The sequence below is a fragment of the Watersipora subatra genome, chromosome 1 (genome assembly GCF_963576615.1).
Source record: "Watersipora subatra chromosome 1, tzWatSuba1.1, whole genome shotgun sequence".
Taxonomy (NCBI): Eukaryota; Metazoa; Bryozoa; class Gymnolaemata; order Cheilostomatida; family Watersiporidae; genus Watersipora; species Watersipora subatra.
The window spans coordinates 34,660,206-35,207,190 of record NC_088708.1 but is presented as its reverse complement, the minus strand read 5'-3'; the positions used below and the strand labels follow the sequence as shown (position 1 = coordinate 35,207,190).

At 37.1% G+C, this 546,985-nt stretch overlaps 18 protein-coding genes, 2 long non-coding RNA genes and 2 pseudogenes across 31 annotated transcripts in view; 14 read left to right on the top strand and 8 right to left on the bottom strand.

The window, feature by feature from the left end:
• Nucleotides 1-14,652, bottom strand: part of LOC137392745 (lactase-like protein) — a 20,968-nt gene extending 6,316 nt beyond the window's left edge. The window contains exons 1-5 of the mRNA XM_068079071.1: nucleotides 14,483-14,652; nucleotides 13,827-13,957; nucleotides 11,130-11,387; nucleotides 10,006-10,192; nucleotides 4,056-4,295 (exon numbers count right to left, since the gene is read on the bottom strand). Of these exons, the coding sequence (XP_067935172.1) occupies nucleotides 4,056-4,295; nucleotides 10,006-10,192; nucleotides 11,130-11,387; nucleotides 13,827-13,957; nucleotides 14,483-14,636 (970 nt within the window). The 5' untranslated portion in view covers nucleotides 14,637-14,652. The remainder of the gene's footprint in view (nucleotides 1-4,055; nucleotides 4,296-10,005; nucleotides 10,193-11,129; nucleotides 11,388-13,826; nucleotides 13,958-14,482) is intronic.
• A 28,785-nt stretch (nucleotides 14,653-43,437) lies between these two features.
• On the top strand, nucleotides 43,438-51,045 carry LOC137385431 (uncharacterized). Its single transcript, XR_010977771.1, has 3 exons — nucleotides 43,438-43,534; nucleotides 49,175-49,231; nucleotides 50,989-51,045. It is a non-coding gene; the product is annotated as an uncharacterized lncRNA (long non-coding RNA).
• A 5,163-nt stretch (nucleotides 51,046-56,208) lies between these two features.
• LOC137385430 (uncharacterized) lies at nucleotides 56,209-66,821 on the top strand. The gene is made up of 4 exons (XR_010977770.1): nucleotides 56,209-56,302; nucleotides 57,661-57,774; nucleotides 63,104-63,241; nucleotides 66,708-66,821. It is a non-coding gene; the product is annotated as an uncharacterized lncRNA (long non-coding RNA).
• A 1,780-nt stretch (nucleotides 66,822-68,601) lies between these two features.
• LOC137386952 (MRG/MORF4L-binding protein-like) lies at nucleotides 68,602-69,081 on the bottom strand. Its single transcript, XM_068073199.1, has one exon. It carries the CDS (start codon nucleotides 69,079-69,081, stop codon nucleotides 68,602-68,604), a length of 480 nt encoding a protein of 159 aa, XP_067929300.1.
• Nucleotides 69,082-83,972: 14,891 nt separating this feature from the next.
• LOC137386944 (uncharacterized) lies at nucleotides 83,973-85,338 on the top strand (annotated as a pseudogene).
• A 23,607-nt stretch (nucleotides 85,339-108,945) lies between these two features.
• LOC137404628 (uncharacterized) lies at nucleotides 108,946-130,311 on the top strand. Its single transcript, XM_068090857.1, has 6 exons — nucleotides 108,946-109,116; nucleotides 110,833-110,888; nucleotides 120,114-120,243; nucleotides 121,507-121,740; nucleotides 128,457-128,639; nucleotides 129,689-130,311. Exons 1-6 carry the CDS (start codon nucleotides 109,059-109,061, stop codon nucleotides 130,066-130,068), a joined length of 1,041 nt encoding a protein of 346 aa, XP_067946958.1. The 5' UTR covers nucleotides 108,946-109,058; the 3' UTR covers nucleotides 130,069-130,311.
• A 5,235-nt stretch (nucleotides 130,312-135,546) lies between these two features.
• Nucleotides 135,547-145,678, top strand: LOC137391166 (uncharacterized). Its single transcript, XM_068077544.1, has 6 exons — nucleotides 135,547-135,610; nucleotides 136,620-136,827; nucleotides 143,409-143,533; nucleotides 143,841-143,935; nucleotides 144,732-144,939; nucleotides 145,354-145,678. The coding sequence occupies exons 2-6, from the start codon at nucleotides 136,738-136,740 to the stop codon at nucleotides 145,661-145,663; spliced, it is 828 nt and encodes a 275-aa protein (XP_067933645.1). The 5' UTR covers nucleotides 135,547-135,610; nucleotides 136,620-136,737; the 3' UTR covers nucleotides 145,664-145,678.
• Nucleotides 145,679-145,762: 84 nt separating this feature from the next.
• On the bottom strand, nucleotides 145,763-163,528 carry LOC137391158 (cilia- and flagella-associated protein 57-like). The gene is made up of 19 exons (XM_068077532.1): nucleotides 163,437-163,528; nucleotides 162,440-162,927; nucleotides 161,865-162,118; nucleotides 161,580-161,733; nucleotides 161,112-161,279; nucleotides 160,667-160,812; nucleotides 160,144-160,309; nucleotides 159,367-159,693; nucleotides 158,374-158,542; nucleotides 157,990-158,156; nucleotides 156,738-156,987; nucleotides 156,283-156,439; nucleotides 155,381-155,588; nucleotides 154,819-154,971; nucleotides 150,336-150,485; nucleotides 149,817-150,065; nucleotides 147,658-147,801; nucleotides 146,842-147,036; nucleotides 145,763-146,046 (listed from the first exon to the last, which is right to left on the bottom strand). The coding sequence occupies exons 2-19, from the start codon at nucleotides 162,908-162,910 to the stop codon at nucleotides 145,930-145,932; spliced, it is 3,645 nt and encodes a 1,214-aa protein (XP_067933633.1). The 5' UTR covers nucleotides 162,911-162,927; nucleotides 163,437-163,528; the 3' UTR covers nucleotides 145,763-145,929.
• Nucleotides 163,529-163,627: 99 nt separating this feature from the next.
• On the top strand, nucleotides 163,628-181,755 carry LOC137405913 (protein jagunal homolog 1-A-like). 3 transcript variants are annotated; one of them, XM_068092380.1, is made up of 4 exons: nucleotides 163,628-163,756; nucleotides 177,001-177,089; nucleotides 180,172-180,422; nucleotides 180,959-181,755. In XM_068092380.1, exons 2-4 carry the CDS (start codon nucleotides 177,001-177,003, stop codon nucleotides 181,192-181,194), a joined length of 576 nt encoding a protein of 191 aa, XP_067948481.1. In that variant the 5' UTR covers nucleotides 163,628-163,756; the 3' UTR covers nucleotides 181,195-181,755. The 3 variants fall into 3 exon arrangements, with proteins under 3 accessions (XP_067948481.1, XP_067948489.1, XP_067948498.1); XM_068092388.1 differs by lacking the exon at nucleotides 163,628-163,756 and adding an exon at nucleotides 174,173-174,275; XM_068092397.1 differs by lacking the exons at nucleotides 163,628-163,756; nucleotides 177,001-177,089 and adding an exon at nucleotides 179,529-179,841.
• A 15,995-nt stretch (nucleotides 181,756-197,750) lies between these two features.
• On the top strand, nucleotides 197,751-199,942 carry LOC137386929 (piggyBac transposable element-derived protein 3-like; annotated as a pseudogene).
• Nucleotides 199,943-200,771: 829 nt separating this feature from the next.
• On the top strand, nucleotides 200,772-212,257 carry LOC137396010 (sorting nexin-4-like). The gene is made up of 3 exons (XM_068082273.1): nucleotides 200,772-201,625; nucleotides 201,930-202,125; nucleotides 211,649-212,257. The coding sequence occupies exons 1-3, from the start codon at nucleotides 200,780-200,782 to the stop codon at nucleotides 211,933-211,935; spliced, it is 1,329 nt and encodes a 442-aa protein (XP_067938374.1). The 5' UTR covers nucleotides 200,772-200,779; the 3' UTR covers nucleotides 211,936-212,257.
• Nucleotides 212,258-214,085: 1,828 nt separating this feature from the next.
• Nucleotides 214,086-228,226, bottom strand: LOC137385671 (coiled-coil domain-containing protein 28B-like). 3 transcript variants are annotated; one of them, XM_068072188.1, is made up of 5 exons: nucleotides 228,113-228,226; nucleotides 227,503-227,632; nucleotides 227,025-227,234; nucleotides 216,086-216,300; nucleotides 214,086-214,855 (listed from the first exon to the last, which is right to left on the bottom strand). In XM_068072188.1, exons 3-5 carry the CDS (start codon nucleotides 227,211-227,213, stop codon nucleotides 214,735-214,737), a joined length of 525 nt encoding a protein of 174 aa, XP_067928289.1. In that variant the 5' UTR covers nucleotides 227,214-227,234; nucleotides 227,503-227,632; nucleotides 228,113-228,226; the 3' UTR covers nucleotides 214,086-214,734. The 3 variants fall into 3 exon arrangements, with proteins under 3 accessions (XP_067928289.1, XP_067928288.1, XP_067928287.1); XM_068072187.1 differs by lacking the exon at nucleotides 228,113-228,226 and adding an exon at nucleotides 228,005-228,090; XM_068072186.1 differs by lacking the exon at nucleotides 228,113-228,226 and adding an exon at nucleotides 227,826-227,994.
• Nucleotides 228,227-228,307: 81 nt separating this feature from the next.
• LOC137385670 (proteasome subunit beta type-5-like) lies at nucleotides 228,308-241,025 on the top strand. Its single transcript, XM_068072185.1, has 6 exons — nucleotides 228,308-228,462; nucleotides 234,127-234,268; nucleotides 234,626-234,737; nucleotides 234,894-235,023; nucleotides 237,425-237,629; nucleotides 240,841-241,025. Exons 1-6 carry the CDS (start codon nucleotides 228,352-228,354, stop codon nucleotides 240,936-240,938), a joined length of 798 nt encoding a protein of 265 aa, XP_067928286.1. The 5' UTR covers nucleotides 228,308-228,351; the 3' UTR covers nucleotides 240,939-241,025.
• On the bottom strand, nucleotides 240,952-276,528 carry LOC137385669 (ras-associating and dilute domain-containing protein-like). Of its 2 annotated transcripts, XM_068072184.1 has the most exons (12): nucleotides 276,365-276,528; nucleotides 275,839-276,174; nucleotides 275,194-275,386; nucleotides 261,547-261,752; nucleotides 254,523-255,929; nucleotides 253,867-253,910; nucleotides 252,767-252,965; nucleotides 248,687-248,900; nucleotides 247,546-247,715; nucleotides 242,791-242,938; nucleotides 241,710-241,853; nucleotides 240,952-241,411 (listed from the first exon to the last, which is right to left on the bottom strand). In XM_068072184.1, the coding sequence occupies exons 2-12, from the start codon at nucleotides 275,947-275,949 to the stop codon at nucleotides 241,101-241,103; spliced, it is 3,147 nt and encodes a 1,048-aa protein (XP_067928285.1). In that variant the 5' UTR covers nucleotides 275,950-276,174; nucleotides 276,365-276,528; the 3' UTR covers nucleotides 240,952-241,100. The 2 variants fall into 2 exon arrangements, with proteins under 2 accessions (XP_067928285.1, XP_067928284.1); XM_068072183.1 differs by lacking the exon at nucleotides 253,867-253,910 and having other exon boundaries at nucleotides 252,767-253,026; nucleotides 254,519-255,929.
• Nucleotides 276,529-282,383: 5,855 nt separating this feature from the next.
• Nucleotides 282,384-308,488, bottom strand: LOC137410586 (E3 SUMO-protein ligase NSE2-like). The gene is made up of 5 exons (XM_068096030.1): nucleotides 308,474-308,488; nucleotides 291,851-292,078; nucleotides 290,786-290,924; nucleotides 288,713-288,893; nucleotides 282,384-282,753 (listed from the first exon to the last, which is right to left on the bottom strand). Exons 2-5 carry the CDS (start codon nucleotides 292,073-292,075, stop codon nucleotides 282,630-282,632), a joined length of 669 nt encoding a protein of 222 aa, XP_067952131.1. The 5' UTR covers nucleotides 292,076-292,078; nucleotides 308,474-308,488; the 3' UTR covers nucleotides 282,384-282,629.
• A 111-nt stretch (nucleotides 308,489-308,599) lies between these two features.
• On the top strand, nucleotides 308,600-362,737 carry LOC137397533 (rab3 GTPase-activating protein catalytic subunit-like). 2 transcript variants are annotated; one of them, XM_068083835.1, is made up of 21 exons: nucleotides 308,600-308,690; nucleotides 315,202-315,275; nucleotides 315,460-315,515; nucleotides 315,682-315,757; nucleotides 320,243-320,414; nucleotides 322,412-322,604; nucleotides 328,678-328,843; nucleotides 334,141-334,246; nucleotides 337,659-337,815; nucleotides 338,799-338,872; nucleotides 338,978-339,070; nucleotides 339,866-340,026; nucleotides 340,442-340,528; nucleotides 341,206-341,378; nucleotides 343,704-344,075; nucleotides 344,614-344,695; nucleotides 345,024-345,132; nucleotides 345,433-345,554; nucleotides 358,786-358,882; nucleotides 359,870-360,180; nucleotides 362,391-362,737. In XM_068083835.1, the coding sequence occupies exons 2-21, from the start codon at nucleotides 315,261-315,263 to the stop codon at nucleotides 362,625-362,627; spliced, it is 2,859 nt and encodes a 952-aa protein (XP_067939936.1). In that variant the 5' UTR covers nucleotides 308,600-308,690; nucleotides 315,202-315,260; the 3' UTR covers nucleotides 362,628-362,737. The 2 variants fall into 2 exon arrangements, with proteins under 2 accessions (XP_067939936.1, XP_067939929.1); XM_068083828.1 differs by having other exon boundaries at nucleotides 358,786-358,897.
• A 5,253-nt stretch (nucleotides 362,738-367,990) lies between these two features.
• LOC137385852 (polypyrimidine tract-binding protein 2-like) lies at nucleotides 367,991-389,695 on the bottom strand. Of its 5 annotated transcripts, none has more exons than XM_068072426.1 (17): nucleotides 388,860-389,695; nucleotides 388,428-388,449; nucleotides 386,382-386,492; nucleotides 385,959-386,123; nucleotides 384,192-384,326; nucleotides 382,530-382,667; nucleotides 382,189-382,240; nucleotides 381,694-381,752; nucleotides 380,466-380,673; nucleotides 379,213-379,368; nucleotides 378,467-378,499; nucleotides 377,211-377,464; nucleotides 375,333-375,366; nucleotides 374,825-374,917; nucleotides 374,522-374,741; nucleotides 372,366-372,504; nucleotides 367,991-370,719 (listed from the first exon to the last, which is right to left on the bottom strand). In XM_068072426.1, the coding sequence occupies exons 1-17, from the start codon at nucleotides 389,066-389,068 to the stop codon at nucleotides 370,528-370,530; spliced, it is 2,220 nt and encodes a 739-aa protein (XP_067928527.1). In that variant the 5' UTR covers nucleotides 389,069-389,695; the 3' UTR covers nucleotides 367,991-370,527. The 5 variants fall into 5 exon arrangements, with proteins under 5 accessions (XP_067928527.1, XP_067928529.1, XP_067928530.1 ...); XM_068072428.1 differs by having other exon boundaries at nucleotides 367,991-369,468; XM_068072429.1 differs by having other exon boundaries at nucleotides 389,156-389,695.
• A 6,295-nt stretch (nucleotides 389,696-395,990) lies between these two features.
• LOC137386922 (uro-adherence factor A-like) lies at nucleotides 395,991-397,626 on the top strand. Its single transcript, XM_068073152.1, has 2 exons — nucleotides 395,991-396,254; nucleotides 396,664-397,626. The coding sequence occupies exons 1-2, from the start codon at nucleotides 395,991-395,993 to the stop codon at nucleotides 397,624-397,626; spliced, it is 1,227 nt and encodes a 408-aa protein (XP_067929253.1).
• Nucleotides 397,627-401,325: 3,699 nt separating this feature from the next.
• LOC137401972 (GPI ethanolamine phosphate transferase 2-like) lies at nucleotides 401,326-437,656 on the bottom strand. Its single transcript, XM_068088445.1, has 13 exons — nucleotides 437,594-437,656; nucleotides 432,838-433,179; nucleotides 432,347-432,556; nucleotides 430,426-430,614; nucleotides 429,075-429,207; nucleotides 428,033-428,239; nucleotides 426,940-427,136; nucleotides 425,100-425,327; nucleotides 421,581-421,861; nucleotides 420,503-420,679; nucleotides 416,580-416,850; nucleotides 415,399-415,565; nucleotides 401,326-401,851 (listed from the first exon to the last, which is right to left on the bottom strand). Exons 2-13 carry the CDS (start codon nucleotides 433,126-433,128, stop codon nucleotides 401,656-401,658), a joined length of 2,547 nt encoding a protein of 848 aa, XP_067944546.1. The 5' UTR covers nucleotides 433,129-433,179; nucleotides 437,594-437,656; the 3' UTR covers nucleotides 401,326-401,655.
• Nucleotides 437,657-438,115: 459 nt separating this feature from the next.
• LOC137404145 (protein KRI1 homolog) lies at nucleotides 438,116-476,779 on the top strand. Its single transcript, XM_068090303.1, has 18 exons — nucleotides 438,116-438,240; nucleotides 442,467-442,595; nucleotides 443,110-443,186; nucleotides 443,759-443,864; nucleotides 445,917-446,016; nucleotides 448,134-448,217; nucleotides 448,863-448,953; nucleotides 449,354-449,431; nucleotides 450,259-450,365; nucleotides 456,004-456,130; nucleotides 459,375-459,641; nucleotides 461,249-461,339; nucleotides 461,782-461,864; nucleotides 463,229-463,367; nucleotides 463,906-464,036; nucleotides 466,024-466,088; nucleotides 467,858-467,950; nucleotides 476,329-476,779. Exons 2-18 carry the CDS (start codon nucleotides 442,478-442,480, stop codon nucleotides 476,690-476,692), a joined length of 2,121 nt encoding a protein of 706 aa, XP_067946404.1. The 5' UTR covers nucleotides 438,116-438,240; nucleotides 442,467-442,477; the 3' UTR covers nucleotides 476,693-476,779.
• Nucleotides 476,780-482,380: 5,601 nt separating this feature from the next.
• LOC137397517 (RNA 3'-terminal phosphate cyclase-like protein) lies at nucleotides 482,381-504,834 on the top strand. 2 transcript variants are annotated; one of them, XM_068083818.1, is made up of 9 exons: nucleotides 482,381-482,746; nucleotides 484,353-484,424; nucleotides 489,572-489,747; nucleotides 492,259-492,333; nucleotides 492,649-492,750; nucleotides 496,803-496,951; nucleotides 498,983-499,151; nucleotides 499,594-499,697; nucleotides 504,405-504,834. In XM_068083818.1, exons 1-9 carry the CDS (start codon nucleotides 482,608-482,610, stop codon nucleotides 504,475-504,477), a joined length of 1,059 nt encoding a protein of 352 aa, XP_067939919.1. In that variant the 5' UTR covers nucleotides 482,381-482,607; the 3' UTR covers nucleotides 504,478-504,834. The 2 variants fall into 2 exon arrangements, with proteins under 2 accessions (XP_067939919.1, XP_067939912.1); XM_068083811.1 differs by having other exon boundaries at nucleotides 504,400-504,834.
• A 10,899-nt stretch (nucleotides 504,835-515,733) lies between these two features.
• On the top strand, nucleotides 515,734-531,214 carry LOC137409157 (mitochondrial fission 1 protein-like). Its single transcript, XM_068095543.1, has 5 exons — nucleotides 515,734-515,835; nucleotides 527,551-527,683; nucleotides 528,346-528,425; nucleotides 530,678-530,783; nucleotides 530,884-531,214. The coding sequence occupies exons 1-5, from the start codon at nucleotides 515,788-515,790 to the stop codon at nucleotides 530,976-530,978; spliced, it is 462 nt and encodes a 153-aa protein (XP_067951644.1). The 5' UTR covers nucleotides 515,734-515,787; the 3' UTR covers nucleotides 530,979-531,214.
• Nucleotides 531,215-546,985: the final 15,771 nt, after the last annotated feature.

The window sequence follows — 546,985 nt, the reverse complement described above, 5'->3', positions numbered from 1 at the left end:
ATACCAATATTAAATATATAAATACTGTAATACTAAGGTGAAAGTATAAGGAGACATACCGATATTAAATATATAAATACTGTAATACTAAAGTTGAAGTATAAGGAGACATACCGATATTAAATATATAAATACTGTAATACTAAGGATAAAGTATAAAGAGACATACCGATATTAAATATATAAATATTGTAATACTAAGGATAAAGTATAAGGAGACATACCGATATTAAATATATAAATATTGTAATACTAAGAATAAAGTATAAGGAGACATACCAATATTAAATATATAAATACTGTAATACTAAAGTTGAAGTATAAGGAGACATACTAATATTAAATATATAAATACTGTAATACTAAGGATAAAGTATAAGGAGACATACCGATATTAAATATATAAATATTGTAATACTAAGGATAAAGTATAAGGAGACATACCAATATTAAATATATAAATATTGTAATACTAAGGATAAAGTATAAGGAGACATACCGATATTAAATATATAAATACTGTAATACTAAGGATAAAGTATAAGGAGACATACCGATATTAAATATATAAATACTGTAATACTAAGGATAAAGTATAAGGAGACATACCGATATTAAATATATAAATACTGTAACACTAAGGATAAAGTATAAGGAGACATACCGATATTAAATATATAAATATTGTAATACTAAGGATAAAGTATAAGGAGACATACCGATATTAAATATATAAATACTGTAACACTAAGGATAAAGTATAAGGAGACATACCGATATTAAATATATAAATACTGTAATACTAAGGATAAAGTATAAGGAGACATACCGATATTAAATATATAAATATTGTAATACTAAGGATAAAGTATAAGGAGACATACCGATATTAAATATATAAATACTGTAATACTAAGGATAAAGTATAAGGAGACATACCGATATTAAATATATAAATACTGTAATACTAAGGATAAAGTATAAGGAGACATACCGATATTAAATATATAAATACTGTAATACTAAGGATAAAGTATAAGGAGACATACCGATATTAAATATATAAATACTGTAATACTAAGGATAAAGTATAAGGAGACATACCGATATTAAATATATAAATACTGTAATACTAAGGATAAAGTATAAGGAGACATACCAATATTAAATATATAAATACTGTAATACTAAGGATAAAGTATAAGGAGACATACCAATATTAAATATATAAATACTGTAATACTAAGGATAAAGTATAAGGAGACATACCGATATTAAATATATAAATACTGTAATACTAAGGATAAAGTATAAGGAGACATACCGATATTAAATATATAAATACTGTAATACTAAAGCTGAAGTATAAGGAGACATACCAATATTAAATATATAAATACTGTAATACTAAGGATAAAGTATAAGGAGACATACCGATATTAAATATATAAATACTGTAATACTAAAGTTGAAGTATAAGGAGACATACCAATATTAAATATATAAATACTGTAATACTAAGGATAAAGTATAAGGAGACATACCGATATTAAATATATAAATACTGTAATACTAAGGTGAAAGTATAAGGAGACATACTAATATTAAATATATAAATACTGTAACACTAAGGATAAAGTATAAGGAGACATACCGATATTTAATATATAAATACTGTAATACTAAAGTTGAAGTATAAGGAGACATACCAATATTAAATATATAAATACTGTAATACTAAGGATAAAGTATAAGGAGGCATACCGATATTAAATATATAAATACTGTAATACTAAGGATAAAGTATAAGGAGACATACCGATATTAAATATATAAATACTGTAATACTAAAGATAAAGTATAAGGAGACATACCGATATTAAATATATAAATATTGTAATACTAAGGATAAAGTATAAGGAGACATACCGATATTAGATATATAAATACTGTAACACTAAGGATAAAGTATAAGGAGACATACCGATATTAAATATATAAATACTGTAATACTAAGGATAAAGTATAAGGAGACATACCGATATTAAATATATAAATATTGTAATACTAAGGATAAAGTATAAGGAGACATACCGATATTAAATATATAAATACTGTAATACTAAGGATAAAGTATAAGGAGACATACCGATATTAAATATATAAATACTGTAATACTAAGGATAAAGTATAAGGAGACATACCGATATTAAATATATAAATACTGTAATACTAAGGATAAAGTATAAGGAGACATACCGATATTAAATATATAAATACTGTAATACTAAGGATAAAGTATAAGGAGACATACCGATATTAAATATATAAATACTGTAATACTAAGGATAAAGTATAAGGAGACATACCAATATTAAATATATAAATACTGTAATACTAAGGATAAAGTATAAGGAGACATACCAATATTAAATATATAAATACTGTAATACTAAGGATAAAGTATAAGGAGACATACCGATATTAAATATATAAATACTGTAATACTAAGGATAAAGTATAAGGAGACATACCGATATTAAATATATAAATACTGTAATACTAAAGCTGAAGTATAAGGAGACATACCAATATTAAATATATAAATACTGTAATACTAAGGATAAAGTATAAGGAGACATACCGATATTAAATATATAAATACTGTAATACTAAAGTTGAAGTATAAGGAGACATACCAATATTAAATATATAAATACTGTAATACTAAGGATAAAGTATAAGGAGACATACCGATATTAAATATATAAATACTGTAATACTAAGGTGAAAGTATAAGGAGACATACTAATATTAAATATATAAATACTGTAACACTAAGGATAAAGTATAAGGAGACATACCGATATTTAATATATAAATACTGTAATACTAAAGTTGAAGTATAAGGAGACATACCAATATTAAATATATAAATACTGTAATACTAAGGATAAAGTATAAGGAGGCATACCGATATTAAATATATAAATACTGTAATACTAAGGATAAAGTATAAGGAGACATACCGATATTAAATATATAAATACTGTAACACTAAGGTGAAAGTATAAGTATACTTGCTAGAATGTCTCCTCTTGTATAGTCATTTTTTTTTCATTCTCCTACCTTTCCTTCACTCCTACCTTTCCTTCACTCCTACCTTTCCTTCACTCCTACCTTTCCTTCACTCCTACCTTTCCTTCACTCCTACCTTTCCTTCACTCCTACCTTTCCTTCACTCCTACCTTTCCTTCACTCCTACCTTTCCTTCACTCCTACCTTTCCTTCACTCCTACCTTTCCTTCACTCCTACCTTTCCTTCACTCCTACCTTTCCTTCACTCCTACCTTTCCTTCACTCCTACCTTTCCTTCACTCCTACCTTTCCTTCACTCCTACCTTTCCTTCACTCCTACCTTTCCTTCACTCCTACCTTTCCTTCACTCCTACCTTTCCTTCACTCCTACCTTTCCTTCACTCCTACCTTTCCTTCACTCCTACCTTTCCTTCACTCCTACCTTTCCTTCACTCCTACCTTTCCTTCACTCCTACCTTTCCTTCACTCCTACCTTTCCTTCACTCCTACCTTTCCTTCACTCCTACCTTTCCTTCACTCCTACCTTTCCTTCACTCCTACCTTTCCTTCACTCCTACCTTTCCTTCACTCCTACCTTTCCTTCACTCCTACCTTTCCTTCACTCCTACCTTTCCTTCACTCCTACCTTTCCTTCACTCCTACCTTTCCTTCACTCCTACCTTTCCTTCACTCCTACCTTTCCTTCACTCCTACCTTTCCTTCACTCCTACCTTTCCTTCACTCCTACCTTTCCTTCACTCCTACCTTTCCTTCACTCCTACCTTTCCTTCACTCCTACCAGTGTTATAGTAACTCTTACTCAGCAGTAATTTACCTAAAAACTATTTCCTAGACTTGTAAATTGTCATGATTGATGCAAGTTCGTTATCGACACCGGAGTACGCACACATATCTCTGGAAAAAGCTTTCAGAAAAAACAAAGAAGCTTTCGTTAAATGATGTGATACAAATCCAACCTTTTATCTCGTCTTTTTCAGTTTGTGTGAATGTCGGCAGACGAGATTGCGTCAGATTTTCACTAATACTTTTATCATGAACATATTGTTTCATGATGGGTGGGTAATCGCCATCTTTGAATATGGGATTTGCAAACCAGCCAACTTTGAAATACAAAGCTCTCAAAGCTGCGTCAACATCTTTCTGAGAGGTGCTTTTAGGCTCCTTCCAGTCACAATCTAGTGTTATGGAAATTTTCCCTACAATCAACAGAGTTCTTAAGTTGAAATAGTGTTTTTGTTTCTTAACTAGTCAGTCGTGTTTTATAACTTATATTATAAAATCATGATATTACAATTATAATTTTCTTATAATTCTGTAAAATATTTGCTTACAACTAAAACGTGAACAGCTAGTCAATAGATGCGTAAATAGAAAATATCGTATTATCAGTTATACTCTAATATCAGTTATACTCTTGTCTTAACAATTGCCTCAAGAAAAAGACAACTCCTGAACAACTAGAACATGTAAATGTTTTTAGACACCAGATTCTTTTTCGCTGATGAAGAAATACGAAAAGTTAAAGACATTTCCATTAGTTACCAGTAGACATTAAATTTTATTAAAACTCAATTTATTTCGTATGACACATACTCTTATGTAATCCGCTGCATTTGTATGTATATGCTTGTCACTTTCTAATTATCTATTTGTTTAAGAAATACTACAAAAGGTGATACTGAGTGCACACTATTGAGTGCACTCAGAGTAATACTGAGTGCAGACTATTGAGTGCACTCAGTGTAATACTGAGTGCACACTATTGAGTGCACACAGAGTAATATTGAGTGCACACTATTGAGTGCACTCAGTGTAATATTGAGTGCGCACTATTGAGTGCACTCAGTGTAATACTGAGTGCACACTATTGAGTGCACACAGAGTAATATTGAGTGCACACTATTGAGTGCACTCAGTGTAATACTGAGTGCACACTATTGAGTGCACACAGAGTAATATTGAGTGCACACTATTGAGTGCACTCAGTGTAATACTGAGTGCGCACTATTGAGTGCACTCAGTGTAATACTGAGTGCACACTATTGAGTGCACACAGAGTAATATTGAGTGCACACTATTGAGTGCACACAGAGTAATATTGAGTGCACACTATTGAGTGCACTCAGTGTAATACTGAGTGCACACTATTGAGTGCACACAGAGTAATATTGAGTGCACACTATTGAGTGCACTCAGTGTAATACTGAGTGCACACTATTGAGTGCACACAGAGTAATATTGAGTGCACACTATTGAGTGCACACAGAGTAATATTGAGTGCAGACTATTGAGTGCACTCAGTGTAATACTGAGTGCACACTATTGAGTGCACACAGAGTAATATTGAGTGCACACTATTGAGTGCACTCAGTGTAATACTGAGTGCACACTATTGAGTGCACACAGAGTAATATTGAGTGCACACTATTGAGTGCACTCAGTGTAATACTGAGTGCGCACTATTGAGTGCACTCAGTGTAATACTGAGTGCACACTATTGAGTGCACACAGAGTAATATTGAGTGCACACTATTGAGTGCACACAGAGTAATATTGAGTGCACACTATTGAGTGCACTCAGTGTAATACTGAGTGCAGACTATTGAGTGCACTCAGTGTAATACTGAGTGCACACTATTGAGTGCACACAGAGTAATATTGAGTGCACACTATTGAGTGCACTCAGTGTAATATTGAGTGCGCACTATTGAGTGCACTCAGTGTAATACTGAGTGCACACTATTGAGTGCACACAGAGTAATATTGAGTGCACACTATTGAGTGCACTCAGTGTAATACTGAGTGCACACTATTGAGTGCACACAGAGTAATATTGAGTGCACACTATTGAGTGCACTCAGTGTAATACTGAGTGCGCACTATTGAGTGCACTCAGTGTAATACTGAGTGCACACTATTGAGTGCACACAGAGTAATATTGAGTGCACACTATTGAGTGCACACAGAGTAATATTGAGTGCACACTATTGAGTGCACTCAGTGTAATACTGAGTGCACACTATTGAGTGCACACAGTGTAATACTGAGTGCACACTATTGAGTGCACACAGAGTAATATTGAGTGCACACTATTGAGTGCACACAGAGTAATATTGAGTGCGCACTATTGAGTGCACACAGAGTAATATTGAGTGCACACTATTGAGTGCACTCAGTGTAATACTGAGTGCACACTATTGAGTGCACTCAGTGTAATACTGAGTGCACACTATTGAGTGCACACAGAGTAATATTGAGTGCACACTATTGAGTGCACTCAGTGTAATACTGAGTGCACACTATTGAGTGCACACAGTGTAATACTGAGTGCGCACTATTGAGTGCACTCAGTGTAATACTGAGTGCACACTATTGAGTGCACACAGAGTAATATTGAGTGCGCACTATTGAGTGCACTCAGTGTAATACTGAGTGCGCACTATTGAGTGCACTCAGTGTAATATTGAGTGCGCACTATTGAGTGCACACAGAGTAATATTGAGTGCACACTATTGAGTGCACTCAGTGTAATACTGAGTGCACACTATTGAGCGCACACAGAGTAATATTGAGTGCGCACTATTGAGTGCACTCAGTGTAATACTGAGTGCACACTATTGAGTGCACACAGAGTAATATTGAGTGCACACTATTGAGTGCACTCAGTGTAATACTGAGTGCACACTATTGAGTGCACACAGAGTAATATTGAGTGCACACTATTGAGTGCACTCAGTGTAATATTGAGTGCGCACTATTGAGTGCACTCAGTGTAATACTGAGTGCACACTATTGAGTGCACACAGAGTAATATTGAGTGCACACTATTGAGTGCACTCAGTGTAATACTGAGTGCACACTATTGAGTGCACACAGAGTAATATTGAGTGCACACTATTGAGTGCACTCAGTGTAATATTGAGTGCGCACTATTGAGTGCACTCAGTGTAATACTGAGTGCACACTATTGAGTGCACACAGAGTAATATTGAGTGCACACTATTGAGTGCACTCAGTGTAATATTGAGTGCGCACTATTGAGTGCACTCAGTGTAATACTGAGTGCACACTATTGAGTGCACACAGAGTAATATTGAGTGCACACTATTGAGTGCACTCAGTGTAATACTGAGTGCACACTATTGAGTGCACACAGAGTAATATTGAGTGCACACTATTGAGTGCACTCAGTGTAATACTGAGTGCGCACTATTGAGTGCACTCAGTGTAATACTGAGTGCACACTATTGAGTGCACACAGAGTAATATTGAGTGCACACTATTGAGTGCACACAGAGTAATATTGAGTGCACACTATTGAGTGCACTCAGTGTAATACTGAGTGCACACTATTGAGTGCACACAGAGTAATATTGAGTGCACACTATTGAGTGCACTCAGTGTAATACTGAGTGCACACTATTGAGCGCACACAGAGTAATATTGAGTGCGCACTATTGAGTGCACTCAGTGTAATACTGAGTGCACACTATTGAGTGCACACAGAGTAATATTGAGTGCGCACTATTGAGTGCACACAGAGTAATATTGAGTGCACACTATTGAGTGCACTCAGTGTAGTACTGAGTGCACACTATTGAGCGCACACAGAGTAATATTGAGTGCGCACTATTGAGTGCACTCAGTGTAATACTGAGTGCACACTATTGAGTGCACACAGAGTAATACTGAGTGCGCACTATTGAGTGCACTCAGTGTAATACTGAGTGCACACTATTGAGTGCACACAGAGTAATATTGAGTGCACACTATTGAGTGCACTCAGTGTAATATTGAGTGCGCACTATTGAGTGCACTCAGTGTAATACTGAGTGCACACTATTGAGTGCACACAGAGTAATATTGAGTGCACACTATTGAGTGCACTCAGTGTAATACTGAGTGCACACTATTGAGTGCACACAGAGTAATATTGAGTGCACACTATTGAGTGCACTCAGTGTAATACTGAGTGCGCACTATTGAGTGCACTCAGTGTAATACTGAGTGCACACTATTGAGTGCACACAGAGTAATATTGAGTGCGCACTATTGAGTGCACTCAGTGTAATACTGAGTGCGCACTATTGAGTGCACTCAGTGTAATACTGAGTGCACACTATTGAGTGCACACAGAGTAATATTGAGTGCGCACTATTGAGTGCACTCAGTGTAATACTGAGTGCACACTATTGAGTGCACACAGAGTAATATTGAGTGCACACTATTGAGTGCACTCAGTGTAATACTGAGTGCGCACTATTGAGTGCACTCAGTGTAATACTGAGTGCGCACTATTGAGTGCACTCAGTGTAATACTGAGTGCACACTATTGAGTGCACTCAGTGTAATACTGAGTGCACACTATTGAGTGCACTCAGTGTAATACTGAGTGCGCACTATTGAGTGCACTCAGTGTAATACTGAGTGCACACTATTGAGTGCACACAGAGTAATATTGAGTGCGCACTATTGAGTGCACTCAGTGTAATACTGAGTGCACACTATTGAGTGCACACAGAGTAATATTGAGTGCACACTATTGAGTGCACTCAGTGTAATACTGAGTGCACACTATTGAGTGCACACAGAGTAATATTGAGTGCACACTATTGAGTGCACTCAGTGTAATACTGAGTGCGCACTATTGAGTGCACTCAGTGTAATGCTGAGTGCACACTATTGAGTGCACACAGAGTAATATTGAGTGCGCACTATTGAGTGCACTCAGTGTAATACTGAGTGCACACTATTGAGTGCACACAGAGTAATATTGAGTGCACACTATTGAGTGCACTCAGTGTAATACTGAGTGCACACTATTGAGTGCACACAGAGTAATATTGAGTGCACACTATTGAGTGCACTCAGTGTAATACTGAGTGCACACTATTGAGCGCACACAGAGTAATATTGAGTGCGCACTATTGAGTGCACTCAGTGTAATACTGAGTGCACACTATTGAGTGCACACAGAGTAATATTGAGTGCACACTATTGAGTGCACTCAGTGTAATACTGAGTGCACACTATTGAGCGCACACAGAGTAATATTGAGTGCACACTATTGAGTGCACTCAGAGTAATACTGAGTGCACACTATTGAGTGCACACAGAGTAATACTGAGTGCACACTATTGAGTGCACACAGAGTAATACTGAGTGCACACTATTGAGTGCACACAGAGTAATACTGAGTGCACGCTACTGAGTGCACACAGAGTAATACTGAGTGCACACTATTGAGTGCACACAGAGTCCATTAATAGCAAGTAATCTTTTAGATACTGCCAATATAAAAATAAACACGTTGTAGACTTTTACTGGAATCAGTTGCTCAATTGTACCAATCTACAAGTTTCATGAACTCACCAATTAACGAGTTTCATGAACTCATCAACCTAAGAGTTTTATTACCTTCTTAAACTATGAGTTTAAGAACTCACGAACTAGTGAAATAAAACTGTGTACATGTATATACATACAGATTGAAGATAGTGAAGTTGTGACTCTGACAAGCTCTTCTACTCTATATGGTTTGTTGATTAAACCTTATTGACCCATTTTAACCGTTGTTTTGGTTAGAATGCAGAGAAAATACTTGGCTGAGATCAAAAAGCTGAAATACTTGGTCAATATAAATATTATATTTACTAATTTTACCATCTATTTTCAGATTTTACATGTGCAGTTTTTGTATTGTTTAAACACATTTGCAAGCTAAATGTGCGAATTGAAAGTTATAATATTGCATAACATTTTTGTGCACACAGCTAACAGCTTAAGCTGACTTGATTTTAATATTTCTAAGATTTTTGATCTCATGCAATATTTGTGTTGGTGACTGTATCAGAGACACATACATGCGTATACATGCTATATATCGTATGTGCAATATGAAATTACCTCCGTATGTTGCTTTGTAATTAGTATTATAGACATGATACGCCTTCGCGTGTGACTTGATGATGTTGTGAGCACACTGATATGGATCAATGGCAGGCTTATCATATTTACCAGGCGCATGAACTCCTATGCCATAGCCCAGCCAACAGGTTACATATGGCTCATTAAAGGTAATCCATAAAGGTACCTATCGTAAAAGACAACTTTATAGAGAACACTGAGAAAGGAAAATGTTCAACAATCACAGCAACTGTTGTTATAAAAACACAAAGTTCAAGATACAAAAGGACAGATTTGGTCCTTTTTAGTATCTTAGTAAAGTTACCAACTAAACCATTCACAGTAATCTACTCTAGTGCAAAGGCACATAATTGAGAAGTTAACCAGCGTTTTAGTGTATCGTAACAAGCAGTTTGTGGTTTGCTCATGAGTTTGTCTAAAATATATTTTAACATTAGGTGCAATTTTAAGACAAGTGCATATCAAACATATTCACTGTCAAAGAGCAGTTAAATATGTTGAGAAAGCTTTTTGTATCGAGTGATATTTAAGTGTAATTTCGTGTTGCAATGATGAGAAGCACGCAAGAAAATTTATTAGAAGTTTAGGAAGAAAGTTTAGCAAGTAAGAAGTCAATTAATTATCCAGGAAAAAAGTTGAGATAGACAAGACGCCTATTATTTATCTAAAAAAGATGTTGAAATTGACAGGAAGTCTACTACTTATTCAGGAAAGAAAATGAGATAGCCAAGACGTTTGTCTATTATTCAGGACAATATTTGAAATAGACAGGAAGTCGATTAACCATCCAGGAAGAATGATTAGGCAGAAAGGAAGTTCATAAATCATCTAGGAAAAAAGTTGAGGTAGACAGGAAGTATATTAATCATCCAGGAAGGAAGTTGAGGTGGACAGGAAGTATATTAATCATCAAGGAAGGAAGTTGAGGTAGACAGGAAGTATATTAATCATCCAGGAAAGAAGTTGAGGTAACACGAAGTATATTAATCATCCAGGAAAGAAGTTGAGATAGACAGGAAGTCTAATAATTATTCAAGAAAGAAGTTGGAATAGCTAGGAAATCAATTAATTATCCAAAAGAAAAGCGTAGCTAGACAGCTCACATCTGCTCCGAGTTCCTGAAAAACTTTATTTGCATAGTCCTTGAAATGGTTGACGATTGTGCTGTTGAGCCAGCCACCATGATCTTGCAATGCCTGCGGAAGGTCCCAGTGATACAATGTAACCATGGCCTTTATATTAGCCTTTTTCAGCTCGACCAGTACATCTTTGTAGTATTGCATGCCTCGTTGATTGTATGATGCGGCTGTGCCATCTGGGAATATTCTAGACCAGGACAAGGAGAATCGATAATGGGAGACCTATAAATATAGATAGTTGTAAATAAAAATTGGCTATGCACAGTCTGGGGCAACAATAGTCATCTATGCTAATAATAGTGTGGTAGACGATTGTCGAGGCCAGGCGCGAGAACTAGAAAAAAAATGTTGAAGCAATTGATAGCAGGATCAAGCTAAGCCCCAACCTGGCCAACAACACGGGACAGGTAGAAATTGCTTGTTCGAGTAGCATACGGAAACTGCAGATGTTGAGAGCACATTTATCAGCACCTTGCCATCTTCGTGTGTGACTGTCATTGGCAACACATTTCACGCGACCAAGTGATGTCACACCAAAAGGCACATAGAGGTGGTGCGTGCGAGGTGCTGTATGCCTCGTTGACAAAGACAACTGGGTGACGTTCTTAAAGACAAGAGGATGGCTTGTCGACCTTTCGATGAAATCGGGTACCCATACTCAGACTGTGGCTCGCCAACCCTATGAGTGGGCAATCAAGTCAGTCAGGGTTAACAGCCACAAACCTAAGGAAGCTTGCTAGACAAAGCGACTGATAGATTCACCAGAGGTAAACCGTCTCAGCAATCCCAAATCACAATCCCAACTGAGTGAGTCTGGATCTTTTGAACAACAAGATCGGCCCGTACACAGCCCTACTGTCAAGTTGTCTAGACGAAAACTAGAAGAGACTCCAACAGGACCCGAGTCACGCTCGGAATGCCAGCCTAGGATTTTAGAAAGTTTACCAGCTGACTAGCCCCTGTACCACCACTAGGAGGAGCGAGCCCTGCAACTATGGGGAGGGGGCTTTCCAATCTAAATAGGTGAGGGAAGAGGACCCTGCTATTGTAAAATCAGAGATCCACCACCTGGAGTATGGGGCTTGACAGCACTAGCTCTGGTCTCAGCTGATCTCTCTTCTCGATGTTAAATGGGTAGACCCCAGGGCCTCCACGGGGGAAGGGTTTGGTGGCCGATCGCTGGGACCAGAACCAAAAGATTGGAAATAAGAGAGAAAAAACTCTGAAGTGACCAGCGCTAGGACTGAGTCGAACCCCTACTCGGCCGATGACACGGCTTTTGGTAGAACTTGCGGTTGGTCGAGGTCGGCTACCGCATCGACCCTGCGATCGAAGGGCCAAGCCTAACCAGACAAGAAGCGCATATAAAGAGCATAGTTGAGCAAAGGAAGGCAGAGCTCTTGCAAGTCTCACACTATGCAGTTACTTACATGTTTATTGCATATATAACTGTACCCATATATATATATATATATATATATATATATATATATATATATATATATATATATATATATATATATATATATATATATATATATATATATATATATATATATATATATATATATATATATATATATATATATATATATATATATATATATATATATATATATATATATATATATATATATATATATATATATATATATATATATATATATATATATATATATATATATATATATATGCTTTATATAAATGCTGGGATGTAAGAACAGCTGTAATCCCAGCAGTCATTGGGGCACTGGGCGCAATAAAACTGGCGCATAAAATGTGGCTTGCCCAAATACCAACAGCAATCAACTCAGGTGAGTTGCAGAAAAGTGCGCTACTGGGAACAGCTAAGATCTTGAGGCGAGTGCTCAAACTCCCACGTCTCTGGTAGGGACCCGAGTTAAAGCAGAAAATACCACCCATACGGGTTAACGGGGGTGAGGAAACAATTTTTTTCATTTGTGAATTATATACTCTCATTGCCTTGTACTCAAGTGGTTTGATTCTTGGGGAGCACATAAAAGAACTTGGTCAATTCCATTACAATATTCTCGGTTTACATGTCTGAGTATAGGTCAATTAACTGGGTTTATGATAGGAACAAAGCAGAAAGTATAACTTCAAAGTGTGACACCTTCATGCATGCTGCTATATCTTCATGAGAGCCAACTGTTTGTCATATAACATGAAATAATTTCCTGACCACGATTGATATGAGTTGAAGGCTTTGCTATTTCAAGAGATATTCAGAGTCTATTGTAATAATGGGCGTAATAGTCCCTAGTAATAGTCCCTAGTAATAGTCCCTAGTAATAGTCCCTAGTAATAGTCCCTAGTATAATAAAAGGTTAGTTGAAAAAGACAAATGAAGAGTGAAATGTACTTGTGTCCTAATTCGTAACGACACCAGTCTCAACACCCATTATACGCGTTGACAGCTTATAGAAGTTCTCTGATTTTAGCTGATAAAAACTAATAATATCTATATCATCTCTTCGTCTATGGGCTGACGTGTTAGTGCTAAGGATTAGAGTGAGGCTCCATCATTTCATTAGTAACTGCCAACAAATATATGTAAAGTTTTGAGATAGTTGCAGGTAGACCGAGCTTTTCCTTATCACTAATACACCTTTATAATGGATTTTAAAATAATCTACCCACCCCCATGTCTTTCATAAGAGCGATGTCTTCCTTGTACTTGTAGTAGCTGTTACAGGCAACATCACCTGTAGCATTGTTCAGCACATGGCCTCCTTCATGGGTAAACCTATCCCATATGTTTTCTCCTTTGCCTGTGTATTCAACAACTTCACTGAGCATGCAAAGCTACCGGACAGGCAACGATATTTCTCAGCAAAGCATGTAAATGGAACAACAGTATCGACTCCTCTAGCTTTTCACTATCTTACAACTACAGAATTATTCTTAGTTTCCTTCAATTAATTTCTAGTGTAAATTTTAGCTAAAGCTGCAACCTGAACAGATAACTTATAAATATCCAGTATACCCATACATATACCCATACAGTATATCCATACAGAATACCTATACAGTATACCCATACGGAATACCCATACAGTATACCCATACATTATACCCATACAGAATACCCATACAGTATACCCATACAGTATACCCATACAGTATACCCATACAGTATACCCATACAGTATACCCTTATACATGCTGCATGGAGACAACAGAGACAACAGTGAGGTGGAAAGACTCATACATCCTTTTTAATTAATACAATTTTCATTCTGGTGTGATAGTATAGTATTTATTGAACGCATCTGAAATGAATTAAAGCTGCCTACCAGATACATTCCAGGCTCCTTCTATTTGATAGGCAGCTGTCGCTGTTCCCCACAGAAATCCATCAGGAAATCTCTTGTATAAAAAGGGATCGTCCTCAAAATTTGACTGCGCAAGTGAACATAAGATAGCTATGGTCAACAAAAAAAGTTTCATTTTTGAAAGCCTTAATCAAGCGTGTTTTCATGCAGACTCAACTATTCCTGATTTTAACAGCCTCCTTACAGCGCCATAAAAGGCAAAATGAAGCATTTAGTTACGCCTATCTGTGACTGGATGACGGGCTGATATAGCGCACCACACCCGCGTTATCTCCCTGTAAAATTGACAAGCTCTAACAAATGCATTTACTGCATCACGTCAATTAGATAAGGAAGATATGGAAGGCGCTCCATGATTAAATAGATGTGCAGCTATAATGCTATAACTATCATGTTATCTTGAGGTGCCAGCGGTAATGCTATGTTATGCCAACACCACTTTCATACATATGCTTAAAATAACTTCCTTGCTATCCAATATAAAAAACAAGGTGCTGCTGGTTGTTTGAAAAAATTCTACTAACTGCTGGCGATTTTAAAGATTGACACTTAAGGAATCACTTTTGTTCGCTATTGTATGCAATCATTAATTCAACAGTTGGCAAACGCGTCAGCATAACTGAAATTTCAGAAAGTAAAAATATAATATACTTTGACTATCAAAACACAAGGGTTACAGCATACAAATGATGTAAACAATGCGAACACAGCCTCGCAAACTATTACAAACATTTCTTTTCTTCCAAATAAAAGTTTATATAGAGGCTCATAGGTAAAATATAAGGCAGTTACTTAATAATAACCTCTCCAAACTGATGGCTAGGGGTCATTAGTAATTGGCTAGAAGAGTGGGAAAATGTCAAAGTGTAATGACAGGCTATGCGAGAGGTGGGCCGCCATTGTCAGTCTATTCAAACAAGATAGTGGCTGATTTTGTTATTTTCAAATATCGCGAAAATTGCTATTTTATAGTAACGATGAGTCGATGATGGGCACGATGTGTTCTCAGTGATTTTAGCTGAGAACACAGCTGAAAGTAGCGCACCACACCCGCGTTATCTCCCTGTAAAATTGACAAGCTCTAACAAATGCATTTACTGCATCACGTCAATTAGATAAGGAAGATATGGAAGGCGTTCCATGATTAAATAGATGTGCAGCTATAATGCTATAACTATCATGTTATCTTGAGGTGCCAGCGGTAATGCTATGTTATGCCAACACCACTTTCATACATATGCTTAAAATAACTTCCTTGCTATCCAATATAAAAAACAAGGTGCTGCTGGTTGTTTGAAAAAATTCTACTAACTGCTGGCGATTTTAAAGATTGACACTTAAGGAATCACTTTTGTTCGCTATTGTATGCAATCATTAATTCAACAGTTGGCAAACGTGTCAGCATAACTGAAATTTCAGAAAGTAAAAATATAATATACTTTGACTATCAAAACACAAGGGTTACAGCATACAAATGATGTAAACAATGCGAACACAGCCTCGCAAACTATTACAAACATTTCTTTTCTTCCAAATAAAAGTTTATATAGAGGCTCATAGGTAAAATATAAGGCAGTTACTTAATAATAACCTCTCCAAACTGATGGCTAGGGGTCATTAGTAATTGGCTAGAAGAGTGGGAAAATGTCAAAGTGTAATGACAGGCTATGCGAGAGGTGGGCCGCCATTGTCAGTCTATTCAAACAAGATAGTGGCTGATTTTGTTATTTTCAAATATCGCGAAAATTGCTATTTTATAGTAACGATGAGTCGATGATGGGCACGATGTGTTCTCAGTGATTTTAGCTGTTATCACTACTTCAAGGCATGGTCATTAGCTGCGCTAGCATAATCACAAAAACTGTTTACATAGCTGTCGACTTTGTCCTAGACGTAATGCTTCCAACTAGGTGATGGTAAAATGAGAAAGGTCTAACTACCAGATAGTCGTTGACTGCAAACGCTTGCACATCGGCTGCAAAGAAATAAACAAGTTGTAACACTCATTCACTCATTGGCTCAAGCTTAATTGAATAGTAGCTGTTTGCCATACCTACACTGCCAGTCTTTAGTCTACAACCACCTGTAACTGTACTGTAAACATTGTGGCCTGTTCCGTGGTGCAGCACCGGGTTATTGTTCAATTCTGCAGTAGACTGGTCGATAATCCAACATGCCTGTAATGGATAGAGGCGTGTTACCTCAGCAATAAACAATCTCACCACAGTGCGACCAGGTTGATGTGTTGTCTACAAAGCTTGGGCAATATACTTGGGCAAAGCTTGGGCCCACAGCGGAAGCAGGTTGAAAAGTAAACGTAAATCAGTTTGTGCTGTGCTATTATTTTCTTCGGTTTCATTATTGCTACTGTAGGTACTTACATTTTCATTATTGCTACCGTAGTTACTTACATTTTCTTACATTGTTCAGTATAAATAGGGCTGGTCAGCCATAAACATGACTACACCTATATCATACACTTTCATATACACCTATATCATACACTCTCATATACACCTATATCATACACTCTCATATACACCTACATCATACACTCTCATATACACCTATATCATACACTCTCATAGACGCCTGTATCATACACTCTCATATACGCCTATATCATACACTCTCATATACGCCTATATCATACACTCTCATATACACCCATATCATACACTCTCATATACACCTATATCATACACTCTCGTGATTGCGCATGCTAAAACATTAATTGTTGCAGTGCGGCTTCAGGTTACGATGCCCTGTTATCAGTTGTTTTGGCTTTACGGTATGAAACATGATGTTTTTCTATCATCACCATACGATGATGAAATTTTCCCCGACATACGATACCAACAAAAATTTCTCTCAAATTTAAAATTTAGCGGTCGATGTACTGATTATGATGAGATTGGGGAAATGCCAATATGCTATTTGCCGAAATCTTTCCCACAACGCCTGAAAGAGATACGATGCTCGCTTGCTCTACATCTCAGTTCAACATTATTCATATTAAGTTATAATGAAAACGAAACCGAAAACAGATAAAATAAAATTTTAGCCTATGACAAAGTTAAAGTTTAGTAAAATACATAATAAAACTTAGCTTTAAAGATGTGATAGCACAAAATTTTAATTGATTTTAAAAGAAACTATCACTGTTTTACTATCATTTTAGTTGTTAGTTGTTTTAGACAATGTCACCGTCAAGTGATGTATATGGTGAGACAGCCCGTCTCTATCTTTCGTATTCACATCGGCTATTGGGATAAAAGTCTAGTTCTATGCGGCTCTATTAGCGTATATTTTATTTTGTATTTGCTCATGACTTATGAGTGCTAGAATAAAATTATTTAATTCAGCTCAGGTCAGGTGCTAGCCTGCTACTGGTAACCATGTAACCCAGTACTACCTGTGCCATGGGTCGGGTCGCCGGCGACTAAACCGGCAACCCCTCCCTTTTTTTGAAAGGAGGGTTTGGAGGAAACTAAAAACAACATCCATCCAACATTTCGGGCATGTACTATCCCGACAGCAAAAACACCAGTTGGAAAGGGCGAAAGAATCTCTTGTAGATCAACGGCCGCGTACTGCAACTTGTCATACTCCCAATTGTCTAGGTTTTCTTGCCATTGGATCAGAGTATGACTAGCCAAGTTAGTGGATCTCTGCAGTGCATCAGAAGAACCACTTAAATCCACGCACAGCTTTCTGCTTGCACCAAACCAACCAACTAAGCCCTGCGGCGATTGGAAGGTGGCAACGGGGACAGGGTAGTGAAACCTGGGAGTCCTCAGCTCCCAACCAGCACGCAGGCGGTGGAAGTTTATCAGTCGCTCGTCTCTTGAATGGAACAGGAGAGATGTTCGGTAGTTGCTTTCACGACTGAGCAGCCCTTTTTAGGGACCGCCTTGCTCACCTCAATCCGAGGAAGGGACTAGAAAAGGTGTCCTATACATGGTCTGTTCCTTTTCTCACCTGGCTGGATTACCGCGTCCAGATGGTTCACCTTATTTGCGGTAGAAAACAATAGATTACACTAGCAACATGGAATGTACGCACGCTCATGTGCGCACGCTCATGTCAGGTCGATCACTGCGCTCATCAGCGCAGTGATCGACCTGACCGTCGCACAGCTTTTGTGGCACGTGAGCTCAGAAGACATGATATCGATATTGCTGCACTACAGGAGACAAGACTTGCTGATGAGGGCCAGATGACAGAAGTGGGAGGTGGTTATACATTCTATTGGATAGGGAGAGTTGCTAAAGATCATGTACGCACGCTCATGTACGCACGCTCATGTCAGGTCGATCACTGCGCTCATCAGCGCAGTGATCGACCTGACCGTCGCACAGCTTTTGTGGCACGTGAGCTCAGAAGACATGATATCGATATTGCTGCACTACAGGAGACAAGACTTGCTGATGAGGGCCAGATGACAGAAGTGGGAGGTGGTTATACATTCTATTGGATAGGGAGAGTTGCTAAAGATCATAGGCTGTATGGGGTAGGTTTCGCTGTTAAAAATGAGCTTGTTAAGCACATGGACCATCTTCCTGTCGGCATTTCAGATCAACTGATGACCTTACAACTAAACATCAGTAAGAACAGGAAAGCAACACTGATCAGTGCCTATGCTCCGACCCTGATGGCCGAGCAAGAGGAAAAAGAGCTATTCTATTCAGCTCTTGATGATACTGTATCGCATATTCCTAGGGCCGACAAGGTCGTGCTTCTTGGAGACTTTAATGCAAGAGTTGGTACGGACAGCACGACATGGAAGGACGTCATCGGCAAAGAGGGAATTGGCAGTATGAATGACAATGGTCTCATGCTTCTCACCAAATGTACAGAACTTAACCTTGTGATTACAAACACCCTGTTCAGACAGAAGAATAGAAGGAAAACAACCTGGAGGCACCCTCGCTCCGGTCACTGGCACCTGATAGACTATATAATCACCAAACAGCGGGACTTAGCAGATGTAAGAGTAACCAAAGCAATCAACTCAACAGATAGCTGCTGGACGGATCACAGATTGGTGAAAACTCTGCTGAGTTTCACTCTACAGCCCAAACAGAGAAGAGCTAAACGGACAGCAAGGCCAAAGTACAACGTGAATCTATTCAATAAACCGGATGTGAAAAAAGACTTTCAAACAAAAATCAATGAGAGACTATCAGCTGAAATCTATGACCAAAATGTCAACTCGACTTGGACAAATCTAAAGAGCTGTATCACTGAGATATGCGAGGAGGTATTAGGCAAAGCGAAAAGGCTCCACCAAGACTGGTTTGATGAGAATGACCTAGAAATAGAACAACTTATAAATAAAAAAACGATCTAAATTTGCAGCCTGGCAAAACGATCTTAGAAACAAGGAGAAACAGAAAGCATACCACAGCATACGAACAGATGTGCAGCGACGAGTTCGAAGGATGCAGAATGAATGGTGGACACAAAAGGCAGAGGAGCTTCAGAGCTTGGCGGATCAGAATAAGACAAGGGATTTCTTTGCAGAGACACGAAAACTGTACGGTCCTCTGTCACATGGCTCTGTACCTGTTCGAGACAAGAGTGGTGTGCTCCATAAAGACAAAGATGCCATCAGAGATTGCTGGAAAGAACACTTTTCAAATCTTTTAAACCAAACATCCACTGTAGCTGATCCAGTCCTGCAGAAAGTCCCACAGCTGCCAACCCATCTGCAGCTAGGAGAAGAGCCAACACTAGTCGAGACGAAATCCGCCATTCGAGCAATGAAAAGTGGGAAGGCTGCTGGCGCTGATGGAATACCTGCAGAAGTTTTCAAGCATGGTGGAACTAAACTTACCAAGAAACTGCACTGCCTTTTTACACTTGTGTGGACAACTGAGAAAATACCTGATGAATTACGTGATGCACTGATTGTTACCATATTCAAAAAAGGAGATAGGACGATGTGTGGGAACTACAGGGGGATATCCCTCTTGTCAATAAGGGGGAAGATTCTAGCTAGAATTCTGTTCTATAGACTCTCCAGTGTTGCGGAAAAAATTCTTCCAGAGACGCAGTGTGGTTTTAGGCCTGGCAGGGGTACAGTAGATATGATATTTGCTGCTAGACAGATCCAGGAAAAATTCCGAGAACAGAACAAGGACCTTTACATGACCTTCATAGACCTTACCAAGGCTTTCGACACTGTTGACAGACAATCTCTATACAAAGTACTTGAGAAAATCGGCTGCCCTCCCAAATTTGTGGCTATTGTGCAGCTTCTGCATGATGAGATGAACGCATCAGTTTTGGTGGATGGCCAACAAACGGATCCTTTTGGAGTAAAAACTGGGGTGAAACAAGGCTGCGTGATTGCGCCAACGCTGTTTTCTATCTACTTGTGTGCTGTACTGCACCTTGTGAAACAAGAACTCTCTGAAGGTATCACATTCAACTATCGAATAGGCGATCTGTTCAACCTGCAGAGACTTCGGGCTAAAACTCTAACTTCGAAACAAAGTGTTCTTGAGCTCCAATATGCTGATGACAATGCTCTTGTGGCTCATACAGAAGAACATCTTCAAGAAGTCATGACAGCTTTTGAAAATGCTTACAGGGCTCTTGGACTCAAGCTGAATGCAAAGACAACTCAAGTATTGTACCAGCCGAAACCTGGAAAAAACATAGTCACTCCATGCATTGTTGCCGGAGGCGAACCACTTTGCCCTGTAGATGACTTTGTATACCTGAGTAGTAATCTCTCCTTCAAGGCCGACCTAAGGAAGGAGATAGAGAGAAGACTGCAAGGAGCTAGCATAGCATACAGCAAACTGAGACAAAGAGTGTTTGAAAATCCAGTCTTGCAAGTCGACACCAAGCTAAAAGTGTACAAGGCAGTAATTGTCCCCACACTACTGTATGCCTCAGAAACGTGGGCTACTTACAGCACTGACGTCAAGGTTCTGGAGAACTATCACATGAGGAAAATGAGAGAACTACTAATGATCAAATGGTCTGACAAACGCACTAACAATAGTGTGTATCAACAAGCTAAGATGTCCAGCCTCGAAAGTATGATCGTTAAGAACAGACTTCGTTGGGCTGGACACTTGGTTAGAATGCCAGACTGCAGACTACCAAAACAGATTCTGTATGCCGAACTAGAAAATGGGAAGAGGTCACAGGGGGGACAAAGAAAGCGCTATAAAGACTGTCTCAAAGATAGCTTGAAGAGTTGTCACATCAGATGTGAAACCTGGGAATGGAATGCCACGAGAAGAACTGGATAGAGAACTCTAACTCATAAAGGGGTGAAGATACTTGAAAATGAAAAAATGCTTCACAGAGAAGAGCTCAGGGCAGCACGAAAAGTGTGGCTTAGCTCATCTGATACTTTGATGAATGATGACTACCAATGTCCACATTGCAATCGTCAATGCAGAGCAATGATCGGACTACGGAGCCATCTTAAAACACACCAAACACATCAATAAAGCAAGCAGACATCTTACTCTAAAGAGAGGGATTGCATAGAGAGAGAGAGAGATTTAATTCAGCTACAGATACATTATTATAAATGTCTCAAATGCCTCAAATATGGATAATTAAAATTTTGTTATATTACTTTCCTCTAAATGCTGTGTAAACATCTGAGTACCGATTACGATTCTGCCAGTCTACGGTAATTAGGTCGTCGAGTTAACTTATTTCATTGCGGTCTTTGTATTAGCGAAGCTCTCAGTTGCTACCCACACCGAAAACTAGTTACTAAATACAATAATCAAGCCTCATCTTTAAAAAGAATATATTCGAATATATGGCGAAACCATCTGCATCCCTAAAAAGGTCATGTATAGTCAACATCATCTAGTCATTAATAGTATCAATTTGTAGAAAAAAACTTACTAGTCACATTTGATTAGTTGATTCAAGTACAAAACAAATAGTTTTTTGAGTTGACCAAAATAGTGAACACAAAACAATGTCAATTTGTTTAAAATCAATTGGCCCACCGATTCTGACAGAGTCAATAAAGCCATTATTGTACCTAGTTGGCAGTTTGTGGTGTGAAATCACCTGTTTTCACTTAGAAGTTTGGAGCATACATTTTTTAGTAGCTCTTAAGATTTGGTCTGTTAGAATTGAGTCAAGCTACGCAAAAGTCCTGTCAATACAGCTCTGATTACGTTTTATAAATCCATCTATCAGACTAGATTTTGGCACAGGTGGCAACTGGGATATGATGTATTCAATATGTTCTGAAAATCATGTTCTGCATTATCTTCAACATTATTATTTTATTATATCATTTTTACAAGCCAAAAACATTTCATCTCAGCAAAAAATTTTCATTAAAAACATCCATCAAAGTCATGACCAATCAAATAGTTTCAGCTCATATAATAGGACAAATTACTCTACTGCAATAAACTCAAACTCTGTATGCATCATATCTGGATATTTCTCTTCATCTTTGGTCCTAGGATATGTAGCTCTCACTATGTTGTATAAGCAGGTTGTTAGAGATCACCACTCTGCTCTTGTAAGTCCTTATGGGTATGTCCAAAACATCAATGATCTGTAGGTGCATGACCAGTCTGAAAAACAGAATGCCACATATCATGATGGTTTGTGCAGCACACATCAGACATTCATGTCTCTCTTTCCTGTGTATGGCAGTTCCTACACTGACACAATTGCTCCACTGATAGCGCCACATAAACATCATGTAATCAGTGAAATAAATGTAATAAATAAATGTCATTCATAGATATGTCGTTCTAATGTGAAAGTTGAAAGCTTTCAATTTGGGAGTTGGATAGATTGTGAGTGTAATTTTCAAAATGATCAAGTGTTTAACAAAAGCATAAGCCTGCCAAGCCAAAATTTTGAAGCTTTGTTTCTGGGAGTTTAAGATCAGCATTGATCAATCCATTTCTTCCCTCTCTACAAGTGAGAAGCGAACATAATTCTCATCATAAATCTAATTTACTAGCTAAAACTGCCTAAGAAAATTTGAAGCAAATATTATAGCTAGGTGAAACAATAAAAAAGTTATAAAACGATGAATGGTGATAGCAAAACGTTAATTTTATTCTTTTGTAAATGTATTCATGAGTAGTAAAATTATTACCTCTAGTTTAGTATATATATATATATATAATAGACTCACGGTTAAAGATAGATTTACCTCCATTCTCCTGTCTTTCTCTTCAGCATGATGCTCCAATCATAAGCTGTCTGCCCAAATCTTTAATCACCTGATGCTCAAAAAACTCTGAGTCACCTCCGATGGAACTGGAGGCTTCATTAAAATTATGTTTTTCATCAATAAAACGAGTCGACGAAGCATGTGTGATTTAGTAATTCAGTAAATTTCATGACGACGACAATCTTTGAGATCACAAACAATGTGTCTTACTAGCGACAACATTTATTACGACCTATATAAAACATTTATGCTGATGATATGCTAAAGAAATAGTTTATTTATTGCTCAGATTCTTTCATATACGCTCACTATACACGTCACGAATAAAGCACCTGCTTGAATCTGAGCGTTTCAAAAATGATCACATTCAAACGCCTTTATCCCTGGACAGGATTAGTCTACAAAAACGAAAATAACATCAAATTGTAGCTTATGTTTTAGCCTTATATTGGTTTTAATTTTATTTGAACGACTTCAATGGTGCAATTACATCTATAATTATGTGTTTAGTAAGCTAAATGTATTCAAGTTAAATTCAATGTTTATTTTGCAAGTCCGCTTTAAAAGTAAGCACTTCCTACGGTACATGCTGCACAAAGTACATTGTAATATTACATTTTCTTGCGGAACCACTGAATGAACTAAAGTTAATTGAGCTAACTATAGTTACTAAGGATAGCATATTATTTTGTTACTAATTTTTTATATGTACAGCACGCATATAAACTTTGATGATTTTTACCAGAGGGTTTGTGCATTAGATATTTAGTATGAGTTTCTTTACCGCTCTACACGACATTTTCACCGTACGATGCTAACACTAAAATCATATTGTTGTAAACCAAATATTTTTTTATTGTAATCAGAGCAAAACAAGCTTTATTTAGCCAGCACCACTAAATATTTTACATTTACAGTGTTTTATTTTTTTGTTTAAATTATTTTAACAAAATATTCTCTTCCTGATATGAAATTTAAAAGTCACAGCTGTTTAAAAATGTTTGAAATCCTTTACAGTTGTTTAATTTTTCTCTTAATTCATTTGAACTGCTCAAAAACACTTTTCTCATGATATGAAGTTTAAAAGTTGGAATAGTAAATGTCGTAATGTTAAATAAAAATAAATTTTCGGTCCAAAGACACTTTTACTACCCAGGCAACGCTGAGCATTCAGTAGTATAAATATATACATAATGTATAAATACTTATATACAGTATTTATATAATAGTATATATTATCTGTTTGTATATTTCTCAAAGTTTTTCTGTCAGTCAATTCGTGTATTTGTCATTGTGTATGCCCAGCTATAGCTATTAAATCCTGAACTTTCAAATTCCGCATCATGATGGTTTTGAACTTCAATCTACACGCTCTACCACTGAGCTACGCAAGGCGTATTGATCAAAGGCACTATCATATACAGTATACTGTATGCACACGCTAAATGACGTATTATTTCAAACTATCAATTCTATGAAACACGATGCTTTTTCATGTTTTCTTGAACTTCTTTTTTCGTCTTTTCGGAAGTTTGGATTGCTATATCCGCGGTCAAGGTCAATTCTTTTCACGTGGATTATTGTAGGAAGCTCTATAGGAAGAGCTTCAACATTCTCTCACCATTCGGTCAAACAACGACAATGCAATTTCTCATTTTTACATTTGTACTGGTATCGAAAGGTACCAGTCGTAGAGTTATCTCCCCCTAGAGTGATAACAGTGCTTTCAACAACACGAGCGTTTCCGGTGCCAACAAGGAGCGTTTAGGCCACGCCTCTTTTTTGTGCTAGTCAACCATAGTGATAGACTAGATCAATAACATCAGCCATGAGAATGGTTAAACAATGATCATGAATTTTCACAGTCAAGATAGTAATTACTGCTCATATTAAAGAAATGATGACTATAGTTTATTACTCTAATATATGCTTATTACTTAAAGCAATTCAATACCTACATGACTTGCAAAGGCACTGAATAGATAGTGTTAAGTAAGTGAGTTAAAGCAATCAGTTACTCATAGATAAGATATATAGTCATACTGGGGTTGTATTACATTGGTGTGATGGGAAGCTAATCGACTGTCATCAACTATGAGCTGTACTACCCGGCGTTGCCCGAGTAGTAAAAAAGTACAAGCAAACAATGAAAATATTTTTGTTTTACTAACGTTTATTTTTTGTTTTTGCATGTAATATAAGGTATGGTTCGTTTAAGTCACTTGTTCATGATTATATATTTGTATCATTTGATAGATTACTCGTTATATTACTTACAAATATGCAGATTTATAACATGTTATTTAATAGCATACTTGCGGCTACCTTAACACGACTTAAAATGGATCGATGCTCATAACTACACTTCTATTGCACATAAAAAGCTAGTTTTGGCTGCAAACTGTAGCAAACATCCATGAGTGCAATGATCTTTGATGCAATATTATTAAATATAGATATAAAATAAAAAAATGTTTTCAAATTTAGAATAAAATGAAAATAGAAATTTCCAACAAATTGCAAAGACTGTATTACATCGCAGGCTACACAGGCTATAATATCATCGCAGGTCAATTGCAAGTAATAGCTATCAACTTGTAGAGATATTTCTCGGTTTCTCGATGCATATTTGTTAAGAGATCTTTGACAAGTTGGAGATAAGTTAGCAGATGTTTTGCATCCACAAGGTTTAATATAGCTCCACCGGAAAAAGAGCAAAACATGGGCAACATTCGCGCCCTCTATAATAGGGCTAAATTTATCTTCCGAAAACTCTGACGAGCCATTTGAAAAATACCCTGCCAGCCTCTATTTGAATGCCACCTTCATTTCACAGTCACTATACGGGAAGTGTTGAAAAATAAAGCGCCATGGCATTCAAATAGAGGTTTTACGGTATATATGTATAATATATATACAATATATACATGATACATATATAGGGTATATATATACGGTATATATACTATATATATATGTTCATGCATACATATTTATGTATATATATATATATATATATATGTTCATGCATACATATTTATGTATATACATGTATACATGTATATATATATATTTATGTGTATATATATATATATATATATATATATATATATATATATATATATATATACTCAAAATATGTAGGATGGGAGGCCCCCTAATAAGAGGCCTTCGTATATATATAAATTATCTAAAATGTGTATAGCAAATTGATAATAGGAGGCGGAACATTTTTGCCTCTTATCGAGGATATATTTTTAAATTCGTTAGAGGTAGTTTTGAACTTGGAGTTGTCTCCTCAAGGATATGTGTCCAAAATTAATGAATTCATAGGTAAAATTTTTACACACTTAAGAGTTAAGTCTCCTTACCCCAAATTTTGCAATAAAATGCACAACTGATGGCTGCCAGCTGAGCTTTTATAGGCAGGTTTTTATCAGGCATGAAATCAAAGTGTTATGTGATGTGGATAATAAACAAACCAATTATGAATTGAATTAGCAAGAAGTTATTTTTTGAATATAAACCTTTAAAACTGATGGTTTGATTTCGATGATTGTGGTCTATCTTTTGAACTTATGTGTAAATTGGCTACTTTTCCTCAATATAAAAAACTCATAGCATTTTATTTATTGTACAACAAATATAGTTTGCAAATGTGGATGTTGGCTGACTGGTTATTGTCATGGCAAGAAGGGACTGAATGGTTGGTACTAAAACAGCTGTTTTACCTAACATTTTTATCCAAAAAGTTGTAAATGCATTAAAACCAATTAAAATAGTTTGTATTTTATTACTTCACAACAGTGCTAAAAATAAATAGCAAACAGCAACACATTTATGCAAACATAGTATGATCATGCAGAACTACGCTAAAAAATCATCTCTAGATATTAATGTTAAGAAATCAACAACATATTGATACTTAATTACAAAAACGATATAATACCAAATAAATTTAAAAGATATATTCTACAAAAGTAGAGACATTATTATTCAAACACATACAAAGTATTCACAATGTGTTTTTATTATTTGTTATGATTCATCAGTGTCAGTTTATAAAACAAAATATTATTATGTTTTATTTCGTATTGTAAAATGACGCTATTAAACTATACAGTTATATATCCATGTACATATACATATGTACATGTATATAGTTTTAGTGCGCATGTAACAATCGTAGGATATGGAATGTTCAAAAATAGATAGAATGTTAATTTTGACTTCTCCCCTGGTATTCTAAATCACTGCAAGATAATTTAGATAAAAATAGCAAATTTGATGCTTCTATGGAAGAAATCGTATTTACAGGGGAGATAAATCCTAAAATGTCATTTTCGCCAGATCTCTCATAGAAGTGGAAATGACAGCTACGGCACTTTTTCAGCTTTGAATTATCCATACAATAATTAGTCTAAATCACTGCAGAAATTTCCACTGAAAAACGGTGCCAATGGAAACGCAAGATAAACTGTCTTGGCCCACGGCCTATACGGCATCAAAGTGTTAATTGACTTCATAACAAGTGTTTGGAAAACCATGAACAGGCCATTAGGCAAGCCACTAATTAAAAAGCTTACACTGTTCTGGCTACATTATTACAAACATACTGTAAGAATCGCTTGCAGCTAGTTTTCTGATGAAGGCAGCAAAAATTCAGTTATTTTATCTTAGTTCATTGGCTATCATTACAACAATGCATCAATAGTTACAAAGAACATTTTTTTGCTTCTACTAGCACTTTATATTTGTATATTTGTATTGAATAAAGCGTTGCTGTTTGTCAATAAAATGCTACCTCACCAAGCGGAGAGTGGTTAAGCGAATTACTTCATCTAATGAAGAACAGGTTCAGGCTTTCCTTTTTTACCGGTTTTAATAGGCAAACATCAAACAGAGCAGACAGTAGTCAATAATTTCTATAGTACGCAACAATTTTGTCTGTGCCTCTGAAGCTAGGGGCAGAGATTAAAAAAACTATTTTTATTGGTTTGGCTACTGGTGGCATACAGCTTAAGAGTCGACTACCCTAACACATGCAATAATGAGCTGTCTTCTTTAAGGGTAGAATAATTGTGGATGTAATTATTCTCTGCACTTTATCAACACGCATGACCATCCCTCAAAGTACAGCGGACTGCCATGGGTATTAGTAATAACAATACAATGATAATTGTAAAGTATGAAAGCCGCAGTCTGAAAAAATACATATTACATACATATACATATTTTAAATAAACTGATAACTAACAATGAATAAGACATGTAAGATAGATTTTAGAAAAAAAAAACTAGAAGGTGCTATGCTAGATAATGAACACCAAGACTAATGAATGAACTATAACAAATGAAAACAAGCAATCAGACAGTAGGGGACACATAAGTGGATGACAAAAAGAGGCCTTAAGAAAGAGGCAGGGTGTCTAATAACAGCAGCGCAAGACTAAGCACTGCAAACCAATTCCAGAAATGGTAACTAAGTGCAGGTTGTGTAAGACAAAGGGTGAAACAGCCATATTGTAAACAAGTGCTCAAAGATTGCACAAACTGAATACAATCTCTGACTTGATCAAGTGGCCTCAGCAGATTACTGGAGTATCTGTAAGAAGCATAACATACCACACACAGCATAATAGTATAATCATAGGGTAGAGCCAGTGTCTGAGAATGACAAAGTGAAAGGTTTAGTACTGATCAAAAAAGAAACGACAGATTGTCAGATTAGTTGTATAACCATCATATGTGATGCCAGAGTAAAAAGAAGAAGGAAATATATAAAGGAGATGTACAAAGTGCAAGATTTGAGCATCGAAGGCTGTAGAATTTTCAACCGAAAGTAATATAATGTATGTAGTGGTTGGAGTGATTAATACATTATTCAGCCAGCTTGTGTCATATCTCATTGAGGTCAGTGCTCAACAGTCTTTCAAACAACTCAGAAAACAGTGCTGCTAGGAGCTGGTCAGATTTTAAGGAAGACTATTCTGTAAAATGACTCGTTAAAGTCAAAATCATCAGGCTAAGGCCTTGGCTCACCTCCTACCAGCCACCCGGTTGTGAAGACAGTTTTTAGAATGACACTAATAATATAAATAATAGCAGTGTCTGTCCATATGTCTAAAGCTAGATATAGAGGTTAGGAAAAACATTGCATGGGAAATTGAACTCAAATCTTTGGCTGAGCAGCTGTGCACACTAACAACTAACACTAAAAACGGCTCAGCTTAACCACCTTGCAGCTATGTTGGGCAGTGGGCCAAGGCAGTTTATTCTTGCATCTCCGTTGGCACCCCCTTTCAGTGGCAATTTCTGCAGTGATTCAGACTAATTTTGGTATGGATAATTCAAACTGAACAGTTGCCACAGCTGTCATTCCCAATTCTGAAAAAAATTTGATAAAATTTTGTTTAGGATTTATCACCCCTGTAAATAAGATTCTTTCCATAGAACCATCAGATTTGCAACTTTTTATAATATTTATTTTGCTGCAATTTAGGATGTCATTGGTGAAGTCAAAATTCATCTTCTATCTACTTTCCAACTTTCTATATCTTACGATTGTTACAACCACATGTAAACTATATACATCTATATACGTATATGTAAATGTAAATGTGTGTATAGTTGTATGGTTTATTAGCTTTATTTTACACAAAAAATTCAAAGCCTCTTTAATTATGTTTTATAACCTGAAACTGATGAATCATGGAATATAATAATTGGTGATTATTATTAGCATTATTATTAGTGGTATTATTAACAACTAATATCAGCAGTCTTACAAAACGAGCTGGGATATTTCAAAATATCGCATATCCTAACTATTTGTTCAATATGTTTAGTTCTTAATCATTTTCCTCACTATCGGCATCTTCTGCTACTCCTGCTACAGTTTTGTTTCAGTGCATGCATGTGTAAAGCTCTGTGTAAGGCAGCTCTGCCATGATACTGGCACATCAGTTCTCTCGGTACCTGGATTTTGACACTCCCATAGAACAGCTTGTAGAATTTCAGGTGGGGTGATAATTCTGGTATGACACTTTACTGCATACTCATCATTTTCCTTACCCAGTATCCACCAATGTAAAGAAGGAAATTGTGCTTTGGCAAGTTGTGTTGTTGACCCTTTCCATATACATGTATGTATAGCTGCTACATAATTGACACAATGCACATGGTTTTCAGCGATTGAAGGGAGGGACGGACTGGTTTAGACCTAGACACAAACAGCCGGACTGTTAGTCAGTTGAAGTCTGTACCATTTTCCTGGGTGCTATCTCCTTGGCCATAGAGTCTGCGTGTGTAGGTTTCACAGAGAGAATAAAGTCGCTTTGAAACTTAAATGATTCCCAGAGTCCTTTCATTACCTGCTGAAGGTCGACTTCTGAAATACTCACTCACCTCACAGTTTTTTCTCATAACAAGCTCAAATTTGCTGTTATTTGTCTCTGATGGCATATGTTCTGTGAATCTAGTAGCGATTGCAGACAACTTGAAGCGTACACTATTTGAAACAGACCATTCAGGCTCTTTAAAAGTGTTTTCCAGCTTTCTAGACAGTGACTAGTCAATGTTTATTAAGTTAATTTTTTGAGAGTCATGTATGTGAGCTACACAAATCATGTCAAAGCTCAAACAGTGAATGCGCTTATCTTGTATCTTATTATTTTCTATTATTCATCTGTGTCAGGTAATAAAACATAACTAATCTGTGTCAGGTTATAAAACATAATTATAGTGTTTTGAATAGTTTTTGTAAAATAAAGCTATTAAACCATACAATTATTTACATACATGTATGTACATATTCATTTATACATGTATATAGTTTACATGTGGGTGTAACAATAGTACGATATGGAATGTTCGAAAATAGATAGAAGATAAATTTCGACTTCACCAATGACATCCGAAATTACAGCAAAATAATTATGATAAAAAGTTGCAAATCTGACGCTTCTATGGAAATAATTTAATTTACAGGGGAGATAAATCCTAATATATTTTTTTTATCAAATTTATCATAGAAGTGGGAATGGCAGCTGTGGCAACTCTTCAGTTTTGAGCTCTCCATACCAAAATTAGTCTAAATCACTGCAGAAAATGCCACCAAAATGGGGTGCCAAAGGAACATCATTTCTAGAACTGTTTTGCCTGCTCGGCCCATAGCCTATGTGTAATAATTTTACAAATTCAGCTTGCCAGACTGACAGGGTACCAGTTTTTCTGTAATAAGAATTCTGGGCCGCCTTCTGCTCTAAGCCATGGTTGGAGGTTTGGAAAAAAACGTTGCGTAATAGGTAAGGTTTCATACTGGGTAAATATTGAAAAGTTGCAACGAAAAAATTATTTTTTACAAATAAATTGCTGCTTTGATAATTTCCCGAGATAAAGTTTTTAGAATTCAGCCCGTTCATGAAACATCACTGCCAGAGACAGCTAGAGGAAAAGCACAAGGATAGCGACAGCTGAGAAAATTAGGTTTTCACACTGATCAAGAACAGTCCCAGCAATCTTGTACTATGGGTAGAAAATCAGCAAGGAGATGCAAACAAACATTTGTAAAAAATATTTTAAAGAACTGATCAGTTTACACTCTCATACATTTACAAGTAGAACTGCTTGGAGTTCGTATTTGATGGAGAACAGGCTAATGAAAAGGCTGTACTAATGAACTACCAATACAATCATCCAGGCACCTTGCTTGTAGCTGTGCATATATGCAGGATAAGACAACTTGTGCTTAGAGGCCACTGATGATGGATAGTCAAAGCTGCCATGATTTTTCGCAAGCTTTTTAAAAACGTGTGGTTCTCCTTGCTGTCTGTTACACTTTAATATAACGCTTGCTGTGCTTCTGGAAATGTCAGCAATTATTATACGGTTTAAACAGTAATTAAGATGCTTGTGACATTTTAGTCTCAATTTTAATACATAGTTCATTTGCTTCGATGTCTTAACGGCCTCTTTTCCTGTCAAATTCAAAAATAGTTGGTCAAAAAGTATTGAAGTTTTTCCATCATTTGAAATTTTGTTGGTTGTTTTTGGTGTTCTGACAGACAGGATGTTTTAAGATTAAAATTAGCAAAACTCAATTCCAGTTACAATGCTCACACAAAAAAAGTGCTCAGACCTCTCCAAAAATTACATCCATAGTCATGCTAGTTGTTTATAAAAATAGACATACTGTCACGTTATCAATGGATACTCATGTGTTCATACAGTATTTAAAGCAAACCAGTGGGACTAATTCTAATCAAACTATCTTTATAATATTTGAAACTGGCTATAGCGGTGTATCTAAGGATAGGCTTACATTCTAATTTGCATCTAAACACTCATAAGGAAACACAAATAATATGTACGTCAATAAATATGCATAATACCGCAACTTGGCTGCAATAGCCGATGACATCACTGGATGAAGAACAGGAAGTGCAACGATTGACATCTTTTTGGAGTAAACATTTTCTTCTGAACTTTATCAATGCAATCAAAAATTCTCAATTTTAATTTTGAAACATCCCTGCAGCCAAATCAAATAAAACAACATGCAGAAAGTCAAAAGAAGGAAAATACAACGATTATATAACGATTTTTAAAACTTTATGCAATGGACAATTTCAAAATATTGGTTTTAAAAGGTTTATAGGAAGTATTTGCCAAATAATGACATCAATATTAGTTGTACGTCCTACTCAATAAATAGTGAGTAAGAGTTGCAACATTTTCGATGATATCAACATTTTAATCTTTTTATGAAAACGCTTTGATAAATATAATTAGCTCGTGTAATACATTGAACTTTGAAACAGAGAGCTACATTGCAAATCTCACAAAAAGTGATGGTTTTAGACGTGTGTGAATTTTTTAGTTAACTATATCATAACTATTGTGTCACACATGCAAGAGTACACCACATTTCATCCAACATATATAACAAGAATTTTAATGTAATTTTTAATTTAAGAGCTTTTAATCAAAAGCTGTAAAGGTTGACTTGCACAAAATAAATTCACATTACAGGTGTATAGTATCAAAAGATTGACCATGTCTTACTCTGCTGTGTTGTTGGTGCAAAATATGTGTAAATGTAATTGCAATTTTTAAAAGCTCTAAATCGAACAGTTAATCGCCGCCGGTTGGAATCAATTTATTTTACTGACGTAGGCTAGTCCAGCATTTTTGGTTATTGTTTTGACAACTGATGTTCTCACGTGAAATTGAAGGCCAATACAAGGCTCAATAGAAAAGTTCTCGTAGCATTAGTTTATGACAAACACTTCGGGTTTTATCGAGAAACCCATATCAAATATAGATGCTCGCTACTTTACAGCTTTGTTTCGGCTTGGTCTAATCATCTAGTCGTTATCTGATCATGAAACTTGGGGAACTTGAACCATTTTTCGCCTGAGTTTGAGGGCATAGCATATTTAGCTGACTTTAGACTCTTACAAATTCAAGAATATACCAGTCAGAGGTATAGATTTTTTTGTGTTTACACACAATTTGTATATTTACACAAGCAAACGAATGAAAAATTTCAGAAGAATAATGTGGGAGATAACTCCGACCGAAAATGACCAAAAATGCTTTTTTAGCGACTATTCTAAAACAATTATTGCTCCTAACATATAATTTGCCTTTGTTTCTGTTATTATTTCTGAATTTCCCCAAGGCTCAGCTATCTAACACTAGTCTCGTCTTCTCTGTAGATGCATCGGGTCAGCGTATAGAAGCCATAAGCCTGCAAGATTAACGTCTTAGTCGAAATACTGCAATAGTAAAGGTCCAGGTCAACTTGTGGTTTCAACAAAGTCACACATTTTTCTCATGTTTACACCAATTCACATATGCAGATTTTATTAAAACCATCTAAAGTTTGTGTTTCATACTGTAAACCGCTTAAAATTGAGTTTCAAATGGCCTCCAAACACCTTTTTAAATCGCCTTAATTAAATGAGATGATCCCGCTTGTCAAGCTTTAACTTGGCTGATTATTATCCTTTCATTATCAAATTTTCTGTTTTCTTTTGGTTTGTGATTGTGATAGTAATGAAGCTTGAATTATTTTATTAACATATATTCCTAAATGTTATCAATTGTTGTAGCTTCAAATGCATATGTTTTGCCTGAGTTGGTCGTAGGTGGTGGCACCACTGCTAATAAAAAACCGCTCTTGTGGGACCCAGCAGATGTCTTCTCGCTTTGATCATGTGAAATTGTTTGTTGAGCCTTTGCACATGAATCTCACATTAACATCATTGTTCTCTTGATCATAGCCAATTGCCATCCCCGTATACTACCGACCATCATATATACAGGCCAGATATTGTCCAGGTTGAAGTGTTAAGGTATTGCTGGTAACATGTGAGTCATCAGTCTTCTCAACTTTATATCTTTGTAGCATACATTTTTTTCAACAAGTGGTGAAAGTTTTCAAACTTCAATGGCTTTCCTACTGAGTGGCTTGAACCAGTGCTGTTCCCGACAACCAATGACTCGTTGTGTTGATTTGAGCCTTGGCTCCAAAATCGCTGCCTAATCTGCGGCTTCATCAGTGGGTACATAAAACACCTCCACCCCAGCAATGTTTTCCCTAGCATACTTGTACAGTTGCTCAGTACTGAGCAGTCTTTCTTTTCCTGACTTAAAGGTTGACCTGCAACAAAATTCACATTACAGTTATTTGGTATCAGAAGATTCACCATGTCTTACTCTGTTGTGGTGTAGGTGCCAAATGTGTGAAAATGTAATTACAAGCTCTTAAAAGCTCAAAAACGAAAAGCTGCCGTAGGTTCGAATCTCTCTATTTCTTGGACGTAGACATGATATTTGGTTATTGTCTTGTCACGTGATGTTCTCATGTGAATTAAAATGCCAATAAAAAGCTCAATGTAAAACTTATCGTAGAACTGGTTTATGACAAACACTTCGGGTTTTACCGAAGACACCATATCAAATATAGATGCTTGCTACTTTACCGTTTTCTTTTGGTTTGGTCTAATCGGCAAGTCGTAATCTGATTATGTGACCCAATACATCGCAAACAATTTCTGCAGCGCTTTTCGGTTACAATCCAAATCGTAAAATCCGGATAACGCATTTTAGATTGTATACATACATTCCAGAGAACGCTCATCAGATTCATTAAAAAAACCTACCTCAAGTGACTCATGTGAATTATTTCAGTGATGGATCTGGCGCCCAATACAAGAATTACAAGAACTTTGCCAACTTATGTTACCATGAGCTTGATTTCAATCTTACAGCATCTTGGAGCTTCTTTGCCATCTCACATGAAAAAGGTCCGTGAGATGGGATTCGCGAGGTGGTCAAGAGACTGGCCACCCGTTAATCCAAGCAGTTAGTTAAGTCAGGAAAAGAAAGACTGCTCAGTGCTAAACCACTGTGCAAGTATGCTAGAGAAAACATTGCTGGGGTGGAGGTGTTTTATGTACTCACTGAAGAAGCCGCAGAACAAGCAGCGAATTAAAAACCAAGGTTCAAGGCAGCACAACGAGTCATTGGTTTTCAGAACTTGCACTGTTTCAAGCCGCTCAGTAGAACAGCCATTGAAGTTTGCAAACTTTCACCACTGGTTGATGAAAAATGTATGCTACAAGAATACAAAGTTGGGAAGACTGATGACTCACATGTTACCAGCAATACCTTAACACCTCAACCTGGACAATATCTGGCCTGTATATATGATGGTCGATGGTATATGAGGATGGCAATTGGCTATGATCGAGAGAACGTTTGTGTTAATGTGAGATTCATGTGCAAAGGCTCAACAAACAATTTCACATGGCCACAGCAAGATGACATCTGCTGGGTACCACAAGAGCATGTTCTATTAGCTGTGGCGCCGCCATCTACCACCAACTCAGGCAAAGCATATGCATTTGAAGCTACAACAACTGATAACATTGAGGAATGTAAGTTAAGAAAATATTTTAGGCTCGTTACTATCACAATCACAAATCAAAATTACACGGCATATTTGAACTTGATAGGATAATATTCTAATAATCAGCCAAGTTAAAGCTTGACAAGGGGGGATAACCTCATTTGATTGAGGCAAGTTTTAAAGGAGTTTGGAGGGCGTTAGTAACTCAATTTTCAGCATTTTACAGGCTGAAACACAAACTTGTGATAGTTTTAATGAAATCTGCATATGCTAATTGGTGTAAAACATGAGAAAAATGTGCGACTGTTGAAACCGCAGGTTGACCTTGACCTCTCCTTTTGCAGTAATTTGACAAAGACCTTATTCTTGTATGGCTTCCAGACGCTGACCTGATACATCTACAGAGAAGATGAGACTAGTTTTGGATAGCTGAGGCATGGAGAAATTTAGAAATAATAACAGAAACAAAGGCAAATTATATGATAGGAGGGATAATTGTTTTTGAATAGTCGCTAAAATAACATTTTCGTTCCTTTTTGGTTTAAGTTATCTCTCCCATTATTTATCCAAAAAATTTCAAACCTATTTGTTTGTGTAAATATAGAAACTTTGTGTAGACACAAAAATCTAGATATTTAACTTGTATATTCTTCAGATCATATGAGTCTAAATTCAGCTACATGTAGATGTGCTATGCCCTCAAACTCGGGCTACAAATGGTCAATGTTGAAATCTTCTTAGCACCTGAACCAATGACCCTAGAATATCAAAATTTGGGATATAAGCGCTTTTCAATATGGGCAACAACATATTAATAAAATCATCAAATCTGAGACTATGAGGTTTTTTGAGTTAAACTTGGTAAATTATATGCCAAATATATTTTTGCAAAACTACAATTTTTAAAATAAAGCCAAAACATGTGTGCTTAACTGAAATGGTTGATTTTTACAGTCTCATTTTTATTTAATGAGTTTCCAACATACTTTTAATTTGTCCATGAATGACATTTGAACGAAGATAGCAACAGGGATTCACACAAACATCTATTAACAAGGGGACAAAAAGATTCTGAAAAATATTAAGAAAACTTGGAAATGTTTATAATACAATAAATTCTTTATACTTCAAAGTTTAGTATGTCATAACTCAAATTATTTTAGAGTGTTTTTATCATGACCATGTCTAATAGTTGTTGAGATGAATTGTTGAAAAAATGCAACCAGATGCGAAAATTCAATTATTATCACAATTTTCTTATTACACACGCTGTCTGTTGGCATGTAGCAGCCACAAGTAAAAAGGCTTGACCTCAATATTAATTAACATCTATGTAGCCAGGTGCCCTTTTTGAAAACCCGCAAGGTTGGCCTTGGTGTCATGAAAGCAACCAGCATGAAGTTTTGGCCTTCAGTTACTACAGTTCTTAGATGGGTTATTTAAGAGACAGGAGTGGTTTTGAAGTATTTGACGGTGCGATTTATAAGATTTTGAAGCGATGTTGAGGCCTTCACCGTTGGTTTGCACCTTCTTTAAAAACTCCATGTATCAGGAGGGGAGGAGTCTACAAATGCTATAATATAGTTATTTTGATTATACTTCAACATTAGTCGTATTGGATGATGTAGCAATGGAAATGTGAGTGAAGCCAAGATTAATTAGTATAATCAGCTTGCATTCAGCTCTGTATTTGGCCAGATCATCAAGCCAGTCCATAAAACAATGTTACCTAATCAACCTCAGAGCTAACCTTTAGAGCTAATTGTGGTGTACCAATTCATTGCCTATAGTTGCTGGGACAGGCACAAATTTCTGTCTGTTACTCCCTTTATTCTTAGCCCTGCCTAATTTAGGTGCAGGTGACCAATGGACTGAGAAATATGGGTCGGAGTGGTCAAGTTTCAGCTGATTGCCGGGTTTATCCTGTGGGCCTATAAATACACCTATTTATGAAGCAAGACTAACACTAATCGTCACAGTATTTCTAGATGTGACAGAGATGTTATTTACGGCTGCTGCAGTCAAAGCAAGGCCAATGTTATTACAGCTGCTTATCTAGTATTTTGCAATATTATCACATACTCGTTATATACGCATTATGTGGCTCTCAGCCTGAAGGGCCAGGTTTGTAAGGCAGAGCTAGTTAAAGAGTGGTAGAACACACATGTGAATAATAAAGCCTGCTCTGTAACACTTACTAGAACCAACATGTACATTCAAACATAAAACATTAAAAATACCTATTTTTGTTACGGTATATGCATGCATGCTATATGCTGACCTTAGAGCAAATCAGATGATGCAGTTTACAGAAAGCTGTTTGAAAAAATAGAACTGTCTGGGCCCTAGCTTGTATATTATTTAGCCGTTTGGCCTTGCTGCTAGAATTTTTAAGATAACACAATGGCAGTTTGAACAAGCTAGAATAAATAAATGCAGGGTTAAATCTAGATATATATATACATATATATATACACGAATCTCAATGTTTGTCTGTCTGTCATTCATTCACCAAATTATAGCGATAAAGCCTTAGCAATGAGAAAATCGCCTTGCAGTATATTGGACTCATGACATTCAGACCGCAAGTCTACTAACAAGAGTGACTAACCACAAGGCTAAGCCATTCTTATCACTCCCATCACTCTTACCATATACAGTAAACGCTCCTATAACGTAGGCCTATACCTCTTAGAACTAAAGTCTAGACGACATACATTTCTGTAAAGTTTTTGCTTCCGACTACCAAAAAAATTCCATATTACATGCTAAGTCGAGTGAGTTCTCAACTTTGATTTAAACGTTAGTTTATATTGATTGCTTTACATGTAAGAGAGAAGACTATGTGAATATAGCATTATACATATTATGTATATATTTTTCGTAGCAATCTAGTTGGTTGTGACAGATTGCCAGATGTACCGACAAAACAGAGAATAGGGTAATTGTGCAATGTTCATAAATATAAAGGCGATTGATTGGCGCAGGTGTTACAGCGTAAGTCCACCAATGTGAATGTAACGAGTGGGAGTATCATCACTAGTTCTATTTTTTCCTAACCTTGACCTCTGAATACAGATAGGTGATGAGCAGGCAGAACAGCTTTTGTAAAATATTTTGTTGTTTTGTTTCCTTGTAGACATAAAATATTTGTTATTAGTTTTCCTTTGCAGATTATACATTGCTGTTTAGAAAAATTAGTAAATCGTTGTAAATGAATGTCAAAGATGTACGCTCCCCAAGTTATTGTGGAAGTACTGAAAAATGGTAAAAAACAAATGAGGTTGATCAAAAACAGAGAAAAGTTGTCAATGCACCCTAATATTACTGCAGTTACAGTACACCCCACATATTTAAAAAAAATTACGTCAAGTTTTTCCTCTTTGTATGCCCGAAAGGTCAGTTTGGAAAGGTCTTTGAATGGGTTGTGCAATTCACATGTATTTTACTGTTCTTATATTGTACAATCAATATATTGTAAACTTCACTGGAAAATATTATTTATGCTGCAGGAGCTCGTAATGTAGGCCTACTGTATATTCTTTCAACGATTGGAAAAGCCAAAGTTGCACTTCCTATAGGTAGCTAATTGATATTACCTTTGGTGTTTTGTTTTTTTTAAATCTAATTTTTACCATTATACATTTTTAGTTGGTAGTTTTCAATGGATTTCAATTTTCAATTTTCAATTTCAATTTCAAAGGTCCTGGTACACTCATGTTTCTGGTTTTCCTAAGATTCGATCACTAAATATACATATGACTAACAATATACAGTGTCGTATTCGCTTTCACTGCCGTATGCTCAGTAATGTGAAATATATGGTCGACTGCGCATTTTCGCGAACTTCCCAGTAATTGCGTAGTAGCCTGATTTTATTATCCGTTGACAACATAACCAGTGATATTTAGGACTTTTATGGTATTGACAATGTTGTCCAAAATTTGTTGTATAAAATTAGCATTGAATCACAAGATAATTTTAAATTTTTGTTTGGAAATTTCCAACCGAAAAAACCAACATTATTGTGTAAGTTTTATGTAAGAACCTTCCGAGATACATGTGAATTGGATTACCTATCATAAGCAGAGTAGGATTAAGTCTGTCATTAAATATGTCATTAATATTAGTTTTAGCACTGGCTCACATTCAATCATCTGTTAAAGTATTCATGATGTTTGTCGTCATTAGTTAGTCTTGCCTAAGGTATGTTATGGTATGCTATTATAAAGCAATTATGCTGTGGTTTTTGTGTCTGTTTTTGTCGTTGATGAGTTATGCTAGTAGCATTGTTTTGCTGGTGTCAGTGAGCTACGTATGCTTTAACAGTAAAGGAGAGTATCACAACAGAGCTGAAGATGAGAGGCATTTAGTGAATTTTAGTAGACCAAGATACATAACTTACATTAGACAACAGATAATTACTTATGTTGATGATATTATAGCTAATTCAGATTTACTTTTTTTTTCATTAAACCGACAAAAAATAGCAGCACTGACTCTGATGGTAGTGAAAGTAATATTTTTGTAAGAGTAAGAAATATTGAGGAGGATTGTTTTAGCTTTGTAGTGATTGTACTTTACATCGCTTTATCAATGCACAAAAAAGGTATAAAAACAAACTGAAATATTGTTTCCAAGTCTATTTATAAAAGCCTTTTATGAAATTTTTTTATATGAAATATTCCAGATTTATAGGCTCATAAAATTATTGTTATGAAAATGAAATACAGATCAACAACAAACCTAGGGCTCAGCAAACGTTCAGAGTATGACATAGCAGAACGATAGAACCTCAGCACATTTGCTATTACGCAATCTAGACAGAAACAGGTAGCCACTCCCAAATTGATTCATTATACCAACTACCTAACTGTATATGTAGAAGTGAAAGCATTAGCTCTGGCTACTATGCTTTTGAAATGCACAAAATGCCATTTATTTGCGTTGCAATTAAATAGCTTGGCTATCTATCACAAACAACTCAAGAAAACATGTTTTTCAACTCTTAATGAAATTTTTGCCATAAAATTTGGCCAATATCTTATAATTGAGTTATATAACATATATTATAGATGTTATATAACCCAATAATTAGATATTGGCCACATTTTCTGGTACAATAATAATAATACATTAGTTACTTATTTGGCTTCAGCTGTTAGCCAAACCTAAAAAAACAGCAACCTATATGGGCTAGGGGCGCTTATCGGATCCAATCATTAGTATTTACAAGTTTGGATTAAACCAAACAATGTTCTTTTGTTTTTTAGGTGTGAGCTATCATCACAAACTTGGAGAATGATTAAGCTAAGCTCCTTTTTAACTTCCCAACCTTTCATAAGTTTCATTATCTTTTTAGACAGCCGTTGCCTGTTCAATTAGAACTCCTGGCATTCAAACTGTGGTTCATTGTTCAATTCTCAAATAAGCTCCTATGGATGGCCAGATCTACATCAACCCCTGAAATGTTCTGTTAGCCAATGTTCTCCGCTAATAACTGTTACTTGTTATTGCTATAATAGTTCAAACAGATTGTGTTGGCACAAGATTGTCCTATCATACGGTAGTTTTCAATTATTATCATGTATGTTTTAATAGGAGTTGCATAATTTCCAATTAGGGATTTTAAATGTTTTTCAATTTGATGAATCCAAACATCTATGTTTAGAATGATTGTGATTAGAAATAATCACTCCAGAGCAACGAGCTATGGGGATCAGTGAATGTCCAATTTGGCGCAGCAGACCCTCAATGCAAGAGTAATTACGTAATACCTATGGAGTGTCTCCAGCTGGACAAAGGATGAGAGAAATTAACAGCAAATGACGCAGCAAAAGTGTAGCAGTGCCCGGCTTTGATAGAGACACACTAATTAAGGCAATGCCATTTCACTGTCAATCTGAACTTTGACGTTCTTACTTACTCCAATGCTTTTAGTAAAAGGCTTTCAATAAATTTTAAAGATGTTGTATTTACTCAGATATCATATATATTAAACTGAAAAAGAAAAGATTTAACAAAAGTTTTTACTGCTGCCCAATGTAGCAGTGTTTTTAAACTACTGTCATTGACAATCAGTTAGCCATGATGGATTAAGCATGCCGATAGCTTGTGAACTGTATACTGTTTTAAAGCATTGCAGAAAGCCCTGCAGTCTTAAAATAAATTTCATAGACATACCAGATAGGTGAGCCTTCCAGAAAGCATTTAAAAAGCATTAAAAGACACCTATATGCTTCAAATATATTTTTTTCTAAAGCATTTTATGCACTATGCATATATTGTTTTTTAAATTTGTGCTCAAATTCATCCCCGCTTTCATCATTGCCTTTTGAACTAATGATTTGGCAAGTCTCTTGCAGTTGTTGTTTTAAAAATATAATGATATATTGTATATATATATATTATTGTGCACGTGGTAGCGTATAAATTAAAACCATCAAAAATTTACAAATCCTGTAGTGAAGTTTATCTTATCTTGAAATTATCAGTGTGGCACTCCTTTGTCTGCGCATGCTAAGGTGAGGCCGGGTTCAGACCTGGGGACAGCTGCGTAATCTCGACTCATTATGTATCCAACAGCTGGAAAGCAAACAAATTGTGTAGCTGCGTATGGGCATAAAATTAATTTAATTGCGCAAATGACGACATTTCTTTCTGTAGGACATAATAGTCGCGCACTCTGAGCTTGTAGTCCATGAGCGATCGCTTGCATAACAGGTACTCTGTCACGCGTGTCTTAGATGCCATATTGGTTTGAACCAGGCCTAAGTAAGGCTGTAAATCTACCTCATTCCATCTCGTTACAGTCAGGCTTTTAGCTTTAGTTTCTGATTTAGACAAACAAGGATAGGCTAAAACTCTATTTAAGAAATAGGACAGATAATGGAGGTAGCAGGTATGTGTGCTTATGCTTTAGCTCTGGCTTACCATGTACCTTGGGGATTACATTGAACTAAAGAATTTGTCGTTGTCACTCATCCAAAGTAACAAAAAATTAGGACTTTTATTAGAAGCCTGAATGATTGTAGCCTAACATTTATTTCATGTTCATGTTTTAAACGCAGTCATTCTGACTTTATATATGTGTTAGTCGTATAACAACTGAAAAGCAGAAAATCAAAGAAGAGAAAGGCTGTTATGAATGCTTAGATATAAAGTTATAGGGAGCAAAAAATATGCAGGTACAAAAACTCACCTGACCGCGCAGGCCAAGACAACATATGTAGTTTTAAAAGCTGAAGATAACTGTAGAAATGTCAAGTGATTTGCAAGAATTGAGAGTCGCTATCCTTGGTAATGTTTCCGTAGATATGGATTACAGAAAAATGTTGTCTTGCTAACTGGTTGCTAGATGCATGCTTTACATTAAAGCTTCGAGGTCGCGAATGATAAGTTTTTCAACTTTTTAAAGATTTCAAGGGATTCAAAAATGTACAGCAACTGTTTCAATAATATGGTTTACAGAAGGATGTTGAAGAACTGAATAGTGAAATGGTATATACAGTCAAACATGGATAACTCGAACTTCAAGGCACCGAGCAAAAGTGTTCGAATTATCAGAGCATTCAAGTTATCAGAGCACTGTCACAAGTCCATATATTTACTTATTTATTAGTAGATACATGTACATATACAAACTATAATATAAATCAAAAGCACAAATGGTTTGTTTCAAATTAAATGCTTCTAATGTAAAGTTTAAAACGTTTTCATGAAAAAGTATAGAGATTTTTCTATCACTTGAGATTGGTTTGTTGTTTGAGGTGATGTTATTGCCAGGACGTTTTTCAGATTGACATTGGCAAAACTTGATCATTGTTGAAATGCTCAAAAGAAAAGACAATTTATTCTTTTGGGGTTTTACCCACGATCAATTTTGCCGTTTTTTCTTGAAGGTTATGCAGATTACCTTACTTTACCTGGGATTCGTTAAGAGCAACACTCCGAAGCAGTTCAATTAGAAGTTTTACGAGGTTTTACGGTACATTCTATATCACTCACGCTTTTTTAATAGATACTTATTGAATGTACATACGTATTCTGTGTTTAGGTCAAACGATGAATAGTTTTTTGTAGCTCAGACAACGTATACGTTTAATTACAACATTTTTTAAGACGTTTTAAACATTCAACATTCCGACGTTGATTCAACACGGAATCAACGTCGGAAAACTATTCATCACGGGCTAGCCGAGTCACGCACTCAAGGATTTTCGCCACGCACATACAAAACAACATGCGATTTTTGTTTTGTATGTGCGTGGCGAAAATTCTTGCGCGCGTGACCCGGCTAGCCCGTGCTACTCATTGTATCGCAGTATAAATCAAATTTCACCAAACTTTTAGAAAAGTCGTTGACAAAAATATTTTGCCGATGGTGGTAATAACGACGCTTATGAATTACGAAAAGATGAAGTTTACCTCTATGGCTTTGAATAGGCCGTTTCGGTAGCTGTTGGGCAAAAAAACAGTTCGAATTAACAGTGTTGAGTTCGAGTTATCTATAGCAATTTATCATTACGTGGGAACGGACCAAAGAAACTGTTCGAATTAACCATGTTTTCGAGCTATCCATGGCCGAGTTATCCATGTTTGACTGTAATTTATATTGTAATATTCATACAAAAATTATTTCCGTACCATATGCTTATCAAAGCTTCCATTGCAAGGCAAAAGTTAGCAGTAGTTCATTTTTCAGTATAGAAATTTAGGACGAAAAATGGATGTAAAATGAGCAACATTGTATAATGCTAGAACTACATGTAGCATCAGCTTTGCTAACAAGGCTTTGTGAAGGATATTAGATACGCATGACATGAGAAAAATCTTTTACCATGGATGTTTATATTATTGAATGATATTATTAATATTCCCAGTTGCAGATATTACTTAAGAGAAAATGACTATTTTGCCATAAGCTTAGCTTTTGAACATTTTTTTGATTGGCTAATCAACCATGATACAGATACATGCAAAATAATTAAGCTCTCTGTATACACATTAATATGCTAGTTAGCAACAAATTTGTGTGTAGCATTAGCAAAATCAATGACTAAAATTTGCTTTATAGTTTTCCAGTGTGCTGCAGGACCCTTTTTGTCTCTTGTGAGCTTTAGCTTTCAGAGCCAGACATTACCCAGTTCAAGAACTGAAGGTCATAATCTAGTAGCTAGCATTATTTAAAGATGTAGTTGCGTCAAAAATGAAATTAGGACCCATAAAAGGCTAAAACATCAGCTACAATTTGATGCCATTTTTGTCTTTGTAGACCAACCCTGTCCAGAGATATATGCGTTTGAATGAGGCCCTCTGTTAAAAAGCTCACGTTCCAGCGGGTGCCAATTTCGTGACGTAACAAGCTTGTTATCTGAAACGAAACCACGAGCGATAAAAATGAGGTCGATTCGTTAGCCAATCATGCGTGCGAAATTTTTATATAGGCCGTAATACAGGTTATCACTCGTAAAACGCGTTGTCTGTGGTCTCGAAGATTCTCATCGTTGTTTCTGATTCAACGCGTTTCAACAATTACTAAGTTATACATAGTTTTAAAATGGCTTCAAGTTCGAGCGACCGCTACTCAGAGTTTTCTGAGCAACTTTAAGTAAAATATTAGAGTAGACAGCCTATGGCCAAAGCTGACAGGCGTCAGCAGCGTTTTGCTGCAGAAGAAGACAGAATGGAGGTAAATTAACTTAGAGTCTTCTATACTTTAGTAAATGTAATATTTTTTATAGTCATAAATACATGTACTAATTAATAAAATGATAATTCTTTGCTATCTCCAATCATCGTTTCATAGCTTATCTGCCGTTTTACCTAGCTATAATATTTTTTTCGAATTTTCTTTGGTAAATTAGAGTCATGATTACAAATTATTTTTCACTCGTAGGAAGTGGGTAAAATCGATTGATCATTGCAAATCTTTAATTTCCAGAACCAAAGCTTCGAATCGTTGGCTTGGCGTACTTGCGCCTTTATTAAATGTTTATTCGTTTTTAAAATTACACTCGCAATCTATTCAACTCCCAATTTGGAAGCTGTCAATAGATACGCTTTAGAATGACATATCTATGAATGACATATTTATTGCATCTACTTTGTTTACATTTACTTGTTTTACTGATTACAGAATGTTTATGTCGTCCCACCAGCCGAAGAAGCTTTGTCAGTGTGGAAACTGCCATAAAGGAGAAAGCGAGAATTGAATGCGTGCTGGATGATGTTTTGTTGAGTTTGTTGCAGTAGATGAATTTGTCTTATTGTATCAGCTAATACTATGTGAGTGGCCACGACTTGATGAATATCTTTAATAAAAGCTTTATGCCGAGATGAAAATATTTTTGCTTGTAAAAATTATATAATAAAATAATATTGTTAAAGATAATGCAAAACATGATTTGCAGAATATTGTAGTGAATCGGATATGGTATATGGGTGTCCGCAGAACTGAAGAATGTGAGTTCAAATCCAGTTTGCAGCAGACTTCTCATCCTTAAAACTCTATCCCTGTCTATATTCTTTTCAAAGAGGTGGCTTGCTTATTTCATTAATTTAGTATTCGGTAAGAATACTACTAGCAATGATATACAGCAATGTATATCATTGCTACTAGCAAGAAACTAGTACGCAGGCAATATGTAATAGGCGACATAATGTGGGCGGGGCTTATGGGAGGCTGTATAGCGTAGCTGCAAAACTGCTGATACAAAGACCGCGTCCTACATAAAGTGACTTGACAGAATTACCGTAGACCGGTAGAATTGGTAGTCGGTACCCAAATGTTTAAACAACATTTGGAGAAAGTGAGTAGAACAAATTTTCAATTTTCGTTATTTGAGGCCTTTGAAACATTCATAATAATGCATCTGTAGCAGGATTTAAAATTTTATTCTAGCTAACATGAGCAAATACAAAATAAGATATATGCCAATAGAGCCGCGTAAGACTAGACTTTTATCGCAAATAGCCGATGTGAATACGAGGGATAGAGACAGGTTGCCAAACGCGTGACATCATTTTTGGCGAGGCTGGGCACGTTTTTGTGGCCTGAGCGTTTTTACGGCGATCAGATTTTTTCGGTTTTAATCTTCAAATATCTTGGCAATGCGATCGCGTAACACAACAAACAACATATCAACTGATAGAGAAAAAAAAATGCTTTCTTTTAAGATCAACTTAAATTTTGACGCAACTACATCTTTAACCATCCATTTGTATATAGCTGAGGGTATGGCATTATGTAATAGCATGGCTGGGGGTTGTTTAGTTCAGGCTAATCCCATCGGCCACTGTCAACACCTCGCTGGCACTTGTTACACGCATTAATCATGCTTCTTTGTCTAATGGTGCGTGTACACTGGCCGATTTTGTCATCCATTTTGTCAAGCACAGACCAATTTGATGAGTCGGTGTCGGCATCGGTAGGTGTGAGCAGAGAGATCGGTGTTGGTGCTGATTTGAAAGTCGGTGTCCGGTGAATCCCAGCAGCTCATCAGCCAAATCATAAGCCTCTGATTAAATGAGCCTAAGCTTTAATGGCAGTTCTAAGTTCTAGGGCTAGGTTTAATGAGAGGCTAAGAGACTGTCATTAAACTTTCCCTAGTGCTCTTTCTGATAGTGAGCTTTTATTTAAATTAATTAAAAGTGAATAGCCAGTTGTATGACTACTACTAGTACTACTACTAGTTCAACTACATGTACTACTTTAAATGAATTTGCCGGCCCTTACTTGGCACGATCTAAATTATTTCATACAGAAATAAATTGAGTGTGATTTTATTCAAGGTTTTATTAGCGAAGAAAATTTACTAGCCGAGGAGCGTACAGCCATTCGCTCTGCCTACTAAGTGAGCGTTGCGCCCTTATATACAATAAAATTGCCCGTTCCGGCTAACGGAACCGAGTAGGAACACCAGGTAACAATGTTTAAATGGCCAATAATTAGGCCCACTAGTGCGTTGATATGACAACATAAACGACGACAATTGATAGCCTAACGAGTAACAAGGCTATAATAAAAAGGAAAACACATATAATAAAATATTTATAGACATAAAATATATACAAACATATAATTACATATAATACAGACTGTCAGAGCTCCCGCAGCTGATCCTGCCATCAACAAAATCAAATCGTCATCGGAAGATTCCATTCGGCATTCAGTAGTTGCTTCTAGCGATAGTAGTAGGAGCAGTAGTACTAGTGTAGTACTAGTATATAATTTTCCACATCAAATACGTTGATTTTTATGTGTACTCGTCTTTGCGTGGTTGGGTGAAGGTCAGAACGGCGAAGCGCTGTGATTGGCTGTTGGTACCGAAAAAAATGGTTCGATCGTTGCAATGTAAAGGGGAGTCGGTGTCGGCACCCATACGTGAAATGTCTGAGGTACCGGTCTGAGTCAGAGTATTGGCACCTAATCGGAGTCGGTCCTGGCCAGTGTAAACACACCATAACTTGTGATGTACTGTCTAACTGGTCTTAGTCAACATGAATGCATGCTCACCATCAATTGTCTTTTTTTCTGTAGATTCTGCAATCGTGTTTCGTAATGATGCTATGATGCCTGACTTGCTTTTGGTTGCAGGTATGTACTGACAAGATAAAACAGTGAGACTCTTTTTTCAATTTTATTTTCAGGGTTTAATTATATGGTCTATAATTTTGATAACAACTGTGACTTAGTCTTTAGCTGAACGCCCTCTTTTCTTGTTATTTTGTTACTGTTACTCATGCCAACAAGAAATTTAAAAATCATATTGTTCTAACTAATTATAATAGGAAAGGGTGGAGTACTATTTAAGATAGCGTTTTTCTGTAGACCCACATTACAAAAATCATAATTAGCAATCAATATAGCTCTGGTCATGACATTAAAATTAACATTTTTGTGGTTTAGTGTCATGCTTAGCCTCTGAACATTGATTTCAATGTTTTCCAATGTTTCTAACTTGAAAGTTTTGAACTCTTGAGATTACATCATACTGACCCTCTTATAAAGCTTAACCCTGTCTATAACAAATATGATTTCATCTAGTTCTTAATAGCCTAGCCGAATAACCTTACCCACACTGTGTAATACTGTCCTGATTGTATTGTGGCTGATTTTTGTTAGTACAAATTAGGGTTTGGTACTAGCAGTGAAACTCACTGAAAATTCATGGGGTTATCTTCTCTCAAATCTTGTAATTAGAAAGTTTGAGTATTTTTATCTTGTTGGCTAGAATTTAGACTGCTGCGTGTGAGATTTGGTGCTTGAATTATTTGAACAGAATGGATTAATGTTGGGTTTACTGGGACTGAAAGATGTGTGATATTCAACAACCAGGCTTGCTACGAACTAATGCAACTATGAAAATAATTATAATTGCATTTCAATATCATGATGACTAAGCTGGTGTCTTGTAATAATTTAGGTTGTACACATAAAACACCATAGATATAGCATGTTTCAGTCAGTTCTACTAGTACAATTAAATATGACATGGAGTCGTGTAGTGTTTTTATAATTTTAGTCTCCATTCTTCTTATTTGAGATTCTGACGCTTGTCGCCAATGTTTTTTTTGTAGTTCTACCTGCAAAATGATAAAAAGTTATTTTCACCTGTAAAATTACAATTTAAGTATATATATTGAACAATACTTAAACTGTTCTATGTACTCGAAGAAGAGATAGAGATAAGGTTTGAGTGATCAAAAAAGATATATGTGCATGCAGGGACAAGAACACTCCAGATAACCTAATCGCAAACCAAGAAAACCTCTGTAGTCATAAAAGCCGAAGAAACTGTAGAAATGTCAAGCGATTGGCAGTAGTCGAGAGTTGCTATAATTCATAATGCTTTGGTAGATATGAATTACTAAATAATTTTTCAGCAAGCTTAGCTTTTGAACCATGATACAGATACATGCAAAATAATTAAGCTCTCTGTATACACATTAATATGCTAGTTAGCAACAAATTTGTGTGCAGCATTAGCAAAATCAATGACTAAATTTGTTTGATAGTTCTCCAATGTGCTGTGGGACACCTTTTGTATCTTGCAAGCTTTAGCTTTCAGAGCCAGACATTACCCAGTTCAAGAACTGAAGGTCATAATCTAGTAGCTAGCATTATTTAAACATCCATTTGTGTATAGCTGAGTGTATGGCATTATGTAATAGCGTGGCTGGTGATTGTTTAGTTCAGAGAAATGGCTAATCCCATCAGCCACTGTCAACACCTCGCTGGCACTTGTTTACATGCGTTACTCGTGTGTCTTTGTCTAACTTGTGATGTACTGACTAACTTATCTTGGTCAACATGAATGCATGCTCACCATCAATTTTCTTTTTTTTCTGTAGATTCTGCAATCGTGTTTCGTAATGATGCTATGATGCCTGACTTGCTTTTGGTTGCAGGTATGTACTGACAAGATAAAACAGTGTGACTCCTTTTTAAATTTTATTTTCAGGGTTTAATTATATGGTCTATAATTTTGATAACAACTGTGTCTTAGTCTTTAGCTGAACGCCCTCTTTTCTTGTTATTTTGTTACTGTTACTCATGCCAACAAGAAATTTAAAAATCATATTGTTTTAACTAATTATAATAGGATAGGGTGGAGTACTATTTAAGATAGATTTTTCTGTAGACCCACATAACAAAAATCATAATTAGCAATCAATATAGTTCTGGTCATGACATTAAAACAAAAATTTTTGTGGTTTAGTGTCATGCTTAGCCTCTGAATATTGATTTCAATGTTTTCAAATGTTTCCAACTTGAAAGTTTTGAACTCTTGAGATTACACCATACTGACCCTCTTATAAAGCTAAACCCTGTATATAACAATTATGATTTCATCTAGTTTTTAATAGCCTAGCCGACTAACCTTACCCACACTGTGTATTACTGTTCTCATGGTATTTTGGTTGACTTTTGTTAGTAAAAAGTAGTATTATACTCACTGGAAATTCGGGAATTATCTTCTCTCAAATCTTGATATTTAAAAGTTTGAGTATTTTTATCTTGTTGGCTAGAATTTTGACTGCTGAGTTTGAGATTTGGCACAAGAACTCTTTGAGCAGAATGTATAAGTGCTGAGTTTACTCCACTTGAAAGATGTGCAATATTCAGCAACTATGCTTGCTATGGACTAATGCAACTCGGGAAATAATTATAGTTGCATTTAAATATCACGCTGACTATGCTGGTGTCATGTATTAAGTTAGGTTTTACACAAAAAAACACCGGAGATGTAGCATGTTTCAGTCAGTTCAACTTGTTCAATTAAAATGACATAAAATGGTGTAGTGTTTTTATAATTTTAGTCTCAAATCTTCTGATTTGAGATTATCACGCTTGTTGTCAATGTTTTTGTAGTTGTACCTGCAAAACAAAAGAAAATTATTTTTCATTTGTTTTTACAATTTAGGTATAAGGAACAATACTAACCAAAACAGTAAATAATGCAGTATCTCATCAATGTTAGCCCTCTGAACCCTCACAGCTGGTATTACGGAATTGCGTAGGCTGTGGCAGAAACCTTAATGGCGGAATACAGGCTTCCATATGGTTCTGTTTACAAAATATGTTTTTAAGCAACAGCAAAAACTAATAAAATTAATTTTTTCGCAGGATGTTAGATTCTGAATTTCACTTCCATTTGTAACATTTTTCACTTATCTTTATCTACTTCTTTCATTATAATAACACATTTTATTAGAATGATATCGCGAAACAATCAATATGACTCATTCGTTGGTAGGTCATAAATGACTGTGATACAAATGTGGAATTTTATGATAATAAATATAAATTTCCAGTATATTTTGAGTCATGAAAGGATGATGAGTGTGCTATGGATGAATATTATCTGTAAATGTTTAATGAGTGTTTAAAATCGTGCGAACTTTTATAGTTTTAGCCCGAATAATGGTGACATACTGTTTTTTTCTGTTTGATGACATCTGCTGTAGGTTGTCCGACGTTTTGTACTGCTGTTTCACCAAATATCATTGCATTGTTAGCACGTTTAGCTATATTTGGTAAAAAATTAATAACTTCGGATTGCTGGACATATTGTCTAGGTTTACTGACACGCATTGATTAGATCGAGCAAGGATCAACGGGTTAAAACTCGGTTTCGTATCATGGATTTTTACAAGTTTGTATTTATATTTAACAACTATGATATTATCTTACATGTATTTACATAGCATTGTCTAATTTATTTGAAAATTAGAGCTTTAACTAGCAAATGTGGTTGCTGTCTAATGACACAGGCTTGGGTAATATTTCATACCAAGGGTTAGCACAAAGCCATTTGCATAGCTATTCATCCATAACATCTCATGTATTGCTTTTCATTTGACCAGCACTTTATGTATTTCTATATCAAATTCATTGACATACAAACTGGTGGTGACTCACGGTTCTTTCATCTATATAGGCCTGGGCGGTCATCAAGGTCCTCTTCCTTGCATTGTCTTCCGGAAGATTTTGGCGATGAGTAGATCATAAATGTCAGTTGAAGGCTTCTTCCCTGTCATTAGACACGTACCCAACCTAATTTTGAACAGCTGGTAAGTCATCATTGACTACTTGACTTGATGGGCTTTGTACTTAATGACCTCCCATATACTCTCAACACATTAGTCATAACTTATAATAAACTTTCATGGGTAGCAAAATCGTAAATGATACAGAATTTGAAGCGAACACGAGTCAATACACAAACCGGCTATAGGAAATCAATTGATTCTTCAGAAGATTGCGTCAGTCTACCCCAAACCTTCAAAATAAATATATTGATATATATATATAACAATAACCAATAAATAGATTTAAGAATTCAAGCAATTTATGTTTACACAAATTCTGTACCATTCACTATCTCACTACCCACTTTCGCCTTGAAATTCTAGAAAATTAGAGATGCGAGCTTGCAAGGTGGTTTTTGATGTATCACTAAATGCCCAAAGATGCGAAAGGCCAGTTACGGAAACTACATCACTCGGTTTTCCCGTCAGGTCTGCTTCAGATTTGTTTTAAAAAGGTTGGCTAAAAATGAGAGTATAAGCAAATCGAGAAGTTTCCAGCCAGGAAGAGATGATTTAAAAATTAAAATGAAGAAAAAATAGAATTAGCTCTAATATAAGATCAGAACGTTTTTTTCAAGAATGTTTTATTAAGCTGAATTCAGTTATATTAAATTTATACTTTAAGTTTGTTTATGCGATGCCACAAAAGTGTAGCGTACCAAGCGTGTTGCATCAGGTCTCTCTCTCTCACAATCATTAGTGCTATGATTCTCTGAAAGGTAAGAACTCCATACGGTATGCTACTGTATGGACTGCTGCATACTGCCACTACTCAAAATTATGTTGTACATAATACTGCTACATTTTAATGCAGACCATAACCTTTACATAGGTATTTGTAGCCTTGGGGGCATGGGTATAGAGCATGAATAGATAAAATCATGTATTTTTTCATTGTAATATCTCTTATTGGTAGTTTTTTAGAGGATGGCAACACAATAATTTATCTTTAGTTAATTTATATAAAAAACATTTTTGAGATAGGACTTTAAGAAAATTAACTTGCGAGCTTTTGTCCCAGAATGCATTTTGCTCTCATATCAGACATGACTGTACAGTACGCGCTGCTAAAATGAGATGATCAGTTCTAGGAACGTTTACATGATAAGGATTTTTCATTATAAAAATGTTAACATACATGTAAATTGTCTAAACCATTTCAGGACCTTTCCAAACTCGCTCATGTGAGAATCCGACTTAAATTCTTTTGAATGTATTGGCGGTGCCTTAACTGTATTATTGGTTTTCATCGACAACTTTTCATGATCAACCTCATTGGTTTAATAGACCATGATTGTGGTAATTTAACAATAATTTGATGAAGAGCGCATAGTTTGACGTGACAGCGACTTACAACAATTGACTAAGAAAAAATAGTTTCACTATAAAAAAGCGATAGTACCTTTTCGTCATCTATTCGTTCTTAAGAGCTCAAGATTGCAACTCCAACTCGTGACATTCAGATGCACCGACCAATAGCCTTAAAGTATTTATCAACAATTGCACTGCTATATGTACCTATTCTCTGTTCCGTTGTCACTTCAGACAAATTATCACAAGAGTCAGAATGTCATGGAAATTGTATGTATTATATGTATAATGCTTTATGTACAGTGTTGGGAAAAAAATCTTTGTCTGCCTGTTTAAGTAAGTGTAGCACTGCAATAAATTCATCATAATTTGAAATATTTTGCACCGCATACATAAAACCCTGTATCAAAACAATCCTAATGAGCTGAAAAATAGAAATAACTAGATTTTAAAATTGCCAAATATCTTCTATTGTATCAACCGCTGCCTACTAATTCACACTGCATACCAGAAAATATGTCATCGCAAATTTCGTTATTATCTCTTCTTTAATTATTTTCTAAATTGAAAATAACAGTCTTGTACTGTTATGGGCCCAGAAAAAAGCCATTGGGGTTGTTTTGCATTTTAATATTTTATCTGGTAGCCTTTGCAGACTATAACCATTCTGCAGCCTTAGGCATGCTGTGAACAAGCCTCACGAGCGCTTGAGTGTTCATAATCTGAAACCAGCAATCATGTTGGACAGCTGGTTTTTTCAAACGCCTTGATCGTGGTAGATCTTTGGTGGTTTGATGCTGCATTCATTTCTTTACCACTTAATTTTCTTTAGATTGGAATACTCTAAGCTTCTTCACTATTTTTCTATTGCTCAGATTGCCCATCGTATGCAGGCGAATGATGAGGTCGTTGACACATTTCTTATCCATGGTTGATGTTGACGCTGGTATGAATTCTGGGATCTCTAGCTGTTCCTCTTTTAACAAGCAAAACTGTAAACCTTTGCTGCACATGCTGTCCAACAGGATCTTTATTGTTGTGATAATATTCCACTTGAAAATTAATAATGTCATATTGCGTTTGAAAATGAGTTAATAAGCACTGATTCACATTGATTGGCCTATAAATGATTATTGATCCCTGATTAACCGTAATTTTATTACTGATGATGTCAACAAGATCTAATGTTAATTTACTTTTAAATGATGCATGGTTTGTCAGGGTTTAATCCCTCTACACGACTACTACAACAAATTTACCTAAAATGGGCAGTGAGGTTTGAGGTGGACAAATACTTTTTGACACCGCTGTATGTCGCTTTCTTTTCTCGCAGGTGTGGCGAGACAGACTAACACTCAAATCAAACTTTAGAACTCGCCCGATGATACACTTTAAGTTATATGGAGTTTTTTACGCGGTACGAACCAAAAACTTCACAAAATTGCCCGACTTTTTCTAGAATTTATGCTATAGGAGATATACGTTATAGGAGCATATACTTTACTCTAAAAGACCATGTGAGTTTGTGAGGTACAAATATCATGTTTAAAGTGTGCAATAGCTCCCATGAAGGATACTTTTGCTCCCTCATCATTAATTGAACTTGAAAGTTTATTGTGTATTATCTAATTTTTATCACTTTTAGCCTTCCTTGTCCTCTAGCGCAAAGCCGACCTATTGCTCCTAGATGTGACTCTGGCACTTATGGAATAAAAGTGCAAGCTGAGTTATCAGTAAAGATTTTGACAGAACTGTTCATGAAGTGAGTGCGAGAGTGCTTTAATTTCAATGCTGTAGTTTATCCCATTTTCTTTCCACTTAACATGGAATGTTTGATTAGTACGATATTTTAGGCAGTTTGAGGCCGTTTGTTTTTGGGACAATGTTTAATTATGGCTGCTGATGTACTGGCGGTTAAGACATTTGAAAAGCTGATAATGGTGTTTTTATAAAACTCCGACAACAAATTCAGAGTAATTTTTTGCTTTGTAGCATATTTGACTCAATAGAACAAGTGTTATCGCTGAAGCATTCTCTTAAGGTGAAAACAAATTAGGCGATAATTAGAGCGATATTGCGTTAGAGCTAATCTGCGTTAAAATTCACTCAGCGTGTTCATGCAGAGCGATAAAGCTAGAATTTCTCTACACAACTTTATTGCTAACGAGATGCATTTCGATTGGTTAGTTCTTACCAGAATGTAATTTTACGGCGGGTAATAATTTCTTACCGATGTTCAACAACGTTCATCAGCTCCAATTTTCTATTTTGTTACGAAACATCTTCAGAACGAACACTCAATTGTTCATGAATTTAATAATAGCACTCCCAGTTCTGTCTATCATAACAAAATTAAAAAAAAAAACGAGTTGAAAACCAACATCCGGAGTCAATCGTTGCGCCGGTTGACCATCTTGAGAATGGTAAATATTTAATATATTAAATATGAAAAACCACTACAAAATAAAATATGTATAAAAAATTGTAAAAACAATACAGCTAAAAATACAAGAATGGTTTTTCTTTTGTTTTCTTGTAGTGTAGGCAGTGTACACTCTTTGAAAGGGAGATAGGTTTAATAACAAATGTGGAGGTTGTTTATGTTGTAGCCTAGACGACGACATTTTGACTGGCCTAAATTTATCAACAACTCCGAAAAAACTAATGATACGGATTTTTATTGGCAGTTTGTGAGCGTGCCCATTATATCATTTTGCTAGTAAATCGCTCGAGTGTGTTTATGCACGCACCAGCGATATCTTCGCCCTCATGACGCTTGCAATAAAATCGCCTAGTGTGTTTGGACCTTAAAAGCTCCTTGCTATATTTTCACAAAAGGTGAATATACCTAAACCTATACATATACTAATAAGGTAACTTACTTCCTCAAATAGAGTTGGCGTTCATTAAAAAGATGGCGCTCGATTTTCAAAGCAATCTCCTGATGTGGTCCCAAATAGCGGTGCCAATCAAATCAAGGTGCATTCAAATATAGGTTTAACGGTAGCTCACTTTCAACATTTTTTCCAATACCAAATTGAAGGTGGTCATAGACTCTGTGCATAAAGTCCTCATCAACTTATTTTTTTATACAATGTTAAAATCTTTGTTCTTTTGTAGAAGTTGTTTAATCTAGAGAACGAAGATGAGCTCACCACGCAGAACTATTGTTCTTTAATCATGTTCTCACAGAACTAATCATATTGGCCTACAAGTGTTTTGAAAAACTGAAGGGTAAGTTGATGAGTCCTCTACTTTTTGTAGTCCTAATCTTCTGATAATTAAATTGGGCTTTGATGACTAAAGTGAGCTCTGGAGACTGCAGTCATTACATTGGGTAGTTGGCTACACTAAAATACTATAGCACTGACAATCCGCAAAAACAGTAAAACAATAGTTATGAAGCAAAATAACCATGTATGGAGTGGCATGTACAATTGATATTTAAATTGTACAAATACAATATCAAAGTATTAAAATATTAACCATTTTTAAAGATTGAATGTATTTCTTAATGAGTGTAGCCTGGGTTTTCTGAATGGAAAAAGTATAAAACACAATCAGATTTTGGTCTAGTCCATTAACTGAGTGCGTACAACAGGCTGCGCAGTGCAGCTCAGCACAATGTACGCTTATAACCAAGAGCAATGCGCTAAAAAAATATTTGTACAAAACATTTCTTATTAGTGAGTAGGCAATTAGTTAGCCGGTCATATGTGTACCTAATAGGAAAAAACCAATCGCCATCCTGCATCTAACTAATAGAAAACATGTTAACAGCCAACAGCGACCAAAGTTTTTTGAGAATCATTATTTTTGTTTTTACAGTTTATTATTGCAATAAACAGCTGTGTTAGACCTTTACAGCTACCAAGGTTTTAGAAATGGGCAATAAATAAACCTTTGGAAAATGGACTACTGATTGCTACCTATTGTATCAGCAAAAGAGGATGAGAACCTGACCAAGCTCATACTGCAACACACTTTTTAGATTTTTTGTCGGTAACATTAGGCGTAAAACCTTCTGCTGATTAATGTGTATGTTAAAAAACTCTGATAGGCGGTGTGGTTCATAAATAGGGTCATCTTAATCTGAGGGCACACTTCATTGGTGAAAATTAGGTCTTTATTAAGAGCCATCACATGTAGGACAAATTAATGTACCAAAGTCTGTTCTATTCTAATAAAAAGTGTATTACGTTATTCAATAGAAAAATGATATGGTAATGATGCTACTACTACCAGGCACAATAGCCTTTTAGCTTTTACTTTGAAACAATTTTTATTTACCCTTTATGGCCACAATGTTTGCGCTTTAATTCTGGAATTGTCTGTTTGTGTAATAATGTTCTATCTACCAATCTTTCATACAAATAAAAGTGTCCTCAAGAACCCTGGCCATCATTTTTAGCTGTTTTTTTATGAAATCTAGAGGCATTTGAAACGTTCTCTCTTCCAACAGCGTCCATAATTTTTTAACCTTGTCTTAGCATTTTACAACATATTGAAGGGTAAAAGTAACAATTTGTTCAAAACTTCATGAACTTGTAGTATGGCTCTTACTCTGTTTTTTTTACACTAAGCCTGCTTATAAAAATGCTGATGAAATGCAGTTGCATTTAAGTTCTGCATAAATTGTCTAAATTGTTTTTTATCACGGCTTCATTAACAAATAAAAGACTTGGTAAATTTTGATCTTGCAGCCATTTTTCCTAATTGTGCACACAGTATGATGCTCAATTACAACAAGGCATGAAGTAAATGTAATACGAAGCAGTTTTTGCACTGATTTCTTATGTCTTATTTTTATGTTGAAGCTGTTTCAGTGTGAACTCTTAAACTACCAATAGTACAGCTCGTTTGGCAATGTGTTTCTGTATGGCCAAGTGCTGCATGATGCGGCTTTAGCAAGCTTTTGTACAAATTGTTTCCGATTACTGATTAATTAGTAAATTATCTTATTACATCTATACCTGATTGAAAAAAGCTATTATTTGCATATGTTGAGCAAATAAGAATGCGTTTACAACCTGAGCATAGTTTTGCTTTGCAAAAACTTGTTTTATGAAATCTTCTTACTGATGACCAGTAATTTCAGAAGCAATACAGCCATAAATGGTTACTAACTTCAGATCTATAGACTGAGCAACTTTATTGAGCAATAGTACTAATGAGAGTAATTATGTTCATCAGATTAGTTAACATGTAAACTAATAATATTCATAAATCATCCGACTAGAGTTTTGTGCTTACCTCACAGTAATTTCAAAATGGACGAAAAGTGGTCCCTCTCACTCGACAACTCGTTTGTAATATTTTTGGGGGCATGAACTAACATAAAAACTTATGCTGACAAACTTGCTATAAAAATATTGTTAATAAACAATTGAAGTGTAAAGTTATAACCATTTATACACTCTTTTAGAAATTAAGTTTCACGAAACACTTATGTCGCGGTAGAGAGATCCATTTGGTAGTAAAGGAGTTGAAGTTATCAGCAGGTAGATCATATGGGTTGCGGTCACAGAAAACATGGTTAAGTCGCAAATCACGAAGTTGAGTTATTCGACTTTGAAGTTGCACCAACTGAACTTATAATATTGGTAACAAATTTTGTAACCTGTAGGTCTGGACCAATCAAATAATGATCTTTCTGAATCTGAAGTCAGTTTAGCCAATAAAAGTATTTTACCATCGAAAAAAAACTTAAAACCGTTGCTATGCTAAACAAGAAGTACTGAAAAATGGTGTCCGCTAAAAATAATTGTTTCTTTTTTGCCGATTTTAAAGGTAACTTTGACATTTTGGATGCTTGTAATGAGTACTTTGGTATTCTAACTGATGTCAAAAGCAGTGAAAGTAAAGGGAGTTGTGGTGATATTTTCCTAACGATTCTTACAAGATTACTACAATATTTAATAATAAGAATAATTATTCAATTTTTATAAAATTATAATCAGATTTAGTTATGAGAATAATTATTCGAGTTTGCAAGGTCGAAGTATATAGTGACCGATGGTGTGCAATATGTTACTGTTGTTAATTTTCTAAAGATTTGGTTGATGATTTGGGTGTGCCCAATATCGCGATACAATCAAGCTGTTTTTAATATCTGCAAAAATAAGTAATACACTTGCTTATAAATATACAGCTATTTCTTTGACAACCAGCTAAAATCTGTTTAGATTTTTAAATTCAGCATAGTTTTTTGGATCCAAGTACAGAAATCTAGATAAATATCACAATATCTTGATATTGGTTGCTATGTCGTTTTGAAATGTAAACAAAACTTTACATTGGTTTCCGTTTCTCAAACTTTAATACCAGTTTTCTTGGAACTATGTTTTTGCACTAATGGTAGACGTGCTTCAGTTTTTTGACCATATAATCTGCTGCAATTAGGCTAGAATCAAAATTGTGTTTGCTAAATCTAGTAATCCCGACTTACCATGAATTCTGTGATCATGACACATATTAATAGTTAATGCACTGTTTGGAACTTATAGTGCTATTGTAGAACTACAATAAAAAATATGTCATCACTAACAGAAATTAACTACCAGTTTTGATTTTGTATAGGTGTCTTGTTTTCTATTACAGATTTTAATGTGTTTGCAGGACAAAATGAAGCAACTGCAAGAGGTTTATTATAGAATTTATTTCAAATTATGTTCTTATGATAGAACTTTCCGTAACAAACTTTCATTTGGCTAATACTTGTATCCATTTTTGACTAAAATAAGTCGAACCAATTTGTTTCACTCCTACTACCTGCCCTAAATTGGTGCAAATGGTCATCAGAAATGTGCTTTCTTTGCGCTGCTAAAATGGCCCATTAAATGTACTTTAATTTGATGAAAACTCAAATATTGGTTAATTATTGGCCTTTCCAAAATACCGTAAAATACTCATCTGATTTGCATGTACGACTTAGCTGCCCAAGTTGTCAATGCATGGTACTGGAGCTTATCATTTTGCTTGTTGAAGGTTGACTTGCAACAAAATTTCATTACGGTTATTTGGTATCAAAAGATTCACCATGGCTTACTCTGCTGTGTTGTGTGTGCAAAATATGGAGAACTGTGATTACAAGCTCTTAAAAGCTAAAAAAGAAACAGTTAATCTCCGCGATCCCGAAACCGCCGTAGATTGGAATCAATTCATTTCTCTGACATAGTAAAATGATTTGGTTATTGTTTTGACATGTGATCTTCTCACATGAATTGTAAGTTCCGTAAAAGGCTCAATATAAAACTTCTTGTAGCACTAATTTATGACATAAACTTTGGGTTTCGCCAAAGAGCTCTTACCAAATATAGATGCTCGCTAGTTCACAATTTTGTTTTGGGTTGATCTAATCGTCTAGTCGCAATCTGATCATGTGACCCATGCTTCCTGCCAAACAGCGCGCATAATTTCCGCAGCATTTTTTGACTATCACAGGTGACCAACAGGCTTGTCATGCTTATCAGATGATGATATGCATTCCTTCGAGCTAAGGTTAAAAATTAAACCATTTTTTACGGTAGGTTTTGAGATATCAGTGCTCAAAGTGACATCAATACAGTGATGAGGAAACAGATGCTTGAGGACAATAGACATCGTTTCATTGAATGCGTGAAGTGTAATTGTGAAAATATTTGAATGAATGAGGTTGCATGAAAGTGTAAACAGAAGCCATCTTGTTGAGCTACGTTCCATTTGACCCATGTTTGGAACGGGATTCTAATCTTCGGCAATTTCGTGATGGCGGCGATTAACTTTTCGCTTTTGAGCTTTTAAGAGCATGTTATCACATTTCTACATATATTGCACATGCAACACAACAGAGTAAGACATGGTGAATCTTTTGATACCAAATAACCGTAGCGTGAATTTTGTTGCAAGTCAACCTTTAAGCATTAGTAATCTTTTAGAAAAATGACAAGATTTTCTTTTGGAAACATACCTTTCAAGCAACAACGGTATGCGAGTGCCACTGTACGTAATTTTGATTAATATTCTTAAACTTCATAATCATTCTTAGTATTGACTAAGTATTATTGCATGTTTATAGTTGTCATGTTCTTGCATTCTGGTTGCCTGTCCACTGATGATAGCACTTGTACAGACTATATGTAAGCATAGTGTCTGGGATAGGAACTGAAACTCACAGTTAAAACCTATGGTGACCAGCTCTAAACTTTACTTTGCAATAATATCTAAAAGCCAAGTCCAGATCAGGGTCAGACTACTGACTATCAATTTTACGAATGAGTAATTGCTTTTGAAATACCACTTCAATATTTGAAGTCATTTTTTTAATAGAATATGAATAAGTTTTTACATTGCTTAACTCGCGTTCTTCTATTGCCTACAAATCACAATGGTGACAAATATCAAAGCTGGGATTGAGAGTCATAAGCTATAATATCAGATGCACTTCTGCTTGCTCAGTTTTTTCCTTTTTTTGCAGCAAGCAATGAGCTTTCAAATTGATTAGCTATGAAAAGAGTTTAATTCAAATCGGAAAATCATTCATTCAAAAAATGTGATATTTCTATTTTGTTATTACTATTTGCAGGGTGTTGCTATAACATGTTCTGCACCCACTCTGGTGCTAGACAAGTTATCTAAAGAATTGGCGATTCAAGGTTACAAAAGCTTACATATTTGGGGAGGTTTCTGGTCAGAGGAGAGCGGACAAAGGAACTTAGTGAAGGTAAATTAGAGTGTCAAAACACCAAAATATTGAGTGACATAGAATGAACCTTGGTGAAAAACAATATTTTTTTAGATGTATTTTACAAATATTGAGATGAAAAATTTTGTGCTAGTCCGAAAATTTCAATAATATGTATTTGGACGATGTATCTAATAGTATGCAACAAGCTATAGCTTTTTTTAACTCTGAATGACACTTGTATTGCTTAACTTGCATTTTTGTACCATTTACAATCTCTGTTTGTGAGAAATGTACCTTTTGTTCCAAATCCTGTTCGGCCTGTCATAGCTGTTTTTTGCAGTCACCATTCAATTTTCGGGATTAACGGGGACCAGGGTCTTTTGTGGACAGTGAAAACCCACAAAATAAAAAGTAATGTTTTTTAAGTATATTCATTAATAAGCCAAACTTTAAGGCCAAAACACTTGCATTGTTTCATAAGCATAATGTATTTGTTTCCTATGTGAAAAGTAAACTTAAGTTCCTTTCATTGACTTTTAGGTCATATTCTAACTTAAATCCAAGTATTTTAACTCAAATTATGAATTTTTTGTAGTATGGGCATAGGTCAGATTTTTATCTGGTTGGAATAGCTGTACAGCAAATTTTGCTATAATGTACATGTATACCTATTATAACGCAAATTCCTCTCAATGTAAATAATTTATGTAAAGCTTTTGTTTGACCAACATAAGTAATGCCATATAGGGTAAAGTGTCAAGTTGGTGAAAGTTCCTAAAATTATTAACAAAATTTTCATAGTTGTCCTTAAAAATATCGCTTACATTCTTGCCAAACTTGAGCAATGATGAGATGCATAGGGTTCGCTATTATAGATACCAATACATTGTTAAACTAGTTTGTCATTAGAGATTGTCATTTTTGTCAAAAATATGTAAAATGATTCGCCTCGCAAGAAATCAGAAATATTTGAAGGGGATCTATCAGTGAAAGCTTTGGAGTGTTAATACAGACGGTTTCCTACTTACGAACATTCGAGTTACACACAACGGTACATACGAACAGGTCTGCGCGTATATTCATCGATAATACCGACGGTATTACCGACTTATTAGCGGCAGAAAGAGGCGCTACATAGAAGCATCACCTAGCATCCACCTTCCTCTGCCCAGTTCGTTGCAGGGCATTAGTGTGTGAACGTATCTCCAGTGCGTAAAGAACTTTTTTATTTTTCCTGTATGTATTGTAAAGGAGTTTGCCGACCTTTACTTGGCACGATCTAGACTAATAAATAAAAAGAAGAGAGTGTGTGTAGTTTCATTCAGCTTTTTTATTAGCGAAGGAAATTTCACTATTCGAGGAGCGTACATCTATCTGCTCTGCTCAAATAAATGAGAGCGCTCCGTTATATTCAGTAATATCAACTGTTCCGTCCTAACGGCAAACGGTGAGAACACCGGCTAACAAGGTGAATAAATAGGATCGCTAGCGAGTTGGTATGACAACAATAAAAGTGACGATAAATGATAGTGTTATAACATGATATCAGATATAACAATAGCATAACGAGTGAAACAACGGTATAATAAAAGGACGACACATAAAAAAGGACAACAAAGATAAGTTCTAGCATAACGATTAAAACAACGATATAATAAAAAAGGACAACACATACGATCAATAAGAAATGCTGTGTCATGGCCCGGCGTCCACCACAGTATTCTCTCCATTTTATTAAAAAGTTTTTTTAGTACAAACCAATTTACAGGTTACTTATACAAGCCTTAAACATACTAATATAAACCTTCGATATACTTATATACATGTAGGCCTTAAGCATAAGGTATAATACAAAATATAGCACTGAAGCAACTTACGACCAAATTCACTGTACAAACAATTGTTCGGAACGTAACTCGTTCGTAGGTTGGAGACCGTCTGTATACCAAGCTGAATGTCATGATATCTAGTCTCATCAAAATCTATCTTGCTCCCAAGCTCTTCCCGACGATGGATAAATGATAAGTCATACAGACACTGATTTTACTTTGTTAGCTAGCCGCAACAAGTATCAGCCTGTCTTTTGTGGCTTTTATTCACCTCACCTTCTGTTTGATCTCCAAATTCATGTTTACTACCTTCAAAACTGAATGTTTTTTAATTGTCAAATCAGTTGATATGAGCATCAGAGTTAAATTTTTTGCTGACCTAGAATTTATTTTGGTCATCTCAAATAGTCTACGAAGATGAACTGTTATAAACGAGTGCATTTGCACAGACATGCTAATGGCAAAGAGTAGCTTTATCATATAAGCAGAGACTAAATGGTGTAAACAAAAGCTGAAAATCTGTTTTAATAGAAACTTCTAAACTATTTAAAGAATTTCAATAATGTCTATATAATTAATGATTAATGTATAATCCTAAATATTTAGGATTTGTTTGGAGTGCACGAGAGGACAACTCTGCTTTGCAGAGTAACCTGGCAGTAACCCTATGCTTAATTTGTACATGTATGCATTGCAGTGAAAGGCATATTCATACACACCAACCTTACAGTGTTAAAGGCTAACTGAAAAGGGACTTTTATACAATTCATCGTCAATCTGTACATGGAAAAAAATTGACCGTGTAGACAGTTAGGAATTTTACTCAGCTCAAGATTTTGAATCAACTTGGCTTGTACCAACAAATACCCTGGCAGTGTAGAGTGCTGTAAAAGATTATCAGTTGCAATAATTATGCATTCAAATATTGCAAATTATTACAAGGTTAATTAGCATAGTTTTTGTAGTGTCAGTCTAGCAAGGTAAATGTTGCAAGTTCAAACCCAGCGGGATGCAATATTTTTCCATTATCCAACGGTGGCTTTATATGGACAGACACGGTTCTCATCACAGTACAGGCTGAATGTGTAAAGTTTTGTAGATTTTGGTGCATTTTGCTTAAAAATAAGAGGAATGGTAACGCTGTAATTATTAGTTTGTAAAATAAAGCTTTTCTTAACCCAACTATTCATTACATTTTATATTTAAAAGATACCATTCTTACCTAATAGTTTGACAAAAAAGCTTTAGCTTAAAAGAAAGCATTAATGATAATGTTTGTTGTTTTTTACTTTTATTGAGTTAACTTGTGTTAACAACATCGAAACAAGAATTTTTTAAGGCTTACTAGGTTTTTTTTTTTAGGCATAACATCAACATAGTGAGAACTGCAATCTCTTTAGGGCAAACATAATTATGCAGAGTTTCAGTAGGAAAGCATCTTCTGTGTGACCTACATTTAGTACAGCCACCAATATAGCTAGCTGCAAAAGCCTACTCTTCAAGTTTCTGGCCAATCTCCTAAGCGTTATAAAACAACATGATGGAGCACACTTTTTAGTCACTATTGTTTTAAAGCTGGTTTGATATCTTGGGAAAGTCTGTAAAATGAGTAGTGTTCAACATTCTCCTAATTTTTAACTATACTAACAGGTTAATAACTGGTTTCTTTGCAGGTAGAGCAGCATATTTACCAGTGGAGGCAAAGTGGTCTAGATTACCTAACCTTCAAACAACAAGTTGATGTTCAATTTCCAAAAAGGCATCAAGTGACTGGAATGACATCCAACCTTAAAGTTCTTTCGGTAGCTGGGCGTGTCTTCAATCAACAAAGTTCTCTTGCGAATCGCCTCTAAGATCTCTAGCTAAAATCATATTTTAAACGTTGTGCAGAGCCATTAGTTACAGCTACCACAACTTCACACATTATACTCGAGGTGCCAGGAGATGGTCGCACAATTTGCAAGACAATTATAGAGCTCAGTGTTTTGAAGCTCTACAGCTTTATTTGACAGAAATAAAATAGTCCAATTTTGTTGATAAATGTTTTATGGTATTCTTGTGAATGCTTTGATTTTTAATCTTTTGGTAATGTAACAGCTGTTTGGCCTGCTTTTGATAGGTTGCTCCATTTGCACTAAAGACTTTTAGATTTATACAAACTCATTGTGTTTTAAGAATATTTTATTTGTCACCGTTGCACTCACTTGAGCAATTTGTTTGACGTACTTATATTTAGCTTTCCTTTTCTGTAAACTCAACTCCTTGACGGGGTTGCTTAAAGAGTCAATTTTTTTCCTTTTGAGTAAGTTTGGGCTTTTTTAAAGAAATATGCTGACCAATGTTGATAAATGCGAGTTAGATATACATGCATGCAATCTGCACAGTGTGTTCAATGTTACTGCATGGTTTCATCGAAAGCTCTTATCTGAAACCTTTTATAATCCAAAGGGCCCCACATATGCTATATTTCCCAGTTTTGCCTCAGTAGCAATGAATTGACTAAATCAAATTTTATAAGTAATAAATGTGGCCACAGGTATGCAAATCTCCCATGTTTGACATTTATGTTTTAAAAATTGGGTGTCTCTGACTCTACCAGGCATATTTGGCAGCATGAATATATGCACTGTTTTAATTAATATACGTTTTAAAAGTTTTATATTTGACAACTAGGATGGTTTCAATACCAATTACTTGATGTCAATACCATCCTAGCGTTTATTGCAACTTATTACAACTTTTTTTAAATGGACAAAGTGCTTGTTTTTGCCATGCATGCCCACTAACAAGGTATTAAGTGAAAGCATAAGTTTTCAATTTTATGAATAATACGTATGATAAACTTTAGATCAAAGCACACACAGATGTGCCTGAAAATCGGTTTTCTTAGGTTCTGTTGGCAAAATCCCTGAAATGGGGTTTCAGGGATTAGTTTGCCTTTTTAACCAATTGATAGAAAATTAAATGATGCAATAAAGGTTCATTACAAGTAAAAAGAACCAAACTAAATATCATAGTTAGCTAAATTTATATAAAAAGAAGAAGTAGAGCTTGGAACTAGGACTATCTAATTCAAGATATAAAAACATAATAGGAGGCCCTGAATTTAATGAGAAGATAACTTCTCTTGCAAAAGAGAAGACAACTCAGAATTTTGTATAAAAATTTTCAAATTTTACGCTAATGGGAGGTCCTCCATTTCAAACTACAGAGCCTCCTAACCTGCAAAATTTTCCAAAATGTTGAACTCTCCGGCAAAATTTATGCAAAATGCAAAATAGATACGTATGCGATCAGCATGACGAGTAGAGTTGTTTAAGCATGTTTCTAGCGAAGCCTCCTATCAGAAGCCTCCTATTATCCGAAAGCCCTATATCGTGGATATATTTTTCAAAGTGGCCTCCTATTCAATCTAATTTGACTATATATATATATATATATCTCCATATATACATCATTTATCTAAATGATTAAAATAAGACTGTAAAGCAACACATAGCTTGAAATCATATATTTATTATCTCATTAGATATAATAGGTAGTGTCTTATAGGTAATGGTCCAAAAATCAGAAGCGACGCCGTTTATTGGAAGAAGAATCTTGTTGCAAGGCCGCTCGAGTTCTCTTTGGAACACGTCTTGGAGTTGTCTTCTCATTAGCGAAGCTTCGATCTGTTGTTTTGTTTTTTGCTGACCCGATTGAGACATCATGCGCCACATCTAAAACATTAGCGTCATTAATTGGTGCTGTTCGTTGGTCCGCTTCTGACTCAGCGTCAGACATCGTTTCTGGGTAGTCATTCTCCGGCAAACAGAAATCTGTCACCTCATTCGGAAATGGCGTAGTCTCAAACTCATCCAAGGCGGAAATGTTATAGAGTTGCTGAATATATTCCCAAACTTGACTTATAGTAATGGCACGATTGAGTGTATCTTTGAGCTCTTCGACAATGCCTATGATAGCAAAATGCTTGTGCATGCCGACAGGTTTACTGTTTCTCATTGCTTGTAATAGTTTGATTTCATCGCGAACTGTCCATTTGGCCATCTTAGAAATCCTCAACACATCAGGAAATTCTGCAAAAAAAGGTTCAAGTGTCAACAAAGGATTTGACTAATCAATGCATGAAATTAGTTGGCCATATTATTTCTTACTATTCAATATAAGATACTAGGACTCTGAACCTAAATCCGCCAGCAAGAGCTTGAATTAAAATTCACGCTTCTTTGTCATGTTTTTAAGATTTGTCTGCTAAGGAAAAAATTTGTAAAAATAAAAACCTTTTCTGAACAAAATAATGTGGTTCCTCATAGTCACATTTATCTATAGGTTAACATGATTTGACATAATGTGAATAGCCTTGCTCGTTGCTTAACTTTCCTTGATAATTCCATTGCATGCTGGTGCCCTGCAGAAGTCCATACCGTCACCCTACCCCATAAAGGCTATTTACTTGCAAAACAATAATTTTAGCTTCTATGTCAGAAATTTGAATATAGGGTGTGTACAAATGACTGTCAATAGTAGCCTTCTCATTGGAGTTAGAAGCAACAACAATTGTTGACACGAACTTAGTGTTGTAAAGGTACGAGTTTCGACAAAACCGTTTAATTGATGGAGTATCTAGTGACACCAATCCTCCCAATTTTTTTATTTAGTTATGTGAGCACTACGGTTACTTCTTAAACAAAGTTGTCAATAAATGAACGAAGCTAACGTGGTTTAAAATAAAATAGTTATGTGTAGTAGTTTTTGTTAAACGATACCATAGGTATATAACATTGATTGATTTTTCATGTACACCTGCCATTTTTAGGAAAGATAAGGGGGCTGTAACCAAACACAATAACTTATTTCAACAACCATCTCAAAATTTTTGTGTTATTACTAGCTCTCTTGCAGTTCTGTAAAATAATCTTTGTATAACCATTGTTCAAGTCTGGTATAACAATGGTTATTGCAAGTGTTCATCCCACGACCAAACACGAGCGGAGCGATTGTTTGGGAGATTTAAGATAAATGCATGTGCACACAACTCATGAAAATTATTCATCAACACGGTCGCAAACCCTTGTACCGAAATCTCATCAACAAATTTAAACATTTCTCAATGAAGTCGTTTAAGTATAGCAATGATACAAAACACATATAAACCTATTTAAATATGTTACCAAGTCTTTATTATTTGTAGACAATATCCTAAACCTTACCTATCTGATCGGACTATACACAAATAGACAGATTAATTTGGCCTAAATTCGAAATAAAAAACTTGACAAGCTTCTTTAATCAAAATTAAGACCGGCCAACGATATGCCAATAAAGCCGTGTGACAGATAGTAGAACTATTAAGCAGGGCGCATTTCACGAGAAAAATGTGCTCATTTCACCAGTCTATAGCATTGTCTAATTGCCGAAGGTTTATAACATTTTCCGTTTTAAATATCTTGCAAAAATATTTAATTATAAGAATAATTATTTGATTTTAGAAAATTATTATGAGATTTAATTATAACAATAATTATTCGAATTTATTTATCCGAAGGTTTCTGTAATAAACGTAGACCGTCTGAGGCGTAGACCGATTTACGGGTACGAAATTGTGGTACACAGTTTATCAGCCTATGTTTTTTCCGAATTACCGAAGGTTTCATTAAACTATTTAAAACGTTAGCCAAAATTCTTTACATATTATGTACAAGCTAGGGCCAAACTGCAACGTCCCTTAATGATAAGAACATTTTTTTATTTTGCTCCAGTTTGCAGAAAACTTCAAAACATGTGAACACTTATACTTGCTGTCTGCTAGATCGCCATCAAAACCTACCTTCAACACAACCAACTTTCAAACCATGTATATTACACAGCAGCTTGCCATTTTTATTTCTAATATTGCATTTCAGAGATATAATAAACATACTTCCTTAATGCTGTTGTTAAATTACATACATTACAGTAGGTTAGGCCTACAGCTTTAATTAAGATTCATTTTATTGTTGTAAAACATAGGGTTGAGATAGTAGTAGATTATGTCTGATTTTTCACAACCATTTGTTTTGCATAATTGACTTTCTGAATTTAATTTCAAAACAATTTGACAACCACCATGGACATACAACTTCCCAGAACACCCCGTCGTGGCCGACGCAGTGGCCGTCCACGTGTCTCTCAATTATTACAGCAGGAGGATAAATAGAAGGTCCTCACAGCAACCATCAACATCAAATGCTAATGTTCAACAACACGCTACTCAAATTAATAACAACAACTCATCTGATTCAGAGAATTCTTTAGTAGATGTTGTAGGCGATGTAAATGACATGGACTTGGCAGCCCCTTTGTTTCCAGATGATGGTCATGGTTTTATGGACATAATTGACCATGAAAATATTGCACAAAACGTTTTGCTTCTCCCAATGCTGCCCCCCCCCCCCTCATCACATTTCTCATTTGCAATCTTTAGATTGTCCTGATTTTCAAGAACTGCGTAACAACTTTCTAGGCAGACTTGACAACAGCATATCACAGCTCACATGTACTGGATGTAATGACAATCATTTCATTACATACAATGCTCAAATACAACTACATGTATGTCATACGTGCCAAAAAGTTACCCTGTCAAATTCCTAGATTACTAGAATTTCCTTTTTGAAGTCGTGCTCTCTCAAATTTATTTTATATCATCTCGAACAACTCTCATTTACACTATACTCAGTCAATTCCTGCTGACAACTACTTTTTCAACAACCAGCACTACCCTTTCTTTTTTCCATTATCCCTTATTCCATTATCAGGTCATGGGCTGTATGACAGGGGAATTTCTAGTATAATATATGGGGCAAATTCTCTAAAATGAAGTGCTTTGTGCAAGACGTAAGCTGGGCAATGCCCGGGATTTCTTTAATGTTCAATGAGATAGCACGTAGGTGGGTGTTTAACAGGCTGGTTATCAAGAACCAGATGGAGTTTCCACTCATAAACACACACGCACAAACACACTCGTTAACACAAACCCGCGCACAAACACACTCGTATGCAAATATCCCTGTACGCACAAATACACACACAGATGCACAAACGCACACAGTTCCACAAACACATACAGACGCACAAGCACACGCACAATCATATGCACACATGCACAAACAGACGCGTGCGTACCTACAGATGCATACATGCACAAACACATAAAAACATGCACGCACGCGTCTGAACAAACACACGGAAGCACGCACACACCAGCGCAAACACACACAAGCACAAACACACATGCAAATAAGGGTGCGCCACATGGTGTGGCACATTATTTGAATAACTGACTTTTGCAAAGATAATTATTATTGAATTGCTTCTATTTGAATAACCATTCAGCAAATAATCATTTACTTATCAGATGAAATATTCTTGAGTAATTTCTTAAAACAGTTGAAATAATGTGAAAAGCAATTGCCCGGTTTGTTTTAAAGGTTGCAGCAAAATTCACAGTACAGTTATTTGGTATCAAACGATTAACAATGTCTTACTCTGTTGTGTTGTAAGTGCCAAATATGTGGAAATGTGATTACAAGCTCTTAAAAGCTCAAAAACGAAAAGCGGCCGTAGACTGGAATCTCTTTATTTCGATGACGTAACCCCGAAATTTGGTTATCGTCTTGTCACGTATGTTCTCACGTGAATTGAAAGGCCAATACAAAGCTCAATATAAAACTTATCGCAGTACTAGTTTATGACAAACACTTCGGGTTTTACCGAAGACCTCGTATCAAATATACGTAGATGCTCGCTACTTTACAGTTTTGTTTCGGCATTATTCAATCGTCAAGTCGTTCTCTGATCATGTGACCCAATACTTCGCAAATAATTTTTGCAGCACTTTTCGATTATCACAGGTGACCAAAAGGCTCGTCATGATTATCAGACAATGATATGTACTCCTTTGAGCTAAGGTTAAAAAGTTTAACAATTTTTTACGGTAAGTTATAAGATATCAGTGCTAAAAGTGACAGCATTACAATGACGATAAAACAGACGCGTAAGAACAATAGACATAGTTTTATTGAATGCGTGAAGTATATTTGTGAAAATATTTTGACGAATAAGGTTGCAAGAAAGTGTAAACAGAAACCATCTCTCACAACTACATCACATTTGAGCCGTTTTGGAAAGGGAATCCAATCAACGGCGGTCTCGTGTGGCTGCAATTTTCTGTTCGTTTTTGAGCTTTTAAGAGCTTGTAATCACCTTTCCACATATTTTGCACCTACAACACAACATAGTAAGACATGGTGAATCTTTTCATATCAAATAACGGTAATGTGAATTTTGTTGCAAGTCAACCTTTAGAGGAATCAACCTATAGCAGCAAACAACTTTTGCTATGACATAATGAATAATTCAGAGTTGTGTTAGCATCATCATACAGTTTTCAGATATGAAGTAGGCCTAGTAATCATGAGCGTGATAGGTTAGTGGGAGAGGAAATTGATAAAAACTGATGGGGCAGCATTTGACTGGCTGTTATTTTGGATTTTTTGTGCATGTACCTCCTTATACCATCTGCTCAAAAACTGAACAACTTTATAGCATTCTTCCTAATTTTTTAATAAACAACTGCCAGTGCTTCTGTCACTTAATAAAATTGCTCAACTGTCATCGAGTATATAGCTTGGTCACAAGCATAGACTCAATTTAATGACTTTATGATATATGATAAATTTACAGTTTGTTCTTTATGAGCTAATTCCCAAACAGCTACATAAGCTGTATTTGTGTTTATAGCACTACGGTTATGTAGACTATTCCTAGGTGTCCATTTGTGTTTACAATTTCGGTGATGTTGAGTATAAAAAACAGTCGTTTGTAACAGCCCACAAGCAAAAAAGAGCAGTTTTCCAGAACAACTAATCCTTCAGGGTTGAGAATAACTATTAATGAGGACGAAAAATAACAATTGAGTGGAATCAATAACCGTGGCATAAAAACATGTAGAGAGAATAATGCTGATGCACAAAAACGCAGCTTTATACAAACACTATGACGTTTCTAACCCTTCGCTGTTAGAGTGCAACGGTCGAAGATTCACCATCAATTACTAACAAAAACAATCATATCATTCAAACACTGAAGTAATTATCTTTATGGCGTCTTAAAGAAAGTTGAATAGTTTTATTGAAAGAAAGATTTATGTATTTTTTAATTGGTCAATTTACTTAATAAATGTTGTTATATGCAGATATTGGGATGGATATTACCTCAAATTAGTTTATAGACAGCCAAGGCAGCCTGGCTGGGGCCAGCTCGGTACAACTCAGGACAGCCAATGCAAACTGACCCAGTTCGGCCTGGGTCATATATAAGGAGAAAGGCCCTCTTAGTAAAGATTCGTATAGAAGACACGAGAAAGAAGAGGAGCAAAGCCCATTTGCACTTGCTTGTGAGCTGTTGAATGTATTATTCAATCAATGATCATAAGCGTAGCAAATACATGTATTAAACTCAAAGCAAACCAAGTTATTCTTGAATGTGAAGCTGATTAAGGTGACAGCACAAACCCTTTACAATATCACCAAAACAAGATACCAACAGGGTGTGAAGCCAAGCCACAAGTCCACTCAAATAACAACCCTCCACAACATGAAGAATAGAAACTGAGCAATAAAACACCTGCACACAGGCTAACAGAGGCACCTATAAAAAAACATCTTCAATGACAGCCTGTTTTCATGTCTGTGGAACTTTTTTCCCTCTGCCTGATGAGGCTGTTCTTACTGCCATTGGAGCCTCTTTCTCCATCATCAGCTGAGCCTATTCGCCTTCACTATCGCAACTGCTCAGCCTCTATATCTATGGACTGTCACGACTCTTGTTGGACTGTCAGAACTCAACCAGTCATACGAAACTGAGCAGAAGAACATGGATGATTGTTCGAGTACGGGTATAACATTCATAGGCTATTTTTAAACCTTTTGTCACTAGGTATTATTGTTTTAGAAATTTGTTGGTTGTGTATTTTAATTGTTGAGTTTATAGAATAAAGAAGTATCTGATAACTAATAAATATCAGTATTGCTTATAAAAGCTGAACACCTTCACTAGTGCCTGAACCATTAGTAATTAAATTATTTCACATAACCTATGCAAAAGTGTGCAAACTGAACATAGTCAAAATAGAACAAGATGACGAAGCACATTTAACCCAGATGTATATGTGGATCCTGATTAACTATGTATAACATAATTTCTCCCTCAACACGCATGATAATGTCATTGGTTATCAATTTGTTTGCAAGTAGGTGCACACATGTTAATGATTATCAAATGCATTGTTTTATACAAAATTTCATTAGGACCATTATTAGTACATGCACTGCATGGTTTTTGAAAATAAAAGCTAGATCATAACCAAAAACAATTCAATAAATAATTTTGCAATAAAACAGGGATTTATTCGGGTTGTCAATAAACTAAATGGCTATGTACGATACAGTGACAGAGACTCAGAAACAAAAGACAATCTAATGAACTTCTTCATTTGTTGATGGAAGAGATTTAGAAGATCAAAATATAAGACACAACAGTGTTACAACGAAGCAAACTGGAATCGCATACGTAAAAAAAACAACAGTCGCGGTTTGTCATTTTGTCTTATAGAACACCCTCGCACCCGTTTCATTTTCGATAATATTGTTGTATAGAAGTGTTGGCAAAAGCAAATAGCATAATACAATAAACATAACACCTAATACATTAGACGATCAGCAATAAAGACAGTCATCTACAACCTGCTTAGAAACCAAGCAACCAATTGATGCAAACCAAGCAACTAGTAGAGCAGGAAGATAAACTTATCTTTCAGCCTTTTCCTTTGGAGAGTGGGCTATTCATACAAAGATGTTTCATAGCTAGAAATTTATGCTGAATTCAATTATAATGTTTTTACACCTATGTGTTTGCACGTTTTTGAGCTGAAGAGCACTTTTGAAATGGGAGGGGGCAACTCCAATTTCGCTTGGAAAACCTTACATATTAGTCAAAGAAAACTATTTTATAATCTTGAAAACTAATTAATGTTTTATTTGAGATTTGGTGAGTCAACTCGCAGCATTTTTTTAATCCCTGCCAAGGATGCAGCAAGACTGCTTGTTTCACTGTCTTGATCAGTCTGTGAATGAAACCCTAGTCAGAGAGACTAAACTTCAATATGCGACAGCCAAACACTATTCAAGCAGATGGTTGATATTGGAAGAAAAGAGCATTCCATGTGAAATTGCTCAAAAAGTGCTAAGCATTGAGAACTTTAATAAGAGTTCAGACTTGTTATGTCATTATGCCTGTTATAAAAAGTATTGTAACAGAGTTGCTATGCAAAGAACTGAGAAAACACATGAGAGGAGACAGAAAGAATGTGATACATCAGAAGAGGTGAGACTAGATATTTATAACTTTACAAATTCATGATGATTACTCCATGATGATGGTACTTGGGTGTGAGAAAAAGAAAACATTTTCATTCTTGTCTGCACTTTTTGGGGGCAGCAAAACTAACTCTTTGCAGTTTACATGATGTGTTATAGCCTACAATTTGGACAGAAATGTATAAATAAATTACATGTATGATCCTTCCTTAGTTTTTTGCATATGACCACACAAACTACGCTAGATATGACATGCTGTACTATGCTGAGATGACTAATCTGAAAGTATCGCATAGCAAGGTGTATGAGGCTCTAATGAAGAAGGGGTATTTTACTTATCAATCACGACATCACTGTCCATTCAGCTCTATCGCTTGTGATCAATCTATTGAGCAAGCAGTTAGAATAGACTCACAGTCTCACGATGGAATCATAGGGTTTACCAGGAAGTCATCGGCCTCTCAGCGATGGACTTTATCTCACTCGAAACAAACAGCTGTACATACAGACATGAAGATGCTAGTGCTTGGTGATTCGGATACAGCAACTTATGAGATGCGTGAAAAGGCATGGAAGGCTGATGAGGAAATGAGGGAAGTCATGAAAGACTCATAACAGCAAGAACTCGTTTGCGTTTCAAACCACAAAGCCTCCATTGAAGTGAAGCAGGATCTTGAAATAGCAAATGTGATATGAGAGAAACAGCTTTCAGAATTTGTACAGAAGAGGTTAAGCACCCAAGAAATGGATTGCAATGCATTTATCAAGTCAAACAAGCTCAAAACCTTCACCACATTACCATCAGCTAAGAAGAAATCAAAAGAAAAAGTCCTAGAATGTTCGCACAGACTGTTTGAGAACTTGCTAGTGATCAGCCAACAGCGTAACTTGGATTTGAGAAGTGTTATCATTTTCTTTTTTCAACATCAGCTGGTCCCTGGCTAACTCTGATGGCTCTATATTGAAGACTGCTGAATTGACTCTGATGGCTGCTGTTGAGAAAGATGCTGATGGTCAACCATCAACCTATGTTAACCAGGATCAGCCACCAGTTTTTGACGCTGTTGTGGTTGTTGCTATGGCTGAAATTCAGACCCTGAAAGCTCCTCCAACTTTTGGAATGGTTGCAAGTCAGCTTTTGCAACGGATAGTTAATATTGGAAGCGTGTATCAAACATGCCGTGTGGATTTTGTTTGTGACACATACCCTGATATCAGCATTTATTGAGGTGAGAGAAGTCGTAGAAGTGTGAAAGGAAGGCAGAAGGTTGCTGTGTTTAGTCCAAACTAATCAGTGCCAAAATGGTCTGAATTTTTAGCAGATGGCTCAAACAAGACTGCCCTAGTGAAATCTTTGGAAGCATACGTGGAGCAAGTCAACTGTGAAACAAAAACTAGATCTTGTAACACCTTTTTCTCAAGAATGCCACATGATCAGCTATGACCTTGATGGATCAATTGCTGTAAGCTAAATGGATAGTTTGACATCAGACCACGAGGAGGCAGATACGTGCATGTTATCACATATCGCAAAGATAATGGAAGACAAATCCAGCTCAAAAGTTCTAGTCAAGTGCCAGGACACAGATGTTTTCCTAAGCTGTCTATCTCTAGTGGATGAGTTGCCATCACAGAAACTCATTTACTGCTGTGGTAAGGAGCAGTTGAGATATGTAACCATAGGCTGTCTGTCTACTGACCTCACACCCGAACGATGGAAAGCACAGCTCGGGTTCCATGCTCTAGGTGGATTCGACAGTGTAAGCGCATTCTATTCCAAAGGGAAGATAACTTTCTTCAAGCTGCTAAAGAACATTCCTGAATTCTCTAACATACTGAAATCATTAGGAACAGATTTTGAAGTTGATGGTGCAATAAGAGAATATATTGAGACATTCATATGCAGATTATATGGTGAAGAGACAAATTCCATCAATGAAGCACTGTATAAGATCTTCTGCTGACCGTCTCGCACATCGCAATCAAATCTACCACCCACACTAGATGAGTTAAATCTCCATATATCTAGGGCTGCCTATCAGGCCGCAATACGGAGAAGAGCCAAGCAAATCATCATCAATGCTCCATCCCTCAGCAACATGGATGCTTTATGGAAGGTGGAGAGCTTAAAGCTAGATGGATGACACAACAACCAGCACTTCCTGATGTGCTCATAACATGTTTTGTCGATGCAGAACTGGGTGCCAGTCTAGTCGCTGTCAGTGCAACAATACAGATCTCAAATGTATGGACACGTGCAGATGCAGCTGCTGTAGCAATAGAAATACAGAAGATGGAAATGAAAGTTGTGTTTTAGAAGACTCAGATGACTGTGAATTAGAAGGTTAGGATTTGAGTGGAATTGTAACCAGAGGTGTGCTTCATGTTTGATTAGAATACGTATGTGTTATACCGTATGAAGACTGACTAATTGCAATTTCACTTGCATAATAAAGTATACGGTTCAACATAATGAGCATTAATGATGAATATATGTATACTAAAATATTATATACGCATGGTCTGTCTTTAAAAATACTTTTCATTCTGTTTTGCAGATCTGTAATGATATAGGAGTTGCGGAATAACAAGGACAAACTTTAAAGCTGCCACAATATCAACCAACCAAACTGAGATCACATAATATTATATAATACAATTATAATACTATTCAAATATTTGAATAATAAATATTTTAGTGTTATCAGAATTGATTCCAACTTAGGTTATTGCTAATTATTTAGTATTTATATGCCATTTTCATTATCACATTGCTGGTAGAAGCACATAAAACACTACAGCCATTTATTTAATTAAAATAATATATTAATTATATTGCTCAAAAACGAACAATCTGAGAGGTGTAGAAACCAGATATTTGAAATCAGTTCAAAATTCTGATCTAGATGCCACTCTTATTACATAGCCCACTTTCAAAAGGAATAAATCACTTTTTTGAGAGCTTTTTGATGCCCTCCTTCTCTACTAAACCAATTGACGTCTCTTTCTTCGCGGGCTACTTCCGGTGGAAATAGCCCATGCTACTTCCTGTGGAAGCAGCCCATGAAGATAGAGAAACATTCTCATGTCTCATGAAAGAGACATCGATTGACATGCCAGAAAACCATTATAAGATATCATACCTGTACAAGACACAACCAAGACAATTGGAGTTAGTAATCCTTTCCAATCATTACTTTTATGACGGACTTAGGAGAAGTTCACTTAATTGCTAACCCTCTGTAACATAAAGAACAAAACCTGAGCGCCTAAACACCTTTCCACAGGCCAACAGAGACATCTACAAAAGAGAACAGCTCCAACGGCTCAGCATCTATCTATTTATCTCTCTCCTTCTCAAGGACCTGGCGAGGCATGTTTCTCTGTCTCTGGAGCCTCCCTCTCTCGTCCCTTTGCCTTTGAAGCCTCTATATTTCGGATATTATATTTTATTTTTGGAGCCTCCTCCATTATCAGCTGATTCTCTTCTACTTCGCTATCTCAACTACCGAGCCTCTAAATATAAGGACTGCCACGACTCTCGTTTGACTGTCAAAACTCAATCATAAAGACCGAGCAAGCAAACATCGACAACCGTTCGAGTAAGGAAGTAACTTTTATTGGCTATTTTAACATTTTGTCATTAATATTGTTTCGAATTCTGGTAGTTGTGTATTTTAATTGTTGGACTTATAGAATAAAGAAGTACCTTTTACTGGTAAATATCAGGATTGCTTACAATAGCTCAACACTTTCATTTGTACCTAAATCAGTAATAACCAAATTAGTCCCCATCTGGCAGAGCAAAAGTACACAAACTGAACGTAGTCAAAATAGAATGACAAAGCAAATTCAACACTGGTGTTGTGCGTGTGTTCAGATTAGTTATGCATAACATAGTTTCTCCATGTCCATCCATGAAAATATCATAGCTGTTGACGATTAATCAGAAAATGTGTATACATGTGAGTAATGATGGTCAATGTTGCCAAATTTTTTAAAACGTACTAGTTTGAAAATGGTTTATTGGTAAATTCTATCAGTCCGTAAGCTAGTCGTTTTACAAACTACGATAACCTCCCTCACCAAAGATTGAGGGAAAGTGCGTTAGTCATGCATATATCGGTTTATAGCCAATTAAATAAATCTTATCACGTGTACTACGAGCGTTGCGATAGGCGACGGTGAGAAGAAAGAGAGGTGGATATGTACACGTATTACAAAAACATCACACCATTTTATTCACTTCTGTAAATGCTTTCAATTGAAAATACAGTTCATATAACCTAAAAACCAAGGGTTTTACCAGTCAAGGCACTCACCTTTTCTAACGGAACACAACTTTAAAATTTATCGATACTAGCGGCAGAAACGACTGTTCAGTGTAGACCTTTATATATCGAGATTCGATATATAACGGCTGCACGACAAGATTATGCAATGAACTTTTGACCTCATCGTTGGATTGGCCACAAATATGTGTTTGCCTGAATGTAAACAAGGCGCTGGGCTTCCTCTTCAGGTCATAGACTTGTCGTATTTCCCTGTGGTGGGTGTTGCTGTCCGTTACTGCTCCAAGCCAAGGGGTATGAATCAACTAAAAGTTCTTCGGTTAAACTATTCGTATCCTGTAGAAAAAGCATATAAACGTGTCAAGTCAAATCAATTAATCATAAATGGGCATTAAGCGACATTTTGATTAAGTAACATGAGTAGATAACTCTTAGTCTGGGTTTTTTGTGATTTTTAAATTTGGTTGGGGCAATGTTGTTATTAAGGTTGAGGGTAGGGATTAGGTGGGAGCAAGAACTTTCAATAAACATTGAAAGTTCTTGGTGGGGGTGTGTCGTGTGAAAAAAATTGGTTAGCTATAAAGGGTCCGCAAAAAAAGGAGTGTTCTTTAACATTGGTGTTGATCGCACCTTTAGTGCTTTTGTGGTGTGTATTGCGTAGGTGGACATTTGAAAGAAAAAACGGGTTGGTATTGCAATTTCTTCATTTATTATTTTGTTTTTTGGTTTTTTTTCGGCCGTCCTCCGACGCTCTGCAAGGATGGCCAATGACCACTCAGACATGAGGTCAGAAATCCTCTCATTTTTTTTAAGTTTAAACACCTAAGCTTTTCTGTTCACAGACTCGAGGGAGTCTATGTGCTTGGATAAAATTGGAGACCAGACAGTTGATGAATATTCAAGAACTGGGCGGCAGATGGTTTTAAAAAAAGGGTTTTTGTTTTGGGTGAGCAACTTCTGAGGGCCCTCATGATTATGTATAGTGTTGATAAGGATTTGGTTATAGTCTTTTCTATGTGAAGGTTAAAGTTGATTTTATTGTCTATAATCACTCCGAGATATTTAAAGTGATTGACATAAGTTAGTTGTTGGCCTTTCATAAGATAGTTGTGAAAAAAGGTCCTCTCATGAGACCTAAAAAAAGTTCTCTCACATTTTGTGATGTTAAATTCCATTTGCCATTTATCAGCCCAGTCTATGAGCAAATCAAGATCTTCTCGAAAATTTGCACAGTCTCTGGCTGACTCAATCTGGGAATATAGGAGAGCATCATCAGCAAAAAGTCTGAGTCTAGAGGTCTTAATAGCCGCTGTCATATCATTTATGAAAATCAAAAAGAGGAGGGAGCTTAAAACAGATCCCTGGGGTATACCATAGAAAACTGGACATGGTTTGGAGTATGTTTAATTTATAAAAAGGGTCTGTGTGCGTTCCTTCAACCAATCCTCGCCCCAGGAGATCTAGATTAGTTTGGGTAAGTTTGAATAAAAGTTTGCTGTGGGACACTTTGTCAAAGGCCTGAGAAAAATTAAGGATAACTGCATCAGTTTGGATTCCATTATTAAATGATTCAATGTGTTTATATGAGCTGTGAGGATTAGCTGACTTTCACAGCTTTTCAAGCGAAAAACCATGTTGGCAGTCATGGAAAAAATCAATGGAGTCTAAAAAGTTGTGGATGGAGTGTGCGACTATGTGTTCTGTGGTTTTTGACAGTACGCATGTCTGAGAGATTTGACGATAGTTAGTTGGCAGGAGCTACCTTTATTTTTAAAAATGGGTATGACAGTAGCCATTTTCCAATCCTTAGAGACAGTATGGTTGGATGAAGAGTATTGCATTATCTTGGTAAAAGTGGTGTGATATAGGAGGCTAGGTGTTTCAGCAACGAGGTGCTCAGTTCATCTGGGCCAGCAGCCTTAGAAGGGTTAAGTTGTTTTAAGAGTTTTAAGACACCATCGTTGGAAACAGTTATTGCCTTGGTCTTTTGTTTGGTGGCGTTTGCTACAGTTTCGTTTGTTGGGGAATGGGATAAGCACTATTATCAACTGTGAAAATGGAGGAAAAGTGTCAGCAAAAGTGTTGGCTATATTATCAGATGGTTTGCCAGTGTTGTCGTGCAAGGTTTTGACTGTGTTACTGGATCCTCTTTTTGAAGATATGAATTTAAAAAGAAGTTTATTGTTGTCTTCTGTCAGCTCATGACAGATATGGATATTTAGAGAGTTGTTATAGTGTCTAATTAGTTTTTTACATTTTTTAATTTGAAGCTGGAGCATCTGCTTATTTTCGACGGTCGGGTACTTTTGAAATGTTTTAAACAATCTATTCCTTCTATGAATCTCTTTAAAGCTGGTGTGTTTAATCCAAAATTTTTGTTTACATTTTTTAAGGGGAAAATTAGGGATAGAGGCATTAGCTGCTGCCATAATTCCAGTTTTAAAGGATTGCAAAATGCCATTAATGTTGGATTTGATTGATATGAGATTAGTTATTTGTCTGTCAAGAGCTTGGGATTGGATTGTTAGTTCAGGGTAGGGTTTGAGGGTTCGTGTGAGGGTTTTACAAGCTACTACCATATTTATTACAGAGTAGGTGCAACAACAACAACAAAAAACAGCATTACATTGTACTTGATGCAGTGTATTTTCACCTCTTCTAGCAGCTTTCTTGTCATACAATTCTCTTGACACTAACTGTATACGATTATTAAAAGCTATCAATTTTAAGGATCATTTTAATGCATGAATTGTTACAAGTTAACAATTCGAAGGCTTCTGATACAGTTACAATGAAGCAATATATGTAAATATATTATGGTAGTTCTCATTATTGTACTGATATATGTGACAGTGGCTGTGATTTTCGGACTTCGCAGTAGATCTCTTTATGTTCAGTATAGAGCCGTGAAGTTGAATCTTCGGTCGTATGCTGTGCTCATGGATATTTGATTATGTTTTCCCATTGGTCAATTGCGACCTGCTCTTTCACCTCGTGACCTCTGTTTTATCATCAGTCCACCGCATCGATCGGAAAATTCCGTTTTTTCTGTAGTCAAGCGATCCATATCTGGTTCAAAATAGCGGATCGTGTAGGAAGGTATGAAAACGCAGATGATCTAGAAGAGTACTTTTACACCGAACAAGACGCAGTGATTTTTTTAAATTTTTATTTTATTTAAATTTTTTTTTTTAAAACACTGCGCAAGTGTGGAATATTCGGTGTGTGTATGCCAGCTATTCCAGTACAAGTAAACTTTCTTATTGATGAGGCAGTGATAACGGCAAAGGAGCTAACCCTGTTATATCATACTTCCACTATTTTCTTGAGATTTATGGCTTAGGAGAAAGGAAACTAGTGATCTATGCAGATAATTGCAGGTTTGTCTTTCTTATGGGTCTGTCCCTCTAACATTCAGTGTATGTAATCCTTGAAAAGTTTGATAATGAAGTTATATGCATGTCTGATTTGCAGTGCGCAGAACAAAAATAATGCTATGATGAAGTATCTTTTGTGGAGGGTGGAAACTGGTAGGAATGCTCATGTCGAAATTAATTTCTTAGTGGCTGGACACACAAAGTTTTGTTGCGATCTCTGTTTTGGCTGGCTGAAGAAGCAAATCAGAAGAACTCAGGTGTCTTCACTACGAGAAATTCAAAATATAAGTAATGCAGGTGACATAGTCCAATGACATATCACTGGCGCAGCTGTACTGCATCACAGTTATGCTACAATTTAGATGTTTTTAATTTTATAAGCGTCCCTAATCACTCGTTCACCCACTTCACAGGCGGTTTTGAGATCTTCCACTTCTAATAGAGCTCAGCTTGTTGGAGCCCAAGATGGATCTGTCATTGTTCCAGTTCTCGACTGGTCCAGCTTTCTTGAAGGCAAAGATATTAAACAGCTACTCAAGCAACACCAGTTCACCATGTCTGCTACTAATCCAGGTATTAGTGGTCTTCATTTTGATGTTGTGTTCATTGCTGTGTGAATACATCAGATAATAACTAAATTATTGGTGTATCTGGTCTTCTTGAAGGTATCATCACAACAAAGTTGCGCCAATCTTCGGTGGAGACAACATCTCATCAGATCTGGTCCGCTATACCAGAAGGCATACCAGAGACGATCGAACCACCAGGTTTGGACTATGACAGACGTGTGTACTTGGCCAAAGACATTAGGGAGTTTTGTACAGAAGAGACGAGAGACCTTGTCTGCCCACTGGTTCCAGGTAGGTATTGTTTCAACCTTGCTTATTGGACGTCTCTCGTGTGAGTTTACTCCTGCTCCATGTTTGCTAAATGGGTCGCTTTGCCTTCTTTCGTATTGAAGCTATGGTGGCTTGATTTTGTCTTGTGATCAGAGCATTTGAAAAACTGATGGATTTGTCTATTGCAGACGATGAGCCAATCCCATCTACTTCCAAACATTGTAAGAAATCGAAGTCTGCAGTGGATGTTACTAAGAAGTCTACGATGAAGAAAAGTATAGTCAAACAAGCCAGCAAGAAGAGGAAGGAAGCAAGAGAGAATGATGAGAGTGATGAGTACACTCCCCAGCCTACCAGGCGCCCTCGGGCTAAGAAATGACCATCTAAGTTATCTCCCCTGAAAACTGTTTTTTGGAGTTATCTCCTTACTAATAAGCATTAGTTCTCTAAGGATTGAAATAAATACTTCTATTCCTCTATTGTAACATACCTGGACATGTGTAAGTATGTTCCAAACCCATTGAATTCGTGCATGTTATATTTGACAGAAAGACATAGCAATCATAGGCGAATGCTTATCGTAACAGGCCGCAACCTGTTTTTAAATTTAACTACAACCATTTAATCATTTTTATCAATATTGGCTGATTTCGTCTTATTGAGATAGCAATGATGGTCATTCATATCAATTTTGGGGTGTTTGCTATTGTGCAATTAACACAGGCTATAGATAGAGAACAGAGTTTGATGTAGCCGCACTAAAGGTCAAGGTCAATACTAAGGTCACGACCTTAGAAAATCCATCGATCAGGTTCGCAGCGTCAAGTTTAGTCTGTGCTCAAAATTTCATTCCGAATGATGCGGTTGATGATGCCGTTGCTAAGGACCACACCGTTGCTAAGGACCACACCGTTGCTAAGGACCACACCGTTGCTAGGGACCACACAAAAAAGTTAGCGCTTTGCTGACTCTCCAGATTTAAACTCTTTTATTTTCAGAACAATGGATTATGTATTCCGCTGACATTCGCTGTCAGAAAACACAGCTGACAACGGTAGGATGGCCGAATTTAAAAAAATTAAATTGATTCTGAATCCTCACAGAATTCTGCATCTGATTATATATCATACTCAGAAACTCCCTATTCACCTCAAAGTCTGAAAATGACAGCCCCTGTCACATATAGGGACTTTGAGATATATGACGTTAAATTTTGCCAATATAGCATTTTGCAGTGTAAATTTGCAACAATGTCGAGCAATCGAATCAGCTATGCAGAGACACAACTTTCGGCGAACTGGAAGTGCAGGTGGTTTCACCACGTACACTAACACAGTATCATTTGTTGATGTAGATGGTAATGTTGTTAGTAGTTGTTATAGGATGTTGTTAGTGCGAGTGTGTCTGTTTTATTTCACTATGAGTAACAAAAAGAGCATCTATAGTCATACCTCGACAAACGAGCTTAATGTATTCCGAGACTGGGCTCGTATGTCAATTTACTTGCATCTCAAAGCACTATTTCCTATATAAAATGACTAAATACAAATTTAAGATATGGTTGCATCAAATTTGAGTTGATCTTAAAAAAAAGTATGTTTTTGTCTATCAGTTGATATGTTGTTTGTTGTGTTAGGCAATCGCATTGTCAAGATATTTGAAGATTAAAATCGAAAAAAATTGATTGCGGCAAAAACACTCAGGCCAAAAAACATGCCCAGACTTGCTCAAAATGATGTATTCTAACGCGTGATACAACCTGTCTCTATTTCTCATATTCACATCAGCTATTGCAATAAAAGTCTATTTCTACGCCGCTGTATTGGCATATATTTTATCTTGTATTTGCTCATGTTGGCTAGAATAAAATTTTAAATCCCGCTACAGATACATTATTATCAATGTCTCAAACAAAGAAAACTAAAAACTTGTTATATTAGCTTCCTCTAAATTAAATACTGTGTAAACATCTTAGCTCCGACTACCAATTTTACCAGCCTACGGTAATTATGTCTAGCAAACCCGTGATATACAGCCCCCCCTTGCATAGTTTTAAGCAAATTACTGCACAAACCTCATTTTTGCAAAAGAACTTCTCAATTGAGCTTAATTACTGCTGTGACTAAAACACTCTTTCCTGATTTGTGGAGACCACCAGTAGTCCTGTGTTGCTTAAAGTTGCACTAAAAGTAGTCCTGTGTTCCTTAAAGTTGCACTAAAAGTAATCCTGTGTTCCTTAAAGTTGCACTAAAAGTAATCTTATGTTCCTTAAAGTTGCACTAAAAGTAATCCTGTGTTCCTTAAAGTTGCACTAAAAGTAGTCCTGTGTTCCTTAAAGTTGCACTTGGTGTAATCCTGTGTTCCTTAAAGTTGCACTAAAAGTAATCCTGTGTTCCTTAAAGTTGCACTAAAAGTAGTCCTGTGTTCCTTAAAGTTGCACTAAAAGTAATCCTGTGTTCCTTGAAGTTGCACTAAAAGTAATCTTATGTTCCTTAAAGTTGCACTAAAAGTAATCCTGTGTTCCTTAAAGTTATTCTAACAGCAACACACCTTAAAACAACTAAATGGCGAGTGATCAACAGTGAAAATCGTTGTACTGCATCGCTCAACTATCACTTAGTACTTCTGAGAAATATGTATCTTCCACCACAGATATTTAGGAGTGAATGTCTCAAAATTTATTTATTTACTTTGCCTTAAAAAGTCAACACCAAAGTAAAGGAAAAGCCTAAATACATACAGTCGATATTTTGCGCAAAGAATTGTTATGCTAAATAGACCGGTCAAATAACACACCACAACAATAACACTCCGCAACAATAACACAACACAACAATAACACACCGCAACAATAACACGCCGCAACAATAACATTCCGCAACAATAACACACCACAACAATAACAAAACGCAACAATAATACACCACAACAATAACGCACTACAACAATAATGCACCACAACAATAACACACCACAACAATACCACACCACAACAATAACACAACAATAACACACCGCAACAATAACACACCTAAACAATAACACACTGCAACTATAACATATTTTCTGGTGCTTTTTCATAAATAGCACCAAATCATGTAGCCCTTCCTCATTTTCTTCCTCTTTTCAGGTTCTGCTTGCATTGGCCTGAGCTTGTAGAATGACTATCACTTAGCCCTTCTGTGTCTCATGTAACCATATGCTAATTGCTGCTAATTGTTTTATTATCATTAAAGAATATGTGTATTAGAAAGGGGATAAATGTTTTTGCACTTTTTTGGTTACAACTGTTATAGCTGAAAATCATGTTTTTGAAATAGCTCTATTAGCAATGTTGCCACACAAGTAAATGTCAAGAGATTAGTTGATAGGTAGGAAACTTAGCAATTACAATACATACCTGCAGCATATATTATCTCTCACTACAGAAACAAGTATGCATTAACAACCATTGCTTACGTGCTACAATATTCTATTCTTATCATTTGATTGTGGAGTTGGGATTATCTACTCAATCCATAGCAACACTATTAGTAGGAACACAACTCCTATTCAGTCCATCCATTTATATAGAAGTAGCTTAATAGTTATATTCATTCTATGTCTAGCAACTAAGCAACATCAGTTAATTGAATACTTATAGTTGATCGATCAACATGTATATTGTATCATAATATGTTACGTCTAGACTGCTATTCTAACCTCAACCCAGACTCTTAGAGGGTTGATTGGAGGTGTATGTACAGTAGCGTATTTACATGTATATGATACATCGTTACATGAACTATAGCATTGGATTAGCCTTGTTGTAGAACCGTAACCTGACCATCACTAGGCTACCTCCCACCTATCGGCATCGACACTCACATAGACAGTGAATAACACTATAGCACCAGCTAACCAGAGTCCTCTGCACCTAACGACAAACACAGCTGAAATGAAGACTATCCATATATAAGGAGATTTGGACTCGTACTAATACTGAAGGTAGATAGCTCATTTACAACACAACAAAAACATTTCTTGCTTTTTCTTTTTGGACAAGTGCTTTTACAGCTTGTACTCAACTTTCCCAATTTAATTAGCTTTCACATTAGGTATCACATTTTATATCCTTCAATTTAGCATAGCTTTTACATCACATTAGGTATCACATTTTATATCCTTCAATTTAGCATAGCTTTTACATCACATTAGGTATCACATTTTATATCCTTCAATTTAATTAGCTTTTACATCGGTATCACATTTTATATACTTCAATTTAGCATAGCTTTTACATCGGTATCACATTTTATATCCTTCAATTTAGCATAGCTTTTACATCGGTATCACATTTTATATCCTTCAATTTAGCATAGCTTTTACATCGGTATCACATTTTATATCCTTCAATTTAGCATAGCTTTTACATCGGTATCACATTTTATATCCTTCAATTTAGCATAGCTTTTACATCGGTATCACATTTTATATCCTTCAATTTAGCATAGCTTTTACATCGGTATCACATTTTATATCCTTCAATTTAGCATAGCTTTTACATCGGTATCACATTTTATATCCTTCAATTTAGCATAGCTTTTACATCGGTATCACATTTTATATCCTTCAATTTAGCATAGCTTTTACATCGGTATCACATTTTATATCCTTCAATTTAGCATAGCTTTTACATCGGTATCACATTTTATATCCTTCAATTTAGCATAGCTTTTACATCGGTATCACATTTTATATCCTTCAATTTAGCATAGCTTTTACATCGGTATCACATTTTATATCCTTCAATTTAGCATAGCTTTTACATCGGTATCACATTTTATATCCTTCAATTTAGCATAGCTTTTACATCGGTATCACATTTTATATCCTTCAATTTAGCATAGCTTTTACATCGGTATCACATTTTATATCCTTCAATTTAGCATAGCTTTTACATCACATTAGGTATCACATTTTATATCCTTCAATTTAGCATAGCTTTTACATCGGTATCACATTTTATATCCTTCAATTTAGCATAGCTTTTACATCGTTATCACATTTTATATCCTTCAATTTAGCATAGCTTTTACATCGGTATCACATTTTATATCCTTCAATTTAGCATAGCTTTTACATCGGTATCACATTTTATATCCTTCAATTTAGCAAGTGGTAAAAACTCTCTGTTTTCAAATACTGTATATGGCATCCTTAGCACCACAAAGCACTTCACCACGCACTTCACCTTGCGTTGAAGATGAACTTTTCATATCAAAACCAACAGAGATCAAAACTTTGTTATCATTATCACCAATAGCCTGTAGCTACGCAAGTCGTTTCAAATGACCACTAAATTTATCATTTCTGTTATAGTCCTTACCTAATTTCAGAAAAACCATCATAACATTTTGTTTAATTAATCAACACAAGCATAAAAAAGTTGCTCAAGTAAAATGTCATCGTTGGTTTAACCATGGCATTTTTTCATGGCTGCTACCTGCCTCAGGATGTGACATCTGCTGCTTTTGACCTCAGGATGTGACATCTGCTGCTACTGACCTTAGGACATGACATCTGCTGTTACCTACCTCAGGATGTGACATCTGCTGCTACCTACCTCATGACATGACATCTGCTGCTACCTACCTCATGACATGACATCTGCTGCTACCTACCTCAGGACATGACATTTGCTGCTACCTACCTCAGGACATAACATCTGCTGATACCTACCTTAGGATGTGACATCTGCTGCTACCTACCTCAGGATGTGACATCTGCTGCTACCTACCTTTGGACATGACATCTGCTGCTACCTACCTTAAGACATGACATCTGCTGCTACCTACCTCAGGATGTGACATCTGCTGCTACCTACCTTAGGACATGACATCTGCTGCTATCTACCTTAAGACGGGACATCTGCTGCTACCTACCTCAGGATATGACATCTGCTGCTACCTACCTCAGGACATGACATCTGCTGCTACCTACCTCAGGACATGACATCTGCTGCTACCTACCTCAGGCCATGGCATCTGCTGCTAGCTACCTCAGGATGTGACATCTGCTGCTACCTACCTCAGGACATGACATCTGCTGCTACCTACCTCAGGACATGACATCTGCTGCTACCTACCTTAAGACGTGACATCTGCTACTACCTACCTCAGGATGTGACATCTGCTGCTACCTACCTCAGGATGTGACATCTGCTGCTACCTACCTCAGGACATAATATCTGCTGCTACCTACCTCAGGATGTGACATCTGCTGCTACCTACCTCAGGACATGACATCTGCTGCTACTGACCTCAGGATGTGACAGCGATTTGTCATTTAAAGAAATCTTCAGCTTCAATTGTTGCTAACAGGAATAGGCAACCGTTTTTAGGTCGCATTATAATATCTGCAAAATTATTGATACAATTACAACCATAAATTTATATTGTAAGCTGCTAGTTATAGTTGAAAAGAGCCCTATAGTAAACTGACAAAACTTAGTAGTCAGTATGCTTCAGCATGCAGTCTCAAAAGTCTCATGTTGTGATGCATTTTAGGATTTCACCATCCAAGTGTGTTTACTGTCTGTTCCATCGCAGAATGCATGCATTGGAGTACTTCAACAAAGGGTATTGTTGTGCAAATATTGCCAACAGCCCGGTCAAACTTTAGAGTTTAGCTCATTAAATCCTGTAATCATAATGTAATCATAATGTAATCATAATGTAATCATAATGTAACCATATTGTATAGAGGTGGAACGAGACACGAGACGGCTCGAGTATCGACCTGTCTCGTCTCGTATCGGTCTCGTCTCGACTTAACTATTGCCAAACTCGAGACAGGAAATAGAACTAAAGCGCCTGCGCACGGTTGTTAAAACATGGCTTCTTGCGGTAGCAGCAACTCCATATATTGTAATGGATTGCGGGCAACTGCCTTTAAAGTTATACCCGGTCCGTAACTACCTGTTGCTACTGATTATGTTGGCCACTGAGTCTAATCATGTAGTCCAGACAACGGCCCTGTTATTTTTTAGTTCGGTTCTGTGTCCTTAAAACAGATACCGGGTCGTATCTAATTACTCTTCGGATAATCCAATTTAATAAGTCTTTTGCGGGTAAAATGTCTGTATTTTATCGTATCGTGTCTAAACGCCAGCTGCCCTTCATAAAATTCGGGCCTCTTTTACGTATATACTAACAATCGCGGGTAAAACTTGCCCGGACACGGAGAAACGAACGAAAGGCCGTGTCGACCACAGTCCGTGTTCGGTTAACAATGACGTTTTGTTAGTTCAATATAAGAATATACATGTGCATGTATACAGTAATTAATATAATTTCATGAGTACAATTTAAATATAATTCACATACTACAGCTAATACACAAACAAAACTTAACATTAATGAAACGATAAGAATGAAAGTGTTATTGTGTGTTTTTTTAGTTGCGGTATTTCTTTGTAGAGCGACGGCTATCGGTTTCATTACATTAAAAAGTAAGAACTATTCAATAGATGGTAAAAATATACATGTACAAAGCAATATGTTTATAATAATTATGATCAATCAAGCTCAAAATTCTTAGAATATATAACTTCGGTATTTTAGAGCTGTTTGTGTCACTTTTGTTTACAAAAACTACATGCATATCACTATTAAAATGTTGTATTTAAATCGTTTACACCAGGTGAAAATTCAATTTAAAAAGAGTTTGATTAATTTTATATATACCAAGTAGCTAGTACTTGTGTAGTGAAATCATCACCAAATGCTCATTATTTTACTGTCTCGTGTCTCGAGTCTCGAATTTTTACAAGACAGTGTCTCGAGTCTCGTCTCGAGCTTAAAAAACCTGTCTCGTTCCACCTCTAATATTGTAAACATAATGTAATCATAATGTAATCATAATGACCATATTGCTGATAATGCCATTGAGGGTGCCTTAAAGGGGTGGTCACACGAGAGCCGAAACAAACTAAACGACGCAAAACTACGTTGGTGTCTGTTGTAAACTGTTCGGCCGAAGACATTTCTGGCTGAAACGAACCATTTCGGTCCTGCTCGAAATTTCGTGGCCGAACCCTTGTTCTTATTGGTTGGTTAAAATTCCAGCATGCATGCGTCACATTTTTCCTTACATGTGTGAGCAAAGTTAAAAAAGAAATGGGACGATCTTTTTATTTCGTTAATTAAACAACATGAAGCAATTTACGACAAGGCTCACCCGGACTACATCAAAAAATATGGCGTCATTTACAATATTTGGTTCTTCATTTCAAATGAAATGAGAGCACAAAACTATATAAAATTTGTTGGTAAATAAGTAAAATAATTAAAAGACGTCATCCATTGCTATTTTAATGATATATTGTAAAAGGATTTTGCCGGGTTTACTCAGGCACAATGTAGCTTGTGACTGTGTTGCATAAATGTAAGATGTTGCACTTGAGTGTTGCATAAATGTAAGATGTTGCACTTGAGTGTTGCATAAATGTAAGATGTTGCACTTGAGTGTTGCATAAATGTAAGATGTTGCACTTGAGTGTTGCATAAATGTAAGATAATGGGTGTGGTTTTCTTTTGTGTAGAATAGAAGTAGATATGTAGAAGTAATGTGTCATACTCATCTTGATGAAGAATCGTTGACTGATTTATTCATGTAAAACCACAGTACTATGATAAAGACAGTTTTGGTTTGTTATGTACTCAGCATAGAAAAACATTCATGTTAACAAAAAATATAATTTTGTTGATGGAAAGGGTTGGCAAAATTTTTGTATCGAGTGATTTTGTTTTCAGCAGCTGAACGATCTTCTGATAAATCTGCTGCGTAATTATAATTAATAATTGTTCCTCAAAGTTTTTTGTTTACAATAGAAATATTTAGCTCAAATACATAAAAACTACCAATGAAACAGTGTCCTGTCTTCATGCGTATGGTATCTAGGAAACAAAGTGAATTCGGATGCCGTGTGACATGTGGCTTAGCCGAACCGAACCAACTTCCGAACCAAACCAAAGTCGGTTCGACCATCGTTTGACCACGGCTTTACTCTCCTTCATGAGGTTTTGCCAGGAGCTAGCAGCCCTAAAAGTAATTCATCAGCAATCACTGGCTCAGTAGGTAGGATTGCATGTTGTCTCATTAATCTGCTATTTTATTAGCCATCATGTCGCTGATCAAATTGAGTTGGTCTGATATATATACTCTAGGAGAGGTGATACACATATCTGGCGGGGAAGTAGGTCCGGGCTGTGACAATTGGAATAATCACATATTCAAAATAGATACACAATAGATACTCTATTGATGTCGTTGTTCAGATCCTAGAAAGAATCAGGCATCATTGGTCTTGCTGCCCATATCAGTTACTCTGTTTTGCTGGTGGCAATGACAGATATAGGTGTAGGAGATACGGCGTCAATGAGGCGTCAATGAGGCGTCAATGGGCTAGCTGTCCATTCAGATAAGAATTCTTTATTAGACCTCAACTGACGAAACTTATAAATAGTGACTGAGCTGTAGCCATACTATGGATGGTCCTGAAAACCTAGTTTAATAGGTTAAATATATTCAGTGGCTTTCTATAGATCATAGATAGTGTCAAGAACTAAACACACTAAAAAGTGTTATCTTAAAACACTGGTACAGAACTGGTTCTATTAGGTACTCATAGATCACGAGCAAAGAACTGATTATATTACGTACTCTCAGACTACTAGTAAAGAAGTGATGGTATTAAGTAATTTTAGATCACTTGTAAGGAAGTGTTTAAACAGCATATACATTTATCATAAACAGTATGTCAATTTCTTATAAACAGTACATAAATTTATTCTAAAAAGTATATACAGTAGCTCTACCCTAATCTGTATATACATATGTTCTAAACAGCATATACTTCCATCATAACAGTAAGTACATCTATCTGCTTATTTATTGTACGTTATACTTGATATAACTATTTGGCTAAAAAAGTATGCAATAAAATAAAAGGGTTCTGTTTATTTTGCGGTTAATCCATCTCATATATCCCAAATTTATTTTTTTGATCAACTTTTATTTCTTCATTATTTTTATTCATATTAATAATTTTTTACTAGTACTTTTAATTATTTTTTTCCTCAAACTTGGTATAACATTGGAGTCAATGAGTGCAAAAGTCAATGAGTGCAAAGGTCAATGAGTGCAAAGGCCAATGAGTGCAAAGGTCAATGAGTGCAAAGGCCAATGAGTGCAAAGTGGCCCAGAACACTTTTAATGTATACTACTTTGAACAGTCAACACATATATCATATACATTATACTTATACATATATCCTGAACAGTATACAGACGCTACCCTTCTTACGAACATTCGTGTTATGAACAACGGTAAATACGAACAGTGTCGTACGTATGTCAAAAATGTTTGTAGATAGATGCTGTAAATTAGGTTTTGTATTGCATGCTTTTTTCCGAGTAGTGCGGCTTACCTTAGTTCCGGCGTCTTCTTCCTAAGCCTTCAAGTACATTTTCTAAACGTAAGCCAAACTTCATTTTATTTATTTTATTTTATTACATGTCTTTATAGAGCATATTGTTTTATTATTATTTATTTAGTGTTCCTTAAATCCTGTACAAACCAATATAAATTACTTATACAAGCCTTATACATTCTTATATAAACGTTAAACATATGTTTAGTACAAAATTATGAACTGAGACCACTTTTGAACGAATTAGCTTGATGAGCTGCTGTTCGAAAGGTATCTCGTTTGTAGGTTGGGGAGTGTCTGCATACACCTAACCTAACCAGTATATACCTCTCTCCTAGACAGTATATACATCTATTTTAAACAGTATATACATCTATTCCAAACAGTATATACATCTATTCCAAACAGTATATACATCTATTCCAAACAGTATATACATATATTCCAAGCATTCTAAACAGTATATATTTCTATTCTAAACAGTATATGCTTCTATTCTAAACAGTATATAGTTCTATTCTAAACAGTATATACTTATATTCTAAAGTGTGGGGTGTGCAACAGGCGGCCCGCAGGCCACAATCCGGCCCACAGGCTAAGATAATGTGGCCCCTGCATTGCGGTGCTGGTGTTTTAGAGTACCAACAGTAGTAAACAAACTCATTCACCTAGCGCCTACGGAATAGCCATGAGATCATCATCGCATTAACGACAATATAATAGCTTAATTAGTGATGCTTGTTTATATAACCTATGCTTGTAGATTGCACTGATGCTGCCAATGAAACAAATTGACCATTTTAATCCTTTTTGTGTATTTTTAGCTAAGCTAGAAAGATTGATAGCTCTTGCATTGCCATTTTGCAATAAATTGTATTTTTGTTTATGTTTTAGCCAACAGTATATAAACTCTGCTGATTTGTACTAAGCCATTTTATACCAAGCTACTCTGCTAGTTGGCAGCATGTAGTTTTTTAATATTTACGCTTTATCAACAGTCCTAGCTTGACATACAAGTGATCAAGTCTTTTTACTGCCTTACTTGGGTAGAAGGCCAAAGAGGTATGCGATTTATATTATTAGCAATCATTCATGTAATTGTTGTAGCATTTGCATATTATAGAACTTATCCCACGACCAAACGAGCGGAGCAAAGTGTGGGAGTTTTTATGATAAATGCATGTGCACACAACTTACGAAAATTATTCATCAACAATGAGACGAACCCTCGTCAAGAAATTTCATCAACAAATTTAAGCATCGTTATGTAAAGTCGTTAAAGTATAATAACGATACAAAACACATTTAAACCTATTTAAAAATGTTACCAAGTCTTTGTAAACCGTCGGTATTATCTTAAAACTTACCCATCTGATTGGATTATACACAAATAGACAGATTAATTTCAACGATAATTGCCACAAAACACTTGAAAAGCTTGGTTTAATAAATGTTAAGACCAAAAATTGAAACGCCGAGGGACAGATAATAGAACGATGAAGTCTTGCGCATTTCACGAAAAAATAACGTGCACTTTTCGCCAGTCTATAGCATTGTCGAATTGCCAAAGGTTTTGGCAATTAACATAGGAGTACAGAAATCATTTCATTTTTGCCGATTTCAATTTTTTCATTTTCATTTGCCGACACATTTGAATACTTTCCCATTCTAACTGATGTCCAACGCAGTATAAGTAAAGCAAATGACAATGATATTTTTTAACGTTTCTTATGAGATTATTACAATAATTAATTATAAGTTTGGATGACTACAGGACAATGACTACGTAGTACAGATTTTCTAAAATCTATAAAAATATCACAACTTCGTGATATTGTTAGCTATGCCGTTTTGAAATGTAAACAAAATTGTGCATTGGTTTTTTATTATTACTATAGAAATAATATTGGTTATTCTAATAATATCAGTGCATTTTACTTCTAATATTGGCCAATATTGCATTTCTTTTTTTGCAGGAAGAGAGATATAAACATATAATCTTTTCCTTTCATTATTGCTATTTGTTGTATATAATAACACCCAGTACATTACAGCTACCATTGCAGTTATCCTATTTGACTGCTAATATTGCATTTCTCAACCATCAGTACCCTTTCTTTTTTCTAGTATCACTTTGGTCGTGGGCTGTATGACAGTGGAATTTCTAGTCCCACGACCAAACAAGAGTGAAACGATTGATTGGGAGAATTATGATAAATGCACATGTGCACACAACTCCCGAAAGATTATCCATTAACGGCCGTCACCAAACCCTTGCAACGAAATCCTATTGACAGATTTAACTATTTTTCAGTAAAGTCGTTTAAGTATAATAATTGTAGGGTATCGTGAGAACGGCATTGACCCTAACGGAAGATCACGAAGTGCTGGCGAAGCTAGTCGACAGCTGACGGAGATATCGGAAAGGCCTTCTTGTCTAGGACGGTGAGCTTGCTGGACGTGCTTGAGAAGCTGATACAATACTTCAACTATTTAAGGTATAGCTTAATGTTAAGCATATACTACATGGTGTCAGAAGTTAACTACTAGAAGCCTAGTTAGCGAATTTGTAGGAATTCGTGGTATATTTAAGATTCAAGTCATCAGAAAGTTTGTAAGAACTTCTGTCGTTAACATTAGCACATTGTATTGAGCTGCCATTGTTTCCGTTGGGGTTTTAATAGCGAATTTGTAGGAATTCGATTATAAAGAGTTTGTAGGAACTCTGGTAATTATAAATCATATCGATTGGAGTTGTACAAGAAATTGAAATGGCTGAAAGTAGAGAAGATCGTTTTGTGCAAAGATTAAATTTTAAAGGAGAAAATTTAGCACTCAATTGGAAAGTCTTTAAAGCTCAATTTGATATATTGAAAATTGCTAAGAAGTATTCAGATATGGACGCTGATCAACAGATTGCCAATTTGCTACTCTTGATGGGATCTGATAGTGTGCCGATATACAATCAATTCACATTTCATGCCACAGAAGAAGGAAGAACCAAGACATTAGACAATGTAATAGCCATGTTTGATCGACATTTTGAACCGGTAAAAAATGTTATTTTTGAACGAGTGCGGTTTAACAGTATCAAGCAAGGAACTCAGTCTATCCATCAATTTATTACACAAATACAATCACAGGCAGACAATTGTGACTATGGAACAATTCGTGATGAAATGGTGAGGGATAGGATAGTTGTAGGAGTTGCTGACGATAAACTTAGAGAATATCTAATAGACGTAGAGGACCTAGACCTGAATAAATGCATAACTAAAGCGAAACAGTATGTAAGTCACCATGCTCAGGTATCAAAAATGACAAGTCAGGAGATGGGTACGGAAAATTTAGATACAGTCAAACAGTCCCAAAGCTTGGATATAGTTAGACAATATAGGACAGGATATCAAGCAAGGTCAGTTGATGATTATCGGCAAGATAGATTTGGTAGTCAGAAAAGACATGGACCCATTAATAGCAAAGAAAGACCTAAGTGTGACTTTTGCAACAAACCAGCCCATCCAAAAGATAGATGTCCGGCCCGAAACTCTATTTGTCACATGTGCAAAGGTCGTGGACATTGGGCACGGGCTAAGGTCTGTAAAGTAGGCTACAGAAATAGAGCTGAGGAAGTTGAGTGTGATGAACTAGAAGGTCTGTTTTTGGGCAACTCCGAATGACTAAATGGAGTGTCCGAATCACTCACCGAAACGTCAAAAGCTTGGTTAGTAGATATTAAAGTAAATACTCGAATAATTAAATTCAAAATAGATACGGGAGCAGCAGTAACAGCCATTCCATCGGAACTCAGAAAATATGTTAGAAATACAAAATGTTCGAATAAAAAATTGAGAGGAGCAGGAAACCACGAGTTGGTTGTGACTGGTCAGGCAGTTGTAAAGTTGTCTAAAGGAGGTAGACAAGTTGAGGAAACAGTGTACTTTGTAGATAATCTAGTTTCACCATTGTTGGGAAAGCCAGCAATAGCAAAGTTAGGGTTGATACAGTTTGTAGGAACTGTAGAAGAAGCTAAAGGAAATGATTGGAAAAAGAAGTATTCTAAAATGTTTGTAGGGTTACGATCATTAGACACTAAAGTGAAAATATCAATAAATAAAAAAATTGATCCGTTTGTCCAGAGTGTCCCTCGGAGGGTTGCAGCAGCGCGAAGAAAACCACTGGAAGAAGAACTGCAAAGGATGGAGCGACTCAAAGTAATTGAGAAAATTGAAGAGCCAACAGAATGGTGTGCCCCTTGCATCGCAGTGCCAAAGAAAAATGGGAAGCTTCGCGTCTGTATAGATTTCACTAACCTGAACAGAGCAGTTAGAAGAGAATACCACCCACTTCCGACTTCAGAAGAGACACTGGCGGAGTTAGGAAACTCCAAAGTGTTCAGTAAATTAGATGCCAATTGTGGTTATTGGCAGTTAGAATTACACCCCGAGTCACAGAAGATGACAACATTCATTACACCGTTTGGTAGATTTTTTTGTAAAAGATTGCCGTTTGGAATAAGTTCTGCCCCAGAAATATTCCAAAGAGAAATGCAGAAAGTGTTACTCGGTCTTGAAGGGGTTATTTGTCAAATGGATGACATCTTGATTCACGGCACCTCTAAAGAAGAACATGATACGAGACTGAGGAAAGTTCTCGATAGGTTGAAAAAAGCAGGTATTACCCTTAATTCAGATAAATGTGAGTTTGAAGTGAATAAAACTAAATTTATAGGCCACATAATTGACGAAAATGGAATCAGAGCTGATCCGGAGAAAACCAAAGCAGTAACAAACTTTCCAAAACCATCCAACAGAACAGAATTGAAACGTTTTTTTGGAATGGTCAATTACTTGGGAAAATTTACTCCGCTATTAGCGGATAGGACTCATCATTTACGCCAGCTGTTAGGCAAAGACTGTGATTGGGCATGGGGAGAATTACATGATGAACAATTCAAAAATGTCAAAGAAATTTTAACAAATACCCCAGTATTGGTTCCATATGCTCTGTCTGCCGACACGATGATCAGCGCGGACTCGTCGTCCTATGGATTAGGCGCAGCCGTACTACAAAAGGTCAATGAAGAGTGGAGACCGGTAGCTTATGCTTCGAGGGCCCTCACATCAGCAGAAAAACACTATGCACAAATAGAAAAGGAAGCCCTGGCTATAGCCTGGGCATGCGACAAGTTCAACTATTACGTGGCTGGAAGAGACTTTACAATAGAGACTGATCACAAGCCACTGCTAGCGGTACTAGGTAACAAAGAGCTGGCCAAGCTACCAGTTCGAGTGCAACGTTTCCGACTACGAATGATGGCATATAGGTACTCGATCATTTATACACCGGGCAAAAAGTTGGTCCTGGCTGATGCTTTGTCAAGGGCACCAGTGGAAGAGATAGAAAATGACGTAGACGAGTTGAAGGACTCGAAGATGGTATTGGAAATAATAGCAGCTATGCCAATTGCCACGAACAGATTAAACAGAATCAAAGCAACACTACTAGAAGATGACTTAGGAGTGTTGTTAAGTAAATACATTGCAGATGGATGGCCGGACTGGAAGAGATTACCGGAGGAAGCTAAACCGTGTTATACATTTAGAGATTTTCTGACATACGTTGATGGGATCATTCTGTACAACAATCGCGTATTTATTCCATTGCTGGAAAGGCAGAGAGTATTAGAAGACATACATAAGGGACATCAAGGAGAAACAAATAGCATCCGAAGAGCAACAGAGATAGTCTGGTGGCCGGGTATGACAGCAGAAATTAGAACAATGGTCAAGAACTGTGACAAATGTGAACAGTTTCGGTTGAAACCAAGGGAACCATTGCTAACTACTCCGATACCAGAGAGACCCTGGTGGAGATTGGCAATGGATATATTTGAAAAGAATGAAAAAGAATATTTGTTGGTGATAGATTACTTTAGCAGATTTGTTACGGTGCACGAGTTGAAGGACTCGTCCAGCTCATCGGTAATCGTAAGGACTCTGGAAGAATTATTTTGTACCATAGGAATTCCGAACACTATGGTCAGTGACAATGGCCCACAGTTTGTTTCGGAAGAAATGAAAAGTTTTTTCAGAAAATGGGACATTGAACACATTACCAGTGCGCCACGTTATCCTCGAAGTAATGGTGAAGCCGAAAGGGCAGTAAGAACAGTAAAAGGCCTGATGAACAAGAATACCAACTTACAAGCAGCGTTGTGTATGTATAGGGACACACCACTGTCAAATGGTTATTCACCAGCCCAATTATTGTTCAATAGATCAATGAATTCGATGGGCATTATGCCCGAGGGCAGAATTGACTTAAAAAAGCTGAAGAATAAAGAGTCCCAAATTCGAGCTAAAAGAGACTTGTGGTATAACAAACGACATGCGACAAAACCAAGATCGGATTTAACGATAAATCAGCCAGTGGTCATAAATAATCCAGGAGGTCAGAGTGTTCCAGCTCGAGTAGTTGCTACTAGAGGTAGGGAAGTAGTAGCTAGAACTTCCAGTGATACACTTTTTAGGAGGAATCGGGCTCACGTAGTAGGAAGAGGTGAAGCGAATACAGAGTCGGAAGAAGTGCAGGCTTCTCCAGAACTGCTAAAAGAAAGAGAGAAAACAGCATCAGGATTTTCCGAAGAGTCAAGGATATCACATGAAGGCCATACAGAAAGGGGACAGGGAGATGATAGAGAGATTACTCAGGAAACACATACTAGTGACAATAGGCAGGAGAGGGAGTTGTCGGCAGGAAACAGTCCGGTAAATAGATGCATATCAAGACATCAGAGCCCAATTCTTCTGAGACATCAAGCTCTGCAAGAAAGGGAGGAACCACAAGAACAGACATAGTTTCCGCCTCAAGGAAAAAGATCTAGTAAACAGCAGAGTGACCCCAAACCAGTATACGTCACAAAATCAGGAAGGCAATCGAAACCTCCAAAGATGTTTGATTTATAATTATCTGATTTCCTTATTATTGTAAATGTGTTGTTATTTAACTGTTATAATTTGTTACAGTCATGAAAACTTTTGTTCTGGGAAACTCTATTGTGAGAGAGTTGGAGGACTCCTCATTTGAAACTATATCAATACCTGGTCTGACGTGGAGCGAGGCGTTACAATATATAACATCAGACTTTGGAAGGTTCCGCGGTTCTATTATCTATGTTCATGTAGGGCCTGTAAGGTTTAGTAGGATTAATTATTTGGGTAATGTAAGACAGTGTAGTTTAGATAGACCCAATAATTGTAGTTTGGATGAGATATATGAACCTTATAGGATACGGATGTTCAGAAATGACATTACTATAGTTATTTGTACAATCTATCCCATGGACTTTGCCATTTATAACAATCAGCTAGCTATAAGGGCTAGGAGTAGAGAGAGGAGTGTAAGAAATGACAATGAACGGTATACTAGGATGGTGAGAGGGATGGTCGTCGTCGAGAACAGACTGATCATTGATTTTAATATGGCTAGAAATATGGCAACCCCCTATATGCATAGAAGAATTTTCACTAGAAGGAACCACACGTATAGATTCAGACCACAACTGTTGAGGGATGGTGTTCACCCAACGAGAGATATAACTAGAGATTGGGCCAGAGAAATAAGGAGGGTGAACACAATTAATATGGAAAGATTAAGGAGGAGGTTCATCTAAATAGAGTTGTACATATGTATATATAAAATAAATAAAATAAAGGATAAAAAACAAAGTTACTGCTGGTTGTTGGTATTTATGTTTGTAGAGAGGGTGTGAGGGCACCCCGGAAGGAAGCTTGAAGGGGAGGTGTAGGGTATCGTGAGAACGGCATTGACCCTAACGGAAGATCACGAAGTGCTGGCGAAGCTAGTCGACAGCTGACGGAGATATCGGAAAGGCCTTCTTGTCTAGGACGGTGAGCTTGCTGGACGTGCTTGAGAAGCTGATACAATACTTCAACTATTTAAGATATAGCTTAATGTTAAGCATATACTACAATAATGGTACAAAACGCATATACACCTATTTGAATATGTTACCAAGCTTTTGAAAAGTTACTGCAAATTCCTAAAACTAACCTAGCTGATCGGATTATACATAAATAGACAGATTTAGTAGGACAAAAATCGTCACAAAACGCTTGAAAACCTTCGTTTAATAAAAGTTAAGACCGAAAATTGAAACGCCGAGCGACAGAGAATAGAACGATAAAGTCTTGCCACAAATCGCCACAAAACGCTTGAACAGCTTGGTTTATTAATAGTTTCGACCGACCTACGAAACGCCAATAAAGTCGTGCGACAGATAGTAGAACTGTTTACTGTATACTGTTTGAGGCGTAGACCGATTTACAGGTACGAAAATGTGGTACACAGTTTATCAGCCTACGTTTTTGCCAATTACCGAAGGTTTTTCAAATTATCTAGAACATCAGCCAGATTTCTTTATATCTTATCTACAAGGTAGGGCGTTACTACAACGCCCTTTATGACAAGAATATTGCTTTATTTCACTCCAGTTTGCATAAAACTTCCAGACGCGTAAATGCCAACGCTTGCTCTCTGTTACATATCGCTGTCAAAACCATTCTACATTCATCACAACACAACCAACTTTCAAACTGTATATTACACATCAGTTTGCTGTTTAACTTTTAATATTGCATTTCAGAGATATAATAAACATATTTCTTTATTGTTGGCATTGTTGTTGTGAGTTAAATTACGTACAGTAGGTTAGGTCTACAGCTTGAATTAATATTTATTTTATTATTGTAAAACATAAGTTTGAGATAGTTAAATATTTATTTTATTAATATTTATTTCTGTTACATATCGTCGTCAAAAATGTTCTGCATTCAACACAACCAACTTTCAAACTGTATGTTACAATATATTTTACTTGTAATGTTGCATTTCAGAGCTATAATAAACATATTTCATTATTGCTGTTATTAGTTAAATTACGTACAGTAGTTTAGGTCTACAGCTTGAATTAATATTTATTTGAACCAACAACCAACTTTCAAATTGTATATTACACGGCAGCTTGCCATTTCACTTTTAATATTGCATTTCAATATAATAAGAGATTTAATAAACATATTTCATTATTGCTGTTGTTAGTTAAATTACGTACAGTAGGTTAGGTCTACAGCTTGAATTAATATTTATTTTATTATTGCAAAACATAAGTTTGAGATAGTTAAATATTTATTTTATTAATATTTATTTCTGTTACATATCGCTGTCAAAACCGTTCTACATTCAACACAACCAACTTTCAAACTGTATATTACAATATATTTTACTTTTAATATTGCATTTCAGAGATATAATAAACATATTTCATTATTGCTGTTGTTAGTTTAATTACTTACAGTAGTTTAGGTCTACAGCTTGAATTAACATTTATTTTAACCAGCAACCAACTTTCAAATTGTATATTACACGGCAGCTTGCCATTTACTTTTAATATTGCATTTCAATATAATAAGAGATATAATAAACATATCTAATTATTGCTGTTGTTATTTAAATTACGTACAGTAGTTTAGGTCTACAGCTTCAGTTAATATTTATTTTATTATTGTAAAACATAAGTTTGAGACAGTTAATTATTTATTTTATTAATATTTATTTCTGTTACATTTCTGTTGCGTGTTTTTAGAGTCGTGCTCTCTCAAATTTATTTTATATCATCTCAAGTCTCATTTACATTATATTATACTCTGTTAATTCCTGCTGAGAACTACTTTTTCAACAACCAACAGTACCCTTTCTTTTTTCCATTATTACTTTGGTCGTGGGCTGTATGACAGTGGAATTTCTAGTGAATATATGTTGAAAAGGTATACTGAATATATGTTGAAAAGGTATAGGGAATATACTGTATGTTGTAAAGGTATACTGAATATATGCTGAAAAGATGCATTGATTATATGCTGAAGAGATGCATTGAATATATGCTGAAAAGATATACTGAATATATGCTGAAAAGATATACTGAATATATACTGAAAAGGAATACTGAATATATGCTGAAAAGATATACTGAATATATGCTGAAAAGATATACTGAATATATGCTGAAAAGATATACTGAATATATGCTGAAAAGGAATACTGAATATATGCTGAAAAGGTATACTGAATATATGCTGAAAAGGAATACTGAATATATGCTGAAAAGGTATACTGAATATATGCTGAAAAGATATTTTGAATATATACTGAAAAGATATGCTGAAAAGGTATACTGAATATATGCTGAAAAGGTATACTGAATATATGCTGAAAAGATATTTTGAATATATACTGAAAAGATATGCTGAAAAGGTATACTGAACATATGCTGAAAAGGTATACTGAATATATGCTGAAAGGATTTACTGAATATATGCTGAAAAGATATACTGAATATATGCTGAAAAGATATACTGAATATATGCTGAAAAGATATACTGAATATATGCTGAAAAGGAATACTGAATATATGCTGAAAAGGTATACTGAATATATGCTGAAAGGATTTACTGAATATATGCTGAAAAGGTATACTGAATATATGCTGAAAAGATATACTGAATATATGCTGAAAAGATATACTGAATATATGCTGAAAAGATACTGAATATATGCTGAAAAGGAATACTGAATATATGCTGAAAAGGTATACTGAATATATGCTGAAAAGGTATCCTGAATATAAAGATATTTTGAATATATGCTGAAAAGATATGCTGAAAAGGTATACTGAATATATGCTGAAAAGGTATACTGAATATATGCTGAAAGGATATACTGAATATATGCTGAAAAGGTATACTGGATATATGCTGAAAAGATATACTGAATATATGCTGAAAAGATATACTGAAAAGGTATACTGAATATATACTGAAAAGATATACTGAATATATGCTGAAAAGGTATACTGAATATATGCTGAAAAGGCATACTGAAAATATGCTGAAAAGGTATACTGGATATATGCTGAAAAGATATACTGAATATATGCTGAAGAGATGCATTGAATATATGCTGAAGAGATATATAGAATATATGCTGAAAAGGTATACTGAATATATGCTGAAAAGATATACTGAATATATGCTGAAGAGATGCATTGAATATATGCTGAAAAGATGCATTGATTATATGCTGAGAGATATATTGAATATATGCTGAAAAGATATATTGACTATATGCTGAAAAGGCATACTGAATATATGCTGAAAAGATATACTGAATATATGCTGAAGAGATGCGTTGAATATATGCTGTAGAGATATATTGAATATATGCTGAAGAGATATATTGAATATATGCTGAAAAGATATTCTGATTGTACACTTGTATGTTTAAAAGATATACTGAATATACGCTGGCAGTGTTGAATATCTTTTGAACATTCATAATTAATGCGAAATTACTGAACCATTTGAACCCTCTCACGTCTGCTTACTAACTTGAGGGCTAATGTTAAACTTCTAATTGAATGCCATAGTTCTCTATTTTTAACCTTTCCCTATAGCAGCATATATTTGGAGGTGGCAGTCAACGAAAGGGTGTCGGTGTATTTTGTGACTACCTCGTCAGATTTTTGGAAAGATAACTTTAACCTTTTTGTGACTGAAGCGGTGCTAACATAGCTTATATTCTACACTTTCTTTCATGCGATTTAACATTAATGCCATTGGTCTCAGCATTTTATGCTAAACCTTTTCTCATATACTGGGTTATGGGCCTCTGGGTTATGATGTCCCTGTTATATGATTTTTTCGCCTCACGATGTGGAACACATCGTTTCTTCTCCGCCATGCGACTTTTTTTCGCCATACAACATCAACAAAATTTCATCTGGAAATTTATATTTAGCAGTCGGTGTGCTGAATACGTCAGAATAACGAAGATGCTAATGTGCTGTTTGCTATTTCTCTCCGTTCAGCATTATTTGTTATAAGTTGTAGTAAAAATGAAACCAGAAACAGATAGGTAATAAAATTTTAGACGATGACAAAGTAAAAGTTTATTAGTTTAGTAAAATACGTACTAAAACATGACTTTAAGTTTATGCTAAGTAAGCTGAATTCATTTAAATCAAAAAAATTTTAAATCTCTAAAGCTTTGGAGCTAGAAAACAAATACAATATTTTTAATTTTTAAAGATCTTTTAACCCTTTAATGTTAGAATTAGAATAGTGCTATAAAAATAGCTACTATTATGATGTACGGTAGTCCTCAAGAGAATTCTCATCGTTCATCAAAACGCTTTAAAATCTTCAGATAAGATTGTAAACCACGTTATGAACGAATCTAAAAACAATGGATAGGTATTTAAACCTTAGTGACTTTGAATCAGTGTGTAGCTCTGATGATTGTGACGATTGATCTTCTTAAATAGGCTGTCACTAAAATCATGCCAACCACTACAGCAACAACAAAAGAATTAATAGTTATTGATGTAACTGAGTCATTATTAGTACCATTTTGTGGAAACGTTTCTACTAATCATTTTCTATTATGGGTTTGTAAAGATCAAAGAATGTCAAAGTTGCAGAAAAATAAAGTTGGCATTCAGTAAATTATGGAGATGTTGTATTGTTCAACCTTTCATCTAGAGTGGCGTTCTATTAAAGGTGGCGTTCAAATAAAGGTGGTGTTCAAATAGAGGTTTTACTGTATTTGTACTAAGCCATGTGTCACCTGGGAGTTACAAGAGCGCATGGTAATTAACTTACTCTGTTTTCCGCTATTTCAGCTTTCAATATAAATTGATTGTTTTTATTTTTGTGCTGGCTACTATTTCTTAAATACTATTTTTCCATGTGATATTGTCATCTGCATTTCTGCAAGCTGTTAAAAGGCAGTTACATACATGTATTTGTCAACAGATACTCACTGCATGCATTAGGTATGAAACTGCCATCCAATGCGAAAGAAGCTGTATTTAGCTTTGCTGGTGACCCAACTGTTTAAAAATTGAAACCAGTGCAATGCCCTTGGTCTCCAGGTCATGATCTGCCTAAGTTCTCTCAGCCACCAAGAGTGGCGATTCAAGACAATTTGTGATGCTGTATAGTAGCTGCTTATCACTGCTGCTTAATGCGATCTATAAAAAATGCTTTAATGTTTTCAAACGGTTTTATTTTCTTTGTATTTGCTATTTCTTTTAATGACTGTTCTCCCTAACTTACAAAGATGTTGCTCTAGAAGTGCAAGGTTGTCCTTCAGATGTGGTATGTTGTCTCTCGGATGCGGTATGTCGTTTTGTGTGGTAACAGCCGTTTGCCTAAAAGCTTAAATTTTGCATTAATTATAATCTAAAAATAAACTATTTATGTCTTTGTTCATGGAAATACGAAGTTTATGAATAACTCAAAGCTAGTCTTAAATTTAGTGCGACTTTCACCAATGGTGAGAGGTCTTGAGGTAACTGAGAAACAGCCAATCATGCGTGACACTTGCCTAGTAACTATATTCCTGTTCTGTAAGAATAGCTAGTTCCTCCTTCCTTCTCATGTTTAAGCTAGTACTAAGGTGTATCGGATTTGATAAAGTTGCGCTCACACAACGTGGTTTGAGGGCTGATAATTAGGGGAGAATCATACACGCCAAAAGCATAATGAAACGCGTGTTTCTATCAATTCTTCTCACCGCTCCATTCTTATTATTATTTTCTGGTAAGTATTAGTAGAGATTTTAAGTTCAGCGAGTATTGGTATTGACAGCGGATAGAAGATGTCACAAAGAAGTGGGAAGGTGTATGCTGACTGAAAATACAAATAACTACTTTTGGTCTGTTGGTAGCGTTATTATTAACTAGAGCGATAAATTATAAGAAGTGCTACATTGAAAGGAGCATGAATACTGAAGCTGTGAGTGGCCATTCATAATCAGCTAGGTTCACTTGTCTACGTATGGTATGTGGCAGGGTAATGGTAGAATAGGAGATTGTTGAGTGAATGTGATAATGCTTGCGTTAACAGCCTATATTATGGGCTGATATAAAATACAGTGTCCGGTAGCCTATGGTAGATTTTGGTTGGTTTGAGGTTTTTTATTTTACAAAAGCCAGTCTATCTAACTCAGTCAACTGAAATAATGCCAAGAACTAATAATGCCAACAACCAGAATTATAGGAGCAGTAGTTCTGTCCCAGACATCCTTCTGTCTTTTGTTCTCAAATACCAAAACTAAAAACAAGAACTAACTTAGCAACTTTACCAAATAAACCAAAGACTTAGTTCCAAAGTTCGTCAGTTTTTAGGCTTTCTGCGAGTATTGAAGTCTTCTCCGCTTTAGGTAATTGTGGTGGTGCTAGTTTTGCGTTTCATTGATAAGCCTATTTGTGCACAATTCGTGAAAATTCCTGCAAAAATATTGTATGACCACTATGTGAATATGTGCAAATATTGTATGACCACTATGTGAATATGTGCTAGTACTGTATGACCACTATGTGAATATGTGCTAATATTGTATGACCACTGTATGAATATGTGCTAATATCGTATGGCCACTATGTGAATATGTGCTAATATTGTATGACCACTATGTGAATATGTGCTAATATTGTATGACCACTATGTGAATATGTGCAAATATTGTATGACCACTACGTGAATATGTGCTAGTATTGTATGACCACTATGTGAATATGTGCTAATATTGTATGACTCAGTGGAATAATTTGGTGTTGATTTGATCGAGAGCATGTTTAATCTTGTTCAAGTATGGATCCTGGTATTGCCCGCTAACAAATCTCTTTTTCTCGAAAGTTGTAGGCTTTTCTGTGTCTTCATTGGGTCTTTTCACTTTTCAAAAAAATATTTCATAGCCGTATGCTTCATACCCAATTTTCTAGCTTGTGTATATAAGTTAGACGCTAAAGTCATCAAGATGTACCCGAGAGAATCCGCTCATTTTTTTAAATAAAAAGATCATTAAAACTCAGATAATAATTGAAACCAAAATAGTTACTGTGTTCTTTTGTGGCCGGCTTCCAATTAGTCTTGGGCCAGTGCTGGTCCAAGACTAATTGGTCCACCAACCGGTAATAGTTCGCAGGGTGCTGGAGTTCGCTGGACTAGATGGCTCAGTGATACTTTCACTTATGCCACACAAGCTTACCTAGAATAACATTACCCCTGTAGAATTACCCTAAGGCTATTCCCTTTACCCCTGTAGAATTACCCTAAGGCTATTCCCTTTACCCCTGTAGAATTGCCCTAAGGCTATTCCCTTTACCCCTGTAGAATTGCCCGAAGGCTATTCCCTTTACCCCTGTAGAATTGCCCTAAGGCTATTCCCTTTACCCCTGTAGAATTGCCCTAAGGCTATTCACTTTACCTCTGTACAATTGACTTTAGGCTATTCATTTGGTAATTTCCTTTTAGCTGCTGACAATGGAGTGGAAGGAATATCTGATATATGCGTGGAATGCCTTAAAACGGTAAGAGCTACCAACTTGTTTTGCTGTCAATAGCCCGAGTTCCATTAGCTAGCATATAGTTAGAGCTACTAACAGACTCACTGCCAGTAGCCTGTGTTCCATTAGCTAGCTCTTAGAGCTACCAACATAGTCACTGCAAGTAGCCCGTGTTCCATTAGCTAGCATATAATTAGAGCTACCAACATACTCACTGCCAGTAGCCTGTGTTTCATTAGCTAGCACATAGAGCTACCAACATACCCACTGCAAGTAGCCCGTGTTGCGTTAGCTAGCATATAGTTAGAGCTACCAACATACTCACTGCAAGTAGCCCGTGTTCCATTAGCTAGCATATAATTAGAGCTACCAACATACTCACTGCCAGTAGCCCGTGTTCCGTTAGCTAGCATATAGTTAGAGCTACCAACATACTCACTGCCAGTAGCCTGTGTTTCATTAGCTAGCACATAGAGCTACCAACATACCCACTGCAAGTAGCCCGTGTTCCGTTAGCTAGCATATAGTTAGAGCTACCAACATACTCACTGCCAGTAGCTTGTGTTCCATTAGCTAGCAAGTAGTCAACATTGCTAAACCAAATGCAAGAACTCTTTCTAAAACTGTAAATAGTTGCTCATATAGCTAAAACCAAGGCACTGTCAAAACTTGATGATTGATGTATAAGTTGTGAATAACATTTCCTCATACTGTGTTTGCGTATATGGAGTATGTCCAAGTTTGACCTATTAATCAACCACTTAGTTTTTCCATGAACGGTTCAGTTGCTCATGACCATGGTACACATGGCACTCATGGCTCTAGGGAAAAATTGTAATTTGACAGCCAGTGACGATTATCATAATTAATGACTCAGCTAAAAGCGGCTAAACATAACATTGATTTCTCTACATGAACTCATAGAGCATATCTTAACACTATTTATTCACGATGTTCTAGATGTTAGCTTCTGTTAGATTCCTCGATTGTTACCAGCTCAATATACCTGATCTCAAACTAATTGTCAGGACTTGATGAGCAATCCTGTTGGCTATCGTATGTCATACTATGTTTCGGTCAATAAGGCTCGACAGTCTTTTCTAAATATTAGAAAAACAACTTGACAGGAAGCAGTTCTAAAAGAGGTATTTTGAAAAATTATAGTTTATGCTCTCAATGTCTATAAAAGCATGAGGGTTGCAGAAGGTCTGAGAGGGTTGCAGAAGGTCTGAGAGGGTTGCAGAAGGTCTGAGAGTGTTGCAGAAGGTCTGAGAGGGTTGCAGAAGGTCTGAGAGTGTTGCACAGGTTATATAGGCTTTGATTAAGAACAGCCATCTAATTTAGTTTGAACTAAAACTTAAAGGTTGACTTGCAACAAAATTCACATTACAGTTATTTGGTATCAAAATATCCACCATGTCTTACTCTGTTGTGTTGTAGGTGCCAAATATGTGGAAACGTGATTAAAAGCTCTTAAAAGCTCAAAAACGAAAAGCCGCCGTAGATTGGAATCTGTTATTTCTCTGACATATTCATTACAGTTTGGTTATTGTTTTGTCACGTGACGTTCTCACGTGAATTGAAAAAGCAATGAAAAGCTCAATATAAAACTTATCGTAGCACTAGTTTATGACAAACACTTGGGGTTTTACCGAAGACCCCGTATCAAATATAGATGCTCGCTACTTTACAGTTTTGTTTCGGCATTATCTAATCGTCAAGTCGTAATCTGATCATGTGACCTAATACTTGGCAAATAATTTTTGCAGCACTTTTCGATTATCACAGGTGATCAACAGGCTCGTCATGATTATCAGACAATGATATGAACTCCTTCGAGCTAAGGTTAAAAAATTAAATGGATTTTTACGGTAAGTTATAAGATATCACTGCTAAAAGTGACAGCATTACAATGACGATAAAACAGATGCTTAAAAACAATAAACATGGTTTTATTGAATGCATGAATTATATTTGTGAAAATATTTCGACGAATACGGTTGCATGAAAGTGTAAACAGAAACCATCCTGTAACAACTACGTCCCATTTGAGCCAATTTGGAAAGCGAATCCAAACTACGGCGGTCTCGTGTGGCTGCGATTAACTTTTCGTTTTTTAGCTTTTAAGAGCTTGTAATCACATTCCCATATATTTTGCACCTACAACACAACAGAGTAAGACATGGTGAATCTTATGATACCAAATAACTGTAATATGAATTTTGTTGCAAGTCCACCTGTTGTAGTGACAACATAATACGAGGGAGACCGGTACTTAAGTTCTGTAGCAGTATGTTTGTTATGTTCCTGTATGAATAATAACAGAAGATGTGGTTTATTCACTCTCATAGTATGTGTTGCATTAACATGTAAAGACAACAAGGAAATTATAACAGTAATAAATGTTACCTGTATGAATAATAGCACAAGATGTGGTTTATTCACTCTCATAGTATGTATTGCACTGTTGCCTTCCAGACCTAGTTTATATAAGCCTGAGCTATGGCTATGTAATAAATAGCTAAACAAAAGCATTACGTGTATTAGAATATTTAGCTATATTAGAATAGATAGCACAAAGTTAGCTTGACTTAAGCTTTGTGATGGCAATCTAACGATGTTCTGCGCCTGTGGGCTGCTATAGGAATATTGGTCAGAGTATCCACTTTCTGAGCATCATTGTCAGTTTGTATAGTGTGATAATAGTGTGGGGGGAAGATCGTCCGGGCCAGAGTAGAGTGCCGGACTGACACCAAGGAGGTGACTGATGTCACAACCGGGTTGAGCCCGACTCGGCAGGCGAGATGGCCACCAGTAATACTTCCAGTCAGTCGAAGGTTGGCTGCCGAGTCGACCATGCTATCGAGGGGCGGAGCCAAACAAGGAGCAAAAAGTATAAAAAAGCCACAGAAGCTATGAAAACCATAGCACATGGAAGTCTCATTCTATGCAGTAACTTGTATGCACACTACTCCTGACTGTATTATACATTTGATAAATGTATATATTAATTGCCTTGTTCTCAAGTGGTTTTGTATTCTTCAGAGCTAGTAGAAGAACCCAGTCAGTTTCTTTACAATTGTAACAGCAGTGCAATCGTGGATCCCGACTCTACAGGAAGCAGCGGACCTCTAGATGCTCCAGCTGAAGCCATCCTAGCGATAGTAATAGGAGAGATCTGGAAAAGATCAGTGTTCCAAGGCGAAACCACCTCTTGATCACAAAGTGCTTTCGCTGCCCAAAGCGCCACTAAAACCGCTCAGAGGCGAGCTGCTCCAAAGGGCAGCTCTCAAACCCTCTGGCTTGCCTCCGAGGGTTTGAGAGATACTTTCATAAGAACTGGCAACAGGATGGTCGCCAGACGCGCTCGGAGCATGGACTGAAGTACAGACTGTCTGGCTGAGTTACTGCAAAAGACGGTGATGATGCCTCAGCTCACCAGTCTATGTCACTTCAGCCCTTCAGCTCGGGAGACCTGAAGTGCTTCATTGATCGATTCCAAGAAATGGTGGAGACAAATGGCTAGACAGAAGCCACCAGCCTGCTCCACCTGTGAGAAGTTCTTGGAGAGGAGGCAAAGAACTATGGTCAAGCCGACCAAGTAGAAGCCGTGTTTGACACGCCACGAGCTTGGTTCGGCTTCTCCCTCAAGCAGACTCAGTGTGAACTAAGAACCTAAATTAGAGTTCCAGTGGCTTACGGAGATTTTTTGACACCTTACAGCACCGTGAATCACTCAGGTCTACAATGCCACTTGTTGGCGGTACTGACACCCACGTTTACTTACGCAGTGTAAGCTAGTACAGAGTTTCTTTAGGTCAAAGGTTCGTGGACTAAGTAAAAACTGAGAGGACTGCACAGAGAACTCGTACAGCAGCTGATGAACCAGGTTCGGTAGCTACAACAAAAAAAGGCTGGCCTAGGGAGGCGGCAAAAAAGAAACTTCTGCAATACTGGGGGTGTAGAGGCTAGGGATACGTCTGCAAGACCTTCTTAAGCTCACGAACCATCCCTCTCTAGCTCAAGTATCTCTAGCTCTCTAGCTCTGGCAACCCATCAAAAGGACTTGTTTGTGGAAACTAGACAAACTGCATGATGACGGGGCAAGCTGAGTGGCTAACGAGACTGCTGAAGCGCTATCAGAGCATGTTTAGCAATAGTGATGGAGACTTGGGGAGAACCTCTAAGGTAGAGCACTTAATTCCACCAAAGGAAAGGACCCAGTTCATTCGGCAGCCGCTGTATTGACTCGGACCAGAGAAGCAAGCCATAGCAGAGTGACAAATCAAAGACCGGCTCAGCAAAGACCTCATTTAACCAGCTGGAGGTGCTTAGAGCTCTTCGGTGGTGTTGGTCCACAAGAAGGACAGAAAACGGTAATTTTGTGTCGATTCAGTTGTGCAGTCATTGAAGAGGACACCTACCTATTCCCCCCTCTTAACAACAGCTTTGATGCTTTCTCCGGCTGCAGATTCTTTAATACGCTGGACCTGGTCAATGGCTACTGGCAGGTGCCAATAGACCCCAATACGCAAGAAACATCAACGTTTGCTACCTGCTCAGGCCTATGGAAGCCTGAGGTCCTGCCATTCACACATCTCCGCACTGGCCACCTTTCCAATGTCGATGTAGCGCACACTACACAGCTTGCACTGGAATATGCTGCTACTTTAAATTTACTCTGCTGCTGCTGACTTTGACATGCACCTATGTAAACTGATTAGGAGAAGTGTTTCAGCAACTAAAGGGGGCTAGACTGAAGCTGAAACTATCCAAGTGTGAGCTACTCCAGTCACAGGTGCGTTACTTGGGCCATGTACTTAGTGCTGAAGGGGTGGCTACTAACACTGAAAAAACCAGGGTAGTCCAAGAATGGCTGACCCCAAGAGGCCTCAGGGAGTTGCAAGGTTTTCTAGGGATGGTAGGATACTACCGTCAGTACGTTGCGAGCTTTGCTACCACAGCATAGCCTCTACACTGGCTGACAGGGAAAGGAAAAAAGTGGACGGGGGCAAGAAAAAGCAAGCGGCCGTTAAGGAGCTGAAGAAGCATCTGTACTTGGCACCTGTGCTGGGCTATCTCAATCTGAGTCAGTCATACATTCTGGACACAAAATCCAGCAGCTGCGAAGTGAGTGCCGTGCTGTCACAGGTACAGGAAGGAACATAGATGTTCATCGCAAGACCAGCAAGATTCTGGCACCGATAAAAGTAAGTTACTGTGTCACTCGGAGAAAGCTGCTAGACGTGGTTGACGCCATGAAGCACTTCCGGCCTTACCTGTACAGATGACAGTTTCTTCTTTGCACTAACCAGACCTCTATTCAATGGCTGTGTAGGAAAAAACCCTCAAGTCAGGTAGCTAGTTAGCTAAAGAATTTAGCTTCTCGAAGTTGGCTAAAGATTTTAGTCAAATTTTAGTATACCCTTGAGCACTAGGCTGTACTACGTCCAAAAATGCCAATGAACTCAGCAGACAGACCTGTGGTAACTACTGGCAATGCGAGTTCATCGAGCCGAGAAATGCCAGACTGACTCGAAATGAGCTTGCCATGAAAAGCCAGGCTATGTCGGGTAGACTTGAGGGAAACCTAACAGCCATGTCAGAGGTTGCTCGAACCATGGGTGAGATAGTCAGTTGAATGGGCCAACCCGCTGCCATCACGGCAGCTAGAGGATTTGAGCCAAGACCAATCGAGGCCACCCTGAGACTGCAATGCAGCTCGGGTGAAGACTCGGGTTGACGCTGACAAGGAGCTGGCCCGGATGCAGGCAACTGGCTGGAGACTGGTGCCCGCTATATACCAAACCATCGCTTGAGTGGAGGAACTGACCAAAGATCAACTTGAGCTGGAAGACCAGGAACTCCAACAGTTACGTAGGATTTGGCCATTTCTTTGACTGCAGCAGAATGGGGTATTGGAGGCTTGCACATCCTCTACAGCCAACTTTATTTGTGTACAGTTTGCCCACCGGCCATCAGGAAGACTTTTATTTAGCAAACCTACACTCTTTTTCACACTGGGGTAAAAAAGATGATTAGACATCTTCAATGATCTGGCACTAGCCAGGGATGACAGCAATGGGAAAAAGAATGATCAAGAGCTGGTGGTTTGTCAAGCAGCCAAACAAGGAAGGACCAAAATGACCGGCTGTAAATAAAAGCTGTACGCAGGACGCCCCTGGCGGAAGGTGGCCTTGGACCTGGTGGAACTCGTGCTAACAACGCCTAGAGGGAACAAATGATTCTTGGTAGTGACTGACCACTTCACCAGATAGCAGGACGCTTTGGTCCTCCCAGAAGCCACGACTATAATAGTGGCTAGTGCACTAGGTGTGCAGATCGTCTCTTATATGGGCCATCTGACCAGAAGGCACAGTTTAAGAGTCAGCTAACGACCAAGAGGTGTCAGCTCTAGTGTGTAGAGAAAACGCACAACACTCCTTACCAGCCTCAAGCTAACGGTATAGTGGAGCGTAACAACTGACGGCTGGGCTATTCTCTTTGAGCACTGCTGCTGAACCAAGGTCAGAAAAAGTGGGATACATTGCCACCTCAACTGATGAGAACGTATCAAGGTGCACCCTACTAAGCAACAGGAGATACATTCGACCTATTGATGCTTGGCTGAGATTTGCGCCCGTCACCATCCCCACCGCTCATCCCTTTCATCCACCACCTAAGGAAGCTCAGCCAATGCATGAGTATGCGGGGGAGACACTCAAGAGACTAGAAGAGTTACACACAGGTATCAGAAAGAAACAGTTGGCCATCGAGCAAGAGGATAAAGAGTAATCCTATTCTACACTCGAGGAGACTGGGTTTGGCTGCTAAATAAAAGAAGATTAAGAGGAGACAACCCTAAGCTCCAGAGAAAGTTTTTGGGGCCATACCAGGTCATTTAAGCCTGGCCCAATCATACTTGCTAAATTGAATGTCAAGGGCTGTTTTCATTGCAAAGTGAGAGCCAGCTCAAACCATTCCATGTTTGCCCAGAGGAGCTGGGACAAGCACCAGCTGCTATCGAGGCCTGCAAAAGTCCTAATATAAAGAGGGCTTGGGCAAGAAAACCAGAAGCCTGAGTCAAACTGGAAGCCAAGCTGAAGTTGGCCAAGACAAGAGCCAAAACTACAGGTAACCTAGAGTTCAGCAAAAAACTCAAAGCTTGACTGAAAGAACTCCGAAAGCAATTAGAAGAGCAACAGGCCGATACCTTGGAGTAACCAGCCAAGACTTAGACTCCAGTGCCACCGGCACTTGGTGCTATTTGGCATAACTCTTGACCAGTTTAGACTACTCGGCAGCTGGACCGGTATAGGAAGTGAACATGGCAACCAATTTCAGATGATCCTCGTGTAGGGATAGAGAGGCCGAGAAAAAGCACCAATCTCAGAAGATTAGTAGGCTAAGGCCATTTGCACTCACACAACATGAAGAGTAAGTGCTCTCTCGAAGACACACAGATACCTCACTTACCGAACACAGCGCTACATTCTACCAAACTGTTCGACATGGCTCAGCCAGGTAAAACTATAAATTCTATTGCAGAAATGTTGAACCTTTTAGAGCCATTAGAGGGAGGAGAAGAGGAGTGCTTGGCGGGCCTTTCAGAATCAGACAAGGAGACCGGGTCCGTGTGTAAGAGCGTAGGCATGTCAAGCTCGAGCCAGGCAAAGGGACCCTCCAGCATGGAAGAAGAGGAGCTTTTTGGTCAGGCTGCCTTCATGAACAACTTTGTTTCAAGCAGAGAGGCTCATGTTGAGTCACACCTGGTTGGCGCTCTGTCTTCTAACGATCAGCCGATGCCTGGAGCACTGCGCACGACAGCACTAGCTTTGGTCACATTTGATTTCTTTTCCCAAAGCTGAGTAGACAGCCTCCAAATCTTTTACTGGTGGAGGCTTTGTGGACGATTGTTGGGCCAGAGCTAGGTACTAAGCCAAAACCGAGGAGGCGACCGATGTCACGATTGGGCCATTTCCCAACTTGGCAGGTGACACAGCCACCAGTAATACTGCCGGTTGATCGAAAGTCGGATGCCGAGTCGACCATGCTACCGAAGAGCGGAGCCAAACAAGGAGCGAAGGATATAAAAGGAACCACAGAAGCAACAACAACCAGACTACGTGGAAGTCTCATTTTATGCAGTTATTTGTATGCACACTATTCTCGACTGTATTATTGATTTGAAAAATATATGCATTTATTGTCTCGCACTTGAGTGGTTTGTGTCTTTGTTGAGCAAGTAGATTAACTCGGTCGGTTCCTCTACAATATATCGTTTACTTAGTGATGATAGATCATTGATTTAGTAATGATAGATAATTTATTTAGTGATGATAGATAATTTATTGAGTGCTGGTAGTTCATTTATTTAATGATGATAAATCATTTATTTACTGCTGATAGATTATTTATTTAGTGCTGATAGATCGGTTATTTAGTGATGATAAACCACTTATTTAGCAACGACAGATCGTTTATCTAGTGCTGATAGATCGTTTTTTTAGTGATGATAAACCATTTATTTAGTGATGATATATTGTTTATTTAGGACTAATAGATCGTTTATTTAGTGATGATAAACCGTTTATTTAGCGACGACAGATCGTTTATCTAGAGCTGATAGATCGTTTATTTAGTGATGAAAAACCATTTATTTAGTGATGATATACTGTTTATTTAGGACTAATAGATCGTTTATTTAGTGATGATAAACCATTTATTTAGCGATGACAGATTGTTTATCTAGTGATGATAGATCGTTTATTTAGTGATGATAAACCATTTATTTAGTGATGTTATATTGTTTATTTAGGACTAATAAATCGTTTATTTAGTGATGATAAACCATTTATTTAGCAATGACAGGTCGTTTATCTAGTATTTAGCAATGACAGATCGTTCATCTAGTGCTGATAGATCGTTTATTTAGTGATGATAAACCATTTATTTAGTGATGATATATTGTTTATTTAGGACTAATAGATCGTTTATTTAGCGATGATAAACCATTTATTTAGCGATGAGAGATCGTTTATTTAGTGATGAGAGATCATTTACTCTTCTGAGTTTAGTACTCATTCATTGCATAAGAACACAACATTCTTGTGTAAAAGCTTTCAATTTACTACATTGATTTTATTGACTCAGTATATCCACATAATTATCATTAGCTCATGGATTATCTTATAGGTTTAGTATTTGCGCAGTACTAATCTGCTTTCTCACTTTTCCTCCTTTTGATAGGTCCAACTGTTTAAGAACATAACATGCATCAAGCACAGTACAGCGACAAATGTACTGCTATGTGGAGCTTATAGAATTACTAAAGGTTTTTATGTAGACTGCTGGTCGGCAATGCAAACTCAGCCAACAGGTGGGTATGCACTCACATCGCACCATTTTAATATGGCTCTTACATATGTTTCTTTGTGGCAGACTCAATGTATAGTTTGCACACGTAAATGTGGATAAACATGCAGGTAGTATATTTTAGGTATATTATAACAAGTACATGTAATAGTAGCTGTGTAAATTTGGAGTTGCCTAGCCCTGTTTGATCTGGTGCAGCTAGGTATGTATGTGTTGTATCAAAGTGATAAGATTGAGAGACATAGCCTTGTTTGACCTGGTGCGGGTAGTGATGTTGGTGTTGTCTTAAATTAATAACATTGAGAGACATAGCGCTGTTTTACCTGTTGTAGGTAGTGATATTTATAACCTGAGGCTGAACTATAGATTAGAATATTGTAAATAGTCTACCATGAACTTTAACCTCTCTACTTAAAACCAGCAGCTTTTTTAGTATAAAGTATATAATTATTTGTAATAAAGATACAAAGTGGAATCACTGGTTTGCTCATACAATTAACTGCATAGGGTGAGGCTTTTCCTTGCATTTCTGCTCTTGGTCATTGAGCCGCTTTACATATCAGCTAGGCCCACCTCTTTTTCTGGGGCCAGTCAATCCTCTCAGTGCCGGCCCAATAGATGGCTGGTTGTCAAATCCCCGTCCGCTGGCCAGCCGGTCAGGCTCTCGGCCAAGCCAGTCCCATCGCCGTTTAGCCTGGTAGGGCTAATCCTCCTTATTATAATCCTCCGGTTTATCCTCCTGGCCTGCTGGTGCTGTGGCTGTCTGCTTGGCCATGTCATTGCCAGGCTGGGAGATCAGCCGCCATTCTCTACAATATATTATCGTACAACAACTTTACAGTTTGTCAAATCACATGTGGCATAAGGTTGCATATAGTGTATATTATTGTGAAGGAAACAGCGGGCTCTTGATAAAAGATAAATATGTACACTTGTCAATATTTAACAATAGGTGGCATGTGCTTGCAGGTACTTTAATAGTCATCAAGTACTTTAATAATAACTTGTGTCTTGTCAACAATATAAGCTCATAGGGTTGTGCTCCCATTTTAGTGTCATCCTATTGGCTATCAGTTTCACGCTCTTTTATAAACTGCAAATCATGTCAGGCTATGTACTATTAATGCCAATATGATATCTAGGATTCAATGATATATAAAAAGATGAAGACAAATATGAATTTCTATGTATGAATAGCTACATATACTTGTAGCTACATGTATATGTAGCTACATGTATATGTAGTTTGGACATCATGTTTTTGTAGCATGGAACACTTGGGTAAAGTGCTATGAGTCAGATGAATGTGGAGCAGAGTGCGTGAAGGCCTACCACAACCGATTTGCCAGCAACTGCCAGAGTGTCCTACCAGATAAAAATGCTCAGTTGCAATGTCGGGATTATGGGCAAATTCACTACGGTGGTCCCAATAGCTGTGGCAACCCAGACCTCACTGCTGTAGATTTCATCACTAACATGACGCTGCTCTGCGGCTGTGAAAGTACGCGAGCTTTTCGTACTAGGTACTAGGTATCGTACTAGGTACTAGTTACTACATGTAGGTACTAGGTACTACATGTAGGTACTACATGTAGATACTAGGTACTACATGTAGGTACTAGGTACTACATGTTGGTACTAGGTACTAAATGTAGGTACTAGGTACTAAGTACTACATGTAGGTACTAAGTACTACATGTAGATATTAGGAGATATTAGGTACTAGGTACTACAGGTATGTATTAGGTAGTACATGTAGGTACTAGGTACTAAATGTAGGTACTAGGTACTAAGTACTACATCTAGGTATTAGGTACTAGGTACTACATGTAGGTACTAAGTACTACATGTAGATACTAGGTACTAGATGTAGGTACTAGGTACTACATGTAGGTACTAGGTACTACATGTAAGTACTAGGTACTATATGTAGGTACTTTGAAACACTAGTCTGCTGATGAGACAGGTCTTTTAGTTTATATTATTAGTCTAGTTACAGTAAAACCTCTAATTGAACGCCACCTACATTTGACTGTCATCTTGACAATCTTTGATCTCTGCAAACCCATAATATGAATTTATCAGTAGAAAAATGTTCACAAAATCGTTTTAATAATGAATTATTTACATCAATAATAATTAATTATCTTGTTGTCCAACTCCAAAGCTTTTCGTTTTATTTCGTTAAAACTTTGAAAGCAGCACCATAGAAGCATACTGTGAAACTGCTAATTGAACACTATGGCACTCTTCAACCCTTCTTCTATAGTGGCGGTCAATTGCAAGTGACATTCAACTAGAGGCTGGCATTGTGTTTTTCAAATGGCTGGTCAGAATTTTGAGAAGATAAATTTAGTCCTTTTATGTGAATGTCCTCAAAGTGAATGTCATCAATATTTCACCCTCTTTCTCTGGTGTACCGATATTAAACCTTTTGGGTGCAATAAATCTGCTAACTTACCTCCATCTTGTCAAAGATCTCCTAATAACTATGCATTGAGAAACCAAAAAATATCTTTACCAGTTGATGTCTATTGCTTGCAAATGACCTGCGATGATATTATAGCCTTAGTCCTTCTTTGCAATTTTTTGGCATTTTCAATTTTTATTTCATTGTAAAGTTGAAGACATATTTTTATTTTATATCTATATTTAGCAATCTTGCATAAAAGCTCATTGCACTCACTAATATGTTTGCTACAGTTTGCAGCCAAAACGAGCTTTTTATGTGCAATGGAAGAGGAGTTACGAGCGTCGATCAATTGTATGATCAAATTACCGCAATGATGCTGTCAAATAATATGCTATAAATCTGCAAATTTATAAGTTATGTTATGATAATCTTTCAAATACTACAAATATATATGTGAGTTAGTAGTCACGTGGTGCCCGACGGTAGCTCGGAAGGGTTCGTGGGCATGCACCACCGGACGAGCGGAATCGGCCATGTTGTCATTTGTGAATCAGAGCTCCGTTCGCGCAGCTCGTGACTCTTGCACTCTTCGTAAGTTGTGTTACGTCTTGAGGATCATAAAAGTCTGTCTGAGTATTGGTGACTCATGAGTAAACTTACTGGTGTAGTCTGGCACTACGGTGTTTTCTGGGAAAACGTACAGGTGGGGTAGGAGTGACATAAGGGGAGGTTGGAGTGTCACGGCTGGCAGTCTGGTACTGCGTAATCTTTTCTTAGCAGCTTACAAGCTATTTCAGCAATCAGGGGGAGGCTGGAGGTCACATGTAAGCAGTAAGAGTGTACTACGGGACAGTCCTTGGCTGTCCGCGGCGACTGGCGCGCCTACGACGAGCAGTCGTATGCCGGTCGTTCGAGCAATTCTGAATGGTTGCGGTTTTCAGTGTCTGGTTGACACTGGAAGCGAGCGGACTCTGGTAAGTCCGCAGGTGCTGACAGGCGCAACCCGACTTAGGCTGAGCCACTCGCTGTTGACAGCGGATGGTAGGGCGTCTCACGTAAAGAGTCAGTGTCGGGTGGTCGTCGGTGTACAGGGACACTGTTTCAGCGTTACGGCACTTGTTATGGACAAGTTGTGCAATCTTGGGGTTGACTGCTTGCTGGCTGGTGACGTCATTGACTACATGGGAGGCGTCACTGTCCATAGAGGAAGTGATGCGAAGTATTCGGTCAGGTGAGAGAAACCCTATCAGAATGGATGCTGTGGAGTACCTGCAGGGCAGGATACTGGGGCTGGCTGCGCATGCGGGGTAGCGAGGGCGGCGCCGTTCTCGGGGTTGGGTAGTGATCTGGTGTCACTGCGAGTTGACGACCCTGATTTTGTTGCCACTTTTGCCCAAGGCCAGTGGACCGTTAGCTGGCGGTGGTCCGGGGAATCTCCGAAAGGATGGCAGACCCTGGTCGCGAAGTACAAGTGTACTCGGGCACCTAATTTGCATGAGCGGTACTGTGCTGAGATTGAGAGCTGGATCTCTAAAGGTTGGTTGAAAAGATGGAGTCGGCCGGTTGTGGGTATTATTCCTCTTTTGGCGGTGTTTCATCTAACGAAGGACAAAGTGCGACCAGTCATGGACTACCGTGAACTGAACGCGTTTGTCGAGAGTCACAAGGGAGGTAACGCAGTCGCTGTGTGCAGCGAGAAAATCTGGAAGTGGAGACAGTTGCGTGGCGAACTTAGGGTAGTCGACCTCAAGTCCGCGTACCTACAGATCCATGTTTCGGAGGACCTGTGGAAATACCAGATCGTGAAGTATAAGGGGGACCCTTATGCGCTGACACGTTTAGGCTTCGGGCTTTCGTGTGCGCCTAGGATCATGACCAAAATCCTAGGCAAGGTTCTTTTGCTCGACGAGTGGGTCCGACGAGGGACTGACCACCATAACGACGATACACTAGTGCAGGAATCTGTGCTTGGCATAGAGGAGCTGAGGAAGCACCTTGCTAAGTATGGACTGGCAACGAAAGAGCCGGAGGACCTTGATGGAGGTCGGTTGTTGGACATTTCTCTGAAGGGAAATACTCGTGGACATTTGCAAATGTCGAGAGAAACTGCACTCTTTGAAATACATTTTAAGCCAGCTGGGCTGACTAAGAAAGAGCTCTTCTCATTTTGTGGCCGACTTGTCGGTCATTACCCAGTGGGTGGTTGCGGCCCTATTGCAGTTTCTTGCAGCGGCTGGGGTGCAATGGAGCCTGAGATGCCCCCGTTGAAAAGAAGGTCAGCTCACTGGCTAGTGACCTTTTCATGAGGGTATGTCTGGAGGACCCTGTTAGGGGTCCGTGGCACGTAAGACCGAATGGTTTGGTCGTTGTGTGGATGGATGCCAGCTCTCTGGGCCTCGGTGTGGCAGTTGAGGTTGATGGCAGCATTGTTGAGAATGCGTCGTGGCTGAAGAAGGAGTCAGACCATTCACACATCAATGTTGCCAAGCTGGAAGCTGTGAGACGAGGTGTTAACCTGGCTATCGCGTGGGGGTTTAAGACTTTCACTTTAGCGGTTGACTCTCACAGTTGTCAATTGGATGTCAAATACAATTGACGGGCACCATCGTGTCCGCATGAAAGATGCCGCAGAGATGCTGGTGAAGCGTTGGCCGGGGGTGATCCATGACACGATCTCCGAGTACGGCTTATCGGTCACTATGCGTCTTGTACCTACTGTGGAGAACAAGGCGGATAGAATGACGAGGGTGCCCAAGAAGTGGCTTGAGCATCGAGGGATGAGTGGAGGTGAGGCCGAGAGCATGGCTGCTGCCATCTTCACCCGCGAGAGCCTCGGGAATGCTGTGTGGGCGGCTCATTTGCCTCACCATCTGGGTGTCGAAAGAACATTGTACCTTGCTCAGCAAGTACGCAGTGACTTGACACGGGAGCAGGTTAAACGCGAGCTGGCTGGCTGTGAGGCCTGTCAGCGCATTGACCCGGTTCCGAGAGGTGAGAACCTCATGGAAACAGGCAGCTTGGCTGTCGAGGGGAATTGGTGCCGGGTGGCCATAGACGTGACTCACTATGGCAGCCAGTTGTTCCTGTCCATGGTTGATTGCGGGCCGTCACGTTTCGCTATCTGGCGCCGCTTGCCAAGTGAAACGGCAGCGCACATCGTGGCTCAGTTACGCACTGTCGTAATTGAGCGAGGGCCGTGTGACAAATTGTTAATGGACAATTCCATGGCATTTAGGTCAGCAACTGTTGCGCAGTTTGCTGACAAGTGGGGGATTTTTCTGAGTTTTCGTGCCGCTTACGCCCTGAGTGGCAACGGAATTGTTGAGAAGAATCACCGGACAATCAAGAGGATTGCCGAGAGGGGAAGAATTAGCCCCGAGGAGGCGACGTTTTGGTATAACGTCACGCCTCGCAAGGGTACAGATGGGGGTTCGGTACTCTCAAATAGTCTGTATCGATATTCATGGCAAGTGCCTTTTGACGTCAATCTACGCGGGTTAGACGAGGTCAGTCAAGGCAAATTTGCTGTCGGTGATGAGGTGTGGGTAAAACCTTTGACTCCGTCGTGCACTAGGCAGTGGGCACCGGGGGTGATAACCAGAGTCGTATCAAAGCACAACGTGTGCGTGGATGGCATGCCGAGGCATGTGAGAGATGTCCGCAATCGGCGGTTTGGCACTGACCGTAGTAGGGAAAACGGCATCCGTGAACTGGTCAAAGACGACCGGCCTAATCTAGATAGATTACGTGGTTCTGTTGCTCCCCACCGCCTCAGCTGCATCCCTGTGAGGTAGCTGAGGTTTCGAAGAGGGATGCGGAGGATGGTCCTCAGACTGCCGAGGATGAAGTTCAAAACATGGATGGTGAGCCTCAGACTGGCAGGGTTTCGTCCGGGAATTTAGATCCTGGTGAGTCTGAGCTTCAACCGTTGATGCTCAGGCGGTCGCAGCGGGAGCGACGGCTTCCGCGGTATTTGGATGACTATGAGAGATAGCTGGTAGCTTCTTAAAAGCTGGGGGAAATGTGAGTTAGTAGTCATGTGGTGCCCGACGGTAGCTCGGAAGGGTTAGTGGGCATGCGCCACCGGACGAGCGGAATCGGCCACGTTGTCATTTGTGAATCAGAGCTCCGTTCGCGCAGCTCGTGACTCTTGGGCTCTTCATGAGTTGTGTTACGTCTTGAGGATCATAAAAGTCTGAGTATTGGTGACTCATGAGTAAACTTACTGGTGTAGTCTGGCACTACGGTGTTTTCTGGGAAAACGTACAGGTGGGGTAGGAGTGACATAAGGGGAGGTTGGAGTGTCACGGCTGGCAGTCTGGTACTGCGTAATCTTTGCTTAGCAGCTTACAATATATTCATGAACAAGTGACATAAACGAATCATACTTATAAGTGTTACATGCCGAGACAAAAATATTTGCATTGTTTGCTCGACCAGTTGCATTCTGATTGTTGCTTTCGATGGACTGAACATCTTCTGGCTGTTCAATACCTTCCGCAATGTCTTCTGACCTCAATGTTTTTTCTGCACTGCTGAACTAGTTGATATCTGCGTTTAAACAATTTTTTGGCTGAGCAAAACATTTACGTGTTGCATTTAGCATAAAAGTTTACTCGCTAAGCGTAACCTTTGGCTTAAAACTAGTCGTTCATCTACCATCGTAAATGTAAACCGTTTTTTATATAAATGTACTCCAAAGCATCCAGGCTGAGTTAAACAAGGAACTACTATTAACCTGAGACAGTTATTAACTATTTCTATGGTGCTGCTTTCAAAGTTTTACCGAAAAAAAGCTAAAAGCTTTGAAGTTGGACAATGAAAGAATTGATTGTTATTGATGTAAACAATTAATTATTAATACGATTTTGTGGGCTTTTTTCCATTGATTACTTGATATAATGAGTTCACAAACATCAAAAATTGTCGAAGTGGCAGTCAAATAGAGGTGGCATTCAATTAGAGTTTTATGGTAACTGTCTCGGGCTAATAGTGTTATGAGTTTTTTAATGAGTGCAATGACTGCAACGAGCTTTTATGCAATATTGGTAAATAAAAGACATAAAATAAAAATATGTTTTTAAATTTAGAATGAAATAAAAATTGAAAACTCTAGCAAATTGCAAAGCAGGACACAGGCTATAATACCATCACAATAGATATCAATTGGTAAAGATATTTGTCGGTTTTTCAATGTATATTTTTTAAGAGATATTTGACAAGTTGGAGTTATGGCAGCAGATTTATTGCATCCAAAAAGTTTAACATCGCTCCACCGAAAAAAGAGGGCAAATTATAGGTGACATTTGCTTCACCTGTAAAAGGGCTAAATTTATCTTCCCAAAATTCTGACAAGCCATTTCAAAAATACACTACTAGCCTCTATCTGAACGCAACCTCCAATTGACCGCCACTATAGAGAAAGGGTTGAAAAATAGAGCATCATTGGCATTCAATTAGAGGTTGTACGTAAGTTTATAATTTATAATCTGTATTTGCACAGGTTTATTCTGTCAATGAAATGAATAGTTAGTTATCTGCTTATAACATTGGCTATTTTAGTTGGCATTTGCTATAGCATATGCTATAACAAATGATATATGAAACGGTAAGGTTTTTAAAAAACTTTTTTAGCAAGAGCCGATAGATTGCTGAGCAAGTTAGTTCCATCCTTGCACGAGAAGAAAGAAGCGACCTACATGCATAAGCTTCAAGTCCAATAAACTCAAGCTACCAATTTATGCTATTGGTAGCTTGAGTTTATTAGATTAACAATTTGTAGTCACTGAGTTGTTATATTACAGCTGTGACCGGCAACAGATCTGAGTGCCTTAAACAGCTAACCAAGCCAGACTCCACCGAAAAGCAAAATGATTTTCTTAAGGCTCTGATTATAGTGGCGGCTATCTCTTTTGTCATCATTGTGATTATCATCATCATTGCTGTCTGCTGCTACCAGAATAAACAAACACCGCATCATCTTCGTGGTGAGTCCTGAGCAATCGCTTTGAGCAAGTGCCAGCGAGTATGCTGAGTGACATGTTTGAACAAGTGTCCAAATCTTGGGGTGATCTGCGAGCGCAAGTATGGCGAGTGTGCTATTACTGAGTTTCCATGCTTCGAATGGATTTGGAGTTGATTCCACTCCGAATCATAAAAACGGTAAAGTCCAAACACACTCGAGGCCATTTTATTTGGCTTAGTGTTGTGCACAAAAGGCATTTGCGTACAACATCTTGTCTTAGAAATATCTTGTCTTACACTTATCTTGAGCTTTCTTATATTAGAATCGTAAGGAGGCTTGTACAAAGTCATATTTTATTTCTACCTCTAATTCTAATTACCTCTTTTCTACCGCTACACATTGAGCTGAACTGTTTCTGTCTGTTAGTGCATGACTGTAGCTGCCGTGATTGTAGCTGCTGTGATTGTAGCTCCTGTGGTTGTAGCCACTGTGATTGTAGCTACTGTGATTGTAGTCACTGTGAATGTAGCAACTGTGATTGCAACCACTGTGATATAGCTACTGTGATAAATAGCTATATATAGTTACTGCGCTTGTTGGTAAAGTGATAAAGTCCTTCATTCATTTGTGTTTATTACACGTTAATAGTAGAACAGGTGAGGTAGGTTTTCTAATCCATTATGTGGCTGACTGCTACCGCAGTGCGTGAAAATTATTGTGATATTAGGTTTGGTACATGGTGAGTAGATGCTCGTGCAGAGGTTGAGTGCTAAGTCTAGAAAGTCAATAGATTCTCTGTTGGCTTTAATAGCTGTTTTTGAATGGCGTATTTTGTGGGCCTATAGCAGTTGAACTAAAGCCCTAAACCATCATCCTATCAAAGCCCAATCAGAAATAATGATTGTAGGCATGTACCTACTAATTTGCATGCCTGCTCTATCGAATGTGCGCTAAGGCTACATTTACAATGTGGTTTTACGCAATGCTTAACATCCATTCTAAAATCAGCTTTTATATTTTATACTAGATACCGTTGCCTCGCTATTTTCTGACGATAAGCAGTTGTTGTAGACAAAGATCGAGTGGTTTCACAAAGGTTTCGTAACATGCCAGAAGCTAGTGCAGTATCACCAACCGTGACTTCTGAGGCAGTTCAAAAGAGGTTAATGCAAGATAGCTCCTCAACTCCTCAACATGAAATACTTATAGTTGAGACGAGTTCACCAGCCCTTGGACCGAGAACAGGAAATAAGGCGGCGAGTGTTCCGGCAGATGATATAAGTCTGTCAATGACAAAGAATGTACCGGTAGCGTCTGAAGCACCACCCGCTTATGAACAAGACTACATCAATGCCTCCTATGGGCAAGCACGGGAAGGGCGCTCTAGCTGTTCTAGTAACAGCAGCACTCTGGAGAACAAAATTCGAGCGCCAATTCCAGTGCCCAGATAATTTATGCTTTTTAGCCTTCTAGCCTTTTTCTTTAGTAACCTTTGACACACGCTTCTTTAATATGCCAATCATCAAGAACGGTTTGTTTTGGTTTGACAGGTGATTAGATGGCAATATTTTGTGAGTAAATGCGTACCCACCTAACTTTCTATGACATTCTCTTTTTCTTTAACTGTATTCAGCTATTTTTATTGTTAACAAAATGAGGCGGTGTGCAACAAACAATACACCGTATCATTACAATACACCGTATCATTACAATACATCGTATCATTACAATACACCGTATCATTACAATACACCGTATCATTACAATACATCGTATCATTACAATACACCGTATCATTACAATACACCGTATCATTACAATACATCGTATCATTACAATACACCGTATTATTACAATACACCGTATCATTACAATACACCGTATCATTACAATACACCGTATCATTACAATACATCGTATCATTACAATACACCGTATCAGTACAATACACCGTATCATTACAATACACCGTATCATTACAATACACCGTATCATTACAATACACCGTATCATTACAATACACCGTATCATTACAATACATCGTATCATTACAATACACCGTATCATTACAATATATCGTATCATTACAATACGCCGTATCATTACAATACTCCGTATCATTACAATACACCGTATCATTACAATACACCGTATCATTACAATACACCGTATCATTACAATACACCGTATCATTACAATACATCGTATCATTACAATACACCGTATCATTACAATACATCGTATCATTACAATACACCGTATCATTACAATACATCGTATCATTACAATACACCGTATCATTACAATACATCGAATCATTACAATACACCGAATCATTACAATACACCGTATCATTACAATACATCGTATCATTACAATACACCGTATCATTACAATACACCGTATCATTACAATACACCGTATCATTACAATACATCATATCATTACAATACACCGTATCATTACAATACACCGTATCATTACAATACACCGTATCCAAGAATCGCTACCAAGTTTTATTGACTATAATTGGTTGAATGACTTAAAATGTCATCTACGTGATGTTTCTGCTAACTACAGCATCTTCATGATATCTTTATAAAATCACATCGTTATGTCGAGAAGTCTTATTGACTGCCTGCACAATCCATCACCAGCACATGCAAACACTCCAAGGGAAGTACTGTAATAAAGTTTTGTACCAAGTACCAGCCTATGGGTGTGAATGGATATATGAAAAAATGATTGCTTTCTTAATTTAACACTCCTTTCGAGCAAGTCTGTAGTGATTACAGACTTGCTCGAAAGTCTGTAGTCACTGTAGTCTGCAAGTCTGTAGTGACTACAGACTTGCTCAATAGTCAAGTATGACATGACTTCCAGCAGTACCCATAGACTCTCAATAAATATAATAGTCAAATATGACATGGCTTCCAGTAGTACCCATAAACTCTCCCTAAATATAATAGTCAAGTGTGACATGACTTCCAGCAGTACCCATAGACTCTCCCTAAATATAATAGTCAAGTATGACTTGACTTCCAGCAGTACCCATTGACTCTCACTAAATAGAATAGTCAAGTATGACATGACTTCCAGTAGTACCCATAGGCTCTCACTAAATAGAATAGTCAAGAATGACATGACTTCCAACAGTACCCATAGACTCTCACTAAATAGAATAGTCAAGTATGATATGACTTCCAGTAGTACCCATTGACTCAAAAATAAATACAATAGTCAAGTATGACATGACTTCCAGCAGTACCCATAGACTCTCACTAAATAGAATAGTCAAGCATGACATGACTTCCAACAGTACCCATAGACTCTCAATAAATAGAATAGTCAAGTATGACATAACTTCCAGCAGTACCCATAGACTCTCACTAAATAGAATAGTCAAGCATGACATGACTTCCAACAGTACCCATAGACTCTCAATGAATAGAATAGTCAAGTATGACATGACTTTCAGCAGTACCCATTGACTCTTAATAAACAGAATAATCAAATGTTTGTGGCAATGATACTTAAATGACTTTGTGACAATCTAGATAAAATGTTTTTCACCAGGCCTCACAGCATCTATCAATAGCTCAATAGTAGTATTTTATTACTTTAGGAGCTACCTGCTCTTTATAGCTAAGTTCGGGAATTTTATGCCATTTATAATCACGTGATATTCACATTGAATTCTTACAAGCTTTCAGTAATTATCGAATGTTACAATCACATGTACATGTAGTATCTTATGTTACAATCACATGTAGTATCTTATGTTGCGGTCACATGTAGTATCTTATGTTACAATCACATGTAGTATCTTATGTTACAATCACATGTAGTATCTTATGTTGCGGTTACGTGTAGTATCTTATGTTACAATCACATGTAGTATCTTATGTTACAATCACATGTAGTATCTTATGTTGCGGTCACATGTAGTATCTTATGTTACAAGCACCTGTAGTATCTTATGTTACCATGTCCTGTTATATCTTATGTTACAGTCATAGATATAGTAAACCCTATATTACTATATCTATGGTTTACTATATCTATGGTTTACTATATCTATGGTTTACTATATCTATGGTTTACTATATCTATGGTTTACTATATCTATGGTTTACTATATCTATGGTTTACTATATCTATGGATTACTATATCTATGGTTTACTATATCTATGGTTTACTATATCTATGGTTTACTATATCTATGGTTTACTATATCTATGGTTTACTATATCTATGGTTTACTATATCTATGGTTTACTATATCTATGGTTTACTATATCTATGGTTTACTATATCTATGGTTTACTATATCTATGGTTACAGTCACATGTAGTACCCATTTTAAAGCTATTCTATGCCACACTTTTATTATTTAAGGTTGAAATTGCTAAGTTTTTTGGTAATAATAGCTCTTTGCTCAGGCTTATCTATTTGCTAATTCAACGACTATGAATACAAGTTCACTAGGTATGAAGTTTTTAAAAGTGAACTAACTATAGACTTGAACACTGTAATAAGTCTTTAGACAAGTGCAAAGTATTTTAAACTGGCTTAGCTTAACTCTATTTTACACTGCTAGTTGTCAGCGTTACATATGCAGCTTGAAGTGGCCTTCATGGAAATTTCAACATTACATATGCAGCTTGAAGTGACCTTCATACAGTTTTCAACAATTCATATGCAGCTTGAAGTGACTTTCATACAGTTTTCAGCATTTCATATGCAGCGTAAAGTGACCTTCATACAGTTTTCAACATTTCATATGCAGCTTAAAGTGACCTTCATACAGTTTTCAACATTTCATATGCAGCTTGAAGTGACCTTCATACAGTTTTCAACATTTCATATGCAGCTTGAAGTGACCTTCATACAGTTTTCAACATTTCATATGAAGCTTAAAGTGACCTTCATACAGTTTTCAGCATTTCATATGCAGCTTGAAGTGACCTTCATACAGTTTTCAGCATTTCATATGCAGCTTAAAGTGACCTTCATACAGTTTTCAACGTTACATATGCAGCTTAAAGTGACCTTCATACAGTTTTCAACATTTCATATGCAGCTTAAAGTGACCTTCATATAAGAAGACAACTCAGGAAACAAGACTGAAGTTCTGGCTCCGACTCGTATCAGTTTATGAGATGAGAAGGAGTCAGGGTAGTGATGGTATAACCATTGTCAATCCATACATGAATGGTAAATTGGGAAACACAATTCTGTATGTTAACTTAAGATAACTTAAGGAGGGTTAAATCTTCATTCAGCTAGATACTGAGAAACTGCCGATGCAGAACTGCCGAAACTTTACGTTCTGCCGATGAGCCGTGCTAACCTAGAATGATGAGCCGAGCTGACCTAGAATTATGAACCGTGCTGACCTAGAATTATGAACCGTGCTGACCTAGAATGATGAGCTGTGCTAACCTTGAATGATGAGCCGTGCTGACCTAGAATTATGAACCGTGCTGACCTAGAATTATGAACCGTGCTGACCTAGAATGATAAGCCATGTTGACCTAGAATTATGAACCGTGCTGACCTAGAATGATGAGCTGTGCTAACCTTGAATGATGAGCCGTGCTGACCTAGAATTATGAACCGCGCTGACCTAGAATGATGAACCGTGCTGACCTAGAATGATAAGCCATGTTGACCTAGAATTATGAACCATGCTGACCTAGAATGATAAGCCATGTTGACCTAGAATTATGAGCTGTGCTGACCTAGAATGATGAGCTGTGCTGACCTAGAATGATGAACCGTGCTGACCTAGAATGATGAGCTGTGCTGACCTAGAATGATGAGCTGTGCTGACCTAGAATGATGAACCGTGCTGACCTAGAATTATGAGCTGTGCTGACCTAGAATGATGAGCTGTGCTGACCTAGAATTATGAACCGTGCTGACCTAGAATTATGAGCTGTGCTGACCTAGAATTATGAACCGTGCTGACCTAGAATTATGAGCTGTGCTGACCTAGAATGATGAGCTGTGCTGACCTAGAATGATGAGCTGTGTTGACCTAGAATTATGAACCGTGCTGACCTAGAATTATGAGCTGTGCTGACCTAGAATGATGAGCCATGAAATAAGTAGCTTTAAAGCAAAAAGATGAAATTTTTGCAAATTTTCAATACATGTTACTCTAATATTAAAAAAGAAGCCAAACAACATTATAACGATTACATCGAGTTAATGATAAGAGGTTGACCTGCTGGTCAAGGTCATATAATCAACTTGATATCTCCAAGTGTTAGTCACTCTATAAATCACGTATTGTTTATCAATAATCCATATATTGGTCTGTACATGTTAGTCACTCTATAAATCACATACTGTTTATCAGTAATCTATATATTGGTCTATAAGTGCTGGTCCCTCTATAAATCACATACTGTTTATCAGTAATCTATATATTGGTCTATAAGTGCTGGTCCCTCTATAAATCACATACTGTTTATCAATAATCCATATATTGGTCTATAAGTGCTGTTCCCTCTATAAATCACATACTGTTTATCAATAATCCATATATTGGTCTATAAGTGTTGGTCACTCTATAAATCACATACTGTTTATCAACAGGATATATATTGGTCTCTAAGTAACTTGTACTACATAACAGTAGCTCCTTGATTCAGTAAAAATGCATTTCAGCTTCATTAAATCGTTTGTGAAATTTGAAATACGTTCTATTAGAATCTTAACCTTTGTTTATTGAAAGTTTGTATCTATCATTTAGTGTTCTATTGTACATTCTATGTCACATGTAAAGAACCTGTAAGAATAACATGCTCATACAAAGTTGCCCTTTAGATATTGAATGAGCTATTCAGGACTGCTGTTTGTCTCTAACTTGAATACTGCTCATTGACTGGTGTATGCCAGCTCTCTTTTGACGTTCTATCGGCAAGAGAGTTGGACAAGTGATTGATGGATTTTTGATGTACAGTATTTTTTCATAGGAGCCGGTAAGACAATTCAGTTTAAAACTATCTTTTACAAGATTATTTGGTTCGTTGAGAAGGTCGAAGGTGTAAGAGGAAATGGAACTCGATATAAATAGACTGGTGATTCCTTAACAGAAACTAAATGGCTTCTTCAAGACGAATTATTTGAGGCCTTCACTAATCCGAAGCAGCGAGTTTACTACATCATCTGCATCACAGGCTGTTAACGCGGCTAAAACATAACATATAAAACATATAACATATCGACCTAAAATTTTCTCATCATCAATCTGCAGTTTCACCTTTTCTTTTTCTCTTCGGGTGCAAATAATAATAATAATAATAATGCATTTTAACATTGACAATTAAAACTTTAAAATAATGTGTTTTACATAATATTTATTTGTATGGATCCACAAGTGTTTAAAGGCTTTCAAACCTTGAATAGACTGTGCTCCAATAGTTGCATGTTGATGCAAGACTTGGTGATTTTAAAAGGATTGTTTTATTATGTTTTCACTGATTACATAGCATTTATAAGTTGCCAACACAAATCCTATAATATATAATATATATATTATATAATGTAACAAGTCCTGTCAGTCAGGCAATAGATAAGTTTCTAGACGCACTAACATGGTATCCAGAGCTTGATGTTATCTTTTTATTGAAATGCTGAAGGCTGTCAACATGAGCAGAAGACAAGGCTCAACATCACTAAATACATTTCATGTTTGTGCTTTTCATACTCTAGATAGCAAGCTACACGCATCAGCACACCGAAGGTTATTTTATGATGTAAGTTCTTTCTCAACCAGTTGCCTTCAAGTCAGGCAGCTTTGTCAGCAAGGCAGCTAGTATACATAGTAGTGCAAAAGGTTCACAACAAGTCTGAGCTTGAGGCTTGTCCCTTCTCAACCTTCGGCTCTACTCGTCACGTTCAAAGATATGAATAATATTATTCTTGTTTGTTTATATCACGAGAGGTAATTCTTTGAGAATAGCCCGCTTGTTCTTCTGTTATTTCTAGCAAGAGCTTGCTAATGCAACCAACTGGAGTACTGATTAGTTCGCTTGTTTAATTCCAATTGAGCACAAACAGACAAATATAATAGCTGCAATTGATATAACTAAGGAACAGCACCAACATGTCAAACACTGCTGACCGAATCGGCATCATGGAGAGGAGGCGGGCACTCGAAATGGCTAAGAACATGCTCAGTAGCAAAGTGGGCAAGGTAATATAACTGTGCAAGTTAACAAAAGCCTGGTAAGTCGTAGGCCAAAGTTGCATTTCCTGATAAGGTTGTGTTTTCTGATAAGTCGCAGGCTATGATATTCAGTGCTAGAAAGAGAGCGCTATAGTGAGGTATGGAGTATTATTAGATCATAGGCTATGATATTCAGTGCTGGAAAGAGAGCGCTATGGTGAGGTATGGAGTATTATTAAATCATAGGCTATGATATTCAGTGCTAGAATGAGAGCGCTATAGTGAGGTATGGAGTATTATGAGATCACAGGCTATGATATTCAGTGCTAGAAAGAGAGCGCTATAGTGAGGTATGGAGTATTATGAGATCACGGGCTATGATATTCGGTGCGAAGGAAGAGAGCGCTATAGTGAGGTATGGAGTATTATGAGATCACAGGCTATGATATTCAGTGCTAGAAAGAGAGCGCTATAGTGAGGTATGGAGTATTATGAGATCACGGGCTATGATACTCGGTGCGTAGAAAGAGAGCGCTATAGTGAGGTATGGAGTATTATGAGATCAAATCTGGTTGATTCAGGTCAAGTTTTTGCTGTCTAATACGAGCTATGTGGGTCTACTTAACAATCTGTGCTTGTTACATTCTGTTGTTAAGGTAGTCGGTCTTTTAGCATTCCCACGTCTTTCCTTCTTGGTTTGTTGCATCAGCCTTGATGGATGATATGGTGTCAGTAACTTAGTCATTTAGCCTTACCCCTGACCCCTGACCCCTGACATGGATTGCGTTTATTTAGAGAAGTTCAGTTTAGCTCCCAAAAAATCTCAAATTACATGTACAGTACATTTATTATTCTACTTACATTGTATTTCTAAAGCCAAAATGTCTGACCATCTTCTGAAACAAAAATCTTTGTTTTACAAATCTTGCAATTTCTATCAATTAATAGTAAAGCTGTACTGGTGATGTCATATCTATAGTAAAGTCATACTAGTGATGTCATATTTATAGTAAAGTCGTACTAGTGATGTCATATTTATAGTAAAGTCATACTAGTGGTGTCATAGTTATAGTAAAGTCATACTAGCGATGTCATCTTTATAGTAAAGTCGTACTAGTGATGTTATATTTATAGTAAAGTCATACTAGTGATGTCATAGTTAAAGTAAAGTTATACTAGTGATGTCATATATGTATATAGTAAAGTCATACTAGTGGTGTCATAGTTATTGTTATGTTTCTGCACAGAAGCAATTAAATAGAGTATTAAATTAGAGAAATGGTTTATTGCACACTCCAGAGACAACTGATTTAATAACAGAAAACCCAAGTATTTATATGTTTGGTCATAGAAAAGCTTTGTAAAAAGCTACAAGCATTATTAATAGCTGTAATGAGACAGTACTATATAATATTAGCTTGTATAAAGCTTTAGCTAAAAAGCATAATGTTTGTTGGCAAAGTACCAGTAATACTTGGCACTTGCATGACACCTCCTCACTAAGCTAAAGGTTCTTTCTGGTTCTCTTAGACCTTCGGGGTTTGTCTCTGCTATACTCATCTCCATCAGGTAGACGAGGGTTGCGTGGTCTTCTTCTAGACGGAGGTTGCTCTGTTACAGTTGTAGGGGCTGGTAGTTGCAGTTTTGTCTCCTCTGTTATATCAGGTTTATCTCCAGGGTCTTGATCTTCTTCTGTTGAGTATCTTGGTCTGAGTTGTTCAACATGTCTTCTCCAAGTAGGTCCCTTTGGTACCACTTTGACATTGAGACTACGAGTTCCATATCTTTTAGTAACAATGGCTGGAACCCATCTAGGTTGTCTGTTGCATCTAGGTCCATGATACAAGGCATAGCATGGTGCTCCAAGATTGTAGCTGTGTATCTTGCTAACTGTCTTTTCTGCCGATCGGTTGACTTCTCTGGATTGATGAAACTGTGCTATGTGTGCGGGTGATGGCAATAGGGTGTCAATCTTGCATCTCATCTGTCTTCCATTCAGCAGCTGACTGGGAGAGTATCCTGTAGGAAGTGGTGTCCTTCTATAGTGCATCAGGAACTGTTGTAGTGCAGATTTAGGTGAGAGTGACGATTTCTTCATGGCTTGTTTGAAGGATTGTACTAGTCTTTCAGCTGCGCCATTTGTAGCTGGATGGTAGGGTGCTCCAGTGAGGTGAACAATGCTTCTCTCTTGACACCACTGCTGAAACTCTCCTGAGGTGAAGCTGGTAGCATTGTCAGTGACTATGGTGTGAGGGTATCCAAAGTGTGCGAATATCTCCTCTAAGATGTCTGTGGTAGCTCTGGTAGAAGTAGATGACGTCCTGTGTATGCATGGATACTTTGAGTAGGCATCTATCATCACTAGCCATTGGCTGCCCATGAAGTTCACTGCATGATCTAGGTGAAGACGACTCCATGGCTTCTCAGGTAGCATCCAGGGATGTATAGGATACTTCTGTGGAAGCTTCTGGTGTTCAGCACAGGCAGTGCACTGTCGGCTTGTCTCCTCTATATCAGAGTCAATGCGAGGCCAATAGACAGCAGTTCGAGCTAGCTTCTTCATTCTTTCCATTCCAAAGTGTCCAAGGTGAAGGATCTTTAATACTTCCTGTTGTAACTTGACAGGAATGACTACTCTGTTGCCATATAGAAGACAACCTTCAGTGATAGAAAGTGAATCTGAGATCTTGTGGAAGAGTGACGGCTGAGTCTTTCTATCCTTCTGCTGTGTAGCGCATTACTGTGGCTAGTGTTGGGTCTTTCTTTGTCTCCTTTGCTAGAACATTGTAGTCTGTAGAGTTGAGCTGTTGCCCAATAGTGTGAATAGTGCATACTGTATCAACATCATCCTCATCTTCTCTTGCATCAAACTCTTTATCAGGTCCAACTGGCAGTCTTGAGAGGACATCTGCATTTTGATGATGCTGGGTAGATCTGTATTCTATGGTGTAGTCATACTGATTTAGTACCAGTGACCATCTTGCTAGTCTGTTGGCTGCTAGAGCTGGAACTCCTTTGGTAGGTCCTAGAAGTGTGAGAAGAGGTCTGTGGTCAGTTACCAAGATAAACCGTCGACCATACAGGTACTGGTGATACTTCTTTAGAGCAAATATGATTGAGAGAGCTTCTTTTTGTATTTGTCCATATTTCCTCTGTGTGCTGGTCAGTGTTTTTGAAACATTGGCTATTGGTCTCTCACTTCCATCGGGATAACGATGAAATAGTACAGCTCCCAGTCCAGTTTCTGAAGCATCACATGAGATTCCAATGTCAAGATCTGGGTTGAAGTGTGCTAAGACACTATCAGTTGATAGCATATCTTTCAGTTTGTTGAAGCTCTTTTCTTGTTCAGTGCCCCACTTCCAGGTCTCTCCTTTGCGTGTCAGTTTGTGCAATGGTCCTGTGAGTTGTGACAGATTGGGTATGAACTTGCTGTAGAATTGTGTAGCTCCTAAGAAAGATCTTAGCTGAGTTAAGTCTGTTGGGACTGGCATCTGTTGTACTGCATCTGCCTTCTTTCCTTTAGTGATTCCCTTTGAAGTGAGTTTGTGTCCCAGATACTCTACTGTAGGTTGAGCAAAACAGCACTTGTCTTTTCTACATCTGAGCCCTCTTTCTTCTAATCTTTGAAGAAGTCGACGTAAGTTTTGTAGATGGCTCTCTGCATTGGCTCCACTCACTAGTATATCATCTAGGTATACTGCTACTCCTGGGAGGTCTTGTGTCAGTTGCTCCATGATTTCTTGAAAATACCCTGGTGCTGAGCTTATGCCAAAGGGCAACCTCTTCTGTAGTAGTACTCCTCGGTGTGTTGATAGTGCTAGTCGTCGTTGACTTTCTGGTGCCAACAATATTTGATTGTAGGCATCTGCTAAATCAATCTTTGTGTAGCAATAGCCTCCACCTAGTTTTCTGATTAGATCTTCTGGTAGTGGGATAGGTTTCCTATGTGTTTCTAGCTGATTATTGATAGTCTTGGAGTAGTCTCCACATACTCTGATCTTCCCTGCAGCTTGACCTGTTGTAGATTTGCGTACAGGTACAACTGGTGTTCCATACTGGTTGAATTGAGTTGGTTCCCATATGCCTTTAGCTACACCTGCTTCGTATGCTTGGTTGAGCTCTTCTGTCAAGGCAATAGGAACTGGTCTGGGTTGGCAGAAGACTGGCTTTGTTGAAGGTTTGAAGTTTATCTCTAGTTCCAAAGTTCTTGAGACATCCTAGCTCGTCTTTGAATATTTCTGGAAATTCTTTGCACATCTCCTTACACTTGATTTGTAACCTCCCATCTGGCTGGTTCTCTGTGATTGTTGATACAAGGTTCTGTTGTAGCTTGTCATCAATAGAGATGCCTAGTTGCTGTATAGCAGTTCTTCCTAGTAGGTTGAGATCTTGTACAGCACTAATCACAAATGGTAGTCTGACTTCTTTCTGTGCATCCAATTGGGCAGTTAGCTCACATCTGCCAAGCGTCTCTATGAGATGTCCTGAGGCTGATTTGTAGTTAACTGTAGTAGGTTTTAGGTTTGGCTTTCCTAGCTTCTCCCATATTGATTTACAGATGAAGTTGTCACATGCTCCAGTGTCCAGTTCAAGTGTGAAGTTGTCTCCCTCCAGTTTGATGTTTTCAGCAAGTTTCACCATCTTGGTTGATGTGCATTCTATCATCTTTACTGGTTTTTCTGCTGCAGATGATTTCTTTTTCTTGCATGCTCTTTCTATGTGACCTTGTTTAGAACAAAAGTTGCAGGTGGCTGCTTTGAATCTGCAGTCATCCGCTGTATGGTTAGTTCGGTCACATCTGTAGCATAGCTTTCCTTCCTTCTGCTTGTCAGGTGTAGAGTTGTTTTTCTGGATTGGTTTGTATCTTGATTTCTGTTGAGCAACCTTGTTGACTTTAGACGAGTTTCCATAAACTGTCTCTTTGGCAACTTTAGCTGCTTCTTCTGTTTCCTGTGCTACCTGTATAGCTTTGTTGAAGTTGAGTTCATTGTCCTTGACCTTGAAGAGAGATTTGAGAACTGCTTCATTGTTTACAGAGCAGATAAATCTTGTTCTGAGAGCCTCATCTAATGGATCTGTAATGTCTATGAAGGCACATGTAGTTGCATCTTGACGAATTCTGGCAGCTAACTCTTGAATAGTTTCTCCAGGTTTCCTCTGCATGTCACTCCAATACTTGTAACGCTCTCTAACAATGAAGCGCTTAGGGTCATACTGGTCTTTGAGAAATTCCAGTATTTCATCCATGTTGAGGTCGTTGATCTGCTTGGGTGTTGAAAGCTGAGCTGCCATATTACTAAGCTGCTTGTAGAGTGTAGGCTGTTGGTTGGTGAGAAAAGTGCCAGCAATCTTGTCTTGATGAATAGAATTTGCTGCAATGAATGTGTTGAATCTGTCTATGTAATCTGTTAGTAGCTCTGCTGTTGGGTCAAAACCTGGGAAGGCTAGAACAGCGGTTGCAGCTGTTTCTTGTTTCCGTTGTAGGTTTTGTAGTAGTAGCTCCATCAGTTTCTTATTCTCCTCCATTCTTTCATCTTGCTGACGTCTGTATTCCTCTTGTTGCTGCTTGAACTCCTCATGTTGCTGTTGTCTATGCTTTTCTTGCTGCTTTCTCTGCTCCTCTTGCTGCTGTCTCTGCTCCTCCTGCTGCTTCTGCATTAGCTTGATCAGGTCTGCTACTTCTGCCATTGTAGTGGTGCAATTTTGAACAGTTACTCTTGTAATAAACTAGAACTCTTTGTATCGATTTTATCAATGATAAAATCTGAACAAAACTCTTTGTAACTGTTCAAAAGAGAAATCCTTGTCGCCAATTAGCTTCTGTTATGTTTCTGCACAGAAGCAATTAAATAGAGTATTAAATTAGAGAAATGGTTTATTGCACACTCCAGAGACAACTGATTTGATAACAGAAAACCCAAGTATTTATATGTTTGGTCATAGAAAAGCTTTGTAAAAAGCTACAAGCATTATTAATAGCTATAATGAGACAGTACTATATAATATTAGCTTGTATAAAGCTTTAGCTAAAAAGCATAATGTTTGTTGGCAAAGTACCAGTAATACTTGGCACTTGCATGACAGTTATAGTAAAGTCATACTAGTGATGTCATATTTATAGTAAAGTCATACTAGTGGTGTCATAGTTATAGTAAAGTCACACTAGTGATGTCATATTTATAGTAAAGTCATACTAGTGATGTCATATTTATAGTAAAGTCATACTAGCGATGTCATCTTTATAGTAAAGTCGTACTAGTGATGTTATAGTTATAGTAAAGTCATACTAGCGATGTCATCTTTATAGTAAAGTCATACTAGCGATGTCATCTTTATAGTAAAGTCATACTAGCGATGTCATCTTTATAGTAAAGTCGTACTAGTGATGTCATATTTATTGTAAAGTCATACTAGTGATGTCATATTTATAGTAAAGTCATACTAGCGATGTCATCTTTATAGTAAAGTTGTACTAGTGATGTCATCTTTATGTTCCTTACTTAAACTAGCTGACTGTTTTGTTGCACTGAATCATAGTTAAGCCTAAGAGTAGATCAAAAAGCATTTTTATGTTGTCATACGTAATAATATCTATTGATACACAGGTTGTATTAGATGAAAACAAGTTTCCAGATCGCACGTTAGAGTTACAAGTAAAAAGAATTGATGTGGAATCTAAAAAGAATGCATCTCTAGTCGACAATGACAAGAAGATGTTCAAAAGAGCGAGGTAAACTTGCAAGACCACCTATGCACCAAAACAATTCACATGAGTGAAAATTATGAATTTGATAGTTGCAGCTTGAATGTAAAGGTTTGACCTGAAGGTTGTTCAAAAGACTTATATTCTTAAAGCAAGTCTTTCCAACAGAACTAAGCTGATAACCTTTTGGTCTGGTCAGTTGAGGTGCTTTGCTCTAAAACAAACTTTTTACCAACTAAATGTCCTGAACTGAGCTGTAGCCTGAACTTGTCGCGGCAGTCGACGTGAACTATTTCATCTTTTTTAGGCAAAATCTAGCTTAGTGTCTTTTTAGGTTGATCAACAATCTAGAACCAACAATTTTGATAGAAAGGCCTGCTGAGTCAGCAAAGGAGGAACCTGAAGAAGCTAAGCCAGCATACATGTTAGGTGAGTGCCGATAATGATAAAGCTTGGCTATAAAGAAGAATGTACTCCTATATTCTGTGAGACTATAGCATGCATGAGAGCACTGTACTTGAGAGCACACTAACATACCTGTTCTATCTAAGAGCTCTGGTCAGTGCCCACTAGATTATTAAGCTCCCAATAACAAGAAATGCAAGCTAGCTAGTTTACTGATGCGCCAAATTACAATAGCTCAAGCAACCTTTTCTAATCTAATTTTTCAGATAAATATTGTGATGCTGCAATATAATTGTAATAGAACTGATGATTTGTAATAGAACTGATGATTTGTAATAGAACTGATGATTGTAATAGAACATTGAAAAGGATGTTTAAAACAATTCGGTTAGCAGTTTAAATTAACGATATACTGTATAATAAGACTACTTTTAAGGTTTATTTAGCCTTGTTTGTAAGCTTAGCTTAGCCTGCCTTAACAAACTGTTGTTGTTGTGGAATTGTCCCCTGGCGAGTGGAGCGAACAAAATGAGCAAGTTGTTTTGCTCGCTCCACTCACCGAGGGACAACTCCGCAAAAACAACAGTTTGTCAAGACAGGCTTACATTAACTTTTGTTGCTTGGAGAGTTGAAATGGAAAGAAGAAGTACTATCCTGTACATGCCTAACACACTGCAATATATTCTGCACTTAACAAGAATAGCTGAAGCTATGTGCTTGGATGAGCTTGTTATGGCCATATAAGAGGAAAAAGGAGGGAATAGAGAGAGTGTGTTATGACTATATTAAAATGTTAAAACCAGAAGCAATATATTTTCAGCTACAAAGAAACCAAAACGAATAGCAATTGGAAAAATGCCTCCAACTATTGACGCCTTCACAGTTATCAAAAGGAAAACAAAAAACCTTTGGGAGACAGAATATACAGAAGAAGACATGACGAGAAAGTTCCGAAGCATTATAATGAAGTCTCCACCGTTAACAAGGAAGGAGAATGAGAAGCTAGTAAAAGGACACGCTGTCTACCGGTAAGCCCCCCAATTATTGCTGTTTAGGCATATGTTTTTTCTTATGTCCACTCTACCACCCACTGACCTGTCTGCCACCCACTGACATGTCTGCCACCCACTGACAGGTCTGCTACCCACTGACAGGCCTGCCACTCACTGACAGGTCTGTCACCCACTGACAGTTCTACTATCTACTGACAGGTCTTTCACTCACTGACAGGTCTTTCACCCACTGATAGGTCTGCCACCCACTGACAGGTCTGCCATCCACTGACAGGTCTGCCACCCACTGACAGGTCTGCCACCCACTGACAGCTCTACTTCCCACTGACAGGTCTACCACCCACTGACAGGTCTGCTACCCACTGACAGGTCTGCTACCCATTGACAGGTTTGCCATCACTAATGATTTTCATCTATTGCACGCCAAAGGCCAGCTAGCAGAAATGATGAAGAAGAGCAACTGAGAAAAGAGGGAAAAAGGCGGGACAAGATTCAGATGCTGCAAGAAATGCAAAGATCTTCCTCTCCAGATGCTCAGCTTGCTTTTATAACACAACTAGAGGACAGCAAGAGCCGAAGGTCAGAAAGCATTGCCGACAGCGCGCACAAAGACATCATAAATGAGGTTGCTACTGAAGCACGGGAATTAGAATTACATTTTAACCCATTTCACATAGAAAGGTTCGAAAAGATACGCACAAAACAGAAAAAAAAGTTTTATAGCCAGATGAAAGTGTAGATAACAGATGTTTGAAATGTGTACATCTTCTCATCTCTGATTTTAAAATCTGACTAACAACATTCGTATATTTATATATTATTGTAATAGATATATTATAAATAAACAAGTATATTTGTTTATAGAACACCTTCATTTATTGTCTAACATGAAAACAGCTTATGAAATCATATTATAATGCTATGAATTGTGCACGAATCATATCTGCTGCGCCAACAGCTTCTCTTCGACTGCCAATGTTTAGCAAATGAGTAAGTAATATATTGTTAGACTGCTTGCATCGGAGGTAACCTTTGACCTGAAGATGGCCGTTGAGCTGACATTTCTAAGTCAGATATCTGTGCTCGCAGCTTTTTGATCTCCATCCGCTGGATATCGATTATCTGCAGAAACACCACAACTCTCAAACAGCAATTTTAATTATCACTTGGTTTCAGCGAAACATCAAATAGTGAAAAAAAATCAGAACGCATTTGCTTAAGGTACATCTCCTGAAAGCTTAAATTAAATAAATATGGGAGCCAAAAATTGCAGATAAGTTAATACGAAACTTACATAATTAAAAAAACAAGACTAGATTAATTACACTGCGCACCATAGAGCCTGAGGCACAGCCTGAGGTACGACCTGAGGTACAGCCTGAGGTGCAGCCTGAGGTACAGCCTGAGGTACAGCCTGAGGTACAGCCTGAGGTACAGCCTGAGGTATGGCCTGAGGTACAGCCTGAGGTACGGCCTGAAGTACGGCCTGAGGTACGGACTAAGGTACGGACTGAGGTATGGCCTGAGATACGGCCTGAGGTACAGCCTGAGGTACGGCCTGAGGTATACCCAATTTCACACCCAATCAATTGTTGAACTTGGCTACCTTAGGGTAGGTATTATTTTTTTAAACAATCGAACAAGGCTGAAAGGATTTTCAATGACCAACTAAGGCCAGAGGGGCAAACTCCATTTGTAGTAACTTTTAGCTCTCTAAACCCATAGACTTGTGTTCCTGGTTATACTTTAGGGTTATATGTTTGGGTTCTGTACATTGCCAGCATATAGATCTTTTTATGTTGACACGATATGCTCTGAGGCTGAACAAAGCGAATAGACAGCGTGACGGTGAGCTTGATCGAGAAACTAGCCTACCTAACACTAAGCATTGTCAATGGAAATTTACAAAATACCAACCTTGCCCTTTTCCACCATGTCCTCTTCCATCATAGCATTCTTGTTCTGGGATGTAACAGCCTGCAGTAGCTGAGAGACGTCTTTGTTGTTCTTTCTGTGGAGCCCAAGAGCTGCCTCTAAATCATGGTTCTTCACTCTGACTATCTTCAACTCCTTTCTCAGGTCATTAATTTCCTTTATTAGTGACACATTTTCCTGCAATTAGGTCATAGCCTTACATTCAAACCCCTTTTATAACTCCAGCAGTCGTGAGCGTCAACTTTTATGACACTGAGGCTAACACTCACAGGCTAGAGCACTAAGCTGACTAGCGTGTACACCCAAGCATGTACACACATGCATGTACACACAAGCATGAACACAAGCGTGTACATGCTAGCATTTGCTCTCCTTTAGAAATTCTCCTCAAGTGTTATGTTTTTGTCAAGAAACTCCAAGTATATATATACTTGAAAGGACATAATTTGTGTATAGACATTTGTTGCCATTGAGAACTGCTTGCGTAATTTATATTAATGAAACTAAACATGCCCTAATCATAGACACATATGAAAAATAACATGTTACTCATGCAAAGGAATGTATATTTGCTAAGGATTCATATAGGTAAAAGGAGACAAATATATATATACATGTATGTATAAAAAATTTGCACTATTTACTATGACATTTAAAATATTGTCAAGTACTCAAGAGTACTTGAGTACTCAAGAGTACTTGAGTACTTGAGTAAATAAGCTATCGTGACTTCGCCATAAAAAACAAAAAAAATTTAAAATATCTAACCAAGCACGTGTTGACTTCTGATTGACTAACCTGCATAATCCTAACATTATCGGCACGATGAATTTCAGAATCCTTGGCCAGCTTTTTCCTGAGGGAAGCGACGGATCTCTCTAGGTGTTCTCTCTGTCTGCTGTATTCGTTTTGTATCTCGGCATCTCCAGTTGCCGTCTCCGTCTGAAACACAAGTAACCTCAATCATGTAGCGCATGTATAAGCATGCAATAAAGACTGTGTAATGCATGAATAAGCATGCAATAAAGACTGTGTAGTGCATGAATAAGCATGCAATAAAGACTGTGTAGTGCATGAATAAACATGCAATAAAGACTGTGTAGTGCATGAATAAGCATGCAATAAAGACTGTGTAGTGCATGAATAAGCATGCAATAAAGACTGTGTAATGCATGAATAAGCATGCAATAAAGACTGTGTAGTGCATGTATAAGCATGCAATAAAGAATGTGTAGTGAATGAATAAGCATGCAATAAAGACTGTGGTGCATGAATAAGCATGCAATAAAGACTGTGTAGTGCATGAATAAACATGCAATAAAGACTGTGTAGTGCAAGAATAAGCATGCAATAAAGACTGTGTAGTGCATGAATAAGCATGCAATAAAAACTGTGTATTGCATGAATAAGCATGCAATAAAGACTGTGTAGTGCATGAATAAACATGCAATAAAGACTGTGTAGTGCAAGAATAAGCATGCAATAAGACTGTGTAATGCATGAATAAGCATGCAATAAAGACTGTGTAACGCATGAATAAGCACGCAATAAAAACTGTGTAGTGCATGAATAAGCATGCAATAAAGACTGTGTAGTGCGTGAATAAGCATACACTAAAGACTGTATAGTGCATGAATAAGCATGCAATAAAGACTGTGTAGTACATGAATAAACATGCAATAAAGACTGTGTAGTGCATGAATAAACATGCAATAAAGACTGTGTAGTGCATGTATAAGCATGCAATAACAACTGTGTAGTGCATGAATAAGCATGCAATAAAGACTGTGTAGTGCATGAATAAACATGCAATAAAGACTGTGTAGTGCATGAATAAACATGCAATAAAGACTGTGTAGTGCATGTATAAGCATGCAATAAAGACTGTGTAATGCATGAATAAGCATGCAATAAAAACTGTGTAGTGCATGAATAAGCATGCAATAAAGACTGTGTAGTGCATGAATAAGCATGCACTAAAGACTGTATAGTGCATGAATAAGCATGCAATAAAGACTGTGTAGTACATGAATAAACATGCAATAAAGACTGTGTAGTGCATGAATAAACATGCAATAAAGACTGTGTAGTGCATGTATAAGCATGCAATAACAACTGTGTAGTGCATGAATAAGCATGCAATAAAGACTGTGTAGTGCATGAATAAACATGCAATAAAGACTGTGTAGTGCATGAATAAACATGCAATAAAGACTGTGTAGTGCATGTATAAGCATGCAATAAAGACTGTGTAATGCATGAATAAGCATGCAATAAAAACTGTGTAGTGCATGAATAAGCATGCAATAAAGACTGTGTAGTGCATGAATAAGCATGCACTAAAGACTGTATAGTGCATGAATAAGCATGCAATAAAGACTGTGTAGTGCATGAACAAACATGCAATAAAGACTGTGTAGTGCAAGTAATAAGTGAGCCAGAGATTACCATCATAGATATAAAATATGGACAAATAAAATGTTTTGCAACATTACACAGACTAAAATGCAAACTAGCAATGATTAATAAAACATTTAATAAAACAATAAATTTCCTGTCAGTAAATTAGCTAAAGGTTTTCTCAAATTTACTTTTAAAAATATTTTTTTAAATGCTAAAACTATTGTAGATACAGTACATAAATGCTGTTTGCAGAGAGCCTGTTGAGTAAAGAATTACAGGTACATCGCAACAAAACATTGGAGAAACCTTAGCAAACCTGTACACAAATAATATATTAAGGAATATTGTAGTTGATTTATGGTTAAACTCAAAATATTTTTCTCCGCAAAGTGTGACTTGAAATGCTTCATTATTTCCGCCATTGCATTTACGTTAATTCAAACCATCAGCAAATATAGTCCACTGCGCGCTAGTAGCAAAAGATGACTAATAGCTCTAACCATACTCCAATCTTGACCAATTAGCAGAACGAATGCATCTGCAAGACAACTTACGATATCCTCCTGCACGTATTTAGTGTAGAGAGCCTTGATGCTGTCCTTGAGTGTCTTCGGTTCTTGAATGAATGCCACACAGTTGTGCAAATCCGTTTTGAATCGCTTAACTACGGCCTCGACATCTCGAACCTTTTGCCTCTCCATGTGCATCTCCTTGTCAGTAGCCTTGAGTTTCTGCCGCAGCTCAGTGATGTTGAGCTCAAGCTGGGTGTTCTGCTTGTGGAACCTCTCCAGCTCACTCTCCATCTACATCACCGATGGACTAGTGGATGCGGTGAATCGGTAGTGAGACACACAATTAGCGCCAATGACTGATAGATTTAAGTGTGTGCAAAATTGACTGCTAACTGGCAGACTGACTGGCAACTCTTGAAGGGAGGAAAGTAATTTAGACAAGACAAGACTCTAGATTCAATCGTTGTGTGAGTGACAAATAATAATGGTAATAGGTAAGAACATGATGGCTCTAATATTAATAACAAAACATCTAACGGTGTGATTTGTCTATTTTCAGACCTCTTGTATTTGCTCCTTCATAGCCTTGATATCAGCTTCTCGTGGTTCAATCTGCTTTTTGAGTTCTTTGATTTTGTAGTCAAGTACAAATTTGAATTTCTCCAGCTCTTGGTTTTTCTTTTTCAGGTCATAGATTCTTTTCTCTTTGTCCTGGTGAGAATAAAGCGTACTAAACTTTCTACATTCATAAGGTAGAAGAGAATAGCATGATTGAAGCGGAGCCGAATTACGATATTAAATTAAGAAAATTATTATTTAGTATAAGAAAAATAACAAATTTAGTTAGTTAATTAATATTAACGAATGAGTTTGAGAACAGTACACGGCTAAAACCATTGACATCATATCCCTATGCATGTATACACGGCTAAACCCATTGACATCATATCCCTATGCATGTATACACGGCTAAAACCATTGACATCATATCCCTATGCATGTATACACGGCTAAAACCATTGACATCATATCCCTATGCATGTATACACAGCTAAACCCATTGACATCATATCCCTATGCATGTATATACACGGCTAAAACCCTTGACATCATATCCCTATGCATGTATACACAGCTAAAACCATTGACATCATATCATGTCATCATATCGTGGCTTGTCATCATATCATGTCATGTCATATCATGGCTTGTCATCATATCATGTCTTGTCATCATATCATGGCTTGTCAAAAAATTCCTTTCAACCTAACTTTTAGCAAAGATAGACATTGCGATAGCCAGACAATGCGATAGCTAGACATTGCGATAGCTAGACAATGTAATAGTTAGACAATGCGATAGCTCGACATCGCGATAGTTAGACAACGCGATAGCTAAACAATGAGATTGCTAGACAATGCGATAGCTAGACATTGTGAAAGCTAAAAATTGTGATAGCTAGACATTGTGATAGCTAACCATTGTGATAGCTAGACATTGCGATAGTAGACAATGTGATAGTTAAACAATGCGATAGCTAGACATTGCGATAGCTAGACACTGCAATAGCTAGACATTGCGATAGCTAGACATGGTGATAGCTAGACATTGCGACAGCTAAACAATGCGATAGATAGACAATGCGATAGCTAGACAATGCGATAGCTAGACATTGCAACAGCTAAACAATGCGATAGCTAAACAATGCGATAGCTAGATAATGCGATAGTTAGACAATGTGATAGCTATAGAATGCGATAGCTAGACAATGCGATAGTTAGACAATGTGATAGCTAGACAATGCGATAGCTAGACATTGCGATAGCTAGACAATGTGATTGCTAGACATTGTGATAACTAGACATTGTGATAGCTAGACAATGCGATAGTTAGACAATGTGATAGCTAGACAATGCGATAGCTAGACAATGTGATAGCTAGACAATGCAATAGCTAGACATTGCGATAGCTAGACAATGTGATTGCTAGACATTGTGATAACTAGACATTGCGATAGCTAGACATTGTGATAGCTAGACATTGTGATAGCTAGACATTGCGATAGCTAGACATTGCGATGGCTAGACATTGTGATAGCTAGACATTGTAGTAGCTAGACATTGCGATAGCTAGACATTGCGATAGCTAGACATTGCTGTAGCTCGGCTGAAAACATTGATGCTGTGCATAGCTACTCAAAGTGTAATAACTAACAACTATTCATAACTCAACCACAAAAACCACTCACAGCTACTAGTAGTGTGATAACTCACAGCTACTCATAACTCAACCACAACAACCACTCACAGCTACTAGTAGTGAGATAACTCACAGCTACTCATAACTCAACCACAACAACCACTCACAGCTACTAGTAGTGTGATAACTCACAGCTACTCATAACTCAACCACAACAACCACTCACAGCTACTAGTAGTGTGATAACTCACAGCTACTCATAACTCAACCACAACAACTACTCACAGCTACTAGTAGTGTGATAACTCACAGCTACTCATAACTCAACCACAACAACCACTCACAGCTACTAGTAGTGTGATAACTCACAGCTACTCATAACTCAACCACGACAACCACTCACAGCTACTACTATTGTGAATAGTTACATCAATATATCTCTCAGTGTTTGTTTGTCCAGTTATAGCAATAAAGTTTTACTAACGAAAAATCCACTTCGCGGAGGATTTGATCTCAGAACCTCTAGTTCTGGAGGTATCACACTTCCCCATTAGACTAAAACACTCAACTAACCATGACGAACAATAATGGTGAAGATATTAATTACATCGTTTAAAATACACATAACGAACATAACGATGTTGCATCACATGTAACAATTACCATCTGGCCTCACTTGGTGAATGCTGGGCGTTGCATGGGTAATAAAAGCAGCTTATAAACAGTTGAAGGTAATGTAGTGTAACGGTAATGCAGTAGGTAAAGTATTATTTATAAACTGTTTTATTATATGCGCAATGCAGGGCATTTAGTTAGTAACATACTAAAACTAGCTATAGTTGTCAGACTATATAAGTAAGGTTTTTATTTTAAAATTCTTGTGTAAACTTTGGTGAATATTTTAAAGTTTTTCAAACTTTCTCATAATATAACATCTCATCTATCTAAACATTTAGAAAATTTAAAATCGGTTTATTGGTCTGTGATATACTGCCGATTTTGTCGATATATCGCCGATGTCAAAGACAATATGATAGCCAATAAAACACTTGTAAACACAATAGCATAGCATGACATGACACCCTATGTTTACTGACTTGCAGAAATATACTAAACTGTTTTAGTGTTTTGAATACTTCATCTCTCTTAGCTTGTCTCTTTTCATCAGTCATATTGTAATAATACATACGATACCTCTGACTGTTGTTTTTGGCTTTTTTATAAACTTTTACCTTGTTTCAATTTAGACGACATTTTTCTTAAAAGCCTATTAGAAATGGCATATGTTAGTTGTAACAGTACCGTATTATACCAGGTAGTCTGCATAGCTATTATACCAGGTAGCCTGCATAGCTATTATAGTGCTTTATTTTTAAACTGATTTAAATAAAACATTACTGTTTAGTTGATGTATAGAAACTATTAAATTAAAAGAGTTTTAATTTAAATAAAATTGCATCAATATACAATAAATCTATCTATATTTATTGAACAATATTTCAATATTATTTCTTTACTAATTCTACTAAGTGCGAAAACTAGTGACTTTTCATGTGACTGATTAAATTATTGATAACTAACATTGGAAACACTAATAAATATTTTATAGAATATGAACAATAAGTATGTACTTACAGCAGTGGTAATCTGAGCCTAATATGTGATATTTTAATGTAGTGTTGTACTAGCTATATGAAATACTTGTCAGATATTATATTAAACAAAAACTATTCAATTTCATAAGAAAATGAAAAAATTATAATGTAGAAACAGTATAATATTTATATTCGTATTATTAAAAAAAAAGTAATTAGTTTTTTAATGCTTGCTTTGCTATATCGTTATTTACTAAGAAAATAACAAATCGCAAGAATATCTCAAAAGCGCATTGACTTACTTATATCTTAATTAACTTACAATATATCGACAAAATCGGTAATATATCATACGTACCGATATGAATATCCGGACCAACGGAACGATTTTAAAATTTTTTAAACGTTTAGATAGATGAGATGTTGATTAGATAGATAGATGAGTAAAGCACATAGTAAATAGTATATTATAGAAAAACTTAATTTTAAATCTAAATTTACTACTAGTATTTGTGTTTGTTTACATTGCAAATCACTAACGGAATTGTAGCCATGCATACACTAAAGTGTAACAATTGTGACGATCCTCCCTGCTCATACTGTACATATCCTTATCAATATTACTTCGATATATTAAAAAAGGTGTAAAACCAGTCCATCTTATTGAAATTAAGTGAGAGTAATACACTATGATCTTTTAATGATAATTTTAAATTAGTGCTGCCGGCGTGATAATCATAGTTGACTAAGCGTGTCAAGTTTATGATCTAAGTATGTTTGTAACACCGGTTTTTCAAGACTAGCGCAAGAACAATTTTTAGAAATGAGCCTATCACTATCAGTGTTGTTAATAACAGTAAAACTGGTGCTTAGAGATTAAATTGCTTGTTAATTATATTTAAACGGTAACAAAAGCTGTTTCACTTTATTTTGAAAAAATTTTGAAATTTTTTTAAAAATACAGATAACAACAATGATGAAACTGAATGATATTCACAGACGCATTATCATCGTGACCTCAACGACCAACAAAACATGCATTTTAATTTCATTTTATGTTAATATTCATTATATTGTGGAATTTATGATAGAATAAAATGTGGGGATTATGAGAATAAAAAACTTTTGTGTATATCTTTAGTCAAATTTTAATGGATGTTCCGGAATCTAGCGATTCTCATGATAAAAAATTATACCCATGTGTTCCTTTTGCATGAGATATTTTTAGAACAACCAAAATTGCTTTTCACCTGAATAGTTTCATCCCTTTCCTGAATCTCTTTCTTGAGCCCTAGTATATCCTTCTGAAGATTAGCAATAACTCCATTCAGCTTGGCAACTTCTGTTTGAGACTTCTTGATTTCTTCTTTGTGCCCTTCAATTTCCTTTTCTAGAGACGTGAACTGAAACCATCAAATAACTAAAGCCTAACAATCTCCACTGATGCTATTAAAAAATGACGGCTGTATGAAATGGCTTAAGAAGTGCTCTTCCGAACAATAATTCGAGAGACCACAAGCGTTTTCAAACTTCATCATCTACATGTAGATTCTAGATGGTCTAGATGACTCGCGGATATGGTAATACTGCAGTGAGATGAGCAAGCCTGTTTTTCTCATTCTTCCACCCAGCCTATAACACACTGTTTATGTTATAACCTGTCACCCACAGAATTAAACATTCTCGTAACTACACATTTTATTAGAAAAGCAAAATTGTTTGATGTTTGATGGCAAAACAAGCGTACAGACAGACAGACAGACATAAAAACTTGGGTAATTCAGACATTAATGTGATGCCCAGTTTCAGTACCTTTTTGGTTAGAATCCCGGTCTCTCCTTTGAGACGACTGTTAGCCTCTTTCTCATCCCGCAGACGTCTTTCATACTTGTTTTTGATATCAAGGATTTCTCTATCTGCATCCTCCTCAATCTGTCGTCTCGTCTCTTCATATTCTTTCTGGTTCTGTCGGCTCTCATCCATGGCTTGCTCATACTGCTGATTCTTTTCTTCCAACTTGCTGCAAGTACGAATCTTAAACCATAGTCATATCTAGATAGTATTCATAGTTAAACCATAGTCATATATACATAGTAGTCATAGTTAAACCCAAGTCATGTCTATGCAGTAGTCATAGTTAAACCCAAGTCATGTCTATGCAGTAGTCATAGTTAAACCATAGCCATATCTGCATAGTAGTCATAGTTAAACCAGTCATATCTACATAGCAGTCATAGTTAAACCATAGTCATGTCTATGCAGTAGTCATAGTTAAACCATAGTCATATCTAGACAGTAGTCATATTAAACCATAGTCGTGTCTATGCAGAAGTCATAGTTAAACCATAGTCATATCTACATAGTAGTCATAGTTAAACCCAAGTCATGTCTATGCAGTAGTCATAGTTAAACCCAAGTTATGTCTATGCAGTAGTCATAGTTAAACCATAGCCATATCTACATAGTAGTCATAGTTAAATCACAGTCATATCTACATCGTAGTCATAGTTAAACCATAGCCATATCTACATAGTAGTCATGGTTAAACCATGGTCATATCTACATAGTACTCATAGTTAAACCCAAGTCATGTCTATGCAGTAGTCATCGTTAAACCCAAGTTATGTCTATGCAGTAGTCATAGTTAAACCATAGCCATATCTACATAGTAGTCATAGTTAAACCGTAGTCATATCTACATAATAACAAAGTACCTGTTGTAGTGCTCTTCAAGCTCTTGCTGAGCCTTGTTGCTCTTATCTTCCAGCTCTGCCAGTTGTTTCTCATAGTCTTCTTGCATCCTCATGCTACGCGTCTGCAGCTCTTGGTACTTCTCATACTCCAACATCAGCTTCTGGTTGTTGGCTGACTCTGCAACATACAAAAGCCATTTAGTCTGAATAACTGAGATGAAAAACCTATATATTGATTAGAAAGATGAAAAAACTAGATAAGCTATACCAACATAGCGTACTGGACCGCGTGCAAGATCTTTAAGAGTGAATACACTCTAAAAGACTAGCTATTCAACAAATGTAGAGAATAAGCACTAAAGAAAACAAGCTTCTAGCAAGTGCAGACACTAAAACCATTAAAAGTTTTTTTTATTTGAAGTTTTAATCGCTGCTTTAGATTTGCAAATTGTGATGAAAAGAACATGGTAACCTACCGAGCTCTCGTACTTCATTGCTCTGCTTCTCCATAAGCTCTTGCGTTTTTTCTTCATGTTTTGCCTCTTCCTTGTCTTTGTCTGTCTTGAGCACTTGGTTTTTAGTTTTGAGTGACTCCATTTCTTGGATGAACTTTTCCGTCAGCTCCTTAATCTTGTCATTGTAGTTCATATCTTTGAGTCTGAGCTGGTAATCATTTTCCATTCTCAACTCCTCGACTCTCTGCACCAACTCGCGCATTGTTGAGTTCTAAAGATAATAGAAGTAAGACCATGATGAAGTGTTGTATGTTATGATAAACTGTTTTGCAGAATCATCTAAAATGAGCTAATATCAGACATGAGTTAATTTTAGACATGAACTCATATCAGACATGAACTAATATCAGACATGAACTAATATCAAAAGTGAACTCATATCAGACATGAACTAATATCAGACATGAACTAATATCAGACATGAACTAATATCAGACATGAACCCATATCAGACATGAGCTCATATCAGACATGAACTAATATCAAACATGAACTAATATCAGACATGAACTCATATCAGTCATGAGCTCATATCAGACATGAACTAATATCAGACATGAGCTCATATCAGACATGAACTAATATTAAACGTGAACTAATATCAGACATGAACTAATATCAGACATGAACTAATATTAAACGTGAACTAATATCAGACATGAACTCATATCAGTCATGAGCTCATATCAGACATGAACTAATATCAGACATGAACTCATATCAGACATGAACTAATATCAGACATGAGCTCATATCAGACATGAACTAATATCAGACATGAGCTCATATCAGACATGAACTAATATCAGACATGAACTAATATCAAACGTGAGCTAATATCAGACATGAACTCATATCAGTCATGAGCTCATATCAAACATGAACTAATATCAGAAATGAACTAATATCAAACGTGAACTCATATCAAACATGAACTAATATCAGACATGAACTAATATCAAACATGAACTAATATCAAACACAAGCTAATATCAGACACAAGCTAATATCGCATGAGCTGATGGAAGGTGGTAGATGAGTTTATTGTAAAAAAAATTTCCAAACTTTTTATAATATTTCTAGACAATGCCTTGCCTGAATACGCCTTTAAATATCATATGGCATATTATTGGGATGAGATGAAAAAGCAAAGATGCTTATCATATAAAGACTATATGAAAAGAGGAATCATCACTTTAATATCTCATTTTACCTTCTCTTCCAAGTCACTTTTGGTAATGAGAATCTCTTCTGCCCAGCCAACATCTTTCTCTCTCTTAAGAGTCCGCCCTTCTCTATCCTGTATCTTCCATATCATGATAGTTGAGTCCTCCGACACGGTAATCAGGTATAAATCATCAAATGTGATCTTCATTTTAACTAAAGAAAACCTTTAGCAATGTAGTTTTAGTATTTTGCACAAACAAATTGCAAATACAGATAGCAGATACAAAACATGTGTTTCAAATGCTAAGCTTTTAAAATATTTTCCCTAATGTCAAGGTATGATTTTGATGCCATATCTGATGTTCATCAAACTTGCTTACTGTTTAGCTTAGTAGTGTCTCCTTGAATAAAAAGCATTATAGATGTTCACCTATAGGTTTGGAGTGTCCATGGTATTCCTGCCACTCTCCTGGGTTTGTAAGGGGAAATTTAAGAGATCTGAGAGTGCCAGCTGAAGTGCCAGAAAAAAGCATTCTACCAGAATGCGACAGAGCGACAGCTGTGAATGTAACGTCTTCGGATGACACATCTCTCAAGATCTGCACATGAAACACTTAACTGTCATTTTAACAAAGAATATAAGAAAAGTTGAAAAGTCCACAGACTTATATTGAGAGTGCAGTGATAATTCGTAGTTGTTAAAACAGGATGCTAAAGCTCATGTAAACCACTTGTGACAAACAGAAACAAAAAAATAATCATATGCTTTTAGAGTTTGCAACTGACCAAAATAGTAAAAGAAAATGAAAAAAATGTGAATTCGTCATTGTAATTTTAAATAACTGAGTAATATTACCTTATAGTAGTACCTTATATATCATTATATTGCTTTACATCGTGTTATCTCGTATTACATTGTGTTACCTCATATTACATTGTGTTGCCTTGTATTGCATTGTGTTACCTCATATTAAATTGTGTTACCTTGTATTACGGTCGATCAAACTTACTATGACCACTAAATGTTTCTTCAGTACTCTATGTTACACACTAGGTATGTGATTACAGAAAGCAAAATGGCAGATAGATTTGGTATGTCAAGTATAAAAACATAGCATGTAGAATGAATGATGTCCAATTAGTCTTAGCATTGGACTATAGTTTTTTGCTAAACTGCCATTCCTTTGTGCGATTAGACAGCACATTACATACAATATTTGCAGTCTATGTGTAAAGGAACCCTAGCTATAAAACAAAAAACTATCAACTGTTAGGACTACATCTATCACAAAATATATGTGATTCAAAATTTCACTGATGCAACAACAGCGAACTATGTTTACCATTATTCAGTTAAAACGCATAATAATAATCACACTATAATGGATTTTGCATGGCTAAATTGATCGCAAAGTACACGTACCTGGGAATCATTGATCTCTTTGATCGTTTTATCTGATCCGACGGCATATATGTTCTTGCCATCGGGTGTAATGGTTACGCCGCTATAGCTGCATGACTTGAGCACACTCTCCCCTATCCTCTTACCAGAGTAGGCATCCCATTCATACACTGCGCCGTCCATCCCACAAGATATGATCTTGCTGTCATCGGCGCTCCACACAACTGACCTTACCTTGCCGTTGTGTCCCTTCAGGCTAGAGACATTCTCAAAGGTTGTGGAAGAATGAATGGAAATGATGGTGCTGTTAACAGCGGCAAAGAAGTGACCGCCATGGCTGAAGGCACACTGAAATAGGCATCAAATAATGGATTAGATGAACGTGTAAAGCAAGTTGTTATGTTTACTTATTCCAATAATAAAGAGATATGGAACGACTTGGTTGCGCGGTCTGTAACAAAGACCGTTAGAGTATATTTCTATATTAGCCAAATCAATGCCATCTTACAAGTGACAACAAGACATTAAAATAGGGATAGTGAAATAGATGAAATTTAATCAATATCGACAATCCATCACTGGTCTTGGTTCGTTAGACTAGAGTTTAGCCGAACTTTTTATATTTACCTGCCTAATCAAGCCTAAGGACAGTTTCCATATTCACTATAGAGCATTATCAACTTTGTTGTCTAAATCTGGAGTACTCACCTCTTTCTTGTGTAAACCTGGAATGCTTGCTTCTTAGTTGTATAAGCCAAGAATATTCACCTGTTTGTTGTATTAACCTAGAATACTCACCTCTTTGCATCCTCGAATGGGAAACTCCTTGAAAGTTCTGATATCATCAATAAGAAGATTCATTAGCCTGAGCTTGTCGCTGAACCCAACACAGATGTACAGGCCAGATGGATGAAGAGCAATGCTAAATGCCTCCTCAGCAAACTCTTTATATAATTCCAAGTTGCTAACAATGTCAAAAACATAGTTTGATTATCTTAGGTTTGTCTCCCTTGACTACAGACATTTTCAATGATTTGATTATATTAGTCTTTTTACCATAAAACAAATTTAAAATACCAAAAAATTTAAAAGAAAATCTGCATACAGGATTAGTCTTATACTACTTCAATAAAAAGAGGCATCTCAGGATTTCATCAGAAAACAATCGCCATACACCAGCACAAAAACATAACTCACAAAAAGATTTATTTTTGTAGATTGTACGCTGCAACTGAAATCTTATCGAGGTGTAAAAAACTATTTTCATTGTGTCTGATCAACATTCCAGCAGCGCAGTAAATCATAGTAATTATCTACTTGCCAGGTTTCGTAATTCCAGATCCTGACTGAGCGATCATTGGAGCATGTCGCCACAAGAGGCTTTCGTAGGCAAACATCCAGACCAGTAACTTGTCCAGAATGAAATGATTGAGCTAGCAACTCAAAATATGTCTGTTCTCCTTGTTGCTACAACATACACATATCTATAAATGCTTGCCACCCGTATCAACGGAAATAATAAGTTGAAGATATTGTACTATGAGCCTAATGATGCATGTATTAAACGCATGCTTATGAGAACACGCTACGCAAACAAGACTACTGCATCATCTACAAGCGTGCAAAGGTCTGAGACTAGGGACGTCACAAGATCCAAACCTTGAAGCCTTAGTGATGACCTTAAATTAGTTGTGCATTAAGTTCAGAACACAGTTTTGACAGTTTTTAAAAAGAAAAAAAATGAGGTGCAGCTAAAAGATAAAAACCTTTCCTAGCTCTGCAGTTGACATTGTGATCTGGTAAAGTTGACAGGCATCGGTTATCACTACCAATGTTTCCTCAGATGGGCTGACCGCCATAGCACTGACAATCTGTTGCTCAGCCTTGCTTGGGTCAGCACTGTTGCTATCTTGGGCAATCTTGATCTCCCTCGCCTAGACATATAAACATTTAAAATACAAAATTTCTCTAAACAAAAAACGTATATTATTTTATTCATATATCTTAAAAGCGCAACATCCAAATGAAATAAAATAAAAAAATTTCTAGAAGAGTCTTGCTAGAAAGATTTCATACGAGCTACAAGAAAAAACAATCTGTCAATATTTTTTACTGACCAATTGCTATTTTAGTTTTACTCAACCAGCACTTGCTTAGTTTTACTCAACAAGTACTTGTTTAGTTTTACTCAACAAGTACTTGTTTAGTTTTACCGAACAAAATTACAAACTCACCTTTTTGAAGTATTCCTTATCATCGGTTTTCTCAAACCAGGCAACAGTGCCAGGACCGCAGGAGCAGGCAAAGCCCTTGGAGAAGGCAACGATGGACGTTATCTGAGGCGGACCAAGATTGGACGAATCATTCAAACCACTCACAGTCATTTTCCTATAAATATCGCTAGCTAGTAACTTATGAATTTATATGAAATAATAACTAAGTAATAACTTTGAGAACTCGGTTACCTTGTGGGATAGTCAATTGTGGTTATAAACATGAGTAAGTAGATATATACTAACGTTTCAGACTCTTTCACTTGCATGGTCAGGTTGAACTCGTTTTTTAATTCTCCTGACTCAAAAAGAAGAAGTTTGCCATTGTCTGTACCAACAACGACACGCTCATCTGAAACCCACGCCTGGCACAGGTAGTTCTGCAGCTCCAACTTTTGAACAGCAAATTGCTTTAAGTTTCCTTCGCTGTATCTGAAGAGCTTGAACACCCCATTACCAACAACACATATTTGTGTGTTGTCTTGGGGATTAAAAGTTACCTGTGATAAGTAGAAGCTCAAACTATACACATAAGGTAGAAAAGTTTATTGAAGAAAGCCAGTGTATGCCGATACATATACGGGTGATTTCTAATGTCCCATGGCGCGAGTGGCACAACCGACAAACCATTAATTTCCTCGCCCAACAAATTGCTGACTTGGAAGTGAACTTCTTGAACAGTAATTAAAACTGTTCGTGCAAGCTATAACGCTTTAAAGCGCAAGAAAGCTAAAAACTGACCAAACACTGCATGAAAACCAAGAGAATATTTTACACATTCACAATAACTAACTTTGAAAGTTTAATTGTATAACTGTTACCTGATAGACTGAGGGCATTCCTTGCGGGTTGCTCGTGCGAATGGTCGCCATTATTTTTGCTTTTTCCCATGTCCAGTAAAGCAGAGTCCAGTCAGGTTTACCTCCTTGTGCTATCAGGTACTTAGAGTCAGGAGAAAAGGCCAAACTCACATATTCTTTAGACTCAACTTCAGAAGAGCTCAAAACCTTTTTTCGCCTTAGAGAATGCAAATCGTAGATGGTGATACTGGCACGCTCTCCTTTTTCAGCAATAGCCACATATCGACGATTTGGACTAACAGCAATGGCAGTCATAGAATTATCTTTTTCACTAACTGGTATAAATTTCTGCAATTTCTGATCAATGTTGTACAAAACACAGTTGGCTCCCGAGGTATATACAATGGTCTGCTCATCTTGGTAGCAAATGTTTCCAGCAACATCACTTCTCACACCTAAGATGTGACGAGCTTGAGCAATAGCAATTGACATCCTTGATGTCTTTCACACTACAATACAATACATATATATTGTTTTTAAATTCATCCGAAACGCTTCACTCAAAAGTTTAAAATCATTTGAAGCATTCTATTTTGTAAAATGGGATGGTTTGCTTATATTTGAAATTAACACTAACAGCAACTTTTTCAAATATGTATTAGTTTGGTTCACTAGAATAGACATTCACATACATAGGAGCACTGCATGGCATCGTCACCATTTGAACGATTGCACATCGAACAAAGAAAACTTTTATTAAAGCTAGCAATAAAACTGTCGCGTAGCAACAATACTTACGTTTTTAAAACTGAGTTTTTGATAATTAAACGACTAAATGGCGGTTCTATACAAGCTATACGTGAATGTATCACTTGTTAGAATCTTACCTCAGATCTTACCTCAGATAATTTAGAACACTCTAAAAAACTAAAAGTGTACATTTAATACTTTAGTTGATGTAAAAGAAATTTAAACTATTTAATAAAGCATTACATCTACCCCTGTTTAAAATGCTTACGTTAGATCAATGGTAGCTTTCACTGTGAGTGAGTTAGACAACCAGTTTTGTTGAAGCGTTGCCCAATAGGATAATTCGGCGGGACTGACTCCTCGCTTTCACTCGAACAACACGGTTGCTATGGTAGACAACTCACTGCGCATGCTTTCGTTCCATTATTTCCGCTACCGCTAAGTTTTCATTGAGGGACGGTTTGCGATTGTGGGGCGATTGACCTGACTAATGAATATAGCATTTTTCTTCCTTGGTAGCTTGCGTGTCTTAGCGAAAACGTCGCTTAAATTTGTAGTGATAATGTGTGAAAGATAGACACGTATAAAGTTAGTGTTTCCTATTCCGTTTTTACCATTAACATTTTCCTTGTTTCCACACTCGCATGCTTATATATGTAGTAAGTGCGAATGTATGGTAGTATGTGTATCAGTCACGGTTAAACTTTTAAATCGGTCTTATATCATAAAAGTGACACTAGCAAAAACGCTTATAAGGCTTTAAAATGATTCGATAGAATTAGCGTCACAAAATTAACTACGCAATTCCCAATGATGTTGCATCACAGGCCGTGTAAGCATCGATTCGATTCACCGCAAAACACCACAATTCAATTATCAACTCATTAGCTATTCTAACCTTAATGATCGATTCAATTCTCCCAAATACAACAAATTAATGCTCAATCAACTTTTACCTAAAATTAACTTGCAGTAATATATAAAAATAACGATAAACCTTAATCATTAACTTCTCTACACACATCTTCTTCATAGAACGTACTAGAGCCGATTGCGGCAAGCGGCACGCCTCATATGTTGAGCAGTTGTTAACACTAGATAATATTGTAATTTATTGCCATATTAGCAATTAATTGTTTATTGTTGATGTGATGTACAGCTTTTAAATTCACGAACAGTCTTTGGTAAAAAGCTGTTGTGATAAACAGACGTTCTTGCATATATAGTAGGAGGATCGCCTCTTCCAGCAGCTCGTGCGACAGTCGTACTAACTCGGTCCTGCATTAATTCATCATAGGTGGTAATTAATGAGTTGTGATTCTGGTCAGAGGAGAGGAGTCGCATTAGCAGATTTTGTCTACTGACCTTCCGTCTTTCACATAGTGTTTGCATATTTAAAGTATCTCAAGCTTTGGTGATGCTATCTCTTCCTTTCAGTTTACATATAAAACATAGTGCGTTGTTTTGCACCATTTCAAGTTCATGTTGTAGTAGCTTAGTAGAAGGGTCCCACACAGTAGAGGCATACTCAATATGTGGCCTGCAAAGACTAGTATATGCTAAGAGTTTGGCCTTTTCAGGAGCTTGATATAGCACACGCTTAATCATGTCTAACTGCTGTCTCGCCCTTCTGGCTTTGGAGTCTATATGTTTGTCAAACTTCAGGTTAGATTGTAGGATAACACCTAGGTATTTGGTTTCTTCAACTATTTCTAATTGTTCAGTGTCTAGGAAGTATTCAGCTGAGGGAGAGTTATTTTTGTCATTAAAAACCATGACAGAGCACTTAGATACATTAAATAGCATTTTCCATTTGTTAGCCCATGATTCCAGGGCATTAATGTTTACCTGAAATCGTTGTTTATCAGCATGGCAGTTTACGGGTTGGTATATCAAGGTGTCATCTGCAAATAAACTAATATTACAGTCAACTTGCTGGGGCAAGTCATTAATATAAACTAAAAACAGTGTGGGACCTAGCACTGATCACTGTGGAACTCCAGATGTCACAGCTAGTTCATCGGATTTATGTCCATCAACCACCACCCTTTGTTTTCTGGCCATTAGGAAGTCATGCATCCACATAAGAATTTTATCATCTATGTCAGATATACTGGATAACTTGTTCATCAAGAGTTGGTGAGGTACTTTGTCGAAGGCCTTTGCAAAGTCTAATACTACGGCATGAGTGGTGTCTCCCTGGTCGGTGCTGCGTGCAATATCATGATAAGTACTACACAGCTGAGTTTCACAAGAAAGGCCTTGCCTAAAACCATGTTGTCTACTGTGCAGTACTTTATCAAGTTTATCATTGAGGTGATGTAGAATAATGTGCTCCATGAGCTTACAAGGGATGCTTTTCAGTGAAATTGGCCAGTAGTTGTTTATTTGGCTGTATGCCCCACGCTTGTGGAGTGGTGCTACATGAGCTAATTTCCATTTGGTTGGTAACTTGGATGTTTTATATGATTCGTTATATATATATATATATATATATGTGAGACATTTGGCAGTCATTATTGAATCAATTGTAAGGTCTTCCTTTCTCAGTCCATCTGGACCTGGTGATTTTCCATTTTTTAAGCTATATAATAATTTCAATACGCCCTCATAAGTAATGGAGATGTTATCGCTATCACATTGTGTATGTTGATTAATCGGGGTAAGTTAATCTTCAGTACAAAATTGTTTATGAAAGAAACTATTGAGCAGGTTTGCACATGTAACTGGCTCTTCAGTAATGGTGTCATCATTGTCAATAAGCTTCATAGCTGGTTTGGTGGAGCTTTGCATCCATTTCAAGTGACGATAAAAAGGCTTACTATTTCCCGATTCCAGAGGTTTACATATTTTATTGTACAAGTAACTTCGTTTAATTTCTCGAAGTTTATGTTTACCAAGTCTCCGTTCTTCTTTGTAACGCTTGAGATAGAATAGGTTTGATGTTTTCTTAAACAGATTGTAGGTTTTTCTATGTTTGTTGACTAGTTTCCTAGCTTCTTTATTGAACCATAAAGGCTCTTCCTCATTTGTCTTGTGTATTATTTTGACTGGGACTGTTTTATTGACCGCATTTATTAGTTGTTCAGTAAACAGCTCCTACATTTCTTCGACATTGTGCATTACACTTAGTTTAGCTTGTGTAAGAAACAGAAGTTCCTGAAAAAGGTCAATGTCTACTTTTTGATAGAGCTTTTTTCGGTTGCATATGCACGCGCTTGTTCGATTGGCTAAGTTGTATGTCAGCAGTGATAATGTAGTGATCACTAATACCTGGAGTAATTATTTCCGCATTTATTTCTGATGGATTTGTAGTGCAGATAAGGTCTAGAGTGTTTCCTAGGACATGAGTAGAGTCATTGATAATTTGTAACAAGTTATTTTCATCTAGGAAAGACTGAAACTGCTGATGTAGTAGCTTATATTGAGTATTTGGTTTAATAATACCTTGTTTCCAGTCAAACCCTGGAAAGTTCATGTCACCAACAATCAAAATATGGTCCTGTATATTTGTTAAATACATAATTAATTGAATCTATGAATTAGTTAATCGGTCTGCCTTGATGAGGTCTATAATAGCACCCAATAGATATACAGTCTTTTATTCTTACAAAGATAACTTCAGTTTCAGGAAGTTCAATCAGCTTGGGTTGTAGTTGTTCATTTATAGCGATGAGAACACCGCCACCATTAATATTTCGATCTTTCCTATAGAAAATGAGATCTCCTCTATCGATAAGTGGTCTATTGTTAACTGTGCTGTCAATATGTGTTTCCGTTAAGCAAATTATATTATAGCCTAAAGTTAGTGATGCAATATCATGCGTTTTACCTTTGGCAGATCTGCAATTAGCTGAGAAAAGTTTTACACTACAGTGTGATTGTTGTCCACAGGTTTCAGTACTACTCATTCCCCCGTTGTTTTATTCTTTTGTTGGATATTCATACTACGAATGCGGTAACTACCTTCTTTGTTATCCTCTCTAAGTCGTTTGACTTGTTGTCTTAGTTTGTATTCTCGGTCTCGGTGTTCCTTGGTGTTGTCCACTTTGCAAAAGAATCCTTGACCTTTGAGTTGATCATTAACCCTCTTGATAAACTCCCACTTTGAATTTTCATCATTAAATTTGACTTTTATTGAGCGTGATTTGTTTTCAATTTTAGCCCCAAGTCTGAGGGCTTGTGTTGGATTTGTGGATTGAGTGAAGCAGTCCTTTTTTAAGAACTCTGTAACTTGATTTAAAGCAATTTGTTGTTATCTTTTGGCAAACCATATAGAATGGCATTCAGTTTACGAGATTCAGCATCTGATATGTCCAGTGTTTTTTGCAGAATGGTCTGGGTATTAGTGTTAACATTCAGCGTTTTTTTAATGTTATCAGAGTTGACTTTAAGAACTTCAGCATATGATTTTTCTTGCCCTTCTGACTTGGTTGCCTGATGTTCTATTTTCTCATTAAGGGATTGGATTGATAAGGTGATTTGGTCCAGTTTAGCTTCGGTTGATAATTTAGATCCTTGTTGGTTGGAATTTTGTATCACCAGTGATGGTAGGCAACCGACACAAAACCATTTCACACCTTTGTTCACAGTATCACTTTTGGTGATAAGATTGGCTTCAGATTTATTTAGGTTTTGACACCGGCTGTGGTACCACATCTTGCAGCAGTCACAGCTTATCCAGATGAATTGGCTGACATTGCTTTCTTTTTTATTGCAAGACTTACAACATTCTTCATCTTTTTTTGGAGGCATACCTGAATAGTAGGCCTATTATGGTAGCTAAGTGTTTTGGATAGTAAATTTCGGTAAGTTTGGGTAATAACTGCTCTATTTTTATACTAAATTTCGTTCAGGAAATTTGAGACACAAAATTAAGCCGCCATTCTCGCCGGAACCGGAAATCTCACCTCATGAGCTCAGTATCATTGTTATAGGTGGATGTGGATGAAATATGTTATGCATAACTAATCCGAATCCACTTGCAACATCAGTGTTAAATTTGCTTTGCCGCTGTTTTAACTGTGTTAAGTTTGTACAGTTTTGCTTGGCTTGTGGGAACTTATTTGATTATTAATGGTTCCGGTACTGATGAAGGTGTTAAGCTATTGTAAGCAATACCGATATTTACCGGTAAAAGGTTCTTCCTTATTCTATAAGTCTAGCAATTAAAATACACAACAAAATTCTAAAACAATAATATTTATGACAAAAGGTTAAAATAGTTAATGAAAGTTACATCATTACTCAAACGGTCATCCATGCTCAGCCCTGTATGACTGTGAGTCTCGTCAGTTAATGCGAGTCATGACAGTCCATAGGTGGAGAGTTTCGGCAGTTGAGATAGTGACGTAAAAGAGGTTCAGCTAATGAAGGAGAATGAGGTTTTATAGGCGGGGTAGGAAGAGGCTCCGCAGCAGGCGGAGGGGAAAGCGCTTAAGCAGGCCCTCGGGAAAGAAAGAGAGCCGTTGAAACTGTTCTCTTTTATAGATGTCTGGCATGTCGGACGGCTAGCCTGTAGGAGAAGGTTGAGTGTTAAGGTTCAATGCTCTATGTCAGGTGTGCAAAGATATCTTGTTTGCATAAGTCTTCAGCTGGTGCACGTGATCTAGACAGGTAGGTTGAAGCTCGTGACTTACTCCTGGTATCTAGGTCCTGTCTGACAGAAGGGCAGATCAGTAAGAAAGACCGGGATATGTTTTTTTCTTACGTTTTGACAAAATCTCGTAAGTTCTCACCCAACGGATCAGGGGTTCTAATTGGCAACTTTCGTCTGTTTTTGAATGCAGAATAGCGGACACATCCTGCTTTGTTAGCCGTTTCCAGCTTGCAGGAACCTTCAGTTTGTTAGCCATTGCCATCTCATAGGCCATTTCCCTGCATGGAGTCACTGTCACACTGAGAAACCTGTTCGCTAATGATACCAGGTGAAAAGCTAAGTCGTCCTCCTATCTTAGATGCACAGGCAGAATAGCCAGCTACCACGCTCCTGCCCCCACAGGCATCTCATATCTCAGTGTACCTTATCAAAGCCAAATAATTGCTCATCAGAATCACTTAATGTAAAATACAGAATAATTCACATAACAAATGAATACTCACCCAATCTGTAGATTAAGAAAAAACCTACTTGTCTAAAATATGGAATAAAAAGTCCTCTCTCATGTAATTGCATATCAAAAAGGATATGTGTAGGCCTATTTTGTAGAATGGAAAGGTTTGCAGCCCTAAAATATATGACATTTGAGGATAATGATTATAACAGTAGCTTGTAAATAGACTAAGGCCTACCGTTCAAAGTTCTGATTACATGTACAGTGCACCCTCGAGATACGATGTTAATTCGTTCCAGGGTTGGCATCGTATGGTGAAAAAATCGTATATCGGGGTATAGAGACCATTGTAATTATACAATGCAAACACCCCTGGTCAAAATCGTCAATTTTTTTTATAAAAATGTGTACATATTGACAAATAGCAACAAAATAGTATGTTAACTTTAGTAATTATAGTTACCTACAGTAACTGTATTGTATTTAGTGTATTTTAATGGTTTTGATCTGCAATAAAACGCAAAATTACAATGTGTGTACCAAATGTAGTACGTACAGTAAGGAGTTCTTGCCTTCAAAAAGTACGCATAACATAAACTTTGAATTCACTTCAAGTAAGTTTATCTTGCTAAGCCTAAACTTAAAACTAAGTTTTAGTATGTATTTTGAACTATTTTACCGAATTTCAACTTTTTATCACGAGATTTTATCCTTCAGCAGTTCCTATCTTCACTTTCACTATAAACTTAAGCCTATCTGGTTGAAACCTTTTTCAACCTAAATCAATAATGCCGAGCGATGCAGTTATAGAAAGCGGCCTCTCGCACACTTGACCATTTAATGGCTACCGAAAAGAAAAATAAAATTACATTTTCTATACTGGACATACATACCTTTGGAGTAACGGGGCTTTAGCTGGTACATGTAGCGGGTAAAGCAGAGAGGAAGCAAAATGTATCATGCTAATTATGGTGCTGTACACTTGAAAATAAATTTAAAACGTAATGAATTGGAATTTTTTAGCAGGCTAAAAGAAGTTGTCCATTCCTGTCCAATTTTTCTACTTTTTCTACGAAAACATTGATGGTGCAATGCAGAAAATTGCTAGCTAGCGCTTGTAAAAGGATCCAGAGAATGTGGTACAGTAGTTTGTCTTGTATGAAATGTGCACAAGCATCAATGTAACCATACATACAAAGTTTGTACGTATTTATACCCTATGGGGGGACAGGGCTTTAGCAAGTTTCAGAAAGTAATGTGGATGTGTCAACTATCTTGAGTAGCTAGTTATATGAGTTGCATACATACATACGATGAATTGTATTCACGTAGAAGATAACAAGCCCATAGGCAAAGACATGGTTAAACAAGAAAATATAACATAAAATCAAAAGGAAACAAATAAAATGAATAAAATATGAAAAACATGCCACACAAGAGATAAATAATATATATTATACATGCATTGTTTTAATGTACCAGTCCACATCTGTAAATTAAACACTTGAAATATTTCTGCAAATGTGGGATTTTCAGTATCTTCTACATCCTCGTCTTTACTAAATGGTTGCTCCTTTTGAATGCTGATCGCGTGCATGACTTAGCTCATTCAAATCTTCAGTCGGAAGCTCTTTTTTGTGCTTGCTTGAATGGAGTTCTTGTTTTAATAATAATTGCAAATGCTGATTGGTTGCGATCATATTCCTTGACAATGTTAATAATACGGGCCCCTTCTTCTTACTTACGACATCCAACTTTGTTGATATAGAAATCATTTTTCCTTCGTTTTGTAACGTTTGTATCGGTCTCAGATTCCATAGATAACGAATTAAATGTAGATAGTTGTAGTTATATACGTGTGCTGACTTGAAAGTTTATAGTAAAAGCTATAATAACGCTACAAAGAATATTTGCTCTAGATTGTATATTTTACACGAAATTTTCCACGCGGACATGAGAGAAGTCGATCATCGTGTCTCTTCTAAACATTCTAAGAATGTTTTCGGCAAACTATATTTCGGTGTCTTTTTTATTTCGCCATGGGTTATGAGCACACCGACGGCCAAATTTTAACTCGGGCTAAACTTTTCTCAAATTCATATGGTGAAATAAAATTGGTATAGCGAGGTGAAGATATCGCAATTTTTGACTTCGTAAGGTGAAAAAATCGTATATCAGGGTAATCGTATCTCAAGGGTGCACTGTAGTTTAATGGAACAACTTGAATGAGGGAAAATTTCCTTCAAATTGACATGTTTTACTTTCCCAAAAAGCCAAAGTATTTACCTTGTCAAAGTCATTCTTTCGATCTCATATGCTTTGACTGCCACGCTGATTTTCACATCATTTTCCTTGACTGCGTCATACGTCGCTTCCAATGATTCAGTTAGGCCCTCATTCGGTCTTTCTTTGCTTATTGCGAACAATTTCTGCAAAGAAATTTTGAAATAATAACCAAGTACATAATTAGTGATAGAATTTGAGACTTATTTTGTAGCTAAGCAAGCTTTATTGTCACCACACAGATAGAGAAGAGAGAGTCAAAGTGAATGAGTATCACTATAACATGTGATGAATCACTAACATATGATTGCCATAAAAAAGTACAAGCGACGCTAGCAAACAGTAGAGCTGGCACGGGTAGCTCGTCCGGTCTTGCCCCACCGGGTCAGAAGTGCCTGGGTCGGGCCAGCCTACCCTCGGGTCTTCTTATACAAAGACACAGATAGGTTTATGGCTAAACGAGACCAATTGTATATCGTTTTTTAAGTACGATTGAAATAGAGTCGCGCTTAGTCCTAGTGCGAAAGGACCAGGGCGAAATAAAACAAGGTGAGTCAAGACTACTATATTTTTACGTCTCCGACAATAGTTTTTGGACTATAGGTTTCACAACGTTTTTCGACAAGAAATAATCAACATGTCAGTGATCTGGAAGCTCAGGAAGAGGCCAGCCACGAAAGAGAAATACCAAGTTATCTGTACAATATGCGAAAGAAAGTTAAGCTACAAAGAAGGGTCCATCTCAATACTATTGGGGCATTTACAATGAAGGCATCCTGAGGAACTTGAAAGCGCGTCTAAGAACCTTCAATTTAGCAAAGAACAAAAGAATGACGGAGAAGAAGGTAAACAACTGACTTTAGCTGATTTTATGAGTGAAAAGTCATATAGTATATGGTCTATATATATAGGTAATATATAGGTCTGGTATATAGAAAATAATATATGGTCAGAACCATATGTCCAGGCTTGCCTTGTACTAAAAGCCAAGAAAACTTTCACAATAGGAGTACATAATTAATTTCAGATACTCCTATTATGATGGTAGTACATTCAATTATCGCTTTCTGTGAACGATGGAGTTGTGCTTTCTCATCTATAAACCAAGCCACAAAATATAATGATTGGTGTGATAATGGGTTCTTTCATTTTAGGTTATTGATGTCACAAAATTAGGCTGTAATAGAACTATCTCTTAACCTTAAATGAATAAAAAATCGTGTGTGCTGACCTGGCCCGACTCGATATTGGCTCTCATTGCTGACCCTGAGTCTGGCCCAACCCTGCATTCCTTGCTCTCGTTCCAGCTCTAGCAAACAGTTGTGTAAAAAAATAGGTCGAAAACTGAATATCAGTAATTCAGGGAGAAGGCTGCTCCTAAATGCGAGACCACCATCTGTGAACTATGAAATTACCAACAACAATTTATCTATTTCAGAGAATATAGCCTCCTGGGTTATTAAAACAGAAAAACTTTGCCCAATTCATGGGTTTTATTTTGGTACCCCTATCTGGTGGTTATATTGCTTTGTTACAATCATCTCTTGCATGCAGATATACATGGCTAGTAGAGTAATTAACTTTATAACCATATCAGTCTATCATAGGCTGCCTGATGGTAACATTATAATTGTTCATGAAAAACAAAACACCTTATGTCAGGTTGATCAATGCTCAACCTGCCCTAAAATGCAAATGATCAATCTGCCCCAATGTGCCAATTGTAGAATTTTCATAAATTATAAAATCTGCATTGAAACTAGGTATGCACTATTTTGGCATGTTACAACACGTATCTTGCTAAAAGAAATGGTAGCATATGAATGTTCAACAATGAATATTGTGCCCAGCATTTGATGCCCAGTCAGCATCAAATATGAGATCAAAAGGTGAAAAAATGCTTTAACTTTTTTACCTCATGTCTTTATCTGCTGAGTTTACCTTGACCTTTTCATTTAAGGTTTTCCAGCTTATTGAGAGGATAACTAATGAGATAAACATAATAACTGCTGCAAAAATCCAATGATCAACCTACCCCAGTCTCCCCTATATGTATACTCATTTGATTCGTTTCTATTGTTTCTTTGGCAGTTTTCTGGTGATGGTGGTTAATAGGTTCAATTGCTTAGACATCCCTATGGTACGTTCTCCATCTGGTGTTGACGCAATTTTTATGATTAATTTCTCCAATTTTGAAGTTTTTAATGGTCAGAAATATTTTATGTCCAGTGTTGAAAAATTTCGCTAACAGAAATACGTTTAAGTCGATGTTTACAATTTTTTTTAACTAAAAAAACTAAAAAAATTGGAAACTGCTGTTTTATGTAGTGACTTCTGAGTAAAGGAAAACTAACTCATTGGTTTTTATTGCGCAAAATAATAACCCAACATCTCGAATTTATTGTGGTAAAGTTTTTGGTGCGTCTTTTAACTCTGTGATTCTTGATCAATGTTTTTGTATAGATACTAAGGCAAGCCATTCATAAAGACAAAACAATAGATATAAGCATGACAATATAAGCATAAAAATAAACATACCTTTCTGGATGACTAGCATGTACATGCATAACAAAATTGCCGTACCACAATAAAAACAGCATAAGCTTATGGTTATTGCGCAGGCAAACCATAGAGCTATAATATATTATCTCGTAGTACATATTATCGACCAATAAAATATACACAGTAATAACAACGTTTTGTAGAAATGTGTGCAGCTGGAAACATTGGACTGCGCTTACATCTTCCCTTTGGCGCATATCAAATAACAGGTTGGATTACTTGGATTATATATAATTGGGCCAGTATATGAATAAATACTGTCGTTGTTTGTGCAACAAGTGATTGCATATAATGAGATTTTTCCGTGCTCTCCCAACCTCTGCATGCTGGGCTCCTCATATATCGTCATCGGTAGGATTGGTAGCAGGTCGGTTCATGTAGGGCCGTCTCGGTGGCAGGTCGATCCATTCAGTACCAACTATGCAGCAGGTCAGTCCATTTAGTTGCTGTCTTGGCAGCAATTCAGTCGACTCAGTAGTTGACCCGGCTGTGCTTCCAGCTAGGTAGAGGGCCAGCCTGTTCTCCTCTGGCCTCAGTCTGGCGTGTCTGTCCAAATCCCCAACAGCTCAAAGGTGCCAAGCCGTTCTATTAGTCTTGGTATTGCCAACCAGTCGTAATGTTTTTTCTGGGTCTGCTGTCTTGTGTCGTCACATTATATTAAATGATACCAACATTACAGGATCAGCCAGATTTACAAGTTGCTGAAGCATTGTAGCAATCAGCATACACTAAATCCAGCTAGGTGTATACAACATACAACATAATCAAAATGAGTACTTACAACATTTTATTTATTATAAATGTAGCGTATAACATCACTTCATTATAGACAGTGTTGTGTTGTATAGCAGCAGGAAAATATAGCAAAATTATTCATGAACTCAGATATTGTATTTTAAAGAAAAATATTGACAAAATGGCTGTAAAAAGAATAACATGGAATGAAAGTATTGTTTTTGTTTCTTATGAGTTAGCTAATTAGTAAGGTTTTAGGATGAGGATTACTGAAAAATTGGTTTCACAATTTTACTGCTAACGTATTTTGAGTTTTAGCCAGTTTTATACAATTTGTTGCTAGACTTGGTATAATTTTGCATGTTGTCTTGATATTTCAACATCAGGGAGGAACGTCTGCTCATCGCAGTGATCCCGAAATAGAAATTACACAATAAATTATGCAAGAACCGCGAGTAAAACACAACTAGCCAATGACACTCAACATTGTTTCAAGGACAAGTATAAAAAAAGGGCAAAATCAGGTAGAGAGAAAAGAAGGGAAGCCAGCGACATAGAGACAGCCAAAGGAATTCATCTTAGGCAGTGGCCAGTCAGGAAGCCATAAAGCCCTGAAAAGAGAGATATATATACAACCAGAGAGAGGCACAGCCAAAGAAAGAAGAGCCAAGCCAGAGGGAAGGCTATTTGAAGCCTAAGATAGCCAAGGGAGCCTGCAGCAAACAGCTTGCAGATGATCAGCTCATCTAGAAAAAAATACGCAGCAAACACAATTCCTTCAAAGAGGTTGTAAGCCAGGAAGCCATAAATCTTTAATAAAAACAGAGTTTATTCATCCCCATTTTAATAGACAGAGCTATCACTACACGCCCAGTAGACACACTCACTGAACCCTAGAATGGACATAGCAAATAGAGTTCAGTATATAAGCATACTAGCCGAATGTCCGGCGTTGCACGGGTATTAAAAACAGCTTATAAAGAGTGGCAGGTAATATAGTTGCCATTGGCTAATTTGAGTAAGCTAGTATCCGTATTGCTAAAATTACAAATAAGAGCCATGAGAGCAAGTTTTAGTGACGTTGCGCTACACACAGCTTCACTAAAGCTTGCTCGCATGTCGCTAGAGTGGCTATGCGTAATTCAAGCCAAATAATGACTCATATCGCCCAATGAATCCATTGCATGTCGTGTAGTTTATTGGGTTAACTTGTCGCCTTGCGAATGGGAGATCAAGTCTTCTGCGATACAGATTATTCATCACTAGATTTTAATGACTTTAGCTGGAAAGATAAATGACAAACTAAGATTTATGTATATATATATATTGTTGTTTTTGCTTGGGCCATTAAATATTGCTGGAATAATTGTTATTTTGACCTTTTGAAGATAAATAAAGCTTACAGGTACTTGAAAAAAACACCACGTGGTAATGTTGATTGTAGGATAATTACTTCCAGACAGTTCAAAGCCTTGTAATCCCCACACTGCTAGATATGAACATTGGTATTTGGACTCCCTATTGGCAACAGAACGATACAGTATAACTGTTATAACACATTTTCAAAATTTTTTTATAGAAGTGCCCATTTTCGTTAATCGATTGATTTCTTAAATTTTGCTTCATAGCAAACAGTCTGATTTTTGTGGCGCATAAGTGCCACTTTGTCTGTGATCAAAATTTGTCTTTGGAAAAATTGAACTCAAGCTCCAGAGGCTAATCATTACACATTACAGAACAATTTAGTATTTTTACTCAAAAGAAACAAAAACGTTGCATGTTTACATTATTATTACTGTAACAACAGAAATTTAACCAAAAAAAATTTATCATCTATTATTACATTATTATAATTATTATTACAAAGCGACGAAAAAGAACATTTCTCCCTTGACAGTCTTCGCACTTTTTGCGAGTCTTTTGGATACAATGAATGGTCACATATTTTAGCCACCAGAACATTTTGCATCCTTTCCCCATGGTTGTTTGTTATTCTTATTGCCTAAAATAAAAAAGAACAATATTGTTCTACTTCTATTCTATTGATAGGTAAAGCAACAATGAAACTGAAGTAATTTTATTTAGTTTTCTCCTAAAATATTCAGTCCAAGAAACGTAAGACACAGCCAACTACTAATAAGAATTTCTGGGATAGATGTGCATTTTTGGGTAATGATTTCACTGGTGATATAATTTAAGATGGCTTCTCGAGGAGGAAAGAGAGCTGCTGGCACAGATGGGACTGATTATATGCATAGAGAGACAATTGCTAATCACTATGCTACCAGGTAATCAATATATGTATCTTGTAAATTTGACAAGTCAAAGCATGAAATTGATTACGCAGCTTTTTGTCTTCAGTATAGATATGTCTTTCGTATGCATGAAGTGTTCCATAGAACCTTTTTGTTTCTAACATTTCAACTTACCAGATGCGTCTGTGGTAAGTTTGTGAGGTGAGCATTATGGTGGTTTATAGTGTTATTATTAGGTTTTTACTGCGCAGAATAATTGCACATAGATATTAAGCCTGGCTTTGTGTACATTAAATACTGGATACCTTGTGGCTCTCATGCAGCAGTAGGTCAGATATGTGAAAGGGCTAGTACATAACTAGTCGAGCAGCCGATCAGAGAAGCCTTACATCTGCGCAAAGGCAAAGTTCTCACTCATCAAGGGTTGCACCAGCTTCGCAGCATCACTAGTAATTGTTTTATAGAGAAAAATACTTGTGTATTTTAAAATGAAGAGAATGTATTTTCAAGTTATGTCTATAGTTTCGTTATACGGTTACAGCTATTCTTTTCTATTAGATAAGTTTTAAGAAATGGATAAATCCATGCACATTGTTAAAAAAAGGCAAATGTTGACTGAGGATGCTGTATTCGATAATGCGGCGTATGGCCCTAAACATTAAACAAGAACTGTGATATATCTACTGTTTTTATTTGTATCTGGTTTAAGTAAGGGACGATTTGACAATGGTAGCCTATTTCCCAGCTTCACATTTTAAGAGTCGTCTGTTTCAAAAAACTTTTGCATCAATTCAGTGTCAAGGTACAGCCACACGTAATGATTTTTTCATTGATTCTGACCGAAATCACGAAAGGAACGAAAAACACAAAATTATTCGGCTGAAATTCACAGAATTGTCTGAGCTGTGCGCACCGAAATCTTTGACGAAACACTTTTAATTGACTAAACAAATTATTATCGAGCACACTTCTAGAAGCTTTTAGAATTTATATAGTCCAAGGCATGTATTACGACACACAATAAAAGTACAATCGCAACGCGACATAGCATATATGATGCAACTACCTAGATTGCGCTATTGTTGATTCTTTATCGTTCAGACACTATGGCTACAAATCATTTCTTTTTTAATAATAGCAATTTTTTTAGCAGCAAGTTTCGTTGTAGAAAGGGTTGCCATCTCTAGCGCAATCAAATCAGTTGTATCGTACTTACTATGGCAAATTGCGTTAGTATTTTCTTGCGTGTCACGTTATGTGCCTCGGACTATATAAATTACAAAAGCTGCTAGAATCGCCCTCGCTAATCATTTGTTTAGCCAATTAAACGTGTTTTGTCGATGATTTCGGTAAGCATGCACAGCTATGACAATTCTATGAATTTTGGTCAAATAATTCTGTTTTTCGTTCATTTCGTGATTTCGGTGAGAATCAATGAAAATATCATTACGTGAAGCCGTACCTTAAGACATATGAGCGAGGTATTATGAATGACTAAACAAGGTTTTATAGACATGTGTGACATTACCTATTGCATGGTCAGACTAGCGGTAAGAAATGGTTTGCTGTATTTAAAGTTTTGGAACGACCTTCAGACTGTCGAAGAAATAATGTGGTGGTATTCCCACGTACCTTCATGGACGGTTTGCTGTTTTAGTTTAAACCGTTAGTTTGAGGTATATAAATTCCTCCAATGTTAGAAGAGATAATTCTAATTTGGCAAAATGTTTCCTAGGTTGGTAAATATCAAATGAACCTTAACTCTCAACGCAAAAAGATCTTGCAAAAAAGAAGCTTCTAACATCCTCGAATCTGTTTAAGGGAGTTCTAGAAGATTGTGTGATAGCTGATAGATGATAACTGAATGGTTGTGTGACACAACAACCTCCTAGCCAAGTACTCCATGTATAACTCACATCTGCTGTTGTCTAGTTTTGGTTTGTCAGCTTTTATATAATTGAATATGCTGACCTAGCATAATCTAGGCCCTAGTTTTGGAGCCTCCGTTTTACCTTGTTGTCAACTGTACATACAGTTAAGCTTAGTTACTCGGGTTGGGTTAGTACATACAGTTTAGTTTCCTAAGCGAGTAATTCGTCTATCTTCCTATACGCGATTCACGATATTCCCGTTTGTTGGTTGTCACATTTGCCATTTCTATCCATATTTTCTATATATAATTTATTCAATTAACATACATGTATAATCTAGTCCTCAAGGAATTACACTGCTACCAAATACCATTCAAGTAAAATCAGAATTTCTGGCATGCCATTGCTGTCTGCTTTTTAATAACAACATACCTGGCACATGTAGTTGCAGACATGACAAGATAAGCTGCTCGATCGGTGACCTAGGTCTGCTGAGGTCATCGATAGAGCTCAGGGTATCCTATGAAACATGTACATGTATATATCATGTATCATGAGTGAGCTTATTGGCAGCGTCAGCGGGCTTCTCTTGTACTCATTCTGACATTTAATTCTATGCTAATTAATAGCTAATCGAGCGAGTAGCTTCTCTTAGGGTAGTTAGCCATTATTTGTTAGAGAAATGCTCTCTACAGCACTCATCTGCCATCACATCACCTTAGACAGCAGCAGATCGCAACGCAGTTTTGTAGTTTTATGACAGATTCTCAGATGAATAGCGCATAACATGTAACCTGGCACTTGTATATTGATCAGCGCGTGGAAGCACTAGACATAGCTGCCCGAGTCAGCACTGCTGATGGCATCAGTATGACTAGCAGTATTGACCATTGTCTTAAGGCTTTTGAAATCATGTAAGTTCATATTGTGTTGTGTCTTCTCTAACTTAGTGTTGCAAGCGTAGCTTTACTAGCATGTGGCAAAAGCTGCTGCAATATTGTTAATATGAAAAGATTAGAATATTTTTTTAGAGTTGAGATTAAGGTGCTATATGATGGTAAGCTTGTAGATATTTCAGAAACATTTATTTGTTTATCTGTGCATGCGTTGTCATCCATGATTTTTCTTCCTTGTTTGGTTTCTAAACCCTGTCAGCTTATGCTTTTCGATAGTAAAAAGCCTCATGCTTGGAATCTCTAGGAGTACTGCCTGCCACACACAAATTTTTGATTTCCCTGTTGTAGCTCACTAAATAAAGGACGGTTGAAAGTAACGGTGATCTTTCACTGGCTGCTGTTTTTGATGATGCTGCTACGTCTAACCCCTGACCTTTGCGCAATGGTTAAAACGGAAGTACCTGTCATTATTGAATCGCTTTCTTTGCCGCCACCAAGCCTCTGGGAGCTCTCTTGGCTGCCCTCTATCATGGCTAGCATGTTTGCTCAACTCTCTCTCAAGAGAAATACGTCTTCGCTTCTCTGGCAAGCGCTATTAGGTAAATACTATGAGCGGTTTTAATACATCTATGGAGTTGTCCACTCTTTCAGTGTTACTGTACCATAAAAGTGAGAAATTTACTATAGAGACATCCAGATAAAATACAGGAAAAGTTGTCATCTTGGAAACAATTTTTATTGGTTCAGTGTTGATTTTTTATGCCAAACAATCTATAAAAAAACAACTACTTCATAGCAATAATGTAGTGATATAATTGACCTTTGACCTGATGGAATCCCTGATATGCATATACACTACATGTATGTACAACGTGAGAAAACTGTCTCTAATGCTGGCTGCAACACTTTGATTTAGACAGTTGCTTAACATCGGTCTGCTAGGACATTGTTGGGTTGGCTGAGCTTAAAACATCTCTATAACTGACACAGACCTATCATTGTTGATCTTAGTAGAAATATTTGACAGACCGCGTAAATTATTGTTTAAAAATACAGTTACACAATTAGTCCTGATGTTAGCCTAGAATGTGCGGTAACACAAATTTTGTCTTTAATGATCAAGAACTTGTTTTAGGCAATTTGGTGTTGTCTATTGGACCAGTCCTTTATGGGTTATCCGAGCAATACCCAATTGTGAGAGAGCATTTGAGGGATGGAAAAGACAGTGAGATCTCATTGTCATTTCTTTTTAGAATAGCTACCTGCTGCTGGTTGACTGTTTCTCTGCAGGTGCATGTTCTCCAAATGTATTTTATACAACAACTTCTTTCTGCTTGGTCCATTGCCAAACGAAAAATAAAATCTAGTTAGCTTTTTACTTTAAATTGTTTTGCAAATATGGTTGTACATCTAGACAGTCTCTTCATTATTGACTATAGATATTTTGCTATTATATTCAAATATAAATGATTATTATTTTGTCAAGCTCTTTAGCGCATGACCTTTGATATAACTTTTATGGTAGTTTTACTATCATGAGTGGATTATCCTATCATGCTAATCATTAACGTGGCACTCGTTTGCTGTATATGTATATTGTTGCAATACACTGAATTTAGGTCATTTTATGTTATCAGTGATATAAAAAATCCATTATAATTATTTTTCTGTGGCACAAAATGGTCTGAGGATCATGCTGATTGTCTCATCATTTCAGCAATACCTTGTCGCTATATACCTTGTCGCTATATACCTTGTCGCTATATACCTTGTCGCTATATACCTTGTCGCTATATACCTTGTCGCTATATACCTTGTCGTTATATACCTTGTCGCTATATACCTTGAAAGTGTTGCGCCTCTCAGGCTTCATGTATTTCTGCAACAATGTCGTGGCTCTAAAAGTATGGCAAATAAAATTTATTTATCGAAGAGTCTCATTGAACTTGTCAACAACCTCTATAAAGGTAATTCATTGCATACCAAATGTACTCAGTCTAAGACATGGCATGTACATCTACAAAATATCATATTGGTTGACCGTAGTTTCAAGTTTGTATGTCATACAGATTTGTCGATTATTAGTTATACCAAATGTGCTACATTCTATTCCTTTGTTGATTAGTTGATCAATAGTGACATGTGACAATAGTGACACGTGATCAATAGTGACATGTGATCAATAGTGACATGTGACAATAGTGACACGTGATCAATAGTGACATGTGCTTGATACCTTCGTTAAGAAACTCACGGCATAATTATTAAAACGAAAAGATGATAACTGCATTTGTCACAGGCTTCAACAGCTGCAGCTTGGATGCGTGAAAATGCACTGATTGGAATATTGATCTTTTTGCCATCGCATGATGTAGGATGTCATAGTCGATAACTCTTATTTTCTGTTGGCTGTGAAATCGATTCAACCCTGCTAAATTTGCTTACATAGTCGCCTTACTCAAGACCAGCAGCTTGTTTGATGCAAGAAAAGTGGTTTCATAAACATCTACTGTTTTGTACTTAGGATATTATTAATTGATCATAAATTAGGTTGAACATTGTTACATCAAAATTATCAATACTTCTATTTGTCTATATACTCTATATAGAAAGCCTTTGTCTAGACGGTTAGCGTAACATATGCAACTTTGGTTATCATTTATTTTATCAATTAAGACAAAGTAAATACCTCTATTTGCAGAGGAAAAACCTGGAACAATTGTAGAAAGTGGTTTAGGATTGAATTTTCATATGAAGATATCCGCAAAACAAGATATCGAAAACAACCTGAATGATTTAGGCAATTTGCTCAATCATCAAACCATCTACTATATTAAGAAGATTCAACTGGAAGAAGTCCATTAATCGGCAGATTACGATATCACCGAAACATATTCGGCAGATACAAGTAAAAACAAATTACAACAATACATTACTCAGCAGATGACTGAACCACCAGAGACATTAGAAATGATTACACGTATGCAGCTCTGCCAGACACGATCCAGATACCAGGAGCTAGTCACGAGCTCCACTACCCATGTTTACATCATGTACACCAGCTGGAGACTCACGCAAACAACATATCTTCCCACACTTGACGTACAAAGCGTATGACAAAGCATTGAACCTTAACACTCGACCTACTCTCTGCAGGTGATCCTTCCCACATGCTAGACATCTATAAAAGAGAACAATTATAATAGTTCATCCTCTTTTGACTTTGTAGACATACAAGACTGAACTTGAGCATGGCAGCTGTTTCGATGCAAGGATATATCTGGCACTATATAGTTACATTATTTCTACTATTACTCTGTAATTTTGCCACATATGTATTAGGTGTTGTTTTTAAGGATAAAATATATTTTATTGGTAACTCGAACACGGGTGTGTTGACATAGCTGGGCTTAGCACTAAAGATCTGCATCAAGTCAACTCCTACCTACCTTATTATGGCATACGCCATCCCGGCATTTAATCATAAATCATAGTCATAGTAAGCGGAAACAAACAACTACGTGTGAGCACTTGTGTTGGTGTGGGAAACCAAGCACTGAAAAGAATTATTTGCTTAACCCGCCCCCACATCAAGACACAAGGTGACAGTATGGAAAAGAAGCATAAACAGTAACGCGATTGATTTGCATTATACATCCTAAAAGCCAATTGTGTTTTCGCACTGATTTTTACAGACCAGCTCGAAGAATTAGCACGAATTCGTTGAGTTCATCGTAAAATACCGTAATTTCACAGGTTGTTCATGACAATATATTGCAAATAAACTATAACAACATTACCAAATGAATGAACAAATGGAGAATAAAAGCAAACTGTCCCAAAATGGACTTAGTAAATGTCAAATCTGATATACAAAATCTATAAATATAAATCTCAAAGTCTGTGTGTAGTTCAGTATGTCCAGCTATAGCTATTAAAATATTTGAATGAAGAATCCGTATCACAGAAGACGTAATCTCGTTCGCCAGGCAAATGCCTTACCAATTTAGCTACGCGAGATTGATAGATTCTTTGGGTGATATACGTCACTATGCGGGTGTAAATATGCTACTGCTCTCTGTTACGGTGCAACATCATTTTATGTATTAGTAAGAGCAGCAGATAACTAGCTGACTTGAATTAGCCATTAGCGATGCGCCAGGTCAATGACAAATGGCAGGCAAATACATTATAAGCTGGTTTTTAATACCCGTGCAACGCCTGGCATCCTGCTAGTATTACCATAAATGGGGGACAAATTAATATAACAAAAGAAGCTTCAGTGCTTGGAGTGATCATCGATAACAAGTTATGATTTGCTAACCAGAAGAACAAAGGTAAAACTACACTGGCATGAAAATTGAATATGTTGTCGCCTATGTTCAATGATGGGCTCAGCGCAGAAGCGGCCAGGAAGATAATAACAACTGGCCCTACTGCCCGTAGCACTTTTTCTAAACTACCAGTGGAACACAGCCATCGATCTCACCATATGCAAAGTACATTATGTCAAGAATTGCTTCATGCTAGTTGAACTATCAAATATTCTACCAACTGGAGTCACAGTACAGAGATGGTCTGTTTTGAAACAGCTTCTACACTCAGAGGAAATGTCTGTTATTAAATCGAACTACAAGAGTAAAGTACAAAAAATTATTTCTTTCGGATTTAAAACAACTTTTTGACAGGAGAGCATCATTGAACTCTGCAACAATTAAAGATCTTAAAAACTCAAAACTCTTCAGTTGAATCAATTGAAAAGAAGGGTAAATCAGTTCTTCAAAATCGCAAATGGTACAGACAGATTATTATACATACTACCAAGTGAGTTTATATAGAAACAAAAGTTTCCACATTTTGGAGATCCAAGACTTCTTGACAGAGTTGTCTCATTACTAGCTGTACAATGCAGTCTGGGACTCCACACATATAGGTTGGGCCTTACCTATTCGTTAACAGGCTGCTGGCTACAAGAGGATGAATCGGTGCTACATTTTATGTTCAAACGCTCAACATACACAGCCCCTAGACAGAATATTGAGCTTGACTATAACACACTGTCAACGGAACTTATCTTCAAATTCATAAAGGAATCAAATTGCTTATAGCTTAAAGCACATTAATTACATAAGCACTGTTTCAGCTTATTCAGGTTCTTCAATATCTTCGCTTTCAAATGAGCCATTGTTTGACATGGTGAGACAGACATTGGTTGGTGTTTATAAGATCTCCCCAGAGCGCTACCGCAAAAATGTTCAATGGTATAGGCTCGGAAATTGTGACCTCACAATTTTCATATTCGGTGTTGTGTGCTCTTACCGCTTATTTTATCGCTTACCACTTATATTTATCAACTACGATAATGGCGCTAGTGGCATGCGAAAATAGGACAACTCCAGAGAACCAATGAAGATGAAAGAGTAATCAGTGTCATTAGCTCTCGGTGAAATTTATAAACAATCTATTTCGGCATAGATGACGACCAATGAGATGTCAGAAAAATTATTTAGACAGGTAATTGATTCGAAGAGTAGCTGCCAAGTAAGACTAATATTAAAATTATCATGTTTTTTTGGTTTCTCAAAAGTTTCTCAATAGGATTTACTCCAATGATTGACTACACATCCAGAGTCAATTGCCAGCCCCAACCAAGAATTCTTGCTCCAACATTGGCCTACATACCACCAAATGTTATAGTCTCCGTGAACATGTTTTCACAATATCTCCCATCAAAATTCCCGAGAATCTTGTATCAAAACATGATTGTTTGGGTTTAACGATAGGCAGCCTAAACGTCATGTATGCCGAAATAGGTTGTTTATAAATTTCACCATTATCTATATATATATGTTTTTCAAAGTATGTCCGTGTGTCATGTCTGTCTGCATTCTGGCTATAGCTATTATTAGAATAGCCTAGCTGAGCAACATTGCTGATGCAATGTCATTGCCTACCAGCATTTGAAGCTTACTAACTAGGTTAGTGGAATTTTCCATTGGCAATGTGCCAGGCCATTTTGTGCAGGCAATTCTCCAGCCTGCCAATTGCTGGAGAAATGCCTGCCAGCAAGTGGTAAGCAAATCTCATCACTTCTTATTGTTTATAAGCTGATTTTTAATACCCGGGCAACGCCGGGAGGCACAGCTAGTTTTTATAATAAATAACTCAGATTCCAAGCACCATACTATATTTTCCCGATGATATTATGCACTAGCTCTCTCTTTTAATCGTGGTGTAGAGGGGCAAGACTGAGGCTAATTAATTTTAAGCATTGCGTGATCTCGCAAGAGTGCAATTTACATATATAGTCTTAGGGCCACGCCACTGCAGGTCACAATTTAATCGTTGGGGTTGACTCACTGCACTCCAGGATTGTTCAAAATAAAGAAGCCTACTGTAAATAACTTAATATGCCTATAAGATAGTATCATACACGAAGTGATTAATTTAACTGTCCAATACACCTGTTTTCTATTTTCCATATACTGTAATTTATTCGAATATAATATCAATATTGTAATTTTTATATTTTTTCTTTTTGATATTTAATTACTACTTAATCAAGTTATTAATTATTTCTGCATGAGACAAACAATGCCATCATATAAAACGATGTGATAATAATTACTATAAATGTTTAAAATGAACGAAAGGATGAAAAAAGTTAACTCTAACAATCACCCAAAGTCTATTAACCCAGAACATGCGTTTGTATTGGTTGGGCGTTAGCATGATTCCCCTGCATTGTTGATTATCTATAATGCTAGTTTATTATTAGCGTTCTCTGGGTTTAAGAGCACCGATTGTCACAAAAAAGCGCAGCTTCAATGGCAGCGAAAGGAATTGACTATTTAAGGCTAAATGATAAGTATGACATCATATCGTGGGAACCACAACCAAGTGTTTTTTTATTGCAGGACATACTCTTGACACCCTGTTTTTCCTAGTTCTATTATTCTTTGTGCATTAAATATAGACTCATTCGAAAGCCAAGACTGATGTACTGAAATATATGATAAAAGTACTTTTGTAATTGATGTGCTTTACAATATTGTGCTTTACAAATGTGCTGTGAATACATCCATATACTCTTACATTGGAGCTAGACCCCCTTCTCTAGAATACAGTCACTGATCAGATTACACATAAGGGGTGAAGAGGTTATACTGATATGGGAGGGCCAAGAGTCCAGAAGAGCCATCTCAGATGACAGCATTCAAAAGACCAGTTTTCCTACAAACATTTAGCCAGATTTAGGTTACAGGTTGATTATCTTAGTCAATATGTCAATGTGGACATATTGACTACCTGTATCAGTTCTCTACTACTAAATTTGAAATACAAAATTTTCTGGCCATTATCTGCCAAATACTCCTCTCATAAACTGTAATATCTGGATGGATCAGATCTTGGATGATTAAAATCAGTCTTTATTATGTGCAATGAGATAAAAAACGACAAGTTTGTTCGCTTAGCCTCAGAACCTCAACTAAGTACAGTACGTGTACTAAGTATATGTTTGCCCACAAATACTAAACACATTACATATGCGAGGAACAATCAATCATTTTATTTTATTACACTCATCACATACTCTGTATACCAACACAGTTAGTATACCAACACATGCCAACCTGTCACCACTCATCACGTACTCTGTACATGTTAGTATACCAACACATGCCAACCTGTCACATAGTGCGTCCAAATAGATGCACTTTTCATATTACTGGAATAAATATTGATTCATTTTCATCAACGGAAAATAAACTACACGAGGTAGAATGTTCGGTAACCTAGAGTGTATCTTAGCTTTTTTATTTTTTCTAGATTCAAATAGAACCTTTAGACCCCGCGGCCGGGTAAAAGAAGGCCATCAATTCGATGGCGCTGCATAAAAAGCGCTTAATCATAACCACGCAAGTTACGTGAAGTTCGAGGTGAAAAGCTTTGGTGATAGAGTGTTTGGTTTGTGGATAGTGCCAGGGTTGCCCGGCCTGTTGCCTGTCTGGTTTCATGAATGTGAATAAAATCTTGTATGTGTTCAAACCTGTTGATAAATGAACTGCTGTTGTAGCTGATTTTGTTCTAAATGAGTTAACTACCTTCAGTATTAGTATGAGTCCAAATCTCCTTATATATAGATAGTCTTCACATCAGCTGTGTTTGTCGTTGGGTGCAGAGGACTCTGGTTAGCTGGTGCTATAATGTTATTCACTGTCTATTTGAGTGTCGATGCCAATAGGTGAGAGGTAGTCTAGTGATGGTTAGGTTACGGTTCTACAACAAGGCTAATCCAACCTATAGTTGATGTAATGATGTCTTATACATATACGCTACTGTACGTACACCTCCAACCAACCCTCTAGAGTCTGGGTTGGGGTTAGAATAGCAGTCTAGACGTAAGATATTACGATACAATATACATGTTGATCGATCAACTATTAGTATACTGTTGTATACTAATAGTATACAAATACCTGATGTTGCTTCCTTAGTTGCTAGACATAGAATGAATATAACTATTAAGTTACTTCTATACAAATGGATGGACTGAATAGGAGTTGTATTCCCACTATAGTGTTGTCATGGATTGAGTAGATAATTCCCAACTCCACAATCAAATGATAAGAATATTGTACACGTATGCAGCACGTAAGCAATGGTTGTTGATGCATACTTGTTTCCGTTGGTGGGAGATAGTATATGCTGTAGGAATGTATTGTAACTGCTAAGTTTCCTACCTATCAACCCCCTATCAACTAATCTCTTGACATTTACGTGTGTGGGAACATCACTAATATACAGTTATTTAAAAAACATGATTTTCAGCTATAACCAATAATATACAGCACCCAGGGGGTCTGTATATCATTGCTATAACACTGTGACCACCCTTGAATAAAAACCGTAACATTAAAGATATGCGAGCATTTTTTCGTCTATGTGCTAAGAGTTCGATATTGAGAATGCTTTGTGCTTCCAAATCTGATACACTCAGTGTACCTTTAATCCCTGAAATAAAACGAATTGCCTTCCTCTGCAAATTTTCCAAGTGTTATCTGTCTCATCAAATATGGGCCCCATACCTCACTGGCATACTCCATTATTGACCTACCCAATGTGAGGTTGCGATCCTGTTCACTTCTCTAGGGGCGCCATACAAAACAATGATATATATGAATCTATACCTATATATATATATATACCCTATATTATATATATATCATGTATATATATAAGATATATATATATATAATTGTTTCCTCACCCCGGGTAACCCGTATGGGTGGTAATTTCTGCTCTAACTCATGTCTCCTACCAGAGACCTGGGAGTTTGAACACTCGCCTCAAGATCTTAGCTGTTCCCAATAAAGCACTTTTCTGCAACTCACCTGAGTTGATTGCTGTTGGTATTTGGGCAAGCCACATTTTATGCGCTGGTTTTATTGCGCCCAGTGCCCCAATGACTACTGGAATTACAGTTGTTCTTACATCCCAGCATTTTTCAATCTCTTCTCCAAGAGGGAGATATTTCTCTACCTTTTCTTTTTCTTTGCTGGCTATATTGTAGTCATTGGATACTGCTATATCTATTATAGTAGCCCTCTTGTTCTCCTTGTCCACCGCCACTATATCTGGTTGGTTTGCTAGGACATGCGTGTCAGTCCGGATGTAGAAGTCCCAGAGGATCTTAGCGCGGCCATTTTTATTGACCTTACCAAGAGCTTCCCACCAGTGTTGTGGTTTATTAAGGCCATACTCGTCACATAGATTTCTATACACAACACCTGCAACATGGTTATGCCGCTCAGTGTATGCGTTTCCTGCTAGCTGCTTGCATCCACTGATGATGGGTTGGATGGTCTCAGGTGCATCTTTTCACAGTCTGCATCTAGGATCATCTCTAGTGTGATAGATTTTTGTTTGAAGTTGCCTTGTTGGGAGCACTTGGTCCTGGGCTGCCATGATTAGCGACTCTGTATTGGCCGTTAGGTTTCCTTTGTTCAGCCACATATATGTCTGGTGAAGATCGCCAACCTTAGATATTTGTCGGGGGTAAGCACCATAAAGAGGTTTTGTGTGCCAGTCAATTTCTTCATCATCGGGGCGAAGGTCTACTGTAAGAGTAGCCGATTGAAATTCAGCTAGCAACTTATCTGAAGTGGACATAGAGGCTGCATAGGCTTTGATGCTTTGCTCTTTCTTTTTCACTGTCTGCTGTACACTTTTGAGTCCCCTACCGCCGTCTTTCTTATCGAGATACAATCTAGTAGTATCAGATCAGTGCTCCACGCATGGTCAGCAGTTTACGAGTTGCTATATCTGTTTCTTTGATGTCTTCCTCAGTCCACTTTATTATGCCTGCTGGATATCTTATTACTGGCAGTGCGTAGATATTTATTGCCATGACTTGGTTCTTGGCATTGAGCTGGCTCCGTAGGACCTGCCGAAGGCGTTTCTTGTATTCGGTAATGGCTTTGTGACGTACCTCGGCTTCATGGTTGATGTTGCTTTGCATAATCCCTAAGTACTTGTACCCTTCTTCTATATCTTTGATGATACCATTTGGCATTCTTAGGCCATCTGTGAGCATAGAATGGTCATTCTTAAGAATTAGCCTTCCACATTTCTCAATACCGAAGGTCATTCTGATGTCCTTGCTGTATGTCTGAGTGAGGTGTATTAGCGAATCAATGTCCCTTTCTTTGTTAGCGTACAGCTTGATGTCATCCATTTAGAAGAGGTGGTTTATCTTGGTGCCACTCTTAAAATGGTACTCATATTGAGTCTCCTCCAGCATATTGCTTAGAAGGTTTAGGCATATGCAGAAGAGCAGCGGTGATAAGGAGTCACCTTGATAGATGCCTTGCTTAATTTTTACACTCGATAGCTTTTCGTCATTAGCCTTCAGTTCCAGTTTCGGAAAATGGCGACCGCCTCGCTACAGGAGCACGCCTGTCAAGTAGAACGCCTAATTAAGGTGGCCTATGGGGACTTGCCGGTACCTTACCAGGCCGATATGGCACAAGAATTATTTTGCAACTCGCTTAATGACACCAATCTGCAGCGGCATCTGCTGTCTTTGTTCACGGAGACTTTAACAGACGCTGTGCAAGCCGGCACGAAGTTTTTGCAGATCCGGCCGGAAAGGAGGAATCAGCCAGAGGTGCGAAGCATCAAGGAGCCCGCTGGAGACCAGGCCGTGGTGGTCCAGGATGCCACTCTAGACCAACTAACTCAATTGGCCCAACTTCTCACCTGGCAAGTACCAAAGATTACGGAGAAACACACACCCCGTGAAGATGTTCCCATAAAGCGACCCCTGCAATGTTGGGGGTGTGGGAAGATAGGGCACGCCGGAAGGGGGTACCCTCGAGGTAGACCCACTGTTCCGAGAAACGGGATGGGATCGCAGCAGTAGGGCCAACTACTGCCTGCTCCAAGGCCCTGAAGTCTCCACCACCCGGCAAATACCAGCGGGTGAGACCCAACCACTCCGGTCAGGCCTCGGCCCTAGAAGCCGACAGAAAGAGGGTCCGACTCCAGGACAGCGAAGACAGGACAGGCAGGGTCGTGCGGTGCCACCCTCATGGCCAGACCAACCCGGACTTGTCCCTCTTCAGAACTACTACGAGTCTTTGGGAAGATTGGACCCAACCCCTGTCCACAAAGAAGAAGAGACGGACCGTGGTGCCCCCGGACACCGGGGAGGTCGAAAACTGAGGAACTCAGGGAGACATGAGAAGCAGCTAGCCGAACCTGTTGGTATCCCTGCAACCCGGTGAAAAGACACAAGAACGAGTTCCCACCTGAAGGACCTCAGACACCCCCTTTGCCCGGTGAGAAGCCTGCCTTAAAGGCGGCAGGGCTCACCCCCAGCAAAGCACCGGAACTCTCCTTGCGGATATCCCAGGGCTCGGGCCCAGGAGTATCCGGACCTGTTGCAAGTACCTGTAATGGCGCCGAGCTGATCAGAGCCCGGGCACTGAGCCAGCCTCACTCAACGAGCTACTTCCTTCCAGGGAAGGTGGATGGGAAGCCCGCCCAGTTTCTGATTGACACAGAGTGCACCTTGAATCTCCTGAGCAAAAAGGTGCTCGATAAGCTCTCTTCGACCACGAGAGGCTTGTTGGAAGAGAGTGACAGCCACGGCCTCATGGCCGATGAGACCCGGCTGACATTTTAGGGGGTTGTACGCCTGCCAGTACGACTCTGGGACGTAAATACCGAGGAGGTTTTTGTGGTGAGTCAGATCAGCGAGGACGCTATCTTAGGGATGCCCTTCCTGGTGGCTCACCAGTGCACAATGAACTTCGAGCAGCCCCTCGTGACCGTGCGGTATCGTTCTTTGACTTGCACAGACTGACAGGGCCGATTGCGCCTGAGTAAAGTTCAAATATTGCGCGACGTGGTAGTACTCGCCAGGACGGAGATGACAGTACTTTGCCGATTTACCACGGAGAACCACTGCCCACTCGGATTAATAGAGTTGCCCCGGTGGACCGCCCCTGGCCGCCAGCCTAAACCAGCCTGAGCCGAAGGGAGGCGTGACAGCTAGGTGTCTCAACCTCATGAACCAACCCTATCGCTTGCGGGCAGGGTCGGTCGTTGGCAGCTACACGGGAGTAGAGGACCATCAGGTGGATGACGAACCACCTTCTCCCGGATCCGGACCTGTCTTGGGAGGCCTGGGAGCAATGCCAGGTGTAAAGGTGCCAGCCCACCTGAAGGATCTCTCGCGTCTTCCAGGAAGAACTGCCAAGGACCAGACCAGCTGGCACAGCTCAGGCAGCTACTGGTGCATTATCAGCACACCTTTAGCAGAGGAGACGAGGATGTAGGTCCTACCTCTGAGGTGGAGCACTCCATTCCACTGAAGGAAGCCCCATCTGACTCGCCCCATCTGACAGCCACCCCACTGGCTGGAGCCGGAAAAAGAGGCAGAGGCCGAACGGCTGGTACAGGAGCTGCTGGACAGGGGGTTAATCGAGCCAGCCGGGGGAGCTTGAAGCTCCCCGGTAGTATTAGTTAAAAATAAAAGGGAAATGAAGGTTCTGTGTTGACTACCGGCGACTTAACGCCGTGATCACACAGGATGCCTACCCTCTCCCCCAGATTGATGATAGCCTCGATGCCCTCTCCGGCAGCCGTTATTTTAGCACACTTGACCTGGTGAGCGGGTATTAGCAGGTACCCCTGGACACAAACGCGCAGGAAAAGTCCGCTTTCACAATCTGATCTGGGCTCTGTAAATGGAAGGTGCTGCCATTTGGTCTGCCCTCGGCACCGGCCACGTTCCAGCGGCTTATGGAGCGGGTCCTGCACGAGCTGCACTGGAAAACACTTTTGCTATACCTGGATGACATCATCGTTGTCGCACCGGACTTTGATACCCACTTGCAACGGCTGTAGGAGGTATTGCAGCGCTTGAAGGGAGCTGGACTAAAGCTCAAGCCTTCTAAGTGCGAGCTCCTACAGCCACGAGTTCGGTACTTGGGACATGTAGTCAGCGAGGAAGGGGTAGCCACCGACCCAGAAAAAACCCTGGAAGTCTGGCAATGGCCAAATTCCAGGGGTCTCCGCGAGCTACAAGGCTTCCTGGGTACCGTGGGGTACTACCGGCAGTACGTGCCCAACTTCGCTGACACAGCTCGTCCGTTGAACCGATTCACCAGCAAGGGAGAGGCCTGGTCTTGGGGCCAAAAGGAGCAAGAGGCCTTCGACAAGCTGAAGGAGGCGCTTTCCTCAGCTCCCGGGCTGGGTTAGCCAGACTCAACGCAGCCGTATATACTAGACACAAACGATAGTAATTGCGCAGTCGATGCAGTGTTGTCTCAGGTACAAGGAGGAGTTGAGCGAGTCATCGCATATTTTAGCAATACACTGAATTCGGCGGAGCGAAATTACTGTGTGACTCGAAGAGAACTGCTCGCCGTGGTGAGGGCCGTAAAGCACTTCCAGCCTTACCTCTATGGGCGCCATTTCCTCTTACGTACAGATCACGCATCCCTCCAATGGCTGTGTCGACGCAAAGAGCCGTCCAACCAGGTGGCCAGATGGTTGGAGATCTTTGCCAAATTCCAGTTTATCCTGAAACACAGGGCCGGCCTCCGACACGGAAACGCAGATGGGCTCAGCTGACAGACCTGCGAAGATTGTCGACAGTGCGAGCTGATTGAGTTACGGAATGGAAGACCGACCCACAGGGAGTTGGCCTTAGAGAACCAACTAGGAAAGACCCGAGTCTTGGCCTGAGAGTTGCCGGGACCGCGCGCGAGACGGCCGGTCATTCGAGCTCGCTTCTGCCCCTAGAGACATCGAGGTCCAGCTCGAGGCCGGCCGAGGCCACGCCGGGACTCTGTGGGACTGCTCGGATAAGCATCAGAGAAACCGCCACAGAAGAGTTGGCACGCATGCAGGCTGCCGGACATGGACCAGTTGCCTCCATGTACCTCTTTATGCAGCAGGCGATGGAATTAACTCCCAAGCAATTGAAATTGGGTGGATTCGAACTGCGACAGCTATACCGCATTCCCCCATTACTCTGGCTGCAGAACAAGGTACTGGAGGCACGTACTGCTCCACACGGCCAGCCAAGGTGGTGCTCGGTCTGCCCACACCGGTCCAAGAAACAGCCGTTTGGCAGACTCACGCCCTGGCCCACTCTGGGGTGGGAAGAACGGTCAGCCGGCTTCGACTGACCTGGTATTGGCCAGGTATGACGACCATGGTGAGAAAAATGGTCAGGTGCTGTGAGGTCTGCCAGGCGGCTAAGCACAGTGGCAACAAGGGAGCAGGTAGCCGGCAGAGGTTATATGCAGGTCGCCCCTGGCAAAGGATGGCAGTGGACCTGGTTGGACCAATGCCGGGACACCGAGAGGGAACCAGTGGATCCTGGTGCTAACAGACCATTTCACTCGGTGGCAGGATGCACTGGCCTTCCCGGATACCACGGCGCCTGTAGTTGCCAATGCGCTGGACGAGCGAGTATTTTGCTACATGAGCTTGCCGGAGCAAATACATACGTACCAAGGGGCACAGTTCAAGAGCCAACTGATGGAAGAACTGTGCCTTCTATGGCAGGTGAAAAAAACGCGCACCACACTGTACCACCCCGGGGTAAGCACCACTACAGGGGTACGCCACACTCTGTTACGAGCGAAACAGCAAACCTGTTGATGTTCGGCCGAGAGTTACGCCTCCCTGACCAGTTGGAAATCAGCCCGCCTCCGCTGGAAGAGCGGCCTTCCTACCAGTACGTACAGGAAACACAGAAGAGGTTAGAAGCGGCTCACGAGATACTGAGGGAAGCCCAACAGGCGGTGAGAGAGGAGGACCAGAAAGAGCCACCCCTATACGCGCCAGGAGAGTGAGTGTGGCTGCGAAACAAGCGCCGGCAAAGGGGAGAAAACCCAAAATTACAGGCCAAATACGTGGGCCCTTTTAAAATCATAAAGGCTTAGGCAAACCATACCTATTTGATGGGGGACAGGGCCAGTTCTCTATCCAAAAGGAGGGTCGGCTCAAGCCTTACTATGCCTGCGAGGAAAAGCTAGGCCAAGCACCAGCTACACTAAAGCCGCGACGTGGCCCAAACATGAAAGGGGCCCGCGCAAAAATGCAGGAGAAGGACTGCCAGCTCGAGCTCAAGCTGGCAAGAAGGCAAGCAGAAGAAATCGCACAGCCAAGGACCATAAGCAGTAAAAAGGAAAGCCAGTCAGAGTTGGCTCGGAAGCAGGCAGAGCAACTACTCCAATCCAATCACGGGATAGTAGCTGATGGTAACTCAGAACAAAGGGAGCTGACCACAGAAGAGTCGATTAGTGAGAGGTTAGCAGATCTGCCAACCAACTCAGCTCAGACTGAGAGCCCTTCCTCAGCTCACCATGGAGAGGAGTCTAGGGAGCCCATACAACATAACCCCCGGCCAGCACGAGCTACTGGGCCACCGGACAGGTATGGCGAGTGGGCGTGGCTGCAACGATTAGTAGTCAATCCGAGCCTGCCTTCAGACAGCAGACAGGTGTGTAGAGGAGCCAGGAGGGGAGTAAAACAGGGGTCACTTACGCTTACACCCTGCAGCTACACAGACAGTCTCCAGGATCTCTGCACGGCTACTACTACGAACAATCTTATCGACATGGCTAGAACAGGTGAGCTCGCTAGTTTGCTATCTAACCGAACCTTACCTGTCCGAACCCATGGAAAGCGACAAGGAAGCGAGGCTAGTGGACTTGCTAGCCCCAGAGGAGGATGAGTTTGCACTCTCGAGCCAAACTGCTTCTGACAAGCCGGTAGGTGCCACCAGCGACCGAGTGACGGAGTACTCTGGCCAGGCTGCCTCCTCGAACTCTGCTCAAGTTGAGTCACACCTGGTTGACACTCTGTCAGTCATCGGCCAACCGCGATCCGCGAGGATAGTTGGTTTCAAATCTATCTCCAACGGCCGGGATGACACCGGTAACTCGGCCACGACCGACTCGACAGCGTCTACCAAGAAAGTACTCGAGATACACGAGAGGCTGGATTGGGTGACAGAGATTGAGGCGGCCGAGACAGCTCGGGTCTCCCACATTTTAGAGACCAAGTCTAATCAGTCGTCGGCATCTCCCAAGCCCTGCAGGAAGCCAATCGTAAAGACCGAACGTTTCGTGGACGAGACCATTTGGGAGAAGACACGGGCCGCCATTTCGGCACCCAGGACCTGTAACCTCTGCCAGGTCGAGAAAAGCACGCGGAGGATCCGGCAGCATGTCATGCAACACTTCGCTGTCTTTGTGCGCTCCTGCCGACGTCAGATCGTTTCACACGACCAGCTGATGTCACACAGGAGGACCTCCGGAGGCGGTGAATGCGGAAGCACCATCTACCTGGTGGACAGACCCGGCTGGCAGTTTTTCTTGCACCTCCGCGGATGGCCGGCAGACCTGCCCGTGTGGGGTTGTTGGCCCACACACACCCCACCCGAGAGGCCGGCGAGAGCCTCGACCATTCGGGCAGAAAACAACCACCCCCGGAAGGAGCCACGGCGAGAGAAGCCAGGACGAAAGCAGCCCGCACCGAGGGAAGAGAAGGATGGACCCCCAGACAGACAGCCTTTCCCCCCTATAAGGAAAAGGAGAACGCTCCACCGGTGCCAACCATACCCACCAGAGCGGACCGACTTCGGAACTTGTTGGGAGAGCGGTTCGAGGAGGAGGAGCTCCGGCGACTGTGAGAGGGCCACTGTGACCGGTTACAAAAGGATGGTCGCCGTTGGCATCGGATGGCCATCCGGGCTCGAGGACTCGTTAGGGGTGCCCGACATCGAGGCCAAGATGCCCTGTTCCTGGAGGACACGATCCCCCAGTGGGAAGAAAAGGCTCGCCAGCACCGGCTCTGGGCCCAAATACTCTCTCACTCCGGCATCGGTCGGATAGCCCCCATAGCCAGTCCTGGGGGAGAGTGTGAGGGAAATGCATCGCGAGCAGAGCCGGTGCCAGCGTGACGGCCAAGTGACAGGCCGGGCCAGGCCTCCCCCTTTTGCCCGGCGGCTAGGCCAGCGATAAGGCAGGAGTAACGCGGGTCACGTAGCCACCAATAATACGGCGGGAAGCAAAACCGCAAGTGGGCGGAGCCAACAAGAATGAAGCAGATAAAAGAACAGACGCGATGGAGAGGCAGGCAGAGCAGCGCAGCTACCTGCATACGAGAGACACTTTATCCTTATACTGTGTAATATTTATGTATGCATGACGTTGTTATATTCCTTTGAGTCCTTATGTCCCCCTCAGAGGACAGTCATAAACTATACAGTATCATCAACAAAAATGAATTATAGAAACTAAGAACCAAATTTCCTATTTAAGGGACAAATTGTGAGTTGTTATCTCACAATTTTATATTTGCTACCTCCTTCAGCAAAGAACTACAACAAAAACAAAATGGCTGCTTCCTGTTCTGATCCATGTGCTTCAACTTCTTCAGGTAAATTCTTCAATTAATTAAGTTTTTCTATTGTTTAAAAAGTTTTGATTAGTTATTGTTGTTGTGAACATATTCCTCTATCACAAGCTCAAAAAGCTTTTCAAAAACGTTTTTGCTACTGTTTTTATTGAAAATAATTTTTCAATGTCCCTCACAAGGGACATTGGGTTTTGATGCCTATGAACTAGATCAACTATAAATTTAAAGTTATGGTGAATGTTTCTTTCTAATAGCTTTTTCATCTTATTTAATGGTTTTTATTTTATGCTAGCTAAAAAGTCTTTCACATTCCCACTAAATATTTTGCTGAATAGCTATAATTGAAAATACTGAAATAAAATAAATTTCGATTATCTTTACTATTAGGATTAATGTTAAACCTGAAGCATTTTTGTTTTTATTCATTTTAGGACTACCAAGGAAAAGACCATCAGGAAATTTAACTGACATTGATGCCATTAATGTATTAGAACGACTTGACAACTCTGACCTAGACTTATGTTCAGATGACAGTGATGCAGATGTAGATTATGACCCTAGCAGTGCATCCCTATTGAATCATTCCGAGGAATCAGATGATGATGTTGAGCCACCACCATCAAAAAGGAGCAAAAAACTTCAAAAAAAAACATGCTCATTCTGCAAAAGTGATAGCTTTGTCAGCAAGTTCAAAGTATTACATCAAACTGCTGAGATGGATGATTGTGAAAACCCAGTAGAAGCCATTGGCAAGTATTTTTCTAATAAAACATTTGAGTCAATGGCGGATTTAACCAATCGCTATCATACTCAGCATTCAGGTAAATCTCTGAAGGTGACGCCTGCTGAAATCAAAACATTTTTTGGGATCAGCCTGGTAATCGGATGCACCGGCATGAAGAGCCTCAGGATGTATTGGAAGAAGAAAACCAAAGTGCCTATTGTTGCAAATGCGATGACTAAAAATAGTTTTTTTAAGATACAGAACAACTTGAAAGTTGTAGATAATGTGCTCATAAGTGAAGAAGCTAAAAAAGAGGACACGTTGTGGAAAGTTACACCATTAGTGGAGCATATCAGAAAGATCTGCACTGAATTATCACGAGAAAGTTTCTTAAGCATTGACGAGCAGATGATTTCGTTCACAGGCAGGTGTCCCGCACGGCAGTATGTTCCAAGGAAACCAAACCCCACAGGTTTAAAAACTTTGTTTTGGCGGGTTCAAGTGGACTAGTTTATGATTTTGAAATTTATAAGGGAGAAGGAACATTTGCTAAATTCAAGTTAAAGGATGGATCAGGAGGGCAAGGAGTAGGAGCGGTGCTTCATTTAACAAACGATTTAGGGCCGGGCAAGCATGTGTTCCGTGACAGGTTTTTTACAACAATTTCACTGATTGAGCATTTAGCTAAGCGAAGTATCTCTCTTACTGGAACGATAAGTGCTAAATATGTGCCAGTGCAGTTCTCTTCTGAGGTCATGAAATCAAAAGGAAGGGGTACATGCAATTTGGAGCAATTTGTTTCAGTGAGTAGAGGGAATGAACCAATTAGCATCGTAAAATGGTTCGACACAAAAAGCATTTTAATGGCGTCTTCTTTGCATGGATTGCATCCTGTTGAAGATTGTAAAAGATGGTGTAAGCAAAAAAAGCAATTCATTACTGTACCCAGACCAGCGGTTTTTCAAAAATACAACATATCGATGGGTGGTGTTGATCTTTGTGACCGAGCCATTTCTTACCACAGAGTAACAGCAAGATCAAAACGATGGCCCATTCGCGTGATAAATCATCTTCTAGACTTAGCAGTTAACAACTGCTGGCTTACTCAGAGACAATCCAACTCGTCAAACAAACTCATGCAGTTATTTGACTATCGTTTCATTATGGGAGAACAAATAATAGCATCAGCAGCAAAGGAAGCTGATAGCGATTACACGACAGATGACGAGCTACAAACTACCAGAAAATAGTTCCGCTTCCAATGGCGTACAATCGGGAAAAGGGAGCAAAACATTTGCCAGAAGCAGTGAAACTGAATAATAGTGCTCGTTGTAAACGAGAAGGTTGCTTGAACAAAACTAGCATACGCTGCACAAAATGCAATGTTTTTTGTGTATCAATGCAAGCAGAAATTGCTTCATGTTATTTGATAAAAGTACCTGCTAGCTTTGCTTACAATTCTAAATGGTTGATTGCTGCTTTAGGCCTTTATGCTTAGTTTTAATGTTGCATCTATAACAAGTGTTTTAGACCACTTTTATAGTCACCGAGTTCCAGTGTCCTCTACAGGGGACAGTCAGTAGTGCTGCCGATAATATACATTTAGAAAGAAAACTTGGTTTTATGTGTTATTCTGTCCAATTTTGTCATAGAAACATAATTGCAAGTTTAAAATATACACTCAAAATCTGTTGGGTCTCAAAGGGATATTAATACAACTATACTTATTATGTAAATATACATTGTATGCTCAGATAACAACTCGGTCTTCGTGATTACTCGGCTTGTGGGAAACAGTGAAAGTGGCATAGTAAAATCCACCACAATATATATATATATAATATATATATTTTTTTTTCAATGATATTCATACTCCCATGGGGGCTGTATATCATTGACCATATCAAGCCTCATGGATGTCCTGGCAGTTATTGAGTCTGTGTGCAGGTCGGGGTCCCCTTTAATTTGCCATCAAATTAAAATTACACGTATGCCATGTATGCTAATTAAAACCGATAATCTATCGTTTTATAGTTGTCATCCCTTATCTTCAATTACTAGCTGTGTACGCGTTCTGCACATAATTATACGCAAAAATGTGTCTCGAACATGACGAGTCATTTAATCGACTTATTTTGGGGCGGGTCGAGCTAGACCGCACTGTATTGGTGCGTCTTATCCATAGATATATATACCTATATATAGATATATATATATAGGTATATATATCTATGGTCTTATCACTCGCTGAGTATGAAGTCACGTTACCTTACATTTGGCAATATGGCGAACGAAAAAAATGAGTCGCTCGATGTAAATTCTCTTGTCACAAATTTTAACGAATCCCTTGGACTTTCTACATGGCTAGAAGTAGCAGTTAAAGAACCTACAAGACGTAATACTACTACCATTGGCATTCAAGATTCATATGTAGTGTATCTGATCGAATCTACTATTACGGACCGATCCAAAATATTCTCTGGATGGTTAGAGAAACGGAACGACGAGACATTTGAAGGTAGTTCTCAAATCGATCATGAATCGTTTCCGTCTACAATCAGTGTTTGGAGGCGTTACAGTGAATTTGACATATTAAAAGACTATTTGATGGTTACATTTCCTTATCTAGTCATTCCTCCTCTTCCGGAAAAGCGACTCACAGGGGCTTGGCAGGCTGCATCCACTACATCTTCCGACAATGCGGATCCAGAGTTTCTTGAGCGCCGAAGAATTTACTTGGAACAGTTTTTAAAGCGAATATTCACACTTTCCGATGTCTCACAAGACCAAGTTTTGCTGTCATTCCTGTATACTGAAGAATGGAAGGAGGTAGTCGCTTCCTCCAAGTATCACTCCCTAAGAGACTCTCGTTTGAAGTCTCTCAGTGCTAGTTACCGGATAAAAAAGCCTAATGACAAGTTTGAACTTATCAAAAAATATGCCCAAGATCTACAGCAGTACGTTGGAGGCATTTTGAAGTGTCGTGCAAAGGCAACTGAGCATCTTTATGGAATCCATAAAATACATTCCAATTACGGCAGAGAATTTAGCGAGTGGAGTTCTATTGAGCGAAAAGATATGGCAGAAGGTCTTCAAAAGATGGGTCATTATCTTGATAACTTTGCGCAGGTAATTGCAGTACCAGGGGCATAATTCCGTTAGAAAACACAACTGCTTCTAGGTATCTATGCAAAGTAACAAAGCGTTGTTGCTACATTCGCAATTACCTCTAGATTGTCTTTGACGTAATTAAGGACACTTCGCGTATGACAAAAGGAAGCAATATGTTTTTAATTAAGGACGCAGTTTTTTTTATTTCAGTCATACACTGTAGAAATATGTGCATTTATTGATTGTATAGACAACAATTATTTTAATTGCCAATAGTTGCATGAGAATATAGCCCTTTAACATATAATTTGGGGCGCTTTAGGATATAGACATGTGTATAGAAGGAGAAGAGGATTTCGCCGACCAATTGAAGGAATACTATGGCTATTGCGAAAGTCTTCGTCATCTCTGCAAAAAACAGGAGTTAATGCAGCTGGACTTGGAGCAACTCGGAGATGCTCTGGCTAGTAAAAGGATAGATCGTGAAAATCTATCTCAAGGAAAGACTGGCATATTTGGTTAGTTTATGGTGAACTGAATTGCTGTTCGTTTTATTGGCTGATCACTAGGCTTAATCAGGTCCAATCTTTGCTTGGTATGTTAGCAATAGCGACTTGACAGTAAATACTGTGTAAAATGCTAAATATAAATAACCAAAATGACTTGAGAAACTAAATTGAGCAAATCATTAAAAATTAATCTTTATTGTCACGTTGTTTTTATATGAAGGATAGACTTGTTGAGGAGCAGCCTTAATGATACAGGAGATGGACAGTGATGTGTAGGTAGAAGAGGCAATAGCTATAGGAGCAGCCTTAATGATACAGGAGATGGACAGTGATGTGTAGGTAGAAGAGGCAATAGCTATAGGAGCAGCCTTAATGATACAGGAGATGGACAGTGATGTGTAGGTAGAAGAGGCAATAGCTATAGGAGCAGCCTTAATGATACAGGAGATGGACAGTGATGTGTAGGTAGAAGAGGCAATAGCTATAGGAGCAGCCTTAATGATACAGGAGATGGACAGTGATGTGTAGGTAGAAGAGGCAATAGCTATAGGAGCAGCCTTAATGATACAGGAGATGGACAGTGATGTGTAGGTAGAAGAGGCAATAGCTATAGGAGCAGCCTTAATGATACAGGAGATGGACAGTGATGTGTAGGTAGAAGAGGCAATAGCTATAGGAAGCTAGTTTAATTTAAACTACACCAACTTTAAATTAACAAACCCATTTACCGTAAAATCTCTAATTGAACTCCATGGCGCTCTATTTCTCAACTCTTCCTCTATAGTGGGGTTAAAATAGAGGCTGGTGTTGTATTTTTGAAATGACTAGTCAGAACTTGAAGAAGATAAATTTACCGCGTTTACGGGCAAAACCAATGCCACCTATAATTGGCCCTCTTTTCGGTGGAGTGATATTAAACCTTTTATATGCAATAAATCTGCTAACTTACCTCTAACTTGTCAGAGATCTCTTAATAAGTATGCATTGAAAAACCAAGAAATATCTCTACCAGTTTATATCGATTGCTTGCAATTAATCTGTGATGATATTATAGCCTGTGTCCTGCTTTGCAATTTGTTGAAACTTTCAATGTTATTTCGTTCTAAATTTGAAGACACGTTTTTATTTTATATCTATATTTACCAATGTTGCATAAAAGCTCATTACACTCATTGATATGTTTGCTACAATCTGCAACCAAAACAAGCTTTTTATGTGCAATAGAAGAGGAGTTACAAGCGTCGATCAATTGCAAGATTGGATTACCGCAATGATACTATCAAATAATATACTATAAATCTGCAAATTTATAAGTTATACAATGATAATTTATTAAATGCTACAAATATATACTCATGAACAAGTGGCATAAACCAACCATACGTATAAGACATGCAGAAACAAAAATTAATGTTTTTAAAACAAGTATTTGCATTTTTTGCTCGGCCAGTTGCGTTCTGGTTGTTACTTTCGATGGAACGAACATCTTCTGGTTGTCCAATACCTTCTACAATGTCTTCTGACCGTAACCCTTCTTCTGCACTGCATAACTAGTCGATATTAGCGTCCAAACATATTTTTGGCAGAGCAAAACCTTTAAGCATTGCATTTGTGCTAAATGCAGAGCTTAAAAGTTGTGCATTTAGCACAAATGCAACGCTTAAAGGTTTTGTTCGCTATATCCAACCTTTAGCCTAAAACTAGTCGTTCATCATAAATGTAAACCATTTTTACATACTTCAAAGTATCAAGACTGCGTTAAACAAGGAACTATTAGGCTGAGACCATTATTAATTCTATGGCGTTGCTTTCAAAGTTTTAACACACAAAAAAACCCGCGGAGTAGGACAATAAGAGAATTAATTGCTATTGATGTAAAGGATTAATTATAAATACGATTTTGTGGACATTTTTGTACTGACCAGCTGAACTAGTCAACTAGTAAAAAATTTTTTGGCAGAGCAAAACTTTCAAGCGCTGCACTTAGCACAAATGCAACTCGTAAAAGTTTGCTAAACGTACCCTCTGGCCCAAAACTTGCAAACCGTTTTTTATATGCATGTTTTTGGAAGTATTAAGACCGCGTTAAACAATGAACTACTATTAGCCTGAGACAGTTAGTAATTATTTCTATGGTGTTGCTTTAAAAGTTCATCTACCATCGTAAATTTAAACCGTTTTTTTGTATAGGCACATGTACTTCGAAGTATCAAGACCGTGGTAAACAAGAACCTACTATTAGCCTGAGACCGTTATTGACTATTTCTAAGGTGTTGCTTTTAAAGTTTTAACGAAAAACAGCGAAAAGCTTTGGAAAATGACAACGAGAGAATCGATTGTCATTAATGCGAACGGTTCATTATTAATACGATTCTGTGGACCCTTTTCTACTGATCCCTTGATATTATGGGCTCGTAAAGACCAAAGATGGTCAAAGTAGCAGTCAAATGGAGGTGGCGTTCAATTAAAGCTCTATTTTTCAACCCTTCTCCCAGTGTGGCAATCAACTGGAGATGGCGTTCAGGTAGAGGTGGCGTTCAGCTAGAGGTGGCGTTCAGCTGGAGGTGGCGTTCGGGTCGAGGTGGCGTTCGGGTAGAGGTGGCATTCGGGTAGAGGTGGCGTTTGGGTAGAGGTGGCATTTGGGTAGAGGTGGCATTCAGGTAGAGGTGGCATTCAGGTAGAGGTTTTACGGTAGGCCCTATATATTTTTAAGCCATTGTATACATTATAACTTCAATGATCACTGTCAACCTTATCACTTTCATTTGTTTCGTAATATTATCTTTTTTGTAGCAGTGTCACTTTTTCCTTGCACAAACTAATAAATGGCTAGTTAGACTATTTTAGAATTTAATTAACATATTTTGCTCATTTTTTCCTATCTTTTTTTGTTTTACTTTTCAGATAAGTATTGCTTTCTTTTTATTAACCGCCGCTACCATTCATGCTAGTTTTCTTAGCCATTTTCCATTTAAAACTATGAAATTAAGGTAAGTATGATGCGCTGTGTAATATTGTTCGCTGGAAGCCATTGTATACGTCGATGTACAAAACTACAATCTTTCAAAAAACTTGGCATATCATGTTGGAAATTATTTTGTATGTTGAGACAAATTTTTCCTTTATTCCTAGCTCCCTCGTCGAACAGCTTGTATGTTGAGATGCTTTTTTATATTTCGCTTACACCTTGCCTAGTTATATAGATACTGTTTCACATTAAACATGCTTTTTGCGGCATTTAACAGCAAAGTATTACAGAAATCTCTGCGAAGCAATTTGGGATAGCTCGGGATTTGCTATAGCTTATTAGTTCCATATGATGTTGGCTATAGGTTATAGATGTTGGCTATAGGCTATAAATGTTGGCTATGGGCTGTATCATTTACCTTACGCAATATCAAGTGACACACAAAGGTGGAAACACACTAAAGGTGTAAACACACTAGGCGATTTTATCGCGAGCGTCATGAGGAGGGCGGAGATATCGCTAGCGTGTGCATAAACACACTTGAGCGATTCACTAGCAAGCGATATAATGGGCACGCCCACAAACTGCCAATAAAATTCCGTATCATTAGTTTCTTCGGAGTTGTTAATAAATTTAGGTCAGTCAATATGGCGCCATCTAGGCGACAACGTAAACAACTTACGCATTTGTTATTAAACCTATCTCACTTTCACGGATTGTACACTGCCTACACTACAAGGAGACATAAGAAAAACGATTATTGCATTTTTAACTGTAATATTCTTTACTATTTTTATACATATTTTATTTTGTAGTGGTTGTTTATATTTAGGCCTAATGTATTAAATATTTACCGTTTTCAAGATGGTCAACCTGCGCAACGATTGACTCCAAATGTTGGTTTTCAACTTGGATTTTTTGCAATTTTTGTTTGTAATGGTGCACATGACTGGGATTATTAAATTTATTAACAATTCAGTGCTCGTTCTGAAGATGTTTCAATATTAACAAAATAGCAAATTGTCGCTGATGTACGTTGGTGAACATCGATAAGAAATAATTACCCGCCATAAAATTGCATTCTGGTACAATCCAACCAATCGAAATGCATCTCGCTAGCGATAAAGTTGTGCAGAGAAAGTCTAACGTTATCGCTCTGGATGAGCACGCTGGGTGAATTCTAGCGCAGATTAGCGCCACGCAGCGCGATATCGCTCTAAATATCGCCTAGTGTGTTTATACCTTTAGCGATATGTAGCGCGATATCGTTCCTGTGATGCCTAGACTTGCTCAATCAGAGCTTTGTCCCATGCTAGGTGCATTTCGATTAGTTGTTTTTGCCTAGAATGCACTGCTCTGGCTGCAAATTTTCTTGTGTCGATGTTTACCAACTTACCACAACAACATTTTGCTACAATTAAAACATCAATATGAACACTGAACTGTTCATAGATTTAATAAGAGCACACCCTGTTATGTATAACACAACACCCAATACAAAGATATCCAGTTGAAGACCAACATTGCAGCCACCTCGCATTGATCTAGAAAGGTTAGGGGTAGTGTTTCTTATGTCCCAAAATAGTTTTTTCTTATGACTCCTTGTCGTGTGCAATTCGCGAAAGTGAGATTGGTCGAACAAAAGCAGTTGCTAACGTCGTTGTCTAGAGGACATCATAATTACCTATATACAGTCAAACATGGATAACTCGAACTTCAAGGGACCGAGCAAAAGTGTTCGAATTATCAGAGCGTTCAAGTTATCAGAGCACTGTCACAAGTCCGTATATTTACTTATTTATTAGTAGATACATGTACATATACAAACTATAATATAAATCAAAAGCACGAATGGCTTGTTTCAAATTAAATGCTTCTAATGTAAAGTTTAAAACGTTTTCATGAAAAAGTATAGAGATTTTTCTATCACTTGAGATTGGTTTGTTGTTTGAGGTGATGTTATTGCCAGGACGTTTTTCAGATTGACATTGGCAAAACTTGATCGTTGTTGAAATGCTCAAAAGAAAAGACATTTTTTTTGGGGTTTTACCCACGATCAATTTTGCCATTTTTTCTTGAAGTTTATGCAGATTACCTTACTTTACCTGGGATTCGTTAAGAGCAACACTCCGAGGCAGTTCAATTAGAAGTTTTACGAGGTTTTACGGTACATTCTATATCACTCACGCTTTTTTAATAGATACTTATTGAATGTACACACGTATTCTGTGTTTAGGTCAAACGATGAATAGTTTTTTGTAGCTCAGACAACGTATACGTTTAATTACAACATTTTTTAAGACGTTTTAAACATTCGACATTCCGACGTTGATTCAACACGGAATCAACGTCGGAAAACTATTCATCACGGGCTAGCCGGGTCACGCACTCAAGGATTTTCGCCACGCACATACAAAACAACATGCGATTTTTGTTTTGTATGTGGGGGGTCCTCCCATGTTTTGTGACGATTCTGACGACCCGACGACAGGGATATTTAAAAAGTGACAGACGAGACGACCATTTACCAATGTAGGTGACGAGGATTGCGTAAATAGGATTACTAAAGGTACGGCTGCACGTAACGAATTTTTCGTTGGTTCGGAGTTCTGGCCGAAATCACGAAAAACGCAGAATTAATCGGTAAAAAATTCACAGAATTATTTGAGCTGTGCATGCCCACTGAAATCGTCGACGAAACGCTCTTAACAGATTAAACAAATTATTAGCGAGCACGATTCTAGCAGCTTTAGCAATTAGTATAGTCCAAGACATGTACCGTGACACACAATAAAAATACGGAAGCATTTCAACATAGAACACATGATGTAACTGTCTAAGTCGCGCTATTATTAGTTAGCAAACACGACTTTAGCAAATTTTAAGATATACGTAGTCCGAAAACATAATGCGACACACAAGAAAATTATTACAGAAAGTTATCATAGTAAATACGATGCAACTGACTTGTTTGCGCTAGAAATGTCGACATTCTCTACCACAAAACTTTTGCTGCTAAAAAGGAAATATAATTAAAAAATAAACAAATTGTAGCTATAGCGTCCAAACAATAAATACATTCAATAACGCAATTTAAGCAATTGCATCGTGTGTACTATGTTGATTTGCACTTATACTTTTACTATTGTGTGTCATTATACGTCTCTTTGACTATACTAATTGCAAAAGCTGCTGAGATCGTGCTCGTTAGCACGATTCTAGCAGCGCAGAATAATTCTGTGTGTTTCAATCATTTCGTGATTTTGGTTAGAACCAACGGAAATTTTGTTACGTGTTGCCGTACCGTTACTAACTTATTATTTGTTCATAAATCACCACGGTCAACCGAAACTTCACTAGTTTTGGTTTGAAGCATCTGGCCCAGCATTTATAGACTGCCAAATGATTAAAGCAATGAAATGCCATGACATTGACAGCAAATCCGTTTCCAAGTCTGTGACTGACAGTGATTATTAAAGGCAATCTCGGTCTATTTTCCGTACAAGAAATATAGCTCTAAAAACCTAAGACGGCTGTCACTCTTCGCGGAGTAATCAGCAACGCTCCCAAACATCACTAATATGTTTGTGAGGGTCGCTGGTTGAGCCATGCTTTTGGTTAGCAGAAGTTCAAACCTAGCGAGTTTCAGATTTTTAACGCAACCCAGTGCCACCAGTATAGATATTTGTATTAAAATAACGAATGTGAAGAAAGAGGTTGTTTTGGTTACCAATTTGAAAAAGGTGACAGTGATTTTAAAAGTGACGACAGTGATTTTAAAAGTGACGACAGTGATTTTAAAAGTGACTATTCTGACGACAGCTTTGTGTGGTGGGACCCCCTATGTGCGTGGCGAAAATCCTTGCGCGCGTGACCCGGCTAGCCCGTGCTATTCATCGTATCGCAGTATAAATCAAATTTCACCAAACTTTTAGAAAAGTCGTTGACAAAAATATTTTGCCGATGGTGGTAATAACGACGCTTATGAATTACGAAAAGATGAAGTTTACCTCTATGGCTTTGAATAAAGTGATTTTCTAAAGCGATAACAACCGTTTCGGTAGCCGTTGGGCAAAAAAACAGTTCGAATTAACAGTGTTGAGTTCGAGTTATCTATAGCAATTTATCATTACGTGGGAACGGACCAAAGGAAATGTTCGAATTAACCATGTGTTCGAGCTATCCGTGGACGAGTTATCTATGTTTGACTATATATTTACTAAATATAGAATATATATTTTAAATGAAAAATATATTAATTATATCGCCAGCAAGTACGGCAATATCTCTGCACTCATGATGCCCTCTAGACAACTCAGTTAAATCGCCTCTGTATTTTCCCCTCAAGTATTTAGGTTTTTATTAGAAATAGACTTGTTGATGACTGCTTTTACAGCATAATAGAGCTCTGCATGTTTTGTGTTATCTCTTCATATAGTTCGGCAAATGAACTTTATTCAAGTATTTTGGATCAGCCTGAAACAAAATTGTAACTTCAACATAGAGAATTTCACCCGGTTGGAGTTCTCCATTGTATTTTGCTACTGTCTGAGCTACTATGCATACCGTAAAACCTTTAATTGAACGCCACATCTATTTGAACGCCACCTCCAATTGAACGCCACCTCCATTTGACCACTACTTTGACATTATTTGATCTTTACGAGCTCATAATATCAACTGATGAGTAGAATTGTCCACAAAATCGTATTAATAATAATGAATCGTACATATCAATAACAATTCTCTCGTCATCCAACTCCAAAGCTTTTCATTTTTGCGTAAAACTTTGCGAGCAACATCATAGAAATAAACATACGGGTCTCAGGCTAGCAGTAGCTCTCTGTCTAACGTGGACTTCTACTTCGAAGTAGCTTACATATATAAGAAACGATTTTAATTTACAATAGTAGGTAAACCTTGAAAGCAACGTGATAGAAATAATTGCTGTCTCAGACTAATAGTGGTTCCTTGTTTAAGGCGGTTCTAATACTTCGAGGTACATGCATATAGAAACTGGTTTGCAAGTTTTGGACCAAAGGTTACGTTTATTGCGAGCAAAACTTGCCCGTTGCTTTAGTGATAAATGCAGTGTGTGAACGTTTTGCTTTGCCAAAAGATTGTTTGAACACTAATATCAACTAGTTCAGCAGTGCAGAAGAAGAGTTGAGGCCAGAAGCTATTGTGGAATGTATTAGACAACTAGAGGATGTTCGTTCCATCGAAAACAATGATCAGAACGCGGTGATCCGAGCAAAAGATGAAAATATTTTGTTTTAAAAACGTTAATTTTTGTTTATGCATGTAATATAAGTATGGTTAGTTTATGTCATTTCTTGTATGAATATATATTTGTATCATTTGATAGATTATTGTTGTATACTTTATAAATATGCAGATTCATAGCATGTTATTCAATAGCATCCTTGCGGCTATCTTAATACGGCTTACAACGGATCGATGCTCATAACTCCACTTATATTGCACATAAAAAGCTAGTTTTGGCTGCAAACTGTAGCAAACATTGCAGTGAGTGCAATGAACTTTCATTGAACATTGTTAAATATAAAATAAAAATATGTCTTCAAATTTAGAGTAAAATAAAAATTAAAAATGCCAACAAATTGCATAGAAGGTCACAGGCTATAATATCATCGCAAGTCAATTGCAAGCAATAGATACCAACTGGTCAAGATATTTCTCGGTTTCTTGATGCACATTTATTTACAGATGTTTGACAAGTTAAAGGTAAGTTAGCAGATTTATTGCATTCAAAATGTTTAATATTGGTCCACTGGAAAAAGAGGGCAGAATAAAGGCAACATTCGCTTCGCCCGTAGTAGGGCTAAATTAATCTTTCGAAAATTCTGATGAGCCAGTTGAAAATAGACCGCCAGTCTATTTGAACGCCGCCTCCAATTGTCCGCCACTATAGAGAAAGGTTGAAAATTAGAGCGCCATGGCGTTCAATTAGAGGTTTTACGGTAACTACCTAAATTGGCTGCAATTTTAAAAACTTATATTTCAGACTCGCAGAGTTGATGTCTGTGCTTTGTATATTGCTTATATGTTTGCACATATCATTAAAATAAAAGCTAAACTTCTGGTTTCACAACTAATTTATCATAAGTCATCATTGACACATACCAAGGTGATATGGACCACTGATAAATAACCAAAGTCAGCTTGATGTTCATTTTTATCAAATAATTGAAGAAATAATAATTACCCCTACATCCTAGAATAAATATATTTACAGTACTAAACAGTAAATTGCCAAAATGAAGGGATAAATGGAATATGCAATACTGACATCGCTACTACAGTTCTTATTTGATGTTCAAAAATACATAGTGATATGTCACAAATTTTAAAAAAGGTAGATATTTCCTGTTAAATGCATCGGACTAACTAGTTTCACTTGTATATTGTTAGTAAGACGAGTCTTTTAGCAAATTGTTCCAATTTTACTCATGGACAAACAGTAAATTATTCATGTACTATTTTTGTTTAAAAACTTTAGTCTGTTTGAACTGTGTCGAAATAAAACTCGTGTACTGGTAGGTGGTTTCAAGGCCAAGGTATTTGGTGGCAACACACCGGAGCAGAAGGAAGGAAAGCTTAAGGCTTTGGATGAAGAGATTTTGAAAATGGAGGAAAAAGTCAAAGCCTCAACAGAATCATTAACTGATTTCGAAGAGAAAGCACTCGCAAATGTCGAGAGGTTTTCTAAGCAGAAGATGGCTGATGTTACTGATATCTTTGTAACACACGTAATGATGACACTGGAGCGATGCAAGAAGAGTCGAGCCACATGGCAGCATATTAAGAAAGCATGTGAATGCGTGTAGACTATAGTTTGCACTAATGCATTGCTCACATTCAATAGTTTGCTAATTCTTTTACGTGGTCACATGTTTCCTTCCCATTCACATGACTGTACATGTTTGCCATCTGGTCACTTTTTAGGTCATGACCAGTTACCATTGCATTGTCATTTCTAAGTAATTCCTCATCATGTTATCTTATCAATTTTTCTGTTAAATTCAGTGAATAATAGTGTCTACTTTCATGGATTCTTGTTGATCAAGATTTAAGCTATGTATTGTGTTTGTCCGAAGATAACCCAGGGCTAATATTTAGTTATGCTCAAATATATAACATTAGGGCTTATTGTTTGGGATGTTTTATTTTATTCTGCCATAAACAAAGTTCGTAGATAACAAAATATTGGATTACAAAATACACAAAACGTTGAAAATATGCATTTTTTATATATTTTGTTTTACTTATAAAATGACGACCCAAAAGTGGCTTTATCAGCCTCTGGACTGTTAGATTCCTTTTCTGTGTTCAATCGATACGTTTACCTCGTATGGTTTTAGGATGATATGCTCAAATAGGAAAGATTTTAATCTGATGTGACAAATGTGGAACTATCTAAAATCTTTGGAATTAATCATTTACATAATTGTTGACAAGTTCATGCATACTTTTTATATAGCGTGGAATCACCTAAAGAAATTTCAACTTGTTTGTTTCGCACTACTACTTAGGGTAGGAATGGGCAGCTTGTAGAGCTACATAGGGTAGTGATAGATTATCTAGTATAGATTGTTCTACAGTGTACACATCGGTAGGTCTGTTGTAGAGACGAGATTATTCTAGAAACACTTATTTGATTTCTGTTGCATATATAATCTATGTATATATTTCTCAAAGATTGTCGTCGTCTCCTCAGATATCGGTCTGTCCGGCTATAGCCGTTAAAACTTCGTATTCTGATGGACTTGAATTACGAAGATTGCAACCGCAGATTTTAAATTAAATTCTCCATCTTCGAGAGTGCGAATCCTTTTACGATTCATAGCTTATATACTCTATAAACCTCTTACGATTCATAGCTTATATACTCTATAAAGCTCTTACGATTCATAGCTTATATACTCTATAAACCTCTTACGATTCATAGCTTATATACTCTATAAACCTCTTACGATTCATAGCTTATATACTCTATAAACCTCTTACGATTCATAGCTTATATACTCTATAAACCTCTTACGATTCATAGCTTATATACTCTATAAACCTCTTACGATTCATAGCTTATATACTCTATAAACCTTACGATTCATAGCTTATATACTCTATAAACCTCTTACGATTCATAGCTTATATACTCTGTAAACCTCTTACGATTCATAGCTTATATACTCTATAAACCTCTTACGATTCATAGCTTATATAGTCTATAAACCTCTTACGATTCATAGCTTATATACTCTATAAACCTCTTACGATTCATAGCCTATATACTCTATAAACCTTACGGTTCATAGCTTATATACTCTATTGCATATATACCCCTTTCTCGATTGCACGAGCAAAATCTATTTTCGGTTTTTCGTAAGGTTCAATTGCTACATCCGCGGTCAAGGTCAATACTTTTCACACCGACAATTGTATTATATCCAGTAGGAATAGCCTCTACATTCTCTCTCTATTCGGTCAGACAAAGACAGTCCGATATCTCATTTTACATTTGTACCAGTATTTAGAGGTACCAGTATCGTCGCATTCAAAGTTAGGATGAATAGCTTCTGGTGAAACAGTAACCTTTTTTATACACTTCTATGCACGAATTGTTATTATTAATTCAACATATTCAGAATTTTTATTTTGGTTCAATTGTATCATTACCAAATAAGCTTTTATTGTAATCGTAGCAAAACAGACTTAATTTAGCTATTACTTGCTAATTATTTCACATTTAAACACTTTTATATTTGTTTTATATTGCTTCTTAATTTATTTGAACTGCACAAAACATTTTCTTCTTGATATGAAATTTGAAAGTCAAGGTTGTTTGACAAAGATTGAAAATCTATAGTTTGATTTATTTTTTCTTAATTTGTTTAAACTGCACAAAACACTTTGTTTATGATATGGAGTTGGAAGGTTAGAATGGTAACTTGTTATATATTAAATAAGAATAAACTTTCTGTGTAGACTTTTATTTCCCAAACAAAGCCAGGCATTCACCTAGTCTTTCATAGAATTAAAACAATTCTACAGAAATATCAAAATTACTTCACGTATTATAAAAATCAAGCGGTTATATAATTGTGGCAAAGTTTACACCATCTTGTGAATACATGTATAGCATACAAGTTCCTTCAATTTATGACATTGTTGCTTTGTGTTCTTGAAACAAATTTATCATTAAAAACAAACTTTGATCGATTTAAAGAAAAATGCTTGTAATGCAATGGATTTTTTATTATGATTGATTAATAATAAAAACATCTACTCAGAAATAACATATCTTTATAGCAAGGCCAAAATAAAGTTGCTAAAAGGAAGTGTTTCAACTTTGAGTTTTTCATACATTAACTTGGTTTTGTTCTAATCTTTTGGTTGGAGAGAATTGCAAATAGTGCGTGAAGCGTAAATTAACGGCGCGTCTCATACTAATATGCATTCTTAAAATTTAGTTTATGTTATGTCCGAAAATGTTCTAGTCAGAAAACAGAATATTGCCAGGGTCGACTAAAGTTGAGCAGGTCATCACTTAGGCAATGAGATAGTCAATGCATTAGAATTCTACTCCTAGATGAATATACATGTACAACTATACTATAATTGCATCACTTCATCTTCTTCTTTAGTTTAGGTGAATTGGAAGCAGTGGAAGAGAGTGTTTCAGTCTTGAGCTCATGTACAGCTTTGTTAAGCTCATCCAAACTATCCACCAACTTGTTAAGGTTTCTGTCAAATAAAATTAGAGCAACGTACAATGCGTAAACGATGCTTCAAATGGTATATTACATGTATAATAGTTGCCGTGTATTAGAAAATAAAGCTAAAGGTCACCGTATGCGTTATTGTGGTGTCACAACACTATATTATTAACTTTATTTAATAAAAAATACAGCTTTGAGTTGGTGTGTAACATCCAATACAGAAACTGCATCTTCAATGCGTAACTTGACTTGACAATTCTTTAAAGGTTGATTTGCAACAAAAATCACATTACAGTTATTTGGTATCGAAAGGTTTATTCTGTCTTACTCTGCTGTGTTGTAGGTGCAAAATATGTGGAAATGTGATTACAAGCTCTTAAAAGCTCAAAAACGAATAGTTAATCCGCAGCCATCATGAAAATGCTGTAGTTTGGAATCCCTTCATTTTGACGACGTACTCAACTCTACCTGGTTACTTTTTTGACCCGTGATGTTGTCACGTTAAATGAAAGACTCAATATAAAACGTTTCGTAGCACTAGTTTAAAACAAACACTTCAGGTTTTACCGGAAAACCCTTATCAAATATAGATGCTCGCTACTTTACAGTTTCACTTCAGTTTGGTGTAATCATCTAGGCGTAATCTGATCATGTGGCCCATACTTCCTGCCAAATAGCGCGAACAATTTCTGCAGCATTTGTCGACTATCACAGGTGACCAACAGGCTCATCATGTTTATCAAAGGATGAATGCACTCCTCCGAGCTAAGGTTAAAAAATTAAACAAATTGTTATGGTAGGTTTTGAGATATCAGTGCTGAAAGTGACAGCATTACAATGATGATGATGAAATAGACGCGTAAGGACAATAGACATGGTTTTATTGAATGCGTGAAGTATATTTGTGAAAATATTTCGTCGAATGAGGTTGCATAAAAGTGTAAACAGGAGCCATTGTGTTCAACTACGTCCCATTTGAGTCGTTTTGGAAAGGGATTCCAACCTACGGCGTTGTCGTGATGGCCGCGATTAACTGTTCGTTTTTTGGCTTTTAAGAGCTTGTAATTACATTTCCACATATTTTGCACCTACAACACAGCAGAGTAAGGTATGGTGAATCTTTTGATACCAAATAACTGTAATGTGAATTTTGTTGCAAGTCAACCTCTAAAGCCAAAGTATCTGAATTGAAGGACTCAAAGGTATCTATGGTAAGAAGCTACTTATAAATGAATCATGGCAGCGTATGTCTAACCTGAATGTAAGGTCCTTGGCATCATCGCTATCGATATTCTGCACCTGCTGCTGCGCGTCAAGGTCAAAGTGTAGTCGGGAGAGCTTTTCCTGCTGGTCCCTTACCTCGTCCATCTGCTCGAATGTGCAACCTTTACCAAACACTTGTAATTTACCTTCGTGGAAGTCTTTAAGCAGCACTAGAAGACCCTTTTCCATATCACGCACATCAGCAACCTGTGAGAAAGTAGCGTCTCTACATGTCAACATGCGCAACTAGACATAAAAGTAAAACTATGTAAAATGTATAAAACAGTGTCATCTTTCTGTCTTGTGACTGTCCACAATCCTTATCACAATGAACCAAGTATGCGTAGGCATTTACACAATGCTTCCAATAAACTATAACATGAAATTGCCAAAACGCTGTCATTAGAATGAGAGGTGATCTTTCAGATGCTATTGAAACAACAAAAATGCCTGGCAGCCAAACGATCTGAGATTATAGGGCAGCAGTTTATACAAATTGAATGAGATGAAGAATTTTGAGTTCTGATCACTCAGCTTGCCTGGTAATAGAATTGCTAATCAGCAGCTAGTATAATGCCATATTTACGCATGCGTGTCTATGGCACTGGATTTGGCAACAAAAGGTATTCCATGCATGTTACAAAATTCACAGCAGAAACCTCTAGTGATTAAAATGTGAATGAGTGAACAAAGTGAATTTTTTTACAATCCCTGCCCTAAATAGTTTGCTACTAGAATAAATAAATAGTTTGCTACTAGAATAAATAAATAGTTTGCTACTAGAATAAAATAGTGTAGCTGGTTTGTATGGTCAAGTAGAATCAGGATTGTGACGCATTAAAACTGCACTACATTATTACAGTGCATTATGCAGCAACTTGTAGTGCACTACAATTTTCTAATGTGTAGTAGATTACACGCTACGATCTACTATGCATTTAATTCCATTACGCTTTACTTGAAACTCAGCAATTCACGCACACTGCAAATGCGCATTCTTATAAACTTGAAACTGATTTGTGACTGCAACTGCGCATTAGTATGAAGTTGATACTGGATCAACTGACACTGATGGCTTTCCAAGCGTCTGTACTACAATTTCACTGTGACTGCATATTGCCACTATTGGGAGTTCTAACCACTATTGATGTGTTGGAGAGCTGAAAACTGAACTTGATTCCATAAACGACTTCAGTTTTGATTGCCTCTAGTAATTACCATCAGCTAATCTAATCACTCATGTCTGGTCTCACCAAACTGAGTGTGCTCTTACTGGTTGATGTTAGAGAAATATACTGCAACACTTCTGATGTGCCTTGACACATTCTGGCTGAGATGGGCTGAAGTATGCCGTATTTACGTGAGAGCTACTTCCAAGCATACATATAATGTATAAATGTAATTTCAACATGCTAATTGTGATCAATTTGTTTGTCCTCAAGCTTGAGCAGAATTGACATGTTCCAATTGTGTTGATGTGGAGCGCACATCTTCGACGTTCATCTACAACTATTTTTTTAAACAGCAGTCTATTCTGCAAAGTAAAACTAATAACAAACATTTTATATCATCTCTACAACAAAGCGAAACAACAAAATATTTCACAAAAGCGGTACTCCCTGTTCGTCATTATCTGTACACAGGGGTCAAGGCTACGATAAAACAGGTCTTTCAACAATATTCCAACTCGTGACATTTGGACTGGTGGACCGACGCTGTAACACTTGCACCAATCGATCGCCTTTGTAATTATGAACAATGCGCAGCTAACACATTAATTGAATACTCTTGTTTTGTCGACGCATATGGCGATCTATCACGGCGAAATAGTTTGTTGCAAAAGTTGTATATATAATAGGCATAACGTTATGCGCATGGTGTTTTTTCTTTTGCAAGTGCGACAAGATATGAGTTCAAATCGAATTTGAGAACTTACCCGACTTAGCACTTTTACGCTATATGGAATTTTTCATGTAGTAGGAAGCAAAAACTTCACATAATTTTTTTATGTCATCTGGCATTTACGTTATAAGAGGAATACGTTATAGGAGCATCTACTGTACTTTGATATCTAGACAGAAACTTACTGCAACTGTAAAACATTTTACATTTGGGATCAGTGAGTACTTATCAATGCGCAGCTATGAATTTTTGGTAATGGTCTCAATTCTAGCTGAAATACGCAGGGAGATGGTTTAGAGCAAACAAAATGGAATCCAAAAATTCTTAGAGCTATACCAAAGAGGTTTGCTAATTGATTTCGGAAAGTTCTGCAGTTAAAGAGTAAAGTGGCGAATAGTGAATAGGTGAAAAGCAAGTGTCGCTTACATAAACTGTGCTCAAATGACAGTATTAGTCTAGAGGGCATTTAAACTTCAGGCGGCGAAATGAAAAAGGATTAATGTTAAGAGACAAACTGCAACTGCGCAACAACAGTGCCAGTACACTCCTTGCTAAAGTTGCAAGTGTTTTATTAAGTCACACATTGCCAGTAGCAATACGTGGTAAGTAGCAAAAACTTTTTCATTCATGTTGGACTAATAGCATGAAGAATAGATGTTATTATATCGCTATATGTTACATCATTGTTAGAACACTCTGCTGGCTATGTTAATCAGTGACATACGAGACACTGTTAATCAGTGACATACGAAACACTGTTAATCAAGACATATGGGACACTGTTAATCAGTGACATGTGAGACACTGTTAATCAGTGACATGTGAGACACTGTTAATCAGTGACATATGAGACACTGTTAATCGGTGACATATGAGACACTGTTAATCGGTGACATATGAGACACTGTTAATCAGCGACATATGAGACACTGTTAATCAGTGAAATATGAGACACTGTTAATCAGTGACATATGGCACACTGTTAATCAGTGACATGTGAGACACTGTCAATCAGTGACATATGAGACACTGTCAATCAGTGACATGTGAGACACTGTTAATCAGTGACATATGAGACACTGTTAATCGGTGACATATGAGACACTGTTAATCAGCGACATATGAGACACTGTTAATCAGTGAAATATGAGACACTGTTAATCAGTGACATATGGCACACTGTTAATCAGTGACATACGAGACACTGTTAATCAGTGACATATGAGACAGTGTTAATCAGTGACATATGAGACACTGTTAATCGGTGACATATGAGACACTGTTAATCGGTGACATATGAGACACTGTTAATCAGCGACATATGAGACACTGTTAATCAGTGAAATATGAGACACTGTTAATCAGTGACATATGGCACACTGTTAATCAGTGACATATGGCACACTGTCAATCAGTGACATATGAGACACTGTCAATCAGCGACATGTGAGACACTGGTAATCAGTGACATATGAGACACTGTTAATCGGTGACATATGAGACACTGTTAATCAGCGACATATGAGACACTGTTAATCAGTGAAATATGAGACACTGTTAATCAGTGACATATGGCACACTGTTAATCAGTGACATATGAGACACTGTTAATCAGAGACATATGAGACACTGTTAATCAGTGACATATGGAACACTGTTAATCAGTGACATACGAGACACTGTTAATCAGTGACATATGAGACACTGGTAATCAGTGACATACGAGACACTGTTAAGTATCATCCAATAAGTATTGCAGCATATAAGCATCAAAGATAAATAAATAACCAATACAATAATTATAAAATACATGACCTTACTCATGTATAAAGTACAATAATAATAAAATACATGACTTTATGCATGTATACAGTACAATAATTATAAAATACCTGACCCTACTCATGTATAAAGTACCATAATTATAAAATACATGACTTTATGCATGTATACAGTACAATAATTATAAAATACATGACCTTACTCATGTATATAGTACAATATTCATAAAAATACCTGACCCTACTCATGTATAAAGTACAATAATTATAAAATACATGACTTTACGCATGTATGCAATACAGTAATTATAAAATACATGACCTTACTGTTACATGTTGTAGCTGTATGTTCACGTGCGTAGTCACAGACTTCATGGTATTGGTTTTACCGGTGCTACGCACGTGCTATTGTTTTGCTTTTGGCCACACCAAATACAAATATAAGAGTCACGCAGGCGCGGCTTTTGGTTTCCTGCTTGGTGACAAAACATGGCCCCCAAAATACTGTCCGAAGGGTAATGTTCGAAATCCTGTTGGTCAGCCTTTAGATAGTAAACAGCCATTCACCCAAACACGTTTTATGGTGCCCCGAGTTATTTTAATTGATTTTATGTTAACGAAATTGGGTTGTGTTTAAAATAAATTGATTTAATAAGTTTACGTTGGGGAGTCACTCGGCAAGCAACCTAAAGCCCATTCCCACACGAATTTTGTTTGGTACTGTGTTGTGTAATGTGTTATTGTGTTTCAGTATTAATTAGTTTGTGTATTGTATTTTATTATTAAGTGAGTTGACATTTTTAAAGATGTGGTTGCGTCAAAAAATTCAATTTAATGAAATTAAGACCCGTTAAAGGCTAAAACATCAGCTACAATTTGATGCCATTTTTGTCTTTGTAGACCGACCCTGTCTTGAGATATATGCGTTTGAATGAGGCCCTCTTTTAAAAAGCTCACGTTCCAGCGGGTGCCTCTTTCGTGACGTCACAAGCAAGGTATCTGAAACGAAACCACGAGCAATAAATATGAGGTCGCTTCGTTAGCCAATCATGCACGCGAAATTTTTATATAGGCCGTAATAAATGTTATCACTCGTAAAACGCGTTGTCTGTGATCTCGAAAATTCTCGTAATTAGATAATTCATTCTCATAGTTACTGATTCAACGTGTTTCAACAATTACTAAGTTATACATAGTTTTAAAATGGCTTCAAGTTCGAGCGACCGCTACTCAAAGTTATCTGAGCAACTTTTAGTAAAAGATTGGAGTAGACAGCCTATGGTCAAAGCTGACAGGCGTCAGCAGCGTTTTGCTGCAGAGGAAGACAGAATGGAGGTAAATTAACTTAGTCTTCTATACCTAAGTAAATGTAATATTTTTTAGTCATAAATACATATACCAATTAAAATGATAATTCTTTGCTATCTCCAATCATCGTTTTATAGCTTATCTGCCGTTTTACCTAGCTATAAATTTTTTTTCGAATTTTCTTTGGTAAATTAGAGTCATGATTACAAATTATTTTCACTCGTAGGAAGTGGGTAAAATCGATTGTTCATTGCAAATCTTTAATCTCCAGAACCAAAGCTTCGAATCGTTGGCTTGGCGTACTTGTGCCTTTATTAAATGTTTATTCGTTTTTTAAAATTACACTCGCAATCTCCAATTCAACTTGCAATCCAACTCCCAATTTGGAAGCTGTCAATAGATACGCTTTAGAATGACATATCTATGAATGACATTTTTTGAATTTGTTTTACTGATTACAGAATGTTTATGTCGTCCCACCAGCCGAAGAAGCTTTGTCAGTGTAGAAACTGCCATAAAGGGGAAAGAGAGACTTGAATGCGTGCTGCATAAGCCATGATGTTTTGTTTGAGTTTGTTGCAGTAGATGAATTTGTCTTATTGTATCAGCTAATACTATGTGAGTCGCCACGACTTGATGAATATTTTTAATAAAAGCTTCATGCCGAGATGAAAATATTTTTGCTTGTAAAATTTATATAATAAAATAATATTGTTGAAGATAATGTGAAACATGATTTGCAGAATATTGTAGTGAATTTGATATGGTATATGGATGTCCGCAAAACTGGAGAATGTGAGTTCAAATCCAGTTTGCAGCAGACTTCTCATCCTTAAAACTCTATCCTTGTCTATATTCTTTTCAAAGACGTGGCTTGCTTATTTCCCTTAGGTAGTATTCGGTAAGAATACTACTAGTAAGAAACTAGTACGTAGACGGTGTAGGTAATGATATACAGCTCCGCCCCAAGGATAGGCGACATAATGTGGACGGGGCTTATGGGAGGCTGTATATCGTTAGTATGGGTAGCTGCTGAACTGTGCTGGTACAAAGACCGCGTTCTACATAAGTGACTTGACAGATTTACCGTAGACCGGTAGAATTGGTAGTCGGTACCCAAATGTTTACACAACATTTGGAGAAAGTGAGTAGAACAAATTTTCAATTTTCGTTATTTGAGGCCTTTGAAACATTCATAATAATGCATCTGTAGCAGGATTTAAAATTTTATTCTAGCCAACATGAGCAAATACAAAATAAGATATATGCCAATAGAGCCGCGTAAAACTAGACTTTTATCGCAAATACCCGATGTGAATACGAGAGATAAAGACAGGTTGCCTAACGTGTGACATCATTTTGGGCAAGTCTGGGCACATTTTGGTGGCCTGAGCGTTTTTACGGCGATCAGATTTTTTCGGTTTTAATCTTCAAATATCTTGGCAATGCGATCGCGTAACACAACAAACAACTGATAGAGAAAAAAAAATGCTTTCTTTTAAGATCAACTTAAATTTGACGCAACTACATCTTTAACTACTACAATAGTGGTATTTGACGCTGGCAGTGAGAATATTATGTTAACAAATTTTAGAACTGGAGTTGGCATAATAGTTTTACTAGTCATATTGGTAGTTTTCTTGTGGAAATTTTAACACTGTCAGTCAGAATGGAAAAGTTTTTATACCCCGAACCAGTGAAGGAAGGTGGTGATTTGCCAGAACAATGGAAGAGGTTCAAGAGAAACTTCGATTTATTTCTGGTTGCAACAGAGAAGAGTGACTATGCTGATGCTGTAAAGGTAGCACTGCTTCTCCGAACCATTGGTCCTAGGGGTTTAAACATATATGATTCTTTTTCATGGTCTAGTGAGGCCAGTAAAATGGTCTATAAGCAAGTATGTAAGAAATTCGCAGAGTTTTGTGCTCCCAGGGTTAACACAGTTGCAATGACTCATCAGCTTTTGACAACCAAACAGGGCAGCATGACTATAGACGAGTTCATTACAGAACTGCATAGGATTGCTCGAAACTGTGACTTTGGCGACATGTATGAAGCGTAGAATGTTTGAGACACCAAACATCAAACTGGAAGAAGCTTTAGGATTGTTTCGGTCAATTGAAGCGGCAGCAAGTGATCTTAAAGCAATAGAGGGTACGGTGGCGGAAGATGTTAATGCATTGAGCTTGTATAAAAGAAATGAGCCAAAGCCCAGGAAAAGCCAGCCAAAACCCTCTACTTCTGCAGCCAATTGCCCTCGTTCATGTCCAGCCTATGGTCAGAAGTGCAACAAATGTTTGAAGATGAATCATTATGCACAGTGTTGTACGGTTCGCAGTCAGAACTTTCAGGATGGAACTAAGAAGAAGGAACTGGTACATCAAGCGGAACTGCTGAATTATTCTACAGACGAAGAATATAGCAACAGTATATCCATCACCATGAAAGATAGGAAACTGTTGTCAACACTGACATTATCATCTCCTGCTGTCACCCGACAAATTGAGTGTCAACTTGATACAGGTGCGACCTGTAACATTCTCACAGTCAATGATTACTGCGCACTAGGCAGTCCTAAGCTACAAAAGACTAATACTACACTCAACATGTATGATCAAACATCTTGCACACCACATGGATGGTGCTACCTGAAAGTGAAGGACCAAGGGGGTAAAGAGATAAAGTTACGTTTTTTCGTGGTGGAAAGTCGCCAACATAGTTTACTATCAGGTGTTGCATGCTTGGAAATGCAGCTCTTACATTTGTCTGAGACAGTGAACTTTTTGTCCGATACAGATATTCAAGGTACGCTGCTTGAGTATGAGGACGTATTCAGTGGTTTGGGTGAGCTGCCAGGAGAATATTGCATTGAGTTGGAGTCGTCATTAAGGCCAGTGCAGGTTCGCCCACGAAAGGTGCCATTGACAATGAAAGCAGAAGCAGAGAGGGAGATCAGGTCACTTGAGAAACAAGGAATTATTGAGAAAGTTGACAAGCCAACAGCATGGATTAGTCATATGATTCCTATCAGGAAACCAAACGGAGACATTAGGATATGTATCGACCCCCAAAATTTCAACCGAGCAATTCTACGCAATCATGTTGAAATGCCAACTTTAGAAGACATACTCCCACAGCTGAATGCTGCGACATGTTTTTCTCTCTGTGATGCAAAGAGTGGTTTTCAGCAAGTCAAGCTAGCAGAAGAGTCAACAGATCTCACCACTTTTTGGACTCCAGAATCACGATACAAGTATGTTAGAATGCCATTCGGAATTTCTTCGGCCCCTGAAGAGTTCCAAAGAAGGCTAGCAAATGCGTTAGAGGGATTGGAAGGAATAGCTGTGGTTGCAGACGAAATACTGGTATTCGGAAAAGATCGGCAGGATCATAACAGAAATCTCAGGAAGTTATTTGAAAAGGCTAGGATGTCTGGCCTCAAGCTAAACAAAGACAAATGCAAATTTCTTCACTCAGATCTCCCATATATAGGTCATATCCTGACATCCAAAGGTCTAAAACCGGATCCACGAAAGATAAAGGCTATTCAGAAAATGCAACCACCAACTTCGGCTGAGGCAGTAAAGAGGTTTTTGGTCATGTGACATATATGGCCAAGTTTATTCCAAACTTATCAGCTGAGGTAGAACCTCTTCGTAGGTTGTTACTGTCGAAAAAAGGTACAAAGTTTGTTTGGGAGTCGAGTCAACAAGATGCTTTCGCGATGATTAAGAAAAGTTTGACTAATGCTGAGACACTCCAGTTCTTTGACACAAATGCTCCGATAGTTGTTCAGACTGATGCTTCTACAGCAGGCTTGGGAGCTACGCTACTTCAGGGAGGAAACCCAGTTACTTATATTTCTAGATCTCTGACGGATAGTGAGACAAACTATGCCCCTATCGAGTTGAAAATGTTAGCAGTGGTTTATGCTCTGTCAAGGTTGGACCAGTATGTTTTCGGCCACTCGGATGTCACCGTTCACACAGATCATAAGCCCTTAGTCTCTATCTTCAATAAACCAGTATTCAAGGCTCCTCGTCGTATGCAGTCAATGTTACTCTCTCTCCAGAGATATGCGGGAGTTAAGCTGGTTTGGAAACCTGGTAAGGAGCAGCTCTCAGCAGACTTCCTTTCTCGGGATAGCTACATGGAGAAGCCTTCCGGGACACCAGAGAGGTCGCATGTCTTTGCTGCGTGCGAGGTTCCCTGTGATATGGCATTGCCAGACCAGATCTATGAAGATCTACAAGCTGCTACAGAACAAGATCAAGAGTTGCAGATGTTGATGAGATGGGTGTTGGAAGGCTGGCCTAATGATCCAAGTGCAGTTCAGGAACCAATTAAGAAGTACTGGTCATTTCGAGACGAGCTAGCAGTAGAAAGAGGACTCATATTTAAAGGACTGCGTGTATTGGTGCCTAGGGTTCTTCAAAGAAGTATGTTAGACAAACTGGTTGCCAGTCACCAAGGAGTGCAGGCCACACTCCGCCGCGCAAGACGGTCTGTGTATTGGAAAGGAATGGCTGAGGAACTTACCAAACATTGTCAAGCATGTTTGGTCTGCTTAAAAGATGCCCCAAAACAACCCAGAGAAGAATACCAGGCCCATAATGTCCCACTCAAGGTATGGAACAAAGTAGGGGTAGATCTGTTTGAACAGCAAGGAAACATTATGTTATGGCTGTAGACTACACCTCTGATTATTGGGAGCATGAACGTATAAGCAGTCAGGACACTTGTGATGTGATCACTGCACTGAAGAAGATCTTTGTCAGATGGGGTATTCCAGTGCAAGTCCAGAGTGATAACGGCCCCCAGTTTACATCTCAACAGTTTGTTCATTTTGCCAAAGAATGGTGCTTCACTCACACTACAAGCAGCCTGCACTACTCTCAATCTAATAGCAAAGTAGAGTCTGCTGTGAAAATAGCCAAAAGAATTCTGAGATGTGCTGACCCAGAGTTAGCATTGCTAGAATACCGTAACACAACAACAGAGAACATGACCACCAGTCCCATAGAGCGTCTTCTCGGCAGGTCAACTCGTTCCACACTTCCTTCTGATGCCAAGATGAGGTTGTCAAGAGCAGAGCAGCTCAGTTCTGAAGAGAAGATAGATAAGAGGCAACGAACCAGAACACAGTACAAGTCGTCTAAAAATTTATCACCTTTAAAAATTGGTGAACCAGTGATGTTGCAGGATTATCGAGCACACCAGCGAAACTGGAAAGAGGCTCAAGTGCACAAGATGCTTTCAGATAGGTCGTATGCAGTAGTCTGTGATGGTGAAATGTTTTAGGAGAAATTGACGTGATCTTCGGCCAAGATTACAAGTTCCAGACAACAACCAGCCTGATCCGGTTAGGCAGCCATGTGAGGTTGCAGAGAACATGGCTCTGCAGAACCGCCCTCTCCGAGTTTGTCGAGAACCAGCTTGGCTGAATGACTATGATCAAAGTTAGTCATTAAAATACTGAGATAGTATTTGTCTCTTATAGACTCTATTTTGAGTTATATTACCATGGTTTATTAGGTTTAATCACTTTAGTTTGGTGCTTTAGCTTTAATGCGATTGGGACAATCTGCATGTTTTCTTTTGTTTTAGAAAAGAGGGGATGTTACATGTTGTAGCTGTATGTTCACATGCGTAGTCACAGACTTCATGGTATTGGTTTTACCGGTGCTACGCACGTGCTATTGTTTTGCTTTTGGCCACACCAAATACAAATATAAGAGTCACGCAGACGCGGCTTTTGGTTTCCTGCTTGGTGACAAAACATGGCCCCCAAAATACTGTCCGAAGGGTAATGTTCGAAATCCTGTTGGCCAGCCTTTAGATAGTAAACAGCCATTAACCCAAACACGTTTTACTTATTAATGTATACAGGTGCAATAATTAAAAAGACAACGTTATTCAAGTATGTGACACAAAACTTACATCAGTGAGAAATTTATGTTCTGTACACGGTCGCTTTACTTTTGATGCCTCAGCAACTTGGGCAGGTTTGGGTGCTGGTGGGGCAGGAGCCTTTTTCTTAATAGAAGCGGTAGGGTGATTGCTATTTGCACCTGAAGTAGTTGGGCTATGAATTCTTTGGTTGCCTGAACCCGCAACCTTTGACTCCATGGAGCAAGAAACTGCAGATGCCTGAATCAATAATTTTCTTGATAAAATCCCTCAAAATTATCATAATGCGAAAAAAATTAGCCATGTTTTGTTTTCATTATTACGTGCACAAGTGAGGTGAAAACCTACGTGTATTTATTTATATTCACGTCTGCAAAAATTTTTAGTCAACTATGAAGTCATTCATCACAAAATAATTAGATTTTAAGAAACGAAATGTTTTCAAAAATTGCTGTTTGTTAACGTTAAACTTACAATATTATTCAAGACACTCCAAAATGCTACTCACCTGGTTTCAGTGATTTCTCTTAAATTTCCTATTCATAAGGTCTTGCGTTTTTCGTTAGGGTCGGGAAGACCGATAATTTCACGCAAAAACTTGAACTTGCAGAGAAACAGCCTCCAAACGACAAACCAACCTGCAAAATGTTCATGTAGAACGAATATTCATGTTTTAACGATCTTTCATCAACAGCGAAATACCTATCCATTTGTGAATCGTGCATATGTTTATCATTTAAAACAGACCCGAAAATATTTGTCAACTTAATACCAGAAGCAAAATGAATGGATTTAAATGAAGACGTAGCCTGTTACGAAAGCGATACTCACCAAAGCCAATTATTAAAATAACCAGCAATACCGCGATCAAAGAATAAAATATTATTAGCAAATTATACGATAGCGAGTGGCTGAATGACAACAACATAACCCAATTACAGTCATATGTGCACGCCTAAAGTCAAGAACAACATAGAGAATTTATCAGTATATTTTTGACTTGTCTGAACCTTTAGACGATTAGCCGCCTCAGAAAAGGGACGCTAGTTAAGTATTCTTGTGGAAACGACCGAACTTCTAACTATAACTGACCGACTCATACGGTAACTAGTACATACCTATTATCTTCCCCAGTATTATCGTATACAGCAATGCAGCAATGCCGTGTAACAATGTGCTACACGGTCTAGCTCTGGGCTACATTATTTACTACCTATTTTCACAGTAAACTCGCGAGTCTAAAAATTAGCCTTTGCTCTGAAGTAATTATGAAAAGTGCCGTTGTCAAGTGATCCGTAATAAAATATTTCCGAAGTTTCAGGCTTTTTGGTGATTGAAGTTAATTGACGAAACTACCATGGCGCTGAGAGATGTTTTAAGATGTACAGGGCACGTTTATAAAGATTCCAATTCACGACAGGAATTGAATTTAGATTACTCTGGTGGTTTGACGCTTCCAGTAGTCGAAGTAGGTGTTATTTCATTAAAATTTTGCAACTGTTATTATCCTTCGATTTACAAAGGCATAGAATTTGCTTTTGATAGCTTTCATTGTGTTGATTTCATTATATGATCATTTCGTTATGAGATCTTCTGCTAGGTTTTTATCTAAGCTTACATCATGGATATTTGCTATTTATTTTTGCTACATATTTTACGTAGTAGCTATTCACAAAATTGAGTTTGCTGAAGCAAATTTGTTTAGAATGGGGTGGTTTTAACTCTCGCTTTTGACGTCTCTAAGTTACGTTCTTGAGACCGGCTCGCTAAGGCTTGCTGAAACCATCAGAATGAGAGTGCACTGAACTCAATGCTTCTGTTAATACAACTGATTGAACCCAACAGGAAGGATCTGAAAATAATCCACTTTCGCTGGTGGAAATTAACAGAATACTGAGAACCCAATGTTTCATGCTACACAACTTACTGGAAGCAACAAGGGGAACAAATGTAAAACCTCTAATAGAACGCCACTTTTAGTTGCACGCCACCTCTATTTAACCATCACTATAAGAGAAGGGTTGAAAAATAGAGCCCCACTCTCTATTTGAATGCCACCTCCATTTGACCGCCACTTTGACTATCTTTGATCTTTATGAACCCAAAACATCAAGTGTTCAGTAGAAGTGTCCACAAAATCGTATTAATAACTAGAAATTCTACTGTCATACAGCCCACGAGCAAAGTGATATTGGAAAAAAAGAAAGGGTACTGATGGTTGAGAAATGCAATATTAGCAGTCAAATGGCACTGCAGTGCAGTAGGATAACTGCAATGGTAGCTGTAATGTACTGGGTGTGGGTGTTATTATATACAACAAGTGGTAATAATGAAAGGAAAAGATTATATGTTTATATCTCTCCCCCTGCAATAGGAGAAATGGGTCTATCCATAAATAAATGGATTTTTTGGCAAAATTTCAAAACAGTAATTTCATTAAAATAATACTTCACATATGAAGTATACATACCAAACCTTAAAATAAAAAATAATTGTGGGGGTAGTGCTCCTCTATCATGTTTTAATAGCTTGCTAAAGTTAGTGTATATGCACAAAATACTTTATGGCCATGACAAGATAGAGATGCTTGTACATGGTATACATGTTACCCTGAACACAAATATCTAATTGTAATGGATTTCACAATGGCTTTGCTTCCCTGTTAATGCATAAATTAGTATTGTGTGCACTGATCTATTGGTATGGGGCTCTTTTATAAGCTGGCATGTTTTGAGTAACAATGGTGAAAGGAAACATCAATAAGTTTCTACTACACTTGTATTATTAGTTCAAAATTGGTAGTAATTTGTTTTCAATGCTAACTTTATACGCTGTACCTTTAACTAATTTCAGTTTTGCTCAAAATTGCACATATTTCCGAAATTTGCGTCACCTCTGTTACACTGTCACCATTGGTACACCCCTCAACTCATATAATTATAGGATTAATTTGAGTAAATTTCAGATTTAACAGTAATTTGTTGATGTTCTCATGTATGAGTTTTTAAGCCATTGTGGGAACTCAACAAGCTTCTTCTAGCAAGCTAGCAAACGGTTGCTACCTTACAAATGTATTACTAAGACTTGCGTCTCCGATTCTGAGAATGGTTCAAAATTTAATCAAATCTACTCATGGGAGTAACTTATAACAAGTGCTCGAAACAGAATATTGCTAGGTGGAAAGTCTGATGGTCATTTCTGCTTTCAACATGGGTAATACAACATCAGCAGAGCAGATGCGTAAATATCGTAACAAAATACGTCAATGTTCAAAACAATAGACTCAATATTTAACTGCTCAAGCTAGTCAGAATCAAAAGAGTAGAACAAAAAGAAGAGCTCGACTTATAGAAGATCAATTGGAAGTAACGCGAGAAAAAGCAAGAATTAGAGTTAAGCAATACAGAGATCGGGAAAAAACTTTGAAAGTAAAATTACCAGGGGTATGTACATTTATTTTGTTTCTTCAAAAAACTTAATGCTTTACTACATCTGTGTATATTTAGGATGTTTCAAATTAATGTTTCAATTATTTTGTAAAAAAGTGTTATTAAAGTATAAATTCATTTTTTGTAGCAACCACTTTCCAATTTGGCAGCCCACAATCCCAAGATAAAGCTGTAAAAAGATTGATTGAGCACTTCTAAACAGCTCAAGCAAAGGTCGCCAGACTGTCCATAAACTAGCAATGACAGTTGGACTATCATTGTCGGACGATGGCAATAGAGATGAGAAAAGATAAAATAAAACAAAGAAATAGAAAAAGTAAAAGCGTGCCATTGAAAAGTTTTTACTTGTACTTTTGATGACCATGCAATTAGTGATCGAGAAAGTGAGTGCAATTCCGAGCCCATCAAACAACTAGCAAGCACGTTGAAAGAAAGTGACTTTGTGCTAACATTGCTGCCTGTAAAAAAACTTCTAGGCTTTATGTAGGTGTGGTAAAAAGTGTAGATGCCCTTGAAGCTGATGTACAGTTTTTTTTAAAAGAGTGAAGCTAATACAAAAATATAGCATGGGTAGAATTTCATCACATAGCCAAGTCACTGTCTTGTCCTACTCTCTCTAAAGTAATGTTTTACAAAAGATTTAGAGCATGCAGAATGATCTAAAACATTGTGTTAGTACATTCTCACAATTACATGATCAATATTCATTTTTTCATCTTACGTTATCTAAGCTTAATCATGTTTGTCATGTATTATTACTGTTATATTATTATATTTTTTACTTTGAAACCAATAAAAAACATTTCAAGTTAAGACTTGTCTATATATATTGTAATCATTAGCTTTAATACCATTATTGATCTCATTGCAGTGAACTTAAATACTTTTAAGTTTACAGAATATAAGAAGCGTAACGATGATGACAATTGGATGTAACAGCGGTGACATGTTTACAAGCATGTAGTTCACAACTACCATCTAATATCTGGATAGATTTTAGTGCATATGTCAGCAAGCTTCTTTAAAATAAGACAAATAATTTTTTATGATTGTGCTAACCACCAAATCAGAGAGTTTTAAGGATAAGCAACTAGCTCTTCAAAATGCATATTTCTCTGATGTAACGCGAGTGACACACTAACTAAAAGATTTCTCAGTAAAAAGTAATTTTAGCGTGACATATTATACATCATTCGAAAGAGCTTGTTGAGCTCTATAAGAATATCTGATTTAAAATCATCTTAAATGCAATACCAATATTTTATAAATAAAGTTCTGCTCTAATTGTAGCAATGGTGATTATGGATAGACCCAAATGCAATATTAGAAGTTAAATGCACTGATACTATTAGAATAACCAATATTATTAATATAGTAATACAGTAATAATAAAAAACCAATGAACAATTTTGTTTATATTTCAAAACGTCATAGCTAGCAGTATCAAGAAGTTGTGATATTTTTATAGATTTGTAGAAAATCTATTTAACAAAACTATTTAAAAAAAATAATAACAGTAACATATTGCCCATCATCGATGTTGTTAGTGTGACTATAACACTTCAATAGTCATCCAAACTTATAATTAAATATTGTAATAATCTCATAAGAATCGTTAGCAAAAAATATCATCGTCATTTCCTTTACTTTCACTGCTTTGGACATCAGTTAGAATACCAAAGTACTCAAAAGTGTCCAAAATGTCAGTTACTTTGAAATCGGCAAAAAAGACACGATTATATTTCAGAACTTCTACGTTAATTACAGAAACCTTCGGCAATTCGACAATGCTATAGGCTGGTGAAATGTGCACGTTATTTTTTCGTGAAATGCGCACGACTTAATGGTTCTATTCTTTGTTCCTCGGCGTTTCGTTTGCCGGACTTAATTTTCAAGCACATAAATTACATAATTTTTTTATTATATGTTTCAATACATCAAAGTCTTGGCTTTCGAATGAGCCTATATTCAATACACAAAGAATAATAGAACTATGAAAAACGGGGTGTCAAAAGTATGTCCTGCAAAAAAAAACACTTGGTTCAAGTACTCAAAATGTGGCGGCATAATTCTCATTTAGCCTTAGGTCGTCGATCCCTTTCGCTGCCATTGAGGCTGCGTTTTTCTGTGACAATCGGTGCTGTTAAACCCGGAGAGCGCTATTAATAAACTAAGAGTCTAGATAATCAACAATCCTCGAGGATCGTGCTAACGCCTGACCAATACAAACACATGTTCTGGGTTAATTAATTATGCTTCAATAGATGTACTGTCGTTGATAAAGGTAATGAAATCACATCGATTAAATAATGACCCGCGGTTACGTGGCCCTAGGACTAAATGTCAATCGCACTTTCGCGAGATCACGCAATGCTTGAAATTAATTAGTCTCAGTCGTCACCCTTAACATCACATTAAAAATAAAGAGCTAGTGCATAATATCATCGGGAAAATATAGTATGGTTCTTGGAGTCTGAGATACTTATCATAGAAATAATATGTACATGGAGAATTAATGACACTGATTCCTTTGTCATCTTCATTCGTTCTCTGGAGTTGTCCTACCTTCGCCTGCTACTAGCGTCGTTATCGTCACTTTCGTAGGTGATAAATAAGCAGTAAGAGCCCGCAACAACGAATATGAGAATTGTGACGTCACAATTTTCGAGACTATGCCAGTAAACTTTTTCGTGGTAGAGCTCTGGGGAAATCCTATAAACACCAACCAATGTCTGTTTCACTATGGCAAACAGTAGCTCATTCGAAAGCCAAGACTGATGTATTGAAATATACAATAAAAAAATTATGTAATTTATGTGCTTTAATAAAAAATAAGGCTTGTCAAGTTTTAATAACGATTTTCGGCCAAATTAATCTGTCTATTTGTGTATAATCCGATCAGATGGGTAAGTTTTAAGATATTGTCGATAATTTACAAAGACTTGGTAACATATTTAAATAGGCTTATACGTGTTTTGTATCGTTATTATACTTAAACGACTTCATTGAAAAATGGTTGAATTTGTTGATGAGATTTCGATACAAGGGTTTGCGACGTTGTTGATGAATAATTTTCGTGAGTTGTGTGCACATGCATTTATCATAAAACTCAAACATTCGCTTCGCTCGTGTTTGGTCGTGGGATTAATCGTTTACATTAATAACAATCAATTCTCTCGTCCAACTCCAAAATTTTTCGGTTTTTTCCTCGTTAAAACTTTAAAAGCAACACCATAGAAATAATCAATAACGGTCTCAGGCTAATAGTAGTTTTTGTTTAACGTGGTTTTAATACTTTGAAGTACATGTACATATATAAAAACCGATTTATATACCGCGAAAGCCGATACATTGGCTTACGGTAGCGAAAGAGTTAAGAATTCCGGTTTTAATCGTCAGTACCTTGATACTGGAATGGTGTAGGCTTAAGTATATGAGTAGTTATAGAGGTTAGGATAATGGAGTCGATGGTTTACTTAAAAATCAAATCTTGTTCATGCGTGGTAATCTTATAGTAGCCTGAATAAGCTTCCAATAGTCCAGTGCAATATTTGCTAGGTTTTATTCCATTATAATTGGTATCCAGCATGAAATCAATTTTTTTAAGGATTTCAAACTCTTTCCATTAACTTATCTCTAATACATAAATGGTTTCTCTTAGATTTTTTGGGAATTCATTTTAGTCAGGAGAGTTGTTCCAAGCATCTGGAGAAGAGGCAAGTCCTGAGATTAATTTCAATCATGGAACGACCACGCTTGCCTTCAAGTTTCAACATGGTGTTATCATAGCGGTTGACTCTCGTGCTACAGCTGGCAATTGGATTGGTAGGTTCTGTTATAACCCGTTATACAACTTAATATCCACTAATTCTCAACTCGTCATTAATGTCCATCCTTTCTATTTCACCTTTTTGTCAGTCTCACATAACCTGTTGCTATGTTTCCAATACTGTCTTCTCCTAGCATTTGTATTCGCTTTCACTCGCTTCTTCAGGGTCAATTATGTAGGTTGTATGAATTTTTATTTCAAAGGCTCATGATTGTTGGTGTAACCTTTAGCACTCTAGTAGCCAGTATACCAAGAGAGTATATAGCATGAAGCTCTTTTGTCCTTTCTAACTCGCGCTTTTACATTTCCATTTACAATAAGCATATGCTTTTTCTTTGATCTTTGACCAACAGCATCCCAAACAGTTAAGAAAGTCATAGAGATAAATCCTTACTTGCTTGGTACGATGGCGGGCGGGGCTGCTGACTGCAGCTATTGGGAGCGTGTCCTTGCTAAGCAGTGCAGGTTAGTATGGAGGAGTTTTGCTGCGCCGCTGCTCATTGTTCGACATGACCATATTCTATTTCATTCTTACCGCAAGCTATAGTCGGTTGAAGTAAGCTTTATATGATAGAAAAGTGATTGATAAATGCATTGCACTGATATGTCATATTATTTTAGAATATACGAGTTGAGGAACAAGGAAAGAATATCAGTCTCGGCAGCATCTAAGCTTCTCGCAAACATAGTCTATAGCTATAAAGGGTATGGGCTTTCAATGGGCACGATGATATGTGGCTGGGATAAGAAGGTATTTTGATATTACAGATTAATTGAATGTTTTGGAATATATGTCATACTCTGTTTATGGCTTATGTATTAAAGTTTTAATATTGCTGTCATACATTGCGAGCTACAGAGCTCTACTAATCCTTTGAAAGAGTAAATGTTATGTTCAAGAGAGATTATGGGCAGATTACTAGTTGAGCAGGATTATTAGTTGTTGTGGCATTTGCCAAATTAAAAAAAGCGCAAGATCTAAACATTTACAAATCTATTTATGACACAATATCAATATTTTAGCAACTCAAATATTTTCCTATATTTCATAGTACACCAACACTCCACAGGTTACACAAGCAGTTTAACAACACTGTGCTATCCTTGGAGGGATAACAAATGGCACCAAACCTATTGTCATAGGCGGTGAGACCAGACAGTTAAAATAGAATCTTGTAAATTCTGGGTGCATAAACAGCGAGATAATTTGCATCAACTCCAGTGTGAAGCAGACTTTAGAATTGCCAAGCATTCTGTAGCCTGATTATGCTCACCATGTCAACTCTAAAGGTACGGCCACACGTGCTGATTTTCTCGTTGGTAGTTTCGACCGAAATCACGAAGTGAACAAAAAACATGCAATTATTTGACCAAAATTCACAGAATGGTCGAAGCTGTGCATGCACACAGAAATCGTCGATGAAACGCTTTTAATTGGTTGAACAAATTATTAGCGAGCACGATTTTATCAGGTTTCGCGGTTTGTATTCTCCAAGACACGTATTACGACACAATGAATGTATCATGCAATTAAACATAGTACATTCGATGCAACTGCCTAGATTGCGCTATTGTTGGTTCTTTATCGTTTGGACACCATAGCTACGAGTAATTTCTCTTTTAATAATAACACTTTTTTAGCAGCAAAGTTTCGTTGTGGAAAAAGTTGCCATCTCTAGCGCAAGCAAGTCAGTGCACCGTATTTACTATGGCGAAATGCATTAGCATTTTTCTTGTGTGTCGCGTTATGTGCCTCAAACTATATAAATCTCGAAGGTTGCTAGAATCGTGCTCGCTAATAATTTGTTTAGCCAATTAAAAGCGTTTCGTCGGCAATGTCCGTGTGCATATACAGCTCTGACAATTCTGTGAATTTCGGCCAAATAATATTGTGTTTTTCGTTTATTTTGTGATTCCGGTCGAAACCACCAACGAGGAAATCAGCATGTGTGGCCGTACCTTTAGAGTTGGCGCGATGGCCATAATCGGGCTACAGAATGCTTGGCAATTCTCAAGTCTGCTTCAAACTGGACACTGGTGCTGAAGCAAATTATCTTGCTGTTTATGCACCCAGAATTTACAAGAGTTTCTTTTAACTGTCTGGTCTCACCGCCTATGATAATAGGTTTGGTGCCATTTGTTATCCCTCCAAGGATAGCACAGTGTTGTTAAACTGCTAGTGTAACCTGTTGAGTGTTGTGTACTATGAAATATAGGAAAATATTTGAGTTGCTAATATATTGATATTGTGTCATAAATAGATTTGTAAATGTTTAGAATATCTTGCGCCTATTATAATTTGGCAAATGCCACATAACTCAGCTCACAGAGTTGCTGTGTGATGGGACCGCAGTACATATTAGTTAAGTGAGGAGAAAGATTTGATAAAACAATACATTGCCATTTTTGTCACATCTCTACACCAGAGTTTTATAGACTGTGTACTTGTCAACATGTTTGTATAGTGTGTATTAGTGAGAATGCGTTAAGTGATTGTTATGACATATTAGACTCAGAGTTACCTATACTATGTTTCACTTATATCATTATACTCAGAGTTGCTTATGCTATGTTCCACTTATATCATTATAATCAGAGTTACTTATGCTACATTCCACATATATCATTATACTCAGAGTTACTTATGCTATATTCCACTTATATCATTATACTCAGAGTTACTTATGCTATATTCCACTTATATCATTATACTCAGAGTTACTTATGCTATATTCTACTTATATCATTATACTCAGAGTTACTTATGCTATATTTCACTTATATCATTATACTCAGAGTTACTTATGCCATATTCCACTTATATCATTATACTCAGAGTTACTTATGCTATATTCCACTTATATCATTATAGTCAGTGTTACTTATGCTATATTCCACATATATTATTATAGTCAGAGTTACTTATGCTATATTCCACTTATATCATTATAGTCAGTGTTACTTATGCTATATTCCATTTATATCATTATAATCAGAGTTACTTATGCTATATTCCACTTATATCATTTGACTGCACAAAGAATGTTAGTTCATGTTTTAGATTGAGAACATGTTGAATTTTTTATCCACATTAATGGCTTACTATTTTACTTTTGTATTGGTTCATATAACCTATCGTGTTCGTGTTGTAGGGTCCAGGGCTTTACTATGTAGACAGCGATGGAACTAGACTCACTAATGACATGTTCTCAGTTGGTTCAGGCTCCACATACGCTTACGGGGTGATGGACTCGGGCTACAAGTGGGATATGTCAGTTAATGAAGCTATTCAGCTGGGCAGGAGAGCTATATACCACGCGACGCACAGGGACGCATACAGTGGTGGTGTTGTCAACTGTAAGCAAAACAATCAACATTTATTCACTTTTACATTGTCCTTCGTACGGTACTTGTTGATTTTACTTCAATGGAAAGAAATCTAACAGAGGTATTCACTGTGTTTGATTGACTCACATTATACGCAATTGGGGGCTGTGTGCAAGTTGAGTTACTTTGCAATAAACATCTGTACATCGTATGGGTTTGACCCCATAGGTAAATATTAATCTAACTAATGACTCTATAAATAGCTACGCAGTCTTGTCACGCTAATTTTAGCAGCAATTGTTCAGAACATTGGCGCATTGAGACTGCTCAAATCGAAATAAAAAAAATTAAACCCAAATTAAAAATGTTTAGAATGAAATAGCCAGCGATATTTTAATGCGCATCATTTGCAAGTGCCGCTTAGATCATTTGCAAGCGTGATGGATTCGATAAGAATTTTCAAATTGCAAAACTCGTTTAGCTTTCAGATTTATGCCGTTTCCATGATGCGGTTAACTTGTGGATTGGCTCAAATTTGCGCATCATGGACACATAGTGAATATTAACCTGACTGCACGGCTCAATCATATTGCATAACCTTGCCTTTATCGTTTCAATGTCACAAATTTTTGATGTAAAACATTCATGATTCTTGCTTAACTTAGGCAAAATTGATAATTAGAAGCTAACTATCTATTGTTACATGCCCCATTGTTACATGCTCTATTGTAACATGCTCTATTGTTACATGCTCTATTGTAACATGCTCTATTGTAACATGCTCTATTGTTACACGCTCTATTGTTACACGCTCTATTGTAACACGCTCTATTGTTACACGCTCTATTGTTACACGCTCTATTGTTACACGCTCTATTGTAACACGTTCTATTGTTACATGCTCTATTGTTACACGCTTTATTGTAACATGTCCTATTATAACATGCTTTATTGTAACGTGTTCTATTGTAACATGCTCTATTGTTACATGCTTTATTGTAACATCCTCTATCGTAACATGCTCTATTGTAACATGTTATATTGTAACATGCTCTATTGTAACATGTTATATTGTCACATACTCTATTGTCACATCCTGTAATGGTCATCTAACAAAATTTTGCACATCTTTTCTTCTTCAAAGCTATGTAACTTCCACCTGCATTTTAACCTTAAAATTCCTGAGGGGTTCTACAAATTATTAACACTCAAGGAAAAATTGTTCATAAAATAGTTACCAGTAACCCTCTAGTTACTAACAACCCTCTAGTTACTAACAACCCTTTAGTTACTAACAACCTTCTAGTTACTAACAACCTTCTAGTTACTAACAACCCTCTAGTTACTAACAACCCTCTAGTTACTAACAACCCTCTAGCTACTAACAACCCTCTAGTTACTAACAACCCTCTAGTTACTAACAACCCTCTAGTTACTAACAACCCTCTAGTCACTAACAACCCTCTAGTTACTAACAACCTTCTAGTTACTAACAACCCTCTAGTTACTAACAACCCTCTAGTTACTAACAATCTTCTAGTTACTAACAACCTTCTAGTTACTAACAACCCTCTAGTTACTAACAACCCTCTAGTTACTAACAACCCTCTAGCTACTAACAACCCTCTAGTCACTAACAACCCTCTAGTCACTAACAACCCTCTAGTTACTAACAACCCTCTAGTTACTAACAACCCTTTAGTTACTAACAACCCTCTAGTTACTAATCCCAACCTTCTTTTCCTAACAATCCAATTCTTATCACGCTGACAATTGTATTATCTCGAGTAGGAATAGTCTCTACATTCTCTCTCTTCATGCGGTCAGACAAAGACAGTACGAGATCTCATTTTTACATTTGAACCAGTATCGAGAGGTACCAGTATCGTCGTATTCAAAGATACTATTGGATGGATAGCTTCTGCTGTAACCGTAATCTTTTTTATACACACACACACTTCTATGCCCAAATTTTTATTAATTCAACATATTCAGAATTTTTATTTGGTTTTCTTAGTTCGTATTAGTTGTATCATTACTAAATCATCTTTTAGTGTAATCGTAGCAAAACCGACTTAGAAAGTTAGAACGGTAACCATTGTTATATGTTAAATAAAAATAAATTTTCTGTGCAAAGACTTTTATTACTCGGGCAATGCCGGGCATTCACCTAGTTAATATATATCATCATAATAGTATCAATGAGATTTCAGCCTATTCGGTTTTAAGATTTTTTCAATGCATTCATTAGAGCGGCAGAATTAGCATGCATTTTCGAAGTGCAGTTTAGAATGTGCAGTTTTAGAAGTGGCTGTCAGATGGTTAACCACTTCTAAACTTGCACATAACTCTTGTACAGTGCCCACTTGGGTATACGATTTTTTTCGCTCTGTTAATATGTAAAACATGATGATGTTTCTCCCTCTCCATACGAAATAGTTCTCGCCATATGGAATCGACAAAAATTTCTCTCAAAATTCAAACGTGACATTCGATGTGGATGACGTTGGAATAAAAACTATGCTGACAATGCTATTCGCCGAATTCTCTCTAACATCGAACAAAAGAGATACGATGCTCGATCTCACTTAGTTCTGCATTGTTCGTTACTAGCTATTGTGAAAACGAAACTGAAAACAGGTGATAAAGTTTTAGCTATAAAAAAGTTGAAGTTCAGTTAAATAGTTAAAAGTACATACTAAAACTTAGCTTCAAGTACGTGTTTCGTAAGCTAAATTCATTCAAGTTAAATTCAATGTTTATTTTACACGCTTCCCTTAAAGGTAAGGACTCTCTACGGTACGTACTGCACATGTACATTGTAATGTTATATTTTATTGCAGTTAATAACCACTAAATACACTGAAGTTACTGTAAGTAACTATAAGTACTAGGGTTAACACATTTTATTACTAAATATCGGTATGTACAGTACGTATATAATATTTTGATGATTTTTACCAGGGGTGTTTGCATTAGATATTTACTATGGGTTTCTATACCCCTCTATACGAAATTTGCGCCTTTTAATGCCAACACTGGAATGAATTGAAATCGTATGGTGAAGGTCCGCTGTGATTCAGGTTGATTATTTTTGCATCTAAATTTCATGCCTTTGTTTTGGTACCGGCAGGTAATTTGTACTGTTCTTCTGTTTGACTTATCTTTGCATATTTACTGTATATATATGTATATTTATATACATAGGTATTATAAAACTTTTATCATTATACTTGCACAGTGTACCATATGAAGGAAGATGGCTGGGTGAAGATATCTCAGGATGACACAGCAAAGTTGTACTATCAGTACCTGGATGAGAAGATGTTATCAGGGTGACGCGCCAAAATAATTCTTGATATGAACTGCCTTTTCTCATTTATTTGAACATTTGAAGTTCTCAGAATATAATTGTCAAAATAATTATTATCAAACAGCTTACAGTTCTTCATGAATCATTACATAAGCGTGAGAAACCCCTACACATCTATGCTTAACTTTTTATATGTGGCTGCTACTACATTGATTGCTTGTCCTACTAGCAAGGGAGATATGCTCTATTTCAGAGGGTAGTGTCGTTTCTACATCATTTGTCTTTTTCACTCCATTTTTGCTCATTGTTGTCGACCGTCGACTTGGAGGAGTCTCACTTTTCTTTCTGAATATGGGTGTATAGGATTTGGTAGTGGCTTCTACAGATGCGTTAGAGCTGCGTGATCCTAATTTGATATGCTCACGAAAAGCCTTGCCTGTGTCATCGGCTTCTGTCGGGCTGCGGCTATGGCCTAATTCAAATCCACTGTCTGTTTCATCTGCAAAAGTAGTATTCCTCTGAGGTGGTGTTTCAAAATGAGGGTTTTAGGTGTGCGAACTTTTTAGGAAGAAAATGGGTTTACCAGACTGACCATATTTTGCTAGAAATTGTGTAATTTGTTGTGGAGCCCATTGAAAGTTATAAACAATAATAGCATTGCCTGCTTTGTATTGACTGCTCGCTGTAAATATGCTTCTGTGCAGTGTCCAAAAGCAAACGATTTAATGAGGCTTGGCTGACTCTACCATCGTCTCAAAACTTTGACTCACCAGAAAAATGTGGTAGAGCACGCCTACCTTCTGAATGTTCTTGCCCAAATGTGGATTGTATACTCTCCAAGTGCGCAAGAAAGTTATCATTCTCAATCGGGGTAGCAAAACAAATGCAGCTGTGTGATGGTATGACAAGGGGTGGATGATCATCAAAGCTCTCTGTGATGCCTACAAGGTCAAGTAGTGTGTAGATAGTATTTAGTAGAACGAAAGTAGTACCTTCTGTACCTAGTAGGTACATTCAGACACTTGTTATTGTTTTGTGCTGAACAAGTCATGCGTGTGCACATTTGTGATTGGGCAGTCAGAAGTAAAACAAGGATGACAACGAGGCCGATTTGGTATGAGGCTGGTGAGAGCAAAATAAAAATATGCACTGCCCGACATGGGTTTCTGTGAACTAAAATACATACAATACAGTGAAAGTGGCAAAAAATGCTGCAGGTTAGCTATAGACCACCAGTCCAGGCAATTGGAATTATTTTGTGTTCAAACCACGTCATGGTGGCAGACGCCACATGGATTTGATGCTCATGGCAATTTTTGTGTGAACAAAGGTATGCACAAAGCACAAGCTAGAACGCCGTGAGGTGTCGAAAGGGTGCTAAACCACAAGCTTTTTGCATCCATGTATGCTAGCTTACCTCAAACTAAAGATGCTATATGGGTGTAAAAGAAAATATCTTTAAACAATTAAAACTTTCTATAAAATACATACACTTCCATACACCTGCACCCGTTAGAACAACCATATTACCCTATCATTACTCACTGACTACCTGCACCCTATTAAAACAGCCATATTACCCTGTCATCGCTCACTGACTACCTGTGCCCCCATTACAATAGCCATATTAATCCTGTCATTACTTCTGACTGCCTGCACCCCATTAAAACAGCCATATTACCATATCATTACTCACTGACTACCTGTACCCCATTAGAACCATATTTACCTACTATCACTCCTTGACTCCCTGTGCCCCGATTACAACAGCCATATTGACCCTACTATTACTCACTGACTTCCTGTACCCCATTACAAAACCCAAATTAACACACTATTATTCACTGACTACCTGTACCACTATTTGTAGCTACTCGCCTTGTTGGGTGAGTTCAGCAAATTGCTCAGGTGGTGCAGACCACTGCGCTGGTATTTCTCTATTACCCATGTCATAGTTATTGAGTAGGTGCTGAAGCTGTGCTGCCCCAAGCATGGGAAAGAGGTTCCTCAGCTGTCCCCATGATGCCTGCAAATAAGAATATCAGCGTATGATATATTACATATATCGTTATGTCAAAAATTGTATAGGTTTTAATACTGAGCTTATCGTGCTGCTCCAGTTTCTCATACGCTCTGATCAGGACCAGTAAACATACAATCATACATGTATTTGACTTACAATGCCCTTGAATACAAACTTGGTTGTAGAAATTTTATGTGGTAAAATGTTGCTCCAATATATCCACGTAAAATTGAAACTAGAATAATGTATTTGCTGTTTCTATGTCAAGACATATTGTGGTCTCCCCTCGGAGAGATCGTTGAGATGACACAAGGAGATTGGCCTGACCCCTGCAAGATGTATAGCCCTCAGTAAGGCCGCTAGGTGGGCATTTGTAACCGAGAGGGTGGAGCTTATTGCCTCATAGATGTATAAAAGGACTGCGGGTGAGCCAAGACTGCGTAGCATCTGGCAGTCTCATACCATGCAGTTGATTGTTGCTTATTGCATACTTTGACCTGAATTATTTGTATTTTGGGAAATATATATCTTTGCCTATATTTTCAAGTGGTGCGATTCTTTGTAGAGGAAAGGGATGCAGGAACTTCCTTTAAGCCTGGTTCCCATATACGTCGTAAAGCACCGGCGACAGCACCGCAGGCTATTAGCAGTGAAATGGGAACCTACGCGCCGGGTACCGCCGGTAGTTGCCGGTGGCATCGCAATAGTTTAGCGCTGTTCAAGTTTCGCAAAAGGCCGCAGACAAAACCTTTCCGAAATGCGCTGTACGGGTGAAGGTCACCATTATTGAAACGGCATGGCTAGCGAACATTTTATTTGTTTAGCGATGCAGCTTATATGTGAACATATGCCGCCGAGCCTAACGTCGCAAACGTTTTGCTGCGCAAGTTACTGCCGGAGTATCGCAATCGATATGGGAACCTGGCTTTACATTGATGAATTCTCTCCTGAGAAGAACTAATCAGTGAGCAACTGGAGTTGAGGGTCAGGAGCTCTGGTGGCTACACAGAATTCGGCCATTTCCTTAAATACGACCGGGTGAAGGGTTAGAAGCCTGGACATCACCCCACAACCAGCCCCTATGGGTGCAGTTTGCCCGCCGGCCGTATGAGAGACCACCATGTGGCAAAAAGATGTCTTGGCCAACTCTGGAGTGTCAATATGGTCAGTATTTTTCGTCTGACCAGGTACTGACAGCAACAGTGAGGAGACTGGTCAAGAGCAGCGAGACAGCCGGAAGCAGGCAGAGGCTGTACCCTGGACGCCCCCGGCAGAAAGTAGCAGTAGACTTGGTGGGGCCACTGACAACAACACCACAGGGCGATAAGCGGATACTGGTATTAACCGACCGCTTCACTCGATGGCAAGATGTTTTGGCCCTTTCAGAAGCCAAGGTGCCGGTAGTGGATAGTGTCCTGGATAAAAGTGTCTTCTGCTACACAGGTTTGCACGAACAGATCCGCATGAGCCAAGGGGCACAGTTTGAGAAACAATTAATGACCAAGTTGTGCCAGCTTTGTTTTGTGGAGAAGTCACATCACACCCCATACTGTTCTCATGCTAATGAAGTAGTAGAGCGCAACAATCTGCATCTGGGTGATTCATTCACTCGAGTGCTGCAACTAACCAGAGGGCAAAAGGAATAGGACGTGTTACTTTTTTAGCTGATGAGGGCATAACAGAGTACACTGCACTCTGCAACAGGTGAAACGCTAAACATGTTGATGCTCAGACAGAAACTGGGCCTACCAGCCCATCTGGAATATCCCGCCAACCCACAGAGGCTTAACCGGGGCAAAAGTATGTGCTACTTTGGCGACTGGAAGAGGTGCATGCCACCCTCAGAGAGGCGCAGGTAGAAATAAAACAAGACGGAGAAGAGCCCTCTACACGCCTGGAGACTGGGCATGGATGGTAAACAATCAGCAAAAGAGGAGAGAAAACTCCAAGTTGTGAGTCGGATTTGTGGGACCATAGCAAGTCATAAAGGTTTGGCCCACCACACATATTTGGTAGAGCGACAGGGGCAATCCTCTACCCAAAACAAAAGCTGGTTGAAGCCTTACCACGCATGCCTCACAGAGTTCAAATGAGCTTCAGCTACCATAAAGCCATGTAGGAGCTCCAACATGAAAGGGACCAGAGCGAAAAAAGAAGAACCAGACTTTTGGCTAGAAACCAGGTTGGAGTTGCTCTGTCCAAAACCTGATGCCTCGAAAAGCTGGAAATCGACACGGGGAAAAAACTGAAGCTCTTATAGCAGAGCTTCGGAAGAGTTAAAAAAGTAGCGAAAATCTCAGTAGTCAGGGACAACCAGCCTGGCCTCGGAAACCTGAAAATCCAGCCTCAGAGATCGTTAGGCACAATCCTAACCGGCTCGGACAACTAGAAAGCCAGATTGGTATTGAGAAGGGAAATGGGTCTTTCTGCACATGACAATAGCCAATTCCATATGATTCCATACAAAATTTAACTATGGAACAGTCATTTCCACGTTGGAGTGCTGAAGAGCAGCTACTTCCTTTTACTGATACTATTTCACTGAGCAATTTGCAATTTTTTGAGCCCGTCACCATGGTGTCTCAGCAAGGTTAAGTGTAACAATTTGTTAGAAGTATTGTTAAGCCAGCTGAGGCCCTTCTAGACAAAAGAAGAGGAATGTCTAGAACGCCTCGACTCCGACAAGGGGCATGTTGCCTTGTGTTGAAGCATGGACACAGTAGACTCAAACGAAGCAGTGGAGTTCTCCACCGGAGAAGCATGACTGGAACAGGGAGATGAGGAGCGTTTTGGCCAAACTGCCTCCATGAGTGACCCTGCTTTTAGTGGAGAGAGACTTGCGTTGAGTCACGATTGGTCGGCACTCTGATCTCCATGACTAACTTACCGAAACCAGCTGCTATCCAGACTTATAAGGGTAAGGGTCTAGGAGGAGCAACTGGCCAGCTGAGTGTGAGTGAATCTGTGCCACTTGAGATTCACGCAAACCTCGACTGGCTGGAATATAAAATCAAACTCACCAAGATGACTCGATCTCTCAGATGAAAGAAACCGAGTGAGCAGAAGAGTCGGCTCCAACCCTACCTCTCGGCTACCGTCAAGACTCTTTTGCTGAAGTTGAAATGCGTACCTGACCATCTGACAAACCGTGATTAAACGGAACACAAGAGGCTTGGGACAAAGTTAAGGAGGCTCTGCGAGACCAATTCGATACTTGTGGGTTATGCAGCTTCGTCACAAGTGTGAAGAGGAGCTGACCGCACGTCCTTCAGCTCTTCACCATTTTTGTGCGTCTTTGCCAGTGGCAGCATATTTTACAAGACCAAGTCATGTCACACTGGGGTCACATGGGCGTGTGGAGATGCTGTCTACCATGTGGACAAGGTCAAGTAGCCAATCTTACTGAAAGTGAGAGGGTGGCCCTGAGGATTCCCAATGACGTCATGTACATCCACCCTTACTACCGCTTGCCGACTCCAAAATGAGACAACAGTCAAGCCAGTCAGAGAGGACAGGCACATGTCGGGAAAAGACGAAGAAAAGACCAGTTGATTTGCCGGAGTCGATTCAGCAATCAAGGGCCACCTCCATAACCACTGGGTAGTACCCTATAGTTTCATCAGGACCGACTGGCTCAGGTGTAGGGTGTAGGGTGTCAGCCTGCGGACCCGCTCCTATGTGACAGAAATGACAGGCTAAACAGCTCCACAAGAATAGCCACCACTGACAGAAGCGAGCTCAACGCACGCTGACTTGACTAGGGCCAGGAGACCCAAAGATGCAGACCGAGCCTTCACCAAACAGGAGGTCCATCGTCTTGATCACAAAGCCCAACAGCATCAGCTCTGCTGGGGAAAAGAGTGTGGCGGCAGATCGAGGAGCCCAGGGCCGAGAGGACCCAGCTCATAGAGATCGCCGAGTTAACAACAAAGAGATCGACACAACCCCTCCGAGTTGACCAAGAGAGACAGAGCCAGCCATCAGCTTGGCCGGAAGTATAGCCCTCGGTAGTGGCTCTATGTCAGCCTCTGGGCCGTCCTCTGCAAAACAACTGGTAGTCTTATACCATGCAGTTGATTGTTGCTTATTGCATACAGTGAACTGCATTATTTATATATTGGAAAATACATAAGTAGAGGAGAGTAAACATGTAAACATAATGTAGTGTAAACTAACGTGCGTATTTCTATCATTTACTCTACTGCTGAATTTCCACTATCATTTACATATCACTAAGGTAAAGCCACAATAAAACATTCATTTTATTTATTACCTCTTTATTCATTCACCTTGTTATTACTTCAACATATTACTTTTAATTTTTTACTTTTATTCATTGTATTTATAATAATGCTCCAAATAACTTCTTTAGGTATTTATTGTTACTTTTGGCTTTAAACTCCATTAAATGAAGTACAAAGCATTTTTATAATAATATTTGCTTCATTGGTTTTTGACATGGAAGCAAGGGCAATATAATAGCTATGAACGACTATGGCAATAGGCAATTTTGCTGTATATGGCAGCAGAACAATTTAAATATAAAAAGTTGGCACAATTGTTACAATATAGCTGATAAGCTGACAAAAAAAATTAATATTTCTGGTCACCTGAAGAAGAAACTGTTTTGAAGTTGCAAGAAAATCCGCAACAGTAACAACTTTGCTGAGATAATTGTTAGCCGTTGCCATACTGTGGTCATGCGACCAACTCTCAAGCAGTTCCAGATTCTTCCTTATCTTTACTCCCTCTTCCCAGTTATAAAATGGTCTTGATGACTCTAAATATAAAATATTACATATGATGATACATGTAAAGGCAGTCATACTACACCAAGATTGCATGTGATGATAAGGGTAAAGGCAGTAAGTACTGCACTAAGATTACATATGATGATAGTGACATATTTTACCTTATTTGGCAATGTGACAGCTAGCAGAATAAAATAAATATTTAGTCACCTGACATATAACTACCCGGCATAGAAGTTTGAAAAATACTTGCACTCAGTTACAGCAGCGATGACATAAGCTGAGGTACTTCTGACCAATGATATACAGCCCAAATTGGGGCTGTATATCATTGTTCTGACAGTCCTTGTGGCCGCTAGATATTAGCTTTATAGGCATGTAGCCAGATTTTTTATCATTTTGTCAACGTACTACAGTAAACTTGTAAAAAAATTGACTCTAAAAAACAGTCTTACCTAACATTTTTATGCATGCAAATGTCACAAAAAATAAACCAATATAGTTGCTCACTCTTTAAAATTGCATATACAAAACAACATTGTTTATAATCTACCAAAAATATCTAAGAGGCACATCAGATTGTTTTCAGATAATGTTGATATTCATTTCAACCAACTTATTTGTTCTTGATTATCTTATCGATCTTTAACAAAGTTCTTATATTACTTGTTAAACTGGCAACTTACTAAATATAATGAGACTTATTTTTACTTCGTTTGTATGCTTTAAACAATTAAAGCCAGTGTTAAAAATGATGAGTAAAACACTCAAGAAAGCTGATTGAACAATAATAGACTGGATACAGTAATTGAAAATATTCTTTGCAAATTTGCTAAAAGAGTTTGAGCTAATTTAATTTTTTTCCTGTCGAATAAACTGCTTGTTTTTTTTACTGGACTTTTTGCAAGAAGAGTTTTTATTAAAGCTCTCTTATGCTAAACCAACTATTGCAGCTCACAATCATTACCTTATTCGTTAACTTAATCGTTACTATTCTTACCTTGTTCAAGCATCTTGTTGCAAAGAGATGTGGCGATAAAAAAATACAAATAGGAAAAAAGTTGCTCTGTTATCAACTTGTTCAGCATTGTCTGGTCACAGATGTCAAGTATCACTGACATCGCATGCAGAGTATCATTCATTCTAGGCTCGTCATTGGACAACCGACTGAATGGGTTGTCTGTTAGAATGAGATCCAAGGCAGGATAAAGGACCTAGATGGATAACAAGCTGTACTGTCAGTCACTGTATGATAATCTATGTTGGTCTTGCGACTGCTAAGTTGATGGTAAATAAATGTTTCTAATGATCTTAAAGAATCAAAGCTTGCCATAAACTAATAGTTAGTTTTATTTAGAACCATGCAAATAGACATGACCTAATTTCTATTCTACAATTTTGATTAGTTTGGTATAGGAGTTGCTTGACCTTGTCTGATAGAATGCAAAGTTGTGTGCGCATACATAGGGCGCTCATTCAAAGACCATTCTACTAGTATGAGTGAAGATCGAGAAGCGGAGGGGATTATACGTTGATATGGTATGTATTTGATGACACTAACTATGATGGCATAGAGATAATGGCTAGATCAGCAGTCAGTAAATATATAATGCGCTTATTTGCTGCTTGTCTAGCAGCTCTGAGAATATTTGCCTGAAAGCCAACTGGAAGAGCACACGAGCAGTGCATTAATAGCATTTTAATCACGATTCATACACTAAACTTACATGCACAATTACACTGCGGCAAGTCTATAATTGTTGTTTTAATCTGTGTTCTAATGTGTTAAACATATACTGTTTCTTATGCCTGATTCAGACCAATGTCATGGGAGGTCTGTGTCCTGCTATGCAAGCTTATGCAGGTGTGTGATTGATGTTAACCGTGATAGCTATCCTAAATACGATAGCGATATACTAAATCCTGTGTGTATGGTTATTAGTAGTACTGTATGGTTACTAGTAGTATTGTATGGTTATTAGTAGTACTGTATGGTTATTAGTAGTACTGTATGGTTATTAATAGTACTGTATGGTTATTAGTAGTACTGTATGGTTATTAATAGTACTGCATGGTTATTAGTAGTACTGTATGGTTATTAGTAGTACTGTATGGTTATTAGTAGTACTGTATGTTTATTAGTAGTACTGTATGTTTATTAGTAGTACTGTATGGTTATTAGTAGTACTGTATGGTTATTAATAGTACTGTATGGTTATTAATAGTACTGTATGGTTATTAGTAGTACTGTATGGCTATTTATTTTTTGCTAGCCCTCCACAAGATGTATGGGCAAGCCACGTGCTGTAATTCTATAACCATCCCTTGAAAGTTAATTCAGTACATATAAATACAGCGCAGATTGTTTTTAAATCTACCGCAATCGTCCATTGTCACCATATCAAATAGACATAGAGTGTATAAGAATGGCGACCAACAGAAGCGCTTTTGTCTCGTGGTCACACATTGGCTAATCGCTGGCATTGACATCGTAATCTATAAATCTGGGTTTCGCTGAAAAGATTATCGTTTTATGTCAGCTTGAAATTTTCATTGCAAGTGTTTATGTCTTCAAAACTGGTTTTGGTTCTAAAACCAAAATATCGAAAACAAACACAAATATATATATATATATATATATATACTAGGTGAATGCCCGGCGTTGCCCGGGTAATAAAAAGTCTTTGCACAAAAAAATTATTTGTATTTAACATATAACAACATTTACAATTCTAACTTTCAAACTTCAAATCATGAAAAAAGTGTTTGTGCAGTTCAAATAGATTGAGAAAAAAAAATAAAACAACTGTAGTAAAGGTGTTTAAATGTAAATGTGAAATAATTAGCAAGTAATGGCAAAATAAAGTTTGTTTTTCTATGATTTCATTAAAAAATTATTCGGAGTACAATTATATGATTTTAATTTGTTTCAGTGCTGTAGCAAAAATATCATATAGAATATGACAATATCATACATAGAAACCCATAGTAATTAGCTAATGCAAAAACCACCCGGTAAAATCATCAAATTTTTATATACATACTGTACATAAGAGAACAATATGTTAGCCTTAGTAGCTATATTTACCTACAGTAACCTTAGTAACTATATTTACCTACAGTAACTTTAGTAACTATATTTACCTACAGTGACTTTAGTAACTATATTTACCTACAGTGACTTTAGTAACTATATTTACCTACAGTGACTTTAGTAACTATAGTTACCTACAGTGACTTTAGTAACTATATTTACCTACAGTGACTTTAGTAACTATATTTACCTACAGTGACTTTAGTAACTATATTTACCTACAGTGACTTTAGTGTATTTAGTGGTTAGGATCTGGAAAAAAAATACAACATTACAATGTCCTACATGCAGTACATACCATGGGGAGTACTTTACCTTTGAAACAGATGTATAACATAAATGTTGAATTTGGCTTAAATAAGTTTAGCCTTTTAAACACATACTTTAAGCTACGTTTTAGTATGTATTTTATCAAATTAAACTTCAACTTTGTTATAGGCTAAAATTTTATCACTTATCTGTTTTCAAATTCGTTTTTATTATAACTTTTAACGAATAACGCTGAACTAAGATAGTGATCAACGTATCTCTCTTTTAGGCATTGTGGGAGGGATGTCGGTGAATAGCATATCAACATTTTTGTTATTTCGTCGTAATCAGTACAACAGCTGCCAAATTTTAATTTTTTGAGAACTTATTGCTGATATCGTATGGCATAAAACAGTCGAAAAATAATTTGTCCACCAATAGGGAAGGCAAATAAACATCGTGTTCCATTTGGCAAAACAAACAAAATTCTTATAGCAGGTCATCGTGATCTAAGGGCGCACTGTATTAATTAATAATTGAGCGTATACAGTATATGGTTAGAGTAATGGATAAGCCTTTCTTACCGTTCTACCGTAGACTATATATATATGTATACTGTACATATGCTAGACTATATATATGTATACTGTACATATGCTAGACTATATATATGTATACTGTACATATGCTAGACTATATTGGAAAACAAAATATCATGAATTTAGTGGTATGAATAGATAGGCCCACAATTTTAAAATGCTGTCAAATAACCCTTAAACTTTTATTAAAAAAATGCACATTACGAGCAGTAATACTTCACTCTTATTGGTTCGCAAGCTTCTATACTTCATCACCGTTGGTTGGAAGGCACTCGTAATGCAACACCAATGGTGGTTGGAAAGTACTAATATTATATGTTTGTATTCTTATTGGCTGACAATCGCCCCTACTTCATCCCCATTGGTTAAAAAACACCTATACTTCACCGCCATTGGTCAAAAAGCACCCATACTTCGCCACAATTGGTTGGAAAGGACTCATACTTAACAACAATTGGTTGGAAAGCACTCATACCTCACCACCATTGGCTAGAGGCACTTATACTCACCACTTAGCCTACTATAAACTGCCTAATGCTGAGTTCTATTCACTGCATTAAATTCACTCGGGTAAACACGTTAATTTCATTCCAATTTATGTTGTTGTTTTTTCAAAAGATTTAGTTAGAAAAAGATCTCTCTCCAAGTCACTGGACATAAATTTGTTTCTGTTGTATGCCAGTATTAAGTCAGTGCACTACTACTACTACTGCTGCTTCAACTACCAACCAAAAACTCTCATCATGAAATATAGTTGAATAGAGATAGATAATGAAATACGCCGTGTCACGATTGGCCGTGCCAAGATTAAGGGATTGTTAGAATCTGGTTGGTGAACAGTTATGTCGCTAGTTACCAAAGCTTTTCTTGCTTGAGGCGAAGTGGGAAAGACTGCATCAATATTTTGGCTCCTGTATTCTATGTAAAGCAGACCTTTATATTGCCTATGCAATTCCTCAAGCGTGAACTGCATCACCGTGACAACCATAACAATTGGAGCTCCTTTAGGCAGTCGACTGGAAAGGACTTCCCATGATAGTCCCTTGTGACTCATTAATGACTCACGCCAATGCTTGTATGATTAGCAATGTGAATGAATCTCTTACCGCTATAGCTAAATTGGTATGTAGCTTCTAACCTTGGTAAGATGGTAGACTGCTTTTTGAAAAGCAAATACAATAGCGTCTGATAGCTGGTTCATTACATCATCCAAGAAATGTAAACTTTCAACTCTGGCAGCGTAACTATCTTGGTTCATGGAAAGAAAACCTCGGAGTTCTATACAGTTGGCCATCCAAAAGGAAATAGAACGCAGCTGGTCCTTCATATGTTCCAAGCTAAAGCAACAGAGATGAAATAGAAATACTGACAAAACACAGCTGCTTTGTAGATAGCTGACTCCCAGTGGATAGCTAACTCCCAGTGGATAGCTAACTCCCAGTGGATAGCTGACTCCCAGTGGATAGCTAACTCCCAGTGGATAGCTGACTCCCAGTGGATAGCTAACTCCCAGTGGATAGCTGACTCCCAGTGGATAGCTAACTCCCAGTGGATAGCTAACTCCCAGTGGATAGCTGACTCCCAGTGGATAGCTAACACCCAGTGTTCATACTTTGTTGACTATTTTAAAGAACCAGATCTGTGAAGTTTGTTATTTTAAGTGCTGGAATACGAGTTGCTGGACAGGTTTGCCCGCCGTATGTTTTCAAAAATTAAGGCTTTCATGGGTGATCAGAATAATACTGTTAAGAGAACAACTTTCATGGCAGCTTACATGGAAAAAGAAAAACATCAAAAACAAGGCATGTTTTAAAGGTTCTTTTGAAAAGTTGGTTTTACTTCAGAAACTCAACTCTCAGAATAAAAAAAATGTTAGACTTTCACCAGAATCAAATAGAAGTGCATCGTCAATACATGATATATCAATCTTCTTTTACTTGTTCAATTTAATCCTGTTTTATTCACTTTGCCTCATTGTGATTATTAGACATCTTTAATTCATTGCATTCTATTAGTCACATTATATATTAAAAATAGGACAATAATATGCATTGTTTGTTCTTATATAACAAAATATTCTAATCCTGATTCCAGAGCCAGTGTAATTCACACCATTTTCTAGATATTTATGCGCAAATATAATGTACGTATTAAAAAATTAATAAGATTTTCAACCATCTATATATAAGCATTAATGAGTGGTTAGGTTAATGAAAGTAGCTAATTCAGCCTTTTTACCTTTCCATCTCTTGGGTCTGACCATCCAAAGACTTGGTTACATGCTGTAAAAATAAATTACATAATGCAGTGTATTGTCACCCGATACTATTAATGCATGAGTGTATCCGAATGGTACCATGTTATAACTCCGCCCATCAGGCCTTAAACATGGCTAGGCTTACGATATATCGGATGGACAGAAAGACAGACAAACACTTGTACAGCCTTCAGAAGTTTTTTGACAAATTGATAAGTATATTTCGAGGTATATACTCCACACATTGTTTAAAACTGCAATGGCCGCACTTGATTTCTGTATCTTCCATAGTTTCAGTAGCTTATTGCATCTGTAAACAGCAACTACCGGCTCTTCAATCCATAATAGTAAAAAGTTGCTAAATCGACAGACTTGTTAAAAACATTGATAAGAAGTTGGTTGAAGTTGTTAGTGTCATCTCCTCTAAGTAAAGCTGCCAAAGCTGCCATCAAACTAATGTATCTGAGCAATCTGCTCCCTAAACACCGAGTCATTCACCGGGCAACCTCACAGGCTTTTTAGAATGACTCCAATGACTATCTTGGTGTTTACTGAGCATTCCCTTGAAAGCATATAAATACTACATAGAAGATCTACATTGTATCAACAAGCTGTAAGCAAACATACACAAACTTACGAGAATAGTGCCTTGGATTTCCAAACATAACTTAGTGAGAAGCTGTGACAAGTCCTGCTGCTTCATTGTCTGCCTGCTGTGCTCTAAGGCTAGTACGAGGAGATAGGCTGGGGTAAGCATATAGCAATCATCTACTGGACTACAAGTCGTGAATATGTTGGTGAGCAGTTGTTCCTGTTTATCAGGTGAGAAGCTGATAGAATGGGCGGTTTTAGTGACACTGCGCCATTCTCGGTCTTCTGCGTGGAGTAAAGGTTTAGCTTCCATACTGGAAGTCATTTCATCTCTAGAGAGAGTCGTAGCGTCTTGATTCTTTTGGCTACTAGTTGGGTCTTTAAATATAAATATATAATGTTGTCCTAGGGTAACAATATCTCCAACTTCAATGTTAGTTTTTTTGGTGATTTCACCGTCATTGACCCTAACTTGAGCGCCTGGAAATGGAGCCAAGCTGATACACTTATATTGTGTTTCATTCTCGTTGTCATAGACTTTACAGACCCAACAGTGCTGACCTAAAATGTCTGGTGCAAACAGCCGCATGCTGCATTTATCTTCATCCTCCGAACTGCCAATGATGGAGGTTGTGTTGTTTATGAGGTGAAGGACAGAGTCGTGCTGAGCATCATATGATTGGATTGTGAGGAGATAAGGACAATCTGTTGGAAATTTGAGTGCTTGGCTGTTATAGTCAGTGAGATTGCTAACATTGCTCAGGGACTCCGAAGTATGTCTGGTGAAAGCCCTCATTTCGTATGACAAGTTGTCCTCAGGGTTGGAAGCACTCTGGGAAGCGATGTCGGTATCCTTTGCCCCACTTTTAATTTCGAAGCGTCTCGATAAGCCTTCTGATGGTTTCATCATCGAGATAAGCAGCAGAGGCTTCTCGCTGTCATTCATTTCTCGCGTGTAGTCTGTCAGCCAGATTCCTTCAACTTCTCGACCAATCACATCGCACAAGCTGTAGTCATCAACTCGTGCTAACGAAACTGAGCATTCTTCTAGCACATCAGCTATGACATCTCTAACTGTCATTGAACCATCGATAGGCACAGCAATCTCGCTAAGACCTAAATTCGCTCCATCGCTATGAATGGTGATAAACTCTTCTGTATCATCGATGGCCAACATATTGGAAGCCGAGCTACTCATTCCTTCGTTTTTCTTTTTCTTCAATGTTCTACCGACTTGGGCTAAGTTTTCTAACGACCTTGCATTTGCTGCGGAGCTGTTAGCCAGACTACTCATGTTTACAGTAGCAGTTTTTCTCAGAGAGCTATTGGACTGTTTGCTAGAGCCAATGCTAGTAGTGTCACCAGATTTTTGACGACCATGTTTAGCTGGTTTGGGTCCCACTGGCTCTGAGATTTTTATGTTACCGTCTCGGTGTGATTGTGAAAGCATCAACTGGAAAATAATGAGGGTATGCCAGATCAGCTGTAGAAAATAATGAGATGAATCATTGGTTGTTACAGAATATGAACAGTACTGATGGACTCAGAACGAGAGAGATGGTTGAGGTCAAGAATGGTGACAGTTGAGCAACCTTAAAGTTTATCTTCTAACCAAATAGACAGAAAATTTTATGGAAAAAGATGAAGTTTCCCTCATTCCTGAGTGTGTCTATGGTTGTATTTTTAAGCGTGATGAAATGCAGGAAGCCTGCATTTTAAATCGCTTTACTGACAAATAATATAGTATTATATGTAAAAAGGCAGCTGCAGCCTTGTCAATGCATGCATTTATTACAACACAGGAACTTATTATAAAAATTTTAATGATGGACGATGAAAGGTTGTTAATCCAACTGGATTCCATATTCAATAGTTAGCCATTTGTAGAACAGCAAAGATAGGCCAATCTAATGCTAGACGATGCAGTACTTTTGCTCACCGTCCACAGAAGAACAAACAAAGAACGCTTTTTCATCACACCAACCTTTGGCTCCTAACTACTATATACAACGGCAGTTGAAAAGCTAGATATGCTGAACAGTAAAACCAATGTCTGCCATCAAATGACCTGTAAAACGCTGCCTGCAAGAGTTGTATACTGGCCACAGAAATGCATTTGAAATGATCAGTTATTATTTTCTGCAAGAGTAAAGAGCTTTTTCTTCGCCTGCAGTGTTTTTTTTCTAAATTGTCAAATGGAAATGATAGACTTTTGTCTGGTAGCTTTACGAATAGGATGCAAGCAATGCAAAGTACATAGAACAAACATAACAAAATTTTATTCTGAAAGGCTGTCTAAAAAGCAATTTGTTCAAACTCTGAAATTACTTTTTCATTACAAATAATTGAAACAATTTTGATATAAAAAGAGGGCAGGTGATCTATACGCAGGTATGTGATCTATAAGAGAGCAGGTGATTTATAAGAGGGCAGGTGATCTATAAGAAGGCAGGTGATTTATAAGAAGGCATGTGATCTATAAGAGGGCAGGTGATCTATAAGAGGGCAGGTGATTTATAAGAAGGCAGGTAATCTATACGAGGGCAGGTGATCTATACGAGGACAAGTGGTTTATGAGAAGGCAGGTGATCTACACGAGGGCAGGTGATATATAAAGAAGGCAGGTGATATATAAAGAAGGTAGGTGATATATAAAGAAGGCAGTTGATCTACACGCGGGCAGGTGGTTTATATGAAGGCAGGTGATCTACACGCGAGCAGGTGGGTTATAAGAAGGCAGGTGATCTACACGCGGGCAGGTGGTTTATAAGAAGACAGGTGATCTACATGCGGGCAGGTGGTTTATAAGAAAGCAGGTGATCTACATGTATATGAAGTATACTGAGTTTTTAACATCTTACTCTATCCAAAAAAAGGCTAGATTTGTTTTCTAAGATTGTTGGATAAAATAAAGAAGTACAATTATAGCCTCATGTGTTTTTGTTACTAATAACCAATAAAAATAAAACAGTACACTAATACACGCCGCAAAACACAAAATAGGGTCAGTAGTTCTTAAACCAGAACGTACATGTCTGCATGCAAAGGCTGAATATAAAAGATAAAGAAAGACAGACAGAGAGTTTTGGTTGGCAATCTAACCTCATTGTCATCCTCACTTTATCCTCACTTTATCCTCACAAATGGTCAAGTTTCAAATTTTTGTTTGGCATGCGAAAAAGACGGCCTTAAACATTTGGTTTAAACTCCAATTCATTCAAGACCTAAGAAATTTCTAAACCAAGTTTGAATTTTACATTGCAGTGCACCAACAATGCACTTACAGTACACTTACAATGCACTTACAATACACTTACAATACACTTACAATGCACTTACAGTATGCTTACAACATCCTTACAATATGCTTACAATACGCAGCAATAGTCACGCTCAAACATACCAGTTCCTCAATAGAGTCACCGGGTCATTAGGTCATTCATACAAGTTCTTTGTTTATATTGATGATTTGATACAAAAATATGATCTTGCAAAGGATGTTTACTCTCACAGTAACCTTTTGGCAATCTCTGAGAGAGTTCAATTAAAATGTCAACAACCTGAAAGGTTTATTGATAGCACCGTTTTTTATTGCATTAATAGTAGCAAATAACATGACAAATTAATAGTAGCAAATAACATGACAAATTGATAGTAACAAATAACATGACAAATTAATAGTAGCAAATAACATGAGAAATTAATAGTAGCAAATAACATGAGAAATTAATAGTAGCAAATAACATGACAAATTGCTAGTAGTAAATAACATGACAAATTAATAGTAGCAAATAACATGACAAATTAATAGTAGCAAATAACATGACAAATTAATAGTAGCAAATAACATGACAAATTAATAGTAGCAAATAACATGAGAAATTAATAGTAGAAAATAACATGACAAATTAATAGTAGCAAATAACATGAGAAATTAATAGTAGCAAATAACATGACAAATTAATAGTAGCAAATAACATGACAAATTAATAGTAGCAAATAACATGACAAGTTGAAATTTTAATAAGTTTTTTGTGTAATCTCAACCCAATACTAGGCTTCATCAACATTTTCGAGTTGTGAAATTGGACAGAAAGATTCCTGGTCTTTGCAAAATATGTATGTATACTGTATATGTATAGATGTATGTATACTGTATAGATGTATGTATACTGTATATGTATAGATGTATGTGTGTATACTGTGTATGTATAGATGTATGTATTACTGCGGCATTTAACAGAAGCGCTTTTGTCTTGTGTTCACGCATTGTCTAATCATCACAAATGACATCCTATATTATATGTCTGTATATTATATGTCTGTATATTATATGTCTGTATATTATATGTCTGTATATTATATGTCTGTATATTATATGTCTGTATATTATATGTATGTATATTATATGTCTGTATATTATATGTCTGTATATTATATGTCTGTATATTATATGTCTGCATATTATATGTATGTGTATTATATGTCTGTATATTATATGTCTGTATATTATATGTCTGTATATTATATGTATGTTTATTATATGTCTGTATATTATATGTATGTGTATTATATGTCTGTATATTATATGTCTGTATATTATATGTATGTGTATTATATGTCTGTATATTATATGTCTGTATATTATATGTCTGCATATTATATGTCTGTATATTATATGTCTGTATATTATATGTGTGTATATTATATGTATGTATATTATATGTATGTTTGCCAAAAATATGGCTGCCTTATTTCACAGCTTAGAGCTTAAATCGCTATTGTTTTTGTCTCCACAAGCGGTTTGTCCTTTAAACAAAGTATCAGGATCATACTGCTGTAAAGTAATGTGATTTTAACATGCTGCCAGTTAACCTTTAAACACTGGGCTGATAGGGCTTGAAATGTTTGTGAATCCCTATTTAAGTTCCTTTCGGCTGTTTAAAGGCAAATTGACTATATATTGACTCACAATATTCCATTGTTATAGAAGTAGCACTGTATCCTTACTGATAGCAGTAGCATCATGTCACCACTGATAGCAGTAGCGCTATGTCACCACTGATAGCAGTAGCACTATGTCACCACTGATAGCAGTAGCACTATGTCACCACTGATAACAGTAGCACAATACCACCACTGATAGCAATAGCGCTATGTCACCACTGATAGCAGTAGCACTATGTCACCACTGATAGCAGTAGCACCATGTCACCACTGATAGCAGTAGCACCATGCCACCACTGATAGCAGTAGTATCATGTCACCACTGATAGCAGTAGCATCATTTCACCGCTCATAGCAGTAGCGCTATGTCACCTCTGATAGCAGTAGCGCTATGTCACCACTGATAGCAGTAGCGCTATGTCACCACTGTTAATAGTAGCACTGTATCGCCAATGGTAGCACTAGCGCTATGTCACCATTGATAGCAATAGCGCTAGGTCACCACTGATAGCAGTAGCGCTATGTCACCACTGATAGCAGTAGCGCAATGTCACCACTGATAGCAGTAGCATCATGGCACCACTGTTATAGGTAGCACTGTATCGCCAATGGTAGCACTAGCGCTATGTTCCCCTGTAGTAATAATCTCATAGAATAAAAACTGGTTCACTCTATATTGCCGTATGTCAGTGTGGATGTTCAGCAAACTATCAGGAAAGTTTGACAGTTGCAATCTTTGCTGACGTATCCGCGTTGCCTCGACAATGCTATCGCCGAGGGAAAAACTCCGACATCCAGCGATATAGTGTGAACCAACCTTCGTCGTACAAGCGCAGAGGTTCTGGCTAATGAATATGAGCTAATGACAAATGCAATCATCGATGAATACTCAGGAGCAGTGGAACAAATAGTATCAGTCATCACTGGAATTGGAACTATGTACACATCCCTATTCACAGGAGATCATTCCCAATGCAACAGATATGGACATTTAACTTTACCAGTTCAGTTGGCAGTAGGCAGAGTATGCAAGATCGTTACTATCACAAAACTATGCAAAGTTTGTTCACAAGCCCTTCGCACTCGCCTTTCAGAGTGTGACACGTTCATGTATCTTAAAGAATTAACAGCGCAGTAACAGCTAAAAAATTAGTAAAAAAGATTTGCAAGGAGTCCTTTTGCAGCCTTAATACAAATGTAGAAATATTTGAGCCAGGAGTGTTTTCACAGACTTGGGGATGGCTTGATCATACGATCTAACAACTCTAAAAACATTGTTAATAATCCAAGTCTCTCCCCTCATAAATACTTTGTGTTTGAACAAGTGCTTTACTCTCTTGTTGCTACGTCACTCTAACCTTTCAGCTACGATGTTATCGGATTATCGGCTTTTACAGCTTTAGAAAACATCGTTTTGTCAAATCTGGCAGTAAATAAATGACAGAAAAATATAACTTATTTTGAAAATATCTAGCATATTTACAAAAACTAAGAAGATATGATTAGGTAAGTGAAATAGCAACAAATCAGTCTCTTTTAAAAGTGTATTTAACCATTTGGAAAAGATTGCAAAGATCTCTTCAATAGATAGGTGCTGTTCATTTCTGATAAACATCTAAGAGGCAATAATGATTTATTATAAATTATATATAAACTTTTTAAATGCAACTAAAAAATGATTGCAGCCTTGATAATAATAGCGTCCTAATAGGGTAGATATGAGGTTTTTTGACCACATGCTGCTATATCATATACGGAACATATAAGTAACGTATTCTTGTCAGAAACCTAACCTGTACCCTGAAAAATGTCTCATGTGTTCCATAGTTGCATACATATACAGTGGCGTGAAAAATAAACAGCCCCCCAAAAGAATATCTCCTTTGTTGACGTTGCAGCACTCAATATGTTTAATCCCTCTTCTAAGTATTGTTCTTGAGCTGTTCCCATACAAATTATACAGCAAAAGAAAGCTTAAAAGGAGTAGACTTTGATGAAACTAATTATAGTTTTAAACAGCAATATTGAGTCACTGTTATAGCAATTCAAACTTAACAATTATTTCTGATTTCTTGCAAGAAACTTAATCTGTACGAGGAAAAAAGAAAAAAGCAACTACTCACATTGTCCTTTGATCTCGCCTTTTGAAGTTTCTTTTTCATCGCTGCGAAGAAATTGTTGGATTGCTGTATCTTACTCTTGACATGAGAAGGAGGCGGTTCCGGGGCTTCAACACCTTGCTGATAGACCCTCAAGACAAACTGGAGGTGGTCACTACACGTGAGGGCAAGAATCAGAGGGCAGTCTTCATCTCGCACGGAACATTCTCCTGTAATATGTACTTTTAATTTCTTTCTAGTTATTTCATATAAGCTCAAGCAAGTATATGAAATAACTGTTTTGTCAAGTAATGGTATCTGTCTGTAAAATTCTGTTTGTAATAACAGAAATATTGTGAATTTTGTGGCATGACACACAAAAGTTTCAACAAAAAATCACTTCAATCATAGGCGTTTCAAAAAAAGACTAACCATTGTTTATGATTAATTGAAACAGCAATCGCTAGGTTTTCGAGACTGTTCTGCTTGATTACTGTAACGCAACAATTGTCTGGAAATTAGACACAATCAATCTGAACTTCAACTGATTGTTTAGTATGTTTCTATTAGCAAAACGATGTTCCGAATAATCAAATGATAGTCTTTATTATGTGATTATATGCTAACTGCATATGTACACAGAGCTAAATAGTTACACTCTTATATTCCTGTAGAGAATGCCAATCAGAAATTCATACTGAATATATTCATCAGCTTCTTGGCAATTATAGTCAAGCCATTTATAAATATTGTCCTTTCAAAATGAAACTTATTAAAAATTTAAATCAACTTTTCCTCCACCTCTAATAATAATGCTGATGCAGACGTTGACGACAATGACGATGATGACAACGGTGGTAGATAATGTCGTGAATAATGATGCAGATGTGTAACTTATTGCCGAATATTTGCATTGCAATTATTATTCATCAAAACCAGTTTTAGAGGAAATACAAGTGCAAGGATGCTGGGACTGAAATATTACATTGTTTTGTGCAAGTAAAGTATGTGTATATATGTATTTGTGTATATATATATATGTATACCAGCTGAATGCCCGGCATTGCCCGAGTAATAAAATTCTTTGCATAAAAATTTATTTGTATTTAACATATAACAACAGTTACCATTCTAACTTTCAAACTACATATCATGAGAAAAGTGTGTTGTGCAGTTTAAATGAACTAAAAGAAAAAATAAAACAACTGAAAAGGTTTTCAAACTTTGTCAAACAACTGTAACTTTTAAACTTAATATCATGACAAAATGTTTTGTGCAGGTTAAATGAGAAAAAAACGAAATAAAACAACCATAAACGTGTTAAAATGTAAATGTGAAATAATTAGCAAGTAATAGCTATATGAGAAAAGAGTGGGATGCGTATTTTCTCTCACATAGAGATATATATCGCCCAATGAATCCATCAATCTCCTGTAGCTCAATGGTTTAGCATATTGTCTAGGGGGTGGGAGGTTTCGAGATCAAATCTTCCGCGATATGGATTCCTCGATCCAAAATTTTAATAGTTATAGCTGGACAGTCTGACACACGCAGACACGCAGACACGCAGACACGCAGACACGCAGACACGCAAACACGCAGACACGCAGACACGCAGACACGCAGACACGCAGACACGCAGACACGCAGACACGCAGACACGCAGACACGCAGACACGCAGACACGCAGACACGCAGACACGCAGACACGCAGACACGCAGACACGCAGACACGCAGACACGCAGACACGCAGACACGCAGACACGCAGACACGCAGACACGCAGACACGCAGACACGCAGACACGCAGACACGCAGACACGCAGATACACACTGCCTAATGCTGTTGCTGCTGGAGACCGAAGGAATCAATGGAACTTTTATCAATCATTCTCCTCCTAAGGTGGAGGAAATTGTGTCCATTGGAAAGGCTATGAGGTTGGACATCAATGCCACGGATGTCGCTAAGTTGCTTGAGGAACATCAAGAGGAGTTGATCACGGAAAAACTTCAAGAGTTGCTCACAATGCAGCAAATGGTCAAAAAATGGGGAACTCGATGAAGAGGAAAGGATGCAGTTATGATCACCTTACCTTCAGCGATACTTAAAGAAATGCTACGAAAGTTTGATGTGTCAGATCTTGTAGTAAAATACTGTCTTAAAAAACTTTACTCGATGCGTGCCATCGATAATTTTGAAGACAGCTGCATAGTGCATTTTAGAAAAGTTAGAAAGTCATTAAAAACTTTTTTGCTTTTTTTCTATAGATAGAATGGGTCAAAGGGGTGAGTTTGGAAAGTATATATATATATATTTCTCAAAGTATGTCGGGTATATGTCGGTTTTCTGGCTATAGATCTTAAAATCTTGAAACAAATATTCCGTACCGAAGAGGATTTGATCCCGGACCAAGCCGTTCACAAGTCTAAACTTTACACCTAGACCACTGGACTATGGAAGTCAAATTGCTAGCCTGCCAATATAAGGCATTATAAAACAGCAATACCTAACTGCTTTACGTATGACGTGGGACATGGCATGACGTCACGAGAAGCTGTTCGCTCACATTATTAAACTGCCTAATAGCAAAACTCTCCTCCATACTTCTCATTGTTTATAAGACAAAAAACTTTTCTCATGATATGTAGTTTGAAAGTTAGAATGGCAAATGTTGTAATATGTTAAATACGAATCAATTTTTTGTTCAAATACTCTTCTATTACACGGGCAACGCCAGGTGGCACAGCTAGTATATACAGTCAAACATGGATAACTCGAACTTCACGGGACCGAGCAAAAGTGTTCGAATTATCAGAGCGTTCAAGTTATCAGAGCACTGTCACAAGTCCATGTATTTACTTATTTATTAGTAAATACATGTACATATACATGTATCTACTATAACTATACAAACTATAATATAAATCAAAAGCACAAATGGCTTGTTGCAAATTAAATGCTTTTAATGTAAAGTTTAAAACATTTTTATCAAAAAGTATAGAGATTTTTTTATCACTTGATATTGGTTTGTTGTTTGAGGTGATGTTATTGCCAGGACGTTTTTTAGATTGACATTGGCAAAACTTGATCGTTGTTGAAATGCTCAAAAGAAAAGACATTTTTTTCTTTTGGGGATTTTACTCACGATCAATTTTGCCGTTTTTTCTTGAAGTTTATGCAAAGATTACCTTACTTTACCTGGGATTCGTTAAGAGCAACACTCCGAGGCAGTTCAATTAGAAGTTTTACGAGGTTTTACGGTACATTCTATATCACTCACGCTTTTTTAATAGATACTTATTGAATGTACACACGTATTCTGTGTTTAGGTCAAACGATGAATAGTTTTTTGTAGCTCAGACAACGTATTACAACAATTTTTAAGACGTTTTAAACATTCAACATTCCGACGTTGATTCAACACGGAATCAACGTCGGAAAACTATTCATCACGGACTAGCCGGGTCACGCACTCAAGGATTTTCGCCACGCACATACAAAACAAAAACAATATGCGATTTTTGTTTTGTATGTGCGTGGCGAAAATCCTTACGCACGTGACCCGGCTAGCCCGTGCTATTCATCGTATAGCAGTATAAATCAAATTTCACCAAACCTTTAAAAAAGTCGTTGACAAAAATATTTTGCCGGTGGTGGTAATAACGACGCTTATGAATTACGAAAATATGAGGTTTACCTCTATGGCTTTGAATAAAGTGATTTTCTAAAGCCATAACAACCGTTTCGGTAGCCGTTGGGCAATAAAACAGTTCGAATTAACAGTGTTGAGTTCGAGTTATCTATAGCAATTTATCATTACGTGGGAACGGACCAAAGAAACCGTTCGAATTAACCATGTGTTCGAGCTATCCGTGGACGAGTTATCCATGTTTGACTGTATATATATACATGTATATATATATATATATATATATATACTGGACAGATAGCGCAGTTGGTAAGGTATCGGGACAGTGATCATTAGGTCCTAGGTTCAAACCCCAACAACTGCACCCTTCTGGTGGTCCTTAGACAAGACCCTTGCTTGTATAATGTCTACAACCTCTATGATGAGTGCAATAACCAAAGCCATGCCGGCTCGGACGTCGCCCGGTCAAACAAGGTCTGCGCTGCCTGTAGCTGAACCAGGACAAGGCAGTGAAAAATGGGCTACTGGTTCAAAACAGATGAAATGGACTCGGACTGATAACACGGAGCTCATGCAGTGCTACTTTATGAGTGAACCTCAAAAGTGGGGCTATATGGGAAGGATGCGTCAACTGTGGATAAACATGCGCCCTGAATTGCCACTAACCGCTAAGCAACTTGTAGCCCAGAGAAGTAACATAATCAAGCGGCACCTCATATCAGAACTTGAGGTAGATGAAATTAGGGAACAGTTCACCCAAGTAACATATCAACGTGTGTGCCTGAGTATATCAACCCAGGTGTGCATATCAACACACACCGTCTCACATACACGATCTTGTGTTGACTCACAAGTTGAAGAAGACATGTACTTTGACCTTGACCCAAGGGTGAAGGAGCTTGTGGAAAATATCATCAACAAGATGCCAGCTGCTAATGATTATGGAAGCAGGGTACCACTACGGAGAGTTAGCAAGACCATACCCAAGAAGCTGTTAGAAGACATTAACTTGGCACTGGAGTCGATCTCAACTAAATCGATTAGTGAGACTAATGCCTTAATCTACAGTACGGCAACCATCGTCTTGGAGGAGATGGGTATTAAGCCACATTCAACAAGGCTTCATTCCATCTTGGCAGCTGAGGCTACAAAATAAGATCAAGAACTTGCGCAAAAAATTTAGTAGGCTCAGTGAAAGATCTAACCACAGTTTGGAGCGTCCAAAAATAGAAGCTCTAGAATCTGCCAAACAGCAGCTAGTAGCACTCTCGGTACGACTGAAGCGGTACAACAAAGAGCGGGATAACAAGAGAATGAACAAACTGTTCATCAATAATCCATCTAAAGTGTATTCTCAGTTCAAAGGTGAACTGCAGAGGCCAATGTCAGATCTTCCCCGATCCAGCACCTCGAAGTTCTGGAAGGACATCTGGGAGAAAGAGACTACTCATAACACCACTGCAAATTGGCTGAAGAGGCTGAAAGAGAGCCACCAACACACTGTGGCTCAGCAAAGACTCACCATTAGCGAAGTGGACATAAAGTGCAGAGTGCAGCGTATGAAGAACTGGGCAGCACGTGGCCATGACATGATTCAAGCCTTCTGGTTGAAGAAATTGACATCACTTCACACTAGAATGGCTAAGCAGATGGAATGCCTAATAGAAGAAGGCGACCATCCGGAAAGGCTGACCAAAGGACGAACTGTACTTCTGATTAAAGATCCAAAGCAGGGGCCGATTCCCAAGAACTATCGACCAATAACGTGCTTGCCCACCACCTGGAAACTGCTCTCAGGGATAGTTGCAGACAAACTGGAAGAGCACATGAGTCACTATATGACCAGTGCTCATAAAGGAATTGGACGCAACACCCGAGGAGCCAAACATCAGTTACTGGTGGATCGGACGGTCTGTCCAGACAGCAGGAGAAGGCACATCAATCTTGCCATGGCTTGGATCGACTACAAAAAGGCCTATGACTCAATTCTCCATAGTTGGATACTTGAGTGTCTCAGTAATACAAGAAACGCCTTCGGCAGGTCCTACGGAGCCAGCTCAATGCCAAGAACCAAGTCATGGCAATAAATACCTACGCACTGCCAGTAATAAGATATCCAGCAGGCATAATAAAGTGGACTGAGGAAGCCATCAAGGAAACAGATATAGCAACTCGTAAACTGCTGACCATGCATGGAGCACTCCATCAAAAATCTGATACTACTAGATTGTATCTCGATAAGAAAGATGGCGGTAGGGAACTCAAAAGTGTACAGCAGACAGTGAAGGAGGAAGAGCAAAGCATCAAAGTCTATGCAGCCTCCATGGCCACTTCAGATAAGTTGCTAGCTGAATTTCAATGGCAGCTCTTACAATGGACCTTCGCCCTGATGATGAGGAAACTGACTGGCACACGAAACCTCTTCATGGTGCTTACCACCGACAAATATCTAAATTTGGCGATCTTCACCAGACATATATGTGGCTGAACAAAGGAAACCTAGCAGCCAATACAGAGTCGCTAATCATGGCAGCCCAGGAGCAAGTGCTCCCAACAAGGCAACTTCAAACAAAAATCTTTCACACTAGAGACGATCCTAGATGCAGACTGTGCAAAGATGCACCTGAGACCATCCAACACATCATCAGTGGATGCAAGCAGCTAGTAGGAAATGCATACACTGAGCGGCATAATCATGTCGCAGGTGTTGTGTATAGAAGTCTATGTGACGAGTATGGCCTTAATAAACCACAACACTGATGGTAAACTCCTGGTAAGGTCAATGAAAATGATCACGCTAAGATCCTCTGGGACTTCTACATCCGGACTGACAAGCATGTCCTAGCAAACCAACCAGATATAGTGGTGGTGGACAAGGAGAACAAGAGAGCTACTATAATAGATTTAGCAGTATCCAATGACTACAATATAGACAGCAAAGAAAAAGAAAAGGTAGAGAAATATCTCCCTCTTGGGGAAGAGATTGAAAAATGCTAGGATGTAAGAACAACTGTAATTCCAGTAGTCATTGGGACACTGGGCGCAATAACACCGGCGCATAAAATGTGGCTTGCCCAAATACCAACAGCAATCAACTCAGGTGAGTTGCAGGAAAGTGCGCTACTGGGAACAGCTAAGATCTTGAGGCGAGTGCTCAAACTCCCAGGTCTCTGGTAGGAGACCCGAGTTAGAGCAGAAACTACCACCCATACGAGTTAACCGGGGTAAGGAATCAATTTATATATATATAATTTATATATATATATATATATATATATATATATACATGTATATATACTAGTTGAATACCCAACACTGCACAGGTAATAAAGACTTTTTTGCACAGAAACATTATTTTAAATCAACATATACAACATTTACCATTCTAATTTTTAAAAAAAGTGTTTGCTTATTTCTGTGTATGCTATGTTTAAATAAGTTTATACTATAAGTACATATATTTGTAGTATTTTTGAGAAGCCTGAGCACATATTTTTCTTTGAGGATATTGGCAGTCCAGTGCACCTTTGAGGATTGGCAGGTATAAGTATGTCCGCAATTATTCCATAGTATGGCAAGATGGCTGTGTAATAGTTAGAGTACTTGTCTGCAAAACTGGTGTTACCGAGGTCAATTTCAGTGCGAAGCAGTTTTTTCGTTCTTAACGTTAGCAAGTGCTGCAAGTGGGCATGTGCTTATATATATGCTTATACATATATAAGCATATACCGTAAAACCTTTAATTGAACACCACCCTCTATTTAAACGACCCTTCTATTTGAATGCCATGTTGACAATCTTTGATCTTAATGAACCCATAATATCAAGGAATCGGTAGAAAAGTGTCAATAAAATCTTAATAGTAATGAATTGTTCACATAAATAACAATCAATTCTCTCATTGTTCAACTCCAAAGCTTTTAGCTTTTTTTGTTAAAACTTTGAAAGCAGCACCATAGAAATAATTAAAAACTGTTTTAGGCTAATAGTAGTTTTTTGTTTAAAGCGGTCTTGATACTTCGAAGTACATATACATGTAAAAACGGTTTACATTTACAATGGCACAAAGGTTATGTTTAGCAAGCAAAACTCTTATGCGATGCATTTGTGCTAAATCCAATGCATTAAGTTTTGCTCTGCCAAAAAATTGTTCAGACGCTAATATTGACAAGTTATGCAGTGCAGAAGAGTTGAGGCAAGAAGACATTGTGGAAGGTATTGGACGACCAGAAGATGTTCGTTCCATCGAAAGACAACCAGAACGCAGCTATCCGAGCAAATGATGCAAATATTTTCATTTTAAAAGCGTTAGTTTTTGTTTTTGTATGTAATATTAGTATGGTTCATTTGTGTCACTTGTTCATGAATATATTTTTGTAGCATTTGATAGATTATTGCTATACAACTGATAAATTTGCAGATTTGTAGCATATTATTTGATAGCATCATTGCAGTAATCTGATCTTACAATGGATCGACGCTCGTAACTCCTCTGCTATTGCACACAAAAAGCTAGTCTTGGCTGCAAATTGTAGCAAACATATCAATGAGTGCAATGGTCTTTCTTGAAACATTGGTAAATATAGATATAAAATAAAAATATGTCTTCAAGTTCAGAATGAAATAAAAATTGAAAGCTCGAACAAGTTGCAAAGCGGGACACGGGCTATAATATCATCGTAGGTTAATTGCAAGCAATTATAGATATCAACTGGTAGAAATGTTTCTTGGTTTCTCTATGCATATTTATCAGGAGTTCTTTGGCAAGGTAGAGGTAAGTTAGCAGATTTATTGCATCCAAAAGGTTTAATATCGATCCACCAGAAAGAGGGCAAAATATACGCCCGAAAAAGGGCTAAATTTATCTTCTCAAAACTCTTACGACCCATTTGAAAATTACAACGCCAACCTCTATTTGAACGCCACTTCCAATTGACCGCCACTATAGAAAAAGGGTATATATGTATAAATAAATATATATATATACTAGCTGCATTACCCGTCAACGGGATCAGATTCTTGTACAGCAAGAGGTTTATTGAGAGTTGTCTTTCATACTGTAAAACAACGCCAACTATGCAGTTACATCTCCCTCTCTCCGTCTCTCCCCTCTCTCCCTCTCTCCCCTCTCTCCCTCCCTCCCTCTTTCTCTCCCTCTCTCTCTCCCCCCCCCCCCTCTCCTCCTCGCTCTCCCTCTCTCTCTCCTTCTCTCCCTCTTTCCCCTCTCTCCGTCTCTCACCTCTCTCCCCTCTCTCTCTCCCTCCCTCTTCCCCCTTCCTCTCTCCCCCCCTCTCCTCCTCGCTCTCCCTCTCTCTCCCCTTCTCTCCCTCTCTCTCTCCCTCTCTCCCCCCTCTCCTCCTCGCTCTCCCTTTCTCTCTCCCTCTCTCTCCCTTAGTTCAACGCAACACATGCGGATAGACAACATTTTTGGTTTTTCTGTCAGGCGTATGAAGAAACAGTTTTTGGCGTGTGCCTACTTTTGAGCAGGCGACGTATAGCTGGTCATGGCTGATGCAGGGTGACAGTAAGTCGATAGCAGCTGCTCTCTTTCTTTTCACAATAGCGTATCGCAACCCTCGGAGTACTCGTGAAAGTTCTGTAATAGTAAGTTACAGTAGGCCTACTCAGAGCTGGAAAAAAATTAGTAACTCGGCTGCTGAAGGAAATGAACATGACCCACTATCACGAAAAGCGGCAAATCCAACGTTATTAAGTAGTGGAGATGTGGCAATTCATAGACAATACAACATCGTATAAGAAACACTTACCTTTTTGATGTAGAAATTTAGTAGGTGAGAAATGCGTTTTTCTAGTGGCTCCAAGAAACAAACGTTTACGTGACCTTCTCGGTACACGTTGGCAGTAAATATTAATTGCCTGTAAATAACTACTCATTAATTTATTTTATTTAATGAATAGTACATTTGTATAGCTGTATAGACACCTTTGTATAGGCCGCAGAACTCAGGAAAGGTGCTTTTTAACACGGCAGAAAATTTGCCGTTTAAAAAGCGTGCTAATAGGGGATTTCGGTTAATGCGCTCGAGCGGTGAAAGAAAAACAACAGAATCGCCACACCTTTATATAAGCCCCTTGGCTCAAATCGTCAGAGAAAAGTAGCGGCTAGTAGTCCATATTACGAAATTACGATATTACGAAATTACGATAATTAGTACTCATATTAATTCGGTTGGCTTCGTTCGACCGAATGGAAAAAGAAAGACCGCTCTATAATTTATTTACCGTTACTACACATATTAATTCAGTTCGCTTCGTACGACCGAAATTCGTACGACGATAAAAGAAAAGACCGCTCTATAAGGCGGACAGACAGATAGACAGATAGATAGACAGACAGACAACGATTGCCGTTTATATAGTAGATATATATATCTATTAGCAGTCCGAGTCTATTTCTTCCATTTTGAAACAGTAATCCAATGGTCATTGCCTTGACCTGATTCAATTACAAGCAGCATAAACTTTGTTTGATTGGCTGACATCTGAGCCTGCATGGCATAAGTTTGGGACTTTTCATAGAGGTCATAGAAATTATATAAGCAAAAGTTTTTTCTATGAAACGCCAGAAAGTATAGAGAGGCTAAGATCTTGAGGCGAGTGCTCAAACTCCGCAACCTTTGGTAATAAGTGAGAACCTGAGTACACATTACCACCCGCTTGGGTTAACAGGGGTGTGAAAAACAATTTGTATATATACAATGTAAATACATGTGCTTGTTATTGGCTTAGGCAAGGCAGTGTCTATTGTTGGTAGTCAAGAGGGCTCAACTATATGGCAGTGTCTATTGTTGGTAGTCAAGAGGGCTCAACTATATGGCAGTGTCTATTGTTGGTAGCAAGAGGGCTCAACTATATGGCAGTGTCTATTGTTGGTAGTCAAGAGGGCTCAACTATATGGCAGTGTCTATTGTTGGTAGTCAAGAGGGCTCAACTATATGGCAGTGTCTATTGTTGGTCGTCAAGAGGGCTCAACTATATGGCAGTGTCTATTGTTGGTAGTCAAGAGGGCTCAACTATATGGCAGTGTCTATTGTTGGTAGTCAAGAGGGCTCAACTATATGGCAGTGTCTATTGTTGGTAGTCAAGAGGGCTCAACTATATGGCAGTGTCTATTGTTGGTAGTCAAGAGGGCTCAACTATATAGCTTTAAAATGAAAAGCGTATAACAAGTTTTGTAGAACAATACTGCTGCTGGTATGTTAGCAAATTTATTTTACAAACAATAAATTTTATTTAAATGTAAAACAAAATTTGAATTCTTTTATCTGAATTAGAATGTGAGTAATGACATAAAGAGCCAATTTTAGCAGCAGTGAAAGGAGAAAACAACTTAGTAAAGTTGCCAGTTTTTTTATTTTTTAACAATTTCTGATTGTACCACTTTTTAAAGAGTTTATAGAAAGAGTTTTGCAAAAACATAAAAAGTGAAATGGCAGAGTATTAAAGCGAGCGGACACGTGTTGATTGAAAGTTTGTTATATGACAAATGGGGCAGGCCTAGAACAAAGTTATCTGTTATATAAAAGTTGTAAAGTAATGATGTCACAACTAAAGCCAAAACATTTTGTTAACGGTATCTACCCTACCACCTTTTTAAATAACAGACTATTTCACTAGACTGCAGATTCTATCCTTCTACTATTGCTACAGCTAATCCATAGAATGAATAGATGCTTGATTGGTCGTAAGAGTTGGCAACAGAGGCTACAACTTCTACCGTTGTTTAGCATTTCGTTACCAACCAACAACCATGAATTCTGGAGATGATGCAATGCAATCAATCAAATTGGTAATTGTGAAAATATTTTTGAATCTGCCAAGCACCCTCCCAGCAAACAGAGAAAATCAATTGAAAACAGTGAAAAACAGTAACAATGAGAAATAGTGAGAATCAGACAGAAACAGTGCAAAACAGTAAGGAACAGTGAGAATCAGTAAGAAACGGTGAGAGTCAGTAAGAAACAGTGAGAGTCAGTAAGAAACGATGACACTCAGTAAGAAACAGTGAGAGTCAGTAAGAAACAGTGGGACTCAGTAAGAAACAGTGAGAGTCAGTAAGAAACAGTGAGAGTCAGTAAGAAACAGTGAGAGTCAGTAAGAAATGGTGGGACTCAGTAAGAAACAGTGAGAGTCAGTAAGAAACGATGAGACTCAATAAGAAACAGTGAGAGTCAGTAAGAAACGGTGGGACTCAGTAAAAAACAGTGAGAGTCAGTAAGAAACAGTGAGAGTTAGTAAGAAACAGAGAGAGTCAGTAAGAAACAGTGAGAGTCAGTAAAAAACAGTGAGAGTCAGTAAGAAACAGTGAAAGTCAGTAAGAAACAGTGAGAGTTAGTAAGAAACAGAGAGAGTCAGTAAGAAACAGTGAGAGTCAGTAAGAAACAGTGAGAGTTAGTAAGAAACAGAGAGAGTCAGTAAGAAACAGTGAGAGTCAGTAAAAAACAGTGAGAGTCAGTAAGAAACAGTGAAAGTCAGTAAGAAACAGTGAGAGTTAGTAAGAAACAGAGAGAGTCAGTGAGAAACAGGAAGGATCGGTGACAATTGGCAACATTCTGTGCAAAAATTGAATCATCTGAATAATCCTAAAGATTTTGATAAAATAGATTTAAGCTGTTTCTATTGATTTGAAATAAGTAAAAAAGATCTCTCCTAAGTGTAAAAGTAAAATAGCGTTAGAATAGAAGCCAATGTTAAGCTAACCGTACACTTAATTCCCCGAAATTCAGACTAAAAAAGGCTGGTTTATTTGTAATTTATATGCTTTCATGATGGCATGAATCATGGTCAGCTGACCTTAAGCCAATAACTTAACTCACTCTTAAAGTCTAATGCTATGAAAAGCCGTGCGCACTTTGCTACTAAAAGTCGAATGCACTTCAGAAAGAAACACGTAGCACTGTCGAAGATAATGATATTGACCTGAACAATTATTCTAACAGGGACTGACTCTAAAGCCTTGTCCATAGTAATTCATGAGGTATATGTCCTTGATGCGAATGAAGATCTACTCCTAAGAAGGAAAGTCTACTCCTTGTATTAAAATCACGACGCAAGGCAGCTCATGATGCATGACATGAAATCAAAAATATCATTGAAGCTGATGTCAACAAGTGAAAGCCTTGCATTCCATTCTTTACTAGAACTGAGCTTGTGGAGAATTTATATTTACTAATACTGAAGTTAGATTTGATATTGTTCTGTTTTTAAGGCAAGTTCGTGAATATTGTAAGGTGTAGTCATAGCAACACAATGGCCTTTGTATTTGTACGTAAAACTGTAATCCATTTCTTTGTTTAAAAATAGGAATGCTGGCAGAAGTATATCAGTTTGTTATGAAGGTAAACACAGGCGACTCGCAGTGAAAGAGAGAAGGCATAAAAGTAACTGGCATGATTTATAGAGTAATCTAGTGTTTAGCGCTTCTTCATTGCTACCAGTTCTCACCATATGAGCGAGTAGGAATGATTAGTAGGTGATACTATCTACATAAACACAACAGCACGCAACAGCACATCTGCTCATTGAAATCAGAGAAGCCGCTATACCTACTAAGCTCGAAGAGAATGCCAAAGTAGGAAGCGAACTGATATGAATCTAAACTGGTGTTAGATGCACTACAGGCTTCTCACACTCTCAAACTGTTCGAGACTCTGAAATCCAAAAGAGAGCTGAAATCTGTGAATGACTATCAATCTGCCCCGGCTAGGCCCAGCCAAAGGCTGGTGGCCAAAACTGTAAAGGGCAATTTACTGGCACTGATTTAGGTCTGTCAACGAATCGATGTAATTCAATTATCTAAGAGTTTTATCTACCCCTTCATTATTTAGTTTTCCAAGACAATGTGTGGAAATTTCACTGATACCAGCACACGGTCTATAGAATCGCTCATAATTGATTCTAAGGGCTCAGCATACCAGCCTCCTGGGTGACTACAAGCATACCAGCTTCCTGGGTGACTACAAATGCTGAGAATAAAGTTTCTTTCGTCTAGTTGACTGACCTGACTCTCTGATGGCATAAAGAATAGGGACGAGCTTTCCCGTATCTACTCCATCCACGAGGTTGAACTTCTCTAAGAGTGATGGTCGGAGCGACTTCCATGTTGTAGAACTTGTAAGACGAACAGCTTTTGTGAAGTTATTTTCAGCATGAGCGAGGAAGAATCGTAAGCAGCCTTCAAATTCTATGTCATCCTAGATTTGGATGAAAGAGAGATATCAGAAAGTATACAACAGCATGTACAACCACTGCCTGACACAAAGGACATTCTAATGCAGAGTTCATATGAGCAGTCTTATCCATTAAGAGGTGTATCTAAGTCTACCAGTAGCTGGGCAATTGAATGCCTGGGGCTGGGTACTTGGACGCCTCGCTACTTGGAGTGTCTCAGAAAGAGAAACTGACTTGAGTCACTTTATGAATGACTATAGAAGCTGTCTAACTTATACTATTTGTGTTTTTTGTTAATTTCTCTGTTAGATACAAAAGGCCTCGGGAATGGCCTTAAAAATTGTTTATGATTAAGAAGTGCCCATTTGGTTTTCATACAAATAATAAACATCAAAACTATCGGTATGATAAACTGTCTCAACTGCATTCACCTACGGCTGACGTGAAGCACCTACCGCTGACATGAAGCACCTACCGCTGACGTGAAGTTGCCTTTTATGTGAAAAGTTGGAAGCTGTATTCGTCGGTTGTACTCTTCAACTTGACCCACCAAGGCTTGCTTATCAGGGCAACCTGTTAGTGCCATCTCACAATCTGTTAATTCCCAAAACTGTATTCAATTTAGGCTCCTTCATATGCTGTGTTTTTAGTCCCTTCCTGCGCTTGACTAGATGGAAGATGAAAAGCAATGTAGCGATTACTCAGAGTTAAAGTGGTACGAGCAGTACGGCTTCCCGAGAGTAGGGTAAGAATGTGACACGGCTGAGTGCCCAGCAGATGGATGTTCTGATGCGATGGTTGTTATGCCATTCTACAACATTCACTACAGTATAACTAGTGCCGCAGTCTGTAAATCTTTTTTTTCATTGCCCTCGCTACACGGTAAAAACAATTATCAAAACAGATTTTAAGTATTAAAAACTAACAAATGTAATTTTAACCGATGAAGCCAAGATTTCATGAAGCCAGCATGAAGTACATGTATGATCTAATATACTAACCTAGAGTATGACAGCAGATGGAAACTTATACTACTAGAACTGCAAGAGTGATGCGAACGAAGAATGGGCTATACGATTGACTTCCTCCATGATGTTGAGCTCACAGCAAGCGAATAAGCATAAACAATGGACAAACATTGTGAGCCGGCTGACCTCACTGATTTCCATGATCTTTGTGTTTACACAGTTCAGCTTAGGGGTCAAGAGGTTACATTTCTCACTAGGAAGCAGGGGGGGCAATGAATGTTGACCATACTACTGGTTAGCCATTATTCAATGAGTAATCTGTAATATTTTTGGTTAGCAAGCCATACTGGTAGCTCGGGTTTGTGATGTTGTTAGTGTAAGATTTGATATGTAGACTAACTGACTATGTATATGTACGAATCACAAGAATATGTTAAGATTGTGGTTTGGCATATCATTAATATTTGTGAATGCCAAGGTTTCACTCCCTCTTTATAGTTGTTCAACGAATGAAGTAACTTTTGCAGTTCTGCAAAGACATAGCTAGTTTGATGACAAATGGTAGGAGAGCACTTAAAGCCTACAGGTGAGCTGCAAGGCAACACATGCGAGAGAGAGTATCGCTTAGCACTCCATCCGCTAGCTAAATATTGTTTAAAGTTCCCAAGGCTAAGTTGTGTGAGTTCTATAGTGAAAGAGGCTCATAGCAATCGCAGCAAACTTTTCTGTGTATTAAATGACAAGTTCAAAACAGTCTAGAAAAATATCCTCTGTTATTCACATGAGAAATAAACTGATAAACAAATGCGGTACGGTAGTTCGCTTAACTGGACAAATACTTTTGGTTAGTTGGTTCCATGATGAGATATTTATAATAAGAGAAAACTTACAAAATATGAGGAGTCGATGACATATATGTATAGTCGATGGTGTATATGTAGAGTTGATTATGTATAGGTATATGTATATGTAGAGTTGATGATGTATAGGTATATGTAGAGTTGATTATGTATAGGTATGTGTAGAGTTGATTATGTATAAGTATATGTAGAGTTGATTATGTATAGGTATGTGTAGAGTTGATTATGTATAGGTATATGTAGAGTTGATTATGTATAGGTATATGTATATGTAGAGTTGATGATGTATAGGTATATGTAGAGTTGATTATGTATAGGTATATGTATATGTAGAGTTGATGATGTATAGGTATATGTATATGTAGAGTTGATTATGTATAGGTATATGTATATGTAGAGTTGATTATGTATAGGTATATGTATATGTAGAGTTGATTATGTATAGGTATATGTAGAGTTGATTATGTATAGGTATATGTATATGTAGAGTTGATGATGTATAGGTATATGTATATGTAGAGTTGATTATGTATAGGTATATGTAGAGTTGATTATGTATAGGTATATGTAGAGTTGATTATGTATAGGTATATGTAGAGTTGATTATGTATAGGTATATGTATGTGTAGAGTTGATTATGTATAGGTATATGTATATGTAGAGTTGATTATGTATAAGTATATGTAGAGTTGATTATGTATAGGTATGTGTAGAGTTGATTATGTATAGGTATGTGTAGAGTTGATTATGTATAGGTATGTGTAGAGTTGATTATGTATAGGTATATGTATATGTAGAGTTGATGATGTATAAGTATATGTAGAGTTGATTATGTATAGGTATATGTAGAGTTGATTATGTATAGGTATATGTATATGTAGAGTTGATTATGTATAGGTATATGTATATGTAGAGTTGATTATGTATAGGTATATGTAGAGTTGATTATGTATAGGTATATGTATATGTAGAGTTGATTATGTATAAGTATATGTAGAGTTGATTATGTATAGGTATATGTAGAGTTGATTATGTATAGGTATATGTAGAGTTGATGATGTATAGGTATATGTATATGTAGAGTTGATTATGTATAGGTATATGTAGAGTTGATTATGTATAGGTATATGTAGAGTTGATGATGTATAGGTATAGGTAGAGTTGATTATGTATAGGTATATGTAGAGTTGATGATGTATAGGTATATGTATATGTAGAGTTGATTATGTATAGGTATATGTAGAGTTGATTATGTATAGGTATATGTAGAGTTGATTATGTATAGGTATATGTATATGTAGAGTTGATTATGTATAAGTATATGTAGAGTTGATTATGTATAGGTATGTGTAGAGTTGATTATGTATAGGTATATGTAGAGTTGATTATGTATAGGTATATGTATATGTAGAGTTGATGATGTATAGGTATATGTAGAGTTGATTATGTATAGGTATATGTATATGTAGAGTTGATGATGTATAGGTATATGTATATGTAGAGTTGATTATGTATAGGTATATGTAGAGTTGATTATGTATAGGTATATGTATATGTAGAGTTGATTATGTATAGGTATATGTAGAGTTGATTATGTATAGGTATATGTAGAGTTGATTATGTATAGGTATGTGTAGAGTTGATTATGTATAGGTATATGTAGAGTTGATTATGTATAGGTATATGTATATGTAGAGTTGATTATGTATAGGTATATGTATATGTAGAGTTGATGATGTATAAGTATATGTAGAGTTGATTATGTATAGGTATATGTACTGTATATGTAGAGTTGATTATGTATAAGTATATGTAGAGTTGATTATGTATAGGTATATGTAGAGTTGATGATGTATAAGTATATGTAGAGTTGATTATGTATAGGTATATGTAGAGTTGATTATGTATAGGTATATGTAGAGTTGATTATGTATAGGTATATGTATATGTAGAGTTGATGATGTATAAGTATATGTAGAGTTGATTATGTATAGGTATATGTATATGTAGAGTTGATTATGTATAGGTATATGTATATGTAGAGTTGATTATGTATAAGTATATGTAGAGTTGATTATGTATAAGTATATGTAGAGTTGATGATGTATAGGTATATGTAGAGTTGATGATGTATAGGTATATGTATGTGTAGAGTTGATTATGTATATGTATATGTAGAGTTGATTATGTATAGGTATATGTAGAGTTGATTATGTATAGGTATATGTATATGTAGAGTTGATTATGTATAGGTATATGTATATGTAGAGTTGATTATGTATAAGTATATGTAGAGTTGATTATGTATAGGTATATGTAGAGTTGATTATGTATAGGTATATGTATATGTAGAGTTGATTATGTATAAGTATATGTAGAGTTGATTATGTATAGGTATATGTATATGTAGAGTTGATTATGTATAGGTATATGTATGTGTCTTACTCATTCTTGCGGAAATCTGCAATTCTAACATGAGTAACGAGCAATTTTGCTTGTTACTCATGAGTGACCATAAACCGCTCATTATTCTAGTCAGAATGTCTTGTGGTTAAACAAAAACCTTAACTGTAGAAAAAATTCCCTAACTCTACCAGTGGTTTAGATCATTGCTCTCAAAATCTGTTGATGGCTAACTGATCTATCTAAATCAGTAATGAGGGTAACTAGGCAAGCTTTGCTTCACTAAAACTAAATCAAAGACGGTCACACGGAAAATCACTGTCTGAAAGAAAGAAGCTTATTTCAAATTGCTATCTAAGCAACATGTGAAGTTGTAACTAGAATACTTTAGCATGTTGTCTAGCCAATCAAAATCTACAGTTTATATTACTTGTTTATAGTAAAAGTTTAAAGGTTAATTTTCTTTATCAGACAAGTAGAATTACATCTCCAGTTTGCTTGTTGACAATCACTGCTTGTTGTTCTCCGCTTGTTGTTCTTTGTCTCCTACAGACCAATGGGTGCTTTTACACACTGGCGCATTAAAACTGCAGATAGTCAGCTGTAAGTGGTTAGTGCTCTTGCTCGTCTAAACCAGACCCATTGCTGTTTTATCTTACAGATGTTGCTATTAGCACTTACAGTTTAGTACTCTCTCTTCTCATCCCCTTCCCAGCTCTCTGCTTGCACTCTCTGTCTCATCTCTCGTCTCTCGTCGCTCTATCCGTTCTCTCTCTACTCCAAACCCTCACTCTCTCTCCTCTCTATCTCCTCTCTATCACTCTCCTCTTGCTGCTCTCTCTCTCTCCTCTTTTGTTCTCTCCTCTCTATCTCCTCTTTTCCCCTCTCTTCTCTCATTATCTTCTCTTTTGCTTTCTCTTCCCTCTACTCTTTCGGTCACCCTTTTTTCTCACCTCTTCCTATACATAACTACTTTATCAATACAAGGTTCGCAATATATAACTGCTGTATCAATAGAAGATCACAATATATAACTGCTGTATTAATAGAAGATTCACAATATATAACTACTGTATCAATAGAAGATTCACAATATATAACTACTGTATCAATAGAAGATTCGCAATATATAACTACTGTATTAATAGAAGATTCGCAATATATAACTGCTGTATCAATAGAAGATCACAATATATAACTACTGTATCAATAGAAGATTCACAATATATAACTACTGTATCAATAGAAGATTCACAATATATAACTACTGTATCAATAGAAGATTCGCAATATATAACTACTGTATTAATAGAAGATTCACAATATATAACTGCTGTATCAATAGAAGATCACAATATATAACTACTGTATCAATAGAATATTCACAATATATAACTACTGTATCAATAGAAGATTCACAATATATAACTACTGTATCAATAGAAGATTCACAATATATAACTGCTGTATCAATAGAAAATTCACATGCCGGTATATAATTGCTGTACTTTAGATGTCTAGCTATATAGCTAGACATCTAACGTGTCTAGCTATATAGTTAGACATCTAACATGTCTAGCTATATAGCTAGACATCCAACATGTCTAGCTATATAGTTAGACATCTTACATGTCTAGCTATATAGCTGGACATCCAAGCATCAAAGGTAGTCACAAGCATTATTATATGCAATTAAAATAAAATTCCCCAGATATCTTTTGTTTTAAACAAACGCTTACTTCATTCTCATGCATTTTATTATTATAATAGTATTGTAGCTCATGTGGGGCTAGTGACATGCAAGTATTTTATTATAGTATTGTAGCTCATGTGTGGCTAGTGACATGCAAGTATTTTATTATAGTATTGTAGCTCATGTGTGGCTAGTGACATGCAAGTTACTGCAAAACCTGCAGAAAGCCAATGTATGACACATTTTGACATTGAGTGATAAGGTTTCTGCAAAACTTGAATAGACTTTATCCCTCAATGTCAAAATGTTCTTTAACACATATTTCTTAGGCTTAACTTCCAGCAGAACTTTCTTGAACTGTCTCCTTCATGTGGCAGAGCAATTTAGTCTTTATTTTGTAGCTTTATTCTTTCTACAAATCTATTATATCTCTCTACAAACCTATACATACTCACATGGCATCCTGCTGCTGATTACCTCCTCCTGCAGGTGATCTGTAGTTATCTCCTCCTGCAGATGATATTCTACAGTTATCTCTTCCAGCAGGTGATCCTCTAAAGATGTTTATTTATAATGAGTGCCCTTAGAGTTGCTGGAGGAAGTAAATGAGCTCTCCAAAGCCAAATAACTTGCCTGTGAGACTTGCGAATTATCAGCATTAACTTGGCTTTGTAAAGAGTGCGCCATTAGAGCGGCCATGTACGTACTAAACTTGATATGGAAACTCGTATTTAGGCTGCTAAGTGACTAAGTGAGGCTAGAGCATAATGCCTGCTTTGGCCATACAAACACCATGCTACTAAGTTCTGATCAAGTGCGGAACACATTGATAGGTGATGACTAGAATATCCGAGTTTAACTGCGAGTTTAACTGCGGTAAAAAAACTTGAACTCCCAAATCTAAACCCTTACAAGTTGACAGTCGAAAATACTATAGAGTACTATACAGTACTATAGATCAGGTCTTATTCCTTTAATATATGATAGCGGCTCCCTTGAATAATCCTTCATCAACTGTCTCAACTTAGTTTTAAAAAAATCAAATCTTTGCGCTTTTACTATTAGATGCTCAACTAAGGTACATTGCACCAGCATCAACGATGAATCAAAGATATATTTGTGTTCCCTCACAGCTACAAAAAAATGACTTGAGACGAAAATGATACAAATATCGAGGGGTATTTTTACCAGATCTTATATGTACAAAACAAACGAATAGCCAATATATAGACATAACTGCATAAAATAACTTAATAAACGACCAAGCAATAGTAATAGGCTATGCCAAAATGCATGAAGATAAAATGATCGATGCCAGAGGTGCGCTGTGTTACTGTCACCACTATCTGCCTGTTTGTTTGGCCGCTTGCCGATTCCGTCTTTCAATCTCTTTTTTAAGCTTCAGATCGGGTACAAGAGACCTCTGAGTGATAAAAGACTGGTTCGCGCAGCCAGCAAAAGGACACCTGAAAAAGATTGCATCGCAAAAGCGATCATATTACCACTTAGAATGGATTATGTTGCTTAGCCGGAAACATGTCTAAAATAAGTGTTGCGCATATGCAAGATAAAAATACTCATAATTAGTAGTTATATTACGTAGTTCAAAATCCATTTGCTAAAGTAATGAACAAAAATACTCAAAAAATATAATGAATCATCCTCCCAACTTCGGAATTTCATGCAATAATAAGAAAACTTGGTGTATTTTTAATAAAAACACCAAAGTGGCTCATAAATTTATAAGATATCTTATAACATGGAGCAAATGTTTCCAACTCTAACGCACTACCTTCTCACAGAGAATTCCCATGAGCTACTCTAAAAATAGCAAGACATTTTTCATTATATAAGCAAAATACCAAAATATTTGAGACTTGCATCATTTGGTCTGATTTGCTCTAAGCAGTTTTGTCTCTATTCTTACATAGCCTTCACTTTATCAACTACTAAATACCCTGCGACAGCACTCATGTAACTCAGCACTCATGTAACTCAGCACTCATGTAACTCAGCACTCATGTAACTCAGCACTCATGTAACTCAGCACTCATGGAACTCAGCACTCATGTAACTCAGCACTCATGTAACTCAGCACTCATGTAACTCAGCACTCATGTAACTCAGCACTCATGTAACTCAGCACTCATGTAACTCAGCACTCATGTAACTCAGCACTCATGTAACTCAGCACTCATGGAACTCAGCACTCATGTAACTCAGCACTCATGTAACTCAGCACTCATGTAACTCAGCACTCATGTAACTCAGCACTCATGTAACTCAGCACTCATGTAACTCAGCACTCATGTAACTCAGCACTCATGTAGCTCAGCACTCATGTAGCAAGCAGTTGATGTCATGAACAACCAAGACTCAATTACATCTAACCTTTTCGATGACGAATCTATTTGGCTACGCATTCTCCTTGACTTATGATCATATATACACAGAAAATCTTAGACATATGCGATAAAAGTTTAGCAAACAATTGTCTTGACATGTAAAATAATTTCAGACATAAGATGGAGTTTCTAGAAGAAATGAAACTTTGAAGGTCAGTGTACTGTATGCATATGCATGCAGTTCTCTTTCGCATATTTTGGTTTGGAACTGCTTGAATTTTATTAAACAGTGTTTCCTACCTTCCAATTTAGTTTTAAAATCATGGCTGACAAGATAACTCATGTGAGGGAGAGAAGTAGTGAGGAAGAAAACTCATATCATGGAGAGAAGTAGTGAGGAAGAAAACTCATGCGAGGGAGAGTGAGAAAGAAAACTCATGCAAGGGAGAGAAGTAGTGAGGAAGAAAACTCATGTGAGGGAGAGAAGTAGTGAGGAAGAAAGCTCACGTGAGGGAGAGAAGTAGTGAGGAAGAAAGCTCACGTGAGGGAGAGAAGTAGTGAGAAAGAAAACCCATGTGAGGGAGAGAAGTAGTGAGAAAGAAAACTCATGTGAGGGAGAGAAGTAGTGAGGAAGAAAGCTCATGTGAGGGAGAGAAGTAGTGAGAAAGAAAACTCATGTGAGGGAGAGAAGTAGTGAGAAAGAAAACCCATGTGAGGGAGAGAAGTAGTGAGAAAGAAAACTCATGTGAGGGAGAGAAGTAGTGAGGAAGAAAGCTCATGTGAGGGAGAGAAGTAGTGAGAAAGAAAACTCATGTGAGGGAGAGAAGGAGTGAGGAAGAAAGCTCACGTGAGGGAGAGAAGTAGTGAGGAAGAAAACTCATGTGAGGGAGAGAAGTAGTGAGAAAGAAAACTCATGTGAGGGAGAGAAGTAGTGAGGAAGAAAGCTCATGTGAGGGAGAGAAGTAGTGAGAAAGAAAACTCATGTGAGGGAGAGAAGTAGTGAGGAAGAAAGCTCACGTGAGGGAGAGAAGTGGTGAGGAAGAAAACTCATGTGAGGGAGAGAAGTAGTGAGAAAGAAAACTCATGTGAGGGAGAGAAGTAGTGAGGAAGAAAGCTCACGTGAGGGAGAGAAGTAGTGAGAAAGATAACTCATGCGAGGGAGAGAAGTAGTGAGGAAGAAAACTCACGTGAGGGAGAGAAGTAGTGAGAAAGAAAGCTCACGTGAGGGAGAGAAGTAGTGAGGAAGAAAACTCATGTGAGGGAGAGAAGTAGTGAGGAAGAAAGCTCACGTGAGGGAGAGAAGTAGTGAGAAAGAAAACTCATGTGAGGGAGAGAAGTAGTGAGGAAGAAAGCTCACGTGAGGGAGAGAAGTAGTGAGGAAGAAAACTCATGTGAGGGAGAGAAGTAGTGAGAAAGAAAACTCATGTGAGGGAGAGAAGTAGTGAGGAAGAAAGCTCATGCGAGGGAGAGAAGTAGTGAGGAAGAAAGCTCACGTGAGGGAGAGAAGTAGTGAGAAAGAAAACTCATGTGAGGGAGAGAAGTAGTGAGGAAGAAAGCTCACGTGAGGGAGAGAAGTAGTGAGGAAGAAAACTCATGTGAGGGAGAGAAGTAGTGAGAAAGAAAACTCATGTGAGGGAGAGAAGTAGTGAGGAAGAAAGCTCACGTGAGGGAGAGAAGTAGTGAGGAAGAAAACTCATGTGAGGGAGAGAAGTAGTGAGAAAGAAAACTCATGTGAGGGAGAGAAGTAGTGAGGAAGAAAGCTCATGTGAGGGAGAGAAGTAGTGAGAAAGAAAACTCATGTGAGGGAGAGAAGTAGTGAGGAAGAAAGCTCACGTGAGGGAGAGAAGTGGTGAGGAAGAAAACTCATGTGAGGGAGAGAAGTAGTGAGAAAGAAAACTCATGTGAGGGAGAGAAGTAGTGAGGAAGAAAGCTCACGTGAGGGAGAGAAGTAGTGAGAAAGATAACTCATGCGAGGGAGAGAAGTAGTGAGGAAGAAAACTCACGTGAGGGAGAGAAGTAGTGAGAATGAAAGCTCACGTGAGGGAGAGAAGTAGTGAGGAAGAAAACTCATGTGAGGGAGAGAAGTAGTGAGGAAGAAAGCTCACGTGAGGGAGAGAAGTAGTGAGAAAGAAAACTCATGTGAGGGAGAGAAGTAGTGAGGAAGAAAGCTCACGTGAGGGAGAGAAGTAGTGAGGAAGAAAACTCATGTGAGGGAGAGAAGTAGTGAGAAAGAAAACTCATGTGAGGGAGAGAAGTAGTGAGGAAGAAAGCTCATGCGAGGGAGAGAAGTAGTGAGGAAGAAAGCTCACGTGAGGGAGAGAAGTAGTGAGAAAGAAAACTCATGTGAGGGAGAGAAGTAGTGAGGAAGAAAGCTCACGTGAGGGAGAGAAGTAGTGAGGAAGAAAACTCATGTGAGGGAGAGAAGTAGTGAGGAAGAAAGCTCACGTGAGGGAGAGAAGTAGTGAGGAAGAAAGCTCACGTGAGGGAGAGAAGTAGTGAGGAAGAAAACTCATGTGAGGGAGAGAAGTAGTGAGAAATATAACTCATGTGAGGGAGAGAAGTAGTGAGGAAGAAAACTCATGTGAGGGAGAGAAGTAGTGAGGAAGAAAACTCATGTGAGGGAGAGAAGTAGTGAGGAAGAAAACTCATGTGAGGGAGAGAAGTAGTGAGAAAGAAAGCTCACGTGAGGGAGAGAAGTAGTGAGGAAGAAAGCTCACGTGAGGGAGAGAAGTAGTGAGAAAGAAAACTCATGTGAGGGAGAGAAGTAGTGAGGAAGAAAGCTCACGTGAGGGAGAGAAGTAGTGAGGAAGAAAACTCATGTGAGGGAGAGAAGTAGTGAGAAAGAAAACTCATGTGAGGGAGAGAAGTAGTGAGGAAGAAAGCTCATGCGAGGGAGAGAAGTAGTGAGGAAGAAAGCTCACGTGAGGGAGAGAAGTAGTGAGAAAGAAAACTCATGTGAGGGAGAGAAGTAGTGAGGAAGAAAGCTCACGTGAGGGAGAGAAGTAGTGACGAAGAAAACTCATGTGAGGGAGAGAAGTAGTGAGGAAGAAAGCTCACGTGAGGGAGAGAAGTAGTGAGGAAGAAAGCTCACGTGAGGGAGAGAAGTAGTGAGGAAGAAAACTCATGTGAGGGAGAGAAGTAGTGAGAAAGATAACTCATGTGAGGGAGAGAAGTAGTGAGGAAGAAAACTCATGTGAGGGAGAGAAGTAGTGAGGAAGAAAACTCATGTGAGGGAGAGAAGTAGTGAGAAAGATAACTCGTGTGAGGGAGAGAAGTAGTGAGGAAGAAAACTCATGTGAGGGAGAGAAGTAGTGAGGAAGAAACGAGTAATGAGAAGCTGGCTACTACAGCTAAAATATAGGTATAAAACGAGACATCTTTTGCACATCTACAGCTCCACTCAACTGCCCTTAAAGGTTGACTTGCAACAAAATTCACATTACAGTTATTTGGTATTAAAAGGTTCACCATGTCTTACTCTGCTGTGTTATAGGTACAAATTATGTGGAAATGTGATTACAAGCTCTTAAAAGCTAAAAAACGAACAGTTAATCGCAGCTATCACGAAAACGCCATAGGTTGGAATCCTCAAAACGGCTCAACTGTGACGTAGTTGAACAGGATGTGCTTCTGTTTACACATTCATGCAACCTGATTCGACGAAATATTTTTACAAATAAACTTCACGCATTCAATTAAACATTCTATTGTCCTTACGCGTCTATTTCATTATCATTGTAATGCTGTCACTTTGAGCACTGAAATCTCAAAACCTAGCCTAAAAATTAGTTTAATTTTTAACCTTAGCTTGAGAGGGTGTATATTATCCTATGATAAACGTGAAGAGGCTGTTGGCAACCTGTGATGACTGACAAATGTTGAAGGAGTTGTTCGCGCCATTTGGCGGAAAATATGGGTCACATGATCAGATTATGACTAAATGATTAGACCAAGCTAAAACGAAACTGTAAAGTAGCGGAGCATTTATATTTGATACGGGGTTTCCGATAGAACCCGAAGTGTTTGTCATAAACTAGTGCTACGAGAAGCGTTATATTGAGCCTTTTATTGGCCTTTCATTTCACGTGATAACATCACTTGCCAAGACAATAAGCACGTCGAGGTAAGTACGCCATCAAAATAGAGGGATTCCAACATACCGCCATTTTTTTGAACTATTCGTTTTTGAGCTTTTAAGAGCTTGTAATCACATTTCCACATATTTTGTACTTACAAGACAGTAAAGTACAAAATGGTGAACCTTTTGATACCAAATAACTGTAATGTGAATTTTGTTGCAAGTCAACCTTTAAGGTAAATACGGTATGACAACAAAAACCTAGTTCTACTGACTATCAATTTGGTTATTTCTTTTCTGACATATAACTTCTACGTAATGCTACATATAATACGTCAAGTATTTATTGCCATGCTTTTAAGCTGTGAAACGAATTATATGGAGTATAATGTATTATAGGAATATTTGTTCCAACAGATTACATACATGTTTAGATGCAGAGATTTGACAATAACCATTGAAACATACTATGCTCTGGTAAGTGCAGCAAAATATGGTATCAAATACAGTTGCGTATGAATGCATATCAGAGAGAAGCTAAACACACTACCAGATACAGTTACTCATGTATACATACCAGAGAGAAACTAAACACACTACCAGATACAGTTACTCATGTATACATACCAGAGAGAAGCTGAACACACTACCAGATACAGTTACTCATGCACACATACCAAAGAGAAACTAAGCACACTACCAGATACAGTTACTCATGTACACATACCAAAGAGAAACTAAACACACTACCAGATACAGTTACTCATGTACACATACCAAAGAGAAGCTAAACACGATACCAGATACAGTTACTCATGCACACATACCAGAGAGAAGCTGAACACACTACCAGATACAGTTACTCACGTATACATACCAGAAAGAAACTAAACACAATACCAGATACAGTTACCTTTGTAGTGTGATTTAGAAGAGACATCTTCTAAATCGCACTACAGTGGTGAAAACCCCAGCTGTACAAGCTCCGCACAGCATGCTTACTTGGCTCTTTTGCCTCTTTGCTTGATATAGACAATAATACCATCTTTCTCATACGAGTGGCCACAGTTGATGTTTTTAACAGGGTTCACCATCTGCTTGCCCGTATAAGGACATTTGAAGGACTGCGTTTCCTCTTGAACCATCAGATCTTCTCCTTCTCGAAACTCACGTTGCTCAGCACCTATTATGTCAATCATATATCACTTGTAGCATTTACTATGGCTATCTCTAGTAGATATATATCACTTGTAGTATTTACTATGGCTATCTCTAGTAGATATATATCACTTGTAATATTTACTATGGCTATCTCTAGTAGATATATATCACTTGTAGTATTTACTATGGCTATCTTTAGCAGATATATATCACTTGTAGTATTTATTATGCCTATCTCTAGTAGATATATACCACTCATAGCATTTACTATGGCTATCTCTAGTAGATATATATCACTTGTAGCATTTACTATGGCTATCTCTAGTAGATATATATCACTTGTAGTATTTATTATGCCTATCTCTAGTAGATATATACCACTCGTAGCATTTACTATGGCTATCTCTAGTAGATATATATCACTTGTAGCATTTACTATGGCTATCTCTAGTAGATATATATCACTTGTAGTATTTACTATGGCTATCTCTAACATATATATATATCACTTGTAGTATTTACTATGGCTATCTCTAGTAGATATATATCACTTGTAGCATTTACTATGGTTATCTCTAGTAGATATATATCACTTGTAGTATTTACTATGGCTATCTCTAGCATATATATATCACTTGTAGTATTTACTATGGTTATCTCTAGTAGATATATATCACTTGTAGTATTTACATTACTATGGCTATCTCTAGTAGATATATATCACTTGTACCATTTACTATGGCTATCTTTGCAAGTTTTGGGCCAAAGGTTACGTTTAGCGGGCAAAATTTTACGCGTTGCATTTGTGCTAAATGCAGTGCGTAAAAGTTCTACTCTGTCAAAAAATTGTTTGGACTAGTTCTAACTAGTTCAGCTGTGCTGAAGAAAAGTTAAGGCCAGAAGATATTGTGGAAGGTATTGGACAACTAGAAAAAATTCATTCCATCGAAAGTAACAATCAGAACGCAGCTATCCAAGAAAAAGATGGAAATATTTTTGTTTTAAAAATGTTAATTTTTGTTTCTGTCACTTGTTCATGGATATTTGTATCATTTGAAACATTATCATAATATAACTTATAAAATATGGAGATTCATAGCATGTTATTTAATAGCATCTTAGAGGCTATCTTAACACGGCTTACAATGGATCGATGCTCATCACTCCACTTGTATTGCACATAAAAAGCTAGTTTTGGCTGCAAACTGTAACAAACATATCAATGAGTGCAATGAGCTTTTATGCAACATTGTTAAATACAGATATAAAATAAAAATATATCTTCAAATTTAGATTGAAATGAAAATTGAAAATGCCAACAAATTGCAAAGAAGGGACCCAGGCCATAATATCATCGCAGGTCAATTGCAAACAATAGATATCAATTGGTAGAGATATTTCTTGGTTTCTCGATGCACATTTATTAATAGATCTTTGATGAGTTGGAGGTGAGTTAGCAGATTTATTGCATCCAAAAGGTTTAATATCGCTCCACCAGAAAAAGAGAGCAAAATATATATGACATTCGCTTCGCTGTAATAGGGCTGAACTTATCTTCCAAAAATTCTGATGAGCCATTTAAAAAATACACTGCCAGCCTCTAATTGAATGTCGTCTCCAATTGACCACCAATAGAGGAAGTGTTGAAAAATAGAGTGCCATAGCATTCAATTAAAGGTTTTACGGTTATATAGATACAGGTAGAATACATAGAGTATTTATACAAAATTCATTTAGCAACCCTCCATGCAACCACATCATATAATAGAGAATCAACTGCAAGTGTTTTAGAAATAATGCATTCGAGATCAACTAATTATATCCAATCTAACCTGATTAAACAACGAAAATATAATGACACGACGCATGAAACAGAGCGTAAAATCTGTGAGTACTTGAAAAATAAAAACCAACCCTGCGCAGAGGAGACAACTCTTTCAAATGCTGCATATCCCTCAGTAGTGGAAACATCTGGAAGCTTTTCTCGAGATTTGGCATAAAACTCATCTAATTTGCGCGTAACATCTTCTGATTTAATGCGAGAGTTGTTGATCTGCAAAAGAATGCACTAATTTTAGAGTAATAGAGATATGTAGCGAGAGTAATAGAGATATGTAGCGAGAGTAATAGAGACATGTAGCGAGAGTAATAGAGAGTAATAGAGATATGTAGCGAGAGTAATAGAGATATGTAGCGAGAGTAATAGAGAGTAATAGAGATATGTAGCGAGAGTAATAGAGAGTAATAGAGATATGTAGCGAGAGTAATAGAGATATGTAGCAAGAGTAATAGAGAGTAATAGAGATATGTAGCGAGAGTAATAGAGATATGTAGCGAGAGTAAGTTGAGAGTAATAGAGATATGTAGCGAGAGTAATAGAGAGTAATAGAGATATGTAGCGAGAGTAAATTGAGAGTAATAGAGATATGTAGCGAAAGTAATAGAGATATGTAGCGAGAGTAATAGAGAGTAATAGAGATATGTAGCGAGAGTAATAGAGAGTAATAGAGATATGTAGCGAATAAAACCATGACATACGGATGATTTAATGTATAAAAACTGCATGGAACAAGCGTGCTAAGCAAGCCAACTACCGGGTGATTCTGAAAACTAATGCTTGACAAGTATAGCTAAGGAAAGTGAACAATCTGCCAAGTAAACAACTTCATCTACAAAGACCTTGATAGCAGTTGTATAACATTTGAAACAACCATGTGACAGATAATTCAGCATTTGAAACATCCTTGTAACAGATAGATCAGCATTTGAAACAACCATGTGACAGATAGATCAGCGTGTGAAACAGTTTTGGGATGGGTAAAGTAACATTTGAAAATAGCTTAGGTTTTGTAGGATAGGAAAGAGAGAAGAGATCGGTGGCAACACAGATAAAAATGTAAGTAACCAACGACGACAAGTAACCAACCAACGACAAGTAACCAACGAAGAAACTGCATGCCAATAATGAAACAAACCTACCAATTGTTTTACTTGTTCAATGCAGCTGGTATAGATGGTAGAATCTTGTTGCATTTCTATGTATTCTTTTAACAATGCTCTGTATTCTCCAACACCTTCTTTTGTGTTAACAGTGTTAAGGGTAAGGAATTCACTGGCCAAGTCTGGTAGTGTAGTGATGCCATGGCCTATATACTGCTCAGCCTTTTTTAATCCACCCACAGCCTGATCCAGCTGGTTAGCCATACACTGTGCAAAGAAAATTGTTCACGTAAGATGTATTTAGACTGTATATTATTAAACATGACTCCTTGTAGACAATTCAGAAGATTATTTACCAACCGGACAAGATTCTGGTAAAACCTACAGTTCCTCATTTCTGTACCCAGTATGGCAAGTTATAAGTGATCAAACACTTTAGAAAAATCAAGTGTAGCAGTCTACACATAAAGTGGTGCGCAAAATAAGCTGTCTCCCTTTGCTAATTGAACAAATTTATCAAACTCTAAATGTATGCTTGGAGGATGTTGCTTTATTTGAGAAGTAATTAGCAATGTGTGTTCAAGTGCTGATGTTACATTATGTGATAGGTGATTAGTGATGTCTGTTCAGAGGGTGCTGCTTTATGTGATAAGTTAGTTATTAGTTTGAGATCTGTCCTTTAGAGCCAAGAGATTTTCTGTAGTTTCTAAAACAAGAGGAAATATGAAAGGTCGCTCAATGCCTTTTTAAAGTCCATGGCAGTAACACGTGTGGTATGCATATCATCAGTTTGAACTAGATAATTGGAAGTAACACACATAGTTGAACCTGGCAAAACAGGCCCTTCCTGAAACCGTGCTGTTTTGAAGAAGATGATAATACAATCTGATTTTACATCTTGCATAGAGAACCGTTAAGAGATCCGTCTATAGTTTTAGCTGGTTCGACAGCTACCTTGACATATGATAATATAATAGGTTGTTTTTCATTATCAAGATAGCGACCTGATTTTAAGTTGCTTTAGAGGTTCTTTAGTGATGGACAATTAGCAGTTGCGGGTAAGTCAACCTAGCCATATCCAGCTTCCGATTCCATTTGGTTTGAAGACTTGGTATTTAAGCTACTCTGATTGTAATTGTTAGACAAGAGTATAGCCTTGATTTCAAGGCACATTTCAGAAAGCAGACTAACATAAACTCGATGACACTTTCGAGTAATTAGGTAGTCAATTTTTCATGTTTGTCATTTAGCAAAATTTGATCAAATTTTGGTTTTGCCCACTTTAGCCGAAAGGTTGAGTTGCCTTTCTCAGGTGGTTGATAGATGCAATTATTGCAATACATTTGAAGGATGACTGCTCACCATTCTGTTTACTATTCCTACTATTCTGATTGCATCATTACTATTCTGTCAGGGATCTATGGAATATATTGAATTATTATATGCTTTAAGTTCAATGTTCCTACGTTTCCAAGCACGATGGTTATACAGTTTAAGTATTGAAGGGTGTTGGGTCCTTATCTCTTTACATATTGGTTATGTTTGCAATAAAATGTTTCACTAAGTGACAAAACATTGTTTTCTGTTCATCCATTTGTTCGAGCTCATCATTTGTTTTTTGCATTTTGTCTCTTAAAGTTTCCTGATCCCCCTCTTAATACAATTTTTTCAGTCAAAAAGTTTTTTATTTCGATGCTAAAGTTCCAAAAAAAGACACTTCTGCTTCGTTATGTAAGCGGGCTTATTGGTATACATATACCAGTCAAACGTGTTATAGGTATGTCTGAATTACCGTACTTTTCGGACTATAAACCACACCCCTATATAAGCCGCACCTGCTTTATTTTCCAAAAAATGATAATAAAACAATACATAAGCCGCACCTTTGTATAGGACTCAGGACTGTGCTTTTAACGCGGCAGCAACTTCACTGTTTAAAACGGAACAGTGCCGAACAGCAGTTTCGTATTATCCGATGCTTTTTTACTTAGTGTCTAACGTAACTGTACCGTGAGGCATTGTTTCGTATTTTCTTTCACTGCTACAAGCGCACTAATTGGAGATTCCCGTTAATGCGCCCTAGCGGTGAAGGAAAAAGCCACAGATTAGCCGCACCCCTATATAAGCCGCATGGCTAAAATCATCAGAAAAAAGTAGCAGCTAATAGTCCGAAAAGTACGGTAGGTCACAACCAGCTTCATGTTGTGGTTATGAAAAACATTGATAGAATTTTGATTTTGTTCTGCTTCGTTTATCCTCTTGACCCCTTTTGATGTAGAAGGGGAAGATCTCCTTAATGGTCTTTAGTAAAAATCTTACAATATAGCATTGTACATTAGTTCAGTCTAGTAGGAACATGAAAGGCATGAAAAAGCCTTATGCAGAATTTCAAAAGATGGCGTTAATTTAGTCTAAGTTCCCTAGCAGTGTGTGGTAAGAAACTGAAAAGATAATGATCGATGTTACATGCAGAGCTTTTTGTACAAGATCTTGTTAGCATATTGGTAACGGGGTTTCAATAACTTGATCATACGAATCATTTAGACTTGGAAACTTATCGAAATCTTTAAGAATTTCAAAGATCCCGTTTCTATGTACAATAGCTCTTCTGTCTGTTAGCAAATCTAGATTTAACACTTCTCTTGCTACTGTCACTGAGAAATCTTTCCCCTTTGCATTTTCAATAAACCTTAAGCCTGTTTTACCCTGCATGGACAGCAAGCTTCCATTGCATATTTCAGTAACAGTCTACATAAGGAGAGGTAAGCTACATACTTTAATTTGGGGGAGCTTGGAATAAGTACATGATTTATCAATCCAAGTATCCTACATGTAGATATTTTTTACAAACTGTTTCAATATGCAGATTCCAGGTAATATCACTACTGATAACCATACCTAAAGATTTTATAGTTTTCACATAGCTCTAAGGTTGACCGCACAGGTCGTAAATTTCCATCATAGCTTGGCCAAACACTATAACATGTGATTTTACAGGATTGAACTGCATCTTCCATTTATCCGCCCATGTATTAAGTCTATTAAGGTCATCCTGAACTTTTAAGCAGCCCTGTTTTGATTTAATATCACAGTAAAGCAGAACATCACCGGCATAAAGCCTGATTTTTCAATGTTTAATTATAGAAACTATGTTGTTTATGTAAAGGATAAACAGCGCTGAACCTAGAACAGAGCCCTGAGGAACTCCAAATGTAAATGACAACATTTCTGAAAGTTTACCATTCACCACAACCTGTTGCTACCTATTTGAACAAAAAATCTTGTATCCACAACCAAAGCTTACAATTCACGTTGTGTTGAGATTGTAACTTAATGTTATAAAGTCATCACGTTGTAATCCGCACGAAATATATTTTACATATTTGTGTGACCAATACTGTTAAAGTCATCCTGTATGGCTATAGTCTATTATCCTTTCATTATCCTGGAGAGCTGTTACTATCTTGAGTTCAGTAGTTGTTTAGTCAGTCAAAAATATACACGTACACATTCTGAACTCTCGCCTGTCTCATATTACAATGATTAATACACAGTGCAAGCAGCTTAACACTAAAGTACTAATTTATTATGATCTATTTTATCAAATGCTTTTGAAAAGCCTAAGATGGCAGTATGCACAGTTTTTTTGTATTGACACTTCTGCAGGTCATTTAGGAAAGTCACAAGTTGAGTGCTACAAAAAACCTTCTTAAAACCATGTTGGTTTCCGACTATCATGTTATCAACTTCTTTAAACCCCTGATGTAAAACAATATGTGCAAGTAACTTGCAGGGTATGCTTGTAAGTGAAATGGGTTTATTATTTTTTGGATCATGTTTATCCCTACCTTTTAGTACAGGAAAGACATTTGCTATTATTCAGCTATTTGGTAACTTGCATTTATGTAAGAAACAATTTTGAGCTAAAATTGTTGCTGTGGTGGTAATATTTATGCATAAGTTTTCCTTCTTAAGACTATCCGGTCCAGGAACTTTTCCATTTAAAAAAAAATAATTTCATTACTCTTTACTTTACATACTAACATTTGATTTTGCATCAGTTTCAATATTAGTGTCGTTTTCAATTTCAGCTCTTTGTAAGTGTATGATACAAATGTACTTATATAGTATATTTGACATGAACATTTTGATGAGTGTTTCAGTAGCGGGTTGGTATTTCAACACTCCCTTAACCTACCTTATCTTAAAAAACAAACGTTAATAAATTAATTTGTAAACGATTTCCCAGAAATGTTTTGATTTCAACAATTCCGTATATCACAAGAGTAGTAAGAACATTACGGAATGCGGCGACGAAACCAACCTTAGATACGAAAAGTCAAACGCATTAAATGACTGAACAGACCAAATCCTTTTGGGAGTTGCCCTCTCATGTGACTATTTAGGGGTAAGGGTGCACAACTCAAACTTCTGTAAATAAAGAGCTCAATGAATTCCGTAGAAACATTTCTGAAACTGTCATTGTACATTTATAACTATTAGTGTAATTTATACCGTTCGCACCCAGGCCTTCCAACTCTAACGCATTGGTCGTGAAACTCACACAATCTGTTCATAACCTGTCTGTTAGCTTACTTGGGTTAGTGCAATCACTAGCAGTGCTTGTAATATTGTATATTTTCTGTTTACAGCACGTACTGTACTCCTGTATGTTGAGTGGACCTTACATTATAAAGAGCTAAAAACAAACAATCTAAATTCTTCAATCAACAACTAGCAAAGAACTATCATAAACAAACATGGAGCTTTTTGGTGCCCTGTTTAGGGGTTTCGTGAAGAGCTGTTCCAACAGACTGTGGTCGGTATGCGCTGTCACATCTGGATTACCGAACAGACACTGGTCGAACCTCTGCATTCCATACACTATGGCCAGTAATTCAAGTTCAATAGGCGTGTAATTCTTCTCGCTTGCCGATAAACTTCTCGAACCGTAACGTACAGGTTGACCGTCTTGCAGGAGAACAGCTCCTAACCCATCAGTACTTGCATCTGTCTAAATGACCAACGGTTCATTGACCCGAAAGTACTTCAGTCGGGAGGCATCTAGGATAAGACACTTTATTCGATCGAAAGCTCTGGTTTGATCTAATCCCCACCTGAAATCAGTGTTTTTCACTCCAACCATCCGTCTCAGAGGCTCACATTCCGCTAAGCAGTTGGGAATGAACTTGGCTAAATAGTTTACATGGTCCATAAATCGATGTACTCCATCGCTGCTGCTCGGGGCCTCCATGTCTTTGATCGCTCTAATATTCTTCCGATCAGGTTTTACACCGTCAGCTGTAATAATGTGGCCAATATATGGTAGCTCATCTAGATGAAATCTACATTTTTCTTTGTTAAGCTTCAGATTCACTCTCCTTGCTCTTGTCAGCAGTCTATTGAGGTTGGCGTTGTGGTCCTACATTGCTTCATTGTGAGTGGATCCTTTCCCAAATATGAGTATATCATCTGCAACCACAGTGACTCTCTTGAGATCCCCAAGTGCATCTGAGAGCCCTCTTTGGAATTCTTCAGGGCTCGAAGACAAACCAAATGGCATTCACAACCAGTTGTATTTTCCGAAGGGTGTCCAGAATGTGATAAGGTCACTCGAAAGATCACTCAGTTTGATTTGAAGGAAGCCGTCTTTAGCGTCACAAAGCGAGAAAAATTTAGCCTTGTCAAGCTTACTAAGCACATCCTCCAGGGTCGGCATAGGAAAATGATTGCACAGTATGGCCTTGTTGAGATTAGAAGGGTCCAAGCAGACTCTCAAAGTACTGTTGGGGTTGCGGACAGAGACATTGTTACATATCCAGGCAGTTGATAATCAACAGGGGCGAGAATTCTTTTCTTGGTGTATGAGTTTAATTTCTCCTTCAAGTCATTGACCATAGACAGCGGAGTTTTTCGATTGTGACACTGACAAGGTACAACAGATTCATCCAGTTCAATTTTGTACTCGCCTGGCAGGAATCCGATACCAGTGAATACGTCTTCAAAACTGCCCAGAATATCTTGCAGACTGCTACTACTCACTAAATTGATCCATTCCTCTTTGACTGAGATCAGACCAAGTTTCAAAGATGCATCTAGGGACAGAAGACTGTGATTTGGTTGCTTATGAACTAGAAAGTGGAGATCTGTTCCTTCTACCTGTATCATGCAGCCACCTAGTGTTGAGCATTGATGAATATGTCACAGCATTGCACAAAGTTGCAAGAGAATGCCAGCTTGAAGCAATGTACGATGATTTTATGCTCCAAGCACTGTTGCTGGGCATAAGTGATGATCAACTTAGAAGAAAGTTGTTTGATGACGCTGGTGGTGAGCAAGGATTGAGCCTGGAACAAGCAATCAAGAGATGCAGAGTAGCAGAGAATTCAAAAATGATATGGCAGCCATACAGTCAGATGAATCTGTTCAAGTTGTTCGACCTAGAAGTAAGCATTCTAAGCAGAACCAGACAACTTTTACCAAAGATGAAGGAGGATCCGCTGTAAGGTCCGCTCGCAAGAAAACGAACAAATGTCTTTGTGATAATTGTGGTTTATCCTAACCCCCGAGGAAATGTCCGGCTTTTGGAGAACAATGTCACGATTGCCACAAGTATAATCACTATAAATCTCAATACAGATCTAAGAAGAGTGTGCAGATAGTCGAAGAAGAGAATGCCGATTCAGATGATTCCCTTTTATGTGTCCAAATAGTTCGTAAAAACAGGAAGCTTATGTCAAGCATGAAGACACTTTCCGGTGAAAGTCGCAAATAAGTCAAGTTTTAGCTAGATACAGGAGCATCCTGCAATATTCTCAAGTTCTCAGATTGTTATATATTCATACTGTAACACGTTCAGGAATAAAGAACCACAGGCTAAATAGACTACTAGAAGTTATAGCTACTGGAAGCTACGGCGTAGACGGCTATTAGACTACGGCTTAGACGTCTAGGAGACACGTGACCCCCATCGCTATATAGTGACTGGAGACCAAGCTGACGGCCTCTTGTGATCTTGAGTTCACGGTGAGTGCTTAACTGTTCCCCCGAGCAATACAACATGGCGTCGTAGACAGGATTGTTTGAGGAAAATTGTGATCGGTGATACTTTATTATATTGTGGTGTAGTGGTGAATAAATAGTGACATCGGCGATCGATAGTGGTGATACAGTGGTTAGTGATTTTCCGTGGTGTATTTGCTGTGATAATTGGGAGACACTATACAAGGTGAGTGGTGATTACAGTGTTATAGAGGTCCCGAAGGGTGTTCGGAGGTAAGTTTAAGCTATTTTGAATATGGCTAGAAATTTGAATTTTAATGACTTTCCGAAACTACTAATTAATAGCGACGATGTTGGTGGATCATGAAAAAACTGGTTAAATGAGTTTGATTTAAGCGTTGAAATGATCACACTGAGATTAGGTGAAGAAAAAGTTACAATAGAGGGCGAGGAAGAAACTGTTGATGTATTTAGAGGTAAAATGAAATTAGTATCTTTGTTGAATGCCGTGGGTAAGGCAGGTAGAGCAGCTTTGACATCTTTAGGTTTTGATCAAAAAAGTGCAACTTCTACATACGAGGGAGCCATGGAACTTTTAAAAACTGTTTATGAATCTGAAGAAACTGTTCATGTTAAAACAATGAAATTTGTAACCGCTAGTCAGGCTATAGGAGAAAATGAAAATGATTATTTATTACGAATTGAAGATTTAAGTAGAAAAATGACTTTTGGAACTGAACATGCTTTGAGACAAAAATTTGCTTTAGCTATTGCAGTTAATGGGTTGAGAGAATTTTCTCTTCGATCCCAGCTGATGCAACAAAATGACTTGAATTGGACTAAGTTTTCAGGTATCTTGAGAGCTAAAAAAATAGCTAGAGATTCGGAAAGAGCTATGGAAACTGTTAAAGCAGGCAATTTTAATGTGAAATTGGAAGTGGATGCAGTAGAAAACAAATCAGAGGGCAGGGATAATCAATTTAAATTTGATTCTGATTCGGAGAATGAGAAAGAAATGAATAGAGTATCTTCTAGAGATAATTATAAATCTAGAGGGTATGGTAAAGATAGGAAGTCAAGTAAATACGATAAAGACTATAGCAAAGATAGAAGCGCTAGAGACTATAGTAGTTCATCTAGGTATTCTGTTAGAGAGAGACCACTTGAATGGCGTAGGAGAAGTAGAGACAGGTATTCCCCGAGGAGATATGATTGATCTAGCAAAAATTCTAGACGGTATCCATCTCCAGGGGCAGATAAATGCTATGGTTGTAGAGTGAGAGGACATGAAATCAGATTTTGTCCAGAGGTAAGATGCTTTTTTGAGCTACCAAAGGGCACACAATTAAGGACTGCAGGGTACGTAGGAGTCAAAGGAGAGATAGGTACGAAAGTAGTGGAAGTAGTGAAGGTAGAAGAAGTCCTACTCCCAGAGTAAGGTTTTCTGAGTCTAGTAATAGCAGCTGACTAGACGAGAAATTTGTCAGAAATTTATCTGTAAATGGTAAGGATATGGAATTTACTTTTGACACAGGAGCTGATGTGTCCACTATGACTGAAAAAGCTAGTAGAAAGCTTGGTTTGAATTTAAAAGAACCCGAGCAAATTTTGAATGGAGCTGATGGAAATAGATTGAATGTTTTAGGAGTAGCTGATGTAGCTATTAAAAGTACTTACAGAGCTATTGATACTTCTGTTTACATACTTAAAGGTTCTAAAAGAAATCTTTTAGGCATGCCCGAGATTAAGAAGTTGAATTTGTTAGCAGTTATTAATGCTTTGTGTGCTAATGAATTCGACCCTTTGAAGGAATTTCCTAAGACTTTGGAGGGACTAGGAACAATGCCTGGTATTTTTAGTATTGACTTAAATAGGAATGCTGAACCTGTTAGATTGTACGCACCTAGGCCTATTGCAGCAGGCTTGCGTGAAAAAGCTAAAAAAGAAATTGATAAAATGTTGGAAAGTAAGGTTATAGAACCTATAGAAAAAGCAACTGATTGGTGTTCTGGTCTTACCATTGCTCCAAAACAAGGTGGTAAGATTAGAATGTGTGTAGATTTGACCAATTTGAATAAATGTGTTAGAAGGGAAGTATATCCTTTACCTAGGATATCAGACATGTTGAGTAAATTGGCAAAAGGAGTTATGTTTTCCAAACTTGATGCTAACTCTGGATTTTGGCAAGTTAGACTTGATAAGAAATGCAAAGAATTGACAACTTTTGTAACCCCATGGGGTAGATTTTGCTTTAAGAGAATGCCTTTTGGGATATCTTCAGCCCCTGAGTTTTTTCAGAGGGAAATGGAAAAGATATTGAAAGGTTTAGACGGAATTGTATGTTTGATGGATGACATTTTAGTTTACGGTAAAACTGTAACCGAACATTGGCAGCGTTTACATAGAGTTTTAAATAGAATTGAGAAGTCTGGAATGACTTTGAGGAAAGAAAAATGTGAATTTGGATGTACCGAGGTGAAGTTTTTAGGACATTTGGTTAGCAGTGCTGGTATTAAACCAGACCCAGGTAAAATAAAAGCTATAGTTGAAATGAAGCCTCCGAGGAGCAAAAAGGAGGCCAGGAGATTTACCGGAAAGGTTAATTATTTGATGAAGTTTAATAAAAGGTTAGCTGGTTTATGTACTGCGATTTATGGAGTAACGGGTAGTAAATCGGAATGGTTTTGGGGTCCTGACCAACAAGAAGCTTTTGAAACTGTTAAGAAAGAAATTTTTAATAGTCCAGTATTATGTACTTTCGAGATAAATGCTAAACATAGAGTTTCTGATGATGCTAGTAAAAATGCACTAGGTGCAGTTTTGCTACAGTATAACGAGGAAGGTGCGTGGCAACCTGTAGAATACGCTTCTAGGAAAATGACTGAAACTGAAGGTAGATATGTCATGGTCGAAAAGGAAGCTTTAGCTACGACATGGGCATGTGAGAAGTTTGATTACTATTTAGTTGGTAGAAAATTTGAAATAGAGACGGACCATAAGCCTTTAATTGCGATTTTAGGTGAAAAGGATTTGTCTAAGCTACCTGTAAGAGTACAACGTTTTAAGTTAAGACTAATGAGATATGATTATGATATTTTTCACACTCCTGGAAAAGATATGTTCATTGCTGATTTGCTTAGCCGTCCGAACAGTGGTGCTGTTTGTGATGAGGTAAGTAAAGCTGTTTGTAATAAGGTAGAAGCTTATGTTAACTCGATAGTTTCCTCTTTTGCATACGGAGACGTTAAAGAAGAGAAACTAAGAGAGGTTAGTAAAGATTCAGATGCTCTCAAGTGTATAGAGTATTTGTATTCTGGTTGGCCATCTGAATTGGATGGTTCTAGTAAAGAACTGATAGGTTTATATGGATCTAGAGAGAGATTAAGTATTTATAATAATATACTTTTATATGACTCTAGACTGTATATTCCTAAGTCATTAAGACCGCAGTATTTGGAAATTTGTCATGAAGGTCATCAAGGCATAACGAAATGTCGCAGACGAGCTCAGCGTCATTTTTGGTGGCCTGGTTTTAGTAAGGAGATTGCAGATTATATAAATAGATGTAATGTTTGCATTATGCATGGTCAAGTTAAACACCAGCCCATGTATGAAGCAGAAATGCCTTCTAAACCATGGGAGGTGATAGGTTCGGATATACTTGTGTTTGATAACGAATATTATCTGATAGCTATAGACTATTATTCGAAGTGGATAAAATGTCTGCATATAGAATCTCAAACGGCTAGAGAGATAATTCGAGTACTCAAGTATCTGTTTTCTCGATTTGGTATACCCAACGTTATTAGGTCTGATAATGGAACTTGTTATGCTAGTAAAGAATTTAGAAACTTTGGAGAGAAAATGGGTTTCATTCTAACTACTAGTAGCCCCCGATATCCTTGTTCTAATGGTTTAGCAGAAAGTGCCGTAAAAATTGTTAAAGAATTATGGGAGAAAAGTCGAGATAAAGATGTAGCTTTGTCTGCGTATAGGACTACACCTTTGGCTTCAGGATATACGCCAAGTGATCTGATTTTTGGTCGAGCTATTAGATCAAACTTGGGCTTCCCATATGAAAGTGATGTAGACTATGAACTGTTTGAAGAAAATGAAATTAGACGTAAAAAGAAAATTAAGAAACGGTGGGATAAAAAGTATAGAGTTTCAAAGTTAGACGAGTTAAAACCTGGTCAAATGGTTTATGTAAAAGCTCCTACTGATGTAGGTTCAAGAGGTATAGTTTTGAGAAAGGATAAATCTCCTGAAAGTTACTGGGTCAATGTAGGCATGAGTGAAATACGCAGAAATAGAAAACATTTGTTTTTGTTGAACTCTGATGACGAGAACACATCGTCTGACTCTTCTGAGGATAATTGTCTTTCCTTGGGTAGCTACTCCTCAAAAGAGGGCAACTCTGAAATAGTAGAAAATGCCAACGGTTTATCTGAAAGTCAGGAAAACATGATCCCTGATTTAGAGATCCTTAAACAAGGGGAGGAAACTCCTGGTGTAGCTGAGCACGTGGAGGAAACTCCTGGCACCAGTGAACACAAGGGGGAAACTTCTGTTGTTGAGAATAGACTCGTTCCAGGAAATAGTAATGATTTGCCTAGAAGAAATTCTAGAAGTAAATTTGTCCCTCTTAGTAGAGAACCTGTCGTCACTAGTTCAGGTCGAGTTAGTAAACCACCTAAGACATATGGTATGGAATATTATAAATGACCTTGTTTATAGTTTCAGATTGATATCAGACCAATCTTACTTCTCTATCACTTATGAAGAGTGCTGGCGATTCGCCGGGAGGTGGTGGTGCCGAGAGCGGCGGTGCAGATAGAAGCAGGGGTGGAGATGTGAAGGTGACGAAGGATTCAGAAGGTAACACAGTGTTTAGTAAGCAGAAGGGGAGCGAGTCGGGTAAGAACGAGAGCGAAGGTAAGAAAGAAGTGTACGGTAAGCCAGGTAACATTAAGTGTGTTGTCTGCAAAAGCTTTAGAGACCACTATGCTGCTCAGTGTCCCGGATTTATTTGTTATAATTGTAAAGGTCAAGGAAATTATGCGGTAGATTGCAGGAAGACATTGTGTAGATTTTGTGGGAAGTTAGACCATGGACTTGAAGGTTGTACTCTTGGTGGGTCTTCCTATAGAGATATTGCAGCGGGTATTAAGCGTAGGGTAGAGGAGAGTAACAATAGGGGACCGGATTCTAAGTTGAAGAAGCCTAGTTCGAGTTTACCCTTTGTTGCTAAGATGGATAGTTTTGTAGAAGAGATGGACTCAGAGTCTGTTTCGACCGAGGCTGCCATCGAGCAGAGGAAAGCTATGCTCTTGCATAGGAGGAAACAAGTAGAGGAGCAGTACAAGCGAGCATTGTCTGCTATAGAGAAGGACGAGAGAGAGTTGGAGGAGGAGATTGAGAGTGAGAAGGAGTATAGAGAGGCTCTGTTGCACTTGGCTGCTGTAAAGCAAAAGAGGGCTCAGAGGAGCGGTGCAAGGAGCGCGAGTTCCGTAACGACTACTAGAAAGGAGAGTAAGGTTGAGGAACCCAAAGAGGAGGTCCAACCTGAAAGCTCCGGAAAGAGTGGCAATGACGACCAGCTTGCTGGTTCTGAGCCAAAAGTTCAGAGTGGCAATGACGACCAGCTTGCTGGTTCTGAGCCAAAAGTTCAGAGTGGCAATGACGACCAGCTTGCTGGTTTTGAGCCAAAAGTTCAGAGTGGCAATGACGACCAGCTTGCTGGTTCTGAGCCAAAAGTTTCAGATAACCCGGTGGCAATGGAGGAGGAACATGAGAAGGCTGATTGGTATGGGGATACTGCCAGTATGGAGGAAGGTGATTTGCTAAATGGAGATGAGGTAGATTGAGATGGATTGGGGTGTGATTAAAACTGTTAAATTTGTGATAACTGATGACTGAAGGAAATACGAGTAAGTAAACAGAATATTGGGTGAGCAGAGAGATATTTATCTCATTTTCGAAACGGTAACTATGATTTGAAGCTTTTGTGATTATCTAACCTGCTTGGCTTGATAACCCTGCTTCATTGAATTTAACGCCCCTCTTGAGAGATTATTTGTTCTGCTAATAGTGGTTGCACTTGGGTAAATTTGAGTGTATTGGAATTAGAGTTCGTATTTGGATTTTAGATTAAGCGACGTAGTCTTGAAAAAAAGGGCATGTTATATATTCATACTGTAACACGTTCAGGAATAAAGAACCACAGGCTAAATAGACTACTAGAAGTTATAGCTACTGGAAGCTACGGCGTAGACGGCTATTAGGCTATGGCTTAGACGTCTAGGAGACACGTGACCCCCCATCGCTATATAGTGACTGGAGGCCAAGCTGACGACCTCTTGTGATCTTGAGTTCACGGTGAGTGCTTAACTGTTCCCCCGAGCAATATAACACAGATTACGCTGATCTTGGCAAACATAAGCTCGACAACAATCGCTCTAAGCTACGTCAGTTTGATGGTTCCACGACAACAGCATTGCTAGTGATTGCACATAACCCAAGTAAGCTAACAGAGGTTATCAACACAATCAAACCACAGAAAAAATGAAAATGAGTGAGAAACGCGTGAGATTGATGCCCCAATTTTATATATATACTATCATTGATACATCAATTGCCCCAAAACCAAATGTCAAGCAGTGCCCCACTCTTGGGTTGGCAGGCCTGACCGTACCTTTTCTTGTAGATATATAAATTCTTTGTTATTAGTTTTACTTTGCAGAATAGACTGCCGTTAAAAAATGCAAATCTTTGTAAATGAACGACGAAAATGCGTTCCCAGCAACCTAGCAGTATATTACATGTACAGTATGTAACTTGACCGCAATCATGGTCTATAAAACCGGGATAACCAGTGAGATTGATCAGCAAAAATGATAAAAAGTTGTCGATGCCAACCAATAATACTGAAGTTACAGTACGGCCATACCTCCCAACTCTCACGCATTGGGCGTGAGACTCACGTAATCACCCCAAAGAAAAAATGAAAATGCGTGAGAAATGCGTGAGATTTTTGCCCCAATTTCCACAATTTTATATATACTATCATTGAAACATCAATTGCCCCAAAACCAAATCTCACGCATTGCCCCACTCTTGGGTTGGCAGGTTTGAGTACATCCCATAAATTAAAATTTTCCTTTTTGTATGGCCAAAAGAGTGAGTTTGGAAAGATCTTGGAACGCATTAGGCAATTTACATGTATTATATGCACTGTTATCACAACGTAAAGTCTCTATAACGAAAACGTTTCTGGAACCAATGATATACAGCCCCAATGATATACAGGGGGGCTGTATATCATTGCTGGAACGGATTATTTACGTTGTAAGAGCGCCTATTGTAGTATGACTTTTTTACATTGTCTATCTATCTATCTCTGTAAAATATCTCAAGTGGCCGCTAGGCCTGTAGAAATAAAATGGTGCATTAGGCATAAAAATAAGATCACAAATAAGCATAGACTTATTTATCTAAGTCTGAAGGATAAAAGTATAAGATCGCTTGGTCTAGTTATAAGAGAATCAGATGTTAAAATTTCATCGCACGGTTAAAAAAAGAGTGTTTCATTGCACTTGTATTGATTGTGTGTCTGATATTGGAGCCTCGAGTAAAATAGGATGAGTTCTTAATTACAAATCTATTAAAATCGACCATTAGGTCTTGGCTTAAAATTTTTTGCAGTGTGCTTTCGTCCTTGATGCGTCTTCTCTCTGCAAGTGTTTGCCATCCCATTTTCACCATTTCTGATGATATACTATCAAATTTTCTTAAATTGTTGGCCCACCTAAAAGCTTTTCGGTTAATGGATTCTAAATCTTTTATACTATAATCAAAATGTGGACTCCAGATTTCCGAAGCGTACTCTAGCAGTGGACGACACACACTATAGTATGCTGTCCTTTTGACATTAGGAGATGTTTTCTTAAGGGTCCGCATAAGCATAAAAAGAGTGCCGTTAGCCTTACGTATGATGCGATTTATGTGTTCATTAAAATTGAGGGTGCTAGAAACAAGTATACCCAAGTACAAAAAGGATTGCGAGGATATAAGAGATGTACCGCAATAGTTGTATATATGTGAAAATCTAACTGGTTCCACAGATGTAGATGTGCATTTATTAGCATTAAATCTCAACTGCCACGACTCAGTCCATGCAGCCACTCTGCACAGTTGGTCCTGAAGCAGAAGGCTGTCGGACGCACATTCTATTGGTCTAAAAAGTATGGCATCATCCGCAAATAAACGTATGGATGTCTTTGGACAGTTCAGAGACTCTGGAAGGTCATTGATATATAAAAGAAAAAGCAAGGGTCCAAGCACCGACCCCTGGGGCACACCTGATGTTACCTGGGTAGGTGGAGATGTTTTACCGTTAACTATGACACAGAATGTGCGGTCCAGGAGCCAGTGCTGTATCCAAGTCACTACATTTGCATTTAGGCCATAACTTCTAAGTTTGTGGATCAATTTGTCATGCGAAACTGTATCAAACGCTTTACTAAAATCCAAAACAAGTACATCCACTTGAGTGTTAAGATTATTAAAATTTGCCAAGTCTGATATGGTGTGTATAAGTTGAGATTCACAGCTGTGCTTTTTTCTAAAACCATGCTGTGTTTCACTTAGGATGTTATTCTGATCGAGATAATCTCTTATGTTATGAGCAATAATATGTTCTATAACCTTAGATGATACGCTAGTGAGTGATATTGGCCTATAGTTAAGTGGGGCCTTCTTGTCACCTTTCTTGAATACAGGGACTACATTGGCATGTTTCCAATCAAGTGGCACACACCCTGTGTTGAGGGAGTGTTTAAAAATCAGCGTTAAAATGGGAGCAATGTCAACAGCCAAAAACTTGAGCAAGGCAGGACTAAGGTTGTCTGGGCCCATACCCTTACGATGGTTAAGATTATCAAGAAGGGCCAAAACTCCCTCTTCACTGACAGCAATGTCCATTTGGGGTACATGTTCTGCACTAGATTGAGTGAATGATACTTGTGGGACGTGTCCATCGTCTACGGTAAATACGGACTTAAAATTGTTAGCAAAACTTATGGCCATATCGTTGTCATTCACACAGTTATGTAATTGCATAATGTTTGAACATTTTCCCCCTTTTGAAGATTTAGATATAAGCTGGAAAAGAGGTTTGGAATCGCCATTCTTAAGGCTTTCAGTAATATGGGACTCTAAAAATTTATTATAATCTCTTTTAATAAGGCGTTTAGATAGATTACCAATGGACTTTAGTTGTTCTAAATTGTGGCTAGTAGGGTAAGCTTTATAGGTATGAAAAAACCTTCTCTTTTTTCGGCAAACTGTTCTGGCTTCCCTTGACAACCAGAACTTTTTACCTTTGGGTTTACGTACTGGGATGCATGAGTTAGCTATGTTTAAAATAATGTACTTGAATGTGTTCCATAGAAAATCTGTCGTATTTGAAGCTTCAATAAACTGGAGATGCTTGTAAAGGTGGGCTGTCTGTTCGCTTATGTCAGACATCCGACATTGTAACATTCGTCCAATGACTGCTAGAAGTATATACTGTCTTAGCAAAAAAAAAATTTTAAAATAAATTTAAACAACTTTTTAAAATCTTAAATAAACAGTACTGTTTTCTAAACTTTTAAATACCGTACGTATAAGATATCGTCTAATAGTGTACTTGTTTTCTTCTTGGACGACTGGACTAAGGTTGACTTAGGCGAGTGGGCCAATTTGGGGCGATTGGACTAGGCCGAGTTACCTCTGAAGCGACTAGTCATGCACCATCGAAAGAGGCGATTGATTTGGTTGTTGAAAGCTTTGGTGTCGAATGTGTTGATGGTTAATTATTTGGTTTAGAGCATTGGTAAGAACTGGTTAGGTGGTACCAAATTATGCAATATACCCACTCTCTTTTATATCTCCGGCCATTATCGCAATGTGCTGAATCTTGTTGTGATGTGTAGTTTTAACAGAAACCATGTTATACACTATTCCGCATCCACACATGTGTGGATGTATACATAAATGGTGATTTGGCTTTGCAATCTCCTATTTTCGACTACATGTATGTTTAATATGTGTGCTTTTGCTCAAGTTGTTAAACTAATTTGATTAATACTGGTTCAGACACTAGTGAAGTTGCTTATCTATAAGCAATTTCAATATTAGGTAGTAAATGACATTTTATTTCTACAAATTGTTATGTGGGATTTTGGAGAAATGAAGTTAGCCTATACACTGTTATGTGTGGTTGTGGAGAAATGATGTTATGCATAACTAATCCCAATGCACACAACATCAGTGTTGAATTTGTTTGTCATATTATTCTATTTTGACTATGTTTAGTTTGCGCACTTTTGCTTTAGCTTGTGAGAACTAATTTGATTATTACTGGTTCAGGTACAAGTGAAGGTGTTAGGTTATTGTAAGCAAAGCTGATATTCACCAGTACAAGTTACTACTTTATTCTATAAGTCAAACAATTAAAATACACAACTAACAAAATTCTAAAACGATAATATTAATGACAAAACAATTAGAAGAGCTAATAAAATAACATCCTTACTCGAACGGTCGTCCGTGTTTGCTTGGCTCGGTCCATGCGGCTGCGAGTTTCGATTGTCAGATGAGCGTCATGGCAGTCCTTATATGTGGAGGTTTGGTAGTTGGGATAGTGGTGTAGAAGAGGCTCAGCTGATGAAGGAGAAGGTGGATTCATCGGTAGAGAAGTGAGAGAGAGGCTCCTCGGCAGGCAGATGGGAAAGCGTCCAATGAGGCCCTCGGGAAAAGAAAGAGAGCCAGAGCTCACGCTAGAGTCGGAGATAGGGATGGGGATAGAAATGATGAGTCATTGGAACTGTTCTCTTTTATAGATGTCTGGCATGTGGAATGGCTAGCTTGTGGGTGTAGGTTGCTGTTAAGGTTCAATGCTTTTTGTCAGGAGTGTGAAGATATCATGTTTGCGTAAGTCTTCAGCTAGTGCGTGTGATGTTGACATATAGGGTGGAGCTTGTGACTTACTCCTGGTATCTAGGTCATGTTTGACAGGAGTGGCAGATCTGTATGTGACTCATTTGACTCATCTCTAATGTTTCTCTGATGGCATTTTGATGATGGTGGTTGGTAAGTTTAATTGCTTCGACTTCCCTTTGGCATGTTTCTATGATTGATTTCTTCCAATTCTGAAGTTCATAATTTTCTTTTGACATTTTCTAATTATTGAATCTTTTAATGTCTTTGGGCGTCTTGCTGCTTGTACGTATTATATGCTTATCCTGTGGTCTGGCTACATTCCCTATTGGTATCTTGTTTTCGCAGTATCTCCATACAACAACACAATGAATCTGCATCCACACAAACATCACTGTTGAATTTGCTTTGTCGTATTCTGTTTTGACTATTTTTAGTTTGTGCACATTTGCTGAGGTTCTGTGAACTAATTTGATTATTACCGGTTCCGACACTAGTTAAGGCGCTAATCTGATATATGTAATACTGATATTTACCAGTCAAATATACTTCCTTATCTCTGTAAGTCTAACAATTAAAATACACAAATAGCCAAATTTTGGAACAATAATACTAACGTCAACAGGTTAAAATTGGCCAATGAACGTTAAACCTTGAAGCAAAAGCTTTTAGAATGGAGTGGGGACAACCCTCACTTTTAATGTATCTATGATACATTCTTGAGACGGGCTCACTAAGGCTCTGATGAAACAGTGTGCGTTAATGCAATACTTTCTATGTAGTAGAATACATAGCTGCTTTCAAATCATGGTGATTTGAATATTCGAATATTTGAAACAAATCATATTGTACTGATTTGACACAAATTTTGATTTGATTTGAAAAGTTTTGGAAGTAACTTGATTTGATTTGAAGTTTCGGGCTGATTTGAAGACTTGATTTGACAAATAAATCACATCACTATCGATAGCCTTGTCTTCTGTAACCGATCGAAACATTTTTACGACGTTTGCAAAGTTAACCCAAACTTTGGCAAGAAATGCACACCATCGATACCGAGGCTAAGCGATCGTGTGCGTGTCCCTCTACAGAAAAAAGAAAAGGTCCGCGTGTTGTGTGTGTAAAAGAAATCAACATGAGCAGCTCTGGTAAGTTGTGGAAAAGGCATGTTTGTAGATGTGGTGCTGGCATTGAATACTTTGATGTCAATTATTTGATTGCTAGAAATTGGTTGTGACTATCTCACTTTAACCTCACAGTCACTAGTCAAAATGAAAATTACTTGTGCTGTGCCTACGGCATAAATGAATGAGTAGAGTATTATAATATATAATATTCTATACAATACTATTCCATGCCGCGGACACATTCAATATTCACAGTAATGACAATGTTCATGAATATAAATATGCATTATATTATAACTGGGTAGAATTTAATTAATAAAATAAATTAAAATTTTATTTGTTATATCAAGTTTATTAGAATAATATTAAATAAAATTTCGGTTTAATTTATTATTTTAAATTATAAATGAATAGCATAACAATAACATTCTATCCAAGTAAGTATAATAAATGTAATAATTATATATCATACATAATTTTAACATTACCATTTATGTATACATTATTATTATGTAATTAATTCTATTATATGTATAATAATATAATTAATAATCTTTTATACCCAGTCACTTACTAAATGAAGTATACCCAGTCACTTACTAAATGAAGTATAATACTTAAAACGGGATTTCGATTAAAAAGGGCGATGTACAGAAAGAGGAAGTCACATGCACTCAGCAAATACAAATATGTGATAATGAAGATATGTTCGCTGATTTTTTGAATAGAGCACCTTTAGCTAGTACAAGTAACCTGGATTCAGTAAATCAGGAGATTGAAAAGTATATGGAGAAAAGCAGATCCTCTTGTAACACTCTAAGCTATTGGCAAGGTGAGACACAGTTACTGAGGCTTAGCAAGCTGGCGCTGAAGGTCCTTTCAGTACCAGCTTCATCAGCTCCCATAGAACGGGTTTTTAGTAAAAGTGGCTTCATCATGAGGCCACACAGGAGCTCCTTGACATCTGAAAACTTGCACAAGCTAGATTTTCTAAAATGCAACAAGTGTATGATGCGACAATATGTTCGTCACTGAACATCTGGACACGTGTTCATGATGGCTGTAGGTGTGGTTAGCAGGCTAAGCAAGAAACAGCCTTTTGTGGCTCTTTTCACATCAGAGGCAGAGAACATTGCCCAAGCTTTGCCACACAGGGAGCAATTTGGTTTCGTAGACAGTTGAATTGCTTCAAATTGGTTATCGAATAACCGTCAACAATGTTGGGGACAATGAAGGAGCAAGTGCCCCAAACCCGATAGCTCATGCTACTTGTACGCTAATATGCTTTATTATCTACTGCTTTTAGTTTGAAAGCAGTAGAGTAAGAGTTTTTTCCTTTTATGAATAAAATCAGACATTTCTTTAGTAAAATCTTTCTCACTATACTAGCAATACTATTGATGTAATTGCAAGGGACACGTGTAAACTGCAAGCTATCATGTGTATGATCAACCACAAACTGTTATTGCTGTCAAAGCGCACTATTATCAAACAAGAGCTGCTTCTTGTGAAAACTAAAGCTGTACAGAAAAAGGCTGATAGCAGGCTTCTCTTAAAGTGCAAGCCATCGCTGTTGCATAAAACAAGCTATTAAGTAAATAGCTACCGGCTGCATGCTAAAATGGTTTGAGTTGTAGTTGTTGATATTAAGTTAGCATGTCATTTGGTTTGCATTCAGAGTTACCCATGTATAAGCCAGACCCCATAGTTTGGTAACTTTTTTGCGTTCTAGAATTGGCTTATATGCGAGGATATATGGTAATCTGTTTGTCGATGCTTTTATTATTGTTTTCCCTCATGGTCCTTTGCTGTACCAGGTGTTTTGTTAATTGCAGTATTTCATATATCTCCTGTGGTTTCTGTATTGCATCCTTCTGGATGTGCTTTTGCTAATATATCCATACAACTCCATTTTCTTTTGCTCAATCTTGTACGTTTACAAGTCTCGACGATCAAAAGAGCACCATGGCAGCTTAAAAAGAAACAGTCTCAATAATCCAATTAACCAATTTTTAATTGTTGTTGCTGTGGATCTTCCAATGTACTAGACATTTTGCTGATAGTACATATTGTGTACATTTCTTGTGGTTCAGACACTCTTTTCATCTGGCAACCGGTTTTGCTGATATCTCCTTGCAAAATAGTACCTTATATTTGGTTCATGTGAACAAACTTCGTATTATTAAAGGTTGACTTGCAAAAAAATTTACGTTACAGTTATTTGGTATCAAAAGGCTCACCATGTCCTACTCTGCTGTGTTGTAGGTTCAAAATGTGATTACAAGCTTTTAAGAACTCAAAAACGAACAGTTCAAAAAAACGGTCTTAAGTTTGAATCCCTGTATTTTGATGACGTACTCAACTCGGCGTGGTTATTGTTTTGACACGTGATGTTATCACGTGAAATGAAAGGCCAATAAAAGGCTCAATATAACACTTCTCGTAGCACTAGTTTTATGACAAACACTTTGGGTTCTAACCGAAAAGCTCTTATCAAATATAGATGCTCGCTACTTTACAGTTTCGTTACAGCTTGCTCTAATCATTTGGTCATAATCTGATCATCTGACCCATATTTTCTGCCAACTGGCCCAAACAACTTCTGCAATATTCTTCAGCCATCAAAGGTGATCAACAGCCTCCTCACGTTTATCAGAGGATGATATGCACCCTCTCGAGTTAAGGTTAAAAAATTAAACTAATTTTTAGGCTAGGTTTTGAGATATCAGCGCTGAAAATGACAGCATTACAATGATAATGAAATAGATGAGTAAGGACTATAGACATGGTTTAATTGAATGCGTGAAGTTTATTTGTGAAAATATTTCGTTGAATAAGGTTGCATGAAAGTGTAAACAGGAGCACATCGTGTTCAACTACGTCACATTTGAGCCGTTTTGAGAGAGATTCCATCCCACGACGGTTTCGTGATGGTTGCTATTAACTGTTCATGTTTTTAATTTTTAAGAGCTTGTAATCACATTTCCACATTTTTTGAACCTACAGTGCAGCAGAGTCGAACATGGTGAACCCTTTGATACCAAATAACTGTAATGTAAATTTTCTTGCAAGTCAAACTTTAAGATTTGAAAATAATGTTTGTTCAACTATTCAAACAATTCATTACATTAGAAATTTTAGCCACAGAACAACAATAAACTGCTACTAGTGAAAGTGGTTGTTTAAACAGTTATATATGTTGCGAGGTAGCGGTGCGAGATATAATGCATAACATTGAAGCATGTTTTGCTAATAACACAGACTTTTTTTAAGACTTTCTTTATGTTTTAGATCGTTATATAAGGCTTATTGCAAACTGAAAAAAATGTTCAATGTATCCAGTAAAGCTCATGAGAGCTGGTATCGACAGTTTTAACCACTGGTTATTGTAATGCATCAGTTAAAATAAGACAGGTTTCTAAAAAAATTGAAGGCCAAATAGCTACCCTTCATTTTAGTTTTTCCGTTGCTGTTTGCCAATTTAGAGTCAACTACAACATGCCAGCATATAGTATGTACATTTAAAGTGAGCAACTATCGTATCAGTAACTTGGTACCCTGTAGTGATAGTTTCTTGTCAGCAACAATACCGGCACATACAATTTGGAAGATTAGGGAACAACCGAACGGTCTTAATTGGTTCAGAATTGAACTCACAATTTTCTGCGTTTCGCTTTGTAAAGTCATGCTTGGATTAAAACAATTGTCTAAAATAGTAGGAACTTGGAACTGTTGTGACCACCAATGAGAAATTTATTTTCGTACTGGAATGCTAGTGGCTATTTAAAAATTTAGATGAAAATTTCTAATGTGCTGATTCTATCAAAATTTTGATTTGCATCTGAGGACAATAACAAACGTTGTACACATTCTTGATCACTGCCACTCACAGAAACTAAGTGTTTTCAATTTATAATAATAGCGGGTGATAGTGGTTGCCAATTAGCGAGTCCAAAGAGAATAAGATAAACTTGCTCTTTGCAAGCAATCAAAAGCTATTGCTATTTCTGATGGGTCAGTTCTGCAAAGATTTAGTGATTATGTGGCTACTAATCACAAATAGCAAAAGATGAAGGCTATACATACATAAAGTGAACAGATATTATAATGTTGTTAGCTATATTGAGAGCAAAGAAATGTAGTAACTAATAAGCACTCTTCTAAAAATTGACATTACAGTCATGACTTATTGACATGACATATAGTTATATAAGCTTTTGAAGCAGACATATTGTCAGTCACACTTACAATCTCCTTTTTATTCATTTTGTTTGATAGAGCAGTTGTCGATACAAAGCCCAATCAATCTGCTATCATCTCGGTGCAGGCTGGTGGCTATGGCTGCATCAGAGGTAGGTTCTCATTCATAGCCACCGTATCACTCTTAACTGTATACTTGTGGCAGTCTTTAACTGATTACTCACAAAATCTTTCTGCTGACGATATAATGAGCTTTTTTGCTGTGACTGAGTTAAGCAGGATTGCTCAATAGTTATTGTTTAAATCAAGTGTTAGTTTTCACCTTCATTGTTGCAGGATGGGGCAGATATATTTGAGATCACTGATTTCACTACAGCCTCTGACTTCGAAAGGTAAAATATCTCGATTGCTTTAACTAAATGACAACCTTGTAAAAATATGCATGCACATTATTGTTAATGGCTGTAGACGATTCAATCGAATAGCTTGCTGGAACTTTCAATTATAAGGAGTATACTAATAAATATTTGGTGCGGTCGTATGTTTCCCTGTTTGTAGGTTTGTAGCTCGGCTTGAGGAGCTGATACATGAATGGAAGCTAACATCTGTTCCCGAGTTCCATTTCAATGACAAGGTCTGTTTAGGGCAGTACTTTGTATGCTGTACAGTTTACATATCCTGTAGTATATTGCTGGGTTACCCACTAGCCTTACGAGTTCATCTAGTGACTATAATTGTATTCCATTTCCTACCTTCATTTTAGATAGTACAACTTGTCCTTAGATATCAGGGGTTAGTACAAGTTCTCCTTAGATATCATGGGTTGTACAAGTTCTCCTTAGATATCATGGGTTAGTACAAGTTCTCCTTAGATATCATGAGTTGTACAAGTTCTCCTTAAATATCATGAGTTAGTACAAGTTCTCCTTTGATATCATGAGTTAGTACAAGTTCTCCTTAAATATCATGAGTTAGTACAAGTTCTCCTTTGATATCATGGGTTAGTACAAGTTCTCCTTAGATATCATGGGTTAGTACAAGTTCTCCTTAGATATCATGGGTTAGTACAAGTTCTCCTTAGATATCATGGGTTAGTACAAGTTCTCCTTAGATATCATGAGTTGTACAAGTTCTCCTTAGATATCATGAGTTGTACAAGTTCTCCTTAGATATCATGGGTTAGTACAAGTTCTCCTTAGATATCATGGGTTAGTACAAGTTCTCCTTAGATATCATGAGTTGTACAAGTTCTCCTTAGATATCATGGGTTAGTACAAGTTCTCCTTAGATATCATGAGTTGTACAAGTTCTCCTTAGATATCATGGGTTAGTACAAGTTCTCCTTAGATATCATGAGTTAGTACAAGTTCTCCTTTGATATCATGAGTTAGTACAAGTTCTCCTTAAATATCATGAGTTAGTACAAGTTCTCCTTTGATATCATGGGTTAGTACAAGTTCTCCTTAGATATCATGGGTTAGTACAAGTTCTCCTTAGATATCAGGGGTTAGTACAAGTTCTCCTTAGATATCATGGGTTAGTACAAGTTCTCCTTAGATATCATGGGTTAGTACAAGTTCTCCTTAAATATCATGAGTTAGTACAAGTTCTCCTTTGATATCATGGGTTAGTACAAGTTCTCCTTAGATATCATGGGTTAGTACAAGTTCTCCTTAGATATCATGAGTTAGTACAAGTTCTCCTTAGATATCATGGGTTAGTACAAGTTCTCCTTTGATATCATGAGTTAGTACAAGTTCTCCTTAGATATCATGAGTTAGTACAAGTTCTCCTTAGATATCATGGGTTAGTACAAGTTCTCCTTAGATATCATGAGTTGTACAAGTTCTCCTTAGATATCATGAGTTAGTACAAGTTCTCCTTAGATTTCCTGGGTTAGTACAAGTTCTCCTTAGATATCATGGGTTAGTACAAGTTCTCCTTAGATATCATGGGTTAGTACAAGTTCTCCTTAGATATCATGAGTTAGTACAAGTTCTCCTTAGATATCATGAGTTGTACAAGTTCTCCTTAGATATCATGAGTTGTACAAGTTCTCCTTAGATTTCCTGGGTTAGTACAAGTTCTCCTTAGATATCATGGGTTAGTACAAGTTCTCCTTAGATATCATGAGTTGTACAAGTTCTCCTTAGATATCATGAGTTGTACAAGTTCTCCTTAGATTTCCTGGGTTAGTACAAGTTCTCCTTAGATATCATGGGTTAGTACAAGTTCTCCTTAGATATCATGAGTTAGTACAAGTTCTCCTTTGATATCATGAGTTAGTACAAGTTCTCCTTAGATATCATGAGTTAGTACAAGTTCTCCTTAGATATCATGGGTTAGTACAAGTTCTCCTTAGATATCATGGGTTGTACAAGTTCTCCTTAGATATCATGGGTTAGTACAAGTTCTCCTTAGATTTCCTGGGTTAGTACAAGTTCTCCTTAGATATCATGGGTTAGTACAAGTTCTCCTTAGATATCATGAGTTAGTACAAGTTCTCCTTAGATATCATGGGTTAGTACAAGTTCTCCTTAAATATCATGAGTTAGTACAAGTTCTCCTTAGATATCATGGGTTAGTACAAGTTCTCCTTAGATATCATGGGTTAGTACAAGTTCTCCTTAGATATCATGAGTTAGTACAAGTTCTCCTTAGATATCATGGGTTAGTACAAGTTCTCCTTAAATATCATGAGTTAGTACAAGTTCTCCTTAGATATCATGGGTTAGTACAAGTTCTCCTTAGATATCATGGGTTAGTACAAGTTCTCCTTAGATATCATGAGTTAGTACAAGTTCTCCTTAGATATCATGGGTTAGTACAAGTTCTCCTTAGATATCATGAGTTAGTACAAGTTCTCCTTAGATATCATGGGTTAGTACAAGTTCTCCTTTGATATCATGGGTTAGTACAAGTTCTCCTTAGATATCATGGGTTAGTACAAGTTCTCCTTAGATATCATGAGTTGTACAAGTTCTCCTTAGATATCATGGGTTAGTACAAGTTCTCCTTAGATATCATGGGTTAGTACAAGTTCTCCTTAGATATCATGAATTGTACAAGTTCTCCTTAGATATCATGAGTTGTACAAGTTCTCCTTAGATATCATGGGTTAGTACAAGTTCTCCTTAAATATCATGAGTTAGTACAAGTTCTCCTTAGATATCATGGGTTAGTACAAGTTCTCCTTAGATATCATGAGTTAGTACAAGTTCTCCTTAGATATCATGAGTTAGTACAAGTTCTCCTTAGATATCATGGGTTAGTACAAGTTCTCCTTAAATATCATGAGTTAGTACAAGTTCTCCTTAGATATCATGGGTTAGTACAAGTTCTCCTTAGATATCATGGGTTAGTACAAGTTCTCCTTAGATATCATGAGTTAGTACAAGTTCTCCTTAGATATCATGGGTTAGTACAAGTTCTCCTTAGATATCATGGGTTAGTACAAGTTCTCCTTAGATATCATGAGTTAGTACAAGTTCTCCTTAGATATCATGGGTTAGTACAAGTTCTCCTTAGATATCATGGGTTAGTACAAGTTCTCCTTAGATATCATGAGTTGTACAAGTTCTCCTTAGATTTCCTGGGTTAGTACAAGTTCTCCTTAGATATCATGGGTTAGTACAAGTTCTCCTTAGATATCATGGGTTAGTACAAGTTCTCCTTAGATATCATGGGTTAGTACAAGTTCTCCTTAGATATCATGAGTTAGTACAAGTTCTCCTTAGATATCATGGGTTAGTACAAGTTCTCCTTAGATATCATGGGTTAGTACAAGTTCTCCTTAGATATCATGGGTTAGTACAAGTTCTCCTTAGATATCATGAGTTGTACAAGTTCTCCTTAGATTTCCTGGGTTAGTACAAGTTCTCCTTAGATATCATGGGTTAGTACAAGTTCTCCTTAGATATCATGGGTTAGTACAAGTTCTCCTTAGATTTCCTGGGTTAGTACAAGTTCTCCTTAGATATCATGGGTTAGTACAAGTTCTCCTTAGATATCATGGGTTAGTACAAGTTCTCCTTAGATATCATGGGTTAGTACAAGTTCTCCTTAGATATCATGGGTTAGTACAAGTTCTCCTTAGATATCATGAGTTGTACAAGTTCTCCTTAGATATCATGAGTTGTACAAGTTCTCCTTAGATATCATGAGTTGTACAAGTTCTCCTTAGATATCATGGGTTAGTACAAGTTCTCCTTAGATTTCCTGGGTTAGTACAAGTTCTCCTTAGATATCATGGGTTAGTACCAGTTCTCCTTAGATATCATGGGTTAGTACAAGTTCTCCTTAGATATCATGAGTTAGTACAAGTTCTCCTTAGATATCATGAGTTGTACAAGTTCTCCTTAGATATCATGGGTTAGTACAAGTTCTCCTTAGATATCATGAGTTGTACAAGTTCTCCTTAAATATCATGAGTTGTAAAAGTTCTCCTTAGATATCATGGGTTAGTACAAGTTCTCCTTAGATATCATGAGTTAGTACAAGTTCTCCTTAGATATCATGAGTTAGTACAAGTTCTCCTTAGATATCATGGGTTAGTACAAGTTCTCCTTAGATATCATGAGTTGTACAAGTTCTCCTTAGATATCATGGGTTAGTACAAGTTCTCCTTAGATATCATGAGTTGTACAAGTTCTCCTTAAATATCATGAGTTGTAAAAGTTCTCCTTAGATATCATGGGTTAGTACAAGTTCTCCTTAGATATCATGAGTTAGTACAAGTTCTCCTTAGATATCATGAGTTGTACAAGTTCTCCTTAGATTTCCTGGGTTAGTACAAGTTCTCCTTAGATATCAGGGGTTAGTACAAGTTCTCCTTAGATATCATGGGTTAGTACAAGTTCTCCTTAGATATCATGAGTTGTACAAGTTCTCCTTAAATATCATGAGTTGTAAAAGTTCTCCTTAGATATCATGGGTTAGTACAAGTTCTCCTTAGATATCATGAGTTACTACAATTTCTCCTTAGATATCATGAGTTGCACAAGTTCTCCTTAGATATCATGGGTTAGTACAAGTTCTCCTTCGATATCATGAGTTAGAATATTTTATGCAACACAGCTAATAAATAATGGTAATAGAGAGTTGACTCATGATTTCTTAGAGATTTGATGTGGATGAGACTCAATGGCGCAGCATTTCTGAAGAAGTGATGTTCATCAATTTTCCTTTTATCATCACTCACCACTATGTTACATTCGCCTCTGAGAAAATCGAAGACAATACTCTTGATGAGCTCGTAGATTCAAGGACCGGAGTTTGCAATGCTGTAAAAGGTGATTTGGGGAATTGTCTAGTCTCATTGCAGTCATCTATAGATGTACACATGGCCTTCATTGTAAATAGCTTTTTGTTGAAATCTTTGCTTGCATAAATGCAATACCTTTCTGAAGGAATAATGTATGCATTGCAGTTGCTTAAAAATGAGGTTTATCTACATAAATTATTTTTTTACATAAAACGGAAATACCTTTGCGGTGGCTGTCATACAAAAGCGCTGGTAACCTGCTATCACCACAACAGATCAATTTTTTTTAATTTTCAATGATCGACATGAACAGTTTAAGTAACTTTCTGAGGTCCTGCTTGAAATTATTAATCAGAAAAAACCGTTTATAAAAGTAAAGTGACCTTGATCATAACTTTAGCATTATGCTGGAGTAGTCAAAAGGAGTGAGCCCACATTCGACTGCATTAACTAACGGATTGCTCCAACTCATTTTTGCCAAAAAAATATGCCCATGTTGTGGAAAACCTTCTCAAAATAACGAGCATTGATTCACAGCCTGACTCACCTGCACACTTTCTATTCTATCCTTATATTCGAATCACCTTGGGTGTTCAACTTCTTATTCAACCCAACATATCTAAGTATACTCAATTAGATGTTTATAAACTTAGATTCTGGTGTGTCTACACTATACAGTCATACTTCAACTTTCGAGCTTAATGCGTTCCGAGACTGAGCTCGTATGTCAATTTACTCGCATGTTGGTGCAATTTATTTATATATAGAACAATTAAATATATATTGATTGATTTCCATACTCTAAAAAAAGCAAATAAAACACTCAAAACAAGATATTGTAACAGAAAGAACATGTTGATTATTCTCCTTACGTACTACATGCTTTTAAAAAGCAACAAATAAAAAATAATGCAAGGAAATGTGATAAATTAAAATGTAAAATTAAATACATACAATAGCAGTTAACACTCGCGTTTGCCAGGGAGGGAGATAAAAGTTATCCTTCGTTACAATAGTTGACTTTGATAAATTTGGATTTTATCAAAGTGTTAAAAGACAAACATAGAAGCAAACCTAAAAGCAAACTTTCATTTTCAACTAAACGTAATTAAAATTTCTTCAGCGTTCATTGTTTGAAGTTTCTTGCTGGTTAGCGAGAAATTTTTCCTTTTTTTCGCTTTCACGACTAGCCGGCCGTTTTAAGATAAACCTATCTAAGGACGTTTGCCTTTGTCGTCCTTGCAACATGTTGCGATTAGGACGAACACAGGTGTCGTCACAAATGGTTAATGCACGACCACTAGCCAGCTTGTCCGAATGTCTATTAAACAGTTTGGATAGATAGCGCCGGCCTTTTCACATAGCATCGTTTCAGTTACGCTGTCACCGGCCAATTGTTTGTCCAATGCCATCAGCGGTCGTGAAGATCGCTGCACCGTTTAGAAACTATGGTTAGTCCTTTTGCGAACTAAATGCCCTGAATATAATCCTTCTGTTTGATAATTATGAATGTATTTCTGTCATATTGCCGAGCTAGCTCAATCACGCATACACATTTCGCATATTTTTCAATATTTTTCCGTTTAATATCAATTGTTATCATTTGCTTTTTCTTTGTATCTTCTTTCATTTTACTGGCAAACGTTCGGTCTACGCACAGTACGTTTAATTCACATAATTCTGCACAGAAAATCGTGCACAAAAAACCCGGTACAACAGTATAACCTGAGCAGTTGAAAAATACAGAGTGATGCTGTTCTCATAAAACACCTCCAGCATACTTGGCAACTGACTCAAGTGCTCGTATCTCAAACATGGCTCGTATGTTAGTGCTAAAACTTGCTTGAAAGCTGGCTCATATCTCAAGTTTCTCGTACGTTGGAGCACTCGTAAGTTGAAGTATTACTGTACTCAATTGTATGTTTATAGACGTAGCTTTTGGCATGTCAACAACATGCTCATGTATGTGTTTATAGACGAAGGTTCTGGCATGTCTAGAATAGCTTGTGCGATATCTTCTGGTAGATCAATGGCCAACTACCTTGAGAAGCATTTACCATGACACTCAGCCATTTCCCTGCAAAACCCATTGTATCTGCCGCTGGTTTGGATTAACGAGTTTTGTAGTCATTTCTCCACGTTCTTATGCGCTCACAGATGAGAACCAAATAAAAACAATTCTACATGCAATTTCATTAGCCCTTCACAACTCTTCATGGTAAGTTACCACTCTGCTGTAACTGTATTTGATGTAACAACATAACTGTGTTTGATGTCATTGCATGTGATAAACTATTAGTAGTGTATGTTCAGAGGGTGTTACATCATATGATAACTTATTAGTAGTGTATGTTCAGAGGGTGTTACGTCATGTGATAAGTTATTAGTAGTGTATGTTCAGAGTGTGTTATGTCATGTGATAAGTTATTAGTAGTGTATGTTCAGAGGGTGTTACGTCATATGGTAAGTAATTAGTAGTGTATGTTCAGAGGGTGTTAGGTCATGTGATAAGTTATTAGTAGTGTATGTTCAGAGGGTGTTACATCATGTGATAACTGTATGTGTATGTTCAGAGGGTGTTACGTCATGTGATAAGTTATTAGTAGTGTATGTTCAGAGTGTGTTACGTCATATGGTAAGTAATTAGTAGTGTATGTTCAGAGGGTGTTAGGTCATGTGATAAGTTATTAGTAGTGTATGTTCAGAGGGTGTTACGTCATGTGATAACTTATTAGTGGTGTATGTTCAGAGGGTGTTACGTCATGTGATAAGTTATTAGTAGTGTATGTTCAGAGGGTGTTACATCATGTGATAAGTTATTAGTAGTGTATGTTCAGAGGGTGTTACGTCATGTGATAAGTTATTAGTAGTTTATGTTCAGAGGGTATTACATCATGTGATAAGTTATTAGTAGTTTATGTTCAGAGGGTGTTACGTCATGTGATAAGTTATTAGTAGTTTATGTTCAGAGGGTGTTACGTCATATGATAAGTTATTAGTAGTGTATGTTCAGAGGGTGTTATGTCATGTGATAAGTTATTAGTAGTGTATGTTCAGAGGGTGTTACGTCATGTGATAAGTTATTAGTAGTGTGTGTTCAGAGGGTGTTACGTCATGTGATAAGTTATTAGTAGTTTATGTTCAGAGGGTGTAACGTCATATGATAAGTTATTAGTAGTGTATGTTCAGAGGGTGTTATGTCATGTGGTAAGTTATTAGTAGTGTATGTTCAGAGGGTGTTATGTCATGTGATAAGTTATTAGTAGTGTATGTTCAGAGGGTGTTACGTCATGTGATAAGTTATTATTAGTTTATGTTCAGAGGGTGTTACGTCATATGATAAGTTATTAGTAGTGTATGTTCAGAGGGTGTTATGTCATGTGATAAGTTATTAGTAGTGTATGTTCACAGGGTGTTATGTCATGTGATAAGTTATTAGTAGTGTATGTTCACAGGGTGTTACGTCATATGGTAAGTTATTAGTAGTGTATGTTCAGAGGATGATATGTCATGTGATAAGTTATTAGTAGTGTATGTTCAGAGGGTGTTACATCATATGGTAAGTTATTAGTAGTGTATGTTCAGAGGGTGTTAAGTCATATGGTAAGTTATTAGTAGTGTATGTTCAGAGGGTGTTATGTCATGTGATAAGTTGTGTCACAAAAAAATGTCTCCGAGTGATAGCTGCGTAAGTTATATGATATTATGATAGTTATGTGAGTTATATGATATTACTAGCTGCATTACCCGTTTGCGGGAACAGATTCACATACAGCGAAAGGTTTATTGAGAGTTGTCTTCCATACTGTAAAACAACTTCAAATATGCAGTCAATTGAAATTGTTGCCTCTATCAGACTATGCATACACATATGCAGTCATACATGTCAATAATGATGGGGAGAGCAATGGAAATCTGCATTGTGTTTTACAGCTAGATGCGTGTAAAATCTAGTAAATATTCTAGATTCATGCGTTTAGATTCATGCATCCGTTCATACCTGCCTGTATTTGCAGTGAACGATCGCGCACTTTTGTCGCCGACTCCTCGACTTGGCCGACCAGCCTTTACCCGCCGAGCAGTTGACAATCACCACTTGCTCTCGTCCTGCAATCAATCGCCTCGCAATCAATCACCTCGCAATCAATCGCCTCGCAATCAATCTCTTCGCACTCAATCGCCTCGCAACCAATCGCCTCGCAATCAATCGCCTCGCACTCAATCGTTTTGCAATCAATTGCTTCGCACTCGCCTTGCACTCGCTTTGCAATCAATCGCCTCGCATTCACCTTGCCTCGCAATTAATCGCCTCGCAATCAATCGCCTAGCTCTCGCAAATTGTTCATCCGGAGCACCGTGCTCGGAGACTCCCGCCGCACTCGAAGCGAAAAAGGTCTCAGGCGCATCCCCGAGTGACGCCACAGCCCCAAACCGCTAGCAGCATTACACGTCCACGGAAGCAGATTCACGTACAGCAAGAGGTTTATTGCACGTTGTCTGTCATACTCTAAAACAACTCCAAATATGCAGTCTACTAAAATTGTTGGCCTGATCAGACTATGCATACACATATGCAGTCATACATGTCAATAATGTTGGGGAGAACAATGGAAATCGGCAATGTGTTTTACAGCTAGTATACAATGCATCGGCACTTGACAATAATAAAACATAACGCCAACACGATAGCCTTTTATGAGATACAGTAAGGAAAACGAATGCATGAAAATATATAGATATAGGCCTACTAAAAATATGTTAGAAAATGCTGCATGTAGATAATATGTAGGTATAGCAAAACGTGAAGAACATAGCATAACATAACAATACCATAATGTTAATTCAATGCAAGCATGACATAACAATAACACAATCTTAATTCAACGCAACACTTGCGGATAGACAACATTTTTTGTTTTTCTGTCGGTCGAGTATATGAACAAACAGTTTTTGGCTTGTGCCTACTTCTGAGCAGGCAACGTACAGCTGGCCATGGCTAAAGCAGGGTGACAGTAAGTCGATACCAGCTGCTCTCTTCTCACCCTTGCCTATCCCAATACTCAAAGTACCCGTGCAAGTTCTGTAGTAGTAAGTTACAGTACTTGTAGAACTGAAAAAAATGAAGGTAACTCAGCTGCAGAAGGAAATGAACATGTTTACTATCACCAACAGTGGCAAGTGCAACGTTTTTAGGTAGTGGAGTTGTGGCGATTCATAAACAATACAACATTGAATGATAAGTACTTACCTTTTTGAATTAGAAATTTAGTAGGTAATTTTCGAAACAAAAACAATTTTCTCGGTGGCCGAAAAAGACAAATGCTCACGTGAGCTTCCGTTGGCTTTGTACGACCACGGCAAGATTTATAAACAATATATTTCGGCATAGGTAGTTCGGCAAAGCATGACTGTTTCGGTTTAACAATAGGTGGTCTAAAAGGCATCTATGCCGAAATAGATTGTTTATAAATTTCACTGTACTATCGAATCAAAAAAAGAAAAGACCTCTCTATAAAGCGGACTAACACATACACAAATATACAGACAGATTTTTGGTCGTTTATATAGTAGATGATAGTTGGGTGGTTATATGATATTGTGATAGTTGCGCGAGTTATATAATATTATGATAGTTGCGCGAGATATATGATATTATGATAGTTGCATTAGTTACATGATATTGTGATAGTTGTGTGAGTTATATGATATTATGATAGCGAAGTAAATTTTACTGGACAAGGTTAGACGACTCCCAACTCAAGAACGAGTTCACCCAAACTCGATGAGTTGATAAACAGACTCGTGGGGAGCCGATAAACAGACTTGAGGGTGAACCGATAAACAGGCTCAGGGGTGAGCCGATAAACAGACTCGGGGGTGAGCCGATAAACAGACTCAGGGGTGAGCCGATAAACAGACTCGATGGTGAGCCGATAAACAGACTCGTGGGTGAGTCGATAAACAGACTCGATGGTGAGCCGATAAACAGACTCGATGGTGAGCCGATAAACAGACTCTAGAGTGAACCGATAAACAGACTCGATGGCGAGCCGATTAACAGACTCGTGGGTGAGTCGATAAACGGACTCGTTGGTGAGCCGCTAAACAGATTCGTGGGTGAGCCGGTAAACAGACTCGAGAGTGAGCCGATTAACAGACTCGATGGTGAGCCGATAAACAGACTCTAGAGTGAACCGATAAACAGACTCGATGGCGAGCCGATTAACAGACTCGTGGGTGAGTCGATAAACGGACTCGTTGGTGAGCCGCTAAACAGATTCGTGGGTGAGCCGGTAAACAGACTCGAGAGTGAGCCGATTAACAGACTCGATGGTGAGCCGATAAACAGACTCTAGAGTGAACCGATAAACAGACTCGATGGCGAGCCGATTAACAGACTCGTGGGTGAGTCGATAAACGGACTCGTTGGTGAGCCGCTAAACAGATTCGTGGGTGAGCCGGTAAACAGACTTGAGAGTGAGCCGATTAACAGACTCGATGGTGAGCTGATAAACAGACTCTAGAGTGAACCGATAAACAGACTCGATGGCGAGCCGATTAACAGACTCGTGGGTGAGTCGATAAACGGACTCGTTGGTGAGCCGCTAAACAGATTCGTGGGTGAGCCGGTAAACAGACTTGAGAGTGAGCCGATTAACAGACTCGATGGTGAGCTGATAAACAGACTCTAGAGTGAACCGATAAACAGACTCGATGGCGAGCCGATTAACAGACTCGTGGGTGAGTCGATAAACGGACTCGTTGGTGAGCCGCTAAACAGATTCGTGGGTGAGCCGGTAAACAGACTCGAGAGTGAGCCGATTAACAGACTCGATGGTGAGCCGATAAACAGACTCGAGGGTGAGTCGATAAACAGACTCGATGGTGCCTTTTCCCAACTGTTACCTCTTAGTAAGCCAATCGCAATAATTCTTGATGTTCCGTCAATAGCACTTATAGTGAATGCAGCTATGATACGCTGGCTAATATCACAATGCTAAAGTCAGAAACAGTGGCAAGAATTTTTTACACTATTTGCTTTGGGAAATCAAGCAGAGCTATTGTAAAGAACGCAGTATCTTTATTGGTGTTATATCTCACAGTACCAAGCAGTAACACAACAGCAATGACAAAACTGAAAGGCTATATAGCAAACCACGGAAAAATCTACAGTTGATTGGCTGCACAATAATTGGTCAACCATTGCCACAATAAAATATTTCGAATACAAAAACGATAATATTTGTTACTAACTAATCACGCAATACGAGTATTAATAATTTTCTGAGTATTTATATAGTAACATGCAAATCTTGAAACAATATGGTAATAAATGGTTAACGTAAAAATTTGCTAATATCAAACATACATATAATATTATTATTATTATTATACTACAACGAACATTTATTAAGCGAGCGCATTATAATTGACTGCTCAGATTTGAATAAACGGCAATAAATTCAGAGAACTCTATTACGTAGGCTAGCAGTCTATTAAAATGAGTATCGACCGATAGTCACTTCATTAGTTCTCCTCTCCCATCTCAGCTCTTCTCGGGGCCACTATTCTATCTAAAAAGCTCTGTCTCGTGGTGACAATGGTGGGAATTCTGTGTCATAATTACCGCCAATTTTTTTTATTACAATGGTTGTGTGATAAAAAATGTTGAGAAAAAAGTCCGACAGTCAGAAGTGTCCTGACAAGTAATATACAGCTTGCTAATCCAGTTGAGAGAGAAAATGATGTGGAGGATTGTTGATGTATTCTTCTATCGGACGGACGTGTACAGTAAAACTGTCAAATATTGAATGCCTCCGTTGAAAATCTGTTCCAGTATTTATACTAAGTCAAGTGATCTAGAGTGTTGGCATTCACTAATAGGTGATTACGCAATACAACCAAATCACAGACCATACCACAATACCATAATGTCTGATGAGAATGACTTACACTCGGCATGAAAACTAAGTCATAATTTGTTACAATTAGCAATGTATGTTCAGAGGGTGTTATTTTGTGTGGGAAGTCGGTTAGTAACGTGTGTTTAGAGGAAGTTACTTTATGTGAGAAGCTATTAGTAATGCAACTACAATATAATGCTAGCTGTTTTGCATCCTAATTTTGTATCGAGTAGACAATCACAAAGTTGATTGTCCCTTGGTCTCAGTCAATCGACAGCAAGGCTGTGTAGAAGATCTCCTCATGTACAGAGCTACCAAATGAACTCATTTGAACTTTAACTTGAACTGTAATCAAATGAGTTTGTCTGCATCCTTGTATCGTTTTAGTCAACTGCCAATATTTCTCCAGTCATTGGATTCACAGAGAATGTTTTATTTGGGAGAGTATGTCTCACCTGGTTTGAGCACTTCCTTCGATATGGTTCATCTTAGCCATGTTCCTGACCGCTTCAGAGACCTCTCAGGTCTTCTTGACCTGTTCAAAGGCAAAATTGTGAGTAATAGTTGCAGTTATGTCTAGTAGTACCAGTAATCACATAGATTATACATACATGTAGATTATGCAGACATGTAGATTATTCTTACATTAGATTATACTTACATGTAGATTACACCTACATGTAGAATATACTTACATATAGATTATACTTACATGTAGATTATGCATGTAGATTATACATACATGGAGATTATACATAGAGATTATATGGTTTGCATATTGAGGTACTAGGATGTACTAGGGATACAATTTTTTTGTTTGTTATGCAATTATTGTTTAAAATCTTCAAAATACAGTTTATACAGTAACTGAAGTCTAGGCATGTTATGACTCGTATGGTAATTATGCTATGTACATAACACTAAGTACTATGTTCATATCAAACTTTACGATCCACATAGCATGGCTCATATGATAAGTGCTTATTGGAGTAGGATTATATATATATATATATATATATATATATATAAGCCTTATATATATACATATATAAGTCTTATCTATATACATATATATAAACCGTATATACGGTTTATATATATGTATATAAGCCTTATATATCTATATATTTCTCAAAGTCCGTGTGTCGGAAATCCGGCTATAGATCTTAAAATCTAAAAACAAATGAACTGTACTGAAGAGGATTCTATCTCGGACCAAGCCGTTCACAAGTCTCACACCTAGCCCACTGGACTATGGAAGTCGAATTGTTAGCCTGCCAATATAAGCCATTATATCAGAGCAATACCTAACTGCTTTACGTATGACGTGGGTCATAGCATAACGTCACGAGAAGCTGTTCGCTCACATTATTAAACTGCCTAATAGCAAAACTCTCACTACTTCTCATTGCTTATAAGACAAAAAACTTTTCTCATATGTAGTTTGAAAGTTAGAATGGCAAATGCTGTTATATGTTAAATACAAATCATTTTTCTGTCCAAATACTCTTCTATTACACGGGCAACGCCGGGTGGCACAGCTAGTATACATATATATATATATACATATATAGAAGTCTTATCTATATACATACAATATATATATAAACCGTATATACATGTATATACATGTATCTCAAAGTTGGTTGTGTGTATCTGTCGTCAATGTGCGTGTAAAAATAGCTATTAAAATCTTGGAATAAAGAATCCATATCACAGAAGATTTGATCTCGGACCCTCCAGTTTGCCTTACCAACTCAGCCACATGAGCTCGATTAATTCATTAGGCGATATATGTCGCTATATGCAAATACGCTACCATTTTCTGTCACAGCGCAACTTGATGGCGTAATGTCATGAGAATCGTTAGCTCTTATTAGTAAGCTTACTCTAATTATCCATTGGCAATGTGCCAGGCTAATAGCAAGTGGCAGGCAACTCTCATTACCTCTCATTTTTATAAGCTGATTTTCAATACCCGGGCGACGCCGGGTAGCACAGCTAGTATATATACATATATATATATATACCGTAAAACCTCTAATTGAATGCCATGGCGCTAAATTTTTCAACTCTTCCTCCCTAGTGGGGGTCATTTGAAAGTGGCGTTCAAATAGAGGCTGGCGTTGTAATTTTCAAATGGCTCGTCAGAATTTTCGTAAGATAAATTTAGCCTTGTTTCGGGTAAAGTAAATGTTGCTTATATTTTACCCTCTTTTTCCCGTAGAGCGATGTTAAACCTTTTGGATGCGATAAATCTGCTAACTCACCTCCAACTCATCAAAGATCTCTTAATAAATATACATCGAGAAACCAAAAAATATTTCTACCAGTTGATATCGATTGCTTGAATTGACCTGCGATGATATTATAGGCTGGGTTCCTTCTTTGCAATTTGTTGGCATTTTCAATTTTCATTTCATTCTAAATTTGAAGACATATTTTTATTTTATATTTAACAATGTTGCATAAAAGCTCATTGCACTCATTGATGTGTTTGCTACAGTTTACAGCCAAAACTAGCTTTTTATGTGCGATAGAAGAGAAGTTATGAGCGTCAATCCATTGCAAGCCATGTTAAGATAACTGCAAAATGTTATTAAATAGTATGCCATAAATTTGCAAATTTATAATCCCACCACCAAACACGAGCGGAGCGATTGTTTGGGAGATTTATGATAAATGCATGTGCACACAACTCACGAAATTTATTCATCAACACTGTCGCAAAACCTTGTACCAAAATCTCATCAACAAATTTAACCATTTTTCAATGGAGTCGTTTAAGTAAAATAACGATACAAAACACATATAAACCCTATTTAAATATGTTACTAAGTCTTTATTATTTGTAAACAATATCCTAAACCTTACCCATCTGATCGGCTTATACACAAATAGACAGATTAATTTGGCCTATATTCGCTATAAAAAAACTTCACAAGCGTTTTGAATCAAAATTAAAACCGGTTCACGATACGCCAATAAAGCTGTGCGACAGATAGTAGAACTATTAAGCAGGGCGCATTTCACGAGAAAAACGTGCTCATTTCACCAGTCTATAGCATTGTCTAATTGCCGAAGGTTTCTAATATTTTTCCGTTTTTAATATCTTGCAAAAATATTTAATTATAAGAATAATTATTAAATTTTATAAAATTAATATAAGATTTAATTATAAGAATAATTATTCGAATTTATTTATCCGAAGGTTTCTGTAATAAACGTAGACCGTTTGAGGCATAGACCGATTTACAGGTACAAAATTGTGGTACACAGTTTATCAGCCTATGTTTTTTTTTTCAGTTATTGAAAGTTTCATTAAATTATTTAAAACTTTGGCCAAAATTCTTTGCATCTTATGTACAAGCTAGGGCCGAACTACAACGCCCCTTTATGACAAAAACATCTTTTTTATTTTGGTTCAAGTTTGCAAAAAACTTCCAGACGTGTGAACGCTCATACTTGCTTTTCGCTAGATCACTATTAAAACCATTCTACATTCAACACAACCAATTTTCAAACTGTGTATATTACACAGCAGCTTGCCATTTTACTTCTAATATTGCATTTCAGAGATATAATAAACATATTTCCTTATTGCTGTTGTTAAATTACATACATTACAGTAGGTTAGGCCTACAGCTTTAATTAATATTCATTTTATTGTTGTTAAACATAAGTTTAAGATAGTAGTAGATTAGGTGTGATTTTTTTACAACCTTTTGTTTTGCATAATTGACTTTTTGAATTTAATTTCAAAACAACTTGACAACTACCATGGACATACAACTTTCCAGAACACCACGTCATGGCCGACGCAGTGGCCGTCCACGTGTCTCTCAATTATTACAGCTCAATAGGGGAATAAATAGAAGGTCCTCACAGCAACCATCAACATCAAATGCTAATGTTCAACAACACGGTACTCAAATTAATAACAACAACTCATCTGATTCAGAGAATCCTTTAGTAGATGTTGGAGGCGATGTAAATGACATGGACTTAGCAGCTCCTCTGTTTTCAGATGATGATCATGACTTTATTATGGACATCATTGACCATGAAAATATTGCACAAAACAATATTGCTCCCAATACTGCCCCCCCCCTTCATCACATTCCTCATTTTCAGTCTTTAGATTGTCCTGATTTTCAAGAACTGCGTAACAACTTTCTAGGCAGATGTGACAACAACATATCACAGCTCACGCGTACCGGATGTAACGAGAAACATTTCATTACATACAATGCTCAAATACAACTATGTCATACATGCCAACAAGTTCCCCTGTCAAATTCCTAGATTACTAGAATTTCCTTTTTGAAGTCGTGCTCCCTCAAATTTATTTTATATCATCTCGAACAACTCTCATTTACACTATACTCTGTCAATTCCTGCTGACAACGACTTTTTCAACAACCAGCACTACTCTTTCTTTTTTCCATTATTACTTATTTCATTATCAGGTCGTGGGCTGTATGACAGGGAATTTCTAGGTTATATAATGATAATCAATCAAATGATACAAATATATATATTCACAGACAAGTGACATAACAGAACCATACTTACATTACATGCAGAAACAAAAAAACATTTTTGAAACAAAAATATTTGCATCGTTTGCTTGAATATTTATGTTCTGATTGTTGCTTTTGATGGAACAAGCTTCTGATTGTCCAATGCGTAGTTCCTTTTACGCATTGCATTTAGCACAAATGCAATGCGTAAAAGTGTTGCCCCCTAAACGCAACCTTCATCCTAAAGCTAGTCATAATTTAGCATCGTAAGTTTAAGCCGGTTTTTATATACATGTACACTTACTTCGAAGTATCAAGACAGCGTTAAACAAGGAACTACTATTAGCCTGAGACAGTTATAAATTATTTCTATGGTGTTGCTTTCGAAGTTTTAATGGAAATAAAATAAAAAGCTTTAGAATTGGACGAGAGAATTAATTGTTATTCATGTAAACTAATGTAAATTAATTGTTAAACGATTCATTATTAATACGATTCTGTGGACCCTTCTCTACTGAGTGGTGGCGTTTAAATAAAAGTGTTGTTCGGTTGGAGGTTTTACAGGATGTATATATACATGTATATAAAATATGTATATACATACCGTATATATATATATATATATATGAAATATATACATATGGTAGTATATATATATTTCATATATATAATATTATATATAATTTCTAGTATATATATAAAATATATATATATATATACTAGAAATTCCCCTTTCACAGCTTTATTGGCATATCGTTGGCCGGTCTTAATTTTGATTAAAAAAGCTTGTGAAGTTTTTTATTGCAAATTTAGGCCAAATTAATCTGTCTATTTGTGTATAATCCAATCAGATGGGTAAGGTTTAGGATATTGTCTACAAATAATAAAGACTTGGTAACATATTTAAATAGGTTTATATGTGTTTTGTATCGTTATTATACTTGAACGACTCCATTGAAAAATTGTTAAACTTGTTGATGAGATTTCGGTACAAGGATTTGCGACGGTGTTGATAAATAATTTTCGTGAGTTGTGTGCACATGCATTTATCATAAATCTCCCAAACAATCGCTCCGCTCGTGTTTGGTCGTGGGATGAAACTCGCCATTTAATGGAATAGCTGAATGTGTGTAACTTTGTCTATTGAAGTATGTGTTATATGTACATGTGTATTACTCTTTGTTTATCTGAGTATTTGAATGTATCACTCTATGTAATTGGAGTTGCACAATGTATCACTCTATGTAATTGGAGTTGAAGAATGTATCACTCGATGTATATTGGAGTCGAATAATGTTTCACTCAATGTGTATTGGAATTGTAACAGAATATACGAGTAGAGCCTGAGCCTAAAGCCCTCGTGTCCATTCGTGCCACATACATCCTACAAGACTGGGCAACTTATACATCTGATTGGCCTCAGCCATTACCAGGTACAATAAATTATAAATAGAAACTTTGATTTTTAACTGAAGAAATCCCACAATGAGTCTAAAAAACGAAAAAAATGTTCTTTAATCTTTGATATAATTTTTTGTTTTATAGTGTACTAGCTGCATTACCCGCCTACAGAAGCAGATTCAGGTGCAGCATAAGGTTTATTGAGAGTTGTTTTTCATACTGTAAAACAACTCCAAATATGCAGTCTACTGAAATTGTCCTGATCAGAGTATGTATGCACATATACATCTCAATGTTGGGGGGGAGAACAATGGAAATCTGCAATGTGTCTTACAGCTAGATGCGTGTAAAATCTAGTAAATATTCTAGATTCATGTGTCTAGATTCATGCATCCCTTCATACCCGTCTATATTTGCAATTGACGATCGCGCGCTTCTGTCGCTGAGCCCCCGCCTCGGATGACCAGTCTTTACCCGCCTCGCAGTTGACAATCGCACTCTTGCACTCGCCTCGCAATCAATCGGTTTGCACTCGCCATCAATCGCCTTGCACTCAATCGGTCTGCGCGCCTCGCAATTAATCGCCTTGCACTCTCCTCGCAATCAGTCGCCTCGCAATCAATCGCCTCGCAATCAATCGTCTCGCAATCAATCGCCTCGCAATCAAATACCTCTCAATCAATTGCCTCGCACTCGCCTTGCAATCACCTCCCACTCGCCTTGCAATCACCTCCCACTCGCCTTGCAATCACCTCCCACTCGCCTTGCAATCAATCACCTTGCACTCGCAACCAATTGTCTCGCAACCAATCGCCTCGCACTCGCAATCAATCGCCTAGCACTCAATCGCTTTGCAATCAATCGCCTCGCACTCGCCAACTCATTCATCCGGAAAGCCGCACCTCGGACTCGGGAAGCCTCGAGACTTTTTTACTACCCGGCGTTGCCCGGGTAGTAAAAAAAGTCTGCAAACAAAATTGATTTGTATTTAACATATAACAACATTTGCCATTCTAACTTTCAAACTACATATCATGAGATAAGTGTTTTGTGTAGTTGAAATAAATTAAGAGAGAAAATAAAACAACTATAAAGGTTTTCAAACTTTTTCAAACAACTACAACTTTCAAACTTCATATCATGAGGAAAATCTTTTGTGCAGGACAACTGATTTAAAAATAAATAAAACAACTGTAAAGGTTTTCAAACCAATGTAAATTTAAAACTTCATAACTTTCAGTGGTCTATATCTTTTAATAACGTATAGTGGAACCTCAGTTCTCGAACATAATCAGTTCCAGAAGTTCGAGATCCGAAACAATTTTTCTGAATAAAATAATGTAAATTTTAATCCGCTCCAAGGTGAGAAAACAACTTCGGTAAAGTATTTTTTCAACATTTTGCACCATAAGCTGTACTTGTACCCGGGTAATAAAAAAGTCTTTGCACAAAAAATCTATTTGTATTTAACATATATAACAACATTTGCCATTCTAACATTCAAACTACATAGGTAACATGAGAAAACATGATAGGTAACCTATCATGAGAAAAGTGTTTTGTGTAGTTGAAATAATTTAAGAGAAAATAAAAACAACTGTAAAGTTTATCAAACTTTGTCAAACAACTGTAACTTTCAAACTTCATATCATGAGGAAAAGGTTTTCTGCCAGTCTAATAAATTAAAAAAAATAAAACAATTGTAAAAGGGACTAGATGTAAATTTCAAATAATTAGCAAGTAATAGCTAAATTAAGTCGGTTTTGCAACAATTACAATAAAAGATGATACGGTAATGATACAATTAATACAAACTGAGAAAACAAAATAAAATTCGTGAATATGTTGAATTAATAATAACAAATCTTGCATAGAAGTGTGTGGGTATAAAAAGGTTACTGTCCCACCAGAAACTATCCATCAATTCTTTGAATACGACGATACTAAAAAATATGACAGAATATCATAGTAGTTTGTAGTTGAAATTTTATTAGGACAATGTTTGCCAAAAATGGTGGAATAAAATAGTAATATTAATAATAAAGATTGGAAATTAATCAAGTAATAATAACAGTGATAAGAAAATGAATAATGTTTAAACTTCAAACACGATACTCAATTTATGTTAAAAAGAATGCAAGTTGAAATAATAACAACGATGAAACAAACTTTTAAAAACTTATATTATAAATTCAAAAGTCATAAGAAGTTTATAAATGTAATAAGAGAATTTAAATTGATATATCTTCTATATATGTATATTTCTCAAAGTATGTAAATGTATGTAAATATAAGAGAGTGGAGAATAACTGATACTTGCAATCTTAAACGATAAATCTTACAGTAATCTTACAAATGTTTGTTGTAAAATGTGAAATTAATTACGAAAAACTCATTGGTTAGGTTTAAAAGGAAAGATATGTAAGCTAATACATCTAGCTGTACAACCCAGCGTTGCCCGGGTAATAAAAAAACTGAACAGAAAATTGATTTGTATTTAACATATAACAACATTTGCCATTCTACCTAAAACAACTGTAAAGGTTTTCAAACTTACTTTGTCAAACAACTTTTAAACTTCATATCATGAGAAAAATGTTTCCTGCAGGTCAAATAAATTTTAAAAATAAAACGACTATAAAAAGGTTTAGATGTAACAGTGAAATAATTAGCAAGTAATAGCTAAATTAAGTCTGTTTTGCTATGATTACAATATGAGATGATTCGGTAATGATACAATTAATACGAACTGAGAAAACAAAATAAAATTCGGGAATATGTTGAATTAATGATAACAATTCTTGCATAGAAGTGTGTGTATAAAGAAGTTGCAGTTCCACCAACAGCTATCCATCAAAACTCTGAATACGACGATACTGGTACGGCGATATGTTATGTAAAAATAAAATATTGTAGTGTCTTTGTCTGATCGAAGGTGAGAGAATCTAAATGCTATTCCTACTCGAGATAATACGATTGTCCGCAGGAAAAGTAGTGACCTTAACAGCGATTTAGCAATTGAACCTTAAGAAAAGCCAGAAATAGAGGTTCACAAAAACGCCATCGTGTTTCATAGAGTTAATAAAATTTAATCTCCAAATTCTAATATCGAGATAGTCTATTGTCGATATCATTTTGCCGAAAACAAATTAGCCCTAATACGTCTAGGACAAAAAGCATCGCGTGCCATGAAGCTACAAGAAAGCCATAGAATTGTAATTATTACATCACTTTTGTGTGAAAACGGCAAACGATGGATAGGTTATGTATAGAGGCGTGTACTAACCGGAGATTTCCGTTAATTCGCCCTAGATACCTAGTAGCGGCTAATAGTCCGAAAAGTACAATACTCTATAAGGTGGACAGATACACAGATACACATACAACGATTGCCGTTTATATAGTAGATGATTATCACTATGATTAATATTTGGTGTTTGTTAGCAGATGTGGTAGATGGTGTGGCATTGGCTTCCGTTGGCTGGGCAGGAGTATCGCAGTTGCCCTTTGGCACAACTCGGAATCCCATTGAGAACCTGCACCTGTATGCTATGTGGTTCAACATGTCTGAGGAGGTCATATCCGATAACCAAGTGCACAGGTATATGGAACTAGACATGAAAGTAAAATAAACATACAGAGATAGCTGATAGGTGATTACTAATAATCCTTGTAGTTTCTAAAATCAACTTGAGTCGGATTTTCAGCATTGGGCACATGTATTTATATATAGGCCCTTAAAGAGGAGAGATCTAACTCAGCATTGAATACATGTATTTATATATAGGCCCTTAAAGAGGAGAGATCTAACTCAGCATTGGGTACATGTATTTATATATAGGCCCTTAAAGAGGAGAGATCTAACTCAGCATTGGGTACATGTATTTATATATAGTCCCTTAAAGAGGAGAGATCTAACTCAGCATTGGGTACATGTATTTATTTATAGGCACTTAAAGAGGAGGGATCTAACTCAGCATTGGGTACATGTATTTATATATAGGCCCTTAAAGAGGAGAGATCTAACTCAGCATTGGGTACATGTATTTATATATAGGCCCTTAAAGAGGAGAGATCTAACTCAGCATTGGGTACATGTATTTATATATAGGCCCTTAAAGAGGAGGGATCTAACTCAGCATTGGGTACATGTATTTATATATAGGCCCTTAAAGAGGAGAGATCTAACTCAGCATTTGGTACATGTATTTATATATAGGCCCTTAAAGAGGAGAGATCTAACTCAGCATTGGGTACATGTATTTATATATAGGCCCTTAAAGAGGAGAGATCTAACTCAGCATTGGGTACATGTATTTATATATAGGCCTTTAAAGAGGAGAGATCTAACTCAGCATTGGGTACATGTATTTATATATAGGCCCTTAAAGAGGAGGGATCTAACTTAGCATTGGGTACATGTATTTATATATAGGCCTTTAATGAGGAGAGATTATTTCTATAGCGACTTATGATTGGCGCCTCAGTTGTGAGCTCGTAAAGTTGTAGAGGCATTGCTCTACTTCTGAATACCCGAGTTGATGTCTATGTAAATATGTCTAACTATCATCATTATCATTCTAGCGATATTGATCCGATGAATGCTCCTATATGGACTGTACAAGTGACAATGGCGAAAGGCATTGATGGTTTGCTTCGTACGTATTCATACTACTAGCCTTGGTCATACCTTTCCATTTAACATTGTTGTCTTCTGCGACTTGACTCTCTCTCAAACATTTTGTGTTATTATGTGTATTCAGATGAGAGCCTTAGGAAATTTTCTGAACTGTGTGGCAGCTCTGCAACCTTTGACCAGGTGTTTGGCAGCCGGCAACAAGAGAACCTTGATTCAGGTTGGGCTCAGTTGATAACACCTGATGTTATGCGTTATGTCCTCAAATGATTGATTGAGTTTTTGATGCTTTTTAATTTTTGTCCATATACACCTGCGTGTATGTATTATTGTCCATATACACACTCGTGTATGTATTATTGTCCATATACACACTCGTGTATGTATTCTTGTCCATATACACACTCGTGTATGTATTATTGTCCATATACACACGCGTGTATGTATTATTGTCCATATACACACTCGTGTATGTATTATTGTCCATATACACACTCGTGTATGTATTCTTGTCCATATACACACTCGTGTATGTATTATTGTCCATATACACCCACGTGTATGTATTATTGTCCATATACACCCGCCTGTATGTATTATTGTCCATATACACACTCGTGTATGTGTTATTGTCCATATAAACACGCGTGTATGTGTTATTGTCCATGTACACTCATGTATGTGTTATTGTCCATATACACATGCCTGTATGTATTATTGTCCATATACACACTCGTATATCTATTAATATCCATTAGGAACTCGTGTATGTATTATGAAGTTACAAGCAGACCGATGCTTTAAATGGTCTGGAATTCGGTGATGTAAAGTGTTATGTAAAAAACTGCTTTGTGATATGTGTGAACAGAGTGGTTCACATATAAATGGTTCCACAGAACCTTTTGAAGTAAGCAGCAAATATATCCTTATCAAGACAAAAGATTAATGAAGTTGAGTCTAGAGGTCATTTTTCTCACAAAATAATTTGCATGTTTGTTTTGTTTATCAATTGTAGAGCTGACAACTGCATTGGAGCGACTGACAGAGCCGCAGACGCGATATAACCTGCCGTCCATGTCAAAGATGAGCGGAGCAATGGATATACGGTTGAGACTAAATGAACGAACTCAGCAGCAGTCACCCATTCCTGTGGATGTGCTTAACAAAATTCTACTGGTAAGTCAAGGTATCACATCTAGTTCCGCTACTAACATCGTGAAAAGCTGCAAATGATTATGGTGTCATCATTTTAAAGTTGTATACCTATTAACTTAACAAGTTGTAACCGCTAACTATAGCTAAAGTTCATTTGGAAGGTGTACTAAACTCCAACCTTTTATATTACACTACAAAATTGCAGACTGTTCTTAAATTGATGATAAATGAAAATATTTTTATCAAGTAAGTCAAGCTGTTTGTGGGTTGATGTCATTGAGTAAAGAGATTTTTGGAGACAGGTGATATTGCTCCAGATGCTAGACCAATCATTGTGATTGTGGACACGCAATGCAGTCGTCTTTTTTACCATCGTCTACAAAGCGCCTTGTGATATTCAGACTTTTGGGAAGTTTAATTGCTTTGGTTTTGACAGCACATCTTCCCTGATGCCAAAGATTATGAAGAAGCCAGTGAAGAAGCCCGAGAAGAAACTGAAATAGTCAATTCTGCTTGGGGCAAGGTAGTTTTGGTAATATTTGTACATGTTCTGCCTGGGGCAAAGTAGTTTTGGTAATATTTGTACATGTTCTGCCTGGGGCAAGGTAGTTTTGGTAATATTTGTACATGTTCTGCCTGGGGCAAGGTAGTTTTGGTAATAGTTGTACGTGTTCTGCCTGGGGCAAGGTAGTTTTGGTAATAGTTGTACATGTTCTGCCTGGGGCAAGGTAGTTTTGGTAATATTTGTACATGTTCTGCCTGGGGCAAGGTAGTTTTGGTAATAGTTGTACGTGTTCTGCCTTTTAACACCTATTAGTGTTTATTAACAACTATGAACATTTATTAAAATTAATTCCTTTTTAAATTCTTAATCAAGCTCATTGGGAGAACAGTTGCTTTCCATAAAGGTTGTGGGTTCCTACTGCAGGTTTTAAGACACCAGTGCAGTTGAATGGTATTTTTCAAATCTATTCAAATTGTTTAGATATTTAGTTAAATTTTACTTCTAGCCTGTACCTTCCAACAGTTTAACTTCAGCACTGACCACAAATTGAAGTTCATTATCTGGAACCATTTTGTGTTGCTCAAAATACTATTTAATTCATTGTTTAAACTTCTTGTTTGCATGCCATTATGAATAATAGAGATGGAGTTGAGAATCAATGTCATTGTCTTGTTCTATCTTGTCTTACACGACAGGAACATTTCAAGTTTTGCAAGACAGCACCCATAGACAGTCTCCTCTACCGCCTTGCTGTTTCTTCATGCATTGCCAACACATCATTCGGAGGTCTCAAAGCTGTTGCCCATCTCTGGCATGAAATTGTCCTTGAAATGAGATTCAGATTAGACAACTCCCTCCTCATACCTGGGTAAGGATCATCCTCATTCTTTCCATTTGCTAGCATTACTAAATGGTCTTCTTTACTTGGTATCCTCGTTTGTTCGCTCTTATATTAAAATTTGTGAAACATTTGAACGCATCGCCACCAATTTGTGTAGGACTTTGTGCTTAAGATGAAATCATTTATGTATTATCTTGTTAGTTTATCGCTCACGGACACTTTTATATGTCCCCGCTTATGTCTTAGCTCTAGGTTCTGAATCTGTTTATATGTCTTAGCTCTAGGTGCTGAATCTGTTTATATGTCTTAGCTCTAGGTTCTGAATCTGTTTATGTGTCTTAGCTCTAGGTGCTGAATCTGTTTATATGTCTTAGCTCTAGGCGCTGAATCTGTTTATATGTCTTAGCTCTAGGTGCTGAATCTGTTTATATGTCTTAGCTCTAGGTTCTGAATCTGTTTATATGTCTTAGCTCTAGGTGCTGAATCTGTTTATATGTCTTAGCTCTAGGTGCTGAATCTGTCTATATGTCTTAGCTTTAGGTGCTGAATCTGTTTATATGTCTTAGCTCTAGGTGCTGAATCTGTTTATATGTCTTAGCTCTAGGTGCTGAATCTGTTTATATGTTTTAGCTCTAGGCGCTGAATCTGTTTATAAGTCTTAGCTCTAGGTGCTGAATCTGTTTATATGTCTTAGCTCTAGGTGCTGAATCTGTTTATATGTCTTAGCTCTAGGTTCTGAATCTGTCTATATGTCTTAGCTCTAGGTGCTGAATCTGTTTATATGTCTTAGCTTTAGGTTCTGAATCTGTTTATTTGTCTTAGCTCTAGGTTCTGAATCTGTTTATGTGTCTTAGCTCTAGGTGCTGAATCTGTCTACATGTCTTAGCTTTAGGTGCTGAATCTGTTTATATGTCTTAGCTCTAGGTTCTGAATCTGTTTATATGTCTTAGCTCTAGGTGCTGAATCTGTTTATATGTCTTAGCTCTAGGTTCTGAATCTGTTTATATGTCTTAGCTCTAGGTGCTGAATCTGTCTATATGTCTTAGCTCTAGGTTCTGAATCTGTTTATATTTCTTAGCTCTAGGTGCTGAATCTGTTTATATGTCTTAGCTCTAGGTTCTGAATCTGTTTATGTGTCTTAGCTCTAGGTGCTGAATCTGTTTATGTGTCTTAGCTCTAGGCGCTGAATCTGTTTATATGTCTTAGCTCTAGGTGCTGAATCTGTTTATATGTCTTAGCTCTAGGTTCTGAATCTGTTTATATGTCTTAGCTCTAGGTGCTGAATCTGTTTATATGTCTTAGCTCTAGGTGCTGAATCTGTCTATATGTCTTAGCTCTAGGTGCTGAATCTGTTTATATGTCTTAGCTCTAGGTGCTGAATCTGTTTATATGTCTTAGCTTTAGGTACTGAATCTGTTTATATGTCTTAGCTCTAGGTGCTGAATCTGTCTATATGTCTTAGCTCTAGGTGCTGAATCTGTTTATATGTCTTAGCTTTAGGTGCTGAATCTGTTTATATGTCTTAGCTCTAGGTGCTGAATCTGTTTATATGTCTTAGCTCTAGGTGCTGAATCTGTTTATATGTCTTAGCTCTAGGTTTGAATCTGTTTATGTGTCTTAGCTCTAGGTGCTGAATCTGTTTATATGTCTTAGCTCTAGGTGCTGAATCTGTTTATATGTCTTAGCTTTAGGTGCTGAATCTGTTTATATGTCTTAGCTCTAGGTGCTGAATCTGTTTATATGTCTTAGCTCTAGGTGCTGAATCTGTTTATATGTCTTAGCTCTAGGTTTGAATCTGTTTATGTGTCTTAGCTCTAGGTGCTGAATCTGTTTATATGTCTTAGCTCTAGGTGCTGAATCTGTTTATATGTCTTAGCTTTAGGTGCTGAATCTGTTTATGTGTCTTAGCTCTAGGTGCTGAATCTGTTTATATGTCTTAGCTCTAGGTGCTGAATCTGTTTATATGTCTTAGCTCTAGGTGCTGAATCTGTTTATATGTCTTAGCTCTAGGTGCTGAATCTGTTTATATGTCTTAGCTCTAGGTGCTGAATCTGTTTATATGTCTTAGCTCTAGGTGCTGAATCTGTTTATATGTCTTAGCTCTAGGTGCTGAATCTGTTTATATGTCTTAGCTCTAGGTGCTGAATCTGTTTATATGTCTTAGCTCTAGGTGCTGAATCTGTTTATATGTCTTAGCTCTAGGTGCTGAATCTGTTTATATGTCTTAGCTCTAGGTGCTGAATCGCAATCTAAATTTATTATATCAATTGAAGAAAACTCTTCATTAATTCTCTGTGGATTTTCCTATTGATTAATTCCATATTTTAATGTCTGCTGTTGCTCTTGGCACAGGTTGGAATCTGGCCTGCCTGACCTGTCGCAAGGTCTGCTTTACCAAAAACTTCAGATGTTGAATTGCTGCATCAGTAGAAAGTCAGCCAGAGAGGCTGACCAGAACGAGCTAGTCATGGATGCCTCAGTGTCTGCCAGTAACGCTGAGTCTCTTTCAGATGATGATGAGTTTTTTGATTGCGACAGTAGTTCTAGCAGTCCCTCTTTGGTCGAAACAGCTGACAAATCAGATCTCATACCACAAGGGCGTTTGCGTAAACTTGAGAATGTCAAGTTACTTAATGGCAAGGACGATTTGTATATTCCAATTACGCAGGATCCTGCGCCTATGACTGAGGATGCTCTTGCTGAGCATGCTGAGATTCTTACCAGGTATTTTGTCGGGAGTTCAGACTTGGCTTCTAGCAAACATGCTCCATGTTTGAGAGGAATGTTTTGTTGTTTCATTTGCGGGTCTTTGATAGAATAGTCGCGTTGTCATCATTTATTGCTGAAAAAGTCATTGAGAAGATGACACCAAAGTTTTTGTATACGTGTACGACTAACAAATGGTTATTGCATACTCCGTTATATAATAAATATTTGTTTGGCATTTTGTCTTGCGCACCGCTAGGGTACTCTCCGTAACTCCAAAAGCGAGTCCCCTAAAACTGATTGTAAGCAATTCAAATTTGTGTGTACACAATTGAGTACCTTCTACATATTGGGAATTTGATGGCACCATTATTTAAAACAACGCAGCTGATGGGCAAGCTACTTGTGACTACCTTAACTCTTAGCTGAATTATTTTGAAGCACACAGATAATTACGTATTATTTGGTAGCAGTGTATGCCATGAGACCATAGATATATAAAGGTATATATATCTATGCATGAGATAGTCATTTAACGGTGTGAACATATTTGCAGGATGGGAACTTCTGAAGATGGAGCAAACCTGCGGGCAAAGATGCAAAGTGCTAGTCTTGTATCTGATATGGAGTCCTTTAAGGTCTGTCTAATACACCGTATCTCAATATTATAGTCTTATATCTCATCTGGAGTTCTTTAAGGTCTGTTTAATGCAACGTATCTCAATATTATTTACGTTTCCTTGCTCTTAATGAATCAGTTATAGCTAATTTGCAGAGTTGTTGGCTGTTAGGTTTTTCTCTATCAGATGTTATGAAATATGGTAGCTAAAACAGGAGTGAGCTGCAACTGACTCTAAGAATAGTAACAGTCTCTCATTTATCGTATGCATGAACCTAAACCATAGCCGCAGCGCGATGAATATTTCTATATGTAATGTATATGAGAATGGTACATTCATGATGCAGGCAGCTAATCACGGATGTGTCTTGGATGATTTTGTGCGCTGGTACTCTCCCAAGGATTATGTGCTCAAGACATTCATGGACCCTGACACAGGAGATATCATTGAGAAAGGTTAGTGTCTTAATTGCTAGAAAACTTTGTGTCATTTAAAACTTCCATATTTTAGATGGGAAATAAGATGCAAGCTACCAGCAGTTGGCTGCTGCGCAACAGTAACAAGTATTTTAGAATTTCCAATTTTACCAACTTCATCATCTCATAGTTTACATTTTTTTTTCTTCGTTTCTCTCGCTGTGGAAATGGTGTAGATAGCACTAAAATTCAAGCGGTATCTCCAGTCTATTGATGGCTCATCATACTCGCTATACTTGCTATATCCTATCAAGCATAGCACTTCTCTTCGGGTTACAGGCTCTCTTAGCGATCGGATGTTGGTCGCAGGCAATGTATGGCAGGAGGCCTGGCGGAATGCCAAACCTGTGCCAGCCAATAGACAGAAGCGACTATTCAATGATACGAAAGAAGGAGAAAAGGTAATTAATTACCTTTCAATCTTGTCATTATGAGACTGACAGATGGTGGCTACCTTCTAGGTAATATGGTGTTATTGATCACTCAGATGGAGGCCAGGTTCTAGGTAATAGGGGGTTATTAATCACACAGATGGTGGCTAGCTTTTAGGTAATACAGGGTTATTGATCACACTTCATTGTTCACACCTTTCTCACTGTCTTTAGAGTTGTAGATGGTACCATTTTCAGTGTCTTTAGAGTTGTAGATGATACCTTACTCAGTGTCTTTAGAGTTGTAGATGGTACCATTCTCAGTGTCTTTAGAGTTGTAGATGGTACCTTACTCAGTGTCTTTAGAGAAGTAGATGGTATCTTACTCAGTGTCTTTAGAGTTGTAGATGATACCTTACTCAGTGTCTTTAGAGTTGTAGATGATACCTTTCTCACTGTCTTTAGAGTTGTAGATGGTACCTTACTCAGTGTCTTTAGAGTTGTAGATGATACCTTACTCAGTGTCTTTAGAGTTGTAGATGATACCTTACTCAGTGTCTTTAGAGAAGTAGATGGTATCTTACTCAGTGTCTTTAGAGTTGTAGATGATACCTTACTCAGTGTCTTTAGAGTTGTAGATGATACCTTTCTCACTGTCTTTAGAGTTGTAGATGATACCTTTCTCACTGTCTTTAGAGTTGTAGATGATACCTTACTCAGTGTCTTTAGAGTTGTGGATGATACCTTTCTCACTGTCTTTAGAGTTGTAGATGATACCTTTCTCACTGTCTTTAGAGTTGTAGATGATACCTTACTCAGTGTCTTTAGAGTTGTAGATGATACCTTACTCAGTGTCTTTAGAGTTGTAGATGATACCTTACTCAGTGTCTTTAGAGTTGTAGATGATACCTTACTCAGTGTCTTTAGAGATTTAGATGGTATCTTACTCAGTGTCTTTAGAGTTGTAGATGATACCTTACTCAGTATCTTTAGAGATTTAGATGGTATCTTACTCAGTGTCTTTAGAGTTGTAGATGATACCTTACTCAGTGTCTTTAGAGTTGTAGATGATACCTTACTCAGTGTCTTTAGAGTTGTAGATGATACCTTACTCAGTGTCTTAGAGTTGTAGATGATACCTTACTCAGTGTCTTTAGAGTTGTAGATGATACCTTACTCAGTGTCTTTAGAGATTTAGATGGTATCTTACTCAGTGTCTGTTATGTTTCTGCACAGAAGCAATTAAATAGAGTATTAAATTAGAGAAATGGTTTATTGCACACTCCAGAGACAACTGATTTGATAACAGAAAACCCAAGTATTTATATGATTGGTCATAGAAAAGCTTTGTAAAAAGCTACAAGCATTATTAGTAGCTATAATGAGACAGTACTATATAATATTAGCTTGTATAAAGCTTTAGCTAAAAAGCATAATGTTTGTTGGCAAAGTACCAGTAATACTAGGCACTTGCATGACACCTCCTCACTAAGCTAAAGGTTCTTTCTGGTTCTCTTAGACCTTCGGGGTTTGTCTCTGCTATACTCATCTCCATCAGGTAGACGAGGGTTGCGTGGTCTTCTTCTAGACGGAGGTTGCTCTGTTACAGTTGTAGGGGCTGGTAGTTGCAGTTTTGTCTCCTCTGTTATATCAGGTTTATCTCCAGGGTCTTGATCTTCTTCTGTTGAGTATCTTGGTCTGAGTTGTTCAACATGTCTTCTCCAAGTAGGTCCCTTTGGTACCACTTTGACATTGAGACTACGAGTTCCATATATCTTAGTAACAATGGCTGGAACCCATCTAGGTTGTCTGTTGCGTCTAGGTCCATGATACAAGGCATAGCATGGTGCTCCAAGATTGTAGCTGTGTATCTTGCTAACTGTCTTTTCTGCCGATCGGTTGACTTCTCTGGATTGATGAAACTGTGCTATGTGTGTGGGTGATGGCAATAGGGTGTCAATCTTGCATCTCATCTGTCTTCCATTCAGCAGCTGACTGGGAGAGTATCCTGTAGGAAGTGGTGTCCTTCTATAGTGCATCAGGAACTGTTGTAGTGCAGATTTAGGTGAGAGTGACGAATTCTTCATGGCTTGTTTGAAGGATTGTACTAGTCTTTCAGCTGCGCCATTTGTAGCTGGATGGTAGGGTGCTCCAGTGAGGTGAACAATGCTTCTCTCTTGACACCACTGCTGAAACTCTCCTGAGGTGAAGCTGGTAGCATTGTTAGTGACTATGGTGTGAGGGTATCCAAAGTGTGCGAATATCTCCTCTAAGATGTCTGTGGTAGCTCTGGTAGAAGTAGATGACGTCCTGTGTATGCATGGATACTTTGAGTAGGCATCTATCATCACTAGCCATTGGCTGCCCATGAAGTTCACTGCATGATCTAAGTGAAGACGACTCCATGGCTTCTCAGGTAGCATCCAGGGATGTATAGGATACTTCTGTGGAAGCTTCTGGTGTTCAGCACAGGCAGTGCACTGTCGGCTTGTCTCCTCTATATCAGAGTCAATGCGAGGCCAATAGACAGCAGTTCGAGCTAGCTTCTTCATTCTTTCCATTTCAAAGTGTCCAAGGTGAAGGATCTTTAATACTTCCTGTTGTAACTTGACCGGAATGACTACTCTGTTGCCATATAGAAGACAACCTTCAGTGATAGAAAGTGAATCTGAGATCTTGTGGAAGAGTGACGGCTGAGTCTCCTTCATCTCTTTGTTACCAGGCCATCCTTCTGCTGTGTAGCGCATTACTGTGGCTAGTGTTGGGTCTTTCTTTGTCTCCTTTACTAGAACATTGTAGTCTGTAGAGTTGAGCTGTTGTCCAATAGTGTGAATAGTGCATACTGTATCAACATCATCCTCATCTTCTCTTGCATCAAACTCTTTATCAGGTCCAACTGGCAGTCTTGAGAGGACATCTGCATTTTGATGATGCTGGGTAGATCTGTATTCTATGGTGTAGTCATACTGATTTAGTACCAGTGCCCATCTTGCTAGTCTGTTGGCTGCTAGAGCTGGAACTCCTTTGGTAGGTCCTAGAAGTGTGAGAAGAGGTCTGTGGTCAGTTACCAAGATAAACCGTCGACCATACAGGTACTGGTGATACTTCTTTAGAGCAAATATGATTGAGAGAGCTTCTTTTTGTATTTGTCCATATTTCCTCTGTGTGCTGGTCAGTGTTTTTGAAACATTGGCTATTGGTCTCTCACTTCCATCAGGATAACGATGAAATAGTACAGCTCCCAGTCCAGTTTCTGAAGCATCACATGAGATTCCAATGTCAAGATCTGGGTTGAAGTGTGCTAAGACACTATCAGTTGATAGCATATCTTTCAGTTTGTTGAAGCTCTTTTCTTGTTCAGTGCCCCACTTCCAGGTCTCTCCTTTGCGTGTCAGTTTGTGCAATGGTCCTGTGAGTTGTGACAGATTGGGTATGAACTTGCTGTAGAATTGTGTAGCTCCTAAGAAAGATCTTAGCTGAGTTAAGTCTGTTGGGACTGGCATCTGTTGTACTGCATCTGCCTTCTTTCCTTTAGTGATTCCCTTTGAAGTGAGTTTGTGTCCCAGATACTCTACTGTAGGTTGAGCAAAACAGCACTTGTCTTTTCTACATCTGAGCCCTCTTTCTTCTAATCTTTAAAGAAGTCGACGTAAGTTTTGTAGATGGCTCTCTGCATTGGCTCCACTCACTAGTATATCATCTAGGTATACTGCTACTCCTGGGAGGTCTTGTGTCAGTTGCTCCATGATTTCTTGAAAATACCCTGGTGCTGAGCTTATGCCAAAGGGCAACCTCTTCTGTAGTAGTACTCCTCGGTGTGTTGATAGTGCTAGTCGTCGTTGACTTTTTGGTGCCAACAATATTTGATTGTAGGCATTTGCTAAATCAATCTTTGTGTAGCAATAGCCTCCACCTAGTTTTCTGATTAGATCTTCTGGTAGTGGGATGGGTTTCCTATGTGTTTCTAGCTGATTATTGATAGTCTTGGAGTAGTCTCCACATACTCTGATCTTCCCTGCAGCTTGACCTGTTGTAGATTTGCGTACAGGTACAACTGGTGTTCCATACTGGTTGAATTGAGTTGGTTCCCATATGCCTTTAGCTACACCTGCTTCGTATGCTTGGTTGAGCTCTTCTGTCAAGGCAATAGGAACTGGTCTGGGTCGGCAGAAGACTGGCTTTGTTGAAGGTTTGAAGTTTATCTCTAGTTCAAAGTTCTTGAGACATCCTAGCTCGTCTTTGAATATTTCTGGAAATTCTTTGCACATCTCCTTACACTTGATTTGTAACCTCCCATCTGGCTGGTTCTCTGTGATTGTTGATACAAGGTTCTGTTGTAGCTTGTCATCAATAGAGATGCCTAGTTGCTGTATAGCAGTTCTTCCTAGTAGGTTGAGATCTTGTACAGCACTAATCACAAATGGTAGTCTGACTTCTTTCTGTGCATCCAATTGGGCAGTTAGTTCACATCTGCCAAGCATCTCTATGAGATGTCCTGAGGCTGATTTGTAGTTAACTGAAGTAGGTTTTAGGTTTGGCTTTCCTAGCTTCTCCCATATTGATTTACAGATGAAGTTGTCACATGCTCCAGTGTCCAGTTCAAGTGTGAAGTTGTCTCCCTCCAGTTTGATGTTTTCAGCAAGTTTCACCATCTTGGTTGATGTGCATTCTATCATCTTTACTGGTTTTTCTGCTACAGATGATTTCTTTTTCTTGCATGCTCTTTCTATGTGACCTTGTTTAGAACAAAAGTTGCAGGTGGCTGCTTTGAATCTGCAGTCATCCGCTGTATGGTTAGTTCGGTCACATCTGTAGCATAGCTTTCCTTCCTTCTGCTTGTCAGGTGTAGAGTTGTTTTTCTGGATTGGTTTGTATCTTGATTTCTGTTGAGCAACCTTGTTGACTTTAGACGAGTTTCCATAAACTGTCTCTTTGGCAACTTTAGCTGCTTCTTCTGTTTCCTGTGCTACCTGTATAGCTTTGTTGAAGTTGAGTTCATTGTCCTTGACCTTGAAGAGAGATTTGAGAACTGCTTCATTGTTTACAGAGCAGATAAATCTTGTTCTGAGAGCCTCATCTAATGGATCTGTAATGTCTATGAAGGCACATGTAGTTGCATCTTGACGAATTCTGGCAGCTAACTCTTGAATAGTTTCTCCAGGTTTCCTCTGCATGTCACTCCAATACTTGTAACGCTCTCTAACAATGAAGCGCTTAGGGTCATACTGGTCTTTGAGAAATTCCAGTATTTCATCCATGTCGAGGTCGTTGATCTGCTTGGGTGTTGAAAGCTGAGCTGCCATATTACTAAGCTGCTTGTAGAGTGTAGGCTGTTGGTTGGTGAGAAAAGTGCCAGCAATCTTGTCTTGATGAATAGAATTTGCTGCAATGAATGTGTTGAATCTGTCTATGTAATCTGTTAGTAGCTCTGCTGTTGGGTCAAAACCTGGGAAGGCTGGAACAGCGGTTGCAGCTGTTTCTTGTTTCCGTTGTAGGTTTTGTAGTAGTAGCTCCATCAGTTTCTTATTCTCCTCCATTCTTTCATCTTGCTGACGTCTGTATTCCTCTTGTTGCTGCTTGAACTCCTCATGCTGCTGTTGTCTATGCTCTTCTTGCTGACGTCTGTATTCCTCTTGTTGCTGCTTGAACTCCTCATGCTGCTGTTGTCTATGCTCTTCTTGCTGCTTTCTCTGCTCCTCTTGCTGCTGTCTCTGGTCCTCCTGCTGCTTCTGCATTAGCTTGATCAGGTCTGCTACTTCTGTCATTGTAGTGGTGCAATTTTGAACAGTTACTCTTGTAATAAACTAGAACTCTTTGTATCGATTTTATCAATGATAAAATCTGAACAAAACTCTTTGTAACTGTTCAAGAGAGAAATCCTTGTCGCCAATTAGCTTCTGTTATGTTTCTGCACAGAAGCAATTAAATAGAGTATTAAATTAGAGAAATGGTTTATTGCACACTCCAGAGACAACTGATTTGATAACAGAAAACCCAAGTATTTATATGTTTGGTCATAGAAAAGCTTTGTAAAAAGCTACAAGCATTATTAGTAGCTATAATGAGACAGTACTATATAATATTAGCTTGTATAAAGCTTTAGCTAAAAAGCATAATGTTTGTTGGCAAAGTACCAGTAATACTAGGCACTTGCATGACAGTGTCTTTAGAGTTGTAGATGATACCTTACTCAGTGTCTTTAGAGAAGTAGATGGTATCTTACTCAGTGTCTTTAGAGTTGTAGATGATACCTTACTCAGTGTCTTTAGAGTTGTAGATGATACCTTACTCAGTGTCTTTAGAGATTTAGATGGTATCTTACTCAGTGTCTTTAGAGTTGTAGATGATACCTTACTCAGTGTCTTTAGAGATGTAGATGGTACCTTACTCAGTGTCTTTAGAGATTTAGATGGTATCTTACTCAGTGTCTTTAGAGTTGTAGATGGTGCCTTACTCAGTGTCTTTTGAGTTGTAAATGATACCTTACTCAGTGTCTTTAGAGTTGTAGATGGTACCTTACTCTGTGTCTTTAGAGATTTAGATGGTATCTTACTCAGTGTCTTTAGAGTTGTAGATGGTGCCTTACTCAGTGTCTTTAGAGATGTAGATGATACCTTACTTAGTGTCTTTAGAGTTGTAGATGGTACCTTACTCAGTGTCTTTAGAGTTGTAGATGATACCTTACTCAGTGTCTTTAGAGTTGTAGATGATACCTTACTCAGTGTCTTTACAGTTGTAGATGGTACCTTACTCAGTGTCTTTAGAGTTGTAGATGATATCTTACTCTGTGTCTTTTGAGTTGTAGATGGTACCTTGCCCAGTGTCTTTAGAGTTGTAGATGATGCCTTACTCAGTGTCTTTAGAGTTGTAGATGGTGCCTTACTCAGTGTCTTTTGAGTTGTAGATGGTGCCTTACTCAGTGTCTTTTGAGATGTAGATGGTACCTTACTCGGTGTCTTTAAAGATTTAGATGGTATCTTACTCAGTGTCTTTAGAGTTGTAGATGGTGCCTTACTCAGTGTCTTTTGAGTTGTAAATGATACCTTACTCAGTGTCTTTAGAGTTGTAGATGATACCTTTCTCACTGTCTTTAGAGTTGTAGATGGTACCTTACTCAGTGTCTTTAGAGTTGTAGATGATACCTTACTCAGTGTCTTTAGAGTTGTAGATGATACCTTACTCAGTGTCTTTAGAGAAGTAGATGGTATCTTACTCAGTGTCTTTAGAGTTGTAGATGATACCTTACTCAGTGTCTTTAGAGTTGTAGATGATACCTTACTCAGTGTCTTTAGAGTTGTAGATGATACCTTACTCAGTGTCTTTAGAGTTGTAGATGATACCTTTCTCACTGTCTTTAGAGTTGTAGATGATACCTTTCTCACTGTCTTTAGAGTTGTAGATGATACCTTACTCAGTGTCTTAGAGTTGTAGATGATACCTTACTCAGTGTCTTTAGAGTTGTAGATGATACCTTACTCAGTGTCTTTAGAGTTGTAGATGATACCTTACTCAGTGTCTTTAGAGAAGTAGATGATACCTTACTCAGTGTCTTTAGAGTTGTAGATGATACCTTACTCAGTGTCTTTTGAGTTGTAGATGATAACTTACTCAGTGTCTTTAGAGTTGTAGATGATACCTTTCTCACTGTCTTTAGAGTTGTAGATGATACCTTTCTCACTGTCTTTAGAGTTGTAGATGATACCTTACTCAGTGTCTTAGAGTTGTAGATGATACCTTACTCAGTGTCTTTAGAGTTGTAGATGATACCTTACTCAGTGTCTTTAGAGTTGTAGATGATACCTTACTCAGTGTCTTTAGAGTTGTAGATGATACCTTACTCAGTGTCTTTAGAGTTGTAGATGGTACCTTACTCAGTGTCTTTAGAGTTGTAGATGATACCTTACTCAGTGTCTTTAGAGAAGTAGATGGTACCCTTACTCAGTGTCTTTAGAGTTGTAGATGGTACCCTTACTCGGTGTTTTTAGAGATGTAGAAGGTACCTCGCTCAGTGTCTTTAGAGATGTAGATGGCACATGTATCAACTGCGCTTGGCTCTCCATCACCCGCTTAGCATATTACAGTACAGGCCTTTCCAATGTAAATAAACCTTCCGAGGACATTAACGTTATAGGGACTTTACATTATGTGAAATACGTGTAACTAACTTAACCCGTTCCAAGATTTTTTAAACTCACCGTTTAGCCTTTCAAAAAGGACCAAATTAATCTTCACTTTTTAATTTAAATGCTGAACGGTAACCGTAATATGATTGGTTTGCACGGATAACTTTTCTATTTGTTCTTATCACTTACACTTGATTGGTGGTCTATGATTACGGTAATTTTACATTAAGGCTAGATTAATGCCCGCCGTTGCCCAGGTAATAAACGTCTTTGCACAGAAAACTTATTTTTATTCAGCATATGACAAAAGTTACCATTCTAACTTGTAAACTTCATACCATGAGAAAAGTGTTTGTGCAGCTTAAATAAATCAAGAAACAAAATAAAACAACTGTAAAGGTTTTCAAACTTTGTCAAACAACTTTCACTTTCAAACTTCATATTATGAGGAAAATGTTTTGTGCAGGTCAAATAAAGTAAGAAACAAAATAAAACAACTATAAAATTGTTTAAATTCAAATGTTAAATAATAAGCAAGTAATAGCTAAATTAAGTCTGTTTTGCTACGATTACAATAAAAGATAATTTGGTAATGATACAATTACTACGAACTGAGAAAACAAAATAAAAATCCTGAATAGGTTGAATTAATTATAACAATTCTTGCATAGAAGTGTGTGTGTATAAAAAAGGTTACTGTTCCAGCAGAAGATATTCATCAAAACTTTGAACATGACGATATTGGTACTTCTCGATACTAATGCAAATGTAAAAATGAGATATCGGACCGTCTTTGTCTGACCAAACGGCGAGAGAATGTAGAGGCTATTCCTACTCGAGATAATACAATTGGCCGCGTGAAAATTATTGGCCTTTACCGATTTTCCAGTTGAACCATACGAAAAACCGGAACTAGAAGTTCACGAAAAACCGAAAAAGCATCATGTTTCATAGAGTTAGAGTTCATAGAGTTAGAGTTCATAGAGTTTAATTTAATAACTTTGAAATTTTATCGTGTTTTATTGAGCTTCGAGTATTACATTATTTAGCACTTAAAATCGGGAAAAGGGTGTATAAAGCATACAGTAAGAGCTTTGAATTGTAAGAGCTTCTGTGGTCTTGTGGTTAGACAATTGGAATGCAAAACTGCGGTTGCAGTAATCGTGAGTTCAAATCCAGCGGGATGTGAGATTTTAATAACTATAGCCGGGGAGATAAAAATCCAAACAGACAAATAAATGATTGAGAAAGGCAAGGCTTCCGTATTAACTAAAATCCATTTTTTCACATTTCTACCTAGCAGGATTTATGCTGCAATGAAAAAAAATTGTATACGTATGTTTTATAAAATAAATATTATTATAAAGTATCTTGTCACAATAAAGTAATATTGCTTCACTATAATACAGTACTTGTAGTAAAGTGTCCGCTCTTATTATAGTAAAGGAAATTTTTGTTTTACTTCAATTTTTTTAAACAAAAATATATTTTTACTATAATTAGAATGGTATCTGTCTATCCATCCATCGGTCCGAGGCCAGAGTTAAAAGTTAGGATAGATGATTGCTTTTAACAAGAGTCCAACCTGTCATCTAGCTTGGTAGACCGACACTCTAACACTCGCACCTATCAACTGTCTTGGTAGACCGACACTCTAACACTTGCACCTATCAACTGCCTTTGTAGACCGACACTCTAACACTCGCACCTATCAACCGCCTTAGTAGACCGACACTCTAACACTTGCACCTATCAACTGCCTTGTTAGACCGACACTCTAACACTTGCACCTATCAACTGCCTTGGTAGACCGACACTCTAACACTTGCACCTATCAACCGCCTTGGTAGAGCGACACTCTAACACTTGCACCTATCAACTGCCTTAGTAGACCGACACTCTAACACTTGCACCTATCAACCGCCTTAGTAGACCGACACTCTAACACTTGCACCTATCAACTGCCTTGGTAGACCGACACTCTAACACTTGCACCTATCAACTGCCTTGGTAGACCGACACTCTAACACTTGCACCTATCAACTGCCTTTGTAGACTGACACTCTAACACTCGCACCTATCAACTGCCTTGGTAGATCGACACTCTAACACTTGCACCTATCAACTGCCTTAGTAGACCGACACTCTAACACTTGCACCTATCAACTGCCTTGTTAGACCGACACTCTAACACTTGCACCTATCAACTGCCTTAGTAGACCGACACTCTAACACTTGCACCTATCAACTGCCTTGTTAGACCGACACTCTAACACTCGCACCTATCAACCGCCTTAGTAGACCGACACTCTAACACTCGCACCTATCAACTGCCTTAGTAGACCGACACTCTAACACTTGCGCCTATCAACTGCCTTTGTAGACCGACACTCTAACACTTGCACCTATCAACTGCCTTAGTAGACCGACACTCTAACACTTGCACCTATCAACTGCCTTGGTAGACCGACACTCTAACACTTGCACCTATCAACTGCCTTGGTAGACCGACACTCTAACACTCGCACCTATCAACTGCCTTGTTAGACCGACACTCTAACACTTGCACCTATCAACTGCCTTAGTAGACCGACACTCTAACACTCGCACCTATCAACTGCCTTAGTAGACCGACACTCTAACACTTGCACCTATCAACTGCCTTGGTAGACCGACACTCTAACACTTGCACCTATCAACTGCCTTGGTAGACCGACACTTTAACACTTGCACCTATCAACTGCCTTGGTAGACCGACACTCTAACACTTGCACCTATCAACTGCCTTTGTAGACCGACACTCTAACACTTGCACCTATCAACTGCCTTGGTAGAGCGACACTCTAACACTTGCACCTATCAACTGCCTTGGTAGAGCGACACTCTAACACTTGCACCTATCAACTGCCTTGGTAGACCGACACTCTAACACTTGCACCTATCAACTGCCTTGTTAGACCGACACTCTAACACTCGCACCTATCAACTGCCTTGGTAGACCGACACTCTAACACTCGCACCTATCAACTGCCTTGGTAGACCGACACTCTAACACTTGCACCTATCAACTGCCTTTGTAGACCGACACTCTAACACTTGCACCTATCAACTGCCTTGTTAGACCGACACTCTAACACTTGCACCTATCAATTGCCTTGGTAGAGCGACACTCTAACACTTGCACCTATCAACTGCCTTGGTAGACCGACACTTTAACACTTGCACCTATCAACTGCCTTAGTAGACCGACACTCTAACACTTGCACCTATCAACCGCCTTGGTAGAGCGACACTCTAACACTTGCACCTATCAACTGCCTTGGAGACCGACACTCTAACACTTGCACCTATCAACTGCCTTTGTAGACCGACACTCTAACACTTGCACCTATCAACTGCCTTGGTAGACCGACACTCTAACACTCGCACCTATCAACTGCCTTGGAGACCGACACTCTAACACTTGCACCTATCAACTGCCTTGGAGACCGACACTCTAACACTTGCACCTATCAACTGCCTTGGTAGACCGACACTCTAACACTCGCACCTATCAACTGCCTTAGTAGACCGACACTCTAACACTTGCACCTATCAACTGCCTTGGTAGACCGACACTTTAACACTTGCACCTATCAACTGCCTTGGTAGACCGACACTCTAACACTTGCACCTATCAACTGCCTTTGTAGACCGACACTCTAACACTTGCACCTATCAACTGCCTTGGTAGAGCGACACTCTAACACTTGCACCTATCAACTGCCTTGGTAGAGCGACACTCTAACACTTGCACCTATCAACTGCCTTGGTAGACCGACACTCTAACACTTGCACCTATCAACTGCCTTGTTAGACCGACACTCTAACACTCGCACCTATCAACTGCCTTGGTAGACCGACACTCTAACACTCGCACCTATCAACTGCCTTGGTAGACCGACACTCTAACACTTGCACCTATCAACTGCCTTTGTAGACCGACACTCTAACACTTGCACCTATCAACTGCCTTGTTAGACCGACACTCTAACACTTGCACCTATCAATTGCCTTGGTAGAGCGACACTCTAACACTTGCACCTATCAACTGCCTTGGTAGACCGACACTTTAACACTTGCACCTATCAACTGCCTTAGTAGACCGACACTCTAACACTCGCACCTATCAACCGCCTTGGTAGACCGACACTCTAACACTTGCACCTATCAACTGCCTTAGTAGACCGACACTCTAACACTTGCACCTATCAACTGCCTTAGTAGACCGACACTCTAACACTTGCACCTATCAACCGCCTTGGTAGAGCGACACTCTAACACTTGCACCTATCAACTGCCTTGGAGACCGACACTCTAACACTTGCACCTATCAACTGCCTTTGTAGACCGACACTCTAACACTTGCACCTATCAACTGCCTTGGTAGACCGACACTCTAACACTCGCACCTATCAACTGCCTTGGAGACCGACACTCTAACACTTGCACCTATCAACTGCCTTGGAGACCGACACTCTAACACTTGCACCTATCAACTGCCTTGGTAGACCGACACTCTAACACTCGCACCTATCAACTGCCTTAGTAGACCGACACTCTAACACTTGCACCTATCCGCCGCCTTAAGGTGATTCTGAATAATTGTGCACCTACTTATTCTCTGTGCTTTATCAGCACACCTGATGATCTCTTACGGCACACTAGACCGCCATATGTCATTACTTTATGTCATTTTCTCTCTCAAACGGGCCAAGAGAGAAAATAATACTTTGAAGGCTAACTGTTGGGCTCTTGTTATTCAAATCGAAATTGAGAACTTGCTCTGACTTAACCCTTATGACCCTTAACCCTTATGCTTTATGGGATTTCTTACATAATACGAAGCAAAAGCTTTACTCAAATTCTTTATGTTAAGTAGAGTTTTAGTATATAAAGGTTTACGTTGTTGGAGCATTTACAGTATTTTGTTCTTCAGATGAATACTCTGTTTGCGAATTCCAAATGCCTTGTTTGATATCCAATCGATTAATTTAGTAAAAGTATAGCAATGTATGGCAAACATAAACATTTTGTTCCCTTAAAATGAAAGATGAACCTACATGTGTATATCTGAAGCTTGTTTGTACTTGTCTTAGGTGTTACATTACTTGTCCAACTTAAAACCATCAGATGTCATTCTTCAACTTCTACCCTTGGCGATCCAGTCCGCCATTTTAGTTCTCAAGGAACAAGGTGAGAGAAATTCAGGTATTAACTAAATTTTTTCAACTAGCTTAGCTAGCAGCTTCATGTATTTTATTGTAGTTTAATTTTAGGATGGTTTTTCTCGTGATCCCTTCTGAATAAAACATATATTGACCGAATTGTCTTATCAGTTCGTCTCTCTATGTAGTAGACTACATTGTTTCCAGATAAAAATTATTCATCTTTGCCTCTATAGAGAGCAGCTGAGCAAATCATAGCTTATCGATAACCATGTAGGCACTCTTGCTCTCCATATAGCCAGCAACAGCTTTGCTTCTGCCAAATTAATTTGGAGTTTCGGTACTGAACAAATTGTGGTCTTTTCAACTCATCTCTGATTTATATACGATACTGTAATGAAACTCATCTCTGATTTATATACGATACTGTAATGAAACTCATCTCTGATTTATATACGATACTGTAATGAAACTAATCTCTGATTTATATACGATACTGTAATCAACTCATCTCTGATTTATATACGATGCTGTAATGAAACTAATCTCTGATTTATATACGATACTGTAATCAACTCATCTCTGATTTATATACGATACTGTAATGAAACTCATCTCTGATTTATATACGATACTGTAATGAAACTCATCTCTGATTTATATACGTTACTGTAATGAAACTCATCTCTGATTTATATACGATACTGTAATAAAACTCATCTCTGATTTATATACGATACTGTAATGGAACTCATCTCTGATTTATATACGATACTGTAATGGAACTAATATTTCCTCATTGTTTTCTGTAAACTTAATGTTAATCGATACATTCACTGTATAAAACATCGGTCAGATGTGTGCTGCGCCAACTGCATATCTACATGTCAGTCGTGGTGGCGGTATTTATCCCTGTGTATTGTTGGCACAAGCATGCTTTCTATTTATGTCGCATTTATGGCTGCCGGATACCTGACTTTTACTATTATCGCTTACCTACCGAAATTGCTTACAGGAAATAGATGGATACCCTCTATCTCCTCACTCATCACTTCTCTCCTGTCTCAGCTCGAGAACTGCACCCACTTTATTACTCAATCCGCAGAGCTTTATGCTGATATCATTCACACAATTCACACAGCCGAACTTCTCGTATCTAGAGCTCGATCTCTGCACCTCAAATTTGTAAGCCAAGAACTGGAGCAAAATAACCGAAACATTGACGAGTTCGTCTCGCAGCTGATGAACCAGCAGGAAGTAAAGGTTATTGGTGCAGCGAGAGGTCCTGTGGGACGAACCTTGACTGCGCTCTTCAAAGACAGCAAGGTAGGGAAGGATGTTTGCTGGTTGTCATCGATGACATCTACTATGGCTTATGTGTGTAGGGTGGCTGTACGTCTCATACTGTGCAGTAGACTCCGTATGGCTGAGAAGCCCACGTCACTGTGCCGTAAAGAAACTGTACATGACAAAATGTATAGTAGTATTGTAAGCTAAGGTATTTGGTATTACATATTGCGAGCTAAGGTATCAGGTATTAGATATTGTGAGCTAAGGTATTGTATGTTAGATATTGTTAGCTAAGGTATTGAATATTAGATATTGTAAGCTAAGGTATTGGATGTTAGATATTGTTAGCTAAGGTATTGGATATTGTGAGCTAAGGTATTGGATATTAGATATTGTAAGCTAAGGTATTAGATATTGTGAGCTAACGTATTGGATATTAGATATTGTTAACTAAGGTATTGGATATTAGATATTGTGAGCTAAGGTATTAGATATTGTAAGCTAAGGTATTGGATGTTAGATATTGTGAGCTAAAGTATTCGATATAAGATATTGTGAGCTAAGGTATTAGATATTGTAAGCTAAGGTATTGGATGTTAGATATTGTGAGCTAAGGTATTAGATATTGTAAGCTAAGGTATTGGATGTTAGATATTGTGAGCTAAGGTATTAGATATTGTAAGCTAAGGTATTGGATGTTAGATATTGTGAGCTAAGGTATTAGATATTGTGAGCTAAGGTATTGTATGTTAGATATTGTGAGCTAAGGTATTGGATGTTAGATATTGTGAGCTAAAGTATTCGATATAAGATATTGTGAGCTAAGGTATTAGATATTGTAAGCTAAGGTATTGGATGTTAGATATTGTGAGCTAAGGTATTAGATATTGTAAGCTAAGGTATTGGATGTTAGATATTGTGAGCTAAGGTATTAGATATTGTGAGCTAAGGTATTGGATGTTAGATATTGTGAGCTAAAGTATTCGATATAAGATATTGTGAGCTAAGGTATTAGATATTGTAAGCTAAGGTATTGGATGTTAGATATTGTGAGCTAAGGTATTAGATATTGTGAGCTAAGGTATTGGATGTTAGATATTGTAAGTTAAGGTATTCGAAATGAAGTATTAGAACGCCAAGTCAATGTATTGGAAGTATGGTATTTGAGCGCATTTTGAGTATTGGCTTCAAGCCTGGTAGGTAGTATAAAAATCGCGTCAACCTGATTAAACGTTATTAAAAGAGTTTCAGTTATCAGACTATTAGTCCATGCGCTATTGTCGAAGTATGGAGGGCGCGTCTAACCGACTCACTTCTAACTGACCCTCTCTTAACCGACCCATTTTTAACCGACCCATTTTTAACCGTCCCATTTTTAACCGTCCCACTTCTAACTGACTGAGAAATGACTGAGAAATGATGAATGGCTGCCTTCCGAACATAAGTTTTTAATGACATACTGATTGAAATTCATGGTAATGAAAGTAACAACTAGGCAAGCTACGTAAAAAGCAAATTATAAAGCTGTTTCCCGTCAGCAGTAGGAGCTTACCACTAAAACTAGTTGTTCTCTTTTCTTGAAAATATACACACTATTAGGCTCAGTTTTTATCAACCATTTTGTTTTTCTGTTACTTTTCAAACATCATATATTTGAAACAGAAAAAAAAACAATTAACTTTATTTGATTTTTGTTTTTTTATTGAGTTCTATAAGCTTGGAGCTTCAATATAATATTCAGTTCATAGTGATTGTTGCTCTTAAACACTTTCACAGTAGATGTAAACTTGTTAGCGCAACCTAGGATCAGGGGTCCTGCTTGTGCCTTCTCGGGTCCGCTTGTGTCCGCTCGGGCCTGCTTGTGCCTTCTCGGGTCCGCTTGTGCCTTCTCGGACCTGCTTGTTCCTGCTCAGACCCGCTTGTGCCTGCTCAGACCCGCTTGTGTCTGCTCGGGCCCGCTTGTGCCTGCTCGGGCCCACTTGTGGTTGCTCGGATATACAAGGTTAGGTTAGTTAGGCTTTAAAGTGATAAATCTGATACGTTGGCTAAATTCTGATCTGAACCTCGATTAGCTATAATTGTTTGTTTTGCTAATTCTTGTCTCACTTTTTCTGAATTTTTCTGTTCATGTGAGGATCCATATATTCTTACCTGTGTTTGCTAAAGAGTACGAGTTTTTATAATATTTTCCGAGAAATGGAGAAGATTAGCCAAACATATCTTTGCATGACATGCCTTAATTGTAGAAGAAGCAGAACCAAGGAGAACATTCTCTATTTCACGCTAGTCAGAAACAAGGACCAGTTGATACAGGTTACGAGTCATTCTTTCCTCTTCCCGCAGAGCGAGAGTTTTTGTTACGACTCGCTACGCCTCGGCCTGCCCCCTACTCTCTCACGCTCCCACAGAGAATGCATTGTATACTAAATGACAGAGAGGTTAGGTTCTGCGGAGCTTTCTCTTCTGATAATATATTCAAATAATTTATTTCCTTCATCTGTCGATATTTGTATTCAACAAATGTTCAAACATTAAATGAGGTTTGTCAAATTCATTATAGTGCTCATCACACAAATAAAATTACAAATTCGCATTGATAGGCTAACAATAGTTGGTTGGTGAAACCAGGTGGTATGCTGCCAGTTAACTCGTACCAATAAACGGCCAGCGGGCCATTTATTGGTACGAGTTATCTGGCAGCCAAAAGCCTTTTCTTAAGGCGTACGTAGCTAGTTCATTTTTCTCAGTAAGTATGCTAAACGGACATGACTAGCTGTAATAACACGGATACAAACAGGGCTGTACTATAGCAGTACATTCACTTTTAAACCTGAGCCCAAGATATTCTGGGAAATGCTTTTTTATCAGATTTACGGCTGACAACAGAAAATTAGTTTGTTTTGCACTGGCATACTTTTGGTTTACCCAGGATTCTGAAATTGAAGTCTTTTTACGTCATACGTTTTTAGCACAATTGAAAATTTTTAAGTAGTTTGAACTATTAGTTTTTGAGATAATGCTGAAATACTGAGGGCACTTCTAACCATCCGAGCAATGAAACAATGCTGCTGTCAGAACATTGGTTTCTAGGGATATACTCACTGGAATTCTTAGTAATGATCAAAACAGACAAGACCAGAAAGCTTCTCCTCTGCAACAAGTGCTTTACAATAAAGCTGTTAGTTTTTCTATTGGCGAAAAATAGATACACTCTATTTGGCTCAGCATACATCAACCATTGTTTTTCAGTTACCTCTAAAAAACACATATTTGAGAGTGTGGAGAAATATTCACTATAATTGATTGTTGTTGTTTCACCGAGTTCAACAAGCTTGGATCATTAAAATGATATTCAGTTCAAAAACTGTATACATAGTAGAGCAGGAACATAAACTTATCTTTTAGCCTTTTCCTTCGGAGGGTGGGCTACTCAAACTAAGATGTTTTATAATCAGAAATTTATGCTGAATTCAATTATAATGTTTCTACACCTATGCGTTTGCACATTTCTGAGCTAGAGGGCATTTTCGAAATGGGAGGGGGCAACTCCAAGTTTGGTTGGAAAACCTTACATATCAGACGAAAAGTTATAAGTTATAAAAAGTATTGTAACAAACTCGTTATGGAAAGAGCTGAGAAAAGACATGAGAAGAGACAGAAAGAATGTGATACAGCAGAAGAGGTGAGATCAGATATTTATAGCTTTACAAATTCATGATGATTACTCCATGATGATGGTACTTTGGTGGGAGAAAAAGAAAACATGTTCATTTTTGTCTGCACATTTTGTGAGCAGCAAAACTAACTCTTTGCAGTTTACATGACTTGTTATAGTCTACAATTTGGACATAAATTTATAGATAAATTACATGTATGATCCTTTCTTGGTTTTTTGCATATGACCACACAAACTACGCTAGATATTGCATGCTGTACTATGCAGAGATGACTGATCTGAAAGTATGGCGTAGCAAGGTGTATGAGGCTCTTATGAAAAAGGGGTATTTTACTTATTAATTAATCACGACATGACTGTCCGTTCAGCTCTATCGCTTGTGATCAATCTATTGAGCAAACAGTTAAAAGAGACTCAAAGTCTCACGGTAGAATCATAGGGTTTAACAAGAATCATCGGCCTCTCAATGCTGGACTCTATCTCACCCAGAACGAACAGCTGTACATACAGACATGAAGAAGATGCTAGTACCTGGTGATTCGGAAGCAGCAAGTTATGAGATGCGTGAAAAGGCATGGAAGGCTGATGAGGAAATGAGGGAAGTCATGAAAGACTCATAACAGCAAGAATAAATCCGTTTGCGTTTCAAACCACCAAGCTAGTACATATTACCAGTGGTGCAAAAGTCTCCATTGAAGTGAAGCAGGATCTTGAAATGACAAATGTGATAGGAGAGAAACAGCTTTCAGAATTTGTCTAGAGGAGGTTAAGCACCCAAGAGATTGAATTCAATGCATCCATCAAGTCAAACAAGGTCAAAACCTTCCCCACATTACCATCAGCTAAGAAAAAATCAAAAGAAAAAGTCCTAGCGTGTTCGCACAGACTGTTTGAGAATTTGTTAGTGATCAGCCAACAGCGTAACTTGGATTTGAAAAAAGTGTTATCATTCTCTCTTGGCAACATCAGCTGGTCACTGGCTAACTCTGATGGCTCTATATTGAAGACTGCCAAGTCGGCTCTGATGGCTGCTGTTGAGGAAGATGCTGATGATCAACCATCAATCTATGTTAACCAGGATCAGCTACCAGTCTTTGACGCTGTTGTGGTTGATGCTATGACCGAAATTCAGACCCTGAAAGCTCCTCCAACTTTTGGCATGGTTGCAAGTCAGCTTTTGCAACGGATAGTTAGTATTGCAAACGTATATCACACATGTCGTGTGGATTTTGTTTGTGACACATACCCTGATATCAGCATTAAAGGAGGTGAGAGAAGTCATAGAAGTGTGGAAGGAAGGCAGAAGGTTGCTGTGTTTAGTCCGAACTTCTGAATTTTCAGCAGATGGCTCAAACAAGACTGCTTTAGTGAAATTTTTAAAGGATACATGGAGGAAGTCAACTGTGAAGCAGAAACTAGATCTTGTAACAGCTTTTTCTCAAGAATGGCACATGATCAGCTATGACCTTGATGGATCAATCGCTGTAAACCAAATAAATAGTTTGACACCAAACCACGAGGAAGCAGATACGCGCATGTTATCACATATTGCAAAGATAATGGAAGACAAACCCAGCTCAAAAGTTCTAGTCAAGTGCCAGGACACAGATGTTTTCCTAAGCTGTCTATCTCTAGTGAATGTGCTGCCATCACAAAAACTCATTTACTGCTGTGGTAAGAAGCAGTTGAGATAATGTATGTAAACAGGCTGTCTGTCTACTGTCCTCACATCCGAACGATGCAAAGCACTGCTCAGGCTCCATGCTCTAAGTGGATATGTCAGTGTAAGCGCATTCTATTTCAACGGGAAGATAACTTTCTTCAAGCTGCTAAAGAACAACCTTGAATTCTGTAACACACTGAAATCATTGGGAACAGGTTTTGAAGTTGATGGTGCAATAAGATAATCTATTGAGACATTCATATGCAGATTATACGGTGGAGAGACAAATTCCATCAATGAAGCAAGGTATAAGATCTTCTGCTCACCGTCTCGCACATCACAACCAAACCTACCACCCACACTAGAGTTAAACCTCCATATATCTAAGGCTGCCTATCAGGCCGCGATATGGAGAAGAGCCAAGCAAATCATCATCAATGTCCCATCCCCAAGCAACATGGATGGTTTATGGAAGATGGAGAGCTTAAAGCTAGATAAATAACACAACAACCAGCACCTCCTGATGTGCTCGTGGGCATGTTTTGTCGTGCAAAACTGGGTGCCAGTCTCGTCGCTGTCAGTGCAACAATACAGATCTCAAGTGTACGGACATGTGCAGAAGCAGCTGCTGTAGCAATAGAAATAAAGAGGATGAAGATGAAAGTAGTGATGCAGAAGACTCAGATGACTGTGAATTAGAAGGTTAGTATTTGAGTGGTATTGTAACCAAAGGTGCGCTTCATGTTTGATTAGAATACATATGTGTCACACCGTATAATAGACTGACTTATTGCGATTTCACTTGCATGATAAAGTAAACGGTTCAACATAATAAGCATTAATGATGAATATATGTATACTAAAATGTTATATATACATGGTCTGAGTCTTTAAAAATACTTTTAATTTTGTTTTGCAGATCTGTAATGATATATGAGTTGCGGAATAACAAGGACAAACTGTAAAGCTGCCACAATATCAACCAAACTGAGAACACATAATATTATATAATACAATTCTAATATTATAATATTTGAAGAATAAATATTTTAATGTTATCAGAATTGATTCCAACTTAGGTTATTGCTAATTATTTAGTATTTATATGCCATTTTCATTATTACATTGTTGGTAGAAGCACATGAAACATTACAGATATTTATTTAATTTAAATAATATATTAATTAAATTGCTCAAAAATGAACAATCTGAGAGGTGTAGAAACCAAATATTTGAAATCAGCTCAAAATTCTGATCTAGATGCCACTCTTATCACATAGCCCACCTCCAAAAGGAATAAATCACTTTTTTGACAGCTTTTTGATGCCCTCCTGCTCTACTAACAAGGTTAGGCCTCAAATTGTTAAAAAGTACATCTGCTGACTGCATTTTCTCTGTGATATCCTAATTAGATGGTAGGAGATAAGCTTGAGCTTGTTTAATCCCTTTAACTGATTTCTTCTTTACCGTAAACTAACCAACTTATATTTCCTGCACTGATAATTTATTTCCCAAAGGCTTTTTAAGGTCTAGTTGTCAATACCAACTTTATCTCTTAATACCTGTGAAAATATTGAGGAGTACGTGTACATACTACTCACTAGGCCTCACTAGGTTCATCATTGTCAAACCCACATCTAAATGCTGAAAGGTACATCGGTGCGTATAAATGTTTCGGCCATAACTGTGATTGGCAAATGCCTGACGGGATTTGCCAATCACAGGATTTTGTTGGATTTGTTGAAAAATTGGCTATAAAAAGAATTCACAACTTTATTTCAGCTCCTTTACCAAGAGAGAACCTTATTGGGTTATTTTGCTGCTGTTTTGTTTAAGTCGCATTTGCCTACTACCTTCAAAGTCACCAAACTCTGCATGTTATCTGTCAGTCACTAAACTCTGCATGTTATCTGTCAATCACCAAACTCTGCATGTTATCTGTCAGTCACCAAACTCTGCATGTTATCTGTCAGTCACCAAACTCTGCATGTTATCTGTCAATCACAAACTCTGCATGTTATCTGTCGATTTTATTGTTTTGGCGTGTTTTGTTTGAATTGTGAGATAAAATGAAGAAAGAGGACATTTTCCACAAACGAGCTCTTACCTCCTTGTTTGCAAATATTTTGAAACTACATTAAGTTATTAGCTGTTATTAGTTTTGCATTGCTTTGTTATTGCTTTGCACTAAAGCTTGATCAGTTGAGTTTTGTTAGAGACTCATCCAAATAACAAACCAATATCTAATCAGTGTGCGAGTCTTTGAAAAAAGAGAGTGCTACGATTTATTGCGCTGTTAGTATCAAACTCTTGCTCACCGTATCTAGAAGAACAGCAATGAACTGAAGTTTCTTATAGACATAGAAAACAGAGCAATAATGATTGAAAACTGAGCTAGGATCAAGCTCTCCTGTACAAAGAAATAGGAAAGGCAAGGCAACTAATGGCTAGAAAGAAATTGACAGTTCAGTAGAAGTCATTAAAATGGAGAAAGTCATAACGCGCAATAATATTACAAACTGTTTTAATATGTGAAACACTACGAATATAAACAAGTCATGCAGTCTCATCATAAATAAGATCAAAGGTAAGAATTATATAGATATTGATTGCCAATATGAAAGTTCTGCATTTCCAATGCCAAGAAGATGACAGAGAGTAGACGAGTTAGTCTGAAGCTAGTTGTTAAAAGATGCAGAAGTCTTAAAGAAAACATTGGAAAGCCAGAAGTCACAAATGTAAAGAATATCAATATCGTATCAACAAAACTAACATGTGGTAAATACAAAACGCGATAAGGTAAGGATATATAAGCTATGATGGGTAAAATGATAGGAAAATCAATTATATACTACGGACATGATGGTTGGTGCATGCCATACAAATGTGGTACACATATTCCTCAAACGTTTTATCATCGAACAAGTTATATTCATTTAAATAATCCAACAAAGTTAAAAATATTTCAACAATAATAAATAAGAGCTGTGACCAAATGTTATATATATATATATATAATCAAACAATGATATAAACCAAGTGACAAGGATTGCTCTAGTAGCGCCCCTTGAGAGATTATCTCAATCATATCGTTTACTTGGTCATGGCGAATGCCCACATATTTGTTCCTATAACTATTTATAGCTTCAAATACACAATAACATGCAATGGTGATATCATAACGTAATAACAGAAATAGCAATAATTCTAGCAAAACCGTCAAAAATGTCATAGATAATATAAATCAAAAAAATAACCAAATTTATATGGAATGCTCTTCAAAAATGGGAAAAATACCCATAGGCATAAGACTACAATTGGCTACGCATGATTAGTTGATGGGTATGTGATATGTTTGCCTTTGCTCGGGTGTCAGAAAATGACTGCTTGAACCGAAAATTGTGTCATATTACATTCACAAGTATTCATTCAATGGTCCGAAACCAAGTAGAAAGATTGAAAGGCAGCAGGCAGTTGTTATATTATTATAACAGAAAGATGCATGAAGAAATAAAGTGCTGTGCCGCATTGTTACACCAAAGCAATGTTAAAACTCAGTCTTTATCTTATCACCCATCACAAGAGATAATGCTAGAAATGAAAACCTCTCAGTTAGAAATGCTTGGATTAGTATACGAGTTAATTTGCATTACAAACTGATAAAGGAAGATTAATCACGTGTCGTGTAGTGGTACAACATGAGCGTATGAGACAGCTGAGACAGCGGGTCGTACAGTGAGTCAGCTGATAGATAGTGCTGACAAGTAAGCAAAGTCAGCCGGCGTATGAGTGAACGGGTCAACAATGAGCACCAATTTAATGAGCCCATATTTGACCAGCCGAGCACAACTGGAGTAAGGGTTGTCCAAGCCTATGTCGACTGCGGGTATATTAGTGTATGCCCATAATATTGCTAGATGTAGAACTTGGAAAAGGCTACTTTCAAATGCATTTTGTTGACTCCAAACTCAAAGTTGTGCATAGCCTGTGAAAGACGAAAACCTAATTACATACAGCGAAATCATAAAAGGGAACTAGGAAGCATCTAGGAAAGAAAGAATAAGCGTGAACATATTTAAAGAAACTACAGCCACGTTATAGCAGTGAATGATAATTTCATTTTATTTACAAAATAAAATCAGTAGTTGGGGTCAGAAATAGGGTGGTTTTGAAAGCGCCGTTGTCAGCACAGATCAAGGACTTTACGTAGTACAGAGCCTGTGACTCCGTGAGCTCATGAGATTCTGCGATATACGAATGCAAGTTTTTAGAGATTCATTAAAGAGCGATCAGCTTCAACCCTATTATAGTTGTGACTTGTAGACAGGCGTTAATCACTGGTTAGCTAACAAATGTAGTGAAGAGAAAGGAAGCATTGCTAAAGTGGGGGTTATAAAACAGAACAGTTTTCCTGCAGACACAGTATTAGGATAAGAGAAAGAATAATGAGTAAGCGATAAACGGAAAGAAACGACAAACCACTGCAAAGTAAGCGGGTGCAAAACAATAGTGAAAGTTAAACAGAAAAAATGGACCACAGAATAATCACAAGCTGGAGCTAGACCAATGAATTTCGCAGACAGACAAATACCCTGCAGAAATCACATACCGGATTGAGCCAACAATTTCAATAACAACGAGCTACAATTTAATAGAACTGAAAAGGGCAGTCTCCAGCAGAAGGCAACAGAAACCAGAGTAGAGCAGGGCGTCTAACCGTCCACCCTTGCTATTTAGATGATATGATAATTAAATTGCAGGCATTTGGCCTGTGTTATCACAGCTTGTGTCTGCATAAAGGTAACTCTTAAGTCTATATGAATTGAGCACAATTTGATTGGATATCACAAAACATTTTGACAATGAGCTCATTTGGAGAGTCATGCAGTCTTGCTGGCAGATCTAAGCATCCATTTGATAGACACACAGCGCGTCTTTCTCACATTACTACACTGCACTGCCATATTGCAATGGTCTCATTGCGCAATAGATTGTCTGCAGACTGAGTTGGATAAGACCAAGAGGACATTGACATGCTTTCCTCCTATACGATGTGGGAAGACAACTGCTCAATACCACCAACGAGCATGCTGCCCGAAGCGAGTGAGATAGGGGTCTCGACAATGGCTGGACTAATTGTGCTGCATGATGGTGGTGCTATGGGTGGAGTGATGGTTGACTTGGAGAAAGAAACTCTTAAATGACTAGTCTCACCAAGCTGAAAATTATGCATTCCCTGAAAACAAAACATCAGGTTATTTATTCTAAAACACTTACCATGCATATGAATGAATTCCCATTATTGAAGGCCTTAAAAATCCTGAATGACTAAAAACATGTCTCAAGTTGTCCGTTTTTAGATCGTTGAGTATTAAGCAAGTTATAATTGGGGTTATCAGCACATGAAAATTTTAAAAAGTACAAACTTTTGAGGAGCACATTTTTCGAAGCTCAACTGATCAAAGCTAGAGTAAAAGGATTTTAGAGTACAATGGCTATAGAAGACAAACAGTTCCAAAGTTTAATTTAATTGGCCGGCCATAAGTTCTTTAGTACAATTAAGGTTTTATCATACATAGCCTTAGATGTATATTGCCTTAGATTGTATATTGTATATATAGCCTTAGCGTATATCCTAATTGTCGTACTATACAATATATACACTAATATAATTGTACGTGATATTGTATTATACCAACCAAATCAGTGCCTCAGATATTTCACATATTCATAGCTATGTAAGCTTGAAGCATCAAGTATACAGATAATAACATACTTTACATGAAAATTCACATAACTTGCATATTATCAAGTATACAACTAGCCAGCCACTGATAAATCTAGCAATTTTTATGAGGTATACAAATGCATATATTAAACTCACTCAGTCTATTCTAGAGCACAATTCTTGATATTATGGTATTTACTAGAGAGTATATACCTAGTATTTACTAGAGAGTACATACCTAGTATTTACTAGAGAGTACATACCTAGTATTTACTAGAGAGTATATACCTAGTATTTACTAGAGAGTATATACCTAGTATTTACTAGAGAGTACATACCTAGTATTTACTAGAGAGTACATACCTAGTATTTACTAGAGAGTACATACCTAGTATTTACTAGAGAGTATATACTTAGTATTTACTACAGAGTATATACCTACTATTTACTAGAGAGTGCATACCTAGTATTTACTAGAGAGTATATACCTAGTATTTACTACAGAGTACATACCTAGTATTTACTAGAGAGTACATACCTAGTATTTACTACAGAGTACATACCTAGTATTTACTACAGAGTACATACCTAGTATTTACTAGAAAGTACATACCTAGTATTTACTACAGAGTACATACCTAGTATTTACTACAGAGTACATACCTAGTATTTACTACAGAGTACATATCTAGTATTTAATAAAGAGTATATACCTAGTATTTACTAGAGTACATACCTAGTATTTACTAGAGAGTACATACCTAGTATTTACTACAGAGTATTTACCTACTATTTACTACAGAGTACATACCTAGTATTTACTAGAGAGTACATACCTAGTATTTACTACAGAGTACACACCTAGTATTTACTAGAGAGTACATACCTAGTATTTCCTATAGAGTACATACCTAGCATTTACTACAGAGTACATACCTAGTATTTACTACAGAGTACATATCTAGTATTTAATAAAGAGTATATACCTAGTATTTACTAGAGAGTACATACCTAGTATTTACTAAAGAGTACATACCTAGCATTTAATAAAGAGTACATACCTAGTATTTACTAGAGAGTATATACCTATTGAAAGGTAAGGTACACAGAATTCTTTAGCAAGAGTAAATACAAACCAAAACAATAAAACATACCACAAGTCCCATGACAGCATCATCTATAGTCTCCATTTGTATGAGCGCCATCTTGTGGTCTTTCTCGAAGAATTTAAATGCTGTAACAGTGCCGTATTTTGCAAACTCAGTCTTGAGCAGCTCCCCTTGAACATCTGGCCTAAAACATAAGTGTCGGAGTGCCATGATAGCCCTATCAGAACAGAATAAAACTGCCAGATTAAAATAATACTACTAGGTTCCAGGGTGACATAGTACTACCAGAGTAGCATAGTACTGTCAGAGTAGCATAATACTACCATATTCCCACGAAATTATTAGAGTTTCATCATGTTATCAAAGTACTACAGTACAACTATAGCTCTAAAGAGTATCCGATTCAGAGTGCCATAGTACTGAAAAAGGGGCGTAGTACTACCAGAGTGGCAGAGTGTTATCAGAATGCAAAATAATGCCAGAGTTCTAAAGTATTATCAGAGTGCCATAGGTAGTACTTATGATCTACATCGAACTTTTTCTTAAGAATTAGTGATGTCCTGATTCAAAATATAACAGCTAATTCAGACACCAATTTAATCCATTGATTCTCACTAAAGCCTAACCAAATTTAGCTCGAGAACTTATGTGGTGAGTTGTGGAGTAAATAAAACATACATGAATGTATTTGTTCACCATTACAAAAGGAGAATGTATGTTAATTTAACTTTGTGGCATTGGTTAGTGGGAGTATTACACTGCATTACTCGTTTTCAACTGGTTGTGATAATTTTCATCAGACACAATCTGTACAATACTTAGTACACCAGACACAATCTGTACAATACTCAGTTCATCAGACACAATCTCTATAATACTTAGTACATCAGACACAATCTCTATAATACTTAGTTCATCAGACACAATCTCTACAATACTTAGTACATCAGACACAATCTCTATAATACTTAGTTCATCAGACACAATCTCTACAATACTTAGTACATCAGACACAATCTCTACAATACTTAGTACATCAGACACAATCTCTATAATACTCAGTTCATCGGACACAATCTCTATAATACTTAGTACATCAGACAATCTCTACAATACTTAGTTCATCAGACACAATCTCTACAATACTTAGTTCATCAGACACAATCTCTATAATACTTAGTTCATCAGACACAATCTCTACCATACTAAGTTCATCAGACACAATCTCTATAATACTTAGTCATCAGACACAATCTCTATAATACTCAGTTCATCGGACACAATCTCTATTATACTCAGTTCATCGGACACAATCTCTACAATACTTAGTTCATCAGACACAATCTCTATAATACTTAGTTCTCCAGACACAATCTCTACAATACTTAGTTCATCAGACACAATCTCTATAATACTTAGTTCACCAGACACAATCTCTACAATACTTAGTTCATCAGACACAATCTCTATAATACTCAGTTCATCAGACACAATCTCTATAATACTTAGTTCATCGGACACAATCTCTATAATACTTAGTACATCAGACAATCTCTACAATACTTAGTTCATCAGACACAATCTCTACAATACTTAGTACATCAGACACAATCTCTATAATACTTAGTTCATCAGACACAATCTCTACCATACTAAGTTCATCAGACACAATCTCTATAATACTTAGTCATCAGACACAATCTCTATAATACTCAGTTCATCGGACACAATCTCTATTATACTCAGTTCATCAGACACAATCTCTACAATACTTAGTTCATCAGACACAATCTCTATAATACTTAGTTCACCAGACACAATCTCTACAATACTTAGTACATCAGACACAATCTCTACAATACTTAGTCATCAGACACAATCTCTATAATACTTAGTTCATCAGACACAATCTCTATTATACTCAGTACATCAGACACAATCTCTATAATACTTAGTACATCAGACACAATCTCTACAATACTTAGTTCATAAGACACAATCTCTTTACTACTCAGTTCATCAGACACAATCTCTACAATACTCAGTTCATCGGACACAATCTCTATAATACTTAACACATGCTCTATAACAATCTGTGGTCCGTGTTGCATCAAGTTATATCAGTATTATAGTACTGTTCAAACAGTAGTTTATACCAGACTTTCATGGCATACTAACTGAGACAAAGAGCAAACACGTACGGAATGTTGGAGAGATGTAACGTAGCGGATGGAGGGTAGATATTCTGGTAGTTCTTTGAGCCTTTCTTTTTATATCTATGTAGAGGAGAGTTTGTGTAATCTTTAGTCAGTCTCGCGCCATCCGCTTGAAGGTCAGTTGGCATCTGTACAATAGGATGCTTGGAAGGGGCGACTCTTATTTGTTTGCCCCAAACTTTTATCTTGTCCAGATGGGTAAGAGCTACACGATAGTAAATATTCTATTATCCTCGATTAAAACACTCTATGATGGAATGTTTAAAGACGGTGAATAAAACCGCTCACCGAGTTGGGCTTGTGTTGGTTCACTATACTGCAACAGGGCATTGTCTTTCTTGTTATATAAAATCTTTACTCGAATCACGTCACCATAGACTCCTGGAGGAAAATTTATATATAATTCTTAGTGGCAATATTGCATGTATAAGTATGCCAAGGTGATGCTTGACTAATCTAATAGCAAATAGAAATATACCTACTATGGCAACAAGAAAAGCGGTGACTCATTGTCGTGCAGCCTATGAGCCACCCAGCCAGATGAACAACAGCAAATGAAACAAACAGAAAAACACAAGATGACAAGGAGAAATAGATTCCGTATTAGTATAACATCAGAGATTAAATTAGTCATATTGATAAAATACTATGAAGCCAAATAGTAATTTGGGTAGCACACAGTTTCTAGAAATATCTGCAGTAGTGTTAGAACTGTAAGCAAGATGTGTTAAGAAGTTAATTTAAAGAGCTAAGTCTAACAGTAAATGTGAGTAAACTGAAAAAGAAACTGACATACCAAAAAGGGTGAACAGATCATCTGGCGTAGCTTTCTATTGGTTGGAACAGAAGGAACATAAAATGCATTCAGCAGCCAATCACATCATCCATTACAAAAAGAGGAGAGTGGTCCAAAAGAAATATCCAGAAGATGACAGGTAAAGGTAGTAGGAGACAGTTGGTGTCCGAACAGGAGTAGGTAGCGTGGTCCAAGCATTTAATAAGTTGGTGGTAAGAGAAGAAAAAAGAAAACAAGTATTTATGATTGCGCATATAAATGGCTGATGTTATTTGTATTGTTCTATTATGATATGAACGTTCACATAAATATCTTCATTTTACAACATGTAGTTTCACTCTTAGTAGCACTAAGTAGAACCATGATGTCTAATATAAATTAAAGTAAGAAGAAAAGATGCAGAGTAGATGCTAACAGTGAGATTGTTTAATTAATAGCTAATATCTAGGTGGGCAATACATGTTCGACAAAGGTAGAACTTGTTAGATTTATATAAGCAAAAAGAAAATGTGGCATGCTGGTAGTACCTGAGTGTACCTACTACTAGCAGTAGCTGAGTTTAACTACTACTAGCAGTAGCTGAGTTTAACTACTACTAGCAGTAGGTGAGTGTGACTACCACTAGCAGTACCTGTGTGTAACTACTACTACCAGTAGCTGAGTGTAACTATTACTAGCAGTAGCTGAGTTTAACTACTACTACCAGTAGCTCAGTGTAACTACTACCAGCGGTAGCTGAATGTGACTACTACTAGCGGTAGCTGAGTTTAACTACAGTTAGTGGTAGCTCAGTGTAACTACATCTAGCAGTAGCTGAGTGTGACTACTACTAGCAGTAGCTCAGTGTGACTACTACTAGCGGTAACTCAGTGTAACTACTACTAGCAGTAGCTCAGTGTAATTACTACTAGCAGTACCTCAGTGTAACTACTACTAGCGGTAGCTGAGTGTAACTACTACTAGCGGTAGCTGAGTGTAACTACTACTAGCGGTAGCTGAGTATGACTACTACTAGCGGTAGCTGAGTGTGACTACTACTAGCAGTACCTGAGTGTAACTATTACTAGCAGTAGCTGAGTGTAACTACTACTAGCAGTACCTAAGTGTGACTACTACTAGCAGTACCTGAGTGTGACTACTACTAGCGGTAGCTGAGTGTAACTACTACTAGCGGTAGCTGAGTGTGACTACTACTACCAGCAACTGAGTGTAACTACTACTAGCAGTAGCTGAGTGTAACTATTACTAGCGGTAGCTGAGTGTGACTACTACTAGCAGTAGCTGAGTGTAACTACTACTAGCGGTAGCTGAGTGTGACTACTACTACCAGTAGCTGAGTGTAACTACTACTAGCAGTAGCTGAGTGTAACTACTACTAGCAGTAGCTGAGTGTAACTACTACTAGCAGTAGCTGAGTGTAACTACTACTATCGGTAGCTGAGTGTAACTATTACTAGCGGTAGCTGAGTGTGACTACTACTACCAGTAGCTGAGTGTAACTACTACTAGCAGTAGCTGAGTGTAACTACTACTAGCAGTAGCTGAGTGTAACTACTACTAGCAGTAGCTGAGTGTAACTACTACTAGCAGTAGCTGAGTTTAACTACTACTAGCAGCAGCTGAGTGTAACTATTACTGGCAGTAACTACAAGCATTCACATTGCAGTCACGTTTAGAAGCAATGAAATACATATATGTAATAAATGCTTTCGCATGCCGAAGCCAAAGGGTTTAACATAAAAGTTTACAACCATTAAACTGTTAGAATATTTAAAAGACCGTTGGATTTAATGTTTGGCATGCATAAAGGGAGCACAAATGCTAATACATTCCCATATACCGCTGGCAATGTATCAGAAATAAAATGTAAATACAAACCTCCTCATCTAGATTTGAGACGAGGATTACACAACCAGATTGTGCCATGCCAGCTGGGAGACGAGCAGCTAAGTTGGCAGCCATTTGACTGGCTATTGAAGGGGCTAGCCCCATGCCCATCATTGCTGCCGGATTAATGTTGGGGAGTGGAGGCATACCATGATGTGAGGTAAGGCCAGCCGGTAGACCCGCAGGTGCAAGCCCTTGTGGAATGTGTCCCAAGCTCTGGGTCAGATGTGGGGGCAGGTTGGTAACTGAAAGAGATGAAAACTGGTAACGTATACTCAAGGCCAAATGAGCTTGCGGGCAAAATAATAGTAACTCATTCTTCTTCAGTTATTTCTATTATCACTCGCATACGATATGAAGTTATTTTTATTATTCCTCGCATACGATATGAAGTTATTTCTATTATCACTCGCATACGATATGAAGTTATTTTTATTATTCTTCGCATACGATATGAAGTTATTTCTATTATCACTCGCATACGATATGAAATTATTCCTATTATCACTCGCATACGATATGATGTTATTCCTATTATCACTCGCATACGATATGAAGTTATTTCTATTATCACTCGCATACGATATGTTGTTTCTATTATCACTTGTATGTGAGTGATAATAGAAATAACATCATATCGTATGCGAGTAATAATAGAAATAACTTCATATCGTATGTGAGTGATAGAAATAACATCATATCGTATGTGAGTGATAGAAATAACTTCATATCGTATGTGAGTGATAGAAATAACATCATATCGTATGCGAGTAATAATAGAAATATCTTCATATCGTATGCGAGTAATAATAGAAATAACTTCATATCGTATGCGAGTGATAATAGAAATAACTTCATATCGTATGTGAGTGATTATTATTATTATTATTATCACTCACATACGATATGATGTAATTTTATAATTGTGAAGCTGTTTCTACACATAGCTTAAATGCAGGTGTATTGCTGTTGTCAAGCACCAATCTAAAGCATCGACCAATGGAAAGCATTATAAAAGCTGTGCTAAGACTGATGAAATGGGCTGGCTGCTCTGAGCCATGAACTATAATTTGCTCCCATAGTCAATAACTTTGATAGTGCTAATCTGGTAACAGTTGCTAGAAAACCAGCTTATCAAACACACCAGACTTACTATATCCATTTTGAACATGAAAATAATCCACAAGAGCCACAATACATCAAAGCATAGAAAAGAGAGGATGCATAACACCGCCATACTAACTGACCTTGATATGGCATTGGATGCATAGCTTGAGGAACTAAAAGCAACAAAAAAGAAAGAATGTTAGTAGAAAAACGTGCAAGCGAAAGTGGCTATTCATGATCATAGCCTTAGGGCGCAGAAGTTGGTTAGACTATAAGTTGGAGCACCTCGTGCAACGGTTTGTTATGCGTGCTATGTTGCCAACTTATCACAAATAGGGTACGTTGGTGCAACAAGGAAGTGTTTTTTACAAAAAAGAACTCAAATCAAACAACCGGAATTTCTTGATTCATTTATGGGAGTTGATGAGTTTTACAACGCAGAGATCATATGAGATGAGTTGGTATCAGAACAACAAGAGAATGCGATGAGTCTCGATGGAGATATTGCATCCAGCTGTGCCAAAGCCATATTGTGTGCTTGTCTCCATATTGTCTCCATATTGTCTCCTTAAATTGTGCAGACACTAACTAGCCCAATAGGTAATGAAAGATGGAGTAAGGCAAAACATCTAGTAGTAATGACATAAGACAGCTGTCACACACCATAATATTCTTAATGCTCACAGGTGTCTTTCGGTGCTGACAGACAGATAGCAAGCATATTCATTCACTGCGCTGTCACAAACATTTCTTCTATTTTTTATTTGCATGCTAAGAGACTAGCGATAAGAATATTGATTAAATAGCCGTGCTGTCTATGTGAATATAACAGAACAGAATAGAATGGCTAGAATTAGCCATCACGATGACTACATCTCTGACTCACCTCCAGATGGAGAAAGGTAAGTAATTGGAGCACCAAATCCAGCCATGTTCTGAGAAGACTGAAGACCAGACATAGCAGCTGATGCTGCGATGGCTGCCTGCGCTTGAGCTAAAGAAGATGGGGCGTATGACACACCATTAGCCACCGACCCAGCTCCTAAAAATACAATAGCTAAGTTCATAATGCTGTAAAATTATTTGAAAACTTAGACAAATTAGCCTGGAAAGCTATAGGTGAAGACTCACCGAATGACGCTGTCAATTACAAGACAAGGAAGAATATGGTGTGGCCAAGTGCTGGTATAGGATAGCTTACTGATATACTGATGGTAACAGCTACAGTGCCTGCCATTTGACACACCCATCTTGCGATTTGTGTCTCTCTTAACAAAATAGCTAATAGGCCTTGTCATTGAGTAGCACGCAAGCGTAACAACCAAATTCTATGCAATTACTTCTGCATGTCTCACTAATTTCATGCCAAGTATCGTGTTTCTATAAGCCTGATTCACACCCGGTGTTTATGCTTGTTAAACACAGGACCTGCAGCATTTATAGCCTTCTACCCGACAGCCGTGACAGCTATGGCAGCCATGACAGTAACGCTAACATCTAGTGATTGTTTTCTCTTTACATGACAACCGAGTGTGAAAGGCAGAGTCGACATATTGCCAACAATAAATATTGGCTGCAAACACTGCGACTGCTTATAGAGTATCAGGTGTATTAGTATCTCGTATCTCTTATCTCGTGTCAATACTCGCAGCATAATGGTGCAATTAGAAGCATGGCAAACCTAATTTAAATATTGATAAATTTTAGCATAAATCAATGTGATAAAACAAAGGAGAGAAGTCATCGGAGACTGAGCTAACCTTTTCCATTCTTTAATATATCAATTTATAATGTGCCATTACACACAATGATGTCACGATGTCGGCAGCCCTAGCACTCATACCTTTTCAAACCAGAATAAAGTGGCACCACGCTGATATTATCAATAGATTCTTGATAGTTTAGTGGAGTAGCAATTAAATTAACCATGAACTAATGAATACATCAGTAAGTTGTACGCTCCATCAGTACCCTAGTACTGATGGAGCATGCAACCTACCCTCAACTACACAAAAGTTTTGCTTTCCAAATACGAGCCATGCGCTCACACTCAATGACCTAATCATATCTCAAGCCTCTCTTACGTATGAAACATGTTTAGGAATATACCATATGTACCGTAATTGAGATAAGTCTGACCTGGAGTTACATGCATCATGTTTGGCGTCGGTGATGGGATATCAAGGCCTGGTGATTGGGAGTTAGGGTTGCCATCTCCCGTTGGAAGATTGAGGTTAGTGTAGTCACGGCTCTTTTCATTATTGTACTTGATGTTCAGGCTACCGAGCTTGCTGAAGTCAATCCGCAGTGTGCAGCAATTGTTGTAGATATTCTGGCCATCAAGCGACTGAAATCAAGTCAATTTACATGAACTTCATGAGCTGACCTCTAGCCATGGCGGAGTATACATGTAGTTTATATCTCAACAGTCTACCCAATAGCTGTATGTATTTCACCCTGTCTACCCAACAGCTGTATGTATTCCATCCATCTACCCAATAGCTGTAGCTGTATGTATTTCATCGTCTACCCAATAGCTGTATGTATTTCACCTTGTCTACCCAGTAGCTGTAGCTGGACGTATTTCATCATGTCTACCCAATAGCTGTATGTATTTCACCCTGTCTACTCAATAGCTGTATGTATTTCACCTTGTCTACCCAGTAGCTATAGCTGGACGTATTTCATCATGTCTACCCAATAGCTGTATGTATTTCACTCTGTCTACTCAATAGCTGTATGTATTTCACCCTGTCTACCCAATAGCTGTATGTATTTTATCCTGTCAACACAATAGCTGTATGTATTTGACCCTGTCCACACAATAGCTGTATGTATTTTATCCTTTCTACCCAATAGCTGTATGTATTTTATCCTGTCAACACAATAGCTGTATGTATTTGACCCTGTCCACACAATCGCTGTATGTCTTTTATCCTTTCTACCCAATAGCTGTATGTATTTGACCCTGTCCACACAATAGCTGTATGTATTTTATCCTTTCTACCCAATAGCTGTATGTATTTGACCCTGTCCACACAATAGCTGTATGTATTTTATCCTGTCAACACAATAGCTGTATGTATTTGACCCTGTCCACACAATAGCTGTATGTGTTTTATCCTTTCTACCCAATAGCTGTTTGCCAGCCACCAAGCTACTTGTTAACCTTAGAAAACGGAATTGAAACAGCATTGAGTGATCTTTAGCTTTCATCTCGGCATTAAGTTCAGCCGAATGAAATGAAAAGAAGGTAAATCAGCAGGTTTCTAGAGCAGTAAGATATCGGAACAACTAAGAGAAGAGGTAGAAATTTCCAGTATATAGTAGAGAAGAAATTTGTAGAGAAGTCGTAGAGTTATCTCACCACTTTAGCGGTATGCGCTGAGATCTGATCGGAATACTGGACAAGGGCCTGAAACTGATCTAAAAAAGAGAGAGAGCAAAAGACCATAAACCACAAAGAGAAAGATGACGAGTGCGAAGAAGAGTATTGAGCAAGGAAAGTTAGATGGTTCATCATTCATAGGTGTGAGTAACACAGTCATAATTACCATATACATGTAATTTAGTATTGCAAAACCAGTGTTTTTTACTTGTAAATTGAAATAGTTCGGTTCATGTCATGACTGTAGTTTTAAGGCAGAAGGAAAGAGCGAAAATGAGGTAGCTGAAAATGCAAGTATGTTGCAGAGTTACACAGCATAGCAGCGGAACTGGCTTGCAATGCAATAAAGGTGAAAGCTTGAAACACACATAGTATGCTTTAAAACCAGTCATTTCTATAACAAGAAAAAACAGTGTATACATATTACAGAAGGCAGACATACACACAAACATGAAAATAATCATGAATACTTACTGTTTTTATTAAAGATGATAATTTTCAGAACTTGGCCATACCGTGAAAATATCTTCAAGAAAGAATAATGAAAGGAATTCAGACTATCTCAGCAGAAAAGCAAGAGCCAGGATTAAATTAAATTGCCTTAATATTTAGATATATATCTGGGCAGCTTAATACTTTTCCAGATGCTGTGTATACAAGCTTAGGCTGATGCTAACAGTTTACTGCACAACAGACAATCTCTACAGGTAAACCGGCTGACACCATGTAAACAGTCATAACAGGGCTAACAGCTAATAAGCTATCACAGGAGCCTGCTAATTATTGTACCATCGGCATGAATTGCATAGATTTACCTGTTTAAGTACATCAATTGAAACAGGAAACACCAGATTGTCTACTATGATGTGTAGAACTGTCTTGGGGTCATTCGGGTCAGCTAAGCCAACTTGCGCTGTATTAGCGGCTGAGATGGCAGCAACGGCAGCAGGATTCTAAGAATCAAATAAACTAGCATTAGAATCATGTCATATATTGCAACGCAAGTGGTAATTTCAACATTGATGCGAATGGTTATTTTTCAGAAGAAGTCGAATGGTAAAAGTTCTAAAAGTTACTCAAATCAAAAAGAAAATATCTATCAACACGACTTTTTACAAACTTGACAATACTTTTTTCAAAATATCATCAAAAATAATAATAGAACAGAAAAAACAAGAATAAGAACAGAAAACCAAAAACACATTTATGTTCAGAAACTTTTAGCAGAACTTTCATTTGGAGAGGTGCAGCCATATCGCTGAGTGCTTACAACAACTGTTAATGATGAGACATGAGTGATTGACGATGTTACGTCTGGGTGTTACGTCTGGGTGTTACGTCTGGGTGTTGATGCCACCGATATAAGAACTAAACTAAATAACATAATAAATCTCTAACACAAACATTCACTGGTCTTAGATAGCGGCCATGTTGTCCCAGTGTTACAAAGTCGAGTTGGATATCTGCTAATGATAGGATGGGAGGATTCAAGTGGATGTTGCATGGCTAGGGATGAGAGGCACTCCTGATAATGCTTGTGTAGGAAGGACTAAACCATCAACTATGATTGTTTTATGATGGTTTATTATGGTCATATAAGTTGATCAGCTTCATAAAGATGCCCGAGTGAGCTGGCTTCAGTCTCTTCATAACTCATAAAATTCATGGCTGAATAGAGCAGACTAGAGTTAGAATAGAGCTACTAGAGTAATAAATATGACAATACAATAAGGTGCAGGTAGTGGAAGCAATAAAAAGGCTTCATTACGTCTGCTAAGATGAAAATATCACCAGACAAATACAATAAGATAGAGAATGGACCTAACGGATGACTATAATAGATCTATGTAGAAGTTATCACTCTATAGTGACTATCATAGATCTATGTAATGGTTATCACTCTATACTGACTGTCATTATATATACATGTAGTGGTTATCACTCTATACTGACTATCATTATATATATATGTAGGGGTTATCACTCTATACTGACTATTATTATTTATACATGTAGGGGTTATCACTCTATACTGACTATTATTATATATACATGTAGTGGTTATCACTCTATAGTGACTATCATAGATCTATGTAATGGTTATCACTCTATACTGACTATCATAGATACAGGTAGGGGTTATCACTCTGTACTGACTATTATTATATATACATGTAGTGGTTATCACTCTATAGTGACTATCATAGATCTATGTAGTAGTTATCACTCTATACTGACAATCATAGAACATGTAGTGGTTATCACTCTATACTGACTATCATAGATACATGTAGGGGTTATCACTCTATACTGACTATCATAGATACATGTAGGGGTTATCACCCTATAGTGACTAACATAGATCTGTGTAGTAGTCATCAGTAGTAATCATTGTGCATTCAACAGATACACAATATTCTATCAACTCATATGGACAACTAAGGAAAACTACTGAATAACTAAAACAGAACATTAACCTGGTCAGCTTTGAGCTCTTTGTGATGAGCAGAGAACTGTAGCTGTACAGGACTATTCTTTACTCTGGCAGGTACACTCTGGTGGTAGTTGATGCACGCAGCGGCTTGTGATAGTTCTCCCATTTCGATGTACGCCTACATTGAGACAGCGCACATACCAGCACAGTTCTGCATTGACTTACATAACATCACTTAAATATTCAGCTGTGATGAAAAATAGGAAAAGCAGATTTTCATTTTACAAATATTGTTTTATTAATTTGTTATATCGCTTTCTTCTTGACAAATCGAACACGATGCCTATATCGAATACTCTACGCCTACATCGAACACTCTACGCCTACATCGAACACTCTACGCCTACATCGACCACTCTACGCCTACATCGAACACTCTACGCCTACATCGAACACTCTACGCCTACATCGGACACTCTACGCCTACAGCGAACACTATACTTACATCGGACACGCTACACCTACATCAGACACTCCACGCCTACAGCGGACACTCTACGCCTACATCGATCACTCTACGCCTACAGCAAACACTCTATGCCTACAGCGAACACTCTATGCCTACAGCGAACACTCTATGCCTACATCGGACACTATGCCTACATCGGACACTCTAGGCCTACATCAAATGCTTTCTGCACTAACTGCTAATACTCAAAACAACTCTATAGAGTTGATATAGCCCAATTGCTCTAGCCTTCACTTCACCTAGCACCATGTGACAATTCGTTTCAGTTAGATGCGCACAATTAGTCTTGAACGACTTTCAATATGTGATCACCCAAGTGTCCCTCCAATGCGTTCAGCTCCGACTGCCTTACATTACGCATACAATATAGCCAAGTTAGCCATCATTTTTTATGAAGCTATTCATATTAAAATCTCATCTTTCAGCTAAGTGTCTGTGTAACATGACTGCTGGCTTATGAACTCTGGGAAGGAGCTGGGAACTCTGGGAAGGGGCATATATCAGGACAGTTTTATTGATCATAGCTAGTGAATACAGCCATGTACATGTATGCGGATAAAGATTTATTTTGTTTCCCTTCTGCTTCAGCAATTAATACATCAAGCCATTTTGGCTAGCGGTAATCATGCCTGGCCCCTACCTTTGGAGGCACCAGTCGAGGCAGCAGTATAACAGTCAACATTGATGTAGAAAAAACGGCTGATGAACAATTAATTATCTCATATAATACATTAATTAGATCATACGTATCTATTACGCACTGATTACATTCCCATTTTGGAAACTTAAAGCAGCTACTCGCCTTAGCTTTATAACATAATGACACGGCTTTGCTGGCGTTTAATTGCTTGACTGATAAACACGGACTGCGCCTCTAGCCATTTACAAGCAGATATCAAAGCGGAGAATGTCTGGTCATATTCTAAATAGGTTTGTGAGATTACAAATCAATATCAGTTTTTTTGAATGTATAAAACAGACAAGTTTTACATCGGTAATACTTTACAAAGCGATGTGTTGGCAATAGAAATAATTTTATCAACAACAAGTTGCTCTGTTTTGCCACAAGAGAAGCCAAGCGACAGTTGCATTAGACAAGCATTTAAGAGAAAACCATAGAGACGTGAGTTTATCAGAAGCTGCAAAGGCTGAGCCTTAGAAACTAAACCATCATAACAATGCCAACAAACCATTATTTTATCCCACCGGAAAAGACAGGGCTACAGAAAAGATTTAAAAAAGAGATTATCTGCGTCACGCTTTTTTTAGTAAAAAACGCACCTTGTTTTTGTTGCGAGCAATAGCAACATTGGTGACTTTACCAAAAGGCACAGCGATTTGGACAAGGTCCGTCTCTCTTGTGTCAGGAGGTACATTTGACACCTCTATCACCTTGCTCAGAGCAGTTTGGTTGGCATTTGCATCTGTTGTTGGTTCATACTTGACCTGCAGCAACCCAGAACATTGCGCAATAGCAGTTTCGTTGGCGCAACGCGGGTTTATATTTTTTATTGAAAACCTCCATATTTCTGGTTTTAAATGTTTACAGCAGTAAGCATAGGAGAAAGGAAAGAAGGAGGAGAGACAATAGTAAGCCAGTAACTGAAAAGGAAGGACAGGCATGCATAAAGAAACAATAGAAAAGAGAGCAATCACCGCCTAATATATTAACTCTTTGCACAAGTCTTGTGGCAGCCATATTACCTTTTTTGCATCATTCGGTTCGAGATCAGGAGAAAGCTCATTGAGGATGGTTACACCACTTGCATTGTTCACCATCTGCGTTGGTTGGGTCAACATATCTTCCGATCCCCTCTAGAAAATATTAGCTGGGAAGATGATGAGGAAAGACAGCTAAACAGCGGCAGGTAATAAAGCCACAAACAATACTGTGGATCACTTTATTAGGTGTGTCCTCATATACTCATTCATGTTTGAAGTGGGCTAGAGGTCCGAAGAGCTCTGTTCGCATATCAATAAAACTCAAAGGTATGAAGGGCACATGTTTGACTAAAGTTTGCAATAAATGGACACAAAAGCCTGAACCAAACATAAAAAATAATGTGGCCATATATATCTCCTATCCTATTTTATGCTCATCAGATTATTGCGTTAGAAATACACTGTGAATAGACCATGAAGAACTATAATACATGAAAGCTAATAAAGGGTCGTCGAAGTGAGAGGAGGTTCAGTTATGTAACCAGTTAAAATGGAGTTTGACTGAAGCTGTTCAGGTTCAAATTTTTTTGTCTTCAGCTACATCGCCTGAGCTCCAAACCGACATAAAAAGCCTTAGTTTGGGTGCCATGTGCCCAGAGCTAGTGTGCCCAGAGCTAGTGTCGAGGGCTAACCTATTCATTTTTTGCTTTTATTGTCATCAATTTTTGAGAGAGTTTCAATTGGTTGAAGGCCGCAAGCAATAGCCCCGATTTCAGCACAGGCCAGACAAGAATTGTTTGTTGCAGCGTACTGACACATGTTGATGGCACTAGCGACTGCTGAGCTGAACGACAAAGTTGACACTCGGCTATCGCTGGTTCATTACTCACCATATTCTCAGGCTTATCAGCTGACGTTTTGGTCCATTCAAACAGAGCAATGTTTAAAGGGATTGATATTGAAGAAGGTTAGTAAGAAGTTGAACAAACATTCACTCAACGCCGCCAAGAATGCCAACTCAACGCCGCCAAGAACGCAATGCGCTTGTTCAACAAACCTTCATATCCACGAGACGTCGCATGTTAGTCGCCTCCTATGAGCTATTCCCAACCCTGTTCTCTTTGCAAACCAAGCACTTGTGTTTGCAGCAAATATTGACTCGCAAAGCTGTTCACTCCAACAATTTAAACACTAGCTCGCTGACAGAGCATGCTCACACTTGTCATTTGAATCTTCTGCATTGACCTCTTTAGATTCATTTAGCCTGAGCAGTGCACTCGAAGAGCATTTGCATTTTAAACTCTCTTATTCCCAGAGAAGATGTGCTTCTATTCACTCTAATCAACTGCTCATAAATACATGTATGTATTATATGAAGACAAGAGAATGAGACTGCGAACAAACTCCCATGGTACATGCCACATAGCACTGACATGCCATCCCCACATCTGCTACTCTGTAACCCGTCTCACAAGCGTCTCGCAAGCGTGTCAGTTATCCATGACTCGCTCCCTCGTTTCCAAGTCACTCGCTTGCCATACAGGACAATAGATTCTATCTGCATTTTACATGAGACTGGAGAATGGATGAGCCCTAGTATTGATATGGCTGGCTGAGAGTTAATGAGAATTCAGACAACTGCTATTGATTTGGCCTTTAAATTCTGCATTCTCATTTTATAAATTAAATGTAACTAGCGCTAGTAAGTATAAGGCAGCAATCCAGTCTCAAGGCTATAACTTACTTCAACTTACCTTTTAGTTGTCCCTGCGAAGCCATTTTGGTAGCAAGTGTATATGTTTTAGTATCATGGTAAATCAACAAAAGAAGACAGAAAACTTGAGTAAATATAAACTTTGACAAAGATCAGTCTGAGCAGGAATGGCAATGAAGATGATAGAGAAGTATTTTGTGCCAAACGACTGCGCCTTGCCTTGCTGGAGACTGATCTCGTGCGCACAACCTCTGATCAATACAACAAGTATGGATGAGAGATTCGGTATAACTCATCACATTAAAGAAGCTGAACTGAAGGTTCTTTGTGCCAAGCTAGAGAATTATTTGTACAAATAGAACATCAATACATACCTTTATTCCAGCAGTCATATCCCTGAAACAACAGATGAATTCCAGTTAATAAAAAGAATTGCGCATCATACACAGCTGCATAGGTTTTATAGCATTACAGAGAAAGAGCGAGGAGACAATTAGCTGTAGAATACAAAAACAAATATTCATTGTCATCTGCAATGTGGGTAGTCAGATGCTGCATAATCCAATATTAGAATAAATGCAAAGGTTCATTATAATAGCAGGACAATAGACTTGAGTAATTAGACACGATCATCGGGCACTCAGTACGAATAGTGTAAAATGTTGGACAAATCACCAACTATGGTAAGCTACCATACTCTAATGTGAAAAAGTGCCCAATGTCAGAAAGGCTAGACACTCCAAAAGAAAGTAAGACAAGCTCAAAGCTGCCTAATGCGAATTTGATGTCGAATCACATGGCCTCACCTTCCAGCTGCGACTGTTGCTCCACTCAGTAGGAGCTGGTGAATCGGCTGAAGTCCGACAGGATGTTGAGCCATCGCCGTCTGCTGGTGTGAAAGATGTGGCTGGCCAATGACTGGAGGCACAGTCGCAGCCATAGATTGCAGTGGGTCAAAGAAAGGCTGGAAGCCCGGGGGTGGGTTCTGTTGCGGCACGTAGATGTAGGAGGCCATATCGCGTGATTACACCTCACACCTCTATTCTACTGTACAACTGTCTACTTGAGAAAGTCACTCTGTTAGAGAAAGCAAGTGAAATACCTTGGCGTTAGCCGTTTGCTGTTCCTCCCAAGTTCTAGATCCAAGTTATGCGCTGGCACCATGCGTCTCTGTCGTCCACGCCTCGTTGTATGACTTTCAGCAAGCAAACGCTAAGCAGAATTAACTGGCAGTTTAAAGCACTTTGGTCAACAAACGGATGAGCTAAGCCTTTATTTGTTTAACGACGCTGGCTCAAATAACCTGCTCTTCAACAAGCCCATTAGGTATGGCACAAAACGAAGGGCGAGTACAATGTAACGACAACCCCCACGTTTGTCTCTCGATGAAATTGAGTCCTAGGGCACCGATGCTGAGCTTCGCTATTCCTCGGTGGTGTAACGCCTGCTCAGAATGTGTATTAAAAACTCTTATTCACTCTGTCAATATAATTGAGATAAGTGTTGAGTATAGCAGACGTTGCGATGTGCCACGGATCACAGAGCACACCCTCTACGACTTGCGCTAAAAGTAACATAAAGCACGCACTGGTTTCAGCTCATCCAATGGACACGCGAGTTGCTCAATTGAGCTGAAGACAGACAATAGCAGCTCTATATTATATGCGTGCATTTGATTACGTTTTCTATGCAGCCAAACGACTCATCAAAGCTTTTAGACATCCTTTACTCTGCTTGAATAAACAAACTCTAAAATTTGATCAATGGCGCTCTATTGTCATTAAATTTTGCTATAATAACGTGTCGAGCTTTAACAAAAGGAGCATTTATAAGCCTTCTAACAAGCTACTATGATCTGGCTATCTCTTAGCAGACATAATCCATTATGCCAGACAAACTGTTGCAATACATCTGCGTAGAATGAAAAGCTTTCTGGAGGGCGAAGCCTGTAGGCTGACGACAGTGATATATTGAATTGGAAGCCTCCTTTCCGTATGAGTTACGCTTGCAGTACTTTCAGCCAAACAAATCATTACTTTTAGCTATACGTTTGCTGACATATACATATTAAAACATGATAAAACAAGATATGGTGATTAACTTGAACTCGAAGACAAGATCGCTAGCCGGGGTTGTTAAACAAATGTTATACACGTGTAAGGTGGAAAAATTGCTACTGGCTTGTTTACTACAAAGAAAACAGGCATGAACCATGGTCGAAGGGCTGGCTCTTCCTACTTTTGTCAAGTGGGTCGGTGACTGGCTATGACATATCAGCACTAGAAAAGTCAGCTGTCAAAGATTCTGTTCTTTAGATTAAAGCTAATGGGTTTAACAAAACAGCTTAACCGATTCATCAGCCATGACTATCAAATGAATCATAATACTTGCGAGGGAGCCTAAGTGATGAGCCAGCCATGAGCGAGAGGTCCATATAACGGAGAAGCGACTCTATAGAAGATATGCTTGTGTGCGCCAGTCATAAATCACTGTCGTTAGCTCATACAAAGTCGCAATGCATTCGAAATCCACACGCCTCAATTGACTAACAATAGGATGATTCTTAAATTACAGAGTATGTCTCAATTCTAGTATTAGCCATCCTCCGTCCTACATAAGTCGACTAGGATCTCACGACACTCTCACACATGCCTACCAGCATCTATTGTCAACTTGGCAAAATGCATATGCGCTGTTGACTTGGACAAAAAAACTAAATTGGGCAATTAGTGGAATGTACATACGCCATGCGCTGGTTGCGTATTACTAGAATATACATGTACATACGCCATGCGCTGGTTGCGTATTACTAGAATATACATGTACATACGCCATGCTCTGGTTGCGTATTACTAGAATATACATGTACATACGCCATGCTCTGGTTGCGTATTACTAGAATATACATACGCCATGCTCTGGTTGAGTATTAGTGGAATACACATACGCCATGCTCTGGTAACATATTAGTAGAATACACATACACCATGCTTTGGTAGCATATTAGTGGAATATAGATACAACATGCTCTGGTAGCATATTAGTGGAATATACATACGCCATGCTCTGGTAACATATTAGTAGAATATACATACCCCATGCTCTGGTTGCATATTAGTGGAATATACATACACCATGTTCTGGTAACATATTAGTAGAATATATGTATACCATGCTCTGGTAGCATATTAGTGGAATATACATACGCCATGCTCTGGTAACATATTAGTAGAATATACATACGCCATGCTTTGGTAGCATATTAGTGGAATATACATATACCATGCTCTGGTAGCATATTAGTGGAATATACATACACCATGTTCTGGTAACATATTAGTAGAATACACATACACCATGCTCTGGTAGTATATTAGTGGAATATAGATACACCATGTTCTGGTAGCATATTAGTGGAATATACATACAACATGCTCTGGTTGCGTATTACTAGAATATACATATACCATGCTCTGGTAGCATATTAGTGGAATATACATACGACATGCTCTGGTAACATATTAGTAGAATATACATACGCCATGCTCTGGTAGCATGTTAGTGGAATATACATACAACATGCTCTGGTAGCATATTAGTGGAATATAGATACACCATGTTCTGGTAGCATATTAGTGGAATATATATACAACATGCTCTGGTAGCATATTAGTGGAATATACATACACCATGCTCTGGTAACATATTAGTAGAATACACATACGCCATGCTCTGGTAGCATATTAGTGGAATATACATCCGCCATGCTCTGGTTGCGCATTAGTAGAATATACATACACCATGCTCTAGTAGCATATTAGTGGAATATACATACCCCGTGCTCTGGTTCCATATTAGTGGAATATACAACCGCCATGCTCTGGTTGCGTATTAGTGGACTATACATAAACCATGCTCTGGTAGCATATTAGTAGAATATACATACGCCATGCTCTGGTAGCATATTAGTGAAATATACATACGCCATGCTCTGGTAGCATATTAGTGGAATATACATACGCCATGCTATGATAGCATATTAGTAGAATATACATACGCCATGCTCTGGTAGCATATTAGTGGAATATACATACGCCATGCTATGATAGCATATTAGTAGAATATACATACGCCATGCTCTGGTAGCATATTAGTAGAATATACATACGCCATGCTCTGGTAGCATATTCACACAGAGAAAAGTATACTTTCATAATTGCTGTAGTTTTCAATGTTTGGAATGCAAAAAGAATCTTTAGTAGATTACAGACTAAAGCTTGTTTTACATCAAATGGTAGCTTAAGACTCGCTTCCGACTGAAAGGGCAAATCACTAATAACACAATTAAGATAACTTTGATTAAACTGACTTGAGGGTTAAAGAAAGCCTTTGAAATGTCCAACAATTTAGACAGCGCTGGAATGGTCTAGCGAATTCTTGGCAACACCAAGCAAGAACCAAACACGTGAATGTAATGACTAGGACATCAGGTGCTATAGTCAGCTTTCCTTATTTTGGCCTTAGTAGACTCGGTAAAGCTTTGGTTACTACATAAAGTTTCTCAATATTTCTCACCCTTTTGTTTCTTCAGTTAAAGGAACTAATGCCAAACCAGCCACGACCGCTATCACTTGTCAATGTGTTGTAATGTTGTATACAACTTGTCACTAAAAATCCTTATTCAAATAAATGCGAACTGAAAATACATGATAGTCGTTAGAAACAAATGCAGCAAACACGATCTACTATATCAACTAAACAAAAGAAGTTCGAAACATGATAAGTCATTATCAATTTCGTTATCAACTTCTCTATGGTACCCAAAACTGATAAATACTAAGAGTTGTTGACGAAATGATTCTAGCTCACATCAGGCATCTCAAATCTCTGGCAACATCTCCTAATCTAATGCCTACATTACGTCTGGGGTGATGATTAGTAAACCTATCTACATGTATGACAAGTTATGATGGAAGGCTAGATTGCTCTATGACTGATACATTTACAAATGTCTGTTTTATTGTGTTGGTTATGGTTAGTTTTGTCTTTTACATTGTGTTTAACATTGTGTTTGTCTTACAGTTTTCCTTATTGTCAGACCAGTTCAAGTTAACTAGCACAATGCTGCTTGCAATAAATGTAATACTACTAAAATAAATGTATCAATCAACTAGTAGTAGGAATAACACAACAACTGGTGTCAGAGATGATTATGTGAACTCCCTGGTCACGGATATTTAAGACTACCTGATAGAAGCCACGCAACTACAACAGTTCTAGCAACAGCAGGAGGGTATGCATACACAGTTTGTTTCCTTTATAGAAGCTTGCAGAGTGACACAGCGGCTGCAGCCTTACCCATCATAGCTACACCGAAGTGTAGCTATGATGGGTTTGAAGCATACAAGAGATGATGAAAAGTGGGCTCAGTACCTCTAGCGCTTCAAACAACATTTTACTGTATATCAAATGATTGATGCCTAAAAGCATGCTTGCTTATTGTCTCTGGTGGGATGAATACTTATGATCTACTTGCTAATATATTTGGTCTTGAGGACATTACGACCAAGAGTTTCACTAAGTTATCAAACGCCCTTAGAACTCATGTTACTGACACGGTACTTGTACAGGCTGCTCGTTACGACTTCTATCAATTATAGAATTCAACCAGGCAAGTCTTAAGTGGATTGGGCAGCTAAGCTTCATGGACTTGCTCAACACTGAGGTTTCACTTGCAAAAGCGCAATGTGTGACCGGAGCTACATGTATGTTGGCGAACACATTCATGACATGATAATCCAAGAAGTTCCACATGCAGATATATGTCGTCAATGTCTACTACAAGTTAACCTTAATGATGCTCTTAATAAAGCAGCAGCATTCATTAGAACGACAAAAAGGGATAAGATTTTAAAAGATGAGACAACTTCCTTGTCTCCTACTATGACCACTGAGGACATGGTAAACAAGATGTCAAGCCAGTACAGTCAAAGCTTCAAATAAGAATCCCCATTCAGTACATGTTGCTTTACACACAGAGTTCAGTACATGTAGCTTCACACAGAGTTCAGTACATGTTGCTTTACACACAGTTCAGTACATGTTGCTTTACACACAGTTCAGTACATGTAGCTTCACACAGAGTTCAGTACATGTTGCTTTGCACAGAGTTCAGTACATGTTGCTTTACACACAGTTCAGTACATGTAGCTTCACACAGACTTCAGTACATGTAGCTTCACACAGAGTTCAGTACATGTTGCTTTACACACAGTTCGGTACCTGTTGCTTTACACAGAGTTCAGTACATGTTGCTTCACACACAGTTCAGTACCTGTTGCTTCACACACAGTTCAGTACATGTAGCTTTACACAGAGTTCAGTACATGTTGCTTCGCACACAGTTCAGTACATGTAGCTTCACACAGAGTTCAGTACATGTAGCTTCACACAGAGTTCAGTACATGTTGCTTTACACACAGTTCAGTACATGTTGCTTTACACACAGTTCAGTACATGTAGCTTTACACAGAGTTCAGTACATGTTGCTTCGCACAGAGTTCAGTACATGTAGCTTCACACACAGTTCACTACATGTTGTTTCACACAGAGTTCAGTACATGTAGCTTCAAACACAGTTCAGTACCTGTTGCTTCACACACAGTTCAGTACATGTTGCTTCACACACAGTTCAGTACATGTTGCTTCACACACAGTTCAGTACCTGTTGCTTCACACGGAGTTCAGTACATGTAGCTTCACACAGAGTTCAGTACATGTTGCTTTACACACAGTTCAGTACATGTAGCTTTACACAGAGTTCAGTACATGTTGCTTCGCACAGAGTTCAGTACATGTAGCTTCACACACAGTTCACTACATATTGTTTCACACAGAGTTCAGTACATGTAGCTTCAAACACAGTTCAGTACCTGTTGCTTCACACACAGTTCAGTACATGTTGCTTCACACGGAGTTCAGTACATGTAGCTTCACACAGAGTTCAGTACATGTAGCTTCACACAGAGTTCAGTACATGTTGCTTCACACACAGTTCAGTACATGTTGCTTTACACAGAGTTCAGTACATGTTGTTTCACACAGACTTCAGTACATGTTGCTTTACACACAGTTCAGTACATGTTGCTTTACACACAGTTCAGTACATGTAGCTTTACACAGAGTTCAATACATGTAGCTTCGCACAGAGTTCAGTACATGTTGCTTCGCACACAGTTTAGTACATGTTGCTTTACACACAGTTTAGTACATGTTGCTTTACACAGAGTTCAGTACATGTTGCTTTACACAGAGTTCAGTACATGTTGCTTTACACAGAGTTCAGTACATGTTGCTTCACACAGAGTTCAGTACATGTAGCTTCACACACAGTTCAGTACATGTTGCTTTACACACAGTTCAGTACATGTTGCTTTACACAGAGTTCAGTACATGTTGCTTCACACACAGTTCAGTACATGTTGCTTTACACAGAGTTCAGTACATATAGCTTCACACAGAGTTCAGTACATGTTGCTTCACACAGAGTTCAGTACATATAGCTTCACACAGAGTTTTTGAGCGAAAAGATTCCGATCAGAACAATCATTAGTGACTATGAGTCATTTGTTAGTGGATCACTGGGGCAACTTGCTCCATGGTGGCCTTACAAGGCTACCAAGACAGTACACTTCTACTCACTTCTGTTGACACCTGTCTAAAGGCTTATGGAAATAGCGAGTTGGCAATAAATGGACAGTGTCCAGTAGTAGTTTATTATGGCAACATGAAACAAGAGCCTCTCAAACTACTTGTTGCGAATACAACACTTGTAGTTGAAGTTTGACTTAGATTGGAATGATAATTTTGAACTTTCACAGCAAGGATTATGAAATTTAGAACCGCGTAAACTTGACGCTGATTATTCTGTTGTTTCCATGTTGAATGACAAGGTTGCATCAGTGTCCTCAAAGTATCCTGAGGTGTTCAAAGATGGTTTAGGTCATTGTAAAAAGCTGACAGTGCCAACACACAACCCTGGCAGTGTACTGAAGTTTACCAAACCATATGATGTACCTTTTTCTCATCAACAGGCTGTGAGAGAAAAGATAGAGCGGCTTGTGGCGGCTGGCGTACTGGAACATGTTGATTCTAGCGAGTATGCAGCACCAATAGTAGCTGTTACTAAACCGAATGTAAAAGTTTGTATTTGTGGCGACTTTAAAAAGCTAAACTAACAGATATCAATTGACCAGCACCCACTCCCTAAACTCAACGAACTTTTGGAGAAAATTTTTTTGAGTTCAGGGAGTGGGTGCTGAACTCACTCCATACTGGTGAGAGTTGACTCAGCACTCTCTCATCATTGAACATTCTTTCATAACGCAACACTTTCTTGTCACTTGAAAGTATCCTATCTCTCAGCACTCTCCCATGACTCAACACTCTCACCAATCAGCACTCTCCCATGACTCAGCACTCTCTCACCACTCAGCACTCTCCCATAACTCAGCACTCTCTCACCACTCTCTTGTCACTCAGCACTCGTAACTCAGCACCTCATCACTCATCATTCCATCGTCACTCAGCACTCTCTCTCTCTTCACTCAGCACTCTCTCGTCACTCAGCAGTCTCTCGTCACTCATCACTCCCTCGTCACTCAGCACTCTCTCGTCACTCAGCACTCTCTCGTCACTCAGCACTCTCTCGTCACTCATCACTCTCTCGTCACTCATCACTCTCTCGTCATTCATCACTCTCTCGTCACTCAGCACTCTCTCGTCGCTCAGCACTCTCTCGTCGCTCAGCACTCTCTCGTCGCTCAGCACTCTCTCGTCGCTCAGCACTCTCTCGTCGCTCAGCACTCTCTCATCACTCATCACTATCTCGCCACTCAGCACTCTCTGACCACTCAGCACCCTCTGACCACTTGGCACCCTCTGACCACTTCGCACTCTCTAGCCATTCAACATTCTCTGGTTACTCAGCACTCTCTCATCACTCAGCACTCTCTCGTCACTCAGCACTATCTCATCACTCAGCACTCTCTCGTCACTCAGCACTCTCTCATCACTCATCACTATCTCACCACTCAGCACTCTCTCGTTACTCATCACTATCTCGTCACTCAGCATTCTCTCGCCATTCAGCACTATCTAGCCACCAAGCTCTCTCCCCTCACTTGGTCTTCTCCCGCCACTCAGCACTCTCTGACCACTCAGCACTCTCTGACCACTCGGCACCCTCTGACCACTTCGCACTCTCTAGCCATTCAACATTCTCTCATTACTCAGCACTCTCTCGTCACTCAACACTCTCTCATTACTCAGCATTCTCTCACCACTCGGTGCTTTCTCGCCTTTTTGCCGACTGTTGTCACAGAGCACTCACCCAGTACTCAGCACTGTTTCATCAGTCAGCACTACCTCCACTCTCTGAGCACTCATCATTCTCTTTTCACTCAGCCCTCTCTCATCACTCACCACTCTCCCACCACCAAACACAACTTCTGCTCTGGCAAACTCCCTAAGCATTATGAAGTCTATCACCATTCCGCCTACGGATGTTTCTGATCCAACAGATCACACTTTTTCCCAATGTAGGTTAGGTAGCATATGGTGCAGCTTATGCACTTGATCAAACACTGGCAACCTACTACCATCAAGACTGACAGACTTTAAAGGTCAGTTCGCTTGCCTACTCCATAAAAATGGTGATAGGTGCATTCAATATAGTGTCGTTTCTCTCAAATAGCTATTAAAAGCCTTTAAAAGGCAAATTTCTTTCAAAGGCTTCTGATATAACAATACTTTTGTTTTCATCTGCTTTCCATCGGAACTGGCACTTATTCAATTTTAAATTTCAGATAAGAGTTAAGACTTATATCTAATCTTCTACAGGTTCAGATATTTCATGACACCATCACCAAACAAAGCGCAGTGATATATGATATGTTAGAGCAGTCACTTATGATATGTTAGAGCGGTCGTATATGATATGTTAGAGCAGTCGTATATGATATGTTAGAGCAGTCATATATGATATATTAGAGCAATTTTACTTGATATGTTAGAGCAGTCATATATGATATGCTAGAGCAGTCGTATATGATATGTTAGAGCAGTCGTATATGATATGTTAGAGCAGTCGTATATGATATGTTAGAGCAGACATATATGATATGTTAGACCAGTCATATATGACATGTTAAACCAGTCATATATGATATGTTAGACCAGTCATATATGATATGTTAGACCAGTCATATATGATATGTTAGAGCAGTCATATATGATATGCTAGAGCAGTCGTATATGATATGTTAGAGCAGTCGTATATGATATGTTAAAGCAGTCGTATATGATATGTTAGAGCAGTCATATATGATATGTTAGAGCAGTCATATATGATATGTTAGATCAGTTATATATGATATGTTAGAGCGGTCGTATATGATATGTTAGAACAGTCGTATATGATATGTTAGAGCAGTCATATATGATATATTAGAGCAATTTTACTTGATATGTTAGAGCAGTCATATATGATATGCTAGAGCAGTCGTATATGATATGTTAGAGCAGTCGTATATGATATGTTAGAACAGTAGTATATGATATGTTAGAGCAGTCATATATGATATGTTAGAGCAGTCATATATGACATGTTAAACCAGTCATATATGATATGTTAGACCAGTCATATATGATATGTTAGACCAGTCATATATGATATGTTAGAGCAATTTTACTTGATATGTTAGAGCAGTCATATATGATATGCTAGAGCAGTCGTATATGATATGTTAGATCAGTTATATATGATATGTTAGAGCGGTCGTATATGATATGTTAGAACAGTCGTATATGATATGTTAGAGCAGTCATATATGATATATTAGAGCAATTTTACTTGATATGTTAGAGCAGTCATATATGATATGCTAGAGCAGTCGTATATGATATGTTAGAGCAGTCGTATATGATATGTTAGAACAGTAGTATATGATATGTTAGAGCAGTCATATATGATATGTTAGAGCAGTCATATATGACATGTTAAACCAGTCATATATGATATGTTAGACCAGTCATATATGATATGTTAGACCAGTCATATATGATATGTTAGAGCAGTCATATATGATTTGCTAGAGCAGTCGTATATGATATGTTAAAGCAGTCATATATAATATGTTAAAGCAGTCGTATATGATATGTTAGAGCAGTCATATATGATATGTTAGAGCAGTCACATATGATATGTTAGAGCAGTCATATATGATATGTTAGAGCAGTCATATATGATGTTAGATCAGTCATATATGATATGTTAGACCAGTCATATATGATATGTTAGACCAGTCATATATGATATGTTAGACCAGTCATATATGATATGTTAGACCAGTCATATATGATATGTTAGAGCACAACTTTTATGTAGAGAAAAGTACCAGCTCAAAAACAGCAATAGGATAGTTTTGGAGAGATGAATTTTGGTAAAGAGCTAGAAAAACTAGTGGATATTATAATTTACTGGTACTGATGGCCACTGATAGAGGATAGGAGACATTGACGCATTATCAATGTGAGCATTTGAACCGATTTACTGTAATGAATTGCTTCTTTGTACTGTATTCTAAAACAGTAGCGCCTTCAAGTTCCTACTTCTCCTTCGTGTTTCATTTTGAAACGCTGCCAGTATGTTTTGTAAACAGCAACATAAAGTGAGTAATAAAATCTCAAATGAAGATGATAATAGACCAGCTCGGGATAAGAACTCTCTTTGTATCTCAATATATAAACTGTGTATCAGAACACTTATGTTAACATATAACAGTGCAAGCAAATTCAAGCTAAGTGAAAGTCATGAAGAAGTTGACTGAAAGCAACTTGATAAGATTGCAAAGATACTCAACGCTAGAAGATATATATTGACAACACTGTCATTTATTCACATGTTTGCTACATTTGAACCGAAAACATTCCCTTTTTGTGATACAATTGAAGTATTTAGACAATCCCATTCAGTTACATACATACATACATATATATATATATATATATATATATATATATACAGATAATGGTTGAGACTTCACTGATATAGTGCTCAAAGCGGTCCACCGAGCCTGTATAAGTACAAAGACGGAAAAAGATTTTAGCAACAGTTTATTACTTAAAGTTTCATGATGCAAAATGATGTTAAGTTTGCACCAATCTTCAGATAAAAAATTGCATGACATAAACACAAAACCAAGAATACACTAAGAACACCAAAATGAAGAGTTACCTGTATAAGTACAAAGACGGAAAAAGATTTTAGCAACAGTTTATGACTAAAAGTTTCATACTGCATGCAGTAATCATCAGATGCTAATGTGAAGTGCTTGTGTATAATACTTGATTTGACCAAGTATTATACACAAGCACTTCACATTAGCATCTGATGATTACTGCATGCAGTATGAAACTTTTAGTCATAAACTGTTGCTAAAATCTTTTTCCGTCTTTGTACTTATACAGGTAACTCTTCATTTTGGTGTTCTTAGTGTATTCTTGGTTTTGTGTTTATGTCATGCAATTTTTTATCTGAAGATTGGTGCAAACTTAACATCATTTTGCATCATGAAACTTTAAGTAATAAACTGTTGCTAAAATCTTTTTCCGTCTTTGTACTTATATATATATATATATATATATATATATATATATATGTAACTGAATGGGGTTGTTTAAATACTTCAGTTGTATCACAAAAAGGGAATGTTTTTGGTATAGTCAAACTTCAACTATATATCTATATATATAATTCTCAAAGTCCGTCCGTGTGTCTTCGGAAATGCGACTATAGCTATTATTAGAACAGCTGAGCTGGACAACAATGCAGACTCAAAGTCATGGCTTACCGTCATTGGAAGCCTAACCTTATTAACTAGCTTAGTGGAGTTTTCCATTGGCAATATGCCAGGCTACTAGCTTGAAAGGTACAGTTGTTTGACAAAGTTTTAAAACCTTTACAGTTGTTTTTATTTCTCTCTTAATTTATTTCAACTACACGACACACTTCTTTCATGATATGTACTTTGAAAGTTAGAATGGAAAATGTTGTTTTATGTTAAATACAAATCGATTTTCTGTCCGACTCTTTTATTACACGGGCAACGCCCGGTGGCACAGCTAGTATATGTATATATATATACATACATACATGTATATACATGTATATATAGTTGAATATATATACAACTGAATGTATATATAGTTGAATGTATATATAGTTATATAGTATATAACTAGTATTATATTATTATATACATATATATACATATCTATATACATGTATATATATATACATATACATACATATATATATATACATACATATATATATACATACATATATATACATACATATATATATACATATATATATATATATATAGTACTAGTTATAGAAAATAGTTGAACTTATCTATCAGCTACTGGCAGTTTTATGACTTCCTCTGTCAATCTTCAGGCTGATAGTCTGAATTTATAATATAGTAAAACAAGGAAAACACTCAAGTAAAGTCCTTTGTTGCAAGTCATCAATACAATTTATCTGCTGAACATGGAACATATGAGATACGAAAATTGATAAAGAGAAAGACCCAGCACCTCATAGACGAGTTTAGGAGCGAAGACTGTCCATACAAATAGGTGAAATCTTTCAAGAATGATGAGTACTTGTAGAACGATCATGTCCATGAGCTTGAAAACTAGAAAGAACCTAGCTGCCACCAATGCACTTCCTCTGTAACAGAAAGGGTCAAGTAATAGTCACACGCAGCTTATGCTACTTTTTGCAAGGTGTAACCCACCAATCCATCATTTCACGAAGCCATATGGAGGACATTAGGAGATCGATAGCAATATAGCCAGAGACAGATTTCACACCAACAAAGATACACAGAAATAAAACGAATGCAATTTGATCAACATAATTTGAAAGACCGATCCTGTAGAAAAAATATTGCATTTGTAAGAAAGTTGACTCCGAAAGATCATCTTGATTGTGCCGAAAAGCAACTGTAAAATCAAAAAGCAACTCTAACATCAAAAAGCACCTGTAGAATACAAAAACAATAAATATGGTTTTCCCTTAGTCTCTGTTCAGTGTGAGCAGATGACACCTCACTCCATAATTGCTCTCGAAAAATGTTCTGTTCCGATTGAAACATTCCCCCACTTTCAACCCTTGCAGTAATGGTAAATACCAGTTTAAGTTCTGTATTCCAAGGTATCAGCACTTCAAAGTTGAAGAACAAGTAAAAGTATAGCAATAGAGTTTAATGGAAAGGCGCTTATCTCAGGATTAACCGTATTACGACAAGATTAGAGTAAACTGACAGGGATTAACATAGCATCAGATGATGACACCTATTTAGAGCTCCTTCCCTACTATATGACTACTTTTTCCAGCAACTTAAACCAAACTACTAATAACTTTTTGATCAGAACAAACACCTTATATCACTGTCAGGTCTGACTAGATCTATTAAATTACCAATGGAGTACATTGCAACTACAAAGATAACATATTTAATCACAATTTAATGGAGCACATTGCAACTACAAAGATAACATATTTAATCACAATTTAATGGAGCACATTGCAACTACAAAGGTAACATATTTAATCACAATTTAATGGAGCACATTGCAACTACAAAGATAACATATTTAATCACAATTTAATGGAGCACATTGCAACTACAAAGGTAACATATTTAATCACAATTTAATGGAGCACATTGCAACTACAAAGATAACATATTTAATCACAATTTAATGGAGCACATTGCAACTACAAAGATAACATATTTAATCACAATTTAATGGAGCACATTGCAACTACAAAGATAACATATTTAATCACAATTTAATGGAGCACATTGCAACTACAAAGATAACATATTTAATCACAATTTAATGGAGCACATTGCAACTACAAAGGTAACATATTTAATCACAATTTAATGGAGCACATTGCAACTACAAAGATAACATATTTAATCACAATTTAATGGAGCACATTGCAACTACAAAGATAACATATTTAATCACAATTTAATGGAGCACATTGCAACTACAAAGGTAACATATTTAATCACAATTTAATGGAGCACATTGCAACTACAAAGGTAACATATTTAATCACAATTTAATGGAGCACATTGCAACTACAAAGGTAACATATTTAATCACAATTTAATGGAGCACATTGCAACTACAAAGATAACATATTTAATCACAATTTAATGGAGCACATTGCAACTACAAAGATAACATATTTAATCACAATTTAATGGAGCACATTGCAACTACAAAGGTAACATATTTAATCACAATTTAATGGAGCACATTGCAACTACAAAGATAACATATTTAATCACAATTTAATGGAGCACATTGCAACTACAAAGGTAACATATTTAATCACAATTTAATGGAGCACATTGCAACTACAAAGATAACATATTTAATCACAATTTAATGGAGCACATTGCAACTACAAAGGTAACATATTTAATCACAATTTAATGGAGCACATTGCAACTACAAAGATAACATATTTAATCACAATTTAATGGAGCACATTGCAACTACAAAGATAACATATTTAATCACAATTTAATGGAGCACATTGCAACTACAAAGGTAACATATTTAATCACAATTTAATGGAGCACATTGCAACTACAAAGATAACATATTTAATCACAATTTAATGGAGCACATTGCAACTACAAAGATAACATATTTAATCACAATTTAATGGAGCACATTGCAACTACAAAGATAACATATTTAATCACAATTTAATGGAGCACATTGCAACTACAAAGGTAACATATTTAATCACAATTTAATGGAGCACATTGCAACTACAAAGATAACATATTTAATCACAATTTAATGGAGCACATTGCAACTACAAAGATAACATATTTAATCACAATTTAATGGAGCACATTGCAACTACAAAGGTAACATATTTAATCACAATTTAATGGAGCACATTGCAACTACAAAGGTAACATATTTAATCACAATTTAATGGAGCACATTGCAACTACAAAGATAACATATTTAATCACAATTTAATGGAGCACATTGCAACTACAAAGATAACATATTTAATCACAATTTAATGGAGCACATTGCAACTACAAAGATAACATATTTAATCACAATTTAATGGAGCACATTGCAACTACAAAGGTAACATATTTAATCACAATTTAATGGAGCACATTGCAACTACAAAGATAACATATTTAATCACAATTTAATGGAGCACATTGCAACTACAAAGATAACATATTTAATCACAATTTAATGGAGTACATTGCAACTACAAAGATAACATATTTAATCACAATTTAATGGAGTACATTGCAACTACAAAGATAACATATTTAATCACAATTTAATGGAGCACATTGCAACTACAAAGATAACATATTTAATCACAATTTAATGGAGCACATTGCAACTACAAAGATAACATATTTAATCACAATTTAATGGAGCACATTGCAACTACAAAGATAACATATTTAATCACAATTTAATGGAGCACATTGCAACTACAAAGGTAACATATTTAATCACAATTTAATGGAGCACATTGCAACTACAAAGATAACATATTTAATCACAATTTAATGGAGCACATTGCAACTACAAAGATAACATATTTAATCACAATTTAATGGAGCACATTGCAACTACAAAGATAACATATTTAATCACAATTTAATGGAGCACATTGCAACTACAAAGATAACATATTTAATCACAATTTAATGGAGCACATTGCAACTACAAAGGTAACATATTTAATCACAATTTAATGGAGCACATTGCAACTACAAAGATAACATATTTAATCACAATTTAATGGAGCACATTGCAACTACAAAGATAACATATTTAATCACAATTTAATGGAGCACATTGCAACTACAAAGATAACATATTTAATCACAATTTAATGGAGCACATTGCAACTACAAAGATAACATATTTAATCACAATTTAATGGAGCACATTGCAACTACAAAGATAACATATTTAATCACAATTTAATGGAGCACATTGCAACTACAAAGATAACATATTTAATCACAATTTAATGGAGCACATTGCAACTACAAAGGTAACATATTTAATCACAATTTAATGAAGCACATTGCAACTACAAAGATAACATATTTAATCACAATTTAATGGAGTACATTGCAACTACAAAGATAACATATTTAATCACAATTTAATGGAGCACATTGCAACTACAAAGATAACATATTTAATCACAATTTAATGAAGCACATTGCAACTACAAAGATAACATATTTAATCACAATTTAATGGAGTACATTGCAACTACAAAGATAACATATTTAATCACAATTTAATGGAGCACATTGCAACTACAAAGATAACATATTTAATCACAATTTAATGGAGCACATTGCAACTACAAAGATAACATATTTAATCACAATTTAATGGAGCACATTGCAACTACAAAGATAACATATTTAATCACAATTTAATGGAGCACATTGCAACTACAAAGGTAACATATTTAATCACAATTTAATGGAGCACATTGCAACTACAAAGATAACATATTTAATCACAATTTAATGGAGCACATTGCAACTACAAAGGTAACATATTTAATCACAATTTAATGAAGCACATTGCAACTACAAAGATAACATATTTAATCACAATTTAATGGAGTACATTGCAACTACAAAGATAACATATTTAATCACAATTTAATGGAGCACATTGCAACTACAAAGATAACATATTTAATCACAATTTAATGGAGCACATTGCAACTACAAAGATAACATATTTAATCACAATTTAATGGAGCACATTGCAACTACAAAGATAACATATTTAATCACAATTTAATGGAGCACATTGCAACTACAAAGATAACATATTTAATCACAATTTAATGGAGCACATTGCAACTACAAAGATAACATATTTAATCACAATTTAATGGAGCACATTGCAACTACAAAGATAACATATTTAATCACAATTTAATGGAGCACATTGCAACTACAAAGATAACATATTTAATCACAATTTAATGGAGCACATTGCAACTACAAAGATAACATATTTAATCACAATTTAATGGAGCACATTGCAACTACAAAGATAACATATTTAATCACAATTTAATGGAGCACATTGCAACTACAAAGATAACATATTTAATCACAATTTAATGGAGCACATTGCAACTACAAAGATAACATATTTAATCACAATTTAATGGAGCACATTGCAACTACAAAGATAACATATTTAATCACAATTTAATGGAGCACATTGCAACTACAAAGGTAACATATTTAATCACAATTTAATGGAGCACATTGCAACTACAAAGATAACATATTTAATCACAATTTAATGGAGCACATTGCAACTACAAAGATAACATATTTAATCACAATTTAATGGAGCACATTGCAACTACAAAGATAACATATTTAATCACAATTTAATGGAGCACATTGCAACTACAAAGATAACATATTTAATCACAATTTAATGGAGCACATTGCAACTACAAAGATAACATATTTAATCACAATTTAATGGAGCACATTGCAACTACAAAGATAACATATTTAATCACAATTTAATGGAGCACATTGCAACTACAAAGATAACATATTTAATCACAATTTAATGGAGCACATTGCAACTACAAAGATAACATATTTAATCACAATTTAATGGAGCACATTGCAACTACAAAGATAACATATTTAATCACAATTTAATGGAGCACATTGCAACTACAAAGATAACATATTTAATCACAATTTAATGGAGCACATTGCAACTACAAAGATAACATATTTAATCACAATTTAATGGAGCACATTGCAACTACAAAGATAACATATTTAATCACAATTTAATGGAGCACATTGCAACTACAAAGATAACATATTTAATCACAATTTAATGGAGCACATTGCAACTACAAAGATAACATATTTAATCACAATTTAATGGAGCACATTGCAACTACAAAGATAACATATTTAATCACAATTTAATGGAGCACATTGCAACTACAAAGGTAACATATTTAATCACAATTTAATGGAGCACATTGCAACTACAAAGATAACATATTTAATCACAATTTAATGGAGCACATTGCAACTACAAAGATAACATATTTAATCACAATTTAATGGAGCACATTGCAACTACAAAGATAACATATTTAATCACAATTTAATGGAGCACATTGCAACTACAAAGGTAACATATTTAATCACAATTTAATGGAGCACATTGCAACTACAAAGATAACATATTTAATCACAATTTAATGGAGCACATTGCAACTACAAAGATAACATATTTAATCACAATTTAATGGAGCACATTGCAACTACAAAGATAACATATTTAATCACAATTTAATGGAGCACATTGCAACTACAAAGATAACATATTTAATCACAATTTAATGGAGCACATTGCAACTACAAAGATAACATATTTAATCACAATTTAATGGAGCACATTGCAACTACAAAGATAACATATTTAATCACAATTTAATGGAGCACATTGCAACTACAAAGATAACATATTTAATCACAATTTAATGGAGCACATTGCAACTACAAAGATAACATATTTAATCACAATTTAATGGAGCACATTGCAACTACAAAGATAACATATTTAATCACAATTTAATGGAGCACATTGCAACTACAAAGATAACATATTTAATCACAATTTAATGGAGCACATTGCAACTACAAAGGTAACATATTTAATCACAATTTAATGGAGCACATTGCAACTACAAAGATAACATATTTAATCACAATTTAATGGAGCACATTGCAACTACAAAGATAACATATTTAATCACAATTTAATGGAGCACATTGCAACTACAAAGATAACATATTTAATCACAATTTAATGGAGCACATTGCAACTACAAAGATAACATATTTAATCACAATTTAATGGAGCACATTGCAACTACAAAGGTAACATATTTAATCACAATTTAATGGAGCACATTGCAACTACAAAGATAACATATTTAATCACAATTTAATGGAGCACATTGCAACTACAAAGATAACATATTTAATCACAATTTAATGGAGCACATTGCAACTACAAAGATAACATATTTAATCACAATTTAATGGAGCACATTGCAACTACAAAGATAACATATTTAATCACAATTTAATGAAGCACATTGCAACTACAAAGGTAACATATTTAATCACAATTTAATGGAGCACATTGCAACTACAAAGATAACATATTTAATCACAATTTAATGGAGCACATTGCAACTACAAAGATAACATATTTAATCACAATTTAATGGAGCACATTGCAACTACAAAGATAACATATTTAATCACAATTTAATGGAGCACATTGCAACTACAAAGATAACATATTTAATCACAATTTAATGGAGCACATTGCAACTACAAAGATAACATATTTAATCACAATTTAATGGAGCACATTGCAACTACAAAGGTAACATATTTAATCACAATTTAATGGAGCACATTGCAACTACAAAGATAACATATTTAATCACAATTTAATGGAGCACATTGCAACTACAAAGATAACATATTTAATCACAATTTAATGGAGCACATTGCAACTACAAAGATAACATATTTAATCACAATTTAATGGAGCACATTGCAACTACAAAGATAACATATTTAATCACAATTTAATGGAGCACATTGCAACTACAAAGATAACATATTTAATCACAATTTAATGGAGCACATTGCAACTACAAAGGTAACATATTTAATCACAATTTAATGGAGCACATTGCAACTACAAAGGTAACATATTTAATCACAATTTAATGGAGCACATTGCAACTACAAAGATAACATATTTAATCACAATTTAATGGAGCACATTGCAACTACAAAGATAACATATTTAATCACAATTTAATGGAGCACATTGCAACTACAAAGATAACATATTTAATCACAATTTAATGGAGCACATTGCAACTACAAAGATAACATATTTAATCACAATTTAATGGAGCACATTGCAACTACAAAGATAACATATTTAATCACAATTTAATGGAGCACATTGCAACTACAAAGGTAACATATTTAATCACAATTTAATGGAGCACATTGCAACTACAAAGATAACATATTTAATCACAATTTAATGGAGCACATTGCAACTACAAAGATAACATATTTAATCACAATTTAATGGAGCACATTGCAACTACAAAGATAACATATTTAATCACAATTTAATGGAGCACATTGCAACTACAAAGATAACATATTTAATCACAATTTAATGGAGCACATTGCAACTACAAAGGTAACATATTTAATCACAATTTAATGGAGCACATTGCAACTACAAAGATAACATATTTAATCACAATTTAATGGAGCACATTGCAACTACAAAGATAACATATTTAATCACAATTTAATGGAGCACATTGCAACTACAAAGATAACATATTTAATCACAATTTAATGGAGCACATTGCAACTACAAAGATAACATATTTAATCACAATTTAATGGAGCACATTGCAACTACAAAGATAACATATTTAATCACAATTTAATGGAGTACATTGCAACTACAAAGGTAACATATTTAATCACAATTTAATGGAGCACATTGCAACTACAAAGATAACATATTTAATCACAATTTAATGGAGCACATTGCAACTACAAAGATAACATATTTAATCACAATTTAATGGAGCACATTGCAACTACAAAGATAACATATTTAATCACAATTTAATGGAGCACATTGCAACTACAAAGGTAACATATTTAATCACAATTTAATGGAGCACATTGCAACTACAAAGATAACATATTTAATCACAATTTAATGGAGCACATTGCAACTACAAAGATAACATATTTAATCACAATTTAATGGAGCACATTGCAACTACAAAGATAACATATTTAATCACAATTTAATGAAGCACATTGCAACTACAAAGATAACATATTTAATCACAATTTAATGGAGCACATTGCAACTACAAAGATAACATATTTAATCACAATTTAATGGAGTACATTGCAACTACAAAGATAACATATTTAATCACAATTTAATGGAGCACATTGCAACTACAAAGATAACATATTTAATCACAATTTAATGAAGCACATTGCAACTACAAAGATAACATATTTAATCACAATTTAATGGAGTACATTGCAACTACAAAGATAACATATTTAATCACAATTTAATGGAGCACATTGTAACTACAAAGATAACATATTTAATCACAATTTAATGGAGCACATTGCAACTACAAAGATAACATATTTAATCACAATTTAATGGAGCACATTGCAACTACAAAGATAACATATTTAATCACAATTTAATGGAGCACATTGCAAATACAAAGATAACATATTTAATCACAATTTAATGGAGCACATTGCAACTACAAAGGTAACATATTTAATCACAATTTAATGGAGCACATTGCAACTACAAAGATAACATATTTAATCACAATTTAATGGAGCACATTGCAACTACAAAGGTAACATATTTAATCACAATTTAATGGAGCACATTGCAACTACAAAGATAACATATTTAATCACAATTTAATGGAGCACATTGCAACTACAAAGATAACATATTTAATCACAATTTAATGAAGCACATTGCAACTACAAAGATAACATATTTAATCACAATTTAATGGAGCACATTGCAACTACAAAGATAACATATTTAATCACAATTTAATGGAGTACATTGCAACTACAAAGATAACATATTTAATCACAATTTAATGGAGCACATTGCAACTACAAAGATAACATATTTAATCACAATTTAATGGAGCACATTGCAACTACAAAGATAACATATTTAATCACAATTTAATGGAGCACATTGCAACTACAAAGATAACATATTTAATCACAATTTAATGGAGCACATTGCAACTACAAAGATAACATATTTAATCACAATTTAATGGAGCACATTGCAACTACAAAGGTAACATATTTAATCACAATTTAATGGAGTACATTGCAACTACAAAGATAACATATTTAATCACAATTTAATGAAGCACATTGCAACTACAAAGATAACATATTTAATCACAATTTAATGGAGCACATTGCAACTACAAAGATAACATATTTAATCACAATTTAATGGAGCACATTGCAACTACAAAGATAACATATTTAATCACAATTTAATGGAGCACATTGCAACTACAAAGATAACATATTTAATCACAATTTAATGGAGCACATTGCAACTACAAAGATAACATATTTAATCACAATTTAATGGAGCACATTGCAACTACAAAGATAACATATTTAATCACAATTTAATGGAGCACATTGCAACTACAAAGATAACATATTTAATCACAATTTAATGGAGCACATTGCAACTACAAAGATAACATATTTAATCACAATTTAATGGAGCACATTGCAACTACAAAGATAACATATTTAATCACAATTTAATGGAGCACATTGCAACTACAAAGATAACATATTTAATCACAATTTAATGGGGCACATTGCAACTACAAAGATAACATAGAATAACAAAGATAACTAATGGTATAAATGAAATCATACGATAATAGAACAAGAAATAGCTGAGAGGATGCTGTTTTTCCGAAGTTTGATTCAGACTCCTGAAATCACTCGTTACAAATTTCAGTTGCTTCAACCAAGATTTATGTACTTTAGAAGCTTTGCTTTCAGAGCTGACTCGAGATAAGGTATAACTGGTCTTTTATGTAGAGCGCATTTTAAATGGTATCAAGGATCGACGCAATGAAAACTAGCTGAAATCAATTCACAACTTATACACCTCTTTTGAAGATTTATATTCTTGTAACACACACATATTATATGTTTATAATCTTAAATTGACCAACCTGAATTCATCTCGATTATTCTGCTACACATTTTCTGATCACACAAGAAAAGACTATGCGATTAAATACGCCTGAAGTGTTCAGATGCCAACCGCGCAACCCTGTCAATTTTGGAGAATTGTGGTAGTTTTTACCTTGATTGGATTCGGCTACAACACAATCAAGCCGGGCTAGTAACACAAAAAGGTGTAGCTCGAAATCCTTATAAATATTTTAATATTTAAGGGTATAATGCCTATTACCGAATGTTTTCCATTTTTTAAATGCATTTGGGGTATGTTAAAACTCTTATTTGATTTGCTAGCACAGCATTAATAGAGTAATGAATTCGCCTATCAGTCAAATATTGTTGAAAGAAGCATGTAGGGATGACTCCAAATTTGTGATACACCTAAGACTATACGAATGCTTATCGAATACTTCATTCAGTATAAATATTTTTCTAACATTTTGTCACAAGTACCTACTGAGGGTATGCATTGGGAATCCGAAAGGGACTTAAATGCAGAAGATTGCTATGGCAGCCAAACTTAAGAAGCTAAAGGTGAAGAAGTACACTCCATTCGTAAGTGTAGACTAGCATGCGTATATGTGTACACTATTAGAAGTACATACATACGTGTCCTCTCATATGAGTACACTCCTATATATACATTTATAAGTGGGCACTGATATGTGTACACATATGTACATTTGTATGCGTACAATCTTATGTGTACACATCTAGATGTACAATCGAATGCATATGCATTCGATTGTACATTCGCAGTGCATTTGTGTATACGCCTAAAGGTGCACTGACATACTGACTACACTGCTTTATAGTACATATGTACACTCATGGACATACACTCATAGATGTACACTCCTAGAAGCACACTACTAGACATACACTCCTAGATGTACACTTCTATACATACACTCCTATAATATGTACACACCTATATGTACACTCCTGGACATATACTCTTATATGTACACTCTTAGACATACACTCCTATATTCAAACATCTAGCTGTATACTCCTAGATGTACACTGCCGGCCATACACCCCTAAACATTGACACCTACATATATACTCCTATACCTACACTCCTAAATATACACTCCTAGATGTACAGTCTTGAACATATACTCTTATGTGTACACTCTTAGACATATACTCCTCGACATACACTCCTAGATGTACACTCCTATACGACAACTCCTACACTCCTGCACATATACCCTTACCTGTACACTTTTAAGCATACACTCATAAATGTACACTCCTAGACGTACACGCCTAGCTGTACACTCCTCGACTGTTACACCTGCCGTATAAATATATATTTATACAGTATATATATATTATATATATATACCGTAAAACCTCTAATTGAACGCCATGGCGCTTTATTTTTCAACCCTTCTCCAATAGCGGCGCTTTCTTAGAGGTGACCTGCAAATGGAAAATGGCATTGTATTTTTTGGATAGCTCGTCAGAATTTTGGGAAGATGAATTTAACCTTTTACGTGCAAAGCGATCGTCACCTATATTTTGTACTCTCCTTCGGACGTAGCGGCACTAACCATTTTAGATGTAAATAATCTACTATAACTTACCTCCAACTTGTAGCAGATTGCTAAACAAATACGCATTGGGAAGCTGAAAAATACCTTTACCAGTTGATATATACATGTATTGCTTGCAATTAACCAATGGTAATCTTAGAGTTTGCATTTGCATAGTTTGCATTGCAATTTGTTGCAGCTTTTAATTTTTTATTTTAATATAAATTTGAAGGCATATTTTTATTTTGTAACTATATTTCACAAGGTTGCATAAAAGCTCATTGCACTCATCGATATGTTTGCTACAGTGAGCAATAGAAGGAAGAGTTATGGCCGTTGATCCATAGTAAGACGAGCTAAGATAACCTCAAGGATGCCATAAAATAATATGCCATCAACTCGCAAGTTTATAAGTTATATAATGATAATCTATCAAATGATACAAATACATATTCAAGAACAAGCGACACAAACGAACTATACTTATAATGCGCTCGTTGACGTCAATGTACTGAGCCACAAACTAGCTAGTTTGATAAACTTCCGCTAAAATTTCTACAAGCAGAAACAAAAATTAACATTTTTGAAACAAACATATTTCCATCGTTTGCTCAGCCAGTTGCGTTCTGATCGTTGCTTTTGATGAAACAAACATTATCTTCTGGCTGTTCAATACCTTCCACAATGCCTTCCGAACTTAACCTTTTTTCTGCACTGCTGAACTAGTTGATATTGGTATCCAAGCAATTTTTAGTAGGGTAAAACTTTTACGTGTTACCTTTCACACAAATAATAATAAACTTTTAGCCGTATGCACACTAAGCACAACTTTTAGCCTAAAACTAGTCATTCATATACCAACATAAACGTAAACCATTTTTCAGAGACGTCAAAGTATCAGGACCACGTTAAACAAGGAGCTACTATTAGCTTGATACAGTTATTAATCATTTTTATGGTGCTGCTTTCAAAGCTTTAATGGAAAAATGGAAAGCTTTGGAGTTGCAAAACAAATTTCGATACGAACAGAAGCAACAAAAGAATTAATTGTTATTGATGTAAACGATTCATTATTAGTACGAGTTTGTGGACACTGTTCTACTAATTAGTTGACATTAGGGGTTCGTAGCGATCAAAAAATGTCAAAGTAGATGTTCAAATGGAAGTAGCATTAGATTAAAGGGTGGCGCTCTATTTGCCGACCCTTCTCCAATAGTGACGGTCAAATAGAGGCGGTGGTCAAATAGAGGTGGCGGTCAAATAGAGGTGGCTTTCAAATAAAGGTGCCATTCAAATAGAGGTTTTACGGTATATGTACACTACTATATGTACTCTATTAGACGTAACTTCCTATATTTACGCTTATTAACAACAAACAAATTGTAGGCTCTATTACAGCTTGACTCAATTTAAAAGATTACCAATGAAACCATCTATAGCGCTCGTTGACGTCAATGTACTGAGCCACAAACTAGGTAGTTTGATAAACTTCCGCTAAAATTTCTATAATTAGCAGAACTTTGGGTTGTTCCTGCCTCCGATCTGCCAACTCATCCCATACAAAATTATCTATGCTCAATTAATGGAAGTCTGTACCCTCAAAACTATTAGGTAGGTCATAAGGCTATTTATAGCGTTACATTGCATATACAGATTATTATCTAGTTTATTTCTGGTGCCACAACAAGACAACTCACCTATTTGAGGGTTTTTTTTTAATTTGAATATAGAGGCTGAGCATCCAGAAGATGGGACCTGCATACGTGTTACAAAGCATAAAGAATGCCGTGAGAATGGGGTTGTATGAAGTAAGCCCTTTGTATCCAGAACTTATGTCGACAGTGCTAATGCTATTGGAGTTACCCTAAAACAGCACAATTGATAATACCCTTTATATAGAATGCATTATAAAGCAACGAATAGTTAAACTGAGCATGACAATCATGTGCTGTAAAAAGTTTGTTCAAGCTGCAAATGAACGTTAAGGTTCATATCTACGTCTGTGTATTGATATGACTGGCGTCACAACACAGGGTAATCAATCGACATCTGAATTGCACGACTATGTTCTTTAAATCTTATTTTTAAGCAAGACAAGAGAAGTTTGTAAATCTTATACAATAATAACTTTGCCATATTCTGATTTACACCAAACCATTTTTAGATTTGTCTCACTAGGTCTGCATTTTATGCAATAGTGTATTTTCCTTCTGCAGACTAAGGTAAAGTCGTCTGTCCCTAACCTGCTTTGATTAAAGTAAAGTCATCTGTCCCTAACATCCTTTGATTAAAGTAGTCATCTGTCCCTAACATCCTTTGATTAAAGTAAAGTCATCTGTCCCTAACATCATTTGATTAAAGTAAAGTCATTTGACCCTAACATCCTTTGATTAAAGTAAAGTCATCTGTCCCTAACATCATTTGATTAAAGTAAAGTCATTTGACCCTAACATGCTTTGATTAAAGTAAAGTCATCTGTTCCTAACATCCTTTGATTAAAGTAAAGTCATCTGTCCCTAACATGCTTTGATTAAAGTAACGTCATCTGTCCCTAACATCATTTGATTAAGGTAAAGTCATCTGTCCCTAACATCCTTTGATTAAAGTAGTCATCTGTCCCTAACATCATTTGATTAAGGTAAAGTCATCTGTCCCTAACATCCCTAATAGCTGTCATACAATCTTCATGCCACGTTTGTACAGCTTTATAAACGATGCCGCACATAAAAAATTTTTGATATTGACAACCATGACCATCTTTAAAACATCTTCCAATAATACAGAAGCTTTGTAATAAAAATCATATATTCAATATTCAACATGTGTCTAATAAATTGGTCAACCTTCAAATAGGTAGTCAACGCATTTCTCTACTTACCTGATAAAAAAAGGAGGCTTGACCAAGCCAGAAATAAAGATGAGTGCGCATAAAATCATCAAGTTGAGCCCGAGAAAGTAGATATTCTGAGACAGAAACTAAGGCTACAAGAGGTAAATTGACTGTACGATGAAGAACTGTGGTCAGTAGAACCCAAGCTGCTCTAAGGCTGTGCAGACTGGTGAGAGGACACTGTCTATACCAGTGATAACCCGAATTGACCAGCATTACTGCGCTGCATAGATATACAGTGAGCGCTTCATACCGTCCCCTAGAAACAGGTAAACGAGAAGTTTTAGCTCTCTGCAACATTTGCAGTACATTTCATGCAAGCTGATAATTAGCTCTGTATGCAGTATTTGTATAGAGGTAGACTACAAAAACACATAAAAAGTTTCCAAATTTATAGCCTGAGAGAAAGGGCAAGTAGACAATATTTGTAGCCTGAGAGAAAGGGCTTGTGAGCAATATTTATAGTCTGACTAGCTGTGCTAGCCGGCGTTGCCCAGGTAATAAAAAGGTTTTTGGACAGAAAATTGATTTGTATTTAACATATAACAACATTTGCCATTCTAACTTTCTAACTACAGATAATGAGAGAAGTGCTTTGTGTAGTTTTAGAACGAAAAATATAAATTTAAAAGTGTTCAAATGTGAAATCATTAGAGAGTAATAGCTAAATATAGTCTATTTCACTTCGATTACAATCAAAAATTATTTGGTATGCAATTACATGTATATGATTTCAGTTAGTTTCAGTGTTGGCATGTGAAGACATTGTAGGCTATATAGTGGTATAGAAACCCAGTTATTATCTAATGCAATTAACTCCTGGTAAAAATCATCATTATTAAAAATAGTACCAAAGTACTACATTAACCTTAGTAACTATGGGTACCTACAGTGACTTTAGTGCTAGCTGTACTACCCGGCGTTGCCCGAGTAATAAAGTCTTTGGTCATAAAATTGATTTGTATTTAACATATAACAACATTTGCCATTTCAACTTTCTAACTGCATATCATGAGAAAATTTTTGATGGATAGCTTCTGGTGGAACAGTAACCTTTTTTATACACACACACTTCTATGCAATAATTGTTATTATTAATCCCACGACCAAACGAGAGCGAAGCGATTGATTGGGAGATTTATGATAAATGCACATGTGCACACAACTCCCGAAAAATTATCTGTTAATGGCCGTCACCAAACTCTTGTCACGAAATCCTATCAACAAATTTAACTATTTTTCAGTAAAGTCGTTTAAGTATAATAATGATACAAAACGCATATAAATCTATTTAAATATGTTACCAAGCCTTTGAAAGGTTACCGCAAATTCCTAAAACTAACCCATCTGATCGGATTCTACATAAATAGACAGATTAATTCTGCCAAAAATCGCCACAAAACGCTTGAACAGCTTGGTTTATTAATAGTTTCGACTGACCTATGAAACGCCAATAAAGCCATGCGACAGATAGTAGAACTATTTAGCAGTGCGCTATTCAGCACGAGAAAAATGTGCTCATTTCACCATTCTATGGCATTGTTTAATTGCCAAGAAGGTTTGTGTACTGTTCGAGACTGTTTGAGGCGTAGACCGATTTACAGGTACGAAAATGTGGTACACAGTTTATCAGCCTACGTTTTTGTCCAATTACCGAAGGTTTTCCAAATTATCTAGAACATCAGTCAGATTTCTTTACATCTTATCTACAAGGTAGGGCGTTACTACAACGCCCTTTTATGACAAGAATATTTCTTTATTTCACTCCAGTTTGCATAAAACTTCCAGACGCGTAAATGCCAACGCTTGCTTTCTGTTACATATCGCTGTCAAAACCATTCTACATTCACAACACAACCAACTTTCAAACTGTTTATTACACATCAGCTTGCCGTTTAACTTTTAATATTGTATTTCAGAGATATAATAAACATATTTCTTTATTGTTGGCATTGTTGTTGTTAGTTAAATTACGTACAGCAGGTTAGGTCTACAGCTTGAATTAATATTTATTTTATTATTGCAAAACATAAGTTTGAGATAGTTAAATATTTATTTTATTAATATTTATTTCTGTTACATATCGTTGTCAAAACCGTTCGGCATTCAACACAACCAACTTTCAAACTGTATATTACAATATATTTTACTTTTAATATGGCATTTAGAGATATAATAAACATATTTCATTATTGCTGTTGTTAGTTAACTTACGTACAGTAGTTTAGGTCTACAGCTTTACAGTCTACCGGTCTAAGTCTCATTTACATTATACTCTGTCAATTCCTGCTGAGAACTACTTTTTCAACAACCAACAGTACCCTTTCTTTTTTCCATTATTACTTTGGTCGTGGGCTGTATGACAGTGGAATTTCTAGTTGTATCATTACCGAATTACCAACTCATATTCTATTGTAATCATAGCACAACCGACTTAATTTAGCTATTACTTGCTAATTATTTCACATTTACATCTAAACCTTTTTATAGTCGTTTTATCTTTTTAATTTATACACGAAACATTTTCGTAATTATATGAAGTTTGAAAGATACAGTCGTTTTATTTTCTTTCTTAAATCATTTCAACTACACAAAACTACACTTTCCTCGTGATATGTAGTTTGAAAGTTAGAATGGCAAATATTTTTATATGTTAAATGCAAATAAATTTACTGACCAAAGACTTTTTATTACTCATTTTAACCAACTCATTTTAACCAACTCATGGTTAAAATAACTCAGTGTAACTAGCTCATATGGTTAAAGTAACTCAGTGTAACCAACTCATATAGTTAAAGTAACTCAGTGTAACCAACTCATATAGTTAAAGTAACTCAGTGTAACCAACTCATATAGTTAAAGTAACTCAGTGTAACCAACTCATATAGTTTAAGTAACTCAGTGTAACCAACTCATATAGTTAAAGTAACTCAGTGTAACCAACTCATATAGTTTAAGTAACTCAGTGTAACCAACTTATATAGTTAAAGTAACTCAGTGTAACCAACTTATATAGTTAAAGTAACTCAGTGTAACCAACTTATATAGTTAAAGTAACTCAGTGTAACCAACTTATATAGTTAAAGAAATAGTATTTATTTTAGGATATTTAAAAACATTTAGCGTGAATTTATCTGTTTTACTTGGACTGCGAGACTGTGAGCTAGACTGTGAGCGTGAACTGCTAACAACTACAATATGATCAGTTTGATCAATTTCTTTTTCCACACATTTTTCTTCTCATTTTAAAATTACAAGAATTTATATAGAACAGGAAAAAAATTAACTCACTAATCTAACTACAACTGGTGGATTTTTTCTTTAGGTACACAATACTCAAAACTACACAGTACTCAATACTACACAATACTGTGCACTACACAACACTTAACACTACATAATACTCAACACTACATAATACTCAATACTACACAATACTACACACTACACAATATTCAACAGTACACAATACTCAACACTACACAATACTCAACACTACACAATACTCAACACTACACAATACTCAACACTACACAACACTCAACACTACACAATACTACACACTACTCAACAGTACACAATACTCAACAGTACACAATACTCAACACTACGCAATACTCAACACTACACAATATTCAACACTACACAATACTCCACACTACACAATACTCAACACTACACAATACTACACACTACACAATACTCAACACTATACAATATTCAACAGTACACAATACTCAACACTACACAATATTCAACACTACACAATACTCAATACTACACAATACTTAACACTACACAATATTCAACACTACACAATACTTAATACTGCAACTATACACAAAGATGTGCAAAATACATTTAGTAATCAAATGAGCCTCAGATAAACCTGACAATCACATACTACTTACCTATAGGACAAAGTGAAATACTCAAATTCGCCGAAAGCATAGACTGCTGTAGCCGCCATTGAGACTAGGAATAGGCCTCGGAGGAAAAAAGGAAAACTGGCATCAGAGAGAGTTGTAGAAATTATGACTAGAAGAGCGGACATGGCTAGTATAACCTTTATTGAGCCGTAAGCTGGGCTGAAAATTAAAATGATAATTACGAAATACTTTTAGATAAAGCAAGACAATGAGATTGTGCCTATTATGCCTCATCAAATTATGATGAGATAACTCCCCACAAAAAACAGGAGTAAAGGGTCAAGAACAGGTCACTTAAATTTTTTAAATAATGATAAAATTGGTAAAAGAAACCACATAGACTAAAAACATGCCACTTGAAGGAACAGTAAACAATGGTGAACTTGTTATCTAACACTTCAGAATCCTTGTTGTACCACACTGGTTAGTGAGGGAACCTTAGGGCCACACTGGTTGGTAAGGGAACCTTAGCACTATACTGGTTGGTAAAGGGAACCTTAGCACTATACTGGTTGGTAAAGGGAACCTTAGCACTATACTGGTTGTTAAGGGAACCTTAGCACTATACTGATTGGTAAGGGAACCTTACGGCCATACTGGTTAGTAAGGGAACCTTAGCACTAGACTGGTTAGTGAGGGAACCTTAGGGCCATATTGGTTGGTAAGGGAACCTTAGCGCCATAATGGTTGGTAAGGGAACCTTAGACCCATACTGATTGGTAAGGGAACCTTAGACCCATACTGATTGGTAAGGGAACCTTAGCACCATACTGATTGGTAAAAGAACCTTAGCACCATACTGGTTGGTAAGAGAACCTTAGTATGTGCAGATTAAACAGTGGTCAATGATGGCCAGCCATGGTATGAAACCTATCCCATCACATGCAGGTTAAACAGTGGTCAATGATAGCCAGCTATGCTATGTACAGATTACACAGTGGCCAATGATAGCCAGCTATGGTATGTACAGGTTAAACAATGGTATTCTATGGTCAGCTTTTCACATAAGGCGCTGATGATATCCTAACAACTATCAAAAACTAGGCATCTTGTCCCTTACGTGTTCAGCTTATCGGCAATATCTAGCAGATGAGCCCATTTGTCTCCTGTTTGATTCCACTTGCGGGCTAAGGTCAAGCAGAGTAAAACTAGCAGGAGCAGGCAGCACTTCTTACTGTTACGATGGCAGTAAGCCAACTCGAGTAACAAGAGGCTTACGGTGTAATAGTAGGCCATCTGGTGCTCTTCCTCTATGAAACTACTAGAGAGCAAGGAGACGCTGTGCATCAGTGCCAGTAGAAGGACAAACAGTTGGCTGTTGTTGCTTCCTACCAACCAACTCTAACAAATATATGATATAGAAATTTGTGGTAGTAAATGAATGAGGTCAGGGTTGATGGTTTTCACCCCAATTAGTGTCACAGCAATAGAACAAGTGAAACAGTGCCTAAAGTGCCTAAACAGTGGCAAGTTTGAAGTTTAAATATATATATAAATCATCAGGTTGCATCAGAGAAAAGCGCTCAAACACATAGCCATCGCATTGCCAACAAATTGTGATACTACACAATATGATAGCAACACATATGATGATCGCATTGCCAGCATATGTGGCTATCGCATTGCCGGCACACATGGCTATCGCGTTGCCGGTACACATGCCTATTTCATTGCCGGCACACGTGGCTATCGCGTTACCGGCACACGTGGCTATCGCATTGCCGGCATACACAAACACACACACCCACACACCACTGCCGCCACCACCACACCATCACCTCCACACCACCACCTCCACGACACCACACATCCACCCACCAACCCCTCCTAAATTGCTGCAGCTAAAGGGTTAACATCAGATACAGTAATACTTTGAGATACGAGTGTCCTGACATATGAGAAATTTGAGATAAACATGAGGAAATTTTCAGAGCAAAATTTGCTTTGAGATACGAAACAAATTTTAGATATGCACATGCGAGACTACTAGGTACGGCCCCTAGGTGGCCCAGTGTGGGAGAGAGCGTTTGCGAGAACAGCATCGTTTGGTCTTTCTCATCGGACCAGGTAGAAAAAGTTTTAAGAAGGCTGGCTAAAAGTGAAGGTGAAAGCAAGCCAGAAAGCGATGCAAAAAGAGCCAAGGTAGAAAAAAAGAAAAAGATGAAAAATAATTGGAATTAAATTTGTCATAACATAAAATTAAAAATGATGTCAAGTTTGTGTATATAAGTTATGTTCATTTAAATTCAATTTAGAGCTTATGTTATACTACATAGTGTCGAAAAAGTGTAGCGTGCCAAACAATGTTGCAGTCAAGTTGCACGACTATTAGCCGCTATCATGTTTCGAAGGTGAAAACTCCATACTGCATAATTCCAACATAGTAAGGTCATATTGTTTTGCAAATCATAACCACCAGATAAGTATTTGTTATCATGTGAGTGTATCTGGTAAATTAGAACAATGAAAAACATATTTTTTCCATTGTAATATCCTGTTTTTCGATGTTTTCTCTGAGGTTGTCAATGAATTAATTTGTAATTAGTTTTTTATTTAGGCAAGATTGTTTTGAGATGCAAAAAAATTGAGATACGAGCTCGATACTATGTAGAACACAGCAAACTCCTATTTCAAGGTATTACTGTAATTAAAAAGTTTTAGCAGCCCACCAAACTAATTACCCATTACAAAAGCCTAACAACTAATTTTTTCTTTGATGATACCTAAACATACGACTAATCCTTCAGCTGTTAAACTGCATGGGTGCAATTAAAAAGCAGCAAAGAACTAGGTTAAGCGTGGTTCCCATATACCCCGCAAGCACCGGCAGCAGGATCGCAAAAATATCGGCGTAACATGAGAACCTATGCATCGAGTACCGCCAGCTGTTGTTGGCAGTCAACGTAAGAGTTTGAATTTCACACCACCTGACACCACCCCAAAAAATTCTTGATTGTGCTTCTTAATGTGAAGAGACGGTAATTAAACATCTTCTGTTCTTGGGTGCGATTCCTACCAGGATAAGGTTTTATTGGCCAGAGTTTCAGAGCGAATATCTTATCATCTGATAGCGTATAAGGTAGCACTGTGCCCATTCACCGCTTTTGCTGGAGGAAGGTTATGCATACCGTCATTGAAAAAAGATAATTGACCAAAAGTAGTCACATCATTGTCTCTTCCACAACTGCCAATGCTGACATATGTAAAAAAATAGTTTGCATCCCACATTGCCAAGAAAACAGTGCTGTAGAAATGCTTGTAGTTAAAATATTGGGAACGACCAAATTTAGAGCAGTCCATCATCCTATGCTTCCCATCTATGGCTCCCAATACACTAGGGAAGTTCCATCTGTCTGTGAACTGCTCTCCAATTGTTGCCCAGTTTTCCTTGGTCTTCGCTGTGCAAAGGTATGTAGAATGAAGCTCCTTTCATGTTGCTCGGAAAACCTCTTTGATTATCTTGCACACAGCACTATGTCCAACTTGGAAGTTGAATGATTGTGACTGCTGTGGATCAGCTGCAAGAGAATAATAATGTGCTACAGTAAGTTTTGTGATGAAAAGCCAATTGAAATACATGATATATTATTAGAGGTACTGATTGCATTGGCGATAACATTTGTCCACATGATAAATAAGCAGTACATAAAATAAACACACACTGATAGGAAATGGTTGAAGAAAAAAGAAAGATGGTAAATGTGGCTACCTGTCACTAGATTCTGAGGGTACGAGCAAGCCTCTCCATGGGTGAGATCACCTCCTAACTTCTGCAGTGCCTTTTTTTCATGTGTGGTGATATGAAACTGAGCAAATGCTCAAAACGTTCTGGTGGCATCCGCATATACCTAAAAGAACATTACAAGAACATCAGATATAAGTGAAGTGAAATGAAGCATCTAAATATTTAGTATTGCATAGTCAGGGGCTTTGCTGACCTGAACGATCATAGAATAGTGAATAATACACAATTCATTAATTAATTACCAATGAAAGACCATTTTTACGAATGACAAAATGTCAGTCGTCAGGCACTACTACCAACATACTACCAACGAAACAAATAGATGTTTTTCAATAAATATCTCCACATCCTACCTACCTGAAGAACTATTCTTTGTCACCATTTGTCAGTTCCTCAAACAGAATGAAAATCGCCATGTATCTTCTGGCGTTTGAAAATATTTCCGACCAAGATGCTAGGTTATGTAAGTCATTTTTTTCTAGCTTTTCATCTCAAATAAAGGCGCATTAACAATTCAAGTTTTTTGTCCACAGCAGCCATTTTCAAAAATATATTGGCATTCTGTAGAAGCATGGTCATGCGACCATCAGTGACATGACCAGCTTTATGTGAAAATAAAGCAGCCGAGCCTAGCACCGCAAGTATTTTGCTGCACAAGATTACCGTCGGAGTCCCGCAGTCGATATGGAAACCATGCTTTAGTCTCTTTACAAGTAAGAAGACAAGAAATTGGCTGAGCACTCATGAGGTAAGTTACTTTTCTTGAGTCAGCAATTAAGAGGTAAGTTTGTGTGAATTAGTATAAAAATAAAATAAAACAAATGTCATGCTAACCGATAATCTGGAAGGGAGTTGACGGAAAGAAAAAAAGTAGCAGCAAGCTGTAAAGGTACAAGACAAGGTAGTCAAAGTGCCGAGATAGCCCGAGCAGAGGACAAGACTAGGAGACTGGCTGGTGCAGTAGGCATAATGAAAGGAGGCTGTGAGTAGGCCACCTCCCATTGCTATTAGAGCAGATGCACTGTTCCAACTGGGCTGCTCCGCAAGTACTAGGCAGAATACCTAAAAAATTCATTGGCCCAAATGAACAAACCATGGCCTAAAAGAAAAAAATCAAAAAAGGTAAAATAGAAAGGTGGAAAAAGAGGTGAAGAACAAATGGAGGGAAGAGTTGAAAAAAAGGTGCAGGGAAAAGGTTAGGAGACAAGGTGAAGGGAAGAGGTGCAGCGAAAAGGAGAGGTAAAAGATGACTAAAAAGAGAACAATAGAGAATGGTGGAAAAAGAAGTGGTTAAATGAGGTAAATGGGAATGGTACAGAGAAGGGTTGCTGGTTGAAAGAAAGGTGGACGAGACAAGAAGTAAAGAGAAGAAAAATGGAGAGAAGGAAATGAAGAGTGAAAAGGAAGGGTGAAAAGGAGAGTTGGAGAGTGGAGGACAAGATGAAACGCGGAGAAGAGAGTTGGAATAAAGGAGAAGTGGAATAAAGGAGAGGTGGAATAGAGGAAAGGTGGAATAGAGGAGATTTGGAATAGAGGAGAGGTGAAATAGAGGAGAGGTGGAATAGAGGAGAGGTGGAATAGAGGAGAGGTGGAATAGAGGAGAGGTGGAATAGAAAAGAGGTGGAATAGAGGAGAGGTGGAATAAAGGAGAGGTGGAATAGAGGAGAGGTGGAATTGAGGAGAGGTGGAATAGAGGAGAGGTGGAATAGAGGAGAGGTGGAATAGAGGAGAGATGGAATAGAGGAGAGGTGGAATAGAGGAGAGGTGGAATAGAGGAGCGGTGGAATAGAGGAGAGGTGGAATAGAAGAGAGGTAGAATAGAGGAGAGGTGGAATAAAGGAGAAGTGGAATAAAGGAGAGGTGGAATAGAGGAGAGGTGGAATAGAGGAGATTTGGAATAGAGGAGAGGTGAAATAGAGGAGAGGTGGAATAGAGGAGAGGTGGAATAGAGGAGAGGTGGAATAGAGGAGAGGTGGAATAGAGGAGATGTGGAATAGAGGAGAGGTGGAATAGAGGAGATTTGGAATAGAGGAGAGGTGAAATAGAGGAGAGGTGGAATAGAGGAGAGGTGGAATAGAGGAGAGGTGGAATAGAGGAGAGGTGGAATAGAAGAGAGGTAGAATAGAGGAGAGGTGGAATAAAGGAGAGGTGGAATAGAGGAGAGGTGGAATTGAGGAGAGGTGGAATAGAGGAGAGGTGGAATAGAGGAGAGGTGGAATAGAGGAGAGGTGGAATAGAAGAGAGATGGAATAGAGGAGAGGTGGAATAGAAGAGAGGTAGAATAGAGGAGAGGTGGAATAGAGGAGATGTGGAATAGAGAGGTGGAATAGAAGAGAGGTGGAATAGAGGAAATGTGGAATAGAGGAGAGGTGGAATAGAAGAGAGGTGGAATAGAGGAGAGGTGGAATAGATGAGAGGTGGAATACAGGAGAGGTGGAATAGAGGAGAGGTGGAATAGATGAGAGGTGGAATAGAGGGGAGGTGGAGAAGTGGAATAGAGGAGAGGTGGAAAGGTGGAGAGATGAAAAGAAGTAGAAAAGAAAAGATGCCAAATAGAGATGACAAAAAAGGTGAGCCAGTGGAGAAAAGTGGGGAAATAAAAAAGCAGGAAATTCAAGAAAAGAAGTGGAAGTGCAAATAAGAGCAAGGAAGTGAGTTAACTAAAATGACTTACGAGTAAGAAGCAGCACAAACCAAACGTCATTGCTGACACGTCGTAATCCATCAAATGTGATGCTAGGTGGTGCTGCATCTGGCGCAATAGCTTCTGGTAGCCAAAGATAAGTTTCTCTTCTCTCAGCCTATCAGAAGCCATGACTTTATAAGCTTCATGGTTAAGTTTCTGCATGTCAAACGCAGTCATTATCTGCCCTGAATTCAATAAGCACTCTGTAAAGCAACCTAAATGTCTTTGCCATTAAATGATCCTGCCTAGTGTAGGAAAAATTCACTGGTCTGCTACTGAACAAGAGTCCAGAAAGGCATATCTATGATATTAGACAGACACATAATTCTATCAACAAAGAGTTTCAAGCATCTGTTATTAGCTTGTGACAATCATTTATGGAATACATATAACACCTTCAGCTGTGCTGTATAACAACACATTTGATAATGGACTAGAAATGACGCATTTGGCTTTTTGTACAGAGTCACATTTGAGTGGAGACTACATATGACACGGTTAACTGTGCTGTATAGAGACACATTTGAGTGGGACTACATATGACACGATTAACTGTGCTGTATAGAGACACATTTGAGTAGGGACTACATATGACATGATTAACTGTGCTGTATAGAGACACATTTGAGTGGGGACTACATATGACACGATTAACTGTGCTGTATAGAGACATATTTGAGTGGGGACTACATATGTCACGATTAACTGTGCTGTATAGAGATACATTTGAGTGGGGACTACATGACACGATTAACTGTGCTGTATAGAGACACATTTGATTGGGGACTACATATGACATGATTAACTGTGCTGTATAGAGACACATTTGAGTAGGGACTACACATGCCACAATTAACTGTGCTGTATAGAGACACATTTGAGTGGGACACATATGACACGATTAACTGCGCTGTATAGAGACACATTTAAGCAGGGACTACCTATGTCACGATTAACTGCGCTGTAGCGAAACACAATTGAGTAGGGACTATATACAATATACTTAGCCGTGCAACAAATACAAACAAAATTCTATAACAGAAAGCAGAAAAGTGATGAAAGAAAGAAGGTAAAAACGCACCAAGAGAGCTATCCGCACTGCTGCCTTGCAAGATACTATAGAGCTGATGAGAGTTGAGCTCAAGAGCATCTAGCAACATGGAGGATCCAATAAAAGGCTCAAGGATGGAAACAGGAGCTACTCCTAAGCTATTCTTCGGAATGGGTAGATTGAGAAGGATCGCTAGTGTAGGCACCAAGTCTATTTGAAAGATTTCTTTTAAACCATCTGAAAATAGTAAAACATGAAACTATTTTGGACTTGGTAGTACTGCAGTCAAGAGTGATGTCAATCCTGAAATGAGGAGTGATGTCACTACTGCTATAAGGAGTGATGTCAATACTGCTATAAGGAGTGATGTCAATACTGCTATAAGGAGTGATGTCAATACTGCTATAAGGAGTGATCTCAATCCTGGAATGAGGAGTGACGTCAATACTGCTATAAGGAGTGATGTCAATACTGCTATAAGGAGTGATGTCAATACTGCTATAAGGAGTGATGTCAATACTGCTATAAGGGGTGATGTCAATACTGCTATAAGGAGTGATGTCAATACTGTTATAAGGAGTGATGTCAATACTGTTATAAGGAGTGATGTCAATACTGCTATAAGGAGTGATGTCAATACTGCTATAAGGAGTGATGTCAATACTGCTATAAGGAGTGATGTCAATACTGCTATAAGGAGTGATGTCAATACTGCTATAAGGAGTGATGTCAATACTGCTATAAGGGGTGATGTCAATACTGCTATAAGGATTGATGTCAATACTGCTATTAGGAGTGATGTCAATACTGCTATTAGGAGTGATGTCAGTACTGCTATAAGGAGTGATTTTAATACTGCTATAAGGAGTGATGTCAATACTGCTATTAGGAGTGATGTCAATACTGCTATAAGGAGTGATGTCAGTACTGCTATAAAGAGTGATGTCAATACTGCTATAAGGAGTGATGTCAATACTACTTTAAGGAGTTATGTTCTCCATGTCAGAACTTGTGGAATGCTTAACTAGCCCCGCTGAATGATTAATAATAAATAGGAAGAAAAGAGTTGTACCAGATGTAGGTGTTGTAGTATTTGTAATGAACACCATAGGAGTTAAAACTTCGTTTGGCGTGACCCCTCCATGACCTCCTTGGTCAGCCATTCCGTGGTCTCCACACAATATAATCAGATAATCGTTCATTCCCTACAACCAATACTAATAGTAACTTATGAAGCTTGTGTAACTTTTTGACATGTTCAAAAATGAAAGCAGATTTGGTATAGCTTGCAAAAGTTGCAAACAACTAAAAGGAATACATAAAAAAAACCAACAACTCTGAATATATACTGACAGTGAGAGTATCTATAGCTGATATACATAAACATGTATTAATAGTGAGAGTCTGTCTAGCTGATATACATAAACATATACTGACAGTGAGAGTATCTCTAACAGATATACACATGAACATATATTGACAGTTAGAGTATCTATAGCTGATACACATGAACATATACTGACAGTGAGAGTATCTCTAGCTGATATACACAAACATATACTCATAGTAAGAGTATCTCTAACAGATACACATGAACATATACTGACAGTGAGAGTATCTATAGCTGATACACACGAACATATACTGACAGTTAGAGTATCTATAGCTGATACACATGAACATATACTGACAGTGAGAGTATCTATAACATATATACAAGAACATATACTGACAGTGAGAGTATCTCTATCAGATAAACATGAACATAAACTGACAGTGAGTGTATCTCTAACAGATATACATGTACAGGAACATATACTGACAGTGAGAGTATCTCTATCAGATATACATGAACATCTACTGACAGTGAGAGTATCTCTAACAGATATACAAGAACATATACTGACAGTGAGAGTATCTCTATCAGATATACAAGAACATATACTGACAGTGAGAGTATCTCTATCAGATAAACATGAACATAAACTGACAGTGAGTATATCTCTAACAGATATACATGTACAGGAACATATACTGACAGTGAGAGTATCTCTATCAGATATACATGAACATATACTGACAGTGAGAGTATCTCTATCAGATATACATGAACATCTACTGACAGTGAGAGTATCTCTATCAGATATACAAGAACATATACTGACAGTGAGTGTATCTCTAACAGATATACATGTACAGGAACATATACTGACAGTGAGAGTATTTCTAACAGATATACAAGAACATATACTGACAGTGAGTGTATCTCTAACAGATATACATGTACAGGAACATATACTGACAGTGAGTGTATCTCTATCAGATATACATGAACATATACTGACAGTGAGAGTATCTCTAACAGATACAGATGAATATATACTGACAGTGAGAAGTATCTCTAGCAGATAAAATTGGCAAACCTTCTCAATAAAGGCTGAGTGTATAAGCCGCACAGTAGCATCCATCTCAGAGAGCTTGAGGGGTATAAGACTGCTGCTTGGACCAACCAGATGACCAATGTGGTCGAGACCAAGGTAATGCAGTACCATGAAACTCCAGTCATCCCTCTCCATCTCACCCGCTATATGCCTAGTCACATTGTCATCCACCTTTCAAAATACAGCAAAGCTGACCATATCATGTGAGATAGTCATAAGAAAGTGTAGTCTTTAAAAAGCACAAATATAGATTAGGCTTAAATCCTAGGCTGCCAAACCAATTCTTTAATTCAGTGCAGTGAGTCAGTCTTGCTATTTCACAAGTGCGTCATTATGTTACATGCGTTGAGTTACTTTGTAATATACATGAATATACTGAACAATGAGTTACAATGTAATATACTCACATATGAATATACTGAACAATGAGTTACATTGTAATATACTCACATATGAATATACTGAACACTGAGCTACATTGTAATATACTTACATATGAATATACGGAACACTGAGTTACATTGTAATATACTTACATATGAATATACTGATCACTGAGCTACATTGTAATATACTTACATATGAATATACTGATCACTGAGTTACATTGTAATATGTTCACATTTGAATATACTGAACACTGAGTTACATTATAATATACTTATATATGAATACACTGATCACTGAGCTACATTGTAATATGCCCATGCATAAGTAGTGAGATATTGCTCATGTAAGTTGAACATTGTAGCAAAATTATTTATCTTTCATCAGCCATTGCTCTGCTAATTTATATAAGTGTTTGTTGGTTTGCTTGTTTTATGTCAAGTTATAATGATGAAGTCATAGGAATGAAAAAGCTGCTTTGCACTGGCATGGAATTCAGAAACAGCAGTTCTTCAGGCACGCATGCCATCTGCTATGCGGCCTAGTCGTGATACTATGTAACAATTAGCATTCTTGAATAATTCTAGCACGCTTGAAAATCATCATTAAGTGAGAGATCATGACGCGTAATGATTATAAGTATTCTGACATGTGGCAGACTAGCTGCGTAGCTCAGTAGTAGTACGCTTGGCTGCACATACATGCATCCACAAAATATACGGGTTTGATTCCTGGGAGGTGCAATCCATTTTCTGGACGCTCAGAAGGATGGAAATGTCTTTTAATATAGTAAAGATTCAGACTAGCTTAAGTTACTCAAAATTATTGGGTAAAGATGCTTAGTCGATGGCAACTACATTGCCTGCCATTGTTTATAAGCTGTTTTAAATACTGAACAAATGTCTCGCATAAGAAGTAAAAAATCTTTTTCAACAATCTGTTTTGGCCATACCTCGAGCTTTCAAATATTTGAATTATGCATTAGCCGGACACACATAGAAATAAACAAACACCTTCATTTAAAAGTTAGAGTGGTAAATGGTCTTATTACCCGTGTAACACCAGGTAACATCCAGCTAGTCTCTTACTATAGTTTGTATAACAAAGTAAACAATCAGATTCAGCAATGTCATAGTTGGTCATTGTTCATTCTTACAGAATGATATGTATCCAAAATAATATTCGATCAATAGTATAATTATATTGGTTCTGTGATAGTTCCACTTGTAGCTTCATGATATTTGGCGGTGACCAGAGTAAAAATATTTAACATATGGAGCAGAGTGACTATAGGAAGCAACCACCATATTTGGAAGTAGTTGTTAGGAGGACTGAGGTACATGATGGTAGGCCTACTCGATAACGGAGTGTGGTAGACCTCATTGCCAATAAGTTAGTACATACTTATTGCTGCAGCATTAAAACCTTGGTTTCAGACCTTCATAAATGCAACAATACACTACCTAACCACTACTATGTAAGCAAAGCAAACTTTATTCAACACAATTGTACTCACTTCAGTGTAGTCAGAGACAAAAAAAGAAGTTGTCCCCTCTGAACGAATGAATGTATGAGGAAAGAGGCGTAGCCATGTGTCATCCCCATAAAATATTGATGTTCTCCCAGCAGACTTCATTTGGTAAAGCAGGTTGTCCTCTTTTAACTCTGAAGAGTCAAAATTCATCAATACATCAATGAAGCCTGGTATGTCTCCACTGATCAAAGCCTATAAATGATCAATCAGCATCTACTTAAAAATAGCAACTGGCCAATCTATATCATTTAAATCCATTAAATACTAAACTATTCTATAGAACATTGACCCATTCTATCCTATAATTATTTAGGAGGAGGTAAGACACAGGCTCTTAGGCCTCAATAATTTAATTGAATTTAGCCTAATGTTCAATTATTTGATAGGGTGAAGGGCATGCAACTGCATATTTCAAATGAACCCACTTTCGTCAGACATTCAAATTAACCCCCTTGTACAATCGAAAAACTAACCTTTATCCGAGGAAGAGTGACTGTTGGAGGATGTACTCGAGCATGATACATCCTGGCTTGACCTAAGTCAACAAGTTGCTGCAGGTATGGCCAACTGTCATGCCTTGTAGTTATGAAATCAGTCCGCAAAGCGTCGACTATGATCAGAACCGTCTTACTGAACCGTGAAGCCGTACAACAGCTTTTCTTACCATAGCCAGTGATGCGTTGTTTTTGAGGGAGAAATCCTTGAATAAATATAACTAGAGCGATAGTAGTGCTAGCCGCCAGAGAATAGTTCCAGAGATTCATCCTGAATTATAACTAACTTGCTGACTATAAGGCTTCAATCCGAATAACTTCCTATAAATACATGCGGAAGAAAAGTTCAGGTTTAGAATAAGTGAATTTTACCAAATATTTTAACTGCTTCATCTGTATGTGACGAATTATGTTGTCAGATGCAAAGCTAGATGGTCTTATGAGGAAAGGATGCAAGTAACATCTCAATATGACTAAACTACAATGGAACAGCGGAGTGATACACTTGATTATGATTCATGCAGAGGCACCCTAGCTGACCGTTAAAAATCAACATTTATGTGCTCTCATATTATTTACCAAGTGTAATATTACATGTAATTCTATAGCTTCACTGTTTTAGTCTTGCAGATTTATATTGGATAGTCATTCATTGTGTGGTCTGCCCAAAAACATGGCAGTGGCAACGATTGTTGTTACTAGCAGATCAGACGATCATTAAGATGGGTGCCAAAACAAAGGCCTGTTTACTTCTTTTTATTTTCAACAAGGTTTCTGCCTTCATTACCTCTAATTAAAGAGGTCGAAGAGATTGAAGAGGTCAAGGTCACTACAAAGGTTAAAAAGATTGAAAAGGCTGAATGTGAGAGCTATAAAATTAAGATGTAAATAGAGTAAATAAAAGCAGTTTTTTAAACAGGAAAAAAACTGGGTTTTGCTAAAATGTTTGCTAAGATGAGATTAGAACTTTTATAAAGCACCAGATGAATGCCAGGTGTCACCATAGTAAGAAAAAGGTCTTTGCGCAGAAAACTTTTTTATTTAACATATACAACATTTACCATTCTAACTTCTAAACATCATATCATGAGAAAAGTGTTTTTGTGCAGTTCAAAGAAATTACATTGTAAGAGAAAAAATAAACAATGAGTACAAGGAACTGTGTGTATAAAAAAAGGTTACTGTTGCAGCAGAAGCTCATTGTATTCAAAGTTTTGATAGACAATACTGATACCCCTCGATACTGATACAAACCAGAAAATGAGATAACAGACCTTCTTTGTCTGATACTTTGTCTGAATGAACAGAGAAAGAATGTAGAGGCAATTCCTACTCCAGATAATACAGATTTCCATGTGGAAAGCATTTAGCTTTAATAAATTTACTGACCCCGGAAATATGAGTGTAATGGACATTTGAAATTTACACTGCACAGTTGAAAAATATGAACTAAAAAAATATACAGTAATACTTCAACTTACGAGTGCTCCAACGTATGAGAAACTTGAGATACAAGCCAGCTTTTAAACAAGTTTTAGCACTAACATACGAGCCATGTTTGAGTTATGAGCACATGAGTCAGTTGCCAAGTATGCCGGAGGTGTTTTATGAGAACAGCATCACTCTGTATTTTTCAACTGCTCAGGTTATACTTTTGTACAGTGTTTTTTGTGCGCGATTTTCAGTGCAGAATTATGTGAATTAAAAGCACGGTGCGTAGACCGAAAGTCTGCCAGTAAAATAAAAGGTAATGGAAAGAAAAAGCAAATGATAACAATTGATATTAAACAAAAAATTATTGTAAAATATACGAAATGCGATTGAGCTAGCTCAGCAATATGACAGAAATACATCCACAATTATCAAACAGAAGGATTATATTCAGGGCATTTAGTTCGCAAAAGGACTAACCATAGCTTCTAAACGGCGTAGCGATCTTCACGACCGCTGATGGAGAGACTGCTCCTGGGCATTGGATAAAAGATAAACAGTTGGCCGGTGACAGCGTAACTGAAACGATGTTTCAATAAAGGTGAAAAGGCGAAAAGGCCGGTGCTTCTATCAGAACTATAAAAATAGACTTTCGGACAAGTTGGCTAGTGGTTGTGCGTTAACCCTTTGTGACGGACACCTGTGTTCGTCCTAATCGCAACATGTTGAAAGGGTGACGAAGGCAAACATCCTTAGATAGGTTTATCTTAAAACGGCCGGCTAGTCGTTAAAGCGAAACAAAAGAAAAATTAGCTAACCAGCGAGAAACTTCAAACTATGAACGCCGAAGAAATATTAATTACGTTTTAAGTTAAAAATGAAAGTTTGCTTTCAGGTTTGCTTCTAAGTTTGTTTTTTAAGACTGATAAAATCCAAATTTATCAAATTCAACTGTTGTAATGAAGGATAACACTTATATTTCCCTCCCTGGAAAATGCTAGCGTTAGCTGCTACTGTATACAACATGTATTTAATTTTACATTTTAATTAATCACATTTCCTTGCATTATTTTTATTGGTTGCTTTTTGAAAGCATGTGGTAAGTTAGGACAATAACCAACATGTTCCTTCTGTTACAATATCTTGTTTTGAGTGTTTTATTTGCATTTCTTTTAGAGTATGGAAACCAATCAATATATATTTAATTGTTCTATATATAAATAAATTGCACCAACATGCGAGTAAATTGACATACGAGCTCAGTCTCGGAACGCATTAAGCTCATAAGTCGAAGTATGACTGTATTGGTAAAAAAGTAACTTTTATTAAAAATTTTAAAAAAAACAAACGAAAAAGGTAGTATCAATTAATAATACAAAGTGCAAATTTGGTATGTACAATCGCAAAACAGATATACAGTATATGGTGAGAGCAATGGAAGCGATGCGAACGGCTTAACCTTGTGGTTACACACGCTTGTTTGTAGACTTGCGATTTGAATGTAGCGATTTCAAACCCACTATGAAGGTGATCTTTCGTTGCTAAAACTTTATCGCTTTGATAGACAGATGGACAACAAACATGGAGATTTTTTTTATATAGGTTAGTACAAAGATTTATTAACGAATAAGATGAATTCAACATTTAAAATTTAATTTTTCACAAAATCGAATTAAAAGAACAATCCATCGATATGATCATCATACTTTTCAACATACTTTTTATCTTCTTTCTACTTTTTGAATGTCTTCACCAAAAATCTCCTTCATAACAATTTGCCAAAACTGCTGGCAGCTCGCGTGATGCCAAGATTTGAAAATAATCTACACTAGTCTACCAATGAAGATCAGAGGGCTCTGTTACAATTTACAAACATGGTGATGCAATGTGGCTGATCAGATGTTCAATTGATATGCGATGTTTTCAAGTTAATCTCTTATTATCTTAAAAACTATACTTTAATAAGAAGATTTTAATCAAAAAAATTTCTGATTATTCAGCATACTTGTCTACGAGCAGTAATGTAAGTCAATAACAAATGTGAAGTCTTGTCTTTGCAAATCAAATAATTCTCTAACCAATGTTACAATACTATGTCAATTTTGCTGCTTGAGGCTTCTGAGGAGAATTGGTTGAAATGGCCTAGTATTTATTGCAAAAGCCAACCTTGTCACTCATATACATAATTATGTTGCTAAGCAATCTAAAGCCATCATGCGATTGAGTCCATCAATTGCTCGCAAGCCATCTGAAAGTCTGCAAAGCTTAGTATTATGCAATTTCAGTTCGGCGTTTATAAAAATTTACTTAAATATTGGGAAAACATGAAACGGCTCTCATTCTACCTGCACTAGAATGAAAACTGCCTAATCATTTACCTTATGTTCTCTATGAAGTATTGAGTATATTCAACAGTATTTTACCATCACAATGAGGCAGAGGCAAGGAAGACAAATCTCTAATTGGTTTTGGCAAAGATTCAGGCATTAAGAATTAATTACTGAACAGAACCATAAATAAGTTTGTGTAACACTTAGTGATTAATTACATGTATAATTCCTTGCACATAGGTATGGACTGTTTATTTTCCCAATAATGCTGATAGTTTTGCGTCATCAAAACAATTGTCCGCTTTTTGTTTAGTACTAACCCACTAGATGCAGTCTTGGAAGGGTTCAGAATCATGCAAACCCTAACAAAGCTGGTCTATGGCATATATCTAATACATATTATAAATCTACCTAATGCACTAAATGACTATATTATATATAGTTTACTACAAATGTGTCGTAAGTTGATAATTTCATGTAATAATACTTTTGGGCAGTTGCAGCTTCACTCCGACAAAATTAAGTGAAAATGTGCATGGATATTTTTCTCGTGGTAGCATAGCCTGGGATAAGTTTGAAATACCATTTTTGTCCATTTCTGTGTCTTTTACTGCTCTGAAACTCAGTCTTGTAAGCTACAGAAATAGTGAATGTCTTAACAATTATTGTTTGCATTTTACGTCGTGAAGTAACCTATCGCGTTTTATTGAGAAATCATTAGAATTAAATCAAGTTTGACAATGAAAATAAAGCTTTTGACAATGCAAAAACCAGTCGAACTACGCAAGCGAGGAGTAAAAGCTTGAAAACAAATGGCTAAGGCCATGCTCAATTAGGTTAGGCAAAGAGTACACGGAGCAGGTACCCGATTGGACATTACACCAGTGAATGTAATATTTACTTCAATGTCATGCAAAACCTTCATTCAGTAGTGATTCAGAGAACAAGCAATACAATCATAAAACAGGAACTACCTAAAATGATGCTAATACGTATTCTGAGATTTCTAGCTCCGACTACAAGAATGTTGTTGGCACATGCCTACGCTCGGATAGTAGCGAAAGCATGTGCCAGAGCCGTATAACTTCATAGAGTCCTGCGACTAACGGAAGCGTATATGGGAGCTTGCTGGGTTCCAAACGAACAGGCCACGCCCACTATTTTTTATACGTTCGAGTTATAATGGAGAGGCCGCAACACGAACCAACAAAAATTACTCTTATTAGCAGTAATCTCATTACTTCCATTAAACACCATTTGAAAAAAAGACAAAATTTTCAACAAGAGCTACAAATATTTTTTGTAAAAATGTAAAGTAAATGCAAAAAAGTGAGATATTGATAGCAGGTAAGAATATTCCATTAGAGATCCGTACGGTATGTCGATCGAGTTTGTTTGGAAACAAGCGTTTTGTTTCCGGTTGTTGGCCCGGGATTTTGTGAAACTGTACAGCTCTGACAAACACTATCAGTTGGAAAACCAACGTTACTCGGCAGTTACAATCCTATACGCCCGAGCGAAGTAATGTCCTGCTGCAATAACGAACTGCGCAACGAAGCATGTTGAAAATGTTTTCTATTTGACGAAAGTACTCAATTATATATGAGCAATTTTTATTGTGGTAAGCACTAGTCATATTTTACAATATGTTTCCACGAAGTACCACAGCAATTCACTTCCTATTGTAGATAGTATTTTCCAGCCCTTATCGTATTGTTATGGATGGAAATGGAGAAATTATGTTAAGCATAACTAATCCGAATCCACACACAACATCAGTGTTGAATTTGCTTGTCATGTTATTCTATCTTGACTATGTTTGGTTTGTGCACTTTTGTTTAGTATGTGGAAACTAATTTGATTATTACTGGTTCAGGTACAAGTGAAGGTGTTAAGCTATTGTAAGCAATACTGATATTTACCAGTAAAGGTTACTTCTTTATTCTATAAGTCAAACAAGTAAAATACGCAACTAACAAAATTCTAAACAATATTAATGACAAAAGATTGAAATAACTAATAAAAGTTACATCCTTACTCGAACGGTCGCCGTGTTTGCTCGGCTCGGTCCATGCGGCTGCGAGTTTCGATAGTCATATATGAGAGTAATGGTAGTCCTTATATGTAGAGAGATAAGTAGTTGAGATAGTGGTGTAGAAGAGGCTCAGCTGATGAAGGAGAATGAGGCTCCATAGGCAAGGGAGAGAGAGAGAGAGAGGAGGAGGAAGAGGGTAGAGCGTTCAAGGAGATCCTCAGGAAGAGAGAAAGATGGAGTTAGAGATGGGGATAGAGATGCTGAGTCATTGGAGCTGTTCTCTTTTATAGATGTCTGGCATGTGGGATGGTTAGCCTGTGGGTGTAGGTTGAGTGTTGAGGTTCAACGCTTTCTGTCAGGCGTGTGAAGATATCATGTTTGCGTAAGTCTTTAGCTGGTGCACGTGATGTCGGCGTGTAGGGTGGAGCTCATGACTTACTCCTGGTATTTAGGTCATGTTTGACAGGGGTGGTAGATCTGTATGTGACTCATTTGACTCGCCTCTAATGTTTCTTTGGTGGCTTTTTGATGCTGGTGGTTGGTAGGTCTAATTGCTTCCACTTCCCTTTGGCGGTTTCCACAGGCGGTGTTGACGCAGTTTCCATGACTGAGTTCTTCCAATTTTGAAGTTTCTAATTTTTTTTTGACATTTCCAATTATTTTATCTTTTCATGTCTTTTAGGCGTCTTGCTGCTTGTAGGTATTATATGCTTATCCTGTGGTCTAGCTGCATTCCTTGTTGGCATCTTGTTTTCGCAGTATCTCCAAGCAACAGTATAATACTATCCAGCTCTTTCAGTTCTTATTGTAATGGACGACCAACAGCAATAAACTCGGGCAACATACATCAAAAATTATCTAGATGATAATATTTACCACATTCGGAGGTCACATATTTTTAAGGCCATATATTGGAAGGATAAGAACATACGTAAGGGTGTTATTTTTGTAGCAGTGGATGAAGGTATTGAAGCGCAGAAACGGTTCAGTAGCTCAGCCAACGCTGACTTAATTTTAACCTGGATTAAAAATACAATTTTCAGCTGTTACTATCAATCTGTTGCACAACAAATGCTTTGAAATCCTCTCAACAATTTTAGCCAAAATATCCTGTTCCCGATGATGACATCGTTTTGGCACATGACATACTTCGCTTACCAGTAAAATAATTCATTTAAGCCTTTAGCATAGAATCAAATGTTAAAGAATATATTTTTGTGAATTTCTTATCAGCTTGTATCACTCGAGTGCATCCCATATACGTTCCAGTAAATTTCATTGACCTGATCTGCAGGAATAACACTCAAGTGATTGTTGTTGGTCTTGAGGGTATTAGCCTAGGTTTTGATAACTGTATGATTCTAAAGGCAGAGGAAGATGCAGATTGGCACAGATTTTTACTAATTCCAAATTTTAATAATAAAATTCAATCAAAAAGCGGAGCTGAGCAAATTGGCAAAAACACCGGAGTAAATTATCTTGGTGGGCTACTTTGTCCAGATATGGAACTATTGCTCTTGAAGAATTTTATATACGTAAATGTGTACTTCACTTTACAGCCTGTCTGATTTAATAAAGCCAATAATTTTTGCAAGCCACTGTTGGACAGCAACCGCAACCTTTTTGTAGACACCCAAGAAGCTGCAAGCTCAAACAATGTAGCCTTGTATGATAACAATGAAAATTTTACGGATGATCTGCTATCATATGCTGACCAAATCAACAAGGCACATATGCAAATATGTGTAAACATTGTTAAGGGTAACCATAAATATGGGACATGTAGGTCTCGAGAAATGCTATTTTTCAACCTTTGTCCTAGAGTGGCGCTTTATTGGAGTTGACGCTCAAATAAAGGGTGCCGTTGTATCTTTCAAACATCTCGTCAGAATATTGTGTTAGATATATGTTAACTTACTTCCAACTTGTCGTAGTTCTCTAAATATGTACGGAGAAGATAATGCGTGCCTTTACCAGTTGATATCTACTGCTTGCAATTAGCCTATGATAATCATATAACCTGCATTGCAATTTGTTGGAGCCCTCAGGCTTTTTATTTCATCCTTTAATTTGAAGGGATATTTTCATTTTATAAATATTTAACAAGGTTGCATAAAAGCTCATTGCACTTTTTGATATGTTTGCTACAGTTTGCAGCCAAAACTAGCTTTTTATGTGCAATAGAGAAGTTACTAGCCTCGATCCATTGTAAAATGAGTTCAGATTACCGCAGTGGTGCTATCGAATAATATGCTATAAATCTGAAAATTTATAAATGCTATAATAATAATCTACCAAATGCTACGAATACATATTCAAAAACAAGTGACATAAAAAAGTCATATTTACATGTATAGTACAAGCAGAAATTGAAAATTTAAAACAAGTTGTAATTTCTAAAACAAAAATATTTGCACTGTTTGCTCAGCCAGTTTATTCTGACTGTTGCTTTCGTTACTATTTCATAATCTTCCGGCTGTTCAATACTTTCCAGTCTCCTCTTGACCTCAACTCCTCTTCTGCACAGCAGAGCTAGTCCATAGTAGAATCTAAGCAGTGAAGTATGCCGCTTAAAACTAACATGTCTGATACATTAATTTTGTATTATTTGTCATATTGTCCAAGTTCTTTTTTAATTTTTACCAACCTCTCCGATTTCAGAATCTCAGAACATTACATGTTGGAAGTTTGTATAGATGAAAATAAAAATGTATGTTAGATTTTCATACTGCATGTTGCACGGTCTGCATGTTATGGCAATCATAAGTAGAGGTTTGGCTGACGTGAGATTCTAAAATTAAAACTTAAACGGTTGACTTGCAACAAAATTCACATTACAATTATTTGGTATCGAAAGGTTCATTCTGTCTTACTCTGCTGTGTTGTAGGTGCAAAGTATGTGTAAATGTGATTACAAGCTTTTAAAAGCTCAAAAACGAACAGTTAATCGAAGCCATCGCGAAAACGCCATAGGCTGTTTTTGTGATGGCGGCGAATTATTTCGATGACGTACTCAACTTGACATGGTTATTGTTTTGACACGTGATGTTATCACGTGAATTAAAAGGCCAATAAAACGCTCAATATAAAACGTCTCGTAGCACTAGTTTATGACAACCCCTTCTGGCTTTACCGAAAAGCCCTTATCAAATATAGATGCTCGCTACTTTACAGTTTCGTTTCAGCTTGGTCTAGTCATCTAGTCTTAATCTGATCATGCGACCCATACTTCCTGCTAAATGGTGCGAACAATTTCCGCAGCATTTCTCGACTTTCACAAGTTTATCAGAGGATGATATGCACCCACTCGAGTTTAGGTTGAAAGATTAAACTAATTCTTAGGCTAATTTTTGAGATATTAATGCTCAAAGTGACAGTATTACAATGATGACGGAATGAACGCGTAAGGACAATAGACATGGTTTTACTGAATGCGTGAAGTTTATTTGAGAAATTATTTTGACGAATGAGGTTGCTTGAAAGTGTAAACAGAAGCACATCATGTTCAACTACGTCCCATTTGAGTCATTTTGGAGAGAGATTCCATCCTACGGCGTTTTCGTGATGGCTGCGATTAACTGTTTGTTTTTGAGCTTTTAAGAGCTTGTAATCACATTTCCACATACATGTATTTTGCACCTACAACTTAGCAGAGTAAGACATGATGAACCTTTTGATGCCAAATAACTGTAATTTGAATCTTGTTGCAAGTCAACCTTCAAGGTCAAAGTTTTTGTGATTATGGTGAGTATTTTAGCAGATTAAGCAGACCGCTTAAATTCATTTGCCGACAAAATAAAGTATGGCTTTAGGTATCTGAAATATGGCACTCAGACTATCAGGGTTTGAAGATGACAACCATCCGGAGATACGACTCGAAGTAAACAAAGTATTTGCAAAGCACTACGATAAGTCGAGGAGATCTGAGGAACTAATGAAGTGTAGGTTATCATGTACGGTGATAGTAAGCATGCTACAGATGGAGAGTATTAGAACCCTGTTATTATATAGACTAGAGATAGAGAGTCTTGGAACTCTGTTATTATATAGACTAGAGATAGGGAGTGCTGGAACTCTGTTATTATATAGACTAGAGATAGATAGTATTGGAACTCTGTTATTATATAGACTAGAGATAGAGTGTTGGAACTATGTTATTATATAGACTAGAGATAGAGAGTATTGGAACTCTGTTATTATATAGACTTGAGATAGAGAGTATTGGAACTCTGTTATTATATAGACTAGAGATAGAGACTATTGGAACTATGTTATTATATAGACTAGAGATAGAGTGTTGGAACTATGTTATTATATAGACTAGAGATAGAGAGTATTGGAACCCTGTTATTATATAGACTTGAGATAGAGAGTGTTGGAACTCTGTTATTATATAGACTTGAGATAGGGAGCATTAGTACATTGTCGGTAATATATGTGCTCACTGTTCAACAGTAAAGTCACGCTATGGAAATGTTGCGCTGGATGATTCAAGTGAAACTGATTCAGAGACGGAAGACGAAGATGCTGAGGTAATGAGAATCTTTTAGTCATTTCAATTATTATTCATGGTTCTTATCACTGTTATTTTTTATGATTGCTACTTCTATGTCTGTCAGTTGTTTAAGCTTTTCCATCACAAGCTCTCATTTCCTTCATCTTTCAAGTTGTTTGTTTATTGATTGATATTGGAAATGTCATATCTCTCTTCAGAATTGTTTGCATATTTTTTAGGATTACTTTACAAAAATCGTTTCCTTTGTTCCGGGATAAAAGCCTAAAAAATTATTGAAATTGACGAAATGCTTTTAATTGCTATTCAAAATAATTTTGTTTGAAGACTGGAGCTTGTGAGAAATAAGGCATTACCATGTTCATACTGTGCTCAATAACTTGACAGTAGTTTTTGTCAACTGATTAGCTCACATTCTACAATACTTTGGCTGTATTATTTCTTAGTCAGCTCATCGGCTTGAATTCTACTAAATTCTGGGTGTATCGTTTCTTAGTCCACTGATTGTTTCAGTCTTCAAGAGCCTGGCTGTGTTGTCTCCTCTTTAGTTGTTTGGTCTACATCTTGAAACAGCCCAGTGTATTCGTTTAGGAACTCACGGCTGACATTGAGCAGAAGTGGTTAAAAACCCTAGCTGCCCTCAAAAGCAATGATCCCAGAATATATGATGATAAAATGCATTTCTTCAACTCTGATGGTATGTCCATGTGTTACATACATTTCTCATCTGTGTTTCAATGGTGTTTCCATGGTATGTCCATGTGTTACATACATTTCTCACCTCTGTCTCAATGGTGTTTCCATGGTATGTCCATGTGTTACATACATTTCTCACCTCTGTTTCAATGGTGTTTCCATGGTATGTCCATGTGTTACATACATTTCTCACCTCTGTTTCAATGGTGTTTCCATGGTATGTCCATGTATTACACCCATTTCTCACCTCTGTTTCAATGGTGTTTCCATGGTATCTCCATGTGTTACACACATTTCTCACCTCTGTTTCAATAACATTTATGTAAACATTTTTATCTTTGTGTGTTTACTTAACACAGGTTGTATGTGTAAGCGTCACATATGTTCCTGACCTCTATATATGGTATCTACGCTAGTGTCCTTTATTATTTTCATATGCTCCTTTGAGATTGATGGTGTGCCCATGCGTTACGTATATTACTCATCCTCATATGTAATATTTATGCTAGCATATTATTCAGTCCCATTGTTTCATGCTGGAGAAAATATTCATATAATGCATATACCTCAAATATGTAGACTCTAACCACTATAACATACACGTATATGGATATTTTTATCTACCACTTCCACAATAGGGTATAAAATAGGGTATAAAATCTTTAAACGATTGGTGATGAAGCAATATTTATTAGCTAAAATATGCCCAGCGTTGCAGGGGTATTAAAAATCTGCTTATTAATACTGACAGGTAATGTACATGGTTGTCTGCTTCTTGCCATGCTGAACTCGCCATGGCAAGCAATGTATATCTCTTAATAACATATATAATCAGCACAAAAATCGCCAAATTTTAATTTCAAGAGAAATTACATGTATTGTTGGTATCGTGTGGCAGAAAAAATTTGCCCTAATAAAAAAATAATGAAAAAGCTCAACGAAAATAACAAAGAACGGTTTACGCTACGCCTCGCACTGAGCTGCCTGACCTTTCCACGGACGTGGTCATAAAGTCGAGTGGACGTATGTCCCATAGGTCGTAAGGCGACGACTTACTATATAGATATACAGTAGATGCTCCTATAACGTATACTTCCTATAATGTAAATTCCACATAACGTAAAAAATCGGAGGTATAAAATGGTAGATAGTACATGGCGAGTAGTAGGTATTTTAGCCGTCAGTTTTTAAACTTTAGATACCAAGTTTCAGCTGTTAGTTGCAGGCCATAATATGCCATGATTTACTAGTATCAGAGTTTGGTGTTTAGTGACTTAGTTGCAGGCCATAATATGTCATGATTTACTAGTATCAGAGTTTGGTGTTTAGTGACTTAGTTGCAGGCCATAATATGCCATGATTTACTAGTATCAGAGTTTGGTGTTTAGTGACTTAGATGCAGGCCATAATATGCCATGATTTACTAGTATCAGAGTTTGGTGTTTAGTGACTTAGTTGCAGGCCATAATATGCCATGATTTACTAGTTTCTGAGTTTGGTGTTTAGTGACTTAGTTGCAGGCCATAATATGCCATGATTTACTAGTATCAGAGTTTGGTGTTTAGTGACTTAGTTGCAGGCCATAATATGCCATGATTTACTAGTATCAGAGTTTGGTGTTTAGTGACTTAGTTGCAGGCCATAATATGCCATGATTTACTAGTATCAGAGTTTGGTGTTTAGTGACTTAGTTGCAGGCCATAATATGCCATGATTTACTAGTATCAGAGTTTGGTGTTTAGTGACTTAGTTGCAGGCCATAATATGCCATGATTTACTAGTATCAGAGTTTGGTGTTTAGTGACTTAGTTGCAGGCCATAATATGCCATGATTTACTAGTATCAGAGTTTGGTGTTTAGTGACTTAGTTGCAGGCCATAATATGCCATGATTTACTAGTATCAGAGTTTGGTGTTTAGTGAAACAAGAGCAACATCAAGAAAATTCTCTGCATATCTAGTTATTTGTGTAAAGTTATATAGAGCTCTATATGACCAGCTTGCTACAGGAGCGGCGTAGTATATGACTGACATGGCAGCTTTTGTTTATTTAGATGAGACGTCTGCTTCTGCTGCTAATACAAATAAGAGGAAAAAGATGAAAAGGGTGACACTGAAGGACATGGACAGGAGGGTGATCACAGAAAGAGAGGGGTAAGTATGCGCGAATGTATGTAGGCCAGTTTGTAATAGTTCTCTTTTATTGGTTATACATAAATCTTTTAACTTACTAATCTTTAGAAAACTTTGATAACCATTCCTATTACATCTAAGGTCTCTATAGAGTTGTAAATGGCTAGAGTGCAATATATAAGGTATCTATAGAGTTGTAATTGAATAGAGTGCAGCATCTAAGGTATCTATAGAGTTGTAAATGACTAGAGTGCAATATATAAGGTATCTATAGAGTTGTAAATGACTAGAGTGCAGCATCTAAGGTCTCTATAGAGTTGTAAATGGCTAGAGTGCAATATATAAGGTATCTATAGAGTTGTAATTGAATAGAGTGCAGCATCTAAGGTATCTATAGAGTTGTAAATGACTAGAGTGCAACATCTAAGGTGTCTATAGAGTTGTAAATGACTAGAGCGCAGCATCTAAGGTCTCTATAGAGTTGTAAATGACTGGAGTGCTACATCTAAGGTCTCTATAGAGTTGTAAATGATTAGTGCTACATGTAAGGTTCCTATAGAGTTGTAAATGACTAGAGTGCAGCATCTAAGGTTCATATAGAGTTGTAAATGACTAGAGTGCAGCATCTAAGGTTCCTATAGAGTTGTAAATGGCTAGAGTGCTACATCTAAGGTCCCTATAGAGTTGTAAATGGCTAGAGTGCAACATCTAAGGTATCTATAGAGTTGTAAATGATTAGAGTGCAGCATCTAAGGTTCCTATAGAGTTGTAAATGACTAGAGTGCTACATCTAAGGTCTCTATAGAGTTGTAAATGGCTAGAGTGCAACATCCAAGGTCTCTATAGAGTTGTAAATGACTAGGGGGCAGTCCTTGGTTATAGATAGCGAATCAGCGCCTGTCTTTGTTACTCATCCTACCTTTGCCATCTGGTTTTACCACTTCTGAAACTACTGATTCTACCGAATTGTATACCAAACATTCTACAGGTTTCACAGCTTTTATATATATGCACCTTCTTGCTAAGTACTAAGGTGAGGGATAATTTAACATATCACTCAACTACAAAAAACCTTCATTGGGATGGCAGGCACTGAATAGGTGGCTAAACATAGGCATATAGTAGACACTCTTACAGTGTAAATAATCCGTTCCAGGAATGTTTATGTTATAGGGATTTTGTGTTATACTAACAGTAAAATACATGTAAATTGCCTAATTCGTTCCAAGATCTTGTCAAATTTGAGGAAAAATTCGACTTACTTTTTTAATTTGTGGGCTGTACTGTAGCTGCAGTATTCTTAGTTTGCATCAATAACTTTTCGGAATGATTGCAGTAATTTTACCATAAGTTGTTGGGGAACGCACATCTTTGACGCCCATTTACGATGATTTTTTTATTTTTTTAAACAGCAAACTCTATTTTGCAAAGAAGAACTAATAACAAATATTTTACATGTCTACGATGAAGCAAAACAAAACATGTTTTTCTTATGAAAAAAGCGGTGTCTGCCTGTTCGTCGTCTATTTGTATCCAGGGGTCAAGGTTAGGATAAAAAATAATTTTCGATGATACTCCAACTCGTGACATACAGATTGGTAGACCGACGCTTTCAACACTTGTGCCAATCTATCGCCTTTGATTATTTATGAACGATCGCGCAGCTACCTATTTTCTGTTTTGTCCACACATCTGACGATCTATCACGATGAACTAAAATGTTATCAAAGTTTTACGTATCATAGATACAACGCTATACGTACATCATTTTATCTCTCTCACAAATGTTAGAATGCCTACTGTATATAGGCAGTTATCACATAACTGGTATATCAGTTATGTGTTAACATGTTATGTTAACATACGTCATCACTCAACATGAATGTGAAAACTTGCCCGGGCTGGACACTACATTATATGGACTTTTCTATGTAATGCGAAGCAAAAACTTTGCATACATTTTTTACGTTATCTGGACTTTACGTTATAGGGGCGTTTACTCTACTGAAGTAGTTGTTAGCAGCTGCCTAATGAATTATAGGAAATATAGTCTGCGCCGATTTGAAATGCATTCCTGTCGTCACGGCATATTAGTACACAGGTGCGCAAAATGTTAACAGAATTTTTTCCTGTTGTAGAGCTTACTCGGATACCTCTGACTTGGACACCCCCATTCCTACAGGCAAAGGCTATTATGAGGAGCAAAGGGAGATCCGTGAGAGGTGTGTGTGTCCCTCAAACTTATAAGACGGAAATTTTCTCAATTTGCCGGCTTTGGTATTCTACTTTCTTGAATTTGCTCTCGAACATTTATATAAGCAGATAGATGAGAGTATGAAGGCTGAACATTTATATAAGCAGATAGATGAGAGTATGAAGGCTGAACATTTATATAAGCAGATAGTTGAGAGTGTGAAGGCTGAACATTTATATAAGCGGATAAATGAGAGTATGAAGGCTGAACATTTATATAAGCAGATAGATGAGAATGTGAAGTCTGAACATTTATATGAGCAGATAGATGAGGGTGTTGAGTCTGAACATTTATATAAGCAGATAGATGAGGGTGTTGAGTCTGAACATTTATATAAGCAGATAGATGAGAATGTGAAGTCTGAACATTTATATGAGCAGGTAGATGAGGGTGTTGAGTCTGAACGTTTATATAAGCAGATAGATGAGGGTGTTGAGTCTGAACATTTATATAAGCAGATAGATGAGAGTGTAAAGTCTGAACATTCATATAAGCAGCGAGAGAAGAGTGTCAAGGCTTCAACATTTATAAACAAGTCTTCAAGAAGGAAGCAAGTTCACTCAGCAAAGATCTCTAAGCATCGAGTGCTATGTAACTCTCGAATCTTTTCTAGCATTCTCAAAGCTCAAGATATATCTGGCAGTGAAGAGGATGAGGAAGGAGCGGACTTATTGAAAGTCAAAGTGAAAACTGCAAAAGAGAAGGTAGTATGTAGGAATGAAGAAGCATAACCAACACAGTTCAGTCTCGCATCCAGATTGACTTACATAGTCAAGCCATGTCAAGCCATTTTGCTAGAGAAATTTACCGTTTATTGTTCACTGTCATCTGGATGCTATCATATACTATCTACTTTCTCATTCCTACTTTCCCTCGATCAGTTTCATACGCATTGTTAAGGGTCAGCGCTACAAAACTCCAATATCGCTGAAAATGTGCCGAGTTACAGACAGATTAGCTTCATCGGTTTATGCATTTGCGAAGCTGAAACTCAGCGACTGACCGATGCATAACTTTTAATGTAAATATATCGCAAATGTATCGGCAACTGTTTTTAATGTAAATACATCGCAAATGTATCGGCAACTGCTTTTAATTTTGTAGGAGGTAGAGGAGGAAGAATACAGAAAGTTCGTCAAGGGCCAGGAAGCAAAAATTGACAATCAGGTTGAAAAGGACCTAGTATGTTTTTAGCTATAATCATTGTAAACTATAAGACAATGATGACTTGGTGAGGTAACTTGTTGATAATATCCTTCAGAATTTCAACTGACTATCGTGGTAATCATAGAACTATCACTCTTCAGCATCTCATCTTACTGATTATAGAGGATTATTTGGGATCATAGAGTTACCATGCCTTATTATATCAGCTGATTATACAGGGATCATAGAGCTACCATGCCTTATTATATCAACTCATTATACAGGGATCATAGAGCTATCATACCTCATTATATCAACTGATTATACAGGGATCATAGAGCTGCCATGCCTCATAACAACTGAGTATGCAGGGATCATAGAGATATCACTTTTCAGTATTCTAATTGACTCTCTGAATAGGGGTCATAGAGCTATTCATCGATTTAATCCTAAGTAGCTCAACTGACCGATTATATAAGAATCATAGAGCTATTAATCCTCAATCTTTCAACTTACTTTATGGGGATCATAGAGCTTTCATTTCTCAGTTTTTTAACTTGCTGACTAAATGGAGGTCATAGAGCTACCACTCCTCAGTCTTTCTACTGAATATATAAGAATCATAGACCTATTAATCTTAAGTAGTTCAATTGACGGACTATACGAGCATCATAGATCTATCACTCTTCGGTATTTTAACTTACATTGATTGACAGACTATCCTCAGTATTTAACTTTACTGAATCAGTAATTGTCAAACCACATATTTGCACCGCCATGGTGTGTCATGTTATTTTAAAGTACATCATTGTACTAGTACACTCTCTGATGAACATGTACCACTTATGTGTTACGCTTCATAGTTTGGTCTCCGCAAGTTCTGGAATAGAGATGACATGTCCGAATGTGACGAATTTTTGAAAAACTACATTCTTGAGAAGAAATATTTGAGTCAAGAGGTAGAGGCTGGGTGAGTTAGTTGCTTGTCTGTTTGTATATATATTGTCCCACCATCTCTAGATCTCATTGTATTTATATTGTTCCACCACTTTTAGATCTCATTGTATCTATATTGTCCCACCACCTTTAGATCTCATTGTATTTATATTGTCCCACCATCTTTAGATCTCATTGTATCTATATTGTCTCACCATCTTTAGATCTCATTGTATCTATATTGTCCCACCATCTAGAGATCTCATTGTATCTATATTGTCCCACCACCTTTAGATCTCATTGTATTTATATTGTCCCACCATCTTTAGATCTCATTGTATCTATATTGTCTCACCATCTTTAGATCTCATTGTATCTATATTGTCCCACCATCTATAGATTTCATTGTATCTATATTGTCTCACTACCTTTAGATCTCATTGTATCTATATTGTCCCACCACCTTTAGATCCCATTGTATCTATATTGTGCCACCATCTATAAAGCTCATTCGAATTATGTGGTACCTGAAGCCGCTTAAATACAAGCTGTTGTTTTGCATGATAATCCCACGACCGAACACGAGCAAAGCGATTGAGAGATTTATGATAAATGCATATGTGCCCACAACTACCGAAAAATTATTCGTTAACGGCCGTGACCAAACCCTTGTGCCGAAATCTCTTCAACAAATTTAATCATTTTTGTGTAAAGTCGTTTAAGTATAATAATGATACAAAACACATATAAACCTATTTAAATATGTTACCAAGTCTTTGAAAGGTTACCGCAATATCTTAAAGGTTGACTTGCAACAAAATTCACATTACAGTTATTTGGTATGAAGAGATTCACCATGTCTTACTCTGTTGTGTCGTAGGTGCAAATATGTGGAAAGGTGATTATAAGCTCTTAAAAGCTCAAAAATGAACAGAAAATCGCAGCCACACGAGACCGCCGTAGTTTGGATTCTCTTTCCAACACGGCTCAAATGTGACGTAGCTGTGAGAGATGGTTTCTGTTTACGCTTTCATGCAACCTTATTCATCGAAATATTTTCACAAATATACTTCACGCATTCAATAAAACCATGTCTATTGTTCTTACGCGTCTTTTTTATCGTCATCGTAATGCTGTCACTTTTAGCAGTGATATCTTATAACTTACCGTAAAAATTCGTTTAATTTTTTAGCCTTATTTTGAAGGAGTACATATCATTGTCTGATAATCATGACGAGTCTATCGGTCACTTGTGATAATCGAAAAGTGCTGCAAAAATTATTTGCGAAGTATTGGGTCACATGATCAGATTACAACTTGCCGATTAGACCAAACCGAAACAAAACTGTAAAGTAGCGAGCATCTATATTTGATACGGGTCTTCGGTAAAACCCGAAGTGTTTGTCATAAACTAGTGCTACGATAAGTTTTATATTGAGCTTTTTATTGGTATTTCAATTCACGTGAGAACATCACGTGACAAGACAATAGCCAAATTTCATGGTTACGTCATCGAAATGAAGAGATTCCAATCTACAGCGGTTTTTTGTTTTTGAGCTTTTAAGAGCTTGTAATCACATTTCCACATATTTGGCACCTACAACACAACAGAGTAAGACATGGTGAATCTTTTGATACCAAATAACTGTAATGTGAATTTTATTGCAAGTCAACCTTTAAAACTAACCCATCTGATCGGATTATACATAAATAGACAGATTAATTCGGCCTAAAGTCGAAATAAAAACATGCCAAACCTATTTTAATCAAAATTAAGACTGGCCAACGAAACGCCGATAAGGTGGTGCGACAGAGAGTAGAACTATTAAGTCATGAGCATTTCACGAAAAAAAGCGTGCACATTTCACCAGTCTATCACATTGTCCAATTGCCGAAGGTTTCTGTAATTAACATTGAAATACTGAAAAGTAATCGTTTTTTTTTTGCCGATTCTACTAGAATCTAACATTTTGGACACTTATAATGAATACTTTGGTATTCCAACTGATGTCCAAAGCAGTGAAAGTAAAGGAAATGGCGATGATATTTTTCTAACGATTCTTTTTCTATTTTAACGATTTATAACGATACAATATATAATTAACGTAGAAGTACTGAAAAGTAATTGTTTCTTTTTGCCGGTTCTACCAGACTCTGACATTTTGGATACTTATAATGAGTACTGGGGTATTCCAATTGATGTCCAAAACAGTGAAAGTAAAGGAAATGGCGATGATATTTTTCTAACAATTCTTTTTCTATTTTAACGATTTATAACGATACAATATATAATTAACGTAGAAGTACTGAAAAGTAATTGTTTCTTTTTGCCGGTTCTACTAGTCTCTGACATTTTGGATACTTATAATGAGTACTGGGGTATTCCAACTGATGTCCAAAACAGTGACAGTAAAGGAAATGACGATGATATTTTTCTAACGATTCTTATAAGATTATTACAATATTTAATAATACGAATAATTATTCGATTTTATAAGATTTAGTTATAAGAATAATCATTCGAATTTACAAGATCGAAGTGTATAGTGACCGATGGTGTGCAATATGTTACTGTTTTTTTCTTTTCTAAAGTATTTGTTGATGGTACTATGGCTGTGCCCAATTTTGCGGTACTGCCAAGCCGTTTTTGATATCTGCAATATTAAGTAATAGGCCTACATTTTATTATAGATGCACATCGATTTCTATGACAACCAGCTAAAATCTGTTTAGATTTTTAAATTCAGCATAGTTCTTTAGATATAAATACAGAAATCTAGATCAATATCACAACCTCCTGATATTGGTTGCTATGACCTGGTATGCTATGGTTGCTATATACAGTCCCCCAACGGTTGCAAATCCAACGTTTTAAGCAGTGGGGGTGTGGCAATTCATAGACAATAGAACATTGAATAAGAAGTACTAACCTTTTCGATGTAGAAATTTAGTAGGTAAAACGCAGTAGCAGTACCCGTGCAAGTTCTGCAGTAGCTGTAGATCTGTAGTACTCGTAGCTGGAAAAAAAGTAAAAGTAAGTCAGCTGCCGAAGGAAATGAACATGTTTACTATCACGAACAGTGGCAAATCCAACATTTTTAAGTAGTGGATGTGTGGCAATTCATAGACAATACAACATTGAATGAGAAGTGTTTACCTTTTTGAAGTAGAAGTTTAGTAGGTAAAACGCAGTAGCACTATCCGTTCGTGCAAGTTTTGTAGTTCTGTGGTACTCGTAGCTGGAAAAAAAGTAAAAGTAACTCAGCTGCGGAAAGAAATGAACATGTTTACTATCACAAACAGTGGCAAATCCAACATTTTTAACCCTTTCGCTAAAGTAGACTAATTTATGCATTTTCTATGGTTGACCGCCATAGACGCATATTTGCGACTTTCCCAGCAATTGCTACTAACTGAATTTTTTTATTCGTTGATAACATAACCAACGATCTTTAGGACTTTTATGGTAGTGACAGTGTTGTCCTAAGATTTCTCTATAAAATTAGCCAAAAATTTAATTTTAAATCTTTGTTTGAGAATTTCCAACTTGAAAACGAAGATTTTTTGTGCAAGTTCATTAAATGCGTCCAAGCTAGAAAACAAATAACTACTTATGTTGATGACATTATAGCCGATTCAGATTTTTGTGATTACACAAATAATTAAAATCGCAATAGCAGCACTGACTTTGATGGTGGTGAAAGTATTGGTTTTGTAAAAATATGGAACATTGTAGGGGATCGCTTCATAGCCTCACATCGCTTTATCAATGCACAGAGTATAGATACAATGAATTTTTTTCAAAATCTACGGTATAACCAAAACAAACGTTCTAGATGGAGATTCAAATTGTAATAATATTGTAATAAAAAGTACTAACCTTTTCGATGTAGAAACAGAGAACAGATGTGAGAACAGCGTTTTTCCAGTGGTTGCAAGAAACAAATGTTCACGTGACCTTCCCGGTACAGGTTGGCAGTAAATATTAATTAGATGTAATTTACTACTCATTAATTTATTTAATTAATGAGTAGTAAATTTTATTTAATTCACTACTAATATTTACTACTAATTTAATTTTACCACGTACTCATATTAATTAAAAGGAAAAACCGCTCTATAATCTATTTATACTCATATTGATCCAGTTGGCGCACTAACTGGAGTACTCCAGAGATCACATGATTTTGGTGTAAAAACGATGAATAGTTTATGTATAGACTATAGAGTGGAGATGGACAAAATAACGATAAACAATAGCGATATTCGGTAGTTGTCTTTTCGATCTTATATATCGACAGGCAACTGCCTTATCGTGTTCTCGATCTTACCAGTAGTTTCTTCTTCTCATTGATAGTTCACACCTCAATATAATGTTTGTCAACTTTTTTGATGCAGATTATTTTTTTTTCTGCATTTCATCCTTTTTATTCATGGATCACAATTGTTGTGGCTGTGATTTTGTTGCTGAATCAAAGGTATTTTCTTTATCCTAATAAATGCTGACTGAAGCCTAAGCACCCAACTGAATCTTTTGAAGACTATTTTTGCACACACACAATCTTATCATTTCAGTAGATCTTATGCCATGACAATCCTTGTTCCCTTGATAATTATTGAGAATTTTTAAATTCTTCTCTGTCAACTCAATGTTTTATTTGACCGATAGGTCAATAGTTATTTTATTTCAGTAGGTAGTTGATTGCATCACCAATATCCGGGAGTTATCGGTAACTCGATATAGCGAGAAGACAACTCACAAAGATACAATATTAGCATATCAGTATTTATCGTCCGTCCCTAGTATAGAGGCGCACTAACCGGATATTCCCATTAACAGAATAGCAACAACAGAATAGCCGCATCCTTATATAAGCTGTATTGCTAACAAACCGTCAGAAAAAAGTAGCGGCTAATAGTCCGAAAAGTACGGTACTCTATAAGGCGGACACACAATTACACGCACACAGAGACAGACGACGATTGCCGTTTATATAGTAGATATATGTATATGTATGTATATATGTATGTATATATGCATGTATATTACACAGCAGCTTGCCATTTCACTTTTAATATTGCATTTCTCCTATTACAGGGAGCGATATAAACATCATCTTTTCCTTTCATTATTGCTGTTTGTTGTACATAATAACACCCAGTACATTACAGCTACTATTGCAGCTACCATTGCAGCTACCATTGCAGTTCTCCTATTGCACTGCAGTGCCATTTGACTGCTAATATTGCATTTCTCAACCAGCAGTACCCTTTCTTTTTCCATTATCACTTTGGTCATTGGCTGAATGACAGTGGAATTTCTAGTGTTTTACAATAGTATTGAGTAAAATTTGAATGCCTACAATTGGCTCAGTATCATTTTCCATGAAAGTGCATGGGCTTCTGCATCTGCCACGTGAGCTGGTTTCACATCAATGCTCGCAGACACATAATATGGTTCCAAACATGGTTATTGATTGACTCGTGATACATTCTGACCTTGCCGACGATTGTGCTTATCGTTATTTCATAAAGACTTTTGTGTAGGGTATTTGTTGGGTCTATATTTTAACAACAGGTAATATCGTAACTAAATGTGAGCAAGCGCTCAAAAAATGAATGCTTTACAGTTGGAAGCTTTAACGAGCAATGATGGGTACTTTCTACTGTAGAAACTCTTCTGATGGTAGTCATGAGGCAGCAGAGTACAACAGAGTTTGGTCTGATAGTGAGGATGAGCAGGCCGACAAGTTTGAGTTGAAGTACAATTTTAGGTTTGAAGAGCCTGATCGTGAGTTTGTAAGTCAGCAAATACTCACTAAGCTTGGTACCTATTGTACTTCAACAGTTATCGACAGGTACCTGTCGATAACTGTCGACACACCAGTTCATGTAAGCTAATCTTTGAATTGCCTGCCCATTGTTGTACTAGTTACTGAAGAGTGAGGTGAGGAAAGCTTATGCAGTTAGAGAGAGCCACCACCTTTACGCCATCCTGTCATTCCACAGGCCACTCCTGTCTTAAGTTTGGGTCTGAGTTCTTTGAGACAAAACTTTTACTCGGCTGTTGGCTTTACACAGCCAGTCAATTTATGCAGCTGTGTACAAATCTTTAAATGTTAGTAAAAAGGAATCTAAAATTTTCACATCCACCAAGATATTTGATAATAGCATCTGCATGGAGATTCACTATAGCATCTACATAGAGATTTGCTCTAACATCTACATAGAGATTTATTATAACATCTACACTGATATTTACTGTAACATCTACATATAGATTTACATAGCAAATGTTCGAACGAATTGTAAGTTTCATTTATGAAATGATCGATGTGTTAATACAAGAACATGATATTTAAGGTAGCTGAAGCAATTCAGCCTCGCTAAGCATTCAAACTCTCAACTAAGCTAAACTCTTGTGAATGCTGTTTTTCTCCTATACACATAAAGCCTACAATTAGTGACAACATACTTTTATTCAATTTGAACTTGCCAGGTCACCGCCACTGTAACAAATGTTGGTTATTTTGTAATATTAATTTAAGGTTTTTAAATTGTAACATAAAATCTGGTGACTGTTAACCCTGTATTTGAACACCACCTCTATTTGAGCGTCACTATAGGAGAACAGTTGAAAAAGGGAGTGCCACTCTTTAAATGAAAGTCAATTCTATTTGAAAGATACTATTTGACTCTTTTTGTTTCACGAGCCTATAATAGCGAGTGATCAGTAGAAAAGTGTTCACAAAACTATACTAATAATGACTTGATTACATCGATAACAATTAATGTGTTAATCGTTTCTGTTCGTATTGAAGTCTGTATTTCAGTACCAAGTCTTTGACTTGGTACTGAATTGAACTCCACTTCTATTTGACCATAGTAGCGAGTGATCAGTAGAAAAGTATCCACAAAACTATACTAATAATGGCACAATTACATCGATAACAATTCATTCATTGTTTCTGTTCTTATCAAAGTCTGTTTTCCAACTCCAAATCTTTACGTTTTTTCGTTAAAAACTTTGATTGCAACACCACAGAACTAGTTAGTAACTGTGTCCGGCTAATAGTAGTTCCTTTTTTAACGCGGTCTTGATACTTCGATGTATGTGGGAAAAAGTTTTCGCATTTACGATGGAAAATGTGCTACTACGTATTTTGTGGCTAACATTTTAAGGCTATTTTGTTTACACGTGGTTTCTCTTTATTTGCGTTAAAAGTTTCTATTCAAAATGGCATCGTGGAAAAGTTTTGCTCTGCTAAAAATTCTTTGGAAGCTAATATCAACTCGTCCACTTGTGCAGAAGACGGGCTGATGTCAGAAGACAATGTGGTAGTTATTGAACAACCAGAAGAATACGAAATGGTTCCAAATAGAAGCAACAATCAGAACGCAACTGGCTGAGCAAACGATGCTAATATTGTTATTTTAAAAAAGTTAATATTCATTTTAGGATGGTATTTTTGTTGCTGCATGTATTATAATCATGGTTTTTTATTTCACTTGTTTTTGAATATATATTTGTAGCATTTGATAGATTATTATTATAATAAAACTTACAAATTTTCAGGTTTACAGCATTTGATAGTAGGATTGCGGTAATCTAAACTCGGCTTACAAAGAATCGACCTTCCTAACTCCTGTTCTATTACACATAAAAGGCCAGTTGTGGCTGGAAACTGTAGCAAACCTGTTGATAAGTGCAATGAGCTTTTATGCAACCTCGTTAAACGGAGTTCTAAAATGAAAATATACCTTTAAATTTAAACTGAAAGAAAAAAACTTTAAAGCTCCAACAAATTGCAACGCAGACTATAAGATCATCGTAGGTTAATTGAAATTAATAGATATCAATTGGCAGAAACATGTATCAGCTTCCTCTTGCATATTTATTTAAAATTCAACGACAAGTTAAACGTGAGTTAGCAGATTTCTTACCTCCAAAAGTGTTAATGTCGCTTTGCCCGAAGGAGAGTGCCAAATATAGGCGACATTTGATTCACCCGTGAGAAGGTTAAATTTATCTTCTCAACATTCTGACGAGGTGTTTAAAAAATACAACACCACCCTTTATTTGAACGTCACCTGTAATAAAGTACCACTCTAGGGAAGAGTTGATAAATAGAGCGCCATGGCGATCAAATAAAGGTTTTACGGTAACTTTGTTTACCAGCTCATACAGTAGTAGTTTATTTCTGATTTTCTGTAGCCATTCCATACCTGTTGTAGATCTTGTTATGTATTTGCACTGTTAGATATATTAGAATCCTCTTTCACGGTTATTTTATGGAGCATTTGAACGAGAAAAACTGTAGACTTGGCTGCGCTCCCATTCTCAGCCGTATTTGATTAATATACAAACTTATAGAATGTCATTTAAACCATCATTTCATTACAGGAGGTCACGCTAACAGAAAATTTTCTACTGTCGACAGCGAACTTGAATAGAGTAACTTTGAAAGGGCTAATGGTTGAGAAAATTGACCTAGCTTTGTTTGGAATTGTTTCTTTTTATGATTTGTTGTTCAATAAATACATTTTGAAAGAGCTATCACTCAGCTTACTTAACATTTGAAGTTATACGTGAGTATTTCGAAACATCTCATTAATTATTGCATAGTTGCAATATGTCAAGTGGTTTTTCATAAAGTTACATTTGCTAGCTACTTGTTAGTCATGACATAGTGGTACCAATTTTATTGAATCACCGTGTGCTGGAATTATCCTGAAGGCTTTGAAATTAGTGTCTGACTAAAACCATTACACAATCAAAGTAAAAGGAGCTGATAATAAAGTATATTATATAATCAGTTAGTAGCATAACCAATAGATAATCATGTCGAAGGATAAAATAGTCGTTATTGTCAATAGCTAAAGCAGCCCATACTGGTAATAGATAAATTTGCCAATGAATACTATTATCTATAGAGAAAATTGCCGATGAATACTATCAATAGAACGAGTTATCCATAGATAAAATCGTCTATGGCTCATTTTATTAAAAGACAACACTGTCAAAAGATAATATTGTTCATAGATCAAAAGCTACCCGAGAACAGTGAGTGCAACCATGCGCATTCAGAAGAGCCGTAGGAAAGAGCAGAGAGAAAAGGTTCAGGAACGTAAGAGCAAAGAAAAACAGAAGAGGCGTGAAGAGCTGAACAGGTTGAGAAATCTTAAGAAAAAAGAGATGAAGGAGAAGCTTGAGTTATTAAAAAGAAAGAGTGGTGTACAGAAGATGATGTTCACTGAAGAGGAGTTGCAAATGGACTTCGATCCAGATGATCATGATAAGAAAATGAAGGTACTTGTAGCCAAATTATTTTTCCCGTCAGTCAGCATTTGACTATTGCTTTTAAGTTTAGTTTGGTAGTTTGGCATAGTCTGTAAGCTCCAGTCTAGTTTGGTATTCTTGGCATAGTCTGTAAGCTCCAGTATAGTTTGGTATTCTTGGCATAGTCCGTAACCTCCAGTTTAGTTTGGTATTCTTGGTTAAAGCCTGTAAGCTCCAGTTTACTTTGGTATTCTTGGCATAGTCTGTAAGCTCCAGTCTAGTTTGGTATTCTTGGCATAGTCTGTAAGCTCCAGTCTAGTTTGGTATTCTTGGCATAGTATGTAAGCTCCAGTTTAGTTTGGTATTCTTGGTTAAAGCCTGTAAGCTCCAGTTTAGTTTGGTATTCTTGGCATAGTCTGTAAGCTCCAGTCCAGTTTGGTAGTCTTGGTTAAAGTCTGTAAGCTCCAGTCTAGTTTGGTATTCTTGGTTAAAGTCAGTAAGCTCCAGTCTAGTTTGGTATTCTTGGCATAGTCTGTAAGCTCCAGTCTAGTTTGGTATTCTTGGCATAGTCTGTAAGCTCCAGTCTAGTTTGGTAGTCTTGATTAAGGTCTGTAAACTCAAGGCAAATCCTAAATCTGTTTCACTGAGGCTTAAGGGCATATCAAAATAATTGAGAAACAAAACCTGTTCCATCTTTTAAGAAGATTTGTGAAGAAATACAAATGCATTAGATTTGTTTTTAAAATTATGATAGGCTTTACGAATTATCCTTTCACTATTCAATATTTGCACCAATATTCAAGCTTACTCAAGTAGTCCACAGGATTTCTTATTTTAAAGGTTTTATCCTCTCATTACTATCTTACACTGCACTGCTAATAAAAAAGAAACATGTGCTCAATTTTGTTGATGTCAGAACGTTTGCATTAGATTTCAGCTAATTGTCTTAACTCCGCTTTAAAGCTGCCACCATTTTAACTGACAAATTAGAGTTGTAGCAGGAATCACGTACACGAGTGACTCTAATACATCACTGTCTGTGATAGTCTCAAGGTCTGAGTAATATATGAGTATAGCACTTTCTGTGATAGGCTCAAGGTATGAGTAATATATGAGTACAGCACTTTCTGTGATAGGCTCAAGGTTTGAGTAATATATGAGTACAACACTTTCTGTGATAGGCTCAAGGTCTGAGTAATATATGAGTACAGCTCCGTTTGTGGTAGTCTCAAGGTCTTAGTAATATATGATTACAGCACTTTCTGTGATAGTCTCAAGGTCTGAGTAATGTATGAGTACAGCTCCGTCTGTAGTAGTCTCAAGGTCTGAGCAATATATGAGTACAGCACTGTCTGTGGCATTCTCAAGGTCTGAGGAATACATATATCATTCCAACACTGTCTATGATAGTCTCAAGGTCCGAGTAATATACGAGGAAATCATCATCTATAATAGTTCAAAGTCTCACTAATATAATGGCTTCAAGTCAAAATGCTGCTTATACACTAAAATATGGTTGTTTATTTATGGTAAATATGATTGAAACATGGTTATCACTAATGGTTTTATTTTATTCTATAGTTATGTTTTTGTTAAAAAGTATTGGCTTCTAGGCTTACATACGTTGTCCTGTTTAGGAAATGTTTCCTGACGATATCGATGAGAATGATGAAGAAGATTTGGTGAAGCCTGTATTTGATTATGATCCAGATATTGATGATGCTGAAGGTGAGTATTGGGCTGCATTATTCTCAAAGAATAATGCAGCAAAATATTCTCTGTAGAATGGATCAAAGTACATGTATATCAAAAAAGAGTGGATGAACCTATATAGCGAATTACAGTCTGTCTCGTATGTAAATCTTTTGATAATGATGTATATCAAATCATGGAAGCTATCATACTTCAATTTACTCAAGTAATTCAATGGTGACAAGTGTTATATTACATACTACTCTACTTATATAATATTGACTAGTGTTGTACTACATATTACTCTACTTATATACTATTAACTAGTGTTATACCACATACTACTCTACTTATATAATATTGACAAGTGTTATACTACATACTGCTCTCCTTAAATAATATGGACTAGTGTTATACTACATATTACTCTACTTATTGTTTTATATAAGTTTTGTCGGCTATTGCCATTTTTTGACAGACTGGGACAAGTACTGTGTGAACGCAACAAAATCTGCTGATACAAATGAGGAAATGCTGGATACTGAAGACCCAAATTTTGTGGTAATTCCTACAGTTGTGCATCTTCCTAGCAGTCCTTGCTGTAATTACTATTCCTTTTCCTCTTGGCTTAAGTTCTTAATTGAGATCTTCCTGATCTTCCTTTCCATTAATCATAACATATCATTAACATATTACCAATATATAACACTCAAGCAAGCCACTATCTGAAGCTTTTTACTAATTTGATTATGAGCGTGCTAGTTAACTTAGGCATCGACATACACGTTGATACGCATGTCAAGACTCATACATAAGAATCAGTTATATTTCATTTCTCACGTCAAAGAGTTTAGTACCCAAGAGACCTAAGATAAACCCTTTAGGTATTAATGACATGAAAACATTAAAACAAATAAATTATGTAAACTTTTGTAAACGAACTTTAGGTGAAATTTAAATTATACGTAATAAAGTAAGTAAATAAAGTATTAATCGATAGAAAAGAATTTCCTTGTCACATGTTCTCATTTGTAAATACCGGTGATTCGAGGTGTAACTGTAACATGTCATTTGTAAATACAGGTGATTCGAGGTGTAACTGTAACATGTCATTTGTAAATACAGGTGATTCGAGGTGTAACTGTAACATGTCATTTGTAAATACAGGTGATTCGAGGTGTAACTGTAACATGCCATTTGTAAATACAGGTGATTCGAGGTGTAACTGTAACATGTCATTTGTAAATACAGGTGATTCGAGGTGTAACTGTAACATGTCATTTGTAAATACAGGTGATTCGAGGTGTAACTGTAACATGCCATTTGTAAATACAGGTGATTCGAGGTGTAACTGTAACATGCCATTTGTAAATACAGGTGATTCGAGGTGTAACTGTAACATGTCATTTGTAAATACAGGTGATTCGAGGTGTAACTGTAACATGTTATTTGTAAATACAGGTGATTCGAGGTGTAACTGTAACATGTCATTTGTAAATACAGGTGATTCGAGGTGTAACTGTAACATGTCATATACCTTCGAACCTTTCATATTGGAAATCACTTCATATGTTAAAACAAATATTTGCTCTAATTTTACAGCATGTCAAAAAATCTGTATGTTCAACTTAGTCAAGATTTGGTTGTGGACCTAAAAGTCTTGGAGTTGGCCAGAGATGGTGGTTGAGATTGTCTCATGTGAATGTGAACTCTATTTGAACATATCCTCTGTGCGCAGCTAATCAACCTAATTGCAAGTTGGCAAATGAAAATAGTGGAATAGTTAAACTCAACAGTTTAGCCCATGCGCTAGCTTATTGGTAGGACCGTTGTAGCCTTGCGGGAATATAATAATTTATGCTTTTCATATCATTTATACTCAAACTGTATATATTTTGTATTCATGTATTGTATTTGTATTGCAGATGGATGCTGACTATGATCCTAATGCTCTCACATTGAATGACAGAAACTTTGGGTTGGATGGTTGCTCTAGACAAAGTAAACGGAAAAGAAACAAATTTAAAAGAGCTTTACGCAGAAAAAAACCCTTATTTAATCCAGGTACTTAGTAGATACTTCTAGATCTAAATGTATTGCTTGTTATAGTAGATCTATTCCTGCATGAATTGTAGATTCAATACTGACTATATCCTATTTACTTTATGCGTGCACATAAACATTCTATATGCCTGCATTCTATACTGCTTTGTCTGCATTTTGGTTTCTTCTTGCTTATATTTCATAAGTTCAATGCGATGCTTGTTCATTATGCCTACATTCTGCCAATTTTATGTGTGCAAGTAGGTTTCATTATACCTAATTGCATTTTTTTTAATGTTTTGTACATGGGTTTTTTGTAGCTAGAACCTGTTTTATGTTGGCAGGCGGGTTTATTCATGCCTACCTGGTACATATTTTTGTGCGCAAGTAGGTTTTTATGCCCATATTTATTTTTTCCATGGATATACTGATTTGTCATTAGTTTGAAATACGATTCGCGCATTTCAATTGATGCAGGCGTAACAGGAAGAGTCCTTTCTTATGCTTTTTATTTGTGATCACAGCATCACCCAAATAAATAATAGATTTAGTCTTACAGAAAGCAAGTCATTTGAGGAGTACCTTGACGAATACTACGCGGTCGAGTGTGAAGACATGATAGGTGATATCAAGTGCAGGTTTCCCTATAGAGAGGTTCCTGCCAATGACTATGGACTATCTGTTGGTGAGGTTAGTTGCACCTAATCTTGTCCTTTGACCCAAATAGAAAAACAGTACAATGTAGTAGACCCTAGCCTGTCTTGACAAACTGTTGTTTTTGCGGAGTTGTCCCTCGTCGAGCGGGCGAGCAACAACAGCTTGTCACAATACGTACTGCACCTGATGCATCAGCTGCACTTATAGGGAGTTGTTCTCTTCCGTCTATGCGGCTTGGCTGCAATGTTATATCGGTCGCTCCATTGGTAACCATAACGGATTTCATGCAAAAATTTATGTAGAAAAAAATAAGATTACAACGTTTAACCAAAGACCAGTCTCTGTGATAAACTTTAGTAGAACTTAAGAATAAAATAAACTGAAAATAAAATCAATAAGAACAAATAAAACTGACTGATACAAAATTAGAAATAAAACTGACTGAGTGCACCAATGACGACATGTTTAGTCGCTGTTGTTGCCTAAGTTCTCAAATTCTACTAAAGTTTACTGCAGAGACGGGTCGCTAGTTAAAAGTCCTTATTTTAATTTTTCTACATAAATTTTTGCGCGAAATCCGTTATGGATACCAATGGAGCGACCGACATAACATCGCAACCAAGCCGCGTAGACGGAAAAGAACAACTCCCTATAAGTGCAGCTGATGCATCAGGTGCAGTACATCTTGTGACAAGCTGTTGTTGCTCGCCCGCTCGACGGGGGACAACTTCGCAAAAACAACAGTTTGTCAAGACAGGCTAAGTAGACCCCCGTCATACAACATTAATTTGTTCTGGTGTTGGCATCTTAAGGCGAAAATTTTGTATCGGAGGTGTAGAAACCTATAGTAAATATCTGATGCAAACACCATCTGATAAAAACATCAAAATTTTGTATTCGTACTGTAGGGGAGACCAGGCAATTTGAGCAGGCAACATTTAATTGGCTGTCACTCTTGTTTATAATACAATCAAATTGACTTTCGCAGCATAGGTGCGGCCCACCACAGTGTTTCAATGGGCAGTATTATTTTTCCAGTCCAACTAATGAAGTTTTCATAAAATTAAAAAACAAAAAAATTATCGGGGCAAGTTGAGCATAAAGAATACTGAGCGTGCTGTAATTACTGAAACTTTTATTCAGGATGCAAGTTTGCGAGGAAAAACTAAAATAGTGCAAACTCAAGTAACCAGAACTATAAAAGAGTAAAAGGAATAGTTACAATTCAATGCATAACTGAAATGAACTCTTCCTTGCTAGTCAATGACAGGCTCTGGCATCACTTCAAAATATCTTTACAGTCCAACTATCCCTCATCGTCTTTGTCTGGATAGCGAAAGGATGCTCAAGTAGCCCCAGTCTGCCCTACATATTAAAAATTAGTAACAAAATAGTATAATAACCTTAATAATTATAGTTGACTTATAATTAACCTAGTAACTTTAGCTTCGTTGCCAAGGTAATCATATTCTTACTTCCTTCTCATAGGGGAGGGGGTGAGGGGAGGAGGGACGGAAGAGAATAGAGAGAAAGAGCATCTCAGGCGCTGTAGGAGTGATTTTGGCAAATAAAATATCGACATCTTCATGGTTCCGACGTATTCAGCACAACGAATACCAAATTTGAATTTCGAAAGTCATTTTTGATGATGTTGTATGACGGAAAAAATGCTGTAACGAAGGGGATGTAAAAACATATAGTTCCAAGACGTAAGACAAAAACCGGTAAAACGGGTGCCATAACTCGGGAGTTCATTGTGCTCAACATTTTACCATTATATAGCACAAGCATTAGCCACCATCTGAAGTTGTCATGAATTTTGATGACGTGTGTTAACTAGCTTATTCCAATACAGTCAAACCTGGACTGCATTACTAGTATTAAATTTGGTACTATCGAAAACTCTTTTTGTGTCTTAGTCTTTATGTTGACCTCTGCCAGAACCATGTCACATTACAGATACTATGTCACAGATGCGATGTATAAGTTTTTCCCTTTCAAATTATTCACTTCATTTTAGATACTGTCGGCGAGGGACAAAGAGCTCAATTCATGGAGTTCACTGAAGAAAACCGTGCAATACAGGTCAGCCGCATCATTGACATGGTAGAACCCCTGACACGTACAGCCATACCTCGGCATACGAGGTTAATGCGTTCTAGAACTGAGCTCATATGTCAATTTCTTCATGTCTCAGGACACTATTTCCTATGTAAAATAACTAATTACAAATTAATCTGTTGCCATACTATAAAAAAAAACACATAAAACAGAATATTGCGGTCATCCTATATTATAGTGGAAAAACGGGTTTGTTTATTGTTGTAATTTAGCACCTATGCTAACAAAGTAACAAATACCTATTCAGTAAATCTATATAAATCCCAAAATGCATGTATTACTAGGTGATTCTGTACTTTGATGTGTCTAGCTATAGCTATTTAAATGAAAATTTTCTATCGCAAAAGGCTTGATCTCAGAACCTCCATTTCGCGAGGCAAGTGCTTTTCCAATTTAGCCGCAGAAGATTAATGGAATCATTGGGCCATATATGTCACTATGTGGGTGAAAATATGCTACCGTTCTCCGTTTCGGCGCAACATAATTCTTGCTCTCCCGTGAGAGCAAGTAGTTAGCTCTGAATAGTAAGCTCACTCAAATTAGCCATTGGCAATGTTCCAGGCTAGTGGCAATTGACAGGCAACTACATTACTCCTAATTGTTTATAAGGTGATTTTTAATACCCGTGTAATACCAGGCATTCCGCTAGTTTAATAAAAATGAATTTAGCTCACTAAACACCCACTTGAAATTTTAATCATTTACTATACTTCAACTTTGTCGTTTTGATTTTGTATTATCAGTTTACTGTTTGGCGCTTTTCGCCTCGTGTTCGCTATCACTTTTAGCTAACCTTTTAAAAACTTTTTTAAAACTGATTTGAGAAGAAAGACCACGCGATGCTTTTCTAAAAATTGGTCTCTCGCATTTTTGGTCATGTAGGGGGCCATCAAAAACCAGCTCGTATGCTCATATCTCAAAGATTACTCGCATGTCAAGCAAAAACCTTACTTGAAACTGCTTTTACGATTTTCTCATATGCTGGGACACTCATATGTCGAGGTATGACTGTAGTCACATTTTATGTTTGATGTGTATACATGTACCTAGCTGGCAGTGAAATGACGGTGTACATCAATTCTTTACTGAGAATGCAGTTAAATATCCAATAGGAGTTAGGGAATCCCCAGGATTTAATGTTATCATGTAGATGTTAATAAAACCTTGTGCTTGAACAGAAGCATAATGAGCATATTTCTATTACGTTAGATAAGCTTATTCTAGGAGAGCAAGTAACCTTCCTTCCCTTCCCTACTATAGAAAGTACAACCTGTTACTTTATGTCTATGGGACCTTTCTTTTCTCACATCAATAACATATACAACCTGTTACTTTATGTCTATGGGGCCTTTCTTTTCTCACTTCAATAACATATACAACCTGTTACTTTATGTCTATGGGACCTTTCTTTTCTCACTTCAATAACATATACAACCTGTTGTCTATTATTCTTAGGAAAGCATGTAACCTTTTCACTTCTGCAATAACAAGTACAACCTGTTGTTTAATGTCTACAGGAGAGCAAGTAACTTCTTTTTCATTTACTGTCCTCACATGCACAAGCCACTTTCTTGTCATTAGTAGAGCTGGAAAATAATACGGCTACTGTTTGTTGTTTTATTTATATAAAACAACAAATAAATAATATAATAAAATATTATTTTTTAGTTCATACAAATTAAAGACAACTTTTTAGTTTATTAACTACATGTATGTTGCAACGTATACCTTAGGAGTAACGAAGAAGAATTCAGAGATGTGGCGAAATATAGAAGGAAGTCGCATGACATCACCAAAAAAAAGCGCTTGTTGCCAAGCTTGTTCAAGTAAGTAAAGGAGTGTTAATTTAAGTCATGCTATCGCTAGGTGATTTATTTAAATCATGCTATCGCTGGGCGAGTTATTTAAGTCATGCTATCGCTAGGTGATTTATTTAAATCATGCTATCGCTGGGCGAGTTATTTAAGTCATGCTATCGCTAGGTGAGTTATTTAAATCATGCTATCGCTGGGCAAGTTATTTAAATCATGCTATCGCTAGGTGAGTTATTAAGTCGTGCTATCGCTAGGTGAGTTATTCAAGTCGTGCTATTCCTAGGTGCGTTATTCAAATCATTCTATCGCTAGGTGAGTTATTTAAGTCGTGCTATCGCTAGGTGAGTTATTTAAGTCGTGCTATCGCTAGGTGAGTTATTTAAGTCATGCTATCGCTAGGTGAGTTGAGTCATGCTATTGCTAGGTGAGTTGAGTCATGCTATCGCTAGGTGAGTTGAGTCATGCTATTGCTAGGTAAGTTGAGTCATGCTATCGCTGGGCGAGTTATTCAAGTCATGCTATCGCTAGGTGAGTTGAGTCATGCTATCGCTAGGTGAGTTGAGTCATGCTATCGCTAGGTGAGTTGAGTCATGCTATCGCTAGGTGAGTTATTTAAGTCATGCGATCGCCAGGTGAGTTGAGTCATGCTATCGCCACGTGAATTGTTCTATTAAACACCTTCAACAGTTAACAAAGCTTCACAATAATAGATCGCTGCTTTTCTGCCTACCCAATACTATGATCTTAAGAGTACAGAGTCTGGCTAGCTTGATGTCTGCTAAAAAGGTTATGACAATAATTTTTAATATAATCAAAATTCACTTTTTAAAATACCAGATTGTTCTGCAGTCATAATTGATAGTTGCTCTACGTAATTTCTTGTCTCGAGCCCAAAGTGGTAAAACCTTGCCTATAATTTTTTGTTTATACCCTTCTGTTTATAGACTTCTGTTTATAGACTTCTGACTATAGACTTCTGGCTATAGGCTTCTGTCTATAGACTCCTACCTATTATATAATTATAGGCTCCTGTCTATAGGCTCTTAGCTATAAGCTCTTAGCTATATGCTTCAAACTATAGGCTTCTGACTATAGACATCTGACTTTAGTCTTCTGGTTATAGGCTTCTGGCTATAGGCTTCTGGTTATAAGCTTCTGGCTATAATAGGCTCCTAGCTATAATAGGCAACCTTATTTAGTAATTATTAGTAACAATTTGTAGAAAGTTTTCTACAGATTGCTTTTGATTACTTGATGAAGAACAAAACGAATGGTTTTTTGAGTTGACCCAAGTAGTGAACGCAAAACGTTACATCAATATCTTTTAAAACAATTTATCCAATCCACCAATTCAACTCTGAAAATTAACTGCTCTGGTGAAGGGTTAATAAAGTCCTTCCTGCACCTGGTTGGTGGATTGTGGTGTGGACTCGCCTGTTTTTATTTAGTAGTGTGGAGCAAAGGATTTTTTGACTAGCACTTAATATTTGTTCTGTTGGAATTGTGTCGAGTTAGGCAAAAGTACCTGCCAATACAGCTCTGATTACCCTTCATAAACCCATCTATCAGACAAGTTTTTGGCACAGATGGCGACAGGGCTATGATATGTATTCAATCTTTTCCGCAAGTCATTTTGCATTCATGATTATACGACTGATTTTTGGCGTGATAATTTTTAAGACCATGTATTGCGTTATCTTCTATATTATTATTTCATAAAATTTTTACAAGCCAAAAAGTTTCATCTATTTTCATCCATCCAAGTTGTGGCCACTCACATAGTTTTTGCTCATGTAATAGGAAAAATTACTCTACTGCAGTAAACTCAAACTCTGTATGCATCATATTTGGATATTCCTCTTCATCTTTACTCCTAAGATATGTAGCTCTCACTATGTTGTTAGGTGTTAGTGGTTGTGAGTGGTCACAACTCTGTTCTTGTAAGTCCTGGGTATGTCCAAATACCAATTATCTGTTGGCGCACGACTTCTTCTGTCTTCACATACCATGTTGTACATCTCATTTTTTTAGTCGTTCCGATGGTTTCAGACTATAATCGCATCTGGATACTTAAGTGCATCTGGATACTTAAGTGCATCTGGATACTTAAGTGCATCTGGATACTTAGTCGCGTCTGGATACTTAGTCGCGTCTGGATACTTAGTCGCGTCTGGATATTTAGTCGCGTCTGGATACTTAGTCGCATCTGGATACTTAGTCGCATCTGGATACTTAAGTGCATCTGGATACTTAAGTGCATCTGGATACTTAAGTGCATCTGGATACTTAAGTGCATCTGGATACTTAGTCGCGTCTGGATACTTAGTCGCATCTGGATACTTAGTCGCGTCTGGATACTTAGTCGCGTCTGGATACTTAGTCGCGTCTGGATACTTAGTCGCGTCTGGATACTTAGTCGCATCTGGATACTTAGTCGCATCTGGATACTTAAGTGCATCTGGATACTTGAGTGCATCTGGATACTTAGTCGCATCTGGATACTTAAAGGCATCTGGATACTTAAGTGCATCTGGATACTTAGTCGCATCTGGATACTTAAGTGCATCTGGATACTTAAGAGCTAACAAATATTAAACTTAGCATCTTTTGATAACTTATTGAATGTCTCTTGGAATTTATAATATCCAGTCAAAACAGTTGCAAAACAAATCTATATAGCTACAAAACTTATCACAGTAGTGTCATTAGTTATATTGGGCCACTCTCAATGGACCTGGTTTTACGAGATATAAGGTCTTTAATCTCCCCCACTTCAGCAACCCACTTGAGACCTGTCAGAGGAACAGAATGCCGCTATCATGGTTTGCATATCATACAGTACATTCATCTCGCTATCATTGTGCACGGTAGTTTTTACACTGGCACCACAGTTTCATAGGTGGAGAAACATAAACATCCGGTATCAATGAAACAAATGTGATATACCATAAAACCTGTGTTTAAACGCCACCTCTCTTTGAACGCCATTATGAGAGAAAAGTTAAAAAATAGAGCGCCACCCTTTAATTAAACTCCACTTTTATTTGACCGATACTATTTGACATTCTTAATCTTTACGAGCCCATAATAGCAAGTTATCAGTAGAAAAGTGTCCACAAAATCGTACTAATAATGACTCGATTAGATCAATAACAATTGATTCGGTCATTGTTACTATTCGTATCGAAGTCAATTTCCATTAAAAACTTTGATTGCAACACCTTAGAAGTAATTAGTAACTGTATCAGACTAATAGTCGGTCCTTTTTTTAATGCGGTCTTAATGCTTGTATGTATGTGGAAAAAAGTTTTCGTTTTTTAATGGAAAATGTGCTACTACGTACAATTCAATTGAAAACATAATTAACCCACTGCAGATAAACCATTGAAGTAAACATCAGTGATACTCGCACAGACATATGACACAGACCATATTATAGTCATCCAATTACGTGTAAATTAACAATCACTCTTGCCACAATCAATACTCATTTAGAATCTAGTCTTCAGACATGAACCCTTATGTATAGTATCAATCAATTTATTTTTGTATAAGTTATCCCGCATAACTTATTTGAACTCGTCCTCTCATATACATTTTTTTTAATGTTCCCACAAATAATCTCAAACTAAACATGAATTGTTCACTACTATCTTGCATTCAAGATACTTTTACAGTTTCCATTTTATTTGATGACTAGCTGTGCTACCCGGCGTTACCCGGGTAATAAAAAAGTCTGGTCAGAAAAATGATTTGTATTTAACATGTGACAATATTTGCCATTCTAACATTTAAACTTCATATCATGTGAAAAATGTTTCGTGCAGGTCAAATAAATTGAAAAAAATAAAATTACTATAAAAACGTTTAGATGTAAATATAAAATAGTTAGCAAGTAATAGCTAAATTAAGTTGGTTTTGCAACGATTACAACAAAAGATCATTCGGTAATGATGCAATTAATTCGAACTGAGAAAACATAATTAAAATGCTAAATATTTTTAATTAATAATAACAATTCTTGCATAGAAGTGTGTGTATAAAAAAATTTACTGTTCCATCAGAAGCTATCCATCAAAAATTTGCTTAGGATATGCAGTTTGAAAATTAGAATGGCAAGTGTTGTTATATGTTAAATACAAATCAATTTTATGACCAAAGACTTTTTTATTACTCGGGCAACGCCGGGTAGCACAGCTAGTGTATCAATAAATACGTCATTGTAGTTAAAAATCTATCATTAAATGATTTTATGTTTGCAAAACCGTTTTACCGTAACGGATAATGCTGAACTCGCCATGGCGAGCAACTGATATCTCTTAACAACGTATATAATCAGTACGCAAGTCGCCAAATTTTAAGTTCGTAGATAAATTATTGTCGATATCGGGGGGCTGAACATGTTAGCCCTAGCGAAATAAAGACGAAGAAGCATCGTGCTGCATAAACATAGGCCCCAAAATATTTCTTAACCAGGGCTTCGTAACGTGTGGGCGCAATGCTAAAATAATAGCTATAGCTGGACAATCAAACCGACGAATACACAGACGACCATATGCCTGCAAATAGAGGCTTTTTGTTATCAGCAAAATAAAAGATTACTAACTAACTACTATGTACAGTGTTTTGAGGCTATTTTAATTACACGTGGTTTCTCTTTATTTGTGCTAAAAGTCTATTCAAAATGGCATTGCGTAAAAAGTTTTGCTTTGCTAAAAAATTGTTTGGATGCTAATATCGACTAGCTCAATTGTGCAGAAGACGGCTTCAGGTCATAAAACATTTTGGAAGGTATTGAACAGCCAGGAGAATTTAAAATGGTTCTAAACAAAAGCAACGATCAGAACGTAACTGCAAGGTAATTTGCATTTTCATCGGCTGAGCAAACGATGTTAATATTTATGTACTTAAAATGTTAATCTTTGTTGCCGCATGTATTGTATTATAGTCATGGTTTGTTTATGTAATTTGTCCTTGAATATATATTTGTAGCATTTGATTGATTACTATTATTATAAAACTAATAAATTGGCATATATCACATTATTTGATCGCAAATTGCGGTAATCTTAACTTATCTTACAATGGATCAACACTCGTAAGTCCTGTTCTATTGTACATAAAAAGCCAGTTTTTGCTGCAAACTGTAACAAACATTCCAAGTGCTATGAGCTTTCATCCAACCATGGCGCTCTATTTTTCAACCCTTCCTCTATGGTGGCGGTCGATTGGAAGCAGCGTTCAAATAGAGGCTGGCGGTCTATTTTTCAAATACGATAACTCGTCAGAATTTTCGGAAGATAAGTTTAGCCCTCTTATGGGCGAAGCAAATGTCGCTTATATTTTGCCCTCGTTTTCGGTGTAGCGATATTAAACCTTTTGGATGCAATAAAACTGCTAACTTAACTCCAACTTGTCAAAGATCTCTTAATAAATATGCATCGAGAAATATCTCTACCAGTTGATAGCTATTGCTTGCAACTGACCTGCGATGATATTATAGCCTGTGTCCTTCTTTGCAATTTGTTGGAATTGTCAATTTTTACTTCATTCTCAATTTGAAGACTTATTTTTATTTTATATCTATATTTAATAATGTTGAATGAAAGCTCATTGCACTCACTGATGTTTGCTACAGTTTGCAGCCAGAACTAGTTTTTTATGTGCAATAGAAGTAGAGTTATGAGCATCAATCCATTGTAAGCCGAGTTAAGATAGTCGCAACATGCTATTAAATAACATGCTATAAATCTGTATATTTGTAAGTTATACAACAACAATTTATCAAATTATACAAATACATATTCATGAACAAGTGACATAAACAAACCGCACTTATATTGCATGCAGAAAATACAAAAATTAACGTTTTTTCAAACAAAAAATATTTTTATCATTTGCTCGGATAGCTGCTTTCTGATTGTTGCTTTCGATGGAACGAACATCTTCGAGTTGTCCAATACCTTCCATAATATTTTCTGGCTTCAGTTCTTCTACACTGCTGAACTAGTCGATATTAGCGTCCAAACAATTTTTCGGCGGAGCAAAACTTTCACGTGCTGCATTTAGCACTGATGCAGTGCTAAAAGTTTGCTCGCCAAACGTATAACCTTTGGTCTAAAACTTGCGAACCGGTTTTATATGCATGTCCTGCGAAGTATTAGAGCCGCGTTAAACAAGGAACCACTATTAGCCTGAGACAGTAATTATTTCTATAACGCTGCTTTGAAAGTTCATCTACCATCGTAAATTTAAGCCATTGTGTATATATAAGTAGGCTACTTCGAAGTAGAAAGACCACGTTAAACAGAGTGCTACCACTAGCCTGGGACCGTTATTGATTATTGCTATGATATTGCTTTTATTTAGTTTTAACGAAAAAAAATGAAAAGCTTCAAATTGGACAATGAGAGAATAAATTTTTATTGATATACACGATTCATTATTAATACGATTTTATGGACACGTCTACTGATCAATGGATAATATGGACTCGACAAGATAAAACGATGTCAAAGTGGCAGTCAAATGGAGGTGGTGTTCAATTGGAGAGTGGCCGTCTATTTTTCAACCCTTCCCTCAGGGTGGCAGTTAATTGAAGGCGGCGTTCAAATAGAGGTGGTATTTAATTACAGGTTTTACGGTAGATATTAAATGAAAATATACCTTCAAATTATTTAAAATGAAATAAAAAGCTTTAAAGTTCCAACAAATTGCAACGCAGGCTATAAGATCGTCGTTGGTTATTTGCAAGCAATATATATCAACTGGTAGAGACATATATGTTAATGTCGCTTTGCCCGAAGGAGAATGCAAAATATAGGCAACATTCGATTCACCCGTGAAAGGGTTAAATTCATCTTCTGAACATTTGACGAGGTGTCTGAAAAATACAACGCCACCCTTGATTTTTTGAGACCACAGACAACTGGTTTGTTGGCGATAACATTTATTACGATCTAAATAAAAAAAATTCGCTAATGATTGGCTAAAGAAAAAATTGCTTTACATGTCACGGATTCACCACCCTTTTAGAACTTGGAGTTTAACCGTGATGAAGTTTTGTCGATTTTAATCTTGAAACATCTTAGCAGTCAGACCACCTCATACATCAACAACGATCACAAATGATGAATAATACCGATACTTTCTGATAAAATCAAATGAAAATTTGGTGCGAGTACATCTATTGCGAGTAGTTATTGCTAAGGGCTCCTGAATAAGGTCTGATCTTGATTAATGACTGTTTTATTCAACCTATCTTGTTGATGGTTGAGTTTCAATGCAATGGTATTCTTAAGGTAAAGAATGTCGAGGGTTTCCCCGTGACCTTATGCTTATTTTAAGAACAAGGAACAAATATAATAGTTATAATATAATAGTTATACCTTTAGACTAAATTATAAGAATAAAAAGTAAATGTCCAAGACTTAAAATATAGTCACTCTCTTGGGGATCGACTCATTGGCTCTGCTGACACCCCAGCTTGCCATAAAGAAACTGTATTGAATGAGTTAGAAATATGAGTAAATATTCCACTTTTTATACCGACTAAGCGTTAGCCTTAGTGTCCAGGAGTGAAACTATGTCTCAGTTATATGATTGTGAATCTTTTAGTTTTAGTGTATTCTTGACTATTTCATGGTGCTTATGGTCAGTAGAGATCTCATCATATGTAATCTTTAGTTATAAATACTTGTCTGGTGTAAGGTAGTACCAAATCCAGATCGTGCTAGACTGCATGACGCAAGTTGTATCGTCTGGGCGCTGTCGCTGATAGATGGCCCGGTTAGGCATGGATCTTACATTGCACTCTTTAGGAGTTAATCCATGGTTTTAATCTAGTCGTAGAATGCGGGGGGGGGGGGGGTGTTGAAATCTGGGAGTTGGCTTGTAATGGTGATTATTCTATCTCTGGATTTAGTAGGTGCTGTAACCGTGAAAATATTTTCTTATCAATTGTGTTATGAAATTTGCAATGATGATGTAACTTGTTATTATACCCTTTGTCTAACTGTACATAGCTGATATCAGATATAATAAACTACCATAGTTCATTCCTTTCAAAAGACTGTTTAAACTCTGCCCTGGATTATCCTAATCTATACTTTGTTAGATATAGGTAATCTCTTTTATTACATATGAGTTGTATCTTGTATCTATTCCGACTTCTAGCCTACTGCTTGTCTGAATTCATCTTGAGCAAGGAAATGTTATATTTTTTGCAAGGGGATGAAAGCTCTCATGGAATCTGTCGCTTAAGATGTAGGCCTATCAATTTTTTCCAAAATCAGGCCAAATTGCAAAAAGCTAGTTGGATTTATTATTTTCAGTTCATTTTTTGCTAATTTTGTGTCAGCACATTTTCACATTGTTGTTGTTGGTGGCAGGGAGCAAGATGAAGAAGATACACATATGCATGAGACCGAATTGGTTAAGAGAGACACAAAATCAAAGGTTCAAGGCTTGGTAGAAGTCCCTGAAGAGGCTGCGCCAGTCTTTGATCCGGTGGACACAGCTACTGCCAAGCAGCCTCCATCTGCAGCAAAGTCAGTCTCACAGAAAGTTAAAGGAGACAACTCTAACCGAGATTCAAGGAGGAGAAACAAATGGAAAGACGCGAGGAAGCAAACAGCATCCGACTATGAACAGTCATCTCGGGGCATGTCATTCAAACGCATGGAAGCTTATGGCATGCATAGTGAGGTGAAGCGCGTAAAAAAACTTCGATCAAGAGACAAACGCCGGAATTAAAAGTTTCACACATATTTTGTCATCAAGTCAGGTTTTCTGAAGCAGCTTTTGTATATTTTTATTAAATATATTTGAAGGTAAAAAATGGTGCGTCCATACAACAACCAGTAAATTATCTTAACTATTAAATAATGACTACATTTTTTAAAACAAGAGCCGTATTCTACCAGTTATCCACTAGACAACATCAACAAATGAAGATAACTCATTCAGTTTTTGAACTAGGCTACTATTTACCAACTGATTTATAATGCTACTACCTTGGACACTACGACCGATAGGCCTAGTTTCTGCTATCATATACAACAGTTCCGCACACGGGTCTAAATGCAGCTGCTTTATATGAACTAGAGTGAGTCGCAGTTGGAGCCTGGAATTATGTCATTTCTCTAAATACATACTCTTTCACATCTCAGTTTTAGCGTAACATCTTGCTATGAGCACTTAAAACAGCGATAATTCAAAGTAAGTTTTCCATAATGAAGAAAATCTGTTTAATGCATCTTTTAGCTGGTTAATATACAAATCAGAGTTTGATGTGGAGTATGAATTTCTATGAATGTTTAAGTTTAAATTTCTCTGAAATTTGTTCATTTTTACAGTTGCAAGCATCTCAAGATGTGCTCAAAAAATGGTTTGAAGTGCCAGTATTATAGCTGCTCATGACAGTAGAAAGAATACATACAAGTTTTGTACATGTAAAAAGTGTAGTGACCGTAGCCCTACCATTGCGCATAAATTAGCTATTTGCAACAGTGATTTGCATCACCATCAAAAACAAAATGTTCAATATTGTGGGAGATTATTTTGAACTGATGACCAAGCTTGGTGAATAGATCATCTAAAATCTCAGTCTGCTTTGTTAGACCGATGATGAACTAGGTGAAATGACACGATGGTGGATAGGATGACTTCTTGACTATGATGTGGTGGTTGAATGAAAAAAAAATTTTTGCTAAAGCTATCCAAAATGGTATTATGTTTTATGGTTATATATAGAAGTTGATCATTATATACCATCAGCATTACTTTAAATTTAGATGCATATTTTTATACTGTGGCAGATGGTTGTTTACAGAGCAAGCATTGAAAAGGGTTTGGAAAGTTTTGGAGTAGGTTCAGTTTTTGGAGGATACTGATAGTGATGAAGCTAGAACTCGCTCTTCATTGTTGTCGCAAGATGCTTTGACAGATTTTAACCTTCTTGTGGGAAAATGGGACATATAAATAAATTAAATGTAACTTTACAATCGGAAAAAGCAATTGGGGAAATGTGACTAACTGAAGATATTTGCTACAAAGCTCAATTTGTTTCATAAAGACAGGTAAATCTAATAATTACCTTCCAGTACAAAGGTTTGTTTCAGAGCAAACGGAACATTCAGGTATGGTACCAGAAGCATGCAAAAAAGCTGACAAATTGATAGATGGTATACAAATTTAATTTGTGCAAGAGTTTGACACCTGTAAAAATGAATAGCGTAAGGGATCTTATGCTATCCCTTCCTTCACTATCCCAGAATAAGTGACATTGTTTGTAAACCTAGCCATATGTGTTGGAATTGCTGTCACAGCAGTTCCGGTATCAATTTTAAATTGACCGTTTTGTGAATTACTCTTCAAGTTTACCATCCAAGCCTTGTGAGTCTCACTAATATTGCCTATTGTTTCCACATTTAGTCATTTAGAGTCTCAATCCAAATGTAAGCCAGCCATATCATCTGATTTTTGTATAAAGTTCATTTGTTTTACTACTTATAGTACTCTTCTTTCCTTTGCAAACTTTAGCTTTTGATCAATGTCCTCTTTCTTCACAGATGTGACAAGTTGCATTCCTCATGTGGCATCTTTTTCTTTTAGACTCCTTGTTACAGAAGATGCACTTATCTTTATATCTAGGCTGCAAACACCGGCTCTTTTGCCAATCCTTTGCTGGTCTTGATTGCTTCATATAGTGTAGGTTTTTATCAGGCTGTTCCCTTACAAGCTTTTCTGCTTGGACATAGTGAGAATCAGGTTTTGCTTTTCGTACACAAGTAGCCAGATCTTGATCATCATCATCAACTGCTCTCTTAGCTTGTTGTCATTGAACCTGACCACTATCTTGTCACAAGTTAGCTGGTCTCTCATCAACCCATAATCATAGTTATCAGCCTTTGAGTATACTGGGGTAATGAATTGGTGAATCGACATAGGTAAGCTTACTTCCTTTTTTGTGCTATTAAATTTCACCTTTTTATAAATCACATTTGGAACAAGTTCAAAGTGCCCATCAAATATGGCAATCATATTGACCAAGGTCCTTATTCGTCCCTCTGTTGTATCATGAAATTCGAATTGGTCATAGATAAGAACACTTTCAGGAACCATTAGTATCAATAAGCTCACTATTCGTTCCTCTGGCTCAATCTCTCCAAATTTCTTAACAATTTTAAATGTGCTAAATTGTCTTTTAAACATTTACTGCCAAGTTCTCATCTTTGAAATTTAACCTTTGCACAAAATGATTGTCTTGATTTGATTCAACCATCTTTCTAACCTTCATTTATTCACAACCAGCTGAATGTCCCGCCTTGCCTGGGTAATAAAAAAGTCTACACAGAAGATGTATTTTTATTTAACATATAACAACAGTAACCAGTCTAGTTTTCAAACTCATATCATGAACACAGTGTTTCGTGCAGTTCAATTAAATTTATAAAAAAAACAATTGTTAAAGTTTTTAAACTTCTTAAAACAACTGTAACTAAAATACAAATCATGGATATGTTATGTTGAATTAATAATAACAATTAGTGCATAGAAGTGTGTGAATAAAAAATGTTACTGTTGCAGCAGAAGCAATCCATTACAACATTAACTACGACAATACCGGTACCTCTTGATACTGCTCCAAATGCAAAAATGAGATATCGGACTGTCTTTGTTTGACCGAAAGGAGATAGAATAAGGAGGCTATACCTGCTCGAGATAATATAATTTGTCCACTTGAAAAGCGTTTAGCCTACCAAATTTAGCCTATTTAGTTATTAAAATATTGGTTTGGCATGTTGGAAGTTGTATTGCCACTTTGTAAGGCAAAAAGTGGCAAAAGTATTTCCTTTTTCTAAAAATTCATTCTAGCTACGATTGAAGGATACGAGCGAAGTATGTTCTTTATATTATTAACTAGCCGAATGCTTGGTATTCCATTGCTATTAAAAAACAGCTTATAAACAGTGGCAGGTAGTGCAGTTGCTGGCCCCTTGCCATTAGCCTGGCACATTGTCGATAGCTAATTTGAGTAAGCTAGTAAACTTACAAATAAGAGCTGTGAGAGCAAGATTTACTGACGTTGTGTAATGCAGAGTGCTATGCATATTTCAACCCTAATAACGACTCATATCGTCTAACTAATCTATTGGATCTCACGTAGCTTAATTTTTGTAGGTAATCGCCTGGTGATTGGGGGTTCTAAAATCAAATCCTCTGTCGTACAGATTTGTCACCGCTAGATACTAATCAGCTATAGCTGGACAGACTGAACGACAATTGACAAACTTTAAGATTTATATATACTGTATAAATTAATTAGGTGAATGCCTGGCTTTGCACGGGTAATAAAAATGTTTTTGTACAGAAAATTTACTTTTAATCAACACAACATTTACCATTCTAACTTAAATGAAGGTATTTGTTTATTTCTGTGTACTATGCTATTTCTGTTTACTGTGTTTATTTTTGTGTAATTCATTCACTGTACCAGCTGCAGTGCCCACTACTGCAGATCTATACTAATTGCAATAGTCTTAAGTTCTACTAAAGTTTACAACAGAGACTGGTCTTTGGTTAAACGTTGTAATCTTATTTTTTTCTACCTAAATTTTTGCGCAAAATCCATTATGATTACCAATGGAGCGACCGCCGTAACATCGCAGCCAAGCCGCATAGACGGAAGAGAACAACTCCTTATAAGTGCAGCTGATGCATCAGGTGCAGTACGTCTTGTGACAAGCTGTTGTGTTGCTCGTCCGCTTGATGGGGGGACAACTCCGCAAAAACAACAGTTTGTCAAAACAGGCTAGCAGCCACCTGTTCCAGTTTCAGAGTAAAACATACCTCCTGCTGGTAGATTACTATTCGCGTTATATTGAAGTAGCGCTGCTCAATGACCTGGCTAGCGCAGAAGTTATTGGTCACATGCAAAGCATATTTGCTCGTCATGGCATGCCCAAAATGTTGGTGTCGGACAATGGGCCCCAATACGCTTGCAAAGAATTTAAAACCTTTGCCGCCGAATACTCATTCGCTTACATTACGAGCTCGTCCAAATACCCACAGAGTAACGGGGCAGCTGAACGTGCTGTCCAAACAGTAAAATCCATCCTCAAAAAGGAACTTGACCTTTACCTGGGGCTAATGGCCTACCGATCATCACCGCTTGAAAACAGGAAGTCACTCTCTGAACCGCTTATGGGGAGATGTATCCGTATGACAGTGCCGTCGTTATCTGTTGTGCTACAGCCGGTAGTTATCGATACTAAGGGCATTGCTGCTAAGGAGAGAGAAAACTGGGAAAAAAGCGCTCTGAACTTTGATCTCAGACACCGTGCTAGAGAAAGGTTTACTATCATACTCCTATACACCTATCATACACCTATACGTAACTCCTCAGGTACTGCCGTTTATGTGAAAGACCTTCGTCGCAATGCAGAAGTCACAGGTGCACCCGCAAGTACCCTGCGATCCTTCATTGTACAAGATGATACCGGCAGAACCATTCGTCATAACCAATCTGATTTAGTAAAGCTCCCCACCTCAAACGCTTTGCCAAAGCGATCGAGCTTTGGCCGAGAGCTAAAACCACGTCGCATTCTTGACATGTCTAACAGCTGCTCCATCTTACAAACATTTAGGCTTGGACCTATTGCTAGTATAGTTTTATTATTCGTAATGTTGTATTCTGTTTTATATCTTTTTGGTTTTCCCATCTTTCCGGGAAGGGGCAATGTTGTGTTATTGTATTAACCGGATATAGATGTAACTTCCGGTGGAAGGGCACTCTGGGACTTTTTGTGCCGTAATAGGTAAATGTTGTGAGTTCTAATCCACAATTAGCCTAACTGTATCTGCCTGTTTAAACTAACAAAATTGGTTCAAAATGTATTAAAACTAGCTAATAATAGTTTAAAAGCCATTAGAAATTGTCAGAGGTCATATTCACACATGCCTGAAAAATATTTTGACATGTATTAGGTTGAAAATAATTTAAACTTGAAAAGAAAATCACTAGTTTGTTAAGAGAATACTTAAAATGCATCTGGTAAGCCATTACATTGGGAACAATTTTATGACGATCTAGCATGATTTTAGCCATCACACAGCGTCACGTAATCTTTCGCATGTTCTGCTAAACCCTAGCCCGTCTTGACATACCGTTGTTTTTGCGGAGTTGTCCCCCCCCCGTCGAGCGGGCGAGCAACACCACAACAAAAGGGTGTTGTGTTGCTCGCCCTATACGACACTGGCTAAACCCGCAATTGAAGTCTCTGTGACCACATTTTTTATGTACACCGTATGGGCCCTAGAACAGTGCCCTATACGACACTGCCCTAGAACTCCTAAGATACCTTACAGCTGACCATATTTTTCGTTTTCTACAAGTTCGTTTCGTCTCGACGAATCAGAACTTCTTACAAAATGTACTGTAGCGACTAGCGCAAGGTTATTTTTAGTCACTTTTACACGTGCTCTAAAAGATTGATGGTACCATTTCAAAACACTTGAAAGCGAAATTTATTTGAACCGATCAAAAATAAGACGTAAAACACCTGACTGCGAATTAGTATCTAAAATAAGCATCTAAACTATTTTCATCTATAAGTACTCGCCTTCAATATTTGCTATATTTAACATGGTGTTGTTGTAAGTCTACAATGGTGCAATCAAATTCGCATTGTAGAACATTTGAAGGAAGCAATTATTTTAGACAACGCTTAGTTTTGGCCACTTTAAGTAGAACAACTATTAAAATTAAAAACATCAGAGTGCGGGATGATGCCCCTGGACTGCGAGGTGAGTCAAGCAAATTAAATCTGCGTTTAATGACATAACTTTGATAATTAATGCGTAGGCAAATTTCTATACTTCATTTCTGAAGCTACAAAATAATATTAAGATATATATGCTCGTGTTTTACCGATAATATTACGATATACATATAGCCTATATGCTAGCGTTTTACCAATAATATTACGATATATAATATGTGTTAAGGTTTTACCAATAACATTACGATATGTACAGGCATACCTGCCAACTCTCACGCATTGGGCGTGAGACTCACGAAATCACCCCAAAGAAAAAATAAAAATGCGTGAGATTTTTGCCCCAATTTCCACAATTTTATATATACTATCATTGATACATCAATTGCCCCAAAACCAAATCTCACGCATTGCCCCACTCTTAGGTGTGCAGGCCTGTGTACAGGATGCGCAAAATAATCTAAACCCCCTATGTTTGAGAACTAAAATACTCATTTACAACATTGTTATGCATTGTGAATTTAGTCAATAGCTATTAACGATATATTGAACTAATCTTCATTTGCTTTCTATTCCATATAATTAAATCAAACAGTTGTAAAATTAGGTATTTTTAATGATGATGTAGGCTAAATTCTGAACATTCAATGTTTCAATATGGGATCATCTATACAGATATGATCATACCACATACAATTTTGTTTGCTTATTGTAATCCATATGGTCTGAACACCTCTTTGAACAACATTGGGTGATTTTGAGAAGGGCCATTGCAGTAACAAGAAGGCAAACTTTTGGTTAATAGTTGGTTGGCTAGCTTTGGTTATGACTTATGAGAAAAGCTTCTGGGCATGCTGGCAACAAGTTTGTTGAGCTCTTTTGCGGTAATTAAGCAGGGATGTGACTATTACTAACAAAATCATAACTGTGTATTAAAAGGCACTGGAAAAGTTGCAGTAAATTTGCTCCTGGATATCTATGTAATTGCATTAAGAGTGCAGTACTAAGCATGTCATATTCATGCGGTATAACGGCATTGTGTACTTTTTCTACTGCGCATTGGACAGTTTACTTCAAGTATGACTATTTTCTAATGACGAATGAAGTTGCGTGAAAGTGTAAACAGAAACCATCTTGTATAACTACGTCCCATTTGAGCCGTTTTGGAAAGAAATTCTAACCTACGGCGGTTTTGTGATGGTTGCGAATAACTGTTCGTTTATGAGCTTTTAAGAGCTTGTAATCACATTTCCATATATTTTGCTCCCACAACACGGCAGAGTAAGACATGGTGAATCTTTTGATCACAAATAACTGTAATGGGAATTTTGCTGCAAGTCAACCTTTAAAGACGGTTTTATTTCGGATTTTTCATTCGTTTAGTATTGCAAAAACAATTGTTTTTTTCTTAAATCCGCTCATTTTTGGGTTGTTAACAGAGACCAATCTATTGTAGTTTGTCTTTTGGTAAAACATTAAACAAACAAGTTATTAAGTTAACCAGAAATCAATTTATAAAAAATGTCCGTGTGGCGACATAATAGTCGCTCTGCCCATCATCGTCAGTATCGCTACACGACAATAATGTCGCTATGCCTGCAAAAGGGTTAACTACATTGTATATTATGTTGCAGAGTATGAAGCAGGTGTTTTACGGCTGCTCGACAAGCTCATTAATGGAAGTGTTATCGAAATAAATGCTACAGGTAAGCGATGAGCTCAAACTTTTGCGGTGTTACAAGTGCTCAAGTTAAATACAGTCATAGATTGTTTAATCGTGTACAAATTTGAATAAATTACTAAATTGTTCAATTCTACATTGTATATGTATATGGGCTTGTATATGTATATACATAGGAGTCAGGTCTTGCAAAGGATATGTGTGCTTCTAACTGTTAAAGTCATCTAGCGCCTACAAGTCAATATATTTGCACACATCCCTTATCATATATGCAAAGGATAAGACTTAGCAAGGTATAGTTTTACGTAGTCACGCTGCACTCTTTAGATAAAAACCACTGCAAGTAAAATCGTCATTCGATGTTGGCCACACGACAACATAAATTTACTTAAATATATAAAGACAACACGATTTTTTACTGTACTTAAAATTGTTAAGCAAAAAGGTCAGTTTTTAGGGTTAATCTTTCTTCTGGTACGTATATGTATATTGATAAATCTCAGTGTTTGTCTTTTTGTCAAACCCTGTGTCCAGTTATAGCGATTAAAATTTAGCAATAATAATTCCGCGTGACACTGGATTTAATCTCAGGTCCTCCAGATCTAGAGGCGGCGAACTTAACTATTAAGATACATGGAATACAATGGATTCATTGGGAAAAATAGTCATTACATTGGTTAAGATACTCCTGCTTAAAGCACTTGCTTGGGGTTAGTAACTAGCACTGTTGACCGTTACGCGTAACGATTGCATGATTGCGTAAAACATTCCCAAAAATATAGGTAGGCCTATTGCTTTTGTAAAGATTTTAGTAAAGTTCTAGCTTTCCATTAAAGTTACTCAAATTCATTAGGTAATCATTCTGTTACCCGTGCAACGTTGGGCATTCGGCTAGTATATGTATGTATATATATCGACATACATAAAATGAAGTGTTTGTATTGTTTTCATGTGTGTGTGTCTAGTAAATAGCGATTAATTAAACGTATGTTACCTGCGAAAAAGCTATTGGTCATTAAAATATTGGTTCAGCATCGCTTTCGGTATTGCATCGGTTCGGCATATCGGAGTTGTACTACCACTTTTAGTAAGGCGAAAATTATTTTCTTATGAATATATTCTAGCCCCGTTTGCTGAATAGAAGTTGAGTATCTGCTTCTTATTAATAATTATGTATTATTATGTAATGTTGCCTTTGTTTTTCTTTTAAGAGCCCAGCATTCATTACCTTTTTTCTTTAGTATTTCATCTTCAAGTATTCAAAATTTAAACGCTTTCTATTTCCTGTTAGACTTGGATTTGCATTCACTGGTGTTAGAGATTTCAGATGTAGCGAGTCAACGAGATTTAGTTTTATAGCTAGCTGGCTGTGGAACCAAATCCATTGGCTGGTTACCCTGTACTCGCAGTAGTCTGCTTTTGCGCTAAAACTACAACGTAGCTTTAGCGCCAAAGCTATGTCTAAACTCATATGTCTGCATAAATAACTCATATGTTACCAGTATTAAATAAGTAACTCATATGTTACCAGTATTAAATAAGTAACTCATATGTTACCAGTATTAAATAAGTAACTCATATGTAACCGGTATTACATAAATAACTCATATGTTACCGATATTAAATGAGCTACTCATATGTTACCAGTATTACATAAATAACTCATGTTACCAGTATTAAATGAGTAACTCATATGTTACCAGTCTTAAATAAGTAACTTATATGTTACCAGTATTAAATAAGTAACTCATATGTAACCAGTATTACATAAGTAACTCATATGTTACCAGTATTAAATGAGTAACTCATGTTACCAGTATTAATTAAGTAACTCATATGTTATTATGTTAGTATTGTATGTAGTAGTGTCATATGTTAGTATTTGTATGTTTGGAAAGCTACACGTAGCTTTCCAAAAAATTGCCCATAACCCAGGCAAATTCCATTTTACTAACTAGAAATTCCCCCTGTCATACAGCCCACGACCAAAGCGATAATGGGAAAAGAAATGGTACTGCTGGTTGAGAAATGCAATATTAGCAGTCAAATGGCAGTGCACTGCAATAAGAGAACTGCAATGGTAGCAGCAATGGTAGCTGTAATGTACTGGGTGTTATTATGTACAACAAACAGCAATAATAAAAGAAAAAGATTATATGTTTATATCTCTTCCCAGTAATAGGAGAAATGCAATATTAGAAGTAAAATGGCAAGCTGCTGTGTAATATACACAGGCTGGGAGGGCTGTATATCATTGGTCATAGCAACCAATATCAAGAAGTTGTGATATTTATCTAGATTTCGGTATTTACATCTAAAAAAAATATGCTGAATTTAAAAATCTAAACAGATTTTAGCTGGTTGTCATAGAAATAGATGTATATCTATAAGAAAATGTAGGCCTATTGCTTAATTTTGCAGATATTAAAATTTAAAAACAGCTTGGCAGTACCGCGATATTGGGCACAGCCGCAGTATCATCAACAAAATCTTTAGAAAACTAATAGCAGTAACATATTGCACACCATCGGTCACTATATACTTCGATCTTGTAAATTCGAATGATTATTCTTATAATTAAATCTTATAATAATCAGATAAAATCGAATAACTATTCTTACAATTAAATATTGTAATAATCTTATAAGAATCGTTAGAAAAATATCATCGTCATTTCCTTTACTTTCACTGCTTTGGACATCAGTTGGAATACCAAAGTACTCATTACAAGTGTCCAAAATGTCAGAGTCGGTAGAATCGGCAAAAAAGAAACGATTACTTTTCAGTACTTTACGTTAATTACAGAAACCTTTGGCAATTGGACAATGCCATAGACTGGTGAAATGTGCACGTTTTTCTCGTGAAATGCGCACGACTTAATAGTTCTACTCTCTGTCGCTCGGCCTTATCAACGTTTCGTTGGCCGGCTTTAATTTTGATTTAAAAGGCTTGTCAAGTTATTATGGCAATTTTAGGCCAACTTAATCTGTCTATTTATGTATAATCCCATCAGATGGATTAGTTTTAGAATATTGCGTCAACCTTTCAAAGACTTAATAACATATTTAAATATGTTTATACGTGTTTTGTATCATTATACTTGAACGACTCAACACAAAAATGGTTAACTTTTTTGATTGGATTTCAGTACAAGGGTTTGGTAACGGCCGTTGACGGATAATTTTTTGGGAGTTGTGTGCGCGTATGCATTTATCATAACATTCCCAAACAATCGCTTCGCTCGTGTTTGGTCGTGGGATAACAAATTCCACAGTCAATCACTAAAAACTGTCGACATTCACTTCTTAACACCTTGCTTTTCATATTGACAGATGTATGTATTGCATTATTTCTAGTAATAGATCTAGTAATGGATCTAGTAATGGAGTAAGTTCTCTAATGACAATAATCTTCAAGATCACAGACACCGCGTTTTACGAGTGATAACATTTATTATGACTTATATGAACATTTTGTGCTGATGATCGGCTAAAGAAAAGATCTTATATTTGTCGCTCGTGGACTCTTTTCATATGTATCACTATATATGTGACGAATGAAGCACCCACTCGAGTCTGAGGGTTTCAAAAAATGATCTCGTTCAAATGCTTATATCTCTAGACAGGGTTAGTCTACAAAGGCAAAAATGACTTGAAATTGTAGCTGATGTTTTAGCCTTTTATTGGTCTTAATTTCATTTGATCAACTTTTTTGACGCAATCACATCTTTAGTCACCTTCACCGTCACCATAGACGAATTGACTCGATTTTGTATTTTCAATAAGCAAAATGACTTGAGTTAAAATGCACCAACGCTGCCCTTTATCATCACTATGTCTATGATTATTACTGTGTTCGACAAAAAATATATCGTGAGCAGCGATTTTCTAAGTGAACCATCTGATATTTGATGTGCACCAAAACGAAGATGTACGTATATATCCAATGTTGTAGTCCTATGTTAATAGCTTCACACATTTCCAGAAGATGGATAAATAGTATAGTTATATATATATATATTATATAGATAATGTAGTATAGCTCTATGGTTTCCCTGCACGCTGACGATAAGCTTATTTACGCCGTTTTTATTGCGGTACCATTAAATGTTGTTAGGCATTTACGCGCTAGTCATTCTGAAAGATATACATGTTTATTTTTATGCTTATATTTTATGTTTATATATATCGCTTAGTATAATTTATGTGTACCTGCCTTAATTCTTTTACTACGAAAAGCCTTCATAGCATAGCGGCTGACGTATATCATCCATTCTGCTGGAAAGCGCTTTATTGCCTAGACAGAAACATTAATCACAGAGCCAACAGATTCACCAAAAACTTTGCCACAATAAATTCAGGATATTGGGTGATCATTTTACTAAAAAACGAACTAGTTAGGTTTCTTTTACTCAAAAATCATCGAAACCTTTCATTCCTTTTACACAGAAATCACAGCATAAAATTGCTGTCCCAATTTTTGTATTTCTGCTTTAGGGTGGCCGAAAAATAAAATTGAAGACAGAAGCTTACATTTATTTCAGTTAGTGAAATTCTTCAACACTGGACTCTAGATATTTCTGATGACACAGAAATCACAGAAACCTTTCATTTTACACAGAAATCACAGCATGAACCACTGTTTCCAATTTTTGTATTTCTGGTTTAGGATGGCCGAAAAATAAAATTGAAAACAGAAACCTAAATTTTTTTTGGTCAGCGGAATTCTTCAACGCTAGACTTGAGATATTTCTGACGACGGTGTTTTTATATTAAAGATAGTATGTCTGCACTTTGGTCAAACTGCATAAACGATAGTGTTTTTCTTTTGCAGCTAGTTTCACTAAACTACAAAATGTATCACATCAGTTCTTTGCATGTAGTGATGTTAGTGATTGTAGTTTTTTTTTGTAATTTTGATACCTTAAGAAATAATAGAGAATTGATTTTGTCTATTTGGGTGAATTGAATTGAACTGATTCATTGAAGGTAGGGTAGTTCAAGAATTGAGAATTAAATTGTTAATTTCTTGATAAGATTTGAATTGAGTCATTTTTAAGGCCTCCAAAGCATATCTAATCAGTAGCATGTTTAACTAAGATATGTTCTAATTGATGTATGCTACTTGTCAACATAGATGCAGTAGAGCCCATCTTCATCGCGTCTATTATAGGCACATCTGTCTATTTCCAACCTGGTGTGCTGTGCGGCGGGGATATTGAACACGACTGTAGCCTGCAGAGGGGCATTGGATATTATCTTGAAATGCTTGTCTGTCTTGCTCCTTTCTGTAAGAAGTCGGTCACAGCCATTCTAAAAGGCATCACATCAGAGTCCAACGATCCCTCAGTATGTATTTTTATAACGATAATATTTTAGATGGGTGAAGGTTATTTATAACAATAATATCTTTAGATGGGTGAAGGTTATTTATAACAATAATATCTTTAGATTGTTGAAGGTTATTTATAACTATACTATCTTTAGATGGGTGAAGGTTATTTATAACGATAATATCTTTAGATGGTTGAAAGTTATTTATAACAATAATATCTCATATGTTACCAGTATTAAATAAGTAACTCATATGTTACCAGTATTAAATAAGTAACTCATATGTTACCGATATTAAATGAGTAACTCATATGTAACCAGTATTACATAAATAACTCATATGTTACCAGTATTAAATGAGTAACTCATATGTTACCAGTATTACATAAATAACTCATATGTTACCGATATTAAATAAGTAACTCATATGTAACCAGTATTAAATAAGTAACTCATATGTTACCAGTATTAAATGAGTAACTCATATGTTACCAGTATTACATAAATAACTCATATGTTACCAGTATTAAATGAGTAACTCATCTACTATATAAACGGCAATCATTGTCTGTCTGTGTGTGTATGTGTCCGCCTTATAGAGTACCGTACTTTTCGGACTATTAGCCGCTACTAGGTATATAGGGCGCATTAACGGGAATCTCCTGTTAGTACGCGCCTCTATACATAACCTATTCATCATTTGCCGTTTTCACACAAAAATGACGTAATAATTACAACTCTATGGCTTTCTTTTAGCTTCATGACACGCGATGTTTTTTGTCCTCGACGTATTAGAGCTAATTTGTTTTCGGCAAAACTATATCGACAATAGACTTTCTCGATATTAGAATTTATTGATTAAATTTTATTAACTCTATGAAACACGATGTCGTTTTTGTGAACCTCTATTTGTGGCTTTTCTTAAGGTTCAATTGCTAAATTGCTGTTAAGATCACTACTTTTTACACGGACAATCATATTATCTCGAGCAGGAATAGCATCTAGATTCTCTCACCTTCGATCAGACAAAGACACTACAGTATTTTATTTTTACATAACATATCGTCGTACCAGTATCGTCGTATTCAGAGTTTTGATGGATAGCTGTTGGTGGAACAGTAACTTCTTTATACACACACTTCTATGCAAGAATTGTTATTATTAATTCAACATATTCACAGATTTTATTTTGTTTTTTCAGTTCGTATTAATTGTATCATTACCGAATCATCTCATATTGTAATCGTAGCAAAACAGAGTCAATTTAGCTATTACTTGCCAATTATTTCACTGTTACATCTAAACCTTTTTATAGTCGTTTTATTTTTAAAATTTATTTGACCTGCATGAAACATTTTTTTCATGATATGAAGTTTAAAAGTTGTTTGACAAAGTAAGTTTGAAAACCTTTACAGTTGTTTTAGGTAAAATGGCAATTGTTGTTATATGTTAAATACAAATCAATTTTCTGCCCAAAGACTTTTTTTTACTACCCGGGTAGCACAGCTAGGCTTGGGGCTGTGGCATCACTCGAGGATGCGCGCGAGGCCTTTTTCGCCCCGAGTGCAGCGAGAGTCTCCAGGCGCGGCTTTCCAGATGAATGAGTTGGCGAGTGCGAGGCGATTGAGTGCTAGGCGATTGATTGCGAGGTGATTGATTGCCAGTGCGAGGCTATTGGTTGCGAGACGATTGATTGTGAGGCGGTTGGTTGCGAGGCGAGTGCTAGGCGATTGAGTGCGAGGCGAGTGAGAGGTTATTGCGAGGCGATTAATTGCGAGGCGATTGGTTGCCAGTGCGAGACGATTGATTGTGAGGCGATTGGTTGCGAGTGCGAGGCGATTGAGTGCGAGGCGAGTTAGAGGTGATTGCAAGGCGAGTGCGAGGCGATTGATTGCGAGGCGAGTGCGAGGCGATTGATTGCGATGCGAGTGCAAGGCGATTGATTGCGATGCGAGTGCAAGGCGATTGATTGTGAGGCGGGTGCGGGCCGATTGATTGCGAGTGCGAAGCGATTGATTGCGAGGCGAGTGCAAGGGCGCAATTGTCAACAGCGAGGCGGGTAAATACTGGTCAGCCAAGGCGGGGGCTCTGCGGCAGAAGTGCGCGATCGTCAACTGCAAATATAGACGGGTATGAACAGATGCATGAATCTAGACACATGAATCTAAAATATTTACTAGATTTTACACGCATATAGCTGTAAAACACATGGCAGATTTCTGTTGTTCTCCCCAACATTATTGACATGCATATGTGTATGCATATTCAGGGCAACAATTTCAGTAGACAATTTACATAATAATACATCAGGGCAACAATTTCAGTAGACTGCATATTTGGAGTTGTTATGCAGTATGAAAGACAACTCTCAACAAACCTTATGTTGCATGTGAATCTGTTCCTGTAGGCGGGTAATGCAGCTAGTATATCATATAACATAGATGTTACCAACATTGAACAAGTGACTCATCAACAATTCCTTAAATTATGAAGGGGTCAGCATATCGCCCTTAGTTTTTATTGCAGGTGGATGCCATCAAGTTCAGCACTTTTCCTTTGCTCAAACGTCTGTTGGGGGACGATGATAGAATAAAGCTAGTGGTAAGCCAATACCGTTTCTGGTTCACAGTGCATAATTAGATGAGTTTAAGTGTGTATCACTTGGGCTATGAGTAAGTGTGTATCACTTGGGCTATGAGTGTGTCTGATTTTTTACAGTGATCCGTTACATTTTACTCTCCGAGCCACCGTCATCCATTGCGTTTGATTCTCTTAATCATCTCTATTCATTATATTCTCTTTCATCCAGCCTCATAGGTTGCATTTTACTCTCACCCAACCTCATAGGTTACATTTTATTCTCAGCCATCTTCATAGGTTAAATATTGTCCAGTCATAGTCTTGATACACTTGCAGATAAACAAGAGAGGTTCTTCTCCTGATGGAGGTGGTCATGTCACATTTGGCTGTCCAGTTAAACCAAAGCTTCTCCCGATACAGTATACAGACCCTGGAAAGGTTATCAGAATTTTTTTACTAAACATAATGTACATCAGCCGATAATCTGCTATTAGGCTAGGGCTGATTTCTGTATATGAAACGTGTTTGTTTTAATGCAAGCAGTTAGTTATTGAAGCTTAAAAACATTAATAGACCTTTTATAAAGATATTGAATTATTGATACAAATGTGTTTATTAGTTCCTAATGAACCTTACCTTACCTCACTTATTATCAACTACCCCAAACAATGCATAAACTGCTATATTTCTCTTAAAATGGATATCCGAATGCGTCACTGGTAGTACATAGTGTACTTCCTACACGTATGAACATAAAAGCATTTAAGATGGAACTCACACAGCTGCTTGCCATTTTTGTACATACATTGATGGCCGTAGTGCGTGATGTAGAGAGTTCCTAGTTCTTATAAGTTAAACTGTATTCCAGATCTCTATTTTAGTGGAGTGCGTGTATTACAGTGTGCCCTCGCCATACAATTTTAATCTGTTCTAAGGTTGGCATTGTATAGCAAAAATGTTGTATAGAGGTGTATAGAAGCTCATAGTAATTATATAATGCAAGCATCTCCTGGTAAAAATCATCAAAATTTTATGTGCTGTACTTGTTAAATATTATTAACAAATTAGTATGATAACCTTAGTATCTATAGTTACCTACAGTAAATTTAGTGTCTGTAGTGGTTATGATCTGCAATAATGTGTAGCATTACAGTTTACAACAATTTCTGTGCAGTAGCAGCAGTATGCGCCGTAGGGAGTTCTTACCTTTGAGGCAGACGCATGACATAAACTTTGATTTTAACTTCAATTGATTTACCCTAGGACACTTATATTTCGCTAGTATTTAGTTTCGTGAGTAGCATACAGAATAAAATTTCGCAGCAACTTAATTTTGCAGCTCTGATGAGTGCGAAAATATAGTGATGTAAAAATAAATGCAGTGGAACAAACATAATTAGATTCCTCAGGTTCAGTTCACCGATAAAAAAAATTTCAATTTGCGACTAGTTTGTAATTGTGAACCGCAGGTAGAATGGTGTGGGCAAGGTCGATAATGCAATTTGATCGCTTGCTGCCATTTGTTTCTTGGACTATCAACAGGCCCCTATTTCCTGGGGCGGCTGGCCGGCTGAGCCGCCTCAACTTTTTGGGAATTTTTCACGGCTAAGTACAGTCAAACTCGGATGACTCGCCCTCGGATAAAATGTAACATTTCATCTCAAACACAAGGTTAACTCGAACGGATTTGTTTGGTCAGTTTCAACGCAATGATAAATTGCTTCAGATAACTCGACATCAACATCATTTATTCGAAAAGTTATTTGCCCAACGGCCATGGACACGGTTTTTATCGATGTAGAATATCACTTCATTCCAAGCCATTGAGACAAACATCAACTTTTAGTAGTTCTTAGGCGTCATCATTAGCGGCAAAATATTCTTGTTAACGACTTTTATAAAGGTTTACATAAGATCAAGTTTTACCAAACACCCGCTTGTCCCATCAAAAGCGTAAAACCTCCGAATGAACTTGAAATTAAATCCGCAAAATTGATCTTTGTTAAAACGTTCAAAAGAAAAAGATGTCTTTTTCTGAGCGTTTTAACTGCGGTCAAGTTTTGTCTATTTTAATTTAAAAACGTCTCGTCAGTCACATCACCTAAAACAAAACAAATCTCAAAAAAATAGAAAAGATGTTGATACTTTCCGATAAAAAAAATTTAAAACTTCACACGAGAGGCCCGGCTGAGGCCTTACATGAGAGAAACCTCTTGGGGGCTTACACCGCCCCCTCCACAACCTAGGTGTTCATAAATAGTTGCCTAACATTAGCCGCCCTAACTTGCAACCAGTGAATACAGGCCTGACTATCAATGAACAAAGCTATTTAATTTCGCGTTTTCGCTCGTTCGTTATGATAGTTTAGTTTCGCACATGAAATTTTTGCAAAATGATGACTCCGCGAAAACGCGAAAGTTAGCTGAGGCGAATACATAAGTGTCCTAGGGTAGCTTACTAAACGGACACTTGAAGCTAAGTTTTGGTTTGTATTTTTAATTATTTCACTGAACTTTTTCATCGCTAAAATTTTATCACCTATCCGGCTTTGTTTTCACAATAATTTTTAGCCAAGATTACAACCTTTTTCGACCTAATTCGACCAAAAAGCTCAAGCGATGCCTTCTGAAAAATGTTGTTTAATACATAATGAAGTGGATTGTGGTTAGCAGGCTAAGGGAAATTGTATGATCTCAGACGCTCTGTTCGAAGGGATCGCAACTCCAACTTTGCTACTAGTTACAAAGGGAAAATTTTACGACCTTTTACTCGAGGAATACTGAACTTAGTGAAATCGGTCATTGTATCTTTTGCAGGCGTTGTGACAAGGTTTTCGGCGAACGGCATATCAGCATCTTTGTTATATTTATGTAATATGCACACAGACTGCCAAATTTGAATTTCGAGCGGAATGTTTTGTTTAATACATATGGCGAAATAGGATTGGTATGGCGAGGACAGAAAACCATCATGTTCCATTTCAACCGGGCCAAAAAATGTTTAACAGGGACATCGTAACCCGATGGCGCACTGCACACGATTACAGATTAAAGAGCAAGAATTCCAATCATTAATCATAGTTGTTAGTTGTTTGATTGACTGTTAATAATAGATTGTTAATCGTAGTAAAATGAGAATTATAAAAGGTGTAGTTTCACAAATAAGAGGATATAAGTAACGATCTTTTTCGGTATTTCGAAATAACAAAGTGTTAATCATGCTATGAATTGACAAGTAGCTGAATGTGGAATATCTCATCCACAGTGTTTAGGCTGCCACTGCGTCGATGAGATACAGTTGAATAAATGTCTTAAGAATACAAGCATACATGATCATACCTTTGATTGATTGTTAGCTAGTATACAATAGTATACAGGTACATACCACTGATTGATTGTTAGCTAGTATACAATAGTATACAAGTACATACCACTGATTGATTGTTAGCTAGAATACAATAGTATACAAGTACATACCACTGATTGATTGTTAGCTAGTATACATGATCATACCACTGGCTGATTGTTAGCTAGTATACATGATCATACCACTGACAGACTGTTAGCTAGTGTACATGTACATACCACTGATTGATTGTTAGCTAGTATACATGATCATACCACTGGCTGATTGTTAGCTAGTATACATGATCATACCACTGGCAGGCTGTTAGCTAGTGTACATGTACATACCACTGATTGATTGTTAGCTAGTATACATGATCATACCACTGATTGATTGTTAGCTAGTATACATGATCATACCACTGATTTATTGTTAGCTAGTATACATGTACATACCACTGATTGATTGTTAGCTAGTATACATGTACATACCACTGACAGATTGTTAGCTAGTGTACATGTATATACCACTGACAGATTGTTAGCTAGTGTACAAGTACATACCACTGAATGACTGTTAGCTAGTATACATGTACATACCACTGTTAGCTAGTGTACATCTTTCCTAATTATATATGAGACGCTCTTTGTGTATACTAATCTACAGTTATATATGAGACACTCTGTGTATACTAATCTATAGTTGTATATGAGGCGCTCTTTGTGTATACTAATCTATAGTTATATATGAGACACTCTTTATATATACTAATCTATAATATATGATACACTCTTTGTGTATACTAATCTATAGTTATATATCAGACACTCTTTGTGTATACTAATCTATAGTTATATATGAGACACTCTTTGTGTATACTAATCTATAGTTATATATGAGACACTCTTTGTGTATACTAATCTATAGTTATATATGAGACACTCTTTATGTATACTAATCTATAGTTATATATCAGACACTCTTTGTGTATACTAATCTATAGTTATATATGAGACACTCTTTGTGTATAACAATCTATAGTTATATATGAGACATTCCTTCTCAGTGCTAGTCTTTGGTTATATTGCTATATTGATTACACCCATCTTTTGTCATAATATGTGAAACAACTATTTTTTGCACAGGTAAAAAGGATTCGTGGCATTGCCTGGACATGTCGAACTTCTCCTGCTATGGCTAATCGCATGGTTGATGCAGCCAGAGGAGTGCTTAACCAGTTTCTCACCGATATTTACATCCATACTGATCATGGCAGTCCCTCGTGCACAGGAATGTAGGTTGCTCCTGTTGTGCAGCTCTGTTGGCATATTTCAATAGAGGTTGATTTTTGGATTATAATTATTTGTGGTCTATGATACTAAAAAATAAGTAAGTGCAGTTTTGTTGATATTGGTGACACCGTAGCACTCGCCGCCAAATTACAATGATTATTGTTTGCGATACTTGCCTATGATCTTTGTATCTTTATATCATTGATCTCACAATGCACATTCAATCTGCCTGTGTTAATCATGTTTTATGCATTTCCATATGTTGACATAGAGTTTTTATAGAGTTTTTTCAAGTAGTGCAGTTTATCGGTTTTTTCTTCTAAATAGCACTGATTACCTGCCCTCAAACGTTAAAACCCAAAGAGGTTAGAGGCTTTTTTATTTTTAACAATTATCTATGGTGTGTAGTTTTATGAAGTGTTTTGTATTGCTTTTCTTTTCTTTAAAAGAAAATCAAAACAATAATTTTTAGCCAAACTGCTTATATTTTTAGCATTTTTATTGTGAAATTCCAACTTGGTTTCAGCGAGTTAAGGTTTTTGAAAACCAGAAAATTTCAAACACTACCTTCTTTGAGACATATGTAAGTAATATGAAGACACTATTTGAATTTTATACCAATTGAAAGAGGAGACTTGGCTGGTTATTTTGAAATTGAATGGGTAACTTATCTCAGTTCAGTTTTTGTAGTGGTAAGTTAAATTAAAGCATTTTTCTGAGAAATGACTAGTATTTAAACTACTGGGAAATGACTGGTATTTAAAGTACTGAGTAATGACTGGTATTTAAAGTACTGAGTAATGACTGGTATTTAAAGTACTGAGAAATGACTGGTATTTAAAGTACTGAGTAATGACTGGTATTCAAAGTACTGAGAAATGACTGGTATTTAAAGTACTGAGTAATGACTGGTATTTAAAGTACTAAGAAATGACTGGTATTTAAAGTACTGAGTAATGACTGGTATTTAAAGTACTGAGTAATGACTGGTATTTAAAGTACTAAGAAATGACTGGTATTTAAAGTACTGAGTAATGACTGGTATTTAAAGTACTGAGTAATGACTGGTATTTAAAGTACTGAGTAATGACTGGTATTTAAAGTACTGAGAGATGACTGGTATTTAAAGTACTGAGAAATGACTGGTATTCAAAGTACTGAGAAATGACTGGTATTTAAAGTACTGAGTAATGACTGGTATTTAAAGTACTGAGAAATGACTGGTATTTAAAGTACTGAGTAATGACTGGTATTTAAAGTACTGAGTAATGACTGGTATTTAAAGTACTGAGTAATGACTGGTATTTAAAGTACTGAGTAATGACTGGTATTTAAAGTACTGAGTAATGACTGGTATTTAAAGTACTGAGTAATGACTGGTATTTAAAGTACTGAGAAATGACTGGTATTCAAAGTGGATCACATGAAAGTTAGACGGTCGCGAATGAGTTAAATAGGCGCTATAAGCATGAAATAGTTGTCAATTATTCATCTGTCATTATATTCAATTAGTCACTCTTGGTTAATTTCTTACAATTGAGAGCTTGTCTTTTATACATCTTGGATAATTGAACCAATGCAGCATTCAATGAGTATAATACGAACTTAGATTCTAAAAGGCTCCTTTTTATTGCTAGCTGTTTAGATTATTAAACCACTTTCGAAGCAGCAGGTTTATGAAGAGATTTGGTATTGATGTGCACGTGCCACAACATGACTAGTTGCAGCACTCTTTCCATAAACCTCAAATTTGTCTGAGCAATGTTTGAGCTGGTTCATCTCTTTTGCTCAGCAGGACTTTGTTAGATCTTTTTTACTGTAAGCGTTAATAAATTGTCTGTCAAACATGCTGCCTTCATTTGTATTACACACTACTAAACATGCTGCCTTCATTTGTATTACACATTACTAAACATACTGCCTTCATTTGTATTACACACTACTAAACATACTGCCTTCATTTGTATTACACATTACTAAACATACTTCCTTCATTTGTGTTACTTATCATCATATTATTTTCAATTTCAAAGGTCACCTGGTTTTGGCATAACACTTTGGGCAGAGACAATTCACGGGTCTGTATATCTGGCAGAGACCTGTTCTGAACCCAAGTCTTCTATTTTAAGAGATTTCAAACCAAGTGTTCCTGAGGACCTGGGAAAAAAGGCAGCTTTCCTTCTTCTTGAGGAAATTTCTCGGGTGAGCAGATGAGCTGTAGTTTTTCAGTTCCTTAAATTCTCTTTGAGCACATTCGACCATCGGAAAACTCTTCTTGCTAGTCGCCGTTGAACTCAATTTTATTGGTCAGTCTGACATCCATAAACACTCGCCACTCACTGTCATCACTACTAGATATATGTATGACTTAGTCGGCTGCAGTAGCTATCTACATGTATATGATAGAAATTATGTGTGAAACATGGCTTGATAGATGGCTGTCGGAGTCGTTTCTCAAGCTGACACTTTTGTAGTACCACTCAGTCGCTCCAGCGAGTACCTCATATATACTGATTTGCTGAGCAAACAGCATATTCTCCATCTCACTCAACATAGAGAGCGTTGACAGTTTCCCCTTAATGACAGTCAGTTGACTGGGTTGAACTGGAAAAAGCCGTCGTTTATTTTTCTCGTCTGTTTGCAGGGTGGATGTGTGGATTCTACCAATCAGAGCATTGCGGCACTCCTCATGGTGCTCGGTCAAACAGATGTGTCCAAGTTGGAAGTTGGTCCACTTACTCCTTATACGTAGGTTCTTTTTCAATGACGAGATTTGGTAGTGCTGTGCATGTGTCACAGCGTGATTAGCTATAGCACTCTTTCCATTAAACCTCAAGTTTACCTGAGCAATATCGAAGCTAAGAAGCGCATTTACCTTTCTAATTTTTAAACCATATTATGAGCAAAGTGTATTTTGCTGTTCAAATAAATTTAGAGAAAAATAAAACAAATGTAAAGGAGTTTACATGTGAAATAATAAGTAATGGCTAGATGAAGTCTGTTCTACTACAATGATTACAATGAAAAATGGTTTGCTACTTTTACAATCACAGTGGAACCTCGGTTCTCGAACGCTTTGGTTCTCGAACGCTTCGGTTCTCGAACGCTTCGGTTCTCGAACGCTTCGGTTCTCGAACGCTTCGGTTCTCGAACGCTTTGGTTCTCGAACGCTTTGGTTCTCGAACGCTTTGGTTCTCGAACGCTTTGGTTCTCGGACGCTTTGGTTCTCGAACGCTTTGGTTCTCGAACGCTTTGGTTCTCGAACGCTTTGGTTCTCGGACGCTTTGGTTCTCGAACGCTTTGGTTCTCGAACGCTTTGGTTCTCGAACGCTTTGGTTCTCGAACGCTTTGGTTCTCGAACGCTTTGGTTCTCGAACGCTTTGGTTCTCGAACGCTTTGGTTCTCGAACGCTTTGGTTCTCGACCAAAAAAATGGAGATTTGTTCGTCTCGGATTTCGAACATAAATTCAGTTCTTGTCCAAACCGAAGCATGCGCTTTGGAGTTGAACATTCGGAACAGCTCCAGAAACAGCATGGAAACATTCGCTAGCAAAGGGAAAAGCAAGTTATGCTTCATAAATTATTTACAAAAAGGAAGGAACCATTTGGGATGATGTCCTTTTACCGAATAGATTTGCTAGAGAGACAACTCTTCCAGTCGAGTTACCCTAAATTGTTTTAAAGGAGGATTCTCCTTCAAAGATGTGAAGTAAACGTTCCATTGCTGTTTATATTTTCTTTTTCACACGATTTTTAATGTAACTGATCTGTGGTATTTTTCGCTGTTTCATTATCAATTTCTGCAATTTTTGGTATTGTATCTTAACCTAGAATGTTTTCGATGTTTTAAGAGCAAAACTTACGAAATGTTTACTTTTTGTTTTCTATTTTCATCATCATAGATAGAAAATATTTTAAAATAAAAACGATCTATATCTACTCGTTTTTATTTATAATATGTAGTATACAGTACAATTTATGGTGTAAAATGTTAAAAATACTCTACCGAAGTTGTTAAATCGACTTGGAACAGATTAAAATTTACATGCATTAATTTTAATGGGAATAATTGGTTCGGATCTCGAACAACTCGGTTTTCGAACAACCTTCCGGAATGGATTATGTTCGAGAACCGAGGTTCTACTGTAATACGAATTGATAAAACAAAATAAAAGTCGTGAATATGCTGATTACTACATAATCATACAACAGCACAATAATTTTGAATACCCTAGGACACTTCTATTTCGCTAGTATTTAGTTTCGCGAGTAGCATACAGAGTAAAATTTTGCTGCAATTTAATTTCGCCGCTCTGATGAGTGCGAAAATATAGTGATGTGAAAATAAATGCAGTGGAACAAACATCATTAGATTCCTCAGGTCCAGTTCACTGGTACGAAATATTTTTCAATTTGGGACTACCGTACTTTTCGGACTATAAAACGCATCACTATATAAGCTGCATCTGCTTTATTTTCCAATAAACGATAATAAAACAATACATAAACCGCACCTTTGTATAGGCCGCAGAACTAGGACTGTGCTTTTTAACATGGCAGCAACTTTGCCGTTTAAAACGGAACAGTGCAGAACGGCACAGTTTCATATTATCCGACGCTTTTTAACTTAGTGCCTAATGGGACAGTACCGTGAGGTGTTGTTTCGTATTTTCTTTCACCGCTAGAAGCGCACTAATTGGAAATTCCCGTTAATGCGCCCTAGCGGTGAAAGAAAAAAGCCACAGATTAGCCGCACTCTTATATAAGCCGCATGGCTCAAATCAGCAGAAAAAAGTAGCGGCTAATAAACCGAAAAGTACGGTAGTTTTTATTTGTGAACCGCAGATAGAAATGTGTAGGCGAGATCAATAATGCAATTTGATCGCTTGCTGCCATTTGTTTCCTGGACTATCAATGACGTCAAGGTCCCTGCCGCAGTGACCTATGTGGTACCAATATTAGAATTCAAGTATTTATAGCACGCCATGGCTCCGGATGTTATTGCTTTTGGTTGGTAACAAAATTCATCACCACAATAATTAATATTCAATTTTATGACTTTCCCTACCAGACTGTCATCCTCATCAGTTACAAATTCAATGACTAAACTAATATCATCATCTTCCTAATTTGTCTAGGCTTTTCCAAAAAAACTTATTATCTTAATTTGTTTTGCCATGCTGCTCAGTCGGTGTATTAGCTATAATGAGTTTAGCAAAAATTGCCCAATGAGCCAACCACACACGAAACTTGCTTGCATTTCTAATATGACGATTTTATTGTGAATATCAATGAACAAAGCCATTTAATTTCGCGTTTTCGCTCGTTCGTTATGATTGTTTAGTTTCGCTCATGAAATTTTCCCGAGAGGATGTTGCCGCGAAAATGCGAAAGTTAGATGCCGCGAATACATAAGTGTTCTAGGGTACAACGATACTGATACTTCTTGATACTGAAACATAAAAATGAAATATCGATTTTTAGTGTTTATAGATTTTAGCGATTGCCCTTATGAAGCACCGGCAATGGAATCGCTTGACTACACATTTGAAGTTGAAACGGCAGTTTAGAAAATGACAAATTAAAAATATAGGCAATGGTTATAGGCTTTTAGAAAACTTTCAAAAGAAAAACAAACGCAAAAGGTAATATTGTTCAATAATAAAAAAGTACATACTTAGCTTCTAGCCTGCAATTGAAATAAGGGTAGATAAGATAATTATGAACGATAGGACAGCATAGTGGAGAGAATTAGCTCGCCCAACTGGAGGTTCCAAGTTCAAATCCGGTGTGAAGCGGATTTTTCATTCCTAAAACTTTATCGCTATGACTGGACAGATGAACGACAGACAGACAAACATTGAGATTTATATATGTTTAATAGAATCGACAATAGGTGTTAATCACGGGATCAAGCTTTCTATTGGACAGTATTCACTATGAAAATCATGTGATCAGGCTTTCTCTTTGACAGCATTCACTATGTTAATCATTTGAGCAGGCTTTCTATTAGACAGTATTCACTATGTTAATCATTTGAGCAGGCTTTCTATTGGACAGTATTCACTATGTTAATCATTTGAGCAGGCTTTCTATTGGACAGTATTCATTGAGCTGTTAAATGAATTGATCAGGCATCAAGGTTCTGCCTGTTTTTCATGAAGCATTCAGGTTAGTTTTTGCATCTCTCTTGGAATCCTAGCCATGTTGTTTGAAGAGTTGTCCAAATGCTGTGCATAGCTGACAGTCAATCATATTTTATATATTTTTGCTCCTTGATTTGAATAATCTATATATATATTTCTCAAATTTTCTCGTCGTCTGTTTGTCTGTCTGTCCGGCAATAGCTATTAAAATCTTGGTTATTAAAATTTCGCATTCTGCTGGACTCGAACTCACAAAGATTGCAACCGCAGGTTTACAATCCAATTCTCCATCCACCAGACTACGAAAGCTCTTACAATTCATAGCTTTTACTATATAGTCTATGTACCCTTTTCTCGATTGCACACGCTAAATGACGTATTAATTGAAATTCTTTCAACTCTATAAAACGCAATGCTTTTTTGCATTTTCATGAACTTCTATTTCCGGTTTTTCGTATGGTTAAACTGAAAAATCGGTAAAGGCCAATACTTTTCACGCTGACAATTGTATTAACTCGAGTAGGAATAGCCTCTACATTCTCTCCCCGTTCAGTCAGACAAAAACAGTCCAATATCCCAATTTTGCATTTGTACCCGTGTCAAGCAGTACCAGTATCGTCATGTTCAAAGTTTTTATATGCAGTTGTTTCATTTTTTCTCTTAATTTATTTAAACTGCACAAAACACGTTTCTCATGATATGAAGTTTGTAAGTTAGAATGGTAACTGTTGTTGTATGCTAAAAAACAAAAAAATTTCTGGGCAAAGACTTTTATTACCCGAGCAATGCCCGGCATTCACCAAGTTAAGTAAAAAGCATTATACATTTTCAAAATTCACAAGCCTCATGCATGTGCCTACGTGACAATTGATGCCTGCATGTAGCCTACATACTGTAAAAATGTTTAATATATAACAAATATATAATTTATACAAATATATAATTTTCAGATATGCAAATGTATACCTGAAGCATTTAAATTGTTTTGAACAGCAATGATATCCTTGGAGCACTTTATGATCATGTCTCAAATTATTGCTAAGGATAATTGTGAGAGTAGTAGACTATTGTGTAAATTATTGCTAAGGATAATTGTGAGAGTAGTAGACTATTGTGTAAATTATTGCTGAGGATAATTGTGAGAGTAGTAGACTATTGTGAGAGTAGTAGACTATTGTGAGAGTAGTAGACTATTGCGAGAGTAGTAGACTATTGTGAGAGTAGTAGACTATTGTGAGAGTAGTAGACTATTGTGTAAAGGCTGGTTTCTTCTTTCTTCATTTTATTCATCATCTTTTTTGCAGAATAGAGTTCCTTCGAAATATCAGAGAGTTTTTTCAAGTGACGTTCAAGCTGACACCCTATCAGAAGTCAGATTGTGAAAGCCTTCAGGTTGGAGAAGACAAAGTACTTCTGACTTGCGTTGGCATTGGTTTCTCTAATCTCAACAAAACATTGCTCTAATTTCATCTATCTCCCCTTTTAGACTTTTTTGCTTTGCAGCTCTGTTGGTTAGTCATGTGATTATATACCTGCCAAATCTATAGGCTTACAAAACTTCAACTGCTTATACATCGTTTAATGGGAGATTGATCAATCAAGGTGGCATAAGCTTTCCACTCATCTTTTTTGCTGGGAACATAACTCGAATTGTAAACGTTTATTGCCGTGTTGTTGTCAAGCTGTTATTAATTTTTGATTTATCGTCAACGGTAATAAACAGTAGCCCGACATTTCAACATCGTTGCGAATAAGATGTTTTGGTATTTTCAAATTCATTGTTCGTGTTGTGCTGATGCAATTGTTACGTTGGAAACTCACGCAAATAGTTTAATACTTATTTGATTGAAATATGTTACATCTTGTAAGATGTATATGCTCGTGGATCGTAATGTTGAGGCAAACGGAAGGCTATTATTCGTGCTAGGCTACAGTAGCGGAATTGTGTGTACCAAATAGATATTGTCAATCAAAAGTCTAAAATAGCCAATTGAAAGTAGTTTCATCGTATTGAATGTAGCCTAAAGTGAATGTTGAAAGAATTCTCTGACCATATACCCACCTAGTTTGCATATATCACAGTCAGCTGGCCAGCCAGTCAGTCAGGAGAACATTACAGTCAGCTGGCCAGCCCACTTATGTCACCATCTATATTACACAAAAGATCACATTTGAGTAGTTGTATCTGTTTGTAGTAGGTTACAAGTAGTGCTGAATGAGTTGGGTCCAGTGGTATGAAAGCTTTGGTTTCCTTTTAGATTACCTTTCCGTATTTATATAATAAACTAGCAGATCTATTGATAATTAACAGGATTAACAGTTACTTTCAAATCAGACAGTAACTAGCATTTGTGGTCTACCCCTAAGGTGTAATGATATAATCTAGACAGGATAGAGTCATCAAGAGTGGATCAACAAATAAGAATAAAAGACGCATATGTGTGATGAGCTCAAACCTCGCTTTCTTTTTATCAAAATGCTACAAAATATTGCTATTTTGTTTTGTAATACATTAGCAGATTTTAAATCTATTATATTTTGAATAGGAAATTTCATTAAGTCTATAATTGGCATTTTATATTTAGCTTCTGGGCAGTCCCTCTTTAGCTTTTGGCCAGTTTTTCTTTAGCTTCTTATTGTACTATTGTCCGCAACTGACTTGAATATATATATGTGTTGGATGGAATTTGATTTTTTAAATATTTTAAAGGTATGCATGCTTCTTGATATCATAGTTCACCTATAGAAATTTCTTTTAGACAATGTCTCAAGATGACTACACCAGAAATTATCTTGAAAGTTTTTTGTATAAATTTCCAACTTTGATGCTGTAATTCCTCATTTATTGCCATGGCCTTGACCTGCAAAATCCGCTTGCAGTCCCTGACTCGCTTGTATGCTTTTCATAAGCATATCATATGCACATAGCCTTTAACTACAAAAATTACTTTATCTTACAATTTTGAAGAGAGTTTGAACCGAGAGAAAACAACTAACGTGTGCCTACTAGCATAGTAGGGCTTGGTACAGCTGACTTCAACATATTAAGTACTCAAGACTTGGAACAGCGTTGACTCTGATAAACGAAATGAAACAGTTTATCCAGGTATCCAGTCGAATGACTAACAACACTGCCAAAGTTCTGGCAGTGAGCTCACTGAGGCATTCTCAGACCATGGATTGCCTGTTCAGTCAAGTCTTTGGTTTTCAATTTAGAGATGCCCCGATTCTAATTTCATCAGCCGATTCAGATACCGATTCTTATTGAAAAATTATCCGATTCAAATCTTTTGGGTTGCATAGATAATTGTTAATTTTATTATGCAAATATAAATATAATGCAAAGAAAATATAAATATTCATGTATTATTTGTTTGTATTTATGGAAAAAAAGACATACATGTACGTATATGCATTCATATACTGCCATACCGTGCATCTAGTAACAAAACAGTCCATGGTTCTTGAAATCTGTTATTAATAATGGTAATTACTGTTAGTGGTACAGCTTTATCTGTGATAATTGTCTTTCTTCTACTGCTGAACCAACTGCTGCGCCTGTACTGTTTAGAGCAAGTAAATGTTTCGTTTTATTACCGTTAGTGATTCAATTATCTCAGTGAGACGTCTTTATGTTCTATCACTATCGATGTAGCCAGTAGTACTGAAGGTTCACTTGCCACAGATAACGGAGGACAGGCTAAATACCGATAAGCCACTGAGGTTAATTTATGGGTCAGGTATAATTGCAGTGGCTCAAAACCTGGTCAGTTTCTGGGTCGTTTTGTAGGGGTGGAGCTTAATCCGGAAATACAAAAGCTTTAAAGTTAGTCGAACCACTGCAAACGTTTAGTTGTTGATAAATCGAGTAGTTATCTATTTGTTTAACAAAATATCACGTAAGCATCTTTTCCAAGCAAATTTTTAATTACAAATATGAGTTCTTTTAGCAAAATAACATAGAGTATTTACATAGCTGTTTATCGTAGTTTTTTCTTGTTAAGAATAAATGGTAACACGCTCACAAAACGGAAAAAATCTTCTCAAAGATACACCATTAATTATTCTGTATTCGTTTATATTTGAAAAATAGTTATATATTTTTTTAATATGAATACACTTTTGTAAAGCGGTATTACATAAAATATTGAAAAGTTACGATTATGTTCTGAACAAAGAAAATGCATATTAAAACGGTTGTCCACTTTGTTACCATTCTGAGAGCCTAAAATGATTCTATTTTAATTCACTGTAAATATTAGTATTAGCATCTCGTTAGGCATTGATTGTAAAAATGAAGGCAACAGAAGACATCAGTTTTTTATCTTTACTGTATTTGCTGCAAGCACACACTTTTTTAACAACTAACTTTATATTACTACCAAGTCTCAACTGTAGGACATTTTGAAGCAACGACAGTATGTAGCTACCTAAGGAACAACCATTTAATTGTGTATCTCAAATTTTATTTGAACTTGTTACTACAATGGTGCGCTGTCAGTAGCACCGCCAGGCCTAGGCTGTATCTCATCTGTTTGGTTCACAAAAAGTGTAGGAGAGGAGGCAAGGTAAAGCAAGTTTTTGTAGTCTTCTGCAATGCAGGGCAGTTATATTTTTGGACTAGACAGCCTGCCTGTGATCAGTAGTCCTCAGTAGTCAGAGTCGCTTACTGCTTGCAATTTGTCTTAAAAAATTAATTGAAATGCACTGCATATTCATATTGCTTCAAGACCTCAGTGGGTCATCATGTATTCATAACTGACTTTTTGTATTCATCATTTCATCTTCTATATAGACCTACCTACAGGCCTCCCGTGCCTGTAGTCGGCAATCATGTCGGTAGGTTATCGAAGCCTCGATAGCTGAATGACATGATCGCTGACGACAGTCAACTTCTACGAGGAGCCTGAGGGCCTACCAAATATATATTTTTAATTGCAGTGCATTTAAGCATTATGCCGCTCCTTCTTGCCTCATTGTTAGACGAGTCTGAGCAAGCTATCAATGCCCATGAAATCGAATATGGCAACAAGTTTTACACAAACCATGAGGTCGGCATATTCAACAAGCATGAAAGACTTTTTGAATGTAATCTCATATCCTTAAAGCACTTTTTCTTCACTGCCTAATTTGTGATCTTGCGTTAAAAATGAACATTTTATACCTCAGATATTTTAGTGTAACCTTGATGTTGAAGTGTAACCTTGATTGTAAAATGTAGGCCTATGCTTGGTTGTTGTGCAATAGAAGTACATGTCAATAGTAGCTTATATGTTTTTATGCTGCAGTTTGATGAAGCCCTTTTTGGTTTATTTTTGTACCATGTGATCTATGACGTCACAGGCCCTACTTGAAGCAGAGTTGACACAATTTTCATCAGTTCACTAGCAACTCACACTGGATACACACCATCTAAGTCTCAGCAATAAAGGATTACTCTCTATAGACACTCAACTTTTAAGCTTAATTTGACGAAGTGGATATTCGGGTATATACAGACATGCAGTGGATTACGATCAAGCTTATAGTGCAGCCTTGATTAGAAGATATACATGGACTTCAGTGTACAAGCATTGGCATGCAATTGAGATGACATTAAAAATCATTGTATATATTAATAACTACAATCAAGCAAGCAATAAATGTATCAAGCATCATATACATGCAGCAGTTAGTTCCCAATTGAGTGTTAGCAATCAAGTAAGGCTAAAAACCTACAACGTCTTCAGCTAATGAATCTAAAAAATCTGTACCATGTTTCTTAATTTTAAAATTTTATCTGCTCTAATTTAGCAAGGTGAAGATATTTGGAGAGGTAAAAACGTCATCCATGACAGTCAAAGCTATTTATGTATGTATGGCGAAGAAAAAGAGTATGGCGAAGAAAAAGAGTATGGCTGCATGTACGGCCCTGAAAGACAGCAAACCCAGAAGGAAAAGTACAAAGAACAGCGGAGGGTAAGTTACCGGTACACCAAGAATATTTTACTCAGCCTATTATAAGGGATATTTTTGGACAGCAAAACTCGGTCATTGTATGTCCAATATATTTAGACAGGGCTATCCTTCCATGTCTTTGCAAATGCACAGATAGTATAGTATGGATTTTACATAGAGATGATGAATAATATTTATTACTTTTATGGATTTTAAATTGTTTTATTTCTGAAATAGCTATCTTGTAACAAAAGCATGCGTGCACATTTATATTCTTGTAAGCCAAAATCAGAGAATGCAGTAAATCTAAGTCTACACTACTGTGAGGGTTGCGACATGTCTAAGCTGTATTCGATACTTTGCTTTCGGTCTCACAGTACATCAAAGTTCAAAAACATTTTCTCTTCTTTTATTCATCTACACTCTCATAGAAATTTGGTAGAATTGCAAAGAAACACAGACTTGATTGGAATGCTCAGATACCATATCCTTGACCCAATAGCCAGTGAAGTTTACGGCAATCTGTCTCATTTTTCTTGAGAATTTCTCATCGCGAGGCCTCACACATGCGCCAGATAGTATTATATTGCAGTTCACACCTTTGGTTAAACTTGGACGTAATATTTTATTTTACATTGAATATTTCACACCTAAAATTTGCAAAAACAATCATTAAAAGCAAGATAAAATGAATGCTTATTTTGGAGCTCTGGCAACAAGGCCTTTGTTTGGACTCTTTTGCCAATTTGAATTTAGTTAGATTGTGCCCACAAATATAAATATGCTATACATGTGCATAAATTCATATATGTTGTCACATGGTGTCGATATACATAATTTACGTATTGTTTATATTTTTAGTCACAGAATCCAACAAAGAGACCGCATCCTCAAGACAATACATCTGATAGTAACACGGAGGTACTCACTCACATAACCAGCAATAAAATTTTAGGCAAATCGTGCAATATTAATTATGGTTAAATGTGGAATTTCATTGGTAGGCGAATCTTCAAGCTATTTATAGCCCTAGATTAGTAGCTAGAAAAACGTGAAGTTATAGTAGGATAATGCAGAAGAACCCCTTGTGTAGGCAGGATTAGGTTTCAGAAACAAATTATTTGCTGCCAACTGCGATATTTGTTAAGTTGCCTGTTCACACCCAGCCAAACGTTCAATGCCTCGAGCATTCTGATTTATAGCTCAAGATAAGGAGGAAACGCAGTGCTTGCTCAGGATGGGTAGGAGTAAGAGCAGAGGCTATGTGAGCTTCCATAGATGTGGGGAGCATCTACGAAACGCCACAAACGACAGCATTATAGATGTAACTCAGACACCTGATGTTACTTTCATACCTAACAGTCCGGTGAGTGGTAATATTCAGTAACTCAGTTTTAAAATTAGAACCCTGTTGCATGATGCTTTTGTGTCACTTTAGTGTAAGTGCTCAGTGTCTGAATCGGAGAAAGTTGTGCAGCGATGCTCCCAAGTCTTTGATTCCAGATTTGTAAAGCATATCAAATCGCTGGCATGCGTTTTGCTCCAAATCAAATCACTTAGAAGGGTGACTGCTCAGCTTTCAAATAAAATGAAATTAAAACCATCATCCACTATGTAATTGTTGGTTTTAATTTGATTTAATTTACAAACTGGGTAATCCATTTTTATGGTGCTTTAATGCCAATCTCATGATTGGTGATTTGATGTAATGTGCAAATCTCTAATCAGGATTTGGGAGCATCTCTGGAGTTGTTATCAACTCTTTGAGAGATTGATAACAAGGTGCCACAACACCATCCGATTCATAGACTGAGTACTTTGACTAATTTCGCTGTTGTCTTGTACAAGTCAACTCTATGGGCTAAGTCGGTTGAGCAATGTAGGATTGGAGAAGATATATGAAGTCAGGAAATAATTGTGAAATAAAACTACTGTAAAAACAGTAATAAAGTCAGGAACTAGCAAAAGCAGATTTGTCCGGTTCTTTGAGATCGCCAAATTACCTTCCAGCTAATCACAATGTCCAATGTAACTTTCCAATCTACTTCATTAAATTAACAAATAGTATTCTTGTCAAAGTCAAAAATTGTCGCAAATAATGCCACTTGAATACTGCATTCACAGTACTTTACAAGTTCAAGGAGATGTAAATACACATGCTATGATTGTTTTTATTTTAGATCAAGGATCTCCAAGAGGAGTTTGCAGGGAGTAAGAAATGACAGAGCAAAAATGCTTCCTGAGGCTTTCTAATACAAGCAATATCTAGATAGGCATAGAGCAAGTTTGTTCCCCATAGCTGTGGGTGAACTGGCAATGAAGGGAAGTCACGCCAGATGGCATCTGGCGTGCCCTCTACCTCATTGCCAATTCATCTGCAGCTATAGAGAACAAACTTTTTCTAGATAGGAATACTTTTATATGCAAAATCTCGAACTGTTTCAGCTTGTACTGTGCTCAATTTTGAGTGAATATATTGATCAAATTAAAACATACCTACATACATAAAACATTCAGGATTTTCAACACTGATTTTTTTTTAAATAAACCAGACTTATATTCACTTATTTTCACATATCTACATGTAGTATATGTAGCCCTTTTCTACTCTGTTATTCTGTTCTCATTTGTGCTTGTTAAAGGCCTTTTATGGCTTTGGTGCTGATGTGGTAGTAATTAAGTTATGTGCAACATTTTCTTTTTATATCAAATAAAGTAAAATTATTAAACTTTACGATTTATCATGATAGATTCGTCCGATAACTAAAACAACCTACTTCCCATCATTGTTCCAGTGGTCCATCACCAGACATTTTGTCATTGCGCATCGACTTTTCAAACAATGTATGTTGTACAACATCAGCAATGCCAATAGACATACATCATGCTGAAGGTTTTGTGTGTGCTGCCCTCTGATTTTCCAGAATTGGCTACATTGTGCTTGTGGAGGTAACGGGAAAGCTGCTAACAATGATGCACAACAATTGCCACATGCATTATTTATATTGGAGCAAGAAAATACATCATCATGCCAACAAAAAGAAAATATTTTTTGCTCAATAAATCAAGAAAATTTTTTTGGTCACACAATGCTGTACATAAATAATAAATATATAAGCAAATTGACAAATGAATACCTACAGAGTGCGGTCATGTTCAAAATCTAAACAAAGTTAGTTGTTGGAGAAGTCGGTGTTTGTAGTAAAGATAAGATAGACTAATGTCTTCTGTTGCCTTTTCACAATCTTTGTCTTACGATACGCTAACATAAATAGTTACACTAAAATGAAATAGAATCTTCTTTAGCTCTCAGAATGGTAGCAAAGTAGACAATTGTTTCAATGTGCATTTTATTTGGTTAGAACATAATCACAAATATTCAATAACTTATATAATACCACGTTACATACATGTAAGTGCAATCATATTACAACGTATGTAAGACATTTTTCATACACACTGTATAAACGAATACAGAATAATTAATGATGTATTTTTGAGAAGATTTTTTTCCGTTTCGTGAGCATGTTACTATTTCGTCTTAACACGACAAAACTACGATAAACAACTATGTGAATACGTTATGCTAGTTTGATGAAAGATCTCATATTTTTAATTAAAGATTTGTCTAAAACGATGTTTATGCTTTATTTTGTTACAAAAAAATAATAAGATTACAGACTCAATTTCTAACCGACTAAACATTGGCACTTGCTTAAAACCTCGTCGCTTAGTGCCGACAAAACATTTGCATTTCCGGATTAAGCTCCACCTCTACAAAACGACCCAGAAACTGACCAGGTTTTGAGCCACTGCAATTATACCTGACCTAATTTATGCGATACAAACGATACATCATATAGTCAGGATCAAGAGACAGATAGATAACTTTATGGGTTTATGCATCGGCTGCTCAAATTACTTTCGTAATGCTAGTAAATAGAAACATTACACCGCATTCATGTTTCTCATGATTGTTCTTTTGTTTGTGATTGGCTGCAAGAAATCATATAGCTAAAATTGGGAAATACCGCACTTTGTGATTACGTCCTGACGAAGGCCAAAATATTGCTCAGCTGTGTGGATGTTTATTAGGCTATAGACATGAAATAGATTGTGTGACAGGCTCGGAATTCATTAGGTAAAAAGAAGGAACTTGCAGCTGATGATTTGTTATTAGTGTAGCAGGCTAAAATACGGTTTTCTGCTAAATAGTTATATAAATGTAGTTTTCTGCTAAATAGTTATATAAATATTTAAAAAAAAATATCTCAAGTTTCCGATTTTTAAAAAAAAGTTCGGCCGATACCGATTCAGATACTTAACACCCATATCGGCACCGATTCCGATATTAGAATCGGGGCAACTCTAATAACAACAGCTAGCAACCAGACCAAGCCATGAGAATAATAAGTATTCCATGTCAATACAACCGCCAAATAGTGTATATGTCGGCTGGTGCAAACGATTTGCCAGTGGGTGCTGCACAAAAACGGTCTTTTTGTTGGTTCAATACAATTTGCTATAACACCCAGGTTCAGTGTTTGCGTTCGTATGTGTTTCTGTTGGGCCACTCTGAGTGTAGTTACTTGTAAGAGAAGAGAGTATAGGCTGGTAGTTTTCCTGCTTGTATTGCCTGCTATTGCACAGACTCATAAAGTGCCCTCTCTAGAGCTTTTAACATCTAGATAAACATCCTTTACACCAAACATATTTGAGTTAATACATGGTTGAGTACACAAACAAACAAACAAAATCCTCTAAAATCTATAAAGTGGTAGGCTGGTAACAGGATAATCTGAAAATAAAGAAAACCAGGTTTAGCCGCTTTTGTCTTTATGGTTATTAAAGGCTGGACTTACACTTATCTTGAAGTTACAAGCTACATTTAAAAGATATACAGAATACAAAAGAAAAAGTTTGAGCTTCAGTAAATCAGAAATTTGTGAAAATAGCCTTTTGCTATTATTATTCCTACTAACACAGAGCTATACAGAGCTGGAATGCTATTATTATTCCTACTAACACAGAGCTATAGAGTTGGAATGCTATTATCATTCCTACTAACACAAAGCTATACAGAGTTCGAATGCTATTATTATTCCTACTAACACGGAGCTATACAGAGTTGGAATGCTACCTATTATCATTCCTACTAGCACAGAGCTATACAGAGTTTGAATGCTATTGTTATTCCTACTAACACAGAGCTCTACAGAGTTCGAATGGAAGTTCTTCTGTAGAATCTGCCAGGCAGCTTTGAGCAAAACTTCAAACACCAATAATATGTCTAACAATAAAATTTTCATCTAACATGATAAGGCTGGCAGCTTCGCACAATCCTGACCTACATTATTGCCCTAACATTTGGATTAGTATAATAGCCAGGTGGTTCTTGCATAATCTGGTAATTGCTATTAGTTAATGGCTCAATTTGTCTCTTCTCAGATATGGTAGTACATATCTTACATTTTCCTTCTTAGGATAGGTCAGCAGATATAGGCTTCTCCGATGAAGGAGCGAAAGGGTCGGGGATGCATATATATGCTTGAATGTATGTATGAAAATATGAAAAAGGCCGTTTTTCAAAACTGCAGCGCACTCTGTTGGCAGAGCACAAGTGAGTTGGTTTCAGCAGGTTGTATCATCGGCAGCGTTGGGTTTAGCGCAGATACGCTAAAAGTGGGGGTTGTCCTGCCACTCTTACGAGTTTTCTTCAGTATATTAGGCTCGAAACATGGGCACAAACTAGGTATGAAAAGTTGTTCTTTCATTCCGTCAAACCCAGAAAAAGTGAAATATCCCTGACCGGTCCAAGCGGTTATTATAGGTATCTCTTTCTCTACCTCCTCTCTCTCTTCCTTCTCGTCTCGCCCTCCCCCCTCTCTTTCTTCCCCCCCCTCCTCTCTCCCCCTTCTTTCTTCCCCCCTCTTTCTCCTCCCCCTTCTCTCTTCCCCCCCTCTTTCTCCTCCCCCTTCTCTCTCTCTCTCTCTCTCTCTCTCTCTCTCTCTCTCTCTCGTCTTGACAAACTGTTGTTTTTGCGGAGTTGTCACCCGTTGAGCGGGCGAGCAACACAACAGCTTGTCACAAGACGTACTGCACCTGAGTGGCTCAGAACCTGGTCACGTGACGGGGGAATTTTCAGTTTTTGTCTAATATTTAATATCTCATGCCAAATCTTACCAATTTTTTCGAGATTTATATTTTGTTATACATTTCTCTATTTTTCTATACATTTTCCAAATACCTCTCTGTGTACAATAATCTTATGCAAGATTCTGCAACTATTTATGCATTATTTTTGCATAATATCTTATCTTATATTTCTTAACAGTATTGGGTTATTAGTAGTGGGTTATTGCAATATTGCTGTGATAGAATATAGCATTGTGGCCTGTGTCTAATATTAATCATGATACATGATTAAATGCAACTGGGCATGTGTAAGACATGTGACAAAAACAGAAAATTCCCCCGTCACGTGACCAGGTTCTGAGCCACTCCAGTTATACTCGTCCTGTCAAAGACAGGCTACTCTCTCTGGCCTCTCTCCCCTCCCCCTTACAACCTCTCTCCGTGACAGAAAACTCCGAGAGGCAATAACTCTCAAATTAAAAGAAATATTTCTAATAATTAATAAGTCTATTTCATAGGCGACTATTTCCGGACAATGTGCATTTTCGGAAGCTTTTGTTTGCGACCCGTTACATTTGCACGCTGCACCTCTGGATTTTTTTTTGTAAATCTTGACCGACATGGCGTCCATGGTTTTAGATGAAATGTGTGATCCTTCCGACCTCAAGGTATGTTAGATATGTCAGCTCAAGTGACAAAATTGATATTAGGCGCATCAGGGTGCTTATTACAATGCTACGAAAACCCATTACAAGTAATACCGCTGAGAATACTACCATAGGCCTGCTAATGAAATTTCTTTGGGTTGGAAAACTTATTTATCAACTTGAAAGTAAATTAAAGCTGTGAGTCTAAGCCTGCCAACTCTCATGCATTGGGCGTAAGACTCACGCAATCACACTAAAAAAACAATTGATATGCGTGAGATTTTTGCCCCAATTTCCACAATTTTATATGTACTATCATTGATTCATCAATTGCCCCAAAACCAAATAGCAAGCATTGCCCCACTCTTAGGTTGGCAAGCCTGGCTATGACCAATTCTAGAAAAGTTGCTGGTTGTACTAAGTTTTACTTTCAAAAATTTGTCAAAGAAAATCAGTCCTAAACGAGTAAACGGTAGACCGATAATTTTCTTTATAAAAGTAATTGTAATGATTTATTAATTCAATGATTTTTTTAATAAAAAAGAGAAAATAATAAGCTAGAATTAGAATATATTATTTGCTGTTGGCTTGAATGAGTGTGATATAATAATACGTTTGAATATAGCAAGGGATAGCTACTCATGTGTAGAAATCTTTATTAGTTAGAGGAGGAATATGGCAATGTTACACATGTAAATTTCTAGCATATCTATATTGTACTTTTATTGTTATCACATAGATCAACCTGTTAAATTAAATAAATTAGCGCATACGTATAATAAAAGAGAGACAAATTTTACCTCAATGCTTACCTCAGTGCTAGTGATTTGGCTAACACTCTTGATTGCACATGACGGCGATGCTACGCGGGTCGTTGGTGTCATGATGGATGTCATCTTGTCGTGTCTGCCTATCACTTGTAAAAGCATTTTATTCAGTGTGACTCTTTTTTATGCCGTGTAGAACTAGTCTTGTCAGTAAGTTTCAGACAGAACGAGTCTGATTCTGCTACTTAAGGATGATAAGCTCACTAATTAACTCTCTTTTCTGATTTATAGCTTCTAGTCCTTTGTTGGCTGCTTTCACAGGCTTCTTTTTCTGTTTTTGCATTTTCACGATGGTCTAATTATCCTAATCTCGTCCCTTTCTTCACTGGCCGGTTTATGTTACATATACACAGTCTTTTAGCCTTCACTTTATTAAATAAGTTATGGCCTTCAAGCCTAAGTAGAGTTCTGACTATGTATCAAAAATGTGCTATTTTTGACTCAGTTATGCCTTGCATGTTTTTTAGTTTCTAAATTTCATGTCAGCTGGTGTAATTCAACCTAAGTGCTTGTGCCTCTTTTTCATTTTTCCATGATGAGCAAGTTCACAGAATATTGTAAAAGATGTAGGGGCCCTAAGCACATGCATCTGCGACGGCATAATACTTATTGAAATTGCAATCAAAGTTGTCTTACTGTAATATTACGGCTAACATTCCTATCAAAATATCATAGTAATGCATAAACTTTGGTTTTTTTCAAGTAATGTTTTCTGAATATTACATTAAAAGACTTGCAACAAAATTCAAATTACAGTTATTTGTGAACCAGATGGAGTTTCCACTCATAAACACACACGCACAAACACACTCGTTAACACACACCCGCGCACACACACACTCGTATGCAAATATGCCTGTACGCACAAATACACACACAGATTCACAAATGCACACAGTTCCACAAACACATACAGACGCACAAGCACACGCACAATCATATGCACAATCATATGCACACATGCACAAACAGACGCGCGTGTACCTACAGATGCATACATGCACAAACACACATAAAAACATGCACGCACGCGTCTGAACAAACACACGGAAGCACGCACACACATGCGCACACACACACAGGCACAAACACACATGTAAAAAAGGGTGCGCTACATGGTGTGGCACATTATTTGAATTACTGACTTTTGCAAAGATAATTATTATTGAAATGCTTCTATTTGAATAACCATTCAGCAAATAATCATTTACTTATCAGATGAAATATGCTTGGGTAATTTCTTAAAACGGTTGAAATACTGTGAAAAGTAATTGCCCGGTTTGTCTTAAAGGTTGCAACAAAATTCACAGTACAGCTATTTGGTATCAAACGATTAACCATGTCTTACTCAGCTGTGTTGTAGGTGCAAAATATGTGGAAATGTGATTACAAGCTCTTAAAGGCTAAAAAACGAAGAGGTAATTGCAGCCATCACGATAACGCCGTAGGTTGGAATCCCTTTATTTCGATGACTTACTGTTTTGACATATGATGTTATCACGTGCATTAAAAGGCTCAATATAAAACGTCTTGTAGCACTAGTTTATGACAAGCACTTTGGGTTCTACCGGGAAACCCTTATCAAATATAGATGCTCGCTACTTTACAGTTTCGTTTCAGCTTGGTCTAATCATCTAGTTCTGATCATGTGACCCATACTTTCTGCCAAATGGCACGAAAGATTACTGCAGCATTTTTCGATCATCACTGGTGACCAACAGGCTCATCATGTTAATCAGAGGATGATGAGCAAGCAAGAGGATGATAAGCACTTCTTCGAGCTAAGGTTAAAACATTAAACGAATTTTTACGGTGGGTTATGAGATATCAGTGCTCAAAATGACAGCATTACAATGATGATGAAATAGACGCATAAGGACAATAGACCTGGTTTTATTGAATGTGTTAGGTATATTTGATAAAATATCTCGACTAATGAGGTTGCATGAAAGTGTAAACAGAAGCCGTCCTGTTCAGGTACGTCCAATTTGAGCCGTTTTGGAAAGGGATTCTAATCTACGGTTCTTTTGTGATGGCTGCGATTAACTGTTGGTTTTTGAGCTTTTAAGAGCTTGTAATCACATTTCCACATATTTTGCACCTACAACATGGCAGAGTAAGACATGGTGAATCTTTTGATACCAAATAACTTCAAGGTGAATTTTGTTGCAAGTTAACCTTTAAATAAAATTCAGAAAGGTTCTAATCTTTGTAGAAAAAACAAAGCAATATTATGGAATCCTGAAAAAGAAAACACGGCGTTTATCAAATCAATGCATGCGCATACCACTGGAAACAGTTCCAGCACTTTTGACGTGCACTGTTAGTTTGCCTCAACGAAGCTGACCTTGTAATTCATTACCAAAAATTCAATGTAATGCCTTTTTTGAAATGAGTGTTTCATATTAGGATAAGCTAGATATCTTTCTTTTTGGCCACCAGACAGCTCATCTCATGGTGGTACCAGTGTGAAATGTTAAGAATATTCATTTTTATCTACGAGGCGCGCATTATTCTAGTCCCAACATTGTATGTCGGTTCAACTGTTGTAGAATCATCATCTCTATTTGTATCACCAACTTTTCTTTCACCTTGTAGGGTTTTCGATGGTGGCCCATAACCGCCTACTAGCTTGCCAAGCACTTACTACTAAGGAGTTTTGAATTCTGCTAGTCATTCCTGACTAGTAGAAGCTCTGAAATGAAAAAAATGATTTAATTCAAACTAAACTCTGCGGATGCAATAAAGTGTCTGTACATGTGAATTTTTCATCATTAGATGTAAACGTTGAGCGAATATTTGATAGCACATCCAAATCACTTTTCAGCATGTGTTGCCAAAGTTTCTTAAAATGCTGCAGCTTTGTAAATCAACACACATGTACGCAGTCTTCCGCAACATTGTTTGGTTCTACAGTGTTTAAATAATATTACTCATTGCTTCGTGTCTTCCTTTTTAGTTGTGATTTCTTGGATCTCAAGAAGCTAGTGCAATGGTAGTAGTACAATGGTAGTAGTGAAATGGTAGTAGTGCAATGGTAGTAGCGCAATGGTAGTAGCGCAATGGTAGTAGCGCAATGGTAGTAGCGCAATGGTGGTAGCGCAATGGTGGTAGTGCAATGGTAGTAGTGCAATGGTAGTAGTGCAACGGTAGTAGTGCAATGGTAGTGCAATAGTAGTAGTGCAATGGTAGTAGCGCAATGGTAGTAGCGCAATGGTAGTAGCGCAATGGTAGTAGCGCAATGGTAGTAGCGCAATGGTAGTAGCGCAATGGTAGTAGCGCAATGGTAGTAGCGCAATGGTAGTAGCGCAATGGTAGTAGCGCAATGGTAGTAGCGCAATGGTAGTAGCGCAATGGTAGTAGCGCAATGGTAGTAGCGCAATGGTAGTAGCGCAATGGTAGTAGCGCAATGGTAGTAGCGCAATGGTAGTAGCGCAACGGTAGTAGTGCAACGGTAGTAGTCACAATGCCTGATATAGACACGATGACCGATTTCTCTCAGCTGAGCATTTCTCATGTGTAAATCGGTAATGTTTTTCCTTTTCAACTAGTAGCAAAGTATGAGTTGCGATTCTTTCAAACAGAAGATCAGTGGTCAGACAACTTCTCTTAACCTGCTAACAAAAATCCACTTCCTTACGAAAACAGCATCGTTCAGGCTTTTTGCCAAATTAGGTTGAAAAAGATTTTGAACAATTTATAATTATAACAGAGTTATAGTGACAGCGTAGACAGAAGCCATAATGATAAGTGATAAAACTTTAGTGATGAAAAGTTGAAATTCAGTAAAATAGTTGAAAATGCATACTAAAACTCAGCTTCAAGTGTGTACGCTAAACTGTAAGCTAAACTTATTTGAGGTGAATTCAAAATCTATGTTATTCGTACCTCTGTCTTGAAGGTAAGAGCTGCCTACGGTACGTACTGCCATGTTACAATAAAATGTTACATTTTCTTGCAGATCATAACCCCTAAATACAATGAAGTTACTATAGGTAACTATAGTTACCAAGGTTAAAGGTTGACTTACAATAAAATTCACATTACAGTTATTTGGTATCAAAAGATTCACCATGTCTTACTCTGTTGTGTTGTAGGTGCCAAATATGTGGAAATGTGATTACAAGCTCTTAAAAGCTCAAAAACAAAAAACCGCCGTAGATTGGAATCTCTTCATTTCGATGATGTAACCATGAAATTTGGCTATTGTCTTGTCACGTGATGTTCTCACGTGAATTGAAATACCAATAAAAAGCTCAATATAAAACTTATCGTAGCACTAGTTTATGACAAACACTTCGGGTTTTACCGAAGACCCGTATCAAATATAGATGCTCGCTACTTTACAGTTTTGTTTCGGTTTGGTCTAATCGGCAAGTTGTAATCTGATCATGTGACCCAATACTTCGCAAATAATTTTTGCAGCACTTTTCGATTATCACAAGTGACCGATAGACTCGTCATGATTATCAGACAATGATATGTACTCCTTCAAAATAAGGCTAAAAAATTAAACGAATTTTTACGGTAAGTTATAGGATATCACTACTAAAAGTGACAGCATTACGATGACGATAAAAAAGACGCGTAAGAACAATAGACATGGTTTTATTGAATGCGTGAAGTATATTTGTGAAAATATTTCGATGAATAAGGTTGCATGAAAGCGTAAACAGAAACCATCTCTCACAGCTACGTCACATTTGAGCCGTGTTGGAAAGAGAATCCAAACTACGGCGGTCTCGTGTGGCTGCGATTTTCTGTTCGTTTTTGAGCTTTTAAGAGTTTGTAATCACCTTTCCACATATTTTGCACCTACAACCCAACAGAGTAAGACATGGTGAATCTTTTCATGTCAAATAACTGTAATGTGAATTTTGTTGCAAGGCAACCTTTAACATACTATTTTATTACTAATTTTTAATATGTACAGTACTTACATAAAATTTTGTTGATTTTTACAAGCGGATGTTTGCATTATATAATTACTACGGATTCTATACCCCCCCCCACATACGGTTTTAACACTATATGATGCCAGCTCTGGAACGGATCAAAATCGTATCGTGAGGTTGCACTGTATTTTATATCCAATCAAACCACTTAAATATCGCAATTTACTTTTGAATCCAAAATGGTGGCACATGGAAAAACTTTTTACTTCAGCTTGAAAAAGTGACGAAATTTATTGTAAAATTTTGAGATTTACTTGATATAATAGTTTCTCAAATTTATTCTAATACAAACATGGATATGGCGGTACCTACAGCGGTTACCTAGGTTACAGCTTTATAAACTTACCAACCCAAATGTTGCAAAACTTGTATGTATGCTCACTGTTCCATATGGCTGAGCTTTATGGATTCGATATATGAATATTAAAGCCAGTACAGTTATATTTTGTACGGTTTGTACGGTGTTTGTGAGAAAAGATACTCCATAGGTTTTATTCTGCTTGCAAGTTGTAAGATTATTGCAAAATTACAGTGGACCCCCATACGACATTAATTCGTTCGGGTGTTGGCAACGTGAGGCGAAAATGTCTGTTTCCGGTTTTGTTTTCACCATATCATAATAAATAACGCTGAACTGAGAGAGAGCGAGCATCTCATTTCTTTCAGGCATTGTGGGAGGCGTTTCGGCGATTAGCAAATCAGCATCTTTGTTTTTTTTATGTATTCAGCAAACTGACTGCCAAATCTTAATTTTGGGAGACATTTTTGTTGATGTTGTATGGCAAACAAAATACACTATTCTAAACAAAATGTCGTATGGTTGGGAAGAAAAAACAGCATGCGTGACATCAAAGGCATAAAAACCATATAATAGGAACACCGTAACCCTACAGTGCACTGCATTTTTAATAGCAATGAAATAAATGCATTTGATTTTGGTTTTGCTGTGATGGACCATTCTTTGATGTACTTAGTAACAACTAAACTGTAAACATTAAACCTCACTACAAAAAATCAGATGTTAAAAAAGGGCATCTCCTGATTGAAGTTATTGTGATATGCTTTTCTGGCTAATGCCTTGTATTGAAAGTGAAGTATTTAATTTTTAGTTCAATTGAAGTTTCTATTTCAACTAATGAGGTGGAGTGGGTAAACAGTTAGTTTACATAAAAGTATATTGTCAATGCTAATACCAGGGCTATGTCTAATCTGTATGCATGTAACAAATTAGACAGAAGATAGAACAATTTATATATATATATACACTAGCTGTGCCACCCGGCGTTGCCCGGTAATAGAAGAGTCTTTGGACAGAAAATTGATTTGTATTTAACATATAACAACATTTGCCATTCTAACTTTCAAACTACATATCATGAGATAAGTGTGTCGCGTAGTTGAAATAAATTAAAAGAGAAATAAAAACAACTGTAAAGGTTTTAAAACTTTGTCAAACAACTGTACCTTTCCAGCTAGTGGCCTGGCATATTGCCAATGGAAACTCCACTAAGCTAGTTAATAAGGTTAGGCTTCCAATGACAGTCAGAATTCCATGAAATTCCATGAAATTCCATGAATTTGAGTTTTTATCGTTGTACAGCTCAGCTGTTCTAATAATAGCTATAGCCGGATTTCCAACAGACAGATATACGGACTTTGAGAAATATATACATTTGTATATGTACACTAGAAATTCCACTGTCATACAGCCCATGACCAAAGTGATATTGGAAAAAAGAAAGGGTACTGATGGTTGAGAATATTAGCAGTCAAATGGCACTGCAGTGCAATAGGATAACTGCAATGGTAGCTGTAATGTACTGGGTGTGGGTGTTATTATATACAACAAACAGCAATAATGAAAGGAAAAGATGTTTATATTTTCCCTCTGCAATAGGAGAAATGCAATATTGGCCAATATTAGAAGTAAAATGCACTGATATTATTAGAATAATCAATATTATTAATATAGTAATAATAGAAAACCAATGCACAATTTTGTTTACATTTCAAAACGTCATAGCTAACAATATCGAGAAGTTGTGGTATTTATATAGATTTTTAGAAAATTTATTTAAAAAGTGTTTGGTCATGACAAACAGCAATAATGAAAGGAAAATATTATACGTTTATATCTCTCCCCTGCAATAGGAGAAATGCAATGTTGGTCAATATTAGAAGTAAAATGCACTGATATTATTAGAATAACCAATATTATTAATATAGTAATACAGCAATAATAGAAAACCTGTGAGCATTCACACGTCTGGAAGATTTCTGCAAACTGCAGCAAAATAAAAGCTGTTATAAAAGTGTCATAAAGCTGTAGACCTAATCTACTGTAATGTATGTAATTCAACAACAATAAAGAGAAATATGTTTATTATAACTCTGAAATGCAAAATTAGAAGTAAAATGGCAAGCTACTGTGTACTATACACAGTTTGAAAGTTGGTTGCGTTGAATGTAGAATGGTTTTGATAGCGATCTTCAACAGAAAGCGAGTATGAGCATTCACACGTCTGAAAGTTTCATGCAAACTGCAGCAAAATAAAAAATGTTCTCGTCATAAAGGGGCGTTGCAGTTCGGCCCTAGCTTGTACATAGGTTGTAAAGTTTTTGGCTAACGTTTTAAAAAATGAAACCTTCGGTGATTGGACAAAAAAACATAGGCTGATAAACTGTGTACCACAATTTCGTACCTATAAATCGGTCAACACCTCAAATGGTCTACGTTTATTACAGAAACCTTTGAATAAATTCGATTACAAGTAAACAATGCCATAGACTGGTGAAATGTGCACGTTATTTTTTCGTGAAATGCGCACGACTTAATCGTTCTATTCTCTGTCGCCAGCCGTTTCAATTTCCGGTCTTAACTTTTATTAAACCAAGCTTTTCAAGCGTTTTGTGACGATTTTAGTCCTAATAAATCTGTCTATTTGTGTATAATCCGATCAGATGGGTAAGTTTCAAGAGATTTTCGAGAATATACAAATACTTGGTAACATATTTAAATAGGCCTATATGTGTTTTGTATCGTTATTATACTTTAACTAATCTACAAAACGATGGTTAAATTTGTTGATGAAATTTTATTACAAGGGTTCGTCTCATTGTTGATGAATAATTTTCGTAAGTTGTGTGCACATGCATTTATCATAAAAATTCCCAAACTTCGCATCAGCTCATTTGGTCGTGGGATAAGATATATATATATATATATATATATATATATATATATATATATGTGTAGATACAGTAGACGCTCTTATAATGAATACCTCCTATAATGTAAATTCCAGATATGTGTAAAGAATTTGCGTTCCCAGTTTTTGCTTTGTATTACGTAAAAAATTCCATATAGCGTAAAGTGTCAAGTCGGGCTAGTTCTCAAATTCGATTCGAATGTTACTTTACATGTATTTTGCCGCACTTGCGAAAAAAAAGACGTGTGTAGAGTGTTATATCTATATATTTCTCAAAATATGTGTACCGTCTATAGCGCACGCTGATTATCTTACCAATACGCCCACGCGTTACGTTGCCCCTGTTAAGGAACATTTTTCGTAAGGTTCCATTACTATATCTGGAGTCAAGGCCAATTTTTCTCACGCAAACAATTATATTATCTCGAGTAGGAATAGACTTGACATTATCTCTCTTTCAGTCAGACAAAGACAGTCCGATATCTCATTTTTACATTTGTATCAGTATCGAGTGGTACCAGTATCGTCGTATTCAAGGTTTTGATGGATAGGTTCTGCTGAAACACTAAACCTTTTTATACGCACACTTCTATCCAACGAATTGTTATTGATAATTAAACATATTCAGGGTTTTTATTTTGTTTTCTCAGTTCGTATTTTTGTATCATTACCAAATCATCTTTTATTGTAATTGTAGCAAAACTGCCTTAATTTAGTTATTGCTAATTATTTCACATTTACATCTAAACCTTTTTTATAGTCGTTTTATTTTTTCTTAATTTATTTGACCTGCACGCAACATTTTCTTCATGATATGATGAAGTTTAAAAGTTGTTTGACAAAGTTTGAAAACCTTTACAGTTGTTCTTATTTTCTCCCTTAATTTATTTTAACTAGAAAAACACTTTTCTCATGATCTGTAGTTTGAAAGTTAGAATGGCAAATGTTGTTATATGTTAAATACATGTTAAATACAAATCAATTTTCTGTCCAAAGACTTTTATTACCCGGGCAACGCCGGGTAGCACAGATAGTCTATTATGTATACAACTTTCGTGACATTCTAATTCGTCGTGACAGATCGTCAGATGTATTGACAAAACAAAGAATAGGATATCTGGGCAATTGTTCATAAATACAAAGGCGATCGATTGGTGCAGGTCTTACATCGTCGGTCTACTAATCCGAATGTCACAAATTGGGAGTATTGCCGAAAGTTCTCTTTTTGCTAACCTTGACCCCTGGATACAAATGTTGACGAACAAGTAGTACCACTTTATATAGTAAAAAATTTTGTTAATAAAACAATTGCTGTTTTTCTTTATTGTAGACATATAAAATATTTGTTATTAGATTTATGCAGAATGGACGTTTCTGTTTATAAAAAATAAGCAAATCGCTGTGAATGAACATCGGAGATGTGCGCTACTCATCAACTTATTGTAAAAAGTTACTGCAATCATGGTCTATAAAACCAGTGAGATTGATCAGAAAAATGAGAAAAGTTGTTGATGCAAACCAATAATGCTGCAGTCACAGTACAGCCCACAAATTAAAAGAGTTTAGTCAAATTGAGTTTGGAAAGATCTTGGAATGGATTAGGCCATTTACATCTATTTTACTGTTATTATGGCATAAAATCCTTATAACATAAACCTTCCTGGAACGGATTATTTACGTCGTAGGAGCGCCTACTGTACACATTTTTTTTCAGAGATTGCCATAAAAATCCTCTGAAATATAGGTTATCTTCTGTCTTATTTCTACAACTTTCCATCTCTAGTTCGTCTATAAAAAATTATGGTTCATATGCAACCAGGCTTTAGAGTTTTGCAAGTTGTGCAAAAACGAACTAGGTAAAAAATCTAATGCTTATGAGTCTTTTTGTGTATAAAAATCTATTTTACATTCCTCAATTTAATACCTGAATTTTTTATAGAATATATGCGCCTGATTAATTTATGAGTCAACTATTTAAAGGTTGATGGTATTTGGTAGTTTGTTTATTTTTTGATAATAGTGGCCGATCTTGTATGGTTAGTGTAAAACAATTGCAGAGCCATTATTCTTACGCTTAAAGCTGCTTTTTTACAAATCATAATTGGTTACTCGATCTTTTTTACAAACCATGATTGGTCACTCGATCTTTTTTACAAACCATGATTGGTCACTCGATCTTTTTTACAAATCATGATTGGTTACTCACTTTCTTGTAGTAAGCTGTAAGCAACTGTTTCAACATCTATTAGCCATTGAGAAATGACTATAAATTTTCTTTGTTGACTGGAAATAATGCTGTCAATGTTTTCATAGTATGGTAAAACACAATAGGTGCAACTGAAAAATGCAGATGTGAAAAAAATTACAGGCATTTTTGAAATGGAAACTGTAGTTGCATTTTTCTCTGATTTATATTTGAGTACTTGTCAGGCTTTGAGCCATAACTTTTGGCTCCTGGCCTTTCAAAAAAGAGATTAGGCTTTCAGAACTACTAAAAGATGCAAGTGATAAATTTGGTCAACATTTTTGGTTTTGTGGTGATAAGGCTCATATTTGCAACAACAGCAATAGTTTTGTCATGCAAAGAGAATCTCGACAGAAATTATCCATGTTTGTCAAGGTTTAAATACGCAAAATGGCAATTACCAAAACTAACTAGAACATAGAGCTGGTGTTTCAGGACAACTAATGCTGAGGTCTTCTCGCTGTTGCCTCTAATCCATCGTCTTTATATTCGTGTTTCAGAGATATGACACCGAGTATCATTTAGCCTTAAGCAGGGGATCAGTGGATGTGAGGACAAAATTCCAATATGCCTGGTGTCTGGTTAGAACTAGAAACAATAGCAATCTACAGAAAGGTTCGGATCTCCTTCAAGGTAAGGATGGTGCAAGGAGGTCATGATATGGTGTGAGTAGATCACGGGATGATGTGAGTAGACCATGAGATGGTGTGAGGAGATTATGGGATGGTGTGCGAAGATCATTGGATGGTGTGAGGAGATCATGGGGTGGTGTGAGGAGATCATGGGATAGTGCGAGGAGATCATGGGATGGTGCGAGGAGATCATGGGATGGTGCGAGGAGATCATGGGATGGTGCGAGGAGATCATGGGATGGTGCGAGGAGATCATGGGATGGTGCGAGGAGATCATGGGATGGTGCGAGGAGATCATGGGATGGTGCGAGGAGATTATGGGATGGTGCGAGGAGATCATGGAATGGTGCGAGGAGATCATGGGATGATGCGAGGAGGTCATGGGATGATGCGAGGAGATCATGGGATGATGCGAGGAGATAATGCTTCCATCTCCTATACTTTCCCTCATCTTCAATATATCTCATAATAAATAATACACTGAACTATGGCTTCAAAACTCAACAACTTTCCACAAGAATAATAGATAGAGAGGCAAGCTTCCATAGTTAGCAGTTTTTCTTTAGCAATTACTGTACATGTACATGCTAAATTGTGGTGTAACTAATTAAGGCCAGATCTGTTCTTTTAATTGGTTAAGTTGTGCCTTCCTTTTTGTTGTAGACTTGTTTCGAAACTCGAACAGTGATGGTGAAAAACGTGACTACCTGTACTATATGGTAGTTGCATGTACAAAACTCAAGGTATATGGAATATCCTTTGCACAATATTATTATTAATAGCACTTTTGTAGCTCTCCGCTGCTCTATCGCTCCGCTTGATATTGCTCTAGTTGATACTTAGCTTTAGTTGGTGATACTTAGCTTTAGTTGGTGATACTCAGCTTTAGTTGGTGATACTTAGCTTTACTTGGTGATACTTAGCTTTACTTGGTGATACTTAGCTTTAGTTGGTGATACTTAGCTTTAGTTGGTGATACTCAGCTTTAGTTGGTGATACTCAGCTTTAGTTGGTGATACTTAGCTTTACTTGGTGATACTTAGCTTTAGTTGGTGATACTTAGCTTTAGTTGGTGATACTCAGCTTTAGTTGGTAATACTTAGCTTTACTTGGTGATACTTAGCTTTACTTGGTGATACTTAGCTTTAGTTGGTGATACTTAGCTTTAGTTGGTGATACTCAGCTTTAGTTGGTAATACTTAGCTTTACTTGGTGATACTTAGCTTTACTTGGTGATACTTAGCTTTAGTTGGTAATACTTAGCTTTACTTGGTGATACTTAGCTTTAGTTGGTGATACTCAGCTTTAGTTGGTAATACTTAGCTTTACTTGGTGATACTTAGCTTTTCTTGGTGATACTTAGCTTTAGTTGGTAATACTTAGCTATACTTGGTGATACTTAGCTTTACTTGGTGATACTTAGCTTTAGTTGGTAATACTCAGCTTTAGTTGGTGATACTTAGCTTTACTTGGTGATACTTAGCTTTAGTTGGTAATACTTAGCTTTACTTGGTGATACTTAGCTTTAGTTGGTGATACTTAGCTTTAGTTGGTGATACTCAGCTTTAGTTGGTAATACTTAGCTTTACTTGGTGATACTTAGCTTTACTTGGTGATACTTAGCTTTAGTTGGTGATACTTAGCTTTACTTGGTGATACTTAGCTTTACTTGGTGATACTTAGCTTTACTTGGTGATACTTAGCTTTAGTTGGTGATACTTAGCTTTAGTTGGTGATACTCAGCTTTAGTTGGTAATACTTAGCTTTACTTGGTGATACTTAGCTTTACTTGGTGATACTTAGCTTTAGTTGGTGATACTTAGCTTTAGTTGGTGATGCTCAGCTTTAGTTGGTAATACTCAGCTTTAGTCGGTGATACTTAGCTTTAGTTGGTGATACTTAGCTTTACTTGGTGATACTTAGCTTTAGTTGGTGATACTTAGCTTTACTTGGTGATACTTAGCTTTACTTGGTGATACTTAGCTTTACTTGGTGATACTTAGCTTTACTTGGTGATACTTAGCTTTAGTCGGTGATACTTAGCTTTACTTGGTGATACTTAGCTTTACTTGGTGATACTTAGCTTTAGTTGGTGATACTCAGCTTTAGTTGGTAATACTTAGCTTTACTTGGTGATACTTAGCTTTACTTGGTGATACTTAGCTTTAGTTGGTAATACTTAGCTTTACTTGGTGATACTTAGCTTTAGTTGGTGATACTCAGCTTTAGTTGGTAATACTTAGCTTTACTTGGTGATACTTAGCTTTACTTGGTGATACTTAGCTTTAGTTGGTAATACTTAGCTTTACTTGGTGATACTTAGCTTTACTTGGTGATACTTAGCTTTAGTTGGTAATACTCAGCTTTAGTTGGTGATACTTAGCTTTACTTGGTGATACTTAGCTTTAGTTGGTAATACTTAGCTTTACTTGGTGATACTTAGCTTTAGTTGGTGATACTTAGCTTTAGTTGGTGATACTCAGCTTTAGTCGGTAATACTTAGCTTTAGTCGGTAATACTTAGCTTTAGTTGGTGATACTTAGCTTTACTTGGTGATACTTAGCTTTAGTTGGTGATACTCAGCTTTAGTTGGTGATACTTAGCTTTAGTTGGTGATACTTAGCTTTAGTTGGTAATACTTAGCTTTAGTTGGTGATACTCAGCTTTAGTTGGTGATACTTAGCTTTAGTTGGTGATACTTAGCTTTAGTTGGTGATACTCAGCTTTAGTTGGTGATACTCAGCTTTACTTGGTAATACTTAGCGATCATTCAAATATTACAATTACGTTTGAGTTAATACTTCTATGGCTTGAGTTGAGCACTAAGGAGAAATGCGATTGAGAGTTAGTACTGTACATTATTCAAACACTCTGTGATTCACATTGTTATTGAATGGATAGCGACTCGCTATATTTCAAATGTTTTAAAATGTATGTATTATCACTATTTCAACTAATTCTAAAAAATTTCAATGTTTGTTTTGTTTTACTTGAGGAATATGAAAAGGCTCTAAAATATGCCGATGGAATTCTTAAAGTTCAGCCTAATAATCATCAGGTCCTGGAGCTCAAGAAAGAGATCGATAAAAGAATGAAAAGAGGTATAAAGTTGTTGACTGATCGGTCTTCCGATTATTGCTCATTCAGCATAGCGACTAGCAACATAGCAACTAGCTTGGTAATAATGGCCATTTGCTGTAGATGGATTAATCGGAATGGCCGTGGCTGGAGGTGCTGCAGCTGTGGTCGGAGCAGGTATAGCTACATTGATTGGAGTTGCCATCGCCAAGCGCTGATCTCTCTATATCTCTCATAAAAAGTATTTTTGCTTTAATTTTTTGTTGTATCTTGAACTAGTCTCGATTAATTTGTGCGCAAAGGCAGCTGGTAATATACATTCTACGCAATGATAATATAACATCTAAAATTATATGCTCATGAAAATATTGTATATTAATTACGCCAAACTCAAGTGTTATATAATATATTTGTACTTTAAATAAAAACATGATCAGGGAGATCAACATTTCTATGAAGCAGCATCATTTATTCAGCTACACGTATATGTAGTCTTTTGCACTATTGAAGGGAAGTAAAGCACTTCAAAATGGCTGTACGCCGAGGTTGGACTGTATATAGCGGTATCCACATGTATATCAAGGTTGGACTGTATATAGCAGTATCCATATGTATATCAAGGTTGGACTGTATATAGCAGTATCCATATGTATATCAAGGTTGGACTGTATATAGCAGTATCCATATGTATATCAAGGTTGGACTGTATATAGCAGTATCCATATGTATATCAAGGTTGGACTGTATATAGCAGTACCCATATGTATATCAAGGTTGGAATGTATATACAACATACACAACGTTTAGAGTGCCTGATAGAAGGAAACTTACTTATAACATGGAGTAGGATATAATAAATAATAAATAGATGTAAAATAGGTTTTCATGGACCATATTATTCATACAAACTGTTGTATTACAGATGCATAAACCCAGCAAATGATATATTCAGGCAAATAACACCTGTTCCATTATATTACAGATGCATAAACCATAATGGAGAAACTTAACACATGAAATATTTCAATAAAACAACACTTGCTGCGAAAACAGAAACTGCATTCATGAATTAAGTGATAATAGGTCATGAATGCATGCTATGTATGATACAGTATCTTTAAAATATGGAATAAACTACTGCAACAACTAAACGGAAATTAAAAACAATTGTGATAGTGGATAATCAAAATAATGCAAACAATAAAATGCAGGAATTATTGTAATCAGATGATTAAGCCTATGCATACACATTACAGAAAATGTTTAAAAGGAGATTTGCATATCACTGGATATTGAGCCAAGGTGCATCAGAGTTTCTTAGAAATAAATGAGATTAGAAATAACAGCACAACAACAGCTACAGATGAATATTACAGCGATTACATTGTTACTACTGGCCTTAAGGTACTGCTTTAGTATTCTCATGCCTCAAAGATGCGCCTTGCAGTTTGAATGTGTACAATTTTTAGCATAATAATGCTGTCAATGACTGAATGAGGTTTCTCATCTCTCTTCACAGCGGTTGGATATACCATCTGCTGTGTCTGTAAGGTGTTGCCCAAGCCATAGCATATCACTAGATCCTGCACAACTGATAACATACACTGCACAATGGGGTGGATCTGGCTTTGCTTTAATATGAAAAAATCGATCTGCAGCTAGCAGGATCCTGATGACAGCGTTTGATGGACGCCATTGTTTTTTAGCTCGAGTAGAGTGGAGATGTCGGTACTGGATACTTGACTTGGTGGTAACTAGCGACTGACGGCAAATGTCACATGACAGCACTTTAGTTAGTTTTCGCACATTGTAGCCAGCTATATAGACTACTGTTACCTATAACAGAAGTTTTGGCGTCTGAAATCATTGTGGGCTCCACAAACTGATCAGCTTTTGGAGAAGCCTGTATTACGAGAATCTCGTCTTGAGCAGTAACATTACCTGTCTTACCAGCATCTGATTCTGCACCACATCTGCTCTGCTAATACATTTGTGAAAGGTAACAGTAGGATTATTATTCCAACCACCTAAACAAAAGCATCAGTTATAACAATTACGTAAAATCAACAAAAATTAATGTCTTATTCACATAGAACATAGTAGACTTAAGATAAAACAGTACACATGTTTTCAAAGTATTTTTAAAAAATGCAAAAGTGAAAAATATAAAAATTGAATAAATTAAAATAATATGTTGAAAATTTAAAATTTTTATGCCAAAAAACTGAGTATCTTCGAATGTTTCTGCATATATTTTTTAAAGCTTTATGTGTGATACCCAAAAGCTGATATTATTCATATACAACACAAAGGGAATATTTGACGCTCTATTAAGTAACACCATTTGACTCGTATTTCGGGACAGAAATCACATCTTAGGTTATTATAAGTCGTACAAGAAAATTCAGTTTTTCAATTATTGTTGTGCTCGGCAGTAATATACGAGTTCATTAATTATCATTCTATTGTCTTGATTTTCCCCGGCAAATAATATTTATTGTTTTGATCGGAAAGCAGCAGACAAATAGGAGCACAAAGTATAAACAATCGGCCTGACATTTTGATATCAAATCTGAACTCACGACTTCGGCGCGCTGCATTGAAAACAGCTCCAGATGGTCTTGACTAAGATGATACATGCAGATGTAGTCTTGTACACCAGGGATTATTAACTTGTCAAGTAATGCAAAAACAGTATCTATACCACTCAGAAAGCTTTTTATACAGACACACATGAAATGAACAGTAACCATATCGTTAAAGCACATGGTTACATATTGGCGAACAGTTGATCATTTTGTAAACCAAATTATACATTCAATTTTCTATTCACCTAAAGCTTATGCCCAGTGGGATACCATCCGCGATTGTCAGAGAAAGTAGATATGATCTCATTTCAGACATAAATGGTCCAACACAAGCCATATTAGATGTTCTGATTGGTTGTTTATAGTCCTTCCCCAATGCGGATCTGCTGTTCAGTATGTCAAAGAGTCCGTCAAATTTTTTACAAAAATAGATGAGCTGCAATTATATAAACTTGTTTCTGCATTGTTTAAAAGAAAACTTAGCAGCTATGTAAAAACATTAATTTTTATTTACCTTTATAGACAACAGTGGCATGACAATCAGCAAATCTGGATACACTAAGGCTGATTGGGCTTAATCACTTTTCTGCAGTTGCGATACCATTGTAAATAGCAAGAGTTACTTACAACTTACTCTCAGTTACTTTGTTAAGAAATCTAAAAATTAAAATGAAACTGTAGTAGTCGGTTAGCAACAGTGGTAATAGCAGTAGTATTATTACTTTTATCTCCTTACTGCTAGCTATATCCAGGTACAACAATAAATAATATTGTAGGCACTACAACCATTTTTTTCAAATATTCATTTAGTAATAACACGAAGGTTTGTAGTTTCTAAATATTATAATAATAAAAATTTCTAATTTAAACAATAAAAAACCTTTGTTCTAAATGGAAAAAGTTCACTCACTAGCTTATAAATTCATCTAATAACCGACAACATACAGTCACACTCGCACACTCAGCAGTGACACTGATGGACTCTCACTCACTTAGTGATTAGTATAGTAGAACTAACTAGTGGTAGTACTAACTAGTAGTAGCACAACTAGTAGTAGTAGTAATAGTAGATTAGCAATAGTAACAAAACTAGTGGTAGAAGTGACTCACTCGTGAAATGTTATGCCCTTTTCCCTTGAAAGTGCATTCCTCCATTTTTTTGCAATTGATGGAATAGCATTGTGCACCTACATCATTCTGTCTTTTGCATAAATTATTAACAGTAGCCTCAGTAATGTGTCTCTTTGATTTAGTAGTGTATTCGTGACCTCCCATAACTGTGGAATGAGAAACTACATTTTTTTTCTCAGATTGAACACAATGAACTTTACCGTACGCTAACTCAACAAGATGCCGACGGATTTCCGTACTTGTGAATGACCTCGGCCATTTCAGGGGCTTGAGTTCAATGATATAGATGTGAACTAAAGAGGCTTTTGTTCAGTGGGTCTTCTACAAGTCGTTACTTAGCAGGAGACAAATTATGTACGTCTTTACTCACCGAGCTTTAAGCCGTAAGATAGAGATCAAAGATCTCCTTTCACGGTCTCGCATTTTCCCTCCATTTCTAGGGAATGGCGGAGTAATAGCAAAGCGGATAATATCACTTTTCCCTTTGTTTGATGGCAGCAGCTTTCTCGCTGCGGATGTTCACCTGGATGCTGGAAGATCCCGTGAGGCCTAGTCCTCTGCAGCTTGTATAATCTGTAAGCGACTATTTGCTGATCTTCTGCACATCCAAGTGCACATAGGAAAATGTAGGTTTCCCGTGGAGTCGAGTAGCTCTGTTAGTAGAATTTAGTAGTTCTACCGTACGCCTCTAGAGCACACTGATACACAAGGTATTCTTGGAAATTCAAGGTTTCGCGATGGAGCCTGGAAACTCCTTTCGAAAAGTTGAGAGTCTGAGGTATCTTTAAATGTTGCTGAAAGTCTGGAATCTCTCCAGATATTAATTCTAGGTTCAAACTGCAGTTTTGCCAAGATCAAATAATAAATCTTCATGTCCTCAGTGTCAATGTTTTCACTCTCGACAGCCTAACAACTGAGGTCTCTATGGCTTTGGTTAGCAGCGGCAGGCTGCTCAGCAGTCTCCTTTTAGAGTAAGGTTTTTGGTTACAGCTGTCAGTCTAGGGCGATCTCCGGTGGTCAGGCTTTTGGCTGCGGTGGCCTGTTCAGCGCGGTTGCCTGTTCAGCACCGTCGCCTGCTGTGAGGTCTCCGGCTGTGACTAGTGACGCGTCGCTGTCCCTTTCCAACGGAAGACTTTTGCTCTCATGTTGGTCTCTCTCCTCACCGGAGTCTCCACCTAATGCCTTGCTGCTGTTCTGCTGTACTGATGGTAGTAGCAGAGCGGAGCAGCAGGTTTCCTCTGAGCTCTGGGAAGCCGCCAAAGAACCTGAAGAGTCAGCTGAGGCTTAAATCTTTCTGAGAGGACAAACTCTCGTACTCACGTTTCCTAGCACAGCGCTTTTTCCCTCATATCTCAAGTTCCTCCATTTCAACCTCATATCGTCTCTTTAGTGCAGCAGGCTCTTTTTTGAAAGCCCGCAACTTTCCTTCAAAATCAGTCTGATCTCCAGACTGATTGTATTGTCACTTGGATGTCTTTCAGGGTGAAGACATCGGCGGGACACGCTGTCTGCTGTCTGGTTACAGGTTGACTGGTGGCCCAGGAGGTCATATCATGTCGGTTACTCCCGTTCTCTTTTGAGGACGGTTTGAGGCCTGTCGGTTTGAGGCCTGTTCCTTTTTGGGGAGATCTCCAGCAGGCAATGTAAGTCTGGAGGGGCTTTTGCCTTTCTTTTCTTTCTTTTCGACGTCTGGCAAACCTCAGCTGTGTGGCCTTTTGTTCTCACACATGTTGCAGACCATGCGGGGACACCACTTCCTCTCATGTCCCTGCTGTCTGCGCTTCCTGCACCTCAAACGAGTGCACATTCTCCACATCTCCAACATTTTAGGTAGTCTTTTCCTAAGTGGTTGCCTGAGTCTTAGGAGTGAAGATTAAGACACTTCATAATTGTTGCTTAAGTTATATAGATTTGGAAGTAGGAATCTACAAAAGGAGAACATTATTTATATTAGAGGAAATCATTATGCTTCCTCATTTTGACACTCTGACCACTTCTGGTTACTCTGTCACCAGTCTCAGCAACGGGGTTTGCAGGCAGAAGAGCGTGATTCTCATCATTACCAATATGGCTGCTACTACCGATTTGTTCTGCTTCTGCAGGTCTGTCAGGCCATGCATCACCGTCAGTTAAGCAGTCAGGGAAAAGGGCGACTAAGTCTAAATCACTTTCTACATTATCAGCTATGCTCTGGTTAGCAGGCAGTTTTGGCTGTAACCAGCTTTGCTACAATTATCTTCACCACAAGCCTTAGTGTCAGTACTATTGCTAAAAATGTTATCACTACTGGAATCAGCATCATTGTGATTCATCGCGCCACCTACATTACCAGAGTTGCCTCCAATCAAAGTGAGGCTAGCTGATCTAGGCATACTAAGGGTTAGCAATGTGGGATGAGCTTGTTCACCTACAACCCATTTACTTATGAAAGCCTCATCAGCATTTTCCACACCGGCAGGCTGTATTAGGAAGTAGTCATCGTCTCTGATATTAGAGTCATAAAGCACAATTAAGAGCTTACGGTTGCAATGAAGTTCGCTTTGTCCTATGTAGACCCAATAGTTTTCAGGAGAGCCATCTGCTGAAACTATAATACCTTCCTTACCAATTTCAGATGGAACATTAATCTACACTCGCTGTCATGGTTAGAAGTCAGACAGAAGCTTAGCTCTGTACTTAGCGTTCCATTTCTTACGCTCAGCCTCTTTGGCCATGACTTCTTTCGTTCAAATAGATCATAGTCTACAAGTCGGAGAACAAGTTTTCTCAAAGTTGTCCTGACTGATCTACTAAACATTAACTCGCTCTGGAAAAAGTCCTAATTGAGTGTGATTGATCGGTAGTCAAGGAGTAATTTGTCCTTTTCCGTTGATGTATCCCATATTCGTTTGACGGTTTTAATCGCCAGTTCAGCTAATCTGTTGGGTGGTGCATACTTCAAACTTATGGTGGCTATTTGGAAGCCTCATGTTTGCATAAAGTTGTGATATCTTTGGCTAGTAAAACACAATCCATTATAGCTCCTGACTAATTTTGGCACGCCCAGTCTAGCAAACCCTGATCTCATGGTTTGGATTACAAGACAACAAGTCTGGGATTGAATTCAGGGTATATCAATTCATCTGAGTAGTAATCCACTATGATTAGGTACAAGTTGCCTTGATGTTTCATAACATCATATCCAATCTCTAACCAAAGAACTCCAAAAAGCCGAGCACACTCGTTAGGCTGGTGTTTAATGGAACTGTCTAATACAGACATTACATCGTGAGACATAATGGTCTATATCACCACTCACAAAGGGCCGCCAAGTGAATTGCTTCATTCTTACTTGAATCTTTCGGTTCCTTGACGACTTTCGTGAAACTGTGTTAGACAAACAGGCCTTAATTCACTCAGAACGTAAATTCTGCCGTAAAACATAATTAGCCCCTGATATGATGTAATCATGTCATGACTATCATACAACTTATCAAGCTCCCTATCCAATTTTTTTTGTCTGGCTACTATTTTGCAAGGTATTCCAAACATTATCGAGATGTTTTATCGCCGAGTGGCGTTGAACAACTCCGTTCATCCACACGGGTCTAGCATTTCTGCAACCTGGGTTTTGACATACTGTTCTACAGCTGAGCAGTGGCGTATGTTTTCACTGCTAGCAGCGCTGAGCCGACTTAATGTGTCTGTTAAGTACATTTGAGGCCCTAGAGTATAAAAATTAGAATAATCATATCTCATCATCTTCATGTTAAATCATTGTACCCGCAAAGGTAGCATAGTAAGGTCCTTGTTGCCAAGGATTGGAACTAAAGGTTTGTGGTCCGTTTCTACCTCAAAATATTAACCTATTAAGTAATAATCAAATTTTCCGCCGGCTGGGGTGACTGCCAGTGATTCTTTTTTGACCTTTGTATACCATGTTTTGACACCAGTCAGTTTACACAAAACAGATTTGACTGGTTGCCAAGTATTTGGCTCGGTTTGCTATAATAGTACAGCACTAATAGCATACCGGTTTGAGTCTGCGGCCACACAATGCAGCTTATTCAAGTCAAATGCACATAATACAGGGGCCCGTGACAGTTCTTGTTTGGTCTGTTTAAAAGCCGACTTTTGACTATTGCCCTACTAGGCCATGGGGCAAGGCAGTTTATCTTGCATTTCCGTTGGCACCTCTTTTCAGTGGCAATTTCTGCAGTGATTTAGACTAATTTTGATATGGAGAATTCAAAACTGTAGAGTTGCTGCAGCTGACATTCTCACCTCTATGGAAAACTCAATAAAAGTTATGTTTTAGGATTTATTTCCCCTGTAAATAAGATTCCTTCCATGGGAGCATCAGATTTGCAACTTTTTACCATAAATATTTTGCAGCAATTTAGGATGTCAGTGCTGAAGTCAAAATTCATTTTTAATCTATTTTCGAACATTACATATCCTACGATTGTTACACACACATGTAAACCATATACATGTCTATACGTATATGTACATCTGTATATAATTGTAAGGTTTAATAGCTTTATTTTACAAAAACAATTAAAAATACTACAATTATGTTTTATAACCTGACACTGATGAATCATAGAAAATAATAATTGGTGATTATTATTAGCATTATTATTAGTAGTATTATTAGTAGCTGATATCAACAGTCTAACAAAACGAGCTGGGATATTTCAAAATATCGCATATCCTAACTATATGTTCAATATGTTGAGTTCTTAGTCATTATCCTTACCATCGGCATCCTCTGCTACTCCTACTTCAGTTTTGTTTTAGTGCACGCATGTGCAAAGCTGTGTAAGGCAGCTTTGCCATGATACTGGCACATCAGTTCTCTTGGCACCCGGATGTTTGACCTTCCCATAGAACAGATTGTAAAATATCAGGAGGCGCAACGATTCTGGTATGACACTTTACTGCATACTCATCATTTTTCTTGCCCGGTATCCATCTATGTAAAGATGGAAATTATGCAGTAGCCAGTTGTGTCATTGCCTCTTTCTATATAGGCCTACATGTAGGTAGCTGCTACATAATTGACACAATGCACATGTTTTTTTTAGCGATTGAAAAGAGGGAGAGACTGACTGGCCTAGAAATAAACACAGAAAGCATGTCCCTTGGTCAGTTGAAGCCTGAGCCATTTTTCTGGGTGCTAACTTCTTGGCTATTGAGTCTGCATGTGTAAGCCTAATAGAGATAATAAAGTTGCCCTGAAACCTAAATGATTCTCAGATTCCTTTCATTGTCTGTTGAAAGTCGACTTCTGTTTTGATGAGTTTTCTATGACTCTTCTTCCCTAGCCTGCGAAAGATGAAATTGCATCACAGTTAGAGAAACCGTGCAAACCTATGAGATTTTCACATTGGAAGTTTATCTCCAAGCTTAGTAGCCTTAGTAGCTCTACTCTTGCAATAGTTTTTGATCACAAAATCCACACAAGCAGCCTTGTACTTTTTAGCATGAGCAATAAGCACATCAAGAATAGTATCAGCAAGTTGACGGAAAGTTAAAGGAAGTGCGCTGGCAGGCAGGGCATGGATAAGCCCTATGGAACCCACAAGGATGACCCCACATCCTCAATAGCTTGGAGTCATCGCATTCATGCTAGTTTGATCATGTCTGCCATGGATATGAACTTGCCCCTTGAGAAGGTTTCTAACTCAGTTGCCCTATGGGAACCTGGGCTGTAATATCCACAAACTACCGTTATAGGCACAGCTCTCTGCTTGTCTCTTTACATAAAAAGTTTCAAGATACTATAGGTAAGTAGTGAACAATCTTAATTGATTTTGTTGAGGCAAGATTGATCAACATTTTCACCACTTACGCAATTGTGTATTGAGCATTACGCAGATATACTTGTCATAACAATTGTTATGAGAGGCCATCTTTGAAGCAACCCCATCTTGATCAAAGTTCTACAAAGTACATGCTTTTCCTATTTGATGGTAGCAGCATTCTTCAATTCATCTGCATATGTAGACAGGTGCACCACAAGCAAAATTAGCAAGTTGTTTACGTGAAACAATGCTTGAAGATGTCAATAGGAGTTTAAATCTGTTGTGAGAGCTGTAGTTGCTTGAAGAACGATATGATGCCAATCATTGGTGCCATACCAGTGCAAGTTGGTCTGCAAAACAGTACAGGGTACTGCTTATCAATTACTTATCAATTGCTTAATCATAGTCAAAGCAACTGAAGAAATCGTATCTTAGGTTAATTTACAGGATAGATAGACATACCAGCAGGCACAGTTTTGGCCACATGAAGGACAGCTTTGCAAGTAGTTGATTTGTGTGAGTAATACCACACCTTATCTTCACAAATTATACATATATGTTTAAAGGTAGGTCTTGATGCATATACGTGGACAACATAATTGGATCTTGCGATTTTCTTTGGTGGCTCATCATCATTTTGACAAGGTTTATCATGAGTAGCAGGTTTCCGACTCTCTTCATGCAGCTAAATGAATGCCAGGACAACATTGACTGGGGAAATCACTATCACTAATCAGTTAAGACCAATAAACTAGAGTGAATACATGCATGATTTGTCCATTTGATAAACAAGGGCAAGACTAAGGATTAATTCCTGGCTGGATAAAGATTTGCTTATTTTTAAAATTGAATATAAATATTTTGATCAGTAGCCACCACTGCTGGTTTGTACACATTACCATGTCAGAATTCCTTTCATATTAATAATAATCATTAATTATTCAATTAAATTACATAATAAGATTTTTATAGAATAATTATACATCCCATTATCTCACCTTAAATGTTTGAGTGGTAATGTATCACAAGTATAAAAAAATACTCACTCACCTAACTGTGTTTTCTCCTCGCAAACTCAATTTTGCTGTTGTTAGTCAGTCTCTGATAGTATGTTCTGTGAGTCTGGGAACCCTTGCAGACAAGTTGAAGGCATACACCATTGGAAACAGACCTTTCAAGCTCTTTAAAAAGTGCTTTTCCAGCTTTCTGGAGAGTGACTAAGTGTTTGACATGTGTGCTTAGTCAATGTTTATCAATTTAATTTTTTGAGAACAATGTATGTGGGCTTCACAAGTCATGTCAAAGCTCAAACCATGAATGCACTTATCTTATATTTTATTACTTTCTATGATTCATCAGGGCTAGGTTATGAAATAGGGTTGTAGTGTTGAGAATTTTGTGTGTGAAATAAAGCTATTAAATCATACAATTATATACACATGTATATATACGTACGTATATACATGTATATAAGTTTACATGTGCGTGTAACAATTGCAGGATATGAAATGTTCGAAAAAAGATAGAACATGAGTTTTGACTTTATCACTGACATCCTAAATTGCTGCACAATTATTACAATAAAAAGTTGCAAACCTGATGCTTCTATGGAAAAAATCTTATTTACAAGGGAGATAAAACCTAAACATATAATTTTTACCATATTAAATTACTCATAGAAGTAGGTATGGAAGCTGTGGCAACTCCTCAGTTTTTAATTCTCCATACCAAAATTAGTCTGAATCACTGCGGAAACTGCAAATGAAAAGAGGTGCCAACGGAACATCATTTCTAGAGCTCTTTTGCCTGCTCGGCCCATAGCTTACACATGCTCCCATCACGACATAAACAGGTGTAGCTACATCAGACAAATTCTTGGAGAATTTGCTGAGACGGTTAACCATGTCAATGAAGCCTCGAGCAGCTTTCTTATCTTCTGGGAGATTTAGTTGACAAAATGCTTTTACTTTGATTGGGTCTGGCCTTACACATTCAGCGATGACCAGATGTCCAAGGAATTTAAATAAAGTACGGCTAAACTCACACTTGTCCTTTCGAAGTGTCACTCCAGCAGCTTCGATCTTAGACGGGACCATCTTCAACCGTTTTCAGTGAGTGGTTGAATTCTGGCTGAAGATTAAAACATCATCCATTAGACAGATAACTCCGTCCATCTGGTCCAAAATCTTTTCTATGCTCCAATTGCCTGAAAGGCATTTGGAGGCAAATACCTTCCCCATGGAGGGATAAAGGTCATCAGTAACTGACTCTTAGGGTCGAGCTTAACTTGCCAAAATCCTGAATTTGCATCGAACTTGGAGAAGATATGACGCTCAGCCAGTCTTGACAAAATGTCACTGACCCTTAAGAGTGAATATGTCTCCCTTTCGCCTCTTTATTGAGGTGGGTAAAGTCAACACACATTTTTATGGGGCCATTGGGCTTTAGAGCTAGCGTCAGTCTCTTCTAGCTAGTCCCTCCCATTCTAGCTTCGTAGCGGTGAAGCCATTACTTCACCTGATTAGGCAACCTTTAATATATCTCTATGGTTTTTGTCAACCGTAGCAGGCTGCTAAAATCAGTGGCGCTAGTTTCTCTAGCCTGTCTTGACATACTGCTGTTTTTGAGGCGTTGTACCCCGGAGCAAGCGGAGCAAGCAAAACAATAGTTGTTTTGTTGCAAAAGTATCAAAGACCAGTGCGCTATCTGCCAGTAGATAAGTTATATTGTTTATTTTCCTTCTGAAGTGCCTACCTATTCATTCATTTCTTTTGAATTCTTTTCTAGACATTCTCATCAATCAATCTGAATCAATTTAAACTTCTATCATTCTCTTGCTCACTATTATTTTCTCCCTTTTACTCTCAACTATACTTACATTTGTCTATAAACACAGGACATAGACACAGGAGTTAATACGTGGATTATGATGATGAAGTCGCAAGCGTTTATGGACAGATGTAAGTATATATCAGAGTAATAGTGAGTAAGAGAATGATAGAAACTTAAGTTAATTCAGATTGATGAGAATGTTTAGAGAAGTATTAGAAAGAAATGAATGAGTAGGCACTTCAGGAGGAAAATAAAGAACACAGTATAACTTATCCACTGACAAATCGCGAATAGCAAATGGCGCACCAGTCTTTGATACAAAAACACAGTTGTTGTTTTACTACAACTGTTTGATAGTTTCAGCAAAACAACAGTTGTTGTTTGCGCGCTCTGCTCAACGGGGGACAACTCCGCAAAAACAACAGTTTGTCAAGACAGGCTATAATGTAGTTTCTCCATAGATATATAAACCTAGATTGGCCAATAGGGAAAAAGCCTGTCAGACTTGAATAACATGACGTTACGTCATTTTATTGTAGCTAATGCTTGACTGCACTGTTGTTTACAATGGAGCTAATGAGGAGAAGGTGACAAAATCACATTTAATTTCACATAAAAACCTTCTTGGATACATAATCCAGTGAACCAAAGCGATTCTGTGATAATATCTGATAACCACCATAGATTATTAAAACTATAAAAGTTATGAAATGTTGCACACAAATCATGAGCCATCAGGGCTTTATTTGCCACCCCCTCTTCTATCCCCCTTCTCTCTTTTCACCTTCCCCTTCTCCTAAGAAGAAGGGGGAAGGGAAAAGAGAGAAGGGGGAAAAGAGAGAGGGGGGCAAATAGCCCACCCACCTGAAGAGCCAGACACTGGCTAGGTAAAAGACTAATATCATGCTGAACTAAACATGACTAAATATGATGAGCCTGTGAAGTTTTGATCTAATCAGGGAAGTGGAATCAGTGGCTTTCTTAGCTAGAGCTGGAATGAGACCAAGGAATGCAGGGTCGAGCCAGACACAGGGTCAGCAATGAGGGCCAAGATCGAGTAGGACTGGGTCAGCATGCGCGATTTTTTTATTCATTTAAGGTTAAAAGATAGTTCTATTACAGCCTAATGTTGTGACATCTATAAACTAAGATAAAAGAAACCATTATCACACCAATCATTATATTTTGTGGCTTGGTTTATAGATGCAATTTACAATTTATGGCTATACATTGGTGGATCAATGCTACTCAATGGGTGATAGATTAATGGCATGATTTGGCTAGTGTTTTTATTACAGATTTTATTTTCAACTGCTATTATAATCAACAAGATTAGTTAAGAAATACTAATAGAAGAAATGGATAACCCAGCATAGTGGAAATCAAAAATCCATGACTTCCCTAAAACTTCTGGTATTAGTAAAAAAAACTAAAAATAACATAAAATTTGCTGGATTGAAGGTTCTTAGACACTCTTTTAAGTTCCTCGGGATGCCTTCATTGTAAATGCCTCAATAGTATTGAGGTGGACCCTTCTTTGTAACTTAACTTGCTTTCGCATATTGTACAAATAAATTGGTATTTTCCTTTCTTGACCGGCTTTTTTATGAACTCTCAGACCACCGACATGTTGATTATTTCTTGCCGAAAAATGTTGTAAAACCTATAGTCCAAAGACTATTGTCGCAGGCGTAAAAATATAGTCTGAACTCACCTTGTTTTATTTCGCCTGGTCCTTTTGCGCTAAGACTATATGCGACTCTATTTCAATCGCATATAAAAAGCGATATACAATCGCTCTCATTTAGACATAAACCTACCCGTGTCTTTGTATTAGAAGACCCGAGGGTCGGGTGGCCCGACCAGTGCACCTCTGACCCGGTGGGTCAAGACTAGACGAGCTACCCGTGCTAGCTCTTTTCTTAGCTTCATAATGTGCCCTAATCGAAATATATCTCTTTGCTATCTCACGAGCTAGGCTACTAGCATGAAGATTACACTTAAACAATAGCATGATGTTAAACCCCAGCAACCTCTCCATGGTGGCAATTAGTGCTAGCCTGGGAAGGTTTTTCACCAACCCAGCACTACTAAGCAACATTCTCATCGCTTTCTTACTGTGGTTGCAAACCTCAATCATCACAGGCAAAGACAAAGTCAAGCCACCACGATTCTTAACTGTGATTAGGAAATTCGTTGCTTGGTTGACATCATAGTTGGTAACATCCACAATGCTAGTGATACAATCATTACACTTCAGTTTTAGTGACTGAGATACATAGCCAGTTGTAAAATAATCATTCTGTCTCATTTTTGACTTGAGACATACTTGCATACTCTTCATATTTAGTCATGTTTAGTTCAGCATGATATTAGTCTATTTACCTAGCCAGGGTCTGGCTCTTCGGGTGGGTGGGCTATTTGCCCCCTTCTCCTTTTCCTCTTCTCTCTTTTCTCCTTCCCACTTTTTCTTTGGAGAAGAGGGAAGGCAAAAAGAGAAAAGGGAGATAGGAGAGGGGGTGGCAAATAAAGCCCTGATGGCTCATGATTTGTGTGCAACATTTCATAACTTTTATAGTTTTAATCTATGGTGGTTATCAGATATTATCACAGAATTGCTTTGGCTTACTGGATTATGTATCCAAGAAGGTTTTTATGTGAAAATAAATGTGATTTTGTCACCATCTCCTCATATGCCCCATTGTAAACAACAGTGCAGCCAAGTATTAGGTACAATACAATGACGTAACGTCATGCTATTCAAGTCTGACAAGGCAACCAATGGGAATAGCTATTCCAATTGGCCAATATAGGTTTATATTTCAATGAGTTTCTCTGACGACATAGACCTATTATGGTAACTATAGTATAGTTAATAGGTCTATGCTGCGACGATGAAAAAATTATTTTCCTTTTAGCGATTCGCTTACTGCTATTTGTACTGGCATTTAAAACTCACTTTTGCTGAATTGCATAAAGCTCTTCGTTATGTAGCGTTCAAGTTCGATGCTTTTACTAGTGTATGCCCATACCAGTTATATATAGCACCTCTCGCTGATATGCAGCATTATTTATCTGTTTTCACTTTGGCGTAATTATTTCACAAAATAACGATAAAGTTTTTAGCTGTGGGAACGAGGTAAATATAGCTGCGTCGAAGTTACCAGGTGAAATATTGCCAATAAAGTAACGAAGTAAGAAATATAGAAACGTATTTTTTGTGGTAGAAAAGCTTATATTTGTTTTGTCAAATATATCGATTTTCATAATCTAAAGCCATTTTAGTTGGCTCTACACAACTAATACACAAGCGACCATCGGTGACCACCATATGCTTATATTGGTCGTATGAGCCTCAGGAGAAAACTTTTTACTATGATAATCTTACGTAGGATTTAGTGCATTTTCAGTGAATGTTTCTCGAACTCTTTAAAAGTTGAATTGTAACAACATCCACATTCAGACCTGCCAACCTTGGAGTGGGGGAAAGGTGAGAGTCTATTTTGGGGGCAATGAAAACTCGAGGATTTGATAAGTGGGGTAAATTTTTATAGCGTATAAAAAGACCACAGCGAAAGATAATATAACTCTATATGGAAACCACATGTCCCAGAGGTGGAGGTTATTGATGGATGAGAATGCCACAAATAAGTTTATACATAGTTGTTTATTAGTAGTAAGTATATGATTACTACTTGAAGATTGGGGCAAAAAACAGGGTTGCTTGGGTAAAAGGGGCAATTGCGTGACACGGGCGTGAGAAACGTGAGGCATGGGGCAATTGCATGATTCTCACGTCCAATGCGTGAGAGTTAGCAGGTATGTTCACATTACTCACAATTCACAAAGATTCATCATGTCTTACCCTGCTGTGTTTTAGGTGAA

What these genes read in the sequence shown, in the direction of transcription:
- LOC137386952 (XM_068073199.1), bottom strand. Translation starts at nt 69,081, where the DNA reads ATGGCCAAATGGACAGTTCGCGATGAAATCAAACTATTACAAGCAATG.
- LOC137404628 (XM_068090857.1), top strand. Translation starts at nt 109,059, where the DNA reads ATGAAACGCGTGTTTCTATCAATTCTTCTCACCGCTCCATTCTTATTA. An exon ending in ATTCTTATTATTATTTTCTG is followed by an intron (nt 109,117 to 110,832) that starts GTAAGTATTAGT and finishes ATTTCCTTTTAG; the next exon opens with CTGCTGACAATGGAGTGGAA. An exon ending in AATGCAAACTCAGCCAACAG is followed by an intron (nt 120,244 to 121,506) that starts GTGGGTATGCAC and finishes ATGTTTTTGTAG; the next exon opens with CATGGAACACTTGGGTAAAG.
- LOC137391166 (XM_068077544.1), top strand. Translation starts at nt 136,738, where the DNA reads ATGTCAAACACTGCTGACCGAATCGGCATCATGGAGAGGAGGCGGGCA. An exon ending in AAGATGTTCAAAAGAGCGAG is followed by an intron (nt 143,534 to 143,840) that starts GTAAACTTGCAA and finishes GTGTCTTTTTAG; the next exon opens with GTTGATCAACAATCTAGAAC. An exon ending in AAAGGACACGCTGTCTACCG is followed by an intron (nt 144,940 to 145,353) that starts GTAAGCCCCCCA and finishes TGCACGCCAAAG; the next exon opens with GCCAGCTAGCAGAAATGATG.
- LOC137391158 (XM_068077532.1), bottom strand. Translation starts at nt 162,910, where the DNA reads ATGTCAATTGCTATTGCTCAAGCTCGTCACATCTTAGGTGTGAGAAGT. An exon ending in CAAGTGAAAGAGTCTGAAAC is followed by an intron (nt 161,734 to 161,864) that starts GTTAGTATATAT and finishes CGATATTTATAG; the next exon opens with GAAAATGACTGTGAGTGGTT. An exon ending in CCATTCGAGGATGCAAAGAG is followed by an intron (nt 159,694 to 160,143) that starts GTGAGTATTCTA and finishes TGCCTATTTCAG; the next exon opens with TGTGCCTTCAGCCATGGCGG.
- LOC137405913 (XM_068092380.1), top strand. Translation starts at nt 177,001, where the DNA reads ATGGCTTCTCGAGGAGGAAAGAGAGCTGCTGGCACAGATGGGACTGAT. An exon ending in GCTAATCACTATGCTACCAG is followed by an intron (nt 177,090 to 180,171) that starts GTAATCAATATA and finishes TCCCTGTTGTAG; the next exon opens with CTCACTAAATAAAGGACGGT. An exon ending in TCTCTGGCAAGCGCTATTAG is followed by an intron (nt 180,423 to 180,958) that starts GTAAATACTATG and finishes AACTTGTTTTAG; the next exon opens with GCAATTTGGTGTTGTCTATT.
- LOC137396010 (XM_068082273.1), top strand. Translation starts at nt 200,780, where the DNA reads ATGGCGAACGAAAAAAATGAGTCGCTCGATGTAAATTCTCTTGTCACA. An exon ending in ATCTTGATAACTTTGCGCAG is followed by an intron (nt 201,626 to 201,929) that starts GTAATTGCAGTA and finishes GGGGCGCTTTAG; the next exon opens with GATATAGACATGTGTATAGA. An exon ending in AGGAAAGACTGGCATATTTG is followed by an intron (nt 202,126 to 211,648) that starts GTTAGTTTATGG and finishes GTGTACTGGTAG; the next exon opens with GTGGTTTCAAGGCCAAGGTA.
- LOC137385671 (XM_068072188.1), bottom strand. Translation starts at nt 227,213, where the DNA reads ATGGAGTCAAAGGTTGCGGGTTCAGGCAACCAAAGAATTCATAGCCCA. An exon ending in AACATAAATTTCTCACTGAT is followed by an intron (nt 216,301 to 227,024) that starts GTAAGTTTTGTG and finishes ACTTTCTCACAG; the next exon opens with GTTGCTGATGTGCGTGATAT. An exon ending in GCCAAGGACCTTACATTCAG is followed by an intron (nt 214,856 to 216,085) that starts GTTAGACATACG and finishes TTTATTTGACAG; the next exon opens with AAACCTTAACAAGTTGGTGG.
- LOC137385670 (XM_068072185.1), top strand. Translation starts at nt 228,352, where the DNA reads ATGGCGCTGAGAGATGTTTTAAGATGTACAGGGCACGTTTATAAAGAT. An exon ending in TACAGCTGGCAATTGGATTG is followed by an intron (nt 234,269 to 234,625) that starts GTAGGTTCTGTT and finishes TTTGACCAACAG; the next exon opens with CATCCCAAACAGTTAAGAAA. An exon ending in GTCCTTGCTAAGCAGTGCAG is followed by an intron (nt 234,738 to 234,893) that starts GTTAGTATGGAG and finishes ATATTATTTTAG; the next exon opens with AATATACGAGTTGAGGAACA.
- LOC137385669 (XM_068072183.1), bottom strand. Translation starts at nt 275,949, where the DNA reads ATGGCACTAACAGGTTGCCCTGATAAGCAAGCCTTGGTGGGTCAAGTT. An exon ending in AAGGCAACTTCACGTCAGCG is followed by an intron (nt 275,387 to 275,838) that starts GTAGGTGCTTCA and finishes ATCCAAATCTAG; the next exon opens with GATGACATAGAATTTGAAGG. An exon ending in CAAAACAGTTTCTTCTTCAG is followed by an intron (nt 242,939 to 247,545) that starts GTGACCAGAAAT and finishes TCTTATTTGCAG; the next exon opens with GCATCATGGGGACAGCTGAG.
- LOC137410586 (XM_068096030.1), bottom strand. Translation starts at nt 292,075, where the DNA reads ATGGCTAACCAGCTGGATCAGGCTGTGGGTGGATTAAAAAAGGCTGAG. An exon ending in TTGAACAAGTAAAACAATTG is followed by an intron (nt 290,925 to 291,850) that starts GTAGGTTTGTTT and finishes ATTCTTTTGCAG; the next exon opens with ATCAACAACTCTCGCATTAA. An exon ending in AGTTGTCTCCTCTGCGCAGG is followed by an intron (nt 288,894 to 290,785) that starts GTTGGTTTTTAT and finishes TTGACATAATAG; the next exon opens with GTGCTGAGCAACGTGAGTTT.
- LOC137397533 (XM_068083828.1), top strand. An exon ending in ACAGCCTCTGACTTCGAAAG is followed by an intron (nt 315,516 to 315,681) that starts GTAAAATATCTC and finishes CCCTGTTTGTAG; the next exon opens with GTTTGTAGCTCGGCTTGAGG. An exon ending in CATGCTGAGATTCTTACCAG is followed by an intron (nt 344,076 to 344,613) that starts GTATTTTGTCGG and finishes ACATATTTGCAG; the next exon opens with GATGGGAACTTCTGAAGATG.
- LOC137385852 (XM_068072426.1), bottom strand. Translation starts at nt 389,068, where the DNA reads ATGGCCTCCTACATCTACGTGCCGCAACAGAACCCACCCCCGGGCTTC. An exon ending in TCTCAAATCTAGATGAGGAG is followed by an intron (nt 375,367 to 377,210) that starts GTTTGTATTTAC and finishes TCCAACCAATAG; the next exon opens with AAAGCTACGCCAGATGATCT. An exon ending in TTACATCTCTCCAACATTCC is followed by an intron (nt 372,505 to 374,521) that starts GTACGTGTTTGC and finishes CTTATGTTTTAG; the next exon opens with GCCAGATGTTCAAGGGGAGC.
- LOC137386922 (XM_068073152.1), top strand. Translation starts at nt 395,991, where the DNA reads ATGTTGAATGACAAGGTTGCATCAGTGTCCTCAAAGTATCCTGAGGTG. An exon ending in TTACTAAACCGAATGTAAAA is followed by an intron (nt 396,255 to 396,663) that starts GTTTGTATTTGT and finishes CTCTTCACTCAG; the next exon opens with CACTCTCTCGTCACTCAGCA.
- LOC137401972 (XM_068088445.1), bottom strand. Translation starts at nt 433,128, where the DNA reads ATGAATCTCTGGAACTATTCTCTGGCGGCTAGCACTACTATCGCTCTA. An exon ending in TCACTCTTCCTCGGATAAAG is followed by an intron (nt 432,557 to 432,837) that starts GTTAGTTTTTCG and finishes GATCATTTATAG; the next exon opens with GCTTTGATCAGTGGAGACAT. An exon ending in TTGTCTCTGACTACACTGAA is followed by an intron (nt 430,615 to 432,346) that starts GTGAGTACAATT and finishes GTATTTTGAAAG; the next exon opens with GTGGATGACAATGTGACTAG.
- LOC137404145 (XM_068090303.1), top strand. Translation starts at nt 442,478, where the DNA reads ATGGCACTCAGACTATCAGGGTTTGAAGATGACAACCATCCGGAGATA. An exon ending in GTGATCACAGAAAGAGAGGG is followed by an intron (nt 446,017 to 448,133) that starts GTAAGTATGCGC and finishes TTCCTGTTGTAG; the next exon opens with AGCTTACTCGGATACCTCTG. An exon ending in AAGAAAACCGTGCAATACAG is followed by an intron (nt 466,089 to 467,857) that starts GTCAGCCGCATC and finishes CGTATACCTTAG; the next exon opens with GAGTAACGAAGAAGAATTCA.
- LOC137397517 (XM_068083811.1), top strand. Translation starts at nt 482,608, where the DNA reads ATGGTGCAATCAAATTCGCATTGTAGAACATTTGAAGGAAGCAATTAT. An exon ending in AGTCCCTCGTGCACAGGAAT is followed by an intron (nt 496,952 to 498,982) that starts GTAGGTTGCTCC and finishes TCAATTTCAAAG; the next exon opens with GTCACCTGGTTTTGGCATAA. An exon ending in GGTCCACTTACTCCTTATAC is followed by an intron (nt 499,698 to 504,399) that starts GTAGGTTCTTTT and finishes TCTTTTTTGCAG; the next exon opens with AATAGAGTTCCTTCGAAATA.
- LOC137409157 (XM_068095543.1), top strand. Translation starts at nt 515,788, where the DNA reads ATGGCGTCCATGGTTTTAGATGAAATGTGTGATCCTTCCGACCTCAAG. An exon ending in GTGATCCTTCCGACCTCAAG is followed by an intron (nt 515,836 to 527,550) that starts GTATGTTAGATA and finishes TTCGTGTTTCAG; the next exon opens with AGATATGACACCGAGTATCA. An exon ending in TTGCATGTACAAAACTCAAG is followed by an intron (nt 528,426 to 530,677) that starts GTATATGGAATA and finishes GTTTTACTTGAG; the next exon opens with GAATATGAAAAGGCTCTAAA.